Source organism: Malaya genurostris, chromosome 2, assembly GCF_030247185.1.
Source record: "Malaya genurostris strain Urasoe2022 chromosome 2, Malgen_1.1, whole genome shotgun sequence".
NCBI lineage: Eukaryota > Metazoa > Arthropoda > Insecta > Diptera > Culicidae > Malaya > Malaya genurostris.
This window is the reverse complement of record NC_080571.1, coordinates 345,051,806-345,541,733: the sequence shown is the minus strand read 5'-3', so window position 1 is coordinate 345,541,733 and position 489,928 is coordinate 345,051,806. Positions and strand designations below refer to the sequence as shown.

At 37.2% G+C, this 489,928-nt stretch overlaps 8 protein-coding genes across 24 annotated transcripts; 5 read left to right on the top strand and 3 right to left on the bottom strand.

Annotated features, from left to right (window-relative positions):
- Positions 1 to 11,471: 11,471 nt before the first annotated feature.
- Positions 11,472 to 12,441, bottom strand: LOC131428043 (apolipoprotein D-like). The gene is made up of 3 exons (XM_058591681.1): positions 12,132 to 12,441; positions 11,872 to 12,059; positions 11,472 to 11,806 (listed from the first exon to the last, which is right to left on the bottom strand). The coding sequence occupies exons 1-3, from the start codon at positions 12,392 to 12,394 to the stop codon at positions 11,520 to 11,522; spliced, it is 738 nt and encodes a 245-aa protein (XP_058447664.1). The 5' UTR covers positions 12,395 to 12,441; the 3' UTR covers positions 11,472 to 11,519.
- Positions 12,442 to 41,481: 29,040 nt separating this feature from the next.
- Positions 41,482 to 42,373, top strand: LOC131429377 (apolipoprotein D-like). Its single transcript, XM_058593455.1, has 3 exons — positions 41,482 to 41,747; positions 41,820 to 42,007; positions 42,066 to 42,373. The coding sequence occupies exons 1-3, from the start codon at positions 41,482 to 41,484 to the stop codon at positions 42,371 to 42,373; spliced, it is 762 nt and encodes a 253-aa protein (XP_058449438.1).
- An 11,893-nt stretch (positions 42,374 to 54,266) lies between these two features.
- On the top strand, positions 54,267 to 159,358 carry LOC131431957 (P protein-like). 6 transcript variants are annotated; one of them, XM_058597945.1, is made up of 11 exons: positions 54,267 to 54,686; positions 89,063 to 89,383; positions 124,035 to 124,567; positions 139,299 to 139,467; positions 140,341 to 141,241; positions 157,496 to 157,611; positions 157,676 to 157,814; positions 157,873 to 158,360; positions 158,422 to 158,759; positions 158,825 to 158,918; positions 158,988 to 159,358. In XM_058597945.1, exons 3-11 carry the CDS (start codon positions 124,207 to 124,209, stop codon positions 159,070 to 159,072), a joined length of 2,691 nt encoding a protein of 896 aa, XP_058453928.1. In that variant the 5' UTR covers positions 54,267 to 54,686; positions 89,063 to 89,383; positions 124,035 to 124,206; the 3' UTR covers positions 159,073 to 159,358. The 6 variants fall into 6 exon arrangements, with proteins under 6 accessions (XP_058453928.1, XP_058453934.1, XP_058453931.1 ...); XM_058597951.1 differs by having other exon boundaries at positions 54,269 to 54,686; positions 124,455 to 124,567; XM_058597948.1 differs by lacking the exons at positions 54,267 to 54,686; positions 89,063 to 89,383 and adding an exon at positions 114,415 to 114,724.
- Positions 159,359 to 173,744: 14,386 nt separating this feature from the next.
- LOC131431951 (P protein) lies at positions 173,745 to 450,180 on the top strand. 10 transcript variants are annotated; one of them, XM_058597932.1, is made up of 14 exons: positions 173,745 to 174,608; positions 205,060 to 205,336; positions 205,392 to 205,843; positions 307,534 to 307,684; positions 401,258 to 401,361; positions 427,788 to 428,189; positions 428,247 to 428,431; positions 428,493 to 429,227; positions 429,287 to 429,616; positions 429,677 to 429,834; positions 429,899 to 430,088; positions 430,142 to 430,289; positions 448,324 to 448,417; positions 448,488 to 450,180. In XM_058597932.1, the coding sequence occupies exons 3-14, from the start codon at positions 205,834 to 205,836 to the stop codon at positions 448,570 to 448,572; spliced, it is 2,592 nt and encodes an 863-aa protein (XP_058453915.1). In that variant the 5' UTR covers positions 173,745 to 174,608; positions 205,060 to 205,336; positions 205,392 to 205,833; the 3' UTR covers positions 448,573 to 450,180. The 10 variants fall into 10 exon arrangements, with proteins under 10 accessions (XP_058453915.1, XP_058453914.1, XP_058453916.1 ...); XM_058597935.1 differs by adding an exon at positions 219,349 to 219,972 and having other exon boundaries at positions 173,746 to 174,608; positions 205,060 to 205,843; XM_058597931.1 differs by having other exon boundaries at positions 205,060 to 205,843.
- Positions 188,996 to 192,534, bottom strand: LOC131431953 (microfibril-associated glycoprotein 4-like). 2 transcript variants are annotated; one of them, XM_058597942.1, is made up of 6 exons: positions 192,167 to 192,534; positions 190,799 to 191,280; positions 190,497 to 190,742; positions 189,782 to 190,435; positions 189,591 to 189,726; positions 188,996 to 189,529 (listed from the first exon to the last, which is right to left on the bottom strand). In XM_058597942.1, exons 2-5 carry the CDS (start codon positions 190,933 to 190,935, stop codon positions 189,597 to 189,599), a joined length of 1,167 nt encoding a protein of 388 aa, XP_058453925.1. In that variant the 5' UTR covers positions 190,936 to 191,280; positions 192,167 to 192,534; the 3' UTR covers positions 188,996 to 189,529; positions 189,591 to 189,596. The 2 variants fall into 2 exon arrangements, with proteins under 2 accessions (XP_058453925.1, XP_058453926.1); XM_058597943.1 differs by lacking the exon at positions 192,167 to 192,534 and having other exon boundaries at positions 190,799 to 192,002.
- Positions 450,181 to 465,188: 15,008 nt separating the features above from the next.
- On the top strand, positions 465,189 to 466,524 carry LOC131431948 (transcription termination factor 4, mitochondrial). The gene is made up of 2 exons (XM_058597928.1): positions 465,189 to 465,335; positions 465,622 to 466,524. Exons 1-2 carry the CDS (start codon positions 465,270 to 465,272, stop codon positions 466,468 to 466,470), a joined length of 915 nt encoding a protein of 304 aa, XP_058453911.1. The 5' UTR covers positions 465,189 to 465,269; the 3' UTR covers positions 466,471 to 466,524.
- Positions 466,512 to 467,783, bottom strand: LOC131431949 (bis(5'-nucleosyl)-tetraphosphatase [asymmetrical]). 2 transcript variants are annotated; one of them, XM_058597929.1, is made up of 3 exons: positions 467,632 to 467,783; positions 467,210 to 467,563; positions 466,512 to 467,151 (listed from the first exon to the last, which is right to left on the bottom strand). In XM_058597929.1, exons 2-3 carry the CDS (start codon positions 467,380 to 467,382, stop codon positions 466,893 to 466,895), a joined length of 432 nt encoding a protein of 143 aa, XP_058453912.1. In that variant the 5' UTR covers positions 467,383 to 467,563; positions 467,632 to 467,783; the 3' UTR covers positions 466,512 to 466,892. The 2 variants fall into 2 exon arrangements, with proteins under 2 accessions (XP_058453912.1, XP_058453913.1); XM_058597930.1 differs by having other exon boundaries at positions 467,210 to 467,574; positions 467,632 to 467,774.
- A 9,848-nt stretch (positions 467,784 to 477,631) lies between these two features.
- On the top strand, positions 477,632 to 479,375 carry LOC131428042 (uncharacterized). Its single transcript, XM_058591680.1, has 2 exons — positions 477,632 to 478,908; positions 478,964 to 479,375. The coding sequence occupies exons 1-2, from the start codon at positions 477,748 to 477,750 to the stop codon at positions 479,186 to 479,188; spliced, it is 1,386 nt and encodes a 461-aa protein (XP_058447663.1). The 5' UTR covers positions 477,632 to 477,747; the 3' UTR covers positions 479,189 to 479,375.
- Positions 479,376 to 489,928: the final 10,553 nt, after the last annotated feature.

Here is a 489,928-nt window from a genome sequence, read left to right as displayed (position 1 = left end):
TTTTCAGACTTTGCAACGCCTGCTTGGGCAATCCAATAAAGTGTACGGTTCGCTTCGAAACCGAAAAATTAACCGAAGCTGCCTTGCCTTGGACAGCTAATTGACAAACATTTTTTAACAAAGAAATGGATGAAATGGAAATTTCACACTAGGCTACATGTGTGCAATAAAGCGAAACTAAATACGAAGTCACGTGAGTTTCACTAATTCAATGTCAGGTTCAGGCTCAGGTTTTCTTTTTGGAATATTGGATCGCTAGATTGATTATTTGTCCCAGTGTGAACTGATCAGCTGAATGATCACCTCTTATCCATCATACTCTTCACCCATTCAACTTGCTTTGATAGATATAAATGTTGTTGAACTCGGAAAAGAGGCATCACGTCACGGGATCTTGAACTAGCTCCAGTGACCTAATTTACCTGGCTCAGGAGAAAAAAAAACCTGTTCTGTTTTAATTCCCTCTCGTTAAGTGAGTTGCTTGAAGGAGGAGTTCATGTTCAACGAGAGAAAGAAAAAACCTCAAGTGTTGGTCAATGTTTAAACAGCTGACCGCAGTGTGACGATATTTGCTACGCCCAGTCTAGGACTAATTAGTAGACTTTTTTTTATGGTCCAACAAGTTTCACAAAGATCCATTACATTTGGTTAGAAGTGATTTATTCATTACTTGAGTGTAAATTTCGACCACCCGACAGACCGAATATGCATGCGTATAAAAATGAACTGTGAATAAATGGAGCCAACAAATCATTTGTAATTGCCTTCGAAAGTGTTGTAGTTATATTTGAAGCGACTTCGTTTGTTTAAAGATTCCAAGGCCTACTATGTTAATTGAAACTCTTTTGCGAATAATTGAGAAATTTCAAACACAGAATAAATCGGATAAAATTCAATAGCAAGCTATGGAACCATAAGAACTTTCATTTGAATCTATTGTCGTTTTCGTTTTTAAAATTGCACTACACCGGTGTAGCGAAAGCTGCACTTAAACCGTTCGTTTTTACCAATTGCACTACACCAGTGCTACACTTTTTCTGCACCGATACCACTGGTGTAGCACTCATCAAAAGTTTGGTGTAGCTCTGTGCAATGGTATCGTTTATTGTAGTCAATGGTTACTGTTTATGTTTTCGTCATTTGTGTTCGTTTATTCATGCCTCAGTGCAGCACTGCACCGGTGTAGTGCAAATTAAAAACGAAAACGCCATATGTTTGTGGAAGCCATCTCTGAAAAAACGAGTCAAGTTCCTTTTTGGAGTTTTTGATTACAATATCCAATATTTTCGGAACCAGGAATTAGGATTCCTTTCGAAAACAAACTCTTGAAATTGGAAATTTTTCTCCTATCCGCATATAACTCCGGAACCTGATGTTAGATTAGAATAAAATGGGAGGTTCTTATGGGACCACGAGAACATTCATTAGTGAATTTGTGAAAATTGGTTCAGCCATCTCCAAGAAGTGCCCATTTTTGTCACACACATACACAAACAGATATTTTGTGTTCTCGACGAACTGAGCTGAAACTCGGCCGAGTGACGGTTCAAGTGTTGTTTTCCACAGTGATTGCATAGCCTTTCTATATGAAAATAGAAGCATTAGACCCATTCATCGAACAAATGTAGACTGCATTGCAGACTAGAAACTTTGAATGTTTATATATAAACTATTCGTGATTTCAACGAGCTTTTTTCTATTTTAATATTTTGTACATAGTGAAGTTGATCGAATGACAGTTTATTTTGAAGTAGAACAATATTTATTAAACAGGCTTATTTTTGCCATAATTTTTCTTATGAACATGTCCAGAAATGGGTAACAAGACACGGAAAAAGGCCACTCGATTTTCTCAGATTCAAATGAAAGGTCTTATGATCTCATTATAGAATTTCGTCTTTTTTCGACTCCCGGTGCCGGAATTTCAAGGAAATATGTGCAAATCTATGAGAAAATTTTCTCAATTTAACCGATTTTTATAAACTAAGATAAAAATGGTCTTGAAATTCTTAAAAAAAGTCCTTGATATGTTGATCCTGATCCGACTTCCGGTTCTGGTAATACAGTGCGATTAGTGTATTTTGAGCATTTTTTCACAAACGATGACGAAAATCATCTAATTGACAGATCTTGTTAGTTAGTGGGTATATAAACCTACTCTTGAGTAATAGTCCCCGGTTTTCGCTTCCGGAAGCACCGATAATAGTGAAGAACAACTCCAAAAACGGAATTCACTTCGATTTCTCAAATTAAAGCTCTAATTGTTTTAAATGATATTATGCAATTTCATCCAGATCCAACTACCGGTTCCGAAATTATAGGGCAATAAGTATCAACACTTTCAAACTGTCATACAAAATGATGCAAAAACCGGTACGCATCGGTACGTGTTAGTACGGGAGAAGAATACGCCTAGCACAAAGCATGCTTAGCTCAATTTTGTATAGCGGTCAGGGTTGACACATTTTAACCTATATTAACTTGACATAACTGCTACAAATTGAAAAGGGGATGGTAGTTTATACTAAAGAAAGTTTTTGATTTTGTTCAAGTTTTTAAAAAATCTTTACAGAATCTTCTAGTGATGTTTTTGAAAATAAAAGTAATATGAGAAAGGCAACTTTTAAAATTTCTAGATTTTCTTTTCTACAAAAACTTCAAGTTATCATTTCATATTTGATTTACACCTACTTGTCGCGGTGGCTAGTTAGAATGGTTGGAGAAACATAAGTTCTCTGACAGTTCGCTCTCATACCTCGTCCGAGACAGTTGACAAAATAAACCGTTTTCGGTCGTAATGACAGAGACAGAGAACAATACAGTGTTAAAAAGGCGAGTGGGCAATGTCACAGACACAACTGGAGAACGTGAATACGAATAAAACTGACATGCTTCATTCGCGTATTTGGAAGTAAAGATAATCATTCGTATTAGTATACTAGCTGACCCGTCGAACTTAGTCTCGCCAGAAGAATTGTCAAAAGACTAAGTGGTCAACGTTTCTCTCCATTATTTTTCTGATTACTAACCTACAATTAAATTGATAACCTACAATTAAATTCGAATTCGACACACACTCGCTTTAGCTCAAAAAGAAGAAATAACACCAAAGATTAATGTGAAAATATGTAATACCTCTGTTTAGCGAAAACTGAACAAATACACAGATTTCTATTCTGAACAGTCCGTTTTAAGGAATTACTCATACGTAAATGTTAACCCGACAGAACAAACTTCGAAGCAGTTTCTTATACATACAAAAAAATCTATTTTTGTGTTCGGTAATAATTTTTCCGGCAACGATCTATACAATATTATTTTTACTGAAAGCTACTGAATATCGGAAAATCCTATGTAAAAGTTACGATTATTTATTGTTTACTGACACGTTCTGTGAACTCTGAAATGTCATTTCTCTTGACGAACTCAGTGAAAGTTTTACCAATATTCGGAAAATTAATAAAAAATAATTCGGTAATCATCACTATACATTCAGCAGAAATAAAGATCTGTCAAATAACATAATTTTCGGACGTAAAGATGTGAAAATTTCTAGATTTGTAGAGAAAAAAAAGTGGTGCGAGTTGATTGCTTGCGAAAAATAGATAATACTGATTCCTAGCGGTAATTTTTCATTTAGTGAATCTATTCAAAAAGCCTTCTACAACTTTTTATTTCAGCACTCTAAAAATATGAAGGGTGATCCCATATTCTACTAAATTTCATCCGAAAGATAATTGATCATTTTATTTGAATAAATTATTTCTGGAGAGCAAATGTAATTCAATTCATTCATCACACGCAAAAATAATAATTAATCGGATGAAAATATGTTCTGTAAACCAAATGACTTCTTCCTTTCCCTGATCTCTAATACAATTTACCAAAAAATTGTAACACTTTACGGGTCAAGACGTTTACATATTTTTAGAATTGTTTTGTAAATTTCGCCGAACGTCGCTATAGAATGATGAAGAAGTCATTAGAATTATGACAGATCGAAGTTCAGTGGAACTGTACCGATCATTCAGCAAATAAAACTTTTACTGAACAGATTACCGAATGTCCAGCTGTTTGAAAGTCAGTAAAACTGTACCGACATCCGTAAAAATAATTCGATGTGTACAGCTTTTAAGCAGCGAGAAATTTTTCTAAGAATCTGTTCTGTACGTTCAAGTTATCAAAAAGTACCATGCGTATTTTAGAGCTCTAATAAAGTGGATATTTTCAGGTACTGTGAAACTTTTGATTGCTTGGAGACAACTATTAAATTGTAATTTGATATTGATCTTACCAGTTTGAACATTCTTCACAGAATATGCAACATGAAATAACAGTCTCAATACATTATGGTAATCATCTTGAACATTGATATCTAATAACCACTTACCTTGTGCGCTTAGTCTAATATAAATCATTAGAAAGAAAAATGCAAGGAAAATCTCTTAGTGTGACCTTAGCGCTTCTACAGCGCAATCTTTACATTGATTCATTAAAAAAATTTCTGATTTGTTAATCTTGTCCCCGCAATCTACTATCTACTATTCATCTGACTCCATTGAACACAATTCATCAACTGAAAAATGATATCAAAACTTCTTCTCCTGCCTACAACGGTTTTCTAGAACAGTCATTGAGTCATTCATGTCGTTTTCGCTTGATGCCAAACCTAACCCAGCTTCCACTCTAACTGCTGTCAAACCGTTTGTTTGAAGTCAGTCTCGAACCTAGTTTCAACGTTGTTGAACTGAAAATCGAGTCAGTTTCGAACCTGGTTTTTAAATCAGTTTTACTCAAACCCCCGTTGCTAAGTGCGAAATCATCACAGTTTCGTGAAAAGTGTTTGTTTGATGAAACTACCTTGGATCAGTTTCATATTTTTCAAGCGAAAACGACATTAGTAAGCAATAATTTTGATACCCATTTGAGCACGTGGTTCGAAATGACGAATCACATCCATCAAGTATGCATGTGAAATCTCGACACTAAATATCTCGTTGCGCGCCAAACAATTTTTTCAACGATCTAGTATTCTTTCCTTCAACGGTCAAGCACTTATGCAAATCGTTGCGCGCCATCAATCGTAAATCTAGCAATCATTGGCGACTTTTTCAGTGGAAAATTCCATTGTCCATACAAAATAATTTTATTGGTTTTTCCCACTTTTCCGGTAAGTTTTCCAAATTTTTTTGATGTACGAACCCGGTGGGGGTAAAAACTGATCAAACAAAAAAAAAAAAGCATCTCAATCCGTCCATCCGTTCTTACGTGATGCGATTACAAAGAATGATCTCTGCATTTTTATATATATATAGATTATGATAATTTTGCAACTTTTACCGCTTCGTATCCAGAATTGTAACGGTGCATCTATACTAGAGCACGACCAACATATTGTACCATACAAAAAAAGAACTTGGACTAAATGAGAGATAAAAAACACAACAAACAGTTTAAAGGTACTGAGTATAGAAAAACTACGCTTAATCCTTTGGGAATATCTTAATGATTCTAATTCTAACAAGAACCAATTCAGGAAATTTATCCGGCGTTTACAACTATTGAGTACTTTTTGCCATCATTTCATTTTTAAACATGTAAATAAATTGAGTTATCGCGAAGCAACACGATTTTTAAGACGAGATGTTGATCGTGCGACGCTAACTGCAAAAGTGAGTTACAGAAATAGCAGACGCGTGACGCCTTCCGTTTCCTAACCTTTCATGGTTTCAGCATGGCCATAGTGAAAATGAATCACCCTCGTGTGTCATATACCATTCGACTCAGTTCGTCGAGTACGCAAAATGTCTGTGTGTGCACGAAAAACCCTCCAATCAAAAAATTACGATCTCGCAATTTTTGATTTTTGAAGTTGTTGTTTTAACTAATAATTAGTTGATTCAACCAATTTGCTCTTTGATTTGCACATATTGAAGTAGTTGAAAAATATGTTGTTTTTAATGCTGTCTAATGTCAAAAACAGCACAAAGCAAAACAAAAATTGCAATGGAAAATCAACCATTACTTTAATTGAAATTCAAATGCGGTTCTTAAACATTTTCATGCAAACCAAATTCGCTTATTATACGTTTGTAAAACTCGTGAAGAGTAACTTTTGAATGATAGTAAATTAATGTTTATCACAACACTAGTTGTCAGAATATTAATGTGATGATAAATTATCTACATCTTTACTGCTCTAGTGTTACAAGAAGAAAAAAAAGCAAAGCCTTGGTATTACATTCCTGTAGCGGAATTTGACCTTCTGTTTGAACAGACTTCGCAGCCGATTCAGAGTGTACAGAACCATTGCATGGCTGGGCTGGTGCTACGATTCTACTGACACTACGAATCCTTCCAGGTCGGGGCTCGAACATACGACAACTGGTTTGTAAGACCAGCGCCCTATGCATTGAACCGCCAACCCGGGTATAAGAAAAAACGAAAGAAACGATTGATATAAAGTAGTGCTATACACAGAACCGATAGCCGTTAGAGATAATGCAATTAACAAAACGTGTTTAAGAAAAACTAGAACCGAGTGAATTGTATGCGTTTGAATTTTGGTCTTAAAATCAACTTGATTCTCCATCGTGAAATGCATGTTAATGAATGAGCATCATGTTATCTTCAAAATCAATAATTTTGCTTGAGTTGAAATAACTAATCGTAATATCTAAAACAACTAAAACCGATTTGTTTTTCAACTCACATAACTGTTAAATTAAAAACAAGGTCGGTTGTTGCAACTAAAATCTTTATTGAAATTAAAAGGTGTGTGTCTTGACTACAGCATCTTTTTTTACAATCAAAAATTTTGTTATTTCAACCATCGTTTCTGTTGATCGAAAAACAAAAATGACAGTTTAGAAAAAACAAGAATCGATTAGTTGTACCAAATTTCAACCAATAAAATTCAGAAAAACAATTAATATTTTGGTTGTTTCACGATCGCGAGGGGTTCCGTGTGTATGTGTGTATATAACGTTTTTTTTTGCACTAACTTTTCTCGGAGATGGCTGAACCGGTTCTCACAAACTTAGATTCAAATGAAAGGTCTTGTGGTCCCATACGTAATTCCAGAATTTCATCCGGATCCGACTTCCGGATCCGGAAATATAGGGTAAAGTGTGTTAAAAATTGTATACTATCACTGAAAAGGGCGTAAACCCGTAAAAAGTTTTCTAAATCGACCTTAAATCTTCTCCAATTGATAGTTTTTATCAGTAGCCGCCAAACAAACCGATTTCGGTTATTCTTTCAAGAATCGAAAAAAATTATTTTGAAGAATTCCACAGTATTATATATCTTAGTATGATTGATATGAGAAAGGCATCCCCGATCAACAAGGGATAACAAAATTGTATCTGGGGTTGTTTCGTTTTTTCTATCTAAACTAGTCATAATCTTGGCCTCGTTAATAGTTAAAATAACAAAAATTATAACTCAATTTAACCTAGGTGATAACAAAATTGTTACAAACCTTGATATGTAAATATCAATATTATATCTAAATTTGTTACAAATTTAATACGACTTTTCAGCTGTTATTACCCATTTTTCGGAGGAAAAGGCTTTATCGTGCAAATCTAAAAATAGATTTCGCGAAGTAAGATGAAATTGCGTACCTTTAGGCGATTTGATTTGCGATAAAGAAAACCATGAACAGTTAAGCGACTGGTTTCGAACCGGGAAGTTTTGAGATGCCAACATACGCTACGATTGCATCGGGGCATGAGAACCAACTGAGGTTGGGAGGATATATTGGCATCATATAATAACTAGTGTAAGTCCATATTGCTACAAAAATAATCTATCGCTCTCCACCTCTTTCATCGTTTCCCTCCAACCGGCATAGGAATGACAAAGGGGCTATTTTAGAGCTATGAGCAAGCTTTTTAGTACTGAAGAATAATTGTAAATGAACGGAAATGATTAAATTCAGTAAAACAAAACTACCTTATAGAATCTGTGGAAATTAACTAATTAATGATAAATTTTCAGTTTTTTCTTCTTTGTACCAAGAGGGCCGACTTTCAATTCGAATCAGTTCGCTCGTTCAATTGAAGCAGTAAAGTGTCTGTACGTGTATGTGTGTCAATTGGCGGGAATATTTGATTAAAATGTGCACTTAATTTTCTCGAGGATGGCTGAATCGATTTTCGTAAATTTAGATTAGAATAAAAATTCGTTTGAAAGTCAGTGAAAAATCAGAAATGTATATAACATTGATTCGAATAGCAAGTTTCTATGATTGATGATCAACCAATTGTCTATTAGTCACATTAGTTTGCGATATCCGCAGCCAGAAGCCCCGCAAGTAATGTTCATAAACCATCAAAATTGAACTTTCATTCCGGTTTGATTGTTTGATATCTACTTAGATTGACTCACAGAAAAATGATTCAAATGGAAAGTCTCATAATGCGAGTCGGTTGCTTCAAACTCTACATTGCAAATTTCGAATCCCAGCTGATGGATCCGGATTGGAAGTAATCAAAACACTCCGAAATGCGACTATCATAAATTTATCAGATATGGATAGATTGAATTTTTCAAATCGAAGATATTATGGTGCAATAAATTGTTTTTGTCTGATTCATGAATTCAAAAATGTTCATGCAATGATATAGATGACAACGGGCAAAACTCGATATCTGCAATTCGTAGATCTTATTAATTGATGACCTACCCAACTCATTTCGATTTTACTGATTTTTGATCCAAAAATTGTGAAAGTGATTCGATATTACTTTAGTTTGCGTTAGGCCATGATGATATCATCAGCGCCACTAGTGAGCATTTTTCAATGTAATATTAACAAAGTGTTTTATTTAGAACTACGTAAAAAATCATCAGATCAACATAGTATAAAGTATAGCAATTACTAAACATAAATCGATACGAATTTTTTAAGATTTTTTTTTCTCTATTTTCAGTACATCCGGGGTCCGTTAAAGTCGCTATTTTCAATATGCAACTAAAAGACCTATAAATCGAGAAAGTATTGAGCTGAGTTTGGATTTTGATTTTGAGCCCAGTTTAGATTTTGTTTCCCGTTTATTGCAGCGTCACTTTTAAAGACGTTTTGAAATTTTTAACACTTATCACTCTGTGTTTTCGGTAACAAAAATCGGCCACCGATAAAATTAAAGAATTTAAGAATTCATTTTACTCCAAACTTGTGAAAATCATCTCTTAGGAAACATTGCGGATTCAATGAACGGGGTCGAATGCTATATCACTATTTCCAATATTTATTGATCGTGTTTTAAAGCTTTTGCCTTGACTTTTTTTTTGTTCGTAAGAGAAAAAGCCCAAAATCATCTTGAAAAATATTTATTTTCAATTTAAAATTAATATTTGAATAAAAACTTTATACAATTTAAGTAGGAATTACTTAGGAACGTTCTAAAATTTAAAATTCAGGCTGTCATTTCAAAATCAAATATAAAATTATTGTTTTCAAAAGCATCTTCAGGTATGTGAAAATGGAAAAAATGTTTGTTACTGCTCTTTATTGAAGCATAGCATTTTTCGGGTTGAAAGTCAAAAACATGGTCGACAAAAGTGTTTGAACTCTTTTTTTTTTTTCAATTCTCTAGTGAAGTTTTATCTGAAATGTAACGGCCCTTAATATAATATCTGGACTTGCTATAATCTTAATAAAATCTGAATGTTTGCTTCTGAGTTGGAATCATATTTATAACATAATGAGATGTAAATATTAAGATCACATATAATTTTGATAGAATCCTGTTATGCTCTGTTGAAATAGCTAAGGAGTGTATCGAAAATAAGCTATCCACATACATTTTTGTTGTACGCATGTATCTGTAATGGTTTTTTATGCTCAGATCAAGCATGCTGTGCGTTTGGCTGTCAGCTTTCGTTTGTTTTCTTGTTTGTGCGGTTGAAGTTCTGCGTTTTCAAAATGTCGCGTATTGAAAAGGAAGTGAAAATTAAGATTCTGAACACACGGCTAAGTGAGAAGGGTATTACTAAGCGAAAATTGGCGAAGCGGTTTGGAATTCATCATGCCAGTGTTAAAACCATTATGGATAAGTTTGGGGAACACTATTCTTTGGATGAACTACCAGGAAGAGGCAAAAAACCCGGTTCTTCCAACCTGAAACTGAATCAGAAAGTGGTGTCTCTAATCATGAAGAACAAATCAATGTCAATACGTAATTTGGCCAAAAAAGCAGGAACGAGTGTCGGAATGGTCCAGCGTATCAAGAGGCGAAATCACCTGAAGACCTACAAGAAGCAGCAAATCTCGAAACAAAGTGTAGAATAGAAGAAGCGAGCAGCAACAAGGGCCCGGAAATTGTATTCGCGTCTTTTCCAGTGTCCGAATGCATGCGTTTTAATGGACGATGAGACTTACTTACAATACTTTACTGTCGTCGTTGGGGAGGATGTGAGCGATGCGGACAGGTCGATTCAAGTGGAGAAATTCGGTAGAAAGGTACTGGTATGGCAAGCAATATGTTTTTGTGGTTTGAAGTCAACCATTTTTTACACTACCGGAAATATAAATGCAGAAATCTATCCATTTGAGTGTCTCCAGAAGAGATTGCTGCATTTATATAAGAAGCATACTACACCTTCACTGTTTTGGCCGGATTTAGCGTCGGCTCACTTTGCCCAAACCACTCTCAATTGGCTTGCGGAAAAGGGTATAAATTTCGTTGAGAAAAATATCAATCCACCAAATTGCCCTCAGCTTCGACTCATCGAACGTTACTGGGCAATCGTGAAGGGGGTCTTCAAGAAGACTGCTAAGGCAACTGGGAACATGCAGGAGTTCAAAAAAATTTGGGCTCAAGCGTCCAAAGCTACACTTATCCGGAACTTGATGAAGGGCGTTCGATCAAAAGTTCGAAAATTCGTGAAGGAATAACTTAAATTTCATCCGGTTTTCATTATGTTCAAGTTTAACCTCGTACAATAAAGGAAAAATTAGTTTTTGAATAAAATATTGTTTTTTATCATAATTTGAAGGAAAATTTTGTGGATAGTTTATTTTCGATACACTCCTTAGTAATTAAGAAATTTACAAGTAGTGTAATTTGCAAATCTAAATTACTGATGGTTGGCTGTTCCGGTTCAGTGCCGGCACGACACCGTGCACGGATACTGATATTATTTCATTCGTTTTCTATGTGTGCATTCACACCTATCCGGCACCGTATCGTTTCAGTGCAGCTCGTCGTCAGTGTAGCGTCCGTCCGGCAAACACAAATTCGTCGTCACCGATATTTTTTTTATTTTCACTGAAGTCGGTATGTCACTGCATTTGCTGTGCCGGAACGGAAACAGCACGGAAACAGAACAGAAGGGTTCCGACAAGAAAAGAACACTGACGGCGCACTGAAGGCACTTTCACGGAACTGAAATGTGTGAATAGTCCTTAATTCACTGGACAAATGTGCCGGAATAAACATTTTTAAGTAAAAAACCTGTCATAAAAAACTAGAGTTTATTTTCCCATCTTCACCGCTCGATACATTATTTTATTCTTCGTCGGGTTGAACCTGTTTCTCAGGGTCAGGTCCTGCGAAGATATCATTCCTTAGCTGAATCAGGTCCTCCTCGGTGTTGATTTGCGGGCTGTGCCGCGTCAGTGTGGATGGTTCCGTTGGGTCAATAGCCGGTTCCGGTGGTGCACGGATGACGCAGCTATCCTGGATGGTTTTTACGAAGAAGGTGCGATTGATGCGGTACTTGTCCAAGATTCCATAGGCACGCTGCATGATTGGACCAGGTGGGAGACGCTCGCGAGCTAGCAGCCAGGCCGAAACTATTGCCGAATTAAATCATGAATTGGATTATGTTTAGTTGTTTCTATGTGATCAATAACTTTACCGGTATGACCCACGGGACCGATGTTGCTGCAAGAATACACCACGGCGAAGCTGTCGTAGTCGGTGTCCAGAACCATGTAGGACGCGTTGTAGTTATACGGGAACGACGAGTATTGGATTGTATATTTGCCATTCTTTTTTTTACCCGGGGGTTCCATCACTCCGGAAATTATCCTCTCGACATTGTTACTAGATAGTACGTAATAAATAATTTATGATGAATATTGAATGATGCCCTGAATCGTCAACGTCTTCACTCACAATCGGTTGGTCAACGCATTCCTAACGTGAATCCTGCCATCGGGCATCCGTTCATAGGTTGCCGAAACACATTTGGCGGCAACTTCACTAACCGTAAAGTAGCGCTCCACTTCGTACCAAGTTCCCAGGAATCGGGTGCGATTGAACCTGCTCATCGGACTGTAATCCGGACAGCCTCCCAGTCCAGGAATCTGGCACTTCACATAATTCACTACGACGAATACTAGTAACCCCACTGGCACTGTCCACTTGCGACTGATCATCCTGATCGAAACTGAAACCGAAACCGCTGAACCGAAGTGTCACGACAATAGACTACAAATAGCTAGACCAACGTCACCAAGCTCCACTTTTATAGCTAAACGGAGAAAGGTGAAATTCTGTACAACACGCCTAGCGGTAATTTCAATCAACCCGATTATCGTTCGACGGGTGTGTGCTTCATGGAAGAATAATGTTTACCAGTGATCGTTTAGTGTTCCATCCATCCATCCATCCGGGAATGGTCGACGAACATTAGCCGATCGAGCCGATCGTAAAGCGAGGATTGTGTGTAGTCGAACCGGACCGGAAGATGCGTCATGATTGCAGAAGATCCATCGTGACTTCGAGGCGCACCATTTTACTGCTGATCGACGATAAGATAATGGGTCCCGAGAGGTCTAGTTTAAGCTCGTGGGTTTCGCGGATACGAGCGGTTGGTACAAGAAGGAGTGTTTACTCTTTGGTTTTGAGCTATCAATTACTTGTTATATGATGTGCTTATGCCGGTGGAGAAATTAAGTGCTTTCTTTTCATGCAGCTATGCTCGCACTATTTAATTTTTTTTTCGTTGTTGTGCTCAGAGAGAAACGAAGGCGGAAGCGGTGCTTTGTTTGCAAACAAGTTTTATCCATTATAAAGGGGGTAGTTTGTAGTCGTTTGCCCGCGGATGCAGATGAGAGAAACTGGAACAAAATATTGTGACTGAATGTGTTGTTCATGCACTTGCTGAACCATTTTGTTCGCAACAAGTGTCAAGTAGTTTGATTTTCAGCTACGAATAAGTTGTTGTTCATGTTTTAGAGCGTAAAAGTAAACACATATTTCCTTTGTCGATACTTATACAACATGTTCCATGCATGTACAAATTATCGATTTATTTCGTGTTTGCTTAGCTCTTTTGCAAGATTTTGAAAAATGCGAATCTACAAATTTAGGAAAGAATGTGTTTTCATACGGATTTCGGTGTGATGTGATATTTGGTTTATTTCCGTGTGAACACAAGGCTTGGTATATCGGTTCATAGCAAGCCATGACCATTACTGTGGATACTACTGCCAAATACAAATAAAAATACCCCTAAGGGCATGTTCAGGAGTGTTCTAGTTCTAGATGCATAATTTATGTCAGTTACAAAATTTAAATCTGAATTTTATAACAAGAAAAACTAGCAGCCCCAGCAGTGTTTTACTCGTGTTTCAAATATACAAAAAATAGAACGGCATCGTAGACCAGTTTTAAATTTGACAGAAAAACTGGTTGAATAAATAAAACTAGAACGGCTTGCTGGGGATACGTTTGTTCCAGTTTCTGTTCTATTATAGATCTTCCATATAAAACTTCTATCTGCTGAATTTGCTCTAAGTCCCATACAAACGTATCACCATTGTTTGGTTCACCAATCGAACAAGTTTGCTGAGCCCATTCCTCTGTTTCATAATGACAGTTATGGACTGTTGAAAAATATCTTTTCGGGCAACGATTCAAGTTCGTTGCTACGACGAACAACAAGCATGTTTATGTTTACCGTTGCTGTTAAAAAATTCAACTGCTGATCGCTTCATCATGGCCTTGGTTAGTAATTTAAATGTGAGATTATCGACATGAATGATAATTCAGCTCCCGATATATTGATCCGTATGGTTCGTATTGTAGACGGAGTCAATTGAGTGCCGGAAATGTTGGAACATAACACCTCTAAATGAAAGCAGCTTAGCTGGAAGCCCAGCTAAACAAGGTCTACAGCAACGCACAGAATCTTAGCAGAAAGTAGTACACAAAGGTGCGAATCGACAGTTTCAGCCGATCTGACGCAGGACGTCAACACGTTATACCGCTGACAGACATGCGATTTCCGTACAATGATTTCTGTACAACGTTGTACGCGTTCAACGATGAGGTGACAGACATGTTTTGCGCACAGAATAAACGTACTGTGAAACGAAACAACTCAAAATTTAGCTTAATTTCCCAGCTCCGATGATCGATAATATAGAAACCCAAAACTTTTGCGGTTTGAAGTGTATTACTAGCAACTAATTTATGACAGATATAATCAATGTCTCTCTTAGCTATTAAACTATTTGTGTGTTAGTGTTCATTTGATGATAGTATCACTCATATCAAATTTTATGGTTTTAAGGTACATTTTTGACACGTTTGTTCTGGGATACAGGATTTTTTCCTTCATTGTTCAAATGTAATTAGCATTAAGGAAAATTTGATGTTCATAATTTTGATGTTCTACCGTAACATTCACTGATAAAAAAAAAATAAATATAAAATGGAGGAAATATGAAAGGCTATTAAAACTAATTTTCGGAACACGAGAACTATTTTTTATGCAACGACCCAGATTTCTACCAAAAAGGTGATGAATCACCTAATTTTGTTTGTAAATCTTGCCGACTTTTGCCAAATCCGCATAAATTTTCCTTTTTCACCCGCATATTCACGATAAAAATAAAAGCGCTTAAACTATTTACATTGAGTCTCAAAATAGTGAATAAATCTAAGATATTATTAGTATGTAACCATCAGAAACGGCATGGGACACACATATTTAAGAAAAATTCTTTCAACGTAACAGTTTATTCATCACGAAATTTTCATGAAAAGGATTATGTTCATCATAAAGCTGAATTTAAAACCTTCTTGAATTTTAAATCATTCAGAAATATATTTGACATAGGTTTGATGCTTCACTTTACTCCACAAATCTGATTTAAAAATGGTCTACTAGACTGAAATATAATCTCATAATGGTTTTATTAGGATTTTAAGTAGTTTAAAGTTGTTATGCTATATTTATGAAGTAACACTGAAAACTATTACAAGTATTTCTTAAATTGAATATGTATTTTGGTACATGTTCTGCTTCAATTTACTCACACTGAAAGACATGATTCGTTGTTCTCTCTAATCATACCCAAAATAAGACTCTTTCTATACAATTTAAAAACAAGTTTACTTTCCATCCAACGGCATTCAACCCGATGACACAAGACGAAGTAATAAGAAGATTTAGAGTTTCCAGAAGTGAATATAGGAGACCAATGTTATAAATGGAATTTCGATAGGTCATCAATAAACAAGATGATTACACAATTGTATTGGATATTTATCGTTTATTATTACCACGTGTGCAATCATAATATGAATCATTATGCTTTGAAATCCATTCCAACAATAAATTTACTTGTTATTGAATAGAAAACAATTACTCAATATTTTCTGTACAAATATGAATAAATTGTTTTCCTTATTTTTCATCTCAAAACTTCAAACACCAAATTTATGAATATTTCTTGGTTTGACTGCTTTTTGAAAATATGCTACAAAGTATATAAGTTTTATGCTGCTAGTTGGCATTTTAATTTTTTTTTCAAAATGAAACAAAGATGGTTTATTATTTGATACTCAGAAGAAGGAGATATTGTTTCATGAGTTCACCATCTCTCGGCAATGGCGCTGGTAGCAGTAAACAGTGATGTGATTTTGCACAGTACAACGATAAATGACCGTAGTACGGAAATCACCGTTGTATCATGATGCTCGCGTGATACCACCGTGAATCAGGGTGACAGACATGTGATTTCATGGTGTACAGTGATACCGATACCACATGTCTGTCATAAGCATTAGAGATCAAGAAATTGTTCCACGAAGCGTTGATGCCAGTACTTGTTGTAATGATGATAGTGAAACCTCACGGAATTGGACGGAGATCCTAAGGAAGTTCTTAAAAAATCAAAGGAGAATTTGCAACGAATGAATAAATATTCACTTTTATCTTTCGAATTTGTTTTCAGATGACACTACAATTTCCATCAAATATATTGTCGAAAAACCGTTAAAAAATTATTGTATTTTATCCCTTTTATGAATATATTTGAACAATATTTAGAATATTGTGGAGTCATTAGGTAGAATATTTTCGGAGATACGGTAAATTTTATTTTTTGTTGTTTTCTTGAAAAGTAAATCTTCTCTTTCTTTTGGTAAGATCCCAAAGGTTGCCAAACTGGAACCTGTTTGATTTAGTAAAACTATGAAGAAAATTTGATTAGTATCATAGACATAAAATATGTTTTTATAAATACTTACAGTTAATTTTCAATGATGAGAACATCGGATGTAAAATCAGGCACTCATGTTGAAACGGTAAGTAAACAGTATCCACAACAATAACAAATCGTATCCATGGTTATGTTGTATTCCGATTTCCAGTGATTCCAATTTCATTGATATTTCATCAAAGTACATTGTCACTCTGATAACGTACCTTTGACAGTGTACCGCATCGTACAAATCGTGTCCACGAAAATTCATCAGAGCATTCCGTATTATAATTTGTATTTGCTACTGCGTCTAATCGATACATGCGTAGGATAACCTCTGTACTACTGTAAGCACCTGTGCTTTGTATATCATTTGAACTGCACTATAAGCACTATTCACACTAGGCCATGCCGTACCCGGACCAAATACAAACAATACTACTTCGTCCCATACAAACGGATGGTCTGGTTCATCGAATGAACACCTTACCTCTGTTTCATTGTGACATTTCTGGTAACGCTACAAGCTAGTTGCTACGGTGCAAATCAAGTTTGTTTATTTACGTTTTCAAGTTTTTCATATTGCTCATCCATTGATGAATCAACTGCGAAATATCCAGCTAGGCCCCTACCGAAATCAAAAACAGGTATATAATTATTTAGAAGGTCTCAGACAGGTGTTACAGAAATAACAAGACAGTAAACGTTAAGAAATGTAATACAATAAGAGTTCTAGTGGAAAAGTTTCAAATGTCTGTTAAAAACGCCCGTAAAAGGCACACCGAGAATTAGGTACACACTTAAAACCATTTCTTGAGCTCGGCATAATAAAATGCCGAAACTGATCAGCAACACGTAAATTTGCTGATTGCTCAGTAATCAATACGCATGTTTCTGAACTTCGTTAAATGCATTCACTGATATTTCGGTAAAATGCTTCACTTTGCCGAAATTTGGCATAATTGCTTGCTGAATTTATCAGTAAACAACAGATATGCCGACATCAGCAGAGACGTTTGCCGAGATTTCGGAATATGCGCTAGCTGTTGCCGAAATTCAGCACGACAGCTGTCATTTATTGCCGCGTTACAGTTTCGCTTCGCATTGTGCGATTATTTTCTGATGAAATTCTCGAGTGAAAAAATGGATAATCTTCGAAGAAGCGTGGAACCACTTACAAGTAAAAATATTGAATAAATATAGTGACATGTTTCGCTTTATAAAAAGCGACTTTATCAGAGCACTCGCGATTATAAGGGAAAAGCACCCAACACGGGGCTCAAAGCGTCCTCGAGACAGAACTTTGGAGGATATGCGAAAAAATAACCCAATGCATGGAATAATGCAATAGATCAAAGTAAGTTTATTTTTTGAACAATACCGTATATGCATCATTAAATATTGAACATTTTTGTAAGTCAAAAATCAATATATATTTTTATTTTCATATTTCCAGCTCGACTCAAGGTGGTCGCATCTGGAAACGCCGCTTATTTTATGCTACATGTTTTCAGGCAGAGGCTTTAAGCACAACTGGCAACAAATTTGTAAGCCTCCTTTAAGTGTTAATAAAATGAATTTTTGATCCTGAATGGCGTGCTTATAATGTTGAGAAATTAAAAACAAAATTAATTGACTAGATGTTTAATTACTGATGGTTCGGTAATTTATTTTTTTCATTTTTTCGTTTTATTGGATTGCCGAATATTCAGTGAACATTTCACTGAGCAAACAGTAAATTTTATGCTGACGATTTCGGCAATATTTGACGTTTGTCAAATTTGAGGGTGCCGAGACGCTCAGTAATTTTATTTTTGCCGAGATGATTGCTGATTACTCGGCTGTGCGAATCTCGGTATTTTTTAGCCGAGACTCAGCTAAAAAATTTAAGTGTGTACATCAGCAATCTTCAGTAACATTATTTTTTAATTTTTGGGCCCCTCCCGAAACGAAATCCTGGGTACGGGGTTGGGTTAGACTTTGGTAAGCAATTTAAAAGAAAAATTACGGATATTAACATTTTCTTTCGAATTAGTTTTCAGCAATTTCAGCGAAAGGGAAAGGTCCAAATCAGAAGGCGAAAAGGTAAAAGGTGAACTTGGAATTCATTTTTTTGTTTAACTTCAAATGGAATAAATTTTTGTATTATGTATTTCAGTATACAGAATTTATAGATGCTGTTCTATTACGAGAATGGGCTCTTCGAATATTAATGGACTATTTTAAATTCCGCAATAAGGATATATGCATACACACATTCAAGAAAGTTCTTGTTTTCATCGTATTCAAGGGGAGCGGGTCATTTCGCCGAAAGCCGAAAGTCGTTTCGCCGACAAAGCCGCCCAGGCGACCCCAGCTTTTTGCATAAAAACCTGTAACCGCTTTGTTTGGCAGGTATTCGTCATCTAGCACTCGATGTGGATAGACGAATAACCTACTACGACTAATTTCGATTTTGTTTTATCTTTTATTCGCAGCTGTCGACCTATCCAAGCTATGGGTAAAACGCGCCATAGATCCGAGAAGGATTTCAACACGCTGATCAGCAAAGGACTACAGGCAACAATTTTTTTTTTTTAAATAACTATTTATTGGTATATGAGTTAAAATTAAATTATTAAGATTTAAATTGGGTGTTCAGCCACAAGTGGTGACTTTTCAGCCCTGTTATATATATGATTTGGTTATTACCATGAAGACATCATTTGCTTCCGCAATTCTGAGATTTTTGTGTAGGGAAAATTCTAAACCTACTTGTATTGTGTAATGGGGAAAAGGAACTTATATACTAACTTACTAACTAATACAGAGAGCGAATCGATTCAATTGAAGATTGCATCGATTTTTGTCGGAATTTGCTTATAATATTATGTGACATTACATCTAATGGTTCTATATTTGTGAGTCTGTGTAACTCATTTGTACTAAACCAGGGAGGACGCTTCAGAATCATTTTCAGAATTTTATTCTGAATCCTTTGAAGCGTTTTCTTCCTGGTGGAACAACAGCTTGACCAAATTGGTACCGCATAAAGCATGGCTGGTCTGAAAATTTGTTTATAAATTAACAATTTGTTTTTTAGACAGAGCTTAGAATTTCTGTTTATAAGAGGATATAAACATTTAATATATTTATTACACTTTGCCTGGATTCCTTCAATGTGATCCTTGAAAGTGAGTTTTTTGTCATACGTTAAACCTAAGTATTTAGCTTGATCAGACCATGTCAATTCCAAGCCATTCAATTTGAGAATGTGATTATTGTTTGGTTTAAGAAAAGAAGCTCTTGGCTTGTGAGGAAAGATAATTAATTGCGTTTTTGCTGCATTTGGTTTAATTTTCCATTTTGACAGATAATCACTGATAATATTTAAACATCTTTGTAGGCGACTGCAGATCACTCTTAGATTTCTACCTGTGGCTAACAGACTTGTGTCGTCACAGAATAGCGATTTCTGACAACCAACGGGTAGATTTGGAAGATCAGAAGTGAAAATATTATACAAGATTGGAGCTACACTCGAACCCTGCGGAACACCGGCTCGTACGGGTAGCAATTCAGATTTACAGTTCTGATAGCTAACCTGAAGAGTACGATCAGTTAAATAATTTTGAATCATTTTGATCAAATAAATAGGAAACTGGAAATCGGACATTTTTGCTATTAAACCTTTGTGCCAAACACTGTCGAATGCTTTTTCTATGTCTAGAAGAGCAACTCCAGTGGATAACCCAGAAGATTTATTTGCTTTTATCATGTTCGTTACTCTGACAAGTTGATGAGTAGTTGAATGTTCATGACGAAATCCAAACTGTTCTGGTAAAAAAATTGAATTCTCATTTATATGAGTCATCATTCTCAACAAGATAATTTTTTCAAAAAGTTTACTGATAGAAGAAAGTAAGCTAATTGGGCGATAACTTGATGTTTCTGCTGGGTTTTTATCAGGTTTTAGGATAGGAATTACTTTAGCGTTTTTCCATCTTTTTGGGAAGTAAGCTAATGAAAAACACTTGTTGAAAATTTTAACCAGGAGTCTCAAGGCAACATCGGGAAGATTTTTAATAAGAATATTAAAAATTCCATCATTACCAGGAGCCTTCATGTTTTTGAGTTTCCTAATAATTGATTTAATTTCATCAAAATTCGTCTCAATAATGTCATCGTGTGATAACACTTGGGTTGAAATATGATCATATTTCAGTGAGACTTCATTTTCAATAGGACTCACAACGTTTAAATTAAAATTGTGGACACTCTCGAACTGCTGAGCAAGTTTTTGAGCTTTTTCACCATTTGTAAGAAGTATTTGATTTCCTTCCTTGAGAGCAGGAATCGGTTTCTGAGGTTTCTTAAGAACCTTAGAAAGTTTCCAGAACGGTTTAGAATAAGGTTTAATTCGTTCAACTTCTTTAGCGAAATTTTCATTTCGCAAAAGAGTAAATCTATGTTTAATTTCTTTTTGTAAATCCTTAACTATGTTTTTCATAGCAGGATCACGAGAACGTTGATATTGTCGTCGACGAACATTCTTCAACCGAATGAGCAGTTGAAGATTGTCATCGATGATAGGAGAATTTAATTTAGTTTGAGCTTTGGGAACTGAAAGATTTCTAGCTTCGATAATATAATGATTCAAATTATCAATTGCTGTGTCGATGTCCGCAGAATTTTCCAAATTAGTTTCATGATCTACATGATTTTCAATGTGAGATCTGTAATCCAACCAATTAGCTCTATGATAGTTGAAAATAGAACTAATAGGATTAATTGTAGCTTCGTTGGAAAGTCTGAATGTTACTGGAAGATGATCTGAGTCAAAGTCAGCATGAGTAATCGGCTCACTACAAATGTGACTTTGATCTGTTAGAACCAGATCAATTGTAGACGGGTTTTTCACGGAAGAGAAACAAGTAGGATTACTGGGATGAAGAACTGTGAAGTAACCAGCTGAGAGTTGATTATGAAGTATTTTACCATTACTGTTATTTTGCCTACAATTCCACTGGACATGCTTAGCATTTAAGTCCCCTATTACGAAAAATTTCGATCGATATCTTGTAAGTTTTTGCAAATCGCCTTTAAAGAAATTTAATTGTTCGCCGGTGCATTGGAATGGCAAATATGCTCCAGCGATGAAATAAATTCCATGAATGGTTTCAACTTCGATTCCCAAGCTTTCAATAACTTTAGTATTGAAAGAAGGTAAAATTCGATGTTTAATTTGCCGTTGGACAAAAATGGCAACTCCACCACCAATTCCAGTAAACCTGTCAAATCGATGAACCACATAATGTGGATTACTTTTCAATTTTACATTTGGTTTAAGAAAAGTTTCTGTCACAATGGCAATATGAATTTTGTGAACTTTGAGAAAATTATAAAATTCATCTTCACTCGATTTCAAAGATCGAGCATTCCAATTTAAAATATTCAAATAATTATTTAACATCACTGTTAAATTTTAAATTCATTATAATATTATTTGCAAATTTCCATCCGATTTGAAATGCTTCAAAAAGTGATGAAGTCGAATTCATTTGGATGATCATTTGAAAAAGTTGATCTTGTAGGTAGATCATTTTATTTTCAGTTATATCGCCTAAATCGACTTATCGATTTAAAGAAGCGAATGGCATTGAAGGAATATTTGTAGGTAGACTGCCATTAGAAGAAGATGATTTGGCCGGTCTACCTATTAATAAATTGTTTTCGTTAGAAGAAGAACTGCAAGGCGGTCCTGTGTTTTGATTATTTACATTAGAAGAAATAGGAGATAGATTTCTACCTAATATACCAGCATAACTGACATTAGAAGAAGATGATGACGAGGTCGATCTACCTGTCAATAAATTGTTTTCGTTAGAAGACGAATTGGCAGGTGCCTTAGAAGAATTTTCAGGTATATTCTGTAAATTTAAGGTCGTTGATTTGACTTGTTGTCTAAGCGAACGAGCGTTTAAAATTTTTTCCCTGACAGGACATTTCAAATAATTGGATTTATGATTTCCATTGCAATTTGAACATGAAAATTTATCAGTGGTTTCATTCATTGGACAAACGTCTTTCGAATGCGATTTACCACAATTCAAACACCGTACATCCATATGACAATTTTTGGTTCCATGACCAAAGCCTTGGCAACGACGACATTGCGTTAAGTTTGCAATACGATTATGCCGTTTATAATGTTCCCAATGAATTTTAATGTGGGAAATGAAACGTACTTTTTCTAAAGATTTCTAATTGTTTACATCACTTCGATTGAAGTGTATTAGGTAAAGTTCATGGGAAATACCAGAGCGTGGTTTAGAAGTACCATTCGCTCTTTTTTTCATAAGTATTACTTGGGAAGGGGCAAAACCAAGCAACTACAGGCAACAATCCGTTTATGTACTGAAGGCTACAAAATAACTGTTGCGGCTTTGAACCACTACAAAGGAGTGGAATTGTACCTGAAGCAGACAAAAGCGGAATACTTCACACACGATATTGCCGTGAACACATCGTATATCGGGATGCCACACAGTGCCCGAACTGTTTGAACTACGGCCATGGAGCGAGGAATTGCCATATAAAAACTACAAGGATCAGCCCCATCGGGTTGTTCGAGCCGTTGATGTGGAACAAGGTAACAAAAATTTCTAATGATCGACATTTTCAATTAATCGTCACACTTTTGAACGCAAATCACGAGAGTCTGCTTAGATTGATCTTTATTAGGAACCAACACCGAACACACGAACCCAGAATATAGACTCTATTTGTCGTGATTTGTATTTGTTTTGTAGCCGACGAAATTACATCAATAGCCCAAATGTATGCAATTATATGTTTGTATGCTTGCGATACGAATATCGATATTTAAGCTTCTCTTCGCCAGTCTTGTGGTCAAGTTTTGTATGCAAGCAGTTATTTTTATAGCATTTCTGTACCATTACTACCATTCTGCAATTTCGGTTGAAGCGATAAACTATTTCTCATTATCAATCTAGTTCATCTTATATAAATTAGAAACTAATCTTATGCACTCATAATTTACCCTGGGGTAGTTGTCAATTTCTCAGGTGGAACGACAAAACATGGGATTTCATCCAATTTTGCATGACACAAGATCAGAGCATACCAATTAAAGCTTCAAATCGTTTTATGGCACTTTCTGTCTTGCTGTCTAGCAACAACCTACCTCTAGCATGGTACGCGTGGGACTGAAACGTTAGCTATAATTTCGCTTCTATTTATAGATTCGCGTGCTTCCAACAGCTGCGTTGTTGCATCGATTGACCAATCAGAGCGATGCTTTCCCTTTGACATATCGCTTACTCCTTCAAAACCGTCGACTATGGCAGGGAAATTTGCAGACAAAATAGAACACTGCTAGCTATTAATCAACATTTCAATGATACACAATTGAAAATACATGGCTATGAACATTCAAATCAATACGTAGAAATATTACCTATCAAATGGTGACATAATATTAATAATTGATACAAAATTGACTGAGCTGTAATTGTTCAAAACCTGACCACATTTATACGTGTATTTTTCTGAAGTTTCTAATTTGCACCCCTATATAGAAAACAAAAATGTGTTCCACATTAAAAGTCGGTGCGGGAAATGTGCCGATTCACAACAATACCAACGATTGCTGTAAAATGTGTGAACTGTGATGGCGACCACCCATCTACTAGCAAATCGTGTCCCAAACGTGCTGAGTTCACAAAAATTCGACAACAATCAACTGTAAACAATCAACGCGCAAGAATGTTCCACAGAAGGATGAAATTAATTTCCCACGGCTCCCACCGCTGGATCACAAAAAGAATCTTCTTCAAAAATCCCTCCTGGATGGGGCAATAATCAACCACAAGCAAAGGATGACTCTGGTGATTTATTCTCTGCTGAACAACTGATCGTCATTTTTGAAACAATGACAACAAAACTACGAAACTGCAGAACGCGGTTAGATCAAATCAACGTCTTAGGAATATTCATCATCGAATATGCAATATAATGAGTTGGTTATAGTAAATTGGAATGCTTGCTCACTTAGGAGCAAAACTGCTGAATTGTCCGACTTTCTTCAAGAGAAGAATGCCGATATTGCTATTTTAACTGAAACTCATCTTAAACCTGAAATTTCTATTTTTATTTCCAACTAGCTGACCCGTCGAACTTCGTCTCGCCCGTTTTTCTTAAATTTATGTTTTCGGACAGTAGAATTGTCAAACGTTATGCTGTTAATGTATCTTTCCATTATTTTACTGATTACTTGGCTGCGATGAATTCATAAAAAAATTGTGAATATGTTAAAAGCTTTTGTTACGCAAAAATAAAGCGAATGCACCGCGAATCATCTTTTGAGTGCATCGAATAGCGATTGTTGATCTCTCTCAGACTGTGGTTTCGACATATGGAATAAAAAGTGAAGCAAAAATAACTGAGATGACTACTTTAAATTGATTAGAACAAATTTACAAAAGCTGCCCTCGCGACTTGTAGTTCGTCACTTCTCGCTAGTCTGGTGATATTATTTAATCGTGTTTGATGAATGTTCGTAGCGTGACAATCACAGGAAAAATTTTCCATTAACAATTTAGCGAGAAAACTTTATTTTTACTTTTAATGTATGACTTCTGGTCAGTCAGTAACTATTTAGTAAATTTTTTGGTGTGGGGGAGTGTGGGGGAGTGTGGTGGGCAAAAAAAATGTTTAACATATCAGAGACTCGGATGTTTCGCATCGCTAAGTTTGACTCCTCTGGTAGACGGTAAAAGTTTAGATGCGAGAAATCTTCTTCTTACTTAAATGAACCTTGTTACGTCGAATTTTCCGCACTTTATTTTCAAATCCTCCTCCTTGAGTACTATGGTTAGTTTGATATTGTTAAAAAATCGAATGATAAAATGAGTAATTCTTGGACATTCGAAAGTTCAAGTTACCATTCTTTTAAATATTGTATCCATTAACTTTTACATGAACACTGCATTCGTTTAATAGTTTTATCAATAGTCATCTCATTAGTCAACACCACATAATTTTGTTTAGTACGCCACCTACAATTAATGAATGGTGGAGTTCGACACTGAGAATCTATATCAGAAAGTTTTATATGAAAATAATGTGCAATTCTTCTGTTATAGAGGAGTGAAGATGAGGAGTGATTGTACCAGTATGCAGCTTATCGTTCAAGTCAATGCATAAAATCTCACAACTAATGGTTTTCAATCCACCAGAACTTACCCGACGCGAACGAACTTCAGCATGCTAAATTCAAAGCAAACCTCTATGATTGATCTCATTATTTAAACAGCAGCATCTTATCATTGATTCGTACAAAAATCGTTCTATTTATAAGGTGATTTGTTCAACTCACGCCCACGATGGCCAGCAACAAACAACTAACTGATTGCATTGCACACAATGCATCTTCTGGTAAACAGTATCAGAACTTTTGATCATGTTTACGGTATAGCTAGAACACTCATATGCGTTCCATCATTGAATCATTTGGCAATCAATAATGTTGATACCCAATTAAGCACGTGGCTCGAAATGACGAACCACATGAATTCACACAAAACAACTCGTTGCGCGCCAAATGATTCTTTCAACGATCTAGTATTCCTTTCTTCGACGGCCAAACACTTATGCAACTCGTTATGCGCCAAACACCTATCGATGATCTAGCAATCATTGGCGACTTTTTCAGTGGAAAATTCCATTGTCCATACAAAATAACTTTATTGGTTTTTCCCACTTTTCCGATAAGTTTTCCTAATTTTTTTGATGTACGAACCTGGTGGGGGTAAAAACTGATCAAACAAATAAAAAGGAATCCCAATCCGTCCATCCGTTCTTACGTGATGCGATTACAAAGAATGATCTCTGCATTTTTATATATATAGATAGAGTACAGGATTCACAGGCTCAACAGGATAACTACCAGAGGAGGGGGAGTTGCCACTGCCATTAAACAATCCATTCAACACAGGCTTCTGTCAGCCTTTAAATTGCAACTTATAGAAGCCATCGGAATTGAGATTACAACGACGATGGGACCCATCATCATCATTGCAGCGTACTGCCCCAAACAAACCAATCTTCGAGATGGTACGTGTGCATCATTGAAGCGAGATCTGGCTCACTCGACGACAGAACAAATTCTTCATTGCTGGCGAAACAAAAGACAGAATCGAAACGGATTCGTACTTGCCGAAGATTACGAAGCTGGACAATACAACATCTTCGCTCCGGATCAACCGAAGCGACTTTCCAGATCGGAAGTTCATTCCATTTTGGATATATTCATCAGCAACATCGCCATAGACAGCTCTCCAGTTGTCTTCAACGAGCTCTCTTCTGACCACTTTCCACTTATTGACGTTGGGATCTTCACCAGAAACAGTGCCTATTCGACCTTGGAGGAACTATTATCGGACCGATTGGGCCAAATTTCAACAAATCGCCGAGCAACTTATTAATATCGATTTGCCACTAGATTTCCCGATGGAAATCGATGCGGCCCTATCTTCCTTCCAGCATTCAATCACAGTCACTCGTGATAGGACGGTTCCAGTACAATATATGCCGAGTTCCTCTCTTCAAATTGACAGTGTCATCAAGAAACTCATCCGACTTCGAAATATCTACCGGAGGCAATATCAACGAACTGGCATCCTAGATAGGAAGACTTCTTATAACAACTTAACTAGGATAATCCAGGAAAGGATATCTGAGCTTCGCAACAGGAACTTCCAGCAAAAGCTTCGAGAAATTCTCCCACATTCAAAGCCCTTCTGGTCCTTAACGAAGGTGCCAAGGAAAAAACCGAAGCCTATTCCTCCTTTGCTGCCACCCCAGGACGCAGCTGAAGGAATACCTTTAATCACACCAGTAGAGAAGGCAAATGCGCTAGGCCAGCAGTTTGTGTGTTCTCACAATTTAGGACTCAACATTGTTAGTCCACATGAAAGAGCCGTTGCTGATAGCGTAGCTGAGGTTGACCAATCAGACAGCTTGGTTCCTGAGGAAAGTAGAGTCACTGCGAATGAGCTGATGGCTTTTTTGAAAAATTTCAAAAATATGAAGGCCCCCCGTTTCGACAACACATTCAACATTGAGCTGAAACATTTGAGTATTCGCTCATTTGTCTTCTTAGCTAAACTTTTTAACAGGTGCTGGGAGCTTGGTTACTTCCCTTCAATGTGGAAGTTAGCTAAAGTTATCCCAGTTTTGAAATCGGGGAAAGATCCTTCCTTTTCCAAGAGCTATCGGCCCATCAGCTTACTCACTGCCCTATCCAAGCTGTTTGAAAAGTCAATACAAAGGCCAATTCTTGCTTTCGCAGATGAACAGGATATATTTTTGGAAGAACAGTTTGGGTTCCAGAAAGGAAGATCCACCATCCACCAACTCACAAGGGTTCACAACGTCATCTAGCCAAAACAAATCAGTGTCCAAAACGACTGCCATGGCAATATTGGATATTGAAAAGGCATTCGATAATGTGTGGCACGATGGACTGGTGTTCAAACTGCATCGGTATAATTTTCCCATGTATCTTATTAAAATTATCAAAAATTATCTTGCAGATAGAGCATTCCAGGTTTCTCTGAATAATGCACTTTCAGAAAGATTTACTATTCCTGCTGGTGTACCCCAGGGAAGTATCCTAGGTCCCATCCTATACAACATTTTTACATCAGACATCCCACCTCTTCCGGGTGGTGGTGTTCTGTCACAATTTGCTGATGATACTGCCATCCTTTACAAAGGTCGTGTTATTAATGCTCTGAAGAATAAACTACAGACAGGTCTGGACGCTCTAACTGAATATTTTACAAGCTGGAAAATTGTGATCAATGCAGCAAAAACTCAGGTCATCTTATTTCCACATTCAAGATCTCCAAAACTTGTTCCATCAGACGAATGCAGAATACGATTCGGTGATGAGGTCATCCAATGGTCCGACGAAGTTATCTATCTAGGACTCACCTTTGACAGACATCTGATATTCAGGTCACATGTTGACAAAATCGTTCAAAAATGCAGCATACTCATTAGGTCTCTGTATCCGCTGATTTGTAGAACATCTAAACTGTGTCTGAAGAATCAGATGGCTGTCTATAAACAAATCATCTACCCCGCAATTGAATACGCAGTCCCTGTTTGGCGGGGCTGTGCACGAACACACAAACTTAGGTTTCAGCGCATTCAAAGTAAGATCTTAAAGATGATTCTAAATCTACCCCCTTGGACAAGGACTAGTGAAGTACATGAGATGGCCTCATTGGATATACTTTGGAAATTTGAAGAGAGGTGCTCAATCTCTGAAATACAAATAATTCAAAATTTGTACGTATTAGGTTAGGGATAGTTATAAGTAGGTAGATATTTTATTAATAATTAAAATAAATATTATTATAACGTCTTCACAGGAATGGAATAGCTGTGGTAAGGCTTTCGTCTGAATGAAATACAGAAACTGTAAGTAAGTTGGAAGTCAAACTAAATCTGAGCCAGCTCATCTATTTCCAAATAGTTTTATGCTTATAAATTAACATAGTGTGAGTGTGTCAAAGCACACTGTAAATTCATACTAGTTACATTAATTTATGTTCAGGAAATAAGTTCTAAATCGAATATGCACTGAAAGAAATAATCATCTGAAGGCTGATATAACAGCTCTTTTCCCTTAAAATAAAATTCAATAATTTGCCTGAACTACAAAACTGTAAATTCGAGATCGACATAAATCGACAGTTTCCTTTTAGTCTTAAACTTAAATGTTTGCTTAAGGCAATAGATATTAACAAATATTAATATTGACCTTATATCCAGCGAAATCAATATACAAAATCTTCGTTCATCCTTTTCGTCTTTATTCGTTTCGATCGCCGAGTTTGGCGAATAGGTGAGTTCACCTCTTCTAGTCTTCTTTTTATGCCTCTTCCTATATCCTCCTCCACGAATCCCTTAAATTCCTCTTCGCTATCATCCTGTCTTTCTTCCATCGTTGGTTTCAAATCCGAATTGGAAATAACCACATTCGGTCTCATTGCCTTATTACTCCTGTCTATTCGTATTTGGGTGCGATGCGCCAGCACCACGACGTTTCCAACAAGAATCTGAAAAATATGATGAGAATACCTTTTAATATAACTTGCTTTGATCCAATTTGCATGATTATGCGGATTGTGGTTTTTATACCACAATTCGTCTCCTTCCATCAGTCTATCCAAAGGGTCAATAGCTGACTCCTTCGGAAGATAACCAACATTGATTGGAATATCCTTCTCATCATCATGCGATTTATTCAAAAGAAATTGTTTTTTTGGATTTAGAAGATCGATAATTGTTTTAGGAGCAAAAGAAAAAATCATACCAGACGGAAAATTTCCATCTGTCATCGAGCAATAATTTCTATAGTTAATCAAAAATAAATTAATTTGGTCCTCTAAATCTAATTCTTTAATTTCCTGGTCCAATAAGAATTTCTTTAGTACGTCTTTTACCGTCCTTACTAGTCTTTCCGCCTGTCCATTACTAGCAGGGTTGTAAGGGGGACGTTTGAGAACCTTAATTCCTTGTCTTTCAAGAAAATTAGTGAAAGTAAAAGAATTGAATGGTGAGCCTCCGTCTGAAACCAAAACATCCGGTAGGCCAAATCGTGCAAAAAATGCTACGAGCTTTTTTAAGACTTTATTACAATCCGTACCTCTTTTCATCCATTCGACTTCAATCCATTTGGAGTAACTGTCCACAACCAACAAAAATGTGTGATGTGTGAAATGAAAAAAATCAATATGTATTCTACTGAACGGTCTTACAGTCGGTGTCCATTTAGATACAATTTTCTGCTTAGGAACAATAGCCATACCATTGCATGCTTCACATTTCGCCACAAAATTTTCAATATCAACATTAATTCCATACCAGTAGACAAAACGCCTGGCCAGTTGTTTCATTTTTACTATTCCAGCATGGTTGGCATGTAAGTGTCTTAAAATTTCGCTCTGTAACTTTTGTGGTATTACAACCCTGTCTTGATACAGCAAGCACTCATCTATAATTTCTAATTCATGTTGGTTTGAAAAAACATTGACAAATCGTTTGTCAATTTTCTCCGGCCAACCCCTTTGCATAAAAATAATAATTTCCTGCAAAAATTTGTCATTTTTCGTCTCTTTTGCCACTTTAGCACAATCTACTGGTAATTCTTTACTGAAATTGATACTTTTAATTAGTTCAGCGTCAAATTCCTTCGGCACCGTCTGTTCTAATGGAAAACGCGAACAGAAATCAGCGTTACCCATTTTAGCAGAAGGCCTGTACCTTATATCGAATTCGTAAATTGATAATTCCAAAACATAGCGTTGTAATCTCGTTACGAAAATCGAATTTTTCCCTTCTTTCCCAAAAATTCCTACCAGTGGTTTGTGATCTGTATATACAACAAATTTTTGACCGTACAAGTATTTATGAAATTTTTTTATGGTACACACCAGTGCTAACGCTTCCAAATGAAGAATTGGATAAGATTTTTGAGCATTATTTAATGAAAAGGATGTGAAACAAATGGGTTTTTCCAGTCCGTCAATTAAATGAGCAATTACTCCACCCAAACCGTATCCCGAAGCATCAGATACCACTACCAGTTCTTTTTTTGGATCGTAGAACTCAAGAAAATCGGCAGACAAAAGAGATTTTTTGCTATCCTCAAATGCTCTACTACAGTTTTCATTCCATTCGAATTTTACGTTATCTCTCAAAAGATTGTACAAATGATACAATTTTGAGGACAAATGAGGGATAAACTTGTGGTAATAATTAATTAACCCCAAAAAAAAAAGGCGGGTGGGTAATGTCAGAGACATAACTGGATGTCGTGAATACGAAAACAACTGACATGTTCCTTAACACTTCCGAATATCAATTGTATGAATTATGCACGCATTCCCCTTTTTCACATTTTTCGCAAAAACAAAGAAAGCTTCACTTGATCTCGATTACTGTGAATTTCACACAGCGAAAAGTGCACAAATCTAAGCAAACTGTTCTTGATTTGTAGTAAACTGAGGATATTTCCCTACGATTTGCAAACAACAAATCCTAATAGTTCTTTAGAAAACTTTTAGAGCCATTAGAACGGCTGATATTGTGCAATGCTCTCCACCGTTGTTTTTTCCCAATGCTAATGACTGGCAGCTGTGACGAATTCGCTCTTGTCGAAAGCGAAACTAGCTGTGCAGACGACACAAAACACATCTGCTCATAGGGGCGATAGAATCCAAACTGATTCAATTTTTGTTAAGAGATTTCCTTTTATGTGATTTCGTTTGTAGCTTTTTCACTAATGGGCGGTCCTAACTGCTATAAAAATAGCCGCATTCAGAATTTTAATGTTGATTATTTCATTTCGGATTTGCATAATTTATTGAAAGAAACTATCAATATGCTGAAGGGACTCGTTTCTAGCATTCAGAAAAGTCAAATTGCGTAATTCTCTACGACATTAAACTCTGGAACATTTTTCGCAAAAACAAAGAAAGCTTCACTTGATCTCGATTACTGTGAGTTTCACACAGCGAAAAGTGCACAAATCTAAGCAAACTGTTCTTGATTTGCCGTAAACTGAGGATATTTCCCTACGATTTGCGAACAACAAATCCTAATAGTTCTTTAGAAAACTTTTAGAGCCATTAGAACGGCTGATATTGTGCAATGCTCTCCATCGTTGTTTTTTTCCCAATGCTAATGACTGGCAGCTGTGACGTAAGCGCTCTTGTCGAAAGCGTGCAGACGACACAAAACACATCTGCTCGCAGTGGCGATACAATCCAAACTGATTCAAGTTTTGTTGAGAGGCTTGTTTCTACCTGATTTCGTTTGTAGCTTTCTCACTAATGGGCGGTCCTAACGGCTATAAAAATAGCCGCATACAGAATTTTAATGTCGATTATTTCATTTCGGATTTGCATATTTTATTGAAAGAAACTATCAATATGCTGAAGGGACTCGTTTCTAGCATTCACAAGGACCAAATTGAGGAACTCACTGCGATATTCACCACTTTTCGGAACATTTTTTCCGGACGATTTGTTGTACAGCAGCAGATATTTTGTTCTCTTCCTTAGAACGCGTTCTGATTCTTATCACTCTCTCAGAGGGTAAATTTTGAAAAGGCACCCCATAGTAAAGTAAGTCGTATTCACGACAAAAATGGGTTGTATAGAGGTACAGTAAAGTAAATTCCGCATAATTCTTTAGGAGTATTATTATGGTTTTAAGAACAACCGAATAGAAGTCTGGAATAGAGAACTGGACCCTGAGTTCAAGACCTAAATTTAGATCCAATAACACTCAGAATCCAGTTTCAGTCGCTGCTGGTTCTCGTCTTGGTGGCCAGCAAACGAATGAGAGATGCGACCTGAGCGTTTGAGGATTTAAACCACGCAGAAGGTGCATTCTCCGTCGCTGCTGCTGCTGGCTGGTCCTCTCGCCTCGATGGCCAGCAAGCGAATGAGAGATGCGACCTGAGCGTTTGAGGTTTTTATTAACCACGCAGAAGGTGCATTCTCTCTCGCTGCTGGTGGAAAGTTTAACTCCCGCTGCTGCTGCTGGCTGGTCCTCGCGCCTCGATGGCCAGCAAGCGAATGAGAGATGCGACCTGAGCGTTTGAGGTTTTTATTAACCACGCAGAAGGTGCATTCTCTCTCGCTGCTGGTGGAAAGTTTAACTCCCGCTGCTGCTGCTGGCTGGTCCTCGCGCCTCGATGGCCAGCAAGCGAATGAGAGATGCGACCTGAGCGTTTGAGGTTTTTATTAACCACGCAGAAGGTGCATTCTCTCTCGCTGCTGGTGGAAAGTTTAACTCCCGCTGCTGCTGCTGGCTGGTCCTCTCGCCTCGATGGCCAGCAAGCGAATGAGAGATGCGACCTGAGCGTTTGAGGTTTTTATTAACCACGCAGAAGGTGCATTCTCTCTCGCTGCTGGTGGAAAATTTAACTCCCGCTGCTGCTGCTGGCTGGTCCTCGCGCCTCGATGGCCAGCAAGCGAATGAGAGATGCGACCTGAGCGTTTGAGGTTTTTATTAACCACGCAGAAGGTGCATTCTCTCTCGCTGCTGGTTGATGATTCCACTCCCACGACGTCTGCTTCCATCGAACGCACAAGAAGAAATGATCGATTTTCGACCACGGTTCCCCTTTTATACGCATTCAGTTGAAGATATGTGCCTGACTATCTCAAAATCGTCGTCCTTGCGCGAAAAACCCAAGCGAAAGTAAAAAGTTTTCCGCGTTGTTTTCAAATTTTAAGAAAACTTAATTTTTGAGTTGTTTGTGGTTATCGCACACTGTTCAAAATATTATCCTGAATTCCTGATCATATTTTTGATGAAATGGTGAAAGAATTATGTTGCTACCATTAATACAAGTCGAGATATTCACGATTAAGTTCTGCCCATTCTTCCATATGGCTAATTTTGAAAAGGCGCCCCATAGTAAAGTAAGTCGTATTCACGACAAAAGATTTGAGTTCAGAAACATTTTTTGGTATTTTAGCATTCTGTATGGTTGAAACTTTATCTGGACATGGCGAAAGACCCTTATCGCTGATTATGTGTCCAAGATAATCCAGCTCTGTCACAAAAAACTTGCATTTCTCTAAATTTACTTTAATTTTGACTTTATCCAATCTTTCCAAAACTTGATATAACTTCTTAGTACAATCTGCCATATCAGCACCCGCTATTAAAACATCATCTAAGTAGCAGAATACGTATTCAATTCCCTCTAACACCTGATCCATAACTTGCTGGAAAATCGATGCACTACAGGAAGCCCCTTGCGGTAATCTGTTATATGTGAATAGCCCTTTTATAGTATTTATCACTACAAATTTTCGAGATCTGCTCGACAGCAAAAGCTGTGTATATGCCCCTTCTAAATCGAGAGCACAAAAACACTTGCAGCCTGCTAATCTAGCGAATAAATCCTGGGCTGAAGGTAAAGGGTATGTATTTGGGATGATGCATTTATTTATTGACACCTTGCAGTCAATAACAAGCCTGATATCGTTATTTTTCTTTGTAACAACAATTACTGGGGATGCCCACTCACTAGTTTTTAATGGAGTAATTACTTTTTCTCTTTCTAATTTGCCTAAATAATCTAAAACTTTCTTCCTAAGTCTATAAGGAACGTCATAAGCTTTTTTGAAAATAGGTACGCTGTCTTTCAAAGCCAAATCAGCTTCGAAACCGTCTATAGGAATTGAAAAATTTTTAATAAAAACGTTTGGAAACTTTTGTTTCATGTCATTTACAATTGACACACATTGATTCTCGTTTGACACCACATTATTAACAGACAATTTATCCGAAAAAAACTTTCGCCAGCCAGAAAAAAATAAATCCAACCAAGGACGGCCTAGTAAAGGAAAGAAATCATTGTCACAGTTTAGCACTAGCAGTTTCATTTTTGCTTGTTTCCCTCTACATTTGACCATAACGTTAGCCTCTCCCTCAATATCAAGCTTCGCTCCATTGACAACTATCAATTGCTTGTTAGATTTCGATAAGGATTTCTGAAAATTCGAAAAATACTGTCTTTTTCCTATCACCGAAACTGATGATCCACAGTCTACCTCCATTTTAAAAGGTTTACCTTCGATTTCGAAATTTATTAAACATGGATTGCTAATGCGATTAATAGACGACACGAGCATGCATTGTAGTTCACCTGAATCGTTCTTGTCTTCATCGCTGTCCGAAAGATTGGTATCCAAACGACTGAACAAATCGCTAATCCGGCTCGGTCCTACTCCAGAGTCTACAAATTGAACCGTATTCTTGCGAAGGTTTTTTAACTTGAAACACTTTCTCTTCAAATGTCCCTTTACGCCACAAAAATCGCAGACACGGTTCTCATTTCGTTGTGCATCTTGTCCACTCCTCCATTCAGCCGGACGATATCCTGTAGAATAATGAAATCCACCCTCCTTTCCCCTAGAATAGCTATATGGTCTAAAACCTAAACGATTTTTTACTGAATCTCTATTCCTGGCTGGCCGTGATTCTACATCTTCCGCTCTGGCCCGAGAGAACGTTGCTGCCAGTTTCTCCAAGGTTGTATTTCGCGGTTTTTGAATGTCATTTTTCATATAAGAAATTTGTTCTGCCTTTGAACCAATTCCCAACGATCTGGCATTTGCCCCTGCCATCTCCCATGTGGCTATCAACTTTTCCGCTGAATCTAGCGTCAAGTTTTGCTCATTGAGCAATCGTTGTTGGAGAACCTCATCCCGCAAATCGGCAACGATGCGCTCGCGAATCGCCTCATCCTTAAAATTTTTAAAATTGCAAAATTCCGCTTGCAAGTTGATTGCAAGTACAAAATCCTCAGCCGTTTCGTCCGGATGTTGCTTACGATTGTTAAATTTGAAACGCTGTATTATGTCAGATTCAACCTTATCAAAACGTGCTTTAAGTTTTTCAACCATTGTTTCATAAGCAACATCCGCCAAATTGCTGTTAGGAAACAATAACTTCAATCCGGCGAAAACTGATGGGCCACTAAGGGTTATAAAATGAGATTTCTTTGCCTCTTCCGCAACATTGCTCATTGCAAAAAAATAACCGAGACGTTCTATCCAGTCCGAAAAGGAAGCTCCTTTTCTATAAGGCTCAATCATGGCCGCCATATTCATTTGAGCCATCTCTATTATAAAATTGTCACACAAAAATAGAACAATAGATGTAAAACAAAAGATGTTCGCTTACCAAATGTATCCTTCAAGGTTTCCGCCGCCAAATTTTAGCGACCAAACTGCAACACTAATCCCAACAATGGAATATATTTATATTCTTCAAAAACGGGAACAAACGCTATCCAACCAATAATCTTCCTCAGCCAGTTAGCTGGAAAATCTTCCTGCGTCTAAATAATTATACAAGAAAATTCACCGTTAATATCAATATATAAAAAGTCGTAATAAAAATATACGGATATATATATATATATTTTTTTTTAACAATAAAAAAAAATGAGCAGGACTCTACAGATTCCCGCGACCTGTCGACAACACTCACCGGTCAAAATAACTGCATTACCCTTAAAAGAAAACGACGCCGCCTAACAAAATGGCTATCACAAAAGAATTTTTCACTTTTGATTCTTATCACTGCACTTTTTCCACTTGTCAAAAAGCAAATTGGAACGTGTACTTACTGTTGTAGCCCACGAAACTGGTCAATCCAAAACAAAGTTCTTACCCAAGTAACAATTTTTGTTACGCTAGCTTGTTTGTGACTAGTTTGCAACCAGATATTTGAGTGATTGTTACTAACATCTAACTACTTGCATGACTCAAAAAGCGCAGTTTCTACTAGTTGTTAAGTCGGTTAAAATATGTTGTCGTTACGTTGTAATGCCATAATGAAACAACTTATCTTTTCATACCTTGAACTTGTTTTCAAGTAAACTAGTTGAAACTTAGTCACCATCGACATTATAAACATTGAATGAATCCAGAATACTTTTCTATCATCAATAAAAAAGCAGAAGAGTACTTTAAGTCACAAACTTGATACAAGGTACAAATTTCACAACGATCCAAAAACTGTCGAGTGGAATTCAATTTTACTTTACTGTTTTTTATGCGCCTTCAATCAAAATCTGTTTATTAAGATATAAAAAATAAACAACAAAATAACCCTATGTTCAGAATGCTCAAAATTATTCCAAGTAGAGTGATTTCTCATCATTTTAAATTCATATATCATGAGAACTACAATATTATCACAATCGTTGTTCAATCCCTATATTATTTTCTTCGTGTTTATGAGAGTGCATAGAACAAAAATGACTATTCTGCCTTTCACTATTTTCGGCAAAAAGTAGTTTTGAAAAAAGTAATATCCTGGTTTTATTTACGTTTCATACACCTCTTGAGACTCCATATTGTGTTCGCCATATTCAAGCTAACAAAGGTTGTTTTGTTTGCATTTTAGTTGTCATAACGTTGGGAAAACTTATCGATAACTATCTGAATTAATGAAAAAATTATTCGTTATAATCTTATAATATCTAAGTTATTGCTATATCAATTCACAGTAACGATTCACACATACGTTAACGTATTTATAATGGTTTCGCAACGGAAAATAAACCTTTTTTCAACTAGTAGCTTAAAACATAGCTGTGATTAAAGATATGTTAGAATCAAGTAACGATAACTTACAAATGATAGTTAGTTTAATGTTTACGTTATAAAGAAACACTACTGTCACCTTGTTTAAACCAGTATAACATAAAAAAACATGTTCGTGCTCTTGTTGCAACACAATTGAATTGAGTGGTATCAAAACTAGTTATGGGTTGCTACTATTGAAGTCAAATAAACTTATTTTCAACTAGTGGCTAGAAGCATTGTTGTGATTAAAAATATGTTTGGATTAAGTAACGATAGCTTATAAATTATATTAAATTCAATATGACACAAAGATGTTATGATTGGAAACCTAAATAACTATTTCGTAACTAGTTATGTTATGATAAAACATTGCTGTCACCATGTTTTAACCAGTATAACATAAAACACATACTCGTGCTCTTGTTGCAACATAGTTTGGACTTTGTCGTATCAGAACTAGTTGCGGAATGCTACTTGGGTAACACACGGTGACCTTTTTTTACTTTTACACGTGCTGCTGGGGAACCCGAACTGGCGTTTCCTCCAAGACAAAATGAAGACGCCGCCCTTTAACCTTGATGCCACCTGCCTAATATTAGCCAACAAAATCACGTGCACCTGAACTTTTTCTCGTCGCCACTTATAACGTCTTCACAGGAATGGAATAGCTGTGGTAAGGCTTTCGTCTGAATGAAATACAGAAACTGTAAGTAAGTTGGAAGTCAAACTAAAACTGAGCCAGCTCATCTATTTCCAAATAGTTTTATGCTTATAAATTAACATAGTGTGAGTGTGTCAAAGCACACTGTAAATTCATACTAGTTACATTAATTTATGTTCAGGAAATAAGTTCTAAATCGAATATGCACTGAAAGAAATAATCATCTGAAGGCTGATATAACAATTATGATTAAACATTTGTATGTAAAACAAAAGTAACTAAAACACCTATTATTAATAACGAATCGTATGAACAACAAAGATGAAAGGCCAAAGGGTCAGAACACTTGTACTGTAAAATGTTGATGTAATACACATAAAAATAAGATTAATAAACAGATATTCATGCATGTTTCCCAGGTCTATTCAAAGCTAGGTTTCTTTACTTCAGTATGGACCGAACGAGAGGTAACGAGGTCGGATAGCACACAAGCAGAACGATGTGGCGATGCATTCGATATTTATTCCATTTACACTCAGTTATCGGGAAATACCGCAAACAATTGCCTGGTAGATAGTCTAATTAAGTCAACAAGTTTTCTTAGGAACTCCGTTCCGAAGATTATGAAACAAAAACCTTTGTTAATCCACCTAGTGGTGTAATGGTGCCTTTCTCATATTACTTATATTTTCAAAAATATCACCAGAAGATACAAATTGAATCAGTTTTAAGCCAAATCTAGAAGAATTTCACCCTTCGTCGCTCTAAATGACGGTGTGAAATTCAACAGCAACCTATGGGAATACGAGATTTCTTATTTTATGAGTGACATTATTTGACACATACTCACACACATACACACACAACCACATACATCGCACAGCTCGATGAACTGTGTCGAATGATATATGCACGCTGCGAATGGAGAAAAGCCGCACGTACCGTCGCGTACTAGTTTTGCATCGTCATTTTGAGTGACGATTTGAATGTTTTGACTTTCATCGCCCTATAATTTATAATAATTGCGAAGCGACTACTGACCGATTTTTCTTCTAAACTTGAATGGAAGAAGCTCAGCCGCGCGACTCCGTGCGATCTGTCAAGTTTCGCATCGCTTCGCCTCCCGTCGCGTGTCGCTTTTTCTCTAGCTTCACCCTTAGGAGAGGAAAAAAAGATAACATTCTATAGTCATATCTTCTGTCTGACAAGTCGTCGTCCTTCCGTAAAATAGGTGAAGTATAGTACTTTTTTCTTACTTTCATCGTTTATCTTTCAGATGTGAACGATGGAAATGAAGGCGGTCGGCAATGAAGCTGTTGAGATGATCAATCTGAGGAGTCCAAAACATTGTATCTTGATTGTCAAGTGATATCAATCGGATCCACAAGTGAAGCTTTTAAAATCCTTCTCAAATCTATAGTACACCCAAACCTCCGTTTACGAACACTTTTTATACGTTACCTCTTTTTACGTACCTCTTTTTACGAACCAAATCCCAAATAACGTAATCTTTTTTTACTTTTCTTACGAACCTACTTCGTAAAAAGAGGTTTTGTCATTCATCGAAAGCGATTTCCGACTCCATGGAAACTAATACAATATGGGTATTTTTGGAACAGGTTTAAAGAGTAGATTCCGGAAAATGATGTTTGAGGTATTTTGGAAATCCAAGATGGCGACTTCCGGTTTGTTGATATTCCTTGAAAACCCTTGCAATATGGGTATTTTCGGAACGTGGTTAATGAATAGATGTCGGGAAACGATATTTGAGGTTTCCTTGAAAACCCTTGCAATATGGGTTTTTTCGGAACGGACTTGATGAGTAGATGTCAGAAAATGATGTTTGAAGTGGTTCTGAAATCCAAGATGGCGACTTCCGGTCTGTTGATATTCCTTGAAACCCCTTACAATATGGGTGCTTTCGGAATGAGATTTAAAAGTAGACGTCGGAAAATTATATTTGAGGTGGTTTTGAAATGCAAAACAGTGACGTCCGGTTTATTAGTATCTTTTGAAAGTTTTAACCATTTTCCTTTAACTTGGTATCCCTTTAAAACACTATACCGTTCCAAAAATATCCATATTGTAAGGGTTTTCAAGGAATATCAACAAATCGGAAGTCGCCATCTTGAATTTCAAAACTACCTCAAATATCGTTTTCTGACATCTACTCATCAATTCCGTTCCGAAGATACCCATATTGTTAGGGGTTTTAGGCAATCTCAAAAAACCGGAAGCCGCCATCTTGGATTTTGAAACGAGCCCAAACATAATTTTCTTGCACTTTCTCTTCACATCCGTTCCGAAAATAAACATATGATGCGCGGTTTTTACAGTAATCACACAAAACTTTTTTTACGAAGTAAATTCCAAATAACGTAAACTTTTTTTACGAACTACCTCTTTTTACGAACCCCCGTTTAGTTCGTAAATGGAGGTTATTACAATTTTCAGTTAATGTGATAAGCCTTTTGTTTTTTTTTTTTCGTTTTTGCCCCTTTTTTGCGATGTTGCACCCAATGGAAGGAAACCCCTCCGGTATAAATATAGTGTGATCAATCATAATAATTCCAAAGTAACCAACCTAAACCTATGTAGAAGGCCGGATCAATCAAACACAAACATCAATTAGAGAAAATTGTATTTTAATGAAAGGTGTAGATTACTCGAGTTATTCGGTGATGGTCTTGTAGATTCATTTGATTGATCTTTCATCGGACTCAACCTGTCTGCGGGAACCGTAAACACCGGCTATGGAAAGATTATTTTACGGATTAGCACTCACAAAGAGAAATGCGATGATTGATAGAATGTCATTCCGTGATCATTTCACTGCTTGTGTCTTCTACTTTCTACAGTGCACGAATGGCCGGCCCGTATCAGATATTATCAAGACGTCAACATTCTTAATTAAGTGCTCATGCCGACTTTATCTATGCTTTGTTCGGGAGTATAACGATCCGATTGATGAATTTGCGTGATCCGTCCGATGTTGAAGTTAGTGGCTAATCATCCACAGCGGGGATCCACTGATAGAGTCCCGAAATTTACCGCTATATTCCCGAAAACTTTCGAAGTATAAAAATGATCGGCTCTAGGTTTGGTCCAGCTATTTGACGGTGAGTTTCGAAACATTCAAGATCATCAGTGAGCGTTGAGTCCGCAACATGGTTGATCTCAGGTGCCAAGTGTTGATCGGTGTGCTAGGACTGTGTTCGGTGGTGACATTCGTGCAGGCCCAGATCCCTGCTTTGGGAGCATGTCCTGTGCACTGTCCGATCGAGAAATTTAATCGTACCAAATTCCTGGGAACGTGGTACGAAGCCGAACGGTACTTCACCGTAAGTGAAGTGGCTACGAAGTGTGTTTCGGCAACGTACGAGTTGCAGTCGGATGATAAAATCGTCGTTAAGAATGCGCTTACCAATTCTTTGTAAGTTTTAAATGCAGAAGTTAATTTTTCCTGATGCTCGCTTTAGACTGACTTTCAATTTTCTGAAAACAGTAACAACGTAGAGCGAACCATTTCCGGAATTTTAGCTCCACCGGGACGAGCTGGGGACGGACAATATACGATCATGTATCAGTCGTTTTCGGTGAATTACAATGCGTCCGTTTTGGTTCTGGGAACTGATTACACCACCTACGCAGTGCTCTATTCTTGCAGTAACGTCGGTCCCTTTGGGCATACCGGTTTGATAGGTTTGATCGAGTACAGAATTTCCGTTTCTCTACCATATTTCTATTCCAGTGTCGGCCTGGCTGATGACCCGCGAGCGAGTCCCGCAAGCTAAAACCATGTTCCGTGCTTACGAAGTGCTGAATAAATTTGGCATCAGTCGTACGTTCTTCGTCAAAACCAATCAGGTGGATTGTATCATCGTTCCGAGTAATATCGATGCGCTGGATGCAACTCGTAGCGGTCCGTTCCCACTTTTGGCTGCTGCTCGCGGTGGTATGTCCAGTATGGAAGCTTTGAGTCAGTTGCGAAAGGATATTTTTGCCACACCAAACATTGAACTGCAACCGTATGTTGTAGAAGTAAAGCATGAGAAATGAATCAGTTAGATCGATTTTATCTACGTCAATTTTAGATTGAATTAGTGTTTGAGTAATTATTTATTTTATATGCATCGAAACTTTTTACAGTATTCTAGAAATGAAATGAAATTTTTTTCTAATAAGTGATTTTTTTAATTATAAAAAACAAGTTTGTGCATTCTCTTTTTTTTCAAACTTGCATTGAAAGTAATAAATAAATAGAAACAAAAAATCCGCTCACAATTTAAAAAATTCTTCAAAACCAAATATGAAAAATTATATTTTTAAAGTATAAATTCTGTCTATTCAGCTAGCTCGTGACGATCATTATAAGGTCTAAAGACAGAGGGTCGCGTGTTGAGTTTCAAATCGACCACGTGGCTCGCTCAATTCCCTTTTGCGCATCGCATTTCTCTTGTACTCTCTCGTATATGAGCAAACTGTACCGGGTTGCCAGCATACATTTTATTATTTTGATGAGAAATTCAACTTTCACAAAGATTGCATGTCTGTGTGTTTGGCAGCCTTGTCGAGCCAATTTTATTTCTCTCTCTTTTTTTAGAATGCTATCAGGAAACCAAAGCGAAAAAAATGGCGGATGCATTGAAACTGACTTTATTTCACAGAAAAATACAAGACTTTATTTTTATCGCGATAACATATATGTTTTTATGTACTAATCGCATCTAAACTAAATTATCTAGACTTTGTTACGGTAGATTTATGATACAAGCCTTCAAAGCCGAGATATTCGATGAACAAGTAGAGGTATGCGTTTCCGAGCGTTCCAATTTTCACCAGTTCTTCAGTCAGGAAAAAATACAACACGACCGCTAAACTCAATGAATCATTCTGAAAGTTTCACAGAATATTCTCAACTAAATTTAGAAGACATTTTCAGGTGGGTTTTTCTACATTATGCACCGTTTCCAAGAAAATTTGATTTGAAACGGGAAAATAGCAGAAAACCTACCATTTTACGGTACTGTCCTCAGCCCTTAAGTAGTGAAATTAACATCGATAAACATTCAAGTCAAATATTGTTTCATCTGCCAATAAGCTGTTCTATAAAACGAATATGTTACTGTCACATGTTATTGGCGACTCTATCGTCGAACGGCTGAATCAACAGTCTAGCAGTCACCAGAACAAAGGCCTTGGAATAAAGTTTACTCTTTTTTTGCAATTGCCCATTGCGTCATCATAGTTTAATCATTTTTGAATTTCTGTTTTGTAATTAAACTCGTTATAGTCTTCTAGTTAAAAACAAAGAGTGTTCTGCGATTTCTCTTGTATCATTTGAAAAGCACTGAAAATCATTTCTACCTATTTTTTAGGAGAAATCAGAGCTGGTCTGGTCAGAGTGAGGACCCCTTGATGAACTAGGTTCAGCGTCAGTTTCAGTTCAATCAACATTTGAAGCAAAACAACAAGCGTCTGATTGTTGCATGCGCCGTAACTATGACAATGTTTGTTTATGTTTGAAAAATGATCAAGTAAAAGTGATGAAGTCAAAATCATAAGGCAAATCTTATGATGTATCAAAAATCACCAAAATCACCATTTCAAAAGATTAATATGAAAAATATACCTCTATTATAATGTTTATGACTCTGAAAAATACATTTCATCTATCACAGATCTAAAGCAAAAATATCCATCACAGATTATAAACAGATTTTTCAATTTAAAACACAGATTTTTAAATGGCGGTGACGACTTTTTCATTTTAAACAAGTACAAGTCGAGTTCAGATTCAAATTTTTTTTTGTGTTTCAGGTATTCGAACCCGAATACTCGAGTTTTTTTTCGGATTCGGGTAAAGATCTTTATTATTTACCTTTTCATAAATATAAAAAATAGGTATAGAATTCGCTCAAACTTAAGAAAAATTTTCCGAAGCCGAGTGTCATATACCAATCGATTCAGCTCGACGAACTGAGCAAATGTTCGTGTGTGTGTGAAAGGTCTTCTCGTCACCTTGAACGCTATTGAATGGTTTTGATATCGAATGTTTACTTTTTGAGTTATACAAAGTTTTATGTCGAAATTTTCAGTTTTTTTGACAATATCCGTCACAATTGACCTTGAAAATAGAATATGTTTTCAGACATTGATTCGGCACGATAATATCTATCCAACAAGCCATAGATTGTCAAAGTCCGTCCATTTTTAACGGAGATCTCGATATTAAAGGCGGTCCCAGAACGTATGGACGCAACCAAAAACCGCTGCCATCTCGCAACGGTTCAGAATCTGTCAATTTTTATGGCTGCGTCCTGTTGTTTACTCTCTTCTCTAACCACTTGTGCAGTTGTTTATTCGTTTTCATTAGTTAGTTTCGAAATACGTGGACTTTCAGCAGAACAACGTCGAAAAATTAGGTACAAATGGTGCACAGAACGCGGACTGTCACTGAGAAAGATAGCAAAAATGGAAGGAGTAAGTGAAAAAGCCGTGCGAAATGCAATCAGGAAATTCAGGAAATTCCTTTGAGGATAAACCGAAAACAAGTCGAAAAAAGGTCCTGCTAACCCTCAGTTGGATAAACGTATACTGAAGGCGTTCGAGCAAACGAAGCAGGTTTCAGTTCGAGATGTGGCCAAAAAAGTGGGCACTTCGAAGTCAAATGTTCTTCGTGCTAAAGAACGTTTGAATCTTCGAACCTATAAGAAACAGAAACAACCAAAACGTAGTCCGAAACAAGAAGCATCGATCAGGCCGAGGGTTCGAAAGCTGTACAATACGATTCTTGCTGGAAATTTGAACTGCACAATCATGGACGACGATACCTACGTGAAACTCGATTACAAATCCTTATCGGGACCACAATATTATACGGTGCGAGAAGGGCAAGTGTTTAACCAGTCCGATCGATGGAAGTCTTCATCACCACTGCTTCAATGAACAGCGAAATAAACATCAAGGAATGTTTACAAAAACGACTTCTACCCATGATTCGAAGCCACAAGGATCCTGTTGTCTTCTGGCGAGATCTTGCTTCTTGCCACTACTCGAAATCAACGGTAGAATGGTATACTACCAAAAATGTCACTTTCGTCTCAAAAGACATCCACCAAATTACCCACAACCTTGACCAATCGAGGAATTTTGGGCATTAACACACACACAGTTCGGCTGAAAAGTTCGTATCGTTTAATAGAAACACACATTTTTTTGCCAAAATTCGTTTTTATTATTCAACATAATTGCCACCAGAGGCGATACAGCGATTATAGCGATCTTCCAACTTTTCGATACCATTTTTGTAGTACGATTTGTCCTTTACCTCAAAATAGGCCTCAGTTTCAGCGATAACCTCTTCATTGCTTCTAAATTTTTTACCAGCGAGCATTCTCTTGAGGTCTGAGAGCAGGAAAAAGTCACTGGGGGCCAAATCTGGAGAATACGGTGGATTAGGGAGCAATTCGAAGCCCAATTCGTTCAATTTCAGCCGTTTTTTTTGAAATTTCGTCCTTCAAACGCTCTAATAATGCTATATAATAGTCACTGTTGATGGTTTTTCCCTTTTCAAGGTAGTCGATAAAAATTATACCATGCGAATCCCAAAATACAGACGCCATAACCTTACCGGCCGATTGTTGAGTCTTTCCACGCTTTGGGTTCGGTTCATCGCGTGCAGTCCACTCAGCTGACTGTCGATTGGACTCCGGAGTGAAGTGATGGAGCCATGTTTCGTCCATTGTTATATATCGACGAAAAAATTCGGTTTAATTTCGATATAACAGCTCCAAACACTGCTCAGAATCATCAATTCGTTGTTGTTTTTGATCGATTGTGAGCTCACGCGGCACCCATTTTGCACAAAGCTTTCTCATATCCAAATATTCGTGAATAATATGTCCAACACGTTCCTTTGATATCTTTAGGGTGTCAGCTATCTCGATCAACTTCACTTTACGGTCATTGAAAATCATTTTGTGGATTTTTTTCACGTTTTCATCGGTAACAGCCTCTTTTGGACGTCCACTGCGTTCATCGTCTTCGGTGCTCATATGTCCAGTACGAAATTTTGCAAACCACTTACGAATTGTTGCTTCGCCCGGTGCAGAGTCTGGATAACACTCATCAAGCCATTTTTTGGTATCGGCGGCACTTTTTTTCATCAAAAAGTAGTGTTTCATCAACACACGAAATTCCTTTTTTTCCATTTTTTTCACAATAACAAAAGTAGCTTCACTCAAAATGCAATATCTCACAAACTAATAATCAGACAGCTGTCAAATTTATACACGTATCTTTTGAAGGTTGGTACTAACTGAAAATGGTATGGATTTAATTCTAGTGGCGCCCTCTCACAGAAACGATACGAACTTTTCAGCCGATCTGTTAGCAACGGGGTTGTTTGCAAGCCTGATTCAGGAAACAGGCTATAAACTGATTCGACTACAAGTAATTTCGAAACTGGCTTCAAACAAACGATTTGACAGCAGTTAGAAAAGATACGTATTCCATAAACTTCTTGCTAGATCGTAAAATTACAGTTTTCAAACAACCTATTCATCACTAGTAACAACAAATTGTCTATATTGCAATTCGATTACAATTACATTGATACAACTAATCAATCAGAATAAGTGATTAAATCAAAGATAATAAGAAAAGATAATATAAAAGAAGTTATGTTTGTCATAGAAATTTCGCACAATTTTCCTAAAAATTTCGTACACTCAGGCAAAAAATATATGGAATGTCATAATGATATCGTAAGGTTTTTAGCCACAAGAATATCGCATGCGAATCATTAATGAAGTCTCGAAAATGGGAATTCCAATAAAAAGTCTTCATAATGGTTTCGCCGACGACACGACCAGGCTTGAAAAATGTTTGGTCATGATTTACCATCAGTTATAACAAATTGAGCGATCCTTTGCTATTGATAGAAAATATTATCGAGCAACACTATTTAGTTGCTTCAAGCTATAGTTGCCAAGGAATCCGAATACAAATAAACAAACAGTTTGTTAGACTAAAAATAATCATGCATCATGTGCAAAGCATTTGAACTATCACTACTTGTAGCACCCAAGAAATTTATGAAAATATACACTTAACTCATAAAATGAGTGTAAAAACTGTTGATATTTAGTGGAAATAATGGCTACATTTAACTCAAAACTATAAGATATAGCATTACCTCCAGATTCTATATGAATTTCATACGAATGTCACATTGTTTTCCACATAGATTTCAAGTGAAACACAGTTGACCGAAACAAGGGTTTTGCACATACACTTGTGCTGTACTCATTTCCACTAGAAAAATGAAGTGTTTAACACATGTAGTTCGATTCAACAGCAAAAAAACCTGTTTTAATCCTCCTAGTGGTGTAATGATGCCTTTCTCATATCAATCATACTATCATATATAGTACTGTGGCATTCTTCAAAATAATTTCCTTCGATTCTTAAACGAACAAACGGAATCGGGTTGTTTGACCGTCTACTGATAAAAACTGTCAAATAGAGAAGATTGAGGTCGATTTAGAAAACTTTTTACGATTTTTTGCCCTTTGCCTCCGGAACTAAAAGTTGGATCAAAATAATATTCAGGAATTTTGTATGGGATCACAAGACCTTTTATTTGAATCTATGTGAAAATCGGTTCAGCCATCTCCGAGAAAAGTTCGTGCAAAAAAACGTTACATACACACACAGATATTTGCGTACTCGATGAACTGAGTCGAATGGTACATGACACTCGGCCCTCCGGGCCTTGCTTCAAAAGTCGGTTTTCACAGTGATTGCAAATGAGAAAGGCAAAACATCACGTCCAAAACAAAAACAAATCAAAGCTAAGTGAAAAATAATCTTATCTTGCATCTTAGTGAATTTGCACAAGAAATTTTAAAACAAATCGCTTTGGTTATATATTGAAATGAAATAGCACACTGAATTGAAGTACTATTTACATATGAATCGATCGTACAAATTTTTATCAGTGTGGTTAAGAATTCGTAGCCTTCTTCAATCCGGGGAAATTGTTCTGCCAATTGAACTACTGTGGATGTGATGATACATCATCTAGAAGACTTCCTAGTAGAAAAGAACTTGGTATATGATCTGTCTATGCACGACCGGTGTGGTTCAAATTTTAATTCCACCCTGTGCTCCAATATCGCACGTAAAAACTTATCAAACATTTCCTTCCTTCCAATTGAATAACTCTTTAATTCTCCGTCTGGGCAATGATATGTGAGATTTTGTTGGCCTACTTTTTGCTTACCCAACGTTCGCTCTTAAATTAACGTTTATTTCTACCGTGTGAGATTGGGAGGACAATTATTTTTTGTACCATTTCTCTCTATTTTATATTTGAAGTTAACTGCAAACATGTTAAATGAATTGCCATATGATTCTTTAATATAAACAAACTTTTATTGAATGATAAAATCATGTTACTGGGCGATTTCAATCTTCCCGGAATTCAATGGATCGACTGCTTCTTTAGTTATCTGTTTCCCTTAATGAACTATCCAACATTGCTCTTTGCGCTCTGAATTTTTTTCTGAAATATGGAAGAAATTCTATCCTTACTTTATATCTATTTTTTTACAATCAAGACTATAAGAAGATTCTATATACAGCGATTTCTCTTCTGCGTTCGACAAAATTAATCATCACATCGATCAAAATTAATCATCATCATCGATCTCCAAGTTAAGTAGACTGGGATTTAACAGATCATTTTTGATGTAGATTACTTGAAAGCTATGTATTGCACTTTAGTTCGCTCAACTCTCGAATAAGCTGCTAATTACCAAAACGATATTCAACGTTTTGAAGCGGTTCAACGCTAATTAGTCCGATTCGATACCATGACTGCTACAAACTGATTGGTCTCTATTTATTATCTGTCCGTCGCGATATTCGAAAGGTTAATTAGTTACTATAGAGGCACAGGATTCAAGGAAAGTGTATCATTTGGATGATTGTGATCTATTGATGCAAAAGATGAGGAGGTTTTATGCCTGCTGGAGAGCAAGTTTTACAGAAGGGCTTTTTCTTGCTCCATTGAAAAAAGAATAAAAAATATCTTTTACTTGGTGGGCAGTAGAAAGAATAATGTATTCTAAATGTGCATTCGGTTAACAAAGTTTGGGAGCCACTGATCTCTACTAACAACAAATTGATCCTAATTGGTAATTCATCATAAAAATATAAAATAATCATGATCTTCTATAAAATTTCATAACAACATTTGAGAATGAAAATCTGCTGTTATGCTTGAAAATTGTGTAAATTGCTTTAGAACTACATGATTTCTACTCGTGGTGTAATTTTTTCATCGAAGTGTTTTCTTTAAATGTGGAAATAATGCATTTATCTATTCATAGTTAGGAGCTGTCAAACAGTGATACGTGTAGTGTATGGGTGAACTTGTCGGATGTTTTCAGCTACGCTGCCGGAGAAAGCTGTTTGGTAGTCGAAGGCGAAAAAGTATTCGAGACTGCGAACCTTCTGGTAGTTGAAGTAAATGAGGCCTTCAATGACGTACGGATATGGCGTACTTTTGACTTGTCTACAGTCATTTTCTCCAAGTGCCGGGCCGTACACAATTAGAAATTGGCATGCCGCCCGATCGTGGAAAACATGAAAAATATTCGTGTTAAATTACGCTAAGTCACGGGTATCTGAACATAGAGACAGAATGATCTTGAACAACGGGTTTTTTTTATTCAATAATATAATATAATTTTAGGCACACTGCTTAAGGGCTGAGGCCAGTAGGTCGCGTAAAACCACGTGGCTCGCTGTGCGTATTACATTTCTCTCCATGCTCTCTCGCAAATGTGCCAAATGACTCTCGATGTGGCCGGGTGGCCAAGAAAGTTTTGATATTTTCGGTTACAAGTTTTACTACATCATATAAAATCCAAGAATGCTGCCGCTTGTTTGGCAGCCTTTTTGAGCCGATTTTATTTCTCTCTCATGTTTCGTTACGTTACCAGGGAACTAAAATGGCGGCGACATAGAAATCGACTTACCTCCACAAAAATAACTTACACCTAATTTTCATCACGACAACATATACGTTTTTAGGCACTAATCGCATCTAAATTAGATTATCTAGACTTTCTCAGGGTAGATTTTTGATCCATGCTTTTGAAGGCGAGATATTTAATCAATAAGTTGAAAGTTACCGTTTTCAGCTATGCAATTCTTTCTTCAGAAAAAAGAGTTTCCCGACCGCTAAAGTCAAACAATCATTCTGAAATTTTCACAGAATAATCTAAACTAATTTTCTAAGAGATTGTCAATTGGGTTTTAACGACTAACTTAAAACTATAATAGTATCATTAGACTATGTCATCTTGGACTCTCGAAAACCTAGCTTTCAGCTGGCGATCGGCAGTGGTCGATGAATTGAATATTGCATGAGTCTTCCAGATGGCGTTGGTAAATATCTATGCTGGCCGCATCCTTTGGTCCGTGTGGGTCCGCTGGAAACACCCTCAGGCTACGATCTTCCGTGGGCAGTGATGGTGGCAACAACGGGTTAAAACCAGAGCTTGAAATTGTCACGCATTCTCAATCAAAGAAACCATTCAAGCAGTCTCATTTTCAATGTTTTACTGTCTCATTCGTAAATGACCGACACCAGAACAAACGAAGAGAGACGAAGCATTCTCGTTTCTCATTGAAACAAAGAGAGAGTATAATTGTCAACGTCACTCTTTCCTCTATGACAAGACGAAACCATACTAACGTCTTTAGAGCAAATTCAGCAGCAGCAAGATTCATATGGGTGGTCTATAATGTAAATGAAACTGAAACAAACGTATCCTCAGCAATCCGTTTTAGTTTTATTTATTCGACCAGTTCTACTGTCAAATTTAAAACTGGTATACACTGCCGTTCTATTTTTTCTATATTTGAAACACAGATAAAACGCTGCTGGGGCTGCCAGTTTATTTTGTTATAATTTCTAGATTTAAATTTTAAAACTGACATAAATTATGCATCTAGAACTAGAACACTCCTGAATATGCCCTTAGGGAGCAACAGCAGAATATCAATTCCCATTCTTTCATCGATGTATTGAAAATCTGTGACGCTTGGCTATAAAAAGTGACTAAAAAATGGCAAATCGAAGTAATTACATCCCAAAACTTCTTTGGAAACCAAAACTACTACAAATTCGAGCACCAACAGTTAAAACTTATTGTGAAACCTTTTTACCATTTTCACAGATTTTTTCTTATAAAACTGCAGATTTTTTCATCTAATTGGCTAAACACATTCTGCGTCACAGAACACAGATTTTTTTTTTCAAAGTTTACAGATTTATACAGATTTTAACAATATTTCGCAAAACTGACAGATTTTTAGAACATTTCCAACAGATTTTCACAGATTTAAAACAAAAATATCCATCACAGATTATAAACAGATTTTTCAATTTAAAACACAGATTTTTAAATGGCGGTGACGACATTTTAAACAAGTACAAGTCGAGTTCAGATTCAAAAATTTTGTTGGGTTTCAGGTATTCGAACCCGAATACTCGAGTTTTTTTCGGATAAGGGAAAAGATCTCTATTTTTTACCTTTTTTAATAAATATAAAAAATAGGTATAGAATTCGCTCAAACTTTAGAAAAATTTTCCGAGGCCGAGTGTTGTATACCAATCGATTCCGCTTGACGAACTGAGCAAATGTCCGTGTGTGTGTTGTCAACAATAAGGGTCGAGATCTCAGAGATTACTGGACCGATTTTGATCAAACTAGTGAAAGGTCTTCTCGTCACCTTGAACGCTATTGATATCGAATGTTTACTTTTTGAGTTATACAAAGTTTTATGTCGAAATTTTCAGTTTTTTGACAATTGACGTCACAGTTGACCTTGAAAATAGAATATGTTTTCAGACTTTGATTCCGCACGATAATAGCTATCCAACAAGCCATATATTGTCAAAGTCCGTCCATTTTTAACGGAGATATCGATATTAAAGATGGTCTCAGAACGTATAGACGTAACCAAAAACCGCTGCCATCTCGCAACCACTTGTGCAGTTGTTTATTCGTTTTCATTAGTTAGTTTCGAAATACGTGGACTTTCAGCAGAACAACGTCGAAAAATTAGGTACAAATGGTGCACAGAACGCGGACTGTCACTGAGAAAGATAGCAAAAATGGAAGGAGTAAGTGAAAAAGTCGTGCGAAATGCAATCAAGAAGTTCGGTGAGGATAACACCTTTGAGGATAAACCGAAAACGGGTCGAAAAAAAGGTCCTGCTAACCCTCAGTTGGATAAACGTATACTGAAGGCGTTCGAGCAAACGAAGCAGGTTTCAGTTCGAGATGTGGCCAAAAAAGTGGGCACTTCGAGGTCAAATGTTCTTCGTGCTAAAGAACGTTTGAATTTTCGAACCTATAAGAAACAGAAACAACCAAAACGTAGTCCGAAACAAGAAGCATCGATCAGGCCGAGGGTTCGAAAGCTGTACAATACGATTCTTGCTGGAAATTTGAACTGCATAATCATGGACGACGAAACCTACGTGAAACTCGATTACAAATCCTTGCCGGGACCACTGCTTCAATGAATAACGAAATATACATCAAGGAATGTTTAACAAAACCGACTTCTACCCATGATTCGAAACCACAAGGATCCTGTTGTCTTCCGGCCAGATCTTGCTTCATGCCACTACTCGAAATCAACGGTAGAACGGTATGCTACCAAAAACGTCACTTTCGTCCCAAAAGACATGAATCAACCAAATTGCCCACAACTTCGACCAATTGAGGAATTTTGAGCATTAACGAAGGCACATCTTAGGAAACATGTCTCGGCAGCCGAAACCATTCAACAGTTCGAAAAACATAAAAAGTGTCAAAACTTGTCGCCAAGAAGTCTGTACGGAATTTTATGAGGAACGTTCGCGAGAAGGTGCGCCAGCTAGTCTACAATGGCTAAGTAGCAAATGTTAAGAATAATATTCTGTTGTTGTAGTCTAATATTATCAGTATATCGAATAAAATTTGAATATCTAACAGTTGTGAATTATTTACAGCGAAATCAAAGTGCGTCCATACTTTCTGGGACAGTCTTTATGTGTACCAACGCATTTCGACTTCATGAAGCCATAAAAAACAAAATGATGTAAAATTGCAAAAAATAGTAAAAGATATTTTTGCTTCAATATCTGCATAACAATTATCAACAACGTACGTACTGCCATTCCGCCATCTGTGAACAACGTAGTAAAATTGTACTCAGCAAAGCTCACCGCATCACTCTCTGATACATGCGAAAATCCCGCTCCTCACCGTTATCTCACTCAGTCGGTTCACGCGAATGTTGTGTAAAGCTGGCTTGTCTCACAACTGCCATATCTACCGGGCTGCCCGGTTTGACTCTCACTCTCTTGTTGTATTGCACACCGAAAGCACATCCTGCACATCAAACAGAACTCACTTGCGTACACTCATTTTCCAATGTTCGTACTATGTTTTCGATTCGGTTTCTCTTGCTGTTGGCTGTTGGAAATCCATGGAGACGCGTGGTAATATTGTTTGAGTGTTATCGACACTACCACCGCACGCATGACTGTTGCTTCTGCGGCGCGTAGTGGAACCCAGTGAGTTTCTCGTCATCGGCACCCACCGATGAGTTGATATCGATTTTTTTTGCTGCGGTAAAAGCACAAGCAATGGAATATTGCGTGAGTTATGCATGTTTTGTCCGTATGCCAGCACCTGCCGTGCGATGCTTCAGAGGGGAGGGGTGGGGGACAGTGTCCGTTATCTCGAATTTCGATCCAAAGGTTGGCGGCCAAGGGTACCGTTTTTCAACTCCAACTGACTATATATGCAACTAACTGTCACCCGCCATGGAACGGAAAGGAACGCAAGGTGACAGCGAGTGACAGCGATGAGTCGAACCGAAAAGGAAACAAGACGAGTGGATATCATGTTTCTCGTCCGGGGCCCGCGCTTGGATCGGGTCTGAAAACATCTACTGCCGCCAGTCGTCAGTCGAATTCCAGTCACTGCCACGTTCGGAATGCGTCCCCGTCGTGGAACGCCGAAATAGCGGTTGGTTGTGCGTGTGTTCGCTAGGGAAAAAAAGGACGATAACCATCTGTGCTTAAAGCTGCGGTGAAAATTGTGTTTCAGCTTCTTTTTCTTTTGTTTTTGGGTGTCGGTGAAATAGTTGAATGAGTTTGAAGGTGAAAATATGAGTGAGAAATAGCAGGCCGAAATTTGAATTGCAGAACATTGGTGAATAAAACTGTTCAGGATATCTATTTGAATAGCTAATTAGTAGATCAAAAAATCAATCGGCGAAATATTTCTTTAAAGTGAGTATTATTATGAGAGTGGTTCAGTTGACTGTTGACGTTTAATTTAGTTTGCCATTGTGTTAAATAACAACTCATTATTTGTTATCAGACGAATGAAAGAAGCTCCTTTCTCATGGTTATTTTGCTTTTCCGCCTGACTTCAATGTGGCGAGTTCAAGGGGATCACGAAAACAAATACTTTAATGTTGATTGCTGCTCGACGAAGCCGATAGTAAACTTTCCATTGTTTAGCTAGAAACCACTCCCTCTTGAGTTGTTTATGTAGAAATAATGGATACTAAACAATTCATTCTGGCAAAGTTTCACAACATACTCTCGGAACAGCTTGTTAATGGAGCTGTTTATCAATTACTGTTATAAGATACAATGCAATTAAATCTGTAAGAGTGCATAAATCCATTGCAAGAAAATTCCACATTTCTTTCAGTTGGAAAAAGCTACCCAAGGCAAACTAAGTGAATGTTAAAAATTCCTTTTTCACAGCAGTTTCTTCCGGCAATTGGTGCTCAGTGCTGTGAATGTACCGCATTTCGAGCTTTTTAGTATATTCCTCTCGGATTCGTGTTTGAGCACCAGACTCGTTGCTCGTTTTTCGGCAGCCCCAGGCGCCACCGCCGGGAGGTCAATAGAACTAACCAGAGTGCTATAGAGAGATGTGGAGACGTGCCACAGTCAGAACGTAGAGTACGGAGAAAGCGAAAGTTTGTTCTATATATCTATCCGTCTATATATTTGCTCAGAGCAGTCACGTAAGGTTGTTTGGAATTTCAGATTACCGCCATAAAAAGTGTAGAACGGTTGAACATTGTGCTGGAAAACTATTTTCGTTCAACAACAGTCCGTTGTGACCATATGCTGTCTCGTGAAAAAGCTGTTAAACGAATAAAAAAATGACACTTAAATTTAGATTTTCTGCTCAGCTTGATCAGCGAAATGATTTTCTGTTTGAAATCACAATTTTCTTCTCGAGACATTTTGGTAGTATCGGAAATATCAGTAGCGAACTTCAGAACGTTTATTTGGGACAGTTTTCGTTTTGTTGGAACACGAAAGGCAATTTAGTTTGCTTTAGAAGCAAAGCCCTAGATGACTACTGTTCACCTGTTTTCTGCCAGTCAAATTTCCTCGTTTGTTTTATCGAAGTAAATTTTATGAGGAAAGATTTTAAGCTGGAATATTTTCTTCAATATCTCATAACGTTTGCATTTCTTCATAGATAGAATATAGAACTGACTATTGATCGAATGCCCAGATAAATCTAGTGTAATATACAATTCGATTCAGCTCGATGAAAACGGTACTTCCGAGTTTGATATGCAACTATGTGAATGTGAATGAACTATTATTCGGATTGTTATTTCTCCTTACTCATCTATCAATTCACGTTCGGTGTTGTGTGCTTCGATACTAGTAAAAAACCTGTGTTTTAATCCACCTACTGGTATTTTTCTCAAATAACTCATGTTTTCATCAATATTACTAAGGGATTCATCAAAAACCTTTTCTTAGAATATTGAATAGGAACAAAAAAGTTTGTTTGGGCACATACATTAGCACAAGCTTTTCAATTTTAATCAAGTTTTAATCCAAGTTAATAGAAATTCTTCGTGTTTTGCATTTTCGCTCCAAATGACGGTTTAAAATTTTAAACACATCTCACCCTGCTGTTCCGGAACCGGAAGTGAGATCCGAACAAAGGTTAAAAGCAGTCTATTATTATATACGTTTACCCTTTTGTTTGATTCTAGGTTTGTACAAATTGACTCAGCTGCTTCTGAGAAAATGAAGAGAGTTCCATTTTTGAGTTTTTGATTACTATTTCCGGTATTTCTAGGACCGGGAGCTGGGAACCGGCATAGCCTGTAATTCCAGAACCGGAAGTCGGATTCGGAGGAAATTTTATAGTGTTATGTGAGGTTGTGAGATCTTTCATTTGAAGTACTCTCTGAGAAAATCGAGTGTACTTTTTTAGTTCATTTTGCTCATTTTTCCTTGTTACTCCAGAACTGGAAGTCAGATCCAGATGAAATTTAATAACACGCTATGGGACTACAAGGCCTTTAATTTGAGTCTAAACTAAAAACAATCGGTTGACCGATCTCTGAGAAAATCGAGTGATTTGTATCTAAGAATCGATCGTCTGGTAAATTATCTTGATTCTAGTATGGCAGTTACTTAATGTCTTAGAGCAATTCCACAAACTACAAGAATTAGTCCTCTGGGGTTTATCATTATTGTGTCCTACATTTGATCGATTGATATTCGTAACACAAAGCCTTTAGCTTTCGCGTGAAAGCTCTGATGCACATCAGAAACGCGAACCAAGACCATAAAACATTCGGAGTGATTCCTAGTGGTTTTCACGGTCGTTTAGCAGTGTATTTTTAAATATTAGAATTCTTGTATCTCTGGAAATAGTAGTCCTTAGTTACCAACTAGTTTTTTACACTCAATTTAAAAGAAAAAATAGTAATTTGAATAGGTTTGGGAGGAAAAATGCGCATTGACATTTTTTAACTATGTATAGAATAACAGTTATTTGGCAATAAAACGTTGTTAATTATTAGGAAGAGTGGTCCTAGCTCGCCACTGTGGACTAAGTCGTCATCCCTACGTTTTTCAGACCTAACTTAACAATTATCATAAGAGTTTCCATTTGCAACAGAAGTTTCCTTGAAATTTGCGGGAGCTGTTATAAGTGTGTTTGTTTCTTTGTTCCTTCATTTTTTTTTTTTTTTTATTCAATAATATAATTATTTTTAAGGCACACTGCTTTAGCTCTAAGGTGCCAAGGACTTTTTCTAATTTTATTAACGACTAACTTAAAACTAGGATAGTATGATTGGATAATGTTGTATTGGGGTCGCAGTGGTCGACTTTGGCAGATCCAACCTTCAGCTGGCGATCGGCACCGGCCGGTGGGTGGAATATATCATGAGTCTTCCAGATGACGTTGGCCGCATCCCTCGGTCTGTGTGGGTCCGCGGGAAACACCCCCAGGCTACGAATACCCGGCGGGTGGCCCGCATGACTAGAGCGACCTTCCGTGGGCGATGATGGTGATGTAAATATAACGAAAAAATATAGAGAAGTAAATATTGCGGAAAACGAAGTAAAATGGGGATATGGGAACGAAATGACTAAGAACGACAGAGATCTAATTAGTTGACATCGAGATGGAGAAGAGACGGGGAGGGGGGAAGCGAAAAGGTTAGTGACAGCAAAAAGATCTTGTTAGTTCCGATGAAGATGGTGGACAGATGAGGAATCGGGATAATCGGCGGAAGTTAGTGTCGAGTCTGCAGGTGAAAATAATTCTTAGCCACAGTTGAAATAACGTCGATAAATAGGAGGAACTTTCTAAGCAAGATGTAACAGATTACACTTGTATATTAATGTGTTTGAGGAACTGGTATATCAGAAGCATATATGAACTATCCCGACTCGCCAACACATCCCGAACCGGAACCTCAGTCGGTCTACCTCGGGCCCTGAGGGATTCCAATAGCTCCGATCTGGCGTCGCGATACTCTACGCACGACCACACGACATGCTCGATGTCCTGATAACCGTCGCCACAGGTGCAGAGCCCGTTCTCCACGATCCCGATACGCCGGAGATGTGCGTTGAATGTATAGTGATTTGACATGAGTCGTGACATAACGCGAATGAAATCACGACTCACGTTCATCCCCTTGAACCAAGGTTTCGTCGATACCTTAGGGATAATGGAGTGTAGCCATCGTCCCAGTTCGTCATTCGTCCATGAAGTTTGCCAACTTTCGAGAGTTTTCTGACGAGAAATACTGAAAAATTCATTGAAGCAGATTGGTCTTTCATAAATGTCACCTTGTAATGCGCCCACCTTAGCCAATGAGTCTGCCTTTTCATTGCCCGGAATGGAACAATGCGAAGGGACCCAGACTAACGATATTGAATAAGACCGTTCAGATAAAGTTCGCAAGTGTTCCCGTATTTTCCCCAGGAAATATGGGGGATACTTTCCTGGCTTCATTGCCCGGAGAGCTTCTATTGAACTTAGACTGTCCGTGACAATGACGTAATGGTCTTTGGGCAATGTTTCAATGATCTCGAGGGTGTACTGAATAGCAGCTAATTCTGCGACGTAAACTGAAGCCGGATCACTGAGTTTGTAAGAAGCGGTGATGTTTTGATTGAAGATGCCGAAGCCTGTGGACCTGTCGATGTTTGATCCATCAGTGTAAAACACCTTTTCACAGTTGACTGTTCTAAATTTATTATAAAATATATTAGGGGCCACTCGAGGGCGTACGTGTTCCGGAATTCCACGAATCTCTTCTCTCATGGATGTGTCGAAAAACACAGTAGAATCAGAAGTATCCAAGAAATGAGCACGGTTGGGAGCAAACGAAGAAGGATTAATATTCTGAGCCATGTAATCAAAATACGAGGACATAAAACGGGTTTGAGAATTAAGCTCAACTAACCTTTCGAAGTTTTCAATCACCAGAGGATTCAAAATGTCGCATCGAATGAGCAAACGATATGAGAGATCCCAGAACCGGTTTTTCAACGGTAAGACGCCCGTCAACACTTCAAGACTCATCGTATGAGTTGATTGCATGCAACCCAAGGCAATACGCAAACAACGATACTGAATTCTTTCCAGCTTAATGAAATGGGTGTTCGCGGCGGATCGGAAACAGAAGCATCCATATTCCATAACGGACAATATCGTTGTTTGGTACAATCTGATCAGGTCTCCTGGGTGGGCACCCCACCAAGTTCCGGTTATTGTACGAAGAAAATTGATTCTCTGCTGGCATTTTTGTTTCAGATACCTAATGTGACATCCCCAGGTGCCTTTGGAGTCGAACCAGACCCCGAGATATTTGAATGTGAAGACCTGAGCTATGTTTTCACCCCCTAGTTGAAGCTGTAGTTGTGCTGGTTCTCGCTTCCTTGAAAATACAACCAGCTCAGTTTTCTCCGTAGAGAACTCGATACCCATTTGAAGAGCCCATGTGGATAAGTTGGCAAGAGTATCTTGTAACGGCCCTTGCAGATCGCCAGCTTTGGGTCCTATAATGGACACAACGCTGTCGTCGGCAAGTTGTCTCAGCGTGCAAGATGTGTTGATACATTTATCGATGTCGTTTACGTAAAAATTGTATAAAAGGGGGCTTAAGCATGAGCCCTGAGGAAGACCCATGTAACTGAATCGTATTGTCGACAAATCACCATGCGCGAAATACATGTATTTTTCGGACAATAGATTGTACAAAAAGTTATTCAAAATTGGTGAAAGACCATGCTGATGCAACTTCTCAGATAGGATATTTATAGAAACTGAGTCAAAAGCCCCCTTGATGTCTAGGAAAACTGACGCCATTTGTTCCTTACGAGCAAATGCCATTTGAATTTCGGTTGAGAGCAACGCAAGACAATCGTTCGTTCCTTTGCCCCTGCGGAAACCAAATTGTGTATCTGAAAGTAAGCCATTAATCTCGACCCAATTGTCTAGACGAAACAGAATCATTTTTTCGAACAATTTCCGGATACAGGAAAGCATAGCAATCGGCCGATACGAATTGTGATCGGAGGCTGGTTTTCCTGGTTTTTGAATGGATATCACTTTCACTTGTCTCCAGTCATGTGGAACAATGTTGTCCTCAAGGAACTTATTGAATAAACTCAGCAAGCGCCTTTTGGCGGGGTCAGGCAGATTTTTCAACAAATTGAATTTTATTCTGTCTAATCCCGGGGCTTTATTGTTACATGACAAGAGCGCAAGTGAGAGCTCTACCATCGAAAACGGTGTTTCGTTTGTATTTGGTGTCGCGGCGCGGGTGATCTTCTGTTCCGGAACAGAGTCTGGACATACTTTTTTAGCGAAATCGAATATCCAGCGGTTAGAATATTCCTCGCTTTCATTCGTTGTGTTATGATTGCGCATTCGTCGGGCTGTGTTCCAAAGAGTGCTCATAGATGTTTCTTTTGTTAGGCCGTCTACGAACCGACGCCAGTAACCGCGTTTCTTAGCTCTAATCAAGTTCTTAATTTTAACGTCTAACGCCGCGTAATTCCGGTAATTATCAGGTGTTCCATTTTTTCTGAATATTTTATACGCGGAGGCTCTCTCCGCGTTTAAATTTGTGCACTCTTTGTCCCACCACGGGTTGGGAGGACGGATGTTAGTTTTTGCGCCGGGTACACGTTTCGTCTGAGCTTGAGTCGCGGTGTCGAGAATCAAGCCAGCCAAAAACGTGTACTCTTCCTCCGGAGGAAGTTGTTGTGTTCTTTCAAGTTTCTCAGATATCGCGGTCGCATAGCTATTCCAATCAATATTTCGTGTGAGGTCATAGGAAACATTGATTGTCTTCGATGGTTTTGAGCCGCTGGTGATTGATATTACGATCGGTAGATGATCGCTACCGTGGGGATCAGGAATTACCTCCCACGTGCAATCCAACCGTAGCGATGTCGAGCAAAGTGATAAATCCAGCGCACTTGGTCTTGCTGGTGGTGCAGGAATCCGTGTCATTTCTCCCGTATTCAAGATTGTCATATTGAAGTTGTCGCAGATATCATGGATCATAGCTGATCTGTTATCGTCGTGAAGACAGCCCCATCCCGTACCGTGTGAGTTAAAGTCTCCTAAAACCAACGTCGGTGCGGGAAGGAGCTCAATGATATCACTGAGCCACCGATGCCCAACCGAGGCTCTTGGGGGAATATAGATTGAAGCAATGCAAAGATCCTTGCCTTTGATTGTAACATGACATGCGACAGTTTCAATACCTGATATCGAGGGGAGGTTAATTCGATAAAAAGAATAGCACTTTTTGATCCCCAAAAGTACTCCTCCGTAGGGATCATCTCGATCCAGGCGAATAATGTTAAAATCGTGGAAGTTTAAGGATATTTCAGAAGTTAGCCAAGTTTCGCACAATGCAAATGCGTCACATTTCAGATTATTTACTAGAAATTTAAGGGAATCTATTTTTGGGATAATACTTCTGCAATTCCACTGTAAAACAGTGATTAGATCCGTGACCTCGATGGATGATTTAGCCATCGAAGGATACAATCGCTGAGAGAAGGGGCCAATTTGCAGTCAACTGCTTTAAATATGTTTTTACTGTTGGCATGAAAGCAATTAAAATGCTTTTAAGAGGGTCAGAAATATTAAAAGTTGTAAAAATCCAGTCCACAACATCAGAGAACTTGATAAGTCCAGCACCTAGTTGGTTCTCTGATAGATTTTCAGGGACGTTTGGGGATTTTGTTGTCCCGGGAAGTGGTGGGAATTCCATCTCGGAACTGAGTTTTCCGAGACCAGGAGCCTTTTGCTTCGGTGGTTTGTCCCGATTCCCGTTAGCTGTAACTTTTCGAAGCCCTTCGGAAGACACCTTCGAGCCCTTACTAGGTAGCTTATGAGAGGATTTATTCATTCTTTTCCTACAGCTATGAGGGACCGCCGATGATGGACCTTCCAAAGGGTCGTCAGAATCGCTCTCGTCAGTTGACAAGCAGGCATATGGGTTCGTTGTCAGTTTAGGAGGGGTGGCACTCTTAAGCATCTCGGCAAAGGAACGCTTGGAGTGTTCCTTCAGGGAACGCTTCATCCGATCTCCTCGCAGCTTATACGCAGGACATGCCATTAGGTCATGCGGACCCTCCTTGCAGTAGAGACACTTTTCAGCATCCTTACCGCAAGAGCCATCCGCATGAGCCTCCCCACAGTTAGCACACCGGGGCTTATTGCAGCAATGAGAAGCTGTATGCCCCAATTGTTTGCAATTGGTACAATTCATTACTCGAGGTACAAAAAGACGAACAGGCAGACGAACCCGGTCCAAGAGGATGTAGTTGGGCAAAGCAGAGCCGGCGAAGGTCACATGATAAGAGTCTGATTGGGGATAAGACTTTGTTCCATCCCCGGCGATCGATACTGAATGCAATCGCTTGCAGTCCAGTATCTTGACGTTCTTAAGTGAGGGGTCCTTAAAACAGCCCTCTCCGTACTTAAGAACGTCCTCGCAAGTCAAACTCGAATCGGTGACCACACCGTCGATTTCTACTTCGCGAGCGGGCACGTAGACGCGGTACTCCCGCGTAAAATGGTCATTTTGAACGAGCTCATTTGCCTGCTTTGAGCTGGTGAACAGAACCCTGAGCTTATCTGGTCGTATTTTATCAATACTTTTTATAGTATTGTATCGCGAGGACAGATCCCGCGATATTTTCAAAACATTCAATTTTTTTTCTTTAGCCTTGGTCCGGAAATAAACCGAGTAAGGCCCGGCCGAGAGTGCAAGCCCATCGGGATAACTCTTTATGCGAGACTTATTGCTGCCAACAGAAGTCTCCATCTGATCATCGAGAACGGAGGGGTCGGGAGTCAAATTTGACATGTCGCGGAGCTACCTCCGCGCAGAAATAAATTATTCGAAGGGGGGGGGGGGGGAAGGGGGGGGGGGGTACTGAACGGTCGAATGAAGAAGAAAAAAAAATATACAAAATAATAGTACTTAACTTTTAATCCAACGGGGGCCACCAAGGCCAAGCCCTCGTCGATCGGCGTATCGCCGCTTCGAGGGTGTGCAAAAAACCTCCGAGAGGAAAAAGCACACTCACTTATAATCCGCACAGTATAATCACAATGGCCACTGAAATCTGGCCTTGATCGATCAAACAATCACCGGCTAACGGTACTGTTTCGATCGTCCGCTCACAACAATGCACTGCTTCAGTGTATAATGTACAAAAAACCTCTCACAGAAAAAAGCACTATTGTCTATTACACAATAGCGATATAATCTAGTTTTGATCGTCCGGTCACGTTATCACACACGGCACTGGTTTTTTTCGCAGTAAACACAAAGCACGTCCGTTCGCTCGGAAGGTTGAAACGGCAATGCTTTGTTCCTTCATGTTTCGTCTGGTAAAATCGATTTTTGATTCAGATTCCATTTTTTTAACTATCTTTTGTGTGTTTTGTCAATTTGTTATGTTTTTTCTCGTTTTTTCCATACATGCAGTGTCAACAAGATAACTTCTGAATACCAGTTTTTTGTAATATTCATGTTTCACGGTAGTACAAAAAGAGTATAATTAATAAAGTTTTAAATTCCTTTTCTGGCATCTGTAGATGTACGATCGAAGATATGAAAAACAATTTTCATTTGAATTTTGTTTACGTTTCGTTTTAGACTCATCAGTGCATAGCAATCCAAATTGAACTGCTTAATGCAAAACTCGGCAGTTCAATTTGAACCGTAAAGCAAACGTAAAGCTTCTGCTATTTGCAGAAGACTTTTTGCTATTCATTGAAGCAGTGGTGATAAAGGGTTTCGAAATCTTACCGCAGCTACAAATTGCTTGCCAGACCATAGCTTTCTTACCAAATTTTTCGACTTCAATCGATGTCTCGGACTGGTTTAACACTTGCCCTTCTTGCACCGTATAGTATTGTGGTCCCGGCGAGGATTTGTAATCGAGTTTCACGTAGGTTTCGTCGTCCATGATTATGCAGTTCAAATTTCCAGCAAAAATCGTATTGTACAGCTTTCGAAGCTGATCGATGCTTCATGTTTCGGACTACGTTTCGGTTGGTTCTGCTTCTTATAGGTTCGAAGATTCAAACGTTCTTTAGCACGAAGAACATTTGACTTCGAAGTGCCCACTTTTTTGGCCACATCCCGAACTGAAACCTCCTTCTTTTGCTCGAACGCCTTCAGTATACGTTTATCCAACTGAGGGTTAGCAGGACCTTTTTGTCGACCCGTTTTCGGTTAATCCTCAGTGGTGTTATCCTCACCGAACTTCCTGATTGCATTGCGCACGGTTTTTTCCCTTACTCCTTTCATTTTTGCTATCTTTCTCAGTGACAGTCCGCGTTCTGTGCACCATTTGTACACATTTTTCGACGTTGTTCTGCTGAAAGTCTACGTATTTCGAAACAAAGTAATGAAAACAAATAAACAATTGCACAAGTGGTTAGAGAAGCGTGTAAACAACAGGACGCAGCCATAAAAAATGACAGATTCTGAACCATTGCGAAATGGCAGCGGTTTTTATTTGCGTCCATACTTTCTGGGACAGTCTTTAAGTCTTAAAAGGGTCATTTATTAAATTGAAACTCCAATTTTCTTTATGAAATGAAAAAGAAGTTTCATGTATGTCACGACAAGCAATAATGTCTCGAACTGGAACATTGGATAGTCTTTTTTGGGTACGCAAAGAATTTATTAGTTGAGATCTGACATCACGATACTCCACGCATGTCCAAACGACATGATCAATATCCCGATAACCTTCACCACAAGCACAATGATTAGTCTCGGAGAGTCCGATTCAAAAGAGATGTACGTTTAACGTGTAGTGATTGGACATGAGTCTGGACATCATACGAATGAAGTCCCTACTCACATCCAGTCCCCTGAACCATGCCTTTGTCGATATTAAAAAAAAATTGAGTGCATCCACCGACCCAGATCATCTCTATTCCAAGAAGATTGCCAGCTGGCAAGTGTTCTTTGGCGAGATGCGCTATAGAATTCGTTGAAAGCAATCGGTCGCTCATAAATATCACCCTCAATAGCACCACACTTGGCTAAAATATCGGCTCTTTCATTGCCAGGAATGGAGCAATGGGTCGGGACCCAGACTTTAGTGATTTGATAATTATTATTCAATATGTCGTTCAGGCACTGTTTTATTTTGCCCAAGAAAAACGGTTCATTCTTGCCAGTCATGTTTAAGCGAATGGCTTCAATTGCACTCAGACTATCTGTGAAGAGGAAATAATGGTTTGGAATTAATGTGACGATTACACTCAAACTATAATGAACTGCTGCTAGCTCTGCTATATAAACAGATGCAGGTTCTTGAAGCCTAAATGAGGCCGAAACATTATTGTTGAACATACCAAACCCTGTCGCTTCTTCAATTCGCGATCCGTCCGTGTAAAACATTTTCTCAGAGTCAATATGCCTGAACTTACTTGAAAATATTTTTGGGATTTCCGTCGAACGTAGATGATCCGGGATTCCACGCACTTCGCGCTGCATGGATGTATCGAAAAATAAAGTTGAGTCAGGGACAGTCGGTGTTGAACAGTCGTTCGCACCGCACGCGTATAGCTCTTGGCTCCTGGAATTTTTTTTTCTGGCTACCTAGAGTTTCTTTGATTCAAGGCTTCAGTCTTTTTCAAGGCTACCTGAATCACTAACTAAGTGACTAAGTGATACAAAGAGTGATATTAGAGTGACTAAGTGATACAAAGAGTGATATTAGAGTGACTAAGAAATTAATCAGCCTTTTTTAAGGCTAGCTAGGAGTCTAATCGAAGACTAATTTAGCCTAGTTAATTTAATTTAAAATTTCATTAATTTCAAAAATGCCTGCGTCCAACCGAAAAGGCAACAAGCCTAAGGCTAAAAATAATTCAATACGGAATAAATCACAATCCGTTATTCAACATTTTTCTAATAACATTCACGATCTTATAGAATCTGAATGTAAAAATAAAAGACAACGGACGGATTTCCCTTCCGTTGATTCTATGCCGTCTAACAATATTTACGAGATTCTTCCTGAATCCGATTGTAGCGACATAGAAGAAAATTCTTCAAAAATTCCCAAAATGGACGCTTGTCGTTCTGGGAAGAAACATCAATCTATGCCACCAGTGACGGTGATGATTTCCGACTTCAAAGCATTCCGTACTGAGCTTTCTACTTTTCTCCCGGAAGTAAAAGTCTCATTTCAAATCGGACGAAGAGGAGAATGTCGAGTCTTGGTGGATGGTTTGGAAGATTACGAACGTCTTATTCGATATTTGTCCGAGAAACTTCATAAATTTTATTCATATGATATAAAATCAGACAGACCCTTCAAGGCTGTCTTGAAAGGATTATCAAATGATCAAAGTATTGATGAAATTAAAAATGAACTAAAAGAATTGCTTGGTTTTGCCCCTTCCCAAGTAATACTTATGAAAAAAAGAGCGAATGGTACTTCTAAACCACGCTCTGGAATTTCCCATGAACTTTACCTAATACACTTCAATCGAAGTGATGTAAACAATTTGAAAACTTTAGAAAAAGTACGTTTCATTTCCCACATTAAAATTCATTGGGAACATTATAAACGGCATAATCGTATTGCAAACTTAACGCAATGTCGTCGTTGCCAAGGCTTCGGTCATGGAACCAAAAATTGTCATATGGATATACGGTGTTTGAATTGTGGTAAATCGCATTCGAAAGACGATTGTCCAACGAATGAAACCACTGATAAATTTTCATGTTCAAATTGCAATGGAAATCATAAATCCAATTATTTGAAATGTCCTGTCAGGGAAAAAATTTTAAACGCTCGTTCGCTTCGACAACAAGTCAAATCAACGACCTTAAATTTACAGAACATACCTGAAAATCAGAAAACCGTTACAAATGCCACGCCTAATTCGGCACTGATTTCTTCGAAACAAAAAACAGGTACGCCTGTCAATTCGTCTTCTAACGAAAACAATTTATTGACAGGTAGATCGACCTCGTCATCATCTTCTTCTAATGTCAGTTATGCTGGCATATTAGGTAGAAATCTATCACCTATTTCTTCTAATGTAAATAATCAAAACACAGGACCGCCTTGCAGTTCTTCTTCTAACGAAAACAATTTATTAATAGGTAGACCGGCCAAATCATCTTCTTCTAATGGCAGTCTACCTACAAATATTCCTTCAATGCCATTCGCTTCTTTAAATGAAGTCGATTTAGGCGATATAACTGAAAATAAAATGATCTACCTACAAGATCAACTTTTTCAAATGATCATCCAAATGAATTCAACTTCATCACTTTTTGAAGCATTTCAAATCGGATGGAAATTTGCAAATAATATTATAATGAATTTAAAATTTAACAGTGATGTTAAATAATTATTTGAATATTTTAAATTGGAATGCTCGATCTTTGAAATCGAGTGAAGATGAATTTTATAGTTTTCTCAAAGTTCACAAAATTCATATTGCCATTGTGACAGAAACTTTTCTTAAACCAAATGTAAAATTGAAAAGTAATCCACATTATGTGGTTCATCGATTTGACAGGTTTACTGGAATGGGTGGTGGAGTTGCCATTTTTGTCCAACGGCAAATTAAACATCGAATTTTACCTTCTTTCAATACTAAAGTTATTGAAAGCTTGGGAATCGAAGTTGAAACCATTCATGGAATTTATTTCATCGCTGGAGCATATTTGCCATTCCAATGCACCGGCGAACAATTAAATTTCTTTAAAGGCGATTTGCAAAAACTTACAAGATATCGATCGAAATTTTTCGTAATAGGGGACTTAAATGCTAAGCATGTCCAGTGGAATTGTAGGCAAAATAACAGTAATGGTAAAATACTTCATAATCAACTCTCAGCTGGTTACTTCACAGTTCTTCATCCCAGTAATCCTACTTGTTTCTCTTCCGTGAAAAACCCGTCTACAATTGATCTGGTTCTAACAGATCAAAGTCACATTTGTAGTGAACCGATTACTCATGCTGACTTTGACTCAGATCATCTTCCAGTAACATTCAGACTTTCCAACGAAGCTATAATTAATCCAATTAGTTCTATTTTCAACTATCATAGAGCTAATTGGTTGGATTACAGATCTCACATTGAAAATCATGTGGATCATGAAACTATTTTAGAAAATTCTGCGGACATCGACACAGCAATTGACAATTTGAATCATTATATTATCGAAGCTAGAAATCTTTCAGTTCCCAAAGCTCAAACTAAATTAAATTCTCCTATCATCGATGACAATCTTCAACTGCTCATTCGGTTGAAGAATGTTCGTCGACGACAATATCAACGTTCTCGTGATCCTGCTATGAAAAACATAGTTAAGGATTTACAAAAAGATATTAAACATAGATTTACTCTTTTGCGAAATGAAAATTTCGCTAAAGAAGTTGAACAAATTAAACCATATTCTAAACCTTTCTGGAAACTTTCTAAGGTTCTTAAGAAACCTCAGAAACCAATTCCTGCTCTCAAGGAAGGAAATCAAATACTTCTTACAAATGGTGAAAAAGCTCAAATACTTGCTCAGCAGTTCGAGAGTGTTCACAATTTTAATTTAAACGTTGTGAGTCCCATTGAAAATGAAGTCTCACTGAAATATGATCATATTTCAACCCAAGTGTTATCACACGATGACATTATTGAGACGAATTTTGATGAAATTAAATCAATTATTAGGAAACTCAAAAACATGAAGGCTCCTGGTAATGATGGAATTTTTAATATTCTTATTAAAAATCTTCCCGATGTTGCCTTGAGACTCCTGGTTAAAATTTTCAACAAGTGTTTTTCATTAGCTTACTTCCCAAAAAGATGGAAAAACGCTAAAGTAATTCCTATCCTAAAACCTGATAAAAACCCAGCAGAAACATCAAGTTATCGCCCAATTAGCTTACTTTCTTCTATCAGTAAACTTTTTGAAAAAATTATCTTGTTGAGAATGATGACTCATATAAATGAGAATTCAATTTTTTTACCAGAGCAGTTTGGATTTCGTCATGAACATTCAACTACTCATCAGCTTGTCAGAGTAACGAACATGCTAAAATCAAATAAATCTTCTGGGTTATCCACTGGAGTTGCTCTTCTAGACATAGAAAAAGCATTCGACAGTGTTTGGCACAAAGGTTTAATAGCAAAAATGTCCGATTTCCAGTTTCCTATTTATTTGATCAAAATGATTCAAAATTATTTAACTGATCGTACTCTTCAGGTTAGCTATCAGAACTGTAAATCTGAATTGCTACCCGTACGAGCCGGTGTTCCGCAGGGTTCGAGCGTAGCTCCAATCTTGTATAATATTTTCACTTCTGATCTTCCAAATCTACCCGTTGGTTGTCAGAAATCGCTATTCTGTGACGACACAAGTCTGTTAGCCACAGGTAGAAATCTAAGAGTGATCTGCAGTCGCCTACAAAGAAGTTTAAATATTTTCAGTGATTATCTGTCAAAATGGAAAATTAAACCAAATGCAGCAAAAACGCAATTAATTATCTTTCCTCACAAGCCAAGAGCTTCTTTTCTTAAACCAAACAATAATCACATTCTTAAATTGAATGGCTTGGAATTGACATGGTCTGATCAAGCTAAATACTTAGGTTTAACGTATGACAAAAAACTCACTTTCAAGGATCACATTGAAGGAATCCAGGCAAAGTGTAATAAATATATTAAATGTTTATATCCTCTTATAAACAGAAATTCTAAGCTCTGTCTAAAAAACAAACTGTTAATTTATAAACAAATTTTCAGACCAGCCATGCTTTATGCGGTACCAATTTGGTCAAGTTGTTGTTCCACCAGGAAGAAAACGCTTCAAAGGATTCAGAATAAAATTCTGAAAATGATTTTGAAGCGTCCTCCCTGGTTTAGCACAAATGAGTTACACAGACTCACAAATATAGAACCATTAGATGTAATGTCACATAATATTATAAGCAAATTCCGACAAAAATCGATGCAATCTTCAATTGAATCGATTCGCTCTCTGTATTAGTTAGTAAGTTAGTATATAAGTTCCTTTTCCCCATTACACAATACAAGTAGGTTTAGAATTTTCCCTACACAAAAATCTCAGAATTGCGGAAGCAAATAATGTCTTCATGGTAATAACCAAATCATATATATAACAGGGCTGAAAAGTCACCACTTGTGGCTGAACACCCAATTTAAATCTTATTAATTTAATTTTAACTCATATTCCAATGAATAGTAATTTAAAAAAAAAAAAAAAAAAAAAAAGTTGAGTCAGGGACATTTAGGAGGCTGACACGGATAGGAATATATCTTGAAGGGTTGATTTTCTGTGACATATGGTTAAAATATACTGTCATGAATTTTGTTTGAGATCGAAGCTCGACTAGTCGTTCGAAATTATTAATTACCATGGGATTCAGCACCTCACATCTTATTAGCAGGCGTGATGAAAGCTCCCAAAATCGATCTTTTAATGGAAGAACTCCCGCCAGAACTTCAAGACTCATTGTATGTGTCGAATGCATGCAGCCTAAAGCAATTCGCAAACAACGATACTGAATTCCCTCCAGTTTGATAATATAAGAATCACTGAAAGTATCGTTGTCTGATACAATTTTATTAGATCTTCCGGATGAGCACCCCACCAGGATCCTGTTGTTGTTCGAAGAAAATTTACTCTTTGTTGGCATTTTGTTATCAGAAACCTAATGTGTCCTTCCCACGTGGAGTTTATATTAGTTGCTTACCATACAAACTTACTTTGGCTGTAGCAGTCTATAATTCCCAAAACGAAACACACATCAATTTCTCAAAGATGATTTGAGGCTTGGGAACAGATAATAGTTATAGGAAGCAGATCGGGCGAACAAGGTAGATCTTTCCGACCCACGAAAGATCTCAATAAAATGATTAATAAACACAGCCCAACTGTTGTAATAAACTAAACTCTGGAAAAATAACTCTTTTCTACTGGTTCTCCCACCAACAGGATCTTGGTGAGGTGCTAATCCGGAAGATCTAATAAAATTGTATCAGACAACGATACTTTCAGTGACTCTTATATTATCAAACTGGAGGGAATTCAGTATCGTTGTTTGCGAATTGCTCTAGGGTGCATGCATTCGACACATACAATGAGTCTTGAAGTTCTGGCGGGAGTTCTTCCATTGAAAGATCGTTTTTGGGAGCTTTCATCGCGACTGCTAATAAGATGTGAGGTACTGAATCCCCTGGTTATTAATAACTTCGAAAGGTTAGTTGAGCTTCGATCTCAAACAAGATTCATGACAGTATATTTTAACCATATGTCACAGGAAATCAACCCTTCAAGATATATTCCTATCCGTGTCAGCCTCCTAAATGTCCCTGACTCAACTTTATTTTTCGATACATCCATGCAGCGCGAAGTGCGTGGAATCCCGAAACACCTACGCTCGATGGAAATCCCAAAAATATTTACAAGTAAGTTCAGGCATATTGACTCTGAGAAAATGTTTTACACGGACGGATCACGAATTGAAGAGGCTACTGGGTTTGGTATATTCAACAATAATGTTTCGGTTTCTTTTAGGCTTCAAGAACCTGCGTCTGTTTATATAGTAGAGTTAGCAGCAGTTCATTATAGTTTGAGTGTAATCGTCACATTAATTCCAAACCATTATTTTCTTTTCACAGATAGTCTGAGTGCCATTCGCTCAAACGCTACTGGCAAAAATGAACCTTTTTTCTTGGGCAAAATAAAACAGTGCCTGAACGTCATATTGAATAATAATTATCAAATCACAATAGTTTGGGTCCCGGCTCATTGCTCCATTCCTGGCAATGAAAGAGCCGATATTTCAGCCAAATGTGATGCTATTGAGGATGAAATTTATGAGAGACCAATTGCTTTCAACGAATTCTATAGCGCATCTCGCCAAAGAACACTTGCCAGCTGGCAAGCTTCTTGGGATAAAGATGATCTGGGTCGGTGGATGCACTCAATTATTCCTAAAATATCGACAAAGGCATGGCTCAGGGGACTGGATGTGAGTAGGGATTTCATTCGTGTGATGTCCAGACTCATGTCCAATCATCACACGTTAGACGTACATCTCCTTTGAATCGGACTCTCCGAGACTAATCATTGTGCTTGTGGTGAAGGTTATCGGGATATTCATCATGTCGTTTGGACATGCGTGGAGTATCGTGATGTCAGATCTCAACTAATAAATTCCTTGCGTACCCAAGGTAGACTATCCAATGTCCCAGTTCGCGACATTCTTGCTTGTCGTGACGTTCCTTACATGAAACTTCTTTATTATTTCATTAAGTCCATTGGAGTTCCAATTTAAATTTTATTTTATGTTAAACTGTTTTCTCTTCCATGAGTTCAACCAATAGCCAACTATAGGATATTGAATATAAGTGGTGAACTGATACAAACAAACCTGAAATAGTTATAAGATCATGTACAAAATAAATGTATTTTATTTAATGTAATTTATAATAGCAACTGGCTTGATAAAAACAGTGTTTAGATTAACTAATGAATACCAACATACTAATATGATATTCGAAATGTATTAGGTTTAAAGTACTATGTATGGTGGATGCCACGGCGAAGTGTATATTATATATATTGCCTATGAAACAAACGTATTTATGAAAAAAAAAAAACTAATATAAACTACAAATTTAGAAGGTGTTTTCCGTTCTCCACGAATCGGAGTAATCGATCACCTTGCAAAGTCTATCGCATAGCTACTTAACTTTTCAAATGACGCAATAATCCACTCGTACAGAATTTTATTACTCTATTACTCATCAAGCAGATATTGGCTTCGGTGGTTCAGTCGATTAACTGATGTGCTTTGTGATCTGATTGTTCTTGGGTCAAGTCGCGCTGTTGCTATCGATCTTTTGTTGTTTATTTCATTCGATTTCATGCCATGTAATTTCCAACAATCGTAACAATTATGTAACAATTTGACATGCTCTTGAATACAATTTTTTTGTGAAATACGACACTCCATTTATGTGCATCCTATACAATGTAAAATCACATGAATTATTCGTAATGTGTAATATAGTAACAATCAACAATTTTAATTAAGTGCTCAATTGTGTGGTAATTGACATATCGACGAAAAATCATTCAGTAAAAACCATTCAAGCGAAGAGGTTGTGTTTCGATTATACTGCACGTGAGTTAACAGTTGCAGGTAGTTAAAACTGCCGGTGCTAATAGCCCAGGCAATATTCGGCAATATTGGAAAGCTAGCAACGAAGGCCATCCCGTTCATACGCACAGAGATGTACAGACACAGAGGTGCGAGCGCATAGAAGGGACGAGTCACAGAGGTGCCATCGCATAAAGGTATGAAGACGAAGGGGTGCAAAGGCACAGAGGCAGGAATTACAAAGGAATTGACATCACATTTTTCAAAAGTTGTAGAAATCTCTAAAGTTAATAGAGATAAAATTCGAGTTGTTGTTGACGATTTGAAACAGGCAAACAATATTGTAACCTGTAAATTATTTGCTGTTGAATATAGAATTAATATTCCGTCGAAGGAGGTGGAAATTGACGGTGTTGTGACAGAAGCAAGTCTGACAGCCGATGATTTACTTAAAAATGGAGTTGGTCGATTTAAAAACTCCATGCTTGAGGGAGTTAAGATACTCGAGTGCAAGCAATTGTACTCAGTATCTATTGTCGATGGAAAAAAATCTTATCGTCCATCAGTTTCGTTTCGAGTAACATTTGCCGGATCTGCGTTGCCTAGCCATGACTATATCGATAAAATTCTGGAATACAGCTACTTACTGTAGTAATAAGTCCAAATGCATAAAATGTCAAGGGCCTCATAAGGATAATCTTTGCGATAAAGATGTTAAAAAATGTGTTTATTGTGGGGAGAGTCCTCATGATGTTCTTTCAGTATGCGCTGCATTTAAGTTGCGTAAAGACAAAAAGAAGCTTTCTTTAGAAGCACGGTCTAAGCGCACATATGCAGAAATGCTTAAAACGGTCATACATGTCTCCCCTTTGGAAACCGAAAACGGTTTTTCAAATCTTGCGGAGCCAGAGAAATCTGACTCTGACGGAAATAGTGAAGATACCTCGTTTGTCACTCCTCAAGGGTCTGTTAAGAGGAGATTACCAAACCACAAAATACCAAAAAAGACACCATATAATTACACCTTCAAAAAAAGATACCCGTGTTAAAGCAAAAAAGCCAAATTTAAAACCAAAAACTGTGCCTCCTGGTTTGTCAAATTCACAAACCGTTCCAGGAACTAGCACAAGAAAAGACAATAATCCACAGCCACCATCAGGATTACTGAAGTTTTCGGAAATTGTAGAATGGATTTTCGCAGCATTGAATATTTCTGAACCTCTAAAGACCATCGTAACGGCATTCCTTCCAATAGCTAGAACTTTTTTGAAACAGTTATCAGCTCAATGGCCAGTTCTCTCAGGTTTTGTATCATTTGATGGATAGTTTTTCTTCCGCCGCAAATGATCCAATCACTGTCCTGCAGTGGAGTTGTCGAAACATCATGCCAAAACTTGATTCATTTAAAGTTTTGTTGCATAGCCGAAAATGTGATGTATTTGCTTTATGCGAAACATGGCTTACATCAAACATAGCCTTAAATTTTAATGACTTTAACATTATACGTCTCGATAGAGACTCTCCGTATGGTGGAGTGCTTTTAGGAATTAAGAAATGTTATTCCTTTTATAGATTAAACATACCTTCGATTTCTAGTATAGAAGTTGTTGCTTGTCAAATAAACATTAAAGGAAAGGACATTTGCATTGCTTCGGTATATATTCCTTCAAGAGCTCCAGTTGGACAACGACAGCTTAATGAAATGGCCGGAGTCCTCCCTGCTCCACGATTGATTCTGGGAGATTTCAATTCGCACGGAATGATGTGTGGTTCCGTTTACAATGATAGCAGATCATCTTTTATATATAATATTTGCAACAATTTCAACATGACAACACCCATATTGAATATGGGTAACATGACACGGATTCCAAGACCTCCTGCACGTCCAAGTGCATTAGATTTATCTCTTTGCTCAACATCAATTCGACTAGATTGCATCTGGAAAGTATTTCCTGATTTACACGGTAGCGATCATTTACCAATCATCATCTCAATTAGCAGTAACAAAGGCATTACTAATTCAGTTAATATTCCATATCATTCAGTAAAAACCATTCAAGCGAAGAGGTTGTGTTTCGATTGTACTGGCTCGTGAGTTAACGGCTGCTACCGAGACAATTCTAAGCTACAGGTAGTTAAACTGCCCATAGCAAACGCAATATTCGGGGCGTTTCCCGACTGGAAAGCTAGCAACGAAGGCCATCCCGTTCATACGCACAGAGGTGTAGAGACACAGAGGTGCGAGAGCATAGAAGTGACGAGTCACAGAGGTGCCATCGCATAAAGGTGCGAAGACGAAGGGGTGCAAAGGCACAGAGGTGCTAAAGCAACCCAGTGCTGATCTACCAGGTACCAGAATTTGTACGCTGCGTAGGATCAAAAGAGACGGCATATATCGCGAGGTGCTACACTGCAAGCATCGCATTTGATCGCCACCAAGAGCAAAAGCACTGTACCTGGGGTCAGGTACAGCAAGTGCAGTGGTGTTCACAACGACGGCAGAGCAACTGAGATAGCAGTAAACGACAGAAGACTGCCAATTGGAAACAGCAAAAGACTGCCAATTGGAAATCGTTGGAAGAGCTTCACGTCGTTCTTCACGATAAAGGAACAGAGACATCAGCTACAAGGTAGATTTAATTTAATTTATTTTTTATTTCTTATATCTGAAATTTTACTAAACATAAGTTTTTATTTTGGTATTATTAATTTACAAAAAAAATTTAATGTAATGGATGATCTCATGGAAGATCATCCGAATCCGATTCCGGATACTAGTAAAAGTTTAAATACTCCGAGGGCTAAACATTATCCACAGGGTACCACTGGGCCATGGATAGTCTATCTTCGAAAAAAAGAAAAGATTTTAAACTTGATGCAAATTACAAAGGATTTGACATCACATTTCTCTGAAGTTAAAGAAATCTGTAAGGTTAATAGAGATAAAATTCGAGTTGTAGTTAACGACTTGAAACAGGCAAACGATATTGTAACCTGTAAATTATTTGCTATTGAATATCGAGTTTACATTCCATCGAAGGAGGTAGAAATTGACGGTGTTGTGACTGAAGCAAGTCTGACAGCAGATGATTTACTTAAAAATGGAGTTGGCCGTTTTAAAAACTCCATGCTTGAGGGAGTTAAGATACTCGAGTGCAAACAATTGTACTCAGCATCTATTGTCGATGGAAAAAAGTCTTATCGTCCCTCAGATTCGTTTCGCGTAACATTTGCCGGATCTGCATTGCCTAGCCATGTCTATATCGATAAAATTCGTCTTCCTGTTCGGCTTTTCGTACCGCATGTTATGAATTGCACGAACTGTAAAAAATTCGGACATACAGCTACTTACTGTAGTAATAAGTCCAAATGTATCAAATGTCAAGGGCCTCATAAGGATAATCTTTGCGATAAAGATGTTGAAAAATGTGTTTATTGTGGGGAAAGCCCTCATGATGATCTTTCAGTGTGCGCTGCATTTAAGCTGCGTAAAGACAAAATGAAGCTTTCTTTAAAAGCACGGTCTAAGCGCACATATGCAGAAATGCTCAAAACGGTCATACATGTCTCCCCTTTGGAAACCGAAAACGGTTTTTCAAATCTTGCGGAGCCAGAGGAATCTGACTCTGACGGAAATAGTGAAGATACCTCGTTTGTCACTCCTCAAGGGTCTGTTAAGAGGAGATTAACAAACCACAAAATACCAAAAAAGACACCTAAAATTATACCTTCAAAAAAAGATCCCCGTGTTAAAGCTAAAAAGCCAAATTTAAAACCAAAAACTGTGCCTCCTGGTTTGTCAAATTCACAAACCAATCCAGGAACTAGCTCAAGAAAAGACAATAATCCAGTGGGCTCCATTTCACATTCATCAACAGGATTACTGAAATTTTCGGAAATTGTAGAATGGATTTTCGCTGCATTCAATATTTCTGAACCTCTAAAGACCATCATAACAGCATTCCTTCCAATAGCTAGAACTTTTTTGAAACAGTTATCAGCTCAATGGCCAGCTCTTTCAGGTTTTGTATCATTTGATGGATAATTTATCATCCGCCGCAAATGATTCAATCACTGTCCTGCAGTGGAATTGTCGAAGCATCATGCCAAAACTTGATTCATTTAAAGTTTTGTTGCATAGTCAAAAATGTGATGTATTTGCTTTGTGCGAAACATGGCTTACATCAAACATAGCCTTAAATTTTAATGACTTTAACATTATACGTCTCGACAGAGACTCCCCGTATGGTGGAGTGCTTTTAGGAATTAAGAAATGTTATTCCTTTTATAGATTAAACATTCCTTCGACTTCTAGTATAGAAGTTGTTGCTTGTCAAATAAACATTAAAGGAAAGGACATTTGCATTGCTTCGGTATATATTCCTCCAAGAGCTCAAGTTGGACAACGACAGCTTAATGAAATTGTCGAAGCCCTTCCTGCTCCACGTTTGATTTTAGGAGATTTCAATTCGCACGGAATGATGTGGGGTTCCGTTTACAATGATAGCAGATCATCTCTAATATATAATATTTGCGACAATTTTAGCATGACGGTACTAAATATGGGTAGCATGACACGGATCCCAAGACCTCCTGCACGTCCAAGTGCATTAGATTTATCTCTTTGTTCGACTTCAATTCGACTAGATTGCACCTGGAAAGTATTTCCTGATTTACATGGTAGCGATCATTTACCAATCATCATCTCAATTAGCAGTAACAAAGGCATTGCTAATTCAGTTAATATTCCATATGATTTGACAAAAAATATTGACTGGATTAAATACCAAAGTAATATTTCAAGTGTCTTAACTTCAATGGAGGAGCTTCCCCCACTTGAAGAATATGACTTCCTCGTTTGTTCGATTCTGGAGGCCGCAGAACAAGCCCAAACCAAACGATTTCTTGGTCCATCGTCTAACAGAAGACCTCCAAATCCTTGGTGGGACAAAGAGTGCTCAGATGCTAAACACGCGAAACAAAATGCTTTCAAGACGTTTTTAAAACGAGGAGGAGGAACTCCTCAGAATTTTGAAAAATTCTTGGTTTTAGAAACCAAGTACAAGAACATACTTCGGGTTAAGAAATGCAGCTATTGGAGACATTTTGTGGAAGGTTTGTCAAGAGAAACCTCAATGAGCACTCTTTGGAATACGGCCAGACGAATGAGGAATCGTATCGTAGGAAATGAGAGTGAGGAGTACTCGAATCGATGGATATTTGATTTTGCGAGGAAAGTTTGTCCAGATTCCGTTCCTACGCATAGCATTGTTAGGGAGTCTTCTTCAAATGATGATTCCATTGATAGCCCCTTTTCAATGATGGAATTTTCCATAGCACTCATGTCTTGTAACAATAACGCTCCTGGATTGGACAGAATTAAATTCAACTTGGTGAAGAATCTGCCCGACCTCGCAAAAAGACGTTTGTTGGAATTGTTCAACAAGTTTCTTGAGCAAAATATTGTTCCACCTGACTGGAGACAAGTGAAAGTTATCGCCATTCAAAAGCCGGGGAAACCAGCTTCCAATCACAACTCATATAGACCCATTGCGATGTTGTCCTGCATCAGAAAATTGTTCGAAAAAATTATTCTACGACGTCTCGACACTTGGGTCGAGACGAACGGTTTGTTGTCAGATACTCAGTTTGGCTTCCGTAGAAATAAAGGGACGAATGATTGCCTTGCATTACTTTCGTCTGACATCCAAATTGCCTTCGCTCAAAAGCAACAAATGGCATCTGTATTTTTAGACATTAAAGGAGCATTTGATTCAGTTTCCATTGATGTTCTTTCAGACAAGCTCCACCAACATGGACTCCCAGCGGTTATAAATAATTATTTGCACAACCTTTTGTCAGAGAAACGCATGCATTTTTCACATGGCGATTTGGCAACAATCAGAATTAGCTACATGGGTCTCCCGCAAGGCTCATGCCTCAGTCCGCTCCTCTATAATTTTTACGTGAATGACATTGACAGCTGTCTAGTAACCCCATGTACACTAAGACAATTGGCAGATGATGGCGTGGTTTCAGTTACTGGATCCAAAGCTATTGATCTGCAAAAACCATTGCAAGATACCTTAGATAAATTGTCCGTTTGGGCTGTTCATCTTGGTATCGAATTCTCTGCGGAGAAAACAGAGCTGGTCGTCTTTTCAAAAAAGCATGATCCCGCGCAACTTCAGCTTCATATGATGGGAAGAATAATCGATCAGGTTTTGACTTTCAAATACCTCGGGGTGTGGTTTGATTCCAAATGCACGTGGGGAGGACACATTAGGTATCTGATAACGAAATGCCAACAAAGAGTAAATTTTCTTCGAACAATAACAGGGTCTTGGTGGGGTGCTCATCCGCAAGATCTAATAAAATTGTATCAGACAACGATACTTTCAGTGATGGAATATGGATGCGTTTGTTTTCGTTCCGCTGCAAATTCTCATATTATCAAACTTGAGCGAATTCAGTACCGTTGTTTGCGAATTGCATTAGGCTGCATGCATTCGACACATACAATGAGTCTTGAAGTTCTGGCGGGAGTTCTTCCATTAAAAGATCGATTTTGGGAGCTTTCATCACGCCTGCTAATAAGATGTGATGTGCTGAATCCCATGGTAATTAATAATTTCGAACGACTAGTCGAGCTTCGATCTCAAACAAAATTCATGACAGTATATTTTAACCATATGTCACAGGAAATCAACCCTTCAAGATATATTCCTATCCGTGTCAGCCTCCTAAATGTACCTGACTCAACTTTATTTTTCGACACATCCATGCAGCGCGAAGTGCGTGGAATCCCGGACCACCTACGCTCTATGGAAATCCCAAAAATATTTTCAAGTAAGTTCAGGCATATTAACTCTGAGAAAATGTTTTACACGGACGGATCGCGAATGGAAGAAGCGACAGGGTTTGGTATGTTCAACAATAATGTTTCGGCCTCATTCAAGCTTCAAGAACCTGCATCTGTTTATATAGCAGAGCTAGCAGCAGTTCATTATAGTTTGAGTGTAATCGTCACATTATCTCCAAACCATTATTTCCTCTTCACAGATAGTCTGAGTGCAATTGAAGCCATTCGCTCTAACATGACTGGCAAGACTGAACCGTTTTTCCTGGGCAAAATAAAACAGTGCCTGAACGACATATTGAACAATAATTATCTAATCACTATAGTCTGGGTCCCGGCTCATTGCTCCATTCCTGGCAATGAAAGAGCCGATATTTTAGCCAAACGTGGTGCTATTGAGGGTGAAATTTATGAGAGACCGATTGCTTTCAACGAATTCTATAGCGCGTCTCGCCAAAGAACACTTGCCAGCTGGCAAGCTTCTTGGGATAAAGATGATCTGGGTCGGTGGATGCACTCAATTATTCCTAAAATATCGACAAAGGCATGGTTCAGGGGACTGGATGTGAGTAGAGATTTCATTCGTGTGATGTCCAGACTCATGTCCAATCACTACACGTTAGATGCACATCTCCTTCGAATTGGACTTTCCGAGACTAATCATTGTGCTTGCGGCGAAGGTTACCGCGATATTGACCATGTTGTTTGGACATGCGTGGAGTTTCGTGATGTCAGATCTCAACTAATAAATTCCTTGCGTACCCAAGGTAGACTATCCAATGTCCCAGTTCGCGACATTCTTGCTTGTCGTGACCTTCCATACATGAAACTTCTTTATCATTTCATTAAATCCATTGGAGTTCCAATTTAAATTTTATTTTATGTTAAACTGTTTTCTCTTCCATGAGTTCAACCAATAGCCAACTATAGGATATTGAATATAAGTGGTGAACTGATACAAACAATCCTGAAATAGTTATAAGATCATGTACAAAATAAATGTATTTTATTTAATGTAATTAAAATAGCAACTCGCTTGATAAAAACAGTGTTTAGATTAACTAATGAGTACCAACATACTAATATGATATTCGAAATGTATTAGGTTTAAACTACTATGTATTGTGGATGCCACGGCGAAGAAAAACTTATGTATATTGCCTATGAAATAAACGTATTTATGAAAAAAAAAAAAAAAATATTCCATATGATTTGACAAAAAATATTGACTGGATTAAATACCAAAGTAGAATCTCTGGTATTTTGAATTCAATGGAAGAGCTCCCTCCACTTGAAGAATATGACTTCCTCGTTTGTTCGATTCTGGAGGCCGCAGAACAATCCTAAACTAAACGCTTTTCTGGGCCAACGACTAACAGAAAGCCTCCCAACCCCTAGTGGGACAAAGAGTGCTCAGATGCTAAACACGCGAAACAAAATGCTTTCAAGACATTTTAAAACGAGGAGGAGGAACTCCTCAAAATTTTGAAAAATTTTTGGTTTTAGAAACCAAGTACAAGAACATACTTCGGGCCAAGAAATGCAGCTATTGGAGACATTTTGTCAAAGGTTTGTCAAGAGCAGGGGTGCGAAAATTTGACATTTTTTTATACTGTTGCCAAGCATAAGACAGTCACTGCCAACGATATGCGCAGCTGCTACGTTCAACAGTAGCCAACTCGCAATGACACGAGAGCTTGGCGCAATCATGCGAGCCACGACACACGACAGCAATATTGAGAGCAGTTAATTTTGTCGCACTCTCTCACATCAGTCAAAGCCACAGCGTTCGCTTTGTGGTAGTGTAGGTACATACTGGATAAGTAGCTGCTTTGTTCATTTTTGGTCACGGGTTTCGAGAATGTCACGAGCTCAAAATGTCATGACATTTTCATAACGGCACTGTTATATCCGCTGTGATTGATCTGGGGCGATAAATTTAATGCGAACGGCGGTGTTTTTATTATCGGTTCAATTTCAGTTTTAAAAAAATTCAATCACAAAGCTTGTTCATGCAGATGTTTCAAAAATATTACAATTATTTACATAAATTTCATACACGAAGTATCAGGAGCGCAGCTTTTGCCTTTCTAATATGACGCAAAGGCAAGAAATCTTACAGCAGAGAGAATAAGTTTTGCGCTCCTGTTACTTCTACAATTCTTGTTCATGCTAAACGGGCTTCAATTGTTTGATCGAAAAAGTGCATCCAAATTCTGGAAGTCAAAGCATTTACTTTGCTTTTCTCACTGAACCGCTTCCTTCCAACGGGAGTGCAGAGAAACAAAACACGTAAGGATACACAAAAAAAAAAACATCTGCATTGGGAAGCAAGACTTTCTTGTGCATGTCCCCCTACACCTCATGAGAATCGACATAAAACGAATTTTAAAGTTAAGCCTTGTTGGCGACTGCCTCTCGAAAGTTGTTGAATTTGAAAGGAGCTACTGTTTATTGTGGCTAGCCATTCTCAGATTGAAAAGATTAGAACAGCTATCGACGAGAGCATACGGCGACATTCACGAGAAAAAATGTCATGAGACCTATGACATTTTTCATCTCTTGCAGTCGTGGCGAAGTACAATCGGCGACTGCTGTCATTTGCGCAGTTTGAATGTCTGCTGTTTCGTGTCATTCTCCAGTACCGTTTGCAACCCTGGTCAAGAGAAACCTCAATGAGCACTCTTTGGAATACGGCCAGACGAATGAGGAATTGTAACGTAGGAAATGAGAGTGAGGAATACTCGAACCGATGGGTATTTGATTTCGCGAAGAAAGTTTGTCCAGATTTTGTTCCTACGCATTTGGAGTCTTGTCCAAATGATGATTCCATTGATAGCCCCTTTTCAATGATGAAATTTTCCATAGCACTCATGTCTTGTAACAATAACGCTCCTGGGTTGGACAGAATTAAATTCAGCTTGGTGAAGAATCTGCCCGACCTAGCAAAAAACAGTTTGTTGGAATTGTTCAACAAGTTTCTTGAGCAAAATATTGTTCCACCTGACTGGAGACAAGTGAAAGTTATCGCCATTCAAAAACCGGGGAAACCAGCTTCCAATCACAACTCATATAGACCCATTGCGATGTTGTCCTGCATCAGAAAATTGTTCGAAAAATGCTTTTAAATCATTGTTAAAACCGTGCTTTTAAATCATTGTTTATCTTTTTTATTGTGTGTTTTTTTTTAAACTGTTTGAAACTTATTGTTGAAAATGTTTATCCTACAATCATGAAATGCTTTTCAAATGACAACCTTGCAAATGCTCGATTCATTATCATCTGAAAGCTTTGCGAGTCGTGTGTTGGAAAATATATAGAAAAGGAAAAAAAATCAAAGCATTATCCTTACATTCGCATGTTCCTGTCTGCAAGCATGTGTTGTGCATTACGAAGGAGATTAGTTGCTCTGTATGGGCGACAGTATCTTTCATTGAGTCGGGGTCATTCGATCGCCACAGGATTTTATTAACACTGAATAAAAATGGTCCGACGTATTATCCGTCAGCGTTTCTTTTTCATTGCCTTCGTTCAACCCACTCTGTGTGGAACCGAACATTCGCCTGCACTGCGGCTTCCAGCAAACTCCATCGGCCCTATAATCATTACAATTAGGCCGTATTACGATTGTGGGCGGGCGGAGGAAAATTCAATTACCCCGTTCACATTCCTTCGCCTCGCGCCGCGGGATAGGCTGTACTTTTGTTTTTCTTTCTAATTTTGTTTCATGACAAAAGGCGATAAACCGCTATTTGCATGCCGGGAAATTATCACCGACTGTGTCAATGCCGATGGGAGGGTTTAGATTCCAGTGCGTCACGAACTCGGTGATTGACTGGTTTATCATTTGTAGGGTTTCACAATTGTTCAAATTGTCCACAGTAGACAGTTTTCAAACAAACAGGTGCTTCGTGCTACGATCGATTAAGCTGATAGACGATAAATTTGATGATTTGAATTCAAAGTTTCGCGACTTGGAACCGATTTCAGGCCGAAATCCAAACCCTTGCTACTCGAAATGCCGGCTGAATTAATAGACCTACAATCGAAATAGTAATTTAGAAATTATAAAAAGAAATCATAAAAATTGCGTTGTGTGAACAACAACCTAGCAACCTTAATTTACGGCGTTTTCGCTTTCGTTGTGCTGTCAACTGTATGGATTTGACAGCCGTTGGTGATGGAACTGGGTTAGTTTTTGCTTCAAGCGCAAACCACATTCGTTACTGTAGCAATCGAATAGTAGGCTGGGCAAAATGTCACTCTGGTGCGAAGAGAATTTTGTTCACCGGTTCGGAGAGAAAATATTGCTGGCATGTTATCAATGATTGGAACAATTACAATCCGTGGTCAAAATGATAAAATGTAGAATTTACTGTAGCACAAAACAAAAATCATAAATTTTGGAAATGAAACTTAAATAATCTTTTTCTAACCAAGCCGATTTTCCATATGGGCCTGATATGCGATTAGTCGGTGAAGAGGTATTTTTGAGAAGACTGCTCAAAAATAATGATTTGCGGTGTTCACTGTATCTCAGCGCAGACTAATCAGAAGTGAATAAATCAAAGCAGCATAGACAGAGTAGAAGTTTTTCTAGTCCTCAACGGTTCTGTTTTTTTTTATATTTTTGAATTTTTGGTGGTTGTTCAAAGTGAAAACTACGATTTTTCACGAAAAAATCCGCCATTTTGTTGATGTGAAATCTCCCCAAAGTAACAAACAACGAAAAGAAAAACGTTGAGGTCTGGTTTTTTATATGTAGAAAGTGTGTGCAAAATTTGAACAAAATTGGTGCAGTAGTTTTTGAATGACGATGGACACGGACCTTCAAAACCTGCTTTTGAGAAAAACGCGTTGAAAGTTTTTTGTCAATAAAATCAATGGAAACAATTAATTACTCCAGGGAGCCCGTAGGGTCTAACATTTTCAAAAAATCATATTTTTTCTTTTATAATTTATTATAACGAAACATTTCAAGAATGTTTTGTCAAGTTTTGAAGTCAATCGAAGTAGAAATCTTGAGCCTGTGCGCCGGGCTATTGCTTCTTCGTAGAATGAGATAGCCATAGATAAAGGTCCATATCTTCCAGAGTTTCGTTCCAATAGGCTTGAAGTTTTCACAGAAAATTCTTCAAATGTTTTGCTATAAGAAAATACAAAGAAAAAAATAAATGATTTTTCAAAAGTGTTAGACCCTACCCGCCCCTTAAGGAAGATATAAAAGTTAAGTAAATACAACAAATCACTAATGAACAAAGTAATAGCATTTGGAATCATCAGATAACTGCAATCAGTTTCGAATCTCACAAGACTGTTGCGATATCTCCAAATGTTAAAAAAACTCGAGGATTTTTTGGAAAAATCAAGGGAAAATAAAACTTTCGATAATGGATCCAGGAACAAGGCCGTTTTAATATTCTGCAAATTTTACGAAACTAATTTTTATCAAATAACGAAAATTACGCATATTCATTGACAATTCCACAACAGTTCGGAACTTCATCGTCTCATTAGCTTACTTCAGTTCAAAATTAAAACAATTTAAAAAAAATTGAGATCATATAAAAGATTAAATAAATTCTTAGCTAAGAAAACGTCTGGGTAACACAGAAAATCGAGACAAAATGATCTGGAATTTTTATTACAATAGGTTTAAAAATTCCATTAATTACAGCATTAAATTTATCCAGTTCTAACGAAATCTCGAAACTTCCCCTTGATGGAACCTATCAGCTCCTATTAGGTGAAAACGTTGCTTTGAAATTGACCATTACTTTTTGAATTTCCGAATGATTCAGGGAATGATCAAATCGACCAACACAATGACTTTGCCCTTATGTTTGTGGATGAATGGCAATACACATTTAGGTATGGAAAATGCGACAAATTGTTCTGTTTTTTGGCCACAACTGAAAATCGCCCACCAAAACATGACTTTCTTTTCGAACTTGTCGGCGAACACGAACGTCAATCTTCTAGGCACAACCCCACAAATGCAGTCCTTGTTTTTCGTCAAAACACGATCGTGCCGATTCGAATTTTTATTGGTTCCGTACCCTTCCTTGATAAGAATGTTGAAAGTTGACGTTGTGGTCACTTCTCCGATCGGAAGTCCGGTGTCGGCTTTAAGGCACTCCCATACCTATGCTGTGTAACTGACGGTCACTAGTACCAGTTGTTTCGTAGATCTGCTGATTCCTTCCACTGGTTCCGAGGTTTGAATATTCGACAGACTATTGTTTTCGGCATCTTCACCACTCTAGCCAACTTAGAATCGGCTCACTCCGGATTTTAAAGTTATTTGTGTACAATGTTGTATTTTCACCGTCTGACGTTATTTTTATTAAAAAAGGTGTTAAAGTGTCAAAGGTTTTCCATTCCTAACACTTGACCCTTGTTCTTTTTAGTTAAACTTGTAATGTAATTAACAAATCTGTAATTTTGATTTGAATTTGTTGTTCAAATCGACATTTGCCATTAATTTGATAATTTCTTGTATATTCTAGAAAAAAGTAGTTACAGCTATCTGGTATTCAAGTTTATGATTGGAAAAAATCATTCATTCAATATAATATGATTCTATGAAAGAAGAGCAAATTTGTAGTAGCGTCTCTTCTAGTAATAGTCAGTAAATTTAATTAGTTAAACACTTTAAAGGCGTTTACGTGTTGGGCTTAATGAAAAATCACTATTAGAAAATTTATTGGTTTTAATATGTGAAATCATATTATCATATAAAAACGATCATCTTTCTTCAAATATTTGATCCTTCGTTTTGTAAAAAAAACATGATTGACAGAAAATGATTTAAAATTGATGAGCAAAATGGAAGGATGATTTTTTGAACTTAATTCGTTCGATCAATTTTATAACTCTTGAAAATGCAGTAAAAATTTTTCTGCAGTGTATATTATATTGGAATAGCCTATCGATTTCCTACTATTTCTTCCAAGTTGCCACTAACGAAAAGTACTAACGTCACCTGGACAGTTCCTCATAATCCCATCCACCAGTCACGGTAGAACACCAGCTAGAATCTGTCTTTCCCAGAACTGGTGTGAAGCAATGTAACAAATTACTAAATTATCCCATTTTCATATAGTTATAAGAAATGCCCTTGGCGTCGTAAAACTGATGTAGTGTGCCTTAATATTTCTTCCAAGGTCCCATTTTTATACAAATAACTGGTTTTGAATTACTACAATTGGTATGAAATTTTAATGCAAAAATACATTCACCATTTTAAAGAATGGCACTTGAATCGAATTTGTCTTTCCAACCATGCAAAACAAATGGTTAATCAAAATCAATCTTAGACTACATCCAAATCAGAGTAAGTGAATCCGGATTTTACCACCTTTTCACTCCGATTCCGTCATGTTTCGCCTTCGGCTCATCAGTGCTTAAAGCAGTTCAAATTGAACTGCCATGTCCACCTAACAATTCGGCTGAAAAGTCCGTATCGTTTAATAGAAACACACATTTTTTTGCCAAACTTCGTTTTTATTATTCAACATAATTGCCATCAGAGGTGATACAGCGATTATAGCGATCTTCCAACTTTTTGAGGTCTGAGAACAGGAAAAAGTCACTGGGGGCCAAATCTGGAGAATACGGTGGATGAGGGAGCAATTCGAAGCCCAATTTGTTCAATTTCAGCATGGTTTTCATCAACTTGTGACACGGTGCATTGTCTTGATGGAACAAAACTTTTTTCTTCTTCAAATGAGGCCGTTTTTTTTTTAATTTCGTCCTTCAAACGCTCTAATAACGCTATATAATAGTCACTGTTGATGGTTTTTTCCTTTTCAAGGTAGTCGATGAAAATTATACCATGCGAATCCCAAAATACAGACGCCATAACCTTACCGGCCGATTGTTGAGTCTTTCCACGCTTTGGGTTCGGTTCATCGCGTGCAGTCCACTCAGCTGACTGTCGATTGGTCTCCGGAGTGAAGTGATGGAGCCATGTTTCGTCCATTGTTATATATCGACGAAAAAAATCGGTTTTATTTCGATATAACAGCTCCAAACACTGCTCAGAATCATCAATTCGTTGTTGTTTTTGATCGATTGTGAGCGACTGTGAAGGAAGATTTAATTCCGATACACTTTTAATATGTTCGAGTAACATAATCTGTGTTTGTTCACCAAAGTATATCTTTGTTGAATGTCCATTTCCTTAAATTTGAAACAGTCAACTGTTCTATGTTTGTCTTTACATGCGAAACATATCAGAACTCTTTTAACTCGTGGATTTTCGCAAATATTTATTTTCTTTTCATGAACGAGTATTGTCGCCAATCTTTCCTGGGGTTTCAACCAATCGTTGAAATACTTTAAATTAGAGATGAAAACATTGTCGTCGCTTAAATCTTTTATATCAGCAATGTATTTCAACCATTGCTGATGTAGATAACTTGGCAGCTTGGCCACTAAATCACGAATTAATCTCGAATCGTTTAAATATTCTTCGTGCTTTATTACGATCATGTTATTAACCAATTTGGATTCCTTTGAGTAAGAACAATAGATAATGTCTGGACTTCCGATTCACAGATTTAACATTCGACCTCCTGAGTGTCGGTTAAAAAGTCGATTTTCACAGGGATTTCAGAGCCTTTCTATATTAGAAAGGTAAAATTGGATTTCGAAGTAATATGTTTAAAACTTACATTCAGGAAAACAGTCACCAACACAAAGCTAAACAGTGGGATCATTGTTATATGTATGACTAAAGACATAATTGCGCTATTAGGTGGATTAAAATGGTTTTATTATTTCCTTTTTACAGGTGCATTGGTAGCTTCCTAGAATTACCGTTAGGTACACTGGTACTTTACATAGCCAGCAGCTTTGCATCGATTTATTTCACCCGATAACTCACCGCTACAAACGCGAAGGTGTGGGAAAAAAACCGCTAGGTTCCGGCTGTAGAAACTACAGTCGGAAACCATCCGACCATCAGCACCATTGATACTCACGTGACAATTGCCAGCCCAGCAGCGACAACAGCGGTGGTCGTTGCGGGGCCAATCACCATGCGGCTGAAAGGTTCACGGAAGAGTTTCGGCCGACATCGATCCAGGAATGTGCTAGAGTTTCCTCATCCCAGGTAAGTTGTTTTGGTTCTATCTGTCTTGGTTTCCCTCGCGACGAGAGCCGTTTGATTCCCGGAAGTTTAGCCCTTCATCAGAGTACGACGGCGAAGTGACGGATTGGTCTTCGATTCCAGCTGTTTATGTTAATATTGTTTAGATATTTTAAGCTCGGTGGGAACTTGCATTGAATGACAGATACTAACCGGACGGCGTGAAAAAAAACAGTAATTCACAACCAACCGCGACAGCCGTAGATCCCACGAAAGTGATATGTCGCACGTGTCGCCATGGAGCATGGAGGTGCTGCTGGAGATAGATTATGGACCGTTAGAAAAGCTTTTATTGATATTCCGACTCGCGGCGAAATGAGTCAACAAATCACACTGAAACGATAAGTGGCAGTTCACTTCAATTAGCATCTGTGTTCGTGTGTGTGTGATGGCGCATGCCGTTTCGCACAGTTTGCTTCGATGATAATTAATATTTCCAGTTGATAGACGCTCGTTTGGTGACCGAAAGAGAACTCCCCAGGGAGGATGATACACATTTTGTTTATGATCTGTGATGTGGTGACTTTTGTACACAGTTGGCAGCCATAAATAGCTCTGCGCGGCTTTTTTGAGGCGGTACTGATTGATCTATTTTAGTGGTTTGTTTATATGCGCTAGCGTCAATGAGAGGAGAATATTTTTCTGTTCATGCTTAAATAAATGCTCTGTGGTCTATTCAATGTTTTTTTTGAGGAACTCAATTTAATTTAATGTGGCAAGCACTGTAGCGTACGTAAAATTCGTCAAGAGGTTTATTTCAAATCAATACCAATGACGATATAAAGACCATTTGACTTTTGCTGCCATTTTGCAAGTGAAGCTCCCAGAATTCATCGTCAGTTGAATAACCCGAGTAAAGTCTAACTTCAAAATGAGAACAAATTGCAATCTGATTATGATAGGAACACCAGATTGAAATCCTAATATGATATCGACTCATCAAATTTTCAATTAATATCACATTATGTTATCATTTTGCTATTTAAAGACAAAAGTTTTGTGAAACTCAAAAAGTGAAAGTATTCAACAACAGTAAATCAACAACTTAGTGAATCCATTGAAATTGAGCAAATTTCAAATGGCAGCACAAAAATACAAAGTTAAGTTTCAATGGAAGAATTATTCCTTCAATCCTATGTTGCCTTTTACAAAAATGCTTTGACATCCTGCCTAGATCCTGCAGTTGACCGCAACCATAACCGCGAGGAAACGATTTTTTTCAACATTTTTTCAACTTTTACGCAAATAACGCTCCTTCTTTTTAACCACGAGAATACGATAAATTGACGGCATTAGATAAATTGGCGATCATCGGTACCACGTTTGCCTGAAGCAGGTCAATCTGAATAGTGGCTATGGCATTCCCATCTCGCTGATCGTCTGCCGTAGAAAGAGCCTATTTCAAATAATCCACTCGCCAAACCCGTTCTGAAAATATCCTTAACTTTATATCCAACAGTATGGAAAAATTCATTGTTTACGAAGTTCGAACATCGAACATTGAATGTCTCAGATTTCAGAACCTAGAGCTAATTCTTAATAATACTTTAGTGGCTTAGAAGAGCCACCAAGAAAATGTATGTTTAATTTGTATATTCCTAAGTAGTCCACAAACTGTGTCGAAGACACTCTTCAAAACAATTTTCAATCCTAGTTATAAATGCTTAGAACTTCATATTCTCACTAACGCTAGATACTATGAGAAGTATTTTATCAATCATCTAATAGATCTTGGAACCTTAATACACTTTTCTAAAGAAACCGTCTAACTAAATCTTCATAATTTTGAGTCACAGGACTAATTCTGCATCGAATGATCCTAAATCATAAGGCTACACAAGAACTAAAAATTTACTGAAGAGATTCTGGTTCTTTCTGGGGTCAGAAGCGAGATAATCGTTCATTGCCCAATTAGTCGAAAAAACAAATAATCCGGGATACCTTATTGCCTGATTCCTAATTCACGTTCCCTGTGTTGTAGAAGACTTCACTGTAAAACTTCGTATTCCAAAGCGATTACATGTGCGAGTTGTGTGAGTAGCCACACTGCTATTCATGGTGGATGCGGGATGGAAGCGACGCAACGAGTGTGCATTGACAGAAACTACCTGCATACAACTTTGTGAAAACAACACTGCTTGTCATATATCCGAACATTCGCATTCGCAAAAAGTTCGTATTCCAAATCTCCTAAGTTCGAAACCGGATTCTCTCCGCGGTAGTGTGGAAATCTTTTTTCTTGCTTGCGAGTAATATCGCCTAAATGTATACTATCCCGGACCATTTTTGGCTGTTCTATTTTTAGTTTATGTTCGTGACGCGTTATTTCGAGAAAATCTACATCATATTAAGTTTTCAATGTGCTATCACTGAGAGCAAAACTAGTTTTCAGTCTTCGCTCTTGGTAGTGAGCAAGTTCGAATGAATAGATTTATAAATGGAGCATGGTATTAAAATGAAAACTGTAGAAGGAAACAATTAATTTATGTGTATTCTGTAATTGATATCTCAACTACCTGGTTTGTCTTTCATCTAATATCTTGAACCAATTCGAATGGTTACATTAACCTCATTTGAAGGCTACTTTCACACTATTGAAAGAGATATTTTGTTACTTCAAGAGATCAACTAACGGTGGTTAAACTGAGCCTCGATTGGAAGAGAAACGAGTGATGAACTGAATGCTGCCCGTTCGGGCCGTCAGCAAACGTTGTGTGTGTCAGAGTGTGAAGCTTACTGCAGAAGAGAGATCGTCAATGTGTTCCACATTCAGTTTCAATAGAATTGAATGAAGTTTTACTGCACTGATGAAGACTATTGAAGAATTCGGCGAAATGACTTTTTCGGCGAAACGGCTTTCGACGAAACGGCTTTCGACGAAACGGCTTTCGTCGAAATGACACTGATCCTTGTGAAGACATCAACTACAGAAAAATTATATTTAATAGCGAAAATATTGTTGTCTTGCTAATTTCTCGTTTTACCCACTATGCAATGGTCAATACTTTTATTTTTCCATCCAAAATAAGTGTTCCATTTAAACAAAAACCGCTCACTTCATACCGGTATGCTACCTATAAGGTTGTTGATAGTTTTGAATATCTACTCGAAATGGAAAAAAAAATCTAGCTTTGGATAAACTTGGACAAACGAATAAACATAAGTAGATGTGGTGTGGAGGTCCCGGGCTGGCGGTTCAATGCATAGGGCGCTGGTCTTACAAACCAGTTGTCGTATGTTCGAGCCCCGACCTGGAAGGATTCGTAGTGTCAGTAGAATCGTAGCACCAGCCATGGACTAGTTCTGTACACTCTGAATCGGCTGCGAAGTCTGTTAAAACAGAAGGTCAAATTCCACTACAGGAATGTAATACCAAGGCTTTGCTAGATGTGGTTTCAATGACAAAACCTTTTTCCAGTTATAATAAATCACTAAAATAATCTTTCCGCTCGTTCAGGCCCAAGACCAAAACACCTAGCTTTAAGTAGACCTGGCAAACGGGACAGTAACAGGTTTGTATGCGAGAGACCTGATTACTAGTTTTGATCGTTTCAAAAACGTGAAATAACTAATAAATTTATTAGTTTAATGTATGATTATTCAGCTTGACATACTACCTTGACCAAAATGTTCCCGGAATTTAGTCAAAAAAATAAAACTACAAGATTATTCATCAAAATCGATATTGTTCCCTTCGGGTGCTGAAACACGTTCCACGGAGCGGTTTCTTGAGTCGACCGAACAGGAAAAGTCGCAGGGAGCCAAATCAGGTGAATTCAGTGGTTACTGAATGGTATTCGTTTCGTTTTTAGCCAAATGTTCACGGATAGCGATGGCATTGTGTAACGGTGCGTTAGCGTGGGGCAAGATCCACGAGTTGTTTGTCCACAAATCTGGTCTGTTTCGGCAAATTGCTTCACGCAAACTTCTCATAACGCCCAAATCAAACTACTTGTTGACGGTCTGGCCTTGTGGAAGGAATTCATGATACACAACCCCTTTTAATCAATAAAAACTGTGAGCGTCGCCTACCGCTTTTCTCATTATCATTTGCAGACTCGTGGCCACGTTTGAAACTGATAAATGATTGTTTTCTGCAGAGTATCGTTTCTGAAACACTCTTCTAATATTTGCAATGTCGTCGCACCATTGAAACCATTTTCTACGCAAAATTTAATGCAAAATCGAGGACACAAGCTGAAAATGTTATAGAATATCGTATAATGTAATCGGGTGACTGAGAGCGCCACACGGTGGTGATTCGGGGAACTTTTTGATTAAGGTAGTATGTCAACACTATTTATTCGACAAATTGATTTTCGACAAAATGCCTCATTCAGCGAGATGGTTTGAGCAATATGATTTTCGAGAAGTAAAAAAATTCAAACCCAATAATTGATTGAAAACAAACTACGTAATTAATCTATCTCAGTTATTATGAAGGATGTTGCGATCAAAAATTGGGCCACATAAATTAAACGTGTATTAAATCCTACACACTCCTTATTTTTAAGAAGTGCGTAAAGCAACATACCTACTGTTCAATTTCGACAATTGCTTTTCAAGTGGTTGAGAATGGCATCGAAGCAAGAACGGTAAAAGCGTTAAAAATTTGCTCGCGTGTTGCAAAAATCCGAACTACTCGCAAGCCAGGTTGGCTAAATAGTTGAATGGGGTCAAAGCTACTATCGCCTATAAGGAGTGTATCGAAAAGTAGTTAGCAACATTGATTATTGAATGAAAAAGCGAGAAAAAAAACATATTTTGACATCAGTTTTCGATATATTGTTGAAAAATTACATTTTATGCATTTCACTGATTGTATTGAAGAAAATCCTAGTTTCTGTGAAACGCTCGCACTTTGAACTTGACATTCTTCATTAAATTCTGCACAGTTACTTTTGTGACTTTCCTGGTGGCAGCTGCCCAGTTTTTTTAACTCCTGCATGTTTTGGGACACTGTACCTTCCTTCCGAAAGTGCCACTTGACAATTACCCAACACCTTTCAATTGGCTGAAGATCCGGGCAGTCTGGTGAGTTGATGTCCTTTACCACGAATTGTACATTATTTTCTGACAACCACTGTAGAACGGAGTTGGCGTAGTGGGCTGAAGCCAAATCCGGCCAGAAGAGAGCCTTATGCTTTCTGTACAGTGGCAGCATTCTCTTCTTCAAACATTCTTCCTCGTACACATTGGCGTTAATTGTGCCCTTCGTGAAGAAAATCGACGACCGCAAACCACAGGTACAAATTGCTTGCCAGACCAACACCTTCTGCCCAATCTTTTCCATCGCCACCGTGGTGTAGGCGTCATCCAGGTCCTCGTACACCGATTTCGTATAATATTGTGGTCCGGGCAGTGCTCGAGAGTCTTCCTTGGCGTAGGTTTCGTCGTCGATCAGGATGCATCCGTCTTTATTCTGTAGAATCCGGTTATACAGTTTTCGCGCTCTTGTTTTGGCCTGAACTTGCTGTATCAGGGACTTTTTCGGCACTTCTGTTTCTTGTACGTTTTCGGGGAGTTCCGAACTTTGATCCGTTGAATCATCCCGATGCTGGTGTTGAACTGCTTGGCCAAATCCCGCGTCGACGCCGATGGGTTTTTCCTGATGTACTTAACCACTTTTAAGTCCGGGCCGGGCTGGCTGGGACCCGTTTTCCTACCGGATCGGGGCAAATCCTTCATGGAAAGGGTCTTACAGAACTTCTCGATAATATTTTTGACACTGGTGTGGTGCACTTTCACCCGTTTTGCAATTTCGTTGTACGTGACACCACTTTCTTAGCACCAAGTGTGCAGAATTTTATTTCGCGTTTCCGGATCGATTCGACTCATCATTGAAACGATAAACCGTACCGAAACCAATCGATTGCGCAGCTGTTATTGACATGTAAACAAATATGTTACCGCAAAACACGCTGCAAAAAATTAAGCCATTTCAGAGTAATAACCGTTTGAATGTTGCTAACTACTTATCGATACACTCCTTATACTATTTGTTCGTTTCATGTTATTAGTGATTTTAACCGTTCATGTTCATTTGCCGCATATACTCAATTTATAAGAGTTTTCCAGAAATGTTGATGAATTGGCGGTCGCTATAAAATAAAATAAAAAAAAAACATAAATATCAGGTTTTATGTACTTCTCGTTATATTTAGTAATACAAATTATCAAAACTTCAATATAAAGTTCGAGTTTCACTCTCTCAAGTTCCTTAGATTTCAGATGTCGATAGCTTATTCAAGTTAATACTCTAGTAGCTTACTAGCGCCCTCTAGGAAAACAGTTTTCGATTTGTCTATCCTCCACCAATTTATTGAAAAACTGATCAATAACATCACTCTCGTAAACAATTCTGCTTTTCAGTTACTGAAGCCTACCTTGCAGATACAATACGAACTGTTTAGTCAATCATTTAATAGGCATTGAAACCCTGGAACAACTTTTCGAGAAACCATCTGAATGAGTCAACATAAATTTCCAACCTTGAATTACACACTAGTGCCATCAGATGGAGTATTTTCTGGTACTGTTTACATTGTTTGATCTGTTTTCAACTCCGGAACATTCTATCAATTTTCTATCGTCAAATTGTTAAGCCACTAGCACCATTCGGTGGGCAAGTTCTCAACTAACATTGTTTTCATAATGTATACCCTGACATTAATAAGTTTTTTGATAAGAGCATAATACTGATAACTAAAATGTGAATTCAAGCACACTAACAACATCTGATGGAGTGATTCCGAGTTAAAACATTTGCTGTTTGACAAACTTTGACTTCCCGCATCCTTCAAAATACTATAATTTGCGAGTTACTTGAAGCTCCAATCATTTTGTCTGTGTTAAGCAAATGATTTGTATCATGCATTTTTCAAAACGCCCCTGGTGGAGCAGTTCTTAACTAATTGCCTGTCAAACTACACTAAATTGTTGGTCTAAGTAACTACAACAAGTTTGTCGAAAATTGTGTGACTCTATCTGTCGACCGAAGCGAGATATCCGTTCACAGCCCCGATCAGTCGAAATCCTAACGGGTGACAACTAAAATATTGGAATTTCTTTCTCAAGCTGTCAAAAAAAGACAAACTTACTTGAAGATGATCTGATTGATTGAAATTAAAGATACATTGTTCATTGTTGAAAAAAAAATTAGTGAACATTTTAAAACGGTCCGTAATCGGATGTTCGACGAAGCTTCCGTTTGATGTCGGAACAGGAGCGTTGTACGGCCTTCATGTCAACTCTGCGAATGCATCTCTTGATTCTTCCAACCAACTGTTTGCAATTCGTGGCTCTCCAGTTATTTTTGTACATTAAGGAGCTAAAAACCCCGAAGAAATCTTCGATTCGGCGACACTGAGGCAGATTGGTCGGGTTGTGGTTTTTGGGTACAAATGAGATCGAATGGGTATTCAGGAACAATTGTGTTTTATGGCGCAATTCGATGACGCTTTATCCGTACAAAACACGTATTATCCATCAGCATGATGTTTTCGACGAAACGGGATCAAAATTTTCTTCAAACATTCGTTCTGGTACACATCTTGATTGATTGCCAAACCAGAGGGCTTGAACCATGGCTTAGAAATACCTTTCTCGGAAATGGCAATGTACAGCACCACTTTCTGTTCAAACTTATGTTTAAACTTATATTTTATGTTCGGAGGTGCAATAGAACTATCCGTTGAATAGTATCGATCGTTTCCGGGAATCTGCGTCTTCGAAAGAGGAAAATAACTTTCGTCGTCCAAAACAAAACATTTTCCGGAATAATTTTTAATCAACCAGCGGCATTGGGACTTCAGCGTTGAAATCTGTCGTCAGTATATTCCGGGGCTCGTGTCTTTTTTCGGCACTTTATTCCGACTCTTTTCAACGTTTTGCAGATGTACTGGTGAGAACAGTTGAATTTTTTGGCGGCACCCCGTTGGCTCAGTGAATCCTTGTTGTTGAAGGCACGAGAAAGAGAACGAAGTCCTTTTACGTCCATAACTTTGGCTGGTCTTCCACTACCTTGCTTGCGAGCAGTTGTTGGGGATTTTAGGATATGATACAGAATCGAAGCCGCTACATTTTCGCTTTTAAAATGTTGTACCGTATACTTTTTGCCGAGATTTCTGTGCAGTTCGTAGAACTGTACAACGCGCTCGCGAAATACTTCTTGTTTCGACGGCATTTTGAGCAAAACTGAGCAAGCAAAAACAAAACAGAAAATACTAGCAGAACGATGAGAGAGAGCTAACACATACACACTCTTATTATTCTCTGAGCTCGTTTGTTGCTAAGCATACAGGCCTAGAAAAAATTCCAAAATTTTAGTTGCCACCGGTTATATGCTCTGGGTCCCGTTTATCGCGGTTTCCGGCAATAACGAATCCGGCAAAAACGAATACCGGCAAAACCGAATCCGCGTTGTACGAGACCCCACTGTATTCAGCTTAGGATTCGTTATAATGCTAGTGATACTACCATGGATTAATATGGAGCCAAAAATAAAATGTTTTTCACTACAAAGCGAGAAACTTCGCGATCGTTTTTCCGGATCTGATGAACTAATAAAACTACAAACGTTAGAGCAAATTCAGCAGTTGCAAGATTCATATGGGTGGTCTATAAAGTAAATGAAACTGAAACAAACGTATCTCCAGCAATCCGTTTTAGTTTTATTTATTCGACCAGTTCTACTGTCAAATTTAAAACTGGTATACACTGCCGTTTTATTTTTTCTATATTTGAAACACAGATAAAACGCTGCTGGGGCTGCCAGTTTATTTTGTTATAATTTCTAGATTCAAATTTTAAAACTGACATAAATTATGCATCTAGAACTAGAACACTCCTGAATATGCCCTTATGCACCAGTTCTACTGTCAGTACTATTGTTCTACAAAGCAAAAAATTCTGAATTCTTTTTATAACACAAATCATAAAATAAATGACGCTCGCATGGGTCGCTTACAGATGACGTAAATTCACAGGATTTTTTTGTAAAATTGTCGGACACAGTGACGTAGCCTGCTTGAAATAATTAATTCTTAGAAAAGTCAAGGATCGAACGAAAATATGAGTACACGAAAAACAGGTTCCATCAAACAAAAGAAGCTTCTAGGAAACCATTACGTATCCTTAATGCGGGTCGTAACTTTTCAAATTAGCTTACCGTGATGAAGTAGCAAAAAGTTTCCTCAGTAATCGAATCATAAAACATAGCGAGTGTGGGTGTAGCGACATGGATTCGCATGGATTTTATGTGGATGAATACGCTTTCCGGTCGAACTTTGTTTCTCTTATTATGCCATCCACGCGGATATTGCAGTTTTCTCATCCGCCTATGAATTCGACCAGTGCTCGAACAACGCGAACGAGAAATATTCAAATTAATTTAGCTACCAACTTGTACATCCTTAGCAGCTACACACTCTTACGCCTACTTAATGCAAACTGAGTCAGAGCAAAGAAAGAGTGTAAGCAGCTGGAACCCTTTTAGTCAATCTTCATTCGTTCAATTCGTTACTCATCCGTTCCATTACGGACCACTGCGTGCTGGTAGAACAATTCAATTAAGCGTAAACCAGAACGGATATGTTGAGTTTGGCAATCGATATCGACTGCGGTATCGCCCTCGATTGAGGGACTTCCTTATCAGTAAAACAGAATTGCGCTAGCTGCCACGACAGCCACAATGATTAATCACCGGCAATTTGTGGCTAAATTTGTCTATCTCAGCGCACCGGGGAGTTGCCCCCGATCCATCAGCCGTCAGTCGTGTAAATTAAAATCCCTCCGGGGCGATGTGGGTCGTGACGGGAAATTTGGAAAGCACGCGACCGCGATGAACTTTTGCCACCGACAAATGACGTGTCGTTTCTTCAGCTTGCTTGACATTATTAACGAAAGTTGTTTTCTAGTGTGTTTGACAAGAAGAGGTAACCCATCGACATCAATTTGGAAGCAGGCGGTGATCGCAGTAAGCATGGGAGTTGTTGAATCAGCATGGGCAGTCAAATTCTGTGATGTATGGTTCGTTGTCATCGATTTAAAGCGCACTTTTTCATTCCGGTGTCATTCATGGGCTGGTATTCATTGATGGATCGAAGTTTGATGCTATGGTAGTAGTATTTGAACGTAAGAATTCTACTCCATCTGGAGGTTTGTTTGGAGGAAATCCAACAGTTTTTTTTACCAGTTATCGGACATTCTTCTTGATGCTCTCCATGAGGTTTTGTAGAACTGTTCCGACGATATCTTTGCGGTTCTGCTTACAATCAACTATTGTTGAAAATCGCAAAAGCATTTTATTTGTTACTGTTTGACGAATCTTCAAGAGAAAAAACATCAGTTTATCTAGAAAAATGTACTAAACTAACTGATATTTCTCTGTTGAATTTCCGCTCAACGATTATGAAAAAAACTGCTTTTCCATTTTGTCACAATCCACAGTTGTTCAAAAGCGCAATTTCACGCTCTTAATTGATAATTGATAGGAACGTGGTTTTTTAGGTACAGTATCTTCAGCAAAGTTGCTCAGAATGATAGACGCCATCTTTTGGCTAATTTTATTTATGTCATTAATCAAGTGAGATAAAAATATTATTTTAGTTCAGAGCCAACATAAGGGCTAAGTTACTTCGACAAAGTTATTCAGCAATTTATTTCAAACAAATTTACTGAAGGTACTATTCCCGTAAATTGAGTGTTTTTCATGATATAATGTATTTTCTGAAAAGGTTGTTCTAAAACCAGTTTTTGTAAGAAAACACATATATTTTCAATTTATATGAGTTTTTCATGTTATACAAAGTTTGTTATCATTAAAAACTACACAATTTTCTCAAACATACTATGCTGCTATCATTTGAGTTTAATGAAACAGAACCATTTTTCATGTTTTTTTTTCACAAAATTTCAACTTGTCTATCGTCAAAAGGCGCAGAAAGGTGCAGATGAGACTACTGACTTATTAAACTACTTAAAAAGAGCTTTCATACCGTGGTTGAATTACTCGTCTGCGATCGTCTGCAGGCGAGATATGTTCTTTTCAAATATCCTTGTCCTTGGCATTTGCAATGATTAGTGTGCATTTCCGATTTGCATCGCACGAAAAGGGGCTCTCAGCAATGTAAAGCACACGTCTTACCTCTTCAAGAGTGGTATACTGAAAGTGGCGGTAACGACCGCGCTTGTGACGACAAAGCTGTGATGCCAGCTCTCATCGTGGATGTTTGCGCATAAGGTTGTTATATTAAGGTTCAGCGTGGGTTACCGTGGCTTAAGTACTTCAGCTGGTATCACACATCCGCTTCCTTTCCCAAAAAAAAAAAAAAAAAAATAAGGGTTATGAATTAGTTGCAACAATAGCCTGTTGTTACAGCTTCGAAGCTCAGCTCGACTTAGAACATCATTTCAGGAAACGGGAACTCACTGCGATTCGTTCTTTCCGAAATGCAATGTGTAGCGTCTGAATCGCTCTTTAATTTGATTGAGTTAAAAGAAAGCAAGTCGAAATTGTCAAAATGTATATCTTTTGTGGTTAGTGTGTAGGGTTGTGAAAGACATCAGCAGGAGTGCCAGTTATGCGAAAGTTAAGCAGCAATTGAAGGTTCTTCGAATGTTGCAACATTCATGATTCTGCTCATATATCTAACTTTAATGAGCTATCTCCATTATTCATGAAAAGAGATATTACGTGGTTCGTAGGGGAGGCACAATTTATATTTATATTCTAGTGGTTTTCACCACTCTTCCTGTACTTTGGTGACAAGTTGTTGTAATGTAGAGTTAATCTGGCATCTTTGGTTTGAATGTTGTGTATGTTTTGATGAAATTGTTTTCATATCCTCTTTAGTTTTTAAGTTTAATTTATTATAATTTGTTGAGTGTATAGAAAGGAAATTAATGCATTTCAATTTTCATATGATTTTATTTTCTTTTAGATCAACCGGATTTGGATACACGGAATAATTTAGTGAGTGTAATCGTACAGAAAAGCTGGTGTTCGTTTAGTTCGGGGCGGCCGATAAGATATATTAGAACTCGGCTCAGAAGACGCAGCAGTCTTTGGTTTATCTCCATTAGAAGGAACATTCGTTTGTGTACCACGCCAAGCTTTAATCTTTTTAGTGTGGGATACATGCCGCTTCGTTATTTTGCCATGCTCATTAGTGAGAACTAGGCTACCGTTCCGCTCCTCCAATACTGTGTGTCTCGTCGGGGAAAATCGCGAATCGCCTTTCAAACGATTTTGTCTTTCAACAACGACTTCATCTCCCGGTTTTATTCTGCAATGACGAGCACCACGTCGAGCATCTTCATGTTGTTTCCCAATTAGTTTGGCTTCGCGGTCCCTTTGTTGGAGAAGATCTTCGTCGTAATCTGATTCGCGTGGCTGAAGCAAGGGTAAACCTCGCTTAATTTTTCGACCATACATTATCTCTTCTGGTGGTACTTTCGTAATGCTGTGTGCTGCTGCATTATGTGCATTAACTGCTTTTTTAAGCTCTTCAATGTAGCTTGTTTTATCCGAACTAGCCACTGCCATAGCTTTATTAATTAACTTCATATAACTTTCTACTAAGCCGTTTTGTTGTGGAAATAGAGGTGTCGAGAAAATTAACGCAATATCGCGTTGTTCGCAATAGTTTGCAAAATCTTTCCCATTGAATGGAGGTCCATTATCTGTCTTCAAGACTTTTGGGTATCCTTCTTTATCGAATATGTCATCGAGTATTTTTATTGTACATTCATAACTAGTCGTTTTCACAGGTTTAGCTATGATGTATCTCGATTTATAATCGACTGCAACCAAGATGAGAATGCCTCCAAATTTTATATAGGGTCCGTTGAAATCTAGTGCCACCGTATCCCAAGCCACTTTAGGAAGAAATATTCGCTGCATTGGTGTTGTCTTCTCCGGTTTGCCGTTGACACAACAAAGTTTGCAGGATTCGACCCAGTCGGTTATGTCTCTTGACATTCCAGGCCACCACACACGTTGTCGCATGATACTTTTCATTTTCGCTATCGAAGGATGTCCCTCATGTGCTACTTCTAGAGCTCGAGTTTGAAGAGTTTTTGGCACTACTGCACAGCCGGTTTTTATAATCATCCCATTGGCCGCAGATAGGTCTCTTTCAACAGTGTGATATCTTTGCAACTCACGAGGCCAATCTCCTGTTTTTAAGGCATCCGTAACATTTTGTAATGTTTTGTCACGATTTGTAGCATCTCGAATTTCGGCTTCCGTTAAGAATACGACCGAATTTGCTTCGAGAGTTGCTAATTCCCATGGACTACTTTCTTCATCGAATGCAGCATCATCTCCATTGTAGAGTCGAGAGGGGGGGTCTGCTATGTTCTCCGTACCGCGAACATATTCAATATCGTACCGGTATGGGCTTAATCTAAGAGCCCACCCATCGGCACGAGTCAAAGCACGCTTTGAATTCTCCCTCGATCTGTTTAAAATAAATGCAACCCCTTGCGCGTCGGTGCGAAGTGTAAAACGTCTTCCAAGCAAAAAGTACGAGAAGTGTTCTACAGCCCAAACAGCTCCAAGAGCTTCTCGCTGATTCTGCGCGTATTTTTTTTCGGTAGGTGTCAAAGATTTGGAAGCAAAACTTATTATTCGAGGTGCTTGATTTGTTCCTTCTTGTACAAGAACTGCGCCTAATGCTACGGGGGAAGCATCCGTATATAAGACCGTTTTGTCGTTTTCTGAGAAAAATCCCAGTGATATCGTACAGTCAATAATGTTCTGTTTGACAATGCTAAATGCTTTTTTCTGTTCAATACCCCATGACCACGATTTTGATGTCGTTGCACTCCACAATGGGCTAGAGATGTCGGCGAAGTTTTTCAAGTACGGACTAAGGAATGATGCTAGTCCTAGAAAACTACGAAGTTCAGATAACGATGCTGGTTCTCTGAAGTTTTGCACGCATTTAATTTTTTCATTGTCAATGTGAAATCCATTTTGATCAAGTTCGTGACCTACAAACTGAATTTTGGTTTTGTCGAATTCGCACTTGGCTGTATTTAAAGTCAGGTTATTTGCTCTCAAGACTTGCAATACTTTCGCAACCGTCGCGTGGAGTCCTTCCAGGGTATCCGAGAATATGAGAAAGTCATCGATGTATACGATAATGTTATCACCAGCATTTTTGAGAATTCTCATCATCTCCCGCTGGAATATTTCTGGAGCGCAGTTTACACCAAACATGAGTCTGGTGAATCTGTACATACCATTTTCTGCCAAAAAAGTAGTCAAGTCTCTTGATTCTTCGGACAATTCTAGGTGATAGAATGCATTTCGTAAATCGAGTTTCGTGAAATATTTAGCTCCGTAAAGCTGGGTTTTCATTTCTTCTAGTAACGGTAGCCTAAAGTATTCGCGGTTGATCGCTTTGTTGGGAGCACGCATGTTCACCACGAGTCGGAAATCATTTTTCCCCTTAGCTACTGCGGACATGCCACTAATCCAACTTGGGGCAGATGTCACTTTCTCGATGATTCCTTGTGATTCCATTTCATCAAGCCTCTGTCGTGCTGCTTCTCTGTAAGCTGCTGGCACATTATAATATGCGCTTTTAGTTGGTGGGATGGTTTTATCGATGCTGAACTTGATTTTTACTTGTGGCATTTTTGGAAATGGATGTTGTTTTTGTAATGTAGTGCAGTGGTTTACTGCTTCGCCTATGTGTAATAGTCCCATGTCATTTGAGGTTGATCGCCCTAGTAACGACCGCGCACCTTTCGGTACAACATGGAAAACGGCTGGTATACCAGACTTAGCGGATCCTATAGCGGAGATAACTCCTTTAAAGGAACATTCGATGCACATTGGTTCTCGAGATCCGTAAGCGTGCAGTCTGCTATTGGGTGCCCTGACGATTTCCAGGTTTGCTTCCCCTGCTTGGAATTCACGTTTCAGTTGAGCCCAATCCGTTCCTCCAATTACGTTAACATCTGCGCCAGAATCAACGAGGAAGCGTATAGGTGCAGATGATCCAATAGAACAAAGGAAAACGACGTCTTCGAGTGAAAGAGCATTGACTATCTAAGTGAATGAATATGTGACATGAAATATAAAACAGTTTTAGTGATGTGATTCATCGGGTGTAATTTTTTTATTCAAATATAATTCGTAAATTTATAGTGGCGTTATTCATCAATATATACCTGTTTATTATCGTTTGCATCAGTATCGATTTCTCGTCTATTCTGCACGCTGTTGATCTGTTTTTGTTGACAGGCAGCCACGAAATGGCCACGCTTACCGCACTTGTTGCAGTTCCGGTTTAGTGCGGGACATATTCCGTTTCTGTGGTTGTAGAGGAAACATCGGGAGCATTGTGAACGCTTTCTTTGTAGTCGCCGGTTAGATTCCTCGTTGCGGTTTCGCTTTGTTGGAGGTCCACTATAACGAACATTCGGACGCTTCCAATTCGCTGAATCCTGCGGTGGTCGGCTCTGATCGCTTCGAATTTCCAGTAGGCTGGGTTCATCCCGCTGTTTAAGTTCGGATTCAAATGCCTCATTGCGTGTCGCTGATTGAACAATGAAATTCGTGTCGTAGCCGTAAGTTCTAGCTTGCCTCACCAGTTCTCGATTTCTGAGGCCTGTCAAGAGCTGGGCTCGAACGAATCGATCTTCGTCGTCGACACTGTAATTGCAAGATCTCACTTTGCACATTAACCGAGCGTGAAAGGCAACTGCTGATTCGCCATTTTCCTGTGTCATTTTTGAAAAAGCCTCATGTTCGGCAGCGGTATCCGTCATTGACCGTAAGTAACTTTGAATGTTTGTCACGAAGGTGTTGTAGCAACTGGAGTTTGCCAGGCTCGGGCGCAACTTAGCGGCTTTGACGATTCCTTGCATTTCGTCTCCCATAGAGAGGAATAGAAGTTGGGTTCTTTTAACGGGGTCGTTAACGTTGGCGAGTGAAGCCGCTATTTCGAAATTATCGACGTATCGGTTCCACTCCTCCCACATCTTGTTTGCTGCTATTCCACTAGGGAAATGTTTAAGGTGGTCCCAACGAATGTTTGATGAGGTACTTTCGATTCTCTCACATTGGTCTGAGCTATTAGTGAACTTCCAGCTTTTATCGATCTCATCAACACGTGCCGGTGGGGATTGAAAGCGGTTCAAAGCGTTATTAATATTTGAAATCATTGTTTCCATGCGGTCAATTCGATCAGCGTTTAGACGCTCCAACACTTTCTGATACGAATCGCTTTGTGGTACCGTTTCTGAGGTTGATAAGATGGGTTGAGGTCCCGGTGACGAAATCGGTGAGTTTGATGTTTCGATGTTTGTGTTACTGATACCTCTTTCACTACTTTCGTTCCCGCTAGATCTATCATTTTCAGATGAAACATCAGAATCACTGCTCGAGGATTCTTCGAGTACTGCTTCTTCGGATTCGTCTCGAAATTCTGCAGCTTGACTTTCATCGTCCTCTGATGATGAACTTTCGATGCGACGAACATATTTCCCCGGATAAGACATTTCGCTCATTTTTTTATTCAACTTTTCGCCTGTAATGAGATCACAAGAAAGGTTCGTTTCAGTTATTTATATCGTAAATTTTGGAGCGCGATTTTTGAAATCCACTTCACAACTGACATGTTATTTTTATCACTTTACATTTGAAAGGGTTGCTTCGCCGGAGCATGTCTTCAAAATCAGATTCGTTATACTTGCAGAATATTTATTTTTTTTGTTGTTTTTTTTTCTTTTTTTTTAGGGTTTCTGGCCCGCTAAATAAAATGCGTTAGTTTGTGCAGCGCGATATTTCTAATCCGCTCAGCGCGGTGCTTCTCACCCGCTCAGCGCAGTACTCCTGACTCGCTCAGCGCAGTACTTCTGACTCGCTCTGCGCAGTGCTTCTGACTCGCTCAGCGCAGTACTCCTGACTCGCTCAGCGCAGTACTTCTGACTCGCTCTGCGCAGTGCTTCTGACTCGCTCAGCGCAGTACTTCTGACTCGCTTTGCGCGGTGCTTCTGACCCGCTCAGCGCAGTACTTCTGACTCGCTCTGCACGTAACTTTAACCAGGCTCGACTCAAGTTTATCAATACGGAATGATTTTTTTTGTAAACTTCCCTCAAGTATTTTTGATTCATTTTTCCGCTTGAACATTGTGTGTGGACTCAAATTAGAAGCAACGAAAAAGTAATCAACATTCAATTTATGGTTTTCACTTTTATCTTAATATCTGAGTCGCCCCTTTTCGTGCACTGATATCTGATTTAAATTATGTATTTCTAATTTATTTATAATGAATTAAAAGACTGCTCCTGGCAGGATCGCCATTGTGCATTTCCGATTTGCATCGCACGAAAAGGGGCTCTCAGCAATGTAAAGCACACGTCTTACCTCTTCAAGAGTGGTATACTGAAAGTGGCGGTAACGACCGCGCTTGTGACGACAAAGCTGTGATGCCAGCTCTCATCGTGGATGTTTGCGCATAAGGTTGTTATATTAAGGTTCAGCGTGGGTTACCGTGGCTTAAGTACTTCAGCTGGTATCACACAATTAGGTTCATTGTATTCCAGATCAGATTTCAGTATATATTCATTACTATGGTACTTGTAACAAAATATGATTTTTTTTTTACACATTGAAGTCTATAAATTGAACAGTTTAGTAACTGTTTTGTCACGACTTTAAAAAAAAGATCATCAAATGTAATAAAGTTATGACATCTTCTGGTAGAGAAAAGTATAATCAAAACTAATTTTTTAGTTATTTGTATTTATTTTATGATAGCTCACAATGTTCTTAACCAGCTAAAATACTCTTAGCATCGTCTGACAGATTCTTCTTGGGCTGTTTTGGACATTCACGAATATTTGTAACCAAAGGATCCAATGAAACTAATAACCAATTTAGGGGATCCCGATTCGTAGGTGATCTGTATTTCTCGCATGTATAATACTCTCGAAATCTGTATGAAAGAAACTTCCTAATCATTGTGAACAGTACAATATAGCAAGCGTTTATCGATCTTCACTTCAATTGATGAATAGAGAATATTTATTCGCAGAGCCTTTCTATAGAAAAACTTACCAAAAAATGACATAACGTAATTCGACATAATGATTGCCTTTTTTCAAAGTCGTGGCTTCTTATCTCACTTTCAAAAAAAAAAAAAAAACGTCTGACAGTTGCTTTCAAAAAACGTCAGTTATGATTACTAAACTTTTCTATTTGTAGACTTTGATGTCCATAAAAATCATTTATTGTGAGAGTTACCATGGTAACGAATATATCCTGAAGTCTCCACCGTTGTTTTTTCACCAATGCAAATGACTGGTAGCTGTGACATAATCGCTCTTGTCGAACGCGAAACTAGCTGTGCAGACGACACAAAACACATCTGCTAGCAGTGGCGATAGAATCCAAACTGATTCAATTTTTGTTAAGAGGTTTCTTTTTATGTGATTTCGTTTGTAGCTTTTTCACTAATGGGCGGTCCTAACGGCTATAAAAATAGCCGCATACAGAATTTTAATGTCGATTATTTTATTTCAGAATTGCATTTCATTGAAAGAAACTATCAGGGTGCTGTACGAGATTCATTCCTTCCTTTCAGAAGGACCAAATTGTGGAACTCACTACGATAATAAGCACTGTTCGGAACATTTTTCTCGAACGATTTGTTGTACAGCAGCAGATATTTTGTTTTCTTCCTCAGAACGCGTTCTGATTGGCTGGTGTTGACATGGGTCAAATGAGACAGGTTTTTCAATAGTGTACTATTGATATACTTCAATGCTGTTGCTATACACGTTTAAGTTGCGAGATTTCGATTCTGTTGGTAGTTAGATTATATAAATTCTTTCACAGATCACTGAGCTATGAGCTTTAAAAATACGAGAAAGGCAAACGCGCCTTATAAACATTTCAGAAAAGTTTAATTTTGAATTATTTGAGATTATGTCACACAACTGAAAATTTTATCATAAAATTGTGATCATATTTCCGATGGCATGTAGCAAAAATTATGTTGATTCGTTAGATACAACAGGAGATATTCACGATCAAAAACTTATCACTCTCTCAGAGGGTAAATTTTGAAAAGGCATCCCATAGTAAAGCAAGTCGTATTCACGACAAAATATTATCTGAAACAGTTCTTAACACATTTGGCATATTTGCGGAAACCTGTGATGTATTCAAAAATGCCAAGCTTTGTAAATTTTAATCTTTGTATTAGATGAAGTCAAATATCGAACATGTAGCAAGATGTTACAAGTGGCTACAAAACTGAAAAACCGTTCTTAATCCACCTAGTGGTGTTATAATGCCTTTCTCTTCTTTCATAACAGTCTCATGGAAATATGTTTCATACTTTTATTAAATAATTTCGGATACTAATTTTGACACCAACTGATTCAGATTGATTCGAGTAGTTCACAAAAGCATGCTTCAGTGTTTATGTCACATACTCGCTATCGTTTTTCCAATCAAGCGCTTGGCATTTACGTTGCCTATTTATATGAGAAGAGTGGTGCTAATCTAAAAAATACCCTTCTTAGTCCACTTAGTGGAATTTTCATAGATCTTGAAAAATCACTGAAATGGAAGAAACCTTGTAACAATGTACAACTGGGTGCACTTGTGTTGCTGAAACAGGACAACCTCCCACCGTATTTGTGTAACATTGGTCGCATAGTTAAAACTTACACCGGAGACTCTGGGTTCGTACGTGTTGTTTTGGTGCGAACTGCTCGAGGACTGTACAAACGGGCCGTTACTGAGGTCCGTATACTACCAATAGAAACTGTGGACCATTCCCATGACGGGATAACAGCAGATCATCTGAATCTCCAGTCAGAAGTTGCATCAACGGAGGCAAATGATGACTTGATCACCGGTGCTGAACGACAATGAACTGTTGAAACGGAGGGTTTCAACGGGCCCCGGGATGTTCCGAACAAACCAATTATCTTTTGTAACTACTGATTATTGAATTATTTAATTTAAGAGTGTAGTTAAATCTTACAACTGCGTTTGTTGACAGCAGGAAATTCGGTCAATTTACATATACAACGAAAGGCCATGAAGGCAAACTTGATCTACAGTTAGTATCAATATAACCGATTAATAAGAAACACGTTGTTTTTTTTACTTCGCCATTGTTTCACCCGTACCGTTGGGATAGCTCGAAGTAATTTATCGTGTGTTGAAATTCTCCTATCGTCGTGTTCCGTTGCGAGTGTCAGACCTGTCGCGAAATCTGCCATCGGTTTGATAAGGCAGATTAATTACTGAACAGGAGTATACGCGCGAGAAAAAATTGTTCTGGTTTATATGAAATAAAACTAACGCGGTTCATTTAAACAGCAAACTTAGTTGTATCATTATACAAATAATACCATAGATAAATTGAACCAAGTTTTTTCTAGATGTGAAGGTATAGCAGGATTGAGTCAACGAGAACATTCCCGATAACATTAACCCAACTTTGGTTGACATGTAAAAAATTGTTAGTTTATTTCAACAATAAACTCAGTCGGAACAATTATATTTTTGGTTTGGTTGGACCATAATTTTGATTCAAATCAAACAGAGATCATTGTTTTTGTTGAAGGGAGAAATTGGTTTGAAACAATCATATTCTAGCTTGAAATGAATATAAATCAAATTTAAAAAACTACTAACTGTTTTGTTATTTTAAACATGTTCAATTTCTCTGCGTGTATATAAGCAAACTGTACAGGGTTGCCAGCATAGCAAAGCCTTGGTATTACATTCCTTTAGTGGAATTTGACCTTCTGTTTCAACAGACTTCGCAGCCGATTCAGAGTGTACAGAACTATTGCATGGTTAGTGCTACGATTCTACTGACACTACGAATCCTTCCAGGTCGGGGCTCGAACATACGACTACTGGTTTGTTAGACCAGTGCCTTATGCATTGAACCGCCAACCCGGGACATACATTTTATTATTTTGATCAGAAGTTTTATCACATTAATCTATCGTATGGGTTGAACATTACATGGATTCCAATGAACAATGAAAAAATATTCAACTTTCACAAAGATTGAATGTCTGTGTGTTTGGCAGCCTTGTCGAGCCAATTTTATTTCTCTCTCCTTTTTCAGAATGCTATCAGGAAACCAAAGCGAAAAAAATGGCGGATGCATTGAAACTGACTTTGTTTCACAGAAAAATACAAGACTTTATTTTTATCGCGATAACATATATGTTTTTATGTACTAATCGCATCTAAACTAAATTATCTAGACTTTGTCACGGTAGATTTATGATACAAGCCTTCAAAGCCGAGATATTCGATGAACAAGTAGAGGTATGCGTTTCCGAGCGTTCCAATTTTCAGCAGTTCTTCAGTCAGAAAAAAATACAACACGACCGCTAAACTCAATGAATCATTCTGAAGGTTTCACAGAATATTCTCAACTAAATTTCGAAGACATTGTCAGGTGTGTTTTTCTATATTCTGCACCGTTTCCAAGAAAATTTAATTTGAAACGGGAAAATAGCAAAAAAAACTACCACTTTACGGTACTGTCTTCAGCCCTTAAGGTGAAATGTAGCGGAATGCGAAAATCGCGTTTTTGATCAATTATTCAAAAACAAGACAGATTTTCAAAAAACCAAAAACACTTAAGTTTTCGAAATCAAATTTATTATAACTAAGTATTCTTAGAATTTTGAAATTTTGCTTTGCCGAGCCGTAATTGGTTTTTGAAGTGTATAAACGGTTACTGTTCCGTTCCACGGGGATGATTTTAGAACTGAAAAGTAGTGTTTGTAGCAGAATTTCACAAAGAATCTGAAAATGCAACTCAAAATTATAAAATATTAGCTAAAACAACCGAAATTTGAAAAAGTTTACTTAAACTTTTCCGCATTTTTTTTATTGCTTGCGCGCTGCTGTTTCGTATTGAGGTGGTGTGAGAAACGCACGGTGGGCACGGTGGCATTATATCGTGAGCAAAAATTACATGTAAAATTATGACGCGAATTTATGCAGCATTGGGTTTTGTGTTGAAATAAAAACGAGTTGAACACAACAAAATAGGTATTGTAAGAAATCGCTTATTTTCTTAGTAACTGTCATTTATAATGCTGTTGATGAAGCAATAAAGCTTGGCTGTGTAATATAGTATAACAGGTATTATTTTAGATTGAACCATATTGGGAGAATACTGAATCCACACCAGGAAAATTTGTGGGTGTGGAAGTCTTGGAATTACATTCCTTTTGAGAAATTTGGCCTTTCTGTTTTAACAGACTTCGCAGCCGACTCATAGCATATCTTCGATTACATGGCTAGTGCTACGGTCCTATTGACACAACGGAAATAATACTTTCTACTTATTCGAAGATGATAATGAAAGTCAATGAGAATGGAATATATTGGCATTGAATGTATTCGATAAGTAAATTCGACCGCGCTCTATCATGCGAGTCAAGTAAATACTTTTACGTAGTAAATTCTATCTCATCGGCGGGAAGAGCCTGGTGAACGACTGGCAAAGATATCGAAAATACTTGAATGTTCTCTTGTCTTCAATCGTTCTTTTGAAGGAGAATCCATGCTTGCTACTAAACTCAGGCATATACATGGTTAGCAAGTTGGTCAATACATATACATATAGCCTCATGTTAGTCATTCATAATTACTCATTATTTATAGCTCTAGTGTAAGAGTAATCACTAACAATAACGATTGAATTAGCATATATTCAAAGTGTGAAGGATTCAAAAATCCATTACGTCCAGTCTTTTTTACCAATATAACGAGAGGTAAACCCACTGCGCTCAATCATTGACAAAAGTTCTTGTTTCTATGTGTCCGTTTTTCTTGGTATGCTTAGTGCGACGGTTCGTTCAACTGAAGCGGATAAAATTTTGCGCGCATTTTATGACGCTACATTTCACCTTAAGGCTCGGAATTCAACTTCAGAATTCAGCTCTAGAATCACTTCGACTATAGCATTGTTTTTCAGAACCTTTGCGATCTCTCCTCCCTTCTTTCACGTTCCATTGCCGATAACTTTTGACTGTGTGCAAGAGTTTTAACGCATTTTTCTCTACTCAATAATCAAACTTTCCGCATTAATCCGCTGTCAATAGTTTTCTTTTGCTGTAATAACTAAAAGATAGGGAAAAAGTATTAAAAAAAATGCCAAGCTTTGTAAATTTTAATCTTTGTATTAGTTGAAGTCAAATCTCGAAAATGTAGCAGGATGTTACAAGTGGCTACAAAACGGAAAAAATGTATATTCAATGTGCAAAACGATTCCAAAATCTTTGACAGTGCGGCGAATCGAATGAGCAGCGGAAAATCAAAAGTCCGTTCCTTGGCGCCTAATTAAATGGATCTCGGAAATGTCACAGTATATAATGGAGAACAGAGCGATCAAATGAAAAAAATTCTTTGCTCAAAAACTAAGCTTGTTTTGTGGTTGTTTTCAAACCGTGCTCTTTACGCAACCCTGTAATTACAGGGTGATTTTTTAAGAGCTTGAGAACTTTTTTAAACAATAAAACGCATAAAATTTGCAAAATCTCATCGGTTCTTTATTTTAAACGTTAGATTGGTACATGACATTTACTTTTTGAAGATAATTTCATTTAAATGTTGACCGCGGCTGCGTCTTAGGTGGTCCATTCGGAAAGTCCAATTTTGGGCAACTTTTTCGAGCATTTCGGCCGGAATAGCCCGAATTTCTTCGGAAATGTTGTCTTCCAAAGCTGGAATAGTTACTGGCTTATTTCTGTAGACTTTAGACTTGACGTAGCCCCACAAAAAATAGTCTAAAGGCGTCAAATCGCATGATCTTGGTGGCCAACTTACCGGTCCATTTCTTGAGATGAATTGTTCTCCGAAGTTTTCCCTCAAAATGGCCATAGAATCGCGAGCTGTGTGGCATGTAGCGCCATCTTGTTGAAACCACATGTCAACCAAGTTCAGTTCTTCCATTTTTGGCAACAAAAAGTTTGTTAGCATCGAACGATAGCGATCGCCATTCACTGTAACGTTGCGTCCAACAGCATCTTTGGAAAAATACGGTCCAATGATTCCACCAGCGTACAAACCACACCAAACAGTGCATTTTTCGGGATGCATGGGCAGTTCTTGAACGGCTTCTGGTTGCTCTTCACTCCAAATGCGGCAGTTTTGCTTATTTACGTAGCCATTCAACCAGAATTATGTAGACCATAAATCGGGCGTAAAGCGCGAAACACATTTCGAACCGAACACTGATTTTGGTAATAAAATTCAATGATTTGCAAGCGTTGCTCGTTAGTAAGTCTATTCATGATGAAATGTCAGAGCATACTGAGCAAATAATAATGCATGAAAATCATAACCTCAAAAAATCTGAGCAAATACTAATGCATGAAAATCCTAACCTCAAAAAAATCACCTTTTATAAAGGATTGTTGAATACCTTCCTGAAGATAAAACGCGAGGGTAACCATGGTGACACCGCATTCAATTTCAATCGAAGTAAGCGATTTACGATTCCATTCGCCATCGTCTCGAAACTATACTTTTCAGTTTGCTTCTGGTCGGCTGGAAAATTCCAACATCAAGAAAAGCAGTTCACTGAAAAAAATTATTTGACTGGGAACCAATGTCATCTACTTATTGTTGTTGAGCTTCGAAGAATACAAGTAAACGGTCACCCCAAACAGATGCCACATTTTGGGTGAGGAAGCGAAAATAATGCTCAAACAATGTAAAGCCGAAAAGTGCGATCTAATTGTACCCATATTCATACAGTCTACCAGCAACGTGTAGGTAATAAACTGTATCGTGAAAAACCGTCTAAACTGAAATTAATTTACATAATCGAATTTATTCTAGCGGGCGTTGACAGGTTAATCCCTGTTAAATCGTATTAAAGCCGAATGTCTCTGTGTGTGCGTGTTTGTGCCGGGTTGACCTGGATGAGCGGAGTACAGAGAAGTTTTGCCAGTCGCAGCAGCAATAAGCAATAAGCCGCTAGCAGACGGCAGACGAGCGAATTTCCTACAGGCAAACGAACCGAAGCACTTGCAGTCTACTAATAATTCTGAGTAAAACCGAGTAGAGAGTGTAAGCGTAGGTGTTGGTACCTACAAACATACACGGACCGTAGTGGATTTCCATAAACCATCTTCTCCCTCGGCAGTTTCGTTCTCAGTCTGACGAGAAACTCGGTTCGTTGCGTACGTAGTTTTCGTCGATTTCGTCGGTTCGGTCGGGGATCCTTCCTTGCAGGTGGACTCCGGCGCGACGGTGCTGTCTGTGCGGGAATCCAACGACGGTATCGACTTGTGATTGATTGGTGGATATTTTGATTGGAAGCGTCGTTAGCCAAAATAAACCAACTTGTTGGCAGTGGTTCGTGTGTGTGTGTTTGGTGCCATTAGAATTATTGCTCCGGCCGATCCAGTTCACTGCCTACTGTGTTAATTTGATTGTGAATATCTTCTCTCTGCAATACTGTGATACTGGGATCGTAATCAAAGCTATTAAACGGGTAACAAAAACGTGATGAAAAATATGGAAATTTTTAAGCTAAACTCTCTTGCGGGGTGCCAATGTTTGTCGATGTTTGACCACGGCACATTTGCCACGGACTGCGCGACGAGTTTTTATTAATAGATCCTCGTTATTCGGTTTTTGTTGTGATTGTTGTTCAGCGTAGTATATTTTTGTTTTTGTGAACCCATGTCAAAAAGCAACAGTTGCTAGACGAACAATAACGGAGTGAGAGATTAATTGTGACAGGTTCCGGAATCGGTAATGGGCCAAAACACAGACATCTGTCCGTTTTCGGGATTGCTTCCGAGTGGTGAGGCATTTGGTGGGGATCGAACCCTGGAGTTTTGTTATTCCTAACCACAAATTTATGTGGTTAAAACATAATCAACATAGAAGGCGATGGAAACAAGACAACTTCTAATGACTGATTTTTCTCAATCATCTATCGGTAGAAAAGAAATTAGTAAACTTTTCGTTAAATCCGTTGATTTACAAGTAGCAGAAGGCAAACAGCATAAATGTCAGTAGGGGAGAGCGTGTCAAGGAAATTTTGAAGCTCCCCGGGGAGCAGTCATCAAGGAAAGTTTTCCGATTAGGGTATCACAAAATTGTTTTGTGATGAATCATCTAAGTTTAGGAAAGAAATGAGGGAGTGATTGCGTGAGCGATATCAATTATGATGGCGCTTTGGATTCAGCTTTTGATCAGTTGATTACGGGGAGAAAAGCAGTAATGCGCAGGGGTGCTTTTATTGACTGGTTATAAATTTGTTGATTGATTAGTTGTTTGTTGCGATGTAGGTCAAGAACCACCGGTACATTAAGGAGTGTGTCGAAAATAAGCTATCCACATACATTTGTGTTGTACGCATGTATTTGTGATGATTTTTTATGCTCAGATCACAGCATGCTGTGCGTTTCGCTGTCAGCTATCGTTTGTTTATTTGTTTGTGCGGTTGAAATTCTGCGTTTTCAAAATGTCGCGTATTGAAAAGGAAGTGAAAATTAAGGTTCTGGATACATGGCTAAGTGAGAAGGGAAATTGACGAAGCGGTTTGGAATTTATCATGCCAGTGTTAAAACCATCATTAATAAGTTTGGGGAACACTATTCTTCGGATGAGCTACCAGGAAGAGGCAGAAAACCCGGTTCTTCCAACCCGAAACTGGACCAAAAAGTTGTATTACTAATCATGAAGAGCAAATCAATGTCAATATTTGATTTGGCCAAAAAAGCAGGAACGAGTGTTGGAATGATCCAGCGTATCAAGAGGCGAAATCATCTGAAGACCTACTAGAAGCAGAAAATTTCGAAACAAAGTGTAGAACAGAAGAAGCGAGCAGGAATCAGGAATCAGAACAAATTGGCTCAAATGGCACGTTCCCCTTGATATTTGGAGATTTGTGCCTTGCCATCAATTTGTTTTTAGCATCATTTTCCCGATATATAAGAGGGAAGGATTGAAAGGAAATGGTAAGGGTTGAACTAGGAGGATGGGAAAAATTGACGACACAAAAACACATAAAAGCAGAAGTAAATTCTGCACCCCTAAGGGATGCTGAACAATCTGCTGAGGATCACATTTAGTGGAAGCAGAAGGAAATTCTGAACCTCTACGAGGTCCCGAACAGTCTGCTGTTAATAAAACCTCCAACCCCCGAGAGGATTTAGAGATCTTACAAAAGCGACACCATTCTGCACTCCCGGAAGAATGCAGAACGACTCGCAGTATGTACGAGCAGAAGTAAATGCGGTACCCCCCAGAGGATGCCAAACAATCTGCCAAACCCTATTTAAGGTGAATACAGAAGGGATTCATTCACTCCAGGAAGAACGATGAACCCTTCTGACTATAGCTCCTTACCACATTGGGTGAGAAACGAGAGAATATCCTTCAATTTTAGCTCCGCATACACAGACTCAACCATGTATGGAGAACCAAAAACCCGGATACGTAGCTGCGTCAATGCGGGACAGTTACATATCAGATGATATGAAGTACCATAATCGCATTCACACAAATCACACGAATAATACTCAGCACGTTGAATAGTAGCCATGTGATAATTGAGTTTGCAATGTCCAGTCAGAGCTCTGACCAGAATACTTCAATGATACTTGGAGAAATGCAGTAGACACTTTGACATTTTCAGATTTAAATCTGGTAGAAATGCTTTTGTCTGAGCGCAAGTTTGCAAGCTGCGCCAGTAGCTGGCATGTTTGGATGCAGCCCAAGAACGTATCTTGTGCTTTATCCAACTAGTTGAAAGTGGTAAAGCTGGTTCAGGACCAACGAAATCATTCGTTGCACCAGCTCTAGCCAACTCATCAGCCCATTCATTTCCAGTAATACCAGAATGGCCGGGTACCCATATGAAGTAAACAGCATTTGAAATGCTGAGGTCTTCAATTTGAGTTCGACATGCGATCACTAGATTCGACCGTGAGTCATTCGAACTGAGTGCTTTTAAGGCTGCCTGACTGTCGGAACAAAAATAAATACGTTTACCACAGATCCTCTGCTGAAGTGCCGATTGTACTCCACACAGAATTGCGTAGATTTCTGCTTGGAACACAGTACAGTATCTACCAAGTGAATGAGACTGCTCCAGCCTATTTCACGACAGTAGATACCAGCACCAGCACGACCATTCAACAGAGAACCGTCCGTAAAACAAACTATGTGTTCATCAAGTTGTCGTTCCAGACAACCAGACAATCATTCCTAACGAAGAGGATAGCTCACTTTGAATGTTTTAAAAGGAAAACTGCATGTGAGAGTTAGGTCACTAGGAGCGAGTAAATACTCATCCCACGGAACCATTTGAGACCACAAGCGAGTGTGACTGGTAGCATATTCTAATGGGTTACTGTTCCAAAGCCCTGTAACCCTAAGACGGTATGCACAAGATAATGCTTCTTGTTTTAGGAACACATATAGTGGTTTAATGCACAGTAGCGCCTCTAGAGCAGCAGTAGGAGTTGTCGTGAATGCTCCTGTCATCGCCATTAGGACCATCCTTTGGAGATGATTTAGCTTTGACTGAACTGTCGCGACTTCTCCTTTCTGCCACCATACAAGACATCCATATGCTAAAATTGGTCTAACGATAGTTGTGTAGATCCAATGAATATATCTGGGTTTGAGTCCCCATGATTTTCCAAAAGCTCGTCTGCATTGGCCGAAAGCCATGCAAGCTCTTTTAATCCTGAAATCAATGTGAGCAGACCAATTCAGTTTTGAGTCAAGAATAACCCCGACGTATTTAACTTGATCGACCACAGTGACCCCTGAAGCAAAGAACTGCAACGGACGAGCTCCTGTAATTATCCTACGATGAGTGAAAAGCACCATTGATGTTTTGCCCGGATTTACAGATAATCCAAACCTGACAACACCATTGTTCAACAGATCGCAGGGCTTGCTGCATTAAATCAAAGAGAGTGTTAATGCTTATACCGGTCATCAATATATGATAATCGTCGGCAAAACCATAAGTCGGAAATCCAAGGTTATTAAGTTTCCTTAACAAACTATCAGCGACTAGGTTCCATAAAAGTGGGGATAGTACACCACCTTGAGGAAAAACCCAAGATATTCCGTTCACGACTGCAATGTTTAACCTCCTGCAGCCATTCAGCCATCGGCACGGAAATACACCTTGACTTAGGAGTTCCTATTTTTGTGGCCTTTTACGACATGGAACAGGAAACCAGTGGATCAATTCTTGGTAAAAAATAATTCCGCCGGATGCCACACGGCTTACCTGTTTGGTGGACTTATACCACCGGTACAGGTGGACCGTAGCGTTATTCTTAGCAGTTGGGAAACCGCTACCGACACTACACGGCTATCTAGGCTGCTCAGAGAGGGAAGTTAACATTGATGGTCAACTTCCATGGATGGCCGAGCAGCTTTACTGTCGTCGTTGGGGAGGAGGTGAGCGATGCGGACAGGTCGTTTCATATGGATAAATTCGGTCGAAATGTACTGGTGTGGCAAGCAAATCCCCTTATTCTGAATAACGTCGTATCGATTTTACGATCGTATTTCATTTGTATTCCTAATAACGCTAGCAAAATCAAAGGTAGCTAGGATTCGATCGAAAAATCAATACGTCGTTATTCAGAATAAGGGCAAATGTTCCTGTGGTTTAAAGTCAACCTTTTTTACACTACTGGAACTATAAATGCAGAAATCTATCGATCTGAATGTCTCTAGAAGAGATTGCTGTCTTTATATAAGAAGCATAGTACATCTCCACTGTTTTGGCCGGATTTAGCGTCGGCTCACTATGCAAAAACCACTCTCAATTGGCTTGGGGAAAAGGATATAAATTTCGTTGAGAAAAATATCAATCCATCAAATTGCCCTCAGCTTCGACCCATCGAACGTTACTGGGCAATCGTGAAGAGGGTCTCCAAGAAGACTGGTTAGGCAGCTAGGAACATGCAGGAGTTCAAAAAAATTTGGGCTCAAGCGTCCAAAAATGCGATGCAACACTTGTCCGGAACTTGATGAAGAGCGTTCGATCAAAAGTTCGAAAATCGTGAAGAAATAACTTAAATTTCAACCGGGTTTCTTTATGCTCAAGTTTAACCTCGTACAACAAAGGATCAATTTTTAGTTTGAATAAAACATCGTGTTTTATCGTAATTTGAACGAAAATTGGTGGATAGCTTATTTTTGATACACCCCTTAGTCCCTGTTGGGATCGTTGTGATAGAAAGTCTTTTTAGCAAACACGCAGCATTCATATGTGTATAATCTCGCTAAAAGCTAATGAGTTTTATTAATATTTTTGTGTATAATTCAATGAAATAAAAACTTACATTTAAGCTAACCTCACTTTACGCGAATTCCCAACAATCATAATTATAACTGCACTTATTTTACTGTAAATATATGTATATAAAAATTCATTTATTCTTGTTCACTTTAATAACCTTACTTGCAATCCAAATGTTGTGATACTAATACGCCTAAATATCTTCAAATTTATTTAAATAATTTCGTAATATAATTATCCACAAATAATCGCACGAGCACTTCACATGTCTACCATTTACGTTTGACATTTCAGATTTGCCTTCAACGGAAGTATTCATCATAACAGGTTGTGTCGAGAGGGGATCTCAACAGTCCCACTGAAACAGTGGGATCAGAAAAAAAATATCAGCTTCGATGTGTTTATTTCAACACGAAATAAAACTGAAATTATAGTCCTTTTCTGGATTCTAATGGTTAAAATATAGTTGAAAACTTTGAAAATTTTTGTTTTCAAAACATCAGAACTGGTGTTCAAAACACCTAGAAATGCAATAATGAAGATGTTGATTTATAAATTTGGCAATCACTTATTTATAAAGGGATAATAATAATAGTTAGAAATGATTTTCAGTTTTGTGCCATTGTCAGACTTGTTCAGTTTGGTCTATAATTTAATCATGAATGGGCGCCGGCAAATGTGGAGGAAAATCCACATTTTTATCGAAAAATTGTGTTCAGTCACAAAGCTCACTTTTGGTCGAGGATACGTTGACCGGCTTTCATCAATTTTCTCAATTTTTGTTTTGTTTTTGCCTTTCTCATATAGAAAGGCTATGCAATCGCTGTGAAACCCGACTTTACAACCGAGGCCCAGAGGCCCGAGTGTCATATACCTTTCGACTCAATTCGTCGAGATCACAAAATTTCTCTCTTTCTCTCTGTGTGTGTGTGTGTGTGTGTGTGTGTGTGTGTGTGTGTGTGTGTGTGTGTGAGAGAGATGGTTTGACCGATTTTCACAAACTTAGATTCAAATGAAAGGTCTTATGGCCTCATGCAATTTTCCTAAATATCGTTTGGATCCGACTTTCGGTCGCGGAATTACAAGGAAATATGTGCATACTTATCAAAAAATGCGCACTCATTTTTCAACCGATTTTCACAAATTAGGAAGCAAATAAAAGGTCTTAAAATTTCACAATTCCAATCTACACGTTCAGAATTCAGTTCCAGAGCCAGAATCGGAACGTAGCAGTCAGTGTCTTTTAGTCTCAGAACTTAGAATTCAGGCACAGAATCCATGGCAAAAATTAAGTTCCAGAATTCAGTCCCACAATCCAAATCCATACTCAGAATTCACCTTCAGGATCAGATTTCAGTTCCAGAAGGGTGGATGTAGATATCCAAAATACGTCTCCCTTCTGGAACTGAAAGTGCCAAGTGCCTTTAAAAAGGGGGTGTAATGTTTGTAATGGCATAACTCCGGAACTACTTAACTGATTGCTATCAAACTTGATACAGATACTTTTTGCTCTTAAGAGATGGTCATAAGGGTATTTTTGTGGGGGAGGTTCCCTCATGATCATGCGCTACGCTCCGTAGCAAGTGTCCTTAACAGGGGAGGGGGGGGGAGGTCTTTGTAGAAATGGTCATATGTGTATTTTTATGAGAGATGGAGCGTAGCAAGGGTTAGCTAGTTAGTTGTTTATTTTAGCCCGGTTTCAACCTATCGGTCATTTACCGCGGGAGCGTAGCAAGAGTTTTTTTTACAGAGGGGGGGGGGGGTCTATGACCAAACTTATCTTGACCAGAATCGATACTTTTTGAAAACCATAGAAACATTTTGCATTCCGTGGGTATGATTATATGGGGGTTGGATGTACTTTAAAAAAAGGGGGTGTAATGTTTTTAACGGCATAGCTCCAAAACTACTAAACGTATTGCTATCAAACTTGGCATAGGTACTTCTTGCTCTTCAGAGATGAATTTTGAAAAACTCAAATATGGTTTTAAGAATATTTGTGGGGGTGGATAGAATTAGTGCCTCTAAAAAAGGAAGTTTAATGTGAAGTTTATAGAATTTGCAATAAAACGATACTTCTAGCTTAGTAGAGATATTATAAGCGCGTCAGATGATCCTAATAGCATTTTTAAAAAGGGAGTTTTAGGGGGTGGATAAAGAAAGGGTCTCATCCAAGGGAGGAGCAAAGCTCAAATTGTTAATATAATCGAACGATTCTCCAAAACAACTCAAACTCAATAGTTGCACTATTTATGTACCATTTAATTCATTCTCAATTCTCAAACTCACCATACTTAACTAGGTTGGATATTTTAAGATGGGAAGGGGGGGGGGGGGGGGTCAAAGTTCTATAACAACTCAGTAAATTATCACCAAACCTGGCACAGGTACTTTTTACTATTCAGAGATGTTCACGACAAGCTTAGATATTCATTACAAAGGTTTATTGTAACATTTTCTTATTCGTCGTCAAACAAGATAATGGGAAGGATTCAGACTAGGAGAAGGGGGTCTTGAAAATCAATTTTCATCTTGATTTTTTTATAAAATACGAGAGGGGCAAGAATGTCAAGATTGTGCTAGCTAGTATTGCTATCGTTAATTTGAATTAAGTAGTACTGCTGCCCTTATTGAGGTGGTCATAAGGGTTATCATGGAAAAGAGCTGTTGTAGGTTCACTAAAAAAAGGGGAGAAACGATGCATCTTGACAAATAGAGATACTACTTTTATGTCAATGTAGATTAAAAGGTTATTTTAAGGGAGAGGGAGTGCAGCAAGTGCCCCAAACATGAGAAGTGTAAGGTAAAATTGATTGAATAGCAACATAAAACTACTCAGAGTATTACACTAAGTAGGACAACTTCGGGAATTTCGTGCGGCATTTTCTTCCCGAAAAATTTCCGAGCAACGCCGGGTCATTCAGCTAGTTGAAAATAAAATTGAAAATACGTTATTCATTCAAATTGATGCGTAAGAATATTTCTTATCTGTAGGTGATTGAAACAAAATTGTCTGAGCTGTAGTTGCCCAAATCCGGACCACATTTCGAAATGTATTTCCTCTAGATGCGTTCCGCATCAAAAAATAAATCTCAAAATGCAAACAGAAACCAATTATCATTTTATGAAATTATTAGGAAATTCATGGTTTCAAGTGGTAGCATGTTTTTCTGGTGTTATGTCAGTCACAAGTACAAAACTCATTGACAATTATTCAAAACATGGTGCTTCCGGTAATCACTGTTATGAGCGAAGTGACCAATTTTGAAATTAACCGAAGCTTTATTAATATCGAATTTCGTGTTTCATTCTTCAGGGTCAATTACAATGGTACATAATCAATAATGAAGTTGAAACGAAAGATTAAAATAGTTACCCTGCATACGTATTATTTTATTCAACCTCCATTGAAAAAGGTCAACGATAATTTTCTCATCAATGACGCCATCGATAAAATAACCTAACCTAAACCAAGACAGTTAATCAATCATCACCTACCTACCATGCCAACCGTACCGCGCTGCAGCCTACTGCGAGAGAAAAATAACCTCCCACCATATGAGAATGAAAACCGCAAGCGTCAGTCATCCACGCACAGATAAACGTATTACTGAATATTTTCCCCCTCCTTTCTACCGCAAACGCTTTTATCGGTTACGGTCGTTGTGCGAAGCTGCTTTCGAAAAGAGAGTTAATATTATTTTCTCAAACAAATCCCCTTCCTCAGTTCCTCAGCGAGCTCAGTTAGGAACGGAAACCGACTGGTGCAAGTCGTCACCGACGGAAGCTTTAGGAAGTAGTTTTATGGTTAAACCCCCGATGAAAGCAGCGAGGACAATAACGATAATGATTGGTGAAAGTGTTCTTCGGGAAACCGTTTGTCACGCACGCAATAATATTCCGAAACGATAAGCACGTAAATATGTGTTTATTGTTGGACGGGGTGATGACGGCATTCGAACACGAAATATCAGTGAAATTGTCCAAGAGTATCAATTTGGGTTTTAGGCTCTTCGACACAATTAACAAATATTCAAGTTGAACTGCTACGTTGCGCTGATGGTTGAATTTGTACGGCTGTGCACCGGCAAGTCGAAGGCAAATGTTAAAAACAATTAAAAATGTTTGTTATTTTTATTCAATCTCCTTTGTAAGTTTAGTAAATTCATTGCATGATTAAAAAAAAACGTTTAGTTTGAACTAGAAGTGTCTTTCATTGCATGCATTTCGATACTTTTTTTAAACTTCTACAAACATGGACACTCACACAATATTCTTCACTCTCATCAACTGATTTTAGCACACCATCCTTCACTTATAACAAAAACTACGTAAAACAGTTTTGTTGGGAACTATGTGTATAATCGTTGATCGGTAGCGTGATCGATTTTCCGGACAGTGTAAGTTACAAAGACAGCTGAAGTAGTAATACTAATAGTAGTAGTAGTAGTATAAGAAGAAAAAGACACCTGATGGATTATTTCAACAATTTGAACCCATTCCGACGGCGTCGGCCGGGGTCCGATGATGCGACGGAGCCCAATACGGGGGGCTCGCCGACGACCCCACCGATACCGCCACCGACGATCGTACTCTCGCCGGCCAGTCCGTCGTCGGGGCAAATTTCCGATGGTTCCAGCGAATCAAACGGCTCGAACGGAGACAAAAAACACAAGAAGAAAAACAAACGTGATCATGGCATTTCCGTTGTTCCGATCAGTGAGGTGACGGAAGCGTCGCTGGAACTATGGCGCACACTGCCGTCCAAGATCCGGCAGGATCCGAGCATGGTGTCGTTCCGGCAGGTTGAACTCGAGCAGGCCCGGTTACATGGTGAGTATTTAGTTTAAGAGTTTCTATATATTTTTCCTTCTTTTTAAAATGCAATCAACTCTATAGAAAATACGATCAACGCGGAATGTTATTGGATTAAAGGAATCAGATTCAATGTCCATTCAATGCTTTGCGGTAGACGACGTACTTCGTGTTGATACCCAACCCGTGAATATGAAAAGATTGATGCTTTCCTGTGCGCAAATAATTAGTGATGGAAGAAGCATGAGAATCCCTAGTTAATCTTGAGACTTATTGACTGCCTAACGCACCGGAAATTGAACGAAATGGGATACTTTACGAGCTAATATGTTTTGTGTGTGGATCCGAGACAATTTCGATTGAAATGTATGCCGGAATGTAACTTTGTGCTTCTGTCCAAAATTATTCGGCAAATTTGAACCGAGGCTTTGCACTAACTTTTCTCGGAGATGGCTGAACCGATTTTTACAAACTTAGATTCAAATGAAAGGTTCCTGAATATTATTTGGATCCGACTTCCGGTTCCGGAGTTATGGGGTAAAATGTGCGAAAAAATCAAAATATGTGTTCTAACTTTTCTCATAGATGCCGTGACCGATTTTCACAAATTTATGTTCAAATGAAGAGTCCTGTGGTCCTATACGTAATTCCTGAATTTCATCCGGATCCGACTTCCGGATCCGGAAATATAGGGTAAAATGTGTTAAAAATTTTATACCATCACTGAAAAGAGCGAAAAACCGTAAAAAGTTTTCTAAATCGACCTCCATTCTTTTCCAATTGATAGTTTTTATTAGTAGACGGTCAAACAAACCGATTTCGGTTATTCTTTCAAGAATCGCAGAGAATTATTTTGAAGAATACCACAGTATTATATATGATAGTATGATTGATATGAGAAAGGCATCATTACACCACTAGGTGGATTAAACCAGGTTTTTGTTTTTGAAAATCAAAACCTAACCTTCTTAAAAAATTCCTTTTAGAAGAAGTGCGACTGAACCGATTTTAACAAACTTAGGCTCGTTTAAAATCAACTTTCAAGCTACTGATCGATTCGAAGACCCAAATGGCTGTCACTTTTCGTTCCGAAAATATAACTGTGTAAGTAACGTAACCGACAAAACGTGTTGTTTTATTACCGCTCAATTTTCTCGGAGATGGCCGAACCGATTTCAACAAACTTAGGCTCATTTGGAAACTATTTTTGGTTCATTAAACAGGTTTAAAGAACCAATAATAGCTGTCATGGTTCGGTGATAAAATGGTATAAGAGGCTGTCCATAAAAGACGTCACGCCCCCCCCCCCCCTTTGTCACATGTCACGAATTCAAAATAAATAAAATTCATCTCAATACATTTTCAATATGTATGACAAACCATACAAATATGAGGGAAAAATCGATTTATTACATGCTGTCATTAGATTAAAAAATATTCCTAAAACTACAAAATCATCAGAATTATTTTATTAATATCATTTATATAAACTAACAAAAGTATTTGGTTGGAATTGATGAAACATTTAAATCATCTGTTTTATTCCTCCTAGCGGTACACAGATATATTATTTATTTATTTAACTAATATACGTAAGGCTCGGATCCGTACTGTATTTTACAGTATTGTACTGTATTTTGGATCCAAATACTGCGTACTGTATTTCACTCCAAAATGTACTGTATTTTTCCTTGTACTGTAATTTGCCTTTCAAAAATACTGTTTTTTTTCAAACAGAAATACATAATTTTATTCTTTTGACGCTTCGAATTTTAGTATAACGAAAATAGTTTATGTTCCGTGGTAATAAAATAAAAATAATACCTGATATCAAGTGATATGCGTATATACTTGATACTAGAGAATGTCCCATACAATATTATGTCAACGCATATCACAATCGCATAGCGAATATAAATACATGCAAACAGCCAGGGATTAATCTGTGATTCTGGCATCTCTGCACACAGCGAACGGTGAAGGGCATGTCTGCAAATGCGAGCCTCTCTTTATTAACGTTCTTATTCAATTATTGCTGTTCTTTTATAGAAATTTTCTCAGTTCCTAATAATATTCGAAAGATTAAGGATTTTGCTTGAGATTAAATCGATCTGGTATTTTGCGAATCGCCAAATAAACAAAGAGAATCTGTCATTTATAGCTCGGCACTTTTTTGTGAGACGATAGTACAGAACAAATGTAAATGTCAAAAAATTTGTCGCTCTCCTTTTCGTCATGAAAATTGAGAAATGGCAACGTTTCAATTGTGAATCGTTGGGTGGAAAAATTCAACCATCTCAAACGTGCAGATTGCAAGTACAAAGACATTGCAATAATCGCACATCAGCATCAGTGGAACGCATATTGGACCACAGATAAGACATACATGGAAGTGGGTACACTGGAGGCGACACTAATTATGAAGTGCAATTTAAAGTACGAATGCGTTGAATTCTACAATTACCTCAAAACAAAACATGGACTGCTTCGTCAAATTTCATCAAAAGAGAAATACGAGACGGCAACTGCAGAAAGATCGAAGTCGAAGGCGATTGAAACGATACAAATGTATACAATTGATGATTATTCCATGTTTCGTATATTTTGTTATTTGTATTTTAACTGTAATATTTATTTTATTTCCACTGAGAAATAAATAAAAACATTGAGATGTTAAAAAAAATATCATCTGATAATAGTTTTCTGTTGTTTTATTCATCATTTTTATATAAAATGTGTACTGTAAAACGTACTGTTTTTTTTTAAGCCGATGTACTGTATTTTTTTGTTTTTTCTGTAAAATGTACTGTATTTCGAGAAAAAAAATATCCGAGCGTTAAATATACATAATCAACAGACAAAATATGGTTCTAATGATTATTTCTAAGTATATTTAAAAACCTAGTTTTAATTCGACTGCGCGGGACATGGAAATCGAATCCCGTCGAAACAGCATTGAAAGTACGTTGCAATCCAATGATGATTCCATAATTAGTGCGGCGTGAAGGCATTCTGAGGAGGTTGTTGTTGCGAAGAGCTCGTTCGCGAACATTTATGTTTATTTGACAAAGAAGTGCTGAACAATCGACATTGTTTAACAAAACGTCGGCGATTAGCAATGCACGGGACAGATCACGTCGCACCTTCAGTGTATCGAGTCCGATAAGCAGTCCGCGCCTTTCATAACTGATGAGGGTTATTCCATGGTAACTTGCGAAGAGCAAAACGAACAAATCTGCGCTGTATTGATTCGATTCTGATATTTCCATTATGTGAAGTGCTTAGCAGTTCTCATTACAAATCCCAGGCAACGTGAAGCTTTTGCAACAATGTACGGAATATGTTGCTTGTAGTTCAGTTGTTCGTCAAGAAAAACCCCAAGATCCTTGGCACATGTGACTCTATCTATCGTAGATCCTCGGAGACAATAGTCGAAACGTATAGGTGTTCTTTTCCGTGTGAACGTGATAATCGAGCATTTACTGATATTTAATGTCATTCGATTAATCTCGCACCACTCCGAAAAAATTTCTAGTTTACTCTGGAGGGAAATGGCATCCTCTGTTGTCTTAATAATTTTGAATAGTTTAAGGTCGTCGACAAATGATAATCGTGGGACACTCAGTAAAAAGTTCACGTCATTGAAGTACAGGAGGAAAATCAAGTGGTCCGATATGACTGCCTTGTGGAATGCCAGAAAAAGCAAAAAAATCATTAGATACATTATCACCGATCTTAACCGCCAACCGTCGATTGCAGAGGTACGATTCGGTCCACTGAAGAATACAGGAACCGAAACCCAGTCGGTCCAGTTTGGCGATAGTAATAGCGTGATTTATTTTGTCAAAAGCAGCAGAGAGGTCCGTATATCAAATATCTGTTTGAAGACCGTTTGACATAGCATCTGTTATTAACGTCGTAAAGCGAATCCGTGCTGAGTTTCTACGATATACTGCTTACAGTGATTGAAAATGGGTTCCAGAACTAGCTCGAACAACTTAGGAATTGCACTAAGTAAGGTAAGGCCGCGATAGTTGTCGAAGTTCTTCCTGTCTCCTTTTTTGTGCACTGGGAACATATAAGAAGATTTTCAAACAACAGGAAACACTCCAGTCGTGAGTGACTGTTGAAACAGTTGACATTAGGGTGTTGCAATACCACTGGAACATTTCTTCAAGACGACAGCGGGGATGCCATCGGGTCCAGGAGAATATGAAGACTTCATTTTAACGATAGCCTTTTGGACAGAGCTAATATCAACATTGATGAAATTCAACGACTGATTCAAAACAGGAACGTTCCGTGCTGCCTGGGAGATTTGATCCGTTCGTAAAATATCTCAGATTTCTTGCAAGCTAGAAGTCGGTTCATCTTTTCAGTGCATAGACGAAGGAAGATCTGGCTCTTTCCTTTGCTCATTAACGTGCTTCCAGAACGACTTAGGGTTAGATTTTAATTTCCTCTGCACACTTCGCAAATAGTTGGCATAACATCGTTTGGCTGTTTTTTTTATAAACTTTATTTATTTCCAAATAGTTTTGCCTGAGCAAAAAACCAGCTTTCTTGGAATATTTCCTTAGAGCTGTTCTTTTCAAACCTTTCAATTTTCTGGCTGGCTGATTTGCTTTGGCACATATTGGTCCATTGCATAAATTAGAACGTTGGAAAAGGTTTGCGCAGCAAAATTCATATCATCATTGTCAAGAATTTCAGTCCAGTCAACGTTTGAAAGAAATGCAACCATACTGTTTTTAGTCGACTCTTTTAAAATTGTATCTGACGGTTCGAGAAACTTTACAGTTATCCAACGTTTGATTTGATTCAAGTACAAGTGATGATGTCTAACCGATTTCACTATAGGAATTGCTGCTTCGGAAATTCTGGGTGCAAAATCGGATTTACTTGAAAAGCAGAGATCGAGAATTCTGTTGTGCTCATTTTCGATGTGATTCAATTGACGCAATAGGTTAAGACTGTAACGGTCAAGCAGATGGACGATACCGGTGTGAAAAAAAGAATGCATGTCCCGGGTTGGCGGTTCAATGCATAGGACGCTGGTCTTACAAGCCAGTTGTCGTATGTTCGAGCCCCGCCCTGGAAGGATTCTTAGTGTCAGTAGGATCCATAGTACCTAGCCGTGCAATGATTCTGTACACTAAGAATCTGTTGAAACAGAAAGGCCAAATTCCACAAAAGGAATGTAATGTCAGGACTTTGCTATTGGGTCAGCGAACATAAAGCCGTTGGAAGCAGGGTACCATTTCAGGCCGGGGAAGTTGAAATCACCACCAACAATTAGAATATCATCTGCCGGTTTCATGTGGACTGAAACTACTTTTTCTAGCGTCTGAATGATTTAGGTAAAGAATAATATTTTCTTAGTGTAGCATACAGGACTGAGAAAATAAAGACCAAAACCTCATCAAAACGAGATCACTGGCGGAGAATCTTTTCATGGTCAGTTGATCAGTGAATTTTAAATCACATCGATCAATATCGGTACTGATCTTCCGTCACACAATGGGTAGTGATTTTGAGCTAAAACGATTCTTGATTTATGTAAGTTCAATCATTGGATGATTCGATAAGCTTTGAGCTTTGTTTGTGGAGGAAAATCACATATGATCAAGATAAGACATGACATGATCTACATTTGAAATCGTTGATCTCCCGCCCTTTTTCAAATGGAGTACAATTGAATAAACTGCATCAGAATCAGATAAGAGAAATTCATATGATATACTATTATCAATGCTAGAAAATCAAATTACTGAAAAATTGTCAGTGCATAACTTAAGTTAAACCGTTTGAAGGCATCTTTTTCTTTTTTACTCATATTAGGCAAAATTTATTAATTTCGCTAATTTACTCGCTCCTCCGTGCACTTTTGTTGATCACAACAGAAATGATTTCCTGCATCATTCATTTCCGAATTTACAAGAAGAAGCGTTTACATCAACAAATACACGTTTTCCTATAGAATGTAAACGTTTATTGTGGAGATTTTTTCAGGAAATAGAGCAAAGCAGTAATATAATTAGGTATTTCAAAAATGCGCTCATTGAAAATATTGGACGTCACATTCCAAAAACCTCCCCCCATTCCCTCTGTCACAAAAGGTCACGTTTTAGGAAATACCCCTCTTCCCCTTGCGGCGTGACGTCTTTTATGGACAGCCCCTAAGGGACGTAAACGTCAAAGTTAAATACCGCTCAATTTTATTGTATATGGATTACACGATATCAATTATTATACGCTCGTTCGAGACTAAAATTGGACTGAGGGTCGATTTCGAATTGCAAATCTTCTTAGAACGGAAATTGCTCCTATTAGTTCTTTTGTTAAACTACAAGCAATTCTTGAAACAGTGTCATTTAGGAACGAGCGTGGAAGATCTGGAATATTCTAATTAAAAACTAACCTGTCGAATCACTAAAAGCCTTTTCGTAGGACAGAAAACGATGCCTTGATTACACCAAAATTAGAGCGAGTATAGTCGTTGGTACATTACACCAGTGCAGCGCTGAAAACAAAAACGGTATAATACAAATATGATTACAATTACACTATACTTACTACTAGGCATATGTCACCTATCGTCATACGTCCGTCGTAGGCGCCATATCCGTGTCATTTCCTTTTCAGTTTTATCAACGCTCGTCTATGAAATGAAACAAGTGTAACAATCAACATAGCGGATAAATGATGCCATTTGAGCTGGGATGTTGTCATCCGGGATAAAATAATCACTCTCAATATGTCTCTAATGTTCGCAAGAATCCGAGGCCTATTCCAAACGGATGAGGTGATCCACATCAGTAAATATACTCGGAAAAGTTAGCATAGGAGCGTATATGATAAGCTTTTAATTTGTTTTCCTAATTTATTGGATTGAATTTATTGGTTCATTATCTCAAGCTTCTCTGTGAGGGTTTACTGTCTTTTAGCTGTTTGCTTTTCACTATAACATGTTCGGTGAAACCGGTGTTGTCTTGTTGTAGATTGTTTGCAGATGATGTTTTCATAGGTGATATTGTTTTATTGTTTTTAGACTCTGTCTAGGAAGTAATGCGATTGTTTCATGTACAGATTTTAGCTTGGTTTACTGTAATGAACAATTATCTAGCAATATTGACATGATGCACTCTAATTGTCGGAAGCGATCAGCGATTTACATGGAAGTCTCGTGTTGTAAATGAAACTCACATAACTAGATATAGGCTTCCTTAGGTGTATGCATAAAAAACATACGTCATTTAGAATAGTGCGGAAATTTTTTTTCCATACGATTTAGAAAAAAAAAATTGACTTAAATACAAATGAGAAAAAAATTAGACAAAAAATTCATTACGCAACTAACGAAACCAACAATTTTAACGAATATTCATAGAACATCACAAAATCATACATCATAGTCATAGTCATTTCATGAGATGCCGAAATGATCCGTTGCATGGTAGCCAGGACTTTTTTGTGGGGGCACACAGTGCCCCTAAAGAAAAACTTGAAAATGTCACCGTGACTAATCTGGGCATTTTTAAATTGATCATACTTATCAACGCGTAAATCAGACCAACAAATCGGAAATTGCGTCATCAACCATACGGAGGGTGGGATTTTAAACTCCCATCATCCCACAACTTACAAAACCAGAAGTTCGAAAGAGATTCAAGGTCAGATTTGAACATTTTCAAGTCGTCGCTTATTTAACTGTTTGAAAATTTTATGACTCGGAAAAATTTATTACGTATATTGTGAACAAAAGGTATTATTTTATAACAATAAAACCTAAATAAAAGTTTTTTTTTACTAAAATATTATGTTTTAAACAATAGAACGAGAAATGACTTCAATATTTTCTCCTTAAAACTCAGTGGAGCGGGTCAAAAATTAGAGGGTTGTATTCAAGTCGGTAAATAATATGGCAACAATACGAAGAAGAAAACATGTGAGACAGTCCGCATAAAATATTTAGTTACTTACATTAATTTTCGCGTTGGCATATTAGGAATATACGGAATGGATAGGCAAAAAAATTCCGAAATTGTGGTAATATTGTAACTTGATGCTATTAACACATGAATGAACATTGTCATAGTTACAACGCGTGTAACCATCAGACGCTTATTGTTTTGAACCAAATAATAATTGAACTGAAACTGGCGGTTAACCAAATTCTACGAGAGTTCTTATTCAAACGATACATGTAAAATCGCAGGTAAACTTATCGTGAATTTTTCTTCCATATTATATGATATTGCATCTAATTGTACTGTATATGTGAGCCTGTGGAACTCATTTATACTACTAAACCGAGGAGGTCGCTTTTAGATAAGTTTCAGAATTTAATTTTGAATCTTTTGAAGCGTTTAATTCCTGGTGGGACAACAACCACGCAAACCGATCCGTTGACAAATTAAAACATTTTTTAGCTTACAATATTGAAGCTTTGGAATCATTTAAATTAGGAAAATCCATAAACAAATCATCGAGGAACATGCGCTGCAAATTAGATCCGATAAATCTATCGCCGATAATTCTAAATTGGCCTGATAGTTACCAGCGAACCAAAATAAAATACTCAAATCAAACCAATTTTTCAATAGTATGCAATTGAAATATTCAAATGACGTTATCTCATAAGTTTAAGTTAAATGTTTCCGAATCGATTAGTTGTTGAATTAAATAAATCCATCAACAAATGACTGAGTTATAAGCGTTCAAAATTATGACAGAAAAAATGTTACGCGATTAGTTTTGCATGTTTTAAATTGACACCCAGCCTCGGGAAGCGAAGTGTAAGGCATTTTTAATGGCAAAATCGACCAAAAATTTGTTAAGTATATGGGATATACCAAAAGAATCGGTAACCACGCTGATTCGGTTCTTCAATAGCAAGATGATATATAAGATACTCAAGCGAACACAGTGTTGCACAGACAACAGGAAATTTCACCAACAAATAATGCAAAAGCGACAATCCAGCAAGTGAACGCATATACAATCCAGTCATCAGCTCACTGGACGAGCTACTTGTTTCATTCACAGTCAAACATCAACTAGGCAAAGAAATATTGTGCAGCCTATATTTATAAATTTTCCTTCATACTACGCATAACAATGCGGTGTTTTTTATGCATGACGCAAAGCCTCCTATGCCGAACAAGAAGTTGACGTCATTTTGTACAACAGGGATTGGTGGATGAAAACATAGGTCGATTCTAACCATTTTTTCAACCATTATGTTTAAGTGAAAAGTTTCCGAATCGATTGGTTGTTAAATTATAACAATCCATCAACAAATGACTGAGTTATTAACGTTCAAAATTATGACACAAAAAGGTCACGCGGCTATTTTTGAAACTTTTAATTGACACCGGGCCCCGTATAGCGAAGAGTAAGGCATTTTTAATGCCAAAAGTTATGCACTGATATGTCCCTTAGAGAAAAGTGACAAAAAAGCCCTGATGGTAGCTATAACGAATATTTGGTAGGGTAACCGCTCCCTATTCAATCCGAGCTCCTAATTCCATCTCATCTCTTCATCTCATAACTTTGAATATGAATCATATGTTTCAACGTACCTGAGACAAAATGTGAAATGTTTTAAGATGTTTGTTGGGGTTTTTGTCAGGCTTTCGCATTAGAAAAATGGTTTTAAATCCTTCAATCATCGTATTTTCCATTTAAAAATAAATTCACTTTCCAACTTAGGAAACATTTTCGTCTCAAGTTTTACAGTTCGTCGTGTTTCTAAATATACACCACCAATTGTTTCGTCTCAAAACATTATCACGGTATCACATAATCGCACCACTATTTCATGTTGGATGACTTCATATTTAATAATGTTCACTTTTCACTTGTTTAACGAATGAAAACTTCTAAAATTACCCGCTATGCAATAAAATTCTTCAAAAATATGAGACTAAAACTTACACTTAATTCACTTGACTGCGCTTTGTTTTCATCACATTTCGTATCGCAAAGCTGCCAAGTTTTCTCATAATGTCATGAAAAAAAATTTTTTTTCTTCTTTCCATGACCATCAACAACCTTTTTTTGGTATCTGTTACATTAGTTTCATTATATTATTGATATTTATATTTCAATAAAACTGTTTCGGTTTCGAAGTGTGTGTGTGTTTTATAGGCTGAGCATCTGATATATTCATGCCTTTAATGATAATTTGAATACAAAAACATTTACGGAGAAACAGCTTAAGCAAATTAATTCAAACTTTTTTACATTATAAAGCATCGTTTAAAGATATTAATATTGCGCGATGAACACGATAACTCGGCGTAGAATTATCTGAAATAAAAAACGTTCTTCAATTTACTTAAAGTACGAGTTACTTCTCACCAGAGATGTCTATCTCCTCTGTGTGACGAAGAGCAAGCAAAATTTCTCCCCTCGCACTGACAACTTCAACGAGAGCTCTTCTCTTTCACATTTATACACCACTGTTGTGTAAGTGTGCACGCATCATGAGTGCGTTTGTTTATTTCCTTTTACCTCTTCCACTGAATTGCACCAAAGTGCTAGAGCATTAGCTAATAAATTCTCTGAGGTGGATGCAGATACTTTCACAGAGGTGTACACGCCGGTGAGCACTCTGCTGTATGGTTTTCGTAGATGAAGCGTGGACACGCAAAATCAGCAAAATAAAACATTTTATCGTAAAATTTTCGGTTTTCCTTGCAAATTTTTCATAGCAAGGCCAGATCTACTCTCTATTAATTGAAGTTCACAGAAGTGTTCGCTCACCATCACGCGCCAGTGGTCACTTGGGTGTATTTAGACGAGAGCGCGTGTGAGCGATTCATGCGAAGAGAATGTGTTTCACTCGCGCCAGCTGCTTTAACCACAAGCACACACTCAAATGCTGTCTATTCGACACTGAGAAGAAGTGCGCTTTCCTCTTTGTGCGGTGCTTCGTTTTTTCATCCTCGGTGTGGCAAAAATCTGACTCTAGCGTTTATCACTCTGGTGAAATGCCATCTCTGTTTCTCACCCCTCCGCCGTTCTCAAATTATTGTTTTAATTTTTTCAACAGTTCGTGGCATATTCAAGCAAAAAACGCGATCTTACGCTAAATTTTTCGCCAATTTTTAAGTGAAAAACTACCATAATATGGAAATGGATATATCAAAAACGTAGGGGTTTTGAGTTTGAAAAGAATCGGTTCAGTAGATTTTGCAGGATCGTGTTCACGGACTTCGAAAAATTGGTTTTCAGAAAAACGCGTTTAAACCCGACCCGATGCGAGTCCATGTTCAAGTTCACCTTAAACTACAAGAAAATGTAAAAAAAAACGATTTTCCGAAACTGTTTTTACATCCACAAGATTTGAACTGAAAATATTATTCATTCGCCCTTATTCTGAATAACGTCGTATCGTTTTTTCGCTCGTATTTCATTTGTATTCCGCATAACGCTAGCAAAATCAAAGGTAGCTATGATTCGATCGAAAAATCAATACGTCGTTATTCAGAATAAGGGCGATTATCTCGACTAGTTAGACGACGCACAGTAGTCCAAAACTGGAAAAAAGACGGTCAAAAGTCTGTACTGACTTTCTCTGGTTTTTAAGAGCTAACGTGTCTTCGAGAAAGTTTTACAAGATTATATTACGCTTCTTTTGAAAGTGGCACCTTAATTTTTGTTAAGGGGTTAGTACCAATTTCGAATAAAATAATTTTTTTTCACAAAAAAAATGTTTTCTATCTTATTTTGAAGAAAAAAACATTTGAAGTACCGGTAAGCAGCTCCGAACCGATCAGCTCACTAAAGGGAATCGATTCAATGTATCAGCTCATCAGTTCATTTAGATTGAACCGAAGGTTTGTTTTGAGCGCCGTTTTTGCGCCGTTTTACTTACTCCGTTTTTCTTCCATATGCATGATCGAAATCATTCATGCACAAAGAACAATGCTATGCGAACTAACTTGTCTGCGAATTATTATTATGTCACATTTGAGAATATCTGCAAAAGTGGCATCCCTGAATATATCTTAGCCTACTAAATGAGAGGTAAGATTTCTTATTGACAATGGCTCATTCAATCTGTTAAAGAAGAATAGATGCACATTTTGAAGAACTGACAAGAGCTCATGCACACATTTCTTCTCATTTATAATTCTCTCTCCAAGAGCCGAAGATCCGTTCAGCTCGTAGCTTGTTTCCACCTTATCAGCAGGGATGCCAGGTCATTTTTTTTTAATCTGTAATCAAGCCAAAAACCTGTCTATGAAAAAACTGTGTACTTTTCCCCGTTTCCACGATAGCTGATGGGAATCATTTTGGTAAGCAAAAAAAAGGTCTCACTATTTTCTACCGCTCTGTAATTTTTTATGCTAAACTGTGATCAGTTTAAAAAATCTGTGATCGATTTCAGAATCTGTGTAAATCTGTGACCATTTTCAGAAACCTGTGAAAATCTGTGCCATTTTTTAAATCTGTGCAAAAGGTTGAAAATCTGTGAAACACAGATTAATCTCTGAACCTGGCATCCCTGCTTACCAATGCGGTGAACTGGTAAGCTGCGGTTCTTTTAAAACGAGCTGTGAGCTATCAGTTCACTTTGAAGATTCGATTCACTGGAATAGGTCAGGAGTAGGAGCGAATTGCCCATCTCTACGCTCACTGCAAAAGTGAGTCACAGAAATAGCAGACGCGTGACGCCCTCCGTTTCTTAACCATTCATGGTTTCAGAATGGCCATAGTGAAAATGAGTCACACGAATAGTACTCAGGATATTCTCATTGGAAAATAAATTAGATTATTGAATTATTGAATTAAGTTCCATATTTCGCTTCAATACAAGGTTTCCTAGGTAAAACTAGATAAAATGATGTATAAATTTTCCAGAAAAGAATAAACCTATGCATTACCTTCTACAAAATTATGGGATTTTATATTTTCTACAATTATTCCAAACAAAGTAAGGATTAAAAAATAACTTGAAACAAGTTATGATTAGAAAACTAATTTTAAGGGGGTTGTCATAATTCAATAACTAGAACTAACTTTGAAAAGGCCTGAAAAAAAGTTCCATCGTGTTCCGCTTAGATTTTTTTATAGTATTGGGCATATCTTTTCCTATATATTTTGTAAAAATCAGCTGCATAAAGTTGCATATTTCGTTTCGGTGTAAGGTTTTATGATGGGTAAAAAATGGTAAAATGTTGTATAACTTTGTCAGCAAACAACAAACCTATGCACTACCTTCCACAAAAATATGGAATTTTTTATTTTCTTCAATTATTCCAAAGAAAGTATGCATAAAAAAATAACTCGAAACAAGTTATAAATAAAAAACTGATTTTAAGGGTGTTGCCATAAAAACGCTTTGTATATCCGAAACGGTGCGACCTAGACTTTTGGTATAAGTAAATTATTTTCAATAGTTCTAAAACTTTGTAGAAAAAAAATTCTATCTCTTCAGAAAAAAAAGTTATGGTTATATTTTTTGTCAAAGTAGGCCATGAACAATTAGGGATAGAATCAAATTACGCGGTATATATTTGTAAATAATTTCCTAAAAGTAACTATATGCATTAAAAGAACGGTTTGGCAGCTACTGATTTATGTCCACGTTTTTATTGATTCGATCCACTGTGCGACGCCTGCTTTGATTCATTGCTATGACGTGTGACAGTAACAGTTTGGGAACAAAAAAAATCGGAACGAAACATTAACATGTCAAATTTGTTAATAGGCACATAAAGAAATAGTAGGTTTGTCGTCGATAGGTTATTAGTTTATTGTTATTTCTCTGTCGGCCTTTGGATGAAGATATTTCGAATCATGACAACGATTGATCGTAAAATTGCACTCGATCATATTGATACCAATATCCAAATAGTCGCAAAGTCGTGGTCAAATTTCCGTCCGCAAACAGAGCAAGTGTGCCGCACACAATCTGCATAATCGGTGGACCAGAAACCCTGCGATAATAATTGGCTCATGGTTATAATTCAGAAGCTGAGGTAACCATAAATTGGCTAATCGTTTGGGATCACAAGCGGTTATTTTTAGTATCTAGTATTTGACGACAGACGCATTCATGACAAATTATTTCAATCAAGCTACGATGGCTGTCATTGTACGTTAATTCCGGTCAATGTTTGCTCGGTTTTATTAACTCACAGTCAGCCGGCCTGCTTGGATTCATATTTATATCACTTCGTTAGAATCACAGACAGGGCGGTTAATGGCTGCAGGCGACTTCTGCTTAGGAGAAATGTCATGCGGATAAATAGAAAGAATTCGTCAATGTCCAATAAACCCACCGAAAATAGCTCCATTTCATCTGTATATGAGTGTTGAACTGTTGATATAGGACTACGGACAAGAGAGGACACGAAACATATCGTTGGCATTTCAGTCAACATAGTGTCCCTCTCTTTCTCACCCGATTTGATACAAATTGGTTACACGACACGTGTCGATTTGTATTCAACCTTTTCCAACAGAGATGGGAATCAATTACAGGTACTCTGGACCGGACAACTTTCTGATGCTGTCTACAAGTAATAGAAAACAAGAACAGCGTCTCAAGTTATCGAATTGATTTCATTTGAAACAACAGTGAAGACCCCAATCAAACTCAAAGTAGATTGAATTTCAATCCCCATTGATAGGCATATCTACCGGGGTGGATCCCGAAATTGAATCCCCCTTCGCCCGGTTTATTCGTAGCCGTTAATTTTTCTATTTTATTTTGATTTTCCTGTTCACACAGGTGACGACCATGACGCTTCGTTTTCCGACATGCAACCGGTGGAGGATGAGCCGGAAGAAGATGAGCCGGGGGATTACGATGAGGATGAGAACGGGAGTGAGTACATCACCATCAACGTGACCAACGAGGAGGGCGAAAACAAAGAGGTCGAACACATCAAGGAAAAGCGGTAAGTTCTGAGGATGACTGGGGGACGGACAAGTGGGTATTTTTAGAAACCGGTCGTCGTTGCGGTTGCTTAGGAATAGAAAGTTTTAATTTTTAATCGTTTAGTTTGGATAGGAACTTGCAACAACGATGAAATGATTTTGCTCTACTCGCTGTCATTTTTTTCTGCTGCTCTAAAACACGGCATGCTTCGATTGGTTGCTGCGGATAAAAACATACACTGTTAGATCTATTTACTGAATCTCGATTAAACTTTTGACCAACGAGCTTGGTAACTGCCGAATTTCTCTGTATTTTGAATCTGAATGTTTCAGTTTGTAATAATTTTATTACAACATTTTGTAGGGACGCTCAATTGAAAAATGTTCAAAACATTGATGCTATTTCTTGTAGAAAGCACATGAATACTAGGCCAAATTACCCAACTTTCGTAGTTTAATTTCATTGTTCGGAGCAGTAATCGAAAATCTGCATCGAATCTTTATTCTGTGATTGTAAATCGTAGATCAATCCTACAATAACTTATTTGCAGTAGAAGCGTTTCAAGTCCAGCATTTTCGATCTTCAAAATCCAACAATAAAATATCGTTTCATGACTATCCAAATGATTTTCCGAATCTCAGTTGTTTTTACTAATATCACATAGTATCTTTTTATATACTGTTCTAAAGTTCAATTTCGAAATCTTCAAACTGAAACTAGAATATCAATATTGCCGTAGATTATTCGAACAAGACCACGTTCAACACGCTTAGCTTATCAGGGAAATTGTTCTCCTTTTCTATCACCCCGCTGGGCAATGATATGTGATATTTCAATAAGTCTCTGTTTGCTTTTACAATAATATTGACAGCGTTCCAATCAAACATTTCAGAGAAATCCCGAAGCCCCACGTGCACCATCTCGCCGGTCACTACATCAGCAATATCACGCCAAAGCACGAAGATTTCAGTGACACCGGTCAAAACCAGATGGACGAGGATCATCCCATTCGGAAGTACTCGAAAATCATCTGTCTGTTCATCACGTGGATGGTGATAATGTGCTTCCTGGCGCTGAAGGACGAGAAAATTATAGCCGAGAAACACCTCTCGATTCCGGTTGGAAAACCCCGATCGTACATTCTGCCGAAGCTTCCGCTGAGCACTCGCGTTAAGCTTTCATTCGAGGGCACGTTTCTCGGGGAACAGTTCAGCAACATCACCGAGAACTATTTGACAATCTACCTGCAATCTCTGACCTCGGACCTGGACAGGAACGTATCAGACTCGCGCAGTGCCGAACTAGGTTCGGTTCGAAATATCAGCGATCCCTGGCATATCCCGATCGTTCATCCGTACCTCTTTGACAATGCACCGGTCATTAAAAAACCGCACATATTCGATATCGGTGACAGCAACTTCGAGCGCATCCATCAGCAGAGCAGTGTGGTTCGATTGATTGTGAAAAGTAACATCCAGACCAGTATCCCGATTGCAGTGCAGTACGATCAGTCCCCCGTGAACCGGGACGTGGGTGTGATCTACGCTGCGTTCGTGCTGATCTTCCTGTACGCGTTGATCGTTTGGGAGATCGTTCATCGAACGTTTGCGGCCGTGATTGCGTCGACACTGGCGATCTCCATTCTGGCTGCACTGGACGATCGACCGACGATGGATGACGTGGTGGGTTGGATTGATGTGGAAACGATTCTGCTGCTGTTTTCGATGATGATCCTGGTGGCTATTCTGGCGGAGACGGGGATCTTTGATTTTCTCGCTGTTTACATTTATAAGGTAAGTTTTGAACTTCACTCTTTTTATTTCATTATTAAAGTTTTATGAGAATTCTTGAAAATTTTATAAAATATGCATTTGATTCAGTGAAGCTCTGCAATACTCTGTGAATCGGTTCGAGTTGTTTCTATGTATCTTCATGTCTCAATATATGTAGTTGATTTGTTATTATTATTATTATTATTATTATTATTATTATTATTATTATTATTGTTTAGGAAAGCACTAACTTAGCAACCCAGATAGGATCCACACAATCGTCTCATAGTCTGTATCTCTCAATCTCTCTTATCACAGGTAGTAATCGATCGGGCATGATCGTGCACTATATTCACCACTGGACCGTTGCAGCGGCCAGTCTGCTAGGTTAATAGTTAGTTCAGTTCCGACATTCCGTCGCATCACGTCTGTTTATCTCGTTCACATAGATAGCAGAGCAAATAAAGTTCAAAGTCAGTTAAGTGCATTTTTTCTCCGTAATAAAGTGTTTTATTTGAACGAAAGTGTGACATTACCTTTACGGACACCGAAATATCCGTAACCACAGAGTGGGCACATGAATGCCCAATGGGCAAGTGCCACCATACCATTCCAGATCCTGAGTAACAAAATTAATGGACGTTAAAGTGATTCAATACATTCATCTAAATTCCGATCGAGAACATTGGTCCTTCGAACCGGATTTACCCGTTAATTACTCGATTGGATGAAGATTTAAAGTAATGATTGTAATATCGAGCGAATAAGTTTCCACGCGGTGTGATGTCACTAAATACAATAGGTGGTATGAAATAGAATGGCCGCTAAGTGGTCATTGTTTCGACAACGTGGTTGCTGCTATCCGCCATCGCTGGATGGATGTACATGGATAGAAGTTGCTGCTAAATTCAACAGTTCAGGAGTTATCGTTACACATGAGGAGATTTTGCTGAGTTTACAAAAAACCAAACGCACTGATAAGTATATATTGCATGTCTGTGGTGGCGTTCAATGCATGATGCGCCAATTGCATGTTGGTTACTGAGTGAGTGAAATGCGGATAAATAAAGGTTTGAAATTGAGCACAAGAGTTTTTTTTCTTGAATTTTAGAGCCTGGGTTGAGATTGATTTTCTGATGTTTAAATCATTTTGACTTTGTCTTCATATTTTAAGTTGTTGGGTCCTCTGCTGTTGTCAATCCATTTGGTCACTAGTCAATCGGGAGCTTGAAATTACCGTCATATCGGTGAATTCATTTAGTAGTGTTCCAGTTTCGGATAAACAAGTGTGAAAATTAAAGGTGATGTTTGCAGTATTGCTCTTATATTGATAAGTGTGCAGAATAGAATTTTACGTGAGACATTGGCAATACTACAAACCAGTGCGATTAATTGAAGTGTAACATAACCATGGATGAATTGAAGGAGCTCAAAAAACAGGAGCGGCAGTTGCGGACGTCTATGAAGGCGATAGCGAAGTTCGTCCAAGGATTTCGCAAAGAAGTGCATGAGAAACAAGTCGATGTTCGTTTAGAAACATTGGAGAATGCGATGAGAAAGTTCTACACTGTGCGACGTAAGATTGAACTGATTATAGACGAAGAAGATGAAAAGCCAGATTTAAAAGAATCAGCTGAACAACGAGTTGAACGCTTAGAGTCATTGGCAATCCAGCGAGAGGATGAATACGATGAAGCTATACGGGTTGTGGAGGAGGAATATTTTGAAATCAAGTCCTCTCTCATTATGTTGCGAGCGAGGTCATCTTTACCAGCAAGACAGACTAGTGCTAACGAAGATGCTACTGTTCCAATATCCCGAGTAAAATTGCCGGACATAAAGCTTCCATCGTTTGGTGGAAAGTTGAAAGACTGGGTTACTTTCCGGGATTCGTTTCGAAGTTTGATTCACAATAATCGTCAACTTGAGGATGTCGACAAGTTTATTTATTTGCGTTCCTCAGTAACTGGTGAAGCATTTCAGGAGATTTGTTCCGTAGAGCTTTCAGCGGACAACTATGAAATAGCATGGAAGATGTTAGAGAAAAAATTCGAGAACAAAAAGTTAATCGTGAAGGCCCATTTGGATGCCTTATTTTCGATTGAGCCAATGCGAAAAGAAAGCTGCGATGCACTCAATAATCTGATCAGTGAGTTTGATCGTAATCTTCAAATGCTTGCAAAGATAGGCGAAAATCCTGCAAACTGGTCCACGTTACTTGCACATATGGTGTGTTCTCGTCTAGATACAGTTACAATTCGACAGTGGGAAACCCATCACAACTCCAAGGATGTGCCATCATATGAAAACTTAATTGCATTTTTGCGTGACCAATGCACAGTGTTACAATCAATCTCCTCAACCAAACATAGCGCAGATGATTCGAGACGATCCAGAATATCTGCTACACATACATCCACACAGTCCTCAAAAAGATGTTTATTTTGTGGAGAATCATTTCACCTAGTTTTTCGCTGTAACAAGTTTAGGATGATGACGGTGGCTCAACGTGTGGAGGATGTGAATCGAAAGAGATTGTGTCGAAATTGTTTGTCATCAGGACATTATGCTGATAGTTGTTTAAGAGGATCCTGTAACCGGTGCGGTGATAAACACCATACTTTGCTGCACTATGAAAGCACAATCGGTGGTACTCGTCCAGTTAAATCTACCGCTCCACCAGCTCAAGTGAGACCACACACAGCAGACCCACAACCGCAACAAACTAAATCAAATCCACAAAGTCAAAGACAACATCAACTCACTCAAACACCCACACAAGTAAAGGCTACAACCTCACATCCTGTAATTCGTAACGATCCTCAAACCACTCACTCACAACCCACCACAGACCAAAAGTTATCAGCCACCTTTAAAGCTGTTACACAAGCAACACCTACAAAGATTCTCATGTCCACTGCGATTATTCGAGTGGAGGATCAGTTTGGAAATTCTTCATTCGCCAGAACGTTATTAGATTCTTGCTCCGAGTTCTGTTACATGACTACTAGTTTTTCGAACAGACTGAAATTCAGGGAATCACCTTCGTTCTTGAGGGTACAAGGCATCGGTAACGGAACTGTTACATCTACCAAGTTCGTAACAGCCATCGTTCAGCCACGACTACCATTGATCTCAAACTACACGGAGACAATGCAGTTCCATATTCTTCCAAAAATCACCAGATTTTTACCAATCAGTTCGGTTCAAATCGATTTAAGGCATCTCCCATCAGAAATTGTACTGGCGGATCCCTCATATGGAAAACCAGGACCCATCGACATGATTATTGGGGCAGAATGCTATTACGATCTACTCAGCAGTGGAAAGAAGAAACTCTCCAAAGATGGACCAATCTTACAGGAGTCAGTCTTCGGTTGGATAATATCGGGGAAAGTACCGTGTCACTTAGAAATCCCGAAAACTTCTACCTACATCAGTTCTACCACAGATCTCCATGAATTGATTTCTAGATTTTGGGAACTAGAAACTTGTCATGTAAATAGTACTCATTCCATTGAAGAGACTGCGTGTGAAGAGTTATTCAATAAAACTACCGTGCGTGATGCAGTTGGAAAATTCGTCGTGACGTTACCAAGGAAGCAACACGTGATTGCTAAGTTGGGTGAATCGAAGACTATCGCGAATAAACGCTTTCTCGGTCTTGAAAGAAGACTTAATGCAAACCTCGAACTGAAAGCTTTATATCGAGAATTTATTCATGAATATTTACTTATGGGTCACATGAAAGAGATTTCCGATGAATCCTGCGATGAATCGGTTTACTACATGCCGCATCACGCAGTATTGAAGCCAGATAGCACAACCACGAAACTTCGCGTTGTTTTCGATGGATCCTGTCGTACGACTACCGGAATCTCTCTGAATGACGCGTTAATGGTAGGACCCGTCGTCCAGGATGATTTAATTTCAATTATTACTCGGTTTCGATTGCATCGGTTTGCGCTTGTCGCCGATATAGCTAAGATGTATCGTATGATCCGTGTACAACCATCGGATCAGCATCTACAACGAATTCTCTGGAGAGAATCTGCAGAAGAGCCTGTGAAGACGTTCGAACTTACTACAGTTACATACGGAACTGCTAGCGCACCCTATCTCGCTACAAAATGTTTAACCAAACTAGGAAAGGACAGCGAAGCTACTCATCCTGTTGCTGCAAGAGTCATCCAAAAGGATTTTTATGTCGATGACATGTTGTCAGGAGCCGACAGCCTGGAAGAAGCAAACGTATTGATCTCGGAAGTGATGGAAGTAACAAGTAGTGCAGGCTTTACACTCAGAAAATGGAATTCGAACGCTGCTCAGCTGCTTTCTAAATTACCAAAGCAGCTACTCGATGAACGATCCGCTTTGGAGTTAGATTCGTCCAGCGCTACAGTGAAAACTCTGGGCCTATTGTGGGACACGAGTACTGATAGTTTTTGCTTCAACTTTCCTCAATGGCGATCAACCTCAGTAGCCATTACAAAAAGAAGTATCCACTCAGATGCAGCTTGTTTGTTTGACCCGCTAGGATTAGTGGGACCAGTGATTGTCCAAGCGAAGATTTTTATACAACAACTCTGGCGTTTGAAGTGCGGTTGGGATGATCCCTTGGAGGATGCATTGCAAGAGGTCTGGAAGGAGTACAAACAAAATCTGATGGCGCTAGATTCATTGTCCGTTCCACGCTGGATTGGCCGCAGTAGCGAAGTGGTAGAAGTTCAACTACATGGGTTTTGCGACGCTTCAGAAGTCGCCTATGGAGCAGTTCTGTATCTTCGTTGTATGGTTTCGGATGGAACTATAACAAGCCGGTTGATCACGTCCAAATCCAGAGTAGCGCCAATGGAGAATTTGAAAGCCAAGAAAAGGAAAGTATCAATCCCTCGTCTCGAGCTGTCGTCTGCACTTCTACTCAGTCATCTGTACGAGAGATTTTCTCGTATCTCCCCGGTAAGGACGGTTTTTCTTTGGACTGACTCCATGATAGTCAAGCACTGGCTAGCATCACAACCATCTCGATGGCAAGCCTTTGTTGCAAATCGCGTGTCAGAAATTCAGCATCTCACCAAGAATAGCATCTGGAATCATGTCCCGGGAATTGAAAATCCGGCAGATCTTATTTCACGCGGAATCTCTCCAGCCCAACTACAGTACAAGCCTCTCTGGTTCAATGGTCCTACTTGGTTGTCACAAGCCAGACAATACTGGCCAACGGCTGTTGAATCCAAACCAGAAGACATAGAACCGACGTTGTTAGAAGAGCGAACTTCGTTATCGTTTCCCTCACAAGCTATTCCACCTAGTGCGATTTTTGAACTCCGATCATCCTATACCGAGCTTGTTAGACTGGTAGCGTTCATCCTTCGCTTCCGATTCAATGCACAATGTTGTAACAGAGCGTACAGAAAAACAGGAAGTATATCGCATAATGAATTAGAGCAAGCAGTACTAGTTCTTGTTCGACTTTCGCAACGAGAGTGTTTTGCTGCAGAGTTGTGTAGCCTATCCAAAAATGGTCAAGTTCACGAAGGATCCAAAATCGTTGGATTACACCCATGTCTGTCTCCTGTGGGTATTCTGTGTGTTGGCGGCCGGCTTCATCACGCGCCAATATCAGTCTCCAGGAAGCATCCATTTATCCTAGACGGAAGACATCTCCTTGCAATGCAGATTGTGAGACACTACCATCTTCGTCTCTTCCATGCTGGACAACAGTTGCTTATTGCTTCAGTGCGGGAAAGGTTTTGGCCAACTGCGATTCATAACTTGGTCAGGAGAGTCATTCATGATTGCGTACCATGTTTCAGGCGAAGACCAAAGGTTCTAGAGCAACTAATGGCAGATTTACCACCCGAACGTGTTACCCCATCATCACCATTCCTGAAGGTAGGGGTGGATTATTGCGGTCCATTTCTTATCAGTTATCCCAACCGTCGGACTAGCCCGGTGAAGAGTTACGTGGCAATATTTGTATGCTTGGCAGTGAAAGCAGTTCACTTAGAGCTCGTCGCCGATCTAACTACTCAAGCCTTCCTAGCAGCACTGAAGCGATTTGTAGCTCGCCGAGGAAAACCGCAACTGATAATGTGCGATAACGCAACAACGTTCGTCGGTGCCAAAAGAGAGCTCAAAGAACTATTTCTTCTATTTAACGGACAGCAATTTCAAGACACTGTTACCAAGGATGCGGGAAACGATAGCATCGAGTTTCGTTTCATTCCACCTCGCACACCCAACTTTGGTGGGTTATGGGAAGCACAAGTAAAATCGTTCAAAAATCATTTCAAGAAGACAATTGGCTTAAGAACTCTGAATATCGATGAAATGCTAACAGTTTTAGCACAGATCGAGGCCATTCTCAATTCGCGTCCACTAACACCGGTCAGTAGTGATCCGAACGACTTTGAAGCGCTCACCCCAGGGCATTTCTTAGTGCATCGTCCATTGACTGCGATTCCAGAACCAAATCTTCAGGATATACCAACAAACAGGATGTCCATGTGGCAGCGTGCGCAGAGTTTAATTCAACAAATGTGGAAAAAGTGGAGTACTCAATACTTATCTGATCTGCACAATCGCACCAGATGGACTAAGCAAAGAGACAATGTCGCAGAAGGAACGATGGTATTACTAAAGGATGAAAATGCACCACCGCAAAGATGGAATCTAGGACGTGTTGTAAAGGTTTTCTACGGAACTGACGGAAACATTCGCGTCGTCAGTGTGCGCACGAAGGACGGCTGCTTTGATCGGGGGATCTCAAAACTTTGCGTTCTACCGATACGAGACAACGTCAAATCACCATCAACAGATAGAAACTAATTCTACTGTTACACCGGTGCGGAGGACTCCTCAGTGAGTGCCTCCGCAGTCCAGTTAAGTTTTTGTTTATCATTACATTGCAAAAAATCAAGGAATGTTTGTCACCCATAGGATACCCTGTCTCGGGTCCCCGGGTCTGAAGTCATCGTTTAAGTCATCTACACTACATCATTTGGGAAAACGAATCATCTCATTTGTGCATGCATATCACATTTTGTTCACTGGTGAAGGAAAAAGGAATAATCTGGTCATTTGGTTGACATCTATAATTTCATTGTTTATCATCATTTCTTGTTTGGAGCTCAGCCATGGTATCACCTCCATTCAGTTTCGGATAATCACCTGTGTTTGGGCCTGATCAACCCGTCTCTTCAGTTGAAATCTCCGAACCTACGAGCAAGATGAAAAACACATCACACAAGTGTTCTCTTCGTGAAGCATTCGCAAGCGCCAAATAACGCTTGTGTGGGTAAGTTGTTCCGGTTTTACAAAATTTCTTGTCAGAATACTACATCCATATCATTCCGAGGAAATCATCAACAACCAATCAAACGATATGCACGAGTATCGCATGAAGGAAGGAAGGAAGTTACTAGCATCGCCCGATGCAAGCAATAATATTACACAAGAGTCATCAGCAGAAGACTAATCCAATAATCAATCCAGAATCACTGAAGGAAGAAACCTACTGAGTGAACTCGGTAACATCTACGTCCAGCATTGAAGCAGTTCGAAAAGTGAAATGAAATCCATATTATCAATAATTGCAAAAGTAAATAGAAGATATAGGAAGCTAGGAAAGTTCTATATCGGTTATACCAAATAATAATTGAAACGCCGTCGGTTTCAAGGCGGCCGGCATGTTTAGGAAAGCACTAACTTAGCAACCCAGATAGGATCCACACAATCGTCTCATAGTCTGTATCTCTCAATCTCTCTTATCACAGGTAGTAATCGATCGGGCATGATCGTGCACTATATTCACCACTGGACCGTTGCAGCGGCCAGTCTGCTAGGTTAATAGTTAGTTCAGTTCCGACATTCCGTCGCATCACGTCTGTTTATCTCGTTCACATAGATAGCAGAGCAAATAAAGTTCAAAGTCAGTTAAGTGCATTTTTTCTCCGTAATAAAGTGTTTTATTTGAACGAAAGTGTGACATTACCTTTACGGACACCGAAATATCCGTAACCACAGAGTGGGCACATGAATGCCCAATGGGCAAGTGCCACCATACCATTCCAGATCCTGAGTAACAAAATTAATGGACGTTAAAGTGATTCAATACATTCATCTAAATTCCGATCGAGAACAATTATTATTATTATTATTATTATTATTATTATTATTATTATTATTATTTATTAAATCTATTCATCTGACAATATAATAAGTCTTAATGAATATATCAGTCAAGTTATAAAATATTCGATTGTACACTTTCTGAATAAACTTATATGTCGGTTCATTAAAATCGAATAGATTTACAACAGTGGAAAATGTTCTTATACATGTAGTTATCGGTTAATGAAATCCGAACGTCGTTCGACGGTATCTCGGTTGAAGTAGAATATGGTACAATTTCAAATCATCAGCATAAACTAATCTGCAACCGTTAATGAGCAGCAAAATAGCGTCATTGAAAAACAAAGAGAACAGAAGCGGACCCATATTGCTGCCTCGAGGTACTTCTGACAAATTCATAACCAATCAATGAACTTTTTAGTTCCACATAATCGCGACATCTTTCGAAGAAGTATTCGATGGTCTATTCGGTCAAATGCTGCTTTTAGATCCGTGTACACCTCATCGGTTTGCACCTTTTCCTCCATAAGCGAAATGCAGGTCGAGCATCAGGTCGCAGGTCGAGGAGCGACATCAGCTTCGGCGTCGGAAGCAGTATTTCCCACAAATACCGTATGTTTGTTACGATTGAAGTCATTCTCTTGAAATACAGTTTTTTAATGAAATAATTTCAGTATTAATTTATTTATTTTTTGCTGTGTGGTCAGACAAATGATTTTTCTCACACGTGTTCGATCTAGTAGGCTAAGAGAATTGTTTTTCATATGCGTCATTTGGTATAAAAATAGTTGTTTTTAATGAAGATGTTTCAGTATTTATGGTGCAAAACGTGTCCATCAGAAACTATTGCTAGGAATCAAAATATTTCTCGTCTCTGAAGCACAAGAACAAATCGACCCAAGTATTGATTTTGTTGGAAGAAGCAAAACAACGCATCAAATTTCGATTTGCCGGAATATAAAACGTCAGAAAGAGCAGTGACAACACGAATATACGAATATAAATACATGCAAACAATAAATGGATCTGTCTGTTTCTCTTCTTTTCATCTTGGGTTTTTCATTATTCTTTCATGTTCAGAGCGCGTAACAACAATTTCTTTAAATTTTGTGGATTCAAAACAAATGAAAATTGTCACTACAATACAGATAGAACACACTAAATCAAAAACGTATCATATCAGTCATACGTCAGTGCAGAGCAGTTCTTTTTTTTCAACTATTCGCTTCTGTTTTTTATTCACTATTGTTAGAGAAATTGCATACTGCGAAATGTACTGTTTGTTGCCTTTATCTATAAAAAGGTATCAGAATTGCTGGAAAACCCGACTTTCGAACGGAGCCTTGGAGACCTATGTGTTGTGTTGTGTGTGTGTGTGTGTGTGTGTGTGTGTGTGTGTGTGTGTGTGTGTGTGTGTGTGTGTGTGTGTGTGTGTGTGTGTGTGTGTGTGTGTGTGTGTGTGTGTGTGTGTGTGTGTGTGTGTGTGTGTGTGTGTGTGTGTGTGTGTGTGTGTGTGTGTGTGTGTGTGTGTGTGTGTGAGTGTGTGTGTGTGTTTAAGCACCTCGAAAGAAGTCCCCATGCTAAATTTGAGCTAAATCGGACATAAGTAAGGGGTGCTACACAGCGGTTAAAGTTTGAAAATTTTCAATTCGTAAATCGCAGTTAAAATTTTTTCATGTCAAACGTCTTGAAATTGCATGAAACGTCAATATTTAGTGTCATCTCAAAAAAAAAAATTTTTTTTGAAAAAATCGACTTTCTGGGAACTTGTCCCTCGAGACTCGTTTGAGGTTCGGAATTAGTTTAGAATTAGAGTTTTGCATTCATTCGGATTCACGCACCGAAAAAGACTAGAATTAGTAGAACTTTTCAGTTTCATAAAATGCGTACCGCGTAAAAAAACGAAAAAAAACCGCGTAATATCTGAATTCGCGTAAAAACGCGTAACTTCGGAAATCCGTTTAGAAAAAAACCGCAAAATCGAAAATTTTTTTTTTATGTTAAATGTCTTACAAATCTGGTTTAATAAAATACAGTTTTTTTAAAAAAATAAACATTGAATTTTTGTTCGTGAAATTCGGTTTGGCCTTTTTATGACATGACATTACTGCCTATACTCGCATATCAGTCCCATATCGATTTTCGCCAATTTTGAGTTAGGTTGAGGAATGAAATTTATCCTTAATATACTCTCAGAAATTGCAATAAAAATTGAGGGTTTGTTCAGTAAAATGTGAAAAAGATATCAACTCATGTCTGTTCCATATGCAAAGTACCCGCATATCAGTCCCATTAAACGCAAATTTAATTGATTTCAATTGTTGCAATATTGGAATAGCAAAGGTGTATTACCGATATTTTATGCAATAATACCATGATAAAGCATTAAGTAGCACAATAAATCAAAAAGTTCAAAAATTAAATTTAATAGTCTTTTTCTCGACATGTCGATTTTCCATATGGGACTGATATGCAATTATAGGCAGATTATGCGGCAATTAAAACCAAAAAACTTAGCCGAAGTCAGTTGAATTCACCTAAGCGATTGTGAATCATTCCATTTGATTAGAAATCTTTGAAAAAAATGTAGCCATCATTGAGAAATCATAGTGTATACGAAATAAAATTTTAAGGTCCGGGATCAAGAATCGATCTTTATTTGGTCATCGGCTATCATCTGCAAACCCGATTAATTTATGTAAAATTGACATTTTTTCACTAAACACCGTGTATCTCCTGACCTGGAAGTCGGTTCTGATACAAAAAAAAAAAGATTCTATGAGATCTTAAGACCTTTCATTTGAATCTTAAATAGAGGAAATGTGTATAGTCATCTCCGAGTTAAAATGAGTAACATTATTTTAATTTCATTACACATAGCTCCGGAACCAGAAGTCGGATCCAAAGGAAATCCAGGAATATTGTATGGGAGCACAGGATTTTCCATATGAATCTGATCTCGACGAACTGATTCTAATGGTATATGGGTGTAAGAAGTAATGTTTTTTTTAAAAAGTTTAAATTAATATAAATATGAATTTGTTTTGAATTGGAAAATACTGCCATACATGCTAATCAGGAGTGTATCGATAAGTAGTTAGCAACATTCAAACAGTTATTACTCTGAAATGGCTTAATTTTTTGTAGCGTGTTTTGCGGTGACATGTTTGTTAACATGTCAATCGTTTCAATGATGAGTCGAATTGATCCGGGAACGCGAAAGAAAATTCTGCACTCTTGGTGCTCAGAAAGTGGTGTCACGTACAACGAAATTGCAAAACGGGTGAAAGTGCACCACACCAGTGTCAAAAATATTATCGAGAAGTTCGGTAAGACCCTTTCCATGACCCGAGGGACCCTGACTCATACCAAATTAAAATTGAAATAATAAAAAAAATTGAATAGTGGTTTTCAGAGTCGCCCGGGTTGGCGGTTCAATAATGCATAGGACGCTGGTCTTATAAGCCAGTTTATCGTATGTTCGAGCCACGACCTGGAAGGATTCTTAGCGTCAGTAGGATCCATAGTACTAGCCATGCAATGATTCTGTACACTAAGAGTCGACTGCGAAGTCTGTTGAAACAGAAAGCCCAAATTCCACAAAAGGAATGTAATACCAAGACTTTGCTTTTAAGAGTTTCGTGATAGTCGAAACTCCACTGCCACTGACAGTGTCAAAACTACATAAAATGGAGATTAAAATCGGGGTAAAATATACGACCATAATATAAAAAATACGTAAAATTGTACTGGATGACCGGGGAGAAAAGGTTTGCTAGTACTAGCGCTAGATATCCTGGCACTGATCGCTACATGCGCCGTAACTATGACAATTTTTGTTTATGTTTGGAAAAATATCAAGTTACAGTATGAACGAGGATTTGCTGTATATCCGGTGATTTTTAAAAATCAAAAAGTTGAAATCACATCTTAGAATTCATTTAGTTTGTAATTGAAGCAACAAATCAAATTTTGCTGAAGGTATAACCGACGACACGACCTGCCACTCGTGTATCGAAACTGTATCGCAAATCTAACTACCCCTCAGTAACTGGTAATGTCAAATCGAAATCGCCTGAGAAAATATATAAATTAGCAACAATTATTGATGAATTATTGATTTTGAATAACAGTAACCATAACCTTGGTTACTGGATATTGAAGACTTGAGCAACGTAAACAAAACTAACTTCCTCGAGTTGAAGATCCTTATTTCGTGGTAAGTTACAAGTTCTCCAGCATTATTATGTATCAAAGCAGTGGATCGGTTAGTTCAATGAGATTAAGGCTGACGTGAATCTGGTTCGTTTCAAATGAAAAATTAAGTATTGAAAAACATATATAAATGGTTTAATTTACTGTATAGGTAATATTGACGGTATCTTATCGCGCCGAATAAATGGAAGCATGACTGAAACAAAGAATGGAAAGGTTGTACGCTGAACTGAAGCAGATCCCCTGCCAGGTATTAACTTTATTCTTTAAGAGTATGTTGAATTTGAATTTTATTTGTGACTTTTCCTTCATAGAAATGAAGAAGTTTCATCGCAGTCACAGAATCAATTACGGCATGCACATTTTGAGCACATCGGTGTTATCGAGAATACAACTATAAACGACCTCGAAGTTTTTGCCTGTAATTCAAGTCTATATGCCTGTGACTGTCTAGAATCTTATACAAGGACCCTACAAAATACTTCAGGAATGTGCATGTTAACCCAAGTGCCAAAATTGTAGCATATTATAGAATATGTGAAGTTAATTTACAAGAAAAAGACAAACTTTTATTGTAATTGAAATATATTTAAATGACGATAATGACCACAAAGAAAAAATGGTTAGCAGGGTATATTGTACCGGAAAAAAATATATTGCGAATATTTTTTCATATGCAGAAACTACACAATATTCAGATTTGTTTCTTTGTAATGATTTTCTAAAGTAAAACTGTTTCAATTGTGCTTCAAATCATTGTATATTCGCCACTTCTGAATTTGTTCCAAATAGTTCAACCCTCAACCCAAACTTGAAGAAATTTACTTTTCATTCTTCTTATTTCATTCTCCAAATTCATGATTTGGCCCAGTACTGCTGAACCCGGCCTTGGTGCAGGACAATACTGTAATTCGTAATAATTAAAAATGTTTAATACAATCGAGAAGGTCATTTTCAAACTACTTACTGTGATGTGATGTGATGTGAAGTGAAGCCACCATCAGTTCAAGGACTTGCCAGTGGATGCGGGTAGACTTACAGTAGCCCCAATATGACTCATCCATTCACCTTCTTACTATAGCTGTTACCGAAAAGCGAACAAAAAGGGTTGGGCGGATACGTAAGTAGAGTCACTTACTCGTATTCCGCGGGAATAAAAGATGCTCTTCCAACCATAATATCCAGTGCTTGGATGAAGCATATCGCTATACATGCTTGAACCCGCCTGATGGTTTGTTTGAGAAGGGCGCGTCAGACTCATTTCAAACCTTCAGAAGGAAACAAGTTTCCTTCAAGTGACTTGGGCTAGCTATCCACAATCCCTCGTCCAGTCATCAATTCGTCCGATGCCCTGATGCTCCCTCCCCTTTACGCCCCCATGCAAAATGTTTTATATTGATAAATACAATGAAACATAGTGTAATGAAATTAATATAACATAAAATGATATAATAGATTACAAAATAATATAATATAACATAATATAATATAATATATTTTAATTAATTATAATATAATACAATGACATACAATATAATATAATATATTACAAAACATGATATAAAATAACAGTTAATGTAGAGTGTCAGTTATGCTCTTCTATCTTCGCAATACTGCAGGAAGTAGAATATTTCTCTTCTAATAACAATAATAATATCTACATCTATAAAAATAATATATGTTATTATTATTGATGACAAATTAATAATAATAACAATAAATATAATTATGAAAATAACAATAAAAAACAATATAATATAGTACAATGAATTATATAATAAATAATAGAATAAATAAAATGATATGTTGCGATATGCTATGATATTATATTACTTGAATTTATATGTCATTTCTCATCCTCTCATTCTGCCATCAACGCATTCCATCGACCTTTTGTCACCACAGACACACGGGTAGGCATGAAACAGGAACCAGTGAGGACCAAGCTCACCTTGTGACGACCTTGATATTTAGTTGAAAGTTACTTTAAAAATGATAACTTATAAGGAAAACAAATTTATATTTTGCGCAGAGGTACGTAGTACTACTCATAATAAACCCTACAATATAATATAATATAATACAACATAATGCGATACAATATAACATAACATAATAGAAATATAATATAACATAATATAATAAAATATAATATAATATAATACAATATAATATGATATAATGCAATGCAGTATAATACCATACAACATAGTATTTAATAACATAAAATAGTGTAAGACGATAATATATGAAATAATATGCTATGATACAATATAACAGGTAATGTCGCAGTGTAAGTTACGCTCTTCTAATAATAATAATAATAATAATAATAATAATAATAAAAATAATAAAAATACATGATGTAATAAACAACACAATTATATGTTGTAATATACTATGATAAACACTGCACTTTAGGATGGGCTTCAACCTACAAGCCATTTCGCACCCTCTCATTCTGCTACTAACGCAGAAGGCGATAGCACCCAGTCGACGCCGTTCTATTGACCAAATGTCATCATAGACGCTCGGGGAGGCATGAGATAGAGACTTGTGAGGACTTAGTTATCTCACCATTTGACGACCGTAATTTTCAAACTACTTACTGTGTCATAAACCCCAAAACACTTCTGAAAACGATAGATTAAATAATAATATATTGCTATCCTTTCAAATACACGAGACAGCATGTTATGCCCGTTGATTATAATTTTTCGCACAAAATAGACCAACCTGTATAATTTATTCTAATTCCTCGGATCTAGCGTATCGTCTAGCGTTGCAAACATGGGCATCTGTTTGTAGGGTTGTTGAACGGCCGGATTTTTATACTAGTAGGTTGTAGGAAATCATTATCTTTAGACGACTAACATTACCAAGCGTCTTCGAAAATCATACAGTCCGCATCATTTAAAATTAGTTATTGCTCGAACCGAATAGGCATCAAATTCTTTATCTCATTCTCGATCAATTGCAGTCCTCAGAGAGCCATTTCTTTTCCACACATGTTTTACCGGGTACAAGGTGATGGAGGGTATGGTTTTTGCAAAAAGCTCACGAGATCTCGGAGATCCATTGAGTTTACTGCATCTATAATTTGCATTATGTCATGTAAAACTGACTCAATACATATTGCCTTCTTGAAGCGTCCCTCGCAGAGTAATTCAGCAAGATTTAGATGGCACTCAAGATAATTTCGAAGATAACATTTAATCAATACAATGAATTCTGAGAAAATCATTTACCAATATATATTTGGTCCTACAGATGTTTTGAAATCACCAGGGAAAATAGTAACGGTTTTATTCGACATTACGGTTTATTTATTTATTTATTATGGGGCTCCTTGGTTACTAGTTCGTAGCAACTTGAACGGTGTTGCGCAAGAAGATTATTTTTATCATTTTCAAGGGGTCACTAGATTTGTGGTAACTGGTGGTAAATCACTGACGAACACTTTTTATCCCGAGTTTTCTTCAGAGTGCCTGGTCGTGTCGTCGGTATAACTATGTTTACTTCCTTTCTAACTTGTATTGTTTCCATAGCAATATTCCGAAACTTGTCGACGTCTAATAAAATTACACTATTATTGAGATTATTTGTTCACGGTTCAACAGATCGTATGTGACAGTGTAATCTAGAATTTATCTTTGGTTCTACCTCATATAATAATTAAGCGATATTAAAACTGTGTAGGTTACTTTCAGTTGAAAAATCCTTTCGGTAAAGTTACTCTTTCGGCGAAACGAATTTGACGAATGGGAAATATAAGACAATTTATTTGAATACAAGTTTGTCGTCTCTGAGAAAACCGCTGTATTTTAAATATATGTGTTCGACAAATAATCATCAACTTTTGCAAAAACGTTTTTCACAATCTCTTAGAACAATAAACAATAATTGTTTTTTCCTCGCTTTCAGATCACCAATGGAAAAGTTTGGCAACTCATCCACTGCTTATGCATCTGCACCACGCTGATCTCGTCCTTTCTGGATAATGTGACCACGGTACTGCTGATGGCTCCCATCACAATAAGGTATAAGAAAAAAGAGTTAAATAAATCCTTCAGTGTTAATTCAAAAGCTCTAAACTTATTCCAGATTGTGCGAAGTAATGGACATGAATCCTGTTCCGATCCTGATGGCCATCACAGTACACGCAAACATTGGAGGAACAACGACACCGGTTGGGGATCCACCAAACGTGATCATCACGTCGAACCAGTATATTCTGAAACACGTGAGATAAAGTCATATTTTGATGATTTTCAAACACTAACTGAACGAATCTATTTCAGGGGGTAACATTTTTAACGTTTACTGCTCATATGCTGCTCGGAGTGGTCATCGTCGTAGTGGCCACCAACATCCACCTTCGCATCAAGTTCCGGAATATCAACAGTCTCCGGATGCACGAACCCAAGGAACTGCGTGAGTTGCGACGAAACATCAGAGTGTGGGAACTAGCCGCCGGAAAGATTCCACCCTATTCGAAGGATGCCAACATTGTACGCGAGACACTGATGAAAAAGGTTCGCCTGTTGAAGCACGAGCTGAAGAAGATGATGACCAAAGTGAGCCTGCCGAAGGACGTTTATCGTTCGACACTCGAGGAGCTGCAAAAGGAACATCCGATCAAAAACAAAGGATTGCTTATCAAATCTGGGGTCGCTTGTGCCCTGGTCATTGCACTGTTCTTCCTGGAATCGATTCCCGAGCTACGGCGACTGTCCTCCGGATGGGCTGCCCTACTGGGTGTAGTTCTTTTGCTAATCATCGCCGACAAGTAGGATTGTTAGCTAGTATAATATCCGATATGTTTTTTTAAACTTGTCTTCTCGAACCAGAAACGACATGGATGCGATTCTCTCGCGTGTCGAGTGGCCAACCTTGCTCTTCTTCGCGGCGATGTTCACCCTGATGGAAGCCGTCGAACGGATGGGTCTAATCGATTGGATTGGCCATGCGACTGAGACCATCATTCTGGCCGTGTCCGAAGATCTCCGGCTGGCGATAGCCATCATCATTATACTGTGGATTTCGGCACTCACGTCGGCTTTCGTCGATAGCATTCCGGTGACAGCGATGATGGTCAAGATCGTCGTGACACTGTCGGAAAAGTCATCCCTCGGTCTACCACTTCAACCGCTGGTGTGGGCTCTAGCCTTTGGAACATGCTTAGGAGGTTAGAGAGAGAGATTTTGTAGCAAAATTCAAGTTTTTTTTTTCATTTTTCTACTCATTCAATAGGCAACGGAACCCTGGTCGGTGCTTCCGCCAACGTCATTTGTGCAGGAATTGCGGAACAACACGGTTATCAGTTCAGTTTCATGGACTATTTCAAGTATGTGGGGTTTTCTCGTAACGTAAGCCAACTGACTGACTATCGTAATTTTGCCTATTGCTTTCGCAGACTCGGATTTCCCATCATGCTGGTGAGCGTGATTGTAACGACCGGATATTTGATTATGGCCCACGTCGTGTTCGCCTGGCACTGAGCCAAACAAATCTTGGCTCCGGCAGGGAAGACTGGAAGGGATCAAACTGGGAAATATCATACTGTTCGCGGGATGTGGAGAGTTTGTAATTATAGTACTATAAGACTATACTATATCGTGTCGATTTCTTCGACACCAGTGAGTGTGTTTTTCTTCTTATCAACTAGTTAGATTACGATTCATCATCCACTTGTTACATTTGTGTTGTATTTTTTCTTACTTGCATATGTTTGTATAACTGGAAAATTTTAATGTAATACGAATAAATTAAAAACCAATTACTAGATTTTGTGATGTAGGTTTTTTTTCCATATCCGAAATGGTTTTAAGGAAATCATACCACAATTTGTTCCGTGCGGTGTGTGACGGCGGATGACAAACGTGACCAGTGTTGCAAAAATATCAAATAGTCAAATTTCACCGATAATCAAAATCATGCGCGATTTTCGAAATCAATGACGACCATGATCACCCGATGAGAGCATAGGCAAAACCTTATCCAGTTCAGTATCACTACAGTCGAATATCGATGTCAGAAGTCATTTTTTAATACAAGGTGGTGGCTTTTTATTTTTCTGCATAAGTCCAAAATTTATATCCATGGCACTCTTGGTATGCGGCTTTTTCACTCTAAGGAGTGTATCGAAAATAAGCTATCCACAAATTTTTCTTTCAAATTATGATAAAAAACGATATTTTATTCAAGCTAAAAATTGATCCATTATTGTACGAGGTTAAACTTTGAAATTTGAAATTTAAGTTATTCCTTCACAAATTTTCGAACTTTTGATCGAACGCTCTTCATCAATTTCCGGACAAGTATTGCATCGCATTTTTCGGACGATTGAGCGCAAATTTTTTTGAACTCCTGCATGTTCCCAGCTGCCTTACCAGTCTTCTTGAAGACCCTCTTCACGATTGCCCAGTAACGTTCGATGGGTCGAAGCTGAGGGCAATTTGATGGATTGATATTTTTCTCAACGAAATTCATACCCTTTTCCGCAAGCCAATTGAGAGTGGTTTTGGCATAGTGAGCCAACGCTAAATCCGGCCAAAACAGTGAAGGTGCACTATGCTTCTTATATAAAGGTAGCAATCTCTTCTGGAGACACTCAGATCGATAGATTTCTTCATTTATAGTTCCGGTAGTGTAAAAATGGTTGACTTCAAACCACAGGTACATATTGCTTGCCATACTAGTAGCTTTCGACCGAATTTCTACACTTGAATCGACCTGTTCGCATCGCTCACATCCTCCCCAAAGACGACAGAAAAGTATTGTGGATCTGGAAGGGTTTTTGAGTCCTCCTACTCATAAGTCTCCTCGTCCATCAAAACGCATGCATCCGGACACTGCAGAAGACGCGAATACAATTTCCGGGCCCTTCTTGCTGCTCACTTCTTCTGTGCTAAACTTTGTTTCGAGATTTTCTGCTTCTTGTAGGTCTTCAGGTGATTTCGCCTCTCGATACGCTGGATCATTCCGACACTCGTTCCTGCTTTTTTGGCAAAATCACGTATTGACATTGATTTGCTCTTCATGATTAGAAATACAACTTTCTTGTCCAGTTTCGGGTTTGAAGAACCGGATTTTTTGCCTCTTCCTGGTAGCTCATCCAAAGAATAGTGTTCCCCAAACTTATCCATGATGGTTTTAACACTGACATGATGAATTCCAAACCCCTTCGCCAATTTTCTCATAGTAATACCCTTTTCACTTAGCCATGTGTCCAGAAACTTAATTTTCACTTCCTTTTCAGTACGCGACATTTGGAAAACGCAGAATTTCAACTGCACAAACAAGCGAACAAACGAAAGCTGACAGCCAAACGCACAGCGTGCTGTGATCTGAGCATAAACATCCATCACAAATACATGCGTACAACACAAATGTATGTGGATAGCTTATTTTCGATACATTCCTTATTTGGCTATGGAAACTGATCATTTTGTTTCTGATCTGCCTATTTCAATTGAGGAAATGATCTCAAACATCAATGTTCGACACCCATTCATCTTAATCACTCCAAAAATATCCATATAAAGACTGTCCCAGAAAGTATGGACGCAACCAAAAACAGCTGCCATTTTGCAATGGTTCAGAATCTGTCAATTTTTATGGCTGCTTCCTGTTGTTTACACTCTTCTCTAACCACTTGTGCAGTTGTTTATTCGTTTTCATTAGTTTGTTTCGAAATGCGTGGACTTTCAGCAGAACAACGTCGAAAAATTGTATACAAATGGTGCACAGAACGCGGACTGTCACTGAGAAAGATAGCAAAAATGGGAGGAGTAAGTGAAAAAGCCGTGCGAAATGCAATCAGGAAGTTCGGTGAGGATAACACCTTTGAAGATAAACCGAAAACGGATCGAAAAAAAGGTCCTGCTAACCCTCAGTTGGATAAACGTATACTGAAGGCGTTCGAGCAAAAGAAGGAGGTTTCAGCTCGGGATGTGGCCAAAAAAGTGGACACTTCGAAGTCAATTGTTCTTCGTGCTAAAGAACGTTTGAATCTTCGAACCTATAAGAAGCAGAAACAACCAAAACGTAGTCCGAAACAAGAAGCATCGATCAGGCCGAGGGTTCGAAAGCTGTACAATACGATTCTTGGTGGAAATTTGAACTGCATAATCATGGACGACGAAACCTACGTGAAACTCGATTACAAATCCTTGCCGGGACCACAATATTATACGGTGCGAGAAGGGCAAGTGTTATACCAGTCCGAGACATCGATTGAAATCGAAAAATTTGGTAAGAAAGCTATGGTCTGGCAAGCAATTTGTAGCTGCGGTAAGATTTCGAAACCCTTCACCATCACTGCTTCAAAGAACAGCGAAATATACATCAAGGAATGTTTACAAAAACGACTTCTACCCATGATTCGGAGACACGAGAAATCCTATTGTCTTCTGATAAGATCTTGCTTCTTGCCAATAGTCGAAATCAACGGTAGAATGGTATACTACCAATAATGTCACTTTCGTCCCAAAAGACATGAATCCACCAAATTGCCCACAACTTCGACCAATTGAGGAATTTTGAGCATTAACGAAGGCACATCTTAGGAAACATGTCTCGGCAGCCGAAACCATTTAACAGTTTGAAATAGATTGGAAAAAAGTGTCAAAACTTGTCGCCAAGAAGTCTGTACGGAATTTTATGAGGAACGTTCGCAAGAAGGTGCGCCAGCTAGTCTACAATGGCTAAGTAGCAAATGTTGAGAATGATATTCTGTTGTTGTAGTCTACTATTATCAGTATATCGAATAAAATTTGAATATCTAACACCCATGAATTATTTACAGCGAAATTAAAGTGCGTCCACACTTTCTGGGACAGTCAAAACTATCATGTAACATAACTTCTATTCGTTCGAATCGGATTATTTCGATCGGATACGAAATTTTGCATCCTGTGTCTCGATCGACTTAGAGTTTTTTAATACAAAACCATGCCATTTTAAAATCTGTGTTTCAACTTGAAAAATCTGTGTACCATCTGTGTTGCATATTTTCAATCATAATCTGTGGAAAACATTCTGCCATATTTATAAAATATTCATAAAAATCTGTAGAAATCTGTGAATTTTGATAAAATCTGTGTTCTGTGACACAGAATCTGCGTGGCAAAATAGGCAACAAAATCTGTGGTTTTACAGAAAAATCACTGAATATTGTAACTTTGATCATCACTCGATCGAATTACAGAATGTAAATTATTACATTCGATCGAAATTGTTGATATTGTAAAAAAATGTCACTCATCCGTGTTGCCACTCCGTGTTACAAAGACATCATATTAACAAAATATCCAGCTCTCACATTTCCCGATCAAATCGTTGGCAACATCTTTTTCGCGGGTATGGCGTCCTCAGACGAATCCGCATCGAATCTCGTACATAGAAGTAGGGGAGAGAAATGTCAAATTCGTGCGCGCCAAAACAGCAGCACTGCGCACCCATACAATTGACATTGTATGTTCAATGTAATGCCGTGCGATGGCGTTGCTGAACCGAAGATTCAGTCGGTGTTGAACAGGCTCTTGGCTCCTGGAAAATTTTTTTGGTTACCTAGAGTTTCATTGATTCAAGGCTTCAGTTTTTTTCAAGGCTACCTGAATCACTAACAGTCTTTTCAAAGACTAACAATTAGTCAGCCTTTCTCAAGGCTATACAAAGAGTGATATTCTAATATAATCAGTCTTTTTCAAGACTAAGAAATTAATCAGCCTTTTTTTAAGGCTACCACAAAATCTGTCTTTATCAAGACTTTACCAAAATAGGAGTATAATCGAAGACTAATTTAGCCTAGTTAATTTAATTTAAAACTTCATTCATTTCAAAAATGCCTGCGTCCAACCGGAAAGGCAACAAGCCTAAGGCTAAAAATAATTCAATACGGAATAAATCACAATCCGTTATTCAACATTTTTCTAATAACATTCACGATCTTATAGAATCCGAATGTAAAAATAAAAGACAACGGACGGATTTCCCTTCCGTTGATTCTATGCCGTCTAACAATATTTACGAGATTCTTCCTGAATCCGATTGCAGCGAAATAGAAGAAAATTCTTCAAAAATTCTCAAAATGGACGCTTGTCGTTCTGGGAAGAAACATCAATCTATGCCACCAGTGACGGTGATGATTTCCGACTTCAAAGCATTCCGTACTGAGCTTTCTACTTTTCTCTCGGAAGTAAAAGTCTCATTTCAAATCGGACGAAGAGGAGAATGTCGAGGAAGATTACGAACGTCTTATTCGATATTTGTCCGAGAAACTTCATAAATTTTATTCATATGATATAAAATCAGACAGACCCTTCAAGGCTGTCTTGAAAGGCTTATCTAATGATCAAAGTATTGATGAAATTAAAAATGAAATAAAAGAATTGCTTGGTTTTGCCCCTTCCCAAGTAATACTTATGAAAAAAAGAGCGAATGGTACTTCTAAACCACGCTCTGGAATTTCCCATGAACTTTACCTAATACACTTCAATCGAAGTGATGTAAACAATTTGAAAACTTTAGAAAAAGTACGTTTCATTTCCCATATTAAAATTCATTGGGAGCATTATAAACGGCATAATCGTATTGCAAACTTATCGCAATGTCGTCGTTGCCAAGGCTTCGGTCGTGGAACCAAAAATTGTCATATGGAATTGTAGTAAATCGCATTCGAAAGACGTTTTTCCAATGAATGAAACCACTGATAAATTTTCATGTTCAAATTGCGATGGAAATTATAAATCCAATTATTTGAAATGTCCTGTCAGGGAAAAAATTTAAACGCTCGTTCGCTTAGACAACAAGTCAAATCAACGACCTTAAATTTACAGAACATACCTGAAAATTCTTCTAAGGCACCTGCCAATTCGTCTTCTAACGAAAACAATTTATTGACAGGTAGATCGACCTCGTCATCATCTTCTTCTAATGTCAGTTATGCTGGTATATTAGGTAGAAATCTATCTCCTATTTCTTCTAATGTAAATAATCAAAACACAGGACCGCCTTGCAGTTCTTCTTCTAACGAAAACAATTTATTAATAGGTAGACCGGCCAAATCATCTTCTTCTAATGGCAGTCTACCTACAAATATTCCTTCAATGCCATTCGCTTCTTTAAATGAAGTCGATTTAGGCGATATAACTGAAAATAAAATGATCTACCTACAAGATCAACTTTTTCAAATGATCATCCAAATGAATTCGACTTCATCACTTTTTGAAGCATTTCAAATCGGATGGAAATTTGCAAATAATATTATAATGAATTTAAAATTTAACAGTGATGTTAAATAATTATTTGAATATTTTAAATTGGAATGCTCGATCTTTGAAATCGAGTGAAGACGAATTTTATAATTTTCTCGAAGTTCACAAAATCCATATTGCCATTGTGACAGAAACTTTTCTTAAACCAAATGTCAAATTGAAAAGTAATCCACATTATGTGGTTCATCGATTTGACAGGTTTACTGGAATGGGTGGTGGAGTTGCCATTTTTGTCCAACGGCAAATTAAACATCGAATTTTACCTTCTTTCAATACTAAAGTTATTGAAAGCTTGGGAATCGAAGTTGAAACCATTCATGGAATTTATTTCATCGCTGGAGCATATTTGCCATTCCAATGCACCGGCGAACAATTAAATTTCTTTAAAGGTGATTTGCAAAAACTTACAAGATATCGATCGAAATTTTTCGTAATAGGGGACTTAAATGCTAAGCATGTCCAGTGGAATTGTTGGCAAAATAACAGTAATGGTAAAATACTTCATAATCAACTCTCAGCTGGTTACTTCACAGTTCTTCATCCCAGTAATCCTACTTGTTTCTCTTCCGTGAAAAACCCGTCTACAATTGATCTGGTTCTAACAGATCAAAGTCACATTTGTAGTGAGCCGATTACTCATGCTGACTTTGACTCAGATCATCTTCCAGTAACATTCAGACTTTCCAACGAAGCTACAATTAATCCTATTAGTTCTATTTTCAACTATCATAGAGCTAATTGGTTGGATTACAGATCTCACATTGAAAATCATGTGGATCATGAAACTATTTTAGAAAATTCTGCGGACATCGACACAGCAATTGATAATTTGAATCATTATATTATCGAAGCTAGAAATCTTTCAGTTCCCAAAGCTCAAACTAAATTAAATTCTCCTATCATCGATGACAATCTTCAACTGCTCATTCGGTTGAAGAATGTTCGTCGACGACAATATCAACGTTCTCGTGATCCTGCTATGAAAAACATAGTTAAGGATTTACAAAAAGAAATTAAACATAGATTTACTCTTTTGCGAAATGAAAATTTCGCTAAAGAAGTTGAACAAATTAAACCATATTCTAAACCTTTCTGGAAACTTTCTAAGGTTCTTAAGAAACCTCAGAAACCAATTCCTGCTCTCAAGGAAGGAAATCAAATACTTCTTACAAATGGTGAAAAAGCTCAAAAGCTAGCTCAGCAGTTCGAGAGTGTCCACAATTTTAATTTAAACGTTGTGAGTCCTATTGAAAATGAAGTCTCACTGAAATATGATCATATTTCAACCCAAGTGTTATCACACGATGACATTATTGAGACGAATTTTGATGATATTAAATCAATTATTAGGAAACTCAAAAACATGAAGGCTCCTGGTAATGATGGAATTTTTAATATTCTTATTAAAAATCTTCCCGATGTTGCCTTGAGACTCCTGGTTAAAATTTTCAACAAGTGTTTTTCATTAGCTTACTTCCCAAAAAGATGGAAAAACGCTAAAGTAATTCCTATCCTAAAACCTGATAAAAACCCAGCAGAAACATCAAGTTATCGCCCAATTAGCTTACTTTCTTCTATCAGTAAACTTTTTGAAAAAATTATCTTGTTGAGAATGATGACTCATATAAATGAGAATTCAATTTTTTTACCAGAACAGTTTGGATTTCGTCATGAACATTCAACTACTCATCAACTTGTCAGAGTAACGAACATGATAAAAGCAAATAAATCTTCTGGGTTATCCACTGGAGTTGCTCTTCTAGACATAGAAAAAGCATTCGACAGTGTTTGGCACAAAGGTTTAATATCAAAAATGTCTGATTTCCAGTTTCCTATTTATTTGATCAAAATGATTCAAAATTATTTAACTGATCGTACTTTTCAGGTTAGCTATCGGAATTGTAAATCTGAATTGCTACCCGTACGAGCCGGTGTTCCGCAGGGTTCGAGTGTAGCTCCAATCTTGTATAAAAAAAGACATCGACTTTGTAGGCTTCGCATTTTTTTAAAAGTGATCTTGTTGCATCTTTAGTGTATTGGTCTTTCCATTCATATAAAACGTGTGCAAACTATCATCCGAATTGGAGTATGTGAAGTTTGATGATTCAGTTCTCGAATGGCTCAATAGTATTACAATGCGTCACCGTTGTGCTAAAATCAAAAAACGGCAAAATTGCACTTCTTTTCGAAAGGTTAAAAACAGAGCAATCCATGACCACGATGAAACTCGATCTAGGAGACCAGTTGGCGTGACGGATGTTTATGACATTCAATTCAAATTCAAATTCTGCGAAGTTCATTAGGCATAAACTCAATTTGATTTTAATGGCTTGCTTTGAGGCAAATATTTCCGTCGTTTATTTTGAAGAGCATATATTTTTTCTAATCCGTCAGACACAGATGTCATCTTTCGATGGTAAGTAATTTGATCTCTTGGCAGCCTGACAGGAGGGAAGGGAAAGTTGGAATAGATTGAAGATCAAATAATTATTATAAATTTACTTCGTCGTCTCATGTTTCGAACGAGGTAGAAGGTAAACATAGACCAAGGGCAGAAATCAAAGTATGTACCGCCCACTAATTAATTATTGACGCACCTTTGTCGATGGGAAGGGCGACAAAACCCGGAACGACTATCCATAGAAAATATTGGGTGTACCAGGAAAAAGTATTCAAATTAACATTAAATATGTTTTAATTTTTGTGAACAGTATTCGAACATTCATTTTCGTTCAATTACCGAAGTAATAATCTATTTCCCACGGTGAACTTTTTCGCGTATAAAATATTAATCAATAATAATTAATCAGATATAAATAACGGTTTAGCTTTAATGACTATTCAAAGAATTGTACTGAAACTGTATTCGAATGATTGACTCAAAATAAAATACCCTGTAGTAATGTTTTAAACCAAACTACATGTACAATATGTGACGAGTCATAAAGAATTACGTGTCCCATCCATCGTTGGCGGTCTTTAAATTAAAATTTCATTTGCACTACTTTCAAACACATTACGAATAGCTACTTCTGTACCACGCATCGTGTCACGCGAAATGACAAACTCACAGTTTGGTGATTCAGCAGCAAATCAAAAACAAAGTAGGCCGAACGTTGGTGTGAAAGCATTTTTAACACACCATGCGTAACAAACCATGACTGCCGTTGAGAGGCGCTTGCACTGTATCTGCATTAGACAGCTTATTCTTCGAATTTGACTGAGGTCTGTTCATTAGCCACCCACTCAGTTTAGCTCTTTTAAGGCCCGTTCTTTTATTGTAGACTTTTTCATGTATCCTACCTTGAAATTCCGCGTAGACTTTTTATTTTTAACTGGAATTTATAGTTGATGTTTAAGAGCTGAAATCGAAAAAACAATTCAAAGCCCCTGTACTAAAGCCCAATGCTCAACCCGTCTCCAATATTGAAAAATGTTCCATTTGATGAAGCGCTTCACTCGATATTATCGTGAGATGAGAAGCGTTACGTTAAGTTAAAGAAGCCAGAAAGCGTTGCATACGATAATTTTCTTAAATTGAGGGCTACAAATTATATGAGTTCATTCAGGGGTTATCCTAAGTTTGTGCTTCGGGCACATAACCGTTTTTACTTTTCTTTACGTTTCGTCTTAGACTCGTCAGTACAGAGCAGTTCAAATTGAGCTGCTTAGTGCAAACTTAAACAGTTCAACTTCAACCGCTAAGCAGACGTAAAGTTAATTTTATTTGCAAAACAATTTTTCAATTGGCACCGTTTTCGCTCGGCACGTCAGAAAAGACATGGCACTTTTTTTTATATCGTTTATTTATACCCGGCTTTAACCAAGTTGCGGTCGTTCGCCGGACATGGCACTTCGGTGCCAATTGAAAAAGTGTTTTGCAAATAAAATTAACTTTACGTCTGCTTAGCGGTTGAAGTTGAACTGTTTAAGTTTGCACTAAGCAGCTCAATTTGAACTGCACTGTACTGACAACTCTAAGACGAAACGTAAAGAAAAGTTATATGAGTTGTTTTGTGGAAGTTATGAATGTCAAAAACTGTTAAAATGTGTAGATTCTTGCGGTAAACGAGTTACTTTTAAGGAAGTTATAGACGTTACGAAGCGTTACTTTTTTAAGTTTCAGGCGTTACGAAGCGTTACATGCGTTACTTTTTTGTAAGTTATAGGCGTTAAGAAGCGTTAAATGCGTTACTTTTTTTTGTGAATCATAGGCGTTACGAAGCGTTACATGCGTTACTTTTTTATAAGTTATAGGCCTTAAGATGCGTTACATGCGTTACTTTTTTTGTGAATCGTACGCGTTACGAAGCGTTCTATGCGTTACTTTTTTGTGAGTTCAAAGCGTCACGAAGTGTTACATGCGTTACTTTTTTGTGTGTTACTTTTTTTGTGAATCATAGGCATTACGAAGCGTTACATGCGTTACTTTTAAGTCACGTTTTCACTAACTAGTTATCATTATCGTCATCTGCATCATCATTGTCATCGTCATCATCATCATCATCATTATTATAAGTAAGGACGACGAGGACAATGGCAGAAACGTGCGGGTTTTTTGTGTAGTGGAGGGAATGGTCAAACACGGTTTTGGTGTTCTTTTATGCAGAAAAAATGCGTTACATTGATTGCGATACAGATTGTTGAGTGAAATGTAAGTTAGTAGAAATAGATTTTGAAGAGGGGTTGATGCCAGAGTTGTGAGTAGGAGAAAGTGTGACAATACATAAAAATATTGTTCATAACGCTTATCAAAACCACTATATTATTGTCAATTCATTTATATTACAGGATGTCAGAAAAATTATAATGAAATCGATAGTATTATTTCACACGTTCATAGCTCTTCTGCATGCATCGTCCTGAGAAAAAATGTTCTTTCAGAGTTCACGTGGCACAACAGCTACTCAGAGGAATGTGGCTAGAAAGTCCGTCGTCGAATGCTGGAGGGACTAAAAAAAATTGACGAGTGTCTCCTTAAGCAAAATGAAATTTACCAATGTGAGTGCAAAACTAAACAGCGGTAGTCCGGTAGTCGTCACGTTCCCCAGCTAACTCCAGTTTCTTTTTGGAGCACCCATTCTTTAAGGTTGCTTTCGAAAATGTTTATAATCGAACTTAGAAGCTCACTTCAATTTATTGCCAAATATTTTGAAGAGATAATATTCTTGAACTAGACCCAAGTAGCAAATGAAACTTATTGAAATTTTGAGAGGTTCTACAATTGTTTTAGTATTGTTTTTGTATGCTAGATAAGTTCAGAAAGATTTTCAAATATATTAAAATCGGTTGTGCAACTTATCACTGTTAAGTTTTACAATACTACCCAAAAAATCACAATAGAACAATTTGAGGTACATCTGAAACAATTGTGCAGCAAATCACAAACTTGCCCACGTTGCACTAGCAGTTATAGAAGCTCAGTGAAAATTTTCATATCGTCATGTAAAAACGAAGTAACTAAAACAATTGTTCAACTTATCAAAAATTTTCCACATGACTGTCATAATTGTATCCGACTCAATATATGCCGAAATGGCAGTATATCTACTGAAAACTACTATATCTCGAGTGAAGAAAAAACAAAGTGAATTTATGCTCTCCTCAAGGCAAAAAAATGATACGCCAAATTGAAAACCTCGCAATAAAAACTATTTTGCAGCCGAGTCCGCATAGTCTCGGCTGCCTCATGAAATTTTAGGTCAGTGTGTGCAGTTTTCTTCATTTTAAGAAAAACAATTCGAAACATGCAAATAAGTTGTACCAGATTTATCTGCTTCAAATGACATGAGAATATTATCCTAAAAGTTCCAGAAATACAGCATTACATATGCAATCAAAACAAAAAACAATGCGATAATTTGTATCCGGGTTTTATCTCGCGAAAAAAATGAATAGACCTGACATCTCTTTTTTAAAGATATTGAAAGAAATGTAAAGTTCATCATAGTTACTCTCCTAGTTATATATTACCGCTTGAGCAACTTGAGCAACTCGAACAACTAAAGCACATCTACAGTGCGTATCACAAAAGTCGGGTTCACTAACATGAATGACTAAATTATATTGTTGTTTAAGTCAACTAGTTTGATAAATATAAAAAACAACTATTTTAATAAAAATAAAAACAAAAATTTCTCTTTTTTCATTATTTACAGGTTTATATTTTCTTTTATTTAGGTAAAATAAATCAATACGTTGGGTGAACCATTTTCTTTTCAACACACTGTTACCATCGATGCCATATTGGAAAATATTGAAGAAAAATTCATTTCAAGATTTTTCAGATTATTTGAAACATCAATATGATTAAAATCGTCTGAATTACGAAGTGTTACTTTTTTGTAAGTTATAGGCGTTACGAAGCGTTACATGCTTTACTTTTAACTAAGAATTACGAAGCGTTACTTTTTTGTAAGTTATAGGCGTTACAAAGCGTTACATGCGTTTTTGTAAGTTATAGGCGTTAAGAAGCGTTACATGTGTTACTATGTTGAGAATCATAGGCGTTACGAAGCGTTACTTGCCTTACGTTCTTGTAAATAATAGACATTACGAAGCGTTACATGCGTTACTTTTTTGTAAGTTAAAGGCGTTACGAAGCGTTACATGCGTTAAATTTTTGTAAGTTATAGGCCTTAAGAAGCGGTCAATGCGTTACTTTTTTGTGAATCATAAGCGTTACGAATCGTTACATGTGTTACTTTTTTGTAAGAATTACGAAGTGTTACTTTTTTGTAAGGTATAGGCGTTACGAAGCGTTACATGCGTTACTTGTTTGTAAGTTACAGGCATTAAGAAGCGTTACTTTTTTTGTGAATCATAGGCGTTACGAAGCGTTACATGAGTTACTTCTTAGTAAGTTATATACGTTACTTTTAAGTAAGTTATAGGCGTTAAGAAGCGTTAGTTTTTTGTGAATCATAGGCGTAACGAAGCGTTACATGCGTTACATTTTTGTAAGAATTACGGAGTGTTACTTTTTTGTAAGTTGTAGGCGTTACGAAGCGTTACATGTTTTATTTTTAAGTAAGAGTTACGATTCGTTACTTTTTTGTAAGTTATAGGCATTAAGAAGCGTTAGATGCATTACTTTTTTGTAAGTTATAGGCGTTACGAAGCGTTACATGCGTTAATTTTTTTTTTTGAAAATTTTAGGTGTTACAAAACGATACCTGTATTGCATTTTTAAAAGGTACAAACGCTACGAGGCGTTACACGCGTTACTCTTTTGTAATTTTTGTGTGTTACGAAGCGTTACATGTAACTTTTTGTAAGTTATAGGTGTTAAAAATGTTACAAGAAGGGATTTTGATTACGTTTATAATTGGAACTTTTATTATCTTTGTGCAATTGAAGGATATGCAATTTTTTTTACTTTGTGAAAGAATTTTCACAGATAACAGATGTACAGGCTCACATATGAGCAAAGCAAAGTCTTGGCATTACATTCCTTTGGTGGAATTTGGCCTTTCTGTATCAACAGACTTCGCAGCCGATTCTTAGTGTACAGAATCATTGCATGGCTAGTACTATGGATCCTACTGACACTAAGAATCCTTCCAGGTCGGGGCTCGAACATACGACAACTGGTTTGTAAGACCAGCGTCCTATGCATTGAACCGCCAACCAACGGGACATATGAACTGTGTGTAAAATTTGCTCAATCAGCGTGGCGAACATTTGCAGATGTCACCACGATCGACACGGGATGCCACCACGATTTGGGTGCCGCTTTCACTTGAGCCACAATTTTGGTGGCAAAATTCACTTCACGCTAGATTTTTGTTTTGCTGTTGGTTAAAATGGCAAGTTTATTTTTGTTTTATTTCGATCGAATTCTCGTGTAATTTGTGCGACATGGAAATAAATAAATAAATAAATCGTGTGATAGGTGTTAGAATTGTTATAGTTCGAATATTTATATAACAAGCAGGAGGATTGTGTTATCGTTCCGGAAGGTAGTGGAACGTTTTGAAAGATCGTGGCGAATAGTCGTGTAGGTGGCAGTAGTGTTTCCAATGTATAGCAAATTTCAAATTTACACAAGATTTTGAAAAATTTCGTTTGAGCCTGTATTCGTGTTATCTGTGGAATTATTAATGAAAAAAAAAATTAAATCGGGTTACTAACGGTTGAGATATGGTCAGTCAAAGTAAGCGTTGCAACTTCTTTTCAAAAGACTTTGATTTGCAATTTTGCTTATAACTTTGGGTAGACATCTGTATTTTGCATAAGCCTAAAGAGATTTTACTCTCATTGAATTTACCGTTTTAATGGTGACGAAACTTTTGAAATCGGTCAAAAACTATCTGTACTGTCCCTCAAAACCGAAGTATATATTTTTTTTATTATTAAATGTTAATTCTAGGTCTAAAAATAAAAAAATCAGATGCATTTGTTTTTAAAAAATGGATTCTGAAGTCTGAAAATAATGGATACGTTCTACATATTTCATATTTCGTATGTTTTTTTCGGAGTCTATTGCAAATCGTATGAAAAATATGGAAAACCAGGCGTGTTCTCGTACTACACCATCTACCGGAACAACTGAGAAACGTAAGCTTTTCCTGATGTAGGAATTAGTTCATCTAGCACACAATAACCGAACATCCAAGTAATAGTGATTTACTATCACAACATTTCACCATATCTTTTATCACCCTCTCCAAGAGCTTTCCATCGTGAGATTGGTGCGTTAAAGCTTTCCATTCACCGCGCTCCGTTCTTCGGTCACTCGGTTTTACTTTCTGTCAATGTTTTCGCTCACAACTGCTCACAACGTGCCGTTCTCTCACCGGTGAGGCGGCCGGTGAGTTCCATCGAGTGTGCCATGACATGACACTGGAAAAGGATACCGACGATTTCCATGGTACCAGTCCAAGTCAGCTGTATCGTAGGCAGCAGCACCTTCAGACCGACAAAGATACCATTCAGTGCTTCAGTCTTTTCACGCCTCTCTCGCGTGTGCTCGCTCTCCGGTTGAACGGTTCGTTCGCGGAACGTGGTGACGGGTTTCCTGCTGTCCGCAGTTGTGCTGTGGTGCCTCGATGTCCCGAAGTCTGCCGTCTCAAGATGACAGCTCTGTAATCCGGTGCCGCTGATTTACACTGCTGAATATCTGTTTTATTCCGTGATCAATAACTATAATTTACGTGATTAGCTTATTCGAATCGGTTTTTTCCTTACCAAGCAAAGTGGATGGAAAATTTGTGTGTTTCTGACGAGGAGTGATTTTCCGCTAGCAGCAGTGTCGGTGGGAGGCGGTCTGCAATAGAAAACCGTGAAAATAAAAAAGAAAAATAGCTGCTCTGTGGAACGAAATATATTCGGCTACGATTGTGGGTTTTGTGGCTGAAAGTGGCAGTGTTCCACCCAACAAAAATTGAGAAAAATGTTCAATCTGGCAGTAGTTCGTCAGTCCCGCGAATTGCGGCAATCAGCGACAGCGGCAGCAGCCAGTAGCAACGACGACGACGAGGACGGAAGGGTCTAGAATGATTGGCGGGTTGCTGCGATCAATCCTCCTACCACTTTGATGTCTGTGCTTTTCAACAGTTGAGTGAGAAAGAAGAAGAAAAAAAAACAGTTCGAGTGATTTTTGCATCAACGCGATATATTTTTCGCACTCAATTTCGCCATTCAACACCGGCAAGTTCCGTTTGGGTGTTTGTTTTGGCCATCGGCAAACTTACGTCTCCGGCCCGTGAAAAACTACTTCGGAGCTTCGGACTGGCAATGCTGCCAATGACAGTAGGGTGAGTAATTTCAACTGTAGATCCTCGGTACGAAGCCGGCACCATAAATCAACGTCATTTCATAGAAGTGCTTACATCAATGTTTATTTAGTTGTTACACAGTCGGAAGATAACAGCTTCATTGCCCGGTTCGGTTCGGTTCGGGGGTATGATGCGAAGTGGAGTAGTCCTTTCAAATTCATCATTTCCCCTCACTCCGATGGACGACTGGTGTTCGGTTGTCAACCTCGATGATGGCAGTTAAATTTTGTACAAACACCAAAGTCTGCTGATTATGGATTGTTGCTGCCTAGAAACGATGAATGTGTTTTTCCCTGATTGGGAAATTTTTCCCCCACTGAGCTATCAAGTGATGGAAATTTCCATCCATTGATCAGTGAGGTTTTGTTGCCTTTGGTAAATAATGGAATAATAATCTGTATAATTCAAGTTGAAGCAAAGCTAAATTGTTGGTGAATATGAAAACAAGAAACTAGTCTGAAACTTCTAGGAAATATTATTTCACTAATTTTATGGCAAAACTTTCCGCCACATGATTCATCGCCAATATCAACAAAGCCGCACCTGAACGTTTTCCTATGGAGTATCGTATCGGATTAAAGAGACCGCCTTGAGTAGCACAGCAATAAAAGCCGTGTGGGCGTTTTCCACAAAATGATGGTGATGGGTTTTCGAATGTACCACCGAAACGGTAAGAAGCTAAGAACTGACCAAAATGATGAGTTGAAAATTATGGAAATATATCATCCATTCGGTTTCACCTAAAGGATAATTCAAAACATTATTTTACCTACGAACTATACAAATTGTAGGTAAAAAGAAGCCCAAAACCTAACCTAAAACTTAGAATTGTTCTGGATTGAAAAGTTTCAAAATTAGTTATGAAAAACTATTAAATAAATCATAAATTCACCGATATTTAATTTTTACAGTAGTTAGTGGAATGAACTCTGAATCGCTTTCAGGAATAAAAACTACAAAGATCAGCCCCATGGGGTTGTTCGAGCCATTGATGTGGAACAAGGCAACCAAAATTTCTAATGATCTACAATCAAACAGTTCAACCAATCGTAGCGTTACTCTACCATTCTGCGATTTCTGTTGAAGCGATAAACTTTTTCTCATTATTAATCGAGTTCATCTTATTAAATATAAATTAGGAATTAATCTTATGCACTCAAAATTGACCTTGGGGTAGTTGCAAATTTCTCAGGCGAAACGACATAACATGGAATTTCATCCGAGCTTGCATGACACAAAATCAGAGCATACCAATTAAAGCTTCAAATCGTTTTAGGGCACTTTTTGTCTTGCTGTCTAGCAACAACCTACCTCTGGCATGCTACGCGTAGGACTGAAACGTTAACTACAATTTCGCTTCTATTTATAGATTCGCGTGCTTTCAACAGCTTTGCTTTTGCATCGATTGACCAATCAGAGCGATGCTTTCTCTTTGATATATCGCTTACTCCTTCAAAACCGTCGTCTGTGGCAGGGAAATCCGATATGCCGGATATTTTTAGCAGACAAAATAGGACACTGCTTGCTACTAATCAAAATTTCAATCATTTATAATTGAAAATACGTGGCTTGATACATTCAAAACGAATCTTAGAAGTACTTTCAATCAAATAATGAAATAATATTAATATTGCCCAAAGCAGCTCTTGGGTATCGATTTACTGGCTTCTGATACAGGGTCCGGCACTCGAAGTGTAACAAACTTCATACCTTCGAGCCTGGCGTCAAGGTAAATGCGACATATTATCGGGAAAGTATTCTGGAGGTTACTTTGAAGCCGTGGGCAGACAAACATTTCGGTGGCAGACCATGGACGTTTCAGCAGGACTCGGCACCGTCTCACAAAGCTCGAGTGAACCAAGAATGGCTGAAAAAAACCTTCCGAACTTCATCACGTCCACACAATGGCTCTCGAATTCACCAGATGCGAATCCAATGGATTATTCTCTTTGGGCCATTTTGGAGAGCAAAGTCCGAACTAAAAGATACACCAGTCTCGAGGCGAGTGGGCCGAAATAGCCAAAATAGTGGGCAAGTCACATTCGGGCAGCTTGCGATTCGTTTTTTGACCGTCTCAAGGCCATAGTCAAGGCAAAAGGTGGTCATATCGAGCAAAAGTGAATTGATTCTGAATTTTGTATTATTTTTACACATTTTGTACATTGAATTAAGTAAAAGTAATTTTCCAAACTGAATTTATGGCCTTTTTAATTGGTTACACTTCGAGTGCCGGACCCTGTAGAACCGAATTACTGAATTTCATCGACGTTAAAAAATTAAACGTTTTCATCGAATGCGAAGGGCCATTTGACGTTTTTTACGGTTTCTTGTAGTGCAAATCCGGGCGAAATATAATTTGAAATCTACCATTAATCTAATTGGGAAATTGAAGTATACTTTTTTGTAGAAATTGTCACTTTTCGAGTCCTTTGAAAATAATTGATAAAAAAAAGTTTGACGCTTTTCAAAAACCATTCTAGATTAATTTTTGAGAAACAATGTATGCAAAGTCATAATTTTCCTGCTGTCAAGAAGGGAAATAAAGCTGCTGTAACCTTTTATCGTGGGATAGCCGCACTATACGCTGTGTCTAAGTAACTTGAAAATATAGCTCTGGATCTTTCATAATTCGATCTCTAGAAGCACGTCTTCAGGTTGACGCTATCTATATGGATTTCTCCGTAGCCTTCAACAAGATTAGTCACGAAATTGCAGTTGCTAAACTCGAAAAACTCGGACTCAGTGGATCTTTACTCAACTGGCTTCAATCATATCTAATGTTAGTGAAAATCAGTAAATGCACTACAGCACCTTTTGCCCTAGACTCTGGGGTCCCTCAAGGCAGTAACATAGGACCATTTTTATTCTAGTTTTACCTCAATGATCTTAACTTTCTATTGCAATTCCACGAACTATCTTTCGCGATTTTAAGCTTTATCAGTAAAAACGTCCGACGACACTATAAAGACTGTCCCAGAATGGAAGGAGTAAGTGAAAAAGCCGTGCGAAATGCAATCAGGAAGTTCGGTGAGGATAACGCCTTTGAGGATAAACCGAAAACGGGTTGAGAAAAAGGTCCTGCAAACCCTCAGTTGGATAAAAGTATACTGAAGGCGTTCGAGCAAAAGAAAGAGTTCTCCGTTCGGGATGAGGCAAAAAAAGTGGACACTTCAAAGTCAAATGTTCTTCGTGCTAAAGAACGTTTGAATCTTCGAACCTATAAGAAGCAGAAACAACCAAAACGTAGCCCGAAACAAGAAGCATCGATCAGGCCGAGGGTTCGGAAGCTGTACAATACGATTATTGGTGGAAATTTGAACAGCATAATCATGGACGACGAAACCTACGAGAAACTCGATTACAAATCCTTGCCGGGACCACAATATTATACGGTACGAGAAGGGCAAGTGTGAAACCAGCCTGATACATCGATTGAAGTCGAAAAATTTGGTAAGAAAGCTATGGTCTGGCAAGCAATTTGTAGCTGCGGTAAGATTTCGATACCCTTCATCACCACTGCTTCAATGAACAGCGAAATATACATCAAATAATGTTTACAAAAATGACTTCTACCCATGATTCGGAGCCACATCCTATTGTCTTCTGGCCAGATCTTGCTTCTTGCCACTACTCGAAATCAACGGTAGAATGGTATACTACCAAAAATGTCACTTTCGTCCCAAAAGACATGAATCCACAAAATCATTCAACAGTTCGAAAAAGATAGGAAAAAAGTGTCAAAAATGTACGGAATTTAATGAGGAACGTTTGCAAGAAGGTGCACAAGCTAGTCTACAATGGCTAAGTAGCAAATGTCGAGAATAATATTTTGTTGTTGAAGTCTAATATTATCAGTATATCGAGTAAAATTTGAAATCCTAACACTTGTGAATTATTTACAGCGAAATCAAAGTGCGTCCATACTTTCTGGGACAGTCTTTATTTATGAGAAAATAAGGTGAGTTCCGTTTTGGAGTCTTTGATCACTATTTCCGGAACCGGGAACTGGGAACTTCGAAATCAAAATTTTTGATCATCAACTAACAAGACAAAATAAGAATTATATGACTGGTTCAAAGTATTTTTGTAGGAACAACAAACCGTTCCAACAAACTGGGGGTCAAAGGTGCACGACATCATGGAAGGAGCGACAAATATCATATCATACTGTTTGTATCGGCAGTTTGATTGACTTAGCTCTGGTCGTCACAAGCCCCGACCTCATACCTACCCGGGTCAAATGATGACTGGTGACTCCTGTTTTTAGCAGAATGAGGAGGTGCGGAGTATTAGCAAGCGGTGGGACAGAGTGCAAATGTTGATAAGGAACTAACATCTTAGATGTCTCGATTATCAACCCACTTTGTGGCTCTTGCTAATATTCTCAACGTGGGAAGTGCGCAACACTCAAATTTGTATTAAAAAACATTATAAATTTTATATTACTAATAGTAACTATCCTATTGCCCTAAGCTTAGGATGATGAACTACAGGGCGCGTATCCTGCTTGGCGGGCGAGGGTGGAAGTCAACTTACACTTGTATTGACCCAATCGGACCATACCGAGATCGACCGTTCGTAAAAAAACTGTAAAATGAATCTAATATGTCATCTGGATTGATCACGGAGTTGACATGACTGGTACTGCTTGAAATTGACAATGGGCCATTGGGTGGTTTCAGGCATTTCTGATGCAATTGGGATGCTCATTCACCGCGGTTTTGTATTTCGTTCGAGTCGGATTGTTTCGATCGAGTGTGAAGTTTTGCGTTCTGTAGCTCAATCGAGTTCAAATTTTCCATAGAAAGGCACTGCCCATACTTGCGTATCGGTCCCATGTAGAAGGTCGGCATGTCGAGGGGAGGACGATCCAAATTTTATTTCCGACTATTTTGTTTGATTGTGCTACCTACTGCTAAATCACGATATCGTTACGTGGAGTATCGGTGGTATACCTTTGCTATTCCAATATTGCAGCAGGTGCAATTGTTGATGTTTGCACTGGATGGGACTGATATGCGGGTGCTTTATTTTACTGAACAAACCCTCAAATTTTGTTGCGGTTTCCGAGGGTGTATTGGGGATGGATTTCGTTCCTCAAGCTGGCTCGGGATTGGCGGGGGTCGGTATGGGGCTGATATTCGAGTATGGGCAGGGCATCACTCGATCGAATTACAGAATGCAGGTTTTTACATTCGTTCGACGGGGTCCGATTCGGTCGAGGTGCAGAATGGGGGCGATTAATATATCACATTTGTCCTGAATAGGTGAATTAGATTAAAAAAGGGGACTTATTGTTATCAGGAACAGAGATGCCCGGCAAAAATTTTAAATATCTTCAGACAGCGTATGGCAGGCAAGAATGGCAGTAATTTCTCTATGAAGTAAAATACGCTAAACGGACTAGGCGAAAAAAAATGCAGATCTGGCATCTCTGATCAGGAATAAGAGTGTCTTATTCTACCGTTGAGGAACTTTCAAACCTTTCCGATCCGGTTCGATATCGGTACTGATGTTATACAGGTTGCATTGACGGCGAGGCTGATTGGTCAGGTGTGAAGACATTTTAAGCAATCGTGCCAATGTGTACATGCTGTGGCTTCCCTGGACAATCTAATCTAATGTTGAATGCGCATCCTTACCTTACATTATATAATCCAACAATCTCACTAACACCTGAATTTATTTTATCTTATTTTATTTTCATGGTTGAAGCGCAATGAAACGAGAATGTTGAAATAAGGAACTGTCATCGAGGGCCTAAGACCAAGGAAATTTTAGGAAGAAGAACCCTGGGGCGTCCCAGGAGAATAACGAAAAGGAGGTACTTTGTGCAATAACTCGACTTTTGGTAAGTTGCGGTATGTTGGGGAAGAGAGAGGTAAGTGCACTACTTTTTTTATCATTTTTTATTTTTTTGTCACTTTATTATTATTATCATTATTATTATTATTGTTCCGTACGCTTTATTTTCAGCCATAAACACAGTAGTTAGTAGTAGTTAGTAAACTTCTAAATGCTATATTTCCCTATTTATCTCCACTATCCCTAACCTAATGTATCTGAAACCAGTGGGACTCAGAGCAGCGCCTGCTGGTGGAGGAAGCCGGTGTGCTATACGGTCTAGTGCATATCAACGGTCAGGCTTTAGTAGGCTCACAACCAGCTTGTAGTGAACCTCAGGAGGAGGTGTTAAGGGGAGTAAGGGATCATTTGAATCAAAATACACTTTTTGTTCTCTTTTTGCCTTTCTCACACAGAAAGGCTGTGCAATCGCTGTGAAAACCGACTTGACAACCGAGGCCCGGAAGGCTGAGTGTCACATGCCATTCGACTCAATTCGTCGAGATCACAAAATGTCTGTGTGTGTACGTATGTATGTATGTATGTGACAAATAATGTTACAAAAAATATTGTGCAAATTTATAAAAAAAACGCACTCAATTTTCTCGGAAATTTCTCAACCGATTTTCAAAAACTTAGAAACAAATAAACAATATTGAAATTCTTTAAAAAGTCCCCGGAAAGTTGATCCAGATCCGACTTCCGGTTCCGGTTTTACAGTGCGATTAGTGAACATTTTCAATTTCATGAATATTTTTGTCGATGGCGAAAAGAGGTGCACATTCATTCATCTAGTTGGCAGATCTTGTTACTTAGTGAATATATAAAACTACTTTATGACTACTAGTCTCCGGTGTCCACTTCCGAAAGCACCGATAATAGTGCAGAAAAGCTCAAAAAGTGGAACTCACTTCGATTTCTCAGCATTCTGATTTTAAAACGAAACTCAAATTTTTAGTTGTGTCTGATTCTTTATAATATATTACAATAGGATGAATTGTTGCTTGATCATTGTTCCAATGATAACTTTGAACAGCATCTTGAAGAACAAATGAATATCGGTTGACTAACAACAAAGTTATGACTCGGTAAAGTTGAAGTTCTCAATATCCTATTCGCGATGCAGGTGCCGCATGAATGCAGATAGGGCATATTTCGAGCTTGAAAAAAAACTTGGAACAGGAAAAATCAGATTTTCATTATTTTTTCCTAAGCGATCGTAAATAATGATATACTTAAAATAATCTACAAACTACACAAAATTCGAGGGTGTGAAATTTATCGAAATTGGTCAAGTAACAGCTGGGCTATGATAGCTCAAAGTTACCGTTCCAACTTTTTTGAGGCTTGGTATTAGGAGTGTTAAGGAATCCGATACCCACACTAGTCCAGTCCGTCTAATGACATTGACATCTCCTTCTCAGATCATTCGAACCACACGGTGTTGTGTTTCGGAAAACCGGTCACTCTCGACTGGATAGCAATTAACGTACAAGTCGAAAGTGTACTCCGGACGGAAATAATTTCCATCTCTCTTTCATCGCTCTCATTGCCGTTTTGTTATTGTGTGTTGATTTTTTACATCGCTGAAATTTTCTCCGAAAGACCGTTCGTCAGATTGACGAACAAATATTTAACCTCCTTTTTCGCGTTCGTCAGTGAATTGAAAGCTTTTCCGAGTGCTGACGCTTACAGTAAACAATGACTGAGAAAAACTTCGGTTCGATGTTGATCCTAACTTCAGGTTGTGATGCTATTTTTGGAACATGTAACCACTTTACTTTTGCATTGTTCATTAGACAACTAGCGCCAACGAGTCAATTCTCTAGAGTTTGCAGAAACAGTCCGTACGACCACACCCCTCTACCATCTGTGCGAGTGACGAGTGAGAGTTAACGAACACAAAAGACAATTGCATAGTTAGGAACGAAGTTTATCACTTTGCTGATACTTAAATACCCACACAGCTGGTTTGATCGTCATATCAGTTCGAGCTACTTCCAGCTGTTGTAGTGGTGTCACCTTTTCCTTTAATAATTGAAAATCGATTCCCGTCTGTAAATACCCTGTATCTATCTGCTATCTGTTTTTCTACCTCCGAACATTCGTAGTTCAAGGATTCTTTCCAACCGTAACACCGTAACAATGTAACACTTTTTCCGTAATGGGAAGGCTAATGCCGGTTGGTTGAAGCTGAGTGCCCATAACATAAATAGAACGGAAAATTGGAATGCATTTAAATTCGACTTGAATGCAATCAGCTCTTGGTATCAGCAGCAATTCAAATTCTCGACCTTTATTAGCTTATCTATTGTTTGGCTAACACTTTCCCGTAATGAGTTTTGGGTCGATTATCAAGGACATGGAACAACATTGCACTGTGCCGATGGAATTAGTGGCATGCTATCCTTTTTTATACATTGAAGCTCTAGCACACTCAACATTCATGTCGGTGCGGTAACATTGATTGGCACGATATTTAATATTTTGTTGCACTGCGGCAATCACGGGGAAGGTCACTCCTATGCTTACTCCTCAAATCACGGACCAATCAATAAAGCTGACAATCATTTTCGGGCAGTGTTGCCAGATTAATACAGTATTTGAATTTTGAAGCTTTTCGCTAGACGGGACGATAAGCAGATGGTTCATAGTTGCAGGGGTGCCACATTCCTTTACAAATAAATCTATACATTAGTCTACATCAGTGATTCCCAAACTTTCTTAGTCAAATTGTCATTTTGGATTTGTTATTCATTCTACTGCCTACCAAGTAGCACAAATTTAAAATTTTGGCTGGATGGATCAGGCGCGTATACAATGGGGGAGGGTTTAGGGGTTCAAACCCCACCCGAAAGTTAAAAAAACAGCTATGTTATTTAACACTCCTAATACCAAGCCTAAAAAAGTTACGTGGAGCACCAAGCCTCAAAAAAAGTTGGAACGGTATTTTTGAGCTATCATAGCTCAGTTGTTACTTGACCAATTTCGATAAATTTTACACCCTCGAATTTTGTGAAGTTTGTAGATTATTTTAAGTATATCATTATTGACGATCGTTTAGGAAAAACTAATGAAAATCTGATTTTTCCCGTTCCAAGTTTTTTTTTCAAGCTCAAAATGTGTCCTATCTGCATTCATGCGGCACCTGCATCGCGAATCGGATATTGAGAACCTCAACTTTACCGAGTCATAACTTTGTTGTTAGTGAACCGATTTTCAAAATTTGTTCACCATTGGAAAGGTACTACTTCCACAAATAAAATGCACTGAAAAAACTAAAAATAGGGTTGTCTACCCAAAGTTATAATGAAAACTGTAGATAGATGACCTAAGAAATGATGAGACTTTTTACAATGATCGTAAATATCTCTAAATTCAAAGCGATGACTTATATATTTTTACACGTCATTCGATTGCTAGTGATAGCAGCTACAATTTTCGCTCAGCTACCATTCCTGCACAATAAAAAAAAAAACATTAAGAAATCGATGAATTTATAAATATATATGAATTTTTCATTTTTTTTCACATGTTTGTATATAACTCAAAGATATAAGCGATGACATGTGCATTTTTTTATTCTTAATATTGCAATCATTACCAAAAACAATGTATTGATGATCAAAATTATATATCCGTTCGAAGAATCTCAAGAAATTTGGTACAAATACAGAAAATTTCTATTATTGGGAAAATTTTGCAAAAAAAAAACCAAATCAAAACTTTGACATTTTATGACATGGTGATATTTATGAAAGACCAATCTGCTTCAATGAATTTTTCAGTATTTCTCGTCAGAAAACTCTCGAAAGTTGGCAAACTTCATGAAGCAATGGCGAACTGGGACGATGGCTACATTCCATTATCCCTAGGGTATCGACGAAACCATGGTTCAGGGGGATGAACGTGAGTCGCGATTTTATTCGCGTGATGTCTCGGCTCATGTCCAATCACTACACATGCAACGCGCATCTCCGGCGTATTGGGCTCGCAGAGAGCGGTCTCTGCGCTTGTGGTAACGGTTATCAGGACATCGAGCATATCGTGTGGACGTGCGTGGAGTATACTGACGCCAGGTCTTTATTGAAAGACTCCCTCAGGGCCCGAGGTAGCCCACCTGATGTACCTGTTCGAGATGTGTTGGCAAATCGGGATATTTCATATATGATGATCATATACAAGTACCTTAAACACATAAATATACAAGTGTGATCCGTTGCATCTGGCATAGAAAGTTCTCCTTTCCTTGGCGAGGTTAAGAATAATTTTCACCTACAGGTTCGGCACTAACATCCGCTCGATTCTCCCGATCCCCTGCCTGTCTACCATCTCTATCGAAACTAACAAGATCTTCTTGCTGTCACTAACTTTTTCGCATACCCCTTCCCCCGACTCTTCACCATCTCGATGTAAACTAATTAGATCTTTGTTGTTTTTAGTCATTCGTTCCCATACCCTTTTTTCCACTCTGTTTTCCACAACATTTACTTCTCCATGTTTTTGCCTTTCTCATATAGAAAGGCTATGCAATCACTGTGAAAATCGACTTTTTAACCGAGGCCCGGAGGGCCGAATGTCATATACCATTCGACTCAGCTCGACGAACTGAGCAAATGTCTGTGTGTGTGTGTGTGTGTGTGTCCGTCCGTCTGTGTGTGTGTGTGTATGTGTGTGTGTATGTAACAAAAATATGCACTCACTTTTCTCAGAGATGGCCAAACCGATTTTCACAAACAAAGATTCAAATGAAAGGTCTCATAGTCCCATAGCCTGCTATTGAATTTCATTCCGATCCGACTTCCGGTTCCGGAGATATAGGATGATATGTACCAAAAAAGTGAAAAAAATATGCACTCACTTTTGTCAGAGATGGCTGAACCGATTTTCACAAACTAAGATTCAAATAAAAGGTATTATGGTCCCATAGATTGCTTTTGAATTTCGTTTAAATGTGACTTCCGGTTTCGGAGTTATATGGTAATATGTGAAAATTTGAGAAAAAGTTTACACTCAATTATCTCTAGAGCAACTCAACCGATTTTTGCAAACTTAGATTCAAATGAAAGGTCTTATAATATCCTAAAAATTTGTGGAACATTATATCTGGATCCGACTTCCGGTTCCGGAACTAAAGCGTGATAAGTGGAAAATTACCAATTTTATTAGTATTTTACCACGAACGATGGTTAAAAACAGTTACAAATCCCATAAAACTGTCTGATAAATTCTTCTGGTTTGCAGAGCTTGTTAGTTTGTGGGAATAAAAACTTAATTCGGCACTACTGGTCCCCTCTTTTCCTGTTCCGAGAGCACCGAAAGTGGAGAAGAAAAACTCCTAAAACTAAATTCACTTCGTTTTCTCTGCGATGCTTGAACCGATTTTCACAAATCTTGATTTGAATTAAAGTTCATACTGTCTTTAAACCTACTGTGAAATTTCATCCGAATCCGACTTCCGGTTCCGCAGTTACAGGGCGATGAGTGTCAAAGTTTTCAAATCGCCATATAGAGTGACAATATGTACTCGCTCACTTTTCTTGGAGATGGCCGAATAGATTTTCACAAACTTATAGGTTCAAAAGAAAAGTCTTACAGCTTCATACGGAATTCCTTAATTTGTTGTGGATACTACTTTCGGTTCCGGAACTACAGGGTAAACAGGTTTTATAGAGTTTGTGAGATTAGATCCGAACAAATTATCCTATTCCTATTCAATAAACAGTTGTTTTTGCGAATTTCACGGTTATATTTATGATGTAATGAGTAATATGAGAAAGGCGTCATTATACCACTAGGTGGATTAAAATAGGTTTTTTTTCATTCTCTTCGGCAACATCATTATAAACGCCCACGGAAAGCCGCCCCAGTCAACATGCGGGCCACCCGCCGGGTTCTCGTAACCCGGGGGTGTTTACCGCGGACCCACAAAAGAATGCGGCAACCTTTGAAATGTTTCCATGTCACGAGAATTATTCCCATGTTTCCATCACCACCGCCATGAAGAACCACTGTCATCGATGAGGGACACACGCCGGATCTTCAAAGATACAAGAGTGTTTCCTGAGGACCCACAGGGACAAGCCCTTGGCATCATAAACTGTAACAGATTGTGCCTTAATAAAATATATCTGAAAAAAAAATTATGACATATATTTTTTTATTATTTTAGTTGAAAATTTATTATTAACAAAATTTACAAATAAAACTGAAACTTGGAATTCACTGAAAATCTTAAAAATTTTGGTAAATATACCTAAACTCTAAAAATAATTATGTTTTTGTATTGGACAAAAGATCTAAACAATTTTTATGCACAACCCAAACGGAATTGATAACTACTAAAATTAGATTTTTTTGTTTTAGGTTTTCCGTAAAATCTCAAAAAATCGGTAGTAGATCGGAAATTTCAAAATTTCTAATATATATTGCGTTCCAACGTTTCTGCAAATCAAAGTGAAAATATTGGAATCCGTTTTGATTTCATCTGTTTCAAAGAGACGTAGAATTTGTTTCAATTAATAAAATAAATTTTGTGACAACACGAAAATTTTAAATTATTTCAATGGCTTTGTACAAAAAGAAATAGAACGTAAATTTATACGAATTCCATATACTAACCCATGGCAAAAGAAACCAACTACAATTTAAAAAAAATTATTGCTTGACATTGCACTTCGTTGCAAAACAAAGTGTAAATAGCAGAAACTTTACGTCTGCTTAGCGGTTCAAATTGAACTGCTGAGTTTAGCACTAAGCAGTTCAATTTGAACTGCTCTGCACTGATGAGTCAAAGACGAAACGTAAAAATAATAAAAACGGTTATGTGCCCTAGCACAAAATTTGGCTAACCCCTAAATGAGCACATTTTTATCAAAAAGCCTCCTAATAGTGGCACAGAATTTTATAACTATAAAGGTAGTTCAAATTGAACTGCCATCTAGTGCCTAGCAGTTCAACTTAAACCGCTAAGCAGACGCAAAGTTGGCACTACTTATGCAACCCTCAAATAATATTGCACAAGTGCTATATTATTTCTGACGTCTCAGGCGTAAAAGAATGACGGCTTATCACTGGCCGTCGTAGAATGTGATAAGCCGTCATTCGTTAGAAACAAAATATGTGCTTTTTGCACAAACCAACAAAACCCTCAAATGTTTATAAAGGTAGATTCTCAATAGTGTTGTTAGCTTTAGGAGACGCAAAATGCAACTTCTTGGCAGTGGACGTTTTGGGGCCAAAGGAAGAGATAGTGATGGCGGGATTTTCGCAAATTCTAATTTAGGACATGCACTAGAAAACAACAATCTGTCAGTGCCATCAGATTCTATCTTACCTGGAACCGATACCTCATGTGATTGTTGGAGACGAGACGTTCCCGTTGAAAACATATCTTATGAGACCATATCCAGGACAAGATCTGAACAATCAAAAACGGATTTTCAACTACCGGTTGAGTCGCGCCAGCAGATCATCTGAAAATGCTTTTTGTATCCTAACACAGATGTTTAGAATTGTGAATCATGCTTGCCACATGCAAACTGCACAATTTTATCCGTAAGTATGATGGCATGCAAGATGTGCACAGTGGAGAAGGGCCATCCCATCAGCATCATTTAGAGCTCGCACAGTTATCTAAACGAGGTGGAAATTCGTCAAAATCTTCTTTCCAAGTGCGAGAAATCTATAAGAATTACTTCAATTCTGAGGCTGGAGCAGTACCATGGCAAAAAGAATCAATAAACAACTTACAGACAAGAAGAAACGGATACTTATTTATTTAAAGTTGGAAAAAAGCTTTTGGGGGGCTTCCATATACACTGAGGTCTTTTTTTATGCGGTCTTTTTTTATGCGGTTTTTTTTACGCGACTTTTTTTATGCGAATTTTCAGAGTTATGCGGTTTTTTTTATGCGAAGTTTCAGAGTTATGCGGTTTTTTTTATGCGAATTTTCAGAGTTATGCGGTTTGCCCTTCTGCGGTCTTTTTTTATGCGAAGTTTTAGAGTTATGCGGTTTTTTTATGCGAATTTTCAGAGTTATGCGATTTTTTTTAAGCGGTTTTTTTATGCGGTACGTAAATTCGCATAAAAAAAGACTTCAGTGTATTATATGACTATAGTTTAAGTTGGATGTTATGTCGCTGGGATTAATTATTTCCATAAAACCGTTTGTTGATGCCCTAATTCAAAAACAAAAAATATTCAAGTGTTTGTTTTTTCAAGAGATGATTCAAAATGATTCAACTAATCACTTTAACGCTTACGAAAAAGTTTAAATACTTTCAGTGATTACTTGACGGAACGAAAAATTTGGCCGAATGGGGCAAAAGCGCATCTAATTTCCTTTTTTCTTAAGTCCAGAGCTGTTTACTTTCTCATCGAATATATGAAATTTTCCTTGACTGTAAATATAAATAAGCCTAGTTCCCTCAGACCAACCTTTCAATAAAAATAAGACTGAGCTACCATTTATTTATTCTATTTAAAATAGTTTTTCGAATAGATGTACAATGATCCATGAACCTGTGATGATACATTTCTATTTAATTCAATGATAACATAATCAATAGGGGACCTTAGACGAGGTTCAGTAGTATATTTCAATATGTAATGAGTAGCAACATTTAAAAAATCACCATCCCAAAATGTAATGTAATGGCTAATTATAATGACATTACTCGATTGTAAGGACTTTTGATGATTAACTAAATCAATCAATCGATTAAGCTAAGAAATATCAATGAAACGATTTAGATTCATTTCAATTGCCATCAGCATAACTACCTATGAACAAGAACACTTCGGTCTTCCTTTCGCTCTTGCTCTCTCAATTCACTCTCTTTCTGTGTGGCCTGTCGGCATGGTGCGAAAAACTCGGTGAGGAATATCGGTGGCAAGCAAATGGATTTTATCCCGGGTCCGGGATTCCAATACATGCACACGCCGGCAGCTCAGTCATCGCCGATGAGGAAAAAAACGTCCCGGATAGTCCCGGACGGTTCCGTCCCGGTCGTCCCGGTGTAGTGCGAACAGGCTATAAATCTCCGTAACGGACACTAAAATAAATATTTCGTTATGAGTATATGATTATGGGCTGGGTCATGAGCAACAAAATACCGAAAATTAGGACGATGTTGCTTTAATCATCATGCGCGAACGTTTCAGGCCATATTTGAGTCCTCGGAAAGCCGCCCAGCACATCATCGTTGCGTAAGCTTCTTGTGGACCTCCCAGATACAGTCCGTTCAAATTGCTGTAAAAGTCTGTGTAAATTCAAATAAGTTATATTACGCTCATAAAAGACATACCTCTCGTGACAAGCTCCGTACCACCATCCGCCTTTGTAGATCACCGCACAGTTATCAGGAGGGTGACTATCGTTATCAGAATCCAGTGTCGAAAATTTCATCGTCACCGCCCAGCTAAGTGAATCTCCGGCATTACCGCTGTAGTTTCCTAAACTGTTCAGAGCATATTTTTCCCCAACTCCTCCTACCAGAATGTGACTGTATTTCGCCACCACAATCTTCCCGTCGGAATCCTCCATCAGAACGTGCAGCTCGTGATGTTTGGCACCGGTCAGTTCATGGATCTTCTGCAGTCCAAGCCAAAACTCTCCTCTCAGATCACCAAACCCGTTTTCATATTCGCTCCATCCACGATAGAAATTTACCGAACCATCGTAACGATTCTGAATCACGGTCCAACCACCGCCTTCGTAGTCCTGATCGCAATACGCTTCGAAAGAATCACTAAATCCAGCCTGGGGATGTATTCGATTGACCCCCGATCGACGATCCGCCACCTCTGCACAAGACTGTGGTAAATTCGCCGATTGCAGAAGATGAAATGGCCGACTAGATTCTGCCGACGCAGTTCGGAATCGATCGGCGGTCAGTTGAAGAACGAAATCGTTCAACATTTTCGTAGTGGGTAAAGTTTGTTGAATTTTATAAATGTTGCTGAAAAAAATAAAGTCGGTTGTCGGCAGCCAACAGTAATATCTGGATGAATCTAAAAAACCTCGAATCTTTGAGTAACTGCGAGATGTTGATGGACTGCATTTGTAAGTCACTCTGAATGTTTGGGATGATTTCAACCGTTTTCACCACATTGGCCACATTTTTCAGCTGCCTGTGAAGATCACTGACAAGAGCGGTCTGCCGAATGACGATAGCTTCGATTTTTTCGATGTATCGCCGAAGCAGTTCAATTTCTGAGCTGAGAGTTTGAAAGTATTCCTGCGAACGGAGATGATCTTTTTGCATACTGGAAAACCAAATGTATTGTTTCGTTAATTATATTAACCAATCAAAATAACTTACCTAAAATTGATCGCATCCAATCCGGTCATCGTCAATTCGTATCCGAATGCAGAAGAAGAAGTAACGTTAGTTTCCAAGCTGGAGACACCTCCCAGCAAAGATAAGACAGAAAGAAACACCAACTGGCTCAGTACCATCTTCGGGCGAACGATCGAGCTAAACTGCGTCTTACTGCTTTCCGAAGACACAGATGAGATCTGTTCCGAAGGCTTTTATAGGAGAAGCTTAAATCTTCCAGAAATACATTTGTGGTCGTTAACTTATGGATCGTATTGCATGTTATTTCAACAGACATTCATTCAACCCATCAGCTCACAACTAAAACGCTGTTGCTTTTAAGTAAGATTAATTGCTGCTACAAATCAATTGTATTCGTTAGGTCCTTGCAGAGGCTTGCAAAATATTTTATGCTTTTCTCACACTATAACCGTTTCATATCGTGTAATTTTTATTTTGCTTTAAGCTACTTACAGTAATAAATGCTGGAAGAACATAACTCCCATTCGAATCAGTTCGTCGAAATCAGCAAATGTGTGTTTGACAAATAATTTCACTCAATTTTCTCGGAGATGACTAAACCGTTTTCTACAAACTAGAATTCATATGAAAAGTAGTATACTCCCAAACAAGGTTCCTGAATTATGTTTGGATCCGACTTCTGGTTCCGGAAGTACAGGATGATATGTGAAACAAAATTAAAATAATGCAACTCATTTTTCTCGTTGATGGCTGAACCGATCTAAGATTCAAATGAAATCTAAGAATCAACTATGATTCAAACGAGAGGTCTAAACATCCTATAAAACATCTTACTTTTTAGTCAGATCCGACTTCTGGTTTAGGAGATACAGAGTGATTAGTATAAAAATGTCCATTTCACATAAATAATCAGGTTTATCGGGTTGGCAGATTTGGATAGTCGATTACCAAATAAATTTATTTCAGCTTAAGCGGTATTCAGTTTTCGATTCGGAAGGTAGCCAGAAATTTAATGCGCACTACAATTTCTCAAAGATGTCTACACACTCCTCAGATGAATTTAACTGATTTCTGCTACACCGATTTTAGAATTCCGGTTCCAGTGTCGAATCGTTTCTCAAAGCTCAATCATTTTCTCAAAAAGGCCTAATCGAACTTCAAAAACAAAAATTCAAATTGAAAGACTTATGGTCCCATAAATTGGTGAATTTTATCCGATTCTGGAATTACAGGATGATGAGTTTTTAAAGTTCATACCGATATAGAAGATGTAAATTATTTGGCGTATTAACTTATGGCCATACGAATCATTTTGGGTTAGGCTAGTTCCTGAATACCGGCTCTGAAAGTACCATAAATAATGACGAAAGACTCTAAAGTGAAACTTACTTCGACATCTCATGGAATGTTCAATGGACTGTCACACGTTAAGATTGAAATTCGATACGATTTGCAGTTTCGAGATTAAAATATTGTCATGAGAACCAAACCACCGAGGAATATTCATGCAAAAAACACATGCGGATTGATAAAAAAAAAGGTATCATCTCACTGCTAGGTGGATTAATCATGTTTTTAGTATAAAACTCAGTGATTTCGATAGCAATTCCAAGTGGCACTTCTTCGATTCAATTGACAGCTTTAGAAATATTGCTGACATTTTCCATTCCTTATCGCAGAAAGTTCGTTTAAATTCGTTACGTTTCATGAGCTGCCTTAGCAATGCTCAAGGCAAACTACATGAAACAGATTACCCCTTATTTGGTTTCACTGTGAAAATTGATTGCCCTAAAAAGGGCAGTTTGTTGCAAAATCATCGCCATAGCGAAATGGAAGTACAACACTTTTTTTAATTTTCTTTTGTTAATTTTTTTTCTGTTTTCTTCCATTGTTAGTTAGATAACTTTTACCATCATAAGCGAAAATCTGTTCTTTAAATTCTACTACATAAATTGTAGCATTTGGGTGGGGTTTTCGGAGTTTTTTGCTGACTCAAACCTTCTGCTAAGGCACTCAACCAAATAAACTATTCTTAACATGAGATTTCCGAACAACGAAAAGGTAAATATTTGTTCCCAGACAACACTTTTTATTTCCTCAAACATAATGAACACTTTCGTAGAAGGGACTCCGTTGAAAAACCATTGAACTTAAGTATATACTCCATCGCTAAATGATAGTTCACGCCATAAGGATCTGCAGGGTTCTACATTCCTTTGCTGTCTTCCCGGAATTCCTATAAAAATGACGCTCCAATGGCCGTACACACCCTCATAAAACCGTTCTGCACGGGGAAAAATAACACGATTAACGTTTTCTACCTACTTAACCGCGAGTACAAGCCTCTACATAACCTCTTCACTTCACTCAAACATAACAGACAGCCGAGCCCCACTCTGGTGACACTGTTCAGCCATGTTAGCTAGGAGGGGGTGAGGGGGTGGGTGGTACTCTGTTGGATGTTAGAACAAGCGTGGAAAATAAAACAGACATAAGTATAACAGGAAAGCTTTCAATTTCCATTCATTCGAGGACGAGACTACCGACTACTGCCGGGAAAGTGGTAAAACATCATTCAAGCGGATACTTTGCCAACATTTTCACTGGCAAAGGGACGGCGTCCTTGTACCTTTCTTCGACCTCGAAAACTTAACGCAAACGTTTCGTTGGGAATGAACTTCATTTAAAAGTTAGTGGATGGGTAACAGAAACTCTTTAATGTTTCGAAGTAAACACAAACTTCTCAATTTCCTCTTCCTCTAAGATGACATTTCTCCCATAAACTAAGTGTGCCAAGCCAAACGACAACCCTCCAACAAGTTAAATTCTTGGCTGGTGAGGTAGAATGAGTAGGCCTTGACTTATCGAAAAGAGTGAATTGGCACCTCGTTCAACAACGAACACATGCTCACCGAAGAACGTAATCTCTTGCATCTTTCAACACATTTTCACTTTTAACTTTTTTGCTCTGTTTGACTGTTTTCTAAAATAATATATTTACTACACGCTCAGTCCGAGTAACCCAGTTGGCACTTCGTTTCGGTCTTTCAATTCTACGATATTTTTGCAAGACACAATACAACTCTCGAAAACAAACGGACCGGCATCCCAGCACTAGCCCGAAAACGTCAACGGATCGATCTTTCGCCGACCGGGTCTGATGGCACAATAAAACTGAACGAATACCTACATACATCACACGGCCCGGGAGAGCTGGAACCGATCCAAAAACTATAACGCACCGGCCAAATTAGATTGAGTAAATATTTTCACTTTTTGGCGCACCCAATGTTGATAGATGAAGCTGAGTATGTTTTTTTTGTTTGCCTTTCTCAAATAGAAAGGTTATGCAATCACTGTGAAAAGCGATTTTCGAACCCTGAGGGCCGATTGTCCTATACCATTCGACTCAGTTCGTCCTATCGCAAGTTCAAACCGTAGATTCAAATTAAAGGTCTTGTAATTCCATACAAAGACCCCGAATTTTATCCGAATCCGAGTTCCGGTTCCGGAATAACTGGGAAATTAAAACAAGTGTACTAACTTTTCTCAGAGACGGCTGAACCGGTTCTCACACACTAAGATTCAAATGAAAGGTATGATTGTCTCGTACAAAGTCCCTGAATTTTGTTTGGATCTAAATTACAAAATAATTTGTGCAAATCAATGAGAAAATACGCATATAATTTTCTCGAAAATTTTTCCATCGATTTCTACAAACTAAGATGTAAACTAAAGGTATTAAAATTCTTTAAAAAGTCCCCGATAAGTTTCCGTTATTACAGCGCGATAAATGAAAAATTGTCAATTTCATGAGTATTTTTTCACAAATGATGGCAAAACGAGGTGCAATTTTGCCTAAAACTTGCAGGTAAATGCATCTAGTTTGCAGATCTTGTGAGTTAGTGGATATATAAACCTACTTTGACACTACTGGTCTCAGGTTTCCGTTTCCGTAAGCAACGATAACAGTGTAGAAAAGTTCCAAAAACGGAACTAACTTAAATTTCTCAGCCACGGTTAAACCGACTTTCACAAATCTTAATTCACATTTAGACTCTCATAGTCTTAAAAAATACTGTGCAATTTCATACAGATCCGACTTCCGGTTCCGAATTTGAAGGGCGATGAGTCTCAAAACTTTCAAACCGTCATACAAAATGACGATGCAGAACCGATACATATCGGTACGTGCTGGTACGGCAAAAGCAAATGCTACCGCCTTTGCAAACAAAGCGCGTACGGAAGAACGAAAATTACGTTTTCAAAACACAACCGAATTCAAATAATAATAAATAATTATATTGATAATAATACAAAAGTAAACTTCCAATCGCAAAACATGTTTCAATATGCTGCTTGAAAAGTTCTTAGTTACTTATTAGTTACGTGAATTTCTTATACAGCAGTAACAGGAGCACAGGTTTTCGTTCAACTAACTTAAACGAAATAGTGCATAAGAGGTGAATTAACCAGCTTTTATTCAAACAAAGTCTTTGTCTCTATAATCAACATTTGAATGGAAAAGTTTCGGCTCTGGAAAAAGATCCAAAAAATCCATCGAAACATGCATCGATTTATCATGAAATGATAGCTAATAAGCGATAAGTCAATTCAATTGAATGCTTTTAAAGAAAATAATAAAAATATAATTGAATTAAATGAAATTTATTTTCTTTAAAATCGAAAACCGACCCGTTCAATTAAACTTCTTTAATGTACAACAATGTTTATGTTATATTTATAAAATGCGAAAGATAACCAAAACAAAAGGAAGAAAATAATTCCCCCTTGCGTACGGCAAACGATGCCCCAAGGAAATCGACTTGATGCAGTTCAGTTCGATTCAGAATCGATTTGTTGGACCTGAAAAGGACCGATCTATTAAACTGCTTCGATGCTAGCAAATGTTGGCTTTGATGCAAATCGGTTGATTGACTATTCACGGGCCGTTTTGTATATTTTAGAGAATTTCAATTCAGAATCTATGTTTAGGTCCTAAAAAGGACCGACTAAATAAGCTCTCCAATGAATAGATAACACATGGATCAATAAGTCCCGAGACTAACAATGGAAACAACATTTTTTTTGCAAATTTTTTTTTATTCATCAACAGAATCACCTTTTAGGGTGATACAATGGTTAGAACGTTTTTTCCAATTTTTCAATACCATGTTTATAAAAAATTTATCTTTCGCTTCAAAATAAGCTTCAGTTTCAGCGATGACCTCCTCATTTGAGTCAAATCTTTTTCCCAGGAGCATTTTTTAAGATCAGCAAAGAGCTAGTAGTCACTGGGGGCTAAATCTGGCGAGTATGGGGGGTGGGAAAGCAGATCAAAGCCCAATTCGTTGAATTTCTGAATCATCGACTCGTAGCTGTTTTTGTACCATCGAAAGCAATCGCGGCACCCACTTGGAAAAAACCTTTTTCATGCTCAATTTTTCATGAAGGATAGTAAATACACTTCCATATGATATGTGTGTCATCTCAGCAATCTCACGGAGCTTCACTTTACGATCTTTCATTATAATTTTTGTCACTTCACTCACATTTTCCAGTGTAACGGCTTCCACAGGTCTACCCGAGCGTTCCGCGTCACGTTTAAACTCGGCGAATCACCGACAAATCGTTGCTTTTGATGGACAAGAGTCCGGATAACATTTTTCAATCCATTGTTTCGCTTGCACGATGTTTTTACCCATTAAAAAACAATGTTTTATCAAAACACGAAACTCGGTTTTTTCCATTTTTTAAACAAACTACAAAACGACTTTACTCCAACCTCGATAACTCAGCTGTTTCTGGTCGGATCGACTTAAAATTTTGACCCGTTTCAAGCAAAGGTTAGTACTCTAGAAAGACGTGCTTACTGGTTTACTACGAGCGCCATCTGTGCTTTAGTCTCGGAACTTATTGATCCATGTGTTACTTTATGTTTCGTCTTCGCTTCGTCAGTGCATAACAGCTTATGTTGAACTGTTATGCCACCCAGCAGTTTAACATAAACCGCTAAGCAGACATAAAGTGGTAAAGGCACAAATCTTCAAATATCAAGGAGAACGTGCAGGCGCGTACCTAGACAAAAATTTCAGAGGGGATTTCAGAACATGATAATTAATTTTCTTACGCCTGGAAATATGTATATAATTACTTGAAAATTTGTTTTGATAAAGTCGTTTATTGAAAATTATTCATTTTATAATTGACTGAAATATGACGAAATTCGCGCTGGCAGAATTTTCTCAGATTAGAATAAAACTTTCTGGACGTGTAGGCTTTGCCCTGAAATGTCACATTGCAAACATTGATCTGGACTGTCTTTTAAAAAACGGCTAAACTTTTTTAACAATATTTTTTTTCTTCAAATATTTGAGGCGAAAAATGACGTCGCCTACAAAAAAGTATTATTCAAGTGTTATTCACAAAATCGTTCGAATTTTCCAATCAAAATACTGAAAATCTTCCACATTGAATTGACTTTAAAAATTTAAAATGAGTTTACAAAAATAAACCATTTTTTATTTTGATAAAAAGAAGGTTTAAAGTGTCTTTTTATCGAAAACTAAACTAAACTTAAAGTCTTTATCATCCAACAGCTCAATGAATCTCAATTTGAGAGAAAATTACACAAAATACTGGTGTTCCGATATTTGCAAAAAGTATCAGTAATGGACAAAATAAAGTATTAGTTAAAAACACTTTTTTTTAGAACAGCCAGCCTTACAAAACATGAACGGTTGAAACGGGAAATAATAACTTATTAGGTGACAAAATTTCGTTGAATTCGAAAGTGATAGTTTTTTTTGTAAATTTACTTTAAACTTTGAAATCCGATTTTTTTCAGTGTAGGATTCGAATAGACGAATCTCGCGAAAAATCGAAATCAAAGTTGGCAGCTACAGACGTTATTACAAGAAGCCATTTTGTTCACTTATATTTTTCCAAATTTTTTGTGGATCATCTTTCGAAAAGAACTAGACATTTTTTACCAACTTTTTTGCAAATAATTAGAGTAGACAAATGACAAATCCGGGCGATTGAAGGGGAAAAAAGTCTGTCTAACAAAAACTTTCTCTTACTCAGTACTGATACTTTCTGCAAATATCGGGCAACCGACAATAAGCTATTAGGTTTAATTTTTTTCACAAATTGAGGTTATTTGTAACTTTGGAGTATTGTAACTTTCAGTTTAGTTTAGTTGAAAAAATGACATTGGATAAAAAAATTCAGTTTGGAAAATAAATAGCATATGTTTGGAAAACTTGTTTTCCTTGAATGGTTGGTAGAGATCTGAATTAGTTATCTTGGGATAATTTTTTAACAAAATCAAGAATTGTTTTGCTTTGTAAATCAGTTTTAAACTTTTAAAATCAACTTTTTTTTCAGTGTAGGACCCGGTAAGGATATTCTTCAGTATTTTTATTGAAAAATTTGACTCAATTTATGGAAAACACTAAAATGACACTTTTTTTTTGTAGGATTACTCATTTTCGACAATAACTCTTTGAAAAAAAATGGTTAAACATGTTTAGCCATTTTCAAAAGACAGTCTGGAATTTAGAAAAATATAACGCAAGCAAAGTGACGTTTTGGGATAACCAATTGAGTTGGTGCGAAGCTGCCATATCGCGCCATATTTATTGAGGATAATTTTTAATCACATAACTATTTTTTTAAGTTCCAGGAGAGGTTTAACTTATACTACTTATACTTATGCTTCATTTTTGTGTCATTTATGTGTCATTTGTGTGTTATTTTTGTGTGTTATTTTTGTGTATTTTTTGTTATTTTTGTGTAATTTTTGAAAAGTTTTGTGTAATTTTTGTATAACTTTTTTGTAATTTTTGTATTATTTTTGTGTAATTTTTGTTTCATTTTTGTGTCATTTCTGTGTAATTTTTGTATCATTTTTGTGTCATTTTGGTGTTATTTTGGTGTCATTTTTTTGTTATTTTGTGTCATTTATGTGTCATTTGTGTGTTATTTTTGTGTATTTTGTTTGTCATTTTTGTTTTATTTTTGGTGTAATTTTGGTGTATTTTTTGTGTAATTTTTGTGTTATTTGTGTGTCATTTCTAAATAATTTTTGTTTCATATTTGTGTCATTTCTGTGTCATTTGTGTGTTATTTTTGTGTATCTTTTTGTCATTTTTGTTTTATTTTTGTGTAATTTTGGTGTATTTTTTGTATCATTTTAGTGTTATTTGTGTGTCACTTATGAATTATTTTTGTTTCATTTTTGTGTCATTTCTGTGTCATTTTTGTGTCATTTTGGTGTCATTTTTGTGTTATTTTGTGTCATTTATGTGTCATTTGTGTGTTATTTTTGTGCATTTTTTTGTCATTTTTGTTTTATTTTGTGTAATTTTGGTGTAATTTTTCTTGTGTCATTTTTGTGTCATTTTGGTGTTATTTGCGTGTCATTTTTGAATTATTTTTGTTTCATTTTTGTGTCATTTTGGTTTCATTTTTGTGTTATTTTGTGTCATTTATGTGTCATTTGTGTGTTATTTTTGTGTATTTTTTTGTCATTTTTGTGTAATTTGGTGTATTTTTTGTATCATTTCTGTGTTATTTGTGTGTCACTTATGAATTATTTTTGTTTCATTTTTGAATTATTTTTGATTCATTTTTGTGTCATTTTGGTGTCATTTTTGTGTTATTTTGTGTCATTTATGTGTCATTTGTGTGTTATTTTTGTGCTTTTTTTTGTCAATTTTGTTTTATTTTGTGTAATTTTGGTGTATTTCTTGTGTCATTTTTGTGTTATTTTCGTGTCATTTTTGAATTATTTTTGTTTCATTTTTGTGTCATTTTTGTGTCATTTTTGTGTTATTTTGTATCATTTATGTGTCATTTGTGTGTTATTTTTGTGTATTTTTTTGTCATTTTTGTGTAATTTGGTGTATTTTTTGTATCATTTCTGTGTTATTTGTGTGTCACTTATGAATTATTTTTGTTTCATTTTTGAATTATTTTTGATTCATTTTTGTGTCATTTTGGTGTCATTTTTGTGTTATTTTGTGTCATTTATGTGTCATTTGTGTGTTATTTTTGTGCTTTTTTTTGTCAATTTTGTTTTATTTTGTGTAATTTTGGTGTATTTCTTGTGTCATTTTTGTGTTATTTTCGTGTCATTTTTGAATTATTTTTGTTTCATTTTTGTGTCATTTTTGTGTCATTTTTGTGTTATTTTGTATCATTTATGTGTCATTTGTGTGTTATTTTTGTGTATTTTTTTGTCATTTTTGTGTAATTTGGTGTATTTTTTGTATCATTTCTGTGTTATTTGTGTGTCACTTATGAATTATTTATGTTTCATTTTTGAATTATTTTTGATTCATTTTTGTGTCATTTTGGTGTCATTTTTGTGTCATTTTGGTGTCATTTTTGTGTTATTTTGTGTCATTTATGTGTCATTTGTGTGTTATTTTTGTGTATTTTTTTGTCATTTTTGTGTAATTTGGTGTATTTTTTGTATCATTTCTGTGTTATTTGTGTGTCACTTATGAATTATTTTTGTTTCATTTTTGAATTATTTTTGATTCATTTTTGTGTCATTTTGGTGTCATTTTTGTGTTATTTTGTGTCATTTATGTGTCATTTGTGTGTTATTTTTGTGCTTTTTTTTTGTCAATTTTGTTTTATTTTGTGTAATTTTGGTGTATTTCTTGTGTCATTTTTGTGTTATTTTCGTGTCATTTTTGAATTATTTTTGTTTCATTTTTGTGTCATTTTTGTGTCATTTTTGTGTTATTTTGTATCATTTATGTGTCATTTGTGTGTTATTTTTGTGTATTTTTTTTTGTCATTTTTGCTTTATTTCTGTGTCATTTTGGTGTCATTTTTGTGTTATTTTGTGTCATTTATGTGTCATTTGTGTGTTATATTTGTGTATTTTTTTTTTGTCATTTTTGTTTTATTTTTGTGTAATTTTGGTGTATTTTTTGTGTCATTTTTGTGTTATTTGTGTGTCACTTTTGAATTATTTTTGTGTCATTTTTGTGTCATTTCTGTGTCATTTTTGTGCCATTTTTGTGTTATTTTGTGCCATTTTTGTGTCATTTGTGTGTTATTTATGTGTATTTTTATTATCATTTTCGTTTTATTTATGTGTAATTTTGGTGTAGTTTTTGTGTCATTTTTGTGTCATTTTTTTGTCATTTGTGTGTTATTTTTGTGTATTTTTTTTTTTGTCATTTTTGCTTTATTTTTGTGTAATTTTGGTGTATTTTGTTTCATTTTTGTGTCATTTCTGTGTCATTTTTGTGCCATTTTTGTGTTATTTTGTGTCATTTTTGTGTCATTTGTGTGTTATTTATGTGTATTTTTATTATCATTTTTGTTTTATTTATGTGTAATTTTGCTGTATTTTTTGTGTCATTTTTGTGTCATTTTTTTGTCATTTGTGTGTTATTTTTGTGTATTTTTTTTGTCATTTTTGCTTTATTTTTGTGTAATTTTGGTGTATTTTTTGTGTCATTTTTGTGTTATTTGTGTGTCACTTTTGAATTATTTTTGTTTCATTTTTGTGTCATTTCTGTGTCATTTTTGTGCCATTTTTGTGTTATTTTGTGTCATTTGTGTGTTATTTTTGTGTATTTTTTTTGTCATTTTTGCTTTATTTCTGTGTCATTTTGGTGTCAATTTTGTGTTATTTTGTGTCATTTATGTGTCATTTGTGTGTTATATTTGTGTATTTTTTTTTGTCATTTCTGTTTTATTTTTGTGTAATTTTGGTGTATTTTTTGTGTCATTTTTGTGTTATTTGTGTGTCACTTTTGAATTATTTTTGTTTCATTTTTGTGTCATTTCTGTGTCATTTTTGTGCCATTTTTGTGTTATTTTGTGTCATTTGTGTGTTATTTTTGTGTATTTTTTTTGTCATTTTTGCTTTATTTCTGTGTCATTTTGGTGTCATTTTTGTGTTATTTTGTGTCATTTATGTGTCATTTGTGTGTTATTTTTGTGTATTTTTTTTGTCATTTTTGCTTTATTTCTGTGTCATTTTGGTGTCATTTTTGTGTTATTTTGTGTCATTTATGTGTCATTTGTGTGTTATATTTGTGTATTTTTTTTGTCATTTCTGTTTTATTTTTGTGTAATTTTGGTGTATTTTTTGTGTCATTTTTGTGTTATTTGTGTGTCACTTTTGAATTATTTTTGTTTCATTTTTGTGTCATTTCTGTGTCATTTTTGTGCCATTTTTGTGTTATTTTGTGTCATTTTTGTGTCATTTGTGTGTTATTTTTGTGTATTTTTTTTGTCATTTTTGCTTTATTTCTGTGTCATTTTGGTGTCATTTTTGTGTTATTTTGTGTCATTTATGTGTCATTTGTGTGTTATTTTTGTGTATTTTTTTTGTCATTTTTGCTTTATTTCTGTGTCATTTTGGTGTCATTTTTGTGTTATTTTGTGTCATTTATGTGTCATTTGTGTGTTATATTTGTGTATTTTTTTTTGTCATTTCTGTTTTATTTTTGTGTAATTTTGGTGTATTTTTTGTGTCATTTTTGTGTCATTTTTGTGTTATTTGTGTGTTACTTTTGAATTATTTTTGTTTTATTTCTGCGTCATTTTTGTGCCATTTTGGTGTCATTTTTGTGTTATTTTTGTGTTATTTTGTGTCATTGATGTTTCACTTGTGTGTTATTTTTGTGTATTTTTTTGTCATTTTTGTTTTATTTTAGTGTAATTTTGGTGTATTTTTTGTGTCATTTTTGTGTTATTTTTGAGTTATTTGTGTGTCATTTTTGAATTATTTTTGTTTCATTTTTGTGTCATTTTGGTGTCATTTTTGTGTTATTTTGTGTCATTTATGTGTCATTTTTGTGTTATTTTTGTGACATTCTCAGATTGAAATGAAACTAACTGAACACGTGGAAGTTTGTTTCTGAAACATTATAATATTAAGCTGAAATTTGGCGTGATACCACGCAGAAAAAAATAGGAATAAACATTTTGGGTAATTGTAATGGTTTTTGTTGTTGATACAGTTACAAGAACAACTCAGGTTTAATTTAACCGATGTTTCTTTTTGAACAATGAACATTTGTTTGCAATTACTATTCTCCAGCAAAGATAAACTCATGTTAAAGTGGTCTGCGATTTGTTATGTATCCTTCGAATAGGACCCCTCGATTAGCTCTGTTCACTGTCAGTTTCAGTCTTTTGAGCAAAGCAAAGCTAGATTCAAACGAATGGTCTTCTGACCGCATACAAAATTGTTGAACTTTATCTGGATCCGACTTTCGGTTACTGCGAAAACATTAACATTGAGTCGAGCAGAACATTGCTATCGTAGAAGTTTGCTAAGGCAATAAAACAGAATCCTGGGATCTCCAGCCGAGATCTGGCGAAAAAGTTCAGTTAGACGAGTTCGCTGCCAAAATACGTGCAAGGTTTGGCACGGAACATGCAGTTATGGAACGTTTCAGTATGGATCACAAAAAGGGGTATCTCTCAAGTAGAGTTTTGCCTTTCGTTCGATCACACAACGGTTAGGTGAAGTTCTGGCCTAACCTTGTAGGATTCCTTGACAAATGCCTAATGTAGTGGTCGAAACGTCGGGCAATTTAAAATCGCATCTTTTGAACAATTGACTAGAAGAAACCATTCTCGATCCATTTTCATACATTTTCGAAAGTTTGAAAGTATTACTCAGTCAGTACATAACTCGCACATAACTATTTTTTTAAGTTTCAGGAGGGGTTTAACTACTTATACTTATACTTATACTTATACTTATACTTATACTTATACTTATACTTATACTTATACTTATACTTATACTTATACTTATACTTATACTTATACTTATACTTATACTTATACTTATACTTATACTTATACTTATACTTATACTTATACTTATACTTATACTTATACTTATACTTATACTTATACTTATACTTATACTTATACTTATACTTATACTTATACTTATACTTATACTTATACTTATACTTATACTTATACTTATACTTATACTTATACTTATACTTATACTTATACTTATACTTATACTTATACTTATACTTATACTTATACTTATACTTATACTTATACTTATACTTATACTTATACTTATACTTATACTTATACTTATACTTATACTTATACTTATACTTATACTTATACTTATACTTATACTTATACTTATACTTATACTTATACTTATACTTATACTTATACTTATACTTATACTTATACTTATACTTATACTTATACTTATACTTATACTTATACTTATACTTATACTTATACTTATACTTATACTTATACTTATACTTATACTTATACTTATACTTATACTTATACTTATACTTATACTTATACTTATACTTATACTTATACTTATACTTATACTTATACTTATACTTATACTTATACTTATACTTATACTTATACTTATACTTATACTTATACTTATACTTATACTTATACTTATACTTATACTTATACTTATACTTATACTTATACTTATACTTATACTTATACTTATACTTATACTTATACTTATACTTATACTTATACTTATACTTATACTTATACTTATACTTATACTTATACTTATACTTATACTTATACTTATACTTATACTTATACTTATACTTATACTTATACTTATACTTATACTTATACTTATACTTATACTTATACTTATACTTATACTTATACTTATACTTATACTTATACTTATACTTATACTTATACTTATACTTATACGTTTGATGAAACGCTTTTACTGTCAGTTGGATTATAACCGCAGCATCGACGCTAAATGAATGCAGCTACCTGTTACAATATTCTAATAAAAAATTCAATGTCACTTTCTTTCGGTGTGTCAATAAACAAATGTGTTTCCTGATTGAATAACTGCATGCTGCTTGCTTCCAAGTGGCAGACTGCTTTAGTTTATTTATTGGGTATATAACAATATTTAAAATGCTTGTTCACTTCACAATCATGGTACATTCAAACTCATCTATTATGAAGACGAAAGTCAGATTTTGCATCGTTAAAATCAACCGAATCTGACAGCTCGTTCAGACATGCCGTTCTGGAAATCAAAGCAGGCGCTGTCTAGCGATAAAACTGATCTGAGCTACTGCTTCTACTTCACACTCACTCTGCGCTCAGCTCACCATTCAGCATCTCGTTAAAATTTTCCATCTCATTGCAAACCGACTTTCCGTAATTGTACAAATAACCGTTTCCCGCAACCACCTGAATAACACAACTTTATTTTTTCCCTTCTGGTTCGATTTACTTTTCAGATTTCATAAATAGCCGCACAGATCGGCGCAACGGTACTCACACAACGTTACAACGTTACAATCACATTGGAAGGGAATCGTTCGGTTCGTAAATCGACTGATCACATCGCGACCTGGATCACGCGTTCGATACAGAAGATATATCATTCGCTGCCGGAGATCGTTCGGTGTGCCAAAAAATCACCATCCAACGAGGAACCAACCTGCTCGGCTGATTCGGCTGATCCGTACCCGAGCCGAAGAAGGTCCAGCCAGGAAAAGGATCGTGTGATCGCAGGTGGTTCGATCAGTCGTGCAGGATTGATCATATCGTGCTAATCGCGTTTTCCTAGGTACCGAATCCGGCTATAGTTTGGTTTGTTCGTGTCCGTGTCGTAGATTCTGGCCTAAATGTGTGCTAAGGTCAACGGGCTTAACCTGGCCGGTAAGAGGGAATCCAAGAGAGAAGCCCTTGACAATGGACGCTCCGACCTTGAGGCAACAGTATAAATAGTAAACAGTGAAAGCGACTGTTCTAAAGGGTTTGAAAAAAAAAGAAAATAACGGAGCAAACGAATTGGGGAGAACAGTGATAACATCGGTTTCAGACGTCAAAAAATCGAATCTAGTAGGCGAGCTACGTCGATGTGACGCACGTTTGTACAAGTGAACCGTAGCAGAAATAACCAAATGATTCGTAATTCGATTAGAAGGTTGTGCATAGCCGGGAAAAAGATTGACCTTCGGAATAGTGTGAGAAAGTGAAAAATTTCTAGTGGAAGCGAAGAAAAAATCATGTGGAAAAGTAAGTTCATGAATAGAAAAAGCATGAGATAAACTGAGTAGTAGTGTGTGGAGCGGGTTTAGTTTATCTGAAACAAAACCGAAGGTCGTTATGTTTTTTCTTCTTCACATCTGTAGTCTTAGCTTAGAGTCATCAATTTGACGTCAGGCATTTCGAATGTGACATACTTCCGACGAACTGTCATAAATCCATCATAAGTCCATTTCTACTTGCAACTTCCCTAACTGCTGAGTAGTTTTTGCTACGTACGTGTAGGCTAAGTTACATATTTCCTTCGTTCAATCTGTTTTGGAATGTATTTGAAATTAACATCCAGCTGTCAGATCGATTTTTACAGTTCTTGATTAGTATCTGAGGTGAAACGAATTATCGATTCAAGCCAATTTGGATTTTGATGCAAATACATGTTTTTGTAATCACGTTTCCATAATCTTATTGCATCTGTCGGCTCAGTTTAAATTAGAATTAATTAAGTAGAAGTTCGTGAAAGCCTTTCGAGTAGAGTAGTGAACACTTGTAGGTGAATGAATTTTTTTACAACAATTTATTTTCTATCATTATGTATTCCTCAACTTCCAGAGCAAATCAATCGGGATAGTTATTATTTTACATGTTGTGATTCTATACTATTACATTCATCACATTCGACTATTTTATACTTGTTCTTGTTAAACACTGACTCCAGCACTTGTCATTGATCACCTGTTTCTGTAGTTGGTCTTTTTCATAATCCCGATCAGAAGAATGAAACAAAACTAGTACAACTTAAGAAAGTTAAAACTGGAAAAGAGTATATATAAAGTTGTTGATAAATCACGTACGTTTAAAAATGTGTAGGCGTAAGTTTCCTAGAAGTGTATATTACTTCTACAAGAAACAAAGTGGAGATTTTTTTTCTTTGCCCATTCAACCTATGTTTCATATTTATCAATTTAATAATTTTTTTGACCATCTTCGGTCAATATAGCTATAGTAAAAATGTACTCGAAGTATTAAAGATTCTGTTACATAGCAGTGGATGTTAGAACTGCTGGGGTTGTTAGAATTTAGAATAATAGGTTAGGCATTTGAAACCCGTTTCATAAAGTTGGAATAATTATTAACAATACATTGCACAGTGGTTTGAAACGACAAAAACGTGAACTTAATTCTCTAGCTGCTAAACCGTTGATCCGATATACATAGTTCCTTCGGAGAACTCATTCACAAAAATATACCTCGTGATTTGATCACAATAAAAAATGTGCAAAGCCTACTACGATAAAATTTCATTTCAACAACTTTTTCCTCTTAAGAAATAGAAAAACAATGTCTTGTACAAAGTTTTAGAACTTCTAACGATAAAAAACTTTACCGAAGAAGCCATAGGTCTAACGCCAACAGTTTCGGATATATGAAGCATTTCCGTTTGAAACCACTTAAAATCAATTTTTTGTACATAACTTTTTTCGCAATTATTTTCAGTGTCCACAATGTTCGAGACAATTACTAAAAACGTAAAATTACACATTTTTGTTGAAGACTGTGCATGGTTTGGCCACTTCCCTAAAAAGTTATTTAACATTTGAACTTTTATATACACTAACTTTAACTACTAATAGGAAGCAGGGTCGCAGACAAAAAGGCGCAAATCAAGTAATATAAAGATACGAAGTGAGTAACGTGGCTTTTTTGAATTGTGTAAATAAGACAACGAAATATAGAGTGCTTTTTTGACAATTTTCTTAGCAAAAACAATTACTAAAACGACTATTTTTGGTTTATTAAAAAGAGATTTGTAGGAAATGTTCAAAAATTGGAATCGGTCGTTAGTGTCCAATCCAATTCATTTCAAGGATGATATCTTACACCATTACCAGTACGACTAAAAACATCGTTTAAATTTAAGTCTTCTGAGATTATTTTTGTGTGTTGAAATGTGTAAGTGTAGCCTGCTTGAAAGGCTGAATCCTTTTTGTAAAATCATGGCATTCTACGAAATACGTTCTTATGAATTAAGCCATACACTGAAAAAAATAATGAAATTCACACGATTTCTAAATAAACAGTACTATGAAATGGACATCAGTTGAATAAAAAATTCGATTCAAAACCATCCTCGATGTAAAACTAAATTGGAATACATTAATTTCAATTATTTATTTTGTTTCGATTATAGAGGTTTTAACCTTAAGGTCATTCGCCTCTTCGGGCCAGAAAAATTTTCTGACCCTATGTGCGGGGATGGGAATCGAACCCAAGTGGGCTGCGTGATAAGGCATCGACTTACCCATCACGCTATACCCGTCCCCTCAATTAATTTCAATGAATATGACCGTTTATTTATATTGACAATTAGTTTTACTTTTAAAGTATATGAGTGGTGGAACGTTACATACAGGCGTACACGGTAAAGTATCAAATCAAATTATGTAAATGTATTATGTGTCTAGACATTTTTTTAAAAGAGAAATGCCTGAACTCGAGTATAAGAACGTGCACAGTCTAAGAATAAAGAATAATAATTAACAAAAACAAATTTGTTTGGTTTTAGGAAATTTGTAACTAATCTGTTGCCTTACTGCAATTCTATTACATTTTCCACTGAAGTCAGTTATATCTCGTGACTTTTTGTTATAACGGTCAATAAGACACCTATCAACATTCACTTTGAAGAAGAATTCCGAAAGACTCGGTACTCGCTGAGACTAAGTCATAATAGTAAGCTATAGTGAAAAGTCTTCTCTTTCGTTTGGTGTAAAAACTAATGCTCTATTTTTCATACCTCGACTGCAATTTCTTGCAAAAGTTTTTACCTAAAGGTAACTTATCAGTCGATATCACAAACAACGCGTGATATGAAGATAAACAATTTTATAATGTTCGTTTTTCCTAAGAAAATGGTCAAAAAAGCACTCTATATTTCGTTGTCTCATTCACACAATTTAAAAAGGCCACGTTACTCACTTCGTATCTTTATATTACTTGATTTAAGCTTTCCAAAAAGTATATGTATGTGCCTTTTTGTCAGCGACCCTGCTTCCTATTAGTAGTTAAAGTTAGTGTATATAAAAGTTTAAATGGTTAATAACTTGTTAGGGAAAAGGCCAAACCGTGCACAGTCTTAAACAAAAATGTGTAATTTTACGTTTTTAGTAATTGTCTCGAACATAGTAGACACTGAAAATAGTTGCGAAAAAAGTTATGTACAAAAAATTGATTTTAAGTGGTTTGAAACGAAAATGCTTCATATATCCGAGACTTTATGCGTTAGACATATAGCTTCTTCGGCAAAGTTTTTTCTCGTTGGAAATGAACTTTTATCGTAGTAGGCTTTGCACACTTTTTATTGTGATCAAATCACGAGGTATATTTTTGTGAATGAGTTCTCCGAAGGAACTATGTATATCCGATCAACGGTTTAGCAGCTAGAGAATTAAGTTCACGTTTTTGTCGATTCAAACCACTATGCATTGGTCGTGTATCTCAAAAGAAGCGTAGCATGATCCAATCTAGGTAGGCATGAAAATCGAAAGTTTTCCGAGCTGCATGTTGACTTTGCTTTCAATCGAAGCAGGCGTGAAAACCAAAATATTCTTGGCAACGTAGTAAAAATTGAATATCAGAGTTGAGCCTTCAATTTAAGCAGTTTAAAGAAGATCCTGTAGGATGGGATTTCTACAATGAACAAATTTCGGCGCCAAATCTTTCGGAGCACTTGTTTCTACATTGCAAAATTGAAACTTTGAAGGACCGAAAGTTTTTCTAGATGGAATTTTATACACCCAAACTTTCGATTACGAATACTTTTTTACGTTGCCTCTTTTTACGAGACTCTTTTTACGAACCAAATCTCAAATAACGTAATCTTTTTTCACGAGCCTACTTCGTGAAAAGAGGTTTTTTCATACAATGAAAAAGATTTCCAGCTCATTTATGTTCCATGGCTACTACTATAATATGAATATTTTTGGAACGGGTTTGATGAATGGATGTCGGAAAACGATGTTTGAAGTGGTTTCAAAATCAAAGATGGCAACTTCCGGATTATTTATAATTCTTGAATGCCATTACAATATGGGTATTTTGGAAACGGGTTTGATGAGTAGATATCGGAAAACTATTTTACTAATTCTGTCCAAACATTGATAAATTAGTTTTTTTATCATTAAAATGACATGCAGAAGAAAAAAAAACAAAAATATTTTGCCACCGAACTTTTTCCACTTTACTGCTAAAATGGCAATCAAAAAAAAATTAAGAAAAATGCTGTAAACTGTCTAACACATTTTGAAAAATTAAAAAATTACCCGAATAAATCAAATTATATAAACAATTTTTTTAAATGATTACATATTAACTTTACACTCAAAATTCATATAAGGTGTAAATTTTAATAGTTTGAAAGAAAAAGTTTAGATTCTACGCATGAAAAGCAAAAATTTTGTCTAAATATAACTTTCAAAGAACTCAGATTTTTAATGAATGATGCTGTTTCTAGAAGTCTATACATACATAAACAGTAAACTTCTAAATGAAATATACAACCACCTGTAATTTGTTGAAACAGCGTTCTTACTATGAGAGTTATTAGAACTTATTCTTCGACACCTTTTTAGTACAAATAACAGTTTCCGAGCTACCCCGATTAGAGGAAAATGGCATTATGAGTGTTGTTTTTGTCCTATGAATACCTTTTTATAATTTTCATTGGCTATTTCTCATTAAGAACTTGAATACTTGAAAATAACTGAAATATGTTTTAGCTGTACCCGATCAGAAGATAATAGTTAAAACATACCTCGTTATGCCCTCGTCTCCGACTAGTAAAAAAGCTTAAAGCGATATTCGTGAGGTTGACTAGAGAGCTAAAATAGCTTAACAGAATACTAAAAATTGTCACCCGCGTGAGCAGAGTAATATCTTATTGAGGTATTTCGCACAGCAGACTTGAAATGAAGAATACAGTGACTAAACCTAAAATTGATAGTTCAAATACATTTTATGTTTAGTCACTGTGAACACAACTGACGGTTTCGAACAGTATATCTCTACCGTTAATGCATACCAAATGAATGACACAATAACACAAAACGACGAGTAACTATTTTACTTTTAAGTCTGTACATTTTATAATCCAAAATTTTCACGAATCTATATATATAAAAATGCAGAGATCATTCTTTGTAATTGCATCACGTAAGAACGAATGGATGGATTTACGTGATACTTTTTTTGTTTGATTAGTTTCTACCCTCGCCGGGTTCGCACATAAAAAAAAATAGGAAAATTTACCGGAAAAGTTGGAAAAACCAATAAAGTTATTTTGTATGGACAATGGAATTTTCCGTTGAAAAAGTCACCTATGCTCAGGGTTGCGAACGGTACTAGAAAATGACACGAAACAGGAGGCAGTCAAACCGCACAAATGACAGCAGTCGCCGATTGTACATCGCCGTGACTATAGCAGATAAAAAATGTCATAGGTCTCATGACATTTTCTCTCGTGAATGTCTCCGTTTGCTCTCATCGATAGCTGTTCTACTCTTTTCAATCTGAGTACGGCTAGCCACAATACACAGTAGCTCCTTCCAAATTCAACAACTTTCGAGAGACAGTCGCCAACAAGACTTAACTTTGAAATTCGTATTATGGCGTAGGGGGACATGCACAAGAAAGTCTTGCTTCCCAATGCTGACGGTTTTTTGCTGTATCCTTACGTGTTTTGTTTCTCTGCACTCCCGTTGGAAGAAAGCGGTTCAGTGAGAAAAGCAAAGTAAATGCTTTGACTTCCAGAATATGTATGGTGAGTTCGTTTTGGCAATTCGGGTGATTTTGTTTTATTTCCAGTTGGTTGAAGGAACTTTTTCGATCAAAAAATTAAACCCCGTTTAGCATGAACCAGAATTGTAGAAGTAATAGGAGCGCAAAATTTATTGTCTCTGCTGTAAGATTTCTTGCCTTTGCGTCATATAAGAAAGGCAAAAGCTGCGCTCCTGATACTTCGTGTATGAAATTTAAGTATATAATTGTAATAGTTTTGCCACAACTAGCTTTGTGATTGATTTTTATTTTCAAAATTTAAAATTGAACCGGTAATTCGCATTCAATTTATCACCACAGATCGGTCACAGCGAACATGACAGTCCCGTTATGAAAATGTCATGACATTTTGAACTCGTGACATTCTCGAAACCCGTGACCGAAAATGAACAAAGCAGCTACTTATCCAGTATGTACGTACACAACCACAGAGCGAACACTGTGGCTTTGACTGCTGTGAGAGAGTGCGACAAAATTAACTGCTCTCAATGTTGCTATCGTGTGTCGTGGCTCTCATGATTGCACCAAGCTCTCATGTTATTGCGTGTTGGCTACTGTTGAATTAGGTTTTTTATCGTGACGACACAAATGAACAAGTATTCATCCTTGACAGTTCAGCGGTACTGTTTACAAACAAGCTTAAACAAAAATCTAAGAGCACATCTAAAACAATCATCTTTACACTTTGCAACTAGTCTTTATTATTTAATAAATATCAAAAACGAAACGTATTCAATCGTGAACAAATGTTTTAAAACTTTATTTAGGTGATACGGACCGTAAATGGTCTGATCCAATTTGTCAATAAACAAACAAAAGAAATTTCTGTTTACAAACAGTACTGCTGAACTGTCAAAATGTGTTCATCCGATTGAGGTTAGCAGTGACGGTAAAAAACCTAATGTAGCAGCTGCGCGTATCATTGGCAGTGACTATCTTATGTTTGGCGACAGTTTAAAAAATGTCAAATTTTCGCACCCTTGCCTATACTTGCTAGATATACGATTGATTTTTGTCGCGCAACGAGTTGCATAAGTGCTTGGCCGTCGAAGGAAAGAATACTAGATCGTCTAATATTTTTTTGGCGCGCAATGAGATGTTTTGTGGAGAATTCTCATGGATACGTGATTAATTGGGTATCAAAATTATTGTTTGGTAAATAAATTAATGACGGAATGCATATGAATGTATGACCGCTGCAGATAGAAGAAAAATTCTGATATCCAGTTGAAGAATTGTATGTAATGAAATCAGATGAATAATATTGATCATTGTGAGCGCGAGTTTAAAAAATCAGAAAATTTTTGAATAAATCAATGAAAAAATTGTGCTGTCGAAGCGCTAAGGCCAAACTAAAAGATCTTCCTTGCATTTTACTTTCGAATATTTTAGATTACACTAAGCACACATAATAAGTGGCAATTAGATCAATGTTCAAGGTGACTACCATAATGGATTGAGACTGTCATTTTCTGTTTCATATTCTGTGAAGAATGTTAAAATTGGTAAGATAAATATCAAATTAAAATTTAAGCGTCGTCTCTCCAAGCAACCAAAAGTTCCACAGTACCTGGATAGTATCGACTTTTTTAGAGCTTTGATGTACGCGTGGTACTTTTTAGCAACTAGAACGTGCAGAAAATGTTCCCAGAAAACTTTCTCGCTGCTTTAAAGCTGTACAAGGAACTTCTGCAAAGTTTGTTCTGTTGCGTCGGGTGAACATTCAAGTTTTAGAAATTTCTTAAAACCGGACTGTTGGGAATGTTTTGTATGCTACTTAAGCCAAATCCTTTTTTACGAACTATTAGTTACTTGGACTAAAATCAAATGGCAAATATATTTTACTCTACCGAATGAACAACTCTAGAAGAGAAGCTCTGCAACATTTTGTTAAGTTTATCAATCCAACATTATGGTTAGTGAGCGTTTTTTTATCGAATACCGGAAGTAAGAGTCACATCTGGAACGGAAAACGTGGCAGCTTATATCCATTCCGTCGAAGCCGTTAGAGAAGGATCTCTGTTCAGTTCATTGACTCAAAGGATGAGATGACAATCTGAGGGGCTGGAGTCCACTAGGAGATTGATAGTACCTATTAGCTCTCTCCGGACAGTACCAGCCTAGATGCCGTGTGGAATCCGGCGGAAAAAAATGAACCAAGAATAGATCCACTGGGTTCCTGCTTCCATGTCAAAAAAGGCGACAATTGCAGGAGTTTCTTTTCCCTTTCAGTTAACAGATATTTTCAATGTTTCACTTCTGATTACTCTATTTTACTAAATTATCTAACGTCCAACTTCGGAGAAAAGTTTTATTTGGAATGTTTTCTTCTTCCATGTTATTGATTGTCTTTCAGGATTATAAATTGAATGATAAAAATCAACTATTGCGCAAATCCGTTGATATTACAACGTTAATAACAGAGATAACATATATCGGTATATTGAATACATAATAAAAAATACCTTATATTAATATTTCAAACAATAAATTAATATTTTTCTCGGTAGCCGGCTGCCCAGATCAACCAATATAACCAATTAATAATTTTAATAAATCATTAAAAAAACACCGGAAATAACAAAGAATCCAGCTGCGCGTGAAATTTGTTGACCTTTAATTCTTGATTTAAAATAATTTTATAAAAACTGTTTAGAATATGTCAATGCAATGAATCAACTATTTTGCCTAAATCCTATGCATTCGTTTATTTTGTATCACGTAATTTCATTTACAAAACCCATCTTAATCCACCTAGTGGTGTGATAATGCCTTTCTCTTCTTTCATAACAGTCTCATGAAAATATGTTTCATACATTTATTAAATAATTTTAGACGCCAATTGATTCAGATTGATTCGAGTAGTTCACAAAAGCATGCTTCAGTGTTTATGTCACACAGTCAGCATCATTTTTCCAAACTAGTGCTTGACATTTGCGTTGCCTATTTGTATGAGAACAGTGATGCTAATCTAAAAAAAGCCTTCTTAGTCCACTTAGTGATGTTTTCATATATCTTGAAAAATCACCATAGGGGGGAGTACATGAAATTTTCGAAATCGAAAAAAAATTTTTGATGCCAAAAGGCTTAGAATTGCATGAAACGTCGAGATTTAGTGTCATCTCGAAAAAAAATTTTTTTGAAAAAATCGACTTTTTGGGACTTAGAAAAAATATGAAAATTTTTATAAGTCCCAGAAAGTTGATTTTTTCAAAAAAATTTTTTTTTGAGATGGCACTAAATTTCGATGTTTTATGCAGTTTTAAGAGTTTTGGCATCAAAAAAAATTTTCGATTTTGGAAATTTCATGTACTCCCCCCTATGGTGCTTTTTCAAGATCGAAAATTGCAAAACCTTTACCACCGGGCAGCACCCCTTAAGCATGTCCGATTTAGGTCAAATTTTGCATGAAGGCTTTTTTCGAGGTGCTTAAACTTTTGAGCACTAGAACTTTACGAAAATAGAGTTGATCCCAAAATTTTGGCACCCTTATATATACCAGAGCGGTTAAAATCAACGTGTTTTGTCGGTTACGTCACTTATACCATCATATATCTGGAACCAAAAGTCACAACCATTTGATCTTCGAACTTGATCAACGGCCCGACAGTAGCTTTCAAACGAGCCCAAGTTTGTTAAAATCGGTTCAGCCATCTCTGAGAAAATTGAGCGCGTTCAAATACAACGCTTTTTGTCGGTTACGTCACTTATACAATCATATCTCCGGAACCAAAAGTCACAGCCATTTGATCTTCGAACTTGATCAATGGCCCGATAGTAGCTTTCAAACGAGTCCAAGTTTGTTCAAATCGGTTCAGCCATCTCTGAGAAAATTGAGCGCGTTCAAATACAACGCTTTTTGTCGGTTACGTCACTTATACAATCATATCTCCGGAACCAAAAGTCACAGCCATTTGATCTTCGAACTTGATCAATGGCCCGATAGTAGCTTTCAAACGAGTCCAAGTTTGTTCAAATCGGTTCAGCCATCTCTGAGAAAATTGAGCGCGTTCAAATACAACGCTTTTTGTCGGTTACGTCACTTATACAATCATATCTCCGGAACCAAAAGTCACAGCCATTTTATCTTCGAACTTGATCAATGCCCCGATAGTAGCTTTCAAACGAGCCCAAGTTTGTTAAAATCGGTTGAGCCATCTCTGAGAAAATTGAGCGCGTTCAAATATCTTCGAAAAGTGCACATACATACACACACATACACACACACACACACACACACACACACACACACAGACATTTTCCGATCTCGTCGAGCTGAGTCGAATTGTATATAACACTATGGGTCTCCGAGGCTCCGTTCGAAAGTCGGTTTTTCCAGCAATTCTAATACCTTTCTATAGAGAAAGGCAAAAATAGGGAAGTTTTTATTCTTTACGCGATAGTATTGAAAGTTTTTTTTCAGTTTCCTCGAATAAGAGCTGTGAATCAAGACTTCCCGGGACTTCAATATAGGATATTGTTGAAACGTTCACTCGGAAAGTCAGTGAGTTTAGTGGTGCATCCGAGCATCTTGAAACCGGGACATATGTAATTTTAAGTCCTTAGTAATGTTCTCGAACATAGTAGACATTGAGAAAAATTGCGAAAAAAGTTATGTACAAAAATTGATTTGAAGCGGTTTCAAACGAAAATGCTTCATATACCCGAGACTTTTTGTGTTAGACCTATAGATTCTTCGGCAAAGTTTTTTCTCATTAGAAGTTCTAAAACTTTGTAGAAGACATCGTTTTTCCATCTGTTAAGGGAAAAATGTTGTTGAAATGAACTTTTATCATAGTAGGCTTTGGATATTTTTTGTTGTAGTTAAATCACAGGGTATATTTTTGTGAATGAGTTCTCCAAAGGAACTATGTATATCGGAATAGAGAACTAAGTTCACGTTTTTATCGATTCAAACCACTGTGCACCCATGTTCTTCATACTGAAGATGATTGTCCAGATTATTTCAAATCGGAACAATATAAATTTTCAGCTGGTAATTTCTGGAATTGTCAGCATCAGTCCAAAATATTAAATCGCTGCTGGGTTTGAAAATGAATTTGAAGACAGATAAACGAATAGTAGCAATGTCCATGTGGAGCCATCTGGAATTAATTAGTTTTTTTTTCTATAAAATATAAATTGATGACGAGAAAATATGTTGGGGTTCTTTGAATTTTTTTTAAATTTGTAAATAGCATTTTTGGCTCTTTCGACTCCGGACTTTCGGTTTTCGACTACTGACAAGACAAGACCAAGACACGTGATTTTTACACCGCCTACCTGGATTTGACTAACAGCTCACCAGGTTGAAATAAATATACCAGGACAAATATTTACGGTTAATTCTCTTAAAGTCTGAGGACACAGGGCCACGTGTTGAGTTTTAAATCGACCACGTGGCTCGCTCAATTCCCTTTGCGCATCGTATTTCACTTGTACTATCTCGTATATGAGCAAACTGTACCGGGTTGCCAGCATACATTTTATTACTTTGATGAGAAGTTTTATCACATTAATCTATCGTATGGGTTGTACATTACATGATTCCAATGAACAATGCAAAAAATATTCAGCTTTCACAAAGATTGAATGTCTGTGTGTTTGGCAGCCTTGTCGACCCAATTTTATTTCTCTCTCCTTTTTCAGAATGCTATCAGGAAACCAAAGCGAAAAAAATGGCGGATGCATTGAAACTGACTTTGTTTCACAGAAAAATACAAGACTTTATTTTTATCGCGATAACATTTATGTTTTTATGTACTAATCGCATCTAAACTAAATTATCTAGACTTTGTCACGGTAGATTTATGATACAAGCCTTCAAAGCCGAGATATTCGATGAACAAGTAGAGGTTGAGCAGTCATGTTGTATTTTTTTCTGACTGAAGAACTGCTGAAAATTGGAACGCTCGGAAATGCATACCTCTACTTGTTCATCGAATATCTCGGCTTTGAAAGTTTGTATCATAAATCTACCGTCTAGATAATTAAGTTTAGATGCGATTAGTACATAAAAACATATATGTTATATCGATAAAAATAAAGTCTTGTATTTTTCTGTGAAACAAAGTCAGTTTCAATGCATCCGCCATTTTTTTTGCTTTGGTTTCCTGCTAGCATACTGAAAAAGGAGAGAGAAATAAAATTGGCTCGACAAGGCTGCCAAACACACAGACATTCTATCTTTGTTAAAGTTGAATATTTTTTCATTGTTCATTGGAATCCATGTAATGTCCAACCCATACGATAGATTAATGTGATAAAACTTCTCATCAAAATAATATAATGTATGCTGGCAACTGGTCGATTTAAAACTCAACACGCGACCCTTTGTCCTCAGACCTTAAGGAGCCGAGGGGGTTGAGGGGGTAGGGTCAAACGGTTGAAAAAAACACTATTTTTGCGAATTTTTCTTAGAGCTATCGTTCAACAAAATAAATTCAATCATGATTTGCTGTGTTTCTGTATCTCAGTGCAGACTAATCAGACGACAACAAATCAAAGCAGCATAGTTATTGTAGATGTTTTTCTAGACCCCAACGTTTTTGTTTTAAATTTTTTGGCATTTGTAGCGGAAAAATCTCCCCCAAAGTAACCGAAAACGGAAAAGGAGAACGTTAGGGTCTGGTATTTGATATGTAGAAAGTGTGTGCCAAATTTGAAAAAAAAAATAGTGAAGCAGTTATCGAATGACGGTGGGCACGAGCTTTCAAAAACTGCTTTCGAGAAAAACGCGTTTAAAGTTTACTGTCTATATCAGGGATGGCTACTATGGGGAGGGGGCAAAGCACTTTTTGCCCCTCCAAAAGATTCATTGAAGTGGCCATGCCCTCCCAATATTTTGGCAACTGGAATAAATATTTGAAAATTTAATAAAAATATCTTATGATGTAACACTTTTTTCTGTTATCCCCGTAATTCGTCTACGTAATCGTACATATTTCTTGACTAAATTACTAAAGTTGGGTTATTACAGGAATAGTAAGAAAAATGATTGTGATCATGTCACAGCATTCGGAAGATAAACTAAACATGCTTACTTGGTTGAATTTTATCTGCTCTAACCTCTACGTTCTCTAAATAGAAATGTTTCCTATATGGCTATGTAATGATCTGTAGTAATATTTTTTTGTTAAAATGTTTTGCAATAAGGAAATTTGAAGAAAACGTAAATAATTTTTCAAATGTGTTAGAACCTACACCCTAACCGCCCCGTAATGAAAACAGTTGAGTTTTAAACAAAGTAGGCATCCCGTCTTAGAAACCAGTGACGGTACACGATGAGCAAGACGACCGCTTTTCGCACCGCCTACTTGCGTTTTATTCACAGTCCACAAGGTTTTAATCAATGTGTGAGTAAGAATATTTATGTATGATTAGAATGTAGAAGATTTAGGATTTAGAACAACCGGTTTTCGGTCTACGTGATTTATGAACGACATTTTTCACAGTTTTTACATTGTGTTTTTTTTTCAATTTCTAGCAACATATAAAGCTTTATTACAAATTAAAAATTATTATCAAATAATATTGAAGATTCGAGCTCATTTTTTCATTATCCTAGTAATTATTTCATTTGATTTGCTCACGTTTCGTTCTTCTGATCGGGATATTCATCGGCACACTACAAACGCACCCAAAACTAACTACTGCGAAGAACACAGCCAATATTGACCGAATATCATTTTTCTTTCCCGCAGCCCGCACTTTCTCTGTGCTGTAGTTGGTCAAACAACCCACCAAAACCCAGTGGCACCCAATTGGAACAAAAATCAACCGCTCATCTCGTCACTGAGAAATGCGAACCAAATTCACAATCACCTCGCTTAGCAAAACAAGTGCTAGTATTTTTGTATTGATCTGAAAAAGCGCACAGTAATTGGTAAATCTAAACGTCAAACGGTTTTTTGATCCTTCCGCGATCCGCAGAAAGTTAAAAAATATTCATGGAAAATCAGCATCAATTCGTGGCCTCGTGCATATATTCTAAATTTGTGTAAAAGAAAAATTGATCAATAATTCGAATCACAGTAAAAATTCGGTCTTGCTCTGGTTTTCGGATCGTGAAACCCTGGTTTACCTCAAAACAGGAAGAATCAAACCCCCAAAAGCAATCATCTTGCGGACTGAATCATTAGTAGAAGTAGCCGTAGTTCTAATTGTAGAGGTAATTGAACAAACAGCACATACCATATAGCAAATACGATATCAAACAAAAAAATGCCGAAAAATTTACGGCCCCCGACGTCGTCCAGCAACGCCTACGGACGGATTGGTCTTGTTCCGGAATCGGACGATTCGCTGCACAGCCAGGACGTCGACTCGTGAGTGATGTTTTTACGTCTATTTTTTTCTGTGTATGTGTGAATTAATGGTGTTTCGTATTTTTGTTTTTTCGATGTCTAACTGGAATTGGTGTATTTTCCTATCCCAAAATATGCTATATACTTTTTCAATCGATGTTTTATTCTGTACGAAATCCTTCTACTTTAGCTTGTGTGATTCGAACCAAATAACCAGAAAGGATTCACAGTTTATTCGACCTTTTCATATTTACTCGCAAAAACATAATTTCCTTCGGCTGATTCCAAACCAACCTCCAGTGATGGTTAATCAAGCTGAACTCAATTGCAACCAATGCCACCAAGCGTACAGTATCTGCGGTTTCGCTACAATCAGGATGTATGGGAAATTGATTTACTTCGAAGCCGAATTGCTGTGGGGTGCTGCATGTCCCTACAGAGGAACTTTGGAACGGGAACATACATCAATCCTCCACGGAAAAACCGTCGCCCGAATCTTGTCTGTTGTTGATTTAATTTCATAAATGGATTTCGGTTGACGATTATTTTACGCTTGAGTGTATGTATGTGTGCGTGTGTGTGTGTTGGTGTTCCAGTTCGTTACTATTAATCAAAAGCAGTAACAAACAAACGATGACTACCTGTAGCCGAAAAGCGTTTCAGCAAGAGCGAACAAGCGAACTGTCTTCGAAGGAATGGAACGATGCTTAGGGAACTGGTTTCTTTCCGTTGGATGACTCTGTAACCGTGTTTCATATTTCAAATGAACAAAAAAAGTTTCATTTTGTTTTTGCACAGCCTAAACAAGCTCAGATTGCTAGATTGCAAGAACAGATATCTTTTTCCACGCAATGAGTTTTCTCCGAAATACAAGTAGCGGCTCTCCTTGGACTGTCGCAGTAGGCGTCGTCTTTATCGGGGCGTCAAATTATTTTTTCGCAAAAACAGATAGATCGTGACGTTTTCATCGTTGGAAAACTGGACTAAATGAATTTAATCTTCGTTTCAATATTTGACAGATACTGCTTTTTTTAGGGATGGAACACAGAGCTCTTTTGTCATGCTAAGGATACTGAGCTAATTCGTGCGAATTTTGATGAACAAGCCAATGACGTCGGTTCAAAGAAAGGCTTTGTAATACACTATTGGGAACTGGCGAATAGTAAATGAAAGAGACACCTTTACCTTTATTTTCAGCCCAAGGCTTGTTCTTCTTTTTATTCAAGATACAATAGAAAGTTTTTTGAAGAAAACCCTTAGTATTATTCATGAAAATATGAGTAACATGAGAAAAACAACATCACACCGCTAGATGTGTTCAAACAGATTTTTTTGTATAGTGTGAAAGTGGTTCATCAGCGAATCGAACGAGAAGCAAAAAAACTGATCAATTGTTCAAAAATTGAATTGATAGAGTTTCCAATTCAAGAGCAGATCAGATCTTTTTTGATCGAATTAGATTAACCGGGATGTTGTTCGCGGAATATCTCTTCACAAACTTTGTTCCGTAAGGAAAAGAAGCCAAATCCAACCATAATAAAACAAACCAACTGCTTGAGGAATGATAATAAACGGCACTTCTACACTTAAATTTCCTAGCTGAAGGTCTTGGCCTCCAAGCCACAAGATCAGATGGTATTTTATTTTGCATATGACAAATATACATATTGTAATACAAAGGATTTGAACATTTCTGACACCATCCAGAGAGTTTGTAACGTTTTGTTTTGACGACGGGTTTAAAGGGTGTACCATTTGAAATCCGCATACGCAAAATTCATGCTCAAAATCGGATTATTACAACATTTGCTGGAAGTATTAAGAAACAATTAAAATTACATTTAGGGGTTTTGTTGGTTTGTGCAAAAAGCACATATTTTGTTTCTATTTCTTCGCGTTTCGCCTTCGGTCTTTGCGTCTGCTTAGCGTTTTAAATTGAACTGCTAGGCACGAGATGGTATTTTAGTTTGAACTGCTTTAAGCACTGACGATCCGAAGGCGAAACGCGAAGAAATAGAATTAAAATTAGTTTTGACACCATTAATTTAATTTATTTTCCCAGCCGCAATACCTCATAATCGACAGTTTTTGCCTTTCTCGGATGTAAAGGCTATGCAATCGCTGTGAAAACCAAATTTAAAACCGAGTCCCAGAGGGTCGAGTGTCATATACCATTCAACTCAGTTCATCGAGATCACAAATTATCTGTTTCACTAAATTTTCTCAGAGACATCTAAACCGAATTTCACCAATTGAAATTTAAATGAAAGGTCTTATTGTCTCATAGAATTTTATTCCGATCCAACTTCCGGTTCCGGAATCACTGGGTGATATACACACAAAAATGGAACCAATAGTCACTCACATTTTTTGGAGATGATTGAACCGAGTTTTACAAACCTAGATTCAAACGAGAGGTCTTATGCGCCCATAGCTTGCTGTTGAATTTCATCTTTATCCGACTTCCGATTACGGAATTACAAGGTAATACGTGCAATTCTATGAGAAAATGCGCACTCAATTTTCTCGGAAATCTCTCGACCGATTTCCACAAACTAAGAGTCACATAAAAAGTCTTGAATTCTTCAAAAAGTCCTCGAAAAGTTGACCCAGATTCGACAATCGATTCCGATATTACAGTGCGCTAATCGAAACATTTTCAATTTCATGAGTATTTTTTTCACAAGTAAAGGCAAAACGAGGCGCAAATTTTTATAAAACTTCCTGGTAAATTTATCTTGTGGGCAGATCTTGTTAGTTGGTGAATACATAAATCTACTTTGGGGCTACTTGTCCCCGGTTTCCGGTTCCGAAAGCACCGATAATTGTGTAGAAAAATTCCAAAAACGGGACTCACTTCGATTTCTCAGCTACGGTTTAACCGATTCTCACAATTCACAGCTCTTATTGTCTTAAAATATACTGTGCAATTTCATCCAAATCCGACATCCGACCCCGAAAATATAGGGAGATGAGTCTCGAAATATTCAAACCGTCATACAAAATGACGATGCAAAACCGGTACTCATTGGTACGTGCTGGTACGGAAGAACCAAACACCACCGCCTTTGCTAACAAAGCTCACAGTGTGCTTTGTTCAATTTCGTATTGCATATACAAGAGAAAGAAAATAGAACGAATACAAATTTACAAATGATTTTATTGATAATAATTACACAAATAAACATCCAATCATAAGGCATGGTTCATTATGCTGCTTGAAAAGTATTTATTAATTACCCATTTAACGTAAATTTCTTATGCAGCAGTAACAGGAGCACAGGTTTCCCTTTGGTTTCATTTTCATTTAATTCACTCAATCTAAATAGCGTATGAAAGGTGAATCAAACAGTTTTAATTCAAATAAAATCTTCGTCTCTGTAATCAAGATTTCAATGGAATAGTTTTTTCGCTTAACTTATTATATGTTGATCAAAATGCCCAATCGTCATAAAATTAACAACACGGATAAGTACGAAATTTTCAAGGCAGATTTTATAACCATTTAAGCTTGTAAGTCTGGCTAAGTTGATGACCGGAAAAACTTTTCACGACTGTAACGGTCTATCCGAGTTCCGGCTCTAGAAACCGATAATCAAAATCTCCATCGGAACATGCATCGATTTATAATGGTACGTTAATGAGAAAGGCATCATTACACCTCGCGCCTTAGCTCGCCACTCGGTTGTAAACGACACTCCAAGCTTGCACTGCGACATCCCGAACACGGAGGTAAGATTTTTCGGCATCTGGATTCTGATACCTCCTCTAGGCGGTATTTCTGCCAGCCGACAAATACACTTTTATTACATTGCTGGCAATTGATTTGGTCACGATCAACGATTTTTTATATGTAGAAAGTGTGTGCAAAATTTGAAAAAAATTGGTTCAGTAGTTTTTGAATGACGATGGACACGGACTTTCAAAACCTGCTTTCGAGAAAAACGCGTTCAAAGTTTTTTGTCTATAAAATTAATGGAAACAATTATTTACTCCAGGGAGTCCGTAGGGTCTAACATTTTCACAAAATCATATTTTTTCTTTTGTATTCTTTTATAATGAAACATTTCAAGAGTGTTTCGTCAAGTTTTTAGGTCGATCGAAGCAGAAATCTTGGACTTGTGTGCCGAGCTCTTATCTCTTCGCAGTATGATATAGCAAAGATAAAAGCCCATAACTTGCCCAGTTTTTCTCCGAATGGCTTGAAAATTTCACAGAATGCTCTTGAAATGTTTTACTTTGAGAAAATATAAAGAAAATAAAAATGATTTTTCAAAAGTGTTAGACCCTACCCACCCCTTAATCCCTCATACGATCTAATTCCTAAAGACCTAATTTGTCAAATGACGAAAAATCTCATTTGTAATAACTTAATGTTAGATGAGACTGAATTTTACTGGTTTCGACTGTTACTTGCGTTCTGCTAGCAGGTGCGACTGTATGAATTTAAATGCACATTTTACCAGCCTAGCAGATGTATGCTCCTGTGGCTCGGTCGATTAACAGACGCTCTTGCGATCCAATGATTCTCGGTTCAAGTCGCGACGGTTGCTCTCAGTATTCTTTTTTTTTATTTCAATGAATTTCATGTATGGAGTTGTGGACACAATATTAAATGTTCTTCCACGTAAATTTGCGTGAGCTGCGACGCTCCATTTATGTGCATCTAATAAGATGTAAAATCACAGGGTTTTTTTAAGCGTGTACGTTATCTTTTTCGTAACTGAAGAGTGAATGTTAAAATCGAGCGGTAGGGTGGATGCTACACACACATTTTTAATAGCACTATGAACAAATGCGTCCTTTAGAAGTAGACAAATTTCCAGTCTAGCTGAAGTTGTGTTTCTATGTAACGGTCTTTTGCTTCTCGATTCGGTTAGATACTTTTGATCCATCAATTAGTTTATATTTAATACTCAAATGATAGTTGAAAATATTACGATTACGTTTATGGAGAGCTATAATAATAAATACGGTTATTCGTTTGTTAATTTAAAGCGTGGATTTAAAAAATATGGATTGCCTAATCTTCAGTTTTTATGCAGTTATCATTCTTTATTAGAGACTACTACATTTTAAGTGAAATTAGCAAATTGTTCCTGAGATATGCTTGCTCAAAGCCGGACATGTTACTTTGCAGAGGAAAATGATGTGCATCAGGAATTGATTCTGGAACAAACAATATCTGCCAGCGCTTGATCTAATACTCGAAACATTTTTTATATTCAGTTTTCGGTATGACGATCCAAGTCATCTGCGATTTTTCCATAATCTAATCTCGGGTGCTGAAACGCGTTCCACGAAACGGTTTCTTAATTCGACCGAATAGAAAAAAAGTAACAGGGAGCCAAATCAGGTGAGTTCGGTGGTTACTGATTGGTGTTCGTTTCGTTTTTTAGCCAAATGTTCACGGATAATGATGGGCATTGTGTGACGGTGCCAGATCCACGAGTTATTTGCCACGAATCTGTTTTTTCCAGTGAATTACTTCACGCAAACGTCTCATAACGCCCAAATAATACTACTTGTTGGCGGTCTGGCCTTGTGGAAGGAATTCATGATACACAATTGATAAAATATCAATGACAGATGTGGCAACCTAAAAAAAAACAGAAAATCTAATCGGGTGACTGAGAGCGCCACACGGTGGTGAATCCGGGAACTTTCATGATCAAAATAGTATGTCGATTTTCGTGCGTCCGCCATTTTATCTGCTTCTGTTTCCTGCATCAATTGAGGAAAACGAAATCATGGAAATCTTAATGCAGGTGGATCCAAACCGGAGGAGTCGGACAATTCGATAGTCTCACGACAAAAATTATTAATGATTATTATAGCCGTTACTGCAATTTCTCAGGAATTTTCAATATAAATCGAGAGCTTGTGGTTTTAACTTGAAAGTTATACGAAGAATAATTTTCTGGAGAAACGAAAGTCACAGAACCATAGCGACGAGGGCACCGGTGATCTGTCTCCGAAGAGAGTTTAGTGCGTGTTAATTGTTGAATTGTACATTTGTTTTCTAATGAAAATTTGACCTTTTAAGAACAATCTTCTGACACCGACCTACGAGAACTCCATAAAAACGTGCTTTATCCACCTAACAGTGTGATGATAACTTTTTTCCACATGTTTTCTTCATCAATATTCGTTTGTTTCTCAAAACTTGTGACTATAAAAAATGGTAATCGATTGCTTTTGACATTAAAATGCCTTACGAGGCCGGGTGTCAATTAAAAATCTAAAAAACTAGCCGCGTTAGATTTTTTGTCATAATTTTGAACGCTAATAACTAAGGATCTGTGGATGGATTTATATAATTTAACTACCAATCGATTCGGAAACATTCAACTTAAACATGTATGGCAACGTCGTTTCAGTATTTCAATAGCATCCTATTAAGAAAATTGGCTAGAATCGACCTATGTTTTCACTAACCAATCACAGCAGGGCGAATGATGTCATCCTATTGATTTATTCGTGCACGGCCGACGATTTCGATCGTTGGTCTGCACCTAGAATTTCATATAGTAGCAGATTTGCTTCGTTCGGTATAGGGAGTATCTACGTCATGCAAGGAAAAGTATCTTCTGCATCGCATGAATGTTCGCAGCCAGCCGAATGCTTGTTTTTTGTGATGTGTCATTTTCTTCCATCTGCTCTACACCGTGTTAGATTGAGTATTTGTTGATGGATTCTCCAAATTTAAAATGTTTGCAGTGCGGCACTGTATGCCAAATACGTTAATACGTGTTCGTTTGTGTAGGTGTTCACTGCATTTGATGAACATTAGATTAGGTAACGATTGCGCTGGCCGGGAACAGAAATCTCTATTTACGAACGGAAACCGAAGTTCGCAAAAAACCAACAAAGATTATTATTATAAATACTTCTTGAACGCAGTTAAAGATGATATACTAACGTTAGTGTTTTACAATTATTTGCCTATTTTCAAATTTGAATCTTTTTGACGAGAGAGTTTCAAAATTGCATTTATAATAGCATTATGATCGGTCGTGTCTCGTACACAACACTGCAATAGGAACTCTGCGAGAAAACATGCAGTTGACTTGCATCTGTACAATCGTCAATTAAAATGAGTGTGAGTTGAGACGAAAAAAAAATCTGCACATTCTCGATTAGCTCAACGGCAGAGCAGTTCTACGGTTTGAGAAGGTTAATGTTATTCGTTCTTATAAAAATGAACTGATATTTTGATTGTCTCGCTACCGTAACTACCTTTCAGTAGACACACTAAATTAATTGTTTTGTTTGCTCTGCTGTTATGCAATTTCACCCACAGTTGCTAATTTCTGCGAAAAATTCATTGAAATAGAAGCACTTCTACTCAGTCGATGACAGGTTCTAATGAAATGAGAATAACTGCTGCGGGAATTGTCCAGTGGAACACTTCTTTTGGATTACACTGAAGTCTTTCTTCGAGCGGATTTCCTAATCAAAACGAAATTTTCTCTAACTATAAATATGAATCATTAGCCGAATGATCAAATTTCATCCGATGAAACTGATTTAGTGACTGCAACGGCCGCAATTTTTTCTCTCGGTGCCCCAGTGCGATGCAATTGACAAATCGTCATTTATCGCGTTGGCGAGCATTCGGAGCTCCATCTCACGATGCATGGCGAAGCTTCAATTAGTTGATACAGCGGATGATAATTGTCCCATCGCTAAGCACTAATTTGATTACGGTTTGTAACAATTTGAGAAATGAGTTTGAATTACTTACGACTTGCGAAACGGCCGGCCTGTCGTGGTCGTGTTGGTCGACTTTAGAAGTTCAACGAGACACTTAACCCGTGACTTCCGAGGAAGTGAAATTAAACCATGATTAAGTGCTGCTGCTTGCTGTCCAAAGGAAGACAATTTAGTTGGTAGCTTCTTGGGTTGACGGAAAATTTTGAATTTCACTGGAAATCCTTTCGATCTGAATAGCCTTGAAGATACTTGACCGGTTTTTCCCAAACCTTTTCTCGAAATCTGACCAAGTCCTCTTGATCACATTCTCAATCACGGAGTGAATCTCGCAAGGCAACTCGAAATACCGACGTCTTCCCGTTTCATGTTCGGTATTTTTCCTATCACGAAAACAGATCCCACACAAGCACCATAAATCAAACACTGGAGAAAGTTTTCACCATGAATTTGAGCCTTGAGTCAACTTGTGACCTTTCTGTCGTTTCGTCTTTCAACTCATCCGAACCGGCGGGGGAGGATAATATTTTCCTGTCCAACCCGGAATACCTTTTGTAGCCAAAGTGTCCTTCAGTCAGGCCGGTTAAGTTAACAAAAAGAAAAAACAAGCCAATTTTACCGACAAATGACGCGTAAAATCAATGAAATTAAATTGTCCATCCTCTCCCAATAATGCAAACTTGTGGGTGAAAAATTTAATTACCAGTACGTATCACAAACAGTTAATGTCTCAAACAACCAACGATTGATCGAAACCGGTTAGTTGTCAAGAATTTTCCTCGGTTGTCCGGGATGTTATCACTTTTTTTTTGTTGCTTTGTGCGCGAAATCAATTACTCATTCCATTTGGGCAACATTTCTGGTTATTTTTTTCGCACTGGGTTAGACCCGGCACTGTAGCAAAACGGACGCCCCAACGATTTTCCACCCACTGAATCTCGGCCCGGTTGGGCGAATTAAATTGATTTTAAACGATACCGAGAGAAACTAGAGAGGGAAAAAAACGGCAGCAGTAGGATCACAGTAGGCCGTTGGTTGCTTTGTACTAAACAAGTGGCATATTGAAAATTTTGACACGCAGGATGGACATATTTTTTCTCCGATAAAGTAGTAGGCTACTTTGCGTACAGTAATGTTTTCCACTGTGTCGTTCCATTTGACAGTAGCGAAATCATTCTGGTATTTTTCGATTAGATATTTTCGATATTTAAAGAAACTGCACGGATACAAATCCATTACCGGTATCATAATTAAGAAATTATGAGAATCGTGAAACATATCTCCTTATGGGATCACGCCTATTACAGGGTCCGGCACTCGAGGTGTAACCAACTTCAGACCTTCGAGCCTGGCGTCAAGGTAAATGCGACATATTATCGGGAAATATTCTGGAAGTTGCTTTGAAGCCGTGGGCAGACAAACATTTCGGTGGCAGACCATGGACGTTTCAGCAGGACTCGGCACCGTCTCACAAAGCTCGAGTGAACCAAGAATGGCTGAAAAACAACGTTCCGAACTTCATCACGTCCACACAATGGCTCTCGAATTCACCAGATGCGAATCCAATGGATTATTCTCTTTGGGCCATTTTGGAGAGCAAAGTCCGAACTAAAAGATACACCAGTCTCGAGGCGAGTGGGCCGAAATAGCCAAAATAGTGGGCAAGTCACATTCGGGCAGCTTGCGATTCGTTTTTTGACCGTCTCAAGGCCATAGTCAAGGCAAAAGGTGGTCATATCGAGCAAAAGTGAATTGATTCTGAATTTTGTATTATTTTTACACATTTTGTACATTGAATTAAGTAAAAGTAATTTTCCAAACTGAATTTATGGCCTTTTTAATTGGTTACACTTCGAGTGCCGGACCCTGTACTGATGATTTCATGAACAAATTGATTCATATCACGAGCAATAACTCATCATTTTGCTCTGATCCCTGATCTGATGCTGATCCCATAAGAAGACATGTTTCATGATTTTCATAATTTCTTAATCATGGTACACCCAAACCTCCATTTACGTAATAATCGGGGGTTCGTAAATCGAATTATGACGTAAAAAAAGTTTACGTTATTTGGTTTTTTCAACGTAAAAATGTTTTCCTTATGTATATGTATGGAATGCAGGAAAAGGATGTTCTAAGTAGTATCAATTTCCAAGATTCCGACTTCCGGTTCATCAATATTCGTTACAAATCATCAGAATATGGGTATTTCCGGAACGGGTTTGATGAGTACAATTCGGAAAGCGATGTTTGAGGTGGTTCCGAATTCCAAGATGACAGTTCTTTATATCTAGAATTTCACTTTATTGAGGGCAATTACAGCAGTTTCAACAGTCTTGATAATCTGAAACTGATTTGACTGGTATTTTAGTCTTGTTTTTACTAAATACGGCTATAATTTAGATCTGTCACAGATAAAATTAATGAAAATTAATGAAAACCGTTCCAAAAATATGCATATTGCGAAGGTAATCGAGCAATTCGAGTTGTATCGACACAAATTGTAAGGGTTTTGAAGGAATAGCCGGAAGCCGCCATTTTGGATTTTGGAACGACCTAGTTTTCCGATATCTACTCATCGAACCCGTTCCGAAGATACCCATATTGTAGTAATTTCCATGGAATATAAATGTGTCGGAAATGATTTTCATTGCATACAAAAACCTCTTTTTGCGAAGTAGGTTTGTAAAACAAGTTTTCGTTAGTTGGGATTTGGTCCGTAAAATGAGTTTCGTAAAAAGAGGTAACGTAAGAAAAAATTACGTAAACGGAGGTTTGGATGTACCGGCAATGGATTTCTAACCGTGTGTAGGTAGAAATACAATAGGCTAACTAAAATAAAATGACTTGTAATTCGTGATTCAATAAGCTTAAAAAGTCCAACCAATTTATTCAGTATTTTTATTAAAACTTCAAAGCTACAACCCTACACTCAAGTAAAAATTCACGTTCGATTCACTTGAAAAATCACGTAAACTGGTTTCAAATGTCAAATTGAATGTTTTACGTGACGAAATCGAATGTTACACGAACATCCCCTAAAATGAATAGAGTCATCTTTTGTTCTTAACATAAGATTTACGTGAATTTCCAGTGTGAAAAACTCGATTTTGAAAATGGCGAGCAGTGGCCCTCAAAGTGGGAGTAGTGTAAATATTTGCGAGAAATGTAATTTAATTACAATTTTTTACTACATCGACCGGACCATTCCAGTATGAAAGATTCCATGTGTTCGACTGGACCGATTCCGGAAGTGTGCCCGCTCCTGTCGAATGCTTCAAACAGGCCATTGGTCTACCGAAAAACGAGTTCAAATTTGCAAATTTTCTCAAATAAATGTTTTATTTTTCATGGCATTTTTCATTTCCTAGATTTATATAAAAATCTGAAATCTCCCTTTTGACTTCAACCAGTATATAAAATAGTAATTCTCTGGTATCTAAATTTTATATGAACTGATAGGTAAATGTGATATGAGCAGTACATTATATTTTACCTATGGAACACGTAGCGTTTACTTAATTATGCGTTACAGTTTTTGAATGCATTGCAGTTTTTGAATGCCAGTCCATTAAATCCTACGTGAAAAGTAGGGTGGAATATATTCACATAACTTTTCACGTAACTATAACATGATTATTATTTTGAGTGTAGATGGTTGCATCCAGAGCTATCAACTGGCAACATTGTACGATAAAAATTGGATACACGCAGAGAAACATATTGTAAATGTAACTAAATTTGGGTTTCGTGTATTTATTTGAAATAGCGACAAAAGAAAAAATAGTTTAATATAGCAAATATTATTGCTTGAAACAACAAAACTAGAATTTATTTTTTCAAAGAATTAGTTTGTTTCAATAAACATTTTGATAATACCAACAATCGTTTTACTTGTGCGTTCCTGTCAATTTCTTGACAAACAATTTCATAGTAAATTCAATTTGCGAAATCAGTGTCAAATGAACTAACTTTAGATAAAGGTAATATTTATAGTGCTTTGAATTTATAAACTTGGCATTTGAAATAAATGATAAGATGCTAACTAAAAATGATTAGTATTTCAACTTACGCTTTTGTGCCAAAAATAAGCCTTCAAATTATTTCGAAAGAATCCATTTTACTCATAAAAACAAAATGAATTATTCTAATAATTTAATTTTCTTTGGAAATAATTTGCAGGCTTATTTTTGGTACATTTACACACCACATCAAGCCAATATCACTTTTTATAGTATTCAATGATTCGGTGCCCTTTCAGTCCGGTAAAGACAGAGATAAACTGCATCAAATATATGTTGTAAAGAAAACGTGTTATGTTATGTTATGCAGTTTATAATACACTGAAGTCTTTTTTTATGCGAGTTTACGTACCGCATAAGAAAACCGCGTAAAAAAACCGCATAACTCTGAATATTCGCATAAAAAACCGCATAAATCTGAAACTTTGCATAAAAAAGTCGTATAAAAAGACCACATGAAAAACACCTTAGCAAGTCTTTTTTATGCGAGTTTACTCTGAAAATTCGCATAAAAAACCGCATAGCTTTGAAAATTCGCATAAAAAAACCGTAAAGCTCTGACAATTCGTATAAAAAACCGCATAACTCTGAAAATTCGCATAATAAAAACCGCAAAACTCCGAAACTTCGCATAAAAAAGTCGCATAAAAAACCGCATAAAAAAGACCGCATGAAAAAACACCTTAGCAAGTCTTTTTTATGCGAGTTTACTCTGAAAATTCGCATAAAAAACCGCAAAACTTTGAAAATTCGCATTAAAAAACCGCATAACTCTGAAACTTTGCATAAAAAAGTCGCATAAAAAGACAGCATGAAAAAACACCTTAGCAAGTCTTTTTTATGCGAGTTTACTCTGAAAATTCGCATAAAAAACCGCATAACTTTGAAAATTCGCATTAAAAAACCGCATAACTCTGAGTATTCGCATAAAACTAATCGCATAACTCTGAAAATTTGCATTAAAAACCGGATAACTCTGAAAATTCGCATAAAAAAAGTCGCATAAAAAACCGCATAAAAAAAGACCGCATAAAAAAAGACCTTAGTGTATTATTAATTGTCAATACTTACACTTGGATTGTTGGAAAGCCCGCCGAAAAATATATTGGCAGATAAAATTTTACTTTTCAAACCCGTAAACAATTTTCTGTTCATTAAAAAAACTGCTCTGGTTTATAAGAAATAAGGCTGATACGGTTCTTTTGATATTGCCAATAAAATCAACTCTACCTTTGTTGATACGCAATATATAGGTGAATTATTTCAACAATAAAATCAGCAGGAACAATTATTTCATTCGTTTGGCAAGACTAAAATTTGTATTCACATTGAACAGAGATCTGTGTTGATGTTAAAGGAAGAATACGATTTAAAACAATCATATTCTAGATTGAACTTAATATGAATCAGATTTAAAAATCTACCAACTGATTTGTTATTTTAAACAAGCTCCATTTCTCTGCGTGTAGTTAAGGCACTGGACAGCTGTCAACCAACCTCTACAAATCACCGTGTATTGAGTGTCTAAGTGCCGGTATGTCAAACCTGAAATTCTCTCGTCAGAACGTCAAAAAGAGTCACCTGTCTTTGACTGAGTGTACTTCTACTTGATCATAGAACCAAATACAAATAATAATACGCCTAAGTCCCATACAAATGATCAATTTAGCATAGTTCATTCTTCATTCAAGGCTTGACGAGAGAGAATAACAAAAAATAGTTCTTACTGCCAACATTTTTCTACGTTGCTATGGTTATTTTTGCGTGTTTATACAGGGTGATTTTTTAAGAGCTTGAGAACTTTTTTAAACAATAAAACGCATAAAATTTGCAAAATCTCATCGGTTCTTTATTTTAAACGTTAGATTGGTACATGACATTTACTTTTTGAAGATAATTTCATTTAAATGTTGACCGCGGCTGCGTCTTAGGTGGTCCATTCGGAAAGTCCAATTTTGGGCAACTTTTTCGAGCATTTCGGCCGGAATAGCCCGAATTTCTTCGGAAATGTTGTCTTCCAAAGCTGGAATAGTTACTGGCTTATTTCTGTAGACTTTAGACTTGACGTAGCCCCACAAAAAATAGTCTAAAGGCGTCAAATCGCATGATCTTGGTGGCCAACTTACCGGTCCATTTCTTGAGATGAATTGTTCTCCGAAGTTTTCCCTCAAAATGGCCATAGAATCGCGAGCTGTGTGGCATGTAGCGCCATCTTGTTGAAACCACATGTCAACCAAGTTCAGTTCTTCCATTTTTGGCAACAAAAAGTTTGTTAGCATCGAACGATAGCGATCGCCATTCACTGTAACGTTGCGTCCAACAGCATCTTTGAAAAAATACGGTCCAATGATTCCACCAGCGTACAAACCACACCAAACAGTGCATTTTTCGGGATGCATGGGCAGTTCTTGAACGGCTTCTGGTTGCTCTTCACTCCAAATGCGGCAATTTTGCTTATTTACGTAGCCATTCAACCAGAAATGAGCCTCATCGCTGAACAAAATTTGTCGATAAAAAAGCGGATTTTCTGCCAACTTTTCTAGGGCCCATTCACTGATTTGCAAGCGTTGCTCGTTAGTAAGTCTATTCATGATGAAATGTCAGAGCATACTGAGCAAATAATAATGCATGAAAATCATAACCTCAAAAAATCTGAGCAAACACTAATGCATGAAAATCCTAACCTCAAAAAAATCACCTTTTATATCCATAACAAATGGTTCTACGAATGTTTTCGTAACACCTAATTCTATGTGATAAATTTTGGAATGTTTTAAAAAATAGATTGCTATATTTCTTAATAATGAAAAATTCTATTCATCAAATCAATTTATATAACTCGCTCTATCCTGTTAATTTTAAAATATTTATTCATATCGATAACTAGTCCAGCGAAGCGAAAGGCTGCAATTTTGTTTCGTTTTGTACGTCCTTTACGAAATCGATTCAGTTGTTTTGATAGATTTTGCTTTTTGTTTGTTGATATTTGATAACCACCAACCTGCGAATGTCTAAATACTTCTGACGATTATACACGCAAAGACCGAAATCAGTATTTTAGCGACAAAAATAGATGATTTACTTTAGTTAGTTATATTTTAATAAAATCACTTCAGGGCGGAGTGCATGAGATTTCCGAAATCGAAAAATTCTTTTTAATGGCAAAGATCTTAGAATTGCATGACACGTCGAGACTTAGTGTCATCCCAAAAACATTTTTTTTAAATCAACTTTCTTAAAAGTTGATTTTTCGAAAAAAATTATTTTTTCGAGATGACACTAAATCTCGACGTTTCATGCAACTCTAAGACTTATGGCATCAAAATTTTTTTTCCGATTTCGGAAATTTCATGCCTGATGCCTACCGATTTCGTCGGTGGATGGTGATTTTTTTTTCTTTCTTCTTCTTCTTCTTCTGTGCTGCCTTTAAGCAGTTATGGTGACAGACAGCAATTTTAATAATTTCAACCACAAAATTAGTTGATAATGGATATTTTGTGTTGGATTGAAAGTTTGGTGGTTTGTGTCCAGAATATTTGCCAACTAGTCACATTCTCTAAAAACAAAAGCTTCTTTCAGCTAAGTAAATTTTGAATTGCGTCTAATTTATTAGTTATTTTGGTAACTAAAACAGTAAAACGAATTAGGCACAGAGCTAATTTCGGTCGTTCTGTGTGAGCTTTTTAACTTCTACATATCTAGAAAAATATTTTTGTTATTTCGGTTGAGCTGCCAGTGGTATTGAAAATTTCATGACCGCCTTAGAGAAGTGGCAACAGACCAAATCGTGCCAAAGTATGTCTTTGCCACTATGCTTGCGGATGAGCGGCGATACACACTTTTTCAGGCATTCTATGATGTAAACTTGCGATATCATCGTCGGTTGAAGTGACAAATGGTTCGATTTTCAGATCACAACAGCAAACCGCTTGCCAAATCATGGCTTTCATCGCAAACTTATTGGCAAAAACGAACTTGATTCTTCCCGGTACATCCTCTCGTTTAATCACAATAAAAACTTTCGACCGAATTGGACGTATGTCATCGTGATCGAAGTGCCGATCCGGATATTTACTGGCTTTGTACGACTTGTAACTTCCCTTGGCAAGGACCTTCTGCACCGTTTGAAAGTTGGGTAGATCGAAAGACCTGGGTTTGTTTTTATCGTACCTCAACGTACCTTTGCTGCGCGGCTGACGTTTCCTGGTTACAGTTGTTAGAAAGATTATGCAATCACTGTGAAAAACGGCTTTTAAACCGAGACCCGGAGGGTCGAATGTCATATACCATTCGACTCAGCTCGACGAACTGAGCAAATGTCTGTATGTGTGTGTGTATGTAACAAAAATGTGCACTCGATTTCCTCGGAGATGGCTGAATCGATTTTCATGAACTTAGATTCAAATTAGAGGACTTTTGGTTCCATAGGTTGCTATTGAATTTAACCCAGATCGGACTTTCGGTTCGGGAGTAACTGGGTAAAATATGCAGAAAACTGTTGAAAAAGTGCACTCGATTTTGTTAGAGACCGCTCAACTGATTCTCTTCAACAAAGATTCAAATTAAAGGTCCTATGATCTTAATCCAAATAAAGCTTGCTTCAGATAGAATTGGAACTAATACAATAGCCTGTATTTCAGTTAGTTATTATAGAACTCAAGATCTTTTTTTATATAAATGTAGCGTTTTCTTCATACTTTTGAGAAAAAATACGAATAAAATTATTCGTCACGGTTTCGAAGAAATTCTCGAATTTTTCCTGTAACACGGCTCCTTCTTCCACCTTTTTCGTTCATCGTTATAGCTATCTTATTCCACCAGGTCGTCATCTGATTGATGTCTTTGACAACCTTTTACCTTGAGTCTCCTCTTCATGATTGCCCAGTATTTCTCAACAGGGCGGAACTGGGGGCAGTTCGGTGGGTTAAGGTTTTTCGGAACAAACTGGACCCTTTTCTCTGCATACCCTTCTTGAACGACTTTGCTGTAATGGCAGCGTGCCAAATCTGGCCAAAACATTACGGGATGGTCGTGGGATCGAATGAACGGCAAAATTCGTTTTTGGAGACATTCTTTTTGGTATAGTTCCCATGTCATTGTTTTATTTGTAACGAAAATTTTCGTTTTTTTTTTGCCACAGCTGCAAATGCTCTGCCAAATCATAAATTTTCTTGCAAATTTGTCGACAAAAACAAATTTAAATTTGGCTGGAACATCCCTCCGAGCCGTTGCCAAGTAAAATTTTTGACCTGGGATTTGACCGAAGTCAGCCTTGACATAGGTTTCATCGTCCATCAGAAGACACCCGCCGAACTTGGTCAGCACCTGGTTTCCGAGCACGAATTTTGACCACACTATTCTGTTTTAAGGTCCGATTTAGCTGTTTGGTAACTCGATGCGACTTGATTCCTTCCCGGAGTCGAGTTCTCCTCACGGTACTATTGGCAGCACCGAATGTTCTGGCCAAATCACGGTCCGGCAGATTAGGATTCCTCTTAACCGTCTTCAAAATCTTACCACGCAGTTTCCGGTCGACAGTTCCACTCCGACGATTGGCTTCCGAATCATCGTCAATGTTTCCTTATACCGTTTGATAACGCGCCATACGGTATTTCTGGGCAATTTCAGCTGCTTAGCTAGCATGCAGACCACAATGGATTTTCCAAATAACTGTGCACAATTTTTTCCCTTCTTTCGGCTTCCATGTTGATTGTTTACAAAGTACAGTCGATTTGCGGAATGTCAAAAATCATACGTGAAGCTGACAAAATCCCTACACGTGGGTGCCAAGAACTTCCAAATCCGTCCACCAGGAGCGCCACAATATAAGCAAAAGTTTGTTCCAATTCTAAATGAAGCAAGCTTTACATGCAAACAGGCGTACAGTTCTTGAATTGGACATATTTGGTTAGTATATGGATTTTGGGTATACCGTTTCAGTCTCCGGAAGTATAAAAAAAGTGATCGTGTGCTCCAAAACCGGAAGTCACTCCAATTTCTTAAAAACGGATAAAACGATTTTTATATACTCGGATTAAAATGAAAAGTCTTGTGACGTTTAGAAAGTTTTGTTAACCGAAAAAAGCGAATGACCTTAAGGTTAAAAGTTCTATAATTGAAACAAACGAAATATATCTAGCCCAGTAATGTCCGTCAGAAGTCGATGCAATAACGACAATACTTCTTTTGTGACCATTGAAGCTTCGTCCCGTGTTATGATTGCTGCATTTCTGAATGTATGCGCCTCAATGGAATTAGGTTATGATCGAGGAGACCGACATGTCCGTAATGGTAACAACCTTGGTGCTATTCTAGTCGTCACTGCAGACAGAACAGTTTTACCATGAACACGAAATGTGTGTTCACATACGTTCCTGCACAAGAGAAGTAAACATGCCAATACAATGCAAGAATTTAATTCAACAAATCTAATAGTCTGGAAACAGAAAGATCTGAAAATCAGAATCACTCATTTTCGTTTTTTTTAATTGCACTACACCGGTGCAGTGCTACAGAAAGGCTAGCAAAAACCGAACGAAAATGATGTAAACATAAACAGTACCCCTTGACTACCAATCAGAGCTGCCAACAAACAAGCAAAATATTGCAACGATTGCTATTCTATTTATTTTTAATGATTCGAAAGAACGATGTTTCTTTTTTCAGAAAATTTGAGAAACCTGTTCCAAATCCCAAATCTACACTACATTCTAATTAGGATCATAAAAGTAACTTTCAACGTTTCCCAGTTCCTTCCATCTCCGTCTGGGGTCTTTGTGATGAAAGCGCGTGCGCTTTTTTTCTGCAAACAAAGGAAAACATAAATGGATTTTTGATGCTGTTTTGCAAATGCCCGGTTAGTGAACGACGGGTGCTGCCGGGGATGGGTTTCGGTTGAGTCGCAATAAAAACAGTCCCCGGTGGGGTTTATTGTGTTATCAATAGCTATTAAAATGACTATTTTCTACATCAGTCACAGGCCGTAATTCATTGTTCATCGTTTGGCAGCTAGTGGACTCTGACGATCGTCACCAAATTGAACCCTTTCGATTGTCGTTCGGACCCGAGCATAGCAAAACGCAAACGATAGCCTCTATCTTGATGTGTAGTAATTAAAAAATATCGCACATTAGACCTATACTGATGTTCGTAGAATATCTTTCGTCTTTGGAAAACAAAACAATTTAAAATTTATTACTACTGATTAATCTGCCCTGCCACTTTCGTTCGCAAAGAAGATAAAAATCGGAAAGATTCATCTCACGAAGGAGCGTCTTTTTCTTCTCTCTTGAAGTTCGGCCGAACATCAATCGCTCAATGCTCCGTGGTCGCTCAATTGTCGCAGTGATGATAAATAACAATAATTGATGGTCCTTTTCTGTCTTGGTTTTTTTCTTCTTTCTATCTTTAGCATTTGACAACATCATCATCAACTAATGATAGAACATCGGAAAGTGGTGGAATGGTTATCCCGTTGTCGAAATAATTAATGTCAGTAGAGGTCGAATTGATGGTTTTTGTTTTGTGTTTCATGCACAAATTCGGGATTGCGAACGGTTTGGTGAAGCTCGAAGAAATGATTAATCATAACGTGGCGGATTTTTTTTTGTTACAGAATAGACAAACTTCGACGTAATATCAATTTGGTTCTAAAAATATCATCTTGATAGAGTAATTTACCAGATTGTGTCAAACAGTCGAGGCTCTTTTAGCAATGAAACTCGACGTATTTAATAGTAACAAATGGACCAAAAGTAACAATTTTCTACGAAAAAACTTTTGAACTCGAAGCCATCTATTTTTCACCTTCTCTCACGGATAAATGTAAATAGCAAAAAAAAATCAAAATAATGACAAATTTTGCCACCCAAATCTCCTCTTACGAGCTAAAACGGATTCTTTTTTCGAGTGAATAATATTCTTTGAAATCCCTGAAATACGCATATTTTTCGAACGGATTTGATGAGTAGATGCAGGAAAACAACGTTTGAGGTAGGATTCCGAGATTCATGATGGTGACTTCCGATGTATTGAAATTTCCAGCAGCTGTTCATCAAATCCGTTTCAAAAATATTCGCATTTCAAGGGTTTTGAAGGAATATCCATAAACCAGAAGCCGCCATTTTGGATTCTAAATCAAGTTAAACCCATATTTTCCGGCAACTATTCGTCGTGTCGTGTCAGCATTTGTTTGGAATTTACGTTATTTGGGATTCTGTTCGTAAAAAAATTAAAAAAATACTTTGTAAATCGAATACTTCGAAAATGGAGGTTTGGGCGTATCATTTTAATATAGAAAATTGGCATGTTGAGAAAAAAGACGATTCAAGTTTAATTCTTGTTCATCAAAAAGGATACTGTTGCAAGAAATAATTGTAATACCACCACTTCACTAATGTTTCAATTTTAGGTTTATGAAATTTGCGTTAAATCAAAGACATCATATTAACAAGATATCCAGCTCTGACACTTTTTCGCGAGTATGGCACCCTCAGACGAGTTCGTATCGAATCTCGTACATAGAAGTAGGGGAGAGAAATGTCAAATTCGTGCGCGCCAAAATAGCAGCACTGCGCACCCATACAGCTGACATGATATGTTGAATGTGATGCCGCGCGATGGCGTTGCTGAACTGAAGATTGATTTCGCGCCAAGCTGACAGGGTCTGGTTAAATGGAACTTGTATGCAAGCCAGCAGGCACCGATTTTTTTTTCACTTTTTACTGAACAAATCCACCACTCTCATTCAACATAACTCAAAATTAAGTGACACACCACTAAAATTCATAAAAAAGTGCACGTACTCTAAACTTGAGTTACCACCTATCTACTCATTTTTAAGTTAAGAGACGAAGGGCTCAGAATTTGATTTTTTTACTCAAAATTTGAGTGAGTTTAATTCAAAACTTGAGTTCCTTGCACTCAAAATAAAGACATTCTTATCCGTAAATGTTTATATACAAAGTCATTCTTCTTTCTTTGAAATTGAAAGCCCAGAAAAGTGATTCAAATCCGTTTTCATTTGACCGGTTTGGAGTCGGAATTGAACGATGTTGATATTCCTATGTTGTACTTCTCACTTAGCATAATTGAAACCACAAAATTTCTGTAGAAAACATCTATGATTGATGATTTATGATTTCAAAAATCAGATCTTGAAACGGCAATGAAAAACGATGTAATCTTGCATCCTTAAATTCGATAAAATTATTCCGATAAAGAAAACGCACCGAACTGCTAGAAGTATTTTTTTCACCCAAAAACTCAACGCCTACTCTATTGTATGAATAAATGCGAGAGAACTCCTGGCCTGAGCAAATTTTACTCAAATTTTGAAATATTGTTCCAGTTTATGAATTTGAGTGATCACAACTCAAACCATGAGTTATGTTCAAAGAGCGTAATAGTCATGGCTTGCTATGCACCGGGTTTTAGGAATTTTGCTGCGCCCATTCAAAAGCTAATATGATCAAATGCGGGGGTTTACGCTAGTTCGACGCTTCTATTGGCCAATCTGTGAATGTGTTCGTTTTTGACGTGAATACAGTGAAATGATGGGTAGAACTTAATCGTGAATATCCCGAGTTATACTATACGCAATAACATAATGTTTTCCTCGTGCTATCAGCAATATGATCAGCATTTTATGATTAATTTTTCAACAACTTTAGACAACCTTAACTTACTCAAAAGTGAGGTTTTCTCAAATTTTCGGAAACCAAGCGGAAAACTCGTCACGCTTCCTTGCCTTTCTCGAACCCGCGACGACGGTTTTGGGGTTCAACTAGACGAGTATAAAAAGTCTGGAGAATCTGGACATCGTTATGAGGACCTTCCACTAACGGCAGCCACAACAAAACCTTCTGCGTGGTATAAAGCCTCAAACGTCTCGCTTTTCGGACGTTGTGGTGAACAGTTCTCAACTAGCAGCAAATAAGACAGATTCAACTTCTAAATACTGGATCTGGTTTAAGGAACTAAGTTTTGGATTGGATTTAAGAGATAAATTTCGAACTTCAGGTTATAAAATTTGTTTCAGGATTTCGTTTCAGAATTTAGTTCTAGGTTTTCGATTTACTACATGGAATGAGAAGTTCCGGGCTTAACAGAGAAAAAGTCGTTTTATTTTTTCGTGAAAACTTTTTTATTCTTCAGTGTAATCTCTATCTAGAGCGACACACTTGACCCATCGGTTCTCCCACGCTTTGATGCCTTTTGAAAACAAAAAATTTGTCAAGATCTTCAAAATAGGCTTCCGTTTCTGCAATGTCCTTAGCATTCGACGGAAATTTCATTTCCTGGAGAAACTTTCTCAGGTTTGAAAATAGATAATAGTCGCTGGGGGCTAAGTCTGGAGAACACGGGGAATGGTTGACCTTACCGCAAGTCATGTAATTCCACCGATGCTGTTTTATCTGTTGAAAGACGGCGTTTTCAGCTATGCAAGACTTTCCCGACCGCTAAAGTCAATGAATCATTCTGAAATTTTCACAGAATAATCTGAATTAATTTTCTAAGAGATTGTCAGTTGGGTTTTTTTATATTCGTCACCGTTTCTAAGAAAATCAGATTTGAAGCGTGAAAATAGCCCCCTAGAACGTCCTAAAACACACTGACCTCAGACCTTAATGAAACTTGCATTGAACGGGACTGTCATGCGGACTGATCCACTATTCCGAAGTATTCCTTAATTCTAATGGAAATGACATCTACCCCTTGAAAAAGCAAGGTCTATTTTCAATAAGTTTTTGTTTCGATATAACTTTGCATGAAACGCGTAAATTCGCAGTTTGAAGCGTTTTCAGTTTTGTCATGAAACAAAATTGCGCATTTAATGGTCGAATGCGACAAAAAACTACTTGTTCGAGCTGTTGATGTAGGACTATACAACTAGTTTAAAAATCACTATCAATATTTGTTTTGAATATTAAGGTAGCAGCCTTTTGTGTTCCATATGAACCTATTTGTGTTTGCGAATTTTCGAAATTATTTCATTGAGAATTTTTATTAACCTGACCATTTAGTTCGTTTGGGTTGAATGAGTTCAGCATCACCCATCATCAACCCCTACGAGCTAAACAGTCAGGGTATCGAAAATTCTCAATGAAAAAAATTGGTCCCGTGCATATCGAACGGCGCATAAAAAAAATCCATAAACAGTCCAGCCACTGATGTCTAAAGAAAAGTCTTGGCATTATATTCCTTTTGTGGAATTTGGCATTTCAACGGACTTCGCAGCCGATACCTAGCGTTCAGAATCATTGCATGGTTAGTACTGACACTAAGAATCCGTCCAGGTCGGGACTCGAAAATACAACAACTGGCTTGTAATACCAGCTCCCTATGCATTGAACCGCCTTATTTTTTGAAAGTGTGTCAAATTTTCAAACCGCACCACAAATCACAAATTTCTTGTATTGATAAAACATTGTTTTTAAAGCCCAGCTATGGGTTGAGAGATGTAATCCGGACTCTGATCGATCAAAAACAAAGATTTGTGATATGCTAGTTTTAAACGCAGTCATTCGGAAAAATTGTTTTGCAAGTTTTGATAATCATGATGGATCAACGCATAATCAAAGTTACGCAAAAATCTGGGCATGAAAATGGTCTTTTCCAAAAGTGTACCGCGTTCACTCACAATAGAACAAAAACCATAACACATTAACGATCAAGAGAGTTGTTCGGCACTGTTTAGTCGAAATAAAAAAGATTTCTTTTCGTTGGTATAGAACAGTGGACGAAACATGGATCCACCATTTTCTCTGGAGTTTCAGTCCGAAAACGGAACAGGTACCAGAGATTTGAGCAAGTGGAAATCTTTTAGTAACATAACTTTCACCTTCTACCAAAGGAGTCAAGCCTCAGCATCTCATCAATCCAAATCACTCGAGTCTCTGAAGAACTTATTGTGTATGAGAATGCTGTCGCAAGCAGAAAGTGACAACTTCTGATAACATTTCTTTTGCCGGTTCGGAAAGTTAATGGTAAAAGACCTTTTTTGGTACTTACATACAAGACACTCAAGTGATTTGCATTAATTAGATGTTTAATCTCGACTCCTCTTACTGTTGTATATCTTCACATCCTTTCTCTACCTTGAGTACTAGTATTTTATACTTTTGATTTTATTTATTATTCCGAGTTACAATAAAAATATTATTATTGTTATAAATAATACTAATAATACCATTGTTTTTCGCTTGAAACTTCAGGTAGGTAATTACTCACCTTTGGAATTTTCGGGTGGATAGTACTACCAAAGCTAAATAATAAAAACCCTTCTTAATCCACCTAGTGGTGTGATAATACCTTTCTCTTCTTTCAAAACAGTCTCATGAAAATATGTTTCATACATTTATTAAATAATTTCAGACGCCAATTGATTCAGATTGATTCGAGTAGTTCACAAAAGCATGCTTCAGTGTTTATGTCACACAGTCAGCATCATTTTTCCAAACTAGTGCTTGACATTTGCGTTGCCTATTTGTATGAGAACAGTGATGCTAATCTAAAAAAAAGCCTTCTTAATCCACCTAGTGGTGCGATAATGCCTTTCTCTTCTTTCATAACAGTCTCATGAAAATATGTTTCATACTTTTATTAAATAATTTTGGATACTAATTTTGACACCAATTGATTCAGATTGATTCGAGTAGGTCACAAAAGCATGCTTCAGAGTTTATGTCACACAGTCAGCATCATTTTTCCAAACTAGTGCTTGACATTTGCGTTGCCTATTTGTATAAGAACAGTGATGCTAATCTAAAAAAAGCCTTCTTAGTCCACTTAGTGGGATTTTCATATATCTTGAAAAATCACCATAGGGGGGAGTACATGAAATTTTCGAAATCGAAAAAAAATTTTTGATGCCAAACGGCTTAGAATTGCATGAAACGTCAAAATATAGTGTCATCTCGAAAAAAAAATTTTTTGAAAATATCGACTTTTTGGGACTTAGAAAAAATATGAAAATTTTTCTAAGTCCCAGAAAGTTGATTTTTTCAAAAAAATTTTTTTTTGAGATGACACTAAATTTCGATGTTTTATGCAGTTTTAAGAGTTTTGGCATCAAAAAAAATTTTCGATTTTGGAAATTTCATGTACTCCCCCCTATGGTGCTTTTTCAAGATCGATAATTGTCAAACCTTTACCACCGGGCAGCACCCCTTAAGCATGTCCGATTTAGGTCAAATTTTGCATGAAGGCTTTTTTCGAGGTGCTTAAACTTTTGAGCACTAGAACTTTACGAAAATAGAGTTGATCCCAAAATTTTGGCACCCTTATATATACAAGAGCGGTAAAAATCAACGTGTTTTGTCGGTTACGTCACTTATACCATCATATATCTGGAACCAAAAGTCACAACCATTTGATCTTCGAACTTGATCAACGGCCCGACAGTAGCTTTCAAACGAGCCCAAGTTTGTTAAAATCGGATCAGCCATCTCTGAGAAAATTGAGCGCGTTCAAATACAACGCTTTTTGTCGGTTACGTCACTTATACAATCATATCTCCGGAACCAAAAGTCACAACCATTTGATCTTCGAACTTGATCAATGGCCCGCCAGTAGCTTTCAAACGAGTCCAAGTTTGTTCAAATCGGTTCAGCCATCTCTGAGAAAATTGAGCGCGTTCAAATACAACGCTTTTTGTCGGTTACGTCACTTATACAATCATATCTCCGGAACCAAAAGTCACAGCCATTTTATCTTCGAACTTGATCAATGCCCCGATAGTAGCTTTCAAACGAGCCCAAGTTTGTTAAAATCGGTTGAGCCATCTCTGAGAAAATTGAGCGCGTTCAAATATCTTCGAAAAGTGCACACACATACACACATACACACATACACACACACACACACACACACACACACACACACACACACACACAGACATTTTCCGATCTCGTCGAGCTGAGTCGAATGGTATATAACACTATGGGTCTCCGAGGCTCCGTTCGAAAGTCGGTTTTTCCAGCAATTCTAATACCTTTCTATAGAGAAAGGCAAAAACCTTCTCAGTCCACTTAGTGGAATTTTCATATATCTTGAAAAATCACAATAGGGGGGACTACATGAAATTTTCGAAATCGAAAAAAAAATTTTGATGCCAAAAGGCTTAGAATTGCATGAAACGTCGAGATTTAGTGTCATCTCTAAAAAAAATTTTTTTGAAAAAATCGACTTTTTGGGACTTAGAAAAAATATGAAAATTTTTCTACGTCCCAGAAAGTTGATTTTTTCAAAAAAAAATTTTTTTGAGATGACACTAAATTTCGATGTTTTATGCAGTTTTAAGAGTTTAGGCATCAAAAAAAAATTTCGATTTTGGAAATTTCATGTACTCCCCCCTATGGTGCTTTTTCAAGATCGAAAATTGTCAAACCTTTACCACCGGGCAGCACCCCTTAAGCATGTCCGATTTAGGTCAAATTTTGCATGAAGGCTTTTTTCGAGGTGCTTAAACTTTTGAGCACTAGAACTTTACGAAATTAGAGGTAATCCCAAAATATTGGCACCCTTATATACATTAGAGCGGTAAAAAACCAACGTGTTTGGTCGGTTACGTCACTTATACCGTCATATATCTGGAACCAAAAGTCACAACCATTTGATCTTCGAACCTGATCAACGGCCCGACAGTAGCTTTCAAACGAGCCCAAGTTTGTTAAAATCGGATCAGCCATCTCTGAGAAAATTGAGCGCGTTCAAATACAACGCTTTTTGTCGGTTACGTCACTTATACAATCATATCTCCGGAACCAAAAGTCACAGCCATTTGATCTTTGAACTTGATCAATGGCCCGACAGTAGCTTTCAAACGAGCCCAAGTTTGTTAAAATCGGTTCAGCCATCTCTGAGAAAATTGAGCGCGTTCAAATATCTTCGAAAAGTGCACATACATACACACACACACACACAGACATTTTCCGATCTCGACGAACTGAGTCGAATGGTATATAACACTATGGGTCTCCGAGGCTCCGTTCGAAAGTCGGTTTTTCCAGCAATTCTAATACCTTTCTATAGAGAAAGGCAAAACCTTTTTTAGTCCACCTAGTGGTGTAATGATACCTTTCTCATATTACTTATGATTTCAAAAAAATCACTAGAAAATTCTGAGAATTTTTTTAAGTTTGAATAAAATCAAAAACTTTCTTTGGTATAAACTACCATACCCTTTTCAACTTGAAAATAGTTATGTCGAGTTAATATATATTTCAATGTGGCAACCCTGCACGCTATACAAAATTGAACAAAGCACGCTCTGTGCTAGGTGGTGGCGTTTTCTTCTTCCGTACCAGCACGTACTGATGCGTACCAATTTCGAATCATTTTGTATGACAGTTTGAAAGTTTGCCCAATAATTTCGGAACCGGAAGTTGGATCTGTATGAAACTGCACAGTTCAATTAAAGGCATTGAGAGCTATAATTTGAATCATGATTTGTGAAAATCGGTTTAACCGTTGTTGAAAATTCGAAGTGATTTCCGTTTTTGGTGCTTTTTTCATTATTACCGAAGCGTTCAGAAGCGGAAATCTCGCACTAAAAGTCCCAAAGTGGATTTATATATCCACCAAGTAACCAGTTATGTCAACTAGATGAATTTACCACTAAATTTTATAAAAATTTGCACTCCGTTTCGCCATCGCTTTTAACAAAATACTCATGAAATTGAAAATTTGTGCTAATCGCACTGTAATACCGGAACCGGAAGTCGGATCTGAATCAACTTTAAATGGACTTGATTTCAAGACCTTTCATTTGCATCTTAGTTCGTAAAAATCGCTTAATAAATTTCCGAGAAAATTGAGCGTGCATTTTCCCCTTTGCCAAAATTCCTTTTCCTGTTCGCAGAACGGGAAACAGTGAGACGACAGGTCCTCGATGTTGCTCTCGTGTGTGTCTTGTTTCGGGAACAGTTGCTCAGCAAATGGTAGGAAAAATGAACCACTCAACTTCTGATTGGCTGGTTAAATCAAACAGGTTTTTCAACAGTGTACTATAGAAAAACTTCAATGTTGTTGCAATACACGTTCAAGTTGAAAATTTTCGATTCTATTGGTAGTTAGATTATATAAATCCTTCCACAGAACACTGAGCTATGAGAATTCAAAGTACAATTGTGATCATATTTCCGATAGCATGTAACAAGAATCATGTTGATTCATTAGATAGAACAAGAGGTATTCACGATCAAAAACTTATCACTCTCTCAAAAGGTAAATATTGAAAAGGCGTCCCATAGCAAAGTAAGTCGTATTCACGACAAAAATCTGTTTCGTACCCGGTACTTCCTAAAATGACACCCCCCTTTCCCCACTGAATCGTTGGTGTTACTACCCACAGTACTCACCTCTTTCACCGGCCCTGCACAGTATGAACGACATTCAAGACTCTTTAAAAAAAAATTGAAATTTTCACATGACGAAAATCGAAGCATGCTCTGTCTTTTTGGGAGTGGTTACTTGATATCACATCAATGAACATTTGAATTTAAATTTCCTGTCTACTTTGATGTCAAATTCATTTGAATCAGTTATGCAAATACTGACATGATGACATGTTTTTACATCTTTGAAATTGTAAATTTCGACCGCTTGCGGCGATCCTTTTATGTGCATATATCGAGACACAAACTTACAAGATTATTTTTCGTAACAAACTTTTCGAGCTGCGTGTAAACATCAAGTTTGATAGGAATAGCAATTATTTCAACTATACTAACGGTAGAAACATCCCAAGCTGAATAAAACAATAGCATCCAAATTATTCCTCGGAACACTCGGTCTGTCTCTGGTTGTACAATTTTCGTTGTGAGAAAATATTCAATCGATATTTTCCTTTCCTCATCATTCCGACTGTACATACGGAGATCCAAACCCGTCAACACGCACTCATTTTCCCAATTTAGATGACATTGATTCGACTTTATTCCGAATAAACCTCGAACCTCCTGCAGGTAGGTGAAGGTCCCTTGACCCCTTTTCTTTCCACACACATTCGGGGGTGGCGTTGGTAAGGATGGACAATTTCGAATGGATAAATGATTAACGGGTATCAGTTCAACTAGTAGGTAACAGGGATTTCTTTCAATCAGTACTCATTGAGTCGTCATCCTTGCCGAAAGATAGCTCTAACAAGACCGCAGTTGTTCGAGTAAATTAAGCAAGTAGTCGAACAATTAAAAGCAATTGACACGACTGTTAACAGTCGGCACGTGTGAACCCGTGACAGTTGACAGTTGACAGTGTTCGGTGACAAAAAAAAACGTGGTAGGCCGAGTGTTGGAATGTTGGGATCTATTCTGAAGGGACAGGTTCAAATATAAACCGGAAAATGCTTTATATTGGTAAATGTTTTATATAACAAATTCTTTATTTTTACTATTTCAAACGTCTTTCACGTCTTATTGGTACAATAATTAGAAGATATTCATTTTCGCATAGCTTCATTTCACTCACATCACCCCCAAGATCCACCTAAATTGATTACAGTTACAGTCAATGTGCATCTCGGAATACTTCGTCTGCTCCGTTCGTCATTGAGTTGCCATTGAACGGCTGACATTTCAAATGTTTTTCAATGAACCGCTTTTTTTATTTAGCGGTATACATCTACACTGCGCAGGGACGTGACTTAATTTGTCTGGCATAACTGCAATTATGGCGACAGGGACTCTGGACTGGAGGAAAATATCAATTTCAGGTTCACTCATCCGAAGAATGAATGAATGAATGAATCTCCAGTCAGACTTCAGGTCTTGGGCAAAGCAGGCGGTGATGATTGTTGCCACAGCAGCAGCAGCAGCAAAACACAATCGTAGTCGTGTTATAAAGGTATATAAACTGCAAATGAAATTCAGATAAGATCGTTTGCATAAATAATTCCATCCGAGACTATTTGGTAAGGTTTCTTCCATTTATCTGTTTATTTACGAAGTCTAGCAGGGCATAGGTAGGGCTAGGAGTCTGCCATTTGCAGTGACAATGTGTCGTGGGCGGGGTGGGAAAATCGAGAGTCTCGAGTGTGAATAAAGATTTTGTTGTTTTCGTGCAATATGTGGTTCTGAGAAAACGAACGCGCTGAAGTCCAAGTGAACGGTGATCAACGACGGACGGAGTCACAGTTGGTAGCGGGCCTTTCCGGCTAGAATTTCCGCAACCGGCGCAAGTTCCGGCTCATAATGAATTCCAATAACGGGAGTTAATTAATTTATGAGACTGTAACTGTTTTTTCGCGTATTCACAATCGACAGTGTTTGTCGTATTTCAAGGGCAGAAATGTAAACAGAAAAACAAAACAGTAGGGCTTACGAGTAATAAATTTCCTGAAATCGGAAATATCTTGTTCGACATTCTTTTCTAAACTGAAACTTTTTATTTTTATTGGATTAAATTAGGTTAGTTTTTGTTTTCCGAAATCAAGTTTCCTCAAAGGACAAGTAGGCTGGTGTCGAAAAAAATTTTCCCCCCTATAAGAAAATGCCGACGGGGCGGACGTTTTACGTCAGCATGGGCTCAATTAGAATGTGTAAACTGACTGTAATTGCAACGTTTTATCGGAAGGCGCCTCTCGCTGCCAGATCAGCAAGCAGTACTGGCCAAGAATCAAATATCTTGGTTCTATTTTTGTAAGGCGATGTTTATGCTAATGCGAACACGAGTTGTTTGCAGCGTACTGCTAGGTACAGCCAGCCAGCCAAGTCAATCAGAAGTTCGGTAGAAGCGAACAGCGAAATAATTCACTTACCCCTGCCGCAAACGTTGGATGCCCATTTCATTGAAAACTTCTTTCCTTACTTTCCAGAGAAGCAGAAGAAGCGAACATAAACAGGAATGTTTTGTCACCCTCCCGTTTAATGACTTGGAACTTGAAATAATGACACTCGCAACAGCTTCGAATGACCCTCTTCTGAATTAGATAGGGCACGTCTTATTACTTACACCACCGGAACATCAACCGCGAAAAGTTTCGAACGATGAACGATGATTTAATTACCGTATCAGAAAATTGGAAAACTTTACCGTTTTGTATCATTGTGTATTATATTACGTTCAACCTCTCTGATAAATACTTGAAACGTTAGTAACCTTTGAAATTCATACTTCAATTTGTGCTTGCTGCTTCTTTATCTTGTATCATTTTCAAATCAATTCAACGGTAAATTGCTCCTAAGATGTATGAAGGATTGTTTTGAAGCCATTCGATTTCTACGAAGACATAATCTGCTTTTCTTGGAATGATTTTCGGTACGTTGCCAAATTGATAGTTTTGGGTATTCAATGTTTCGATTTGCAAAAGTCTATTGTTCGGACTATTTTTTATTCATATTTCCATTTTATACGGCTCAAATCCTAAAAGCATGGTTGATCTGAAAATTTGTTTATAAATTATTATTCTAAAGAAAGAGCCCAGAGTGTCTGTTTATTAAAGCTTGCTTCAAATAGAATTGGAACAAAGACAATTGCCTGTATTTCAGTTATTTATTATTGTATTCAAGATCTTTCTTTATACAAATGTAGCGTTTTCTTCATACTTTTAAGAAAAAATACGGATAAAATTATTCGTCACGGTTTTGAAGGAATTCTTGAATTTTTCCTGTAACACGGCTCAGTAGGCGGCGCACACCTTCTTCGTCCATCGTTTTAGCTATCTTATTCCACCAGGTCGTCATCTGATTGAGGTCTTTCGCAAACCTTTCCCTTTGCCTTGAGTCTCCTCTTCATGATTGCCCAGTATTTTTCAATAGGGCGGAACGGGGGGCAGTTGAGTGGGTTAAGGTTTTTCGGAACAAACTGGACCCCTTTCTCTGCATACCATTCTTGAACGACTTTGCTGTCATGACAGCTTGCCAAATCTGGCCAAAACATTACAGGATGGTCGTGGGATCGAATGAACGGCAAAATTCGTTTTTGGAGACACTCTTTTTGGTATAGTTCCGATGTCATTGTCTTATTTGTAACGAAAATTTACGTTTTTTTGCCGCAGCTGCAAATGCCCGGCCAAATCATAAATTTTCTTGCAAATTTATCGGCAAAAACAAATTTAAATTTGGCTGGAACATCCCCCCGAGCCGTTGCCAAGTAAAATTTTTGACCTGGGATTTGACCGAAGTCAGCCTTGACACAGGTTTCATCATCCATCAGAAGACACCCGCCGAACTTGGTCAGCACCTGGTTTCCGAGCACGAATTTTGACCACACTATTCTGTTTTAAGGTCCGATTTAGCTGTTTGCTAACTCGATGCGACTTGATTCCTTCCCGGAGTCGAGTTCTCCTCACGGTACTATTGGCAGCACCGAATGTTCTGGCCAAATCACGGTCCGGCAGATTAGGATTCCTCTTAACCGTCTTCAAAATCTTACCACGCAGTTTCCGGTCGACAGTTCCACTCCGACGATTGGCTTCCGAATCGTCGTCAATGTTTCCTTATACCGTTTGATAACGCGCCATACGGTATTTCTGGGCAATTTCAGCTGCTTAGCTAGCCTAGATGCAGACCACAATGGATTTTCCAAATAACTGTGCACAATTTTTTCCCTTCTTCCATGTTGATTGTTTACAAAGTACAGTCGATTTGCGGAATATCAAAAATCATACGTGAAGCTGACAAAATTCCCGTCACGTGGGCGCCAAGAGCTTCCAAATCCGTCCACCAGGAGCGCCACAATATGAGCAAAAGTTTGTTCCAATTCTAAATTAAGCAAGCTTTAGAGGATATAAATATTCAATATATTTATTAAACTTCGCCCGGATTCCTTCTATTTGATTCTTGAAAGTGAGTGGTTTGTCATAGGAGAAATTCCATGCGATATCGAAGGTCGATTTTTTCTAGTAGTTTTTTATTTAGCTCAAATTTTGCATATGTATTCTTTATGATTAAAAGAGAACATTTGTATTATAAGTTCGATTCGAGAATGGACTAAGAAAAATTTATTTCACTAATATATATATATATATATCCCAGAAACGGTGGGTCCATTCGATTTGAAATCATCTGCAATGTTTTAGGTAATTAATAAAGACTATGTAAAAAAAATTTAGCATAGTTGAAAAAAAAAATTCAAATTTTGTTTTTAAAAATAACATTAAAAATTTAAATATCTTTAAAAATTTACTGTCGAATTTTTAGAATGGAGAAATGATATTTGAAAAAGTTACATATAGAGCTTGAGCTTGAGCGACCACCCCTGGTTGCTACTCCGTTACTGATCGGGATTAGCTGAAATTGTACAGGGAGTTTCTAGATGATCCGACCTGGGACTGGTAAATCATCCTTCAATGTACATCTTCTGGTAATCCCAGAATTCATTGATCAGTACCGGCGCCGGCCAGGCCCGAACGTAGATCGTCTAAGGAATGGGAAAGGTTGTTAGTCCAACACTTGTTGTTACTAGAGGCCGTATATACTACTGCGCACTCCACAAGTGTCACGGGAGGAGGATATTTGTTAGTAAAAATTTCAGTATTGGTAGTATTCGCGCGTGACTCAGTATGTTCCGGTTTCCAGATGCTCGGATGCATCACTAAACTCACTAACTTCTTGAGTGAACGTTTCAAATATCCTATATTGAAGTCCCGGGAAGTCTTGATTCACAGCTCTTATTCGAGGAAACTAAAGAAAAATTTGCAATACTATCGCGTAAAGAATAAAACTTCCCTATTTTTATAAATGAAATTACGTGATACAAATTAAAAAAGTGAATAGGATTTAGACAAAATTATTTAAATTATTTATTAAAATTATTAATTGGTTATATTGGTTGATCTGGGCAGCCGGCTACCGAGAAAAATATTAATTTATTGCTTGAAATATTAATATCAAGTGTTTTTTACTATGTATTCAATATACCGATTTATGTTATCTCTGTTATTAACTTTGTAATATCAACGAATTTGCGCAATAGTTGATTTTTAACTTTCAATTTATAATCCTGAAAGACAATGAATAACATGGAAGAAGAAAACATTCCAAATAAAACTTTTCTTCGAAGCTAGATGGAAATTGATAGGTTGAATGAAGAGATAATTTAGTAAAACAGAGTAATCAGAAGTGAAATGTTGAAAATATCTGATAACTGAAAGGAAAAAGAAACTCCTGCAATTGTCGCCTTTTACGACATGGAAGCAGGAACCCAGTGGATCTATTCTTGGTTCATTTTTTTCCGCCGGATTCCACACGGCATCTAGGCTGGTACTGTCCGGAGAGAGCTAATAGGTACTATCAATCTCCTAGTGGACCCCAGCCCCTGCCATCCGATTTGAAAGGCTTCAAAAAGTGATGAAGTCGAATTCATTCGGATGATCGTTTGAAATAGTTGATCTTGTAGGTAGATCATTTTAATTTCAGTTATCAGTTCAGAATAACTGAATTTCTTTTTTCAGAATGGCATTGAAGGAATATTGGTAGGTAGACTGTCATTAGAACTGCCATTAGAAGAAGATGATTTGGCTGATCTACCTATTAATAAATTGTTTTCGTTAGAAGATGAACTGCAAGGCGTTCCTGTGTTTTGATTATTTACATTAGAAGAATTAAATGGTAGTTTTCTACCTGTTACCAAAGCGTAACTGTCATTAGAAGAAGATGATGACGAGGTCGATCTACTTGTCAATAAATTGTTTTCGTTAGAAGACGAATTGGCAGGCATACCTGTTTTTTGTTTTGAATTCGAAGAAATAAGTGCCTTAGAAGAATTAGGCGTGGCATTTGTAACGGCTTTTTGATTTTCAGGTATGTTCTGTAAATTTAAGGTCGTTGATTTGACTTGTTGTCTAAGCGAACGAGCGTTTAAATTTTTTTTTCTGACAGGACATTTCAAATAATTGGATTTATGATTTCCATCGCAATTTGAACATGAAATATAATGTTCCCAATGAATTTTAATGTGGGAAATGAAATGTACATTTTCTAAAGTTTTCAAATTGTTTACATCACTTCGATTGAAGTGTATTAAGTAAAGTTCATTGGAAATTCCAGAGCGTGGTTTTGAAGTACCATTCGCTCTTTTTTCATAAGTTTTACTTGGGAAGGGGCAAAACCAAGCAATTCTTTTAGTTCATTTTTAATTTCATCAGTATTTTGATCATTTGATAAGCTTTTCAAGACAGCCTTGAAGGGTCTGTCTGATTTTATATCATATGAATGAAATTTATGAAGTTTCTCGGACAAATATCGAATAAGACGTTCGTAATCTTCCAATCCATCAACCAAGACTCGACATTCTCCTCTTCGTCCGATTTGAAATGAGGCTTTTACTTCCGGGAGAAGAGTAGAAAGCTCAGTACGGAATGCTTTGAAGTCGGAAATCATCACCGTCACTGGTGGCATAGATTGATGTTTCTTCCCAGAACGACAAGCGTCCATTTTGGGAATTTTTGAAGAATTTTCTTCTATGTCGCTACAATCGGATTCAGGAAGAATCTCGTAAATATTGTTAGACGGCATAGAATCAGCGGAAGGGAAATCCGTCCGTTGTCTTTTATTTTTACATTCAGATTCTATAAGATCATGAATGTTATTAGAAAAATGTTGAATAACGGATTGTGATTTATTATTGAATTATTTTTAGCCTTAGGCTTGTTGCCTTTCCGGTTGGACGCAGGCATTTTTGAAATGAATGAAATTAAATTAACTAGGCTAAATCAGTCTTCGATTGGACTCCTAGTTTGGAAAAGTCTTGATAAAGACTGATTTTGCGGTAGTATTAATAAAGACTGATTAGTTCGAAGAATAGTTCTTTGAATAGCTAGCCTTAAAAAAGGCTGATTAATTTCTTAGTCTTGAAAAAGACTGATTATATTAGAATATCACTCTTTGTGTAGCCTTGAGAAAGGCTGACTAATTGTTAGTCTTTAAAAAGACTGTTAGTAATTCAGGTAGCCTTGAAAAAGACTAAAGCCTTGAATCAATGAAACTCTAGGTAGCTAGAAAAATTTTCCAGGAGCCAAGAGCTATACGCGTGCGGTGCGAACGACTGTTCAACACCGACTGATTAAAACTGAAATAATTCAAATGTATTCATAATAAATACAAAAAATTACAAAATTACAACTTTACTCTACTTTTAGTGTTTAGATTTTTTGCGAATAGTCAAATTGACAATTGATTCTTTCAGAACAATTGATTCCACTCTATTTGGATGCCTTCCACGAATTTTTACATTTGAAATTTTTTGAAAAATATCCTTTAAATGAATGTCAATTATGATGATTTCAAAGATACTTGAAGGATCAACTTTGGATACGAACAACCTCAAGATATAAACGACGACACGACCAGGCACTCCGAAAATAAGGGGCTGTGTTTGTTAATCATTTATCATCAGCTACCACAAATCAAGTGACCCCTTGCTAATAATAAAAAATTATATTCTCGAGCAACACTGTTTTAATTGCTACGAATATTTACTAAGAAACCCAGCATAAAGACTGTCCCAGAAAGTATGGACGCAACCAAAAACCGCTGAGGTCGGAGAACAGGAAAAAGTCACTGGGGGCCAAATCTGAAGAATACGGTGGATGAGGGAGCAATTCGAAGCCCAATTCGTTCAATTTCAGCATGGTTTACATCGACTTGTGACACGGTGCATTGTCTTGATGAAACAAAACTTTTTTCTTCTTCAAATGAGGCCGTTTTTTTGAAATTTCGTCCTTCAAACGCTCTAATAACGCTATATAATAGTCACTGTTGATGGTTTTTCCCTTTTCAAGGTAGTCGATGAAAATTATACCATGCGAATCCCAAAATACAGACATAACCTTACCGGACGACTGTTGAGTCTTTCCACACTTTGGGTTCAATTCATCGCGTGCAGTCCACTCAGCTGACTGTCGATTGGACTCCGGAGTGAAGTGATGGAGCCATGTTTCGTCCATTGTTATATATCGACGAAAAAAATCGGTTTTATTTCGATATAACAGCTCCAAACACTGCTCAGAATCATCAATTCGTTGTTGTTTTTGATCGATTGTGAGCTCACGCGGCACTCATTTTGCACAAAGCTTTCTCATATCCAAATATTCGTGAATAATATGTCCAACACGTTCCTTTGATATCTTTAGGGTGTCAGCTATCTCGATCAACTTCACTTTACGGTCATTGAAAATCATTTTGTGGATTTTTTTCACGTTTTCATCGGTAACAGCCTCTTTTGGACGTCCACTGCGTTCATCGTCTTCGGTGCTCATATGACCAGTACGAAATTTTGCAAACCACTTACGAATTGTTGCTTCGCCCGGTGCAGAGTCTGGATAACACTCATCAAGCCATTTTTTGGTATCGGCGGCACTTTTTTTCATCAAAAAGTAGTGTTTCATCAACACACGAAATTCCTTTTTGCCTTTCTCATATAGAAAGGTTATGCAATCACTGTGAAAACCGACTTTTAAACCGAGGCCCGGAGGGCCGAGTGTCATATACCATTCGACTCAGTTCGTCGAGTACGCAAAATGTCTGTGTGTGTTTGTGTGTGTGTGTGTGTGTGTGTGTGTGTGTATGTGCGTATTTGTGTATGTAACGTTTTTTGCACTAACTTTATGGAGTAAAATGCGCAAAAAAATGAAAATATTTGTTCTAACTTTTCTCATAGATGGCGCGACCGATTTTCACAAACTTAGATTTAAATGAAAGGTCCTGTGGTCCCATACGTAATTTCTGAATTTCATTCGGATCCGACTTCCGGATCCGGAAATATAGGGTAAAGTGTGTTAAAAATTTTATACCATCACTGAAAAGAGCGAAAAACCGTAAAAAGTTTTCTAAATCGACCTCAAATCTTTTCCAATTTATAGTTTTTATCAGTAGACGGTCAAACAAATCTATTTCGATTATTCTTTTAAGAATCGAAGAAAAATAATTTTGAAGAATACCACAGTATTATATATGACAGTATGATTGATATGAGAAAGGCATCATTACACCACTAGGTGGATTAAAACAGGTTTTTTCCATTTTTTTCACAATAACAAAAGTAGCTTCATTCAAAATGCAATAACAATTTTTCTATAAAGTATGATACACTAAACAAAAACACAACAAAAAATGTCTGCAGCACTATGTACGAAATCTGCTGATTTACAGACAAATCTGCAGATCTGGCATCTTTGATCAAATTTAACAAAAATATGCACTGAAATGAAAGCCACGCCAAATCGTCCAATTATGGCAAATTGTGTGGCACCGATTTTAACAAACTTATGCTCGTTTAAAAGCTACTATCGGATTACTGATCGAGTTCGAAGATCAAATGGTTGTGACTCTTGGTTCCAGATATATGATAGTATAAGTGACGTAACCGACCAAACACGTTGGTTTTTTACCGCTCTAATGTATATAAGGGTGCCAATATTTTGGGATTACCTCTAATTTCGTAAAGCGCTAGTGCTCAAAAGTTTAAGTACTTCGAAAAATGTTCTCATGCAAAATTTGAGCTAAATCGGACATGCGTAAGGGGTGCTGCCCGGCGGTAAAGGTTTGAAAATTTTCGATCTTGAAAAAGCACCATAGGGGGGAGTACATGAAATTTCCAAAATCGAAAATATTTTTTGATGCCGAAACTCTTAAAACTGCATGAAACGTCGAGTTTTAGTGTCATCTCAAAAATAAAAATTTTTTTTGAAAAAATGAACTTTCTGGGACTTGAATTTTGATATTTTTCCCAAAAGTCCCAAAAAGACGATTTTTAGAGATGACACTAAATCTCAAAGTTTCATGCAATTCTAAGCCTTTTGGCATCGAACATTTTTTTCGATTTCGGAAATTTCATGTACCACTAGGTGGATTGAGAAGGGCTTTTAAATTAGTCTGGGTTCTCCATCGCCAAATTTATTATTTTTGTAATCCTCATGAAATTTGGATGAAATTATTCTTTGACATCAAAACGATGCGACCCGCTGTTTTCGAAATATTTTGAAAATAAAATCGAAGAAAAATCGCTGGTTTTTAAAAGTACGCATTTTTTATAATTTAGGTGCGGTTTTTCATAAGGAATACCAAGGCGAACTGTATTCAACTTGCAAAGTACAATATTGAACATTGCAAAAAAGTTTTTCCTCGGGAAACTTTTTAATTTATCATTTTTTCAACTTCCTAAAACAATCATTAGTTTCCTTGTAACTTGACGTTTTTATGATAAAAAAATTGAGAACTTTGAAAAATAAATTTTATTTTCGATTTCATGAAAAATCGGAAGATATTTTTTTCAGTATATATTTTTTTAGAAACTTCAAGTGATTACCTACAACTTCTTCTTAGACATGGTTTTTTGTAGAAGCTATATTTTTCTAGTTATGATTGTTTGAAAATAATGTGGCTAAAAACACATACGCCCTTTTCGAGAATTAGTCTTGAGTGAAAAAAAATTCTAGATCAGTGCAAAATACTTAAAAAAATACGAACACACATGCGAAGTTTAATGCAAATCGAAGAAGGTTGTGCCAACAGTCAGCTGATTCCGCATGGAATTGCTCTCCAGAGAAAATTTTTATATTTCACATGGATCTGACTTCTAGTTCCGGAATTCCAGGGCGGCGAATGAAAAAAAATGCAAACAAAGAAAACCATATTGAATTAGTCCAAACACTATTTCGGCTCCGTGCACTTCATAACATCAATAGGGCTGCATTTCCACTTTAAGCATATAAGGCACGCCGCTAGCTCCTTGACTTACACATTCTTGCAGATCAGATGTAATGTTTTACTTTTTTTAACAACAATATTGCTCAGCTAATAAAATCGGAATCATTAGTTTAACAACAACAATCAATGCACTTCCTGTTAGACGCGGATGGACAGATCTTCACGGATGCTACGGTTCAAACCTGCACGATTGACCGTGACCCTATAATTACACATAGGGAATCACAAGCCAAATAGAGGCTTTGCAACCTTCACTAGAGCTCCTATCGGACGAGTTCCGCTTGCAACTGAACATCATCATTGTTTCAGTAATTTACCACCACACAACAGAAAAATTATAACTTCCTCGAACCAACAAGGAATTGTTCGACAACAACACGGGTATTCTGCAGGTACATTATCTAAGCTGCAAGTTCATATCAAAATGGATTTTTGTCGTGAATACGACTTACTTTACTATGGGGTGCCTTTTCAAAATTTACCCTCTGAGAGAGTGATAAGTTTTTGATCGTGAATATCTCTTGTTGTATCTAACGAATCAACATAATTTTTGCTACATGCCATCGGAAATATGATCACAATTTTATGATAAAATTTTCAGTTGTGTGACATAATCTCAAATAGTTCAAAATTAAACTTTTCTGAAATGTTTGGTATAAACGAGTATCAAAGAGGATAATTCATATGGCGCGTTTGCCTTTCTCGTATTTTGAAAGCTCATAGCTCAGTGATCTGTGGAAGGATTTATATAATCTAACTACCAATAGAATCGAAATTTTTCAACTTAAACGTGTATAGCAAGAGCATTGAAGTATTTCAATAGTACACTATTGAAAAACCTATCTCATTTGACCCATGTCAACACCAGCCAATCAGAACGCGTTCTGAGGAAGAGAAGAAAATAGCTGCTGCTGTACAACAAATCGTTCAAGAAAAATGTTTCCAAAAGTGGTGAATATCGTAGTGAGTTCCTCAATTTGGTCCTACTGAATGCTAGAAACGAATCCCTACAGCATATTGATAGTCTCTTTCAATAAATTATGCAAATCCGAAATGAAATAATCGACATTGAAATTCTATATGCGGCTATTTTTATAGCCGTTAGGACCGCCCATTAGTGAAAAAGCTACAAACGAAATCACATAAAAGGAAATCTCTTAACAAAAATTGAATCAGTTTGGATTCTATCGCCACTGCGAGCAGATGTGTTTTGTGTAGAGGCGTGCAAAACAGCTCATTTTGGTGAACAGCTCCGAACCGATCAGCTCACCAAAGTGAATCGATTCGATGTATCAGCTCATCAGCTCTTTTAGTTTGAACTTAAGGTTCATTTTGTGCGCCGCTTTTCTTATGCACTGGTTTTCTTTCATATGCATGATCGAAATTGAATCATTAATTTGCAATGATGCAATGAATGCAATGCGAATTAATTTATCTTTAATTGATGTCGACTAAACTGAATCTCTTAAAGAGCCGAAGATCCGATCAGCTCGTAGCGTGTTCCCTTCGTCATAATGCAGTGAACTGGGTAGCAAATGAGTGAGCTGGTGAGCTGCGGTTCTTTTGAAAAGAGCTGTGAGCTGTCAGCTCACTTCAATGATTCGATTCACTGGAACAGCTCAGGAGCGAATTGCCCATCTCTAGTTTTGTGTCGTCTGCACAGCTAGTTTCGCTTTCGACAAGAGCGATTACGTCACAGCTGCCAGTCATTTCGATGGATGAAAAAGCAACGTTGGAGAGCATTATAAAAAATCAGCCGTTCTAATGGCTCTAAAATTTTTCTAAAGAACTATTAGGATTTGTTTTTCGCAAATCGCAGGTAATTATCCTCAGTTTAGTGCAAATCAAGAACAATTTGGTTAGATTTGTGCACTTTTCGCTGTGTGAAATTCACAGTAATCGAGATCAAGTGAAGCCTTTTTTTGAGAAAAATGTTCCGAGTTTAATATCGTAGAGAATTCCGCAATTTGACCCTTCTGAATGCTGGAAATTAATCCCTACAGCATATTGATAGTTTTTTTTCAATAAATTATGCAAATCCGAAATGAAATAATCGACATAAAAATTCTGTATGCGGCTATTTTTATAGCCGTTAGGACCGCCCATTAGTGAAAAAGCTACAAACGAAATCACATAAAGGAAACTCTTAACAAAAATTGAATCAGTTTGGATTCTATCGCCACTGCGAGCAGATGTGTTTTGTGTCGTCTGCACAGCTAGTTTCGCTTTCGACAAGAGCGATTACGTCACAGCTGCCAGTCATTTCGATGGATGAAAAAGCAACGTTGGAGAGCATTATAAAAAATCAGCCGTTCTAATGGCTCTAAAATTTTTCTAAAGAACTATTAGGATTTGTTTTTCGCAAATCGCAGGTAATTATCCTCAGTTTAGTGCAAATCAAGAACAATTTGGTTAGATTTGTGCACTTTTCGCTGTGTGAAATTCACAGTAATCGAGATCAAGTGAAGCCTTTTTTTGCGAAAAATGTTCCGAGTTTAATATCGTAGAGAATTACGCAATTTGACCCTTCTGAATGTTGGAAATGAATCCCTACAGCATATTGATAGTTTTTTTTCAATAAATTATGCAAATCCGAAATGAAATAATCGACATTGAAATTCTATATGCGGCTATTTTTATAGCCGTTAGGACCGCCCATTAGTGAAAAAGCTACAAACGAAATCACACAAAAGGAAATCTCTTAACAAAAATTGAATCAGTTTGGATTCTATCGCCACTGCGAGCAGATGTGTTTTGTGTCGTCTGCACAGCTAGTTTCGCTTTCGACAAGAGCGATTACGTCACAGCTGCCAGTCATTTCGATGGATGAAAAAGCAACGTTGGAGAGCATTATAAAAAATCAGCCGTTCTAATGGCTCTAAAATTTTTCTAAAGAACTATTAGGATTTGTTTTTCGCAAATCGCAGGTAATTATCCTCAGTTTAGTGCAAATCAAGAACAATTTGGTTAGATTTGTGCACTTTTCGCTGTGTGAAATTCACAGTAATCGAGATCAAGTGAAGCCTTTTTTTGAGAAAAATGTTCCGAGTTTAATATCGTAGAGAATTCCGCAATTTGACCCTTCTGAATGCTGGAAATTAATCCCTACAGCATATTGATAGTTTTTTTTCAATAAATTATGCAAATCCGAAATGAAATAATCGACATAAAAATTCTGTATGCGGCTATTTTTATAGCCGTTAGGACCGCCCATTAGTGAAAAAGCTACAAACGAAATCACATAAAGGAAACTCTTAACAAAAATTGAATCAGTTTGGATTCTATCGCCACTGCGAGCAGATGTGTTTTGTGTCGTCTGCACAGCTAGTTTCGCTTTCGACAAGAGCGATTACGTCACAGCTGCCAGTCATTTCGATGGATGAAAAAGCAACGTTGGAGAGCATTATAAAAAATCAGCCGTTCTAATGGCTCTAAAATTTTTCTAAAGAACTATTAGGATTTGTTTTTCGCAAACCGCAGGTAATTATCCTCAGTTTAGTGCAAATCAAGAACAATTTGGTTAGATTTGTGCACTTTTCGCTGTGTGAAATTCACAGTAATCGAGATCAAGTGAAGCTTTTTTTTGCGAAAAATGTTCCGAGTTTAATATCGTAGAGAATTACGCAATTTGTCCCTTCTGAATGCTGGAAATGAATCGCTACAGCATATTGATAGTTTTTTTTCAATAAATTTGCAAATGCGAAATAAAATAATCGACATTAATATTCTGTATGCGGCTATTTTTATAGCCGTTAGGACCGCCCATTAGTGAAAATGCTACAAACGAAATCACGTAAAAGAAAGCTCCTAACAAAAATCTAATCAGTTTGGATTCTATCGCCAATGCGAGCAGATGTATTTTGTGCCGTTTGCAAAGCTAGTTTCGCTTCCGATAAGAGTGATTACGTCACAGCTGCCAGTCATTTCGATGGATGAATAAGCATCGTTGGAAAGCATTATAAAAAATCAGCCGTTCTAATGGCTCTAAAAGTTTTCTGAAGAACTATTAGGATGTGTTGTTCGCAAATCGAAAGAAAATATCCTCAGTTTAGTGCAAATGTAGAACAGTTTGGTTAGATTCTTGCACTTTTCGCTGTGTGAAATTCACAGTAATCGAGATCAAGTGAAGCCTTCTTTGTTTTTGCGAAAAATGTGGAAAAGGGGAATGCTTGCATAATTCATACAATTGATCAACTATTTGATATTCGGAAGTGTTAAGGAACATGTCATTTGTTTTCGTATTCACGACATCCAGTTATGTCTCTGACATTACCCACCCGCCTTTTTTATTCGAAAATATTTCCGATCATTGTTTGCTTATTCCAATCATCGAACATGGTAGCAAAGTGTTCAAATTAGGTCAAGGCTTGCTTAGCCACCCTCAGTTGGTTACACTGCCCCATTCACCAGCTGACGAACGGTCAGATTCTCCGCAACGTCGCACGTTCCAGCGTACGTCAAATTGTTTCAAAGTCGCACGACGACTTTCATTGGTCGCACCGGCAGAATACTAATGTAGTAGCGGTAGCCCAACGTAGGCAACGATGATGGTAGTAATGATGGTGATCATTACCAATAGGCACAGTCCTATCTGACAGACGATGGCAGCGCTGCGTGATTGACGGTGGCGGTTTGACCTACGACGAACGACGGCGGCCGGCGTCGACAGAAAACGACCGACTGACTGACTATGTCACACCGCGACCCATCTCGCAGTGCTCTTCTTCTCTCGGCAGAAGTCAATCGCGCGAGGCCAAAATAAAAGTGGAGAAAAAGTACCACTCGCATAGTTATACCCACCAGTCGTACATTTCCATGCAACATTAAGTTTTGAACTTTTGACGCGAACAGAACCAACCAGGAATCACTCGCGTCGCCGCCGCCGCCGTCGTCGCTAACGTCGCTTTGTTTTTTTTGCTTTTACTTTTCTTGTTCGACCGCAACGCGCGTGCTTCGTGGGTTTCGCGAATTTTGATCGCGTTTCTGATCCCCCCCACCCGCTAAAATCCAGGAAGCTCCGTGTGATTGTTTGATTCTTTCATTGCCGGTGGTGATCGCGCCTGCTGATTGGTGTGTCTGTTTTGAGGTGATCATCAATAAATGTGTATTTTTTGTGTGTATGCTAAACTGGGCTGCTGCGATTGACAGTTTTGGATCTATGAATAATTCCGGACATTTTTGCCCACCGAAAAGAAATTCGACCGAAAAAAAAGAGAGATTGCTATTTTTGAATAGCTGAAGAGTCGACGATGTTGCCGGCGTGCTACAGAAGAGATAACCGCAAATAGTGTTGGATAGTCAGAAGAGCTCGATGTAGAAAGCGAAATCGAACAAATGCTAACGGACCGACCACCGAAGCAAGGACCAAACTCACTCTTAGACTAGTGGCAGTGCACGTGTCTCTACTTCTGTGAACTTTTCAATTTGTGTTCTATCTCATGACTTAAAAACTAATTACAATTACAAAACAATAGTAATGAAAAAATATCACCGGTATCTTGTTTGCACCTAAATGCACATTTTATGTTCGAGCTTACAGAAAATTTTCTAATCCACTGCCAAGTGGAAGTTAAACAAAATTTAATTACATAGCACATAAAGCCTACATTGTTGGGCACAGCCGAATGCATTTGCCAGAAGGTTAATACCAGTGCAATAATATGAACCTTGATAATATTCCTAACACGCTACACAATATGCAGAACAATTTCTTTTGATTTCCATTGCTCACATTTTATTACTCAAATAAACAAATAAAAGCTATCTAGCAAACGTCGCAGCTGGCCACGACTGGGAGCTGCGGTGCTTTCATCTGACAACGGGTTCCTTCGTGCGCTGATTGGCACAGCACACTAAGATTTAGTGAACAACTGATTTCAGTCAAATTTGATTTCGTGCAACCGGAAAATTGAATCACTTTACATGCTGACCTTCAACACTAGAAGTTCAGATCCGCCCCAAAAAGGTGCCTACTTTGTTTAATACAATGCATGAAAGCTAACATTCTCGGAAGGCGGCGTTACAAATTTCGTCACGCTTCCCTAGGGGGCCAAATTTAGTGCATCACAGCAGAAAAGAAAACCATGCCCGCGAGCCGGTCAAAGCGAAGAGTTGATTCAAAACACCACCAGAAGAAAAAAAACGAAGTAAATTCATTGCGAAAGTGCATGCAGCAGTACGGAGTCGGAGTCGTTTACTGAGCTTTCACATGCAATTCAAAATAAACTGCACTGCATGCACCACCCGCGGTAGGGATGGTCATGTTTCACGAAGACTGATCTATTTATGCTGAAATTACAGACATTCCGAATGTTAGAATTTTTATTTTCGCTTCTTGTCGAAAATTTGATTGGACTCGTATTTTCAATACGTCATTAGAGTTACTATTTTCTTATTATTGAAATAAGACAGGTCAGGTTTTTAGGAATTCAGATCCAATGAAAATCCATTACTTTTATTTTGAATGAGAAACATCGATTAAATTTGCATCTGAAAATTTTTTACGTGTGAATGTTTTTTGTGTGTTTTCCTTAATGTTGTGCGTTTAAACCACTTCGTACCTCTCTCATATAGAAAGACTATGCAATCACTTTGAAAATCGACTTTTTAACCGAGCCCATTCGATTCAGCTCGACGAATGGTCACTAATTTTTTTCGGAAATGGTTGAACTGATTTTCACAAGCTCAATTTCATATGAAATGGCCTAAAGTGCCATATAAGGTTCCTGGATTTCAATAGTATTCGACTTCTGGTTCACAGGGTGAAATGCACCAATAATATGCAAGTAATCTGAATAACTTTTCTCAAAGATTTGTAAAAAATGTATTCTACTATAGTCCCATACAAGGCTACTGAGTTCCATCCGTATCCGATTGGCAGTTCTGGCATTACCGGGTGATGTGTGTTAAAATATGAAAATAATGTAACTCACTTTTATTGAAGATGACTCAACCGATTTTTACCATATTCGATTCAACTGAAACGTCTTTAGATGCCATAAAAACGTCCCGGTTTTTATTTAGATTCAACTTCCAATTCAGAAGATAAGGTGCTTGGAGTAAAAATGTTAATTTCAAGAGTATTTTTTTCTTCATAAGTAAGCGACTGAACTTTTAAACTGACTAATAAATTTCTCGTTTGCAGATCATGATAGTCTTTGACGAAATAATATTATATCAGATTATCATAAAATCAGATTGTTTAGTCACAGACTATTATGAGTTCAATCCAGTGCAAATTAAAGGATTGGTTGTCCAACAAAACAATTCCTGAATTTTATCCAAGACCAACTTCTGGTTCTAAAATTACAAACCGATATGTTTTGAAATTTTTAAACTATCATGAAAAATCGTAAGAAATCTTCTAATTTGGGCTTCATCAGACTCTGTCAGCTTGGAGCGAAATCAATCTTCAGTTCAGAAACGATTCTGGCAGTGCCGGAAATAGTGGTCAAAATCGTCAAAATGGAGCACACTTCATTTCCTCATAGATGATTCAATCGATAGTAGTATTATGTAAAAGAAATTTTCAAAACTGTTTTCTATTTTTTTTTAACTTGTAGTATTTCGATTAATCCGGCTATAATATTCAAGAGATAAGGAACAATATGAGAGAGTCTCCATTACACCACTAGGCGGATATGTAGTTTTCTTTGCGAAATTTTAAAGTTTAAAGATAGTGAACTAAAAACCTGTTTTAACCCACCTAGTGGAGTAATGATACCTTTTCTCATATTACTCATATTCCCATACATTCTCCAGTAGTAGTGTAGTATTCTCAAAAATTACCAAGAAAAGTAGTATTCTTCTAAAAAATTTATGTGATTTACCACGATTTTTTCGTTTATTCTGTAATACAAAAATTTATTAATTAATTTATTTCGGTTTTAACCTATTTTAGATCATTCGCCGATTTAAGAAATGTGTAAAATTGTATTAGGTTAGTTTTTACATGTTTTCTCAACAGAAACCATTTATCGATCGAGTACTATTTTTTTCAATGCTTTTCTGAGGCACTTGAAAAATGGTTTTGTACTAAGAATCGTGCTCCTTTCTAAATAAACTTTAGTTTTCTCCCAATGAATTAAGATCGACATTACCACCTCAGAAGAAAAACTTTCTCTTCCATTTCTGCTATCATTTTTCAAATAAATTTGTCCGTTTTTAAAATCAAAAATCATTAAAAACACGAACTAAATATTCCTGCCGATTTGACAGGTCTTGCTAGAAATAACTTGTCTAACTGAGAAGCGCCTCTGGATTTCTTCAACATCAATTAGTTTTTAGTGAAATTTAGAATATTATATTTGTTTTTGGCATTGTACTTTAAACGACAGTTTGTTACGTGCAATTCCATAAGTCAGAAGTCGCATTTTCTCGATATTCAACAACGTTAAACGTCATTTCTTCGAATGCGGAGGTCAAAAGTCAAAGTCTTGGCATTACATTCCTTCTGTGGAATTTGGCCTTTCTGTTTCAACAGACTTCGCAGCCGATTCTTAGTGTACAGAATCATTGCATGGCTAGTACTATGGATCCTACTGACACTAATGCCGTTTTTCGTTTCGAGCAGAAATGGCACTGAAACACCGTCAGAATATTGCATTTCTGCTCGAAAGTGCAAAACCAGAGCAATCCACGCGACCACTGTTTTTCAATGAAAAACACCATAAGAGTCCGTTCAGGTCGGGGCACGAACATACGACAACTGACTTGTACGACCAGCGTCCTATGCATTGAACCGCCGACCCGGGACAAATGCGGAGGCTCGGTGCACAAATCAAGTCTGTCAAAATAACTTCTCGTGGGATTGCATGTGTGTGAACGTGCGAAAATTTCGCAATAGAACTTCACACTGACTGACGCAAAAGTTCTCTTTAAACATTCGCGTCATTACCCATCAAACAAAGCGAAGCTATTGTTGTCAAAATTCTAAACTCTTTATTCCTTATGCTTATTGTGTTGTAGAATTGCAGAATATCGATAAAAATAATTGTCTTTCATGGCGAACATAACGGAGAATAGTGCACATGCGGGCATGAATGATTATTTCACTACTGATTTTATTTTAATTTGCAATGGAAGAAAATTCACTCTCCCAAGTGTGGGCGGTTCAATGCATAGGGCTTTACAAACCAGTGATCGAATACTCGAGTTCTGACCTGGAAAGATTCTATGCACTCGGTTTTCTCGGATATGACTACACCAATTTTCACAAACTTAAATCCACCCGATTTTCTCAGAGACGGATAGACCATTTTCACAAGCTCAGGATCAAATGAAAGGGCTCACAATCCTAAAGAATTGTATTGAATTTTATCTGGATACGATCCACGGTTGCAGAATTACGGGTGGATGAGTATAATAAATTAATTTCAACAGTCAGACGTGAATCGATCGAAAACTTTCAACTAGCTGTAAAGTTTTTCAGTTGGGTTGATCTGATTTTTTAACGACCGAATGTATTGATTTCGGGTATACTGGATCTCAGTTACCGATTCCGGAAGCACCGGAAAAAGTTATCGTATACTCGGAAACGGGAATCACCCAAGATTCTCGGAGAAGGCCGAACCGGTTTTCCCTAATTTAAATTTGGCTTTCAATTCCGCAAACACAGAGTGAAGTATGTTTGGAATTGCAACCCGTCATTTAGAGCGGCAATGCAAAACCTCAACAATGGAACTCACTTTCAACGTCTTAGGGTTCCATAGACTGCTATTAAATTTCATCCAGATCCAACTTCCGGTTCCGGAGCAGCAAGGTGAAGTGTATTTAGAATTGCCAACCGTGAAAAAAATGGAAAAAATTCTTTTAGATTTGGCCCAAAACGGTTTACATATTGAAAATGTTATGCTAGTTTATGCCAATTAAATTTTCTCGTTCTTATCCAAGATTTGAAGAAAAGTTTTCTGAAGAATTCGTTCTACTGTGTCTGACTGGCGTTTTAGAGTGACTAAAACAAAATTCAGAGTGGCGAAATGGCAGCGCGTATGCACGAAATGCATAAGAACGCAGATTCGAGTCCTGTCTCTGAGCGTATCTTTTTCCAATAAATCATCTTTTCTGTTAGTTTTTCATTCATTTGGCTTCTCCAATATATGTTTCCGCTCAGTCATTGCAAAACTGAACTTAGTTATGGCGGCTTTACGTCAAACCAACTAATAAATCATTACACGACTAAGTGGTTTCAAGCAGGTTTTTTACATTGTTCTATCTAGTTGAGGAGAAATCGAATTTGCCATCAATTTCAGCACCAATGAATCTCTCGAAACAAATACTTCACAGCACTATCTGCTCGAAACAAATATTTCACGGTGCCACAGATTAAAGTGAATGAGGACTCGGATATATTCCTCACTATATCAATACCGTCGTCCGAGTATGAGAAATTGTAACAAGTCTCGTCCGGTTATTGAAGCTATCCGCAATCAAATTTATGGGCATAGAACAATTTCGATCAACCGCGATCATCACATCAGAAGAACGAAATTTAATTCAAAATGGTGAATGGTTGATTTTATGATAAACATCATATAGTTCGAAAATTACTTCTTTAGAACGGTTAGTGGAATGAACTAAATAGCTTTTAAAGAAAATAAATTCCCTTCAATTCTACTAAATTTAAAAATTTCATGATATTAATTAAATTATTTCCTAAGGAAACGTACAGTTTCTTACCATCGTCGTGTGATTGTCAGCAATCATGTCAAAAAGATTCTTTTTGTTGGACGCATTGAAATTTTTTCTGAACTATACTATATTTAAGGTAAGCTGAAAAAGTTAGAAATTGAGACAAGACGAAAATGATAGTGCATTTGAGTCCTCAAAAAGTGCTGAGTATGTCTAAAATTCTAAAATGTATGTGAACATAACATTATTTGAGATATTTTCGGAAAACTCGAAACATATAATTCTATTTTCCTAAACTGATGATAAATGCAATCATTTGGTATATAGAAATACATATGTCATGGCTTTGAATTTAAAGACATTTCACAAATATGAAGTTTTCTATTTTTTATGCTTGGACTTTTGATTACGTTCATAATCAGAGCTTTTATTAGCTGTATGTAATCGAAAAATATCACAGTTAATTTATTTTGTGAGAGATGTATCTATCAAATGATCATAAAATTCCAATTTAAAATCTACAGGGTGATGAGTTTTTTTTAAATTCGAACCGTCATAGCAAATGACGATACCAAAAAATCTTCAAAATTGGGCTCAAAACTAATTTAATTTATTCGTCATACTAATTCATGGACATACAAACTATTTTTGGCTATGCTGGTCCTCGAATACAGTTTCCGGAATTACCATAAACAATGACAAAAACTTGAAAGAGGAACTAACTTCTATATCTCATGGAATGCTTAATCGATTTTCACACGTTTAGATCGAAAGGAATAATTTTAAGGTTTCATACAATTTCTATCTTCGATTCGTTTTGCAGTTCAAATATTTTAAAAAATTGAAAAATTTTGAAATAATAGTGCTCACCGCAAATGTCCACTGAAGAAGCCCCGTTTTGGGGCAGAGGTCGTACAATCTTCAATTTTCCTCATAACATATGATGGTAAATTTCTTTTTACAAACACTACAAAGTATGTACCGTTAGATGCTTTTTGATTCAATTCCCATTAATCGAGAGAAATGGGCTTCTAAATGTAAATGGCTAAAGTTGGGTCAAGACGAGAATGATAGTAAGGAGTTTGAGGGCCAGTCCAACTACCATCCGTCGGTTTTTTGAGCATTTTTACATAAGAAACATTTATTTTGTGTATATTTGCTTTGATTTCTATGAAGTTACTGAGTCAAATCGCGTTTTTGGCATTTAAAATGCCTTACTCTCCACTATACGGGGCCGGAGGTCAATTAAAAGTTTCAAAAACAAACAAACAATCGATTCGGAATCTTTCAACTTAAACATGTAAGACAACGTCGTTTCAGTATTTCAATAGCATACTATTGAAAAAATGGTTAGAATCGACCTATGGTTTCATTAACCAATCCCAGTTGTCCAAAGTGATGACATTTTCTTGCTCAGCATAGGAGGCTTTGCGTCATGCATAAAAAAACACCGAATTCAATTGCATACAATTGACGAATTGGTTTTAATTGACCTATGTTTTCACGAGCCAATCATAGTCGCAGTCAATGATGTCATACTCTCGTCCGATTTGCGCAGTATGAACTATAGCACAAAAGGGAATCTATAAATATATGCCCGAATACATTTCTGCTAGCAGGCCAATTTATAACTATCGGCGATAGATTTTTGGAACCTAATTTGAAGCGCTTGCATCTCTGCGATTTGTTGGTGGATTTGCCTCATTTAACTTGATTCGAAAAAGTTTAAAAATGTTTTAATTTGTCAACGGGTAGTGTGCATACTGAAATCTCTATTTACATACGAAATACCGAAATCTCCATCAAAATGCGCAAATCAATCCAGTGTAAAGCTGTGTTATGATGATAATGTTTTCATTGAATGTGGCTAAACACAATGAACTATCGCTCAGCATAATCGTGTAACCTAAATGAATAGTTAGAAATTGATTTAGTTCCTTAATATGCAAAAGTGAAAATCTATGAAAGTAAGAAAAATATGCTCTGCGGACTGTGTCACATATTTTCTTCCTTGTATTTCTGCCACTCTATTTTCAGACACTTTCCGAAAATTACCGACGCTTTTTAACGAAGGATCATTGAAATTACACTATTACTGAGTTTATTGGTTGATGGCTATTCACATTTTTACCTTTCACTTATATAAAATCTTCTTCAATCGCTGTTTATAAAATAATTAAGTTTGTACGTTCTCTGTCTTGAAAATTTTTATGATATAAAATTGTTCCATTTGTCCAGAATTATATCTTGAGGTTGTTCATATCCAAAATTGATCTTTCAAGTAACTTTGAAATCATCATAATTGACTTCAATTTAACGGATATTTTTCAAAAATGTTCAATTGTAAAAATCTGTAGAAAAATTTGACCATTCGCAAAGAATCTAAACACTAACAGTTTGGCTGAAAAGTTCGTATCGTTTAATAGAAATACATATTTTTTTGCCAAAATTCGTTTTTATTATTCAACATAATTGCCATCAAAGGCGATACAGCGATTATAGCGATCTTCCAACTTTTCGATACCATTTTTGTAGTACGATTTGTCCTTTGCCTCAAAATAGGCCTTAGTTTCAGCGATTACCTCTTCATTGCTTCTAAATTTTTTACCAGCGAGCATTCTTTTGAGGTCTGAGAACAGGAAAAAGTCACCGGGGGCCGAATCTGGAGAATACGGTGGATGAGGGAGCAATTCGAAGCCCAATTCGTTCAATTTCAGCATGGTTTTTCGTTGTTGTTTTTGATCGATTGTGAGCTCACGCGGCACCCATTTTGCACAAAGCTTTCTCATATCCAAATATTCGTGAATAATATGTCCAACACGTTCCTTTGATATCTTTAGGGTGTCAGCTATCTCGATCAACTTCACTTTACGGTCATTGAAAATCATTTTGTGGATTTTTTTCACGTTTTCATCGGTAACAGCCTCTTTTGGACGTCCACTGCGTTCATCGTCTTCGGTGCTCATATGACCAGTACAGTCTGGATAACACTCATCAAGCCATTTTTTGGTATCGGCGGCACTTTTTTTCATCAAAAAGTAGTGTTTCATCAACACTCGAAATTCCTTTTTTTCCATTTTTTTCACAATAACAAAAGCTTAATAGCTTAATAGCTTCACTCAAATTGCAATATCTCACAAACTAATAATCAGACAGCTGTCAAATTTCTACACGTATCTTTTGAAGGTTGGTACTAACTGAAAATGGTATGGATTTAATTCTAGTGGCGTTCTCTCATAGAAACGATACGAACTTTTCAGCCGATCTGTTAAAGGTAGAGTAAGTTTGTAATTTTGAAATTTTTGTATTTATTATGGATTCCTTAGAATTGTTTCATTTTTAAAGTAATCGTGCTCGGTCTTGTATTTCATACAACCCCTCAATATATTTTTAATCCAAGGACAAAAGCCCATGTGTTGATTTAAAGTCAGTCAGTTTCGCTGCTAGACTTTACGTGTACAATTTACTAATAACGTAGTAAATTTGCGTGAAACACCGATTGAAATAAACACACTAGTTTGACTTTTGGATTCTAGTTCAAAATCGAATCCATGCTGATGAAAAATCATTTTCGAGCACCCCTCCGTAATCTGAAACTCGAAAAGACTGCACTGTGCTTCCTTCTTGTCGTGTTGTGTATTTAATATGTTGCTTCTTCTGGATCGTCGCCGCCTGTTGCATCGCGTATCGGTTTCTGTTCTATACTCTGTTATGACGGACTGACGCGGTATGTGCTGTATGTGCGCACTTTCGCAGTCGCAGCAGGCTGCGACCGCAGTGCGAAAACGAAAAAAAAAATACACGATAAACAGCAGTATTTTCATGGCCGGTGTCCAATACGTACGAAAAGCAGCGCCATTGAAGAAGGATATCAAGAGTGCTAATTTTTGACAATGTAACGAACATACACCGAAAGGAAGGTCAGCGATTTGGACAGGTTTCCGAGGAATTCGGTGACTTTCGAAAGGCATCGAAAAACAACGGTTCTGTGAGTGGGGTGCGCCCAGTGAGTGATCGCATTCTTCCAAGGCAAACGAACGACGTGCGAAGCCTACAATCACTACCGTTAATGTCACTGCAATTGAGCTTGGTTAGAATTTGACCAATCAGAAATGTTACTTGAAGAGTATGAGTATTGTTGCCTGTGGTTTTCGGTGAGGTTTGCAGGTTAGTTGAATTGCAATTATACCAACTGAAACCTAACCCGGATGATCATAACGTAGTTGTTCTCAACAGTCAATTTGTGATGAGACTGTCAACAAGACACAGTCCGGAAGTAATAGATACTCCGGCCGCCGTCACCTTCAATTTACAACCGAGTCGCAAGTCTAAACAAATACCGACTCAAAATTGTCATACAGCTTATTCGATTACACAGCGCATGAAAACGACGAACGCTCGCTCTCTTAATGAATGCACTTGCAATGCTGCTGGTGGTATTTTCGATTATCTGATATCGGCTTCATCACTACCGGTGTCATCTGGTACTGTGCCATCATTCGTCTGGGTATTGGCCCGCAAAGCAATTATATCCGTACGGGGGATATTTTACGATCCGTTTAGTGACTTCGGTGCGCCTACCAAGTCACGTTTAACCTTCGATTGGCCGATTTTGGTAAAGAGTGTAATCATTCCCCACACCCGGCTGTAAATTACAACAATTTCTTCAACTTTGAATACTATATTATAGCACTACTCTTATTCGAACAAACAAAGCTGATAAGTCAATGTTTTCAGAGAATTTAAAATTCAATGAATAAATAAACCATTCACTTACCCGCTGGTGTGACGTAGGTAACACTTGTCAACCAGATGGCAATTGAGCTGCAGAGCACTTTCTAATTATCGTGCAATTAGTTTAACAGCTTAAAACCTGACAAAGTGAGTGATATAATTACAGTTGAAATGTGCTTTAATTTCATGTTACTGCTCAACCGGTTAAACGTTTCCGGCAGTGACAACTAAGAAAAGGATATTTGTAGGTAATCTGATTCAAAAGCGGTTCTGTTTTCAACGTAAAGCTCCGGTACTGCAAATGCAGAACTTGATCTTCTCTTTTAGTTTCAGTCGATCATGGCCGTCAGCAATGTTTGGAGGAAGCATGATTCGATGTTCGTTTTGAAAATAAATGATTAGCTGAGCTAATTTGAGTTGCATTCACAGCTGTCTGGCTTTCTAAGCAACAGTTCATTCATACCTTGTTGGAAGGAAGCCTGTACTCCGCAGAGAACCGTAGAGATTTTTTCAAATTGAAATACCGTGCTGAAACCACCCAGTGAAAGAGATTACCTGAATCTCATTTCACGGCAATAGACACCGGCACCGACTCGACCGTCCATGCAAAGAATTGTCAGTGTAACAAGTTTAATATTCTTCAAATTGGTGCTCCTACCAGTCATTCTCCAGTTTTCAGAGTTACTATATCCACAACTTTTTTTTGAGTGAGGTCTTGTTTCGATTGTCACTACACGTGGAAGTTCATTGGCTTTCAAATTGACTCTATCGTAGTATTTTATCAAATGCAAGATGCGACATAACGTTATTAATATATTTCCACACTAAATTTAATTAAGTCTACTTGCAGTTACAATGCGATCAGTTGAATTTCTTTATGACTAAGGTAGCATTTATATGAAATCATTTTAAAATCAGCTAGGAGCTCGCACAATTTTCGATTTTCGCCCAACAACAGGCAAAAAAATGATGACCTGCAGGAATACTGTGCTTTTTAACCCTGTCGAGACCATAAGATGTCCAGGACTAAAAATGTCAGTACAACACAATATTTTAGCTATTGTGGGTGTAAAGTAAGAGATTATCATCAGATAAAACATAGCAGGGTGCATAAGTTTCCTATAGTTTCCTATATGATATAAAAATCTCCATGAAGTGGAAGCCATCTTGGATATAACAGTGAATAGAAACAATCGATTTTTGAGACCCCATATGTTGGGATTTTAAACAATAATGACTAACTAAAGTCAAATATTTAGTTATCTTGGGATTTGAAATAAGCTGCACGATCACTTCTCGGAACCTACTCGTCAAATCGATGTGGTAATAGTATACGGTAATGTTTGCTTACCATATGGTAATTTTTTCAAAAAATTCTAACAAATCGAAGTATTTTTTTGATAGTCACTCATCAGTATAAATCCATCTGCAAATCACCAAATTACAAGCGATTTAAAATATGATAATTATGAGCTTACTCTGTTAGTACTGCATCACCTCCAACACTATCGTTCATCGGTTAGATTGAATTAAAAGTGAACAGAAATTCATTGAACACTCGCCCAAACGAACATGATGTGCAGTGAACGAGCATATACTTGACACATTTGGCCTATCCCAATTGTTGACTTTTCATCCATCCGCTCTGCATGAAGGCAGGCGTTGACTGAGCAGAACAATAATTGACAGAGCACATATTTATAGATTCCGGTTTGTGCGAAAGTTCATACCCTCTACCAATACCGACCGAAGCAGGGCTGCTACTGAATGAAATGCAAGATGCAAAGCAATGCTCGAAACCGTCGGCCGTTTCCTCTAAATCAAGGGGATGACATCGTTATGGCATGCTGTGATTGGCTTGTGAAAACATAGGTCGATTAAAATCGAATTTTGAATATTGCTCTATTTAAATACTAAAACGATTTTGCAAAACGTGTTTAAAATTTATTTTTGAATCTATTCCTAGTCAAATTATATTATTATGTTCAAAATTAAGACAGAAAAAGCCTTACCGACTAGTTTTGAATTTGTTTTTTTTTTTTGACACCCGGCCCCGTATAGTGAACAGTGAGGCTTTTTTAATGCCAATACTCATGGTTTATAACCATACAGGTCACTATTGTGAGAAAATGAAAAGACTCAAAATGAAAATACTTTTGAATATTGTGACCCATATTATCAGTATCACTTCACTGTGAAAATAGAGTGAAGTGAATGTAAATCTTTATTTCGGAAGTCGCTTCAGAGACAAAAGTAATTAATTGGATGCACTAGATGTCATTATGAACATCACGTCACCAACATTTTGTTGAAAAAATAAGTTTTTTCCACTACAGTGATCACTTCACTATGCGTAATACTGGTAATAGAAAGAATCAAGTGAAGTAACATGTAAGTGAAGTGAATGTGAAAGTGGAAGTGAGAACGGTAATAAGGGCCTGTGTTATTAGATCATATCGTATTCTTCTGAAAACGACCACCAAATTTGTGAATTCGGCGAACAAGCTGTTTCAACAAATTGTGTGGTCGGTTTTTCCCAAGTCTCATGTTCATTTGAGCCCAAACGTTCTCAATTGGATTGGCATCGGGCGACTGCGAGAGAGCCACGATAACATTTTGCTTCTTTGCCCATTCGAGACGTTTTTGCACATGTTCTTCACTCAACATCGGTTTTTGCAAAGTACTCCGAAATATCAAATTATTTGCGATCAAATGTCTGCGACCAGTTCCGTACGAGATATGTAAGCCTTTTTTCGGTCAATTTGAAGCACCTTCACGTAAGGTTAATGTCGGATTCTTCAAAAACAAGTCACAAACCACTTTTTCATCTTTTTCCGACAGTACACCGTCGAAGCCGTGATTTGGAAAGTCGCCGACATTTTTCACCTTTTTAAAACGATTCACCCACTTACTCACAAACTATTTCGACTTTTGCATGTGTTTCGCCGCGCCAGCTTGGGTCATTTTAGGACCTTTCGGATGCGAGCACAAAATAACTTCTTCGAAGCACGAGGCGTACGCGGTACTCATTTTGGTAAAATGCTGAGATAGAATTCTAAACAATAGTCAACTGATTTATTCTCGCATTGCGTGAAGGACACTACTGCCCTCTGTGTTAACAAAAAATCACACCATTCCACTTTACCGTTCGCGAGTAATCGTGGCCACGCTCTTATTTAACAGACTGTACCTAGTTAGTACCTGTTTTACTTGCGAACAGCACGTGTCGTGAGACCACTACACTCAATCACTGAAAAAATTCCGTATTTTTTTAATATCAGTTTCGCTTTGTGGAATGATTCGTTCAATTCATGCGGTGGGAATTTTCGCGCTTGTTTTAACACTAAATCTCATCTTGATGCTCGATAATACCAAACACTTTAGAAAACCTCATTTTTGAGATATTTATGATCATTCCAAACTACTGACAATTTTATCATAAATTGCTGAACATATTTCGATGGTCTGGAGAAAAAAAATGCTTCTGCATTTAATACAACAAGAGATATTCACGATTAAGTTCTGCCCATTATTTGCAATTTTGGAATTGCGCCAAAAAATTACTGACAGCAGCGGCGACTCGAACCGAGAATCATTGGATCACAAAGTACGTCCGTTAGTCGACTGAGCCACAGAAGCACACATCTATTTGACTGAAAAATGGTCCATGTAAATTCGAACAGTCGCACTTGCTGACCGAAAACAATATACTGCTGTAGGAACCAATAACATTCATTCTTATCCAATATTGTCACTATAAATTTTCGTCAATTGACAAATTAGGTCTTTTTGAATTGCATCGTATGAAGGAATCTGTGACCTGACCTGTGAAATTCAATTTTTTTCGTTTGAGTACTTTATTTCGATATTTAGTGATATTCTAAATTTGGGAATTCTCACCTGAACCCTTGAAACGTTTGCAAATTTGGAAAACCCTTATGTAAACTTACTAGAAAAGTTGAAACTAAGAATTTTGTCTTATGCAGGAGTTTCGGCTTAGCTTTTGAGATTTAAGATATTTTTTTTTTAGATTTTTTAAACTGTCGGTTTATGTTGAACTGCTTGATAACATAACAGTTCAACATAAACTGTTGTGCACTGACGAGTCGAAGACGAAACATAAAGTTTTTAAAATGGTTATGTGCCCAATGCACAAAAAAAGGTTAGTCCCTTAATCACTTTGAAGAACGTTTAAGGATGACGTGGGATATATTTTTTAAATTGTCTTCAAACATTTTGTTTTTTTTTCACTAAAAAACAAAACCTTTTTTTTTCAAATAGCTGTAGTCGGGTAATGATAACTCCTACAAAAAAGTATTGTATGAGTGATTTTCACAAAGTTAGTAAAATTTTAGAATAAAAATATTGAAATCATAACTTGGACCTACACTGAAAAAAAAACGATTTTGAATTTTTGAAGTTTATTTTCCAGAAAACCCTGTTTTTGATTCGGATTTTATCCAAGAATAGGTAATTATGTTTCTTACCAACCGTCCACACATTGCAAGATAGGAACTTTTAGGAAAAGAAATTTCCTGTCAAAAGCTCATCTAATCCAGCTTGATTCTTGATGTCTTTTTTACGAAATTAAACTAAACTGAAAGTCATAATCATCCACTTCCAAAGCAAAGTCTTGAGCATTACATTCCATTTATCGAATTTAGCCTTTCTGTTTCAACAGACTTCGCAAACGATTCTTAGCGTACAAAACCATTGCATGGCTGGTGCTACGATCCTACTGACACTAAACACTGTCCCAGAAAGTATGGACGCACTTTGATTTCGCTGTAAATAATTCACAAGTGTTAGATATTCAAATTTTATTCGATATACTGATAATATTAGACTGGGACGAAAGTTACATTTTTGGTAGTATACTATCCTACCGTTGATTTCGAGTAGTGGCAAGAAGCAAGATCTTACCAGAAGACAATAAGATCCTTGTGGCTTCGAATTATAGATAGATGTCGTTTTTTGTAAACATTTCTTGATGTATATTTCGCTGTTCATTGAAGCAGTGGTGATGAAGGGTTTCGAAATCTTACCGCAGCTGCAAATTGCTTACCAGACCATAGCTTTCTTACCAAATTTTTCGACTTCAATTGATGTCTCGGACTGGTTTAACACTTGCCCTTCTCGCACCGTATAATATTGTGGTCCCGGCAAGGATTTGTAATCGAGTTTCACGTAGGTTTCGTCGTCCATGATTATGCAGTTCAAATTTCCAGCAAGAATCGTATTGTACAGCTTTCGAACCCTAGGCCTGATCGATGCTTCTTGTTTCGGACTACGTTTTGGTTGTTTCTGCTTCTTATAGGTTCGAAGACTCAAACGTTCTTTAGCACGAAGAACATTTGACTTCGAAGTGCCCATTTTTTTAGCCACATCCCGAACTGAAACCTCCTTCGTTTGCTCGAACGACTTCAGTATACGTTTATCCAACTTTAGCAGGACCTTTTGTCGACCCGTTTTCGGTTTATCCTCAAAGGTGTTATCCTCACCGATCTTCCTATTTGCATTTCGCACGGCTTTTTCACTTACTCCTTCCATTTTTGCTATCTTTCTCAGTGACAGTCCGCGTTCTATGCACCATTTGTACACAATTTAACGATATTGTTCTGCTGAAAGTCCACGCATTTCGAAACAAACTAATGAAAACGAATAAACAACTGCACAAGTGGTTATAGAAGAGTGTAAACAACAGGACGCGGCCATAAAATTGACAGATTCTGAACCACTGCGAAATGGCAGCGGTGTTCGGTTGCGTCCATACTTTCTGGGACAGCCTTTAAGAATCCTTCCAGGTCGGGGCTCGAACATACGACAGCTGGTTGGTAGGACTAGTGCCCTATCCAGTCATCCTCTTCCAATAAAACCCCATTTGTGAGAAGCTTTCACAGAATACAATTGCAATCAGTTTTAGTTAGAGAAACTTTTTTACCTTAAAACCTTATTGCAATGTATGAACAGTTGGCAAGGGACAAAATTTCAACCCGATAAAAAATGATGCTTTTTGTGTGTCGACTTCAAATATTACAAATTAAATTTTCCAAATTAATTTTTTTTCGGTGTAGGTCTCAGTGAGGAATTTTCTCAATATTTTTTGATTCAAAAAATTTGACTAACTTTGTGAAACACTTATTTGTAGGACTTGTCGACTTAAGCCATTTGACAAAAATTCGACTTTTCGACTAGTCATTTGAAAAAAACTGGGTTTCGTTTGTCAGTGAAAACGGGAGTTTTTTTCAACAGCAATTTTCTCATTTGTGAAGAATTTAACTCTAGATAAAGCCGCATATAATTGTCCGTATGATAAATACTGAGCTTGACAGGTCTGCTTCATTTAAAATTTGACCCTTGGCCTTATTATCATTAGGTTTATTGTCATTGCGAACGCAATTTTTAATGGGAACTGTTTTCTACACAGTTCGAATTAAATAGTTGTAATTTTTTTAAGTCAACTTTTTGATAGTTGGAAAATTTTCGATTTAAAAATAAAACAAAATGTTCCGATTACACTAGATCTCTCGACGTTTCATGCATTTCTAAGACATTTGGCATAAAAAAATTGTCTTCCATTATGCGGTTTTTTTTTCTACGCAAATTTCTAATAATCCAAGAAATCCCTTGTTCACATATGTACGGGCACATGAGGATCAAACATTCCTAGGCAATGCAATAATCTATTCAAACAAATCTAACAGTCTGGAAACACAGAAATCTGGAAATTTAAAAGCTAATTTTTGTATTTTTAACTGCACTACACCGGTGCAGTGCAACAGCACGGCTTGCAAAAGCGAACGAAAATGAAGGTAAACATAAACAGTATCCCTTGACTACCAATCCGAGCTGCCAACAATTCTGTATTAGACGGAAAAATCTGCGATGAAAAAATGTATTATGGTCGGGGCGCGTCACGTCGTGGTTGAAAACAATGCAATCAAACACAAAAAGCGAAAACCGGTATTTGTATGAAAATTGAATTTTCGCTCTTTTTATTAGAACATATCTGTATTACTGAATCGAGTTCAATAATCTCTATAAATCGGTATTGTTGGTAGCGTTGCTACCAATGAAAGTTATATCGGGTTTGTGTGCACGAAGCGCAATTTCAACTCGTATTTATTCAATTTGTAGGCATTCTCCAGAGAAAGTGAGTGCATTTAAGGTACACACGAGGTTCTGCAGAACCTGTACATATCCCTTATGTGGAGGTTTGTGTTTACTGGTCCTTATTTTTTGATACAAAACCGAAATGGGACCTTAGAAAAATAACAAATATTTTCGATGAAGAGACAGAATCTGTTTTTTTTTAATAAAATATATTTATGCTCTGTAAGATATTTGACGTTGCTGAAATTACAGACCTCACTACTCTATTTTACAGGATTTGTAGGATTCGTTGTTTGTCAAATAAATTTCTACCAAAATCTTTGACTATTGGTGATAAACTTACCGAAATCTGCACTCAAAATAAACATCACTTAGTATTCAAATGCAAAAACATATGATTATTTTCCATAATACTTTGCACGTAAAAGTCACTTCCCATATATGACAACCATGTGTCCCACATAATGAAAATCAATGTTGGCGACACGTTTTTTTATAATAACGAATATGTAAGCTAAATTGATACTTATAATAACTGGCATACTGTAGAGTCCATACAAAAGTAGCATTCCGTTGCCTACATGAAACGAAAAAGTCTCTGTTGTCCGACTGTATTGTTCGCTGTTGAAACTATATCGCATTCTAAAGAATGTTAAATATAATTATTTTTAGATATATTTTTTGAAAGCTCATATAAACTTACGTAGAAGCTCAAACAAACAATTTCTAATCCTAAATCTGCGAGCACTCTCTTCTTCGTTACTTACCGCCATTATTATTCCAAACAATTTTCACAGCTTACAATCACGTAATTTATATTTGCTTTACACATGAAATCTACCTACATGCTTCAAACATAAGGCGTAAGTGCTGTACACTTAAAAGTTATCGAGATTTCAATTAAACATTACAAATTAACATAGAAATGTTACATGATGCATATGAATGTAATGTGGTGGGCTTATTTCAATAAGTATGTGATTTTTCACGTAAATCCAATGGGAGATTTTGGCTCAGTGTGTAACATATTCTAAGTGGGATCCCAGTATCATGTCAAAATTCAAAACTAATATGTAGCTTTCCCGCATACTAATTTATCCCTACTCAAAGCAAGCTCACCTAAATCGTTTCTTATTGCGAAGTACTAGAGCTTCGCAAGCGCTTGAAAGAACCTAAAGAACCTAAAGTTTTTTTCATATTTATTCATCCGAAAAGTTTTGATGCGTTATCCTACTCGCATTTTTTAATCCACTTCCACTTCGTCCTTTTACGTTGACTCAGGTGTGAATTGAGATTAGTTAGCGAACTAATCTCCTCCACTAGTTTAATCGGATTTCATGTTTAACCCAAAAAGTTCTTCTGCTGTAAGTTAGGTACTCAAATCGAAACGATTTCTTCCTTCAAACTGGCTCACAGAAGCGATCCTTCCCACACATGCCGCCTCGTGCGCGCCACCGGTCATCAACCTGTACTCGGCACTAAAATATTGGCTGTGGTTAGGAGTGGTTATCATTCGCCACTAGACTAACGGTAGCCTTTCAATGCCACGCGCACTTCTGCACTCAGTCGTTGGTGCGGAAGGTTGAACGGAACCTCAAGAATCATCATCAGAACGAGACCGACCACCGACCGCCGATAACCGGTATGACGGGTTGGTGAAAATTGCGCATCGGATGACCCCGAATTTTTTGTTTTGCCGTTCCTCGGCGGGAGGATGACCGGGTAAGATGGGATGCTTAAGCTCTGATTAATACATTTCTTACAGTTTTTAATACAGTTAATAAAGTTGATTTAGTTTTTGTTGTTGGTTTTGTTAAGGCGTAGAGCCGTTTTGTGATAGTGTTATATTTTTATTAGTATCTAACGAGAAACACAAATTGGAAAAAGACTGACGAACAGTGACACTAAGATTTTGCGAAAAATTTACAGCAGAGACGAAACTCGAACTCGTCACTTCTTCTATTCGGAGAAATTGTTTTGCTAATTGAACAAAACTAAAGCCTTGGTATTACATTCCTGTAGTGAAATTTGGCTTTCTGTTTCAACAGACTTCGCAGCCGATTCAGAGTGTACAGAATCATTGCATGGCTGGTGCTACGATCCTACTGACACTAAGAATCCTTCCAGGTCGGTGCTCGAACATACCGCAACTGGTTTGTAAGACCAGCGCCCTATACATTGAACCGCCAACCCGGGACAATTGATCAAACGAATGCTAACTAACTGTTTACAAATTATTCAGTTGAACGTGAAACTTTCTGATGAAACAGCCAGAAACAACAATTTCTACATTGCAATTTTGTGGTCGAATGACCTTCCGTGTTGATTCTTCGGCTTGAATAATCAATGGTTGCTATGATGAATGTGAACGCTTTGGCTTGAATGGCCAATGCACAGTGGTTCGAAACGGGCATTTAGAGAGACAAAAATATTGTCGCTATTAAATACACTGGGGTCTTTATTCATGCGGCTTTTTTTACGCGAATCTCCGAAGTTCCGCGGATTTCCGAAGCTTTTCCCAAGTTACGCAGTTTTCTTGTTTTGTCTTGGAAATGCATAAAACTTCGAGATTCGATTTCGAATTTTTTTTAAGTCAACTCTTTGACCGACGACACGACCAGGCACTTCGAAGAAAATTGCAAAAAAAGTGTCTGTGAGTGAAGCACTACCAGTTACCACAGTATTGAGCGTCTCCTTGTTTATTACAAAAATAACCTTCTCGAGCAACACTGTTCTGGATGCTAAGGACTTGTTACCAAATACTCCTAGCAAAGTAAATAAACACAATTTTTTCCAAATCAAATCAAACATAAATCAGGAAGGAGAAAGGTACATGATATAGCTTATCTATTGACTCTATCCTAATTTGATTTTCTTAACAGAATACGAGGAATATGCACAAAATTACGAGATGTTCAAGTTATGCTAGAAGAAATTAACAGTAACGACACTAATTCAATTAACAATGTGACAAACTTGTCCTGTTATAACCAGTTTTGTGGGAAAGGATTTAGGATTTCGCGTCAGTATCTGAAACAACATGTCACCGTAGTTCATATAGGTATATAGTACGGTTCCTCACTTCCTTATTGGTATTGATCGTAACATTGTGTATATCGTCGTTTTAGGATTTAAATTACAACATGAAGAAAATGTACACGAGAGGAAAGTTTCATTGAAGTAGTCTTTTAGTTACGAGCTGTCGCGGAATAATAGAATAAGAATGTCAGAATAAGTATATTGATATTGGAAAAAGTGTATTGGTAATGAAAAAAAAATGAAGCAGAAAGAATTTCCGATTAATGAACTAAATTAAAAAAAGACTATTGCACTTCAAAATATTGACTCCGATTCGACATGAATAAGGGTGTTGCGCTATCTTTAGTAAAGTTTGATCTCTAATAATCCAAACAAGTTTTGGTAAATTTTACACTCATCACGTATACAACATTTGTGATTAGAGTGTAAAAGAAATAATAAGGGCAACCGGATAGTTCAATTATTGACTCAATGTTTTTATGGTTTTACCAAGTTAAATCACATCAAAATTATACGGTAAAAGAAACAAATACAATAAAACGAATGAGTATAAAAAAGAGATCGATTTTAACCTTCAAAAAGAATGAAAAAGCTCCGTTTAGGTTAATGTTCAATCATTCTCGATTACAGGGCTTAACAACATGAAAATATTCTCTTCAACGACGATCACACTTTTTCGTATGTTCGGAATGTAGATTTCGAAAATAGGGCACTTTAGGTTCAATAGTTTTCGAGAAGAATCTGCGCTAAATCCGACGGTACAATGTAAATAACACATCAATCGAATCGTTGCTAGGATAACTATTAGTCGAAAAATAACAAGTTATCGGCCTAGGTGATCTCGCTTTGACATTTCGAGTTACTGGGGGGTAGTCAAATTTACGATACAGTTAATAGTTGTGTGGCAAGTCGTGTCGTCGCTTTGACACTTAGAAAATTTTCGATTTAAAAAAAAATATGTCAGATTACACCAGATCTGAACGTTTCATGCATTTCTAAGACATTTGGCATCAAAACAAAATTTCTTCCATTTTGCGGTTTTTTTTCTACGCGGATTTCCGGAGTTAGGCGTCCTCAAAGTCCCAAAGTCGATTTTTACAAAAAAAAAACTTTTTTTTAGGTTACACAAGATCTGGACTTTTCATGAATTTCTAAGATATTTAGCATAAAAATGTTTTTTTTTCAGTTTTGAGGTTTTTTCTACGCGGATTTCAGTAGTTACGCTTTTTTTGCGCGGCACGTATACCCTGCGTAAAAAGAGACTCCAGTGTATTAGTTTTTTGCAATTGGTGTCTTCACAAAAGTTGTTTGAAATCACTTGGTTCATCTTTTGATGTAAAAGGTCATAAAAAAAGCCTTGGTATTACATTCCTGTGGTGGAATTAGACCTTCTATTTCGACAGACTTCGCATCCGATTCAGAGTGTACAGAACCAGTGCATGGCTGGTGCTACGATTCTACTGAATCCTTCCAGGTCGAGGGCCGAACATACGACTACTGGATTGTAAGACCAGTGCCCTATGCATTGAACCGACAACCCGGGACATAAGGTCATAAGGGAGGTTCAAATTGCAATTAAAAATTATTGTACTTCACAGCAAAGTTGTAGTAAATTTTTGAGCAACTTTGCTGAAGAAATCATTTTTCTAGCTCTTCATTGGTCGAATTACATCAATTTTTCGGAGTAAAAGTGGGGTTGGTTTTAAAAAATCACTGTTTATTCAAACTGTTTTGTGCGCAATTTTACGATTTTGCTTAATTTAGTTTTTTAATCAAAGCTATCATTAAAAAGTTATGATTGTTTTTTTTTTTTTTTTTTTTGTTTTTGTTTTAATTAGAGGCTTTAACATCTTAGGTCATTCGCCTCTTCGGACCAGAAAATCTTTCTGACCCTATATGTGCGGGGTTGGGAATCGAACCCAGGCGGGCTGCGTGAAAGGCATCGACTATCCCATCACGCTATACCCGTCCCCATTTATGATTGTTTTTTTCATCAGAAGCTAGTCAACCTTCTAACATCCATATTCATCAGATGCCAGATCGATATAAATGAATCTTATACGGTTTCTGAAAGGTCATAAAATAAGCAAAACTTAAAGTGAAATCTGAGAGGGTGTTATTGTTTCAACTCATTTAAATTAGTGTTTAAATTCCCTTGCAAAAAATCGAAAAAGTCGAATATCTCTTGAACGTGAAACCGTAGCGGCATGCCACTTTCAGTAAAATTATGGTTTCAAATGAGCCCTATAAGTGTCTCATACGTATTTTTTGTCGTAAATACCCTCTGAGAGAGTGATAAGTTTTTGATAATGAATATCTCTTGTTGTATATATCGTAAATTTACTGTTTACTGAAACCTTTGATATCAACGAGTATCATAGAAGAAAACTCATGACCAGAGCTTAAAATTGTCATGCATTCTCGATGAAAGAAACCATTCCAACAGTCCCATTTTCAATGTTTTACTGTCTCATTCGTAAATGACCAACACCAGAACAAACGAAGACAGACGAAGCATTTTCGTTTCTCATCGAAAAAATGAAAGAGTATAATTGCCAACGTCTCTCTTTCTTCTGTGACAAGACGAAACCAAACTAACGTCTTCAGGGAGCACTAGCAGAATTTTAATTCTCATTCTTTCATCGATGTATTGAAAATCTGTGACGCTTGGCTATAAATAGTGACTAAAATATGACAAATCGAAGTAATTACATCCCAGAACCTCTTTGGAAACCAAAACTACTACAAATTCGAGCATCAACAGGTAAAAGTTGTTGTGAAACCTTTTTCTGTCATTTTCAATTCTCACAGCTTCGGTTGAATATCGACACTGCATACTATGATGGGATTTTCACTGAAAACTGCAAATGACTGAAAGGGCAAATGAAAGAAAAAACAAAGTTTTGAAACTACTGTCCCGCTTATGTCATTGACTGGACATGGATTTCGTTCTCCTAGTTTGCAAGCGAAGCTGAGAGTGACAGTAATTACTTGTCATTTTCGTCTATTTTTAGTCAATGAAAATGACTTTTATTAGCTCTGCTTATGACGCCTTTCACATACCAGAGCCGACGGTTTTCATGTAGTAAGTGACATTTCATTTCTGCGTTACCTTATGGGTAAATATAAAAGGTATATTTCGTTCATTCTAGCCTGCGCAGTTGACTGAGCAGGAAGTGAAGCAGTATACACCATTCCGGTTGGTTCAGATCCAGAGCTCAGTTCCAGTATCAAGAATTCAGTTGAATATTGAATCAATCCGCACAGTTAGCAGTTCTGCTGCGGGACGTTCGCAGTGCGTGTTTTGCTTCAAACAAGAGCGATTGCGTCGTACTACTGCTGGTAATTTTTATTTTTTAGTTTATTATATAAGTTTAAAGACACACTGATTAAGCTTTAAAATGCCGAGGGCAACGCGTGCTTGTCATTTGCATTGGAGAAAAATATAACGAAAAGTGGACAACGATGAGAAACATTATCAGCCCTTCTTAATGTTATCTAAAGAACTATAAAGATTACTTCTTTGCAAATCGAAGGTAAAAATTATCAGTTTAGCTCAAATCTAGAAAAAATTGATTAGTTTTGTGCACTTTTCGCAACGTGAAGTTTGCACCAAACGAGTTCAAATAAAACCAATCAATTCTATAATCTGGTCCTCCTGAAAGCCAGAAATGAATCCCGTACATTTTGTTCTTTCGTTGAAATATGTAAATCCGAAGTGAAATAATCCACATCAAAATTCAATATATTGTGATATTGTAAGCTGTTAGGACGCCTAACTAAATCACGTTAGAAGAAATTCCTTCATCAAAGTTGCTTCATTATTGAATCAATTCGCACAGGAAACAGTTCCGCTGCGGGACGTCCATAGTATTAGTTTCGTTTCAAACAAAAACCATATGAAGACTGTCCCAGAAAGTATGGACGCACTTTGATTTCACTGTAAATAATTCACAAGTGTTAGATATTCAAATTTTATTCGATATACTGATAATATTAGACTACAACAACAGAATATTACTCTCAACATTTGCTACTTAGCCATTGTAGACTAGCTGGCGCACCTTCTTGCGAACGTTTCTCATTGAATTCCGTACATACTTCTTGGCGACAAGTTTTGACACTTTTTCCAATCTTTTTCGAACTGTTGAATGGTTTCGGCTGCCGAGACATGTTTCTTAAGATATGCCTTCGTTAATGCCCAAAATTCTTCAATTGGTCGAAGTTGTGGGCAATTTGGTGGATTCATGTTTTTTGGGACAAAAGTGACATTTTTGGTATACCATTCTACCGTTGATTTCGAGTAGTGGCAAAAAGCAAGATTTGGTCAGAAGACAACAGGATCCTTGTGGCTTCGAATCATGGGTAGAAGTCGTTTTTGTAAACATTCCTTGATGTATATTTCGCTGTTCATTGAAGCAGTGGTGATGAAGGGTTTACCAAATTTTTCGACTTCAATCGAGGTCTCGGACTGGTTTAACACTTGCCTTTCTAGCACCGTATAATATTGTGGTCCCGGCAAGGATTAGTAATCGAGTTTCAAGTAATTGATTAATTATTCAACTTGAACAACAATCAGAAAAAATGAAGAAAACCCTTGCCTCTACCGTTCGATGTGTAGCTCACATCCACAATAATCAGACGACTTAATTGTCAGGAATCAGAACAAATTGGCTCAAATGGCAGCTTCCCCTTGATATTTGGAGATTTGTGCCTTGCCATCAATTTGTTTTTAGCATCATTTTCCCGATATATAAGAGGGAAGGATTGAAAGGAAATGGTAAGGGTTGGACTAGGAGGATGGGAAAAATTGACGACACAAAAACACATAAAAGCAGAAGTAAATTCTGCACCCCTAAAGGATGCTGAACAATCTGCTGAGGATCACATTTAGTGGAAACAGAAGGAAATTCTGAACCTCTACGAGGTCCAGAACAGTCTGCTGTTAATAAAACCTCCAACCCCCGAGAGGATTTAGAGATCTTACAAAAGCGACACCATTCTGCACTCCCGGAAGAAAGCAGAACGATTCGCAGTATGTACGAGCAGAAGTAAATTCGGTACCCCCTAAAGGATGCCAAACAATCTGCTAAACCCTATTTAAGGTGAATACAGAAAGGATTCATTCACTCCATGAAGAACGATGAACCCTTCTGACTATAGCTCTTTACCACATTGGGTGAGAAACGAGAGAATATCCTTCAATTTTAGCTCCGCATACACAGACTCAACCATGTATGGAGAACCAAAAACCCGGATACGTAGCTGCGTCAATGCGGGACAGTTACATATCAGATGATATGAAGTACCATAATCGCATTCACATAAATCACACGAATAATACTCAGCACGTTGAATAGCAGCCATGTGATAATTGAGTTTGCAATGTCCAGTCAGAGCTCTGACCAGAATACTTCAATGATACTTGGAGAAATGCAGTAGACACTTTGACATTTTCAGATTTAAATCTGGTAGAAATGCTTTTGTCTGAGCGCAAGTTTGCAAGCTGCGCCAGCAGCTGGCATGTTTGGATGCAGCCCAAGAACGAATCTTGTGCTTTATCCAACTAGTTGAAAGTGGTAAAGCTGGTTCAGGACCAACGAAATCATTCGTTGCACCAGCTCTAGCCAACTCATCAGCCCATTCATTTCCAGTAATACCAGAATGGCCGGGTACCCATAAGAAGTAAACAGCATTTGAAATGCTGAGGTCTTCAATTTGAGTTCGACATGCGATCACTAGATTCGACCGTGAGTCATTCGAACTGAGTGCTTTTAAGGCTGCCTGACTGTCGGAACAAAAATAAATTCGCTTACCACAGATCCTCTGCTGAAGTGCCGATTGTACTCCACACAGAATTGCGTAGATTTCTGCTTGGAACACAGTACAGTATCTACCAAGTGAATGAGACTGCTCCAGCCTCATTTCACGACAGTAGACACCAGCACCAGCACGACCATTCAACAGAGAACCGTCCGTATAACAAACTATGTGTTCATCAAGTTGTCGTTCCAGACAACCAGACAACCATTCCTCACGAAGAGGATAGCTCACATTGAATGTTTTGAAAGGAAAACTGCATGTGAGAGTTAGGTCACTAGGAGCGAGTAAATACTCATCCCACGTAACCATTTGAGACCACAAGCGAGTGTGGCTGGTAGCATAATCTAATACTGTTCAAAAGCCCTGTAACCTTAATGAAGTGGTTTAATGCACAGTAGCGCCTCTAGAGCAGCAGTAGGAGTTGTCGTGAATGCTCCTGTCATCGCCATTAGGACCATCCTTTGGAGATGATTTAGCTTTGACTGAACTGTCGCGACTTCTCCTTTCTGCCACCATACAAGACATCCATATGCTAAAATTGGTCTAACAATAGTTGTGTAGATCCAATGAATATATCTGGGTTTGAGTCCCCACGATTTTTCAAAAGCTCGTCTGCATTGGCCGAAAGCCATGCAAGCTCTTTTAATCCTGAAGTCAATGTGAGCAGACCAATTCAGTTTTGAGTCAAGAATAACCCCGACGTATTTAACTTGATCGACCACAGTGACCTCTGAACCAAAGAACTGCAACGGACGAGCTACTGTAATTATCCTACGATGAGTGAAAAGCACCATTGATGTTTTGCCCGGATTTACAGATAATCCAACCTGACAACACCATTGTTCAACAGATCGCAGGGCTTGTTGCATTAAATCAAAGAGAGTGTTAATGCTTATACCGGTCATCAATATATGATAATCGTCGGCAAAACCATAAGTCGGAAATCCGAGGTTATTAAGTTTCCTTAACAAACCATCAGTGACTAGGTTCCATAAAAGTGGGGATAGTACACCACCTTGAGGAAAAACCCAAGATATTCCGTTCACGACTGCAATGTTTAACCTCCTGCAGCCATTCAGCCATCGGCACGGAAATACACCTTGACTTAGGAGTTCCTATTTTTGTGGCCTTTTACGACATGGAACAGGAAACCAGTGGATCAATTCTTGGTAAAAAATAATTCCGCCGGATGCCACACGGCTTACCTGCTTACCTGGTGGACTTATACCACCGGTACAGGTGGACCGTAGCGTTATTCTTAGCCAGTTGGGAAACCGCTACCGACACTACACGGCTATCTAGGCTGCTCAGAGAGGGAAGTTAACATTGATGGTCAACTTCCATGGATGGCCGAGCAACCGGCCTCTACCGTTCGATGTGTAGCTCACATCCACAATAATCAGATGACTTAATTGTAACTTCCTGAGCATTTTTTGTTTTCTACCATCAACAACAGTCCGTAGTTTTGCTGGTACGCTGTTCGGATATCCAAACATTCGAACAATCTGTCAGATTGTAGCGAAAGCCTACTTTGATTCCAGAAAAAAAAATCGCAGATTTCAGATGCAAATTCAGCACAACCCGGCTCTTCCACCGGTCAATTCTGCTTTCCTGTGTGCGTCGGATTCGTCGTGCGTTTTTTTTTTTTGTTTTGCTAAAATTAGACACCGGACATTAGAGGTCTACGGATCTGGCATCGCGTGACCATCAACTGACTGTATTGCGCCAACAGAGCAAAGTTCAATGGTTAACAATTTCTTTCTGGTTTCATTATCCAATTACGTGTGCGCGCTGAGCGATGATTTGTCATGGCCAACCAAGAACCGTTGATTAACCACTTTGTCAATTGAACTATTTTTGTTTTTGAATAGTACTCTGGAGCTCGTGTGTGTGTGTCAATTATGACCGTAGAATGTTAGTTCTAAAAATAACATTTTAAATCATCGATTAATGATGAGGAAAATGTTTCTTGTAAGTCAGAGTATGTTCATTTTCACTGGAAGCAACTTGAATGCCAAACGGTCTAGCAGTCCCCGCGGGTTCTTTTTTGTCTGTCCCGTCCGGTTGACGAAACTTTTCAAATATCAATTTCTCACCCGTTGGGAATATCTCGTGATGGCATTGAAATTAATCTCTACTGTTGCTCGGAAAAGTTTACTTGAAGAATCACAATGGGGCCACTCCAAATATCTATATCTGTATTATATTGATCTTAAGTGGCAGAAGGAAAACTTAAGTAACACTGTAATTGATGACGAATGACGAAAATAAACTTCACCAAATTGATTGTTCTATAAATATCTACAATCAACGTCAATTTGAACAATTGCACAGTGGGTAGGATTTAACCCGATCCGCGAGGGGTGCGTTTCGTACAATCTCCGTTCGTAAGCCTTTCGTACGTTTTGACGTGCTGTCGTCGCTGTCCTCCTTTGGTCTTATTGACCAAATTGGTCCAGTCGGTGCATAGCAATTTTGAGACTTCAACGAGAAGAAACTACCATCAACCAGTGGCAATCCCTCGCTCACACCACACACTAAACTTAATTCGGTCATTTTTTTTGTCAACTTTCGACGAGTTTAGAACAGGCGAACTTCCGAACATTCTCAATGTACTGATATATCAGTACAAATAAACAATGGTTTTTTTACTGCAAAAAAAATCCACTACCGAGGTTTGCACAGCTGAGATCGGTATTCCAATTTAAGTGTGCAGTGTCTTACACTGACGTCGGAAGGTTGTGTCGAGTTTGCATGCATATCAACATGCGGTTAGTCCAACGTCTCAACGCACACACCCGAATGCTGCCTGGCTCTACTGGCCGTTTCAGTACTCAGCAGCATACATAGCAAACAACGTGTTTGAACAAGTTTTCTCCAGGATGATTTCGTGCGATACGTTTTTGCAACAATTTTATTTGAATAAAATGTGCAGGAACTGAGTTCAAATCATTTACATTGTACTCGATTTATTTCGCTCGTGCGAAAGTTTGACATTACCAAACAGTTTTCATAACGCTCACTTCGTAGCAAGCCATGACTGATACAGTCGCTGGCGTTTTCGCTTGATGCCAAACCTGACCCAGTTTTCACTCAAACTGATGTCAAACTGTTAATTTGAAGCTAGTTTCAAACCTAGTTTCAACGTTGTTGAACTGGAAATCGAGTCAAGGTTTTTATATCAGATTTGCAGTTTCCGTGAAAAGTGTTTGTTTGATGAAACTACCCCGGAATCCGTGTTGAATTCATCTGTTTCAGAGAGACGTAGAATTTGTTTTTTATTAATAAAATAAATTTTGTGACAACACAAAAATTTTAAATTTATTTCAATGACTTTCTACAATAAGAAACAGAACGTAAAATTATATAAATTCCATATACTAACCCATGGCAAAAGGATCCAACTACAATTTAAAAAAAAAATTGCTTGATTTTTGTTTTACAAACAATTAAAAACAAAAACATATATCTTAAATTTTCCGCTATCCTAAACGACATCAATTATAATCGATAGAATATTAAAATTTAAATATCGCAAACTTAGAATTATTTCGGAATGTAAAAAATTCTAAAAATTATTTGAATTTTCTATCAGTAAACAATTCAGGAAAAGTAGAATTCCGAATTTAGCACAAAAAATTACACGAAATTAAGCAAAATTTGTTTTTATCCACCTAGTTGTGTAATGATACCTTTCTCATATCTCTCTTATTCTTATATAAAAAATGTATTCTTCAAACAGTTTTGTTTGATTTTTGAAAAACATGAAAGCTAGTGCATGAACTAGTGTAACCTACAAAATGAAACAGTTCTCAAATCGGTTAGGCCATCGTTCTCAGTGAAGTGAGTTCAACTACATATTTCAGGTACTTATGAAACTGAAATCGTCCCGAATATTGGCTTTGCAGCAGCCTTTGCGATTAGCACCAACCAACCAATCTATTTGCAGCTTACAGTTGTCTTCGTCTCGAAAAACAACCTCTTCGTTTGAATGCTTTTTACTGAATGAAACCCTGCACCTATGTTATCAGAACTAATTGGCTCAAGTGGCATGTTCCCCTAGTTATTTGGAGATTCGTGCCTTGCCGTAGCTTCTCATCAACTTCCTAATGGGAAGGGAATTATAAAAGGAACATGGAAGGATATGGGGAATTGGGTGAGGTGGGAAAACAGCACAAAACATAAAGAAATAAATCGTTCTGCATCCCCGAAAGGATGCTGAACGATCTGCAGGTGCCAAAATGCACGGTTGATAAAACCTACAGCCACCGAGATGCCTTAGAGATTTTACAAAAGCGACACCATTCTGCATTCCCAGAAGAATGCAGAACGATTTCTTTCCGAATATGCACTTGAATTAATTTAACACTTTAGAAGACAAAAATACCTTATTTTCATATATAGCTAATAAAAGACTTACATGATACGAGTATTTTTCAATGAAAAACCCCAATGTTTGAACATAATTTAAAAAAATATCTCCTCCGACTTTTTTCATGAAGATGCTCGAAAATATTTTCTGTCAAATACAAAATAAACGGATTTTTTTCGGTTGCCTCAATGTTAGATATAGCAGTTTAAAAATAACCTGTTTTTGAACTAGTTTTGCTCATAACTTCGGTTCAGAAAACGCTACCTGAATACGCCAGTCATTAAAAAATTGGTATAAACAAACTCTAAAAGATGTTCATAACAGTTCGGCTGAAAAGTACGTATCGTTTAATGGAAACACACATTTTTTTGCCAAAATTCGTTTTTATTATTCAACATAATTGCCATCAGAGGCGATACAGCGATTATAGCGATCTTCCAACTTTTCGATACCATTTTTGTAGTATGATTTGTCCCTTGCCTCAAAATAGGCCTCAGTTTCAGCGATTACCTCTTCATTGCTTCTAAATTTTTTACCAGCGAGCATTCTCTTGAGGTCTGAGAACAGGAAAAAGTCACTGGGGGCCAAATCTGGAGAATACGGTGGATGAGGGAGCAATTTGAAGCCCAATTCGTTCAATTTCAGCATGGTTTTCATCGACTTGTGACACGGTGCATTGTCTTGATGAAACAAATCTTTTTTCTTCTTCAAATGAGGCCGTTTTTTTTAAATTTCGTCCTTCAAACGCTCTAATAACGCTATATAATAGTCACTGTTCGGAACGTGAAAGAACACTCTTTGGATCAGGTGATAGGAGATCAAAGCTGCAAAAATATTATTATTTAAACGTTCAAATTCAATTTATCTGTTTGCTTACATTAATTGGTGTCCTATCTTGCAACCTCCTAAAGATTGGAATTCAGTTCTATTTTACAGTATTCGATAGCAATATAATTCTTCAACAAATGCGACTTATCTGTGATACTAGGTTAAGTGCAATCTCGCTGTGATGAGTATCTGTGATATTAGGCTAAGTTTTAGATGTTACTGTAATTTCTACATTTCAGTTCCGTACTTACGAATTCAAGTTTTTAAATCTCCTATGCACTATATGCTTTGCGAAATCAATATAATTAATTGAATTCAACTCACTTTCAAAGAAACCACCTTTCACTTTAACATCAACTTTACTTCTTCTCGATCTACTTTTTCTTCGCCTTTTCCGTTGTTATTTGACAGATTGTCTTCCACGTATCGAGTGTTGCCAGATGAAGTGTTATCGGTTGGTAACGTTGAACGGCCCAGCGGAGTTGTACGTAACAATTCCCCAGCCCGTAATCCTGGTTCGATGAGTGCATCTTGATCAGTGTTACTATCCCTAACTTCCAGAACGGCCAACTTTGCTGTAGCTCGTTTATACATTCCCGTTTTCGTCCGAATCCATGCTTGACGTACTCGCCCGTCGCTAGATACGATTAATTCTTCGACCAAACCTCGTATCCATTGTTTCCGCTTGTCTCCTTCAACTATATATACGAGATCTCCAACTTGTAATGGTTTCGTGTCTCTAAACCACTTTGATCGTTGATTAAGCGTCGGGAGATATTCCTTAATCCAGCGATCCCATAGCTGAGTAGCCAATTGCTGTGACCGTTGATAGGCATTTCGCAGTGCTTCTGCCGCATGGGGAGGCGGAGGTGTAAGATGAGATTCGTTTGGCGACATTCCGCGAAGAAAATGGTTGGGAGTCAAAGTTTCTACTTCGTCTATCTGTGACACGTACGTTAGAGGTCTTTAGTTGATCATATCTTCTGCCTCACTGATCGATGTTTGAAGGATCTCATCTGTTAATCTCCTGCCGTCATTTAAAACAAACAGTTTCTTTAACTGATCGAACAAGCCTCTCCCAGACGCCTCCCATATGAGGAGAGGCGGGAGGATTGAAACTCCATTTCAATCGAGCGCCCGTGAACTCGTCGCAGAGATGCCAATCATACAGATATATCTGTATTATACAGATTTTTACATGCTCATACAGATTTAATACAGAGTACAGATATTATACAGATTTCCTCAATTTAATACAGATTTATACAGATCTCACAAAAAGTAAGAAAGAAAACATTTTCTTTATTAAAAACTAAGTATAGTAGTCAATATTTCTTTTTTCTTTTTGCGATACCCACCTAACCAGAGACCATTTTTGTAGAAACAGAACAGAAATTATATAATGATAGTACTCAAGGGAGAGCAAGGATGTGAATATATAGAACGGAAAGGTGAGACGTGACAGAGCGTCATTGAAGCAAGAAGAAATCTTTTTAGTAACTGATCTTTTACCTTCTACCAGAGGAGTCGGTCTTAGGCATCCGAACAATGCGAATCGCTCGAGGCTCTGGTATGTCGGAAAGTAGTGATAAAGGTCTTTTACCATTTAATATCCGAACTGGTAAAAGACCCTCTGTCATGTCTCACCTTTCCGTTCTATATATTCACATCCTTACTCTGCCTTAAGTACTATGATTCTATACTTTTCATTTTCTTTTTCTACAAAAATGGTTAGGTGAATATCGCAAAAAGAATAAAATAAATTTTTCTGTCTGAGCAATCTTTTAGTATTTGATTCCAGTGACGAGATAAAAGTCTATCAATCAACGGACAAATCACAATATGAAAATCTGTTGTGAAATCCATTTATATTATAATTTGAAACCAATTTGAACTGATTTCAAAGGAAGTAATGGCAACATGAAACTTCACTGTCAAACTGAGAGTTGTATGACCCGTCTGGACGTTGCATTTTGGGCGTTGAAATTCCATGTCAAATTATGAAGTCAACATTTTCATACTAGATATGGAAATAAAAATAAATATATAGAAATACAAATTCAATTGTGAGCGCGGCAATGACTGATTAAATCTATCATCCTATAACCACAATCTATTGGAATAATATCTTTTAGCTTCATTTTGTTGTAAGAATTTCATTTTATTAGTGAATACAGATTAATACAGATTTTTTATACAAAGCAATACAGATTTTCTATGAAAATATCTGGCATCTCTGACTCGTCGGCACAATCTTCATAAATACTCTTGATTATATTTTCAAGCTCTCTACTCGCACCTCTGAGATTGGTCCCATTATCCGAAATAAATTCCAGAGGTGGTCCACTACGACAAACGAACCTTCGGATTGCCATTAGACATGCCTGCGTTGTAAGACCGTGTGCAATCTCCAAATGAATCGCCCGAACGACCAGACAGGTAAAAAGGACGATCCAGCGTTTCTCGCTACGACGACCTGATGACACTTCAAAAGGCCCTAGATAGTCCAGACCCACATAACTAAATGGACGTAGATATGGGATCAGCCGTTGAACCGGCAGTGGTGCCATTCTCGGTGTATGTGGGCGATTACGGTTAACTCGACACCACGTGCATGTCGCAGCTACCTTCCGAATAATTCCTACAATACCATGCACAAAGAATCTTTGCTTTATTTCAGCTTTCACAGTCTCCCGATAACCATGGCCAAACTTTTCGTGGTAGTACTGCACGAGCATAATGGTTAACTGATGCTCCTTTGGTAAAATAATTGGAAACCGAAGATCAAACGGTAGATATTCAGCGTGTCTTGTTCTTCCTTCTAAACGCACCAATCCATTCTCATCAACAAGTGGAGTTAGTTTATACAGTTGACTGGATGTTTCTACAGTTATCCATTGAGCCGTTGGTAAGCCACGATTGTGCATCAACACTTTCAATTCGTTCCCAAATGCTTCATATTGTGCTATTTTAAATAGAGTGTATTCCGCCTTCTGGAATTCTTCAGCAAGGTCAATTCAAATTCACCATTTGAATTGACCTTGCTTGTGCTTTTGTTGCCTTCAGTGTTTCGATCGCTTGACCGCTAATTCGCCGTCGACAGTTAGAAATAAACCTAAACACGCACGCAACCATCCGAACTAAAATCCGCCACTTTGAAATGCGACGAAAATCTACCAGCACTTTGGACAAAGTAACGTCGTAAACAAGCAAGTATGCTTTTAACTCTTCGTTGGTGTTTGCAGGAATTACAGGCTGCTTTGGCCACTCATTTTGATGGTAGAATAGCACTCTTGCTCCCTTAAACCAAGAACTGTCGGAGTGTATACTCTTCCCAAGCTTCCATTTTGTCACGCGGTCTGCTTCATTATCCATTGTCGGAAGCCATCTCCAATCTGTTGCGCTAGAGTGACTTAGAATATCACCAATACGAAATCCCACGAATTGCCGGTATCGACGCTGATCGGACTTGATCCACGATAAAACGTTCCTTGAGTCTGTCCACAAGAACTGCTGTTTGATCTCTATACTGTGATTACGTCGAATGGATTCCGCCAACCTGGCCCCTAAGACTGCCGCTTGCAACTCGAGTCTAGGAATTGTCAGCATTTTGAGCGGTGCCACCTTGCTGCGGCTCATTACTAGCGCACATCTCACCTCTCCATTAACTTCGACACGGAAATATGCCACACAACCGTATGCGGTCTCACTGGCGTCAGTGAAGATGTGCAATTGAAGGTTTTCCATTTGATTTGATTCAGCATCACCGAAGTAACTACGAGGAATTTGGATTTTTGCGACCGCCGTTAACATGTTCGTCCATTTTATCCATTTTTCGAACGACTCATCGTCAATCGGATCATCCCACTCACAACCAGTTCGCCACAAATTCTGCACGAGCATTCTTCCCATGATCGTGAATGGTGCAAGAAGGCCCAGAGGATCGAACATAGCCATCACACAACTGAGAACGACCCTTTTTGATGGACGTTCCAAGCTCTGGAGTATAGCCTGCACCTTCGCTGGCGGCGTTGCCGAGAAGCAGAAAACGTCCCTTTCTGGATCCCACACTATACCCAGAACCCTTTCAATTTCAGTGTCTTTGTTCTGGTGAAAGTGTATGGATTGGTTTGAGTGTTGCTCTCCCATTTCTCGTAGAAAGTCTTTGGAATTAGAGACCCAGCTCCGGATTTCAAATCCTCCTTGAGAATGAATAAACTTTACTTCGCGTGCTCGCTTAACCGCTTCATCGATAGTTTCAACGCTATCGAAATAATCGTCGACGTAATGTTTTTTGATAATTGCTGTCACGGCATCCGGATACAGTTCTGCAAACTCTTCGGCGTTCTTGTTTTTCACGAACTGAGCTGAGCAGGGTGAGCACGTTGAGCCGAACGTTGCTACGTCCATCACGTATCTATGCGATGGCCCTGAGGAGTCAAAACGATACAGGAACCGCTGAGCTTGTTTGTCCTCAGATTTGATTCGAAGCTGATGATACATTTCCTTGATATCACCTCCAAAACCGTAACGCCGCTCTCGGAAGCGTTGAATCACTCCGGGAAGAGACGTTGACATATCAGGTCCCGTCAATAGTTCCGAATTCAGCGATATTCCTTGCACTGTCGCTGCTGCATCCCATACCAGGCGTAGTTTTTTTGGTTTTCGGGGATTCCGTATTACATTTAACGGGAGGTACCAAACCTTCGACGGATCGGTTTCAAACAGCTCTTTATCAGTTATTTTGTGCGTGTAACCTTTAGCTTCGTAGTCTCTTATTTGCTGATCTACTTGGGATAATAGATCCGGATCCTTCGCCAACTTTCTTTCCAATGCTTTCATTCGTCTTTCAGCCATCGGGTAGCTGTCCGGAAATCGTCGAAGATCTGTACGCCAAAGCAGGCCAGTTTCGAATCGATATCCTATTCGCTTAGTGGTACGTTTTAGAATAGTTCTAGCTCGTTCGATTTCGATTGGTTCCGGCATTACGCCCGAGATTCCAGCTTCATCCAGCACGAATTGATTTCGCAAAATATTATGGAGCTCCTGATTGCTAACCACTGGTGAATCGTGCATATTAGCATACATGTGCTGAGCCGTAGTTTGTTTCAATGGTCCATACACAGTCCACCCTAGCTTCGACTTCACTGCGATTGGTTCGCCCACTTCACCAATTCGTGATTCCGTTGGTGCGAATATGTGTAAATTGTCTAATCCAATCATTATCTTTGGTTCTTCGAGGGCGTGGTCGCTAACTGGTAGGTCCCGTAGATGAGGATACCTTTCAGCGATTTCCTGGAATTTCACCTCCTGTTTTGGCAATACGAGCTGTTTGACCGTGCGCGCATTTAGCAACGGGAATTCTTCAGTTGATCCACTCGCGGACACCGTAAAATCAACCTTCCTCGAATGGTCCTCATAGCGTTTGACATTTCCAGTCCAGGTAACAATCAAGGGTTCAAGATGCCCTTTTAGCTTTAACTGATCAGCTACATCTTCTTCTACCAGGGTGACCGAGGATCCTTCGTCCAAAAACGCCAAGACATCTAGTTTGACGCTATCCCCGTGGATGGTAATCGGCAGCATGCGGAATATTACCGAACGGTTTAGGCGAGTATGAGTATTACATTCAGCTTCCAGCATCGGTACTGGTTCGATAGAGCGGTGGAGCAGTGGATGATGATTCCCTTGACAGGCGCCTACATTGCATCGTAGCTTGAAATTGCATCTACTCCTTCCATGATTGTTCAAACAAAGTGTACACAAATTAAACTGTTCTGCTACCGTCCAGCGCTCCGGGACTTTCAATCGCTTGAAGTCTTCGCAGAATCGTATTTTGTGATCGGCATTTTTGCAAAACCAACAAAATAGACTAGTTTTCTTATACGAGTACGGGTCCTTTCCTTCCGTCATTGAGGTATGCATATGCATGAATTCTCTCTTCGGGCGCATTTTATTAAAACGGGATACTTCATTCGATTCGCCTGGCGATAATTCCGATATCTCAGAGACATCAGAGACTATACCGTTCATGAAATTTGTGAAAATTCGAAGGGGTGTGCCATCCTTATTTCGTCTGAAACGGACCCAATCTAGCTTATAGCTTGGAGGAAGCTTGTCTACTATTTCCTGCACCAGCATGGGATTATTGAGATGATCGGACATCTTCGCCGCCTCAAGATGGTCACATAGCTGTTTTACGGTTATTCCAAAATGAACAAATGTATTTAGTAGATCCACTCTCGGTGCCTGTGCTTTGCGAACTTTCATAAGCAGACTTTTCAATAACTTTTCGGGCTTTCCAAATAAGTCCCGCAGATCGTTAATGACGTCTGGTACGGATTCGGGTAAAAGAAGCCGACTTTTCACTGCCTCTAGTGCATCTCCCTGTAAACTATCCTGCAGGCGTTTCAGGTTTTTTAAATTAGTAAAACCACAGGCCTTGGTGGTATACTCCAGACTGCTGATAAACATAGGCCAAACTTCCGGTTCTCCTCTAAATGTAGGTAAATGTTTGGATATAGCTTGGCGTGCAGCTAGTTGCTCTTTCGTAATACTAGGGCCTGCCTGTCCAGCCCTTTTATGAATCTTCAATAATTTCGCGAATCTTTCAAGTTCTTCCTTGCTAAATACGTCATTCTCTGGTATGTCCAGAGGCCATTTAGTTTTCTGCCCCAGCCCGTTTTGCTCGTTTTCTTCCATCAACCTTTCGTCGTCCTTATCCTCTTCGTCGGACTGACTCGTGTTTGCATCATTTTCCTCTATTAATTTAATGATTTCCGATAACGTACTCTGCTTTCTAATTTCCCAATCTTTTTTTCCGAAAATTTTCCTTTCGTATCATTAATTTCATCTTTACCTTCCCTTTCCTGAGACTCATTTTGATCACTCAACCAGAGCTGAACTTTCTTCTTGCTGGATAGCTCTTTGTCGTTATTCTTATCCGAGACACCCCCCACGGCTCCCTCGCCAGCAGAAAGTTTCCTTACAGTTTTCATGCGTATCTGAAACTGTTCATGCAAATTTTGTCGCCTTTTTTGAAACGCGGCCTCATCCGCCAGGCGTTTTTCAAACATTTCTTGCTCATGTTCCAATAAACGATCTTGGATCTCTCGATCCAGTTTTCTCTTCTTTTCCTGAATCTGCTTTTCGTGTAACAGCTCCTTTTCTTTAAGCATACGCTCCAATTCCAAACCCTTTTCCCGTAACAGGTATTCCTCATCCTGTACCTTTTCTTTCATTAAGTGTTCTTCTTCCAACTGTCGCAGTGACGCATTCAATGCTGACACTGTACTTCTTACGGATCCGCCGTCGCTTTTGGAAACTCCCTTTTTTATAGATTTTTTAGTTTGCTTTGGCAAGCGCAATTGATTTGAGCATTTAGCACAATGCCATGAACAATTTTCAATTTCATCGGTAACACCAGCGCAGCGAAAATGAGTCCACAACGAGCAGGTATCACATTGTACCATATTATCTGCTCCGTCCGGGTCTTGGCAGAGCATGCAATGATTATCAGCGGATGAATCTTCCATCTCTAAAGGGTATTCCAATTGAACAATTAATCTTTGATTTATGTTCGGAACGTGAAAGAACACTCTTTGGATCAGGTGATAGCAGATCAAAGCTGCAAAAATATTATTATTTAAACGTTCAAATTCAATTTATCTGTTTGCTTACATTAATTGGTGTCCTATCTTGCAACCTCCTAAAGATTGGAATTCAGTTCTATTTTACAGTATTCGATAGCAATATAATTCTTCAACAAATGCGACTTATCAACTTTACTTCTTCTCGATCTACTTTTTCTTCGCCTTTTCCGTTGTTATTTGACTGATTGTCTTCCACGTATCGAGTGTTGCCAGATGAAGTGTTATCGGTTGGTGACGTTGAACGGCCCAGCGGAGTTGTACGTAACAGTCACTGTTGATGGTTTTTCCCTTTTCAAGGTAGTCGATGAAAATTATACCATGCGAATCCCAAAATACAGACGCCATAACCTTACCGGCCGATTGTTGAGTCTTTCCACGCTTTGGGTTCGGTTCATCGCGTGCAGTCCACTCAGCTGACTGTCGATTGGACTCCGGAGTGAAGTGATGGAGCCATGTTTCGTCCATTGTTATATATCGACGAAAAAAATCGGTTTTATTTCGATATAACAGCTCCAAACACTGCTCAGAATCATCAATTCGTTGTTGTTTTTGATCGATTGTGAGCTCACGCGGCACTCATTTTGCACAAAGCTTTCTCATATCCAAATATTCGTGAATAATATGTCCAACACGTTCCTTTGATATCTTCAGGGTGTCAGATATCTCGATCAACTTCACTTTACGGTCATTGAAAATCATTTTGTGGATTTTTTTCACGTTTTCATCGGTAACAGCCTCTTTTGGACGTCCACTGCGTTCATCGTCTTCGGTGCTCATATGTCCAGTACGAAATTTTGCAAACCACTTACGAATTGTTGCTTCGCCCGGTGCAGAGTCTGGATAACACTCATCAAGCCATTTTTTGGTATCGGCGGCACTTTTTTTCATCAAAAAGTAGTGTTTCATCAACACACGAAATTCCTTTTTTCCATTTTTTTCACAATAACAAAAGTAGCTTCACTCAAAATGCAATATCTCACCATCTAATAATCAGACAGCTGTCAAATTTATACACGTATCTTTTGAAGGTTGGTACTAACTGAAAATGGTATGGATTTAATTCTAGTGGCGCCCTCTCATAGAAACGATACGAACTTTTCAGCCGATCTGTTAGATACCTAGAATGCGAAAAGAGAAAAATATAAATGCTAGAGCAAAAAATCTGATGTTTTGAGGAACACCCTAAGTTGCTCTTTAAAAATAGCTGTAACACTAAAACCGTTGCAGATACTACTATGGTGTCCTCAGCAAAGCTGCTCGATATAAGTTTATCTACAATTTTGTCGAAGAATGCAGTCCTCTATCTCAATACATCCGGAAAATAAGTTTTGGATCACCTTCATAATAAGAGCCACCCTAATATCATGTACATCGACATATGGCTTATCTTCACTGATCATTTGTTTTGAAGACATCATAGCTCTAAAGTGTAAGGTTAAGCCACAAATGTTTTTGTCCCCCTAAATTGTCGATCCGGACCACTGTGCAATGCAATTTAACTCGGAAATTTTAAAATTTCCGATCTTTTACCTATTTTTTGAGATTCTACGGCAAACCTAAAACAAAATCAGAATTCTAGTAGTTATGAATTGCGTTTGGGTTGTGCATAAAAATTGTTTAGATCGTTTGTCCAAAACAAAAATATAACTATTTTTAGAGTTTTAGGTTATTTACTAAAATTTTTAAAATTTTCGGTGAAATTCAAGTTTCAGTTTTTTTGTAAATTTTGTTCATAATAAATTTCCAACTGAAATGATAAATAAATATATGTCATAAAATTTAAAAGTTTAGATTTCATGTTGTTTGGCAAAATTTTCCCAATAATAGAAATTCTCTGTATTTGTACCAAATTTCTTGAGATTCTTTGAACGGATATATAATTTTGATCATCAATACATTGTTTCTGGTAATGATTCCAATATTTTGAATCAAAAAAATGTACATGTCATCGCTTATTTTTTTGAGTTATACACAAACATGTCAAAAAAAAAAAATTCATATATATTCTCGTTTCTTTTAGTGCATTTTATTTCTGCAAGTACTACCTTTCCAATGATGAACAAATTTTGAAGATCGGTTGACTAACAAATTTGCGTCAATAATAATATACTTAAAATAATCTACCCACTTCACAAAATTCGAGGGTGCAAAATTTATCAAAATTGGTCAAGTAACAACTGAGCTATGGTAGCTCAAAGTTACCGTTCCAACTTTTTTTGAGGCTTGGTATTAGGAGTGTTAACGAATATGCAGTTTGTTCGCGTTCCAAGACTGTCAAATCTGTCAAAAGCAATTGATCGAATGACGCTATTTTATTCAAATATTCAGTGTTAACCAAGCATATTACTGACCGTGAATGTTTGGAACCGTGGACCTGGCATCATTTTTTGACTCTTTCAAATCAAAGCAGGCACTGAATTTTCGATAGCTGAAAATCAATTCATGTCCGTTGCTTCGCGAAAGTGGTCTAAAAAACTTTAATGTTAACTTAAAGCGAGCTCTAAACTTTAGAAGCTGTTCTACAAATTGCTGTAGTGAATTGAACAGAGCATATAACGCAAATTTTACCCTTTCCATTTCAATTCATAACTGACTTCAAAAGGAGCTGACCCAAGAAATATTTTCAATGAATTTATCTCCATGGGAAAAATCCATGAATATGATAAGAAATTCAGTGCCTTTACATTGAGAGTTGACAGTCCGCTAAAATATGCGAAAGAAAAGAGTTTACCCTTCCAAGTTATTTTTTTTTTCTAAACCCACCTTTTTACCCACCGCTACACTCCCACTGCGGACGGACGCGCGCTCTGGCACTGGGGATGCAGATTAAATGGTACAAAGAATTGGAAACTCTGTCAATTCTCGACGGCATCCAGTCCCGAGTGGAGTGAGCGTACCACGACAACAATCCCCGTCGCAGCGAAATACTCGGACGCATTCGGACGGCAGAGTTTTTCTTCTCAGAAGCTCAGAAGCAGATCGTCGCGCGTTCTGTTTCTTTCTTTTATTCATTCATTCATTCACTATTTCCATTGTTGTTAAGTCCGCGCGCGCTATCGATCGGTCCTGCGGACAGACGGGCAACCGGTCGGTTGGTCGGTCGATCGGTCAGCCAGTCGGTTTCGAGTGGCAGTAGTAAACACAGTAAATTGAGTATTTTTTTCAATGATTTGCTTGCTACCGTTGCTGCTGCTGCTGCTGCAGGTTGGGTGCCGTTCGAAGACTGAATAACTTCACCGGGAATTGGCAGCAATAAGAATCGTTGCGTGATCATTTCGCGAACGTGCTTTGGCAACGGTAGATCTTTGAGTTTGATTTCGGGCTGCCGGCACGACACGCGTTGCTACGGATACACTTCCACGTGTCGAGGTACGTCGCAGCCTACTGGGGGAGGAGAGCAACAGAAGTAGAGACCTGCCAGTGCATAAAGCAAATCTTTGTTAGGTGAATCTTGGAGCGATTGGTCTTGGTGATTACTCGAATATAATATCTTCTAGTTTATTCATGATTTGTGGTTAGTGCACTTAGTGAAATTGAAGTAGTTGCCACCGAAACCGTGTAGTGTCGAACGTAGAGTGCTAGTTTGGATTAACTTTTTGTCGTAGTTGTCGCACAGATCACCGGTTCCCGCTATTTTGCGCTTCACCGTTCACAGAAAAAAAATCTTTTAGTGAATGTCATAAAATGGAAATCATACACAAATCTGTATCCGTGACAATAGTAAATCTTGAATGATACGAAAAAAAATGTAGTACACAGTGTCATCGTTTGCAACAGAAAAAAAATAACAAATACTTTTTTGTATATCCTGAAAACCTCGGAACGCCTGTAACTTCATCGCCGTTTTCGTGAATGTGTTCTCGATTTCGTGTTCAAACAAACCGACAATCCGTACGAAATACCAACCGTCTCCACCGACGACGCCGACGCCGACGTCGACCGTGACCGCAACAACAAAAAAAAAACCTACCGAACCGACCAAAACGGAAATCGGACTCTTCTACCAGAGGCGATTCGAAAATTCCTGCCCAACAACCGCAGTAAGATCGGAACCCACTGCGGCAGCTCGCTGGAGATGAAAGTGAAGGCGACCGGAAAGCGAATTTTGCGACGCAGGAAAAGCAGCAAGAAAAGTCTGGACCGATTCCCCACACCAAAGTGAGTTCCAATTATATCGCATTGTTGTTACTGTAGTGTTAGCCTTTGCACCCATCGTCAATTCATCTCTGTGGAAGTTCCACAGTCGGGTTTTTCTCTTCTTCGTCTTCTGTCCACGAGCATTGAGAAACAATAGTTTATGATCTGGACACTCACATGTAACTAATTAAAAGCTTTTATGCAACTTTTGTGATGATTTTCAGTATATACAATTAGCACAATTTTTCGTACGAAACGCACGGCCAACTCCAAAGTAATTACTACGACTACGAAAAAAAACGTGAAGGTTGATGTTTGCAGTTTTGAAACAAACCTGTCACTCATATTTTGTTTATTTGTTTATTCGATAGGTGGCAGTAATCGTATCAAGTGATGGAAAAACTTTGTTTCCATTCATACAAATCAGATCAACATCAAGTTCTACTGACATGACACACTTGAAGGAAGGTGAATAATTTCGCACACAATCTGTATAGAATAGGGTTCGTTATTAGTTCTGTTACTAATTTGACCCCCCTCTACTTCAATCTATCGACCAAACAGCAAACACAGTTGAAGTTCAAAGGGTGAATAGCAGGAAATTAGGCACTTCCAAGGAAGGTCTTCCTGCATTCGCGTGTTTCACTAACTATAGGAAGGCCGAGAACCCTTGACAGAGGAATTTCCTGTGTTGCTTTGAATGTTCGTGAAAGTTCGAGGCTCAATTTAGAGCATAACTTTATGATTCTTTTCGACTTTTCATGAAATAGCTAGCAAATTTGTGGACTTCACATACTGTGAATTAGATAACACTTGGCACACGTCATCGTTTTGCATAGTTGGAGAGACTTTTCAGAAGGGTGGATGCACTTTCTTCAAATCTGAGTGACTCGCAACCGTTACTTGTACCAGGAAAAGCGGAATATCGTATGTGAATCATAAGTCTGCTTTTTGAAGTCACGAAAATTGGAATTCCATTAAAAAGCCTTATGAAATTCATACGAAATTTTTAGGATCATTGGGCGAAAATTTCTATGACAAACATAACATCTCTCATATACTGTGGAGTTCATAAATAATTCCTATGAAAATAATAATAGTGTTAGATGAGATGTATATTGCAGAGTCATAAACATTATAAAAGAGGTATATTTTTCATATTAATCTATTGAAATTGTGATTTTGGTGATTTTTGATGCATCATAAGATTTACCTTATGATTTTCACTACTCATTTTGCCTCAGTGTAGTGTAAATATTGCCAGCTGGTACCTCGGCGAATGACTAAACTTCACATAAGCAAGCGAAATTGTATTTCTATCGAAAAAACAGAAAGCACTGTTTGCTTTTCCATTGAACAAATCGCAGTAGGCGTGCGCATCAGGTACGAAAAATTTCCGCTGCTGTCAATTTTAGGCTTCGCGAAAAGATTCAATCCTTTGTTAGGAGTTTTGTTTAGTGTTTAGAAATGGACGATTTTCTGATTTTGGTGTCCTTAAGTAACCGTCCAAAATCAGCTGCTGTGCCAGAACTTGTCATGTGATTCTGGCATGCCTGAGTTTAGTGCCATACTTCATAATTCGTCTAGAGAGATCGTGACGTTCCCCGAAACAATTCCACTGGAAAGTTACAGTGGACAGTGAAGCGGGACAGCAATGTTTTAACATTGAAGTGATTCTTCCGTTTCCACACACGTTGATTTAGGGAACGATGATTTGTGTTTGCAAGATTCATTCGCAGGGAACGAAAATAACGTATATATATTTATAAATTTTCACCTGTTTGCTGTTCGATTCCCAATATCTTCAATGCTTAAGAATAGCTACGCTGGTTCATCATATTAGCAGTACGATAATTGCTACTTTTGGCTCCGAAATTATCCGAATTTCAACATATGATGAAATTGAAATGAATCATGATAATGAAAATGGAAAATTACTGAGCAGCAACAGCTGTTGGAACACTTCTTCGTCCCACAAATGATTCATTTTTGGTTTTGCGTACGATTTTTAAAACTATCAAAGCTCTAGAGTTCGCTTGAACATGTTTCATTGAAAAGATTTTCTCTGGTATCTTTTTGGCAACACTGTTTTTGACAGCTCATGTGGGAATCGTGTCTTGTGTCAATGTCAAACCTGTTCAGTTTGGTCTATAATTTAATCATTCATGGGCGCTGGGTAAAGTTGAAGGAAAATCCTTTTTTTTACGTTAACAAGCAAAATTGTCGCATCTGGAGTGAGGACTAGCCAGAAACATTGAAAGAGATACCAATACATCCCAAAAAATAGTCACTGTTTGGTGTGGATTATGTGCCGGTGGCATTATTCGTGATATACCGGCCGGTTGGCCGGTGTCAAAATTGGACCTTGCGCATGGCTGGCCAACAATTGCATGAAATCATCTTCAAACATTGAATTATATTGATCGTCCTATCGGTTCCAATAAAGATTTCATCAATTTTTTGTGAAATTGATTTTGATGTGGAACACATCTTTATTTACTATATAGGGGTGCAAATTAGAAACTCAAGGAAAAATACACGTAGAAATGTGGTCAGGTTTTAAACACTTGCAGCTCAGTATATTTTGTATCAATTATTATTATTATTTCACTATTTGATTAAAAATATTTCTAAGATTCGATTTGAATGTATCAAGCCACGTATTTTCAATTATAAATGATTGAAATTTTGATTAGTAGCGAGCAGTGTCCTATTTTGTCTGCTAAAAATCTCCGGCATATCGGATTTCCCTGCCATAGACGACGGTTTTGAAGGAGTAAGCGATATATCAAAAGGAAAGTATCGCTCTGATTTGTCAATCGATGCAAAAGCGAAGCTGTTGGAAGCACGCAAATCTATAAATAGAAGCAAAATTATAGCCAACGTTTCAGTCCCACGTGTAGCATGCTAGAGGTAGGTTGTTGTTAGACAGCAAGACAAAAAGTGCCATAAAACGGTTTGAAGTTCGGATGAAATTCCATGTTATGTCGTTTCGCCCGAGAAATTGACAACTACACCAGGGAAAATTTTGAGATCCTAAGATTATTTTCTATAAGATGAACTCGATTGATAATGAGAAAAGGTTTATCGCTCTAACTGAAATCGTAGAATGGTAGAGAAGCTTAACAATCCTAATACCAAGCCTAAAAAAGTTACGCGAAGCACCAAGCCTCAAAAAAAGTTGGAACGGTAACTTTGAGCTATCATAGCTCAGTTGTTACTTGACCAATTTCGATAAATTTTTCACCCTCGAATTTTGTGAAGTTTGTAGATTATTTTAAGTATATCATTATTGACGATCTTTTAGGAAAAACTAATGAAAATCTGATTTTTCCCGTTCCAAGTTTTTTTTCAAGCTCTGCCCTACCGAGTCATAACTTTGTTGTTAGTCAACCGATCTTCAAAATTTGTTCACCATTGTAAAGGTAATACTTCCAGAAATAAAATGCACTGAAAAAACGAAAAATAGGGTTATCTACCCAAAGTTATAATGAAAACTGTAGATAGATGACTTCAGAAAGGGTGAGACTTTTTACAATGATCGTAAATATATCGAAATTCAAAGCGATGACCTATACATTTTTACACATCTTTCGATTGCTAATGATACCAGCTACAATTTTCGCTCAACTACCATTCCTGCATGATCAAATGAAAACATTAAAAAATCGATGAATTTATAAATATTTTATATTTTTTTTATATTATATTTATGTTTTTTGGGACGAAAGTGACTTTTTGGTAGTATACCATTCTACCGTTGATTTCGAGTAGTGGCAAGAAGCAAGATCTGGCCAGAAGACAACAGAATCCTTGTGGCTTCGAATCATGGGTAGAAGTCGTTTTTGTAAACATTCCTTGATGAATATTTCGCTGTTCATTGAAGCAGTGGTGATGAAGGGTTTCGAAATCTTACCGCAGCTACAAATTGCTTGCCAGACCATAGCTTTCTTACCAAATTTTTCGACTTCAATCGATGTCTCGGACTGGTTTAACACTTGCCCTTCTCGCACCGTATAATATTGTGGTCGCGGCAAGGATTTGTAATCGAGTTTCACGTAGGTTTCGTCGTCCATGATTATGCAGTTCAAATTTACAGCAAGAATCGTATTGTACAGCTTTTGAAGCCTCAGACTGATCGATGCTTCTTGTTTCGGACTACGTTTTGGTTGATTCTGCTTCTTATAGGTTCGAAGATTCAAACGTACTTTAGCACGAAGTACATTTGACTTCGAAGTGCCCACTTTTTGGCCAACTGAGGGTTAGCAGGACCAGGTTTATCCTCAAAGGTATTATCCTCACCAAACTTCCTGATTGCATTTCGCACGGCTTTTTCACTTACTCCTTCCCTTTTTGCTATCTTTCTCAGAGACAGTCCGCGTTCTCTGCACCATTTGTACACAATTTTTCGACGTTGTCCTGCTGAAAGTCCACGCTTTTCGAAATAAACTAATGAAAACGAATAAACAACTACACAAGTGGTTAGAGAAGAGTGTATACAACAGCCATAAAAATTGACAGATTCTAAACCGCAGCGGTTTTTGGTTGCGTCCATACTTTCTGGGACAGTCTTTACAATGAAGGATCAATTTTTAGTTTGAATAAAGTATCGTTTTTTATCATAATTTGAAAGAAAAAGTTGTGGATAGCTTATTTTAGATACACTTCCTATCATTAAATTTGAAAAAAAGTGCAATTTTTAATTCTTTATTTATGTTGAAATGGTAACTTGACTCAAACCTAACTTTTGTGTTCTATTGTGACTGATGTACGCGCTGGATCAAATTAAATATTCGTTACTGAGAACTTGTTTGGCAACCCTCGGTAAGTCGCACAAGTTAATCTTTTCATGTTACATAGCAGTTCTAATGCATGTTGTTATATATTCAACTTGTTCGATGAATTTGTTTCATATAAGTTACTGTCATTAAAGTGCTACTTGGGATTGCACACCGTCATTTAGAGCGACGATGCTCACTGTTGACCAAAAACGAGAACGTGTTGATGATTCTAAGCAGTGTTTGGCCATGTTTAAATGTAACAAACCGGAATTTTTTGCGTCGATATGTGACAATGGATGAAACATGGATTTATTACTTCACTCCGGAATCAAAACGATCGTCATCTGAGTGGACAGTAACTGGTGAAGCTCACCCGAAGGGCCCGAAATCACAACAATTGGCTGGGAAGGTTATGGCTTCGGTATTTTGGGATGTGCGTTGTGTAATATTTATCGACTATCTTGAGAAAGGAAATACCATTAACAGTGAATATTAAATAGTGTTATTGGACCGTTTGAGGCCTGGAATTGCAAAGAAACGACGGCATACGACAAAGAAAAAAAATTCGTTTCATCAAGACAACGCACCGTGTCACAAGTCAATCAAAACAATGGCAGTATGAATTGAACTTTGAATTTCTCCTACATCCACCGCATTTGCCAGATTTGGCTCCTAGTCACTACTGGCTATATGCAGACCTGAAAAAAATGCTCGCCGGTAAGAAATTTCGCACGAATAAAGAGGTTATCGCGGAAACTGGACCCTTTTCGAGGCAAAAGATAAATCGTTCTACAAAAGTGGGATTGAAGTGATTGCATTGCTCTTGATGGAGATAACTTTGATGAATAAAATTCTTTTGGAACCAAACAAATCATGTTCTCTTTGTTAGGCCCGGATTTTTTTTAGCCCATGTGTTAAGATGAGCAGATGGTGCTTTGATTGGCTAGAATCGTTTACATTTGAGAGGTAAATGAAGCACAAACCATCGTTTAAAACAGGCTGCAACGCGTCAACTTAGAAAAAATAATCGAATTATAATTTTTATCCTCATCCGCAAACCCTCCTTTTCTAGTGTACGCACATGACCCTCTTTTGGCCCCAGGCAATTTTTAACACTTTGCCCGACATGTGAAATTGCGTCACTCGGGGGAATTCATCAGTCTTTTGCTGTTTATGTCTTTTACCGGCAAGGCAATTAATGACGCAAGTGTCTCGTTAAATCATTCAGTGAGTTCGATCTGATTTGCATACGTTGTTCGAAAGCATCAGGTGTTCACATCGTCAAACACCGTTATGTCAGTTACAGTCAAGAAAAGTAGAATTCATTACCATCCAGAGCTGTGATCAGGAATCGATCCCAATTGAGCCGATCGCGATAGTAAAACTGGAACAATTCATAATAATATACTGAATAAGATTTAAATCGAATTAAACATTTGCTTAGAAATTTTATACAACATTTTTCTAATTTTTTGGCAAACTGAACAAACTCAGTTTAACAATCAAAGTACAACAATGGTTGCATACTACTTACGAACCAGTTTGTAGACTTAATCTACCCACCACGAATGATCACCGTCGTAGAAGATCTCGTACCGATTTATGAATAAATGAATTATCCATTACTGGTCACTGGACGGGGCCGTACATGGAAACAGTTACTACTCGACCGATCGAGATAGAAAATATGATTTCAATATCTAATTTATGCACCTTTGCAAAGCATCACTATTAACTCAGTTCCCGACTAGTTCCCCACTTGGCGAAACCTGTTCTTTTGATGTCACAACTAGCGGGTTGCCATAGTTGCATTCTCTACCTTCATCGATGACGACGGGTTTTGTGGGCGCGTTGCTATTGGTTACTCGTCGCGTGTTTATTTACATTCCCACTTGATGCTTCTCTTCCGGGATTGAGCGGGGCAAGGTCGTTAATTGAATTTGAATTAGGCCCGCAAGGGACATGGGTTTCTTTTTTTATTACGTTTCGTCTTCCACTGTGCAGTACACAGCAGTTTAACTAGCGCAACTTAACATAGTCGTTCAACTTTATATTTATATTTATATTATTCTATATTTACAATTTTTCGTATTAGCAATCATTTGAACTTTACTAGATTTTTTCTGTGCACCCACGGAAAGAACAGGAAACAACATAAATGCCTTCAATTTAGCATTATTTACTTAAACTGGAAGGTCACCTGCACTCGTATGTCTTTCTTCGAACACGATAGCATCTCTGGACCGCATCGCTAGAACTCACTGTCTCTCAGTTTGCCTGTTTGTTTGTCTGTCTTGATTGGAATTATCCAAAAGTCGGGTGAAAATTGAACGAATGACGCAAATGAAAGATAATGATGCAGCATCAGCAGCGACGCAATAACGGAATGTGTGGAATAAGCAGACAGCAGACAGCAGCAACAGAAACGTAAAACAATGTCTCTCAAATATGATTATAGTTACAGATTGATCTATCGACAGCCAGTGAATCCCGCACTCAAGTCCTCAAGTACCAAGTGGCAAACGAAAAAAAAACCCAAACCTGCAAAAATTACCCTGCTCCGTGATTCCCAAATAGGTTGCAGCTCCGCCCATACCAGTAACCTGATGATGGGAAATCCAAACGTTGAACATGCGCAATCAATTAAACGATAATCGTAAATCAAACCAAAGGCATCTATCATTTTCAAGAAAGATTACCTCAACTATGAGAGCCATTGATGCGAACTTGAGATAAAATTATAAGTGTTCCTGTGAACACGTACGCGGTTCAACGTGAACCACTAGGTCATGTGTTCAATGCTCTCGGTAGCCGGCTACCGGAAAAGTCCGTTGAGTAGTTTTAATTTTGTATTCAATGATTTTTTTTCCTGTTTTTCTAATACTACAGAACTCGAAAACTATTGGGACACATCGGAAATTTTGAATGCGATTTTAAACACTAGCAATGTCATGCAAAAGAGATTTTCAATTAACATTTTGGACGAAACTAATTCAATGTGTAATGTAACGGTAGTAATTTCACAATCGTTGCGAAAATGAGTCGAAATAACAGCAACGGCGTAAAAAAAAATCCTCGAAAACTCGGATCTCTCTCATCAAATTACACAATCTATGGTATCTCGTGTTTTCAATCGGCACATCAAACTTTTAACTGTTGATCGGAAGGAAAAAAGTGTATGTACATAAGTAATGTAAAAACTGCATAGGAGTTGAATTTTCGTGCAAGACGCAAAAAAACACGTACATAATTCAAAAGGCACCGAATCGCAATGAATGGCAGCATATGGTGGGAAAATCTCGTCCCGTGCACGCTCTACACCCAGATGTTAGCAAAACCTCATGGTGTTATTATGAATGACGAGACGTACGTGAAAGCAGACTTTCGGCAGCTCTCGAGAGACTGCTGTTTCGACAGCCCATCAGAAGTTTGGTATCTCAGAAGACGGTAAGAAAGGAGAAGAGGTCGAAGTTTGTCAAAAACAATATATGACTTGGCAAGCAATTTGATCATGCGAAAACAGCATTTCGTCAGCTAACTGATGATTCTTGTGTTCTTATTTCTCGGTACACCTTTAATACCTCTTGTTTCCTGGAAACGTGATACCAATTAAGAAGAATTTCCAAATTACCATAGAAAATAATTAGCAATTTATGTAAATAGTCAAATACTTTGAATACGACGAGGCTTTATAAAATGTATCAAAAACTAGCTGACCCGTCGAACTTCGTCTCTCCCAAAAATTATTTTTTCGAATTTATGTTTCCGGACAAAAGAATTGTCAAACGACTAAGTAGTTAACGTTTATCTCCATTATTTTTCTGACAAATACACAGATTGTCATCCCATCATTTGAGTCAATAAAGAATGTCTCTCTAATGGCTTCGACATAATGGATGTAAGGTGTCACGCTTTCTCTTCCAGATGTGATTCGATAATGGATAAAAAAGCTCACTAACCAGAATTTTGTATTGATAAACTTTACACATACATACAAAGCATACAAAGCATTCTGAACAGTCCGTTTTAGGGAATTACTCATACTTGGATGTTCACCCGATGCAACAGAATAAACTTTGAAGCAGTTCCTTGTACAGTTTTTAAGCAGCGAGAAAGGCCTTGTCCTGTATATTCAAGTTGCCAAAAAGTGCCACGCGTACTTTAGGGCTCTAATAAAGTGGATATTGTTCAGGTATTGATCTTACCAATTTGAACATTCTTCTCAGAGTATTAAGTATAAAATGGCAGTATAAATCCATTATGATAATAATATTGAACATTGATATCTAATTGCCACTTATTGTGTGTGCCAAATTATTAGAAAGCAAAATGCAAGAAAAATCTATTAGTTTGACATTAGCGCTTCTACAGAACAATCTTTTCATTGATTCATTTAAAAATTTTCTGATTTGTTAAACTCGCGCTCACAATGACCAATATTATTTATCTAACTCCATTACACACAATCAATCAACTGGTAAACGATATCAGGACTTTTTCTCCTGTCTACAGCGGTTTTCTAGAACAGTCATATGCATTCCGTTATTGAGTCATTTGGCAAGCAATAATTTTGATATGCAATTAAGGTGACCATGGAAGCGAGCCACAAATGGCAACCAAGAAACCACCTACCCTCCCACTCCACCTTCCACTATTTTGCCCTGCTCTTGATGTAAACAAACCATGAAACACATTTTTTCTACGCGTAGGGGTAAATATGTTGCGTAGAATTGCTACTGCAATTTGATGACATAATCACTCATCGTATTGATATATGTTTACGATAAACTATCAACTCTGAAGAATGATTTGTGCAAAACTTTTTCGGACCTTCATTAGAAGATTTCTTCTTAGAATGTTATTAATTTTCACTCACCTCAAGATTTCAACTGCTGTTCATAGCTCTATGACATAGGTAAGCTTTATGAAACATTTTTGAGTTGTTCTTCACCGGTAAACTTATCCTCTGATCTTAACATTTCATTATAAAACCTTTGAATAACTCACAGTTCTGGTTTTGGAAATATTCCAAAAATCCACGATAAAAAGTTTGCCGACCTGCTTTAGTATTGGTAATACCACCCTTTTACATTGGCAGTGATGCCATACATAATTAGAGAAAAAAAACCTTGCCTGCACTAAAAATGGCATTATTTTCAATTAGTCGCACATTGATATAGTTAAAATTACGGATCAAAACTACTTTTGTATGTCACCATCTAAAATATCAATTTTTTTTTATAAAAACTATAACATTTTACCCTATTTCCATTTCAAACATTGCTTCTCCTCCAAGTTATCCGCAACCCTGTTGTCTTATTTGCCGTCACTATGGTATGCAAAAAATAAACAAACAGTTCAAGTATTGCAATCTTTTCAAAATGTCTGGTCCATCTAAAAAGAGGAAAGCAGCGCTTATTTGCGAAAATCAATAGAAAAATAGATGGGATACGTTGATAGAGTGTGTTTTGGGTAGTGAGTATGTGCGGAACTCATCAGTTCAAACAGTGGAAGAACTGCCAGAAGTGCCGGTTCAAAACAATACCACGGAATTTAGAAACTGTACTGGATCCAATAATTTGGTATCAATAGGTAAAGTTCTAAAATATTTTCGTCAATATATGAAATTATATCATCAAATTTGCATGATAAATCTTTTCAGAGCAAATTGCCGATTTGTCATCAAGCCCTCTCATAAAGTGCCACTTGACTGTTCTCTGGTTGCTTTCCTATCCGAAAACGATGATGTTGTCGACGAAATGGAAAATGTAGAATTTGTTGGTTTGTATTTTTTGAATATGGGAGCTTCATATTCAAAAATTAAAATTAATATAAAAAGCCATTGCAACAGAGTTTGTTCTGATTGCGTGTTACTATACTTAATCCATCAATGTAACAGCTTCCTTTTTACTTTGTAATGCAAGCAAAATTCCAAGAACCAAGCGAGAGCAAACAGTAAACTATCTTCTTTGGCAGAATGAACATGAAGATGAGATAAGTCCACTCTGTTCTGTTAGGTGATTTGAATAGTTTCAATGTTTACATTTTGTTCTTGCACCTGTATTCCTTTCAGCACACAAATATTATTATTTCATTCCTCTCTACTCACAAATACTATTACTATATGAAAAAGTATTGTTTCACCAATACTTCTACATTTATTTTCCTTGGCTTCTGTCCACGGTCACCTTAAGCACGTGGCTCAAAATCTCCACACAAAACTATTCGTTGCGCGCCAAAGATTTTTTCTACGATCTAGTATTCTTTTCTTCGAAGACCAAACACTTATGCAACTCGTTGCGCGCCAAACATGAATCGTAGATCTAGCAATCATTGACGACTTTTTCAAAGGAAAATTCCATTCTCCATACATAACAGCTTCATGAATTTTTCCCACTTTTCCGGTAAATTTTCCTAATTTTTTTGATGTACGAACCCGGTGAGGGTAAGTGATGCGATTACAAAGAATGATCTCTGCATTTTTATATAGGGTAACGGCTCCCTATTCCATATGAGCTCCTATTTCCATCTCATCCCGTCACCTCAGTACTTTGAACATGAATAATATTTTACAACCTTCCTGAACCAAACTGTGAAATGTTTTAAAATGATTATAAAAGCTATTGTCACACTTTCCCACTGAAAGAAATGGATCGGTGATCGTTTTTGTTTTTTTTTTTTTCATTTAAAACAAACTCACTTTTCAATTTAGGACACATTATCGTCTCAAGATTTACAGTTCGTCATGCTTCTGAATATCTACTAATCGATTCGTCTCAAAACATGATCACTTTTTCGCACAATTACACTACCATTGAATGCTGGATGACTTCATAATTAGTAATGTTCGCTTGCTACTTGTTTAATTAACGATTTAATACTTCACAAACTACCCGACAAACAATAAAAGTCTTTAAAAATATGAGATGAAAGTTTTTCACTTAATTCACTCGATTGCGCTTTGTTTTCATCTCATTTGGTTTCGCAAAGTTGCCAAGTTATCTCATAATGTTACAAAACAAAAATTGTTTTTCTTCTTCAAAATCTCATCAAAAAGTATGTTTTTTTGGTATCCGTGACATTAGTTTAATTATATTATTGATATTAATATTTCAATAAAACTGTTTCAGCTTTGAATATTACCAGAAAGAACGTGTTAAATACTATTGAAATAACCATTGTGGCAAATCTAGTAGCACTGGTTCCATTCCACTATATGTCAACATAACGCTGTGAAGTGTGTGTGTGTGTTTCATCGGCTGTGCACAGAGATGCCAGATATTTTCATAGAAAATATGTATTACTGTGCATAAAAAGTCTATATCTGCTCTATCTGTTTTCACTAATAAAATGGTGTTAATCATAATCAATAATCTGCATAAAAGATTTCCACTTTAACATGTGATTTATCCGTTGATTAATAAACTTTTAAAGAATCACTGCAATCAAATACTAATAGATACTCAGGGAGAAAAGTCTAATTTTTTACTTCTCTCTTTTTATGAACCTGTCCAAATTTGTATTAAATTTAGGAAATGTGTATAAAATCTGTACATTGATTTAAACCAGTATGCGAACGCAAAAATCAATACAATACAGATAAATCTGTATAAATGGCATCTCTGACTCTGCGTTTTGTTCTAAGAAGGGTTAATGCCTAAATAGTAACAATTCCGTTTTTGGTTTTATTTAAAGTTCACCAAATTAACTTTGCAATAAAATTTTAAATTTAAAGCGAAAGGTAACGAAAACGACCGAAAAATTTTTAAACGTTGAAATGATTTCAAACTGGTTCTAAAAATATCGTGTGTTGTCTCATAGTTGGCATTAGGCCGTTTTAAAGAAGAATTCTGACATTTTGAACCTGAGAGTGTAATAGTGGAATATTTTGTTTTGATTGCTGTCGCCATTGCTAATTTATAGGATGAATAAAGGATCAACGATAGGATGGACAAAAATCCATTCTGATGAAATTAGGAGCAGAGTATTGAACACATCATAAGTGTTTTCAGCTGTTTCATGAATATTAGTTAAATTTTCAAGAAATGTGAATCAATTCTCAACGTGGAGCAAGGCGAATGAAGTAGTAATATGAAAAAATTATAGTGATTTTAGTGGCTAAATCGGGGGTTTGAGGCGACGTTCTTACAAATGAGATGAAATAGGGAGCTCTTACCCTATATATAGATGAGTGTGTAAATAGTATGCATCAAAGCAATCTATGAAGGTGTCTGATTTCGGATCCGTCCTCTTTTTCGTGTTCACAGCCATGTCGATATCCACTTGACCGATTAAAATGGAAATTTGCACATGTGGACATTACACTCCAACCTAGTTTTTCTCTAAATTTAATCAATTCGATAGAAAGTTTTACAATGAACAAAAAAAATTTTTCTAGTGCAATCTTTATTTTACTTTGAATTTATCTATTTAAATAAAAGCATACAGAAATACTTGCAACGCACATTGACTCAGATTGAGCACTGAAATATTGCAAATAGTATGCTGAAAAGCAAAGCAACAATAAGAGCGAAAATAAATAGATGGAAGCTCGACTGAAAGAAAGCAACATACCAAAAAGTCACGTAACCGCCTCCCAGGTCCCGGTCCCTGTCCGGGACGCTTTGTCGGAATGCGGTTGGATGGTTTTTTGGCATCGCCACTAGGCGCAGGAATCGGGATTCCGTCGGAGTTCCCGGTGATAAATTGCGGTGGTTTCCCGGTGTTTCCTACCCGCATTCTGTCGTTTACCTTTTCATCCGATCGGGGTTATGTGTTCTGTTCTGTTTTACCACAAGACTGGGTCTGACAAGCGTACATCGAACATGGTCTAAATCCTAGCCGCCTCACGACCGGTATAATCCAATATAATCCAAACATCTTCTCTGCTCATCAAACAACAAACAGTAGTCTTCTCGTTCTTCCGCTCAAGCACTGGGTAGGAGAGTATATTTACAATCACTTGCACTATGTTTGGATATATGATACCGGTAGTGAGGCGGCTAGGATTTAGACCATGTTCAATGTACGCTTGCCAGAATTCTGAAATTGAAATTGAATTTCAGCTTGACTCTAAGCTTGAAATTTGAAATCGAAACCTGGAATTGATATCAGGATCTTGATTCTAAACCTGCACTTTAGAACTAAATTTTGGAAAAAAAATCTGGACTACAATCTGAATTTTGAAACTGAATTCTAGAAACGAAACAAAGGCTCAGACCAGAGTTCAGTTCCAAAGTGCAGAACTAGAATCAAGATCCTAATCTCAATTTCAGATCTCGATTTCAAATTTTAGGCTTAGAGTCGAACTGAAATTCAGGATTCCGGTCTGACACTGTATTCTGAACCTGATTCCTAGCAGTAAACTTTTCACCTGAATTGTGGTCTGCTGCGGAATTAAAATCGGCTCAAAAAGGCTGCCAAACAAGCGGCAGCTTTCTTGGATTTTATGTGATGTGGTCAAACTTGTAACCGAAAATATCAAAACTTTCTTGGTCACCCGGCCACATCGAGAGTAATGTTGCACATTTGCGAGAGAGCATGGAGAGAAATGTATTACGCACAGCGAGCCACGTAGTTTTACGCGACCTACTGGCCTCAGCCCTTAATGGCTTTGATCTATTGAAACCCCGAGCGAATGGTAGATGGATCAGACGACAAAGGAATCAAAAAAACGCTGTTTTTGTAACTTTTTAAGAAGGAACAGCTTAGGCAAATTTATTCAAACTGTTTTTACATTATAAAGTATCATGTAGAGAATAGTTAGTTAAATTTCCGTATGATAATATTGAAAAATAAGGCGCTAACATAGCAATCGACTAAAACCTCTTTTGAGAATCACGTTGCGCGGTGAACACGACAACTCAGCGTAGAATTATCTGAAATCAAAAATGTTCTCACATTTACCTAAAGTACGAGTTTTTTTCTCCACCCTCTGTCGTTCTTAAGTTACTATTTTGATTTCGTGAAAATTTCAAAAACGTAGGGGGGACTTCGAAAAATTGATTTCAAGAATAACGAGTTTAAATTTTTTTTCTCAAAAAGTGAGCAAAAAAATATTGTTGGTAACTTACACTAAATCATTCAATTGATTTGAAATTTCGACACAATATTTTTGAAAAACTACAAGAAAATGTAAAAAAAAAAACGATTTTCCAACACTATTTAGTTCCTATCACAAACCAACAAAACTTCCGGGAGGATGTTCGATTGCCGATTGCGTGGAAAGTTACTGATTGAAGTCGCAGTAGGCGCGTGAATCGAACGCAATCTTCTCCGCTCCTGTCATACACTCAAATTAATAATAATCGCATCATAGTTACCTGGAAAGCTATCCAAACAAAACTCTTTAGAAGCTTTAAATGAGAGCGTTTCATTTAACACCGGTTTTTGAAAAATTTTCTGAAAAAGTGGCTCTAATAGTCTTATATCCCAAAAAATAATGTTTACTTTCCAACGTTTCGATCTTTGGTGTAGGTTAGGAACCTGAAAGTTTTGTTTTGTTAGCCTAATACCATTCGACTTAGTTCATCGAGATCACAAAATGTCTATGTGTATGTGACAAGTAATATCACTCGATTTTCTCATAGGTGGCAGAACCGATTTTCACTAACCTAGATTCAAATGAAAGGTCTTATGGTCCCATAGACTGCTATTGAATTTTATACGATTTCCGGCTCCGGAATTACAGGGTGAATCTGTGCAAATCTATGAGAAAAGGCGCACTCTATTTTCTCGGAAACTTATAATTCGAACTTTTACAAACTAAGATGCAAATAAAAGTTTTTGAAATTCTTTAAAAGATTTTCGAAAAGTTGATCCATATCCAACTTCCGGTTCCGAAATTACAGGGTGATTATGAAAAAAATCCTATTTTTTTGATATGGCGTGACCAATTTTAACAATCTTAGATTCAAATGAATACAAAACTCCCAAATTTCATCCGCAACTGACTTCCGGTTCCGGAATTAGAAGATGAAGTGTGTTAAAAATGTGATACCGTCACTTCAAGCGGCGAAATAAAAAAAACGTCAAATAACTTCTAATCTGGCCTCGAAGCTACTCCAATCGTTGACTAGTTTCCGGATTCCGATTCCAGAAGCACCGGAAATAGTAGTTATACCTTATAATAAAAAAAGAACCGGAATTTTCATTTTAAAACTCCCGCGCTTGTCCAATCGATAAACTTTTATTCTCTCAACATTGGCAACACTTTTATACACATTCTGTCAAATTTTGACGCATATCGTACGATTAGTTTTTGTTTGGCGTCTATACAAAGAAGTTGAAACATTTTCGTGTGGCGATTTTTATAATGGATGAAAATTTAGAACAACGTGCGTGCATCAAATTTTGTGTTGCAAATGGATTTAAGTGTTCCGAAACGTTGAAAATGTTAGAAAAGGCCTTTGGTGAATCGTGTCTTGGAAAAACACAGGCATACAAGTGGTATAAAAGCTTCAAAGGTGGTCGTACAAGCTTGGATCATGATGAGATCCCTGACCGCCCAACAACATCTGTTACTGAAGAAAACATTGAATCGGCGAAGCAAATCGTGTTGCAAAATCGTTCTCTACCGATTAGAGAGATTGCTGTGTTGTTGGGCATCTCTTATGGATCAGCCGAACACATTTTAACTGATGTTTTGGGTTTGAAACGCGTCGCTTCTCGGCTGGTGCCAAAAAAGATTAATTTCATTCAAAAACACAGCGTTGGTTATGTCGCAGTTTTTGGCCAAAAACTCAAACAATTTCATCAACCAAGCACCGTACTCTCCAGATATGGCCCCGTGTGACTTTTTCCTCTTCCCAAGACTCAAATTGCCATTGCGGGGAACGCGTTTTGAGACCATAGAGACCATAATAGAGAATTCGCTGCGTGAACTAAAGGCCATACCTTCGGCGGCCTATAAAACTTGTATGGAAAATTGGATCAAGTGTTGGCATGCATGTATTGCCGCAGGAGGAGAGTACTTTGAAGGCGATAATAAAGAAATTTATTAAAAATTGAAATTTTGCGTTTTACCTTTTTTTATATATATAAAAAATAGGTATAGAATTCGCTCAAACTTTCGAAAAATTTTCCGAGGCCCGGAGGGCCGAATGTCATATACCAATCGATTCAGCTCGACGAACTGAGCAAATGTCTGTGTGTATGTGTGTGTGTGTGTGTGTGTGTGTGTGTATGTGTGTGTGTCTGTATGTGTGTTGTCAACTAAGAGGTCGAGATCTCAGAGATGGCTGGACCGATTTTGATCAAACTAGTCGCAAATGAAAGGTCTCCCCGTCACCCAGAACGCTATTGAATGGTTTTAAGATCGGATGTTTACTTTTTGAGTTATACGAAGTTTTATGTCAAAATTTTCAGTTTTTTGACAGCATCTGTCACAATCGACCTTGAAAACAGAATATGTTTTCAGACTTAGATTCCGTACGGTAATAGCTATCCAACAAGCCATAGATTGTTAAAATCCGTCCATTTTTAATGGAGATATCGAATTTTTTGTGTAAGCGACTTTTTCCCCATATTCCAGCAGTAGAAGTTCTGAGCGCTGTATGGCAAAGAAAGGCTTGGGAGCAACGTAAAACACGATTTGTTATACTGTTACATACAATAGTTTCTAAGTACCAAAAAGACTGTGAACAGAATTATTTTTCATGACATTTTGCCTCGGACCAATTTTAGCACGGTTCGTTTTTGGCAACATAATCGTTCGAATATGACATATTGGAAAGATGGCAGTACTTCCGAATTCTGAACAATTTCATAAGTATATTGATTTAAACTGCTTACAGCAATAAATGCTGGAAGAACAAAACACCCATATACCATTTGAATCAGTTCGTCGAGATCAGCAAATGCGTATGTGACAAATAATTTCACTCAATTTTTTACCTTATTTTCGAAGATGACTCAACCGATTTCTACAAACTCAGATTCATATGAAAATTCGTATGCTCCTAAACAAGGTTCCTGAATTATGTTTGGATCCGACTTCTGGTTCCGGAACTACAGGATGATATGTGAAACGAAATTAAAATTGTGTAACTCATTCTCCTCGTAGATGGCTCAACCGATCTAAGATTCAAATGAAATCTAAGAATCATCTAAGATTTGTCGACAACCAAATAAACGTATTTCAGTTTTAGTGGTATTCAGTTTTCGATTCGGAAGGCATCCAACAATTTAACTCGTACTACGATTTCTCAAAGATGTCTACACTGATTTTTAAACATTTTGAAACAAATGAAAACTACTCAGGTGAATTTGTCTGACTTCGGTTACACCGATTTTCGAATTCCGGCTCCAGTATCGAATCGTTTCTCAAAGCTCAATCGTTTTCTCAAATAAAGCCAAATCGAATTTCAGAAAAAAAATTCAAATTAAAATAAACTTATAGTCCCACACAAAATTAATTAATTTTATTCAATGCTGACTTCCGATTCTGGAATTACAGGAGGATGAATTTTTAAAATTCAAACCGATACAGAAGATGATAATCCCGAAAAGCTTGAAAGTTGGACTCAAAACTATTGCAATTTATTCGTCATATGGCCATACGAATCGGTTTGGTTTATGCTGGTTCCTGAATACCGGCTCTGGAAGTACCTTAAATTACCGTAAATTCTAAAGTGGAACTCACTTCGACATATCATGAAAAGTTTAACCTTTTTAGATAGAGTAATGAGTGATTAAAATGTCAAATTGCAGCTTAAAACGACGGTCAATAAAATAATGTCATGAAAACCGAAGAATATTCATAAAAAAAACACATGCGGATTGATAAAAAAAGGTATCATCTCACTGATAGGTGGATTAAGCACGTTTTTTAATAAAATTCCGGTTCTTTTTTTATCATAAGGTATATATTTTAAAGTGGATCTCACTAACTTTTCTCTGCGATGGCTTGACCGATTTGCACAAACTCAAGTTAAAAAGGATGGTCTCACGTTGAATTTCTGAATTTCCGATTTCCGGTTCCGGAATAACAGAGTGATTGTTCAAATATTTATACCGTCACTAAAAGCGGCGAAGCAAAAAACGTAAAAAAAATTTCTAAACTTACCACAAAACCATTTCAATCAGTTGTCAGTAGATGGCCAAACAAATTAATTTCGGCTTTCCTGGTTCCTGGTTTTCAGTTGAAGACCAAAGATTGTAGCCGCATAGACTCAAATATTGATCTCAGTTCCTTTTCTTGAACCGACTTCGATTATATCAGAAAACAAATTTGGCCTTATCGGTTTGTCATTACGAGTCTAACCTTACTTCTAGGAAATTTTATCCTAATTCCCACTCGGATTCGAGTCCCTTCTTGTGTGGTATTTTTTCGCAAATTCTCACTTCTGCTGCTCCTTTCGTTACTTCTCTTGTGCTATGTTACCCCATTGTGTTCCGATAGAAAGTCGAACTAACTACAACACGCACGTTGCGTTTTTCAGTTTGCAATATTATATGAACATTTTCGAAGATCGCTTTGCTGAGAAATCGCCATATTAACAAATACCGCCGAAGGACGCGTACGAAGTGAGCTCACTACCGATACAAAAATGTCCTTTGAAAAACGTAATAAACGTAAGTTCGAATAAAGGTGAAGTCAAGAACCACTTAACAACAGATTTTATCCTAGACCTTAAACCCGTTCAAATTACCAACTCTGCGACACGTATGGCAAAATTTTGATGAGTCGTCGTCCTTTCGTAGAGTAGGTGCTTCGAAAATTCTTTTGTATAAAACTAGAAAAATAGAAGATCGAATGTCGCTTGAAAATATGAAATCACAAAGTTTCCAATTTATCAATTTACAGTTGCGCCATTGCCAATTAAATGAATCTCCAACGCTCTACTTTCCACAGCTCCTTAGTTCCATAGGGCGTAGTTTGAATTATTATCAGAACCAATTGAGAACAACACGACGAAAAAGGTTTATTAATGTATTTACAGATTTTTAGTATCCCGTTTAATCAAAATTCCACTTTACTAACTTGTCATCGGAATGGGTCAATAGTTTGACCAGTGAAACAGACCCTCATAAACCAGGTTACGAAATCATCAGAAGAAATTAAGACATCTGATCCGGAGCGGAATCTAAATGGACTGCCACTAGCGTGTCGTCGCCGTCGCCGCCATTGTCCCTCCATTTCCCATATCAATTCACTGATCAAGTTTACGAGCCGGTGGTGGCCGGCATCTTCTTCAATTTATATGTTAATTGAGAACATGCAATGCCATTGACTCTTCGTATGCGAATGCGCCAGCGCAAAGTGATCCCGCGATCGTTTCGCGCGCTTGTGACCGCGACCAGCAACTATTTATTGATCAGGGTGATCATTTTTTCTTGTTCTCAGTTTTGCTCTCCCGGTCACCGCATTAATTGTCTCTAGTTGATTGGATAAACAAAAATGGAAGCAAGTATTTCACAAATTGATTATCGTGGTTGGTTTTCCAATTAGCCAACGTTTGTGATAGTCTGCTATACCAAATACGGTATCCGACTATTTCTAGTGAGCTCTAGTATTCGGATGTGATGAATTTATCACTTTGTGGTGACGGGAAATGTGTGATTGACAGTGTTACAATGTAAAACAATCATTTTCTTGTATTGAACTAGTTTTTTTCCACGTTCCGTACAAGTCGAACTACTGTGCTGCACTACTAGATTAATTTGAACTGTAATGTACCGAAAAGTCGAAGACGAAACATCAAACGATTATGTATTTTTCACAAATTACGGCATTTTTTTGTGATCATGACGGCACGTGCAGAAATATAAAAGTAAAAATACGCAAGATTTATGGCTGCGAACCATTTCTCCCGGCAATCAAACAATTTCGTTCAAGTTCACGATTGCCGTGACATATTTTGTTGTTCGTCACTTTTGCACTTTGCCCGAGGGGTGCTCGGTTTGGGTTTGGAGTGCGTCTCGATGATAACCGTTCAATTGAAATTTATCTTTATCTCTCTCATCAAAACCTCGTTGGGCCTTCGCAAATGTGTCGCACCGTCCGATCTGGAAGCAGAACGGATCCTTAGATCGCCACAGGCAGAAAATAGGCCTACCTAAGTGACAACGATGGGAAATATGCAGATCCGAGGCGAGATGGCTTACGAGGCGATGAAAATTGATCCAATTGTGCCGATCAACCGGTTCGGACTGTACCTAGTTTAAATATGGCTAACTATCCATGTATACATATATGTCAGCAAATTATGCATGTCAAGATTATTAGTTGATTGTACACAGCTTCGTTACTTTTAAGATAATAATTCTCAAGGGGAGATCGGTTGTTAGAAGGAAAGTTAGCCTATTTTAAGACTATGCCATGCAATGTTTAGATCTCTGGGTGCATTCTTTGGTTCACGAGCAGTAAATATGAATGACAGATGGTATGCACTTCCATTCTCTCTATCCAAAGCGCTCACATTAAAACAGTGATAATTGCTCTGAATACCTAAAGTCTTCAGAAATCTTCTGGTCTTCAAACATTTTCTGAACTCTCCAGGAATCTTCTGAAATTCGTTCAAATCTTATGAAATGAAATCTTTTACTTTCCGGGACGATTTCAAATTTTGAAGATCTTTCCAAATCTTTTGAAATCTCCTAATGTCTGCTGAAATCTTCTAAATTTATCTGAAATCTTATGACATCTTCTGAAATTTTCGGAATCTTCTTTTGTCTTTAGAAACCTTCTAAAGACTCTAGAAATATTCTGAACTCTTCTAAAATTGTCTGAAATCTTTTGAGATCCGTTGAAATCTTATGAAATGAAGTCTATAATTTTCTAAAACGATTTCAACTTTTGGGAATCTTTCAAAAATTGTACGGATTTCAGAAGATTCAAGAAGAGTTTAGAAGATTTATTAAATTTTAAATATTTCAAAAAATGCTGTAGACATCGAAAGATTTCAAATGACTTCATATATTTTCAGCAGGATTAAGAAAATTTCAGAAAGCGTTAGGAGATTTCAAAGATTTTGGATGTTTTTAGAAAAATCCCGAAGATTTCAAGTCATTATAGGAAATTTCTGAATTACCGTAAAGTCTGCTGAAATCTTTTTAATTTTTCTGAAATTTTTGATATCTTCTTTAGTCTTCAAAAATCTTCTGAAGTCTTTAGAAATCTTCTAAATTTTAAAGCTTATGAAATGAAGTCTATAATTGGGGACGGGTATAGCGTGATGGGATAGTCGATGCCTTTCACGCAGCCCGCCTGGGTTCGATTCCCAACCCCGCACATATAGGGTCAGAAAGTTTTTCTGGTCCGAAGAGGCGAATGACCTAAGATGTTAAAGCCTCTATAATTGAAACAAAAAAAAAAAAAGTCTATAATTTTCTGAAATGATTTTAACTTTTGGGGATCTTTCTAAATTATCTGAACTATAAAAAAGTCAGTTGAAATCTTCTTAATTTTACTGAAATCTTCCGAAAATGTTAGAACCTTCTTCAGTCTACAGAAATCTTCTGAAGTCTTCTGAAATATTTGAAGTCGTTAAAATCTTCTGGATTTTCTAAAATTTTCTGAAATCTTCTGAATTCTTCTGAAAACTTCCGAAATCCGTTCAAATTTTATGAAATGAAGACTTCTGAAATCTTCTGAGATCCGTTCAAATTTTATGAATTTTAAATTTTCTGGAACGATTTAAATTTCGGAGATCTTCCTAAATCTTCTGAAATCGTCTTAACTATTCTGAAATATTTGAAGTCGTTAAAATCATCTGGATTTTCTAAAATTTTCTGAAATCTTCTGAATTCTTTTGAAACCCGTTGAAATCTTATGACATTTATTTTAGAATTTTCTGAATCGATTTTTATATTTCAAGATTTGCTGAAATCTTCTTAATTTATCTGAAATCTCATGACATCTTCTGAAATTTTTGAAATCTTCTTTAGTCTTAAGAAATCTTGAAGTCTTCTAAAATATTCGAAATCGTTCAAATTTTCTGGAAATCACCAGAAATCTTCTGAACTTTTCTAAAATTTTATAAATTCTTTTGAATTTCGTTGAAATTTTATGAAATGAAATCTAAAATTTTCTGAAACTATTTTAATTTTTAAGTTTCTTTCTGAATCTTCTGAAATCTCCCAAAGACTGCTGAAATCTTCTTAATTTATCTAGACTTCTTCTGACATCTTCTGAAGGTTTTTGGAATCTTCTTTAGCCTTTAGAAATCTTCTGGGTTCTTTTGAAATCCGTTGAAATCTTATGAAATTTATTCTAGAAATATCTAAAAGGATTTTCATTTTTGATGCTCTCTCTAAATCTTCTGAGATCTCCTAAAGTCTGCTGTAATCTTTCTAATTTTTCCAAAATCTTTTGAAATTTTTGAATCTTCTTTAGTCTTGAGAAATCTTCTGAAGTCTTCTAAAATATTCGAAATCGTTGAAACCTTCTGAAAATTACCAAAAACCTTCTGAACTTTTCTGAAATTATCTAAGTTCTTTTGAAATCTTTTAATTTTTCTGAAATTTTTCAAATCTTCTTAAGTCTTCAGAAATCTTCTGAACTCTTCTGAAATCTTCAAAATTCTTTTGAGAGCTGTTGAAAACTTATGAAATAAAGTCTATAATTTTCTGAAACGATTTTATCTTTTGAAGATCTTTCAAAATTTTCTGAAATCTCAAAAAGTCAGCTGAAATCTTCTTAATTTTTCTGAAATCTTCTGAAAATTTTGGAACCTTCTTCAGTCTACAGTCTGAAATATTTGAATTCATTAAAACCTTTTGGACTCTCTAAAATCTTCTGAATTCTTTTGAAATCCGTTAAAATCTTATGAAAATTATTCTAGAATTTTCTGAAACGATTTTTATTGTTTAAGGATCTCTCTAAATCTTCTGAAAACTTTTAAATTCTGCTGAAATCTTTTTAATTTATCTGAAATCTTCCCACACTTTCTGAGATTTTTGGAATCTTCTTTAGCCTTTAGAAATCATCTGAAGTCTCTAGAAATTTTCTGAGCTCTTCCAAAATTGTCTGAAAACTTCCGAAATCCGTTCAAATTTTATGAAATTATTTCGTCAGAAGTTTCCAGGAATGATTTTAAACCTTTGGGATTCTTCTAAAAACATCTAAAATTTTTTTCATTCTTCCAAAAAACATGAGAAGTCGTTTGAAATCTTTTAATATCTTTTAAAATTTTCTAAAATATTTGAAATTTTCTAAATCTTCTGAAGTTCTAAGAAATCTGAAGTCCTAAGAAATCTTCTGAAGTCTTCAGAAAATTCAGAAATCTTCTGAACTCTTCAGGAATCTTCTGAAATTCGTTCAAATCTTATGAAATGAAATGTTTTATTTTCCGGGACCATTTTAAATCTTGAAATCTTCGGAAATTTACTAACGTCTTCCTAATTCTTCTGAAATCTTCTGAAAATTTTGGAACCTTCTTCAGTCTACAGAAATCTTCTGAAGTCATCTGAAATATTTGGAATCGTTAATATCATATGGACTCTCTAAAATCTTCTGAATTCTTTTGGAACCCGTTGGAATTTTAAGAAATTTATTCTAGAATTTTCTAAAACGGTTTTTATTTTTAACCATCTCTCTAAATCTTCTGAAACATCCTAAAGTCTGCTAAAATCTTCTTAAATAATTTGAAATCTTCCCACATAATCTGAAATTTATGGAATCTTCTTTGACCTACAGAAATCTTCTGAACTCTCTCTTCTAAAATTTTCTGAAAAGATTTCAATTTTTGAGAATCTTTCTAAGATTTGAACGGATTTCAGAAGATTCGAAAAAAGTTCAAAAGATTTAACAAAGTCAAAAATTTTAGAAAATTCCGTAGATATCGAAAGAATTCAGATGACTTCATATATTTTCAGAAGAATTAAGATAATTTCAGATTTCAAATCTTTACAGGAAATTTATGAAATCTCCTGAAGTCTACTGAAATCTTTTTAATTTTCCAAAAATTTTTGAAATCTTCTTTAGACTTCAGAAATCTCCCGAAGTCTTCTGAAATATTCAAAATCGTTGAAATATTCTGGAGTCTCCAGAAATGTTCTGAAGTCTCCAGAAATCATCTGGACTCTTCAGAAACCTTCTGCAATGTTTGAAATCTTCTAAATTCTTTTGAGAGCCGTTAAAAACTTATGAAATGAATTTTCGGAGATGATTTTAACTTTTGGGGATCTTTCTAAATTATCTGAAATATAAAAAAGTCTGCTGAAATCTTCTTAATTTATTTGAAATCTCATGACATCTTCTGAAATTTTTAGAATCTTCTTTAGTCTTGAGAAATCTTCTGAAGTCTTCTAAAATATTCGAAATCGTTAAAATTTCCTGGAAATTACCAGAAATCTTCTGAACTTTTCTAATATTTTTTAATTCTTTTGAATTCCATTAAAATCTTATGAAATGAAATCAAAAATTTTCTGCAACAATTTTAGTTTTTGAGTATCTTTCTGAATTTTCTGAAACCTTCAAAAGACTGCTGAAATCTTCTTAATTTTTTCTGACATCTTCTGAAATTTTTGGAATCTTCTTTAGCCTTCAGAAATCTTCTGGAAATCCGTTGAAATTTTATGAAATTTATTCTAGAATTTTCTAAAACGATTTTCATTTTTGATGCTCTCTAAAAATTTTCTGAGATCTTCTGCTGTAATCTTCTCAATTTTTCTGAAATCTTTGGAATCTTCTTTAGCCCTTAGAAATCTTCTGAAATCTTCTGAAATATTCAAAATCGTTGAAATCTTCTGGAAATTACCAGAAATCTTCTGAACTCTTCTAAAATTATTTAAATTCTTTTTAAATCTTTTAATTTTTCTGAAATTTTTCAAAACTTCTTAAGTCTTCAGAAGTCTTCTGAAATATTTGAAATTTTTGAAATCTTCTTGAGTCTCCAGAAGCCTCCTGAACTCTTTTGAAATCTTCTGAACTCTTTTGAGAGCTGCTGAAAACTTATGAAATGAAGTCTATAATTTTCTGAAACGATTTCATCTTTTAGGTATCTTTCAGAATTTTCTGAAATCTCAAAAAGTCAGCTGAAATCTTCTTAATTTTTCTGAAATCTTCTGAAAATTTTGGAACCTTCTTCAGTCTACAGTCTGAAATAATTGAAATCATTAAAACATTTTGGACTCTCTAAAATCTTTTGAATTCTTTTGAAGTTTCCAGCGAATGAATTCTTCTGAAATCCATTCAAACTTTATGAAACGAAATCTATAGAAATTTCTGGAACAGACTTCTGAAATCACCTAAAGTCTTCTACAATATTCTGTAGTCTTAGTAATTCGGTTTAAAACTTCTGAAATTTTAATAAATATTCTAAAATATTTCAAATCTCCTGAGATTTTCTAATTTTGTTTGAATTTTCTTAAACTTTTGCAAATCTTTTGAAGTTTTGAACTCTGGAAATTGTATGAAATGTTCATACATCTTAATCATCATTCCCCAAATTTCTGGAACGATTCTCAATCATCGGTATTCTGCTAAAATTTAAAAAAAATTCCTCTAAATAAACTCTCTCTCTATAAATCCTTTAATCTCTCTCTCAATTCTTTCGAGAACTACTCAAATTTTATGCAATCTTCTGAAGTCTTATGAAACATTTTGAAGTCATCTAAAAACCTCTAAATTCTTTGGAAAATTAGGAATAACTTTTAAGTTTTTTGATAACTAAAATTATCTACAATCTTATGATATGTTCTGAAATCTTCTAAAATCTTCTAAAATCATCTAAAAACTTCTAAAATCTTTTAAAATCTTCTAAAATCTTCTAAAATCTTCTAAAATCTACTAAAATCTTCTGAAATCTTTTAGAAGCTTCGCAAATTTTCTAATATGTCCTGAAATCATATTATTTCTGCTGACTTTCTATGAAGTTTTCGGAAATCTGCTGAAATTTCCTGAAATCTTTTGAAACATTCTGAAGTCTTCTGATTTAATTCTAAAGTCTTCTGAAATCTTCTGCAATCATCTAAAATCTTCTAAAAACTGTTGATCTCTAAAACTTTTTTGAATTATCATCTGAAATGCTTTCTGAGTTCTTCTGAAATATTTCTCAAGGTTCTAAAATTTTCCAGCTTCTATTGAAATTTTATAAAAGGTAACAATTTTTGATAGCTTCTAAAATCTTCTTCATTCTCCAGAAATTTTCTGAAATCTTCTTAATTCTTTAAAAATTCTAACATATTTTTTAAACATTTTTGAAATCTAAAATTATTTGAAATATTCTGACATTTTCAGGTATCTTCTAAAATATCTGCAGAAATCATTTGAATTCTTCTGAAATCTTTTGAAATCTTCGTAATTCTTCTTAAATTCTATGAAATTTTCTGAAGTCTTCTGAAGTCTTTTGAAATCAGCTGAAATCTTTTGAAGTCTTCTGAAATTCGCTAGTCTTCTGAAATCCGCTAAATGATTTAAAAGGATTTGAAATTTACCCGATTCTATTGAAATTTTATGATTTATATAAACATCTTAAGCCTTCTTAAACCTTTTAAAATCTTCGAAGTTCTTCTGAAATTTAATTAAATCTTCCTAAATCCTCTAAAATTATCTATAAATTTCCGAGAATTTCGCCGATTGCTGAAAACTTCTAAAATATTCGGAAGTTTCCCGAAATCTTTTGAAACCTCTTTTAAAAATCTAATAAAAAGCTTCTGAAATATTCTAAAGTCTTCTGAATTTCTATGAAATTTTCCGAAAATTTATGACGTCTTTGAACTTTTCTAAATTCATCTGAAATGAACCTTGAGAAGTTCTGAAATTTTCCAGCTCTATTGAAATTTTAGAAAGTGTAAAAACTTCTGATATCTTCTGAAATCTTCTGAAATCTTCTGAAATCTTCTGAAATCTTCTGAAATCTTCTGAAATCTTCTGAAATCTTCTGAAATCTTCTGAAATCTTCTGAAATCTTCTGAAATCTTCTGAAATCTTCTGAAATCTTCTGAAATCTTCTGAAATCTTCTGAAATCTTCTGAAATCTTCTGAAATCTTCTGAAATCTTCTGAAATCTTCTGAAATCTTCTGAAATCTTCTGAAATCTTCTGAAATCTTCTGAAAACTTCTGAAAACTTCTGAAATCTTCTGAAATCTTCTGAAATCTTCTGAAATCTTCTGAAATCTTCTGAAATCTTCTGAAATCTTCTGAAATCTTCTGAAATCTTCTGAAATCTTCTGAAATCTTCTGAAATCTTCTGAAATCTTCTGAAATCTTCTGAAATCTTCTGAAATCTTCTGAAATCTTCTGAAATCTTCTGAAATCTTCTGAAATCTTCTGAAATCTTCTGAAATCTTCTGAAATCTTCTGAAATCTTCTGAAATCTTCTGAAATCTTCTGAAATCTTCTGAAATCTTCTGAAATCTTCTGAAATCTTCTGAAATCTTCTGAAATCTTCTGAAATCTTCTGAAATCTTCTGAAATCTTCTGAAATCTTCTGAAATCTTCTGAAATCTTCTGAAATCTTCTGAAATCTTCTGAAATCTTCTGAAATCTTCTGAAATCTTCTGAAATCTTCTGAAATCTTCTGAAATCTTCTGAAATCTTCTGAAATCTTCTGAAATCTTCTGAAATCTTCTGAAATCTTCTGAAATCTTCTGAAATCTTCTGAATTCATCTGAAATCTTCTGAAATCTTCTGAAATCTTCTGAAATCTTCTGAAATCTTCTGAAATCTTCTGAAATCTTCTGAAATCTTCTGAAATCTTCTGAAATCTTCTGAAATCTTCTGAAATCTTCTGAAATCTTCTGAAATCTTCTGAAATCTTCTGAAATCTTCTGAAATCTACTGAAATCTTCTGAAATCTTCTGAAATCTTCTAAAATCTTCTGAAATTTTCTGAATTCTTCTGAATTCTTCTGAAATCTTCTGAAATCTTCTGAAATCTTCTGAAATCTTCTGAAATTTTCTGAAATCTTTTGAAATCTTCGGAAATATTTTGAAATCTCAATCTTCATTCTCAAATTTTATGAATTCTTTTAAACCCATATTAAATCTTAAGAATTTTCTGGAACAATCCTAAATCATCGGGATTCTTCGAAAGACCTGTAATATGAGATTTTTTTTGGAAATCGATTCAAATCTTTTCAAATAAAAAATTTTCTGAAATCTGTTGGAATTTTGTGGCATCTTTACAAATCTCTTTTAAAGAAAATAAATTGCATAGGACATGAGAAACATATTTTGATATTATTTTACTGTTTGCAACATTAGAAATAATCGAAATTTTATAGAAGTAAACCCGATACCTCCAAAAAGTCAAAACATTTCCCGAAATTTTCAAGAAATGAATTTAATCTCTTAGGATAACCCTAGAAGCTTAATGAAGTCTTAACAAAATTCAACGAATCGCATAGAAAACTGCTCAGAAACTTTCAATTTTCCATAACTGTGAAACATGTAAATTTTTTTCAAAATGTTTCATATTCTCCTGAAAACTACCCAAAATTACCGAAAATTCTGCAAAATCATTCGAATCCTTCTGAAATCTTTCAAAATCTCCTGGAACCGTCTGAAAGTATCTGGGATCTTCAGAAATTTTCAGAATTCAAGACTCTCGATAATTTTATGTTTTGAAATCTTTTCAAATGTTCGATATTAAGACATCGTCCAAAAATTTCTGAAATTGGTTTAAATATTTTTAACAATTTTTCAAAATGGAACTTTTTTTGAATTTTTAAACATCTTAAATATTTTTCTTTATTTTGCCTATGCGTCCCAATTCCTTCTGAAATCATCGAAAAGCAATTCCTAAAATGATATATTAATAAATCAAAACTTTTTCGATCAAGAAATTCTGAAGAAATTCTCAGAAAGCGAATCTCACGAAGGTCTCTCAAGTAGCTCACTCCCTTGAAATCTCCTAGAATCTTCCAAGATCTTGTGATTTCGTTTTCAAGTTTTTCTTCCTTCTTGGAGTTTTCTGGAATCTTTTGATTTTATAAAAATTATCCAAATCTTCAGAACGCTACTAACAGTTATCAGACCTCTAAGAAATCATCCGGCGTGTGTCGATTGTTTCCAAAATTTAGCCAAATTTTCGGAAATATTTCAGCTCTTAGAATCTCAACTCATACCATCTGAAGTTTTATAAAACTAGTTAAATATTTATGCAAAATATAATGCATCTGGATAATTTAAATGGGTTTAAAAAAATACATCAAATCGGACGAAGTCTTCTAAAATCTTTTAAAATTGTCCACAAACCTTCTAAGGCTTTCTGAAACTATGCACAGTGGCTTCTACAAACATTTGAATATCTGATATATTTCAAAAATCTTCTCAAACTTATCAAAAATCCTCCTCCTAGTTCTACAAAAAATCGTTCAAAATCTCTACAACCTTCAAATTTCCCAATATTTCTAGTGATCTTCTCAAAGTCACACAAATTTTCTTGAAACATCCGAAACTTCCTGGAATCTTCTGAAATCATTTGTATTGATCTACAAATAAAGCTCTTTCACATACTTTAGAGAGCTTTCGAAACTCTGAAATCTGAAATTCTTCGAAATATTTTGAAGCTTTTTAAAACTTTTTTTCAAATCTCACAAAATCCGACTTCTCCAGAAATCTGCTTGATACTTCTGGGAGTGTAAAATTTTCTCACATAAACCGTATTGCGTAATTTTTATTACTTTTCATTGCCCATTAGTCCCATCCGATGAAGGCAAAGTGATATAATTCGCAATTTAAATTCAAAGGAGTCGTTTTCAAGGAAAAAAAATTCCACATCAAATAACTCGTTTACTTCGACAGCTTATGAATTTTTCATTTTATCGTTACGGACTTACTTCCAAAATAGCGACCTACGTCGTCAAAAAGGGGGGGAAATTGAAAACAAAATTATTAAATTAGATTCAATGCGTTTTCGATACTTTGAAGAATGATAATAAAGTAAGGATCACCCCTTTGCTACCGGAACACCGAAAAGGTTACCCGATGTTCATTCATCAACCGGAAAACCGGTAGCAGCTGATGTCCGATATCGGGTCCAAGATTCCGGGTGAGCTGATAAATTTTCTGACAGGTATTTTCGTTGAACCAACCGTGTAGCATTACAAATGTTACCAATTTTTCTAATATTCTCTCTCTCTCTCTTCAGCTCTTTCTCACCAAAAGGGGGAATTTGGCACAACAGCTTTTTTAGTCCACCACCACCACGCGAGCATTTGATAAATGGCTGGGGGGGCAAACAAACGTGGTTAGATTGAGAAAATAAGTTATGTTTGACTATTTGGGTGGTTCGGGTGGATCGGAATGACGGAAACATCTTGTGAAATTAGAATGGTCAGTTTTGCTATGGTTGCTTCGATGTTTTATTTTTTTGCTTTCTGAACCGATGTTCCGAGAAGCGGAAACATTTATCTTTGTGAATTAGAAATTTGGTGAGAAAATAGAACTATTCATCATATGCTAGCTGTTCTTCGATCTGCATCTTCATCGATCATCGATACCGACTGATGCTACCACTGTAATTGTTTGAATCAATAACGAACGTTATTAGTTCGGTCACGTTTTCAGGCCAACTGACAGCCGGGTTTTCGACTTCTGAATATCTGACGAAGGTCGGTCTAAAAGCCTATCATCGAATAAAACGATTTCGCAATATGATTTAATTCATTTGTCTCCAATGAATACAAATTTGGTGACAAATCAGTGACGATGTATTTACAGTCAATTAACACAATTGTCAGTCCCATGAATTAGTTACTAATGATACTACCAGAACCGGCTTAGATGACACCAGACGATTGTAAATTGAGGTTATGGTTTTTTAATTTGCGACGAATGTTTTTTTAGAAGGGTTGCCAGAAATTTAATTGCTATTGAATCATTGCTTCAGAAAACGTTCCCTCGCTTTCAAATTAGATTCAAATCAAATCTAACCTACTGATTTTGTAGTTCAAACCTCAATTTCGGTATGATAATCTTTAGATTGCTAAGTCATCTGGATTAATCGGTTTTGCTAATGAGACTGCATTTCTGGATTCACCGGTCGGGTAGCTGAATAGCGCTAATTCTAAACCGGCCATATATTTGTATCCAGGATATACACTTTCAATTTCTCACCGGACGAACTAGTCTATTTTGATCAGCTGTGCACTGGTGTAGGTCAGGAGTTGTGTATTGTCCTATCACGATGTGCAAAAGCTGAAATATTTGAAGAAAATATTAACTGAAACTTATATAGTTACAAAATATGTTGATGGTTTTGCCTTTCTCATATAGAAAGGTTATGCAATCACTTGAAAAACCGACCAGTGAAATTGGCTCGAGCTGAGCAATGTCTGTCTGTGTGTGTGTGTGTGTGTGTGTGTGTGTGTGTGTGTGTGTGTGTGTGTGTGTGTGTGTGTGTGTGTGTGTGTGTGTGTGTGTGTGTGTGTGTGTGTGTGTGTGTGTGTGTGTGTGTGTGTATGTGTCAAATAATCTCACTAGATGGCTGAACCGATTTTGACAATTTGGATTCAAATTTTGGATTTGGATTTGGATTCAAATGAAAGGTCTCGTGGTCCCATACGGAATTCCTGAATTTCATCCGGATCCGACTTCCGGTTACGGAATTATAGGGTAAAGTGTGTTCAATATTGTACACCGTCACTTAAACCGACGAAACAAAAAACGTAAAAAAATTTCTAAACTGGTCCCAAAACCACACAAATCGAAAGTCATTATCAGTAGGCAACTAAACAAACTGATTCCGGCTACCTGGTTCCCGGTATCCGCAAAATAACTTAATGTTTTCTACTTTCCCGATGGATTTTACTTATTATTTTTATGTAATATATCTTTAAAATTAAGCGCAAATATCAAATTAAAAAAAATCATTTGTAACTCCGTTCACGCATACCAGGGAACACTCGTTACGTACATTTTTACCAACATATATTTATTTGCAGATAAATTATCGTAGTCATTAAATTAGGTAATTGTGAAACTGTACATTATTCAGAATTTGATCAGACAACGTTGCGTCAGGCATCGACATTTTGACTAAAGCAGACAATTTTTTCCCCCAAAAAAGGTCTATCCCAAAGGCCGAAACGTCGGACAGTAAACAAAATATGATATTGAAGATTACTTAGAAAGGCTTGAAATTTTTTTAAAACGAGCCTTATAAATTGAATCATCACGACAATGAATTTACTTACTTGCTTCAAAAAGCATTGACATACATTTGAAAGGTCAGGAAGTTGGTGCCATACGATTCGGAACCGAGAAAAACGTAAACACGGCTTCTTAAACCGTACAGTGAAGTGATAATGCCTTTATATTGCCATTCAAATATTTTCATCATAACAGTATTAATTCAGATCTATACACTTTCAGTTGGATTCAGGTAATTCACAGAATGGTGCTCTATCGCTTAGGTTGCTTATTCGGTAACATTTCCGAACAAATTTGGCAAATCAAAAATAATGCGCTTTGACGGTTATACCTGGTGTCACTTATTCGGTATTATCTCCGGAATCGGAAGTCTCCACCATAATCTATTTACACTTGATCTGTGGTAACATTGTAGCTTCCAAACGAGCCAAAGAATGTCTAAATCGGATGGGCCATACACTTTGTCGGTTACGTCACTTATACGATTTTTTGGGAAGAATTGATTAGCCCCGAAAACGACTGATTTACTAAGTTTTGTTAATATTTGTTGCGGAAATAATTCAACTGCGATGCTGACTGCATGAAAGTGCACTCTTTAAATATTTGTGTCTCTACCCATCGACATCTATAAGAGCTATCTCAAGTAATAATTTGACATACAAAGGAAGTGACTATTTTTTATTGAGTCGATGATTTCAACACAAGAAAATAAAAAAAAACAGTGCACTAATTTATTGGTCCTTAAAAGAGTTAAAAGTTTCTTCAAAGTTAAACAATGTCAAGGACAGTTTGGAAAATAACATTTGGTGTGAATAGCGTGCAAAACAGGTCGACCATTCAGCCAGTTTGTGTTGAAAATTTTCGAGCGCGTTTTCCTCTGATCAGAATGACCAGCTTAATAATACTAGTGTAGTGTCACAGTCACAAAGCTTTCGAGTCACAGGTGACTGTTCTTGGCAGTTAACGAAATGCCCTTTTGAACAGAAAACTGATTGTGAAAACCATAGTCATAACGCACAAGAAGGTCGAATCGCAGTCAAGCTTCAATAGTTTCCAGTATATTTGAAATTCATTATAGCCTGCATTACGCCAAACTAATTAGTTTTAAACAGACTTTGAAGAAAAATTGACCAGAATCTAAAATCAGATAAGAGTCGGTAAATTTCCGTCACGGCAACGCTCGTCCACTTGTTATGATTCCGATAAAAAACTAACTTGATAGCAGCGTATGGGAAGAGATGTTCACTAGCTTTAAAGTCCAGACCTATGTTATCCATGGACTGAAGAAATTACGAGTATCTATGCCCTTCAATTGTAGTGTAGCATTCGGTTGTGAACGGAAATTTTACTGGCAAATTTTATAACTACTTGAAATAATTACTTCTGTCAAAATCATTTTTTTTATAATTTTTCATTCTTTCAGTCAATTGCAAAAGACATCGATGGACTTCAGCTTAACGTTTGGCTTTCCTTTGTAGAAAGGTAATGGAATTGCTGGAAAGTGTTATACACTATTCGACTCAGGTCGACGATATCAGCTTAATTTACTCGGAGATGGCTGAAACTTTAAAAAAATCATATTACAGCTTGGGTTGGGAATCAAGTTCGAAGACTGTTACACCAGGTTTCGGAGATATTATGGTATAAGTGACGTAACCGACAAAACGAACTATTTTTCTCCCCGCTCAATTTATTCGGAGATGGCTGAGCCGATTTTATCAAACATGAGCTTGTTTGAAAGCTACCACTAGATCATGGTATAAGTGACGCAACCTTCAAATGGAATCGCTCAATTTTCTCCGAGATGGCAAAACCGATTTCAGCAAGTTTAGGCTCGTTTGAAAGCTACTGTTGGACTATTGATTAAGTTCGAAGATCAAACGTCTGTCTCTTCCGAGTTCGTAGATATAATGGTATAAGTGACGTAACCGACGAATCCCTGTGTTTTACAATGGAACAAAATATTTCGGAAATGAAAGAATCAATTTCATAAGAATTAAACTTGTTCGAAACTTACTACTAGGTTATTTGATAAGCTCTCAATACTAATGACCGAGAATAGAATCTTAAACATGTTTTAATGAGACTATTCAAATGGCAAGAGAAAGGCATTATCACACCGCTAGGTGGATAAGGAAAAGTTTTTTCCTTGATTTCAGTGTAACTTACCAACATCGTAGAAACTATCATAGAGATAATTTCATTCAATACCTCTCCCTCGTTTTCATGTCTTTCCTTTCTTTTTTGAATTTGAAAGCGCTTCTGCCTTGCTCCAGATAACGATTCTTATCTTCGTCTCTCTGTTATTCTTGATTTCTAGAGCGCTTTTACTTTATTCCAAATTGTTCCACTCTGCATTATTGTGCTATGGCGATAAACTCAAGAATTAGTGAACCTTATTTTAAATCATGTGTGGCTTGACACTCTGAATCTTTCAACGGATATAATTTTTTGGAAAACAAATTTTAGTACTTGTAACATTCCGTGATTGGTCGTTGTCAGTGATTGACCATCAACTCAGGCTATTTTTCGCATCTAGTAAACAATCCCAATTGAATTGTATTACAACTAAATTCGCCCTTATTCTGAATAACGTCGTATCGTTTTTTCGCTCGTATTTCATTTGTATTCCCCATAACGCTAGCAAAATCAAAGGTAGCTATGATTCGATCGAACCACATTCGATCGAAAAATCAATACGTCGTTATTCAGAATAAGGGCGATTGATACAACGCGTCCATTCTCCTCTCTGAGCCATAGGGCAGGGTGCTGTACTAACGAGACATCATTAAACAATCATATGAAAAGTAAGGGCACCACATTATTACCTTGAGTATTCGCACAGAACTATTCTCTAGCTTCAGTCGTGAACCAAATGATGTCGTTTGCCGTGATAACCCGGAACGATTTTTTTTCAGTTTCGTAAGGTCTGATAAAGGTTTAAAAATATGGATTGGTTTTCCCTTGAACTTGAAATACCACGGCTTTACTTTTTTCAATGCTGGTTGTCGTTGATATATTTTCTTTTGGGCAAGAGAGTTTCATTTCCGTCCGGCGATGCTTGGGAAACAATTGGTTCAATGAACAATGAACAATGAACAGAGAAGATGTTTGGATGTGAGATATCGGTCGGGTGACGGCCAGGATGTAGACCATGTTCGATGTACGTTGCTACTATGTCTGCTTCGAGTTTTGCAGTGGCTAAAACAAGATCAGAGTGGCGAAATGGTAGCGCGTATGCACGGAATGCATAAGAACGCAGGTTCGAGTCCTGTCTCTGAGCGTATCTTTTTCCAAAAATTCATCTTTTCTGTTAGTTTTTCTTTCACTTTGCTTCTCCAATATATATTTCCGCTCAGTCATTGCAAAAACTGAATTGGTTCAATGTTTGCCCCATCGTTCATTAATTCGTTCTTACAATTGTTGCGATTACTAATATTATTGAAACATCGTTTTACGGTTTGTCTATTTTGCTCTCGTTCCGTTGTAAATTGGTAGCAGTTGATAGTTTATTGGCTGAGAGAGTTTGATCGGTTTTGGTCTTCATCTCCGAAGTACTGAAAAACAATCAAGTTAATGAGAAGCATTTAGTTCCAAGAAGAGGATTTCAACACTTATCAACGATTTTTTAACTTAAAAATTTAAGGTCGCTCATATTTACTTGGTTGATTTGTTCGGAGAAGGATTTAAATTAAATCCTTTACCAGTAATTTTTGCCTTTCTCATATAGAAAGGTTATGCAATCACTGTGAAAACCTACTTTTGAACCGTAGTCCGGAGGCCGAGTGTCATATACCATTCGACTCAGTTTGTCGAGTACGCAAAATGTCTGTGTGTGTAACGTTTTTTTGCACTAACTTTTTTCGGAGATAGTTGAACCGATTTTCACAAACTTAGGTTCAAATGAAAGATCCTGTGGTCCAATACGTAATTCCTGAATTTCATGCGGATCCGACTTCCGGATCCGGAAATATAGGGTAAAGTGGGTTAAAAAGGCGGGTGGGTAATGTCACAGACATAACTGGAGAACGTGAATACGAATAAAACTGACATGTTTCTTTCTCACTTCTGGATAAAGATCATCATTCGTATTAGTTTGTGTATATTTTTTAACTCTCATTGCTTCGCTTCCAGAATTTTAACGATGCATTTATACTACAGTACGACTAATTGACGGCAAACATATTCTTCCATACAATTAAATAACACGGAACAAATACAGTTTTGTAGATTTAGATACTAGTAGAAATAAACTTCTCAAAATCCTTTGAAAAAATTTTATTGGTTCTAAACAACCGCTTTGCGTAATTTGTTAAATGGTTATAACTGTTAAAATTAAAGAACTAATATATAAATCTGGGGCACGCTCCGATTTCAGCTGCAAATTTTCGCAATCTAGATCAAAAACTTAGGTCATAAATTTAGTTCTAGAAGTAAGGAACTGAAGTTATTTTTAGCAATTTTCAATTTAGTTCGGTGTTCAGACCTAATATTTAGTTTCAGAATCCAGATCTAAAATTCATATCCTGAATTTTGTTCATGAATTCTGGAAAATCCTAAATCATCTCTGGATTCGAGTCCCTGAATAAGGAAAAAAAAATTGAAACCATTTTCCAAATCCAGAAATAGATTTCAGTTTTAAAGTCATAGTTTTAAATTCTGAACCTGGAATCTGGAACTAAATTTTTAAATAGAAGTATGAACTTAAAATTAACTTCAAAATTCAGGTGGACCAGAATCTAGTTTCTGAGATTAGTTCTTGAATTTAACTAAAAATTCAGTTCTCTGCTGCTGCTGCTACATTGATTCCACCTGAGCATTTGAGGTTTTTACCACCTCATTATTACTGATGTTGGTGGAAGAAGCTCAGCACGATATCCAGTTCCGTCTAACGTACTAGAAAAAATGAACAATTCTCGGTCAAGATTTACCTATTACACTCGGCCAGTAGAACATTGGAACTGATATATGCCTGACTACCTCAAAATCGTCGTCCTTGCGCGAAAAGGCAAGCAAATGTGATTAGTTTTCCTCGTTGTTTCCAAAAGTCTGAGAAAACATAGTTTTTGAGTTATTTATGGATATTTTACACTATTGAAAATTTAATCACAAGTTCCTGATTATATTTCTGATAGCATGGAGGAAAAATTATGTTGTTGCGTTAAGTATAACAAGAGATATTCACGATCAAAAACTTATCACTCTCCCAGAGGGTAAATTTTGAAAAGGCGCCCCATAGTAAAGTAAGTCGTATTCACGACAAAATTGTATACCATCACTGAAAAAGGGGAAAAACCTTAAAAAAATTCTAAATCGACCTCAAATCTTTTCCAATTGATAGTTTTTATCAGTAGACGGTCAAACAAACCGATTTCAGTTATTCTTTTAAGAATCGAAGAAAATTATTTTGAAAAATACCACAGTATTATATATGATAGTATGATTGATATGAGAAAGGCATCATCACACCACTAGGTGGATTAAAACAGGTTTTTTTTTCATTGAAAAAAGATCCTTTTAAACTAACCAATGACAAACCTTTTTTAATCCACCCAGTGGTGTGATAATGCCTTGTCTCTCGTAATTCAAACAGTCTCTTTATGACATGCTTGTTTCGTTTAGAAAATTCCTGTCACAAATTAGTCCTAATAATTTCTGACAGATTGATTCGGTTAGTTCAGACTAGTGGGTCCTAGCGCTTACGGTGCATATCCGACAACATTTTCAACAACCAAAAGTATCAGCAATAATAGTTTTGAACCGACGATTTGTCGGTTACGTCACTTATAAAAGCAAAGTCATCTTTAGACTAGATTCACAACCCAAACGTACCATTCAAATGAACCTGAGACTGTAGAAATTTGTTTAGTCGTCTCCAAGAAAATCGAGAGAAAAAAAATCGTTTTGACGGTTACGTCACTTATACCATTATATCTTAAGAACCGAATGCTGCTTTCAAACGAACTTGAGTTTGTAAAAATCGGTTCAGCCAATCCCCGGTTAAATTGAGCGGAGAGTTCATTTTGTCGGTTACATCACTTACACCATAATATCAACAGCCAATTGGTCTTCGAGCATGATTCACAACCTAAGCTTTCAAGCGAGCCTTGGTTGGATGAAATCGGTTCAGCCATCTCCGAGAAAATTGAGCAGAGAAAACGTCTTTGAAAAGGTGCACACACAAACATTTTCCGATCTTGTTGACCTGAGTCCAATAGTCGAACTTTCCAGCAATTCTATTACCTCTCTATAGAGGAAGGCCAAAGGCTAAGCTGAAGTCCATCGGTGCCTTTTTCAATTTTCTGGAAGACTAAAAACCTATAAATAAAACAACAAAATTATGTTTGAAAGAAGTAATTATTTCAAACAGTCATAAAATTTACCATTAAGGGCTGAGGCCAGTAGGTCGCGTATAACCACGTGTCTCGCTCTGCGTATTACATTGCTCTCTCGCATATGTACAACTCTCAATGGGCCGGGGGACCAGACAAATTTCGATATTTTTGGTTACAAGTTTGCATAAAATGTGTCTTCATCCAATGAAGCTACCGCTTGTTGTTCGGCAGCCTTGCTGAGTCGATTTTATTTCTCTCTCATTTTTCGTTCTGTTACCAGGAGCAGAAACAATGATGCGTACATGAAAATCGACTTATCTTCACAAAAATAACATTCACTTCATTTTTGTCGCGACAACATATATGTTTATGCACGAATCGCTTCGAAACTAAATTAGGTAGAGTCTAAAACTTTTGAAAAATCATTTATTATTTTCTTTATATTTTCTTATAGTAAAACATTTCAAGAATTTTCTGTGAAATTTTCAAGCCTATTGGAACGAAACTCTGGAAGTTGTGGATCTTTATCTCTCATTCTATTAAGAAGCAAGAGTTCGGCGCAGAGACCCAAGATTTCTACTTCGATTCACTTTAAAACTTGACAAAACATTCTTGAAATGTTTCGTTATGATAAATTATATAAGAAAAAATATGATATTTTTTGAAAATATTAGATCCTACGGGTTCCCTTGAGTAGTGTATTGTTTCCATTGATTTATAGACAAACAACTTTAAACGCTTTTTGCTCGAAAGCAGGTTTTGAAAGTCCGTGTTCATCGTCATTCAAAAACTACTGTACCGTTTTTTTTTTTCATGTTTTGCATACACTTTCTACATATAAAATTACCATAACCAGACCCCAACGTTTTCCTTTTCGTTTTTTTTTTTTATTTTGGGAAGGTTTAATAGCTTCAAAATGGCGGATTTTTTCGTGAAAAATCGTAGTTTTCACTTTGAACAAGCACCAAAAATTAAAAAAATTTAAAAAAAATCAAACAGAAAGTTGGGGTCTAGAAAAACTTCTACACTAACTATGCTGCGATCGTTTGTTCACTTCTGATTAGTCTGCGCTGAGATACAGTGGGCACCGGAAATCATGATTTTTAAGAAGCGTTCTCGAAAATACCTCTTCACCGACTTATTTCTCAATATTTTTCTACAAAAAAAATTACAAAATAGTGTTCGAATGATGCTTTTTATCATGCAAAACATTTGAATTAATTTTGTTGAACGAGAACTTTGGAAAAATTTCGCATAAATGTTGATTTTTGGGACTCTTTAAACGCAACACGCAAGATTTCAACGATGTGTATTGTCTAAAAACAATTTACATCGTCTTAGTACGAAGTATTTTGGAACATGGAGTTACAATTTGGGCTCCGCATCATAATGTTCACATCGACCGGATCGAAAGGGTCCAAAAGTGTTTCGTCCGATTTGCTCTTCGACGACTACCTTGGCAGAATCATCTTCAATTGCCACGTTACGAGAATCGCTGTGCTCTCATCAACCTACCGACTCTGTAAAATAGACGAGTACATCTACAAAGGATCTTCGTTTTTTATCTACTGACTGATAACATCGATTGCCCCGTGCTACTCGAAAGAATTTACTTCAATGTTCCATGAAGGTCATTGCGAAAATCGGATTTTTTTAGACGCTCATTTCATCGCACACAGTATGGTCAGAATAATCCAATGGATCGTTTCAACAGCGTGTATCGTCTATTTGATTTTAATATTAGCAAAGACATGTTTAAATTAAAAATATTATTAAGTTAACATTAGTGTTTAGTTATATAGCCAAAGTCTGTGCGAAAGGTTAACTCTAATCGAAGACAGTAAAGAAACCAATGTACAGGAACAAACACAGAAAGTATAGGAACAGGTACATGAGCAAGTACAAAAAGTACAAGAACAAATGCAGAGAACAGAATCAGGTTCAATACAGTAAGCACAGAGACAAATACTGAAAACTCTAGAACAATCTCAGGAAGTACAGCAACAGGCACAGAAAGTACAGGAACGAATACGGAAAATATAGGAATAAGTACAGAACGTACAGTAGTAAGTGCATAAAGCACAGGAAAAAAAGTTGATATTTTGATAGCACATGTTATCAGGACAACAGTTTTGACTTTCAAATTCATTGAAAAAAAAGTTTTTATTCCACGCACTCCAATGATACCCTTACTTACCTTACCTAGCAGCTATAGTCCTGAGGTGCGCTTTGCTGTATCAACCATACGTCTCCACATAACTCGGTCCATGGCTGCTCGTCGCCAGCCACTCAAGGCACGGATGCTTATGAGATCACCCTCCACTTGATCGATCCACCTTGCACGCTGAGCTTCTCTTTATCGTGTCCCAACCGGATCAGATTCAAGAACCATATTCACTGGACTGTCGTTCAGCTTCCTAATGACATGGCCAGCACATTGTAGTCGTCCAATTTTAGCTGTCCGTACGATGGGTGGTTCTCCTAGCAGCTCTTGCAATTCGTGGTTCATACGCCGTCTCCACGTTCCGTCTTCCATCTGCACTCCATCATAGATGGTTCGCAGCAGTTTTTTTTCGAAAACACTCGACTAGAGAACAATCGGTCTAATGAGCGTTTTGTAGATGGTCAATTTCGTGCGGTGACGTACTTTACTCGATTGAAGGGTTTTTCTGAGTCCAAAGTACCAAAGTATGTAAAATAATGAAAACTTACTTCAAGACCACTCTACATAATGCTTTTCTGAAAGAATATTGAAAACATTAGCAATAGAAGCCAAGAATGCATAATTAGCTATATGCATGATCGAGCATTTCACGTGGGTTTTATCTTTTCAATGCAATATAAGCTTCACTAATAATTCAGTTTCTAGTTTCTAGTCCTCACCTACAATACGAAACAGGACCCTGATGAGTATAAACCTTGATTAGAATAAAACTTCCCGATGCGTATGGAACTCTGGTATCTTAGAAGGGAAACGTTTGATTGATGTCGGTCTTGGTCTCACGGTAAACCGTAATCTGGCGGGTCGATAAAATGAAATTGAAAAATTACAATCATTTGCATCCAACCTTTTTTTGCTAGTACCGTCGAAGATTCTGCACTACACAAGTAGTCACGACCGGCATCAGTCAATTAAGAGATCGGATCGCAGATAATAATAAGAAAAAAAATCAAGTGATTCGCAAGGTATCCTCTGCCAATCAACGCAAAGCACGTGCTTCGGAAGAATCGTGCTCCGTGTGGAAAACATTCGAAACCAGAAACAGTTGCTCATTCCCCCGGTAGTTTTAGAACAAATATAAGCATTAATTATATTCGAATTTGTGCCCGTTCGCTAGATCGTTGTATCCACCGTTTTTTTTATTTCCTCACCTTCCATACTCTTCGAGCGTCACGGTCAACGTCGATTTACATGCAAAAGGTGCTTTTTTTGTAGGTTTTACTTCGACCTGCACTTGAACACTTGCGATTTAGGTACAAATTAGATGAACAGTGCAAATCCGGAAATTGTATGTTGTCCTCTAGAGGCAGCGGAGAACGAACCACGGCGCAAAAACTAGTTATGTTCGGTTTTGCAATCGAAAGTTTTGCGCATTAAAATTGCGGCCTTCAGACAAACAATTCGCTTGCGATGAGCAGCAATCAACCGACCAAAAGATAAACTCAAGATAGTCCAATGTTACTCGTCGATGAATTTGATTCACTGTCATGTCGTATCACAGTAGGCGGCGTGGATTGATCTGCTATATTGTCAACGTCATTGTTCTGAATTTTGACGCGAACCTTGACCACTGCGAATCCACTCAAATTTATGTCGTTTTCGCTTGAGAAAACTGAAATTGACCCAGGGTAGTTTCATCAAACAAACACTTTTCACGAAACTGTGTTGATTTCGCACTTAGCAACGGGGGTTTGAGTAAAACTGATTTAAAAACCAGGTTCGAAACTGACTCGATTTTCAGTTCAACAACGTTAAAACTAGGTTCGAAACTAACTTCAAACAAACGGTTTGACAGCAGTTAGGGTGGAAACTGGGTTAGGTTTGGCATCAAGCGAAAACGACATTAATAAAAAAAACTCAGGGTTCATTCCCGGGTTTTCAAGTAAAAACAACAACTATATAATAGTAATGATGTCTGCGAAGAGCACCAATCTACACGGCTATGAATTTAGCTACACTCACGAAACTTCATTAGATCAACAATGAAACAAGCCATAACTTAGCATATAAAGTACATTCGTTATACCCGCGTTGCAGCCCAGGTTGGTTGCCCGAATGATTGACAACTGGAACCTCAGCGACTGTGTTGCTGGGTGTGGGTGATGATAATTCCTATAATTGAAACCGCCTCAGAAAATTTCATCTCCGGCACGTATAGCATATTTACATCAAATCGGAACTCGGATCGTTGAACCCCGGTAAAATACACTCACACCCGACGAAGAATCTCTCGATTGCTGGAATAAATTTGTTTGCTATTATTTTCCGCAGTTTCCTAAAATTGAGCTGAGTTTACCCTCACAGTGGTGGAAGATTTGATTAAGAGGGTATTTTCGGCACGTGCCGTATTTTCTATTCCACTGGCAATTTGATTGTAGACAAATCACGGATACGGCAATGAAATTTCATTCGAATAGAAGCTTGAGTACGAATTCCGGACATTGACTCTTCTGATGTCGGATTCACCTACGACGCCAGTGACGGTTTCAAAGTACTTTGATCTGTTTCTCCGCTGAGAAAATGACACAAAACAGCAATGCTTCTACCGATTGATAAATGAAGCTTCGCAGGGCGCTGTCAAATAGTGCCCGTCGCCTACTTTGTCTTGCCATCGGCAAGACGTCCGTTGGGATTTGTCGTTTATTATTTTCTGGATAAATTTGCAGAAGGATGTAAACAGCATTGATGAAGTCTATTTACTTTCACTTTTGTTGATTATTCATTCGAATATACTTTTGCTTGAAAACGACACGAAAATTTGAAACCTTTGAGCAATTGCTTGCAACAAAAATAGCAGATCTTACTCTAATTGAATATTTAAATATTTGAGTGAAACAGGTGGAGTCAAGATGATTGAGTAAACGGAAAATTTGAGCTTTAAAGCGATACCACAATAATCGAAATGCACAGATTGTCTCATTTAGTGACTCAACCTCGGTCTCATTTAGTGACTCAACATGTCGGTCATTCGACAGAAAAATCAATTTTCTTGTGAAAACCCCGTTTTATTCACTAAACCACTAAACCAGATGCCTTTCCCATTATCGTTAATCTGAATAGTAGATGACAGTTGCATTACAGAATTTTTGATCACTAATTCCTGTATTTTCGTAACCCGGAACGTAAGATGATTTTAGTTTGAGTAAACCGGCTTCAACCATCTTTGAAAAATCGAAGTGAATATCGTGGTGGAGTTTTTGACCATGAAATTAACACATCCGGACACAATTTAAGAAGTGGTGCACAGTCATCCAGTGTCCTTGACAGCGAATCATGATCCCCGCCAACAACAAAAAAAAGCAAACTAAACTTTTTTCATCAACAATCCTACCCGACTCCGGCAAAGGGAACCATCGATCGAACGAACGAACGAAAAAAACTCCCTCTGAATTCCGCGTACTAATTTTACTTTCATTCACGTCCCATAAAAAAAAGAGCAAATGAATAAACATAAACTCGCGCTCCTTCGTCGTCATAACTTTTACCAATGAATGTGATTATTAGGAAGGGCGAGGATTGCATGCCATCCACGAGGTGGCGCCTGTTAACTGCTTGACCGCCGCGTACAGCCAACACTTGGGAGCTGGAATACTGCGCGCCACCAAATTGCCGGAGGGAAACGGTGTCAAAAATGCTCTCCGAGGAATATTTCAGGTGCGATGTTTTCGGGTACAGATTTCTAATTGTTTGATTTATTCTTCAAAGATAAAGAGTGTTACGAATCGAGTGTAAAATTAGTCGAACTCATGTAACTTTTCTCTGTTCAACATTTTTACATTCACTATCTTCTTTTTCTAAAATTTGCCGGGCCTTTGAGTGGACCAGAGATGCTAGGTCAAAATTTCGAATATCTTCAGACATGGTTGCCAAAGTCTGTAAATCCGAAAAAAAAATGTCACTATATAATAAGAAACACAAAATTGATTTGGCGAGTACAAAAAAAATCCTGTGTTAATCCACCTAGTGGTGTAATGATGCCTTTTTCATATCAATCATACTATCATATAAAAAATACTATCATATATAATACTGTGGTATTCTTCAAAATAATTTTCATCGATTCTTAAAATAATAACCGAAACCGGTTTGTTTGATCTACTGATAAAAACTATTAATTGGGAATGATTTGTGGTCGATTCAGAATTTTTTTTAGGTTTTTTTCCCATTTTCAGTGATGGTATACAATTTTTAACCCACTTTACCCTATATTTCCGGATCCGGAAGTTGTGAAAATCGGTCGCGCCATCTATGAGAAAAGTTAGAACATATATTTTCTTTTTTTTGCACATTTTACCCCATAACTCCCGAACCGAAAGTTGGATCCAAATAATATTCAGGAATATTGTATGGGACCTCAAGACCTTTCATTTGAATCTAAATTTGTGAAAATCGGTTCAGCCATCTCTGAGAAAAGTTAGTGCACTTATTTTCACAATTTTTTGCACATTTTACCCCATAACTCCGGAACCGGAAGTCGGATTCAAATGATATTCAGGAATTTTGTATGGGATCACAAGACCTTTCATTTGAATCTAAGTTTGTGAAATTCGGTTCAGCCATCTCCGAGAAAAGTTAGTGCAAAAAAACGTTACATACACACATACGCACATACACACACACACATACACACACACACATACACACACAGACATTTTGCGTACTCGACGAACTGAGTCGAATGGTATATGACATTCGGCCCTCCGGGCCTCGGTTCAAAAGTCGGTTTTCACAGTGATTGCATAACCTTTCTATATGAGAAAGGCAAAACGGCGTGACCATTTCAAAAGTCTGTAAATTTTGACGAAAGTTTTGCGAAAAATTCGATTTTCAGCAACAAAGTTATATTAGAATTCTGCAGATTTGCAGACGAATCAGCAGACCTGGCATCTCTGGGATGAACTTCTCCCATGCAGGTGCATGGGATGCAAAACGCCTACTTGGTCACTTTTGGTCGCCGCAGACAACCAGTTTGCCTTGAACTGCATCTTAATGACAGTTGTCTTTCGTGTCCCTCTTAGAAAAAAATGTTCAACGGTGGTCCTTCGTTGGTCTTCGTTTGCCGATTTTGAATCAGACCGTTGAACCGACGACACGACCTGCCACTCGAGTATCAAAACTGTATCGAAAATTTAACTACCCCTCAGTAACTGGTAATGTCAAAACGGATTCGCTTGAAAAAATGTTGGAACTGGCAACACAAGTTGGTAAATTATTGATTTTGAAAAACAGTTACCAGTAGCCTTGGTAACTACATATGGAATGTAAACAAAAACAAGAGATTCTCACTTAAAACGAAACCACTGAGTGTAGTTGGGCCACTGGCAGGTATTAAATTTATTATTTCAGAGAGTTTTGAGTCATTTTATATTTAATTTGTATCTTTTTTTTAACGAACTGAAACAATACAAAAAATAGTATATCTTACTATGGAAGACTTAGCGAATTATGCAAGATTTCTACTAAAATCTGGAATTTCAATTTCTCCGCTTTCGATCGCCTCTCGTTCTTGTTGCTTTATTAAATCGAGCGCATCCTTACGATTTAAACCATAATTGCTCATGAAAATTCGGATGGCCCATTCTCATATAAGAACAATATCAATAAATTCCGTAAACTACAAAAAGATATGAAAAATGTACAATATTACTTTATTTATGCTTTTATAACACCCCCCCCCCCCCCCTCCCTTTTGTCGTGAATACGACTTACTTTACTATGGGGTGCCTTTTTAAAATTTACCCTCTGAGAGAGTGATAAGTTTTTGATCGTGAATATCTCTTGTTGTATCTAACGAATCAACATGATTTTTGCTACATGCCATCGGAAATATAATCACAATTTTATGATAAAATTTTCAGTTGTGTGGCATAATCTCAAATAGTTCAAAATTAAACTTTTCTGAAATGTTTGGTATAAACGAGTATCAAAGAGGATAATTCATATGGCGCGTTTGCCTTTCTCGTATTTTGAAAGCTCATAGCTCAGTGATCTGCGGAAGGATTTATATAATCTAACTACCAATAGAATCGAAATTTTTCAACTTAAACGTGTATAGCAAAAGCATTGAAGTATTTCAATAGTACACTATTGAAAAACCTATCTCATTTGACCCATGTCAACACCAGCCAATCAGAACGCGTTCTGAGGAAGAGAACAAAATAGCTGCTGCTGTACAACAAATCGTCCGAGAAAAATGTTCCGAAAAGTGGTGAATATCGCAGTGAGTTCCTCAATTTGGTCCTTCTGAATGCTAGAAACGAATCCCTACAGCATATTGATAGTTTCTTTCAATAAATTATGCGAATCCGAAATGAAATAATCGACATTAAAATTCTATATGCGGCTATTTTTATAGCCGTTAGGACCGCCCATTAGTGAAAAAGCTACAAACGAAATCACATAAAAGGAAATCTCTTAACAAAAATTCAATCAGTTTGGATTCTATCGCCACTGCGAGCAGATGTGTTTTGTGTCGTCTGCACAGCTAGTTTCGCTTTCGACAAGAGCGATTACGTCACAGCTGCTAGTCATTAGCATTGGGAAAAAACAACGGTGGAGAGCATTACACAATATCAGCCGTTCTAATGGCTCTAAAATTTTTCTAAAGAACTATTAGGATGTGTTTTTAGCATATCGCAGGTAATTATCCTCAGTTTAGTGCAAATCAAGAACAATTTGGTTAGATTTGTGCACTTTTCGTGCACAAATCTAACCAAATTGTCGTGTGAAATTCACAGCAATCGAGATCAAGTGAAGCCTTTTTTTGCGAAAAATGTTCCAGAGTTTAATGTCGTAGAGAATTACGCAATTTGTCTCTTCTGAATGCTGGAAACGAGTCCCTACAGCATATTGATAGTTTCTTTCAATAAAATATGCAAATCCGAAATGAAATAATCGACAATAAAATTCTGTATGCGGCTATTTTTATAGCCGTTAGGACCGCCCATTAGTGAAAAAGCTACAAACGAAATCAGGTAGAAACAAGCCTCTCAACAAAACTTGAATCAGTTTGGATTGTATCGCCACTGCGAGCAGATGTGTTTTGTGTCGTCTGCACAATTAGTTTCGCTTTCGACAAGAGCGATTACGTCACAGCTGCCAGTCATTAGCATTGGGAAAAAACAACGGTGGAGAGCATTGCACAATATCAGCCGTTCTAATGGCTCTAAAAGTTTTCTAAAGAACTAATAGGATTTGTTGTTTGCAAATCGTAGGGAAATATCCTCAGTTTACTGCAAATCAAGAACAGTTTGCTTAGATTTGTGCACTTTTCGCTGTGTGAAATTCACAGTAATCGAGATCAAGTGAAGCTTTCTTTGTTTTTGCGAAAAATGTGAAAAAGGGGAATGCGTGCATAATTCATACAATTGATATTCGGAAGTGTTAAGGAACATGTCAGTTGTTTTCGTATTCACGACATCCAGTTATGTCTCTGACATTACCCACCCGCCTTTTTTTTGTTGTACTGGAACTATTTTTTCTTCCAGTAATTACGCCATGTATACTGCCTGTTCGTCTTTTATTATTGTGGACACTTGTTCCCAGGTCGCGAATTTTCCTATTGCTCGAATACGATATTCGCTTAGGTACTTATATTTTTCGAATATTTCAATGAGTTCCTTTTTATAGATTGTAAATGTTTTTCCCAATTTATCATTGGAAAAATTGTATAAATTCCTAGACACATAATCTATATATTATCACTATTTCAGTTTATGATATATGATATATCTTATCATCCTACTTCGTTGAGACAAACCAATAACATCGTTGGCGTTTTTTCTTTTAAGTTCAAGTTGCCCGAATAACTGTTCGGGCTGGGGAAATAATAGAAGTACCCACTATTTACCGAAATACAAAATATAAGCTACTGCTAAAACAGGATGATGAAATAAAACTCCAGAATTTTGTGGTCGCAAAACGCCATTTGTTTAGTGGCGTCTTTTAGTTTTGGCCAGAAGGTTTTATTTGTAACAAGTATAAATTTACTTTATAGCAGTATTGTGGTACCGAGGTTCTTCGGACGAATTATAAGACCATTGAAAAGTGAGATTACGAGTGATTTGTTGTATAATTCAATTAGGTACAGCATATTTTGCAGCTAACTGGCTGAGAACAATTCCGGTTGGGTACATATTTGATTGTCTAGAATTGGCGGGTAAATTCAATCACTATCACAAGGATTGGTTACGCAAATTGGGAGAGTTATTGGCTAGTTTCTGAGAAGAAGAACGTCGTATTGAACAATTTTGTGGCTCTCCATGTGATCGATAAAACGGTGAATTGACGCAACCGAGGGTGGATAGTTTCGCTTTTGGTACAGAATTTATCGGTCACAGTACAAAACGATAGCAGTTTCTGGGAATTCTCTAGAACGAATATGAAGAAAATGACATTATATACTGGAGGTGCACTCACTACTAAAATAATCTGAAAATGATTGATAATGTGTACAAGATTTTAATCTGTTCAGAACGAAATGCAGTTCACTAGAAGAACTATATCAGAAAAATTTAAAACTGATTGTAGGAATAGCTTTTGTATCTAAATTTGTATATGCAATAGTGTGTGATTGTTTTTTGTATCTGAGTTTTTCATATGAAATAGTGTCATTGTTTTTTGTCAGTTTTAGAACATCATGGTTATAGATAATTGTGATATCTTTCCTTAAGGAGGAAGAGCTGTAATGTCAGCGTTCTGAAAATGAATTTCTTTCAATGTAGATGTGCTTTGACACAATACTTCTACTTCACGTAGAATAACAACAAATCTTCTTTCTATATGAAGGTAACACCTAGATTTCACACTATTTTTGTGAGAGAAAAAACAACAACAAACCGTTCCAGCAAACTGAACGAATATTTCGTTCAGTATGTCGTTCAATAAGCGCTCAACGACTAACAAAATAGAACCGCCTGCTGAGACCGAAATATTCGTTCAGTTTGCTGGAACGGTTTGTTGTTGTTTTTTCTCTCACAAAAATAGTGTGAAAATTAAATGTTTCCTCTACATAGAAAGAAAATTTGTTGTTATTCTACCTGAAGTAGAAGTAGATAAAAAGTGCAGTCACCATGTTCGGATGTAATAAAATTACGAAAACTATTATTTTTTAAATTCTAGATGGAAAAAATTTGGTTTAATTACGTTTTGTATTATTAGATGAGAGCTATGACTTTGTGTTACCGTTTATTCTATTGCAGATATGCTGTTTTAAAGTTCCCCTAAACAATTTTCTTTGACATTTCAATTAAACCGCGGATGAGCTTTTGGCTAATTGCCTATCTCAAACATCTCAAGATTTGAGTTTCTTCCTTCCTATCCTAAATGTTGAAAATCATTAAATGTTTTTTACTAATTATTGAAACCTAAAAATCTTTTGAATGAGAATTATGGACATTCCAGTCTCCATTATTCAAATATATTATTATAATAAACAGTATCCATGGAGAATTGATTTTCAGCATTCAGCGTTGCCAGTTATACAGAAATTTCATCAAACTACACTGTCACGCTGACCATGACCGGTGTACCGCATAGTACAAAACGTGTCCACGAAATATCATCAGAGCATTCCGTATTAAAACTTGTATTTGCTTCTACGTCGTGTAGAATAACAACACATTTTCCTTTTCTATGAAGAAAACACCCGATTTTCACACTATTTTTGTAGGAAAGAAAACAACAACAACAAACCGTTCCACCAAACTAAACGAGTACTTCGTTCTAGAGGTGTGCAAAACAGCTCATTTTGGTGAACAGCTCCGAACCGATCAGCTCACCAAAGTGAATCGATTCGATGTATCAGCTCATCAGCTCTTTTAGTTTAAACTTAAGGTTCATTTTGTGTGCCGTTTTTCTTATGCACCGGTTTTCTTTCATATGCATGATCGAAATTGAATCATTGATTTGTAATGAATCAAGGAATGCAATGCGAATTAACTTATCTTTAATTGATGTCGACTAAATTGAATCTCTTAAAGAGCCGAAGATCCGATCAGCTCGTAGCGTGTTCCCTTCGTCATAATGCATTGAACTGGGTAGCAAATGAGTGAGCTGGTGAGCTGCGGTTCTTTTGAAAAGAGCTGTGAGCTGTCAGCTCACTTCAATGATTCGATTCACTGGAACAGCTCAGGAGCGAATTGCCCATCTCTACTTCGTTCAGTATGTTGTGCGACGAATAGAGATGGGCAATTCGCTCCTGAGCTGTTCCAGTGAATCGAATCTTTAAAGTGAGCTGACAGCTCACAGCTCTTTTTAAAAGAACCGCAGCTCACCAGTTCACCGCACTGGTAAGGTGGAAACAAGTTATGAGCTGAACGGATCTTCGGCTCTTGAATAGCGAGTTCTAAATGAGAAGAAATGTGTGCTTTCATTTGTTCTACCAAATGTGCATCTATCCTTCTTTAACAGATTGAATGTGCCATTGTCAATAAGAAATCTTACCTCTCACTCAGTAGGCTAAGGTACATTTAGGGATGCCAACAAATGTGACATAATAATGACTCGCACACAAATTAGTTCGCATAACATTGTTCTTTGTGCATTAATGATTTCGATCATGCTTATGAAAGAAAAACGGAGTAAGAGAAACGGCACAAGAAAAATGGTGCGCTCAAAACGAACCTTCAGTTCAATCTAAATGAGCTGATGAGCTGATGCATAGAATCGATTCACTTTAGTGAGCTGATCGGATCGGAGCTGCTCACCGGTATGAGCTGTTTCGCACATCTCTAGCGACGAACGCTCCACGCTCAACAAGATCTAACCATTTTCCCCAGAGGGAGGATAGTTTTGATCAGGCCAACAGTTAGAAACGCATGCAACGCAATAAATATGAACAAACTTGTTTTGCACCATAGCAACTAGCTTGAAGCGTTGCCAGAAATGTTCTCTTTGTACGTTCCTCAACAGGCACAACAAAATAGAGATACGGGCTAGGCCTACTTGTTCGTTTGGTGAACCAAACACTGACGATACGCTTTGTATGGAACTTAGTGACCGTTCATAAACCACGTAGACTTTTCGTTTTCACAAAAAATAAGGTAATTCACAATAAATTTTAGGCACATTTTTTTGTTGTTCTGTTTCAATTTGTGTTACGATTCATATTTGTGTTGAGAATTTAGACAAAACTAAAATTCAAATAAAGCATTTTTCTATTCTATTGAAAATTGAGAAACAGTTAATATATTTATCCATTGACTTCACCAGATGGTGTCACCAATACAGTTCCAAGGTCAAATCTCAAGGCGAAGTAAACTACAAGTTACATGGATTTAATACGAGGATCTCTCATTTTTTTTAGCTTTATTATTGTTGAGAGAAGTTATTCAAGATACACAATCGGTAAAGAGATACAATGATTTTCAAAGTGGTTCAAATGACACATTTTACGAGAAAGAGAAAGTTTGCATGCTCCAATACTGCCTCCTACCATGTTTATCAACTTGTTTTCACGTGAATACGTCTTACCTTACTTTCGAAGTTCGCCCTGTTGAGGAATGAGTAGAACTTAATCGTGAATATCTCCAACTGTACTAAACGCAACAACATAATTCTTTCTCCATTCCGCCAGAAATATAATCAGCAATTTGTAACTAAAATTAAATTTTCTCATACATTTGGAAACAATGACGGAAACTCATCACGGTTGCTTACCTTTCCGATACCCGAGACAACGGTTTTTATTTCCAGTAAGGCATTCTACTTGGACACCATTTTTTGTATAGTTAACCGTTCTCGCGTTGCAACACTTACAAGAAAATGATTGGTGATTGATTGATGATTGATTGATGATTGATTGATGATTGATTGATGATTGATTGATGATTGATTGATGATTGATTGATGATTGATTGATGATTGATTGATGATTGATTGATGATTGATTGATGATTGATTGATAATTGATTGCTGATTGATTGATGATTGATTGATGATTGATTGATGATTGATTGATGATTGATTGATGATTGATTGATGATTGATTGATGATTGATTGATGATTGATTGATGATTGATTGATGATTGATTGATGATTGATTGATGATTGATTGATGATTGATTGATGATTGATTAATGATTGATTGATGATTGATTGCAGCACCACTAAAAAAAACAACGCAATTATCTGGAAAGTGCATTTTAGCCTACTTCACTCTCACCGTTAGTTCATTCAACTGCTCTTGGCTCACTCAAGTGGGTGATTCCGTTTTATTCCATTCTTACTGCACTGTTTCGCATCGATGAGATGGAAGAAACGAACAAGCGCTCTAAAAATAATACATAAAAATCGGTTACATAAGCTCAGTTGAACTCGGTGGCATAAATCAAAATAGCGAATCTAGAAAAAAAAAGTCATGAATAAATCAACAAATGAATAATCTAGCAGCTGGAACATAAGCTAAATTTCGACTCACTTACAGACAATAATAAAAAGGGGAAAAGGTCTTCACTAATTATGCTTTTCATAATTGGATATTCAAATTTTCATAATCCTAACTTCTGGAAAAATCCATTCTCACATAAATCGGAATCGCCTAACCGCCGGCACCCACACTAGCATCCGGATTCTTGGCCGTGCAGATGTGCGAGGCGCGCTCGATGTCACCCAGATAAGCGCCTAGATGTAGACAGCCGGTAGAGATCGTTGAAAAGTTTCCCGTGATAAGGGCAAACAACTGGCAGCGTTTTTCTCATTATTTTTTTGTTGTTGTTTGCAACCGCGATTTGCCGCGAATTCCATTCTGCTGAACGAGCAAATATGTACTTAAGCTCTCAGTTGACAAACGGTATTAACTTGAGCAGAACTGTGAAATTTTCCACGCCCGTAGAAAGTGAGCATACAATTTGACACCGACGGAGCTTTCATGGTTCCCAGTTAAACAGCGATACAACGTTGTTAGAACGCCAACTACCCTGGCTGGCGAGCTGAATCGATATTGACATTGATAGTGAAATTAAACTTTCAGCTGATATCGAATAACAAGTGGTTGAGCTTGAGTAACTTCGCCAATAGTTGGACAGTTCACAGACGAAAATCAAGTCGAAAAATCGAGAAAAAAAATTCATTATTAATAAAAATTACTTTCGCTTCATTCCAGAAACCTAATCTAGTAGTAAATTAACACGTAGTCGGAAAAATTTGTCAAACATCATGTCACTTATGAGCTCCGATCAGCGGCTGCCACATACAACGGCGTGGGCATCGTCAGCACGCGGAGTTACGAAAATAGAATTCACCAAAGGCGGCGGTGACAAAGTTTTGACCCCTTGTGGCACATAACTCAACGCACATCGTTTCCCTCCACGGCTAACTAGATGTTTGATGGGAAAGTGAACAAGTATTGTTAAATTGGAGTGATTTTTTTTTGCGATTATTATTTAAGCACAAAGGGAGTGAGCTATATTTGGAACCAATCAATGTTAATAGGAAAGTAAGCAACTAGTATGAAGAAACAATAACAGAAGCGTCTCAAAAACCATATTTGATTTATTTTTAGAACTTTTAACTTGTTAACATTTTAACGTTTTACCTTTTTAACTTTTTAATGTTTTTTAACGTTAGAACGTTTTTATGGTTTTTTAACTTTTTACCGTTTTTTGACGTTTTACGTTTTAACGTTTTAACGTTTTAACGTTTTAACGTTTAAACGTTTTAACGTTTTAACGTTTTAACGTTTTAACGTTTTAACGTTTTAACGTTTTAACGTTTTAACGTTTTAACGTTTTAAAACTTAACGTTTTAACGTTTTAACGTTTTAACGTTTTAACGTTTTAACGTTTTAACGTTTTAACGTTTTAACGTTTTAACGTTTTAACGTTTTAACGTTTTAACGTTTTAACGTTTTAACGTTTTAACGTTTAAAAATTTAACGTTTTAACGTTTTAACGTTTTAACGTTTTAACGTTTTAACGTTTTAACGTTTTAACGTTTTAACGTTTAAAAATTTAACGTTTTAACGTTTTAACGTTTTAACGTTTTAACGTTTTAACGTTTTAACGTTTTAACGTTTTAACGTTTTAACGTTTTAACGTTTTAACGTTTTAACGTTTTAACGTTTTAACGTTTTAACGTTTTAACGTTTGAACGTTTTTACGTTTTTAAGTTTTAACGTTTTAACTTTTTAACGATTTTTTACGCTTTAACGTTTTAACGTTCTAACGTTCTAACGTTCTGACGTTTTAACGTTTCAACGTTTTAACGTTTTAACGTTTTAACGTTTTAACGTTTTAACGATTTTTTACGCTTTAACGTTTTAACGTTTTAACGTTTTAACGTTTTAACGTTTTAACGTTTTAACGTTTTAACGTTTGAACGTTTTTAAGTTTTAACGTTTTAACTTTTTAACGATTTTTTACGCTTTAACGTTTTAACGTTCTAACGTTCTAACGTTCTGACGTTTTAACGTTTCAACGTTTTAACGTTTTAACGTTTTAACGTTTTAACGTTTTAACGTTTTAGCGTTTTAACGATTTTTTACGCTTTAACGTTTTAACGTTTTAACGTTTTAACGTTTTAACGTTTTAACGTTTTAACGTTTTAACGTTTTAACGTTTTAACGTTTTAACGTTTTAACGTTTTAACGTTTTAACGTTTTAACGTTTTAACGTTTTAACGTTTTAACGTTTTAACGTTTTAACGTTTTAACGTTTTAACGTTTTAACGTTTTGACTTGGAACTTGGAACTTGGAACTTGGACTGAAGTTCAACTTTCAACTTTCAACTTTCAACTTTCAACTTTCAACTTTCAACTTTCAACTTTCAACTTTCAACTTTCAACTTTCAACTTTCAACTTTCAACTTTCAACTTTCAACTTTCAACTTTCAACTTTCAACTTTCAACTTTCAACTTTCAACTTTCAACTTTCAACTTTCAACTTTCAACTTTCAACTTTCTGCTTTCTACTTTCTATTTTCTACTTTATACTTTCTACTTTCAACTTTTCAACTTTTCAACTTTTCAACTTTTCAACTTTTCAACTTTTCAACTTTTCAACTTTTCAACTTTTCAACTTTTCAACATTTCAACATTTCAACTTTTCAACTTTTCAGCTTTTCAACTTTTCAACTTTGGAACTTTGGAACTTTGGAACTTTGGAACTTTGGAACTTTGGAACTTCGGAACTTTGTAACTCTAACTTTGTAACTTTGTTACTTTGTTACTTTGGAACTTTGGAACTTTGGAACTTTGGAACTTTGGAACTTTTGAACTTTTGAACTTTTGAACTCTTTTCAACTCTTTTGAACTCTTTTGAACTCTTTTGAACTCTTTTGAACTCTTTTGAACTCTTTTGAACTCTTTGGAACTCTTTGGAACTCTTTGGAACTCTTTTGAACTCTTTGGAACTCTTTTGAACTCTTTTGAACTCTTTTGAACTCTTTTGAACTCTTTTGAACTCTTTTGAACTCTTTTGAACTCTTTTGAACTCTTTTGAACTCTTTTGAACTCTTTTGAACTCTTTTGAACTCTTTTGAACTCTTTTGAACTCTTTTGAACTCTTTTGAACTCTTTTGAACTCTTTTGAACTCTTTTGAACTGTTTTGAACTCTTTGGAACTCTTTTGAACTCTTTTGAACTCTTTTGAACTCTTTTGAACTGTTTTGAACTCTTTTGAACTCTTTTGAACTTTTGAACTTTTGAACTTTTGAACTTTTGAACTTTTGAACTTTTGAACTTTTGAAATTTTGAACTTTTGAACTTTTGAACTTTTGAACTTTTGAACTTTTGAACTTTTGAACTTTTGAACTTTTGAACTTTTGAACTTTTGAACTTTTGAACTTTTGAACTTTTGAACTTTTGAACTTTTGAACTTTTGAACTTTTGAACTTTTGAACTCTTTTGAACTTTTGAACTTTTGAACTTTTGAATTTTTGAACTTTTGAACTTTTGAACTTTTGAACTTTTGAACTTTTGAACTTTTGAACTTTTGAACTTTTGAACTTTTGAACTTTTGAACTTTTGAAATTTTGAACTTTTGAACTTTTGAACTTTTGAACTTTTGAACTTTTGAACTTTTGAACTTTTGAACTTTTGAACTTTTGAACTTTTGAACTTTTGAACTTTTGAACTTTTGAACTTTTGAACTTTTGAACTTTTGAACTTTTGAACTCTTTTGAACTTTTGAACTTTTGAACTTTTGAATTTTTGAACTTTTGAACTTTTGAACTTTTGAACTTTTGAACTTTTGAACTTTTGAACTCTTTTGACTTCTTTTGAACTCTTTTGAACTCTTTTGAACTCTTTTGAACTCTTTTGAACTCTTTTGAACTCTTTTGAACTCTTTTGAACTCTTTTGAACTCTTTTGAACTCTTTTGAACTCTTTTGAACTCTTTTGAACTCTTTTGAACTCTTTTGAACTCTTTTGAACTCTTTTGAACTCTTTTGAACTCTTTTGAACTCTTTTGAACTCTTTTGAACTCTTTTGAACTCTTTTGAACTCTTTTGAACTCTTTTGAACTCTTTTGAACTCTTTTGAACTCTTTTGAACTCTTTTGAACTCTTTTGAACTCTTTTGAACTCTTTTGAACTCTTTTGAACTCTTTTGAACTCTTTTGAACTCTTTTGAACTCTTTTGAACTCTTTTGAACTCTTTGGAACTCTTTGGAACTCTTTTGAACTCTTTTGAACTCTTTTGAACTCTTTTGAACTCTTTTGAACTCTTTTGAACTCTTTTGAACTCTTTTGAACTCTTTTGAACTCTTTTGAACTATTTTGAACTCTTTTGAACTCTTTTGAACTCTTTTGAACTTTTTAACTTTTGAACTTTGACGTTTGTACTGTGAACTTTGAACTTTGAACTGCAAATAAATTCAGTATATAAAAACCTTTGAAAATAGTTTGAAAAAAAGGCGGGTGGTTAACGCCGTGGATGACGTGAATACGAATAAAATGGATCAACCTAAACCTAAATTCTGAAATTCAATTTTGATGTAGATTCCGGGACTGAATTCTGAGACTAAAATCCGGATTTGGATTGTTGAACTGATCACTGAACCAGTATTCTGGAACTGAATTCGGAACCTGAACTCTAGCACTGAACCGTAGATCTGGATTCTGGTCTGCAGTTGAAAATTCAGCTGGAATTGGGATCAGGCACTTGATACTAGACCTGGACTTTGGAATTAATTGGCGGAAAAAAATGACATGGATTTGAATATTGAAACTAAATTATGGAACAAAAATTAAGGTTCAGACCAGAGTACAAATCCCAGCTTCAGTTTCAGAATTCGGGTTCAGTATGTTGATTTTGAAGTGCTGGAATTTCAGAACCAGAACTCATATCTTAAATTCAGCTGTAATATCAGAATTCAGTTCTAAAATGCATTCCTGAATTCAGTATCAGAACTCAGTTAAAAAAGGCAGCAATTAGATTCTGAAGATTTTTGAACTAAATTCCGGATCAGGATTCTAGAACAAGGATTCGGAGCTGGAATTCTGCATCCGAATTTGAAAACTAAACCCTGGACCGGAGTTCTGTATCAAATTTTAGATCCTGGACCGCAATTCTGTATCTAATTTAAAATACAAAATTCCGGTCCAGGATTCAGTTTTCAAATTCGGATCCAGAATTCCAGCTCCGAATCCTTGTTCTAGAATCCAGATCCGGAATTTAGTTCAAAAATCTTCAGAATCTAGTTCCTGCATTCTTGAACAGAGTTCTTAAACTGGCTTCTGAAATGCATTTTAGAACTGAATTCTGGAAATATTGCTGAGTTTATTATATGAACTCTGGTCCTCAATTTCTGTCTGAAGTTCCAACACTTCAAGTTCAGCAATTAGTTTCAGAACTCTGAGGCTGAAATTTGGATCTGAATTCTGATCTGACCATTTTTGTACCAGAATTCGGTTTCGAAACTTATATCCAAGTCTAGAGTTCATTTCCGATATTTTGTTCAAAAGTCCGGATCTAGAATCAAGATTCTGATCTCAATTCTAGATTTCAGTTTTCCTAATTCCAGTTTTAGATTTTGGATTTTAGAGATGGATTTTGAACGAGAAACTGAATTTTAGATCTGAATTTTGGAAGTAAAATCTAGAACTTGGGTTCTGCAACTGAATTTCAGAACTGGACTCTAGAATTAGTCTCTGGACCTCAGTTTAATGAGTCGGAAGCATCAAATTTTTACGATTTTAGAAAATTTTAATTTCGAGTTATTTGTGGTATTTCCATACCACTGAAAACTCTATCACAAATTGCTGATCACACCTCCGATGACAAGGAGCAATAATTATGTTGATACTTTAAATAAAACAAAAGATATTCACGATCAAAAACTCATCACTCACCCATACGATATATTTGAAAAGGCATCTCATAGTAAAGTGAGACGTATTCACGTGAAAAAATGATCTAAAAGTCTTTTTTAAGCGGTTTTCATACTATTTTTTGCGCGGCTATTTTACGCAGATTTCCGAAGTTACGCGAATTTTCAAAATTATCCGCTTTTCTTGTTTTGTCTTAGAAATGCATGAATCGTTGAGATCTGGTGTTAAGTTAACTTAATTTGTTTTAAAGTCCGCCCCTGACACTTAGAAAATTTAGGATTATTTTCACAAAAAAATATTTTTCAGCATACACCAGATCTCAACATTTGGCATCAAAAACAAATTTCGATTTCGGAAATTTCAAAACACCTAAAGTCGATTGTTTCAAAAACATTTTCTCTGAGATTACACCAGATCTGGACATTTCATGCATTTCTTAAAAATTAGGCATAAAAAAATTTATTTTTTCTATGCGGATTTCCGAGTTTAAGCGGTTTATTTACCCGCCAAAATGACGATGAATTACAAAAAATAATTATTACAAATAGTACAGGCTTGCAAAAAAAACCGCATTTATTTCAAGGAGCTTGGTTATAATTGATATTTTTATCTATAAAACAAATATGGTTTGATATATGAGGCCTCATTCAAATATGTTTATATGTTAAAGAAAGGCATTTTTTGAAAAAGTGACGACAAACTTAATTTTACAATATCTTTTATAGAAAAAAACGTTTTTTTTCGATGTTTCTTCTGAAAATTATCAACTCTTTGGACAAGTAATATGATAGGTTTAAATTATTTTATGGAACCGTTTGCACGGACTTAGCAAGAGCATTGCCATTCAATAATAAAAATGGGTCGGTAATTTCAGAGACATTACCGGATGACACGTATACGAAATAAATCAATCGGTTAGTTTTTTTGATGTTAAATAGAATACAAAAACTATAAACTCTGAAACTCAATTTCGATGCTAGATACTGGTGCTGAATTCCGAATCTGACTTCCGCCACTGCATTCCCAAAATTGAATTCTGAAACTGAATCCAAGATCAGGATTAAGGTTCCGCATTGAATTATGAACCTGAAAACGACCACTGAACTCTTGAATTGAATTCTGATCCGCAGCTGAATTTTAGGTGCAGAATTCGGGTCCAAGATTTAGTTTTCAAATTCAGTTTTCTGAGTTTAGCACAGAAATTCAGTTCTAAAATTCAGATACAAATGCTTTAGAAATTAGTTCCAGAATTCAGTTACACTTTTAGAATTGTGGAACTGAATTTTGGAACCAAATTCAAGACCTGAATTCTGGTATATAGTTACGAACCTGGCCTCTGGAATAAAGTTAAGAACTAAATTCTGGAAATACAACTTAATATTTAATCTGAGCTCTCTCTTTATCTCTCCCTCTCTCTCTCTGGATTTCGGTCTGAAGTTCCAGAACTTCCGCTTCAGAACCCTGAACTTGAATTCTGAAATTTATTTGTAAATCTGAATTCCGGACCGGAATTTCGGAACTGGATTCTGGTCTGAACCTCAATTTACGTTCCAGAATTTAGTATCAATATTGAGATCCAAGTCCAGAACTCAGTTCCGATATTTAGGTCCAAAGTCTTGGACTACAATCTAGATTCTGGTCTCAGATCCAGATTTACGCTCCAAAACCTGGCATTAAAACTAGTTCTAAAAACCGATGACGTGGAGAAAAAATTATGTTTATACGTTTAATAAAACAAGAGATATTCACGATAGTAAAGACTGTACCAGAAAGTATGGACGCACTTTGATTTCGCTGTAATTAATTCACAAGTGTTAAATATTCAAATTTTATTCGATACACTGATAATATTAGACTACAACAACAGAATATTATTCTCAACATTTGCTACTTAGCCATTGTAGACTAGCTGGCGCACCTTCTTGCGAACGTTCCTCATTAAATTACGTACAGACTTCTGGCAAGAAGCAAGATCCTTGTGGCTTCGAATCATGGGTAGAAGTCGTTTTGTTAAACATTCCATGATGTATATTTCGCTGTTCATTGAAGCAGTGATGATGAAGAAGGGTTTCGAAATCTTACCGCTACAAATTGCTTGCCAGATCATAGCTTTCTTACCAAATTTTTCGACTTCAATCGATGTCTCGGACTGGTTTAACACTTGCCCTTCTCGCACCGTATAATATTGTGGTCCCGGCAAGGATTTGTAAACGAGTTTCGCGTAGGTTTCGTCGAACGTTGATTATGCAGTTCAAATTTCCAGCAAGAATCGTATTGCACAGCTTTCGAACCCTCGGCCTGATCGATGCTTCTTGTTTCGGACTGCGGTTTGGTTGTTTCTGCTTCTTATAGGTTCGAAGGCTCAAACGTATACGTTTATCCAACTGAGGGTTAGCAGGACTTTTTTTTTGACCCGTTTTCGGTTTATCCTCAAAGGTGTTATCCTCACCGAACTTGCTGATTGCATTTCGCACGGCTTTTTCACTTACTCCTTCCATTTTTGCTATCGTTCTCAGTGACAGTCCGCGTTCTGTGCACCATTTGTACACAATTTCTCGACGTTGTTCTGCTGAAAGTCCACGCATTTCGAAACAAACTAATAAAAACGTATAAACAACTGCACAAGTGGTTAGAGAAAAGTGTAAACAACAGGACGCAGCCATAAAAATTGACAGATTCTGCACCATTGAGAAATGGTAGCGATTTTTGGTTGTGTCTATACTTTCTGGGACAGTCTTTAAAGTAAGTGTTAGAATAAAACAATACACACACATTCAATGTTGTTTGCAAACATTGTCTTCAGAGCATTGTTTTCAATTGAATTCTTGCACAAAACCAGTTTAATGTGTGTGTGTTCATTCGATGATAGCTTCTCTCATAGAAAAATTGATCATTTGAAAGAATATTTATTGTGGGTTACAAGAAGGTTATCAGAACTCTAGCTCAATTTTGACGAAACTTATTTTTACCTATTTTTTTTTTTTTTTTTTGTAAATCATGCAGACTTTTGTAAAATAACGCATTTATCTCAAGGCGATGTTTACATTCAAAGGAAGTGTCAAACACGTACAATAAAATGTAAGATATTCTTACAATGGAATCATCTTCCAAAAATGACATGACACAAACATATTCTTTCTCGTTGTTTACTTTCTCTTTTGATTATTACGGGAATCGAAAGCTTGAAAGTTTTGCAAAGAGTAAGGCGTCGAACATAAAATCAATCCGATCAATCGTGAAAGGAAAAGTAAATAAAGAGAAACTGTCATTTGCAGTTAGGCCCTTTTTGTCGTGAGACTATCGAAATGTCTGTTGCCGCAATCATACCAATTATGTAATATTCTTACCCGATTTCGTTTCGTGTCAATGCGCAAAGTTGGCCATGGATCTTACTATCTGGAATAGACTTAATGTTCAGTGTTTATAACAAAACGTGAGAATTTGGTTATGTCATTTTAACCTTCCTAACTGCGTAAAAAAAACACACCAGACTTACTGACCAAAGCGCAAATAAAGCACCTACCGGAGCAAGAAAAAAAAACAGTAGTCTAACCCCTGTAATCCCATTGTTCCTAGTGGTGTTAATCTTTTGACCGGTTCGCCGGAGGGATTAGACGATGCAGAGAAGCAAATCGTGCTGATAAAATTCTGCTCATGTCACGTGCTGTCGATCAGTCACCCGAGTTGTAAAAATTTGTGCCAAACCATCCTGTCCCGGATTCAATTCGAACGTTCCCCGCTGAAAAATCTCGTGCCTTTGATCCAACAACGGGGTACAAAACAGAACTCACTCTGCGGATTTTTTGGTTATCTGGGATTTTAATCCCCTGGATAAAATGCCGAAAATAATTGTTATCGTGTGCAAGAAAAGGCCAATTTTGCGACCTGCTGACGGTCACGTTAGTATCGAAATTGATCTTCCCAGAACCAGAAGTAGGTGGTTCGAAACATTATCACTCGTTGTTGTTGTTGTTGTTGATTGTACTGCAGTTAAATTTGGATATCATCGTGGGTGGACTGTGATAATGGAGTCATCGGTGACGTACGTCTATTCGAATGGAATTTGGAGGAAAAGGTGAGGACGAAAACAAAGATAACGAAACGTAGATTCCGAATGTTAGCCTTGATCTTCGAAGGGCCGCACGCAGCAAGCGGGCATACTGAAATCGGTTCCTATAGCAACTACTCTTGTTTACGGCAGCGCATATATCTAAGGTAACAGCATTTGAACCGGATAAACTGGATTATTAGAATGCTGCAGTTTAGGCGGTATCGACTTAATTCCGGATTTACATACAGCCGATGCACACCCGTAAACGGTGAAACTGTTGACCATTTTTAAAGCGGGCACGAATGTTTATACACTGAAACAAATGCCATTACACAGTTATAGTACCCGTCGGTAAGTCACACGGGGAAAAATTCAAACGGTTGTGATACACAAGTACACAAACACCACACGTGACATTGCATGGTTGGTAGACTATGACTCGCTTGTTTTTTTTTTCATCCAATCGTTTAGCCGAGTCACATCAAAGAGAACGGTGACAGAATAATCGAGTAAACGACTGAATTATTATTACTATTATTTTTAATTTTAAGCAATTACTTGCATTGTTGCAATAAACAATGTTACTCAAACGATTTTCACAAACGTATATTCAAATGAAATATCTTTCGGTTCCATAGCCTGCTTGATTTTTTGTCGTGAATACGACTTACTTTACTATGGGGTGCCTTTTCAAAATTTACCCTCTGACAGTGATAAGTTTTTGATCGTGAATATCTCTTGTTGTATCTAATCAAGATAATTTTTGCTACATGCCATCGGGAATATGATCACAATTTTATGATAAAATTTTCAGTTGTGTGACATAATCTCATATAATTTAAAATTAAACTTTTCTGAAATGTTTGGTATAAACGAGTATCAAAGAGGATAATTCATAAGGCGCGTTTGCTTTTCTCGTATTTTTAAAGCTGTAAAGCTCAGTGATCTGTGAAAGGATTTATATAATCTAACTACCAATAGAATCGAAATTTTTCAATTTAAACGTGTATAGCAAAAGCATTGAAGAATTTCAATAGTACACTATTGAAAAACCTGTTTCATTTGACCCATGTCAACACCAGCCAATCAGAATGCGTTCTGAGGAAGAGAACAAAATATTGCTGCTGTACAACAAATCGTTCGAGAAAAATGTTCCGAAAAGTGTTAAATATCGTAGTGAGTTCCTCAATTTGGTACTTCTGAATGCTAGAAACGAATCCCTACAGCATATTAATAGTTTCTATTAATAAATTATGCAAATCCGAAATGAAATAATCGACATTAAAATTCTGTATGCGGCTATTTTTATAGCCGTTAGGACCGCCCATTAGTGAGAAAGCTACAAACGAAATCAGGTAGAAACAAGCCTCTCAACAAAAAGTGAAGCTTTTTGTTTTTGCGAAAAATGTGCAAAAGGGGAATGCTTGCATAATTCATACAATTGATCAACTAATTGATATTCGGAAGTGTTAAGGAACATGTCAGTTGTTTTCGTATTCACGACATCCAGTTATGTCTCTGACATTACCCACCCGCCTTTTTTATTTCAGATTCGAATTTCCGATTTCGAAATTGAAAGTGTAACTGTTAAACATTTCAACTGCTACCCATACTCTCATATCAGTCTCATATGGATTTTTCAGTTAGATTGTTGAATAACGTTCTTTTTTGACTTTTTTTATAACGTTTTTTTTTTGCAGACTTTTTATGGAAAGTACTCGCATTGAAAACACATTAGGAAAGGTTCATCTTCATAGGAGCATGATCACAATGACTCTTTGAGAAAATTAGTGAGCTCCTGAGACAACAATCGAACATGACAAATCGAAACCTAAATTAGAATAATGTTGTAGCTTAGTCAAACTAAACAAATAGGCTTAAAAACACGTTCTCTCGCTCACTAAAATCACTCAAGATTTGTTCAACCGCTTATACGTATTATTTTACCCATTTAATTAATCAGTTTCATTGACAGTTCGAATTGAAGTCGAAAATTCGTATTTATGGTACTCATAAATGAGTTTTTTTTTTAAACCGTGTACAATGAAATTTTGCTACATTAGATTTTTTATCGTGACGTCATGAATGAACAAGCATTCATCCTTGACAGTTCAGTGGTACTGTTTACAAACAAGCTTATACATAAATCGAAGAACACATCTTAAACAATCATCTTTACACTTTGAAACTAAGTTTTAAAAGTCTATTCAGGCCATATGGATTGGAAATGGTCTCATCCAATTTGTCAACAGACAAACCAAAAAATTCTGTATACAAAAAGTTCTGCTGAACTGTCAAAATGTGTTCATCCGATTGAGGATACCCGCATACGCATGGCTGCCAGACGGCTGACTAAACGCTGCCAGCTGGAAAAATATAGCGGGCAGACATTCTGGTGACCAACTGCCTCACCGCTGGCAGTTATACAACTCAAACGATACAACCGTATCCACCAGGATTTTTCCACATCGAAATCTTTGACATTTTCAGCGAAGGTGACAAGATGAAAACGCTCGGCTAACTAAGATACAGGCGACTTTTTTTTGCCAAATTGGATTTGACAACCGTCACTGAATCAATTTTGGTAGCCGTCTGGTGGCCATGGCTGCCCAGGTAGCCAAAACGTTATGCGGGTAGCAGTGACGGTAAAAAAAAACCGAATGCGAGAAAAGCAACGCCTGCTAAGATTCAACCGAAATGTTATTCAGGGTTGCACATATACAGATTAATTTGTATTTTACAGATTTTTTCAGATAAACTTGGAATCAACATTCTGTCTATGTAGATTGCAGATTTTAGGCTTCATAACATTTGTTGGTTTTAGCTCGACTAGAAACAAGTTTTTTATATACATCCGCCATTTTTTTTCGCTTTGGTTTCCTGATAGCATTCTGAAAAAGGAGAGCGAAATAAAATTAGCCCGACAAGGCTGCCAAACACACAGACATTCAATCTTTGTGAAAGTTGAATATTTTTTCATTGTTCATTGGAATCCATGTAATATCCAACCCATACGATAGATTAATGTGATAAAACTTCTCATCAAAATAATAAAATGTATGCTGGCAACCCGGTACAGTTTGCTCATATACGAGAGAGTACAAGAGAAATACGATGCGCAAACGGGAATTGAGCGAGCCACGTGGTCGATTTAAAACTCAACACGTGGCCGTCTGTTCTCAGACCTTAAACAAAGAAACGATCCAGTTTTAACGATGAATAGATTGTGATTTTCCTTAAGGTTGGGCAAGATTTCTGAACTTTCTGGTATCTGTTTCAATCAAAACAGCGGATGTAGCATTATCTATGGATTAGTGATGTGCGATAGCAATATCATTCAATTTCGTGTTGATTTGTTAATGCAACAGTTCCTAAAAACAGTTTCCGGATTCGGATTTTTTAGTAGTTCGATGAAACAAGCCAGTTAAACAACGCCAATTATTTGAATATTTCGTAATTTGTCTCATAATTGGCACAAGCTAGTCATTTCGTAAGCTAAAACTAACCCAATTCCAATCCCAACCAACTACTGTTCAGAAGTTTGACAGCAGTTGGATTTCAAGTTAAAACTCCATTAGTTTGGTTAAGTTTACCGAGATTTGTTTTTCTTTTTGTCGTAGTTAAATTCAATAAATTTCATTTGCAACTGAATTCAATACATGATTTAAATTTTCTCACATTAACTTTTGAAAGCTTTTCGAACCTGTTTTCTCTGTCTGCCGAAATTTGCACGTTTCTGCGAATCGAGTGTTTACAAATAACTTTCGTTTTTCTCTTGACAACAACTCCAAGCCTGCTACGGTGACAGCGATACGTTTACCTACGGGCAACGCGTAAAACACAACAAACGATGCGGCGGCTCCACAGCCGCTTCCGGATAGAAGTATGTCAAGAGCATGTTCACCCTAAAAATAAACGAAAATGGGTATTCCCCTTTCGACGGACAGCAAAAGCACCGATGGAACAGCGGGCACTCAAACTCAAACAGCACACATTATGTGTACCGCTTGATATTGATCAAATTTATAATAAAGCCATCTCGTTTGATCAGTCGCGGTAGCGCGGGTCAAAAGTTCACACTGTGCGCTGTGCGACTCAAATTATCAATTTACTAAATTCAACCGACATGGAGGGAGAATGCTCTCCACACTCCATTCTCCATTCGCACTAATGGAGATGCATTATACATACGTGCGGTGCGGTGAGCGCGAACAAGTGTCACTCAATTTGACGCTTTGTGAAGTGAAGTGATGATTCCGCGGGTAGTCGTCGTCCATTGTGTAGCCGGTTTCAAGCTTGCTGCTTACGTGCATCCCACCGAGAACGCCATAATGATAACTAGCGAAATGTGGTTTATCCGTCAAAATTAAGCATAGGTGTGCGTGTGCACGTGGTTTAAAGGTACGCTTGCTGCGATGCGTTTTGTTTTGAATTTTAATTTTTCGTCCTGTCAGCCTTCAATGTTACACTTGAAACGAAAACCACCCATGCGTGTGTAGTAAGTGATGACGATGGAAAATAACTTTTCTTCCGTATGAGAAAGCGTTCCATTGTGGATAAATTCAGACAAACGGGACTGTACTCTCAAGTAAAGTATAGCTCATAATTTGGAAGGGAATTTACACATGATCGCATATGTCGTGCCCAGAGTCTCTGGTATACAAGAGTTACGCAAAGGAAAAAGAGAGCAGATTCCGATTGGTAGTTCGATTCCGATGCTCACTTTGAAGCTTCCGAGTTATCGTCAAATTTTCACCTTAAAAACAAGAGTGGTTTAGGAGTCAAAAAATACACTTTTCATTTCTGTTCCTATTGTCAACTAGCAGACGTCAATAACCTTTGGAATCGTCCGCCAGAAGCACTATAAAAGCCACTTTGGCATTGCTATTGACACTAAGAATGCCAAATGGTTTGCAAGATGTTTGTACCAGATACCGAAACAGTTGTAAAAAAAAACTGTGCCGATCTTCCTACGCAATCAGCTGAGATTTCATTAACAAAAAAACTTTTAGCGCACCAAAAGCAACGGTCAACAGTTCTCAACAAAAAAATAATACGAAAACATTTATGTAATGAAAGTAGTTCTCCACTTCACACCCAACTCAAAGATAAACGTGTTATCAATGACGATACCAGACCATCGCTTCCGGACCGCTATGGGTTCTATTCACGATCAGTTAATTTGATAAAATTTGACCACCTTCCCCATCGCGCAACGTTTTTTTTTTTTTTTGATAACGATAACAATGAAACGTGAGTCGTGCCATCTGATAAAGTTGAATAATTAAAGGGTAAACTAGCAACACTCATTAGTTTGACATTTTACGGAAAACACACAGCCTACTACAAACGATAGCGGTCACTCAGGGTAATGATATTTGATAACATTGGATCGCGAAGTTTTTTCCTGCGTAGTTTTAGGTAATGAACTACTGCTTTTTGAGGATGGATTTTCTTTAAATGTTTGCTCGTACATTCTAATATTTGTTTTCTGCATAAATACTGCACGGAACAACGACCAATGCGTGAATATTCAAACAAATTGCTACTGAGCTGATTCGTTCAATAGCTTTTGAATTTTATCGCAATGAAGTAAGTGAATTACCTATGGCTCTTTCGACACTTGCTTCTGTTGTGTTCTTTGACAATCATGATGACTTTTATTGCATCTTGATAGTAATCAGATGTCACAAGAAAATATATCAAAATGAGTAACTGCAATTTCGAAAATGGTTACTCAAAGTCGGTGTTTTATATTACTCAATTTCAAATGATATGTGCACGGAAATAAATCCATCACTATTGTAATGATAAAAAAATCATTCCTAAAGTAATGATAATAGTTCATGATATTATGACCAAAAGGATCCAAATCAAAAGCAATATGTCTACTCCCATAAAAATCAATCATGGTCAGAAAATTCGATATTTGTGGAATGTATTTCATTCAAAATTCATACCTTCGTGATAGACTGGTAACAGATTATTCGGAAGACGAAAATCATTCAACAATTGCAAATTAAGAGTGCTTTTATCGATCGGCTGACAGAAATCGTCATGGTGTATTAGCATAAAAATTCATTCTTCTCCGTAAATCATGACTCGTTTTGCTCATTTGTAGAATTATAGAATTGCAAAATTGCCCGTGAGGAAACTTCACATCAAATCATTTACCATCAATGAGTATGACTAACTTCTACTCTCACTGTAAGTTTGACAGTTACAGTTTAACCCTGTTTGAGAGTTGTTCCATTTTTTCTGGATATGAGTTAGATTGTACTCATTTTGGAATAACTTTTCCTTAACGTGTAAGAATGCTTCTTGTTAAACTATTACATTATTTATACTCATATTGTTGACAAAGCAAGAAGACTGTTAAAACTCGATTATTGGAGTCAATCTAAAACCCCGGAAGTTCACATTCGCTGAAAAGGAAACTTTAGTAAATCGAAGCAGAAACTCGCCATATTTAGGCACATGCTGACTCGCACAAACACGAACGCGAGCACACTTCGGAAGCGTGTTTCTAAATGTTGATGCGGACTTTTCGCGTCGATTCTTTTATTTCGTTATTCTGTTGACTATTCTACAATTCGACAGCACATCTCCGAGATCCATTTAATTGTACACCAAGTAGCGGACGTTTGATCTTATGTTAGCATCTTTAATACTTTGTCCGGAATGGACCGTCTAGAACTGATCACCCAAAAGCGTCTAGAAATCAAATTTCATCTATATTTACGCATGCTTATTTTTCGCATACTAGTTTGTCGTGTAACTTACGAGCCCTTAGATTGGCATAAGCGGTTCGTGTTTTACTTCTTTTTGGCTTTTTTCTACTTCTTGAAAGTTCTTAGTTCATTTCATTTTGTCATTGTTCGATCGACAATACTCTTGGAGACTCCCAGCTTTTTGACCACATCTCGTACGGAGGCTCTCTTTTTACGGACGAAAACTTATACTGGTTTTCGTTCACAGGGCCAGATCTTCGTCCAATCAATTATGTTACAGATGTCGTTTACGAATAGAACAAATATCCCTGGACCTATGTGGCTTCCCTGCGGAACTCCGAAAGGAGGAGCAAAGTGACTGAAATGATAGCCATCTAATTTAACAAATTCAGATCGCTCGACTAGATAGTAATATTTTCTGATTGTAATCCAAATCGGAAAGTCCATGTAGTTCATTTTCCTCACGGATGGCCTGTGAGGAACTTGGTAATAGTCGAACGGTTTCTCATAAAACCCTGTTCATGTTCGGAGATTATAGGGCGAACGACTGTGTAGAGGTAAACTTTAGGTAAACAATTCAAAATTAATATTGGACAATAATTCTTAACGTTGTGAATATTATCGGACTTGTGTATTGGCGTAATAGAGTATATAATTTCCTTAGCATTTTGCAGCACATTTTTCATGAAATGAAGTGGAATGCCATCCGGACCAAGGCATTTGGAAGCATTTACAGACTGTGGAGCTTTTGATTAAGAATTCTAAAATAATATACACTGAAAAAAATTTATTTTTCCAAGAATTACAATTAACCGAAAAAGTCAAGTAAGAAAAAATCCAAATTAAAAACAACGTTTAATATTTGTTTCCCATAATTTCATTTTAAACCTGTTATTGAAACCCACACATTGTCGTAAATGCGGTTCGTGTCTTTTGAAAAATAAACTGGTTACAATAATTACAGTAGAGCCGTCTTGAGATAGTTTTAAATTTAATCATTATATAATTGGCCTCAATTTTGATGCTGTATTCTGGAACTAAATGATGAATTTGAACTCGGGATCTGCACTCTGAAACACAATTCTAGATATGGATTGTAGAACTAATCACTGACTCGGTGTTCTGAAAGTTAATTCGACATAAGGATTCTGGTTTGAGCCCGAACCTGCACCAGGCTGCTGGTTTCCAATAGAAATCTGGTGCAGGATTTAGTTTTCAAATTCGGATCCAGAACCCAGCTCCAAAACTCAATTCTAGATTTTTGATCCGGGATATATTTCAAAAATCTTCTAAATCCTGAATTCAGTTAAATGTCTAGAATTGTGGAACTGAATTTTGGAATTATACTCTAGATTAGCATTCTGGAACTGAATTATGAATCTGATTTAAAATGATAACTTCGCAAATTTAAGTTGTGATGAAGAATACTTTATTTTTATCAGTTCGTTAACTTATATATCCTATCCTCTCCTAGTCTAGCTAATTAGTTTTTACAATTGGTGAGAATCTGGGGGGGGGGGAGGAGTTAGAAGTGCAGTGTAAGTCGGGTTTAACCAATGGGACTAGTTGTGTCGAGTCGGCCATTGTATACTTTGTGAGTAAGAGAGGAAATAAGCTTCTTGGTGAGAGTGAGCGGATGTGATACGGAGAGGAGCGGGCGATAGCATGTTATTGGTTGGGGTTTGAGTTAGTGTGTGCTCTTGAGTTACTGTCATTCTAGGTCGTGCTGGTTTGTATTCAATTGTGGACATGAGGGGCGTCAAGAAGGGGGAATAGACACAGTCGGTTATGTTTATTTTGTGTGTTCTGTTCTGATGACATAGCGATTTAAAACTTGATGCTTCCTTCTTTCTGCAGTCGAATTTTATGTCTACGTTGTTTCTTTCTTTGGGTCACCGTAAAGTGCAAGTGTTGATATTTTAGTTGCCTTCATGTAGGTAATGTATTTATTTTATGTAGGTTTCTAGGTTTTCGTGGAATGGTGCTTTTACAGGATTTGGTCAAGTGTGTGTGTGGTCTGGGGTGTGAGAAAGATTTAGTCTTGAATATTCATATTACATGGTCTGAAATGTGTGAGGAGATTTAGTGTTAAAGGCTCATATTACACTGATTCTAAATCTAAATTCCGGTTAGGAATTTTGTGACCAAATTCTGAGCAGAACCACAATTTCAGCTTCACAATTCAAATCCAAGTCTAGAATATATTTCCGAAATTTCCAGGTCCAGATCTAGAATGAAGTTCTGAAATTCGATTTCAGTTCCAGAGTTCTGGAACTCGATTCTGGTCCTGGATTCTGGACGAGGTATTGAATTTTAGAGTTGAGAAATCTGTCCGCGAAATTTAAAACTAAATTTTAGAACTGAACTCTAGAATTGGATTCAGGACCTGGAGTCAACTATGTAATGTATGTAGCATCAAATTTTTATCTTCTCTACTTATCAATTATATTAAAGAACTTTAATTTCGAGTTATTTGTGGTCATGTCATACTACTGAAAATTATATTCCAAACTGCTGATCTTATCTCCGATGACTTATAGAAAAAATTATGTTGATACGTTAAATAAAACACGAGATATTCACGATCAAAACTTATCAATCATCCATATGATAAATTTTGAATAGGCGCCCAATAGTAAAGTAGGGAGTAGTCACGTCAAAAAGACCCGAGAAAAAAATGCGAAAATCTATCAGACTGTAAGCCATCTCTAAACGGATTATATTCACTTCCGATTTGCATATTTTATTAGATAAGTAATTCTTTAGATAACATTTGGATCCATTAAAAGGTCTGCTTTCTATAATGTTCCCCATCGTTATTCATTTTTCTTTGTATTTTTCTCCAATGCAAACAACCAGTAGCAAGATGACGCAATCGCTCTTGTTTGAAGAGAAGCTGGTTCTGTGAACGTTCCGCAGCAGAATTGCTCACAGTGCCGATTGGTTCCATACTGAACCATTTTTGTGTGATAGCCTTCTTTTCACGTGATTTCGTTTATAGCTTTTCCACAAATGGGCGGCCCCAACGTTTGGTATGAAATTTTGATGTCGATTGTTTCATTTCGAAAGTGCATATTTCTGTGGAAGAAATTATCAAAATACTGTACGGGATTTCTGCCATTCAGAAGGGTCAAATTGTGGAATTATCTGCGATATTTACCACTGTTCGGAGCATTGTTTTCGAACGCGAAGCAGTCAAATGCTGTGTCTTTATTCGCACTCGTTTGGTGAAAATTTCGCTTTGCTAAAAGTGACCGGAGCTAATCAAATTGTTATACACGGAAAGACCGAAATCAGCATTTTGGCAAAAAAATTAGTTGATTCTCTGATTTTAGTTAGTTATTTTTTGAGGCAACTAAAAAAATCTTACTTTTGCCAATTTAGATTTTTTAATTCTAATTCCCTTAATAATAATAAAATATTTGTTAAAATGGCTATTTTTTTAGTTGAATTCACCAATTAAACGTGCTGTCATTCCTTAGCTAAGGTACACTTTATTTCCATTCAACTATTTTTTTAGTTGAATTAGAGAAATAAACCGTTGTTTTCAACAAAAATAAATGGTTGAATTGGCTTCTGCAATTTGCAGCTATATGGCGCTCTGTCACCGAGAAAATGTTAACACCGTAATGACTACTAGCCACTAGATGGCACACTACTACCGAAAAAAAATTCAGTCGCGGTTATCTTTTCTATATGGGCAGGTATAAATAAGATATTGTATTGGAGAAAAAGACATAAACGAAACATAAACTTCTTTTTGAAAACTTTTCTCCTAAATCGCTGTTTCCTTCATTCAACTTCGCGAAATCGACTCTCTCACTGAAAACTTTGAGCACTCGGAAAACAAAAACCGAATACAAGTAGCATACTTGACGGCGTAGCCCGGAAGGTTGGAAGATACAAATCATTTGACATATACAATTAGAGTGCAACATTCGAAACTCACTGCACTTCACATTATTACGCACAATTGCTTCAAATGCGCACAAATTCTGAATAAATACACTTTCCACTAAGAGTTTACGTCATTTTTACAAATCGGTTTAGAAATTTATATATGGATATATCGTAACACATGCGAAAAACATCTAAACAATTCGCAAGCAGCTTCAACAAGACTGTCCTTTTTAGCTTTTTAATGGATTGTTTTGCTTTGACACTTCGCATGAGTTTTAGGCTAATAAACTTGTTAATAAAACCCATTTCATTTTTGTTTACTTTGTGCTGCCCTTCAGTAATCATGGTGATAGATAAATAGAAACAAATTTTCTGATTTTAACAACAAAATTAGTTGCCAATGAGAATTTCGTGTTGGATTGAAATAGTGCTAGTTTGTGTCCAGGATATTCGCCAACTAAACACATTCTCTAAAAATAAGAGTTTTTTTCAGCAAAGTAAATTCTCAATTTTAACTAATTTAATAGTTATTTTGGAAATTTTGTTGTTAAAATCAACTAATTCAAAAACAGTAATACGAATTAGGCGCAGAGCTAATTTTGGTCGTTCCGTGTAGATTTACACAATATCGATGATTTCTATCTCCGATTTGCAGAAGCACCCTGTATACCTCTTGTTTGAAGCAAAACTGGCTCTACGAACGTTCCGGAATTGATTCAATACTGTTACTGAACGAAATATATCAAGTGTCATAAGTTTTCTTCTTTGATACTCGTTGATACTTTGAATTTTGAATTATTTGTAATTATGTCATACAACTGAAAATGTTATCATAAACTGATGATCATATTTTCGACGGCATGTAGCAAAAATTGTGTTGATACGTTAGATACAACAAGAGATACTCACGATCAAAAACTTCTCACTCTCTAATAGGGTAAATTTTGAAAAGGCACCCCATAGTAAAGTAAGTTGTGTTCACGAGAAAAAGCAAAACAAACAATACTAAAGGCTCAAGAATCATCAGTTATATGCATTATTTCTTATTGTGGGCTCCTCCCGAAACGAAATCCTGGGTTCGGGCTTGCCTAGCTGGCCCCGGGAGTTTGAAAGAATTTTAACACTCATGCAAAGAAAGCTTACCTGCGAAACTTGAACTTCTAAGTTGCTCTAGCAGTCCAGCTGTGTATAGCTATTTACTGAAGAATCGAAGACGAAACGTAACGAAGAAAGCGAACAGCAACATAGATTAAGCACAAAACGATTACTGGTAACCAAAAACTTGTTGTTGATTCACCGCTAATAAGAGAATCGGAGCTTTGCAAAGGAGGCCTTGCCGCATTTAAAATACTATCGCAAAATATTTTCTCTCGAAAAGCACATTGGGCTTTATCAAAATCCCCACCCCCTTGGCTCGCCATTTCGAGAAAGAGGATTTCAAAAATAAAACACCCTTTTAAACCGAAAAATTGTGAAATTGATTCCTGGGACACACGTCGACCTCATGATTAAATACTTCGTGTAGAGTCATTTAGTCAGCCACCACCGTTCGGTAAGGTCACCGAAGACAGCATAGACTGGCGTCGAATACTTAGCTACTATCGATGGATGGATGGATGGGAAATGGATGAATGAATGGATTGCTGGCCGGGTGGTGATAGATTACAATTGCTGCAAGCGGTCAGCAAACACCGGTTATTATTAGTTAGTCGAACGCTAGTAGACACTCACACATCCAACCAGTGACCGGCTGGGTCGGGGCGGGCCGGGTTTCGGAGCGGTGCTCAATCCAGAGTATGCTCTATATAATAATAAAATATACACTTTTTTTCCCGCTGGCTGCCGGCCGCTACTCATTTCGGACAATCAGTATGATCATGTACTCTTCGGCGAGCGCGCACAAGTTTTTTTGTTCCGCGCCGTATCTGTCGCAGACCGTGCGGCCGCGTTTGTGTGTGTGTATGTGCGTTGGTGTGCAATTTGTAGCGTATTTTTGTAATGATTTTTAAAATACAATTTTTCAGACCTGTCCAAGTTCAGTCTACTGACGACATTCGGTCGAAACACATGTGTGCCTTCTGTTCGGTGGAATTCCTGCGACATTCGAAAATGTCTGCGTAGCGCGCGTGGTTGGTAACAAAACGTTCGAAATTTTATCCCTCCCGCGGAAAGGACATTCAGACTTCAGTGTGTGTAACTGGATTCGGAAAACAATTTACCCGATAATTGATAAGTGCTCGGTGGTGTTCTAACATAAAAAAAAGAATCGAATTTGAAGTGACTCAATTTTATTTGAGAAAAAAAAACGCACCTGTCCCTGAGAGTGTAAAAATAAAAGAAAATAATCTGCGCGTGACAGCCGTTATAGTCAGTAGTCAGTCATCCAGTCTGCTCAACACAACAAAAGATTTCACTGACAGCAGAAAAAAAAACATTTTTGGCGGGAAAATTTTAACATTCACATTGTGCTGCAATACGCCGTTCTGAAAATATTAAAACCTGTTGTGTCTAGCAGCCTACTACGTTGGACGATATTTACCACGATTTATGTGTGTCACCGAATCGATTAGAATTGATTCATCACGAGGCTGAAATGTTTTAAAAAGAAACAAAGTTGGCGTTGCATCGCTTCTGTTGTTGCCGAGAGTCAGATATAAAATCGCAAAAATATTTGCTTGAAGGTGCCTTTTGTAGAACGATTCATCAATTGGGAGTATTTTTAGAATGGAAAAGATTCAAAGAATGGAAATGATAATATTACCAGAGCGTAGTTTCAGACATCGAAGAAACAGTTTCGGATGATGAGGTTTTTTCGTAAACCTAAATCACAAACTTGAACCGTTGCAAAACTGACGAAGTTATATGATTTTAGCATAAACCGGTTAAATATAGCCGCTCCTATCAATGATAGATGAGTAAAATACCCAGTCTCTGTATAGTGGTTCAAATTGAACTAGTAAGTTTCGGTTTAATTTGAGCTGCCATACAATGACAAACGAAAGACGGAACCTGGAAAAAGTTTTGATTATTTATAATCAAATCACTAAATAATAAGTGCTTCAATTTTCTAAGAACCGGTGGTTCTTAGCATAAAACTGTGGTCTGCCAAACAGTTGCCGTATGTTTGAGTATCTATCCGCAATAATTTTTACTGTAAGTGACTTCGTAGCAAGCAATTGTCCTGTACAAGAATTGGCAACATTTTTTTTTTCCTACAGAAAATCAAGTTTTCCACGAAAATTTTCTGGCATAATAAAAATATGCCTAAGTTTAATTGAACTGTCGTTGCCACCTAGCAGCTCAATTTAAACCGTCAAGCAGACCCAAAGTTTACACTATTTATGCAACACTTTAAAGATACTGCACCGAGGTGTAACATCCTTTGACAATGGCAATTCAATTCGAACTGCTTGAAGTACTGATGAGTCGAAGGCGAAACGTGAAGGAAATGAAAAGAAATATGTGCTTTCTGCACACACTGGTTAGTTTGTAAAAAAAAAACTAAAAAGTACAGGGGTGTAATATCAGAGACATAACTGGATGACGTGAATACGAATAAAATTGAAATGATTTTTCCGCACATCCGAAAATCGCACGTACTAGTTGATTGATTGTGTGAATTTTGAAAACTTCAATGCATCATTTGCATAATTGTAACGTTTTAGCCATCTAAGATTTCTAAATCTAAGTTGGAAATTAATAAGACATTAATTTTAATAAGTTGCTTGTCAAACTGTCGTCTTTCTATTGTTTTTCTGTCATCTTTTAGTCGTCATTCAATCGTCCTTCAGTCGCTCTTCTGCCGGCTTTTAATCGTCTTCCAGTCGACCATCAGCCGCTGTTCAGTGGTCTTTCATTAGTCTTTTAGTCGTCTAGGCATTCGTCTTTCTGTTGTGTTTCAGTCGTCTTTCTTTTAGTCTCCACATGAGGCCGAACGTTGTCGTGGTAAAAATGACCGACAGCATTCGAAAAGACGCTATGCTCGTTGCTTGAGTTTCAACTGGATTCTTATGGGGACATAGTGATCATTACGATAAATCTCCGTCAAAAAACATTATATAGAAGATTCCATTAAGCTGTTTGTCTGGTGCCAAAGTTTTTCCGTCTTTCTGTCCTGCTTACTTAACGTCTTTCCCTTCGAGATAGGTATTTTAATCGCATCTCAATGAGAGTTCAACTGGTAGAATAGTTCCACAGTTTGGAGAAAGGTTTCAGAATCGAGTTCAACCTCTGGAGTGTACTTTTTGATAGTTTTCTGTAGCCATCTTTCAGTCGTCTTTCAGTCGTCTTTTAGTCGTCTTTCAATCGTCTTTCAGTCGTCTTTCAGTCATCTTTCAGTCTTGTTTCAGTTGTCTTTTTTTTAGTCCCCACATGAGGCTACTCATCTTCTAGTCTTCTAATCATCCCTCATCAATCTTTCAGTTGTGTCTCGGTAGCTTTTCAGTCATCTTTCAGTCTTTCTCATTTTTTAATTCACCAATTCCCCTTCAGACATGTTTCATTCATCTTTCAGTTGTATTTCAGTCATCTCTGAATCATCTTTAAGCCGTTTCTTGTTGTCTTTCTGTCGTCTCTCAGTTTTCTTTCGGTTGCCTATCTGTCGTCTTTCGGTCTTTCAGTCTTCTTTTAATCATCTTTCAGTTATCTATCTAACATCTATCAGTTCTCTTTTAGTCATCTTTCAGCAGTGTTTCTGTCGTCTTTCTGTCATTTTTTAGTCGTCTTTCATTCGTCCTTCAGTCGCTCTTCAGCCGTCTTTAATCGTCTTTCAGTCGACCGTCAGCCGCTTTTCAGTCGTGTTTCAGTCAGTTTCAGTCGTCTTTTAGTCGTCTAGGCATTCGTCTTTCAGTAGTCTTTCAGTAGTCTTTCAGTAGTCTTTCAGTAGTCTTTCAGTAGTCTTTCAGTAGTCTTTCAGTAGTCTTTCAGTAGTCTTTCAGTAGTCTTGCAGTAGTCTTGCAGTAGTCTTGCAGTAGTCTTGCAGTAGTCTTGCTGTAGTCTTGCAGTAGTCTTGCAGTAGTCTTGCAGTAGTCTTGCAGTAGTCTTGCAGTAGTCTTTTAGTAATCTTTCAGTAGTCTTTCAGTAGTCTTTCAGTAGTCTTTCAGTAGTCTTTCAGTAGTCTTTCAGTAGTCTTTCAGTAGTCTTTCAGTAGTCTTTCAGTAGTCTTTCAGTAGTCTTTCAGTAGTCTTTCAGTAGTCTTTCAGTAGTCTTTCAGTAGTCTTTCAGTAGTATTTCAGTAGTATTTCAGTAGTCTTTCAGTAGTCTTTCAGTAGTCTTTCAGTAGTCTTTCAGTAGTCTTTCAGTAGTCTTTCAGTAGTCTTTCAGTAGTCTTTCAGTAGTCTTTCAGTAGTCTTTCAGTAGTCTTTCAGTAGTCTTTCAGTAGTCTTTCAGTAGTCTTTCAGTAGTCTTTCAGTAGTATTTCAGTAGTATTTCAGTAGTATTTCAGTAGTATTTCAGTAGTCTTTCAGTAGTCTTTCAGTAGTCTTTCAGTAGTCTTTCAGTAATCTTTCAGTAGTCTTTCAGTAGTCTTTCAGTAGTCTTTCAGTAGTCTTTCAGTAGTCTTTCAGTAGTCTTTCAATAGTCTTTCAGTAGTTTTTCAGTAGTCTTTCAGTAGTCTTTCAGTAGTCTTTCAGTAGTCTTTCAGTAGTCTTTCAGTAGTCTTTCAGTAGTCTTTCAGTAGTCTTTCAGTAGTCTTTCAGTAGTCTTTCAGTAGTCTTTCAGTAGTCTTTCAGTAGTATTTCAGTAGTATTTCAGTAGTATTTCAGTAGTATTTCAGTAGTCTTTGAGAAGTCTTTCAGTAGTCTTTCAGTAGTCTTTCAGTAGTCTTTCAGTAGTCTTTCAGTAGTCTTTCAGTAGTCTTTCAGTAGTCTTTCAGTAGTCTTTCAATAGTCTTTCAGTAGTTTTTCAGTAGTCTTTCAGTAGTCTTTCAGTAGTCTTTCAGTAGTCTTTCAGTAGTCTTTCAGTAGTCTTTCAGTAGTCTTTCAGTAGTCTTTCAGTAATCTTTCAGTAGTCTTTCAGTAGTCTTTCAGTAGTCTTTCAGTAGTCTTTCAGTAGTCTTTCAGTAGTCTTTCAGTAGTCTTTCAGTAGTCTTTCAGTAGTCTTTCAGTAGTCTTTCAGTAGTCTTTCAGTAGTCTTTCAGTAGTCTTTCAGTAGTCTTTCAGTAGTCTTTCAGTAGTCTTTCAGTAGTCTTTCAGTAGTCTTTCAGTAGTCTTTCAGTAGTCTTTCAGTAGTCTTTCAGTAGTCTTTCAGTAGTCTTTCAGTAGTCTTTCAGTAGTCTTTCAGTAGTCTTTCAGTAGTCTTTCAGTAGTTTTTCAGTAGTTTTTCAGTAGTCTTTCAGTAGTCTTTCAGTAGTCTTGCAGTAGTCTTGCAGTAGTCTTGCAGTAGTCTTGCAGTAGTCTTGCAGTAGTCTTGCAGTAGTCTTGCAGTAGTCTTGCAGTAGTCTTTTAGTAATCTTTCAGTAGTCTTTCAGTAGTCTTTCAGTAGTCTTTCAGTAGTCTTTCAGTAGTCTTTCAGTAGTCTTTCAGTAGACTTTCAGTAGTCTTTCAGTAGTCTTGCAGTAGTCTTGCAGTAGTCTTTCAGTAGTCTTGCAGTAGTCTTTTAGTAATCTTTCAGTAGTCTTTCAGTAGTCTTTCAGTAGTCTTTCAGTAGTCTTTTAGTAGTCTTTCAGTAGTCTTGCAGTAGTCTTGCAGTAGTCTTGCAGTAGTCTTTCAGTAGTTTTTCAGTAGTCTTGCAGTAGTCTTGCAGTAGTCTTGCAGTAGTCTTGCAGTAGTCTTGCAGTAGTCTTGCAGTAGTCTTTCAGTAGTCTTGCAGTAGTCTTTTAGTAATCTTTCAGTAGTCTTTCAGTAGTCTTTCAGTAGTCTTTCAGTAGTCTTTCAGTAGTCTTTCAGTAGTCTTTCAGTAGTCTTTCAGTAGTCTTTCAGTAGTCTTTCAGTAGTCTTTCAGTAGTCTTTCAGTAGTCTTTCAGTAGTCTTTCAGTAGTCTTTCAGTAGTCTTTCAGTAGTCTTTCAGTAGACTTTCAGTAGTCTTTCAGTAGTCTTTCAGTAGTCTTGCAGTAGTCTTGCAGTAGTCTTGCAGTAGTCTTTCAGTAGTTTTTCAGTAGTCTTTCAGTAGTCTTTCAGTAGTCTTTCAGTAGTCTTTCAGTAGTCTTTCAGTAGACTTTCAGTAGTCTTTCAGTAGTCTTGCAGTAGTCTTGCAGTAGTCTTTCAGTAGTCTTGCAGTAGTCTTTTAGTAATCTTTCAGTAGTCTTTCAGTAGTCTTTCAGTAGTCTTTCAGTAGTCTTTCAGTAGTCTTTCAGTAGTCTTTCAGTAGTCTTTCAGTAGTCTTTCAGTAGTCTTTCAGTAGTCTTTCAGTAGTCTTTCAGTAGTCTTTCAGTAGACTTTCAGTAGTCTTTCAGTAGTCTTTCAGTAGTCTTTCAGTAGTCTTTCAGTAGTCTTTCAGTAGTCTTTCAGTAGTCTTTCAGTAGACTTTCAGTAGTCTTTCAGTAGTCTTTCAGTAGTCTTGCAGTAGTCTTGCAGTAGTCTTGCAGTAGTCTTTCAGTAGTTTTTCAGTAGTCTTTCAGTAGTCTTTCAGTAGTCTTTCAGTAGTCTTTCAGTAGTCTTTCAGTAGTCTTTCAGTAGACTTTCAGTAGTCTTTCAGTAGTCTTGCAGTAGTCTTGCAGTAGTCTTTCAGTAGTCTTGCAGTAGTCTTTTAGTAATCTTTCAGTAGTCTTTCAGTAGTCTTTCAGTAGTCTTTTAGTAGTCTTTCAGTAGTCTTGCAGTAGTCTTGCAGTAGTCTTGCAGTAGTCTTTCAGTAGTTTTTCAGTAGTCTTTCAGTAGTCTTTCAGTAGTCTTTCAGTAGTCTTTCAGTAGTCTTTCAGTAGTTTTTCAGTAGTCTTTCAGTAGTCTTTCAGTAGTCTTTCAGTAGTCTTTCAGTAGTCTTTCAGTAGACTTTCAGTAGTCTTTCAGTAGTCTTGCAGTAGTCTTGCAGTAGTCTTTCAGTAGTCTTGCAGTAGTCTTTTAGTAATCTTTCAGTAGTCTTTCAGTAGTCTTTCAGTAGTCTTTCAGTAGTCTTTCAGTAGTCTTTCAGTAGTCTTTCAGTAGTCTTTCAGTAGTCTTTCAGTAGTCTTTCAGTAGTCTTTCAGTAGTCTTTCAGTAGTCTTTCAGTAGTCTTTCAGTAGACTTTCAGTAGTCTTTCAGTAGTCTTTCAGTAGTCTTTCAGTAGTCTTTCAGTAGTCTTTCAGTAGTCTTTCAGTAGTCTTTCAGTAGACTTTCAGTAGTCTTTCAGTAGTCTTTCAGTAGTCTTGCAGTAGTCTTGCAGTAGTCTTGCAGTAGTCTTTCAGTAGTTTTTCAGTAGTCTTTCAGTAGTCTTTCAGTAGTCTTTCAGTAGTCTTTCAGTAGTCTTTCAGTAGACTTTCAGTAGTCTTTCAGTAGTCTTGCAGTAGTCTTGCAGTAGTCTTTCAGTAGTCTTGCAGTAGTCTTTTAGTAATCTTTCAGTAGTCTTTCAGTAGTCTTTCAGTAGTCTTTTAGTAGTCTTTCAGTAGTCTTGCAGTAGTCTTGCAGTAGTCTTGCAGTAGTCTTTCAGTAGTTTTTCAGTAGTCTTTCAGTAGTCTTTCAGTAGTCTTTCAGTAGTCTTTCAGTAGTCTTTCAGTAGTCTTTCAGTAGTCTTTCAGTAGACTTTCAGTAGTCTTTCAGTAGTCTTGCAGTAGTCTTGCAGTAGTCTTTCAGTAGTCTTTCAGTAGTCTTTTAGTAATCTTTCAGTAGTCTTTCAGTCGTCTAGGCATTCGTGCTTCAGTCGTGTTTTAGTCATCTTTTAGTCATCTTTCCTGTAGTCTCCACATGAGGCCGAGCGTTGTCATGGTAACAATTACCGACACCATTCGAAAAGGCGATCGGCTTACCCATCACGCTAGGCTCGTTGCTTGAATTTCTAGTGGATTCATACGAAAACATAGTGATCATTTTGAGAAATCTCCGTAAAAAAACTTTATATAAAAGATTCCACTGAACTGTTTGTCTGTTGCCAAAGATTTTCCGTCTTTCCGTCGTTGCCTTCCGAGATATCTCTATGAGAGTTCATCTGGTAGAACAGTTCCACGGATGGGAAAAAGGTTTACGAATCGAGTTCAACCTTTTGAGTGTACTTTTTGATAGTTTTCTGTATTGCAAATTTATCTATCTGCCTTCTGCCATTAGCTTTCAAACATCTTTCAGTTCTCTTTTAGTCATCTTTCAGTCGTATTTCTGTCATCTTGTAGTCGTCTTTCATTTGTCTTCTAGTCGTCTTTCAGTCATCTTTCAGTTTTTTTCAGTCATTCTTTTTTAGTCCCCACATAAGGCTAGTCATCTTCTAGTCTTCCAATAATCTCTCAGTAATCTTTCAGTCATTTCTCAGCTGTCTCTCAGTAGCTTTTCAGTCATCTTTCAGTCTTGCTCATCTTTTATTTCACCAATTCCTCTTCATGTTTCATTCATTTATCAATCGTATTTCAGTCGTAGTCTCTGAATCATCTTTAAGCCATTTCTCTTCAGTTGTCTTTTAATCGTCCTTCAGCTGTCTTTCAGTCATAATTCAGGCTGTGAACCATTTCGCGGTTAATTTTAACTTTTGGTTAAAATCTGACACTCGAGCGGGTTAATTTGATGTTGTCAAAAATAACCCTGCTCGAGAGCATGGTTATTTTTGACAGATCGATGGTTATTTTCCGACACTAAAAAAAATCTTGCAAAGAATATTCTAATATCAATTCTTTAGTCAAAATTATTTCCAGTGCAAAATAAACGCAAATAACTTTGCATCCGTCAAACTGTGAAATGGGCCGCAGTTTTTGTTAAATTTAACTACTCGACACAAAATAACCACTCAAGTGTCAGATTTTAACCAAAAGTTAAAATTAACCGCGAAATGGTTCACAACCTCAGTGGTCTTTCAGTCATCTTTTAGCTTTCTTCTAGTTATTTTTCAGTCGCCTTTCAGTCGTGTTCTAGCCATCTCCTTCGGTCGTTTCCAGCCGTCCTTCAACCCTCCGTCAGTTGTTTTCCAGTTGTCTTCCAATAATCCTTCAGTCGTTTTTTAAATAATTTTCCAATCACCTTTCAGTCGTTTTTTAACCATCTTTCAGTTGTGTTTTAATCGTCATTCAGTCGTCTTTTTTCAGTTGTCGTTCAGTCGCAATCTAGCAGTCTTCCAGTCATTTTTCATCCGTCTTTCAGTCTCTCAATCGTTTTTCTATCGATTTTTTAAATATCTTTCACTAAAATGTTTTAAATTATCGTTTTTCAGTCGTTTTAGTCGTCGTTCAGTCATTTTTAGTTATCTTTGAATGCTCCTTCATTCGCATTCAGCCCTTTTCCAGTATTTTCGTTCAGTTATTTTTGAATCGATTTTTAATCGTTTTTAGTCATCTTTTGTTAGTCATTCTAGTCATTCTTTCAGTCCTTTTTCTATCGTCCTTCCCTCATTTTTACCGCAAATCCTCCTTCAATCGTATTTCAGTCGTTTCTGAATCACCTTTCGGTCGTTTCTTTTCAGTTGTCTTTTAATCGTCCTTTAGCCATCTTTCAGCCATATTGCTGTTGTCTCTAGTTATCTTTAATCCATCTTTCAGTATCTTTTCATTAGTCTCTCAATCGTTTTTCTATCGATTTTTTTAAATATCTTTCATTTGTTTTTCAGTAGGTTTTCAATTGTTTTTTTTTTGTCCGTCGTTTTAATCGAATTACGGTTTATCATTAAAATCACAAACTCAGTTGTTATTCGGTTGTTTTTAATTATTTTTCAATGCTCCTTCATTTAGCCCTCTGTCAGTATTATTTAGTCTTTTAGTCATCTTTGAATTGATACTTAATCGTTTTTAGTAGTCTTAATCTCGACATCTAGTCATTCTTTCAGTCGTTCTTCCGTAATTTTTTAAACGTAAAGCCTCTTTTAATTGTTTTTCAGTCGTCTTTCAGTTCATTTCAGTTGTTGTTCAGTCTTCTTTCAGTTGTCTTCTGGTCATCCTTCAGTTATCATTAACCCTTTCACGACCATAAGATGTGCAGGACGAAATATGTCTGTACAAGCCTTATTTTAGCTATTGGGGATGTAAATTAAGAGATAAACAGATAATCAGATAAACAGAGCAGGGTAATTTCATGGGAAATATGTTTCCCTATAATTCTTAGAAATAAATAAAAGAAGAGTTGGGTTTATTATATCGTAATTAAATTTATTGCTTTAACTGCTTTAATTATCAGAATAGTAAAATAAATAGTTAGTTATGGCATTCTATGAAACGATTTCATGTACTTATGGACGTTGAACAACATCTATTTAATATTAATTGAAGTCGGGGTTAAGTCGTTTATTTAGTCTCTCAATCGATTTTCCTGTCGTCTTTCACTCGATTTCCTGTAGTTTTTTTGGTCGTTTTTCAATTATCATGTTTTCGTCGTTCTGTCATCTTTTTGTCGTCTCTGAATTGTCTTACAGTCGTTGAAAAAAATCAACTAATCTGAAAAAAACTTCTTGACTCCAATACATGTAATTTCGTTACTGTTCGTAAGAATTTTTGGAGAAATCAATCGAATTTTATCATTCGACTCTGCTCGACGAGATTGTAAAATTTAAGAGGATGCCCATTTTTCGACGCTTTTCCTATGCACTAAATTTTCACGAAAAGGACTGAACATGATTTCATTTGTACAGTCTGATCGTCTAAATTGATTGCATAAATCTAAACTATTACAACTAATGATTTTAAAACTCGATATGTCAAACATTCAAAAATCAGAATCACTGAAAATTGCGTAATGTCTTCGGGATTTGAAATTTGACACAGTCCTAGACTGTGTGGAAGGCGATCATCTTTCCTATCACGCTAAGACCCGTTCCCTTCGAGTAAATAATTGAAAATAAAAGCATGCAAATTGCTCTGGAACTAGTTTGGCAACTTCTCGCAAACGAGCTGTAGTTTTTTTTTAAACAGGCTTGTGACTAACAGCAAAGCATTTTTCTCACGTTGTTTCAATGATCAACACAAAACAAAGTATTGATACTACATTCCGATGCGGAAATGTAATGTGTATTCGATTCTGACAAACACAAATACATTTTTATCTCGTGTACGCTGGATACTTTTGAAACATAGATTCCGAAGAAAAGATCGGCGAACAACTTTTCCATCACCCTAATTTTTACGAACTTTTAACAGTAGATAATGTAGAAAACAAAACCATGGCAACGAGATGATTCAAGCAAAGTCTCAACAATTGAATCGAATACGCAGTATGTCATGATATTCTTCGAATCAATCAGAGACGAACCAGCCTTTGGCTGAAAATATTTTCATTAAAGAAAGTTTAATTTTTTTAACTTTACCATAACAATACCGTTATAGATTGTCGTATTCCTGGAACTGGAAGGAATCTTAGTGTCGGTAGGATCAAAGCACATCCTGGACACTTAAGTTTCGGCTGTTAAGTGTGTTGAAACAGCAGGTCACGTCCGCTAAAGCAAAATCCCACTTGTGAAATTATTAGTGCGCTCAGTTTCCTCTAACTTGACCGGTTCCACGAAAGTGCGTTATCATTACGATAGCCTTTCCGGATCGTCGCCACAAGCAATGATAACAGCAAATACTACTGGCTTGGTTTATGTTTGATTCCGCCTGTCGAGCTGGGGAGTGCTGAAAAAATTCATTCATATGTTTATGCTGGTTTATCGCCACTCATCAGTCAATCTGATACTAGTTCTGCCCAAAGGTGGCCCCTACGTGAGTGACAATTCACTGGAGAGTGTATTTTGACTATAATTTCGTCGGGCTCACAGTAGGCCACGAATACAAACAAAATCATTGCGCGTGTCAAATTAACGTAGGACTATCATAGTGAAGAAGTAACGCCGTTGATTCCATTACTGCTTTATCGATATTTTACCCGTCTGATTATTTGCCTGGTCTGTTAGCAAATGACGCATTTGCTGTTCCATCCCAGAGCGGTTCTATGCAAATTTTTCGCCCGCACTAAATGACAATAGTGATGCGCATTCGTATACCTAGTGCCACAGAAACGTGCCGGAATTGACGCTGACAATAAATATTTGCTGAATAGCACGAAGCTAATAATAATTCCACACGAATTGAAAAAAAATACACTTTGAAAAAGGCTCGTCTCCGAACGAGAGCACAAAGGAACCATATCCAGTCGAAATAATGCTCAATGGAAGGAAAAATTGGCGTTGATTGCCGTTGGGATTCCGGCCGTTCATTGCATTATCATCTGTGAGGGTGACCGTGGACGGGGGTGTAACTCCGACGAGGCGCCATTCCACGTGACACCAAAGTGGTCGGTCCACCGTTGTTTGGCTCGTGGTGACGCAGAAAAAGAACGGTTGTTTGATTTAAAACCAGTTGGGAAGTGTGTTTTCCGATGCACTTTAAGGTTTTTTTTCGAAAGAGATGCAAATTTAGAAGAAATTCAGAATAAATTATTAGAGTGCGCTTTTGAAATTTTTGAAACTCTTCGACTCTTGGATTCGTTTGACTCGTTTGACTCTTTGACTCGTTCGACTCGTTCGACTCGTTTGACTCGTTCGACTCGTTTGACTCGTTCGACTCGTTCGACTCGTTCGACTCGTTCGACTCGTTCGACTCGTTCGACTCGTTCGACTCGTTCGACTCGTTCGACTCGTTTGACTCGTTTGACTCGTTTGACTCTTCAACTCTTCAACTCTTCAACTCTTCAACTCTTCAACTCTTCGATTCTTCGACTCTTCGACTCTTCGTCTCTTCAACTCTTCGACTCTTCGACTCTTCGACTCTTCGACTCTTCGACTCTTCGACTCTTCGACTCTTCGACTCTTCGACTCTTCGATTCTTCGACTCTTCGACTCTTCGACTCTTCGACTCTTCGACTCTTCGACTCTTCGACTGTTCAGCTCTTCAGCTCTTCAGCTCTTTGACTCTTCGACTCTTCAACTATTCAACTTTTTGACTCTTCAACTATTCAACTCTTCGACTCTTCGATTCTTTGACTCTTCGACTCTTCGACTCTTCGACTCTTCGACTTCGTTTGACTCGTTTGACTTGTTTGGCTCGTTTGACTCGTTTGACTCGTTTGACTCGTTTGACTCGTTTGACTCGTTTGACTCGTTTGACTCGTTTGACTCGTTTGACTCGTTTGACTCGTTTGACTCGTTTGACTCGTTTGACTCGTTTGACTCGTTTGACTCGTTTGACTCGTTTGACTCGTTTGACTCGTTTGACTCTTCAACTCTTCAACTCTTCAACTCTTCGATTCTTCGACTCTTCGACTCTTCGTCTCTTCGACTCTTCGTCTCTTCGACTCTTCGACTCTTCGACTCTTCAACTCTTCAACTCTTCAACTCTTCGACTCTTCGACTCTTCGATTCTTCGATTCTTCGATTCTTCGATTCTTCGACTCTTCGACTCTTCGACTCTTCGACTCTTCGACTCTTCGACTCTTCGACTCTTCGACTCTTCGACTCTTCGACTCTTCAACTATTCAACTTTTTGACTCTTCAACTATTCAACTCTTCGACTCTTCGATTCTTTGACTCTTCGACTCTTCGACTCTTCAACTCTTCAACTTTTTGACTTTTCAACTATTCAACTCTTCGACTCTTTGACTCTTCGACTCTTCGACTCTTCGACTCTTCGACTCTTCGACTCTTCGACTCTTCGACTCTTCGACTCTTCGACTCTTCGACTCTTCGACTCTTCGACTCTTCGACTCTTCGACTCTTCGACTCTTCGACTCTTCGACTCTTCGACTCTTCGACTCTTCGACTCTTCGACTCTTCAACTTTTTGACTCTTCAACTATTCAACTCTTCGACTCTTCGATTCTTTGACTCTTCGACTCTTCGACTCTTTGACTCTTCGACTCTTCGACTCTTCGACTCTTCGACTCTTCGACTCTTCGACTCTTCGACTCTTCGACTCTTCGACTCTTCGACTCTTCGACTCTTCGACTCTTCGACTCTTCGACTCTTCGACTCTTCGACTCTTCGACTCTTCGATTCTTCGATTCTCCGACCTTCGACTCTTCAACTCTTCAGCTCTTCAGCTCTTCAGCTCTTCAGTTCTTCGACTCTTCGACTCTTCTACTCTTCAACTCTTCAACTTAATGACTCTTCAACTTTTCAACTCTTCAACTCTTCAGCTTTTCAGCTCTTCAGCTCTTCAGTTCTGCGACTCTTCGACTCTTCGACTCTTCAACTCTTCAACTTTTTGACTCTTCAACTATTCAACTCTTCGACTCTTCGATTCTTTGACTCTTCGACTCTTCGACTCTTCGACTCTTCGACTCTTCGACTCTTCGACTCTTCGACTCTTCGACTCTTCGACTCTTCGACTCTTCGACTCTTCGACTCTTCGACTCTTCGACTCTTCGACTCTTCGACTCTTCGACTCTTCGACTCTTCGACTCTTCGACTCTTCGACTCTTCGACTCTTCGACTCTTCGACTCTTCGACTCTTCGACTCTTCGACTCTTCGACTCTTCGACTCTTCAACTCTTCGACTCTTCGACTCTTCGACTCTTCGATTCTTCGACTCTTCGACTCTTCGACTCTTCGACTCTTCGACTCTTCGACTCTTCGACTGTTCAGCTCTTCAGCTCTTCAGCTCTTCGACTCTTCGACTCTTCAACTATTCAACTTTTTGACTCTTCAACTATTCAACTCTTCGACTCTTCGATTCTTTGACTCTTCGACTCTTCGACTCTTCGACTCTTCGACTTCGTTTGACTCGTTTGACTTGTTTGGCTCGTTTGACTCGTTTGACTCGTTTGACTCGTTTGACTCGTTTGACTCGTTTGACTCGTTTGACTCGTTTGACTCGTTTGACTCGTTTGACTCGTTTGACTCGTTTGACTCGTTTGACTCGTTTGACTCGTTTGACTCGTTTGACTCGTTTGACTCGTTTGACTCGTTTGACTCGTTTGACTCGTTTGACTCGTTTGACTCGTTTGACTCTTCAACTCTTCAACTCTTCAACTCTTCGATTCTTCGAATCTTCGACTCTTCGTCTCTTCGACTCTTCGTCTCTTCGACTCTTCGACTCTTCGACTCTTCAACTCTTCAACTCTTCAACTCTTCGACTCTTCGACTCTTCGATTCTTCGATTCTTCGATTCTTCGACTCTTCGACCCTTCGACTCTTCGACTCTTCGACTCTTCGACTCTTCGACTCTTCGACTCTTCGACTCTTCAACTATTCAACTTTTTGACTCTTCAACTATTCAACTCTTCGACTCTTCGATTCTTTGACTCTTCGACTCTTCGACTCTTCAACTCTTCAACTTTTTGACTTTTCAACTATTCAACTCTTCGACTCTTTGACTCTTCGACTCTTCGACTCTTCGACTCTTCGACTCTTCGACTCTTCGACTCTTCGACTCTTCGACTCTTCGACTCTTCGACTCTTCGACTCTTCGACTCTTCGACTCTTCGACTCTTCGACTCTTCGACTCTTCGACTCTTCGACTCTTCGACTCTTCGACTCTTCGACTCTTCGACTCTTCGACTCTTCAACTTTTTGACTCTTCAACTATTCAACTCTTCGACTCTTCGATTCTTTGACTCTTCGACTCTTCGACTCTTTGACTCTTCGACTCTTCGACTCTTCGACTCTTCGACTCTTCGACTCTTCGACTCTTCGACTCTTCGACTCTTCGACTCTTCGACTCTTCGACTCTTCGACTCTTCGACTCTTCGACTCTTCGACTCTTCGATTCTTCGATTCTCCGACCTTCGACTCTTCAACTCTTCAGCTCTTCAGCTCTTCAGCTCTTCAGTTCTTCGACTCTTCGACTCTTCTACTCTTCAACTCTTCAACTTAATGACTCTTCAACTTTTCAACTCTTCAACTCTTCAGCTTTTCAGCTCTTCAGCTCTTCAGTTCTGCGACTCTTCGACTCTTCGACTCTTCAACTCTTCAACTTTTTGACTCTTCAACTATTCAACTCTTCGACTCTTCGATTCTTTGACTCTTCGACTCTTCGACTCTTCGACTCTTCGACTCTTCGACTCTTCGACTCTTCGACTCTTCGACTCTTCGACTCTTCGACTCTTCGACTCTTCGACTCTTCGACTCTTCGACTCTTCGACTCTTCGACTCTTCGACTCTTCGACTCTTCGACTCTTCGACTCTTCGACTCTTCGACTCTTCGACTCTTCGACTCTTCGACTCTTCGACTCTTCGACTCTTCGACTCTTCGACTCTTCGACTCTTCGATTCTTTGATTATTCGATTCTTCGATTCTTCGATTCTTCGACTCTTCGACTCTTCGACTCTTCGACTCTTCGACTCTTCGACTCTTCGACTCTTCGACTCTTCGACTCTTCGACTCTTCGACTCTTCGACTCTTCGACTCTTCGACTCTTCGACTCTTCGACTCTTCGACTCTTCGACTCTTCGACTCTTCGACTCTTCGACTCTTCGACTCTTCGACTCTTCGATTCTTCGATTCTCCGACCTTCGACTCTTCAACTCTTCAGCTCTTCAGCTCTTCAGTTCTTCGACTCTTCGACTCTTCTACTCTTCAACTCTTCAACTTAATGACTCTTCAACTTTTCAACTCTTCGACTCTTCAACTTTTCAACTCTTCAACTCTTCAGCTCTTCAGCTCTTGAGCTCTTCGACTCTTCAACTCTTCAACTTTTTGACTCTTCAACTATTCAACTCTTCGACTCTTCGATTCTTTGACTCTTCGACTCTTCGACTCTTCGACTCTTCGACTCTTCGACTCTTCGACTCTTCGACTCTTCGACTCTTCGGCTCTTCGACTCTTCGACTCTTCGACTCTTCGACTCTTCGATTCTTTGATTATTCGATTCTTCGATTCTTCGATTCTTCGACTCTTCGACTCTTCGACTCTTCGACTCTTCGACTCTTCAACTTTTCAACTTTTCAACTCTTCAACTCTTCAACTCTTCAACTCTTCAACTTTTCAACTCTTCAACTCTTCAGCTTTTCAGCTCTTCAGCTCTTCAGTTCTGCGACTCTTCGACTCTTCGACTCTTCAACTCTTCAACTTTTTGACTCTTCAACTATTCAACTCTTCGACTCTTCGATTCTTTGACTCTTCGACTCTTCGACTCTTCGACTCTTCGACTCTTCGACTCTTCGACTCTTCGACTCTTCGACTCTTCGACTCTTCGACTCTTCGACTCTTCGACTCTTCGACTCTTCGACTCTTCAACTATTCAACTCTTCGACTCTTCGATTCTTTGACCCTTCGACTCTTCGACTCTTCGACTCTTCGACTCTTCGACTCTTCGACTCTTCGATTCTTCGACTCTTCGACTCGAAATCTACAACACCTCTTATTTCTGAATCAGTATTTTTCACACAAAAATCGTGGTAAACTCAAACCAAAGGCTAGTTGGGTCCACCTCTAAATTTCGTTTCAACAGGTCCTTACTAGTAGCTAAATAAAAAAAACACCACAATCCTCATCTCGCAGCAAGAGCTCGAAACAGATTTTATGCGAACAGTCCTGTTCGAACCGGAGTGAACCTGTAGTGCGCGGCCACGAATTGATGCTATTTTTCGGAAGAAATACTACCAGTGTGCAGATCTAAACAAAAGCAAAACTTCGTAGTAGTAGTATTTTGAAAGTGTACTCAGTGTTTTGGGTGATATTTCGTTTTCTGTCCTGTTCCTGACAACTATCGGTTCCAGTGCCTTGCAAATCTCATTCAAAATTGCGAACAAACCAAGAGTATGGACCAGAGGTGAAGAACAGAGAAAAGCAATCATAAATCTAACACCCGCAACCCGTTTGTTTGAATGAAATTTGGCAGAGCATGTGCCTCGAGACAAGTTGACGCAACCTTTTTTTCTCTACTATCTCTATTTACAGTTACACTATTTTCTTCTACGTTGCATGAAACCTGTGATAACTAACTGTGATTTTTTTTGCTTGTGTGAAACAACAAACTAACCAATAAACGAACAAACAGTCAAGTGTTTCGAAACCGACATTTTCATTGAATTTAAGAAATCTACCAATTCAGTATTACCCGCAACAATACTCAGTCAGTGCAGCAACGTTTAAAATCGGAAGGCAACACTGTAACTCGCATATTTCCACCACATGTTTTCCGATCATAATTGGTAATCGATACAAAATCCGCCCCCTCACGCACACCATGTCCGCCAAAGGCAAGCACAAGAATGTTGTGTTCAAGCTGCTCAAATTCAATGAAGACGAGGAGAAGAAAGACTCGCAGAAAGGAACCCCGAAACAAACGCTCACCCCTAACTTCTCTATTATCTCTCTCAGTCAGGTGACGGAGGCATCACTGGAGATATGGCGCACACTACCGGCGGCCATCCGGCAGGACCCGAGCCTAGCCTCATTCCGGCAGGAGCACGAGCGGTTGCATGGTAAGTAGTGCACATTGTGTTGATTATTCTTATTTTACCGTGTACCATGCGCTTCCATCCGGTTCGTATTGATTCAGAAATGTTTTTCGATCTAGTAAGCAGGTTTTTTTTTACTGTCAAATTTTATCAACTTCATAACCACGTATCATAGAAAAAAAACAAATCATCGTAACTGATTAATACATTCATTAAAACGGTGATTTATCAATTCCGCCACAATTTACGTAAGTTGACGAATCAATTCCATTCACTGGCTTAAATATACAAGTGTGTGTGTTTGTACAACTTACATCGGCGCATCTCGTTTGCCGGTAAATGCGATAATAAGCGGAAATGTTTCATGCTCACTATTTGCATAAAATCATTCGCGATAATCGTTTCTCCGTTTGCGCCGCCATCTGCAGCAGTCTTTTTCAGAGTCCGTCTCGGGCGGGTCCGATGGAAGCGAGCGAAGCCGTCCATCCCCCCAAAACTGGAAACTGGAGTTGATGGATGATTAGCTTGAAAATACGAACAAATTTGTTTGCTGTTTACTTTTCCATTTACCGGAATAAAACTGCTACCGAGGGCTACCTTTGCTGTGACGAGCGGTTGCTTTGATTGTCACGCCTCGCTGCTGCTGCTGCGCTGGCGATTGTCACTGTTTTTCTTACGGTTCCAAAAATAAATACATAACCGACGACTAGCGACGGTGGAGACGCACGGTGATTCATGGTCACCGCCGCTGATTGAGGTCGTAGACGATCTGATTCGATCGTAAAACAGGCCGGTTGCGGGGAGTAGGATGGTTTTATTTTGTTCTCACTTTTCTTCTTTCCGATTATAGAATCACATTTGTGAAATTCAAATAATTGAGACGAAAATGAGTTTGAAATTTGTTGAAAAACAACATAGAACAGTTCAATCGAAACAAACAAAATTGCAAACACTGACCAATATGAAGTCGTCAACACTAGAAAAAGACAAAAAAAAGCAACAACTGATTGAATACTTAACACAGAGATGCCAGATATTTTCATAGAAAATCTGTATTGCTTCGTATAAAATATCTGTATTTGTCTGTATTCGCTAATAAAATGAAATTTCTGCAATACAATTATGTTAAAAGATGTCATTCCAATAGGTTTTGGTTGTAAAATGGTATCAATTTCATGTTTTCGTAAGTCTCACCGATGCTCACAAGAATTTTCAACGACGAAATTTAATAGTTTTTCTTCTATCAACAACAATTGAATTATGATTCCATACACTTATATAGTTTGAAAGTGAAAATGAAAAAGTTCGAACATGTAGTTAATGCTACTTTCGAATTTGATATTTACTGCTTGCCGTATGGACACGGAGCAGAAAAGCTAGAATAAGCATGTGTAAAGTCTCTACTTTTGGCAGGAACGTTATCCACAAGTTACATTTACTACCGAAATTCAAGTTTTATGATGCCACAACTTGCTTGAGTATAAGTTAAAATTGGTTAAAAGTTAAATATAATATAAATGTATTTCAGTGTTCATCATCAAATATCTGCCCAAAAATATATTTTTTTAATTGTGATTCGTCCGTTGATTATAAAACCTTTATATCGTCACTGCAATCTAATACTAATATGAAGCTCAGACGGAAAAGTTTAATTTTTTCTTAAATACTTTTGATCAGGCACGTACCCAGAGGAGGGGCTCCCGAAATCGGACACCTTTATAGATTGTAAAAAACATACTATTTATTCGTTTATTTTTTATACATATTTTAAGACTTAATAAAAAATTTTGACCTTGTTTGGGAGGTAAAAATGCGAAGAAACCCAAACAAAAGTTATGATACGAGATTATGAGTCTAGTGCTTTTATGGATTCCGATGCGCCGAATATTGAGAAATAAGTCAGTAAAGAGGTTTTTATAAGAGCTCTTCTTAAAAATCATGATTTGCGGTGTCCACTGTATCTCAGCGCAGACTAATCAGAAGTTAACAAATCAAAGCAGCATAGATAGAGTTGATGTTTTTCTAGACCACCACGTTTCTGCTTGATTTTTTAAAATTTGATTGAAATTTTGGTGGTAGTTTTTAGTCAAAACTACGATTTTTCACGAAAAAATCCGCCATTTTGAAGCTGTAAAACCACCCCGAAGTAACAAACAACAAAAAGGAAAACGTTGGGGTCTGGTTTTTTATATGTAGAAAGTGTGTGCAAAATTTGAACAAAATTGGTGCAGTAGTTTTTGAATGACGATGGACACGGACTTTCAAAACCTGTTTTCGAGAAAACGCGTTTAAAGTTTTTTGTCTATAAAATCGAAGGAAACAATTTATTACTCTAGGGAGCCCGTAGGCTCTCACATTTTCAAAAAATCGTACTTTTTTCTTTTGTATTTTATTATAATGCAACATTTACGAGAATGTTTTGTAAAGTCAATCGAAGCAGAAATCTTAGGCCTGCGCGCAGAGCTCTTACTTCTTCGCAGTATCAGATAAGCAAAGATAAAAACCCTGAGTTTCGTTCCAATTTCACAGAATATTCTTGAAATGTTTCACTATAGGAAAATACAAAGAAAAAATAAATGATTTTTCAAAAGTGTGCCCCTTTAGTAAGATTCTGCAGATGAAAAAGATGTTCACTGGATGCCGCGGATACATACGCTGGAGTAAAAAGGCGAATGCGAGTGCACTTCGGAAACATGTTTGGCTATGCTGATGCAGATTTGGTTAGAATTTTTTTTGTAGGTTGGTAATTGTTAACGAAACCTTGATCTCAATCGGACAGGTCGGACGTCGGTTTTCTTGGATTGTCATGGCAAACTTTTCATGAACTATCTTGAAAAATATAAATTAAACCATAGTATGAGTGTGCATTATAGGAGCGTTCCTTCACGAGTCCAAACAAGGGAGCCAACTTGGACCACTCATTTTCATGCTATTCACGAATGATCTTTGCAGTGAATTCTAAAAATGTATCGCATCGTCACAAATCCTAATATGTCATAATTTACTTAAAGTGTTTATTTATTTTCTATACGAATCGGAAATTCTTTTCAGTTCAATAATCACTTTTGAATCTGCATTTAGGCATCTAAGACACAAGAGGTAAAGCTCATATTGTGGCGCTCCTGGTGGACGGATTTGGAAGTTCTTGGCGCCCACGTGTCAGGAATTTTGTCAGCTTCACGTATGATTTTTGACATTCCGCAAATCGACTATACTTTGTAAACAATCAACATGAAAGCCGAAAGAAGGGAAAAAATTGTGCACATTTATTTGGAAAATCCATTGTGGTCTGCATCTAGGCTAGCTAAACAGCTGAAATTGCCCAGAAATACCGTATGGAGTGTTATCAAACGGTATAAGGAAACATTGATGACGATTCGGAAGTCTCAAGCCAATCGTCGGAGTGGAACTGTCGACCGGAAATTGCGTGGTAAGATTTTGAAGACGAATAAGAAGAATCCTAATCTGTCGGACCGTGATTTGGCCAGAAAATTCGGTGCTGCCCATAGTACCGTGAGGAGAACTCGACTCCAGGATGAATCAAGTCGTATCGAGCTAGCAAACCGCCAAATCGGACCATAAAACAGAGTAGTGTGGTTAAAACTCATGCTCGGAAACTATATGACCAGGTACTGACCAAGTTCGACGGGTGTCTTCTGATGGACGATGAAACCTATGTCAAGGCTGACTTCGGGCAAATCCCAGGTCCAAAATTTTACTTGCCAACGGCGAGGTGGGATGTTTCAGCCAAATTTAAATTTGTTTTTGCCGACAAATTTGAAAAAAAAATTGATTTGGCAGGGCATTTGCAGCTGTGGCAAAAAAACGAAAGTTTTCGTTACAAATAAGACAATGACATCGGAACTATACCAAAAAGAGTGTCTCCAAAAACGAATTTTGCCGTCCATTCGATCCCACGACCATCCCGTAATGTTTTGGCCAGATTTGGCAAGCTGTCATTACAGCAAAGTTGACATTATTTTTTGACAACCACTGTAGAACGGAGTTGGCGTAGTGGGCTGAAGCCAAATCCGGCCAGAAGAGAGGAGGAGCCTTATGCTTTCTGTACAGTGGCAGCATTCTCTTCTTCAAACATTCTTCCTCGTACACCTTGGCGTTAATTGTGCCCTTCGTGAAGAAAATCGACGACCGCAAACCACAGGTACAAATTGCTTGCCAGACCAACACCTTCTGCCCAAACTTTTCCATCGCCACCGTGGTGTCAGTGTCGTCCAGGTTTTGGTACACCGATTTTGTATAATATTGCGATCCGGGAAGCGCTCGAGAGTCTTCTTTGGCGTAGGTTTCGTCGTCTATCAGGATGCATTCGTCTTTATTCTGTAGAATCCGGTTATACAGTTTTCGCGCTCTTGTTTTGGCCTGAAATTGCTGTACCAGGGACTTTTTCGGCACCTTCTGTTTCTTGCACGTATTCAGGGAGTTCCGAACTTTGATCCGTTAAATCATCCCGATGCTAGTGTTGAACTACTTGGCCAAATTCCGCGTCGACGCCGATGGGTTTTTTCTGATGTACTCAACCACTTTGAAGTCCTGGCCTGGCTGGCTGGGACCCGTTTTCCTACCGGATCGGGGCAAATCCTTCATAGAAAGGGTCTTACCGGACTTCTCGATAATATTTTTGACACTGGTGTGGTGCTCTTTCACCCGTTTTGCAATTTCGTTGTACATGACACCACTTTCTGAGCACCAAGTGTGCAGAATTTTCTTTCGCGTTTCCGGATCAATTCGACTCATCATTGAAACGATAAACCGTACCGAAACCAATCGATTGCGCAGCTGTTATTGACATGTAAACAAACATGTCACCGCAAAACACGCTGCAAAAAATTAAGCCATTTCAGAGTAATAACTGTTTGAATGTTGCTTACTACTTATCGATACACTTCTTAAGAATATTTCAATTTTCATTTGGCTTAAAGCCCTGCTTCCGGAGGTGGGGTGCTTAGTGTAAAATTGTCAGTTTCAAGAATTTTGTTTCATAAGCTACCTCTTTATATTTGCTTGTTAGTTTCTCTAGTTTGCCGACCATGAATGTCTGTAACCAAAATAAACCAACCATTGATAATCCCATAAAAGATCTGCTGAATTTTATTCAAGTTCGACTACTAGTACATTTTTTTCAAAATTCAAATTTTCATAGAGAACCGTAAATAAATTGGTAGGTAATATTAGTGTATGGTTCAATGAACCGAATGTCCCTATGGCGATATCCAGCTTTTTGTTGCGGAAGTACTAACGATAGTAATTAAATGTAATAAAATGTAGCTCACTTCACTTTCAAATGCAGTATATGAATGTAGCAGTATTATGCAACAGAAATCTTCAAAAATATTTTCTAAACTTTTTTAAATTGTAGTATTTCGGGTAATTTCTGCTATTATATACAGAAGAAAATCAAAATGAGAAAGGCATCATTACACCACTAGGTGGATTAAATAGATTTTTTTTCTTTTTGTCTCGCCACAATGCACAGCGATGCCATCATGGCAGAAACCGAATAGAAATATGACATTGGATGCAAATTGTATCGAATGGATACAATTGGTGTATTGGCAAGATCTAAAAATATTAATTGTCCTTTAAAACTGGAACTAAAACTAAATGCGCGTCGATTACTTTCCATGTGCTTAAATCCATTTGATGCAAACATCGCATTGAGGCGGGGCTGGTTGATGGAACCATGAGTCCTGGACTAAAGTTATTTGTATGTATTGGCGGCCACCAATCGAGCAAATGAGCAAATCTTTTGGGCGAGATTGCAGATGAAAAAACTACAAGGATCAGCCCCTGGGGTTGTTCGAGCCATTGATGTGGAACAAGGCAACCAAAATTTCTAATGATCGATATTTTCAATTAATCGTCACCCTTTTGAATCCGCCAATGCACGAGAGTCTGCTTAGATTGATCTTTATTAGGAACCAACACCGAACACGCGAACCCAGAATATAGACTCTAAGGCTATTCGCAACGCGGTGATGGATATCTGTTCTAAAATGACATACTGTTGTATAATTTAAAACTGTCAAAAATAAAACTCGAGCTTGACGATCTCATCGGAAAGCTTTAAAATCTGTTCTATATATTTCTGTAAATGTATTGGTCTTGTGTCTATTCACCTCACTGTTTCAAATCAGAAACAAACAAACTAAATTAATGATTTCGAAAACGATATGAATATTTTTACAGATCATAGTGAGCTGGAGTGCTTCTAAATGAAACTGTATTATTCAGTGCAAAACATTTAACGCTTATATTGATAATTTCTGAAATGTCATTCGACGCTTTGACATCCCGTCTCTCAGATTTCGTAACAGACGCTCACGCAAAAAAAATTAAAACAGTGTTTCAAATATTCATTAATTTGAAACAATTTCGTCGAGCAGTTTTAAATCTGTTTTAAATTTGTACTCGAAAAATAGAACTAAATCTCAGCGTCGTGATTGACATGTTTCAGTTGTGGATCTAAAGTAGATCAGACCATATGAAATAAAACAGCGTTGCGAACAACCTAATAGTCGTAATTTGTATTTGTTTTGTAGCCGACGAAATTACATCAATAGCCCAAATGTATGCAATTATATGTTTGTACATGCTTGCGAACGGATATCGATATTTAAGCTTCTCTTCACCAAGCTTGTGTTCAAGTTTTGTACGCAAGCAGTTATTTTTATAGCGTTTCTCTACCATTACTATCCTTCTGTGATTTTGGTTGAAGCGATAAACATTATCTCATCATCATTCGAGTTCATCTTATATAAATTAGAAATTAATCTTATGCACTCAAAATTTACCCTGGGGTAGTTGTTAATTTCTCAGACGAAACGACATAACATGGAATTTCATCCGATCTTGCATGACACAAGATCAGAGCATACCAGTTAAAGCTTCAAATCGTTTTATGGCACTTTTTGTCTTGCTGTCTAGCAACAACCTACTTCTGGCATGCTACACGTAGGACTGAAACGTTAGCTATAATTTTGCTTCTATTTATAGATTCGCGTGCTTCCAACAGCTGCGGTTTTGATTCGATTGACCAATTAGAGCGATGCTTACTCCTTCAAAACCATCGACTATGTCAGGGAAATCCGGTATGCCGGCAATTTTTTGCAGACAAAATAGGACACTGCTAGCTATTCATCAACATTTCAATGATATACAATTAAAAATACATGGCCATGTACATTCAAATCAATGCGTAGAAATATTTCCAATCAAATGGTGACATAATATTAATAATTGATACAAAATTGACTGAGCTGTAATTGTTCAAAACCTGACCACATTTCTACGTGTATTTTTCTTGGGTTTCTAGTTTGCACCCGTATATAGAAAACAAAAATGTGTTCCACATTAAAAAACTATACTACCGCAGGGAGCCTCATATGCTGACTGCGAACCAAATATACGAACGCGAGCGCATTTCGGAGGCGTACCAAGCCATACTGATGTGGAATTAGGTGGATTTTTAGTTTCTTGGAACCAGAATCAAGATCCATACAACAGAACCTCAATGGGTCGGAAAGGTTATGGCGTCGAAATTATGCACACCGCGGAAATGGAAAAATCGTTAACAGCGAACAGTACTGCGCATTTATGAGGCAGTTAAAGGCCGACGCTTTTCATGGTTTCGAAATATTTTTGACAAAACTCGTTTTGTTAATCCTGTCAACGAGTAACGCCCTTAAATTACGGGGCAGAGAAAGTTTCAATTTTTAATGAATCCAACTTAAATTTGTAATAAACAGTGGTGATGTGAACGAACCCGCTATATGAATCAGGTTTGAAACTGACCCGATTTTCAGTTCAAAAAAGAAACAAAACTCCTGCTACTGTCAAACAGCCTGTCACCGTAGCAGGCCGTGGTAAGCGTAGTACTCACCAAAATCAATGCTACTAGTTTTATTTTTGTGCCTAAAAATAAAGATCTAATTTCTTCCTAGCAACGGCGAGGTAAGCAACCGACCGCATATAATCTCAACAATAACAAATCACACCGACTTGGTTGGTACGCAGGAGCCGGTCGATACTGCGGGGGAATGTCAATGTTATCATCTATTTTTACTATACAACTCCTCTGCTGATGGTAGTGTCAGTGGAATCATATCGATGACTGTCACCACACAAAGAAAGCTCACACACGGGGGTGGACTAGGATGTTGGAAATGGAATTCTATTTTTGCCTCTACCCGACCATGGTTCTAGCACATTTTTACCAGCACGAAGAAGCTGCGTTCCGAAGGGAAATTAATTTATCGATTAGCAGCAGTAGCTGGTCTTGTTCGCCGACGACTCGACGAAACACTTGCAGTGTGCTGTCATTGATAAAGTGGGTGGCAATTTAAACTTAATGAAACTCATATTTAGATGAGCCCGGTGGAGATGCATGGTAGCTTTCTTTGTCGCTGACTGGCGAGGAACGAGGAGCCAAAGATCGGGTGTCAAATGTCACCTTGATTAATTATGGGCACGCTCCATTTAACGTGTGGTAGATTGCTTCATAAAATGGGGTTGCAACTATTGAAAGCTAGCTCACGAGTCAGTTCCTTTGGTTGTCATGGAGAATTTGTCACTTGTTTGACTTGTTGACACTACCATTACTGGTTAATAGCATACTCGCATCGGCCTACTGCCATCGTTGTGAAGACGTTTGCCTGCAGTTGTCGGTTTCTTGTTGTCCTGCTAGTAAACAGCTTTCGTTCATTTAATAAGTTTACTTGGAAGTAAAAAGCCTTGCCTTTACATTCCATTTTGACCTTCTGTTTTAACAGATTTCGCAGTCGATTGATAGCATACGGGGTAATATATAGTATATTTCTCTCTCCACACTCGTCTCTTATCAACGCCTTCCAAACGACCGGCTCCAACGAATCGATTCAATCCAGCCAACCTTCGACCGTGGGATAAAAATAATCTGCCAGCAACCTTGCCACCGACATTCTGACATGCGGATCAAAACAAACACATTACCGCTCCAGAGTACCATCATCGAGTAGCCCGGACACGAGTCGGGTTTTTTTCCAATTCTTGCACTGCTGTTCAACCTTCCTGCCGTGAGTCTGTCACAACCAGCGCTGTTTTCGGTGGGAAGCTGATAATAAATTTCCCAGCATGGCGTCAAGGCAAAGGGCAGCATGATCGAATCGGTTGAATAGTAGAAATCGATTACGTCATTGGCACGCCGTCACCGTAGACCTACCCGAAATATCGGGGGCGCATGGAGTGGAATTGGAAATTTCGGCCTATTTACGTATATTTCCGTGTTTGTATTTGTGTACCCGGTTTTCTTCGCATAAGTGATACGAATCATGTGTTTTTTTTTGTTGGAAAAACGGCACATAAGCCACATGTCAATAGGATTTCTGTCAAACTCTAATTGTGTATGCATGTTCATTGTTATCACTCCGAGCAAGTACCGTAAATCTTCGTAATTACTTTTCAAAGTTGATGTTGACAAGAAATCACTTTTTGACCGCCATAAAAAACAACGCAACGGTAAAGTACGATTTAGACGATGCGTTAGTTTCTTTCGACAAGGAAATTCGTTTGAAGCGGTAGTTTTTTGCAATGACTGAGTGGAAACATATATTGGAGAAGCCAAATGAATGAAAAATTAACAGAAAAGGTGATTTATTGGAAAAAGATACGCTCAGAGACAGGACTCGAACCTGCGTTCTTATGCATTTCGTGCGTACGCGCTACCATTTCGCCATTGTGAACCTTGTTTTAGTCACTCTAAAACGCCAGTCAGACATCCTGGCCGTCACCCGACCGATATACCTTACATCCAAACATCTACTCTGTCCATCAAACACTAGTCTTCTGGCTTTATACCTATTCTTCCGCTCAGTAAAGAATGTTACACCGACAAAACGCGTTGTTTTTTTACCGCGCAAGTTTCTCAGAGATGACTGAGCCGTATTTGAGCTAAATCGGATACGGGGAAAGGGTGCTGCCCGGCGGTCAAGGTTTGAAAATTTTCGATCTTGAAAAACAACCATGAGATTTACAAAATCGAATATTTTTTTGTTATGTCGAAGTACTTAGAATTGCATGAAACGCCGAGATTTAGTTTCATTTAGAAAAAAAAAATTTCGGAAAATTTCGTCTCAGAAAGTGGCGACTTTTCAAGATCGAAAATTTTCAAACCTTGACCGCCGGGCAGCACCCTTTTTCCCGTATCCGATTTAGCTCAAATACGGTTCAGTCATCTCCGAGAAACTTGCGCGGTAAAAAAAACAACGCGTTTTGTCGGTTACGTCACTTATGCCATCATATCTCCAGAACCATAAGTCACAGCTATTTGTTCTTTGAACTTGATCAATGACCCGACAGTAACTTTCAAACGAACCGAAATGAGTTTGTTAAAATCGATTCAGCCATATCTGAGCAAATTTAGCGAGGAAAATATCTTCGAAAAGTGCACACACACAGACATTTTCCGATCTCGTCGAGCTGAGTCGATTGGCTACTAAAAAGAAACATATGCATTAAAAGGATTGTAAAGCTTGCTTCAGATAGATTTGGAACAAAGACAATTGCCTGTATTTCAGTTATTTATTATTGAATTCAAGATCTTTTTTTATAAAAATGTAGCGCTTTCTTCATACTTTTAAGAAAAAATACGGATAAAATTATTCGTCACGGTTTCGAAGGAATTCTCGAATTTTTTCTGTAACACGGCTCATTAGGCGGAGCACACCTTCTTCGTCCATCGTTTTAGCTATCTTATTCCACCAGGTCGTCAGCTTGCCAAATCTAGCCAAAACATTACGGGATGGTCGTGGGATCGAATGAACGGCAAAATTCGTTTTTGGAGACACTCTTTTTGGTATAGTTCCGTTGTCATTGTCTTATTTGTACATAAAACTTTCGTTTTTTTTTTGCCACAGCTGCAAATGCCCTGCCAAATCAAAAATTTTCTTGCAAATTTATCAGCAAAAACAATTTTAAATTTGGCTCGAACATCCCCCCGAGCCGTTGGCAAGTAAAATTTTTGACCTGGGATTTGCCCGAAGTCAGCCTTGACATAGGTTTCATCGTCCATCAGAAGATATCCGTCGAACTTGGTCAGCACCTGGTCATATAGTTTCCGAGCACGAATTTTGACCACACTATTCTGTTTTATGGTCCGATTTGGCTGTTTGCTAGCTCGATACGACTTGATTCCTTCCCGGAGTCGAGTTCTCCTCACGATACTATGGGCAGCACCGAATTTTCTGGCCAAATCACTGGCCGACAGATTAGGATTCCTCTTATTCGTCTTCAAAGTCTTACCACGCAGTTTCCGGTCGACAGTTCCACTCCGACGATTGGCTTGAGGCTTCCGAATCGTCGTCAATGTTTCCTTATACCGTTTGATAACGCGCCATACGGTATTTCTGGGCAATTTCAGCTGTTTAGCTAGCCTAGATGCAGACCACAATGGATTTTCCAAATAACTGTGCACAATTTTTTCCTTCTTTCGGCTTCCATGTTGATTGTTTACAAAGTACAGTCGATTTGTGGAATGTCAAAAATCATACGTGAAGCTGACAAAATTCCCGACACGTGGGCTCCAAGAACATCCAAATCCGTCCACCAGGAGCGCCACAATATGAGCAAATGTTTGTTCCAATTCTAAATGAAGTAAGCTTCAATCTGCTCGGTGAAGGTCAATGTCTCTCACCAGGGTTTATACGCTGTTCCCTTATTTCCTGTGCGTCAACGAAAAAAGGTTAGGTTATGGCGCCGACAAAGCTTAACCTACAAGTAAACAACTACTGTGAAAGCAATGTTTTCCTATAAAGTTTGTGACGAAAATACACTGAGGTCTTTTTTTATGCGGCCTTTTTTTATGCGGTTTTTTTACGCGACTTTTTTATGCGAATTTTCAGAGTTATGCGGTTTTTTTTTATGCGAAGTTTCAGAGTTATGCGGTTTTTTTTTATGCGAATTTTCAGAGTTATGCGGTTTACCCTTCTGCGGTCTTTTTTTATGCGAAGTTTCAGAGTTATGCGGTTTTTTTTATGCGAGTTTTCAGAGTTATGCGGTTTTTTTTATGCGAATTTTCAGAGTTATGCGGTTTTTTTTTATGCGGTTTTTTTATGAGGTACGTAAATTCGCATAAAAAAAGACTTCAGTGTATTGAAGTCTAAACATTGAAAAGAGCATATATTGAATCGGTGTGAAACAAATCGTGGAAATTAGTAGGCTAAGGGCTCCCTATTTCATCTCATTTGTAAGGACGTTACCATAAAAACCTGATTTAGCCACCAGAATCACTAGATTTTTTCCTATTTCTGCTTAATTCGCCTTGCTCCACATTGGGAATTGATTCACATTCCTTGGAAATTAAAAGAATAATTAAAAAATCAGCCAAAAACACTTCTGATATGTTCGCTACTGTGCTCCTAATTTCATCTCAAAGGTTTTGTATTCATCCTATCGTTGGTCCTTTATTCATCCCATAAATTAGCAATGGCGACAGCAATCAAAACCAAAATATTGCACTATTACACTCTCAGGTTCAAATGTAAGAATTTTCCTTAAAAAGGGCCTGATGCCAACTATGACACAACACACGATATTTAAAAAAATAACAGTTTGGAATCATTTCGACGTTTAAAATTTTTTGGATCGTTTTTATTACCTTTCGTTTCAAATTTAAAATTTTACTCTGCAGTTATTTGGAAATTAAAAAAAAACAAAAAAAAATTGTTACTATTTAGGCATTAGCCCTTCTAAAAACCAGATGTAGAGCCAGAGATTTGCTTTGCGTTCGCGTTCGTTAAATCAGATTACAGATTTTCTAAATTTAATACAGATTTGTAAAGGTTCATAAAAAGTAAGAAGTAAAAAGTTAGACTTTTCTCTCTGTAATTGATTACAGTACTTCTTTAAAAGTTTATTAATCAACGGACAAATCACATGTTAAAATGGAAATCTTTTGTGCAAATGTTTGATGATGAACACTGATAAACATTTATATTGAAATTTGAAACCAATTTGAATTTGATTTGAATTTGAATTTGATTCATTTTATTAGTGAAAACAGATAGAGCAGATACATATTGTCTATGAAAATATCTGGCATCTCTGCACAGCCGATGAAACACACACATTTAACAGTGTTATGGTTACGTATAGCGGAAAGAAACCAGTGCTACTAGATTTGCCACAATGATTATTTGATCAGTATTTAACACGCTCTATTTGGTAATATTAGAATCCGAAACAGTTTTATTTATATATAAACATCAATGATATAATTAAACTAATGTCACGGATACCAAAAAATACTTGTTGATGATAATATAAAGAAGAAAACAAATTTTATTTTTTATTTAACATTATGAGAAAACTTGGCAACCTTGCGATACGAAATGAGATGAAAACAAAGCGCAATCAAGTGAATTAAGTGCAAATTTTCATCTCATATTTTTCATTGCTTTTATTGCTTATCAGGTAATTTCAGAAGTTTTTAATCGTAGAATAAACAAGTGGAAAGTGAACATTACTAACTATAAAGTCATCCAACATTGAATAGTGGTGTAATTATGTGAAATAGTGATCATGTTTTGAGACGAATTGATTAGTAAATATTCAGAAACATGATGAATTGTTAAACTTCAGACTGAAAAAAGCGATCGTTGAAAGTTTTTAAACAATTTTTTTCAATTGGAAAGTGTGGCAAAACCTAAAATAAATGTTCTAAAACGTTCCACAGTTTTGTTCAGGTACGTTTTAAGATATGATTAATGTTCAAAGTTATGAGGTGAAGGAATGAGATGGAAATTGGAGCTGGGATGAAAGAGGGAGCCCTTACCTAGATTCATAGTCGATCAATTCAAAGGGAGTACAATTTGAAGTGATGGAATTACGAGTGTATCTTTTCAGTCGTTTGTTTGAAGGAAAGCTTCGAGAGAAACGTCCCTCCGCAGGGCTGTCATCTCATTAATTTGTCATAAATTCAGTACGGCATCTACGAAGAGCACAGTTTTTTTTGTTGCCGTTGTTCAAACCGAACCCCATATTCCGCTGTTCAACAACCAGAGCACTGATTTATGGCACCGGAGACGATACGTAAATTCGCCGTATCCTAAGACTCGCTCGAAATTTTAGCTATATTTTATGCAAATCTTTCTCCACACTTGCATGCTTGGATGCACTCTTCAAAATCATAATGGGGTTTTTTTTTTTCCACCCAAGCAGATCATTTCACCGGTGATTGCCGGTATTTGTTGTATTCATAGGCTAAGTGTGATGATTGTACACAAATGGGTTGTGATTTATAGACAGTCTCATTACTGTCAGAGGCCCCCGTTTCGCCCGTGTCATGCCTGTGGCGGTGTTTCGCGATCAGAATGGAAGGCTAGCGAAGATTCAAGGTCCGGTTGTGCACGAGACTGACAATTGAGTAATTTGTTGTATACATATTCGTAGCAGCAGCAGATAAGTGTTAGCAGTCCTGTCCTCCATGATGCTCGAACGCAATTGAAAATTGTTATTCTAAGTATGATCCCATTGGCGATATTTTTGTATAAAACTAAATGCAAAATATAGTTCAAAATATGATCCGTCATAAACCGTTTCATTAAAATTCACTCAGAGACATCTATTTAAATTTGAAACCCAATTGAACAGTGCACCGTTCATGTACACTGTATATGACACTAAAAACCCTTTCAGATCGAGAGTAAAATCAGCATACTTTTCATTGAACTGTCAATCTAGGCTAATTTCTATAGTATCACAATTAAATCGCTGGAAAACTTTCTACATTAACAGATCAAGTAATTTTTTTTAACAGAACTTGCCTTATAAACTGAAGACCAAGAAGATATAAACACATAGTGGTTTTGAGAGGTGAAATTTTTGTTCTTGATTTGTGAACACCCCATCAATCGTCACTGCAACAATGTCGCCGGGTAAAGTGTACGACGGAAACAGCATAAAACCCCGTTGGAGATATTACATTGTCGGGGTACTTCCGCCTCTATGGGCGCTTGCAATTATTCGTTCGTTCGTTCGTTCATTCGTTTGCGCCTGAGTGACAAATTGGAACCCCACCAGCTAGTATGGAACCGAAGCTTGTGGGAAAATCGCAAACAACGGAAGATCGTAATCTGCTTCCTGTTGCTGCTGCTGCTGCTGCTGTTGTTACTACTAAGTAAACCGGGTGAAAAGACACTTGGATATCAAACTCTACCAATAGAAAAAAAAATATCTTAAATTTAGTGCTTACATTTCCTTTGCTTCACTGAACAAACATTGCGTTTTCAAGACAATAACCAATTGGTCAAGCATTGCAAAACTGTCACGTATGTTTATCTGTGATTTGTTATTATTTCCCGGCAAAACGACGGAAGTTAAAGCGAGAAGTGATTTATTGGTTATCTCACGAAAAGCTTTCATCGAGTCAATTTGTCGGTCAGTTCGCCGAACGATTCATCATCTGTTGAATCAAAATCGGCGCAAATAATCGGTCATAATTTCATTCGCAGCTAGATCCGTATGGTACTAACCTGAGTGCGTCCAGGAGCGTCAATGATATTATTGACGTTGACGAAGCCACGAGACAAAATTAATGCATTCCAAATCAAATCTGAATGGGCGAAAACATAAACAAAACTGGTTGAATGTGCTGAAAACCAAAAGAAAAGGCCTACCTAGATTTCACTCCTCTAGCTGTACGGAACAAAAAACTGCCGATTGTTTGACTTCTTTTTATTGAATTTTGAGCTGTTTTGAAACTTTTCTCTCATTAGCGGAATAAATTGAAAAAAATAACACCATATAACCTCGAAAATTCGCTTCGCAAGCGTGTTACTTTGAAAATTTGCATAAAAATTGGAAAACAAAGGAAAATTTTTGTTTGTCAGATATTTTAAAAATTGATGGATTATTATTATTAGTGACCTAGAAACAATTTCCAAATAACAACTTTGGGACTTGATAAATTTTTGAGATTTCCGATACCAAATGTTTTAGAAATACATCAAACGTCGAAATCTGGTATTGTGTAGAAGATTTTATTTTTGATTTTTTGTCCAAGTCAATTTAAAAAAAAACATGCGAGATTACACAATATCTCAAAGCTTCGCATATTTCGAGGACAAAACTAGAAACACGCATAATTTTTAAAATTCGCACGGAAAAAGTCGCAAAAACCATTTTAAAATTTTTCGAAAAAATGCTGAACTACTGAGTACACTCGATTGGTTGTGAAGCTATGTGAAGACTGCACACGGAGAAAAAAACAGTTATTTTCAATAGTAAATCGGTTTTCTTCAAACCTATTTTTAGGTTATTCTGGATTTATCTCTATGTAAAGTTTTTTTCGAAAAAAATCCTTTCAATCTGAAAACGACTCTTAAAGCAACAATACATGTTGTATTTGAATGGAATATGAAATGTTTATTTAAATCATATATATTAACGATTTTTTAATTTTAGTTTGTTTGACGTAAAGCCGCCATGACTAAGTTCAGTTTTTTACAATGATTGGAGAAGCCAAATGAATGAAAAACTAACAGAAAAGATGATTTATTGGAAAAAGATACACTCAGGGACAGGACTCGAACCTGCGTTCTTATGGATTCCGTGCGTACGCGCTTCCATTTCGCCACTCATATATATTGCTATAATAAATTTAACAATATATAAGTTGAAAAATACAATTTATTGTAATATCAACTTTGTGTAAAATTACCCAACAAAATTCCGAGAAAACTTTCGATAATTCGACGTAAACATTTCAAAAGGGCCTAAAAGCCATTGACAGATTCTCTTTGTTTACATTCTCTTTCGACTAAGGAGTGTATCGAAAAGTAGTTAGCAACATTGATTATTGAATAAATAAGCGAAAAAAAAAACATATTTTGACATCAGTTTTCGATGTATTGTAGAAAAATTACATTTTTATGCATTTCACTGATTATATTGAAAAAAATCCTAGTTTCTGTGAAACGCTCGCACTTTGGACTTGAACTTCTTCATTAAATTCTGTACAGTTACTTTTGTGACTTTTTTTGTGGTGGCAGCTGTTCATTTTATTTTGAACTCCTGCATGTTTCGGGACACTGTACCTTCCTTCCGAAAGTGCCGCTTGACAATTTCCCAATACCTTTCAATTGGCCGAAGATCCGGGCAGTTCGGTGGGTTAATGTCCTTTTCCACGAATTGTACATTATTTTTGGACAACCACTGTAGAACGGAGTTGGCGTAGTGGGCTTAAGCCAAATCCGGCCAGAAGAGAGGAGGAGCCTTATGCTTTCTCTACAGTGGCAGCATTCTCTTCTTCAAACATTCTTCCTCGTACACCTTGGCGTTAATTGTGCCCTTCGTGAAGAAAATCGACGACCGCAAACCACAGGTACAAATTGCTTGCCAGACCAACACCTTCTGCCCAAACTTTTCCATCGCCACCGTGGTGTCAGCGTCGTCCAGGTCCTGGTACACCGATTTCGTATAATATTGCGGTCCGGGCAGCGCTCGAGAGTCTTCCTTGGCGTAGGTTTCGTCGTCGATCAGGATGCATCCGTCTTTATTCTGTAGAATCCGGTTATACAGTTTTCGCGCTCTTGTTTTGGCCTGAACTTGCTGTATCAGGGACTTTTTCGGCACCTTCTGTTTCTTGTACGTTTTCAGGGAGTTCCGAACTTTGATCATCCCGATGCTGGTGTTGAACTGCTTGGCCAAATCCCGCGTCGACGCCGATGGGTTTTTCCTGATGTACTCAACCACTTTTAAGTCCCGGCCGGGCTGGCTGGGACTCGTTTTCCTACCGGATCGGGGCAAATCCTTTATGGAAAGGGTCTTACCGAACTTCTCGATAATATTTTTGACACTGGTGCGGTGCACTTTCACCCGTTTTGCAATTTCGTTGTACATGACACCACTTTCTGAGCACCAACTGTGCAGAATATTCTTTCACTTTTCCGGATCAATTCGACTCATCATTGAAACGATAAACCGTACCGAAAACAATCGATTGCGCAGCTGTTATTGACATGTAAACAAACATGACACCGCAAAACACGCTGCAAAAAATTAAGCCATTTCAGAGTAATAACTGTTTGAATGTTGCTAACTACTTATCGATACACTCCTTATATCTGCGTCATTACACAAATGTTCATTACATATTTGGTAGGGGTAGGTGTTCGGTTGCCGGCACCCCACCGTAACTTTTGACAGAAAGCAGATAGCGTCATTTCGACAAATGTTATGTATGTGTAATTTCTTTTTGTACCGAATATCGAAACAAACTTGTATTTTTTGCTGCGTGAAAATCAACACAAAAGTTTTTTTCTGATATTTTTTATAGTATTTTAAATTGAAAAGCATCGATCGGAAAGATGAGTGGATTGAATATTTATGAGGTGAAATCGATCTATTTCGTGATTTAATACCGGATGCTATCAAAATTTTCGCAAGCAAAGATTTGTTTTGTCATTTTCAAAATGTCTACCGATTTCGTGAAAAAACGTGGAAGACCGGCCAAATCAATACCAAAGGCACCACCATCCAAATCATCGATCAAGAGAGCCAAGGCGAAGTCACCATCAGATAATGAAAACTTTCGTCCAAAACGCTTCCAAAAAGAGAAAAAAATCTGTTTTTTCTTAGACTAACTTCAGTCTTTACTTATATTATTCCATTTTTAGTGAAATTTTGCTAGGGTGCCCGTTACCGAACACCTTTTTTGAAATGGCCAAAATGTATCACTTTAATAAATTGATAAAATTTTTTTCAATCAAATAAATCAACTTAGTTTCTTAGTCAGTGGATAGCTAGGGACTTTAGATTTCCATTGATCCCCTATTGTTAGAAAAATGGATATATTATCTTTCATTCTACAAGAATATTTTGTAAGTAAATCTTCAGGTCTGCGAACAACCAGTAGTCGTTGGGAGCCAAATCTGGAGAATACGGTGGATGTAGGAGCAATTCGCACTTCAATTCATGTAGTTTTGCCATTGTTTTGATTGACTTGTGACACAGTGCGTTGTCTTGACGAAAAAAATTTTTTTCTTTGCAATATGCGATCGTTTCTTTCCAATTTCAGCCTACAAACGCTCCAATAATACAATATTCACTGTTAATGGGATTTCCTTTCTCAAGATAGTCGATAAATATTACACCACGCACAGATACCAAAATACCTAGGCCATAACCTTTCCAGTCGATTGTTGTGCTTTCGGGCGCTTTGGAAGAGGTTCACCAGTTGCTGTCCACTCAGATGACGATCGTTTTGATGCCGGAGTGAAGTGATGAATCCATGTATCATCAATTGTCACATATTTAAAATACTGCTACCAAGCACTGCTCATAATCATCAACACGTTCTCGTTGAACAGAGCTTTCTCATAGTCAAATGTTCATGCAATTTAGAGCCAACATGTTCTTTTGATATCTTTACGCTGTACGCTAACTCACGCAACTTCACTTTTCGCCTCACTCAAAACGTTTTTGGGGATTTTTTTAATGTTTTCAGGTGTTACCTCGTCGTCCACTGCGTTCTGCATCATCAGTGTCTCTTCGACCACGTTTGAAGTCAGCAAACCAACATCTTATTGTTGTTTCTCATGGAGGGGAGTCTCCATATCTCGATTTCCCAGTATTTTTTTCTCATCAAGAAGCAGTGTGAAATTAAATCACGAAAGTGTTTTCTAACCATTGTTCTGAAAATAACAAAAGTAGTGTCACTCTTAGCACAACAACTCACAAACTAATGAATAGAATATCATGAAATTTTATCAGTTGTCATTTGAAGGTTTGTATTAACTGAAAAAAGGTGACTGCAATAAAACTAGCGCCATCTAGGTGTTGGGCCTGGGAGTTCCAGCCCATGTGATAAGACTTAAATTCTGACTGCCGTATTTCGGTTCAAACATAGTAAAATTGAAAAAAAACAGTTAGTTTAACTCCCATCTTTGAAGAAATTTGTTTCATGCTTGTCCATTCCCCTCACCCGGCAGATTTCGTTTAATACTTCTTGATATGACAATAAAATTGTCTCTTGCAAGGGTCGCTATTCGGTCTCTCCATTGTTTCCAAAACACACACCAAAATTGAATCAATAATAGTAGAGTATATATAACCTACTAATGAGTAAATATAACCCACATTTCAAAATAGTTGGCAAGTGCCTTATGAAAATTACTTACCACCACTTTACCTAAAAGTACGTTATTGAACGGAACCCCGAAGTTATGTGGAAAGTACTCAACGTTATGTAGTTTTGTGATTCCGTATGGAGTGTGATAGTATTGCAAGACTCAAAAAAAAATATCGTCATTAATTGTCAATCTAGCGCAAAACTAATTTTACCTGACGCGCAATCTAAGTTTTATTATTTGAACCTTTCTCAGGGTGGCGAATGAATTTTACATAAGCTCTTATGGGGAACTCAAAGATTTTAATTATATTGTAGAATCATTTTTGACAATTATCGTGATCCGGAATTTGTTTCGGTTCAGTTGAAGTTATTTTGAGCGCTAAAGGAATAAATCAAAAGGCGGTAAAAAACTATTTCTCAACACAATATCTCATATCATTTGAATAAAATCATTTGAAAATGATCAACCTAACATTTTCTCCCATGTTAAAATCGAAACTGAAAATTTTCATTGTTTGATACAGAATCTTGGGTGCTGCAAAAATAACAGAGGTGGAAAATGATTTTTCTCACACTAAAATTAACTTTTCGCTTGAACAAATGACGTTGTAAATATGTTATAAAGGGTATTTTTTTGCTGGTATCTTTTTGGCAACATTGTTTTTGACAGATCATGCATAAATCTAGTCTTATGTGTTTGTCAAAAGTGTTCAGTTTGGTCTATAATTTAATCGGTGAATGGGCGCTGGTAAAGTTGGAGGGATGTCCACTTTTTTATGAAAAAATTGTGTTCAGCGGCGAAGCTCATTATCTGGTTGAATGGATACGTCAACAAGCAAAATTGCTGCATCTGGAGTGAAGACCAGCCAGAAGCATTGCAAGAGCTACCCCGAAAAAGTCACTGTTTGGTGATTGACGATTATTTTCGGCCCAAAATGGAAGAATAGGACATGCCTCAAAATGTGGTTTCAACAAGACGGTGCCACATCCCACACGGCACGCGAATAAATTGAGAGCTTTCTTCGGTGAATAGTTTATCTCGCGTTTTGGGCACGTCAATTGGCCGTCTATATTGTGTGACTTAACGCCTATGAACAATTTGTTGTGGGGCAACGTTAAGACTCATGCCTACAAGGATAAACCAGCAACGATTGACGCACTGGAAGCCAATATTGAAGCATTTATTTGTGAAATACCGACCGATATGTTGGAGAGAGTGTGACAAAATTGGACCATGCGCATGGGCCATCTAAAGCGAAACCGCGGCCAACATTTTCATGAAACTATCTTCAAACACTAACTTATATTGATCGTTCTATCGATTTCAACAAAGATTTCATCAATTTTCTCAAATTTTTTGTGTTTTTTTGTGACTTACTTCACTATGGGACGCCTTTTCAAAATTTACTCTCTGAGAGAGTGATAAGTTTTTGATCATGAATATCTCTTGTTGTATCTAACGTGTCAACATAATGGTTTCTACATGCCATCGAAAATATCGTCATCAATTTATGGTAACATTTTCATTTGTATGACAATCATAAACAGTTCTAAATTGAGAATTTCTGCAACGATTATGAAAAAATGGCTCCTTCGGTATAAAAGGTTAAGACTTGATATATTTCGTTCATTCTAGCCTGCGCAGTTGACTGAGCAGGGAATAAAATAAGCTCAGTTCCAGTTCTAGTATCAAGAATTCAATTCAGTATTGAATCAATTGCGGGACGTTCGCAGATCCAGTTTCGCTTCAAACATGAGCGATTGCGTCATCCTGCTGTTGGTCGTTTGCATTGGAGTTTGATACAACGAAAAGTGAAAAACAATGGGGAACATTATACAAAATCAACCCTTCTAATTGATGGTTCACCAATTCTTGCTGGCGTAGTTGACTCGTTCAGTTCAGGTCAGAAGCCAATTCTTGGGTTTAGTTCTGAAATTCAGTTTCAGAATTCAATAACTGATTTTTTTTACATTTCCAGATGCCAGATCTAAAATTCGGTACCACAATTCTGGAACTGAAACCGAATTTCAGATCTTAATTCTAAGCGGGGATTTTAGAACCGAATCCTGGATCTGAGATCAGGATCGATTCGACCTGGACTGGACCTTGGATCTGAATTATGAAACTGAATTCTGGAACTGAAGTAGAGGTTCGGATCAGAATTCATTTCAGAAATGTTTGGTCGGAATTCATATTTAAAATATAGTTTCAGAAATCAGGTCCAGAGTTCAGTGCTAGGATTCAGGTTCAGAATTCAGAGCCGAAAAAGAATCCTGGTCCTGAATTCAGTTCCACAACACAAACTCAGTGATGAGTTTAACTATTCAGAACTCAACTCCCGAATCTAGCGTCGAAATTGAATTTCAATTCTAGCATTCGGATCAAAAATTCGGTGACTGAATTCCAGTTAAAGAATCTTTAACGTCAAAGAAACTGAACGATCCATTTTATTCGTATTCACGTCATCCAGCTGAGTCATCGCTGACATTACCCACCCGCCTTTTTAAACATCAAATCCCATACCTCTTGATTTTACAAGTTGAAATTCGATTTCCCTTTCATTTTAACAGATAAACTAGCAATCATCCTCCTCGCACACGTACGCCTCTAGCTGTGAAACGCAACGTTGAATCTCCCATCGATTGGTTCGAGAATCTGGAGGAATTTAGTGAGAAAAATCGGAATAAATTGAGATTCCTTCTTCTTCTTCACTTTCTGAAATGGACAATATTTATAGTAAAAATCTTTATCTAAAACTTGCGGTTTTCTCCCGAAAGTGTAGAATCATTCACTAGTTCTGATATGAATATTAAATATTGAAATTCACTGATATGATCAGCAAATTTAAATTTATATACCTGTTAGTACATTTTACTAGCAGAAGTGCAATAAAATGGTGCAGGACGCTTGGTTTTCACACTAACACATTCATAACAAGGGTGTCAATGACGTTTAAAACGTCAATGTGAATCGGACTGATCGAGCACTCAAAAACGAACAGTCAAGCTCATTTCTCAGTCGACAATGTTGGATACGTGCATATTTTCTGTTCATCATCAGTCTTCTCACTTTATCCCATCGTTCTACTAAATTACAGTGAAAAGAGAGAACCTTGGCAGTCGTTTCCGGTACGTTATCATCTGATTTTTTTCACTTCCTCTTAATTTTCCCTTCGAGCTTCGTCTTTCTTTCGATCATTCGAAGTTTGCGCTTAAAGTAACTCTAAAATGTTTGATATCAGCGAGCTTCAAAGCGAAAAAGTCATGGCATACTCAGACGTCGGCTTTGATGTAGTGAATGACATTTCATTTCCGCATTACCTATTCTGAGTACACGGAACCAAAAGACTGCCTTATTCTGAGTACTTTCCAACTTCAGGGTTCCATTCAATAACCTAATTTTAAGGCTGTGAACCATTTCGCGGTTAATTTTAACCGACGACACGACCAGGCACTCCAAAGAAAAATCGGAGTAGAAAGTGTCTGTGAGTGATTTTCCGTCAGTTACCACAAATATAGCGACCCCTTGATAATGATAAAATTAATCTTTTTAGGCAACACTGTTCTCGTTGCTATGCGTTATTTGTCAAGGAACCGCAACTGTAGAAATAAACAAACAAATAGGAAAAGTATCCCGATCCATTGTCAGTAGCCACGAAAATGCAAGAAAAAAAGGATCGAAATAAAGCGATATATTCTCTTGTGTGCAGTTATGTATTTCAAAATCGGTTGCAACACAAGAGGAAACTGAATTTACAATCATGTGTACTTCCTAATAATCAAGTAAAATTACTGTTTCTAGAACTCGAAAAAAACGTGGAGCAGGATGTTTATTTTGTCTATTATGTATTCAATTAAGACCAAAAACATTATTTCGTAACACTATAAGAACCCTCACAGAAGTTTAAATCAATGGGAAAAGAACGATAATGAATTTGCTGCGTTCTGTGATGTCGATTTGAAACATCATTATTAAATTTAAGCTATTTTCAAAGATCCTTTATACATTAAATAGCGACCCTTACACGAGTCATTAAAAATTTCATTACTGAATTATTAATGAACGTGTAATGGTGCAGTAATGACGAGATTTCTAACAAATTTGAAATACATCATTACTTAGTTACATTAAAAATGACATTTTTAATGCTCGTGTAAGGGCCGCTAATCAGTAACAAAAAAATGTATTTATTTATGTTATTTATCTGCTAAATCATGCTAAAAAGCTTGATTGTTATCCATGAAGATCTTTATTGGAGATGCGTTTGAAGTTTTCTCAAGAGAATTTTCCAAGAATTATCCAGATGTCATACTAAAACTATTCTATGGTTAGCAAAAGTCATAAAACAAAAGTTTGTCTCAATGGCGTTAATAAATAGTAATGCTGATGATACGATATACTTAGAAGAAATTCTTAGTTGCATAATTCGAATATTTTATGAAAACTATGCAATAGTTTCAATTTATTATTGAATTTTTCTAATAGAGATGGTGTGAGATGCTTATGTAATTGATTGGTAACTGCTATGCTATCAAATTTTCGGTGAATACAATTACTGGTGGTGCAAATAAAATAATATAACTTATCAGTATCGCAAAAACATAGCGCTTCAATTAACTTTTAAGGGCCGATTCTTGTTCTTAGGTACAGTGGTAAAATGCGCGACTGGTATATCGACTCGGAGTTAGTTTTGTTTATCTACACAAACATGCCTTTGAACAACAGTATCCAAGGTTTCTGTTATTCGAAATCAATAATTTATCAAATCGAGTTGCCAGTTTTAACAAATTTTCAAGATATTTTGTTTTGACATTTCGAGTTACTGAGGGGTAGTCAGATTTGCGATACAGTTTTAATAGACGAGTGGCAGGTCGTGTCGTCGTTTTAACTCTTGGTTGAAATCTGACACTCGAGTGAATATTTTGATGTTGTCAAAAATAACCCTGCTCGGAAGCATGGTTATTTTTGACAGATCGATGGTTATTTTCCGACACTGAAAAAAATCTCACAAAGAAAATTCTAATATCAATTCTGTAGTCAAAATTATTTCCAGTGCAAAATAAACGCAAATAACTTTGCATCCGTCAAACTGTGAAATGGGCCGCAGTTTTAGTTAAATTTAACTACTCGACACAAAATAACCACTCAAGTATCAGATTTTAACCAAAAGTTAAAATTAACCGCGAAATGGTTCACAGCCTAAGTAATGTCCATAAGGCACTTGCGAAAATATACAATAAAAAAAATAATGAAATTTACGCCACATGTAAATCAATAGTACTATGAAACGGACATCAGTTGTATCGAAAGTGCGATTTAAAACAATGATCGATGTGAAATTTAATTGGAAAGCATTGATTTTCCAATGAACAGGACTGTATATAAAAAAAACGCTTAGTTTTACTTTCAAAGTATATATTCAATACCCTAGTATTAGTACCCTACTTTCGGAACGTGCGGATTATTTCGGAAAACACACAACACTGTTAGCTTTAGACTGAGACTTAGACTGAGACTGAGACTGAGACTGAGACTGAGACTGAGACTGAGACTGAGACTGAGACTGAGACTGAGACTGAGACTGAGACTGAGACTGAGACTGAGACTGAGACTGAGACTGAGACTGAGACTGAGACTGAGACTGAGACTGAGACTGAGACTGAGACTGAGACTGAGACTGAGACTGAGACTGAGACTGAGACTGAGACTGAGACTGAGACTGAGACTGAGACTGAGACTGAGACTGAGACTGAGACTGAGACTGAGACTGAGACTGAGACTGAGACTGAGACTGAGACTGAGACTGAGACTGAGACTGAGACTGAGACTGAGACTGAGACTGAGACTGAGACTGAGACTGAGACTGAGACTGAGACTGAGACTGAGACTGAGACTGAGACTGAGACTGAGACTGAGACTGAGACTGAGACTGAGACTGAGACTGAGACTGAGACTGAGACTGAGACTGAGACTGAGACTGAGACTGAGACTGAGACTGAGACTGAGACTGAGACTGAGACTGAGACTGAGACTGAGACTGAGACTGAGACTGAGACTGAGACTGAGACTGAGACTGAGACTGAGACTGAGACTGAGACTGAGACTGAGACTGAGACTGAGACTGAGACTGAGAATTGAGACTGAGACTGAGACTGAAAATTGAGACTGAGACTGAGACTGAGACTGAGGCTTTACAATTAATTGATCAGAACAATTATCATATTACCAAATAATGAATTATATGAAAACCCATGGCAAATGAACCTTCATAAAACGTTAGAAACGGAATTTACTGAATTAAAATGTTTCCAATAATACCCATTGCAGGTCCAGATGACGATCCGTTGCCGAATGATGACTTCGCGGCGGAGGACGGCGATGACCACAGCAAAGAGTTCATCACAATCAAGGTCACAAATGCCGACTCGAGCGTGGACGGAACCGATGCCGGAAGTGGCAAACTTACGTCCGGTGCGGTTACTCCACGTAACAACAACAACAAACATCAGAATGGTCCGAACACAACGGCCAACGGGGAAGGCGATGAGCACGAAGTTACGATGCACGGAGTTCACAGCCAATCGCACACGCACCAGGGCAAGATCTTCGGGTACGTTAAGATCAGTTGCCTGCTCGTGACATGGCTTATCTTTACCGGATTTCTAATGTCGAAAAACGAGAAAGAACTGGAGTCGCGACAAATGTCCGTGTCAGAGGGAAACGTTAGAAGTAAGTTTGCGTTACATAATTCGGAAGATAACGGTAACGAACTGAAATACATTACAGCTTACATATTGCCGGAAGCACCCCCTTACTCGAGGGTCGGAATTTACCTCAAAGGTGCCTTTTTGAACGACCAACAACATAATATGACGAGCAACTACGTTTCGATTAACTTGCAGCTGCTCTACACCAACAGCAATAGTTCAAACTTAAGCTACATACAGGAGCACGAGGTGAAGCACACTGAAGTACGTGAACCGTGTGCAATCAATTTCAAAATGAAACTCAAGCGAAAACTTTCCTTTACAGAACGTGACAGACGCCTGGCTGGTACCGATCCCGGTCAATACCGAAATGTTGGATCAGCAAGACGAAATCACTCGCAAATACGTCTTCGACATCGGCACCTCCAGTCACCGTAAGGTCATCAATGGGAAGGCGATGATTCGCGTTCGCATGTCGACCAACGCGGACACCGATGTTGCCTTCAAATTCACCTACGATCCGACACCGATCGACAAAGAGATGGGTGTGATCTACGCGGCGATCGTGCTGCTAGGACTTTACGTTCTGATCATCTGGGAGATCGTGAATCGCACGTTTGCGGCTATCGTCGCGTCCACTTTGGCGATCGGTGTCCTGGCAGCTATGGACCAAAGGCCCAGCATGCCGAAGTTGATCTCGTGGATAGACGTTGAAACGCTGTTGCTACTGTTCGGTATGATGATCATGGTTGCGATCTTGTCGGAAACCGGTATCTTCGATTTCCTGGCCGTTTACGCTTACCAGGTCACCAACGGTAAGGTTTGGCCGTTGATCAACTGCTTGTGCATATTTACGGCCATTCTTTCATCGTTCCTGGATAACGTAACGACCGTGCTGCTAATGACGCCTGTCACGATACGGTTGTGCGAGGTGATGGGGCTAAATCCGGTACCGGTGCTGATGTCGATGGTGATCTACTCGAACGTCGGCGGTACCCTGACGCCAGTCGGTGATCCACCGAACGTTATCATTGCCTCCAATAGTTACATTTCGAAGAATGTAAGTATCGCCAGTATCGTTCCCTAACGGATTGATCATTCGATCGGTTTCAATTTCAGGGAGTTAATTTTGCCACATTCACGCTGCACATGGCCATTCCGATAGCCATCGTAATGGTCACGACATATTTCCAGCTTCGTATGAAGTTCCGAAATATCAATGATCTGCGATTCAATGAGCCGCAGGATGTTCAGGAGATTCGGCACGAGATTGCTGTGTGGCAACGTGCAGCCGCTTCACTGTCGTCCTACTCCAAGGACGAAGATCTGGTACGAGAAACACTGCTCAAAAAGGTTAACCGATTGTCGCGAACGCTCAAGAAGAAGTTGGTCAGTGGATCTGTCCCAGTGGAAAGTTACAGAGCAACGTTGGAGGAACTGAAGAGCAAGGTACGTCAATCCAATAATGATCAATACATTTTGATTCAAACTCCCATTCTCTATCAACAGTATCCAATTAGAAACAAAGCACTTCTGGTGAAGTCCGCCCTTACCCTTGCCTTTGTGATCACGTTCTTCTTCCTGCATTCGGCCCCAGATATTCAGAAGTTGTCGCTCGGCTGGACCGCGCTTCTGGGAGCCATACTTCTGCTGATTCTAGCTGACAGGTACGATCGTTGGCAATTGATACGATCTTATTCTCATGTTTTTTTCTGTTTTGACATTCCACAGGGAAGATATAGAATCGGTGATTGCCCGTGTCGAGTGGTCTACTCTGCTCTTCTTCGCTGCCTTATTTATCCTGATGGAAGCCCTTGCCGAGCTTGGCCTGATAGACTGGATCGGAAAGCAGACGGTGAATGTTATTTTATCCGTATCGGAGGAATCTCGACTAGCTGTTGCCATATTAATTATTCTCTGGGTAAGCGGGATCACGTTTTGTGAGATCATAAACTAATGCCGAACCATTCGCAGGTATCTGCCTTCGCGTCCGCCTTCGTTGACAATATCCCGCTGACAACGATGATGGTGAAAATTGCTATCGGTTTGGCCGAAAACGAAGCTCTCGATCTGCCCCTGATTCCGCTTGTGTGGGCACTTGCCCTAGGAGCTTGTTTAGGAGGTAAGACGATTTCTGTGTCGATTTGTTTATTAGTCGTTCTCAACTCTCGGTTGATTCCTCAGAAGGCTGTGAGAGCAAGTGACAGTTTCTCTTTGTTTACTTGATTTGCTAGATGTTGTCCCAGGATACTGCTTTGGAAGGAATGGAAAATTTGTCGGAGTGAACATTATAAAGAGAAACCTGAAACATTTTTAAGGAATTATCGAGCGCTTTCTCGACATTCAAGATCTCCATTGCTATCGTTTTATGTACCGACTTGTTCCGTCGAATGATGTTATTTGGTTGATGTCGAATCTTCCACGGAAACCCAAAATTCTTTCAGAAAGACACCATAATAATCGGCAAATACGAAGAACTCGGAACTCGAACAATTTAGTTCTCGAATAGCCTCGAATTAACCGATAGATTCTAGAAAAAGGAAGAATCTTTTCTCGGCTTCAATACTGGGATCACTTTATACTATGTTCACACTATGAGTTAAAACATGTTATAACTCCGATTTCATGTTTTAAGCGAAATAACATGTTTTACTTTTGCGTTATTTCATATTCATAAACGTCACATTAAAACATGTTTTCCCGAAATAACATGATATAATTGTCAGTAAAGCACAACCCTGCTAGCTTTTTCCTTCACTTTTCGACTATGTCAATTGACAAGCTGTTCAACAACAGCAGTTTTCCATCAAAGTAGCCATGTAAGCATAATAAAACAAAACTGAAAACTGATAGCAACGTTGCCAGGTATACTGATTTCTCGGTATTTATACAGATTTTTGACCTCTATACCGCAATACTCCCAAAATAACGATAATTCACGGATCACACAGATAAGTACCGATTTTGGTTTTTAGTTTGAATAGACATGAGAAAAGGTTTTCATGGGTCCTTTTTTTTCGCTCTCCTTTTCTACTACTTATATAGAAGAGATATTGATACCGATATGATACAGATAGATTTTTGCACAGACTACATATTTTTGGAAAAATGACCTGGCAACGCAGATAGGTACAACCATTTTTCTTAGTGTGAACAGTTCCACATAGAAGTAGCCGAACACTAAATTAATTTTTCTAGCTAAGAAAGCAAATGAGCAAATACTCAATTGATTTACATCGATGTTGAAAGTATTGTCAATGTCAAATTTAACCAAGGGCTCTGAATTACTCAGGAACTAGACTGTCCGACCTATAAACCTCGACCACGCCGTCTATAGAGGTGTTTTTCAATCAAATTCGATCATCTCCTCCCTCCAAGTGAGACTAGTAGTGCGACTGGTTTTGATAATTTCGTCAACACATTTATTAAAGACCGGAAGGGCTTCGAGCATTGCTGGCGCCCAAGGTGAACTTAACTTATCTCAAGTAACATTTTCAATTCCAGTAAATACATGTAGCTTGAGCTGCTCTAGAGGCGCTACTGTGCATTAAACCACTACCTTTGTTCCTAAAATCTTGTGCATACCGTCTTAAGGTCACAGGGCTTTGGAACAGTAACCCTTTAGATTATGCTGCCAGCCACACTCGCTTGTGGTCTCAAATGTTTACGTGGGATAAGTATTTACTCGCTCCTAGTGACCTAACTCTCACATGCAGTTTTCCTTTCAAAACATTCAATGTGAGCTATCCTCTTCGTGAGGAATGGTTGACTTGTTATTTGGAACGACAACTTGATGAACACATAGTTTGTTATGCGGACGGTTCTCTGTTGAATGGTCGAGCTGGTGCTGGTGTCTACTGTCGTGAAATGATGCTAAAGCAGTCTCATTCACTTGGTAGACACTGTACTGTGTTCGAAGCAGAAATCTACGCGATTATGTGTGGAATACAATCGGCACTTCAGCAGAGGATCTGTGGTAAACGAATTTATTTTTGTTCCGACAGTCAGGCAGCCTTAAAAGCACTCAGTTCGAATGACTCACGGTCGAATCTAGTGATCGCATGTCGAACTCAAATTGAAGACCTCAGCATTTCAAATGCTGTTTACTTCTTATGGGTACCCAGTCATTCTGGTATTACTGGAAATGAATGGGCTGATGAGTTGGCTAGAGCTGGTGCAACGAATGATTTCGTTGGTCCTGAACCAGCTTTACCACTTTCAACTAGTTGGATAAAGCACAAGATTCGTTCTTGGGCTGCATCCAAACATGCCAGCTACTGGCGCAGCTTGCAAACTTGCGCTCAGAAAAAACATTTCTACCAGATTTAAATCTGAAAATGTCAAAGTGTCTACTGCATTTCTCCAAGCATCATTGCAGTATTCTGGTCAGAGCTCTGACTGGACATTGCAAACTCAATTATCACATGGCTACTATTCAACGTGCTGAGTATTATTCGTGTGATTTGTGTAAATACGATTATGGTACTTCATATCATCTGATATGTAACTGTCCCGCATTGCCGCAACTACGTATCCGGGTTTTTGGTTCTCCATACATGGTTGAGTCTGTGTATGCGGAGCTAAAATTGAAGGATATTCTCTCGTTTCTTACCCAATGTGGTAAGGAGCTATAGACAGAAGGGTTCATCGTTCTTCCTGGAGTGAATGAATCCCTTCTGTATTCACCTTAAATAGGGTTTAGCAGATTGTTTGGCATCCTTTAGGGGGTACCGAATTTACTTCTGCTCGTACATACTGCGAATCGTTCTGCATTCTTCCGGGAGTGCAGAATGGTGTCGCTTTTGTAAAATCTCTAAATCCTCTCGGGGGTTTGAGGTTTTATTAACTGTGCATCGTTCATCAGAAGGAATGCACATAGTAAAAAACCTAAATAGGTTTTACAGCAGACTGTTCGGGGCCTCGTAGAGGTTCAGAACTTACTTCTGCTTCCACTAAATGTGATCCCCAGCAGATTGTTCAGCATCCCTTAGCAGAAGTAACTTTTTTGTGTTTTTGTGTCGTCAATTTTCCCTATCCTCCTAGTTCAAACCTTACCATTTCCCTTCAATCCTTCCCTCTGATATATCGGGAAAATGATGCTAAAACAAATTTTAGGCAAGGCAACAAATCTCCAAATATCAAATATCCCTCACTTCAGTCACGTACCCAGAGGGGGGGCCCGAGGGGCCCGGGCCCCTCCCGAAATCAAAAACAGATATATAATTATTTAGAAGGTCTAAGACATGGTTGGCAGAAATAACCAGACAGTAAATGTAAAAAAATGTAACACAATAACAGTTCCAGTGGAAAAGTTTAAAGTGTCTGTTAAAAACACCCGTAAAAGGCACATCGAGAATTAGGTATATAAGCAATCTTCAGTAACATTATTTTTAATCCTTGGGCCCCTCCCGAAACGAAACCCTGGGTACGGGCCTGCCTCACTTACTTACTTACTTCACGCTAATGAATGTCCTTACGACCATTTATTATTGTAAATATTTGTGCCTGTCGGAACATGTCCATTTTCACGAATTCGAAACATTTCGCCTCGAATTCCCCCTGTTAGCAAAACTTACTATATCCCCCTTTGAATATCCTTCTAGCAACCTATGAATAGCACCCCCCCCCCCTTCCCTTTTTAGAGGCATTTGCTGCATCCACCCCCATATAGTAATATATCTAAGGTATGCATACACGGAAAGACCGAAATTAGCATTTTGGCGAAAAAATTAGTTGATTTTCTGATTTTGGTTAGTTATTTATTGAGACAACTAAAAAAATCTTACTTTTGCTAATTTAGATTTTTTAATTCTAATTCCCTTAATAATAATAAAATATTTGTTGAAATGGCTATTTTTTTAGTTGAATTCACCAAATAAACCTGCTGTCATTTCTTAGCTAAGGCACACTTCATATCCATTCAACTAATTTTTTAGTTGAATTAGAGAAATAAAACGTTGTTTTCAACCAACATAAATGGTTGAATTGGTTTCTGCAATTTGCAGCTATATGGCGCTCTGTCACCGAAAAAACGTTAACACCGTAATGACTACTAGCCACTAGATAGCACACTACTACCGAAAAAAATTTCAGTCGCGGTTATCTTTTCTATATGGGCAGGTATAAATACGATGTTGTATTGGAGAAAAAGACATAAGCTAAACATGAACTTCTTTTTGAAAATTCTGAATTTTAAATCGCTGTTTTCTTCATTCGACTTCGCGAAATCGACTCTCTCACTGAAAACTTTGAGCACTCGGAAAACAAAAACCGAATACAAGCAGTACACCGAACGGCGTGGCCCGGAATGTTAGAAGATACAAAAAACATCATTTGACGTGTACAATTAGAGTGCAACATTCGAAACTCACTTCACTGTTTCGCGTAAAAACATTATTACCCACAATTGCTTCAAATGCGCACAAATTCTTAATAAATACACTTTCCACTGACAGTTTATGTCATTTTTACATATCGGTTTAGAAATTTATATATGGATATATCGTAACACATGCGAAAAACATCTAAACAATTTGCAAGCAGTTTCACATGACTGTCCATTTTAGCTTTTTAATGGATTGTTTTGCTTTGACACTTCTCATGAGTTTTTGGCTAATAAACTTGTTAATAAAGCCAATTTCATTTTTGTTTTCTTTGTGCTGTCCTTCAGTAATGACGGTGATAGATAAATAGAATCAAATTCTCTGATTTTAATAACGAAATTAGTTGTCAATGAGAATTTCGTGTTGGATTGAAATATTGCTGGTTTGTGTCCAGGATATTCGCCAACTAAATTTTGTTGTTAAAATCAAAATTTTCCATTGAAAAAGTTGTCTATGCTTGCTAGATCATCGATAGGTGTTTGGCGCATAACGAGTTGCATAAGTGTTGGGCCGCTGAAGAAAAGAATACTAGATCGTTGAAAAAATTGTTTGGCGCGCTACGAGTTGTTTTTTGTGAAGATACCACATGCATATTTGATGCATGGAATTCGTCATTTTGAGCCACGTGCTTAATTGGGTATAAAAATTATTGCTTACCAAATGACTCAATGACTGTTCTAGAAAACCGTTGTAGGCAAGAGAAGAAGTTTTGATATCATTTACCAGTTGATGATTTGTGTTCAATGGAGTCAGATGAATAGTATTGGTCATCGCGGGGCCAAGATTAACAAATCAGACATTTTTTTAATGAATCAATGATATTGTGCTATAGAAGTGCTAAAGTCAATGATTTCGATTAGACTAAGCGCACACAGTAAGTGGCTATTAGATATCAATGTTCAAGATGATTACCATAATGAATTGAGACTGTCATTTCATGTTGCATATTTTGTGAAGAATGTTCAAATTGGTAAGACCAAATAAAATTACAATTTAAGCGTCGTCTCCAAGAAATCAAAAGTTCCACAGCACCTGACAATATCCACTTTATTAGAGCTCTAAAATACGCATGATACTTTTTGATAACTTGAACTAGATTCTGAGGAAAATTTATCACTGCTTAAAAGCGGTACACACCGAATTATTTTACGGATGTCGGTACAGTTTTACTGACTTTCAAACAGCTGAATGTTCGGTAATCCGTTCAGTAAAAGTTTTATTTGAAGTTCCACTGAACTTCGATATGTCATAATTCTAATGACTTCTTCATCATTCAATACAGACGTTCGGTGAAATTTACAAAACAATCCTAATCTAACTCCTATGTAAACGTCTTGACCCGTAAAGTATTCCTGTTTTTTTGTAAATTTAGTTTTGTAGATCTGTGAAAGGAAGGAGCAATTTAGCTTTCAAAATATATTTCCATCCGATTGATTAATTTATTTGTGGGTGATGAATGAATTGAAGTACATTTGCTCTCCAGAAATAATTTATTCAAACACGGAACGACCGAAATTAGCTCTGCGCCTGATTCGTATTACTGTTTTTGAATTAGTTGATTTTAACAACAAAATTTCCAAAATAACTATAAAATTAGTTAAAATTGAGAATTTACTTTGCTGAAAAAAACTCTTATTTTTAGAGAATGTGTTTAGTTGGCGAATATTCTGGACACAAACCAGCAATATTTAAATCCAGTACGAAATTCGCATTGACAACAAATTTTGTTATTAAAATCAGAAAATTTGTTTCGATTTATCTATCACTGTCATTACTGAAGGACAGGACAAAGAAAACAAAAATGAAATTGGTTTTATCAACAAGTTTATTAGCTAAAAACTCATGAGAAGTGTCAAAGCAAAACAATTCATTAAAAAGCTAAAAGGGACAGTCTTGTTGAAACTGCTTGCAAATTGTTTAGATGTTTTTCGCATGTGTTACGATATATCCATATATAAATTTCTAAACCGATATGTAAAAATGACATAAACTGTCAGTGGAAAGTGTATTTATTAAGAATTTGTGCGCATTTGAAGCAATTGTGGGTAATAATGTTTTTACGCGAAACAGTGAAGTGAGTTTCGAATGTTGCACTCTAATTGTACACGTCAAATGATGTTTTTTGTATCTTCTAACATTCCGGGCCACGCCGTTCGGTGTACTGCTTGTATTCGGTTTTTGTTTTCCGAGTGCTCAAAGTTTTCAGTGAGAGAGTCGATTTCGCGAAGTCGAATGAAGAAAACAGCGATTTAAAATTCAGAATTTTCAAAAAGAAGTTCATGTTTAGCTTATGTCTTTTTCTCCAATACAACATCGTATTTATACCTGCCCATATAGAAAAGATAACCGCGACTGAAATTTTTTTCGGTAGTAGTGTGCCATCTAGTGACTAGTAGTCATTACGGTGTTAACGTTTTTTCGGTGACAGAGCGCCATATAGCTGCAAATGGCAGAAACCAACTCAACCATTTATGTTGGTTGAAAACAACGTTTTATTTCTCTAATTCAACTAAAAAATTAGTTGAATGGATATCAAGCGTGCCTTAGCTAAGAAATGACAGCACGTTTAATTGGTGAATTTAACTAAAAAAATAGGCATTTCAACAAATATTTTATTATTATTAAGGGAATTAGAATTAAAAAATCTAAACTAGCAAAAGTAAGATTTTTTTAGTTGTCTCAAAAAATAACTAACTAAAATCAGAAAATCAACTAATTTTTTCGCCAAAATGCTGATTTAGGTCTTTCCGTGAATAAAATGATATATCTTTCGGATACAATTCAGTAGAATATGGGATTACCCTTCATATTTTTAGAGTGCTGAAATAAAAAGTTGTAAAAGGCTTTTTGAATTTATTCCCTAGATGAAAAATTACCGCTAGGAAGTATTATTATCTATTTTTCGCAAGCAATTAATTCGCACCACTATTTTTTGCTCTACAAATCTAGAAATTTTCACATTTTTACGTCCGAAAATTATGTTATTTGACAGATCTGTATTTCAGCTGAATATTTTAGTTATGATTACTGAAATTATTCATTATTTTTTATTAATTTTCCGAATATTGGTAAAACGTCGTCAACTGAGTTCGTCAAGAGAAATGAATTTTCAGAGTTCACAGACCGTGTCAGTAAATGTATCGTAACTTTTACATAGGATTTTCCGATATTCAGTAGTTCCGTAGATAGATGACCGTAAGTTGAATAAATTTTACGTATCTTTCAGTAAAAATAATATTTTACAGATCGTTGCCGCAAAAATTATTACCGAACGCAAAAATAGAAATTTTTTGTGTATAAGAAACTGCTTCAAAGTTTGTTCTGTCGGGTGAACATTCACGTATGAGTAATAGAGATAGTCGGGTATCGGGTATTTTACCCGAAACCCGACCCGTACCCGTACCCGATTCAGATACCAGAAAACTGTTATTTTAAATATTGGTTGGAGATTTTCAAAATTTACATATAAATCATTACGATTCTAACCATAAAAACATGAACATTTATTTAAAAAAATCTGCATATAAGTTCTTCTTATTCTTCACTTCTGGGTGGTGTCACCTCACTTGAAATGACACCGATTGATGGCACAGCAAGTTGAGCTATATTTCCAGTTCGATGTCAACATTTCATAAGGGCTCATAAACCAATGAGAGTTTCTCTTTGCTTACTTTCTCTTTTGTGAATATCTCCTTAATTTTCACGTGTACCTACAAAGTATTCGTGTAGAATGAAAGATAATATCCCCATGTTTTCAACATTACCAAATATGTAACAAAGGTTTGTATAATAACGCAGATATAGTCGAAAGAGAAAGTAAACAAAGAAAATCTGTCAATTGTTTTTGGGCCCTTTTGAAATGTTGACGTCGAGTTAATTTACGTTTCTTTTCACTAAAAATCTCGATGCGTGACAGTCGCAAAAGTACGGGTGAAAATCTTTTCACGCGAAATGCTCAAATTTTCACCGTGTTCACTCGTTGAGGGTTCCAAGGGAGGTACTCTATTAATTTTAGGGGATGTTCGTGATTTTTCAAGTGATTCTAATGTGAATTTTTATTTGTGTGTCAAGATAATGAGCACGCTTACTTGTGGTTCTAAAGAATTGGATCAAAAGTCGCACTGTTTCGTAAAAATCATACCTACCCAAAATTGAATACAACGGGTATTACGACATTTTAGATAAATATGCTTCTCGAAAAATTTGAGTAGATATTACTCCCTTTTGTTGACATTTGTAAATGAGTATAAAGTACCCAAGACATTGAAAATCTATTCATGCTTCACAGTGTATTTATATGTTTAAATGTAAACAAGCATTTTAATGTATTTTACTTACCAATTAGAGCCTGATACGGCTCGCTATCTAAAACACTTTATTTTTTCCATCCTGAATTTTGGTAAACTTTTTACTACTCATTCGGGTCGGGTACGGGTACAGGTAATTTTTAATCGGGTACGGGTAAAATTTTTTATTTTTTATCGGGTACGGGTCGGGTACGTGTAATTTTTTGGCATTAAAAATGCCTTAAGGTCAAACCGCATTCGGCCGACATTTCCATCGCCGATCTTTTTTCGCTCTTCGGTTATGACTGAGCCGCCGGCGTGCACATGTATAGGTACACCGGACCCGACATAAAATCCATATCTTTGGCAACGATATTCTTCACCGAGCTTTTCGCACCGTATCAATCGTGTCGGGTCCGGCGTACCTATACATGCGCACGCCGGCAGCTCAGCCTTGGCCGAATTCAACGCCGGAGAGCTCGGATCGGTTGGCTCGGCCGAATGCGGAGTGCCCTTTACTCTTCACTATAGGGACCGTGCACGAGGGCGTGGTTTAGTGGCCGGCGACGACAGCGCACGAGGCGGTGAGTGGATAAAATAATGCGACCATAGCGAAACTTGTAAACTGAGTTTGAAAATACTTTCTAGCGTATTTTCTCTGCGGATTTTTTTCCGAACCCTATGGAATTATTCGCGTGTGGTGCGAACGATTGTTCAACATCGACTGACTATTAAATTTTGAATCGAGTTATTCATTCTGTATCTAAATACGGCCACGTCATTTTCTGTCATTGCAGTTGGATTTGTGTCTAATATTTGTCATATTCACTCAAATTCAAACACTCGAACGATATTCTCAGCACATTAAATGATTTTTCAATCGACTTGACTGGAAACACTGAAAAATATCTTGCTAAAACATTCTAATTTCAGACCAATAATCAAAATTGCTTCTGTGTAATTTCTTTTTATACTTTCACTCAAAATAAATACCCCAGTAAAAAGTTTAAATATTTTTTAAATGAAGTACGTTTATCTCGAAGTTGTTCTTACTTTCGCTGAATTGCAATTATTACACCACTTGCTATTACTTTATTTTCAGAGCAAAATAGACCCAAATAATTTTCCATCCGTCAAACTTTGAAATGGGCCACAGTTTTAGATAAATTTAGCTACTCGATAAAAAATAACTGCCCGACCGTCAAATTTTAACTAAAAGTTCAAATAATTCACAGGATGGTCCATAGCAAGAAAATAAATTGTAATCGTAAAAATGCTAGCAATCTCACGAGTAGCCAGTTTGACGTATATTGAAAATACGAGTCACGAAGCTAACAACAAATAATCATTTTATTGAAACGCTGAACTGTTTTGCCTTTCTCATATAGAAAGTTTATACAATCACTTGAAAATCGACTAGTAAAAATTGGCCAAGTGTCATATGCCATTTCACTCAGTTCGTCGAGCTGAGCAATCTATCTTTGTGTGTGTGTAAAAATGACTTAATCGATGTTGACCAACTTAGATTCAAATGAAAGGTCTCATGGTTCTACACGGAATTCTTGAATTTCATCCGGATCCGACTTTCGGTTCCGGAATGATAGGACAAAGTGTGTTAAAAATTGTGTACGTAAAAGTAAAAAGTTTTCTAAATTGGTCTCGAAAGTATTCCCGGTTTTCGAAAAACGACGGCAGATAATAGTCATACACTCAAAAAAGGATCTCACTTACTTTTACACTTAGTCCGGTATTCCTAATCTTAGGTTCAAATGAATGATCTTATGCTCCTACCGAAAATCAGCATATTTTCGGTTGCAATTAAAATCATGTTAGTTGATGGCCATACGAACCAACGTCGACTATACGTTCTCGAGTTCTAGTGCCCGAAATACCTACAATAGTGGAACTCACTTCGTTTTATCTCATCGATGTCAGAGAACTGTTTCATTCTGTAGGTTATACTAGTTAATGCACAAACAATCTCTTTGGTTTATTTTAAGAATCGGAGAGAAATATTTTTAATAGTATACCACAGTATTATATATGAGAATATGATTGATGTGAGAAAAGGATCATTACACCACTATGTTGTATTAAAACAGGTTTTTGACTATTTTATTCAGCGTGAACATATGGTAACAGTGTAAAGCTATGGTAGAGTTTTTTCGCCTATTCGCCACTAATGGCGCTACTTGTTATCGTGCACGGTCCCTATATGGGGCCGGGTGTCAATTAAAAGTTTCAAAAATAGTCGCGTAACCTTTTTGTGTCATAATTTTGAACGTTAATAACTCGGTCATTTGTTGATGGATTGTTATAATTTAACAACCAATCGATTCGGAAACTTTTAACTTAAACATGTATGATGACGTCGTTTCAGTATTTCAATAGCATACGATTGAAAAAATGGTTGGAATCGACCTATGTTTTCATCCACCAATCCCTGTTGTAGAAAATGACGTCAACTTCTTGTTCGGCATAGGAGGCTTTGCGTCATGCATAAAAAAACACCGCATTGTTATGCGTAGTATGAAGAGAAATCTATAAATATAGGCTGCACAATATTTCTTTGTCTAGTTGATGTTTGACTGTGAATGAAACAAGTAGCTCGTCCAGTGAGCTGATGACTGAATTGTATATGCGTTCACTTGCTGGATTGTCGCTTTTGCATTATGCGTTGGTGAAATATCCTGTTGTCTGCGCAACACCGTGTTCGCTTGAGTATCTTATATATCATCTTGCTATTGAAGAACCGAATCAGCGTGGTTACCGATTCTTTTGGTATATCCCATATACTTAACAAATTTTTGGTCGATTTTACCATTAAAAATGCCTATTATGAGATAACGACATTTAAATATTTCAATTGCATCCCATTGAAAAATTGGTTTGAATTGAGTATTTTATTTTGGTTCTCTGGTAACTATCAGGCCAATTTAGAATTATCGGTGATTGATTTTTCGGATCTAATTTGCAGCGCTTGTTCCTCGATGATTTGTTAATGGATTTTCCTAATTTAAATGATTCCAAAGCTTCAATATTGTAAGCTTAAAAATGTTTTAATTTGTCAACGGATCGGTTTCCATACTTAAATCTCCATTTCCATACGAACAAAACGTGACAATGTGACTGAACAAGTTGTTGTCCCACCAGGAATCAAACGCTTCAAAAGATACAAATTTAAATTCTGAAACTTATCTAAAAGCGGTCTCCTCGGTTTAGTAGTATAAATGAGTTCCACAGGCTCACATATACAGTACAATTAGATGCAATATCATATAGTATCAAAGATAAACTCAAGGTAAGTTTACCTACGATTTTACATGTATAGTTTGAATGAGAACCCTCGTAGAATTTGGTTTGTCACCAGTTTCAGTTCAATTATTATTTGCTTCAAAACAATAAGCGTCTGATGGCTACACGCGTTGTAACTATGACAATGTTCATTCATGTGTTAATAACATCAATTTACAATATGAACAAAATTTTGGAATTTTGTTGCGTATCTGTTCCGTATATTCCTAATATGCCAAAGCGAAAATCAATGTAAGTAACTAAATATTTTATGCGGACTGTTTCACATGTTTTCTTCCTCGTATTGTTGCCATATTATTTAGCGACACTTTCCGAAGATTATCGACGATTTTGAAAGATTAATAAAGTTACACCATTACTGAGATTACTGGTACAACATTCTCTTGGATCGATTAACTGTTTATAAAATTAATAAGTCCACTCAGTGAACGACCATTATTAGGTTAAAACTGGGGGTAAATAAACGATATAAATCAAATCAAATTAATAAGTTTGTACGTTTCTCGAGAATTATTATCATAAAATAAAATAGTTTCATTTGTTTAGGTTTAAATCTTTAGGTTGTTTGTATCTAAAATTGAGCTTTAAAGAAACTGTGAAGTGTAGTGAAGTTAAGTGTATCATCATCATTATTATCTTTATTTTTGTCGGGTCAGCTAGTAATTGATATTAATAAAATAATTCCGATGATTTTGTAGTTTTAGGGATATTTTTTAATCTAATGACAGCATGTATAAAATCGATTTTCCCTCATATTTGTATGGTTTGTCATACATATTGAGAATGTATTGAGATGAATTTTTATTTATTTTGAATTCGTGACATGTGACATAGGGGGGGTGGGGGTCTTTGCTGCTGTGACAATTTGTGATAAAGAGGGGGTGGGGAGTCAAAAATCGTCAAAAAAGCGTGACGTCTTTTATGGACAGCCCCTTCGATAAAATAGTCATGATGCTCTCCTATTAAAGACACTTGCTACGCTTCCTGCCCTAAAAAAAACCCTTATGTCCTTATCTTTGAAGAGCAAAAAGTATCTGTGCGAAGTTTGGTGGAAATCCGTTCGGTAGTTTCGGAGCTTCGTAGTTATATACATTATACCCCCCATTTTAGGGGCCCTTGCTAAATCAACCCCCTTATAATCATATCTTAGAAATACAAACTTTACGGTATTCATACAGTATCGATTCTCGTTTTTTGTGAACACCCCTGTTAAGGTCACTTGCTACACTCCTTTTCCCATAAAAATACCCTTATGATCATCTCTGAAGAGCAAAAAGTATCTAGGATATACATATTTACAATTTGTATTTAGTCCGTAAAAAAAATTTGTCTTAATCTGCATACGAAGTATTCTGAGCAGTCCGTTTTTAAAGGATTACTCATACTTGAATATTCACCCGACGAAACAGAACAAACTTTGGAGCAGTTTCTTGTACCGCTTTCAAGCAGCGAGAAAGTTTTCTCAGAACATGTTCTGTACGTTCAAGTTGCCAAAAAGTGCCACGCGTACTTCAGAGCTCTAGTAAAGTGGATATTTTTCAGGTACTGTGGAATTTTTGGTTGCTTGGAGAGACGACGCTTAAATTTTAATTTGATATTGATCTTACCAATTTGAACATTCTTCAAAGAATTGGTTGAATCCCATATTTTCCCATAGTTTTTTTTTCCACTTTGTACTTCAACTATATGTTTGAGTTTTCTTAAGTATACTTTCTTTTTTCTTCTTCATATGTTTTCCCCCATTATATATCTTCTTTGACAATGTAACCTATTGCTTTATTTTCCCTCTGATGTCATCTTCCCGATCTTGTCTGTTAATAACCATAAATTTCGCCTTATTTTTCTATTTACGTTTGATGCCCACTTGTTTTCATTATGTTCGTTTCATCGCAGAAGTATAATTTTATTTCTAACTAGCTGAATGACCCGGCGTTGCTCGGAAATTTTTCGGGAAGAAAATGCCGAACGAAATTCCCGAAGTTGTCCTACTTAGTGTAATACTCTGAGTAGTTTTATGTTGCTATTCAATCAATTTTACCTTACACTTCCCATGTTTGGGGCACTTGCTGCACTCCCTCTCCCCTAAAATAACCTTTTAATCTACATTGACATAAAAGTAGTATCTCTATTTGTCAAGATGCATCGTTTCTTGTAGAATAAATTTTATATTGAACTCCCCTTTTATTAGAGAATTTACTACAGCTCTCCTCCATGATAACCCTTATGACCACCTCTCAGTAGTGTACGAAGTATCTGTGCTCTTCAAAAAGTATCGATTAATTCATTAAAATTAACAATAGCAGTACTACTTAATTCAAATTATCGATAGCAATACTATCTAGCACAATCTTGACATTCTTGCCCCGCTCTAATTTTATAAAAAATTCAAGATGGAAATTGATTTTCAAGATCCCCTTTTCCTAGTCTGAACCCGCCCCCCTATCTTGTTTGACGACGAATAAGAAAATGTTACAATAAACTTTTGTCATGAATATATAAGCTTGTCGTGACCACCTCTGAATAGTAAAAAGTACCTGTGCCAAGTTTGGCGATAATTTACTGAGTTGTTATGGTACTTTTCCTCCCCCCTCACTCTCCCCACCTTAAAATATCCAACCTAGTTAGGTGTGGTGAGTTTGAGTTGTTTTGGAGTTACGTTCGATTATATGAACAATTTGAACTTTGCTCCTCCCTTGGATGAGACCCTTACTTTATCCACCCGCTCCCAATCTCTTCTTAAAAATGCTCTTAGGGTCATCTGAAGCGCAAATAATATTTGTACTCAGCAAGAAGTATCGTTTTATGGAAAATTCTATAAACTTCACATTAAACTTCCTTTTTAGAGGCACTCATTATATCCACCCGCCACAAATATCCTTAAAATCATATTTGAGTTTTTCAAAATGTATGTATGGTTTTAAAAAGTATCAATTCTCTTTAAATAAGATAAATTTCGACATGGCTCCTCAAATTAAGAACGCTTGCTACACACTCTTTCCCCTGAGAATGTCCTAATGACCATCTCTGTAGAGCAAGAAGTACCTATGCCGAGTTTGTTTGCAATACGTTCAGTAGTTTTGGAGTTATGTCGTTAAAAACAATACACCCCCCTTTTTAAAGGTACATCCAACCCCCATATAATCATACCTACGGAATGCAAAATGTTTCTATGGTTTTCAAAATGTATCGATTCTCGTCAAATTAGACACATTTTTTCATGACCCCCCCCCCCCTGTTAAGCACACTTGTTACGCTCCCTCCCCCACAAAAATACCCTTATGACCATCTGTTAATAGCAATAAGTATCTGTACCAAGTTTTATAGCAATCCGTTAATTAGCTCCGGAGTTATTACATTACAAACAGTACACCCCCCCTTTTTGAAGCCACTTGCTACATCCACCCCCCGTAAAATCATATCTAAGGTATGCAAAATGGTTCTACGGTCTTCAAAACGTATCGATTCTTGTCAAGTTATATGAATTTTTCCATGACCCCCCCCCCCCCTTGTTTATGATACTTGCTACGCTCCCTTCTATATAAATATACTCCCTAAACCATCTCTGAAATACAAGAAGTACCTGTGCCAAGTTTGGTGGCAATCTGTTCAGTAGTTCCGAAGTTATGGCGTTACAAACATACAAACTTACATCCATTTTTATATATATAGATTGACTCTCGTACTTTTTTATCCAATAACATAGTAAAACATATGTATATTACCCTCTTAACAGTTTTATTATCCTTCTGCTCGCATTCATATTTTTGCTCGTGTTAGAATTGGTTCATTTTAACTTTCATCTTACATATTTCGTTAATATTTTTTCTTTCTTGATAATTTTTTCATACTTTTACCTTATTCAGTGTTTTTCTTACACTTGGGTGTTAAGTTTTTCGTTGAATTCTTATGTCAACGTATCATTGTATGATGTTTGCTGTTAATTTCTGTTATAAATGTATCCTATTTTTCTTTTTTTCAATTACTCTCAGGATTTTAGTTTCCCTTATATTTTCAATATTATTTCTTTTTATTTAGTTTTCCGATGAAACTCTTAATACAATATGTTTATTTTCGTGTATTACTTTGTATACATTTTGAATCATTTTCTCAATCCGTATACTGTTTCAATCGGTTATTGTGAACCTTTTCTAGTCTATTCCCATTTTTTATAGTTGTTGTTTGCTCACTAGGAAGAGCGACTACTCGATACGGTCCTCTCCAAAGTGATTGTAATTTTTGTCCTGCGCCTGTGGGATTGGCTTTTACTAGCACTAAGTCTCCCCACATTGGTTGCCATTCGTTGGAGTTTTTATCATACAATTCTTTGCGCTTTTGTTTAGACGCAATTAGATTCTCGATCTACAGCATTTCATTGACGTAGTCCTTATTTAAGTACTATTCATTGTTGTTCAGACAATATTTTGTGTTGTTCTTCTAAAAGTTTAAAATTTTGTAAATAGCATTTTTGGCTCATTCGACTCAATTGGCGTGTGCACGTTAATTTCAAGAAGAAGTTATTGAACTAAGATCAAATTTTATCTATTATACTCGACAGGTTGAACAACGGGGCTGATTGGTAGATCACTGTCTAAAAACTATTCTTCGAGTACGAGAAATCTGAACAAGTGCTATGCGATGCTCCCTTCGCTGCTCAGATAATACAAAATATTCAAGAAAACTTTTATTTTGACTTTTCTACAGTATACCTTATGATAAAAAAAGAACCGGAATTTTCATTTTAAAATTCCCGCGCTTGTCCAATCGGTAAACTTTTATTCTCTCAACGTTGGCAACACTTTCATACACATTCTGTCAAATTTTGACGCATATGGTACGATTAGTTTTTGTTTGGCGTCTATACAAAGAAGTTTAAAAATTTTCGTGTGGCGATTTTTATAATGGATGAAAATTTAGAACAACGTGTGTGCATCAAATTTTGTGTTGTAAATGGATTTAAGTGTTCCGAGACGTTGAAAATGTTAGAAAAGGTCTTTGGTGAATCGTGTCTAGGAAAAACACAGGCATACGAGTGGAATAAACGCTTCAAAGGTGGTCGTACAAGCTTGGATCATGATGAGATCCTTGGCCGCCCAACAACTTCTGTTTTTGAGATATTCGTTGTGTGGTGCACTATGAATTCCTTCCGGACGGTCAAACGGATAATAAGGAATATTATTTGGCCGTTATGCGTCGTTTGCGTGAGGCCATTCGCAAAAAAGGTCAGACTTATGGAAGGAAAACTCATGGATTTTACACCACGATAATGCGCCAGCTCACACAGCGTTGGTTGTGTCGCAGCACCGTATTCTCCAGATATGGCCCCGTGTGACTTTTTCCTCTTCCCCAGGCTCAAATTGCCATTGCAGGGAACGCGTTTTGAGACCATAGAGACCATAAAAGATAATTCGCTGCGTGAACTAAAGGCCATACCTTCGGCAGCCTATAAAACTTGTATGGAAAATTGGATCAAGCGTTGGCATGCATGTATTGCCGCAGGAGAAGAGTACTTTGAAGGCGATAATAAAGAAATTTATTAAAAGTTGAAATTTTGCGTTTTTTAATAAAATTCCAGTTCTTTTTTGATCATAAGGTATAGATAAATAATATTATTTATTGAAGTACTATTCATTGTTGTTCAGATAATATCTTGTGGCTCTTCTAGAAGTTTAAAATTTCGTAAATAGCATTTTTGGCTCTTTCGACTCAATTTGACGTGTGCACGGTAATTTCAAGAAGAAATTATCGAACTACGATCAAATTTTATCTATTATACTCGACAGGTTGAACAACGGGTCTGAATTGTAGATCACTGTCTCAAAACTATCCTTCGAGTACGAGAAATCCGAACAAGTGTTATACGATTCTCTCTTCGCTGCTCAGATAATACAAAATATTCAAGAAAACATTTATTTTGACTTTCCTATGGTATATTTCCTGTGACTATGAAATGTCCACAAACGGGGCTTGAACCCGTAACCTTCTCTAATTCTAGGAAATCGTTCTACCAACTGAACTATTCTGGATGTGATACAGAATTTGATTCAATCCAGAGAAGTCCATTATGGTTTCGAAAAGGGTTCGCGATTGCCAAAAAAAAACGTTGAGAACTGTTACTTGAAATTATTTCGATGAAATGCCTAATTTCCATTGACTAATTTATTTCTTCTTCCAGGTAACGGTACATTAATTGGTGCCTCCGCTAATGTAGTGTGCGCCGGTGTTGCTGAGCAGCACGGCTATAGGTTTACCTTTATAGAGTATTTCAAGTAAGTATCGATTTTTGGAACTATCGATTCGAACAATCACCAATTCATTTCTATCTGTTTTGTTTTTCAGGGTCGGTTTTCCAGTGATGGTGGGCAGTATAATCGTATCTACCATCTATCTTATGTTTGCCCATGTTGTCTTTACCTGGCACTGATGATCCGTCGTGCCGTAAGTCCAGCAGGCACACCCTGATGGTCATCGAAACCCGCCATATATTCGGAATGGCTGATTAGATTGGCCCTCCCTCCGGTACACGAGGTCTGCCTCGACACCTCCCCCCCCACATTTGCACCAATCCGAACATCAGCTCGGATTGGGTGCAAGCAAACAAACAAAAGATGTGATATTCTTCCGAAATCCCAATCAACTCTAGAATTACTATTGTTTACGGCTAATATCACAGATGTATTAGCGATAGGGATAACCACAGAAAAAAAAACGAATACTAATTAGCTAGTTAGAACAAGCGACACAGGAAACATCGAGCCACGCGGTAGAGCCCTCCCTTGGAGAACCATTTGTCAATTTCATTCATAAGCGTAACAATTTTTCCCAGAAGTCAACGTTCGTAATTTTGATAGCTACTATAAACACAAACATGAAGGCATACTGCACAGTTAATATCACAGTAGGCCGTAGCTAGCAACCCCCAATGAATGCGTCAAATCAGGAAGAAATAGTCTCCGCAACAAAACATATACGTACCCTTCCATTGCCTGCTACGATCAATTTCATTTTCAAACTATTTTTTTTGTTCTATTTACGATAGACTTCAAGTGCTTTTTCGTTTTTGTTTTTCTTTGTATAATTTGTAAAGTCTATTTACAAAGAATATATTGTTGACAATAGTTTAGTAGTTTCTCTTTAAAAATAGAAGAAAAAACATTTTTAGTTAGTCAAAAAATAGATGAAAATAAATAAGGAAACTGTAGAACAAGTTGTAAAAAGTATCTAATTTAATGGTAATGAAAAAAGACATTCCATGAAACCTACACCAAAAACAAAAAACCTAACTAACAAATAACCAATAAAAGGAAGAAAAAAAAAGTAATGTCAAATACAATCGAATTATGTGACTAGCAAGAAGAGACACAAGTTAATGATTAGTGGAGGAAGTATATTTTTTTAGAAATAATTCAAAGGTTTGTCACGAAACTATAAAAAAAATGGCCAACTGCAGTTTAGGTAAACTGAAAATGTTATTTAGAAGTAAAAAGTAAATGAATTTAAATAAAATTTCATCACTAAAACAAAAGAACTTAGAGTTATTAGTATACGTATGAACGACAAAAAAAAAGTTCATTCAAAAATGCGTCGTTACGTGTTTCAACTTAATCAGAGCAGTTTGAAATTAAATAGCTAAACATTACTCTCAGTTAGCTAGGCCCCGTTTGCTAGCCCAAAAGATAGTTCGCAGTATGACAGCGTAGCGAGATGGAAAATCAACGGCAGTGCCCAGTCGAAGGCGAACAATCTCTTAGGCTCGGTGGAGCTTAGAAATTTCTCGAATTAAAACTCAGTTAGATGGTAAAGATTTGTTGCATTTTATATAACTATATCTAGTGATGGGCAATAGCTATCCATTCATTGGCTGTAAGTGGATGTTACTAAACGGAGATCAACGTGAGAAATACGCAACGCTGGATGGTTTATAATGGAAACCGAAGTTGGAATTTACCGAAGAAAACGGTTTGTAAAAAGCGAAACATTTATATTAAAAAAAAACGAAACAAAAATATATAACAAAAATTTGAACTATCAACCACAACTTTTAACTTTTCAGTCGAAAGAAACCATTCGATTCATAACCCAGAGAAAAAGGTATCAATGGAACATTCTCGTCCGCAGTAACAACAAACGTAAAGTCAAGGCCTTCAAAATAGACTTCCGTTTCTGCATTCGACGAAAATTTCTTTTCCTGGAGAAAACTTTTCAGGTTTATTTATTACGATTTATTTTCAAACTTAGTGTGCAATTGAAACTGTTTATAGCGAAAATTTCTCTTCAGTGATGAGGCGCATTTTTGGTTAAATGGAGACGTCAACAAAAAAAATTGTCGTGTTTGGAACAAAGATAATCCACACGCCGTTCAAGAATTACCGATGCATTCCGATAAATGTACTGTTTGGTGCTGGTGGAATCATCGGGCTTTTTTACAAAAATGAGGAAGAACTATAAGGATACAGAGCCATGATCAATCAATTTTTGTTGCCAATCTTCAAGCTATGAATGTGGACGGAATATGGTTTCAACAGGATGATGCCACGTGTCATACTGCAGCCGAAACAATCGACTTATTGAAAGAACAATTTAACGACAACATTATATTTATAAATGAACCAGTGAATTGTCCTCCGCGCTCGTGTGATTTTACGTCACTGTATTATTTTTTGTGGCGATACGTGAAGTCATTGGTTTATGTGAATAAACCAGCAAAGATTGATGCTTTGGAAACGAATATTCAACGTGTCATTGCTGAAATATTACCTCAAATGCCTGAAAAAGTGGTCGAAATTTGGACCTCCAGAATGACCTTTGTGAAAAGTAGTCGTAGCGGCCATATGCCCAAAATTATATTTATATGGGAAATGCTAACAAATAAATTTACCAAATGAAAAATATTGATTGTTTCATAATTTGGCATGTGCTTAATTGAAATTTTGAATCAGCAAGCTCTTAAAAAATCTCCCTTTATGTATCCGAAGAATTTAGAGGATTAGTTTTATCTATTTTATAGGGCAACAGAGGTATTTTGGCCACTTCATATATTTTGGCCACCTAACAAACTTTATCAATTTCATCGGATTTTATCGATGGTAAGTAACCCATGTTGCATCAATTTGAAGCTAATCACATTAAATTACCTATTGCGGAAGGGGTTTTCAAAGATATTATAACATTTGTGGGATATTTTTACAAAGTGGGCCAAAATAAAATCAATCTTAAAGTGGGCCAAAATACCTCTGTTACCCTATATCAGAGATGCCATTTATACAGATTTATCTGTATTATACAGATCTAATACAGAATACAGATTTTATACAGATTCCCTAAATTAAATACAGATTTATACAGATTTTACAAGATGTTATGAAGAAAAATTAAACTGTTTTCTTCTGAGCTATCTTTTAGTATTTGATTGCAGTGACGAGATGAAAGTTTATTTATCAACGGACAAATCACAAATTAAATTAAAAATTTGTGTGCAGATATTTGATGGTCAACACAAAAAAAAACATTTAGACAGAGTGCGCACGAGAAGGCAGAGCCAAACTTGGTACTGACCAAAGCAAGTAATGCGCTTACAGTAAATTAAAAGGACCTTGTCAGAGGGAAAGCTGAGCAGATTTATCGCTTGCACTCTAACAGGGCCACTTTAGCTTGCTGACATTAGCAGACCAAAAGAGGGAAGCATACCCCTCTTTCGGTCTGCTAATGTCATCCACCAGCTCTGTTCAGCTTGCATATTAAGTCAACTTTTAAATCTAGAGAAGTATATGGCAATGAGATTTAATTGTGATTGAAAAACCATTCATATTAAATTTCGTCTTTACATAGTTTTGTGAACTACGAAGATATGAAAAATAAATGCTCATTGAAACTCTCATTCTTTAACCATAATCTGTTAAGATAGCGTTCAATATCATTTCATTGTAGAAATTTCATTTTATTAGTGAATACAGATAAATACAGATTTTGTATACAAGATAATACAGATTTTCTATGAAAATATCTGGCATCTCTGCCCTATATGTAGAATTCTCGCGGACGTTCGGATGGCGTTTTCGAAAATAAACGTGTTTATCGTGTAACAAAATATATTGTGTCTTTTCTCTTTGATGGTGTAGTTAAGAATGTGTTTTCGGTGCACTTTCCGGACGTCGGCCGGATACTTGAGATCGCACTATTAGACGTAAACTGTCAAAGTGACAGACGCAAACGACAAAATTTCCAGCTGCAGATATTTATAGCCAGGGCCGTATCTATGAAATTACTACAGCACGTCCATCCTGACACTCTCTGTTGGCCTCAACAGGTTCGTCGATATCATTTTTTTTAAATACAAAAATGTCCGAATCATGTCTGCGATACATTTCTCTCTTATCCCTTATCTAACTAATTCTCCTATCGTACTTGTTATAGTTTATTATTTTCAAAGAATATACTAAATTTAAATATCGAGTGCAGTGGTTGACTATCCAGACAAAATGGTATCTGGTTTACCGGATCGAAAATTCCTTCAAAATGTCTGTTTGAAACTTGAAAACCATCTAAACCCGAAACTACATACCGGTTACGATCAAGAACATTTTTAATAATATACACACTTAAATATTATTGCTGAATCTCGGCAAAAAACTGCCGAGATTTGCACAGCCGAGAGATCGGTAATCATCTCGGCAAAATAATAATTACTGAGAATCTCGGCACTAGCAAATTTGTTAACTGTCAATTATTACCGAACTTGTCAGCAGCATTTTTGCTGTTAGCTCGGCAAAAGCGATTATGATCGAATAATGAATTGCCGAGTCATCAGTAATCGAACGTAGAAAGGATTTTTCTTTATTATTGTACGAAATAAATATCACAAAATCTAATGGCTAGGGAAAGGGGGTGTTTTATTGATATCCACTTTAATGCGGTATACAAAAAAAAACAAACCTCAAAAGAAAACATCACGGTTAAAGACAATTATTCCCAGTGCTCCTCAATGCATCTACCTGGAAATAAGAAGACTTTTGTAAGAATATATGAACAGCAGAGTTTTTTATTTCACTTTTCTTTTCAAGAAATATAAGAATCTCTTACCTTTATCCAATATATATTATTTTCCCGCTCCACCAGCAATGGCTACGTGGTGTTTTGCACATTCGACAAGAGACATTAAATGCTGATTTCGGTATATTTGTTGTTTACTGATAAGCTCAGCATTATATTTTTCCAAACTTCGGCAAAAGAACGCACTTTACCGAGATATCAGAATATTACATTAACGAATTTCGGAAAAAGAGTATATGGATTACTAAACAGTCAGTAAAATGTCGTGTTGCCGATCTAATTCGGTATTTCATTATGCCGAGCTCAAGAATCTGTTTTAAGTGTGTATGGTCCCTTGAATTTGGGTTGTAATTTACCTCTTACTCCTACCTGTGTAACGCTGCGGATCGAAACAAGGTCGCCTTCAGGATAATGCGTTCGAACTTTGGATCGTTTGTCATATTGTTGTTTGTTGTATTCTTGGTTTTTTTTTTAATAGTTTGCGAAGCATGTTCTCTTATCCTAATCAAATCCCTATCAGCTTTAGTACTCAATTCATCAACAAAAGTTGTTAAATTATCCGAGACATAGCGCTTTTGAACAACCCCGAACAATAATCGTGATGGTACCTTATGATCAAAAAAGAACCGGAATTTTCCTTTTAAAATTCCCGCGCTTGTCCAATCGGTAAACTTTTATTCTCTCAACGTTGGCAACACTTTTATACACATTCTGTCAAATTTTGACGCATATCGTACGATTAGTTTTCTATAGGCTTCTATACAAAGAAGTTGAAAAAGTTTCGTGTGGCGATTTTTATAATGGATGAAAATTTAGAACAACGGCTCGCCTTCGAAGTGCCATTCGGTCGATTGTTGTGCGGTTTCGACGTCATATTCATAGATCCACACCTCATCACCAGTTATGATGCATTCGATGAATGTGGGGTCACTATCTGCGTTGGAAATCATCTCTTTGGCCACATCAACACGACGCTGTTTTTGAATGAAATTCAGCTTTTTTGGCACCAGCCGAGAAGCGACGCGTTTCAAACCCAAAACATCAGTTAAAATGTGTTCGGCTGATCCATAAGAGATGCCAAACAAAACCCAGCAATCTCTCTAATCAGAACAGAACGATTTTGCAACACGATTTGCTTCGCCGATTCAATGTTTTCTTCAGTAACAGATGTTGTTGGGCGGCCAGGGATCTCATCATGATCCAAGCTTGTACGACCACCTTTGAAGCGTTTATACCACTCGTATGCCTGTGTTTTTCATAGACACGATTCACCAAAGGCCTTTTCTAACATTTTCAACGTTTCGGAACACTTAAATCCATTTGCAACACAAAATTTGATGCACGCACGTTGTTCTAAATTTTCATCCATTATAAAAATCGCCACCCGAAAATTTTTCAACTTCTTTGTATAGACGCCAAACAAAAACTAATCGTTCGATATGCAAGGATGGCTTTTATCGTATCAAAGAATGCTCACTCGCAACTCTTCCACGATGAAATCGGTGCCATCAAAGAGAATCGGAAATCATCGCAACAACAAAAAAACCGGCATGGTACATTTAACATAGAATAGACACTAGTGCGAGAGCGAATTTCTCTCGGTGAACCGTCTGAGAATCAATGGCTAGCACGCTGCTGTGGGGATTCTCTCTGAAGCAACAAACGGTCGCTTATTCTCGTTTCGCGATCCGATTCTGTATGGGCAGTGGATAATTGCGATAGAATCATTTTACTATTGCCGCTTATTCTAACTATGTGCTTATAACCTTTGTATAATTTGTGTCTATGAAAATGTATGAGAATGCTCCACACAAGGGTTTTTAAATATTGCAACCTAGTATGAGAATCATCAAGTCGAATCATCGATTCGATTTTCTGCGATAATTGTCAACTTGCGATTCTCTCTTGGTAAATTCCACACAGCGGCGATCATTATCAGACTGAATTTTTTTAAGGGCCATGAAATACTCAGAGTATGAAGTGGAGCGAAGAAATGTAGAAAAATTCTCTCGAGGCTCATGCATTGAGAGACTCGAATTATTGTAGCATCTTCTACAGGATTGAAAATGTTGTATACAATATAGATAAAAATCGAGCAGCTGCTGTCAAATTTTCAGAAATCACCAACACTGTCGATATGCGTCAAAATTTGACAGAATGTGTATAAAAGTGTTGCCAACGTTGAGAGAATAATAGTTTACCGATTGGACAAGCGCGGGAATTTTAAAATGAAAATTCCGGTTCTTTTTTGATCATAAGGCATGTCGCCTATCGACCGGTTTGTCGTGTTATTGAGTAAAAATTCTGCTTTAATTAGAATAGTATCCCATTGTTGGTTACGAATTTCGACCAATTTACTTAGCGTTCGGTTATATCGTTCAACCTGTCCATTCGCTTGTGGACACGCAGTTGCAACTAAATGATGACGATCATGGTTTTATCGTTTGTGAAAGACTTGTGACGTTATCAGACGTAAAGGCGGTCCCGCGATCGGAAACAATTACGTCGGGAGTGGAATATGCTATAAAATACGATCGTAAGTTTTTCATAACTTCGTTTGAGTTTGTTGTTTTAGTTGCATATAGTTTCAAATATTTAGTAAACGCATCAACTACCGCAAGTATATACTCATTCTTATTCTTCGTTTTTTATAACGGTCCAAGATGATCAACATGAGCAGTAAAAAATGGAACATCTGATTTATTAGATGCAACGGTCTGTATAACTTCTTCTTTTTTGGATTTAAAGTAATACAAGTAACGCATTTAGAAATGTGATCTTTTAATTTGAATCTCATATTCGGAAACCAATACGAACGTTTTATAAGTTCGTTTGTCGACTCCGAAATGACCTAATCCGTCATGATATTTGTAAATAACTGAGTCTTCCATATTAGCGGGAAGCAATCTGTTTCTATATTTACGAAAAATAAAGTTCTCGCGCAATTCGTATTCTTTGCTTTCACCGTTGTCAAGATCGGGTTTGATTCTCATAATGTTCGGATCCTTCAACTGATTTACGTACAACGCTGTATCAAAAATATTATTCGTTACTTCGATATCTTCGATTGAATGACAATACATACGGGACAATGCATCCACGTGTTGCATTCTCGCACTACAACGATGTTCGATTTTATAGTCGAATTCGTCAATGTAAAGAGACCATCGAGCAATTTTACGACTTTAAAGCAGTGCAATCCGTCACGATTGTTATATGAATACCAAATAAGTATACTCGAAATCTTTCAAGACTAGACACTACTGCTAGAGTCTCGAGCTCAAACGAATGTAAAACCGATTCGGCCGCGGACGTTTTACGAGAGAAAAACATTACCGGATGAAATTGATTGTCATAAGTCTGACGTTGCAAGAGTATTCCTCCATAGCCAACCTGAGTAACTGAGTTTCCAACTGTGGACTATGAATACTCAACACAGGTTTCGATATTAATGCGCATTTTAGCTCGCTGATTTTGAAGCTCATATAATATACTCGCGATTTGATTGTACCGATAGATAAATTTGCGAAAATAGCTCATAAGTCCTAAAAAATGTTGCAGTGATTTATCGTTTGTGGGAACCGGAAAATTAGAAACATTCTCTATGTGACGATCGCTTGGTCGAATTCGATTATAAGTTACGACATAGCCCAGAAATTCAACATGTGTCTTAACAAAAGAATTTTGTCGGCTGCTCGGCCATCCATGGAAGTTGACCATCAATGTCAATTTCCCTCTCTGAGCAGCCTAGATAGCCGTGTAGTGTCGGTAGCGGTTTCCCAACTGGCTAAGAATAACGCTACGGTCCACCTGTACCGGTGGTATAAGTCCACCAAACAGGTAAGCCGTGTGGCATCCGGCGGAATTATTTTTTACCAAGAATTGATCCACTGGTTTCCTGTTCCATGTCGTAAAAGGCCACAAAAATAGGAACTCCTAAGTCAAGGTGTATTTCCGTGCCGATGGCTGAATGGCTGCAGGAGGTTAAACAATGCAGTCGTGAACGGAATATCTTGGGATTTTCCCTTACTGTGTTAAGCGAAGCTCTGGCACAGTGGACGACTTCTTTCTTCGCAACTCGTGGGATTTAAATGATTAAAACATTTAAAAAAAATCCTTACATGGTTCGCTATAGGCGATTATAAGCCAATATATTTGGTTTCTTGTAGTTGTTGTACGGTAAGTGCTGGAGGTAGAGTGTTCGTTACTTTAATTGATAATGGTTAGAGTAGCACAAATCAATCTCCAGCATAAACGTACAGCAACTATGAATCTATCCAGACTTCTGCAAGAAGGTAAAGCTTCTTTAGCTTTGGTTCAAGAACCATATTTCCAAAAGGGAAACTTCTACGTTGGAAAATTGTTAAACCCAGTCTTTGTTGCCTTTAACAAGATCGGAATGACTAATCCACGTGAAATGCCTCGAGCATGCATACTTGCAAATAGTGCTCTCGATGTCTCTCTCATATCGGAGCTCACAACTCGGGATATTTGTGCTGTCACAGTTGGTATGACTACTGATGGCATAGACAGGAAATATGTCTATTGTTCGGCATATTTGCCGCATAACCAACCTTCGCCAAGCGATGACTTCAAAAAGGTTGTATCATACTGCTGCAAAAGTGATTTACCGCTTGTAATCGGCAGTGACATAAATGCTCACCATATCATTTGGGGCAGCACAGATATAAATTCGAGAGGCTCTGATATGATGGAATTTGTGAGCAGTACAAACCTGCACATAGTCAATGCAGGAAACCGTCCAACTTTTGCGAGATCTGGCAGAGAGGAGGTTTTGGACGTAACTCTCTGCTCTGATAGAATTGCGCATGAGTTGGTGAATTGGCTCGTCTCCGATGAGCTCGAACCTTCGTTGTCTGATCATAAGTACATATTCTTTGATCATTCAAACGTTAAATTTGATATTATCACATATCGTAATCCCAAATCTACAAACTGGGACCTCTATGAAGAGGGCTTGGCGACTAGATTTTACGGGTACCAACCAACAATTGAAACCCCAATTGATTTGGAAAATGTTGTCGACGAGACAAACTCACTCATAGTTGCAGCATATGAAGAGGCTTGTCCACTTCGGATTGTGCGAGCTACTAGAAGAACTCCTTGGTGGAATGCTGAACTTGCTAGACTAAGGAAACTATGCAGAAGAGCTTGGAACCACCGTCGCAGAAATGGGTCGGAGGCATTCGTGTTGGCTCGAAGGGCTTACAAAAATGCTCTTCGATCGTCTGAGCGAAGTGGTTGGAAAAGCCTCTGCACAAATGTCTCTAGTCTCAACGAGGCTAGCAGATTAAATAAGTTACTTTCGAAGTCTAAGGACTTTAATGTCAGTTTCTTAAGAACTTCAGATGGTGAACACTTGTCTGATGAAGGTGATGTACTTCACTATCTTTTTAACACTCACTTTCCAGGATGTATGGATCCATCACCGACAGCTCTTCCCGAGACTTTTTCAGGTAGTTACGATTCTTGGGCCCTTGCTCGAAGCGTTGTGACGATTGAATCGGTCAAATGGGCAGTTGAGAGTTTTGCTCCGTACAAGTCTCCTGGAAAGGATGGAGTTTTCCCAGTGTTACTGCAGAAAGGGTATGAACATTTCAAACATGTTTTGAAGAAAATACTTACTTTTAGTCTTGCGACTGGATATATTCCAAGAGCCTGGCAGGAAATAATTGTCAAATTTATTCCCAAAGGCGGTCGCGACACTTATGAGGAAGCGAAGAGTTTCAGGCCTATCAGTCTTAGCTCATTTCTTCTTAAAACAGTGGAACGCATAGTCGATCACTATATCAGGAATGTTAGTTTGGGCGTGCATCCGCTACATGGAATGCAACATGCTTACCAGCGTGGAAAGTCCACTACAACCCTGTTACATGATGTTGTGTACAATATTGAAAAAGCTTTCTCACAAAAGCAATCTTGCTTGGGAGTTTTCCTAGATATTGAAGGTGCCTTTGATAACGTGTCTTTCAATTCAATTCTGGAAGCAGCCCGTGGTCATGGCATACCTTCAAGTATCACAAATTGGATACACGCAATGCTTAGCAATCGACTTCTTTGTTCATCGCTTCGGCAAGCAGAGATTAGAAAGCTAAGTGTCTGTGGGTGTCCTCAAGGTGGTGTACTATCCCCACTTTTATGGAACCTTGTCGCTGATGGTTTGTTAAGAAAACTTAATAACCTTGGATTTCCGACTTATGGTTTTGCCGACGATTATCATATATTGATGACCGGTATAAGCATTAACACTCTCTTTGATTTAATGCAGCAAGCCCTGCGATCTGTTGAACAATGGTGTTGTCAGGTTGGATTATCTGTAAATCCGAGCAAAACATCAATGGTGCTTTTCACTCATCGTAGGATAATTACAGGAGCTCGTCCGTTGCAGTTCTTTGGTTCAGAGGTCACTGTGGTCGATCAAGTTAAATACGTCGGGGTTATTGTTGACTCAAAACTGAATTGGTCTGCTCACATTGACTTCAGAATTAAAAGAGCTTGCATGGCTTTCGGCCAATGTAGACGAGCTTTTGGAAAATCATGGGGACTCAAACCCAGATATATTCATTGGATCTACACAACTATTGTTAGACCAATTTTAGCATATGGATGTCTTGTATGGTGGCAGAAAGGAGAAGTCGCGACAGTTCAGTCAAAGCTAAATCATCTCCAAAGGATGGTCCTAATGGCGATGACAGGAGCATTCACGACAACTCCTACTGCTGCTCTAGAGGCGCTACTGTGCATTAAACCACTACATGTGTTCCTAAAACAAGAAGCATTATCTTGTGCATATCGTCTTAAGGTTACAGGGCTTTGGAACAGTAACCCATTAGATTATGCTACCAGCCACACTCGCTTGTGGTCTCAAATGGTTACGTGGGATGAGTATTTACTCGCTCCTAGTGACCTAACTCTCACATGCAGTTTTCCTTTCAAAACATTCAATGTGAGCTATCCTATTCGCGAGGAATGGTTGTCCGGTTGTCTGGAACGACAACTTGATGAACACATAGTTTGTTATACGGACGGTTCTCTGTTGAATGGTCGTGCTGGTGCTGGTGTCTACTGTCGTGAAATGAGGCTGGAGCAGTCTCATTCACTTGGTAGATACTGTACTGTGTTTCAAGCAGAAATCTACGCGATTCTGTGTGGAGTACAATCGGCACTTCAGCAGAGGATCTGTGGTAAGCGAATTTATTTTTGTTCCGACAGTCAGGCAGCCTTAAAAGCACTCAGTTCGAATGACTCACGGTCGAATCTAGTGATCGCATGTCGAACTCAAATTGAAGACCTCAGCATTTCAAATGCTGTTTACTTCTTATGGGTACCCAGTCATTCTGGTATTACTGGAAATGAATGGGCTGATGAGTTGGCTAGAGCTGGTGCAACGAATGATTTCGTTGGTCCTGAACCAGCTTTACCACTTTCAACTAGTTGGATAAAGCACAAGATTCGTTCTTGGGCTGCATCCAAACATGCCAGCTACTGGCGCAGCTTGCAAACTTGCGCTCAGACAAAAGCATTTCTACCAGATTTAAATCTGAAAATGTCAAAGTGTCTACTGCATTTCTCCAAGCATCATTGCAGTATTCTGGTCAGAGCTCTGACTGGACATTGCAAACTCAATTATCACATGGCTACTATTCAACGTGCTGAGTATTATTCGTGTGATTTGTGTGAATGCGATTATGGTACTTCATATCATCTGATATGTAACTGTCCCGCATTGACGCAGCTACGTATCCGGGTTTTTGGTTCTCCATACATGGTTGAATCTGTGTATGCGGAGCTAAAATTGAAGGATATTCTCTCGTTTCTTACCCAATGTGGTAAGGAGCTATAGTCAGAAGGGTTCATCGTTCTTCCTGGAGTGAATGAATCCCTTCTGTATTTACCTTAAATATGGTTTAGCAGATTGTTTGGCATCTTTTAGGGGGTGCCGAATTTACTTCTGCTCGTACATACTGCGAATCGTTCTGCATTCTTCCGGGAGTGCAGAATGGTGTCGCTTTTGTAAGATCTTCAAATCCTCTCGGGGGTTGGAGGTTTTATTAACAGCGGACTGTTCGGGACCTCGTAGAGGTTCAGAATTTACTTCTGCTTCCACTAAATGTGATCCTCAGCAGATTGTTCGGCATCCCTTAGGGGTGCAGAATTTACTTCTGCTTTTATGTGTTTTTGTGTCGTCAATTTTTCCCATCCTCCTAGTCCAACCCTTACCATTTCCTTTCAATCCTTCCCTCTTATATATCGGGAAAATGATGCTAAAAACAAATTGATGGCAAGGCACAAATCTCCAAATATCAAGGGGAACGTGCCATTTGAGCCAATTTGTTCTGATAACAAAAGAACATTTCTTGATATTGAGTTCGATATGATTATCGGACAGTGTACGAAATAATCTAGACAACAAATTGAGATGTTCGTTGAAACTATCTGTACTGACTAATATGTCGTCGATAAATAGGACAATTTCTCCTGAGTCAACGAAACTTTTCAAAACTTTCATCACGTAACGAGCAAATATCGAGGGAGAGTTTGTATAACCAAAGGGCAATTGTTGTACTCGTATTGTCCAACTTCAGTGACAAACGAAAGGTATTTCTTCGAACTTTCTGCTATATCAACATGGTAGAATCCGTTTTTCATATCGAGCGAAGTAAAATATTTACGATTTTGTAACTTCACAATCTGGTCTTCGATGATCGGCAACGGAAAATGATTGCGCTCTACGAGTTTGTTTCAAAGTCGAACATTAACACAAAAACGATATTCGCCGTTCTTTTTCCGTGTCATAACGACTCGGCTCGAATACGGAGCTTCACTTTCACGATCCCTTTCGATCCCTTTCGATAACATATCATTCACAATTTTATTCTGTTCATTTCGTTCAAAATTGCTAAGTCTTAAAGGTGTAAGCATTGAAATAACGGTCTTCATTCAATTTAATTTCAACGGTATACTTAACCAACTCCTCGAGAGGTTTCTCACGATTTAAATAATCTTTATCGAAAAGTTCATCCACTTGATCACGTAGCGCTCTGGTTTCGATTGTATCTCCATCTCCAATATCGAGAACAACTTTACCGTCCACAAACAAAATACTTGCGTCGGCCATATCACCATCAAAAACACTCTTCATCGCATTAACGTCAAATTTATCATTACGATTAAACTTCAACCCAAAAAACTTATTATCTTGTAAGAACCTTCGTCCTAGTATCACATCTACTTTCATAGTATTATCTGTAACCACTGTGAATTTAGCTGAATAAACATTGGAATCAATAATAATATTAGTCGAGTACGCTCCTTTCGATTTCTATTTTAGTATCATTAACTCCTGCTAGATCATTATCGCTAACACTACTAAACTGAGTGGATTCGGGAAAAAACGATTTTTTAATAAACTCACCGAACAACCGGAATCTGTCAATACCATTACCGTTTTTAGTCGGTTTCCAATAATGACGTCACTAGATGCCATCGAGCAGGCATCAACGTCGAGAAAACTTCCGTTATCTGTTTGATTCTGTTCCGCTTGCCGAACCGTAATTGGATATGCTGTTTTATTATTACTTCTACCGCTGGTGCCGGCAATAGGTTCCGGATTCGCTGATTCCTTCTTATCGATTCGTGTTGTATCCTGATTGCGCTTAAAACAGTGTTGTTCGTCGTGTCCTACTCTGTTGCATACTTGGCATCTCGCTCGTCGTTGTGGTTTAGGACAATTAATCGAAATGTGCTCTGAGCCATGACAATTGTAACATTCATCACTTCGCTTACTCTGTGCTGCAGAGCTCTTGATTCGATTCACAGTACCGAATCTGAGACAGTAGTTCATAAATCGATGTGTACTGTCGGGATACTGAGCTATAGTATAACGGATCATACGAAAGTCCGCTAATAATATCCCACTTAGAAAAAAACGTTCAACGCTGGTCCTTCATTGGTCCAATACGTTGGATCATTGGTCCAATGAAAGTCCAATCAATCGTTCAACGGGAGGCCAACACGGGACCTTCGTTTGCCGATTTTGAAACAGACCGTTGAACCGAATGCCATTTTTTTCGTTCAACAAACCCGGGAGACAGAGGTCCATTATTGAGCCATTTTTAAAATGAGGAGTTGGAGCCCCGTTGGACTAGTTATACTGCAGAATTTCTGAAGTTTTTCTCACTTATTTGTTTAAACTAACAATACATACCTGCACAATACTTCTACTTCACGTAGAATAACAACAAATTTCCTTTCTATGTTAAGGTAACACTTAATTTTCACACTATTTTTGCAAGAGAAAAAACAACAACAAACCGTTCCAGCAAATTGAACGAATATTTCGTGCAATATATCGTTTAACAAGCGCTCAAAACTCAACAAAATTGAACGGCCTGCTGAGAGGGATATTTGATTATCGCAGCCGCACCCAGTTTTCCTCGTTGGCCTAGAGCATTTACACGGAAAACGTAGTTCTCGTACGATTCTTTCGAATACTTCACGCATTTAGCCAGCATTAGTCGAATATCCGCTTCATCTTCGTAGTCTGGAAACGCCAGAAGTATCGTTTGTTTGAAATCTGTCCATGATAAGATCGTTTGGCGAACATCTAAAAACCACCGGTGTGCCGCACCGGCCAATCTGCACGTAGCATAGAGCAAAGTCGTCTTCTTGCTCCAGCCATAAATTTCCTGGTAATGATCAATTATTTCGATCCAGTCAGTAACACCTCCGCCTTCCTTGAATAAAGGTATCAGTTGCTTCAGCTCTTCCGGATGAAACATTCGTTCATCGACATACGACTTCCGGTTCCAGAATTACAGGCTGACAAGTATAAAAAATTCATTTTCAGGATCGTGTTTTTATTCATGACATGTAAAAATCGAACAGATACATCAAAATAGCCATATAGTTTTCCAATTGGACTGGTATGGTTAGTTGATGACCAAATACGCTGATTTTTGGTATACCGGATCATCGCACCTGGTTCCGGAAATACCGGGAAAGTGCTTGGTGCTCCAAACCGGAAATCACTGCAATTTGTCAAAAACGGCCAGACCGATTCTCGCAAACTCAGATTTAAATCAAAAATCAGAAATCATATCTCCTTGAGTTGATGTAGAATTTTATCCGGTCGATGAATTCCTATTAAACTGAGTAAAAACTGTTGAAAGTTGAAAAGGTTTTGCTAGTGTATGTGAACTTGTTTGTTCTTTTTCAATATTCAAAGAACATTTTTTTGAAGAATAACTTTATAATATTGATGAAAACATGCGTTGAATGAGAAAGGCATCATAATACTACAAGGTTGATTTAAACAGGTTTTTAACTATCCCAACGCAGTTAGAACTACACTGAGGTCTCTTTTTACGCGGGGGATACGTACCGCGTAAAAAACGCGTGTCTTTGAAATGCATGAAATTCCAGATCTAGTGTAATCTCAGAAATTTTTTTTTGAAAAATATCGACTTTCGGACTTAAAAATATCTTGAAATTTCCGAAATCGTAAGTTATTTTTTGAATCCAAATGTTTTGGGAATGCATGAAACGTCGAGATCTGGTGTAATATTTTTTTTTTTTTTTTTTTTTGAGAAAAAATAGACTCTGGGACTGGTTTCCTGCATTTCTAGAACAAAACAAGCAAACCGAATAACTTTAAAAATTCTCGTAAAAATCGCTTAACTGCGAAAAACCACGTGGAAAAAAAAACGCGTAACTTTGCATATCCGCGCACAAAAACAACAGGTAACTTCGAAAATCCGCTTAAAAAAGATTCGTAACTTTGGCAATCCACTTGAAAAAAAATATGCGTAACATCGGAAATCCGCGAAAAAGACATTAAAAATTTACAAACTGTTATGTAATTCTAAACATACTCCATTTCTCTCCGTGTAACATTTGGCACCACTGTCGAAAAATTATTCATTATTCATTTCTTATCATGAACTCTTAAACACGATGATTGTTTTGATTTGATCAACATTTTGGATACGAGCACGGTGCAGTGAAGTATCCACCCGTGAAACAGATCATAACATCATAACCGTTCCAGAAATGATTGCAATTCTACGGCGAATCAATGGTGCGCGAAGCTTTTGCACACAACCACTTCCTCAACTGGTAAGTCGTTTTTAGTGCATCTGTTATACATATTTGTTGCATTGATCGCTCCTCCGCGACAGAACATCGTAGATTCTACGGTTGAATTATTGAGACAAGAGTTTGGCACCCTTAATCAATTTTGCCCATCGACCTGCCTTGCCATGTCTACTGAAACGCTACGCTCGGTCATAAAAACAAATTTATGTTTATGATCAGTAGCAAGAAAAATAAAAAAAAACCACTAGCTCAGTGTACTAGTTCTATATCTAAATAATATTAAGAAATGCTCACTGTTTCGTTTCAGATCGATTCCCTCGCATCGACCGTTACCGGTCTAGATAAGCCAACGTTGAATAAGTTATTTGAATCTTCACCGGAACTAACCCGATATGGGCCCGCTCAGTGGCAGCGGCTCCATCAGTTCATGAAACAGGAAGGTATTGAAATGCCTCATTTCCTGTCGATAGTAGCCGGTAATCCGGAACTGCTGGCACGATCTACCGATCAAATTAGCAACAGTATGAATTGCTGGCGGTCCTGCCAGTTCGGGGACAAACACACGCAGGCATTACTGTCGGCCCATCCTCAACTACTAGACTTAACAGACCACAATCAACTGGCTCAACGAATGACCTTTCTGTATTCACACTTCGAGACGCGCAAAAACGTTTGGCGTTTATTTTTAAACTGTCCCAACCTGGTAACGGACAGTTCCACAACGATACAGGCTAAAATCGATTACTTTCTGCAGCGAATGCGAGTCGAGGTTCTGGAGGTGGTTAAATCTTGTGCATTTGCTGCCGACTTAGACAAAATCCGCTGCCGTCATGTGTTTCTTGAACGACTTGGGTTATTTAAACCAAGAAAGCTAAAAGCCGATCCCGGAGAACCAAGCGACAATCCGAAACTACACCAAATAACAGATACCACGGATAAACGGTTTGCCGTGAAGGTTGCTTACGTCACACTGGAAGAGTTTGAGGTGTTTCAGGAATTGTTCGAAAAAGAACGAAACCGGGCCGAGAACAGAGATGATGAATTCAGCAAACAAGAGGACGAAAGTTTCGATGACGATGATCGGATAGATGCTGACAGCGAAGCAAGAAAACTAAAGTATCGAAAGACACCACGAAGAAAGCATGCGAAACGTTAGATCATTACCCTAGGATTTCTTTGCAAATAAACAAAGCTCTGTTTTGCGATAGTTGCGTTGATTTTTCACTGAGCCTTAATTTTTGTCATTTTTGTTTTATTAGTACTTTGCAAGCTATACATATTCCTCCATAAACGATTAAAATGCTATGGTTGATAGATTTTCTGGTGTGGTTTTTGAAACCACGAACAAATCGCTTTGAGTTGATGTTTGTGTACCCCCACCAAACGGATCCAAACGAGGCGCGGGCGATTCAAAAGCTAATTGGATATAAATTGTAAATCGATATTACCTTACATCTCGACGGTTGCCATTTCTTTGTTTAAATATAATTATATATGCTTGTAATAGGAAAAAGGAAAACTCGTTATTTATATATAGTTAGGTATTTCGAATGTTTCTCTGCCGCGGGCAAATTTCGTTCACAGCTGGTCATATCCCTGTTTGATTTTTTCATCAAAATGCCGGACCATGGCGGCAAAATCTTCGTATCCGGCAATCTGTATCGCATCGTCTCGCTCGAGCCATTTGAGATCCTGATGTTCGTCCGACAGTTTTACCTCCTTGGACGGGTTGATCAATTCAGCTAGCCAATAGACGACAGCCTTGTCGTGCCCTTTGACCTTATACTCGAGTGTTCGAGTTTGATTTTTGAAAATCCGCAAGTCGGTATCCAAATAACTACAATCAATTTTAATCGGTGAAACCCGTATCTACAGTTTAAGTCCACCAATCTTACCCCGATTCTTCGGTTGTCTCCCGAACAGCGGTTTTGAAATCATCCTCGCCCGGATCGACGTGTCCCTTCGGAGGTGACCAATGATGCTGCCCGTACGAAGCCTGAAGCATTAAGTATTCAATCCTCTCGCAGGCCCGCCGAAATATGAGAAATCCAGCGGCCCGCTTTGCCATCACCAGATCTGACAGTTTTCTGTTTGAGGACGAAATGATGACTACCTTTTCGTTACTGGTATTCACTATATCGTTGCAGCCGGCTAGCGCTCACCACTACCTTATCGCGCCGGTGTTGTGCTCACTGCAAGAGACGGCTCGGTTTCTTTTTCTTCTCGTCAGCCCACAACGGAAAAGATTGCTGCAACGAATCTACATCATAAAAATGCTCTTCGAGCATTTGATTTGTAATCCGATGATCTTGCTTACCTTAGTAATCACTGGGCAATGAAATACGACTTAGTTGCAAAAGTTTGCAATAAATTTTGGCAAAGTGAAAATTCCAACGAGGTGAACTTACATGCACTGAGTCAAGGAAAAATGTTTAATTTATTTACGTACTGACAGACCAGTTCGTATGTAGTGGTGCAACATCGTGAATGTTCTAAGCAGAGATGCCAGATATTTTCATAGAAAATCTGTATTGATTCGTATAAAATATCTGTATTTATCTGTATTCGCTAATAAAATGAAATTTCTACAATACAATTATGTTAAAAGGTGTTATTCCAATAGATTATGGTTATAGAGTGGTAGATTAAATTTCATATTATATATTATATTCATCGACGAAATTTTATAGTTTTTTCCTATCAACAACAATTGAATTATGGTGCCATATACTTGTCTAATTTGAAAATGTTCACTTCATAAGTTGAGATGGATTTCCAAAACCCAATATGCAACGTCGAGTCAGGTAATACAACTGTCAGTCTGGCAATAATGTTTCATGATGCCAAGACTTGTCTAACTTTTAAGTTCAATTTAGTTACAAATTTCAATATAAATGGATTTCAGTGTTCTTCATTAAATATCTGCACAAAAAATATATATTTTAAAAAGTGATTTGTACGTTGATTCCTAAACGTTTATCTCGTCATTGCAATCAAATACTAATAGATAGCTCAAATACTAATAGATAGTTTAATTTTTTCCTTAATACTTTTGGTGAAATCTGTATAAATCTGTATTAAATTTAAGAAATCTGTAACCAATCTGTACTCTGTATTAAATCTGTATGCGCATGTAAAAATCTGTATAATACAGATAAATCTGTATAAATGGCATCTCTGGTTCTAAGAATTTTTTACCCGCTTGCGAAAGTGTGCCCGGTTCGGTTAAAAATTCATTCCGACCCTAAATAATCGATTCGTCTGACATTAACAATCGATTGAGATAAGAAAGCGAGTAAGTTGTTTTGAACATTTAGCACAATAGTTTCTTTTGTTTCTAATCTTACTGTGCACACTTCAGTACTTCCAATTTGATGTACTTTCTCATATCAATATAAGAAACAGTGAATATAGATTGCATAAAGCAAGTTTGCTTATATCAAAGACATCATATTAACAACATTTCCCAAGCAAATCAGATGAATTATGTATGAATTTTTTTTATTCTTATTGTGAACCATTCCAATAATATTCTGTTAAATTCTCAAGCTCATCGGAACAAAACTCTGGAAGTTATGGGACTTTATCTATTATATCTCATGCTGCGAAAAGGCGAGAGCTCAGCGCACATGCCCAAAAGTTCTGTTTCGATTAACTTGAAAATTTGACAAAATATTCTTGAAATGTTTTATTACAACAAAATGCAAAAAAATATGCTTTTACGAAAGTGTTAGACCCTACGTGCTCCCTATGAAAACATTTTTTTTTCGTTTTTATAGACAATAAACATTAAACGCATTTTTCTCGAAAGCACATTTTGAAATTCCGTGTCCATCGTCATTTAAAAATTACTTCGACAATCATTTTCAAATTTTGTACACATTCTACGTATAAAATACCCAACCCCAACGTTTTCTTTTTCGATTTTTGTTATTTGGAGGAGTCCTACAGCTACAAAATGTCAGGTGTTTTCGAAGAAAATCGCAGTTTTGACTTTAAACAACCACCAAAAATTTCAAAAACTATGCTGAATAAAAACGTAGAGGTCTCGAAAAACATCTGCTACAGGTTTATTACTTGGATTTTTGATTTCTGATAATTTTGCACTGAGATGCAGTGGACATCGCAAATCGTGATTTCTAAAACGCGTCTTGGAAAATACTTCACCGACTTATTTCTCAATATTTTTCCACGAAAAAATAACAAAATGTTGGAAAGATGCTTAACGATAGCTTTAAAAAAAATGTTTTGCAAAATTTGAGTTTTTTTTTCATCCGTTAGAACCAAACCCCTTTTTTTAATGTTTGTAATTTTTCATCGACAATCGCAATCAACAAAACATAGTTGACTTTGACACTTAACGTGCAATCTTAAGTCATGTCATTCAACTCTTAGTCTGACAATAAAGTTTAATGACGCGCAATACTGATTTGTCTGACTTAAATTGACAGCACAACTATAATTCCGAGCGACATCCCTTTAACTGTAACGTAATTTTATTGTCTTGATTGTGAACCATGTGCTTTTACAGAAATTAGATTGTGACTCTGGGCACATAAGCAATAGTTCGAACAAACCTTCCATTCCGATGTTCAACTAGCCGTATAGAGATAAAGAAAAAACATCCATGCAGTGAAGAACTCATTGTGTGAGATAAGGCCGTCGCAAGTAAAAAGTGACAACTTCTAGTAACTTTTCTTTTACCGGTTCGGATAGTAAATAGTAAAAGACCTTTATCACTACTTTCCGACATATCAGAGACTTGGGCCATTCGCATTGTTCAGATGCCTAAGCCCTACTCATCTGGTAGAAGGTAAAAATTAAGTTACTAAAAGATTCCTGCTTGCTTAAATGACCCTCTGTCACGTCTCTCCTTTTCCGTTCTATATATTCCCATCCTTGCTCTCTCTTGAGTACTATCATTATGTAATTTTCATTTTCTGTTTCTACAAAAATGGTCTCTGGTTAGGTGAATATCGCATAAAAAGAAAAAAGAAATATTGACTTAGTCGTTAAAAAGAAAGAATGAAATTAATAAATTTTCTTGCTTTCACTATCACAGCTCATAACAAAGGATTAACCGACGACACGACCTGCCACTCGTCTATTTAAACTGTATCGTAAATTTTACTACCCCTCAGTAACTCGTAATGTCAAAACGAGTTCGCATGATTTTTTTTTTAAACTGGCAACCTTGGCCGATAAATTGTTATTTTCGAATAATAGTTACCGATATCCTAGCAACGATTCAATTAACGTGTTGTTTACATGTCTTGTACCGTCGGATTGAGCGCAAATCCTCGATAGCTGCTGAACCTAAGGTGTCTTGTTTTCGATAGCTACATTAAGAGTATACGGAAGTGTGATCGTTGTAGAAGAGTCGGAATTTGATTCCTTTTGTCAGTTTCCGTGCTTTAAACTCGACCTATATTTGATTTTGTGTATGTCTATCAAATTAACATGTAGAAACGCATACAGCCAGTACTTAGAAATCTTATGAATAAATCACAACTATGTTGTTATAATTGGCACCCAGCTCTCCGGTTTAATACACAATAATATAAGAGTTTTAAAGATCGGTGTACAGCGAAAAAATACTGAATTTCCAATCTCTGATGGAAAATGTCGGCAATGGAAGAATACATCATCTTTCCACTGCGCATTGGAGTTGGCTCACACAATTTGATTCCAACTAAGTTCCAGGCTAAGACATATGTTTATATGCCAAGGGCAGATATATCAAAACTAGGTTTTAGGTTTAATTATTAGAAATCAAACTGGACTAAAGATTACGTACAACCCTATTCGGTGTTTCGATCGAATCGTAGTATTTTGGTCGAATACCAAATTTTTTCTCTATCGAGCTCGAGATTTCCATAAAAAGCATCACTCAATCGAAAGGCAGAATGAATTTTTTTACATTCGGCCGAAATATTCTAATACGATCGAAATGCAGAATAGGGGTAATAATTTCGGATTACATTCTGTTTATTTATCAGAACCAATCCAGACTAGATAAAAATATTAACTTTTAGAAACGGAACGATCTAGAGGTTTGTTATCAAGTTTGCCACATTGGAATTGGTAGTATCGTTACTGACAATATCTTCTGGCTTAACTTAAACTTATCGTGATTTTCGAGTTCATTCTCCATATTCAGCTAATAAATCAAATTTGCATGAAGTCATTAGATAATTTTTACCATATACCTAGAGTGCCTGTCTGCATCCCGAAATTCTGATTCGTCCACTGGTTACGAAGAGACTGTTATACCGTTGGAGTCTAGCTTTATTTTTCCCATATCAAAGAAGGATCCATTTTTGAATTCAAATCATGTACTTTTGGATTTTTTTTTGTTTATTTACTTCGCCGGAATTTCTTGGTAACCAGTCCGTAGCAACCAGAACAGTGTTGCTTGAGAAGACTATTTTCATAATAAACAAGGGGACGCTCAATACTGTGGTAACTGGTAGTAAATCACTCACGAACACTTTTTATTGTGATTTTTCTTCGAAGTGTCTGGTCGTGTCGTCGGATTAACTCTTTCTAGAAACGTTTCAGGTTGTATGTCCGGGAATCGAAGTACTTGACACCTAATTTACAAAACAGTGAGATTTTGTATAGTATTCAGTGATTAATATATCGCATGTAAAGGGGCCCTTACACGAGAATTACTGATGTCGTTTTTATTTATTACTTATTTATGAGATTTCGAATTTACATGGAGAATTCGCTGGTGGTATACATCGCGCATGTTCGTTTTATACATTCGTTTGTCATTCGTTCATTTACTTTACTTTTCGAATTGGTTCGAATAGCGTCACTGCGATGATCGTTGGATTACACTCTTCGCGAAGCATTCTTTATCTAATAAATTTATCATATCTCGTGAGGTAGCTGTTTACGGACGTAAGCGGTGAACGATCCTTCATTCCCGAGTCGAAGATTGGCTCACCCCCTGACAAAGAGCAGGAATGAGCGAAGAGAAAAAATTGTTGCCAACAGAAAATGTCATTTGTAATTTCCGCCAACTTACTTTTATCAGTCTTAAATTAAACATGTATAGAGTAACACGCGTTTTTTCTTTCTCTTAAAAGGCACATGTCCGAGTAAGAAAATCCTCAAAGTTCTCATTGTAATTTATTCGCCGTTCCGTCGGAAACGACTTAGTTTCGTAACGTAAACGTGCTCGCCGTCGGGCAACAGTAGCAGCAATGGGGCTGGGATATGGTTCATCACACACACACATAAGACTATGGTACTAATACAGAGGAGAACGTCTAAATTTGCTTGTTTCAAAGACAGCACGAACGATCATCGCAAATTAGGTTTTTACGATGATAGCTGCATGAATATTTCCTATCAGAGTGATTATCGAACAAAGGCGAAAGGAAGCGAACGATGATCATTCAAGCAACATTACCTCTAACCAGTTGGTTCGAAAATCTATCGGAATTGAGTGAGAAGATGCGACAATCCGTTTTTTTTTTTATTATTTTCCGATTTTGCACGTTTTCGTGTTGATTTTCAGTTTATTTCTAAATAAAAATATCTATAACTGAATATATAATTCTAAATCTTCAAGTTTTTCGGATATACAGAACTAGTAAATAGTTTCTTAGAATTCCAGCATGAACTGTTCAAATTCACTGGATATTAACAAAAAGGCCTACCTTAGTCATCATCATCCATTCCTCTAGCTAGAGTGTAATAGAATGGCGTAAGTTGCCTAACTTTTGCACTAACACATTCATAAAATGAACGAAATATCAATGATATTCATTCCGTCAATTCAATAATGTGGATTCACTAAATTCTGCATAACATTGGTGCACTGTAAGTTTCGTTGGACTATCAGGCGAAAAATACGTCACTTCAGATATTTTTCTCTGCACAATATCGTAACGACTCAGTGCATCACAATTTTAAGATTTTTAGATCAATTTGTGATTCGCACATTGAATACGCAACTTTTATCTCGTCATTGCTACCAAAGAGAGCTCAGACGAAAAAGTTGAATTGTGAAATCTTTATAAATCGGTATTGCATTTGGAAAATCTGTATAAAATCTGTATGCACATGTAAAAATCTGTATAATATAGATAAATATGTATAAATGGTCCTTAGACGTTTTTTCAGAGTTTACGACTTTTTCAACTCTGTTTAAGATATTTGAAAATTTTCACTGGCATCTCTTCTCATAATGTCATTCTCAACAAGAGATGCCAGATCTGCGCAGATTTGTCTGTGAATCTGCAGATTTCGTGTAAAGCTAAGACAAGACCTGACATCTGGGGGGGCTGCATTTGTTCCAAAATGGACCAGTTTCTGATTGGCTGATTTTGATGTTGCCACCTGCACATTGTGAAAAGCAGCCTTTACACGAGACAATATTATTGTCAATACAAGGAGTATTGACAATACTTTTGATCGTGTAATGGAAACTTCATTGGATTGACGAAAATATTGTCAAGAAATCAAAACTGCTCATCAATCCGACAATACTTTCCCTCCAGAGAGGAAACTACCAAATATGTGCAATGAACTCATCTCTCAATATTTCAATGTTCATTTGCAATATTTGAAGCTCCAAATGCTTGATTTTCGCGAAAAATGCGGACTCAAGTTACCAAGTCAATTGGATTGACGGTATTGACAATACTTTGGATTGACAATAATATTGTCACGTGTAAGGGCTGCAAAAAGAAAAAACTTTTGCAGGGTGCGCGAGCAATGATGCCAAGTATAAAGAAAATCAGAAAACAAATTTATTAAAATGTATAATTTTAGCTCACCAATGTAAATGAAAATTTTCGGAGAATGTTTAACTTTTTGCCTTTCTCTATAGAAAGGTATTAGAATTGCTGGAAAAACCGACTTTCGAACGGAGCCTCGGAGACCCATAGTGTTATATACCATTCGACTCAGCTCGACGAGATCGGAAAATGTCTGTGTGTGTGTGTGTGTGTGTGTGTGTGTGTATGTGTGTATGTGTGTGTGTATGTGTGTGCACTTTTCGAAGATATTTGAACGCGCTCAATTTTCTCAGAGATGGCTCAACCGATTTTAACAAACTTGGGCTCGTTTGAAAGCTACTATCGGGGTATTGATCAAGTTCGAAGATCAAATGGCTGTGACTTTTGGTTCCGGAGATATGATTGTATAAGTGACGTAACCGACAAAAAGCGTTGTATTTGAACGCGCTCAATTTTCTCAGAGATGGCTGAACCGATTTGAACAAACTTGGACTCGTTTGAAAGCTACTGGCGGGCCATTGATCAAGTTCGAAGATCAAACGGCTGTGACTTTTGGTTCCGGAGATATGATTGTATAAGTGACGTAACCGACAAAAAGCGTTGTATTTGAACGCGCTCAATTTTCTCAGAGATGGCTGAACCGATTTGAACAAACTTGGACTCGTTTGAAAGCTACTGGCGGGCCATTGATCAAGTTCGAAGATCAAATGGTTGTGACTTTTGGTTCCAGATATATGATGGTATAAGTGACGTAACCGACAAAACACGTTGATTTTTACCGCTCTTGTATATATAAGGGTGCCAAAATTTTGGGATCAACTCTATTTTCGTAAAGTTCTAGTGCTCAAAAGTTTAAGCACCTCGAAAAAAGCCTTCATGCAAAATTTGACCTAAATTAGACATGCTTAAGGGGTGCTGCCCGGTGGTAAAGGTTTGACAATTATCGATCTTGAAAAAGCACCATAGGGGGGAGTACATGAAATTTCCAAAATCGAAAATTTTTTTTGATGCCAAAACTCTTAAAACTGCATAAAACATCGAAATTTAGTGTCATCTCGAAAAAAAATTTTTTTGAAAAAATCAACTTTCTGGGACTTAGAAAAATTTTCATATTTTTTCTAAGTCCCAAAAAGTCGATTTTTTCAAAAAAATTTTTTTTCGAGATGACACTAAATTTCGACGTTTCATGCAATTCTAAGCCTTTTGGCATCAAAAATTTTTTTTCGATTTCGAAAATTTCATGTACTCCCCCTAATGGTGATTTTTCAAGATATATGAAAATTCCACTAAGTGGACTAAGAAGGCTTTTTGCCTTTCTCTATAGAAAGGTATTAGAATTGCTGGAAAAACCGACTTTCGAACGGAGCCTCGGAGACCCATAGTGTTATATACCATTCGACTCAGCTCGACGAGATCGGAAAATGTCTGTGTGTGTGTGTGTATGTGTGTATGTGTGTGTGTATGTGTGTGCACTTTTCGAAGATATTTGAACGCGCTCAATTTTCTCAGAGATGGCTCAACCGATTTTAACAAACTTGGGCTCGTTTGAAAGCTACTATCGGGGTATTGATCAAGTTCGAAGATCAAATGGCTGTGACTTTTGGTTCCGGAGATATGATTGTATAAGTGACGTAACCGACAAAAAGCGTTGTATTTGAACGCGCTCAATTTTCTCAGAGATGGCTGAACCGATTTGAACAAACTTGGGCTCGTTTGAAAGCTACTATCGGGGTATTGATCAAGTTCGAAGATCAAATGGCTGTGACTTTTGGTTCCGGAGATATGATTGTATAAGTGACGTAACCGACAAAAAGCGTTGTATTTGAACGCGCTCAATTTTCTCAGAGATGGCTGAACCGATTTGAACAAACTTGGACTCGTTTGAAAGCTACTGGCAAGCCATTGATCAAGTTCGAAGATCAAATGGTTGTGACTTTTGGTTCCAGATATATGATGGTATAAGTGACGTAACCGACAAAACACGTTGATTTTTACCGCTCTTGTATATATAAGGGTGCCAAAATTTTGGGATCAACTCTATTTTCGTAAAGTTCTAGTGCTCAAAAGTTTAAGCACCTCGAAAAAAGCCTTCATGCAAAATTTGACCTAAATTAGACATGCTTAAGGGGTGCTGCCCGGTGGTAAAGGTTTGACAATTATCGATCTTGAAAAAGCACCATAGGGGGGAGTACATGAAATTTCCAAAATCAAAAATTTTTTTTGATGCCAAAACTCTTAAAACTGCATGAAACATCGAAATTTAGTGTCATCTCAAAAAAAAATTTTTTTGAAAAAATCAACTTTCTGGGACTTAGAAAAATTTTCATATTTTTTCTAAGTCCCAAAAAGTCGATTTTTTCAAAAAAATTTTTTTTCGAGATGACACTAAATCTCGACGTTTCATGCAATTCTAAGCCTTTTGGCATCAAAAATTTTTTTTCGATTTCGAAAATTTCATGTACTCCCCCCTATGGTGATTTTTCAAGATATATGAAAATTCCACTAAGTGGACTAAGAAGGCTTTTTTAGATTAGCATCACTGATTACAAATAGGCAACGCAAATGTCAAGCACTAGTTTGGAAAAATGTTGCTGACTGTGTGACATAAACACTGAAGCATGCTTTTGTGAACTACTCGAATCAATCTGAATCAATTGGTGACAAAATTAGTATCCGAAATTATTTAATAAAAGTATGAAATATATTTTCATGAGACTGTTTTGAAAGAAGAGAAAGGCATTATCACACCACTAGGTGGATTAGGAAGGGTTTTTTTCAATCTCATTGGTAATAAATGTTTATAGTGGTAGGACTGTGTAATTAAAATAGGCATCAAGCCGTTTTTCTTTTTAGTGAATTAAAGTGTAACCAAAAAAGATTTGTTAAATTAGTGTAAACTCGAAAGTGTGTTTAGTTTTACGAGAAGATTGAACTGTTGTGTTCCACACTGTGGTCGCATTAAGCATTTCTATCCAAACCTGACTTTTTCCGGTTTCCAAAAGATCCGGTAATACGTCAACAATGGATTCGATTTTTCGTTCGTATTAATATATAATAAAGAAATGCATTCACCAAAACATGTTTTATGTTCATTTCAAATCAAAAACCCAAAGTCTAAAAATTTAAATGTAATATTTTTTTCCTAGCATAGTTATTAAAAAAAATCTGTGAATATGGCTACACTGTAGTCGATACGTTGGTATTTATTCCACAGGGCGAAAATGACGAGAAGGATGATTCGGAAGGAAGAATAAGAAGCCAATTGTCAGGTCTTGTCTTGGGTGTAAAGTGCTGCAGACATTTTTGTTGTGCAGACTTTTGCAGACTTTTGAAAATCGAGGTTTTCGCAGACTTTGGTGCAAATTTACAGACTTTTGAAATAGCCGCAACCTTTTTGTTTTTGCTCGCCATGTCAGTTCTGCGTGTCATACTTTATAAGAAATTGCTACCAGCAAGACATACTTGCTGACTGCAGATTTCTTTTTTCAGATATACAGACTTTTGCAACCCTGCCTGCAGATATTTTAAATTTTTATCTGGCATCTCTGTTCTCAACTTATCCGTGCTAACAAAAACACTAGCCACTACAAACAGCGATAACATTACTGATAAGGACTAGTAGATCTACGCCATAGAAGGAGAGAAATAACATTATTTACTTCACCTTAACGATAATAATGTCTACAGTGCAACTTCCACCGGAGATTTGGGATCGAATTTTCGATTATTTACCCTTCCAACAACAATTACAAAAGGCAGTGGTGTGTCGTGCGTGGAACAAGCGTGTTGCTTATAAAGCCATCTTATCGCTCTCTTGCAGTGGCCACAATTCTCAGAATCTCATTTATTCGATACGCAACACCATAAGAAATTATAAGAATTTCAAAATTGAACTGTTAAGAACAGAGCAAGAATATCTCGAGACCCAACACGCCGTTTTGGAGTGCAGTCAAAGGTTTAACGTTCAAACTTTGTCTCTCGAACTAGCATCGAGTGTAATGTTAGAAAAATTCGTTGATGACCACTACAACTGGATACGCACTGTGCGAAATCTTTGCTTGCAATTGGTTGACGGCGAAAATCTTCCTGTTGACTTACTGGCCAAGTTGACAAATCTTCGGAAGCTACGGCTGCTAAACATTACTGATGCCAATGCTAATTGGACGAAATTGTTGATACAGCTAAGTTTGATTCGAGCTCTTACGATAGATGCAGCATGGCACTACAATGACGAAGCTTTGGACAAGTTAATAGAATCAGTTTCAAATTTCACAGGCCTAGTAGAACTAACGATACGTTCAAACGACAGTGCCTGTCTGACAACGATAGCTAGTAATTTGATTCATCTCGAGAAACTTTCATTGGTGCGATTAACGATTCGGAGAGAGGATAGAGTGCTAGATTTTCCCTCGTTGAAACATTTGAATTTCGATGTCAACTGGTTTGTGTTCGATAGTATGACCTTCAACATAAACGCACCACTGCTTAGATATCTACGTATTTCCAAGAAAATAGTTCCTTTTGTTCAGTTTACCGACAGAACTAAAATTCAGCAAATGGATTTATTTGGCTTCAGCATATCTAGCTCTCATTCCAGTTTTTCAACTGTAGAAACGTTAGGCTTGACAACACAGGAACCCGCTAACCAGGAATCTATTCTAAAGGAAATGAAACTATTCCCGAACATTCTCAAACTGACGCTGAAAGTGATGTCGAAAGATTGTAGCATAGAAGTTCCATGCGCTGCCAGTTTTCAACACATAACGTGTTTACATCTGAATAACTTTGTTCTTCGTATGCAATTTTTTGAAGAGATCGCACAACACAAAATACTGCAGGTATTAGTAAAACGGAAACCTGAATTATAAGGCTACATGACCTTTTTATTTTTAGCATCTAACATTAGAAGAATGCAATTTCTCCCTGAACGCATCAAGCAATTCCGTTGAGCTATCACATTTAAATTACTTCCGCGTGAAACGTGTTTCGTTACCCATGTCGGTAGATTCTTTTCCTGTCGTTGCGTTCGGCCAACCGCCAATCGAACTTGTCGATAAAATACGAACACATCTCTGGCGCAATGATCACTTCAATGTATTCAGCTCGAAATGGGATTAACGTTCTATATTTTAGGTATTAAATTTTTGGATGTGTGGTTTTTGTTGCGATTGAAAATGTTCTGTTGTTTTTCTTGTTGATCGGAATTCGGGAATGTCGATTGTTTTAGTTAATTTTTCACTATTGTTAGATAAATTCAGCCCATTTCGTATTTTTCTTTACCTAATCATATACGACGGAAAGCATGTTTGACGATGATTAAAATATAAGTAAAAATGTCTTCTCATTACAAGTGCGTTATCAATCACCATCGTACTCAACTTACCCGAATGATTATCCTATAAAAATTCGTTTGTAAATACATGCTGGTCATCAAATGGTGAGTCATCACTCACAAGTTCCTGTCTCATGCCTCCACACCGGTCTATTCATGACCGACGTCGGCTGGATAATAAAGTTTCTGGGAGTAGTTGCAGAATGAGACGATGCCAGTTATTTAGGACAGCAGTAAAAATAGAAAAAATAGGCTCTCCGGCAAAAGAAGGAGTTGATGTCGACCTATCAATCCACCCGGAAAATAAACGTTGCGTATTTGAAACTTGGCACATAGAGCTTGAGCTTGAGCGACCACACCTGGTTGCCAATCCGTTACTGATAGGGATTAGCTGAAATTATACAAAGAATTTCAAGATAATCTGACCTGGGATTTGCAAATCGTCCTTCAATGTACATCTTCTGGTAATTCCATTCATTGGTCAGTATGTATGTATGTAGATGTAGAATGTAGATCGTCTAAGGAATGGGAAGGGATGTTAGTCCAACACTTGTTACTAGAGGTCGTATATACTACTGCGCACTCCACAAGTGTCACGGGAGAAGGATATTTGTTAGTAAAGTAGTATTCGCTAGCATCTTAGTATATTCCGGTTTCAAGATGCTCGGAGGCTCCACTAAACTCACAGACTTCCCGTGTGAGCATTCAACGATATTCGATACTGAAGTCCCGGGAAGTCTTGATTCACAGTTCCTATTCGTGGAAACTGAAGGAATTTGAAATAATATCGCGTAACGAATAAAAATTTCTCTATTTATTCTAAATGAATTTACCTGGTTCGCCTTTTACGACGCTTGGGCAATTGAATACTGTGCGAAGAGCCCCAAACTCACTGTTCCGATAACGTAACACAGCCGAAACTTTGCTGGACGAGACAACAATTCCACGTGAGCATCGAGCGTCAATCGTGTATCACAACTGTGACACATGTTTTATGAACGGGCTTTATAGGACTGTACAAGTTTCGAACTTTTGTGGTAACTAATCGGTGAAAGCCATCATCATCTTTAAACTTCAAAGGTCGTTTCTTCATACTCAGCATCATCAACGTACACTACTCACACGAAGCGAGACCCCGCGATGAAAACAAGAAAGTGTTATTCGTGTAACATGCTACATCTGCCCACGGCAAGATGTTAAGCTCGTCATCAGCGATATAAAACATGAACGCCTCTCAAGCAAACGATAGTCCGAAGAACTTTCTTCTCATGGAAAGTATCCCACATTATCAGATCCGAATGGATTCCGAATCAATTCCGAATCGGCGAGAAATTTTCATTCGGAATTTCATGTGGAAATCATAATGAATTCCGAATCAATTCCAACTCCAGTGCAACAACCGATTCCGAATGAACCGATTCGCCTACAACCGGTTGATTCGGAAATCATTCGGAATTGAGTGAGAAGATGCGGACTGAATTGTCAATTCGTCTTCTTCTTCTTCTTTCCTGATTTTGCACGTTTTCGTGCTGATTTTCAGTTTATTTTTAAACGAAAACATTATATAACTGAATATACAAATTTAAAACTTCATGTTTTTCGGATATACAGAACTAGTAAATAACCAGTTCTTCTTAGAATCCCAATATAAACTATTGAAATTCGCTGGAAATTAACAAAACGGCCTACCTTAGTCAGCATCATCCATTCCTCTAGCTGGAGTGTAGTGAAATGGCTTAAGGAGCAAGACTCTTTGAAAGCGTATGAGTAATGTGAACAATGTGTGCGTAAAACAAATTCCGGCGCTTCTTTTCCTGATTTTAATCAACAAATCTTCCATATTGTTGAAAAATAAACCAATCGGTTCATTCTACTTAAAATTACAGTTCAAGAAAAGCGAAAATCTTAGTCTAAAACTCTTCCGTTTTCCTTAAAACTGCTCGAGAAAAAATATTTCAGTTTCATCTTACTTCCACTAACACATTTGATTAGCAACAAACACATCCCTATATGGATTTCCTCTTGCAGAAATTAATGCGATATGAATGATTTATCTACTTTCTATAAGTAAACCTGCAAAAAAGGAAAATTGAATTTAACACGCGAGAGGCAATGGATATGGAATGTTGTCGTAAAACTATTTATCTTTTTTTTTTTTTTCATAAATACGTTTATTTCATAGGCAATATACATAAGTTTTTCTTCGCCGTGGCATCCACAATACATAGTAGTTTAAACCTAATACATTTCGAATATCATATTAGTATGTTGGTACTCATTAGTTAATCTAAACACTGTTTTTATCAAGCGAGTTGCTATTTTAATTACATTAAATAAAATACATTTATTTTGTACATGATCTTATAACTATTTCAGGATTGTTTGTATCAGTTCACCACTTATATTCAATATCCTATAGTTGGCTATTGGTTGAACTCATGGAAGAGAAAACAGTTTAACATAAAATAAAATTTAAATTGGAACTCCAATGGATTTAATGAAATGATAAAGAAGTTTCATGTATGGAAGGTCACGACAAGCAAGAATGTCGCGAACTGGGACATTGGATAGTCTACCTTGGGTACGCAAGGAATTTATTAGTTGAGATCTGACATCACGAAACTCCACGCATGTCCAAACAACATGGTCAATATCGCGGTAACCTTCGCCGCAAGCACAATGATTAGTCTCGGAAAGTCCAATTCGAAGGAGATGTGCATCTAACGTGTAGTGATTGGACATGAGTCTGGACATCACACGAATGAAATCTCTACTCACATCCAGTCCCCTGAACCATGCCTTTGTCGATATTTTAGGAATAATTGAGTGCATCCACCGACCCAGATCATCTTTATCCCAAGAAGCTTGCCAGCTGGCAAGTGTTCTTTGGCGAGACGCGCTATAGAATTCGTTGAAAGCAATCGGTCTCTCATAAATTTCACCCTCAATAGCACCACGTTTGGCTAAAATATCGGCTCTTTCATTGCCTGGAATGGAGCAATGAGCCGGAACCCAAACTATTGTGATTAGATAATTATTATTCAATATGTCGTTCAGACACTGTTTTATTTTACCCAAGAAAAACGGTTCATTTTTGCCAGCAGCGTTTGAGCGAATGGCTTCAATTGCACTCAGACTATCTGTGAAGAGGAAATAATGGTTTGGAGATAATGTGACGATTACATTCAAGCTATAATGAACTGCTGCTAACTCTGCTATATAAACAGATGCAGGTTCTTGAAGCTTGAATGAGGCCGAAACATTATTGTTGAACATACCAAACAACTATTTATCTTATCGGAAAACTGCTTTTGTAACAGCAAATGTTTAGTTTTGTTTATTTTGGGTAGCGCAATCTAATACAAGAGCATTGAAGCAGCGTGGCTAACTTTTTTATTAGGGAATTAAAATATACATTCATAAAATGTACGCATTTTTCCATCAAACATTGGTGAAAAATCGATCAAAACTGATATTTCATCCGAAAAGTCAGGCTTAACATTCATTTTGAGAGTAAATTTTTGCTAAAAAAGATTGTTTGAAACTCAATCGTGCAAGTCACTTTGATAATGTGGTTGCACTGCATATATGAATACATAGATCTATGACATACGTACCAAATAAAATGTACGTAATACACAAATTATCAACACAAGTTAACATGGTTTACTCTTGATCCTTAAGTCGCTTAAATTTCACACTAACACATTCAAAAAATGAGCGAATATTCAATGACATTTATAATGTCACTGTCAATCAGGTTGATCGAGCCAGAGATGCCAGGTCTGCAGATTTGTCTGTAAATCTGCAGATTTGGGGTATAGTGCTGCAGACATTTTTTGTTGTGCAGACTTTTACAGACTTTTAAAATTCTCGCAGACTTTTGCAGATTTTTGAAATTCTCACAGACTTTCGTCTATATTTACAGACTTTGAAAATTTCCGCGACCTTTTTTTTTTTTTTTTTGCTCACCAAGTCAGTTTTGCGTGTCATACTTTGTATAGAAATTGCTGCCAGCAAGACATACTTCTGACTGCAGATTTTTTTTCAGATTTACAGACCCTGTCTGCAGATATTTGAAATTTTTACCTGGCATCTCTGGATCGAGCTGCCAACTCAGGCGAAAATTCTAGCACTGAACCGATCGAACACTGAAAAATCATGCAGTCGAGTAAGAATTCATTACGCATTCCGTCATTTCGATAATGTGGGATATCTCGTACGAATTCGAGGGGCACTAATCCACAGACTAACAGACATGACAGTATGAGAAAATTCTAATAAAAATTATTTTTCGTGATGCACTAGTTCCACCTATATTGTACTGCGCGAACTATTTACTATCTGTACACCCCTTGTGTTATGTAAAAGTTTTTTTACTAGTTGGTTTCCCCTCGTTTGTCAACACCGATCAGCTGCTTGCAGGGATGCCTGATTTCATCAAAATATTTGAAAATGAATCGTCACAATGATTTATTGGATTACGTTGATAATATATTTAACTTTTTCTTGATGTTGGAGGGTAACCATTTATTCGACTCAAATTTGTTCATCTAGACTATTTTTTATTGTGTTGGTAGTTTTCACCCGAAATTAAGTGGCGGCAGACCAGAAGCAAGTAAATATTGTAACAAAACGGGTTCGATTTTTTATTGAGTTGGAGGATGAGAAGTAGGCGCAATTATGTATATAGTTTAGGCAATATCAAAGATAAACTCAAGATAGAGTAGTCTGCGATTTCTTAGGTATCATTTGAATAGGACCCCTCGATGAGCTCGGTTCACTGTCAATTTGAGTATTTTGAAGCAAAACAACAAGTGTCTGATCACTAGATGCGTCGTAACTATGACAATGATTGTTTATGTTTGGAAAAATATCAAGTTACAGTATGAACGATATTGAGAAATTTCGCTTTATATCAGTGATTCTTAGAATAAGAAAGTGAAAACTACTTAGAACCATTGTCTAGAATTTATTTAGTTTGTTATAGCCTCATCCCATGAAGCATCAGTTGTGGCAAGAAATCATTATATGCTGAATGTAAACATATGTGTGCTTCCTTTCTAACTTGTATTGTTTCCATGGCATTTTGTCGGAACTAGTCGACGCTTGTTAACGGAGGGTCAATAAAATTACATTATTACTGAACCAACTGGTTCACGATTACTGACCCAACATTTTTCAATGAAACGTATGGAACATTGTAATCTTCAGTTTATCTTTGGCAATATGTATTAAATCTGTATCCTGCATGAAATTCGCATGGACGTATACAAATCAATACATTACAGGTAATTCTGTATGAATGGCAACTCTGTTGGTAAATGAAAAAAATAAAGACAGTCTAGATGACAGACAGGATGTTTTTGATAGGGTAACGTGGCGCCATCATGACACATGTGAGTACTGTCCCAAATAATGGAATATTCGAAATGACCGTTAAAATGATTGAAGAATCAAATTTGAGTGTCCTGTCTGTTAGTCTGTGACTAATCTCCAAATAATTAGGGGAACGTGCCACTTGAACCAATTTGTTCTGATACATCATACAAACGGAAAAATGGACGCGTCCGAGGAAGTAATAAATCATCACGATTGGTAAAAGTAAAGGGTGATTTTTTAAGAGCTTGAGAACTTTTTTAAACAATAAAACGCATAAAATTTGCAAAATCTCATCGGTTCTTTATTTTAAACGTTAGATTGGTACATGACATTTACTTTTTGAAGATAATTTCATTTAAATGTTGACCGCGGCTGCGTCTTAGGTGGTCCATTCGGAAAGTCCAATTTTGGGCAACTTTTTCGAGCATTTCGGCCGGAATAGCCCGAATTTCTTCGGAAATGTTGTCTTCCAAAGCTGGAATAGTTACTGGCTTATTTCTGTAGACTTTAGACTTGACGTAGCCCCACAAAAAATAGTCTAAAGGCGTCAAATCGCATGATCTTGGTGGCCAACTTACCGGTCCATTTCTTGAGATGAATTGTTCTCCGAAGTTTTCCCTCAAAATGGCCATAGAATCGCGAGCTGTGTGGCATGTAGCGCCATCTTGTTGAAACCACATGTCAACCAAGTTCAGTTCTTCCATTTTTGGCAACAAAAAGTTTGTTAGCATCGAACGATAGCGATCGCCATTCACTGTAACGTTGCGTCCAACAGCATCTTTGAAAAAATACGGTCCAATGATTCCACCAGCGTACAAACCACACCAAACAGTGCATTTTTCGGGATGCATGGGCAGTTCTTGAACGGCTTCTGGTTGCTCTTCACTCCAAATGCGGCAATTTTGCTTATTTACGTAGCCATTCAACCAGAAATGAGCCTCATCGCTGAACAAAATTTGTCGATAAAAAAGCGGATTTTCTGCCAACTTTTCTAGGGCCCATTCACTGAAAATTCGACGTTGTGGCAGATGAAATTATCTTCAAAAAGTAAATGTCATGTACCAATCTAACGTTTAAAATAAAGAACCGATGAGATTTTGCAAATTTTATGCGTTTTATTGTTTAAAAAAGTTCTCAAGCTCTTAAAAAATCACCCTTTACTATACAATACGTGGACCGATTTAAAAAAACGAAATGATTTTTGAAAATAACTTTTTTTTAACTTTAAATATGGTAAACTCATCAACTTAAATTTAGATAACAATGAGCAACTAATGTAGATTTGCTTTTTTATTGAATCTCGTGAGTTCCATGATCATTGCAGTCATTCGAAGTTAAAAAAATTATATGGTTGTATACGAGATACGACCGATCATGATGACATTGAGAATTCAATTTTAAAATTTTCGTATCAGCAGATTTGAATAATTTGAAATATAGGCAAATAATTGCGAAACACTTGGATTCTAGAACAATTTAAGGAAGCTTGAACCTTCAATTACTAATATATCATCGTCAAGTGCGTTCTAGATGTATTTATAATAATATTTGAAGCAAAAATTTTTTTAGCAAACTTCCGCTTCCGTTAGTAAATAGAGACTACTGTTCACGACAATCGCCACCGGTGATTTGTTTGCTATGTTATTTGGTCGTACGTGAAGTCCACAACAGATTAGTGTTTCTGACAAACCTATGTTAAAATTTCCAACACTGATGCATATTTACGGATTTTTCCTTTCTCTAGAAATCTACTTCTTAGAACTTATGTATTTTAGTTTATTACTTCAGAAAACTACAGAATATTTAAATTGAGAACTATTCAATCATCATCATACAATTTTTGAATTCCAAATTAAAGAAAAATGTCTTTAAAATGTAAGCAGTGTGCCTTTAAACTTATTAAATAAAAACAAATTATTATAAATAGCAAATACTTTCGCTATACACTAAGGTCTCTTTTTACACGGGGGTTACGTACCGTGTTAAAAAATATCCGTGTAAAAGAAAACCGTGTTAATGGCGGAAACGTGCAAAAAAAAAAACTCGTGGAAAATTTGACGTAATAATTCCAAAAACCGTAGATTTGATTATTTGTTTGTTTTGTTTTGGATAAAATGTAACTTTTGTTAATATGAAGGGGAAAAAAGCTTATTTTTCAACCCCCAAATTTATACAAGGTGCACAACATTTGTAAATAATTTAGTTTAGATGCGATTAGTACATAAAAACATATATGTTATCGCGATAAAAATAAAGTCTTGTATTTTTCTGTGAAACAAAATCTGTTTCAATGCATCCGCCATTTTTTTCGCTTTGGTTTCCTGATAGCATTCTGAAAAAGGAGAGAGAAATAAAATTGCCTCGACAAGGCTGCCAAACACACAGACGTTTCATTGTATCAAAGACATCATACTAACAAGATATCCAGCTCTCACATTTCCCGAACAAATTTTTGGCAACATCCTTTTTTGCGACCATGGCGCCCTCAGGCGAGTCCGCATCGAATCACGTACATAGAAGTAGGGGATAGAAATGTCAAATTCGTACGCGCCAAAATAGCAGCACTGCGCACCCATACAATTGACATGACATGTTGAATGAGACGCCGTGCGATGGCGTTGCTGAACTGAAGATTGAGATCGCTCTAAGCTGACAGGGTCTGATTGTATATAAACACATGTTTTGTTTCGCTTTCAATCTTTGTGAAAGTTGAATATTTTTTCATTGTTCATTGGAATCTATGTAATGTTCAACCTAGAATGACTATAATCAGAGTGGCGACAGCTGTTCGTTTGGAATGACAGCTACCAGTTCCAAACGAGCAAACGACCTGTCAATTCAATGTAAAGCTAATTGAGCAATTTGACGTCTCAGTTACTCACACCAATGCAGAGTGCGCAGATCTATTCATATACGAAATTAGAATGTGTGCGAACCGAAGTCAAAGTTTGTTGTGGGTTCAATTTTACGCTGAGGTAAAACATTTTAGACTCATAATCATACACTGCGAAAAATGCATATAGAATTTCGTAAGCTATGAACTAATGAACCAAGTAGAAGACAGTTCCATTACATGATATAGAGTTTCATGAACCCAGTGAATTTTGTCGAGCCGCATCGTGCCAATTATTGAAGACATATATGCAATAAAAAAACACTGCAATGCCAAGAGAACAGTTGAGAAAGACATAAAATCGTTCATGAAACTCTATATCACGTAATGGTACTGTCTTCTACCTGGTTCATTAGTCCATAGCTTACGAAATTCTATATGCATTTTTCGCAGTGTATGAATATGAGTCAAAAATGTTTTACCTCAGTGTAAAATTGAACCCACAACAAACTTTGACTTCGGTTCGCACACATTCTAATTTCGTATATGAATAGATCTGCGCACTCTGCATCGGTGTGAGTAAATGAGACGTCAAATTGCTCAATTAAATCAGATGATTTCAACAATAGTCAAGTTCATGTTTACTATAAATGGTATCTGCTCTCGAATAGTAATATTGAACAGTATATTGTATGAATAACTAATACGATTGAGATGGTTAGGCTAACCATGACCGAATCTTTATTTACATTGTGGTTTTCGCTATAACCAGAGCCATGGAATTTTTAACATTTCATTTCTAGTTATTTCGAAACTGAAGGCAGTGGTTGATTCAACAATGCTGTAGATCAGCAAAACATGAGCTAATGTTGAAAAGTTTTATGAATTTGAATTCTAGAACAAGAACAACAAAATAGTTTCATTGAATTCTATTTTATTTTTGCATAAAGTCAAATGATGATGTGCCTGGTGAAATATTGATTATCAACGTAGACAGTGTCTAGACACGGAGCAGCATTGCTTGGTTGCAACTGTTGATCCCAGGCTCTGTTCGGTGAAGTTTCTCCTGAAGAAGAAATGGAAGAAATTAATAGCCAAGTCCAGAAGCAAACCTCAATACCCACCTGCCATATATTGTTATTTTTTCCATCGGATTCGAGCGATTTGAATCCGGGAATCGGATGATGTTAGTCGTTTTAATCAATCGCTTGATGTTGTTTCTACAGCGACCGATAACGAATAATAAAAATTATACAGGACGTCGATTTCACTAGAAAACAGCCGTTACCGGCAAAATTGTTGAAAAATTTAATTTCAACGCTGGAAAATAGTAAGGCTACAAATTTACTCACCTGCAAGACCTTCCAAATTGCACAATATAAGTCACAATATACATTTTTTTTAAATCATTCAATGATGTGTTACGAAATTGTCTGCTGTATTGTAACTTTATGTGACAGTAACAAAGTATATCCGTTTATTGACAATTTGTATAGTCAGCACAAATGAAAAACATAGTCGGTTAAAAAACACTATACGATAATGTGCTTACTACATAAATTATGTTGATATGAAATACATGAATAGTGTTTTCAAACTTAATAAATTCTTTTAAACCATGTATCATTTATGGTAACATTATTATACTGTGGACATATTTACATGGTAGCAATAACTATTTAGCTCCTTACTAGAAATTGTGATTTTAACTATTTGTTCTTATATTCGAGATGACTACCATTGTCAGGATGACCATACCAGAAAAGTCATAAATACAAATAGTTTAGTCAAGTCGTAGTCTTTGTTGTCTAGTAATTTATACAATACAGATGGTGAATAGTCATATATCATGATTGTTGCTACTATTTAAGCGTATAGTTGAAATGACAATGGAAAACAGGCTACGGTTACTATGGTATTTTGCTCAGTGTAGCATTAACCTTTCAACTGCTGAGAACAGCCACACCAACACATTCGCACGTGGATTGACTATGGAATGTTTTGAATTGTTGCCAACATTACGGATGAGATATCGTCACTCTGGTTATAGGCACTCTAGTTCAACCCATACGATAGATTTATGTGACAAAATTTCTCATCAAAATAATAACATTATTCGTCTTCATTTGATATTCGTAAATCCCGCATGTCCATACAAAAAAACGAATCTTGAGACGAGGTAAATGGCATTGGAATATGGGTATGTTTGGTAGTGAGAAAGCAATGTTATTAGCAATAATATTTTATATAATTAGTATATATGAAGGGCAATAACTGATTGTCTTTCATATGTACTTTTTATTGAAAAAAT

Coding starts and splice junctions, on each gene's coding strand:
- LOC131431949 (XM_058597929.1), bottom strand. CDS start 467,382: ATGGCAAAGCGGGCCGCTGGATTTCTCATATTTCGGCGGGCCTGCGAG. Junction 467,152..467,209: donor GAGACAACCGAAGAATCGGG/GTAAGATTGGTG, acceptor AATTGATTGTAG/TTATTTGGATACCGACTTGC.
- LOC131431957 (XM_058597945.1), top strand. CDS start 124,207: ATGGATTATTTCAACAATTTGAACCCATTCCGACGGCGTCGGCCGGGG. Junction 141,242..157,495: donor TCGCTGTTTACATTTATAAG/GTAAGTTTTGAA, acceptor CCTCGCTTTCAG/ATCACCAATGGAAAAGTTTG. Junction 157,612..157,675: donor ATGGCTCCCATCACAATAAG/GTATAAGAAAAA, acceptor AACTTATTCCAG/ATTGTGCGAAGTAATGGACA.
- LOC131431948 (XM_058597928.1), top strand. CDS start 465,270: ATGATTGCAATTCTACGGCGAATCAATGGTGCGCGAAGCTTTTGCACA. Junction 465,336..465,621: donor CACAACCACTTCCTCAACTG/GTAAGTCGTTTT, acceptor GTTTCGTTTCAG/ATCGATTCCCTCGCATCGAC.
- LOC131431953 (XM_058597942.1), bottom strand. CDS start 190,935: ATGGTACTGAGCCAGTTGGTGTTTCTTTCTGTCTTATCTTTGCTGGGA. Junction 190,436..190,496: donor CAGTTACTCAAAGATTCGAG/GTTTTTTAGATT, acceptor TATTTTTTTCAG/CAACATTTATAAAATTCAAC. Junction 189,727..189,781: donor TACGGAGCTTGTCACGAGAG/GTATGTCTTTTA, acceptor AGACTTTTACAG/CAATTTGAACGGACTGTATC.
- LOC131429377 (XM_058593455.1), top strand. CDS start 41,482: ATGGTTGATCTCAGGTGCCAAGTGTTGATCGGTGTGCTAGGACTGTGT. Junction 41,748..41,819: donor AATGCGCTTACCAATTCTTT/GTAAGTTTTAAA, acceptor TTCTGAAAACAG/TAACAACGTAGAGCGAACCA. Junction 42,008..42,065: donor CGGTCCCTTTGGGCATACCG/GTTTGATAGGTT, acceptor TTTCTATTCCAG/TGTCGGCCTGGCTGATGACC.
- LOC131428042 (XM_058591680.1), top strand. CDS start 477,748: ATGTCTACAGTGCAACTTCCACCGGAGATTTGGGATCGAATTTTCGAT. Junction 478,909..478,963: donor CACAACACAAAATACTGCAG/GTATTAGTAAAA, acceptor TTTTATTTTTAG/CATCTAACATTAGAAGAATG.
- LOC131431951 (XM_058597932.1), top strand. Junction 428,432..428,492: donor ACGAGGTGAAGCACACTGAA/GTACGTGAACCG, acceptor TTTCCTTTACAG/AACGTGACAGACGCCTGGCT. Junction 430,290..448,323: donor CCTAGGAGCTTGTTTAGGAG/GTAAGACGATTT, acceptor TTCTTCTTCCAG/GTAACGGTACATTAATTGGT.
- LOC131428043 (XM_058591681.1), bottom strand. CDS start 12,394: ATGATCAGTCGCAAGTGGACAGTGCCAGTGGGGTTACTAGTATTCGTC. Junction 12,060..12,131: donor AATGCGTTGACCAACCGATT/GTGAGTGAAGAC, acceptor CGTACTATCTAG/TAACAATGTCGAGAGGATAA. Junction 11,807..11,871: donor CGGTCCCGTGGGTCATACCG/GTAAAGTTATTG, acceptor ATTCGGCAATAG/TTTCGGCCTGGCTGCTAGCT.